The sequence below is a fragment of the Lethenteron reissneri genome, chromosome 11, assembly GCF_015708825.2.
Source record: "Lethenteron reissneri isolate LAM-NWPU_2019-01 chromosome 11, ASM1570882v1, whole genome shotgun sequence".
NCBI classification, from domain to species: domain Eukaryota; kingdom Metazoa; phylum Chordata; class Hyperoartia; order Petromyzontiformes; family Petromyzontidae; genus Lethenteron; species Lethenteron reissneri.
Window position 1 is genome coordinate 11,696,205 of NC_083789.1, and position 561,659 is coordinate 12,257,863.

The 561,659-nt window shown below is 54.2% G+C and overlaps 12 protein-coding genes across 32 annotated transcripts; 7 read left to right on the plus strand and 5 right to left on the minus strand.

Moving 5' to 3' along the window:
* Window positions 1–64,692: 64,692 nt before the first annotated feature.
* On the minus strand, window positions 64,693–70,015 carry LOC133341479 (uncharacterized). Its single transcript, XM_061550150.1, has 2 exons — window positions 69,085–70,015; window positions 64,693–65,267 (listed from the first exon to the last, which is right to left on the minus strand). Exons 1-2 carry the CDS (start codon window positions 70,009–70,011, stop codon window positions 65,253–65,255), a joined length of 942 nt encoding a protein of 313 aa, XP_061406134.1. The 5' UTR covers window positions 70,012–70,015; the 3' UTR covers window positions 64,693–65,252.
* Window positions 70,016–77,642: 7,627 nt separating this feature from the next.
* On the plus strand, window positions 77,643–102,597 carry ARHGAP5 (Rho GTPase activating protein 5). Its single transcript, XM_061550107.1, has 7 exons — window positions 77,643–77,796; window positions 84,400–88,298; window positions 90,472–90,598; window positions 94,197–94,274; window positions 95,791–95,922; window positions 97,292–97,397; window positions 98,921–102,597. Exons 2-7 carry the CDS (start codon window positions 84,612–84,614, stop codon window positions 99,201–99,203), a joined length of 4,413 nt encoding a protein of 1,470 aa, XP_061406091.1. The 5' UTR covers window positions 77,643–77,796; window positions 84,400–84,611; the 3' UTR covers window positions 99,204–102,597.
* Window positions 102,598–103,432: 835 nt separating this feature from the next.
* Window positions 103,433–227,644, plus strand: LOC133341456 (A-kinase anchor protein 6-like). 4 transcript variants are annotated; one of them, XM_061550102.1, is made up of 17 exons: window positions 103,433–103,918; window positions 118,241–118,698; window positions 120,639–120,731; window positions 121,016–121,177; window positions 124,484–125,447; window positions 133,623–134,033; window positions 134,873–134,949; window positions 135,778–135,882; window positions 139,541–139,640; window positions 141,956–142,116; window positions 144,439–144,651; window positions 202,076–202,210; window positions 206,103–206,327; window positions 209,112–209,582; window positions 211,064–214,819; window positions 220,363–220,594; window positions 223,817–227,644. In XM_061550102.1, exons 2-16 carry the CDS (start codon window positions 118,351–118,353, stop codon window positions 220,555–220,557), a joined length of 7,416 nt encoding a protein of 2,471 aa, XP_061406086.1. In that variant the 5' UTR covers window positions 103,433–103,918; window positions 118,241–118,350; the 3' UTR covers window positions 220,558–220,594; window positions 223,817–227,644. The 4 variants fall into 4 exon arrangements, with proteins under 4 accessions (XP_061406086.1, XP_061406087.1, XP_061406089.1 ...); XM_061550103.1 differs by having other exon boundaries at window positions 139,544–139,640; XM_061550105.1 differs by lacking the exon at window positions 220,363–220,594.
* Window positions 227,645–232,079: 4,435 nt separating this feature from the next.
* On the plus strand, window positions 232,080–299,487 carry LOC133341460 (neuronal PAS domain-containing protein 3-like). Of its 5 annotated transcripts, XM_061550112.1 has the most exons (12): window positions 232,314–232,452; window positions 232,700–233,191; window positions 260,311–260,555; window positions 263,823–263,905; window positions 274,009–274,098; window positions 284,336–284,513; window positions 288,480–288,598; window positions 289,122–289,318; window positions 290,246–290,352; window positions 291,318–291,468; window positions 292,920–293,017; window positions 293,453–299,487. In XM_061550112.1, the coding sequence occupies exons 2-12, from the start codon at window positions 233,040–233,042 to the stop codon at window positions 294,874–294,876; spliced, it is 2,844 nt and encodes a 947-aa protein (XP_061406096.1). In that variant the 5' UTR covers window positions 232,314–232,452; window positions 232,700–233,039; the 3' UTR covers window positions 294,877–299,487. The 5 variants fall into 5 exon arrangements, with proteins under 5 accessions (XP_061406098.1, XP_061406095.1, XP_061406096.1 ...); XM_061550114.1 differs by lacking the exon at window positions 232,700–233,191 and having other exon boundaries at window positions 232,080–232,452; XM_061550111.1 differs by having other exon boundaries at window positions 232,311–233,191.
* Window positions 299,488–299,860: 373 nt separating this feature from the next.
* Window positions 299,861–312,630, minus strand: GNPNAT1 (glucosamine-phosphate N-acetyltransferase 1). Of its 6 annotated transcripts, XR_009755046.1 has the most exons (8): window positions 311,998–312,568; window positions 311,091–311,261; window positions 308,329–308,538; window positions 307,987–308,049; window positions 307,066–307,193; window positions 304,307–304,368; window positions 302,618–302,829; window positions 299,861–300,636 (listed from the first exon to the last, which is right to left on the minus strand). XR_009755046.1 is itself a non-coding variant. In XM_061550157.1 (7 exons), the coding sequence occupies exons 3-7, from the start codon at window positions 308,480–308,482 to the stop codon at window positions 302,682–302,684; spliced, it is 555 nt and encodes a 184-aa protein (XP_061406141.1). In that variant the 5' UTR covers window positions 308,483–308,538; window positions 311,091–311,261; window positions 312,502–312,630; the 3' UTR covers window positions 299,861–302,681. The 6 variants fall into 6 exon arrangements, 5 of the variants coding, with proteins under 5 accessions (XP_061406141.1, XP_061406143.1, XP_061406140.1 ...); XM_061550157.1 differs by having other exon boundaries at window positions 299,861–302,829; window positions 312,502–312,630; XM_061550159.1 differs by having other exon boundaries at window positions 299,861–302,829; window positions 311,091–311,211.
* Window positions 312,631–327,941: 15,311 nt separating this feature from the next.
* Window positions 327,942–361,449, plus strand: LOC133341472 (protein phosphatase 1B-like). Of its 5 annotated transcripts, XM_061550137.1 has the most exons (7): window positions 327,970–327,993; window positions 328,177–328,270; window positions 347,004–347,859; window positions 348,288–348,405; window positions 352,088–352,199; window positions 355,488–355,545; window positions 359,256–361,449. In XM_061550137.1, the coding sequence occupies exons 3-7, from the start codon at window positions 347,023–347,025 to the stop codon at window positions 359,283–359,285; spliced, it is 1,155 nt and encodes a 384-aa protein (XP_061406121.1). In that variant the 5' UTR covers window positions 327,970–327,993; window positions 328,177–328,270; window positions 347,004–347,022; the 3' UTR covers window positions 359,286–361,449. The 5 variants fall into 5 exon arrangements, with proteins under 5 accessions (XP_061406120.1, XP_061406124.1, XP_061406123.1 ...); XM_061550136.1 differs by having other exon boundaries at window positions 327,942–328,270; XM_061550140.1 differs by having other exon boundaries at window positions 327,942–328,270; window positions 352,088–352,134.
* A 3,175-nt stretch (window positions 361,450–364,624) lies between these two features.
* SLC3A2 (solute carrier family 3 member 2) lies at window positions 364,625–372,207 on the plus strand. Its single transcript, XM_061550126.1, has 9 exons — window positions 364,625–365,259; window positions 368,261–368,434; window positions 369,070–369,155; window positions 369,280–369,354; window positions 370,223–370,293; window positions 370,754–370,937; window positions 371,149–371,280; window positions 371,414–371,467; window positions 371,626–372,207. Exons 1-9 carry the CDS (start codon window positions 364,815–364,817, stop codon window positions 371,968–371,970), a joined length of 1,566 nt encoding a protein of 521 aa, XP_061406110.1. The 5' UTR covers window positions 364,625–364,814; the 3' UTR covers window positions 371,971–372,207.
* A 480-nt stretch (window positions 372,208–372,687) lies between these two features.
* On the minus strand, window positions 372,688–387,751 carry PREPL (prolyl endopeptidase like). Its single transcript, XM_061550122.1, is given in 14 exon segments — window positions 372,688–373,124; window positions 373,126–373,253; window positions 377,287–377,422; window positions 378,634–378,783; window positions 378,941–379,157; window positions 379,756–379,937; window positions 380,300–380,545; window positions 381,142–381,333; window positions 382,000–382,219; window positions 382,331–382,460; window positions 382,885–383,142; window positions 383,629–383,692; window positions 384,589–384,729; window positions 386,994–387,751. Coding segments are annotated over 14 exon segments (2,307 nt in total). The 5' UTR covers window positions 387,105–387,751; the 3' UTR covers window positions 372,688–372,992.
* Window positions 387,752–387,953: 202 nt separating this feature from the next.
* Window positions 387,954–410,388, plus strand: CAMKMT (calmodulin-lysine N-methyltransferase). The gene is made up of 11 exons (XM_061550151.1): window positions 387,954–388,062; window positions 394,606–394,781; window positions 397,657–397,721; window positions 404,643–404,703; window positions 406,008–406,062; window positions 406,735–406,798; window positions 407,062–407,128; window positions 407,311–407,385; window positions 408,792–408,855; window positions 409,531–409,662; window positions 409,831–410,388. The coding sequence occupies exons 1-11, from the start codon at window positions 388,003–388,005 to the stop codon at window positions 409,906–409,908; spliced, it is 897 nt and encodes a 298-aa protein (XP_061406135.1). The 5' UTR covers window positions 387,954–388,002; the 3' UTR covers window positions 409,909–410,388.
* A 1,678-nt stretch (window positions 410,389–412,066) lies between these two features.
* On the minus strand, window positions 412,067–425,038 carry LOC133341464 (uncharacterized). 2 transcript variants are annotated; one of them, XM_061550124.1, is made up of 18 exons: window positions 424,889–425,038; window positions 423,824–423,946; window positions 423,151–423,207; window positions 421,946–422,072; window positions 421,738–421,827; window positions 421,235–421,416; window positions 421,048–421,084; window positions 420,101–420,200; window positions 419,828–419,973; window positions 418,682–418,788; window positions 417,867–417,967; window positions 417,492–417,616; window positions 416,303–416,355; window positions 416,004–416,071; window positions 415,054–415,163; window positions 414,551–414,701; window positions 413,450–413,501; window positions 412,067–412,702 (listed from the first exon to the last, which is right to left on the minus strand). In XM_061550124.1, exons 2-18 carry the CDS (start codon window positions 423,900–423,902, stop codon window positions 412,509–412,511), a joined length of 1,779 nt encoding a protein of 592 aa, XP_061406108.1. In that variant the 5' UTR covers window positions 423,903–423,946; window positions 424,889–425,038; the 3' UTR covers window positions 412,067–412,508. The 2 variants fall into 2 exon arrangements, with proteins under 2 accessions (XP_061406108.1, XP_061406107.1); XM_061550123.1 differs by having other exon boundaries at window positions 412,069–412,705.
* A 6,132-nt stretch (window positions 425,039–431,170) lies between these two features.
* On the plus strand, window positions 431,171–451,241 carry LOC133341481 (homeobox protein SIX6-like). The gene is made up of 2 exons (XM_061550152.1): window positions 431,171–432,090; window positions 446,616–451,241. The coding sequence occupies exons 1-2, from the start codon at window positions 431,519–431,521 to the stop codon at window positions 446,863–446,865; spliced, it is 822 nt and encodes a 273-aa protein (XP_061406136.1). The 5' UTR covers window positions 431,171–431,518; the 3' UTR covers window positions 446,866–451,241.
* A 38,001-nt stretch (window positions 451,242–489,242) lies between these two features.
* Window positions 489,243–513,373, minus strand: LOC133341473 (homeobox protein six1-like). 4 transcript variants are annotated; one of them, XM_061550143.1, is made up of 3 exons: window positions 512,383–513,372; window positions 510,145–510,191; window positions 490,564–490,598 (listed from the first exon to the last, which is right to left on the minus strand). In XM_061550143.1, the coding sequence occupies exons 1-2, from the start codon at window positions 512,940–512,942 to the stop codon at window positions 510,158–510,160; spliced, it is 594 nt and encodes a 197-aa protein (XP_061406127.1). In that variant the 5' UTR covers window positions 512,943–513,372; the 3' UTR covers window positions 490,564–490,598; window positions 510,145–510,157. The 4 variants fall into 4 exon arrangements, with proteins under 4 accessions (XP_061406125.1, XP_061406126.1, XP_061406127.1 ...); XM_061550141.1 differs by lacking the exon at window positions 510,145–510,191 and having other exon boundaries at window positions 489,243–490,598; window positions 512,383–513,373; XM_061550142.1 differs by lacking the exon at window positions 510,145–510,191 and having other exon boundaries at window positions 490,056–490,598; window positions 512,442–513,373.
* Between the last annotated feature and the right edge of the window lie 48,286 nt (window positions 513,374–561,659).

The window sequence follows — 561,659 nt, forward strand, 5'->3', positions numbered from 1 at the left end:
ATGATGGTCGTGATGATGATGGTGGTGGTGCTTGGTTGCTTGGAGGGCAATGCGCACCAAACGTGGCTGACACATTATTATTATTATTTAGTAAATAACCACGGAGCTTCCTCCGTGCTGTGGCGGCGCACGTTGGACGTTGTGCCAAAGACAAAGATCCCCCCACCGCCGGTGTAGCCTCAACGTACTCTTCCGGCAAGTGCTGTTCGCAGAGTAGCAGCGATGAAGGCCCACACGGCATAAGAGCGGGTGGGTGGCCAGCACCGCGCCCGAAGTGTTCTGTGGGCAGGGTGGTGAGTGGCACTGGACACAACCACCTACGAAGGCACGCACGGCACATTAAGCGGTTTGTGGTGCGGCCAAGTACCACGCCCGGCCGCCTTTGTCTCCCCACCGCCGATTATGGTTTTATTTTTTCACACCGCACCGGTATACTCATTTGAGGCTGAGCCTACCTGTGCGGAGGTCGACTGCCGGTTCATAAAATCCATCGCCGATGTTGGGCCGTGAGCGGGAATCGAACGAAGTCGGTTCGCCGCGGGGGGTTCGTCGCGCCAGTGCGCTCACCACTGCGCCACCGCTCCCCAGCACAGAAGGTGCTCGCTCACAGCACTTGCCCCAACAGTCTCGGGAGGTCTTTGTGCGTGTGTTCGACGCCACGCGCAGACACACCGCTGTGCGAATGTGGCCAAAGATGAGCTGACGCGCGTGTCAGCGAACACCTGGCAGGGAACACAGTTGTGGCAAGGAACACACGTGACAGGTAACACGCACGTGGCAGGAAACGCGCACATGGTAGAGAACACACATGCGTGTGGAGAGATGTTAACTACCTTGGCTGGTATACAGGAGGACATAGGTTCGATCCAGACCCTGATGCCTGTATATTTGGAATTTGCGTGTTCTCCCCGATGTGCATATTTTTGTCCAGGTCCTACGGTTTTCCCCTCCACATTTAGCATCAACATGCCCTTCGTGTAGTTGGCTGCTGATGGAAATTTCCACGTGATAAGTCACTGTGGCCAGGTCGCTTCTGAAAAAGAGCTCTGTAGCTCAGTGGGCCTAACCTGGTAAAATAAAATTTAAAAAAATAGTTTAGTTTGACAGGAAACACATTGCTCCACGCTTCAATGATGTGTCTCCGAAAGTCAGACAGCTAAGTGGCCCTGTTCACCAGCCCGAGTCTCCGAGATGCAATGGATTTGTAAGTTTGCCGCTGACACGGGGGAGACTGGAGTGCAACTGCGAATATTTGTGAATTCATCTGACACGTGCCCGCTCCCTGTCCGCTTGTGCTTGAGTTTCGCTGAAAGACAGCAAGAAGAACACGCGCTGTTAGAGAGCGCACGCAGGCCCGAAATATAGTTTGAATTGTTCAGGAAAAAATGAGTGCGCTTGGGCAGAACGTGTCACGGCGAGAAGGGATGATGATGATGATGATGGCGGTGGTGGTGGTAGGGGTGATCGGTCGAGACTCGTGACGGGAGGGGCAGGCAGGTGAGAAATGCCGGGGTTTTGATGTCCCACGAAGCTTATGGTCCACCCTAAGCCGCATCCACTGCACAGACCATGGCAGATGCGGACACCTGATGCACAAATGAAAAATTACAAATTCTCCGGTGTGCGACCGTGGTCATCCAGAACAGGCCGTACAACGTGTGACGACGCAGTGCCCGACCCACACACACGAAGGAGACATCACGGCGCCGCTCCTGACACCGGTTGTGTGGCTTCACCACCTGAATGTGAAAGTGTAGTTGTTGCTATGCCATCTCCACGAGCGTCCACACGAAACAAGAAGAAGAAGATTGCACCGAGAGGCGGTGATAAATGGTGGTTTATCCAGCAGTCGATAGACCATGGCTGCTGCTCATGATAACGATGCTGCTGCTGCTGATGAGGACAGCAAATCTGTCAACTCCCTACCACCGCCCTATTGTGTGTGTAGGTTGCGCCGTGTTGATGCACAGCATTGCCATGCGTAACTTGACCGTGCGCGGTAGTGTGTGGGTCGTTTTGTCCGTGTGTCGTCTTGTTTGTTGTTGTGGTAACCAGACCACTTCGGAGTAACGACATTTGATTTCCCAGTGGGGTTTTTACCCTAAATGTGTGTTGAACTTCATTCGCGCCGTACATAGCCAACCCGTGCTAATCGGAGGTACGGGGAGGGGGGAAGGGCAACAAACAAACAACAACAAAAATAACCCAACGCCGCAAAGCGAACGCGCGTTGCCCGCGAGAGACGGATATCGCAAGAGGAGAGAGACGGCGTGGGCCCGTGCGCGTGCATCCTCGTGGTAATTATCATCGCTGCGGCTGTCATTTCGCGGAGGGCCAGAGACCCAGTTTAAATGGGCCCTGCCGCACCCCCCTCCCACCCCCACCCAGGGGGATTGCGTTTAATTGCTGGGTGTTCTGTTCGGCGGGGTGAGCGGAGATGGCGGGGGTTGGGGGGCTTGCTGTGTGCAGATGTGGGGGGGGGCCCTCCTTACCATCCCCCATCACCCCCCCACCCAAATCCTCCACCCCCTCCCCACTCCGCGACCTCGTCTCCATGGCTTCATCTCACAGCGCAGCTTCCTCCGTGCTGCCTCGATGCGGCGCAGGCCACTCGCCTGACCTAAATCAGCAGCCGTGATCAATCCACCGCTGGATGAAGGCCTCTCCAAGCTGACGCCACCTTCTCGGCCTGTCTTGCGAGGCGATAATCCGCCGAAGGGCCTCCTGCGCACGGGCTGATTTCGTTGCTCCATCTCCTGGGTGGACGAGAATTGGGTTTAAATTATCCTTGACGATCTGCCTTCGTCCCTTGTTGCCACGACGTGCCCTGCTCACACCACCACCACTGAACTGACTGAAATCGAATGATTAAATGTAACATTTTGTTCCAGCCATTTTATATGCACCAGTGGATAAAGGCCATGCCATGTCGGTCATGGGGGAGTTTTGACCATACTTCACCATTCCGGTTAGTAATGCTCGGTGAATCGGTTGGGGAGCGGTGGGGGCGTGCGGGGTTGGGCGATGTTCGGGCCAAGTTTTCTCGTGATATCACTCTCCATCAAGCCTCACCTCATTCCCCATCTCTCTCATCCCCCCCCCCCCCACATCTCTCTCATCCTCATCACTTGACCTCGTCGTCTCTCATCCTCGTCTCTCTCTCGCTCCATCTCTCCACGCCACTCACTCGGCGTGGGCCCTGCCGGGTAGTAATTGGGCTGCTCGCACTCTCTCCCGCGCTCGCGCGCACACGCAGCTGTGCTCTCCAGCCACAATCAGCAATGAGAAAATAGCAGCCACTGCCATCTCAATCCAATAATTATTCTTACACACGTGTATATATATACACACGATATACTATACAACGGCGACAACAAACAGTCCCAATGGGATAGGGTGGGTGAGTTTTTTTCTCCCATTCGCTTCCTCTTATGATGGAAAATGCTGCTGCATAATGAAGACTCTGGCCCTATTCTTTGGGTCTTTCGGTAAAGCTATCTACGTGCCTTTACCGAAAGGCCCAAATAATATGAATTTCTGCAGTCGCGAAAGCTTTAAGTCAAGATTTGACTCTGTCCCTGTTGAGATCGTGTTAACGCAAAGAGGTTAATTGTTGTTGTTGTTGTACGAATTCAGACCGAGTAGATCTGCTGCTGCTGGAATACTCGCCCAGAAGTGTAGAGACGCCTCGGCTCAGGAGCAGTGCGGAATTGACGAGCGAGCAGGTTTGACTCGCCGTGCAAAGGCTGATCAGGCACAGCAGTGCAGATCTCAAACCTCTACCCATACACTACAAATATAAGCATCAATGTGAAACTGCAGGACTCCCATCATCATCATCATCCTCATCAGCGTAATCATCATGAGCTATGAACAACCCACTTGGATCCCATGCACAGCACTGGCTTGCAAGTTTCTTCAACCGAATCATATCAGAACACCAGTTGCCCAAAACTTGGATGAGGGCCAGATTCATCGCACTCCCAAAGCCATGGAAGGACCCAAATGTCCCTTCAAGTTACTGGCCCATCTAGCCTCTGTGTGTGCTCAAAGCTCTTGGAGCGATTGGCGCTGGGAGGCATCTCACCCGCTGCTGTCAACTCACGTGCTGAGCGTCAACCAGGCTGACCAGGCCCTATCACTGACAACGGATGTTTGAAATGGCTTCCAAGTGGCGTCTCTAACGGGCTGCTGTGTTCCTGGACCTCACATCACCGTATGCCACGGTCTGGCACACGCTGGACTTCTGCTAAAGCAGTCACGGGTTGTACCACACTCAGAAGTGAACACCATCGAGATATTTCTGAAAAATCGCTCCTTCAAAGTGTACATGAACAACAGGGTCAGCTCCTTGAAGATGCAAAATAACGGGCTACATCAGGGGCCTGTTCTTGCCCCAACACGTGTGTCAACATTTACATCAACGACTTAACCACTACAAAGTCACGCCGATTTGTCTACGCGGATGACATCTGCATCGCAACTCAAACCTGTGACTTTGGCAGCTTGGAGAACCATTCGCAGCAAGGGCCTGGCTATGGCAACAGACTTACTTCAGCAGATGTCGTCTCGAACCAAGCACAAGCAAAACGGTTTGCGGTGTGATTCACCTGCACAATGCCAGAGCCACCCGTGAGTTCAAAGAAGACATTGACCCAAAGCCGGTGGTGTTGCTTGGTTGTGACGTTGGACAGAAGCTTGACGAACCGCACCGTCCTCACCTTGAAAAGACCGCTGCCAAGTTGCTCTTGCGGAACCGTCTGGCTGGCCCGGCTGGCTGGCTCATCGTGGGGCGCCAGTGCCCGGTCACGACGCGTACGGAGGGCCTGGCCCCTGTGCTGCTCTGCAGCGGAAGAACTGCGCACCCGTGTGGACTCGATCTTCTCACACCGATTTGGCGGACACTCAGCTGAATGTCACCGTGAGCACCATCTCGGGTGCAATAAGGACAACCCCACTACCGTTGGCTGCCTGTTCTGTGCAACATGCCCCTGATAAAAATTCAACGGGAAGCTGCAATGGCCAAGATGCTGGACAAAGTACACGCGGCACCGGAGTTACCCCTTCACGTCGACATTTTCAAGCCACCACCCGTGGTGCGCCTGAAGTTCCCGACACCCAGTGCGGCTAATACCGATATCCAGTGCGGGCAATACCACCGTCCGAAGAGCGGTGCACGTGAGATGCCCGCACTTGACTGGAGCGACGAATGGAGAACCGTGAAAGTGCCGAACGAGGTCCCCGTAAGCGATCCAATCCGCCCAGATGCCTGGCTTCGATCTCCCAGGGCGCCAGTGGGCGCGGTTAAACTGCTCCCTGCGTCATCAGGGAGCGTGTGCTGCTTCCCAAGATCGATGGGGCATACTCCGTGACAGCCCCGCTGTGTGAATGCGGGGAGCAGGAGACCACGGCGCGTATGGTCTGTGACTGTAAAGTTCAGACTGGTTGCCCTGCACGTGCTGGAGGAGGAGGCTGCGCAGTACCTCCGTGGCGATGTGGTGGGCTGACTCTCCACTAAAAGAGCATGTGTTTATCTCTATATATTTATACTGGTAGGAACCTCCTGGTTACACCAGCCCACAGGGGATTATTGTGTCCGTCGTGCAGGGAGGGGCTGGGTGGGGAGGGGAGGGTGGGGCTGGGTGGGGAGGAGAGGGTGGGGAGGGGCTCGGTGGGGAGGGGAGGGTGGGGAGGGGCTGGGTGGGGAGGGTGGGGCTGGGTGGTGGGTGGGAGCGGTGGGGCTGGGTGGTGAGGGGCTGGTCACCCCGCGGTGCCCTTATAAAACTCAACGTTTAACCTACTCACGCCGGCTTGTGCCCGCCCTCACAGTCGGGCATATTTGCGGAATACAGCACGCCGCCGTTGACCCTGGCCATTGACCGAGCAACCCAACGTTCCTACCAGCTCCCTCCACAGGAATGTGTTTTTGTCAATGTTTCCGGTGTTTTGACTGTGGGAAGTCGCGTGAAATAGCATCCGCTAAATAAAATGAAACAATTTACTGCTGGATTGAAGACCTCCCGAAAGTGTGTCGACCTCTCACACTGCTGCGATGCAGCCGTCCAGCCGCGACACTTTACAACCGGTTCCATGGCAAAGGCGTGGCCCTGCAGTTGTTTGCTCCGCGCATTTGCACGATTTTTCTTCCTTGTTTCGCGGCAGGCCGTTGGACTTTGCGACCTCCCGTGCACGTTCGTGTATGTTGAGCATCTTTCACATCGCACGTTGCCAACCGTGCTCGTCGGAGGCGGGGCAGACGTGTAAGTGCCCCTTGGCATCTGTGTCTCAACATAAACAAGCGGACACACTCCCCCTTCACGTGCCTGTCCCTCCACGTAACAACAAAAAAGACGACGATATTTTTACGCAGCCCGTCAGCCACGCGACGTCGTGAAAGTGCAGCATTTCAGCAGCATTGTGTTCGACACAATTAAACTCGACATTGGGTGTCTCATCAGCGGATTCTGGCTTGATTGAACCAATGGTGGAGGCGAAATTCCAGATGTGGATAGGCAAGGGCTGGTTTCGACATTCAGTACCTCATCAGCAGTCCGGCTTGCTGGAACAAATGCTGGTCAACTGCCAGACGTCTCCAGACAAGGATTGGACATTCAGGTTCTCATCGGCAGAGTCCGTCCGACTTGCTGTACCCAACACCGCAGGTGGACTGCCAGTTGTCTCGAGGCAAGGGACACCCTGGTGCGTGTTGCTCTCTGCGGGGATGACGGATCGCACGCGGCGATCGTAAAGCCTGCCGAGTCGCGCGCGTGCTTTCGCAATGCGTCACGCGCGCCGCTCTGACTCGGACGAATGAAGTATCCCTCCAAATATGCAAAAGCGCCGCTTTGCACAATCCTACTGCGGTTACTCTGCTGCTGCTGTTGTTGATGCCGCCGTTGCTGCTGCTGCGATTGCCGTTCCATTATAAACCCGAGCACAGTTCCGCCATTCACTCACGGAGCCCTCCCTCCATCCCTCCCACACGCACTCACTCACTCACTCACGCTCGCTCGCACGTGAGTGAGTGAGTGAGTCTTTTTCCCGGAATCGTCTCTGTGTCCACGTTACCTTCCGTGAAGACGACGCGCCGGGGGATCTCACACGTGGCCCTCTGTGCGCGCGCGCGACCTCACGGCCGCTGGCACCGTCTGTGGTCTGTGCGTTGCGCGTCGCCTTCCACGAAGCTCGAGAGAAAACTCCGTGTTGTTCGTCGCGGTGCCCCCCAATATTTTACTCCACCCTACGTTCTGTTCGTTTCTTGAAGACGCTAACAGCACGTGGGGGGGGCGAAACGTCGGACATCGCGCCAAACAACACACATTCAATCCAGGGTTGCCAGCCATCCTTAAAAAAATTGCGTCTGTTGTTCGGGTGGCAGGAGTTTCATTTGCACAGAGATCCGGGACCGGTATTGTGTCAGTGCATTTGTCGTCACTTATTAATTCACTTATCGAGAAGAGCCACACTCAGTCGTAGGACCCCTTTTCAGGAGGGTCCTGATGCAGCCAATTAATGATGAGTTGTGTTTATTATTCGAGCATGTATGTACTGTACGTTGAACTTCTTTTGCACCGTATGTAACCAACCGTGCTAATCGGAGGTGCGGGTGAAGGACAACAAACTAAACACAAAAAGCAGTTCTAAAATAAATTAGTTTTCAATCTAAATGATTTAAAAGGGCACAACTCCAGTGGCTTCCTAATATCGGAAGGAAGAGCGTTCCAGACGGCCACGGAAGCGCACCTGAAAGGGCGCGATGCGGCGACCACCGCCTTTGCTCGACGGCCTCTTTCCTCCCACTTTGTTCAAGTGGGAGGAAGCTGGAACTCCCGCGGAAAACCCCACACTTTGCGTGATGGAGCAACACTCAATGCCCGTACAGATGGAAACAGATGGCGTTCAGTCCACTTGCTGTACCGCCTCCTCCTGGCGAGCTAGGGTTCGGCAACCTCCCGGACGCTCCCGCAGGAACGGAGTTTCGGAACCTCTGTGTTATCCACCAACCCTCGCTGCCTGCACAGTGCTGGATGAGAGGCCACGTGCATAGCCACCACCATAAGCACCGACGGGCTTTCATTTCCTTGCAGGTTCACTTGCATGACAGGAAGCTGCCCAGTTCCGACAATACACACAGAGGCTGACTGATCAGATAAATGTGTCCGTTCCGCGGCAGCACTGCGCGCCTGTAATCCAGAAACTGTGGAGGCTGGGGTTGGTGGGCCACGCTAAGATTGAGAGACTTTCTCCACAGTGGCGACATCGTGCACAGACGAGGATGGAGGGCCGCGGCGCGGTCCCTGTGTTGTGGTCTTCGCAGAACGCACGCGGACAGGGAGACGATTCCGGGAAGCGAGTTAGAAGGCGTGAGAGGGGGGGGGGAGGGAAGGAGGGGAAGGAAGGAAAGAAGAAGAGCACTCTGGGAGTGACTGATGGAACTGTGTTGCACGGCCCATCGCTAAGCAGCAGCAGCGGCAGAGAAACCGCAATAGATTCCAGCCGAGCGGCGCTTTTGCATTTTACTCAAAGCGCTCCACCCACCACCAGCCATCCGTGCTGACGACTCCCCGCTCCGTTTAAGTCCTCGCCCAAGACCTCGTTTCCTCTCCCCCACCCCTCTCTGCCTATGACTCACCGCCCCTCTCTCTATGTATATATTTCGCGATAACATAAACGCAGCTTCTGTACGCAGCGGGCCGGGGAGGTGTGGCAGACCCTCCTCGTTGGAGACGACGCGTGAAGAAATCCGCCCGCGTGACGTGGCGCGGTGATTGTAACCAAAAGGTCGCACGCGTGGGGATCTTTCCTCCCGCAAGGTTTCGCCGCCGTCAGCCTGCTGCTACCCCCCCCCCCGCGCCGATGCCCCAGCTCTCTCGCCGTGGCCCAATTAGCATCAACAAACAACGCGTGTGCGAATCGCCTCGCATCAGTCTCTATTGTTAAACGCCTCCCCATCCACCCCACCCCAATCCTCCTCCGTATGGTAATACTGTCATCCTGAATGCATCATCATCACCATCATCATCACCCCGCGCACACAAGTGATGCCGCGTTTCTTGGAGACCGGGGGGAGGTGGGGGATTTAATTGGCATGCAGTCCGCACCGTCTGTGGATAAATCTGCACTAAAAAACAACTCCCTGGAGTGCGACAGTTACCAGGTGAAGAAGGCCCACTGAGCTGTGCGCTTCTTTTTCAGAAACGACCTGGCCACGAATGATGGCTCAGCGAAGTGTCTCGTCGTCATCGCGTGGAAATAATGTATCGTTGCCAAACACTCCGAGCGCGTGACGTTCATTCTGAATGTGGAGGGTGAAAAAAAAACCGGAGGACCCGGAGAAAAATCCACGTGACCACGGGGATAGAGACACACAAACCCCCCACTCCCGTAAGCCCTCACCCCACCACCCCGTGGACTGCAGCTGTAATAACCGTGGATAGTGGTTGACCCCCCCCCCCTTCCAGGGCCCGACCGAGACGATTGCTGATTTGATTTCGAGGGCCCCCTTCCCGTCTCGTAGCGGTCGCCGCTTCTTCCTCCGCACAGGCGACTCACGAGGCGTGTGTTTGTGTGTGTGTTTGGTGTGTGTGTGTTGTGTGTGTGTGTTGTGTGTGTTGTGTGTGTGTTTGTGTGTGTTGTGTGTGTTGTGTGTGTGTTGTGTGTGTGTGTTGTGTGTGTGTGTTGTGTGTGTTGTGTGTGTTTGTGTGTGTGTGTTTGTGTGTGTGTGTTTGTGTGTGTTGTGTGTTTGTGTGTGTTTGTGTGTTTGTGTGTGAGCTCCTCCGGCAGGCAAGGCTGCGTTGGCTGGGTCATGTAGCCCGCATGCCCAGCCACCGCATGCCTAAACAGCTTTTGTTCGGCCGGATCGAGAGGGCTAAACGGGCGCGGCACGGGCTAGAGAAGAGATGGAGTGATGTGGTACAGGAGGACGTGGAGCTGAGTGGACTTGCCGATGACTGGTACCAGTGGTGTCAAGATCGGCCTCAGTGGAGGAGGCTCGTGAAGGACGCTACTGGGCAGTTGGAGGCAGTCGCCCTACAACAACAACGGAGGGCGGAGGAGCGACGCTCACAACAACGAGCGGAGCACCGGGTGGCTAAAGCACAGCAAGTTGGTACAGTAGGAGGAAAAGGTGGTGCATCAGCCAGTCATCTCGGTCATCTCGGTCAGTCGACCCGTGGCACCTGCTGGGTCTGCCCCGTGACCTCCTGCCAGCGGGCGTTCGACACTTCACGTGGCCTCAAGGTGCACTTGGCCTACTGGGCAGTTGGAGGCAGTCGCCCTACAACAACAACGGAGGGCGGAGGAGCGACGCTCACAACAACGAGCGGAGCACCGGGTGGCTAAAGCACAGCAAGTTGGTACAGTAGGGGGAAAAGGTGGTGCATCAGCCAGTCATCTCGGTCATCTCGGTCAGTCGACCCGTGGCACCTGCTGGGTCTGCCCCGTGACCTCCTGCCAGCGGGCGTTCGACACTTCACGTGGCCTCAAGGTGCACTTGGCCTGGCACAAGCGTCGTGGTGACGTCACCGCCACTTAGTGGCGAATGGCGGTTGTTGTTGTTTGTGTGTGTGTGTTGTGTGTGTTTCTGTGTGTGTTGTGTGTGTTGTGTGTGTTTGTGTGTGTTGTGTGTGCTGTGTGTGTGTTGTGTGTGTTTGTGTGTGTTTGTGTGTGTGTTGTGTGTGTTGTGTGTTTGTGTGTGTGTTTGTGTGTGTGTTGTGTGTGTTGTGTGTTTGTGTGTGTGTTTGTGTGTTGTGTGTGTTGTGTGGTTGTGTGTGTGTGTCTGTGTGTGTGTTGTGTGTTTGTGTGTGTTTGTGGTCAGCGGGCCCGGGTAAAACTACGTGGCCGGGGGTCGGAGCCATTCCCTGTACACCTTGGAGTGCGACAGGGATGTCCTCTGGCACCCACATTAGTTAACATCTATTTTGAACACGTAGTTCGTGAGGCCTTCAATAGCTGTACCGGAGGAATTTCTATCTGGTACAGATATAATGGGAGGCTGATCGATGCCCGGGTGCGGTCAAGGGTTGGCTCCCTATTGCACAACCATGTTGTGTATGCCGATGATCTGGTAATCGCTGCTCACTCAGAGGAGGAGTTGGAGGCGCTGCTGCTAAACCTGGAGCTTGCCACTAAGAGGTGGGGCCTTACCATCAGCACCACCGAAACTAAGCACCTGCCAGGATATTTTGTACCATCGGACACTCCACCCCCACAACTCCCAATTGGTGATGGGGCAGTTGTGGAGAGAGTGGAGAGTTTCCCATATCTGGGCAGTGTGCTTATGACCGACTCTGGTTTAACAGCAGAGGTCTCACTCCGAATCAGTCTAGCGGCAATATCTTTTCATCGTTTGCGTAACGCTGTGTGGAAGCTACCTGGTCTGTCGCTCCGCACAAAGCTTCAGGTCTTCTCGACCACAGTCATTCCCTCCCTTCTCCACGCTTACGAAACGTGGACCCCCCCCCCCCCTAATGGAACATCTTCGCCGTTTAGAAACATTTAGGCTGGCCTGTCTACGATCTATCCTGGGTTTAACCAGGCTGGATTGTGTGAGGAGCTCACAAATCCTTGAAAGATCTGGACAAAGTCCCATCGGTCAGCTCCTCCGGCAGACAAGGCTGCGTTGGCTGGGCCATGTTGCCCGCATGCCAAGTCACCGCATGCCTAAACAGCTTTTGTTCGGCCGGATCGAGGGGGCTAAACGGGCGTGGCACGATATAGAGAAGAGATGGAGTGATGTGGTACAGGAGGATGTGGAGCTGAGTGGACTTGCCGATGACTGGTACCAGCGGTGTCAAGATCGGCCTCTGTGGAGGAGGCTCGTGAAGGACGCTACTGGGTACTTGGAGGCAGTCGCCCTCCAACAACAACGGAGGGCGGAGGAGCGACGCTCACAACAACGAGCGGAGCGCCGGGTGGCTAAAGTACAGCAAGTTGTCACAGTAGGGGGCACAGGTGGTGCATCAGCCACTCATATCAGTCAGTCGACCGGTGGCACCTGGGTCTGCCCCGTGACCTCCTGCCAGCGGGCGTTCGACACTTCACTTGGCCTCAAGGTGCACATAGCCTGGCACAAGCGTCGTGGTGACGTCACCGCCACTTAGTGGCGAATGGCGGTTGTTGTTGAGCGGTGGCGTAGCGGTTAGCGGTTCCTGCTCCGGGCCACCAACACCAATGGCCATGTATCTGAACCGGTCCTGGGCCACCTCCAGGTCAACTCGGTATTAAATGAGCACCTGGTGTGGTGGGTAAACATCACCACTGGGGAGACAAATGCGTTCGGGCGTGGTGCTGGCCACGTTCCAATTATCGTGTGCCGTGCTCGGCCTTCTTAGGTGCTCGCTAAACAGCACTTGCTCCAAAAGTCTGTTCGGGCTACAAGGACGATATTTGTCTTGGTGATGGTGACACAACCCATGGCGCCAGGGTCTGTGCCGTGATCTCCTGCCAGCAGCGAACCTTCTACGTGGCATCAAAGTGCACCTAGCTTGGCACAAGGGCCGCAGTGGTGGTGGTATGTTGATGGCATGGGGACGAATGCATTAAATGTGGGGAACCCGGCGAACCGAGTTCGATTCCCGCTTACAGCCCATATCAGTTGACGAATATTTGAACCGGTCCTGGCCCTCCCCTAGGTGGACTCAGCCTCAAATGAGTACCCGGTGCGGTGTGTAAACATCAACATTACTTGTCGCACACCCAGTCATGTAAATAGGTGCTCGCTAACAATACTTGCCTCGACAATCCGTTAAAGGCTATCCGGGGCAGGTGAGGCTCTTTGTCTTTGGTCGGTGACCCAAAATGGGATGTGGCTCAAAACAGAGGGGGGGGGGGGATCCCTGTCGGGGCCTCCACTGGTAGGTAGCCAGCACACAGCCCTCTCCTTGCTCAATCCACTGCTGGATGAGGGCAGTGGCACCTGAGCGCTGCCCCCTCCCCGCCTCCCCCTGCCACCAGCCGGAATCTAAAATGTGGAGTCATTTGCAGAAAGAAAAACGAAATCCTGCTCGGGGTAGCGTGTGATGTCCGGGCTGTCACATTAGAGAAGCAGCACTTATGAATGCTTTTACAGTGCGTGCGCGCAGCAGCACTGCTGTTTATGATTTAGCAATGAGGAAATGTTGTTTTTTTCCATGCGTGGGTGAATACGTGGAGGTGCCTTCTCTGTGCGCGTGTTGTGCGTGGCAGCGGAGCGGTGGTGTTGCGTTTAGCGCTGCGCTGCGCTACGAACCCGGCGACCCGAGGACGATTCCCGCTCACGGTTCTGGGTCTCCCCTAGATCGACTCAGCCTCGAATGAGTACCTGGTGCGATGAGGGAGACAAAGGCGGCCGGGCGTCGTGCTGGCCACCCACCCCCCTCGTGTGCCGTTCCGGCTCTGATAGGTCCTCGCCAACAGCACTTGCCCCATCAGTCGCTTAAGGCTATAGGGGGATCTTTGTTTTTCTGAGAGACCGTGCTCCATTGGGTATTCGTAAATGCGTATCCTGGTGCTCACACAGCCTCGTGTCACCGTTATCATGCTCTTCGGCCATTCGCTACGACTACTGCTGCAGCATAGTAACAACAGCCATTGTATATCGACTGCTGGATGAAGGCCTCTCTCACGATCACGCGATGCCACGTTCCGTCTCACTCCGTGCACGAGGCAATCTCGTCTCCCATCATGTTCTCGTCATACTGTCCTTGGTAGCGGCGTTCAAAGTCCAGTATATCCTGGTGGAAGCGCTCGCCTTGCTCCTCCGAGTACACTCCCATGTTTTTCTTGAATTTATCAAGATGATCATCAAGGATATGGACTTTGAGGGACATCCTACAGCTCATTGTGCCGTAGTTCTTCACCAGTCTCAACCAGCTCCTCGTAATTTTCGACCTTGTGATTGCCCAAGAAGCCACGAACCACTGCGACAAAGCTGTTTCAAGCCGCTTTCTCCTTACTAGTGAGCTTCTTGGGGAATTCATTGCACTCCAGGATCTTCTTTATCTGTGGTCCGACAAAAACACCGGCTTTGACCTTTGCCTCAGACAGCTTAGGGAAGACGTCTTGAAGGTACTTTAAGGCTGCCAATTCCTTATCTACAGCTCTGACAAATTGTTTCATAAGGCCCAATTTGATGTGCAGTGGTGGCATCAGCACCTTCCGAGGGTCCACCAGTGGCTCCCACTTGACGTTGTTCCTCCCCACAGAGAACTCAGTCCGCTGTGGCCAGTCCCGCCTGTGGTAGTGCGCCTTGGTGTCTAAATCTTTTGTAGTCATTTTTGTATTACTTTAGTATAAATACATGTTCATTTTGATTCATATGTTCTTTTTTTCTGACTTTATGTGAACGAAAAGAGACAAATTCGCATAAGCAATTAGGAAATAACACTACCCAGGAACAAAAAAAGATTGTTACACAGTGGTATAATCAACGTGTGTTGAGAGTTTTTGGCAACGATACATTATTTCCCCATGATAATAAGCCACTTCGTTGAGCTATCATTTGTGGCCAGGTCGTTTCTGAAAAAGAGTTACATAGCTCAGTGGGCCTTACCTGGTAAAAAAAAATAGTTAATATTCTTGGTTCTTTCGGTAAAGTCACGTAGAAGGGAAACAATAAAAATATAAAACAATACAATTCTCACGACATTTCGACTGCAACACAAGCAATCATCATCAGGTGTGAAAACCACAGCAAGAAAGTTAGAGGGAAAAAACTCCACTTTTTTCAAATTTTCTGGCTGTGTTTAGGTAGGGCCTCCCTCACCCACAGCAGCGCCGTGCATGCGTGCGACGCAGAGGCCACGTGAAATCGTCCCACCGCATTGCCGGCTGTCGTTACATTCGAGGAGGAAAATAAAAACACTTATTGGCACGTGTCGAATTAGCGTCGCCGTCGCCTAAGTATTAATTCGAGGGGGTCACCGACCCTTGACCCCTCCACCCCTGCCCCCCACCCTCTAGAGGGGGCGCGAGTGACAATCAGCGGCTGCTGCAGGTGCCGGTGGGCGCGGCGGTTCGCGTTGAAGGTGACCGCTGACCCCGTGACCTTCTCCGCACAGAGCCGGCACGTCGCCCGCCTGGGCGCCCTTCTGTCAGCTCGTCGTCCGCGCTTCGCTCCGCTCATCTGATGGACCGCGCGGGTGAATCTTTCGCCGCTGTTCGCAACTCTCGTTCGCCGTTCTTCGCCGAGCCCTCGCCGTGCGCCGCGTCTCTTTCTCTTGCCAGCGTTGTATCTCCGCGAATTCCGGTGACACTAATCCGCGTTTTTATGTCAAAACAGCGGCGTATTAAGGCCTTTGAATTTCCACACCCCTTGTCGTGTAATTGGTAGGATCTTGAGGGCCTCTGATGCAACGTCAATATTCGCCGAGTGCTCTGGATTTATTTATCTATTTTTGCGCACGTATTTGTGAAAATAATAGCGGAGAAGCTGCCAGAAAAGACATTATTGGTTTTTTTTTCTTCCCTTTTCCCAAGGTCACCCCGGGTGACGGCGACCTTCACGCTCGCGGACCAATTGACCGTGGTGCCCCCCCCGCCCGCACCCCACGCCGCCCCGCCCCCCCATTTCCCCCCCCCTCCCTCCCCACCGTACCTCATGGGAGTTAAATTTAGAGGCCGGCTAAGCCGAAATTCGTGACATCGTGGGACGGGGACCCGCGTGCCAATCTCGGACGCAACTCGTCGCCTCGTCAATTTCACCGCGGGAGGAGTTGGCTCGACTCCGCTGCCTCGTGCGTCGCTTTGCTTCGCGAGACGCGAAGGCGCCGTCCGTGCGGACCTCGCGCCGAGAGGCAGCGCGGGCAACGCCGGCGAAGTGACCCTGGCGGGCGGACGATGCCACAGAGCCACGTGCGAGTGTCGTCCGCTCCGCGCGGCAGCGGTCGGCGCTCTCACCGGGCCGCTCTGCCAGCCGAGAGCGACGGTCAATCGCGCGGCGGTCAAAGCGATCTCTGTTATTGCCAGAGCTGAAATGTACCCAAAATTGAGCGCAGAACAGGGTTTTTATTTGTTTTACGTGATGGGTGGCGGGGCAGGGCAGGGTGGGGAGGGGTTTGTTGTTGTTGTTGTTGACTGCGCTGAGACCGTCAAACTCTCAGCCCAATCAGAGACGCGGTTGAACGACGGGCGGCTGAAACTTGGGTCCCAGCCCAGGGCCTCGGCGGCGCCTGCCTTCTAACGTCTCGGAGCTGCTGGGCTCCTTGTGGCTGCCGCGGCCACCACCACCACTCCCACTCCCTCCCCCTGCTCCTCGCAGGGGGCGGGGGGGGGCACCATGAGACGTAAACACTGTCACGTGGTTATTCATCGGAACGTCGCCCGCCTGTGCCGCTCGGCTGAAAAACAACGTGCAAAAAAAAACCGGAAAAGCGTGGAAATTGTCGGGAGGTAAAGGGGGCGTCATCACGTTGGGCTAAATGTGCCGTGAATGTGTGCTGTGCGTGTGTTGTGTGTGGTGTTGTGTAGAGGAGATGAAATGAAGCTTGTGGTGGGCGCTTTAGCAGGGTCAAGCGATGTGGAGATGAAGGAGCGTGGTGGTTGCGGCGCGCGCTGTCGGTGGCAACAACAAAACACAAAAAACCCGGCCCGGCTTCCGACTAAAATTCAGCCGGGCGCGGGAGCACAGCACAGTACGACTGCGATCGCCCTGCGCGTCCTCCCGCGCTGGTTCAGCAGGTTTTGCTGTGGTTGTTGTCGTGGTTGTTGTTTTTGTTCGTGTTGCGTCGCAGCAATGGGTTTCCAACGCGAGTAGCAATGGGTTTCCAACGCGAGTAGCTGGGAACAACTCTCAGAGTCAAATGAAACGAGCGCACGACGCCGCCGCCGCAAGACGCAAGGCCGTAGGTGTAAGTCGGCTTCGAGTGGTTCGTTGCATCGATGGAATCGTGACAGATATAACGATGGTGGTTTGGGGCGGGCGGGAGCGTGGGGGTGGTGGTGGTGGGCTTTATCCACCAGTGGATCGACCGTTGCCGATGAGGACGATGCGACATCTCCTTCTTTGCATTCAATCGTGCGCATTATATATTGTTTTTTGTACCGATGATGTTAATTATGATGGTGGTGGTGATGCTGATGCCATCGCTCGTTCATTTTTCTATCCAGATTTAAAATCGTGCTCCAGAGTAGGGGGGGGGGGTATGTTGTGGGTCGGAGGGATGTGAGGCCGCGATTCTCTTGCGCGAGGCGGCGGTGGTTGTTGTTATTTTAGACGGCTGCCGCTGCTGCTGCCGCTGCTGCTGCTGCCGGGCGCATGTTTTGGCACCAAATGCGTCAATCAGTTCCACCGCGGCTCCTGGGGAGCCGGCACACACCGCGCCACCAACTCATCTCCCGGCAACCAAGTGCCATTGTGCACGGATGGTTCATTTCAAGCTTAATGGCAACGGTCTATTGCCGCCGTTCAATCTGCCCCTTCTAGATTCCGCCCAAATATGGAATCTTTGTGCGTGCGCGCGTGTGCGCGTGTCTGTCTGTGAATTGTGCGCGCGTGTGATGAGTGGCGCTGCAGTGGGGTTAGCGCGCCGCGCCGCGCAACTCGGCGACCCGAGTTCGATTCCCGCTCGGCGGAGAATGTGGGTGGTGAATATCTGAATCGGTTCTGGGCCACCGCGACGTCGACTCAGCCTTACATGAGCACCCGCTGTGGCGTGTAAACGTCAGCACTGGCGAGACAAAGGTGGCCGGGCGTGGCGTTGCCCACCCACCCCTCGTGTGCCGCGCCGAGCTTGATAGGCGCTAACAGCACTTGCCCCAACAACAGCCTGTTATGAAGACCATACAGTATTGAAGAACTATGGCTTTGTCTTTGTGAGCGGGAATTCACGCGTGCGTCAATGTGTGTGAGAACGCATGTGCATGCGTGTATATGTATGTGTGGGGAGCGGTGGTGTCGCGGTTAGCGCGCTGCGCTCCGAACCTGGTTCCTGCTCACGGCCGACACCAGTGACGATTATCTGAACCAGTTCTAGGCCTCCCCTAAGTCGACTCAGCCTCAAATGAGTACCTGGTGCGGTGAGTAAAAACATCCCCATTAGGGAGACAAAGGCGGCCGGGTGTAGTGCGGGCCACCCCACCCCTTCGTGTGTCGTACTGGCTTTCATAGGTGCTCGCTAACAGCACTTGCCCCAACAGTCTGTTAAGGCTATACGGGGGATCTTTTTTTATGCATGCTTGTGTGAGTGTGTGGTTGAACATTATATGTGAGTATGTGGTTGAACGTGTGTGAGTGTGTGGTTGAACGTGTGTGTGAGTGTGTGGTTGATGGTGTGTGTGAGTGTGTGGTTGAACGTGTGTGTGAGTATGTGGTTGATGGTGTGTGTGAGTGTGTGGTTGATGGTGTGTGTGAGTGTGTGGTTGAACGTGTGTGTGAGTGTGTGGTTGATGGTGTGTGTGAGTGTGTGGTTGAACGTGTGTGTGAGTGTGTGGTTGATGGTGTGTGTGAGTGTGTGGTTGAACGTGTGTGTGAGTGTGTGGTTGATGGTGTGTGTGAGTGTGTGGTTGATGGTGTGTGTGAGTGTGCGGTTGATGGTGTGTGTGAGTGTGTGGTTGATGGTGTGTGTGAGTGTGTGGTTGAACGTGTGTGTGAGTGTGTGGTTGATGGTGTGTGTGAGTGTGTGGTTGATGGTGTGTGTGAGTGTGTGGTTGAACGTGTGTGTGAGTGTGTGGTTGATGGTGTGTGTGAGTGTGTGGTTGAACGTGTGTGTGAGTGTGTGGTTGATGGTGTGTGTGAGTGTGTGGTTGAACGTGTGTGTGAGTGTGTGGTTGATGGTGTGTGTGAGTGTGTGGTTGATGGTGTGTGTGAGTGTGTGGTTGAACGTGTGTGTGAGTATGTGGTTGATGGTGTGTGTGAGTGTGTGGTTGATGGTGTGTGTGAGTGTGTGGTTGAACGTGTGTGTGAGTGTGTGGTTGATGGTGTGTGTGAGTGTGTGGTTGAACGTGTGTGTGAGTGTGTGGTTGATGGTGTGTGTGAGTGTGTGGTTGAACGTGTGTGTGAGTGTGTGGTTGATGGTGTGTGTGAGTGTGTGGTTGAGCGTGTGTGTGTGTGATTGATCGTGTGTGTGAGTGTGTGGTTGATGGTGTGTGTGAGTGTGTGGTTGAACGTGTGTGTGAGTATGTGGTTGATGGGGTGTGTGAGTGTGTGGTTGAACGTGTGTGTGAGTGTGTGGTTGATGGTGTGTGTGAGTGTGTGGTTGATCGTGTGTGTGTGTGATTGATCGTGTGTGTGAGTGTGTGGTTGATGGTGTGTGTGAGTGTGTGGTTGATGGTGTGTGTGAGTATGTGGTTGATGGGGTGTGTGAGTGTGTGGTTGAACGTGTGTGTGAGTATGTGGTTGATGGGGTGTGTGAGTGTGTGGTTGATGGTGTGTGTGAGTGTGTGGTTGAACGTGTGTGTGAGTGTGTGGTTGATGGTGTGTGTGAGTGTGTGGTTGAACGTGTGTGTGAGTGTGTGGTTGATGGTGTGTGTGAGTGTGTGGTTGAACGTGTGTGTGTGTGTGGTTGATGGTGTGTGTGAGTGTGTGGTTGAGCGTGTGTGTGAGTGTGTGGTTGATGGTGTGTGTGAGTGTGTGGTTGAACGCGTGTGTGAGTGTGTGGTTGATGGTGTGTGTGAGTGTGTGGTTGAACGTGTGTGTGAGTGTGTGGTTGAACGTGTGTGTGAGTGTGTGATTGAACGTGTGTGTGAGTGTGTGGTTGATGGTGTGTGTGAGTGTGTGGTTGAACGTGTGTGTGAGTATGTGGTTGATGGGGTGTGTGAGTGTGTGGTTGATGGTGTGTGTGAGTGTGTGGTTGAACGTGTGTGTGAGTGTGTGGTTGATGGTGTGTGTGAGTGTGTGGTTGAACGTGTGTGTGAGTGTGTGGTTGATGGTGTGTGTGAGTGTGTGGTTGAACGTGTGTGTGTGTGTGGTTGATGGTGTGTGTGAGTGTGTGGTTGATGGTGTGTGTGAGTGTGTGGTTGAGCGTGTGTGTGAGTGTGTGGTTGATGGTGTGTGTGAGTGTGTGGTTGAGCGTGTGTGTGAGTGTGCGGTTGAACGCGTGTGTGAGTGTGTGGTTGATGGTGTGTGTGAGTGTGTGGTTGAACGTGTGTGTGAGTGTGTGGTTGAACGTGTGTGTGAGTGTGTGATTGAACGTGTGTGTGAGTGTGTGGTTGATGGTGTGTGTGAGTGGTTGGTTGAACGCGTGTGTGAGTGTGTGGTTGATGGTGTGTGTGAGTGTGTGTGTGAGTGTGTGGTTGAGCGTGTGTGAGTGTGTGGTTGAACGTGTGTGTGAGTGTGTGGTTGATGGTGTGTGTGAGCGTGTGGTTGAGCGTGTGTGTGTGTGGTTGATGGTGTGTGTGAGTGTGTGGTTGAACGCGTGTGTGAGTGTGTGGTTGAACGTGTGTGTGAGTGTGTGGTTGAACGTGTGTGTGAGTGTGTGGTTGATGGTGTGTGTGAGTGTGTGGTTGAACGCGTGTGTGAGTGTGTGGTTGATGGTGTGTGTGAGTGTGTGGTTGATGGTGTGTGTGAGTGTGTGGTTGAACGCGTGTGTGAGTATATGGTTGGATGCGCGTGTGAGTGTGTGCTTGAACGCCTGTGTATGCTTTCTTCTAGTTATGGCTGATGTAGAAGTAGGGCAACAGCTATAATTTTACGTTGTGGTGGCTGAGCCAGGTAATTGCGTCAGGAGGAACAGAGTGGTGCATCATCGCTGTGATTATGCCTCTCTCCTTCGTATTTGTGACTCGGGCCATGAGTCGTACGCATGTTGAATTTCATTCCCACCGTACGTAGCCAACCGTGCTAATCGGAGGTGCGGAGTCATTACGCACGTTCCACAGTCCGGTTCTGGGTGCTGACCGCAGTTTTCGCACACTTCTGGATAATTTTACATTTTCCGTGTGTACACCATCATCACGTGTCCGCATCATCTGCTGCTGCTGCCACGATTTGTGTGCGGACGCGGTTCAGGTCCCGTGGGCCAGAAGCTTCACGAGAAGATCGAAGCCGTGGGGATCTCCTCTGTATCGTTGGGTCCTTCAACGAGGAGGAGGGCGAGGAGGTGGTGGTGTTCGTTTGTGAACTCCATTCGGCTTTTCTCCGATCGTCATCACCGGGGTTGGTTGCCGCACCGTTGAAGGTTGAAGCGAGTGGGGTTCGAAAGCGGCGAGCTGCATCGTGACAACACGCGGTTGGTGGCAGTGGTGGTGGTGAGGGTGGCTAGGTATGGTGCGAAAGAAGTTCAACATACACATACAGAATTCCCTCGTTATTCGCGAGGGATATGTTCCGGAGATGCTCGTGAATAGCAAATTTCGCGGACAATTATATTGGCCTACGGAAACCTTAAATAAATACACAATGAAGCCATTAAATAGATAACAATTACAATAACACAAAGAATAACTGATACTAGGGTTTCCCCCTTTTTTATGGCAACAAAACAGGTGTTAAGATGTTAAAACACCAAACTGAAACCTTTTACAAGGAATCATGTTTGCATTAACCACAATACTTGTGGTCAGAATGCAAACAAAAAACATACCCTGATAATAAATGCATTGTCCTTAGACACCTTTCTTTTGAGCTCAAAAGAAATCTGTCTCTGGTGTGGACCAATCTCATCACTTTCTCTCTCTCTACAGTCATGTAGAGCTCCAGATGCGATTCGCGGTCAGTAAAGTTCGTGGACAGCGAGGGAATGGCGTGTTTTGAGAACCTGGTGGATGGGGAGACGTAGGGTTTCTCTGCCTCTATGAGTCGCTGTGAGTCTCTGTGGTGTGTCTATGAATCTCTCCGTACGTTCCCCACGATTCGCTGGACTTCCCGGATGGTTGTGGCGGTGTGGTGATTGTACAGGGGGAGAGCGATGTCCGATGACACGGGGAGCCAGCGGTAAGATGACACGGGGAGCCAGCGGTAAGATGACACGGAGAGCCAGCGGTAAGATGACACAGGGAGCCAGCGGTAAGATGACACGGAGAGCCAGCGATAAGATGACACGGGGAGCCAGCGATAAGATGACACGGGGAGCCAGGGCGTTGGGGTCGACTCGAGGGTTCCGTTGACGCACCACCGCATCGCAGCGACCAGCTGGACACTAACAAACGGTGTGGCTACTTCTGGTTCATTCCGGTGCTGCGCAGTCCTCGCCTACGGAGTGCACAAGAGGGGGGGGGGGGGGCATCGTCGGTGTCCCTACGACTGATGCCGACGCTCCCCGACTTACGCTTGGTCGGTTTCCAGCACCAAGTTGACCCCGTCATCACCTGAGCCGCTACCATCTTCAGGGGGTCGTGCAAGGTCGGCGCGCGGTCCAGCCTCACACCTGGGGAGGTCACCGTGGGGGTCACGCCGAGGCGATGTTTTTGCCGAAGGTCACGCGTTCGGCATTCCTGTTGCCGAGACGACCGCAGCGATTGTTGTTGGTTTTTTTGTGGAGGAGCTTTGGTTTGTGCCTCCGCGTCCGCAGATGTCCCCTCCGTGGCGTTTAGGTGCCCGTTCAGGGTGGGCTCGATGGCATCGAGGGTGGCCCCTTGCGTTGCCAGGGTAAGGGGTCATCCGCGTATGCAAATGTGCGCGCGACCTCCGTTGGCGGCGTCGCTGCGCCCTGCGGCAGCGACGTTCACTCGTGTGTGTGTGTGGCTGAATGTGTGTGAGTGTGTGTGTGGTTGAGTGTGTGTATGTGTGCGTGGCTGAATGTGTGTGTGTGTGGCTGAATGTGTGTGTGTGTGGTTGAGTGTGTGTGTGTGTGCGTGGCTGAATGTGTGTGAGTGTGTGTGTGTGGTTGAGTGTGTTTGTGCGTGCGTGGCTGAATGTGTATGAGCGTGTGAGTGGTTGAGTGTGTGTGTGCGGGGCTGAATGTGTGTGAGTGTGTGTGTGGTTGCGTGTGTGTGTGCGTGGCTGAATGTGTGTGCGTGTGTTTGTGCGTGGCTGAATGTGTGTGAGTGTGTGTGGTTGAGTGTGTTTGTGCGTGCGTGGCTGAATGTGTATGAGTGTGTGAGTGGTTGAGTGTGTGTGTGCGTGGCTGAATGTGTGTGAGTGTGTGTGTGGTTGCGTGTGTGTGCGTGGCTGAATGTGTGTGCGTGTGTGTGTGCGTGGCTGAATGTGTGTGAGTGTGTGTGTGTGGTTGAGTGTGTGTGTGCGTGGCTGAATGTGTGTGCGTGTGTGTGTGCGTGGCTGAATGTGTGTGTGTGTGGTTGAGTGTGTGTGTGTGGTTGAGTGTGTGTGTGTGGTTGAGTGTGTGTGTGCGTGGCTGAATGTGTGTGCGTGTGTGTGTGCGTGGCTGAATGTGTGTGAGTGTGTGTGGTTGAGTGTGTGTGTGCGTGGTTGAGTGTGTGTGTGTGGTTGAATAAGTGTGGTTGAGTGTGTGCGTGGCTGAGTGTGTGTGTGTGGTTGAGTGTGTGTGTGGTTCGTATGCATGTATGTTGAACTTCTTTCGCACCGTACGTAGCCAAACGTGCTAGTCAGATGTGCGGGGGGGAAGGACAGCAAACTAAACACGAAGAAATTCGTTTTCAATCTCGATGATTTAAAAGTGCACAGCTCCAGTGGCTTCCTAATATCGGCAAGAAGAACGTTCCAGACGGCCGCAGAAGCCCAACTGAAAGTGCGCGATGCGGTGACCGCCTATTCGACGGTCAGCCAAAACGCCGCCGCCACGATGATGGAAGTTCACGTGATCATTTATTCTCCTTGAAGAGATCGGCAAGGTACTGTGGTTCATTTGTAGCAAGCACTTTGTGTGTAATTAGTGAGACCTTATAATGTATTCAGCATCCGGAAGCCAATGCAGCTCGGCGAACACTGGACGGACACGGTCAATGTGTGTGCGTCTGCGTGGTTCAATGCGTTTGTTTGTGAGTGAGAATGCGCGCGTGTGTGTCTGAGTGACTCAGTGGGTTTGCTGCTACGAACCCGGCGACCCGAGTTCAAATTCCCACTCACGGCCAACATCGGTGACCAATATCTGAACCGGTCTTGGGCCTCCCCTAGGTCGACTCAGCCTCAGTTGAGTTCCTGGTACGGTGTGTAAAAATCGCTACTTGGAAGACAAAGGCGGCCGGGCATGGTGCTGGCCACACATGTGCTGCTCGCTAACGACACTTGCATCAACAGTCTGTTTTAGACTACACGGGGCAACTTTGTCCTAGAGTGAGAATGCGTGTGTGTGTGTGGTTGACTGTGTGTGTGAGTGTCAATGTGTGTGTGTGTGTGTGGTTGACTGTGTGTGAGTGAGTGTCAATGCGTGTGTGTGTGTGGTTGACTGTGTGAGTGAGTGTCAATGCGTGTGTGTGTGTGGTTGACTGTGTGTGAGTGAGAATGCGTGTGTGTGGTTGACTGTGTGTGAGTGAGTGTCAATGCGTGTGTGTGTGTGTGGTTGACTGTGTGAGTGAGTGTCAATGTGTGTGTGTGTGGTTGACTGTGTGTGTGAGTGTCAATGCGTGTGTGTGTGTGTGGTTGACTGTGTGAGTGAGTGTCAATGTGTGTGTGTGTGTGTGGTTGACTGTGTGTGAGTGTCAATGCGTGTGTATGTGTGTGGTTGACTGTGTGTGAGTGTCAATGTGTGTGTGTGTGGTTGACTGTGTGTGAGTGAGTGTCAATGCGTGTGTGTGTGTGTGGTTGACTGTGTGAGTGAGTGTCAATGCGTGTGTGTGTGTGTGGTTGACTGTGTGTGAGTGAGAATGCGTGTGTGTGGTTGACTGTGTGTGAGTGAGTGTCAATGTGTGTGTATGTATGTGGTTGACTGTGTGTCAATGCGTGCGTGTGTGGTTGACTGTGTGTATGTGTGTGGTCGACTGTGTGTGGTTGACTCAGTCAGTCGACCCGTGGCACCTGGATCTACCCCGTGACCTCCTGCCAACGGGCGTTCGACACTTCACGTGGCCTCAAGGTGCACATGGCCTGGCACAAGCGTCGTGGTGACGTCACCGCCACTTAGTGGCGAATGGCGGTTGTTGTTGTTGTGTGTGTGTGTGGTTGACTGTGTGTGTGGTTGACTGTGTGTGTGAGCGACAATGCGTGTGTGCGCGTGCGTGCACGCGTGTGTGTGTGACAATACGTGTCAATGTAGTTGTGGTTGAATGCGTGCGTGTGTGAGTGACAATGTGTGTGTGCGTGCGCATGCGCGCGTCCGGGAAAATTACAGCAATGCGAGTGAGTGCACGAGAGCGAGTGTGAGATGGGGTCTATTTCTGCAGACACACACACACGCGCGCGCGGTTTTATACACACACGCATACACATTTATATATTTTTGCTCCAGAACGCCTGCCTTGACGGAACGGGATAATGATGCCTATTTTGTTTTTGCCAATTGACCTTCGCAGAATTTCTCCGCGGGGAGAAAAGGAGGGTGGGAGGTAGGAAACGAAATGATGAACGAAGCAAAGTGCCGACTACACCGAGCATCTTCTTGTTTCCTCTGATCGTAAAAAAAAGGAGGGAGGGAGGGAGATCCACGACTCTTCCACGGAGAGAAGAAGTCGAAAATTCATCGCGGAACGCGTGCGAGGAGAGACTCCGCCGTTAGAAATCCAATTTGCAGTCCCGGCGTTCCTCTTGAGGCGCCGCGGATCCATGGTTCGTCTGATGACGGTTGCCGTGGCAACCCAACACCCACCCTAACCCCTCGCTCGCCCCGCTTGAAAGCGAATCGTTCTGAATCGTTTCCGCCGATGGGGGAGTGGAGGGGGGGCCTGGCGGGCGGGCCCGCTCGGCCCCTTTCGGCCCCGCTCGGCCCCCCTCTCCGCCGCTTGATCCTGGAAGCGGGGGGGGGGGGAGAAGGATGCGGTGCTCGTTAATTAATTAATTGCCAATCCCTCACTCCCTGATCGCCGCTGTCGTTTCTGCGGGATCGTGCGCGCTCTGGTCCCCGTCTCTCGGCCGTTGAGATCTCCCCCCCCCCCCCCCACAAGTTGTTTGGCTGTCTTGATGGACTGGTCGGCTCACCCCCCCCCCCCACCCACCCACCCCCATTAGACTTGGGACACGAGAACCCAGTAAGCGTGCCAGCGTTGGCCCAACGGTTCCAACCCCAGCCAACGTTGGGCTAACGTTGCCCCAACGGTACCAACCGCATGCCACCGTTGGCCCCGACGTTGGCATGCGGTTTGTGACCGTCGGGCCAACTTTTGGCCAAGGTTGGTTTGTAGGTTTAGGGGCCGTTGTGGTCATCGTCGGGTTTTGCCGGCGCGAGACGAACGTTGGCCCAACGGTGCCACGTTGACTGAGAAGGGCCCGAGGGTCGCGGGGTCGGCGGCGCGCGTGCCGCACGGCGGGCCGCGTGCGTGAGAGGTCACGCGGCCCGCCGGAGAGGCAGGGCTGGAAACTGTCGCTCGGCTCGGCGACACGAGAAGCTTGGCCCGAGCCTGGGGCCGTGGCGAGGGCCCTTGCAGCAGCAGCATCAGCAGCAGCAGCGTCATAATCAGCAGCAGCAGCATCAACATCAGCAGCAGCACAATCCTCACCATCAGCAGCAGCATCATCATCAGCAGCAGCAGCATCAGCAGCATGTTCATCAAAAGCAGCATCGTCAGCAGCATCATCAACAGCAGCATAATCCTCACCATCAGCATCATCATCATTAACAGCAGCATCATCAGCAGCAGTATCATCAGAAGTAGCAGCATCATCAACAGCAGCAGCATAATCCTCACCATCAGCATCATCAGCAGCAGTATCATTAGAAGCAGCAGCAGCATAATCCTCACCACCATCAGCATCATCATTAGCAGCATCATCATTATCAGCAGCAGCAGTAGCAGCATCAGCATCATCATTAGCAGCATCATCATTATCAGCAGCAGCATCATCATTATCAGCAGCAGCATCAGCAGCATTAGCAGCAGCAGTGTCTGCCGATGATGCTGCTGCTGCTGAGCAGAGCGAGAATGCTCTCTCGTCGAGCGTACCCCTCTCCCATTGGGCTTCTCACCGGAGTGATTATATGAATTCCAGCCCATTCCGCACGTCTTCTGAAATTGCCACTACTTCAGCATCGTTAGCACCGAGAGAATGGGTAAAGGCGCAGCCCCTGCAGTTGCCGCTCGCACCACTGCTGGCGGAAGGGGCCTCCAATTCGAGGGTTATTTGGCCGACGCACGCCCACCGGCCGTCTTGGAAGAGGTGGAGGTACCCACACTTTACCCCACCACACGCTTAGTGCCGACTGTAGACTTCTACCCATCGACACTGCCAGCTGGACGGAGGCACGGCGGGGGTAGCGAAGGGATTTGAGAAACTCGCCGGGAGATCGAATCCACCCGGCGACCTCTGCGTTTGCAAGTCCAGCGCACCAAACCATCGTGCCACCACCACCACAGCACCAAACCATCGTGCCACCACCACCACCACAGCGCCAAACCATCGTGCCACCACCACCACAGCGCCAAACCATCGTGCCACCACCACCACCACAGCGCCAAACCATCGTGCCACCACCACCACAGCGCCAAACCATCGTGCCACCACTACCACAACGCCAAACCATCGTGTCACCACCACCATCACCACAGCGCCAAACCATCGTGTCACCACCACCATCACCACAGCGCCAAACCATCGTGCCACCACTGCACCAATCCCTCATGCCACCACCACCTTGCCAAACCATCGTGCCACCACCACCACAGCGGCAAACCATCACACCACCACAGCGCCAAACCATCGTGCCACCACCATCACCACAGCGCCAAACCATCGTGCCACCACCACCACCATCGCGCCAAACTATCGTGCCACCACCACCGCCGTGGCGGCATCGTTTTGGCACAGCGAACATTTCTACCGTGCGAAAACAACAAAAATCCCTGACCAAGCTCTGCGGTGCTGTAAATATGAAGGAGTTATCGGGGCAACACTCGATCCCATACAGAAGGGACAGATTATATTAAACCGCAATTTACTGTACCTATGTTCGCGATAATTACCTCGCTCAACGGCAACAACAATATTCACGAACAACATTCATGTACACTGGGATTTTATCCCTTCCAGTGAGAAGTCTCCAAGCGAGACTTGGCGCTCTGGCTGCCTTGGCGACCGCGGCGATGCCATTCCACGCGGGCCCCCCCCCCCTGCCCTCGATTTTTTAAATCGTTCGCTCCTCCGCGCTTTACTTCAAGACGCCGATAAATTATGCATTTGTCCGTCCACGGCGGCACACATTCAAGGTGAGTGGTAATCAATTCCTTTTTAAACCCTGCTAATGTACGGAACCTGTGTCGTGCATCTCCACCATTAATAATTCACCGTGAAAAATAACATATACATCTGGGGGCGCGGATTCTCCACCGTGGCGGCCGCGGCGTTACTGATCCTTGCCAGCCGAGAGGCCCGGCCAGCTGATGTCATCTTCGCGAAATCCCCCACTTCGTGTGTGTGTGCCTGGTTTTTTTAAATACCCAGATTGTTTGTTTCGCAAGGAATTAACAGCAGCAGACGCTGCACGGATCTAAGATATACAGGCCCCATCTCGCAGTCCACGACAGCCTCACTATCGAGGTCTCGCGAACAACACCATACTTTATGTATTTGTCATCTCATCCGTTCAACTACCACACTGTGCAGTTCAACTACCACACTGTGCAGGTCACAACAACACTCATCACTCACTCACCCACTGACTCACTCACCCACTGACTCATTCACTGCACCGCAGCTCACAATACTTTGCATTTCTGCTTTTCCACTCGCACTGGAATCCCCTCCCCTTCATCATCATCGAAAGTTCCTTTCTCCCAAGCCCTGAGAACAGTAACCTTGCTCGATTCTAGACTCTGCTCTGTTAACAGCCTTGATAGAGCTCTCTGTTGCTGGCCCTGTGCTCAGCGGCTGTATTAAAAAAACACACAAAAGGTGGGATGGATTTATATTTGTTTGTCGTCTGCCATTGCACTGCGAGAGCCAGGATCTCACAACACCAGAACAAAGTATCGCGTGGCGTGATCCCCGCAGTTCAGAATCAGAATATTTATTTATACTGCAGGAGGAATCCGATGAGCTGTAAAGCTCTTCTTTTTACAGATGCCCAGTGGAGGGGCACGGGGAAAGAGCGTCACAACAACAATACAATAACACGACAGGAGTGCGAAGTAATATTAAAGGTAAACAAATCACTTTACAAAAAAGCTACGAATAAAATAACGTGTTATGTTACCAGGTAAAGGCCACTGTGGTATCAACATATTTTTTAGAAGCGACCTGCTTACCACAAATGATAGTTCAATACAGTGGCTTATCACGTGGGAATTTATAGCAGCAAAATAATGGAAATAATCTCAACGCATGTCTCCACTTACTTTGATCCCCTGAAACGGGACCCCTTCATTCCATGGATCTGGACCCCTCACCCCACCTTGCTCCAGCAGCCAGGACCCCTGCAGGAGACGGAGGTCCCCCTCATTCCACGACCCGAGAAGGGGAGCTAGCGGTGGGATGGGAGTGATGGGGGGGGGAGAAGGGGGCCTTCTCACTCCGTGCTAGAGGTGAGCGCGCATTGCTCGCAGATTGGCCTTGGCATGTTTATCTCCGTCACGGAGATAAAGGGAGCCCTCCGGGAATGTAGACGCTGGTATAAGTGATTTAACAAAGTGAATTTCTGTTATCTCTGCGCCTGTAAAACATATGACACAACAAACATGGGGCTTTTTTGGGGCTTTTTTAGAACGGTGCCCACGTGCCGACACGGAGCTTCACGCCGATTTATCTAAATGGGTTTCGGATGATCCGGCGTGAAAAGTTTCCTCTTGTTGTTCTGGGTTTTTTTCGTATCAAAAACAGAAATCGAATTTATCGCGCGGGGAAAAGTTTCCCTCCGTGCCCTCGGCCCCGTCTCTCGCAATTGCCACCTCGGCAGCGGAGATCACGTTGCGGGCATTCGCGTGCGCTGTTGAGCGCGTGCGCACGTGCCGACACCCGTCCCGTGCCACCCACCGGCTCCCGGTTGGTTCCCGGTTGCGCCGGGAGGGCAACCGCGTTGCGCCTTTTTGGTTGATGCGGTTCGCTCGGCGGGGCGGCTCCACGCGGGGCCCGGTCGCTGGGCAGGGGGCGGCACGCGCGGGGTCGCCACGGGAGAGAGGGTTGCCCCCTTCGCTCAGGGCTGCCAATGGGGAAGATCAGCAACTCACTTTTAATCGAAGCCTCCTCGACTGCTGGGCCGAAAGCCTCGGGATGCCTCCAACTCCTGTGACAGACAGCGCCTCGATTATTCGGACTTATTAACAACGTCAGCCACCCCCACACCACGTCTACCGAAGGCAGGAACCCCCCCTCCCGCAAGCCATGCCCAGCGTGAAGCGGCTCAACGACGAAGCTGACGGCATCACCAAGCCCCGCCCAACACCTCCCGTCCAGCGGCGCACGAAGCGTAGAACCGAGGCGGGACCTGCTTCCCACAACTATTTTCGCCGTTATCCGATTTATCGAGTAACCAGAGGGGGGGGGGGGGCGGGGATCGCCAGAGCCATCGGTAACTTCAACAACCCAATTAGCCCGGCTCTCCGAGATCGTTTCGCGTGCCCAAAGTGCGTCTCTCCGCCCGCTTGCCCGCGGGGTTTTATTTCTGTCAATTCTATATTTTTTATTTTATGAGGTAAGGTCCCCCACTCTGAGCTCTGCAGCTCGTTTTCAGAAAAGATCTGGCCACAAATGATATCTCAAAGAAGTGGCTCATCATCACGTGGAATTTATAGCAGGAAAATACTCTAAACGAACGTTTCTAAATGTGGTGGGGGAAAACCCGGACGACCAGGAGAAAAATCCACGCGACCACGGGGAGAGAGACAAATATACAGCATGCGTCAGGGTCGGGATCGAACCCACGACCGCACGCATACCAGCGAGATAGTTCACATCTCCTAGCCACCGTGGTGCCATTTAAAGCGGCCGAGCTGTGAGGATAGGCCACGAGGTCGGTGCCTGCCGACACCGCGAGGGGGGGGGGGGCCGTGGCCCCCACCCACCCAGCCCCTCCCACCCGCGGCGGTCAATTGCCGACGGCGCCGCAGGACGGCGACGCGAGCCCAGCGGTTTGTGGTTCGAGTCCGCCGGGCCGCCCCGGTTAACACTGCAGTGGCGGCGTCAATCGTAACGATATGAAGGCTCCGCTGAAAGTCGCTCGAAAAACGAGGAGGGAGGGGGGGGGCGTGTGCCGGCGTCGTGGTCCGAATTTACCAAAATGAATGACACGGCAAGCGACCGCTCAGTTGGGATCTCGCGCGGTGAAAGCGCCCTCCGCTGTGAAGCCGCCGCAGGCTGAGTTGGCCAAAGCCGGCGGCCGCCTTCCGCTGCGATGATCGCCTAACCGCCGCTATGGGAACGACGGCGTCAATTAGCAAGTGCGCAAATTGTTACTGCGACTGGAATAACATTGGGTGGGAAAGGCAGAGCCAATAATAATAATAAAAGAATCGAGCGGGCGTGGAGATGATTGCCAGCGGTGGATCCTTAGCAGGCGCGCGTGGCCTCTGCCCTTCGCCGGGAACAACGCACGGTCGAAACGGAGAGAGAGAGAGCGAGCGAGCGGCAACGCGAGCCTCGGAAGAAAAAAAAAGAAGGGCGCTAACGAGATAACGCGAGCTGAAGCCGTGGTGGCTTTTCCCTCTCAGGATGATTTGATGGGGCGATGGGGGAAGTGGCGCCAGCGGGAAGGCCGATTGAAGTCCGAGGCAGCGCTGGGGAATCGGTGACGAACGGCGCTACGGCCGCTCCGCACGCACGGTGCGTGCGTGCGGAGCGGCGGTGCATCGATTAGCGCAACTCTGGTGTGACTCCCTGCCACGGTTAAGATCAGTTAGCCGCGGGTCGAACAACTCCCACGACCGACACGGCGTGGGAAGGCCTTCATCGAGCGGTTAGTCAAGTTTAAGTTTTTCTAAGTTCTCTACGTTTAAGTGTATCAACTTTAACCAGTTGAAAGCTCCAGAGATCAAGTCAGGAGCAGTATTTTACTGCGGGTCAAAATGTGATGCACAAGCATTTGGCAAATTTGCGCCTAATGTAAACATTCATGATTCATCATTAATTATTGAGTCGGGCCACGGAATGGCCAGGAGTCAATTACCTTTCCTTCTTGTTGTTGTTGTTGCTGCTGTGGTGGAACCATCCACCACCCAACCACCAGATCTAAATTGAATTGTCACGGGTGCCAGCGTTTAACGGCGCGCCAAGCGTCATTGTTTCCGCTCGCTCGCCGGTGAAGTTAGGGAGAATCAATTGCCACGGCCGACTTTAGCAGTTGGATACACATTCGTGCTTAATTGCTGAGCGTTGATGAGTATCGGTAAGTCGTTTGTCGCCGTTCTACGCTCGGCGTGCGTTCAGAGGGAAGCTTTATCGTTATTATCTCGTCACTGATATGAAATTCGAGTTCACGCTGAAGGCCGACGGGCGATCGTTTGCAGGAGGAGGCGGTGGCTGAGCACGTGGCCTGGAATCCAGCACCCAGGGGGAGCCATCGCCCTGGCTCGCCGGGAGTAGGTGCTCCGGTAACACATTCCTGTGGAGGGAGCTGGTAGGAACGTTGGGTTGCTCGGTCAATGGCCAGGGTCAACGGCGGCGTGGTGTATTCCGCAAATATGGCCGTCTATGAGGGCGGGCACAAGCCGGCGTGAGTAGGTTAAACGTTTAAGGGCACCACGGGGTGACCAGCCCCTCCCCACCCAGTCCCACCCCTACCACCCCCCACCCAGCCCCACCCTCGCCACCCAGCCCCTCCCCACCCTCCCCTCCCCACCCAGGCCCCCTCCACCCCCCTCCCATCCAGCTTCTCCCCACCTTCCCCTCTCCACCCAGCCCCACCCTTCGCATTTTTGGATGCACGACGGACGGACGGACACAATAATTCCTTGTGGGCTGGTGTAACCAGGAGGTTCCTACCAGTAAAATGCGGACACATATCATCTCTCCTTTCTGTAAGGGGCCGTCCATAAATGACGTCATGCACCTGGGGGGGGAGGGTCAGACATTGAGAAATGTGACGTCACATCAAAATGCGCAACTTTAAATAAATATAGAATTGTTATGACATCACTAATTTTGATTAATCTTCATTATAAACTATTTTATTATTTAAATTTACTAAGGTCACCTTTTATTTATGCCATGAAGGAGCATTTTGCTTCTTCATGGGAGAATGGAGAAGCATACATTTGGAAACATTTTTTAATTATTGTTATTAAACATTTTGATTCTAATGATTCTACCAGGGCTTTTCATTCTGTGGAATGAATATATGATTGTTATAATTGTACTCTCCATTTTGCTTCGTTCTACTACAACGTTTCAAGTACTTTTTTTACAGTTATAATTACTTTTAATATTTTATAATTATAAGATAACTTCCATATAATATTCTGAACATCTGCAGTTTTAGTTAGACGTTGAATATTTTAAGTGAATCTTATGCTAAATTTAAGCTTTCCAACGCCTCCTTTTTAATACGTGTTTTCTCCTACAACATCAGAGTGCAGCGCCACATTAAATACGCACTACAATGACAATAGTTTAAAGCGATTTGAAGCATGTTTTATTTTAAAAATGGAAATATGGTTTTGGGGGGGGGGGGCAGAGCTTTGTGACGTCATATTTGAGAGAGGGGGGTCTGACTTTTTGTGACGCCGTGTGACGAGGGGGGGGGGGTCAAAAATCGCTCAAAATGGCGTGACGTCATTTATGGACGGCCCCTACGGGATAGAGCGTTTCCCCCTCGCAAGCGTGGGGGTTTTCAACGGATGCTCCGGTTTCCTCCCGCATATCAACACTCGTTAAGTGCTCGATAACACCAACAAATGTAGAGGACTGCAGAGCTGGGAGTGGGGAGGAATTTGATGCCAGCTCCTAAGCGCGTGGCAGCTGCTGCCTTCCCGCTCGTCTGTGGTTCCTCCTCATGGCGCCTCTGAGTTGTCCTCTCTCTGTGACTTGCCCTCTATCTCTCTCTGAGTCGTCTTCTCTCTGTAAGTCGTCCTCTCTCTCTCTCTCTGAGTCGTCTTCTCTCTGTAAGTCGTCCTCTCTCTCTTTCAGTCGTCCTCTTTGAGTCGTCCTCTCTCTCTCTGTGTAAGTCGTCCTCTCTCTCGCTCTCCGAGAATGACTTAGAGAGAGAGAGGACGACTCGAGAGAGAGAGGACGACTCACAGAGAGAGAGAGGACGACTCTAGAGAGAGAGAGGACGACTCAGAGAGATAGGACGACTCAGAGAGAGAAAGAGAAAGGAAGACTCAGAGAGAGAGGACAACTCCGAGAGAGAGAGGACGACTCAGAGAGAGAGAGAGGACGACTCAGAGAAAGAGGACGACTCAGAGAAAGAGAACGACTCAGAGAGAGAAAGAGAGAGGACGACTCCGAGAGAGAGAGGACGACTCAGAGAGAAAGAGGACGATTCAGAGAGAGAAAGAGAGAGGACCACTCCGAGAGAGAGAGAGGACGACTCAGAGAGAGGACGACTCAGAGAGGACGACTTAGAGAGAGAAAGAGAGAGGACGACTCAGAGAGAGGACGACTTAGAGAGAAAGAGAGAGGACGACTCAGAGAGAGAGAGAGCGATGAGCGAACCCTGTGTGCCGGTGGCGGCGCAGCGTCGCGGGTTGACACGATTGTCATTATTTACCGCAACGCCGCTGCACTTAAACCAAATCCGTCATCGCCGAAACAATTTTGATCGCCGTTGCCTAGCGACGATAACAATAGCCACGGCCCCCGCTGGACCAGGGCCCTGTCCCTCGTGGCTCGCGTACTTCTACGAGTTGGTTTGCTTCGCCCAAGTGAAACCGGCCGGCCGGCCTGCCCGTGTCCCCCCGCGCCACGCCTGCGAAAGGCCGCGGGCGGCTGACTGCTGACGGCGCGGCCCAGGTGCTGTGAGGGGCCCCAGGGTCCCCTGGCTTCCGGCGCAACGACGACTTGATGCGTCGTCTCAAAATACCGACGACCACGACGCGCCAAGTTTGGGTGTCGGGAAGCAGCCGCCGGACCCCAGCGGCATCGGCGGCGTTTTGCTCCGCGCAACCGATGAAATAAAAACGCACAGAGAGAGAGAGAGAATCGCTCGCGTCGGAGGTGAAGAGAGTCAAAGTCGGTGCCCGCTCAATTGAGCATCGATGCGTTGGTGCGCATCTGTCTTGCAAGTCCTACGGGGGCCGGTGTTGGAAATTCCACATTCCTGTGGTGGGGGCGAGTCTATCCATAGGACAACCACTGTGGCTTTCCGCCACCACCCGCCAAGTGGGACACGTTTTAGTGACTCCCAGAAGGGAGGGGATAATGGGCTGAGTCACCCCCACCACCCAACCCCCACCACCCCAACCCCCACCACCCACCCACACCCACCTACCCCCCACGCACCCCACCTCCCCCACCACCCCCCCCACCAACCACCCCCCTTCACCCCCACCCACTAACCCCCCCACCCCACCAACACCGCACACCACCCCACTGCACCCCACTCCACTGCATCCCACCACCCCAACCACCCACCACCCTACCCACCCACTCCCCCCAACCTCCCCCACCTACACCACCCCCCCCATCCACCGCCCCACCTACCGCTCCCCACCCACCCCACCCACCCCCCAACCCCCAAACCAGGATTCGAACTCCCGACCTTCCGATTGGGAGCCGTTTCGCTGCACCGCTCAAACCACCCGGGCCGGATACTGCAGCAGAAATTCCTCTTCCTTTGAATGAAGGTTACATTTTAGTTGAAGTCTCCCCACTGCCATCCGCGCCACCGTCTCAGCTCTCCGCTGAACATTGCCGCGCGTAACAAATCTTGGAGTGATCGATTGATCGTGTCCCTTCATTAGCCAGGAGATTAAGTACAGCCGATACATCAAGTAAGTCTGAATCATCATCATCAGCCACGTGGTCAGTCGACTGCTGGCTGGCGGCCTTCCCAAGCTACCGCGGCCGCCACTCCTCACGATCCCACGGGGCAACGCTCCACCTGTCACCTGCTTGACACGAGCAGCGGATTCCACCATCGCTCCATCTCTTGGTGTGGACGTGCTCTCAGACGCACTCCGATTCCTTGGCTGACATCGCCCCTTCTAAACTAGAAACTATTAAATATATTAACTAACCGATTTTTTTATTTCAATAGGGTAAGGCCCCACTGAGCTATGTAGCTCTTATTCCACGTGCAACCTGGTCGCAATTTATAGCTCAACGAAGTGGCTCATCAACATCGTGTGAAAATGTATAGCAGCCAAAAAGCGTGATGTTTGATTCCAAATGTGGAGGGAACAAACCGGAGGACCCGGAGAACAATCCACGTGACCACGGGGAGAGAGAGAACACGCAAACTCAGCAGGCGTCAGGGTCGGTATCGAACCCACGACCTCCTGCACACCAGGAGAGGGAGTTAACATAATCCTAGCCACCGCGGTGCCCGCTAGACGACGTTTAACACCATTATAACCGTGCCGTCCACACCGCCCTACATGCAGAAGGAGGGAGTTGTCCGCCCGAGAGGACGTCAACCAGCGAGGCTGGAGCGGGGACATCGGCTCGTGGCAGTGAGAGACGGCTTGGGGAGGCCTTCATCCAGCAGCGGATAGATAATGGCTGATTATGATAACGTCACCAAGTGAGGTGTGACTATTCGCTCCTTCAGCAACGCGACAATTTGGTCGCAATTCAGGCTCTCCATTCGATATCAGCTTCGATGGAATCGATCCACCTCAACCCATTACACACACCACACAGATAATCTAATTAATCATTACCCGCGCGATGCAATGCCTCTCTCGCGAGCTCATGAACCGATATCAATTGATGCGCCGATGCATCGTTACGCGTCTGGTCATCGTCGTCGTTGTCATCCTGTTGGCGCTTAAATCTCGCACGCGGGCCCTCACGGCACCGTACGCTCGGGCGACGGACTGGGGGACGCCTCCATCCAGCAGCGGAGAGACCACGGCTGGCTGCCGACGGCGACGCCGGCGATGAGCGTCGGAGTAAAGGGCGCCGCGCGCGTCACGCCGCGCGCAGCGCTCCCCTCCCTCTCCACGGCTCCAGCGCAAATCTACAAATGGCATTCGAAACCCTGGAGGCGGCGTCATTAGCGCGTAATTAATTCCGGCGTTAACCCTCAAACGTTCCCGAGACCGGCGTTCGCTGCCACCTTGGCAGACGCGTGGAGTTTGCGGTGTCGCTCTCTCCCTCGCTCTGTCTCCGCGTGGATTTTTCAACGGGTCCTCCGGATTCACCCCTCCGCGTTCCGAATCGATGTCACGTGTTTGTGGCTGCTGTAAATTACCGCACGATAAGACCACGTCGTTGAGCAATCATTCGTGATGGCCAGGGCGCTTCTGAAACAGAGCTATGCAGCTCCGTGGGCCTTGCACCTGCTAAAATAAAAAGCATCGTTTAGTTTTAGTTTGTTTAAGGATTGTGGTGAGGCATGCGATGGCGAGATGTTAACTACCTCGCCTGTTGCACAGGAGATCGTGGGGTTGATCCCAACCCTGATGCCTGTATATTTGGAGTTTGCATGCCTCTCTCCCCGTGGGTGTGTGGATTTTTACTCCGGGCCCTCCGCTTTTCCCCCTCCACATTTACAATCAACGTGCGTTTGGAGGATTTGGCTGCTATAAATTACCACACGATAAGCCCACTTCGTTGAGCTTTCATTTCTGATGGCCAGGTCGCTTCTGAAAAATAGCTATGCAACTCAGTGGGCCTTTCACGTGGTAAAATAACAAAATAATTGTTGTTTTGCTTCGAAGCGTCAGGCCGAGTTGAGTGGCTCCGAGGAACACGGAGAGAGATCATCTCGCGTCGTCCCGTTCGGGGAGAGATGCATCCGCTCCGTAATCTCATTGACATTCCGATCTCACTTCCTCTCCTTCTGTCACGCGGCCCACAGTTGATTGGCATCGTTTTGAAATGTTCGCGTTGAGGTACTGGCGGACTGCTCTGCTGCCCCCCCCCACCCCCGCTTTATTAAAAACGTATCGTGAAGACACAATTTGTTTTTGGGCCGTTTTTCTATTTCTTGAATACTTTGTGTTCGGGGTTGGATTATTTTGGACTGAGCCCCGCACGCGCACGTGTGCGTGCGTGTGTGTGTGTGCGTGCGTGTGTGTGTGTGTGCGTGCGCGTGTGTGTGTGCGTGTGTGTGCGTGTGTGTGTGTGCGCGCGCGTGTGTGTGCGTGCGTGTGTGTGTGTGCGTGTGTGTGTGTGTGCGTGTGTGTGCGTGTGTGTGTGTGCGTGTGTGTGTGTGTGTGCGTGTGTGTGTGTGTGCGTGTGTGTGCGTGTGTGTGTGCGCGCGCGTGTGTGTGCGTGCGTGTGTGTGTGTGCGTGTGTGTGTGCGTGTTGGCAGAGGAGCGACGCTCACAACAACGAGCGGAGCGCCCGTGCGGATAAAACGCAGCAAGTTGGCATAGTAGGGGCGCGTGGGGGGGGGTAGGACAGGTGGTGCATCTGCCATTCATCTCAATGAGTACAACCCATGGCACCTGGGTCTGTCCAGTGACCTGCCAGCGAGCCTTCGACAAATTCACGTGTGCTCAGAGTGCACCTAGCCTGGCACAGGCGCCGTGGAGACGTCACCGCCACTTGGTGGGGAATGGCGGCTTTTATTGTTGTTGTCTTGTCCAGTAATGATTATTATCGAGACCCATAGAGTTGCACAGAGACTCGTATTGTCACATCGGCGGCCGCACCCGTCGTGGTGCGGCTCGGCACAGAGCACTCGCGAATTGAAACCGGCAGGAATTGTCTGTCGATGGGGGAGGGGGTCGGGGGGTCGGTGATTAAGTGCTCATTAGGGGGCGGAGGGGAGGTGGCACTATCTCCGGTTTGCTCCCAGGACCGAAGGATCTCGCTGACCCGGGGCTGACTCAACCTCTCGCTGACCCCCCGGGGTAACGGAATTAGCAGAGACCCAGCGGAGGCCTGGCGGGCGGTGCCCCGGGGATCAGCGCCGGCTTTGGGCAAAGCGCGACGCGGACTTCTGCCGCGTCGCGTTTCACCCTCTCTCTCTCGGCGGAGTCACGGGCCGGTCACCACGCGCTCGGTATGGCGCCAGCAGCGGCGGCAGCGTCGTCCTCCTACCCATGGTCGTCGTTGTTAAGAACAGTGCTCATCAATCCCATTGCGGGACGAAAGCTTCCCCCAAAGCCGTCGCCATCTCTCGCGGTCTCGCAAATGGAACAGTCCGCCCGGCGCTTTGCACGCGCAGCCGATTGAATCGCTCCGCCTCCGCGGAGGAAGTGCCGTGGGGTGGTGCGTTCCCTTCTTTGGCCGCCGCTCCGTCATTAGTCTCCACATCCCGGCCATCATCCCTTCTCACGACGTACCCGGCGCCCCAACTCCCAGTTTACATTTTTTTTATTGTCGACAGTCAATAAGATGCCTCTAAACTCGCGTGCGTTCCCTAAAATCCGTGCGTTCCTTAAAATCCGTGCGTTCCCAAAGATCCGTGCATTTCTAAAATCCGTGCGTTCCCAAAGATCCGTGCGTTCCCTAAAACTCGTGCGTTCCCTAAAACCCGTGCGTTCCCTAAGATCCGTGCGTTCCCCATTCCCGCTTGTCGGCGTAATTGCGCGCGTGCATCGCTCCGCGGCCCTCGGCGAGGTGACCGAGTCGTGCCGAGCCCTCTCTCGCGGGCCTCTGGTGTTGACGCGCCTGTAGGCTTGGGGTTGTGTGCTCCGACGCGTACGAATGAACACACGTGCGTCCATATCATTATTCCTTTTTTTGTCATTACCACCACCACCGCTCTTGCTTTCCCAAGAAAGCTTCGCCGAGTCTCATGACACTTTTTTCTCACTCAAGAGGGTCCTGTCAAGGTTTTCGCAAGTACTGAAGCGACGATTGCTTCCGTAGTGTCATCACAGAGGCAAAATCTGCGGTCTGATTTTCCTCCCATCTTCCACGTGCTCAACAATAACTGCCCACATTTCATTTTAAAACATCACCACCTTTGACAAAACTCCTGGTACCGCGGACACGTTAATTATTACGTGCAAGGATGCGCCTGTGATGCAGTAATGATGAGAGCCGAAGACGCAGCTCAAAGAGAATTGTGCGCGCCGTGCCGAGGGAGAGACGAGAGTGAGAAGAGAGAGAGAGAGAACACCTTGCGTGGTGGTGATCCTGCTCCCTCGACTCTTCCTGTTCTGTGTACAAACAAACAAACAACACTCCTTCACAAGATCCACGCGCGTTCCGCGGAGGTAACGCACTCTTGAACACAATAATACATCCTGGACGACGTTGCAGGCAATGAACCTTCTGCGTATCACGGAGCGCTGTTTGGCCCGCGTGTATTTCAGGTGCGTCGCTCTCACACCCGGGGAGGTTATTTGACCATACTTCACCACGAGGTGAATTTCTCAATAAGTATTTTCCAGTGGCTTCACAACCACCCCGGACACTGCCCCCCTCATCTCTGGCAGCAGCAGGGGTGTGGTTGGGGAGGGTGGGGCAGGCTGGGAATGATTTTCTTGAGATCAGCCCCGGACAGCTCCGGGTGAAGTCGACGAGCATTGACGCGTGAACACGGTGCAGCACAGCGATGCATGCCGCTACGTTGCCGTTGGCTGACGATACCAACCTGTGCTTATTTAGGTTGCGTTATATGATTTTCGTCGAACTGGGATCCCCAGTTAACGTGAGCGGAGGGCCCTTTTTGCCTATGATAATAATAGCTCGCTGGCATTGGTTCAATCAATCAAGTGTTGACTGCTGGTGAGACGCCGTGTGAGTTGACACCGGTCCAGAGTCGTGTTGATCGTCTTGAATCAATGCTAGCTGAGATTATGGCCTCCCAGAAGGAAAGGCCGTGCAGCTGATGGGCCCATATAAGTGTTAACATTTTCTGAACCGCCCTGAACGCGCAGAGACAAAAGCCAGAAGGTGACATTCTTGGTCGCCCAATTGAAGCGCTATCCAGGCCCAAACTGCCTGCTTCGCTTTCATGATCTCACCAGACACGATCAGGCTCATTCTCGGTGATCTGATCGCAGGCTGTGAATTCGTACATTCGACCAGCCGTGTACAACGATACAACACGCGCCTCACGTGTTTCCCCCAGCGGGACGTTATTGTTCGTCTTCATTCTCATTGTCTTCGTGCTTCTCGAGAAAAGCGCGACGCGCAGTGTTCCGTTATGGCTCCTCCGCGCGCGTCAAAGTCACGGATTGCTATTGCAGGGAGGGGAGACGGCGGCGATGGTCAAAGGCGGCCCAGGCTCGGTGCATTGCCGCTGCCCACTCGGCTGCAGCTTTCGGGCGGCTAATTTTCCCGAGCTTGCGGCAATCAGCGAGCAAGTGTGCGCCGCAGCACAATGAGCTAAGTGATTACTCTTTTTGTTGAGTATTAATTGACCGTGCATGTTCGTAATAATCGGCAAGTCGCCACTCGGGGGGAGGGCAGCTCACTTCTCGGAGCGAGCGGAAGCATGCGGGAGCCGCGGGGCTGCGCGTTTGCGCTACCGCCGCCGCCCCGCGGAGCCTCCGGTGCGCCATCGGGTTGCGCCCGTCACCGCGTCGTTGGTCCGGCGCGACGTCTCGCTTCGCGTGCCGGCAGCTGCTACGGGAGCTGGTCGAGTTCCCAGAGAAGCTCCTGAGAAGGAGCCCGCCCCAGCTCGTGCGGCCGAAACGTCGGGACGTCGCGCCGAACGACTGCGGTTGCCACCTGTCCAGGTTTTCCCAGGGATCGTTCCGCGGAAATCTGTTGGTCTTCCCGGGGATATTAGAAGTTGTTGTTGTCAGTTGCCTAATTATAGTGATGATAATGGTGGTGGTAGTTAATCACCGCTCAGGGCAATGCATTTGCTTGGGGTTCTCCTCTGCGAGTATGGCATTCTTCAGGAATTCAATCGAGTCGCTTACCTTAAATTCAGTTCCCTAATCAAAATAGACTTTTTTTTAGGGTGAGATCGTCGCCTAATTTTTTTTTATACGTGCCACGCATCCTCCTCCACCGGACACTTAAAATTGTCACGTGATGAACAAACGTAGGCCAGTTTATCAGTGTATTACCACTGCAGCAGCACTCGGGTACGAATCATAACATCGGTCGCCAAAAGCCCTACTTGCTCAGTTCCTGAAGAAGCCTCCGTTGGCAAGGGGTGGGGGAAGCGACGCGTCGGACATCGTGATGAACAACGCGCGGCACGAACCTCGGTAGGTGCACACGGGGAGCTGCGAGCACGTCGCCTGGGCTATGGGCCCGGCCGCTGCGTAGTGGGAGGCTGAGACGGTCGTTCGTGCGTGCGCACATGGCCTGGCACAAGCGTCGTGGTGACGTCACCGCCACTTAGTGGCGAATGGCGGTTGTTGTGTGTGCGTGTGTCAGTGTGTGCGTCTGCGTGTGGGGAGCGGTGGTGTAGCGGTTAGCGCGCTGCGCTACGAACCTGGCGAGACCCCGGGTTCGATTCCCGCTCACGGCCAACACCCAGTGACGATTATCTGAACTGGTTCTGGGCCTCCCCTAGGTCGACTCAGCCTCAAATGAGCACCTGGTGCGATGTGTAAACATCGCCACTGGGGAGACAAAGGCGGCCGGGCGTGGTGTTGGCTACCCACCCCCTCGTGTGCCGTGCTGGCCTTCATAGGTGCTTGCTAACAGCACTTGCCCCTACAGTCTTTTCAGGCTATACAGGGGATTTTTTTTATCTTCGTCTGCGTGTGTGCGCGTGCCTTCATGTTGTCCACTCTGGCAGAAGTTGGCAGTGGCTGTGCTCCTTTGCTTCAGAGTCACGTGGGAGGGGGGGGGCGCCGTGCCATCTCCCGCAACAAACCGTAGCGAGAAAGAGCAGAATTGGCGACTGTAGAATTTGCTCGCGAATGCTACCGGGATGATGCCGCTCAATACGACAATGATGATCATCAATACGACAGTCATGATCAATATGACAATAATAATGATCAATATGACAACAATAATGACCATGATCAATTTGACAATAAATTGCGATACGACAATAATGATCAATATGACAACATTTATTATCAATACGACAATAACAATTATCAATATGGCAATACTGATCAATATTGCAACAATAATCATCAATACGACAAGAGTGATCGATATGACACTAATAACAACGATCAATATGATCATGATCAATACGACAATAATTCCTCACATCGCACTGTAGATTTGACACCGCGTGCTGTAATACCTGACGCACGAACTCCCTCCCGATGGATTGACTCCGAAATGAATCACAAAAAGAATAATAACAATGTGAATACATAAACACACGGTGCAGCTGCTATGAATGCTTGCAGCACGTGGCGATTCGTCTCGCAAGGAGCGCTCACGTCGTGATTTATTATTTTATTTATTTTATTATTTCAGTTATATCTTTATTATTTATTTTTTTACCTACGTGACTTTACCGAAAAACCTAAGAGTATAGCGCTCACATTGTTTTTGAGAGCCAGAGAGTGGCGCCTCGCGTGTGGCCAACGCCGAGCTCCACCTCTGTGAGAGCTCCACCTCTGTGAGAGCTCCACCTCTGTGAGAGCTCCACCTCCGTGAGAAACGACGAGCGGAGTGTGCAGGCGGTTCGACTGCGCCGGAGACCACCAACAGGTGGGCTCGGGCGCTACGAGCCATGGGTGGCCACACACAAGCGGCTGAGATCATCATCGAGCGTCGTTGTCATCACACGTGGGGATTTATAGCGGCAGGTCATCATCCAAAACGCTCGTTTTGTTTCTAAATGTGGAGGGAGAAAATATCCGGACGACCCGCGAGGAAGAAATCCACGACACCACAGGATGAGAGAGAGAGAAACAAAGAGAGAACGCGTAAACTACAAATACACAGCAGCAGGCAGCGTCTGGGCCCGGGATCGAACCCACGTCCTCCTGTGTACCAGGCGAGGGAGATGGGGTTGGTGGGGGGGGGCAGCGTTTAATTCCAGGGCGACCCCGTGCCATCCAGCACGCGCCACTGGCGTGCGCGTGCTGGAGAGGGGAGCGTTCTGCCGCCGCTGTGCGAAGGGTTAATGATGAGAGAGCTCCTTCAAATGTGTTGACGTCCGCTCGCAGCGACCTGGCAAAGACACTTCATGTTGCATCGCGAACGCGCCGCGAAATAAATGGAGACGCGCGCCCGGCCAACACGGCTCGTTTCTCCTTCTCTGCCACCGGCCGCCGTTCATCATCATGGGCCATCGTCGTCGTCGTCAGCCATGATCAATCCACTGCTGGATGAAGGCCTCCCCGAGCCACCGCCACCACCTCTCGTGAACCCGAGATGCAACAATCCACCCGCAGCACCTGCGCGTGAGATGATGTAACCGCTCCCTCTCCGCGGTGGACGGTGTTTTTTTCTTTCTAAATCGAAGATTTTATTTCCCATCAAATACGTTGGAGTGCATCTTAACCAATCTGTAAACAAAGCATCAATGCTTTATCAAAATAAAAAAAATCTAATCCTATTCACGAATTATGAAGAAGGGCCATTGCCTGAAACGTCGCCTATATATCCTATATATAAATATCTTCTTTTCAGCGGCCGCAGCGTTATTGATGAGTGTGTTGAGCTTTCGTTATTCGTGTCCAGTCGGCTCGATGAGAATAAGAGTGCTCGGCAATATCGAAGTGTCGCCGTGACATTTCAGAAAATCACCGCCGCGCTTGGTTATCAAATAGCTGCGCATTAGCGAGTCGGGCGATCGTCGCGTTTTTTGTTGGCGAGGATTCCGCCCCCCCCTCCACTCCGCACCCCCCCCCCCCTTCCACTCCGCACCCCTCCACTCAGCACCCCCCTCTCCACTCAGCACCCCCCTCTCCACTCCGCACCCCCGTCCCCACTCCGCGCCCCGCCCCCACTCCGCACCCCCCCCCACTCCGCACCCCCCCCCTCTACTCCGCACCCCCCCCCCACTCCGCGCCAATCCCACGCTCGAAGGCAGTGGGATTGGCGCAGCGGGGAGCAGCTCTCAGCTCTCCGCTCCGAGCGCCGCGGCGTATGGACGGCGGCCTCTCGTCCGAGGTTTCCGTTCATCCCCGTTGTTGTTTCGGGGGGCACATTCGCTCCGTCGCGCGCGCGATGCTCAAGCAATCGCAGAGTGGGAGTTTTGGGGTTTTTTTTAAGGTGAAATGTTAGAGCGTGGCACGCAGACCTGCGAGCCTGACCTGAAAGAGCGTACCAAAGACCATTGGCGTTGCATACCGCTCGGCAGACTCCAACCAAGCCAAGCAGTTTGAGTGCTGTCCTGCTTAAAAAAATAAGCATCGCGGCATTTGCACCTCCGATCAGCGCGGTTGGCTATGCACGGTGCGAAGGAAGCTCACCGCACGTGTACACTGGAGCCCATCTCCCGTTGACAGCCCAGCGCCAGTGGTGGAAAAGTTCCTCGTTCCTATGGCGGGGGGGGGGGGGGGGGCTGAGACTCTTCCTTAAGAGGGCAGCCAGGGTGAGTGCAATGTTTGTCTGTTGCAGGTAGAGAGATCGTGATGGATGCAGGAAATCGAAAAATTGAGCGTCGAGCCGCTGCCAAATCGTTGACGTTGGAGATCAAACGGAACCGAATTAAATTCGCGAGCCCTCGTTCAAAGCGTGCGGAGATGGGGGGTAGAGGTGGTATGGAGGGTGTGGGGGGACACACACAAATCTCCCATCGTGCGCTGCGCCGGTCACAAACGAGGGCCGCGGCAACTCCGTCGCGACAGAACAACAGGCTCGGCTCGGACTGCCCGAGCCGAGCCGCAAGGGTCAGGGCGGCGGGCCGCGATTTCGGCGGAGGCGGCGGTGAACAGCGCCCGGGGAGGCCGCGTGGGGCGGTGGCGATTTGCGAAAAGGCTGCAGCTCTCCACCTGCGCAAGGCGTCGACTGACACCGCCGCTGGGCGTTCGCCTGGGACCAGCGCACCGCGCGTGCGAGCGTCTTTGACTGACGACTTCCCGACCCCCATCACGATCTTGCCCCCCGGCTTCTTCCGACAGCCAAGAGAGTCGAGCGAGAGCGCTCCGCGGGAGAGACGCCTGGCGTGCCACTGCAGACCCGCTCTGCCAGTGACGTCCCCGCGTGTTTCCCTAATCGAACGAAAAGAATGATGTGAGGATGACGTTGGGGATGATGATGAGCGTGATGATAGTGAAGATAATGTTGACGGTGATGCTGCTGATGATTATTTTGGTGATGATGTTGATGTGGATGATGAGGGTGATGGTGATGATGGCGAGGGTGGTGAAGATGATGGTGAGGACAGCGATGTAGATGGTGCTGATGGTGCTGATTTGGGTGATGATAGTGTGGATGGTGGTGATGATCGCGAGCTACAGGAGGCTGAAAGAAAAGTTATTTTCTAGGAGAAATTGGAAAACTTGAAGAAGTAAAAAATGCGTTGTTGAAGATGCTGACTTGAGAAATCACGCAGGCCTTATCGGCGCTATGACGCTTGTTATAATACGTTGGGCTCAAAACTTTGTGCAGATAAGCTGTTTTTCTTTTCTGAATTTCAGAAATAAGATTGAAAAAATATTATATTCGTTTTTGGTTCGCTGAGAAACATGATTAATTTGTGCTCGTTTTTTGTATTATTATAAACTACCTCTGCAAAGAACAATCTCGGTTCCCACCAACTCTTGTGGTGACTAATCTTACCTGCTGAGAGCCTGTAAACAGCGACACACACGCACGCGCACACAACGACAAAGATCACCCGTGAAGCCTTAACAGATCGTTGGGGCAAGTGCTGTTTGCGTGGAGCAGCACCTATGAAGGCCCGCTCGGCACACGAGGGGGTGTGTGGCCAGCACCATGCCCAGCCGCCTTTGTCTCCCCAGTGACTATGTATAGACATCGCGCCAGGAACTAATTTAAGGTTGAGTCGACCTTGGGGAAACCCAGGATCGGTTCAGATAATCGTCACCGACATCGATTCCCGTGAGGGGGAATCGGACTCGGGACGTGGGGTTCGTAGCACAGTTCGCAGTCTACTGCGCCACTGCTCCCCTGCACCACTGTACAAAGACATACACACAGGCACCCACTCAACACACGCACACACAGGCACCCACTCGACACACGCACAGGCACCCGACACACACGCACAGGCACCCACTCGACAAAAAAACAAAGACGCCCTGTATAGCCTTAACAAACTGTTGGGGACAAGTGCTGTTCGCGAGCACCTGTGAAGGCCTGCATGGCACACGGGAGGGGTTGGATGGCCAACACCACGCCCGGCCGCCTTTGTCTCCCTCGTGGCGATGCTCACACATCGCACCAGGTACTAATTTGAGGCTGAGTCTACCTAGGGGAGGCCCAGGACCATTTCAGATAATCGAACTCGGGTCGCCAGGTTCGTAGCGCAGCGCGCTAACCGCTACACCACCGCTCCCCACTCGACACACACACGCACAGGCACCCACTCGCGGGCCACGATAAGGAAGCCTCCTCGACTTCACACCGTGCCGCGTCTTACATAGTCGGCGTGGAGGCGCAAGAAGAGAATTGCTGCTCTGTTGTACTTCACGGAATGTTGCTTCCTGTGAGCGCAAGCGCACAAATTCAGTCGGTCCCTAAAGGCCGCCACAATGTGGAATCATTTTAATTTTAATTTATTTGTTTGAATATATTTTTTAATATAATGTTTTTTCATATATATTTTTTAAATCTTTTTTTAATTTGAACATTTATTTTTTATTTGAATATACTTTTTGTTTGAATGTATTTTTCGGTTTGATTATATTTTTTAAATCTTTTTTTCGTTTAAAGATATATTTTTTTGGTTGAATTTTTTTTGCTTGAATATATATTTTTAATACTTTTTGTTTGAACATTTGTTTTTATTTACTTAAAACTTTCGTGACTGCAGGAATTCATATGCTATGGTTCTTTCGGTAAAGTCACGTAGATAGAAAAAATAAAATATTTTATTGTTTTTATTTTTTGGTTCTTTCGGTAAAGTCACGTAGATAGAAAAAATAAAATATTTTATTGTTTTTATTTTTTCTATCTACGTGACTTAACCGAAATAACCATAGAATACATATATTTTTCGTTTGAATATTGTTGTTCTATTTTCTTTGTTAATATAATTTTATTTATTTATTTTTGTTTGAACATATCTTTTTGACTTAAAACTTTCGTTACTGCAGGAATTCCTTCGTATTTTTTTGTCTGAATATATATATTTTTGTTCTATCAGGAGCCCGCCCGCCATGTAATGAATGTTTGGCCACGCTTCGCCGAGCAGTGTCGCCGTGGCTTCTTAGCTGCCGATAATAAATAAACAAATAAATAACAAATCCCTTCCTCCCAAAACAAAACTGTCCTCCTCGATACCGCCGCACGCACCCGGCGCGGATATATAATTGCCTCGCGGTGGACTGGCTGAGGAATGAACCATTTCATGCACTTCAAATATACACATATATTTTTAAAAAATCATTTTGGTGATGCTGCTGCTGTTGGAGCCTCGGTGCACGATTTCAGTGAACGACAAATCAACAACACGACACACTCGTCAATAGCACAACACCGCGCGTGTGGTGTTCAGAAGGGGGGGGGGGCGAAACAAAGTTTATAATAGGTGACCTGTCTGTGAAAAAGGCACTTCTCGATAGCATACGTAAAATGTTACGTAAAACGTAGCTATGAAGAAAGGCCATATTGCCTCTAAAGTATATAGATGTAATGACAGAGTCTACATGCGGTGTGAGTGGACTAGTGGCCACGGGAGGTAATGACAGGGGAGTCAGCCTGCAGTGCGAATGGACTAGTGGCCACGGGAGGTAATGACGGGGGAGTCAGCCTGCAGTGCAAATGGACTAGTGGCCACGGAAGGTAATGACGGGAGAGTCAGCCTGCAGTACGAATGGACTGGTGGCCACGGGAGGTAATGACAGGGGAGTCAGCTGTGAGTGCGAAGGCACTGGTGGCTACGGGAGGTAATGCCAGGGGTATCAGTTGTGAGTGCGAAGGGACTGGTGGCTACGGGAATGATCGAGAAGGGAGCGTGGTCAGGTGACGGAAGAGGACGGTGGAGTCTGCCGGTGGAGCCAGCGTCCAGAGTCGGCGAGAATGATCGAGAAGGGGGGCGTGGCCTCGGTCGGTATATAAGCGAGATGTGCGGGAGACTCGGGGCTGTTGCAGTGGAGGTCTCCCCGCCTGATGTCAAGTGAACGTGTCTTCAATAAAGTGCCATCTCAAGAGAAGTGTGTTAAGTCCTCATGACATATGTACAACGGCCGTTGCTAGAAACGTCGCCTGTTATTATATAATTGTTTAAAACTTTTATATTGTACCATTTTCGTGTCAAGGTCATACACACACAACAGTGTTATTGGCGAGTGTGTTGCCTTTTAGGCACTGCTCAGAAACTAAAGCAAGCAGCGAATGTTCGTACAAGACGCTGATTCTGTGGCAGCCCAAATCGAGTGATTGGAACGACACCGGATTTATGAGGACCGTCGCAAATTGCCGCTGGTTGCTTTGAAGTGGCATATTGCTGGGTTTAAATATTTATTTTATCCCATGTTAAACCCCAAATAACGTCCCATGCAACATCCCACAGAACGTCGCATCCAACACTCCACAGAACGTCCCATGCAACATCACACATAACCTCCCATGCAATGCCCCATGCAACATTTCACCCCACATTATACAGGACGCACAGAAGAAGAAAAAGATGCGAATGTGCGTGTGATTCTCTGCCTTCAGCGTCCGCGCTACTGAACTCCCTCCTCGCGTGCACAGGCGACAGAACGTCGCGAACTCCGGGCAGCAGAGTGACGAGAGCGGGCGGACTGGATTTGAGCAGCAATGCCTGTAATTAGGAAATCACTTAGACTACTGATACTGGCGCGCAGTGCGTAAAAATGCAACACATTTTGTAGGTGTCATCCACCGAAGAGATGGAGCGATGAAATGGAAGGTGCCGGTGGCTCGTAGAATCGCGGAAGCGGTTGGAGGAGGTGATGGTGGCGGCGGCTTGGAGTGGCATTCATCCAGCAGTGGATTTTTTGTTGTGCGTCTTGCCAGCTCACCTGGCGAAAGATAGGCGCGCAAAGAGGCGGACGCCCACGGGGTGAAAGCCGGTAATGGGATTCGGCCGAGAAGCGGTTTACTCTGAAGGAGCTGAGAGGACGGAGCACAGCGATGATGGGCATTTAGCAAAGAATAAATGTGCGCGAGCAGAAGATGCATTCGAGGGGATAATGAGCAGACACTGTGCTGGTTAGCCGCGCGAGTCTGCATGGAGCGGTTCAGTCAACAAAGAGAGCCAGAGTGGTGGTGGGGGTTGTGCAGCGGCGGTGGTGCAGTGGTCACGCTCACGCCGCACAGCGAGAAGGGGCCTGGAGTTCGGTTCCTGACTCAGGCGCCTTTCTGGATTATCCGGTTTTGTTCCATAGCTAAAAACTAAAATAAAACTAAATCGTGTTTTGGTATTTTACCAGGTTACGGTCCACTGTGCTTTATATCCCTTTTTCAGAAGCGACCTGGCCACATATGATAACTCAACGAAGTGGCTTTTCACTTGCAAATATAGAGTGGCAGCCAAGTACTCTAAACGCACGTTAACTCGAAGCGTGGAGGGGAAAACCGGAGGACCCGGAGAAAAATCCACGCGACCCAGGGGGAGAACAACCAAACTCCAAATATACAGGCGTCAGGGGGCAGGGTCGAACCCACGACCTCCTGCATACCAGGCGAAAGAGAGATAGTTAACATCTCGCCACCGCAGTGCCCCATTGTATCTGGTTTCCGCTGTAACTGGCATTAGCCAAAACATCCCAATGCTGAATAAACTACCTGCAAAATACCGAATCGAAATTCCTCACAGCAGCGGCATTGATCTTCACTGCCGAAAGCTTGGTGGGACCCTCCTGAAAAAGAGACCCAGTGAGGCTCTCCTGAATATACGCGAGATCGCAAAGGGATGATCTCCACCGGCGAGCGGGGAATGAACGTGCCATCTGACCAAAAACGCGAGATGATATCATGCCCATGCAGCTCAACGAGCCTCCTACAACTCAAGCCTGGCCACCCCCACCCGTGTGGCCACGCCCACTCGGAGCCCCTCCCCTTTCCTCCCGCCGCCCCCTCTGAAAACAGACGCCGCTCCTCCGTGCAGCTCGTTTCTGCTTCATCCTTTTCTCCTGTCCCTTTGATCGTCCCTTCTCATCTGGTTCGCTCCTTCTCCTCCTACAACTCCTCTTTCTGCCTGGCGATCCTCCTTTCTTTCGTCTGCTCATCCTCGAGCCGTGGCTCTCTTTCCCCGTCTCGGGGAGCTTTCTCCGCACGTTACATCTTCGAGTCTGATCCGCTCCCCGCGGTGTCCCACGGTGTAAATAAGAAAACAAAACAAAAAGGCCTTCTCAACAACAACGGAGTGCAGACGCAGCGCTACCGTTGTGATTTAAACAACGCACGAGGCACCCTGGCGATGCACCTTCCATGTGCCGCGACTGCCATTGGCGTAATCAGCAAAAAACAAACAAAAGCCTAATGAGCTGTAGAACAATTAGAGAGGTGTATTTTTGGTGGTGGTGGTGGTGGTGGGAGGTGGGGAGGAAAGAGAATTGCGTTTCATTTGTGTTTCCAACAAATTGGGCACACCAGAACCCAATTACAGAAACTCACCGGACGACGCAAACAGTTGGGGGCCGCGGGGGGAGGCATTCTTGCTGTTGTCCAGGCCCGTGGCTCGCGACTCACAGATGGGGAGCAATCCGTGCCATGATGCACCGTGAGAATGCCCCACACAAGGCATCTCGTTCATACTTAATTTGGATGGAGGAGCTCACCGTTCTTTGCGTATGGATCTGCGGGAATTGCTCTCGTGAATTGACGACGGCAAAAAAGAAACAAAAACCTCAGCACGTTGGTCAGTGATACTGCCCTTGGCCTTAAAAGTATATACTAGGCGACGTTTCGAGCAATGGCCCTTCTTTACAGAGAGGAGAGAGAGAGAGCTGGGCCGTACTCCCGTGAATGTGACCACGTCACACCCACGCTGCACTTCCTCCACTGGCTCCCAATCCCATCCTAGATCGCACTCATTGTCGTCAAGCGCCTCCACACACTCTCCTACCTCTCTCCTCTCATCTCACTCTACTCCCATTCACACACTCTCCTACCTTTCCCCTCTCATCTCACTCCACTCCCATCCACACACTCTCCTACCTCTCTCATGTCATCTCACTCCACTCCCATCCACACACTCTCCTACCTCTCCCCTCTTATCTCACGTTATCCCCTTTCCCGCACTCTCTTACCCATCGCCTCTCATCTCACTCTACTCCCCTCCACACACTCCCCTACCTCTCCCCTCTCATCTCACACTAATCTCCTCGCACTCTCCACCCCAGCAACCAAGGCTTTCTGTTCAAGCTCCCAGTCAACAGTCATTAAGTGAAAAGTCACTCATTTTCCTCTGCTGCTCCCATGGCCTGGAGCTCTCTTCCCCAGCCATCTGTGCGGTTGACTCCCTGCCCCTGTTTTGTTGAGACTCGAGACCTTCCCCTACTCCTCTGTCGATGACTCTCTCGTCTTTGCAGCCACCTCTCTTAAGTTATTCAATCAATTCCCGCAGTTCAACTTTCGTTATCGTAATGACAAACCACGGACCACAGGACTTCACACTGCCCCAAATACAATATACGTGTGAGGGGTGAGTGGGTGGGTGAGTCTGTGGTTGAGCATGTTGGTGGATCTGGAGTGAGTTAGTGGGTTTTTTTATCGGCAATTCACCAACTCTCAGACAAAGAAATCACGTGGCTAAATCACTTAGGCCTGGATGTCTAAGGGGTGCTCTTCATTGGCCCTACGATTCGCCATGACGATTCAGTCTATCCATATGACAACCTTCGTTTACTTTCCCACAAAGCAGTGTCTATTTTATCGATCCTGAAGTGATGATGGGCTGAGTCAACGCCCAACCGGGAATTTAACGATTTGAACTCACAACGTCTCATGTTCACGGGCCGCTCGCCGCTCTACCACCGAGCCACCTGTTATTTTTTAAACGATTGTTTTTTTTCCCAGGTAAGGCCCACTGAACTATGTAGCTCTTTTTCGGAAGCGACCTGGTCACAAATGATAGGCCAACGAAGTGCCTTATCATCGTGTGGGAATTATAGCAGCCGAACATTCCAAACGCATGTTTCTAAATGTGGAGGGAAAATCGGAGGACCCGCAGAAAAATCCACGCGACCACGGGGAGACAGAGAACATGCACACTCAAAATATACAGCAAGCGTCAGGGTTGGGATCGAATCCACGACCTCCTGCATATCAAGAGAGGGAGTTAACATCTCTCCACCGCGTCACCCCAGAGGCCGTTTCACGCGTGTCTCCCCCACGTGTCCTCTGACCAGAATGGGTTTGTCCATGGGCCCTATCGGCTTTGCTGACCGACAGCGGCAGTCACGTGATCGCGGTGAACCTGCACTCTCTGGCCCTTGGGGTTCGTCGTGAGCAGCGACGCTCCGTGCTGTCCAACCCGGAGCGACTCTGAACATCCCTCCCAGCAAAGATCAATGTCACTTCATCACCAAGTTCACATGCCCATCGCGCGCTACTTACACACGGAAAGGCGGAGAGTTAAGGCCACTCTAAAATGAAAAAATTTTCGAGGCACGGGGCCCGTGAACGCATTGTAAAGCTCAAGACCATTAATTATTTATCGATTATTTTCAACGTCAAGACGAGAAAACTTGTCGCCACGGGCAGTCGACCCAGCGGTAGGACGGCGGCTCCAGCAGCGCCGCGTTCGCTGCAGGCGGCGAGCGGTGTTTGATGTTTCCCTCCAGAGTCCATCCCGATTGCCCTGTCGGCGTCTCGAGACGCGGCTCGGCATTTCGGATCTGGCGGGGCGGTGCCACGGAACCCCTTTTTCGTGTTGGGAAAACGGCCTCCGGAAGTGGATGTCACGGAGCTACATCTGAGACCCCTTCTCGGAGTGACACTGTGACCCACGCGCGCGCACACAGCGGGATATCAGAGCGAGGTTCGCCACGTGGCAATCACACAACCGATATTTTAATTCTCAGAGTTAGAATGTAGCCAATATTTATTTTATTACGGAGGGGGGTGGTAGTGGGGGGGGGTTATGTGCGGTCATTAGTAACCGGGCTGGCACCATCGGCTCGCCACGCTTGCAGGACCCGGTTTGACCAGAGGCGGCTGAAACGTGGATTCGAACCTAGGTCCCCCAGCGCTGCCAGCTCAGCCACTCCGGAAAGACAGAGCAATCCGATTGCAACGAACGGAGACTACCGCCTACGCCCCGCACCCACAGCGTCGCCATAACCGCAGTGTGACGTTAAGAGGGGTGGTGATGGTGGTGGTGGGGGGGTTATACAACTCACTAATAGGGCGCTGCTGCTGCTGCCACTTCTCACCACGGGCTGGACCCAGCAGTCGGAGTCGCATCACCGCTCGAGCCGCTGCTTTGCAGGTGGCCCCAGTCTCGCGAGGCAATCCGGCGCAAATTGGTCTCGTAATTACCAAAGGGAAGTCTTTAAAGATCTCGAGGAGGAAGAATGCGGCTCGGCGCTGATCAATACGGGAGATTGGACCCCGAGTGAGGTGAGAGACCTGGGAGCGCTGCTGCTGCCGCTGGAGTGTTCTCTCTCGTGCGCTCGGAGCTTGATAATAATATTAAATAAATATTGTGTGAGAAAAAATAAACTGAGGACAGCCAGCAGCAAATCCACCAGGCTGGCATTCAACTCCCGTAAGACAACCCCGCAGCCTCATGACAATGAATGAGTGTGCATGCGGCCACATTTTGCATAATTCAAATGTAAATACAAACGAGCAGTGGTGGTAGTGTGTTTTTTTTGCAATCTGCTCATTCAAATAATTTAAAGACTGTGCCCCGTTGATGTGGACGTGCGCCACACATACAGAGTACGCGTGTGTGCACGTGGGCATTCATACGTGTGTGTGTGTGCGCCAATCCACTGCTGGATAAACCCACCCACCTCCCTCCGTGCGGATTATTTGACCACACAAACCAGTCAGTGCTGGCTCGTGTCGGCATAGAATTTCAGCGCAACAACGGATTTGTATTTTTTTTTCCGCTGTTCTGTTCACTGCCGCCCATGACGTGGCTGCCCGCAGCCTGTAACACCTGGCGCGCATGACGGTCACCCATCCAGGCACTTGTCCGGGCTCAACCCCAGCTACGCTTTCTGAGAACCGATAAGATCGAGCGCATTTGGCCTTTGGCTATTAAGCTGCATACGAAGAACCACGCTCGGCCGCCTTTGGTGGCCAGCACCACGCTCGGCCGCCTTTGTCTCCCCAGTGGCGATGTTTTTACTCACCGCACAGGGTACTCATTTGAGGCCGAGTCGACCTAGGGGAGGCCCAGGACCGGTTCAGATAATCGTCACTGGCGTTGGCCGTGAGCGGGAATCGAACTCGGGTCGCCAGGTTCGTAGCGCCACGCGCTAACCGCTACCCGACCACCCCAATCTACATAAGCTGCATACACACACACGTGAATATTATCCGCACAAACATGACAAGCACTTGTAAGACTGCTCATCTTCACGGATGAATTATTTCATTCGTGGCAGGATACATCTCTCGTTATTTGTCATGGTGTTCTATGTTGGAATATTTCTGCGCCAATTCCCATCACACTTATACAAATCGAATCACTCACGGGCGTCATTCTGTCACGGGTTTAAATACAAATATATTTTCCATGATTTGCATTACTGCTACGGCTGTTTACACAGGGAAGCCTCGCCGAGTCTCATTGCTCCTTTACTCGGGAGGGTGCCAACGTTTTTCACTGGAGGGGGAGGCAGTGATTGCCACTGCTGCGTGTACAATTCCAAATGAGATATTAGGCGGCGTACATTTTTGCAAATCTGGCCAAATGTAGGACCGAGACGCCGGGCACGCGATGGCCACTCTCGCGAATGACGTCGCTGGATCTTTCATAACGCCCACTTGCGAGTGAAGCAGACGGCGACGGAGTATCTTACGGTTAAGACGCCCGCAGTAATATCCAGGGCGACTGCTGGATTCGAACCGCGGATCCTCTTGCATACGAGCAGTGAACGCGCGGCCGCTGGGCCGCTGGGCCGCGTCACTGACCCGCGCTCTTCCTGAAACGCGACGAGGCATTCCTGCCAGCTGGAGGGTATCATCGTTGCCTGCGACACCATTTAATCAAGTGCCACCTTTCAGAAGACCGACAGTACCCAAGGTCGTAATTATAATATAATTATAATATAATATATCATATATATTTGGGGGGGAATACATCCCCCCCAAATATTCAAATATGCTCAAAATGTCCCCCCCCCCCCAATATATTGTTATAAAATTGATTGCTGTTTATATGATTGTGGTTATGGTTGTACTTAATTAATCAATCCCTAATCTTTGCCATTACATACAATGAAACAAAAAAAGGTAAAAAAAAGAAAAAACAGAGCAATGGAATACAATACACTATTAGACATTATTGTAAAAAAAAAATTATAAGTCCATCCCATGTGTTAGTGAATCATTTTATATTTTAGGCAGGAAATGCGTTTTCAAATTGAGATTTTTTTTTTCTGGGGGGGGGGGGGACCCCAGACCCCCTGGAAGATTTGGTTCCCCCCAATGTTGACTCCATGGCTACGGCCTTGACAGTACCCATGATCAAATGGCCCAGACCGTGCGCGACCTCTCGTCAGATCTCCGACGCTAAGCAAGGGTTTGGCCTGGACAGTGCTTCGATGGGTGACAACTGTGCACAACCGGTTGCCTAAGGAGTGGGCAGTAGAAGGCAGTGTTGCAAAATCTATTGCTGTACCGTACTTTCTATGCTTCCGTGGCGATGCTGCCCGACTTCACCACGCCCCACTGACCAGCGTGGCCGAGGCACGGCCAAATTTCCCACCCACGACCCAGATGGCGTGGAGAGGCCCTCATCCAGCAGCGGATTGACAAAAGGGCTCCCTCCCTACGTGTCCGTGTGCAGTGAGCTGCGCTCATCATTTGGGTTCAACTGGGCCTTGCCGTATGACTGTGGAATTACCACTACTTACTCAGAACCGCTGATTGAGATGAACGGTTCGCTTGAGCCGGGAAGAAAGCAAGAAAAAGAAACATGTTCGTGGAGTGTCTGAAAACATTAGCGCGCCACGCGGTGTTAATAATAATTAAAATAAAATATTGCAGCTATGCCAGCGAGAATGGGGAGCGCGTGATGAAACATTTAGGGGCGCTCTTAAAGCAAAGTCAGAAGCTAATGAGCCCAACTCGGTCCCGTCCACGGCACGCGCCGCGCGCGACTCGCAAGCGTTGCCACAACGAGGCGGACTACCGGGGAACTCGCGGATAAAATATAGAACACAAGGTAACAGCTCCCCGTGCATCAGCGGCGGCGGCGGCGGCATCCCGCACCCCTCCGAATCATTTTCTGCTGGCGAACGCGCGCTGACAGTCGCAGCTGGCGCCAAATCGACGATTCCCCGTCCACGTTGAGCGCGTGCGGAGAGGGACGCGCCGCCACTGCCGCGTCCCGCTTGCTCGGCCCCAGGTGGATGACGTGTAAAAAAAAATTGTAATACATTTTTAAAAATAACAATTCATACAGAACCACAAAGTGTGGTCCGCAACCTCCGATTGATGGGCAGTGGTGGTCATGTATGTATATATGTTGAATTTCTTTCGCACCGTACGGAGCCAAACTGTGCTGATCGGAGCTGGTTGTTGCGCGTGGCGGGTAAGCTCAGCACTGTGGAGGCAGCCAGGGTCGGTGGATCGTCGCACAAACGTCGTGAGGCTTCCTTCCCTGTGCGCGCCGCGTGGAGGAGCCGAATCCTCGGCTCTGTCAGGAGAAGGCGGCACGGCAAAAACATGTGGACTCCACCGCTTCCGTCTGTATGGGATAGAGCGTTGCCCCCTTCGCTTGAGTGAGATTTTCGCCGGGTGCTCCGGTTCCCTCTGCTAAGTGTAAACACTCATCAGTTGGCCGGTGACACCTTCATATCTAGAGGGTCGTAGTTCTCGCGTGCTTTTTTATGCCTGCTCACAGCATGAGTCGTTCTCTCTCTCCGAGAGTGAGTACATACTGTGCGAGTTGACATTATGATCATCATAATCACAGTGATCATCAGCTGTAGGCCAAAGGCAGTGGCGGGAAAGCAAGAAGAAGGAAGGGAATGAGAGAGAGCGAATGATGTGGGGGGGGGGGGAATGAATGATGGGCAAATATGGGTGGTGAGCAGACAAAATAAAAAAAAACACGACGGGGGTCAGGACTCAGGACTTGAAATGAGGAGCGCCTCCACTTAACGGGATCATATCTCATTCTTGGTTATTTCGGTAAAGTCACGTAGAAGGGAAATAATAAAGCAATACAAATAAAACAATAAAATTCTCACGACGTTTCGATTGCAGGTGTGAGAACCACACCTGATGATTGCTTGTGTTGCAATCGAAACGTCGTGAGAATTGTATTGTTCTATTTTTATTCTTTTATTATTTCCCTTCTACGTGACTGTACCGAACGAACCAAGAATATGAATCCCTGCAGTCACGAAAGTTTTAAATCGGGATCATATCTTGCTGTCATTCACGAGCGAACCCCCAACGACAGCAGAGACCCCGAGAGGTATTGGCTTGCGGTAGGCGACTCTTGCGTAATGCTCATGGAAGGAGACTGCGGGTGGTTGATCTCGCGTGCTCTGAGAAAGAAAAGAAAATACATTTATTTAGTCGCCGCCCTTGTATTATTAACGATGCCGCGTCTGTTCAGCAAGTGCCCTCTGCGTAAAGTGCCACAAATGCCACCCTGGGCTCGTGGCGGCAAGGATTATCCTCTGCTCGCCGCCGATAAGTGCTGACTTGTTTGTCTGTTTGCTGCCCGCATTTACAATTGCCCTGCTAATCTCAAATGAACTTACAGCTTCAACCATGTCACGCTCCAAAGCAACAACACGCTTTTCGGTTCTTTGCAGCATTTTTCTTTAGCAATCTACTTTTTGACGTTATACCGCATTACTGTTTTTTTCTCTTTCTGAAAAATAATAGAAAAAAAACAACCATTACTTTGCGTTATTGCTTCTTTGAAAACGTATTTTATTCAATGTTTATATATATTTTTTTAGTTTTCTACCTTGGCCACAAAGATTTTGTGGCGCGCCTGCCACGTACTCGCATTGATTCCCGTGAAAGCACCGCGCATTAAACAAACAGAGAAAAAACGCGACACGTTTGACAAGAACACCGCCCGCCGCCTTCAAAGGAAAATAAACTTTTTATTTTTTTTCCATACTCCCGTAAAAAATAATCATCTGTGGCTCGAGTCTCCTGGCTGGCTGCTGTGCTGGGCTCCTCTCCACCCCCATGGTAACTCTGTTGTTGTTCGTGGTTGCTGCAGGGCCGTTGCCACCGAAGCTAGCAGGGTAACTGGCTCCACGGGAATTTCCGTGTAACAGATAAACATTGAGGTGAATTTAATGGCGATTAGCACGGTTGGCTACGTACGGTGCGAAAGAAATTCAGAATTAATATATAATATAATTTATAATAATGATGACACTGAAGAGCTGAGTAACGAATACAGAAGAATGACCACGGATAATTGAAAATTGCTAAAAATGTTGCATTTATGCTCATATACATTTTAGGAATACATGAAGGGTTTTTTTTGCAGGATTTTTTTTTTATTCAAAGAAAATCGAACAACAACACAAAAAACACTCACAATAAATGTCATATTAGCATTTGTTTTATGCTTGTATGTGAAATGAAAATAATTACTTGTAGTGCTCCGAGTACAGGAGGAACATCGTCAGAATGGCACAAACACGACAGCTGACTCTGAGTATCCGTTGCAGAGGAACGGATTTTCTACTCCGATTATTAATAGATATAGTGTTGGTGATCTGTGCCTAACGCTCTGTATGCTGTGTGTTAACGCTGGGTAGGCTCCGTGGATTTTCGTGCTATTTGAAATGTGTTTTTTCCATAAAAGGCTTATATTAAAATTGTGACTAATTTTTAGTTTGTTGTTACGAGAATAATATTTTTGGTTTCCAAAAATATACCAGCGCCGCTTTTGATTCAAGCCAAAGTGCTAACCTGTTTTTTTTTCTCTTATCTTTTCGTTTTATCTCAACGAATCTGTTTTTTTGTATCTTATCATTTCGTTTTATCTCAACAAACAAGTTTTTTGTATCTTATCTTTCGGTTTATCTCAACGAACCTGTCCCCCCCCCCCACCCCACGGACAACTTTATTACGTTGCCTTGCGAAAGATGTAAAAATCCAACCAACATCGAAGCGCCGATTCAACAAAATTCATCTCACGGAAAACTTTTCGGGGAGACAATCGTCAATGTGCACCAAATGTGATATTTAGAGGAACAAATGAATTCTAAACATTCAACGCAATCTTGTTTTTTTTTGCCTTTTTCATCACAATTAATTGTTACAAACCCGTTATATGACGGGCAACTACACTAGTTAATGTCTATCGTTTTTCGGACTAAGGCGTTCTTGACAAGTGTTGATGTTAACTCTACCTGTGCACCACTGCCATCCCAGTCACAGCATCAACATATTTGGATGGAGGGGGGGGGGGGTTCCCCTACGTGATTAACACACGAGACTTAAAAGTGTGCAAAAAGAAACGGCGAAGAGATTGCATGCTCGGGATCAAATCAATTGAGAGGCAGAAAGAGGATACACGTGGGTCAGAGAACATTCTCATCAGGGGTGACGACACCACCTCAACGGCGGGACACGTGACGGCGAGAAGGCGTCACGTGACGAACCGGGCCGAGAATAGCGACGGAGCGGCAGCCGAGGAATGGAACGCTCCCAAGGGTACGTGCCCCGGTGCGCGGTGGATTGTTGGATTTCGGGGGGGGGGAAGTGTGACAATGTGACGACAGCTTGGGGAGTATCAGTGGATTATTTTTCTTATTCTTCTTCGTACGGCTGATGTTGATGTAGATTGGCAATTATATGGGATTATTTTGTTGTTACCACTTAGCTGGTCGAACTAGATGATTGCGTTCAGGGGTAGCGGAATTGTTGCGTCATCGCTGTGATGACGCCTCCTTCTCCTCCTCCTTCGCGTTTGTGACTCGGCCATTGAGTCGTGAAATGTTCCACTGTTCTGTCGCGGACGGTGTCCACGGTCGGAGAGGTTTTGTTTTATATTTCCATCTGTGCATCGGGTATCCGCATCTGCTGCTGCTGCCATGGTTCGTGCGCCACGGTGGCGAGATGTTAACTACTTTGCCTGGTATGCAGGAGGTCGTGGGTTCGATCCCGACCCTGACGCCTGTATATTTGGAGTTAGCGTGTCTCTCCCCTTGGTCGCGTGGATTTTTCTCCGGGTTCGCTGGTTTTCCCCTCCACATTGAGAATCAACGTGCGTTTAGAGTATTTGGCTACAATACATTTCCACGTGAAAAGCCACTTCGTTGAGTTATCATTTGTGGCCAGATCGCTTTTGAAAAATAGCTATATAACTAAGTGGACATTACCTGGTAAAATAACAAAAAATTATTGTTTAGTTAAAAATTTGTGCAGTGGGTGCGGTTTAGGGTTGCGGCCCAATGAGCAACGTGGAAAATCAATGGCAGGGTTCTACTGCACCGGTGCAGTGGATTAATCATAGCTGCCGACGACGACGACGACAATGATGATGATGATGATTCATGATGATTGTGAGCCGAAACCGACGTGAGCTGTGCGACGCGTGACCCGATGGTATTTAACTGCCTGTGCCTGACTGTCACGTCAGCGGTTATGGACTGCCAGTGAATCAGGATGGCATCAGCGCACGTGTGGGTATCGCTCTCTTGTCTGCCAGGGTGCATTAGAGCAACGTTGACGTGAGGGCGGGGTGGCTTCACCGTAATGGGATTTTTCAGAGCGCGATTTTTATTTAATATATATAAAAAAAACAATTTGTTGCAGCCATCCTTTGCATCAGACTGCGGCTATTATCTCCATCAGTGCTCCAGCGCTATCTGATTGGACGGGCTAATCAAGGAGGCTTGCATTCACCGTTTCAATAATTCCATCTGACTTCCGCGAATGAGACGAGTGGGCTGCTGCGGCGTTCCGGCACGGGCGACGACAAGAGGGTGGCATTGGCTCCGCGGTAGGGCAAGCGGCTCGCCATCGGAGAGGGTGCCACTTCAAATACAAATCCTGGTTGCGGCGGCGGGGGGGGGTGACTTAGTCCATCATCCTTGCGGGGTTGATAATAATTGGGACCACTTAACGGGGAAATAGACAGTGGTTGTCCGAGGGAGAGACTCGCCCCCTGCCATAGGAATGTGGAATTACCACCCCTGGATCTGGGGCGCTTTGAAGAGGAGATGATGGCCAGTGCCTCTATGCTGATTTGAGTAGGAAATTACTCCCGTGACTTTTTGAGTGGAGTCAGCTGTCGAGTGTGCAACTGGGGTTGCCACCTCCGAGGAACAAAAAAAAAACGAATATGCGTCATGGGCAGCAAAATATCTCACAATAGCTGAAGAGGAGGGAACTGCAGTCTCGATCAGTGTTGAAGTATTATTATGATCCTTACTCAACTGACAAAAACCCAAGACATTTTAATATCCCGGAAAGACTGCCAATATTCCCGGCATGGCAGCTGCCTCCTCAACAAGACGGGTACGTTCCTGGGAAAACTTGGGACAGGTGACAACCCTCGTGAAATTCCACCTGGGCCCACAGACCAGAATGGCCCAGGCACTGGGCTAACACAGAGAAGAAAATGAAACGGGGGATGAAGCGGGGGGGCGGGGGGGGGAGCACTCAATTCCTTTGCACAGGTTTGGGTTTTATTCGGTCCACAGCGAAAACACACTGGGCAATAAATGCTTATTTTCGATGGTTACCTGGTTACACTATACAAGCCTGGTTTCAGTAGTCGCAGAAGCAACAACGACAAAAAAAGCATGAACAAAAGATGCAAGGCTAGAAAAACGCATCACACACAACAGCAAAACACTTTTAGAAATTCCGCAGAGTAGAGCGATCAATTTGCACATACACGTGAACGGAAATATGAGGTCCCAACGCGATTTAAAGTTGGACGAGGACGTTGACGTTCTCGCTCCCAAACGTTTTCGCTCGGATATTCCAGAGGTTAGGTGCCCGCCACACGGAATGAATTTAAACCGAGTTTGCTTCTCGGATAGTGAGAGACTTTGAGCAGGAGCAGGGTGGAGGGGCGGCTAAGGATACGGGAATTTGCCTGGGGGATCACATGATACGGGAGGTATTTAGCAGACTTATTTAGTTACACTTTGAGAATGAAGATGATCCCCCTATGCTGTCCCCTGTGTAGATCAAGGTGGAGGGGGGGGCTAATTAGAATTTAAATACACTTCACAGGGATGAGTTCTGTCGGGGGCATCGCGGGCAAAACGGGGTGCGGGCTGAGACCATGGAACCAGTCTTGTTTAGCGGTGAGCCGACGCCTAGTCTGTAAATGTACAGTGAGGGGAAAAAGTATTTGATCCCCTGCTGATTTTGTACGTTTGCCCACTGACAAAGAAATGATGAGTCTATAATTTTAATGGTAGATTTATTTGAACAGTGAGAGACAGAATAACAACAACAAAATCCAGAAAAACGCATGTCAAAAATGTTATAAATTTATTAGCATTTTAATGAGGGAAATAAGTTTTTGACCCCTCTGCAAAACATGTGTTAGTACTTGGTGGCAAAACCCTTGTTGGCAATCACAGAGGTCAGACGTTTCTTGTAGTTGGTCACCAGGTTTGCACATTTCTCAGGAGGGATTCTGTCCCACTCCTCTTTGCAGATCTTCTCCAAGTCATTAAGGTTTCGAGGCTGACGTTTGGCAACTCGAACCTGCAGCTCCCTCCACAGATTTTCTATGGGATTAAGGTCTGGAGACTGGCTAGGTCACTCCAGGACCTTAATTTCCTTCTTCTTGAGCCACTCCTTTGTTGCCTTGGCCGTGTGTTTTGGGTCATCGTCATGCTGGAATATCCATCCACGACCCATTTTCAATGCCCTGGCTGACGGAAGGAGGTTATCACCCAAGATTTGACGGTACATGGCCCCGTCCATCGTCCCTTTGATGCGGTGAAGTTGTCCTGTCCCCTTAGCAGAAAAACACCCCCAAAGCATAATGTTTCCACCTCCATGTTTGACGGTGGGGATGGTGTTCTTGGGGTCATAGGCAGCATTCCTCCTCCAAACACAGCGAGTTGAGTTGATGCCAAAGAGCTCCATTTTGGTCTCATCTGACCACAACACTTTCACCCAGTTGTCCTCTGAATCATTCAGATGTTCATTGGCAAACTTCAGACGGGCATGTATATGTGCTTTCTTGAGCAGGGGGACCTTGCGGGTGCTGCAGGATTTCAGTCCTTCACGGTGTAGTGTGTTACCAACTGTTTTAATGGTGACTATGGTCCCAGCTGCATTGAGATCATTGACAAGATCCTCCCGTGTAGTTCTGGGCTGATTTCTCACCGTTCTCATAATCATTGCAACTCCACGAGGTGAGATCTTTCATGGAACCCCAGGCCTAGGGAGATTGACAGTTCTTTTGTGTTTCTTCCATTTGCGAATAATCGAACCAACTGTTGTCACCTTCTCACCAAGCTGCTTGGCGATGGTCTTGTAGCCCATTCCAGCCTTGTGTAGGTCTACAATCTTGTCCCTGACATCCTTGGAGAGCTCTTTGGTCTTGGCCATGGGTGGAGAGTTTGGAATCTGATTGATTGATTTCTTCTGTGAACAGGTGTCTTTTATATAGGTGTTGTATCGTAGACGGAGGTACTCGGAGACGGAGGTTGAGTTAGGGGCTTCCGCCAGGGTTTATTAACACTTATCACTATCCCTGGTTCCCTCTTTACCCCTTCCACTATCCCCGTTCCTCCAGTGACCCCGCTTACGTTACGGGGTCTCCCTTATATACCCTCGGAGGGGTGATGTCACGTGCACTGCCCAGCGCGTGCGACCCCACGTCCCGTGAGGTCACCGCACCTGACAGCGCACACGACGCCACCACTCTCCACTACTCCTCTACATCACCCCCCCCCGTAAAAAAAAACAGCCGACCCGGCTGCAATCAACCTTAGGGCAGCACGGCCCTTCAAGCAGAACAGTAACAACAAAAAAACAAAACAAATAGAGCCCGAAGGCCTCATCCGCCGGATAGCGCCGAACGGGCGCCAGGGGCTAGGCCCGCTGAACGGCCATCAGGGCCGTCACCGGAGCCGCACCCCCCTCGAGCGGGTATGCGCTGCTGGCCCGCTCCCTCGTGCGGTGTCCGCCACCCGTGCAGGTGGGCCGTCAGCGGGCAACAGGCCCACCGCCGTGGCCTCCGGTGCCTGGGGGGTCTCTGTCGGCCTCACTCGGGAGGGGCCTGGGGGCACACACACAGGTCGGACGTCACCTCCGTCAACGAGACCCGGCCGGTCAGGCACGCCGGATACATCATCAGCCGGCCGCTCCGGAATTGGGGGTGGATCCCCCAGGGTAGATGGAACATAACGTTTGAGCCGGGACGGGTGCACTATCCACTGCCTGCGACCGAATCGAATCCGGACGCATTGCGGCCGGCGGACCTCCACAACCTCCACGGGTCCCTGCCAAGGGCGATGCAATTTGGCCGATGTGCCAACGGGGACCTGGGGACAATGCAGCCACGCTTTTTGACCCGCTACCCACGGGAGGCCAGCTGCCTGGTGTTTTGGCAGCCGCTCATTAGCCGCCTGCCGGCTTGCGGAATTCTCGGCAGCGGCCTGTCGCGCCTCGCGCAGCCGGTCAAGTGCGACCTTCAAAGGGGTCGGCACCGACGACCCCTTCTTGGAGGAGCCAACGTCCATCTGGACGTGCACCGGGGGCTCCGGTTCCCTACCGTACATTAAATAAAAAGGCGAAAATCCCGTGGAGGCATGAGGGGCCAACCGATACGCCGCCAAGACCCCCGGGACGAACAGGTCCCAGTCTGACTGGGACGTGTTCACCTGGTGGCACAGCATGGACGTAAGGGTGCGGTTCAAGCGCTCTACCATCCCATCTGACTGGGGGTGGTAGGGCGAGGTGCGGATTTTCTTGGTGCCAAGGAGGTCACACACCTCCTTGAGCAACCTAGACGAGAAATTCCGCCCCTGGTCAGTCAACAATTGTTCCGGCGCGCCCTTGTCAAACACGTATCCCTGGACGAAGGCCTCGGTGATAGAAGAGGCCAACTGATCGACCAAAGGCCATGCCATGGGCCAACGTGTGAGGTACTCAACGCCCACCAAGAGGTATTTGTGGCCCCGTTGGGATGCAGGGAATGGCCCCAAAATGTAGAGCGCCACGAGCTCATTAACGCGAGAAACCCGGATGGACTGCAGCGGGGCCCGGTCCTGGACAACTGGGGCCTTCCTCCGCGCGCAGTCGTGGCAACCCTTCAAAATCAGTGCTACGTCACCCTCAACACCCGGCCAGTAATAGTCCCGCTTAAGGGTCAATAAGGTCTTGTGGTAGCCAAGGTGCATAAGCTTCTCGTGAATGGCTCGGGTTAATTTACCACGCAGGCTAGTGGGCACAACCACACAATAGCGTTCCAATTGGGCATCCCAACGCATGAGTAGTCCGTCATGCACGGCGATCGCCGGGGCAGCCGACGAAGCTAAGCTCCGGGCGTTATGTCCGACACGGCGCCGTAGCTTCAGCAGAGAGGAATCCTCCATCTGCAAGCCGGACCACACCTCCCGGGGAAGTCCAAGGCCGAAATCTGCGGTCGACGCCGCACCTGGAGGGGTGTCGGCCTCGGCCGACGCGACCAACTGGGCCGCGGCGTCCCCTGGGGCCTTGCAACGGCTAGAGCCCAGGGCGCAAGCACACCCGCCGCCTGCCGGCAATCGGGATAAACCGTCCGCATTTCCATGCTGTGTCCCCTTCCTATGGATTACATCAAAAGGGTAATCCTGGAGCACTTCGAGCCAGCGAGACAGCTGACCCGAGGGCTGACTAATCTTCAGCGAATATTGCAGGGCCGCGTGGTCGGTTCGGACCGTAAACAGCCTACCGTACAAATATGGTCTATACAACTGAACAAAATAAACTATGGCCAAAAGCTCCCTCCGGGTCACACAATATCGCTGTTCCGTCGAGGACAGAACGCGACTGCCATAGGCTACCACCCTCTCAACCCCGTCGACCACCTGGGCCAGGACAGCCCCAATTCCCGTGTCGCTGGCATCGGTATCGAGCAGGAAGGGTTTCGTAAAATCCGGGTACCCCAAGGGCGGCGCATCCGCCAAGGCCGTGCGAAGCGCCGCAAAAGCCGCCTCCTCCTCCGCGCCCCAGTGAAACCTTTGTCCTTTGGCGGAAAGGGCGTGCAGTGGCTTCGCAATTGTCGCAAAATCGCGGACAAACCGGCGATAGTACGATGCGAATCCAACGAAGCTACGCACCTCCGCGACAGATGTGGGAGTCGGCCACGTCCGGACACAAGCCGTTTTATCCGGGTCCGTGGCGACACCTGACGTGCTAACAATGTGTCCCAAATACCTCACCGATGGTTGTAGCAAGTGGCATTTCTGGGGTTTGAATTTCAAGCCAGCAGCACGCACTTTGACGAACACCGCCTCAAGGCGTTGCAAGTGCTCGCCAAACGTACGGCCAAAAACAATAACGTCATCCAAGTAGATTAGACAAGACTCCCACTGCAGCCCCGCCAAGACCATCTCCATGAGACGCTGGAAGGTGGCCGGGGCCGAATGGAGACCCATAGGAAGCCGATTGAACTCGAACAACCCCTGGGGCGTGCGGAACGCTGTTTTGGGTCTAGAGGCCTCATCCAGTGGCAATTGCCAGAAGCCGGAGAGCAAATCTAAAGTCGAAAAGAACCGCGCGCCCGAGAGGGCGTCCAAGGAATCATCCATGCGAGGCAATGGATATGCATCAGCCACCGAGATCTTGTTCAATCTACGAAAATCGACGCAGAACCGGAGACTCCCGTCCCGTTTCTTGACTAGCACAATGGGGGCACCCCAAGGGCTAGTAGATGGGGAGATGATGTCCGCCGCCAACATTTCCTCGACAGCCGAGCGGACATGATCTTTTTCCGCTGGGCTAAAGCGGTGGGAATTAAGTCGAATGGGGGCCGCGTCGCCCGTGTCTATGTGGTGGTCCAAAAGAGTAGTGCGACCCAGATCAAACTTACTTTGGCTGAACACATCGGTGAACCGTTCGATGAGGTCGCGGAGTTGCCGACGTTCCCCGAAGGACAACGAGGCATTCTCGTCGCACAACGTGGCGATCCATGATGCGTCGGGGTCCCCCGTGCGCATCACGCCCGCCACGACCCCTCCATCCGGGGCAGCGCTCTCGGGTGGAGGAGCCGGGGTTGCGTGTGCCAGGACGGCGCCGGCCGGGACTATGACCGGCAAGGGTCCCGAATTGAGGACCTGCAAAAAAAGGTCCTGGCCCCCCGACACGGCTGTCAAGGCGCCCACCAACCCCTTCGTCCTTGAAAAGTAGCTTGACGGGGACAGGAGGATACCCGTCTCCGTGGAGCCCATTTCGAGCGGTTTGCGCAACCTAAGGGGTATCAGGATTTGTGACGCCGGTGGTACGGTCACCGGCACTTTATTCAAGGCCCGTACACCGGCGACCAAGGGAGACAGGATGGTAGGTGATTGTAGGAATTGCAGCCGCCTCCCTGACGGCATTTCCACACAGCCCTGGTCAACGAGAATTCGGATGGGCATCCTAGACAAAAAGTCGGTCCCCAAGAGGCATGGCACTGCCAAGGTCCTGGAGACCAAAATCGGCCCGGCCAACTCAATCTCGTCAACCCGAACCGACGCTACAACGTGGCCCAGGATGCCCAAACTGCCGCCGTTCGCGGCGACACAAGCCCCGCGAACCGGCCTTAATGGACCCACGCTGCGGGGTAGCAGCCCAAAAATGGCCTCAGAAATAATGGTGGCCGACGCCCCCGTATCCACCAGGAGGCGAACGTGCACCCCTTGCACATATCCTGCCACCGCTGAGGAGCCGGCAGCTGCCGCCACCATCCTATGCGCAAGCGCATCCCAGTGGCGGGTCTGTCTGGGCCATTGAGGGGGTGATGACGATGGTGCACCCGACCCTTCGAGGACAACCCCATGACGATGGGCCCTAGCCCCGCTAGATGCATGAGGTGAAGGGAGCGGCCGCGCAGATGATGCGTCGCGACTCGCCTGGGGCCCCGAACCCGATGCCAAGGAGGGTCTGGGAGAAGGTGGAGTCCCTTTTCCAAAGGCCCCCGGGGCATTCCGGCAGCCCCGCTCAATGTGGCCCCGCTGACCACAGCGGAAGCAGGCCACCGTGTCCGCCTCCTGTGGACGGGAAGGTCCCGGCCGCCCCCGCTGCTCCGGACGGCGACCACCCGTCCCCCTTCCTCGACGATCGGGCATCGCCAGGGCCGCGAGGGTGTCCCCCCCGTCCGGCGCCAGGATCCCCGCACACGCCGCCATCTGAGGCCGTTGGCGGAGGGAGAGGTGCGCCTGAATGTTTTCTGCGACCGCCAAGGATGTGATCTGCCGATCATTGTTGATCGACAGAGCAATTCCTAGCTCCCTTGCCAGGTCAAGCAGCTTCCCCAAGGCCATAGAATCAAGTGCCCTGCCGTACAGGTCAGGGTATGCAGCCTGCGCCAGGGCCAGGAGCGAGCAGCGGAAGGCCAGCGGCAGTTCCCCCTCCTCCCGCCGCCGCAATGAAAACTTTAGCTGCGCGGTGGACGGCGGCTCAAAAACGTTGGCCATTTGGATATAGGCCGCCGGGAGTGTAGCCCGATTGGCCGGATGGATGGACTTGAAGGCCTGCAGAGCCCTTTCGTCCAAGCAGGTCGGAAGCGCCGGCAAGGCCTCCTCCATGGACCAGCCGACCGACATGTATGCCGCGTCGAACCGGTCCTGGAAGGCCGACCAGTCGCCCCCTTGCGCGACAAACGGCGCAACGTCGGGTAACCTGCGCTGCCATTGGCCGCGCGGCGCCGCGAGGTGTGGAAGCCAAGCGGCACCTGCGGGCCACCCAGCGGACGCGACGTGTTGCGGCGGTGGCAGCATTGCGGCTCCCGCGGGCCACGCCGAAGACGCGGAAAGGTGCGGTGGTGCTGCGGCCCCCATGGGCCACGCCGTAGGCGCAGCGAATTGTGGCTGAGTTGCGGCCCTCATGGGCCACGCCGTAGGCGCAGCGAATTGTGGCTGAGTTGCGGCCCCCATGGGCCACGTCGTAGGCGCAGCGAATTGTGGCTGAGTTGCGGCCCCCATGGGCCACGCCGTAGGCGCAGCGAATTGTGGCTGAGTTGCGGCCCCCATGGGCCACGCCGTAGGCGCAGCGAATTGTGGCTGAGTTGCGGCCCCCATGGGCCACTCCGTAGGCGCAGCGAATTGTGGCTGAGTTGCGGCCCCCTTGGGCCACGCCGTAGGCGCAGCGAATTGTGGCTGAGTTGCGGCCCCCATGGGCCACGCCGTAGGCGCAGCGAATTGTGGCTGAGTTGCGGCCCCCATGGGCCACGCCGTAGACGCAGCAAAGTGTGAAGGCGCCTGCGCTTTCGCGACCCACCGGTCAGCGGCGGCGTACGAAGCCACGGCGTCGTCCCGCGACGCGGCGAGGGACCACGGCGTTGCAGCCTCAACGGGCCACGCCGAAGACGCGGCGGTGTAATTCGGGCCTGCAGCGGCCCCCGCGGCCCACCCCGCCGGCGCAGCGAGGTGCGGGACAGCGGCCGCAGCCGCGGCAACCTCTCGCGATGCGGCGAGGCACCACGGCGTTGCGGCCTCCCCGGGCCACGCCGAAGACGCGGCGGTAAAACACGGAGCCGCGGTGGCCCCCGCGGCCCTCCCCGCCGGCGCAGCGAGGTGCGGGACAGCGGCCGCAGCCGCGGCAACCTCTCGCGACGCGGCGAGGCGCCACGGCGTTGCAGCCTCCATGGGCCACGCCGAAGACGCGGCAGAATAACACGCAGCTGCGGCGTCATCCATGAGAAGGGACGCAGGCACGGCGAGGTGCAGAGCCGCGGCATCGCCGGTGTCCGGCCCCGTGAGCGCAGCGACAGGTTGAGCCGCGGCAGCACCCGCGGCCCATTCCGGCGGCACAGCGATGTACGGGGCAGCAGCAGCCGCCGCTGCCCACCCCGGCGGCCCGGCGAGGACGGCACGCGCGTACTTACCCTGGGCCCCCCCGGCGGGCGCCGCTTGATGTAGAGCCGCGTCGTCGCCGGCGGCTGGTCTCGCAGGAGCGGCGTGCCGAGAAATCCCGGCCGCGTCGGTGGAGAGACGCGGCGTCGCGGTCGCCATGGCAGCCGTAGCAGCGGCCGCATATGGCTCCCGAGCCAACATGGCCGCCGCGGATTGCGTCGCAGCCAACATGGCGGCCATTTCCGGTGGAGCGGTCGCTGGGGCCCCCCCGGCGGGTGCAGCTTGATGTAGAGCCGCGTCGTCGCCGGCGGCTGGTCTCGCAGGAGCGGCGTGCCGAGAAATCCCGGCCGCGTCGGTGGAGAGACGCGGCGTCGCGGTCGCCATGGCAGCCGTAGCAGCGGCCGCATATGGCTCCCGAGCCAACATGGCCGCCGCGGATTGCGTCGCAGCCAACATGGCGGCCATTTCCGGTGGAGCGGTCGCTGGGAAAACTGCGGCGCTTTCAACGTTGGCAGTTGACAGTTGCTCCCGTCCCGCGTGCGGGGCGGTTGGCTGCGTCCGCGCCTCCACCTCGGCCAACCTGGCGGTCAGCTGCCCCACCGCCTGCAGGAGCTGCTGCAGCAGAGCTGCGGGGACGCTCTCCGTCTCTGGCGGCGGCGGTGAGCTGGCACTCCCCGCAGCCGACTCCTCCCGCTCCGGCCCGCTCGTCTCCACGGGAACCGTCACCGGGGTCCCGGGCTCCGGGGTCACTGCTGGAGCCTCCTCTCCGCCTTCGGCACCCTCCAAGTCATGTGCCGGTGGGTTCCTACGCCGTGCGCCCGCTTTATACATGTTGGCGACGGTGTAAACTTCTGACACCAGTTGTTGAGCAGTAGACGGAGGTACTCGGAGACGGAGGTTGAGTTAGGGGCTTCCGCCAGGGTTTATTAACACTTATCACTATCCCTGGTTCCCTCTTTACCCCTTCCACTATCCCCGTTCCTCCAGTGACCCCGCTTACGTTACGGGGTCTCCCTTATATACCCTCGGAGGGGTGATGTCACGTGCACTGCCCAGCGCGTGCGACCCCACGTCCCGTGAGGTCACCGCACCTGACAGCGCACACGACGCCACCACTCTCCACTACTCCTCTACATAGGTAACAAGCTGAGATTATGAGCACTCCCTTTAAGAGTGTGCTCCTAATCTCAGCTCGTTACCTGCATAAAAGAATCATGGGAGCCAGAAATCTTTCTGATTGAGAGGGGGTCAAATACTTATTTTACTCATTAAAATGCAAATCAATTTATAACATTTTTGACATGCGTTTTTCTGGATTTTGTTGTTATTCTGTCTCTCACTGTTCAAATAAACCTACCATTAAAATTATAGACTGATCATTTCTTTGTCAGTGGGCAAATGTACAAAATCAGCAGGGGATCAAATACTTTTTTCCCTCACCGTATGTGTGTTGTGTATGTATGTTGGACTTCTTTAGCACCGTACGTAGCGAACCGCGCTAATCGGAGGTGCGAGGGGAAAAGACACAAAACTAAACACAGAAAGCAGTTCTAAAGACATTAATTTTCAACCTAGACGATGATTTAAAAGTGCCATAGCTCCAATGGCTCCCTAATATTAGAAGAAAGAAAGAGCGATTCGTAGCCAACCGATTATCCCGGTTTGGCTCCGTACTGTGCGACAGAAATTCAACGTACATACTCACAACACACATACAGTGAGGGAAAAAGTATTTGATCCCCTGCTGATTGTGTACGTTCTGGGCTGCCACAGTAGCGCATCTTAGAGCGCAGCGATGCAGTGGCCGTCTTTGCTCGATGGCGAGCCAAAAGCCGCTGCTGTGAGGATGAGCGGAGTCTGCGTGATGGTGTTGTGCTCCTTGACGAGATCGGCGAGGAGACGAATAACATCTCAGCAGACGAAGACGATTAAGGGAAGAGGCTCTTACAATACCCAATCATGAGTCGGGGTGACGTGCAACGTTTAATTCGCAAGAGGGCCACAATCTCAACCACGGCCAGCTACGCCACGCCACACCACTGTCAACGAGAGGGGCGATTGCTCAGCGCGACTCGGCAGGCCCCGCGCGAACTTTCACCGTTTCCTCTCAGAGGCAACTCACGGCGAGAAGGCAGCAATCACTCGCGCCGATTTGGCCCCTGTATCGCGCACTTGCGTCTGCCGCCTCGCGTGAGCCGTCCACGGTGGAGGGCGTGAAGCGTTACGCTCCACGGGGCTTCAAGGAATCGAAGCGCTCGTGCGGGGTGGAGAGGCCAGAGACTCGTGGCCGTCGTAAGGGCCTCTTGAAGCCATTTGGCCCACTGCGGCTGCCAGGAATCCTGGCGCAAGGAATTCAATGGCACCTCCTGTCCAAAACATCTGTCCACTCTCCCTGACCCCTGGCTGCCCTTGGACGCCCTTGTGCCGTTGCACCGCCTGCACCCTTCGCAGCTGTGCCACCGGAGGTTGTGTTGCCACGGCTGTTTTGTGCTCTCATTTTTATTTTATTAATTTTCATACTTAGCTTCCCCACTCTCCCTTCTCCCCTGACCCCTAGGCACGACTTTGACCCCCCCCCCCCCCCCCCGTACAGCTGCACCGCCTGCACCCCTCGTAGCTAGTTGTGTTGTCGCGGTTGTTTTTTTTGTCTCATTTCAATTTGCTTCATTGTTATACTTTGTGGGTTTTTTCTCTACATGTTCTTGCTTTTGTCATTTTGGTGACCCAGGTCGGTCACACTTGAAAACGAGACTCATCACGTGGTCTCTTGAGTTCTCACCGCCTGGTTACGCAAAAACATACACTTTAAAGTGCATTGTGTAAGTGTTTCTATCTCCCGGGCCAATTTTGACACTGCCTCCACCTCCCCCCACCCTCCCGTCATGTTGCTCGTGACTTGGAATCAAATGGAATTAAACGGGGCGAGCCTAAGCCCGCGCTGTAAAAGTCCATCTCCACTTCCTCCCGCGGCGAAAAAGCAACCAAAAAAAGCACGTGGCATTTCCACAACCGCGTAAGAATGGGCCACCCATTGTAACATTTTGCAAAGTGTTAAATGCGATGCTATTACTGCCACTTCGGAACAGCGTGAGTTAGCTGTCTCTGGCAGCAGCAGCAAGAGCAGCAACAGCCGTGCCCCTCAGTGTCCCCTGCATCACTCTGAACAAGCTTGGCTCCAGAGAGAATGCATCTCGAAGCACCCTGCGTCACACTCGAGGTCAATTATAGTATTTTCGAACGTGACGCCTTTGTAAGAATTGCTTTAACCCCTTTTTGTACGTTCATGTTTCATCATCAATTTCGTCTTCCAGCCATGATCAATCCGCTGCTGGATCAAGGCTTACTCGAGCCGTTGCCATCGTTCACATGGTCCGGCAATGCATCAATCTGTCTGGCAACCTGCCACACACGGCTGATCTCATTGTTCAATCATTGCGGTTGGATGCCAATTCGGGAATGTCCCCCCCCCCCCCTCTTTTGGCCGCCGCTGCGTCATTGGTCTTAACCGTGGGCTATCATCCCATACAGTAATCTGTTATCATCATCATCAACAATGTAATCTAACCATGCCTAATTACTTCGCCTTGAACCTGCGCGCGTTGTCTAATCCACCTGCTCTCCGCTCTGTGTCTTTTGAGTGTAATTCCAAGCTTGTCTCTCTATGTTTTACAACTGTTAAATGTGTCCATGTCTATTATTGAGCAAGGTAATGGAACATTTCACCTGGGTATGTTACCCAGGTCGAGAATGCAAATTCGTAAGGGTTTTTCCCTTCAGAGTCTGACGTCATTTGAGATGGAAAATCATTAGTTAACCCATTTTGTTCATTTTTTTTAACGTAAAGTCTGTTAGAATGATCGGCTATTGTTTGTTGGTGAGGTATTTGCACTCCTTACGTGAAGATGCATACCAAGGGACGTGCTTCTGATATTATTCAGATTAATCCGAATAATGTCAACATCAGGCCAAGATACCAAGACATTTCAGGCAATCTGAACCCCCCCCCCCCCCCAAAAAAAAATCGGAATAATAAAAAACCGGAATTGTCTCGTTTTCCCGCGTGTCCTGTCAATATGGTGATGTCACGATTTCTTGCTGCTCGAATGAGCATTGAGGCATTGGTTCTCATCTCCCGTTCACAGTCCTGAACCTTTGGTGGACATTCCGAGTTCCTCTGGCGGGGCCGAGTTTATCCATAGCACAACCGCTTCTTGACTTCCCCACAAAGTGATACACGTTGTATCGACCCCGGAGGGTTGATGGGTTGAGTCAGCCCCTCCCCCCCTCCACCATCATCATCCCCCCCAACAAACCCACCTAAACCGGCAAGCCACACCATCGCGATTGAAGCCAGCCATGGTGGTCATGGCTGAAGACTTCAGGAACGCGTGCATCTCTTCACAGTCGAGCGGCCTTACTCTCGAGCAGCGTTTAAAAATATCTGCCCATCGATTTTTTTTTGTGTCTCGGGTTGCGGGAGGCGGGTGGCCAGGGTCAGCCACGTCTCAGCCGCTGTCCGCCGAGTCCTGTGCGTCACGGCCTGCTTCTCGCCGCAGCTGGTGGTGCCCGGCACTGGGAGCACCATGGATCGGCGACACGTATATATGCGTGTAGGATGTTGAACTTCTTTCGCACCGTACGTAGCCCATCGTGCTCATCTGAGGTGCCGGGGGAAGGACAGCAAGCTAAACACACAAACGCAGTGACAACGACCTCACATTTTCGGATCAATCCGAACCAACATTTTCTTTTGCGGATCGTCAATATTTTCGCATCTAGCTGTGCCCGAGATTGAGATTATTTATCGGACTAATGAGGTACAATTATTAAAGCGACGTAATTATAATTATAATTTGCACTAGTGGCTTAGATATTTTTATTTATTTATCTGAAATCCGATTCACATCCCTACCCCTTCTTGAAGAAAAAACGACCGCTGGTATTAAATGCTGCACCAACATTTTCTGACTTGACTACGGTATGGGAATTCAGTCGGTGGGCAAAGCCTTCAGAAGGGGGGGCGGGCTGGAGGAGGGGGAGGGGGGCTCAGCCTGCCCCGCACACCACCGCCAACTCCGGCCCACGACGCTATGGGGTTGGCTGTGCAGCACCAGACGCGGGCACTGTAATTGATGTTCATCTCCGCGGAGACACTCGCTGACATGTTTCTCTTGACGCCGGAGTTCCGCTTAACAAGTGTCATCTCTCCCGGCACCTCTCTCCTCGTTTGAGCCGCGTGTTCATCCGTCATGAGTTAGCCGGACACGTGCTGGACCACGTGGCGAGTTACCCGAGCACGTGCACAACCGCATGGCGAGTTTGACGGACGCACGCAGGACCGCGTGGCGAGTTAGCCGGACACGCATGAGTACATGGCGCCCGCATCTCGTGCCTGGCGTGCCCGGGTATCTATCTCTCTGTGGGTTTCGCGCAGTGCGTGTGTGCATGTACCAGTGGGTTTACGCCATGCGATAGGCGTGTACACGTCTTTACTGTACAATTGAGGCAGCCAGACCAGGTCATTTGCCAGTGTATTATTACATGGGTTGGATGCGCCGGATCGTTTTATTGTAAGCTTATATCTGCAACTGGCTTGTGGATTTCCGTGGTTTCTGCGTCTCGTGGTTTGTGTTACAAACGCATCGCCTGTTGTATTATTGTAAAGTACTTGATCATTTTAAACATTCATTAAATACTCAAGGCGTACTTCATGTACCCAATGCCCTACGCCCCGTGTCTCCAAACCCCATGTCCTGTGACGTATTGCCCTGTACCTTGTGACTCATGCCCTCTGATCTGATCGATGGCCTCAAACTTCCACTACTTCATATACCCCTCCACCCTATTATGCCTGACCCTAATGCCCACCCCGCCCCCGTCAATCTTCTACTCCAATACTAACAACTTTGGCAGGACCCTCTTTGAAAAACAGTGTCACGAGACTCGGTGAGGCTTTCCTGGGTAAACAAGCGGAATAATTAAGAATAATAACCCCATGATGCACTCCATTCTCACGGTGGCTGCAATGCCTTTTAACTCCACCCCCCCAATCACTTCGCGCCCCCCTCCACCCCCACCCCAATCCCGTCGTGCCCCCCCTCCACCCCCCCACCCCAATCCCTTCGCCCCCCCTCCACCCCCCAACCCAATCCCTTCGTCCCCCCTCCACCCCCCACCCCAATCCCTTCGTCCCCCCTCCACCCCCCACCCCAATCGCTTCGCCCCCCCTCCACCCCCACCCCAATCCCTTCGCGCCCCCCTCCACCCCCCACCCCAATCCCTTCGCCCCCCCTCCACCCCCCACCCCAATCACTTCGCGCCCCCCCTCCACCCCCCCACCCCAATCCCTTCGCCCCCCCTCCACCCCCCCACCCCAAACCCTTCGCCCCCCCTCCACCCCCCACCCCAATCCCTTCGCCCCCCCTCCACCCCCCACCACAATCCCTTCGCCCCCCCTCCACCCCCCACCCCAAACCCTTCGCCCCCCCTCCACCCCCCACCCCAATCCCTTCGCCCCCCATCACAATCCTTTCGCCCCTCCCCTCCACCCCCACCGCTGGCCCCGCCTCACCCGTCCGTCCGCCCGCCCGGCGCATGCGCAGTGGGCGCGAGGGAAAGTTGAGGGAGACGGCCATTTTGTTGTGGGAAGTGGAGCGCGGGGAGAACGCGCCGCCGCCGCCTCCGTCCTCCTCCTCCGCCTCTTCATCCTTTCTCAGCGTCAACAAGAAAACCACTCGTATTGTCGCTACTGCAAGCGCCGTTACTACCAAGGTAACGCTTTTTATACCTACTCGTGTTGCGGTGAGAGAGAAAGAAAAAAAAGGATTTTTTCCACGTTTATATCAGATCCCGATTTTTTTGTGAGGTAAAAAAAAATCCCCTCGCCACAAGCGGCGACGGTGGGTAGCCGTCGTCTGTAAAGATTAACAACACGAGCGGAACCCTGTGACCACACAAGCAACAGGGGAAGCAACAACAGGCGAAGCAGAAAGCAACAACAGCGAGGGGAAGCAGCAGCAGCCGTCGCCGCCGCAGCTGTAACGGGACCTATAGCCGGGTTCCTTTATCGCCCATGTGTGTCGCTTGTGCTTCCACTACTATTGTCAGTCGTGTAAAAGTCATGTTCTGTTGGTATTTTAGTGTTAGCGCGGCTAATTATTGCTACCACTGCTATTGATTGATTGATTCGACGTTGCCGACGCCCGTACAGAACGTGGTTGGGGGGGGGCTTCTACCCGGTGCGTGGCGGCGTGGTTTGGTTGTTGTGGTGGTTGTTGTGGTGGTGGCCACGATTCTCTTGTTTTGATCCCAGCGGTTGTTGCCTTGCTGTTCGCAGTGGTTGTGTTCTCTCTGGTGTAGTGGTGGTGTGTTTGTGATGGGTGTTGTGATGATCTTTAGGTTGTCAGAATGGTTGCGTCATTGGTTGTGGCGGTTGTTGCTCTACTTGTGGTTGCAAGTGGCTTTGTCGTGCTACTTGTGATGTCGCAGTTGTGTCGTGGTGTTGCGATGGTTGTGTCGTGGTGATGGTGGTTTGTGGTGGTGGTTGTAGTGTCGTGGTTGTGTTGTGGTTGTAGCGGTTGTGTCGTGATGATTCTAATGGTGAGTCGTGGTAGTTTGCTCGGTGTGTTGTGTTTTTAATGGTTCGAACATGGTGGTTCTGTTGTGGTCGTGTTTAGGTTTGTCATTGTGGTACTGATGGTTTTGTCGTGGTTGCCATCTAGGTGTGTCGTCTTACGGTAGTCTTATCTTATGGTTTTGATGGTTGTGACACAGTGGTTACGTCGTGGCTGTGTCGTTTTGTGTGTTCTTGAGTCCCAATATGGTTGTGGTTATTGTGCCATTTGTTGTAATAGTTGACGTGTTGGTGTGTTGTGGTTGTTGTCATGGTAGTTGTCTTGGTGGTTGTGTTGGTCTTGGATGGACTGTTTTTTTTGCTCCTGGTTTGGTGTTTTGTGATAACGGATGTGGTTGGTGGTGGATGGGATGTTGTGATGGTTATGGTGAATGTCAGTGATTTTTGTTGTTGAGGTGGTTGTCTTCATCTCGGTTGTAGTGTGGTGGTTATTATCAGTGGCGTGGTTGACATGGGCTCTGGTGGATGGAATTAAATGGGGGGGGGGGGGGCACTGTCCAATCGCCAATGTGGTCCAGCCCGGCGCCTGGGCCACATTGGCCCGTGGGGACCGGCGCAGTTTCACCGCCTGCACTCCCTCCGTGAGAGCTGCGCCATTGGGTTGTGTTCGTCATGGTTGTTGTGCAGGGGTCTTTTTCCTCTCCCAAGGTTTCGTGTTCCGTCACAGCTCTGAACCCGCACACACGTGATTGGTTTCTGCACCGTGCAGTGGCCTGTTCTGGGCGTGCACGTGTCATGCGTGTGTGCACGTGTGTGCACAAGAGAAGGATTTGTGTGCACTACGTGTGTGACACCGTGCGTGGTGTGTAACTAGTGTGTATTTTGGTTTATGCGTGAATGCATGTCGTATGTGTAGATGCATTGCATTTCTTGCGTGTCGGTGCATCTCTTGTGTGCGTGTAAGTGCATGTGATTTATGTAATTGCAAGTGTCCCTTTTTTGAGTCTTGCGTGTTTTAGCTAGTGGTGTGAGCCATTGCAGGTGGTGTATGCGCAAGTGTACGTGTCAATGTGTGGGTCTTGTATCCGAGTGCTCGAGGCTGTGTAAATGCATGCATGTGTTGTTTGCAAAAGTGTGTAACGTTGCATGCCATCCACACGTGTTGTACGTGCAAGTCTGTGTTGGGTGTGTGTGGGTTGTGTGCGTGAGTACACGGTGTTGCATTTGAATGCACGGTGCCTCGAGTGTGAAGCTGGTCCACAATCAATGCTGCGGGCTCGCAACCCTCCCCCCCTGGACAATGCACTGCAGCGTTCACATTTTTCGCGCAAATAAAAACCAGGCGACACAATTTAGGACGCCGTCGGTTTGCGCTGCTCTAATTACGTCACTGTGTAACGTTAAAGACACCGCTTTGCCTGCTCCAAATCGCGCAGTCTGGTGAGGGGATACGTGAGGCAGGACCGCCGACCTGAGCTCCACGTTGCAACACAGCTTTTATATCGCATACTTTGGTGAGATTTCGATTTTCAGCTATTTAAACAAAATGAGGAGGTCAAAAAGTTACAATGTGTTGCAGTCGCTTTACACGTAGCGTTGATGATGTTGGTTAAACCTCTTCACGCAAGAAAGTGAAAAAATTGTTGTTACCAAGTTCTCGTTTTGAGCGTAGATAATTGTTTTTACGAATGCTATTTCACAGGTTGTTGTGGATAAGTGATTATTATGTGGAGCGTTCAGTTCCTGGTATGTGTGCTGTTGAGCTGGGGTTTCCTTCAATCTGGGAAGTCAAGTCTAGTGTTGCCGTGGGCATGGCAGACGGCTTATATTCTGATGTCTCGTGCAGCATTTCCTTGAGTACGTACAGTTTTAGACATTTGTGTCGCGTTAGCTCGGTGACATGCCATGCCCGAGGCCCTCTGTAAAATACAGGTTGGTCGTATGTTTTCCCCATGGTATTACCTAACGCTGAGAATTTTTTTTTTTATGGCGGACACATTTGTTTTATTCCACAGTGTTGAGATGCGGTTGCATTTAGGCGCCGTATAAATCCAAATTGTATTCCGCTGTAAATAAGATGGCATGCCACCTCAGGCAGCATTGACATTATTATGGTTATTTCTCTGCATATGCAGTAGGTTATTACGAACGTTTGTGGCTGTTATTTTTTTTTACAACGGTTCGTGAATATGTAGGCCATCCGGCCAGGCTCTGGAAAAATAACATGACCCTTCACCGGCGGTGTTGTAACATTGCGAAATATCACGTGCAAGTATTGAGAAATCGTTTTTAAATATGGGAAATGAAAGCTGGTGGTTTGGCAGTGCCTATTGTTGGTTGGTTTAGTTATTTCTCCCTAAATTGAAATGCACGGCGTTATTGGTACCTCTGAACATTGTACATGCAGGAATATTACTCAGTTTCTCAGAATAGACTTCCGATATGGGAGACTAGGCGTTACAGTTTGCATCGATAAGTAACGTGGCCTCGTTTGTAATGGCAGTGAAATTAATTACATTGGAAATTGATTCACATCTTTTATCATACATTTTAACATCGAGCACTGACAGTGGCTCGACATTGTGGTTTAAAAACAGCAGCTGTTAATGTCACTGGTGAGACTTGTGTGGTAGACAACAGTATGAACATCCTTATGAATGGATTTCAACAGCACATGTATTAGCTAGCCAAAAATTTACTTCCAATTTCAATCCACCGTACTTGCTTGCCTTGTTACAAGTGGGTGTGTGGTTAAAAATGCTCTGGTTGGACTATCAGCATAAATAATTTATCCTCGTCAGAGGATCATTCTAATGCTTTGTAGTGTTCAGACAAAATGTGACAGTGCAGTGTATAAGGATGCCTTACAAGCTGGGACTGAGTCTGCAGTATATGACTGGAGTATGGGTAGCAGTGCTTCTCAAAGCCCTTACTCATCGTTACGAATTCTATGTCTACAGCAGTTTCACAAAACACTGCACTCTTTTAATTTCAAACTGCTGTACTGGAAATACTTTCTTGAAAGCAATCCTGTTTAATTTAGTGATTTCCTCTGTTATTTCAGCTACCTTTTATATCAGAGTTTTGACTGTTTTTGTGCATATTGTCCTTCACACCGTGAAAAACAGTACGTGTCGGCTTTATTTTTTTTGTGAAATATTTTGTTTTGCCTTGTGGAATATTATGGCCAACCGTGATTTAATTTTCACTGTAATTTGCAACGTTATTTTACTTTAATAATTTTACGTTGTATGTTCTGAATGCACTGCTGTGAAGTATTAATAAACGTGAAATATTTCAATTGGGTTGTATAAGATTTAGTTGCTGGATCCATTTAATCAACAATGGGGCCTATGTTACTGCAAAATTGTGAGTGCTAGGGTTTTATTCAGCAGCTTGGTCGATTGTTGCTGAAGGGTTACAAGCATGTACACTTACAGGCGTTTGTCAGTCCACTGCCGAATGAGGGCTCCCTGCACCCTTCTGGTCGTTTGGGTTACGTGACCATATATCACCACTGTATTCAGTGCAAGTTGATGAATGCGTGAAGCATAGACTTAGGGGCAGTGGTACAGTACAACAGAATGCACCGTTCTCAACCCTGTAGCCCACAACACAACATGTGCACATCATGTGTTGTGTTTTTTTTATAATTACGTCATGGAGTAGATACTTGAACAGTTTTGTGTTATATTGTTATTTTAAACTCTTAATTAATGTGAGACCCCTGGTTGGCCCTACTGGATTGGTCCATGATTCTTGCCACAAGGACAAAACAACTCTTGTGATCAACCAAGAACTCGCCGACTTGGGGAACCGCTATCCCTATTGTTACATACGGTATATTCAGATGAACTTCATGAGGACTTGGTGAAAGGAAAAATTATCATTTGTAAAATTAAACAAATAATAGATCACGACGTTTCGATCGCCACACAAGCAATCGTCTTCAGGTGGGAGACGATTGCTTGTGTGGCGATCGAAACGTCGTGATCTATTATTTTTTCTACCTACGTGACTTTTCCGAAAGAACCAAAGAGTGGATTCCTGCAGTCACGAAAGCTTCAAATCAAGATTAAAATAGAACAAGTTCGTTCAAATTAAATATGCATTATGTTAATATGCTCAATCTGAATTCCACTTATCTCACTGTACTGTACTTAAAATTCTACTCGGAGCTCCATTTTTCAGAACACTGGTGCATTGTGTTTTTTTCTGTAATGGATGGATAATGGATGTTGCCAATAATTAATGGTCTTTGTTAAAAGTATGTGGTGCACAATAACAATTTTGTAATTTCCTGTGATTTTCAAGGCGGTTAAAAGGGCCCAGTTTTGAAAGAAATCAATGGTATTCACTTCTGCACCCATTCCATTTTAGAGTGCGTTGATCGAATCTTGAAAGGATTTCCAATAGCCTACCTGCCTTATTTTTCTTTCCGATTGTTCAGGCATCGGTGTTGTCCAGCGACGGACGCAGGGTGCTTCAAATTGTGGTAATCAAGTCGTGACAGTTTCCGACTTTCCATATGCAAGTCGACATGAGGCAGAGCATTCAATATCTTAACAAATCAGTAAATACTCCCTTAATTCCCTTTTCATAAAACATGTTGCAAACCCGTGAAGAAAAAACATTGCATGGAAATTGCTTCCTCCATATTATTGTTAAGTGCAGTACTTGTTACGCTGTCACTGTGCGCCTCTCCCAGAAATGCATCACACAGTTAGGCAGCTCCACAGGCACGAATTTGACAAAGGGTAATGAAAGATTTTGGTGATAGTAAGGGCAGTCCCTGTAAGTGTCAGCGTTGCGCTTTTAATGGCTGGAGATATGTCACGAATGGCTGTGGTGTTGTGGGCGGCAACTGTGGTGTGACAGTAAGTAGGATTGAAGTATGAGGACTTGTCTGCAACCCTGCCTTGCGTCAATAGGTATACAATGATATCTGCACCGCATCTTAAAAAGGTGGTGCCCATTTTTCTCATTCACATAGGGAAATTTTTTTTAATGGCTTGAAATCCCAATACGGTTCTTATCACACCACAAATTACCCAGCAGCATTTAATTTACTGGAACTACTACCGCAAGTCGCACAAATATAATTTTAATACTTCATGAAATGTAAACGTAGGGTATTTTCATTTCCATTAAAGAGTGTGCTTAATAGGTTTTCATTAAAATGCACAGTCACTAATATTGTATGGTTTCAGTATTTATATCTCGGCTGACGTTGAATGATTGCGGGAGAGTGTAATTTGTATCTGCTGACATTAAATGCTCATGTCATGTGTTTTTATAACATTCAAATGTATTTGATGCTGTATTAAACAAAATTGTTTGGTATATGTTTACAATATCCTGTGTTTGTTTATGTCTGTGTGAAGAATCACAAAGGTATAGTGCTGTGAACCATAACAAAGTTAACTCATTGTGACATGCCTTTGAAAATATGAAAATAACATTTGGGGGAAAAATCCACTGGGCAATTATTATTGCTAACGAGTACCCTGCGACAGTTTGACACTTCAAATTTCTCAGAATCAAACACTAAAATTGCATTTTATTCTCTTTCGACCTTGGATTTTTAACTGGTATATCTATACTTTAATGGATTTAATGTGATTAAAACTTTCCTGTCGATGGTAACATAATCACACCTGATAATGTGTACTTAAAATGTGAAATTAAGTACGCTACTGTCATTTGTAACTAATTTTAAGATGCGATTCAGAAAAAAAACTTTTTGCAGATCTCGCTGAGGCGTATTCATTTCTAACGCGAGTTCGCTTTATCATTAACAGGGGTGAAAAGGGCGAATGACATGGAGGTTCTTCACATGCTCCTGCGAATCATGAAGAGGACGATAACGAAAACTTGAAACATTTAAGAAGCTCGTGTGGGGTACACTGCTGCTATGGCTATGCGCCCTTGAGTTGTGCTGACACTTGCACGCGCTCTGCCAGGAGTGGTGGGTCTACGTTTCAGCCTCTCGTGGGAGGATGTGAAAGTGGCAATGGCGAAGAACAAAGAGTCCCGCACGTTCAACATCAGTGTCGTAGGGCTTTCAGGAACTGAGAAGGAAAAGGGGGCCACAGGTATTGGGAAGTCCTGCTTGTGCAATAGATTTGTTCGTCCAAGGGCCGACGATTACTTTGAGGTACATACGTCTTTAATCAGTCAGAGTGATTTTGGTGGGCGCGTTGTAAATAACGACCAGTTCCTCTACTGGGGAGAGGTCCGAAGAATTGATGAAGGCTGCGAGTATATCTTTCGGGTAGTTGAACAAACTGAATTCATCGACGATGCCACATTTCAGCCTCATCGCAGTACCAATTTGCAACCGTACAGCAAGAGATCTGTAGCAATAAAGCTTAGTTCGGCTGAGAAACTAATGTACATATGCACAGACCAGCTTGGAATTGAGCAAGATTTCGAACAAAAACAAATGCCTGATGGAAAGCTTGCAGTGGATGGATTTCTCCTGTGCTGCGATGTTACTCTTGTACAGAACAGGCCTCTGGATGATCAGCTGGAGTTCATAAGTAACTTGTACAAACAGCTATCTAAGACGAAAAAACCAGTGGTTCTGGTCGCCACAAAGTGTGACGTCATGGTGGAGCAGTTCCTGCGGGAGTTGCAGGCATACTTATCCAAGGCCAAGATCAACACTCCGGTGATAGAAACATCCGCACATGAAAATGTTAATGTGGAGCTGGCATTCATTGCTTTGGCCCAAATGATTGACAAATCTCGAGGAAAGCCTAAGATAATTCCTTTCGCAGAGGCTTCACGGCAGCAACGAGATATCCTGGATGTCGTCACTGACAAGTACACTAAGCTCCTTACGCGTGCAGTGAAGGATTTTCATGCAGAGTGGCATACAGAGTCCAATAAAATAAAGGACAGCAAAGATTACCAGGACTTTGTCTATCTACGGGGTGAGAAGCAGGCAAGGGAGCTGTTCAGAAGGCACTTAAGGAAACTGAAGGATGATTTTGTATGTCGGAAAAAGCTGGATTATCTCACTTCTCTTCTCAAGGCATTGGAAATTATTTTGCCAGATTTAGATGAAATTGAACACATGAGCTGGGAACACATCCAGGAGCTCCTGTTCCACAAGCAAGACTTTGATTCTTTCTTTATTGTCCTTCAGGAAGAAGCCTGGCAGGATAGTGATCACATTGAAAATCCCAATGATCAAAGAATTCCATTTGATTTTCTCCAGTTGAGCGATGCAGAACTCGTCTCGCAAGAGCACTTGAAGAGGCTGAAGATCCTGAGGTGGAAAGCTGACATGAAAGTGAGGTTCAAAAAGGCACTGGAGTGGAATAACCAAGTGACACCTGGGAAAGCCTGGGAAGATGTCCACATTTTTCTCTTGGATGAAGAATCCTTCCAGCAGCTTTCAGATCAGGAAAAGTTGGAGATCTATAGTCGCCACCAACAGGACATCATTGAGAAGGCAAAGGAAGAGTTTCAAGAAATGCTTTTGGAGTACTCTGATCTGTTTGTGGATCTAGACCTAAATGCGACGCCAAGTAAAGAAAAGATGACAGAGATCAACCGAGAGCTGAAAGACGAACCGAGATTCAAGGCACTGCAACGTCTGGAAGCTGAGAGACAGGCCTTGCTGCTGAAACACATTGGTTTTATTTACCACCCGACCATTGATACTTGTCTGAGCGGCCAGAACTGCATGGACATTCAGATTCAGCAAAATTTGGCCAACCGTGCATCCCAGTGTACCAATCGCTCCAGGTCCACGTATATGTCTGACAGTGTTAACACAGACAAACTGAACATAGTTTTGTTGGGTTGCGATGGTCTTGCTCATGAATTGGCAAATGAAATCATGGCACAGTCAACAGACAATGAGTATGCTTTGGATGGAAAAATGTACGAGCTTGAATTGAGACCTATCGAAGAGAATGCAAGGCTCTCGGCCAACCCTTTTCAGACATCTAGCTCGAAACCTCACGGATGCTTCTGTGTCTTTAATTCAATCGAAACACTCCAATACATTGAAGAAAACCTTGACAGCTCTACAGGCTTTCACTACAGTGACAGGAGAGACAAGACGTCCTATTTGCCCATCGCTTTGATATTGGCACATGAAAAGAAGTATTCCAGCATGGTATTGGCAACACTGAGGCTGCAAGGTAAACACATAGCTAATAAAATGCAGTGTCATTTCGTCGATGTTCCGTCAGACACATACCCATATCGCAAATTTCACGAGTTGCAAATAAAGCAAGCACTGCGTGAATTGCTCGAGGCAAAAAAATGTAGGCCCTCAGTCGTCAGCCCAGCACCATCCCTGAAAGAGTTGCCAGAAGTTGATTTGCGAATAATGATGTGTGTAATGTGCGGTGATTCATTCAGCGTAGACTTGGTCTTGACACCATTTTTGGAATCTCAATTCTGTACAATTGGGAAAATTGGGCACAGCTGCACACTGGTTCTGGAAGTATTTTTGGGCTCGCACAAGCGACGGGTGGAGATCGCACCAATCTCGTACCACTCTGCAATGATGCGAAGGGATGAAATGGTGCATGGCTACATCCTTGTGTACTCTGCAAAGAGGAAGGCATCCATAGCAATGCTGCGTGCTTTTCTGTCTGGCGTTCCTGATGTTTTGCCAATACACATCCTTGCTGTGACTGATACTGATTGTGATTTCTTCACTGATGAAATCAGCAAAGACCTGCTGATGGAGGGCGAGCAGATCGCCAGTGACATCGGTGCAAAATTCAAGACCACATCACGGTTCTACAAGCAGACGGAAATGTTCACTGCCTACTTCCGCGAAGTGTATGAGCAGAAGCTGCATATCGAAGAGTCTATGTCCCTGTGGGAGACAGGTGATGAATCTTTGCCACAGTCTGCTGGAGTAGAACTTCAAGGATTCAATTCTAACAGCCAGGCACCTGATGACAGTGAGCCACCTCCACCGTACAGCCCAGCAAACAATGAAAAACAGCCATTCCCTCTGAACATGAGCGATATGTTTCAGTTTTCAGCTGCTGAAAAAGAATTTAGCGGTGGAATCGCAACCGTACCACCTTACGGCTCTCCACTGTGCAGTCACGATTACCTGACGGATCGAAGCTACAAAATAGGCCCTCCAGTCTTGCCAAAGCCTGTCCTTCCCCCCAGACCAGATCCAGAGCTTTTGAAAAGAATGGAGACGTTGCGATTTGGAGGAGAATCGATCAGGAAGTCAATGCGACAAACGCCAAGTGAAAGTGACCCAGGTGACTACGCTGATCCCCTGGATGCCATCAGCAGGTTCAGAAATCTGGAAGAAAACATCTACTCGGTTCCCCAAGACAGCAAACAAGGGAAAATAATTAGGATCAGAGGGCGGCCAGTCTACCAAGTGTCAACGAGCATTCCGGAGGGGAGTGTGGATAATGGTTTGGATGCCAGCACACTGGAATACAGGACTGTCAGTGTTCAGGCGCGGAAGCCTGTGCCGTACAAGCACAGGTCGGAGAGACTGAAGCCTCGCCGCACAGCGCCACCAGAACTGTTGGCCACCGGGTCGCCATCCGAAGGGAGCGATGAGGAGGTGCAGAACTTCTTCCCTTCACTGAGCAGAAGAAAACGCAAGCCGAGAATGAGTGACTCTGACCTGGACAAGCCGTCTGCAGATCAGGAGGATCGCAAGAAAAAGAAGAGTCTGCTGAGAAAATCAAAGGTAATTGCATCATAATTATAATAATTTTCAGCCCTTTTGGCAGTCCACTGACGGACGAAGACCTTCCCATGCCATGTTGATTGTGATGGTTCGACTGTATAATAACCATGCTGGTTAGTGAGAGTTGGTGAAGTGAGGGTGCCCAGAACTGGTGCAGATATATCAGTCGCTACTGATGTTAGCCGTGACCAGGAATCTAACTCAGATTGTCAGGCTTTTAAATGTGCAGTACGCAGAACTGATGTACTCCTGCCTGCACCCCATGGTTACATCTCACTATCAAGAAATGCACAAGTCATTTCACCTCGTACATTTCCTAACATAATAATTTTACATGCTTCAGTGCACCACATCCTGTCAGCTCAACTGCTTGCTTTTTTGCCCAACTCTGCAGCCTTTGTGCAGCTGCACATTCTGTGGTTTTACCGTCCCTTGTTTCTCCCATATCCACCCACTTCCTGGCCTGCCCTGCTTGCTAACCCCTGCCTGCAGCATTTAAGTGAGGGTTGTTCTAAAATCATGTCATATTTAATTTTAATGGCTAAAGGAATGCCATTTTAGCAAACTAATTGACTTGAACTTTCACCTTCGAATGCTGATGTTGACATGCAAATAGCCATGCAGCTTCAGTGTTAAGCGTGAGCTTATTGAACGTCATTTTTAAATAATTTGTTCGTTTTATATTAAAATGCAAAGCCGTTATTTAAAAGATCACATACAATTGTGCACATTTTGGGTACATCTTTATTGTCAGTGATAATGTAGTTATACATTCTCATTAAATAGGGTGGATTCAGTGTACAATTTAGAGAATATTGTTCATGCCTGAAAAGGGGAGACAGGATTGATAAAAAGATGGAAATTAAGGTTTGTGTTTTGTGATAAATCTGCATATATTATATTACTCGGAGATTACAGTAAAATGTGTGCTTAATTGAGCGCTGTAGCTTGTTTACATTAGTTTCACATACTCATTATGATCTGATTTAATAAATAAATGCAGGTATTGAGGCACTAACAGGACATTAATTTTGACAGATATTAATTGTGTTTGGGAATTTTAATCGCTTTGGTTTAATTGCATCTTAAAAGAAGAGATTTGTTGTAATAAAAATGTTTAAATGTTTAAAAGAGATCAAATTTGCTTTACATTATAAGTAATACAAAAACAATCTGATAAATTCTGTAATTTCCATTTAACATATACATACTCCATTAAGATGGTTTACATTTGTAAATGTCAATCAAATGAATGCATGTCTGTCAGCCTAGATTTATGGGTAAATTACTGAAGACTCGGGCTTTAAATTCCTATAAATGATTCCCATTTATATGAATTTAAACCCACCGCTAAAGTAAGGTTGCCCCTTATAATTTGTCCCTTATTGCCCTCTTTACATGGCCATCATGACAGGTATGGTTCTTCTGTAGATGTGCACATGCACAATGTGCAGACCAGTGCTGAGCACAGCATATTTTCTCTCGCCTTGAAATCCTGGGCTCTCATGTGCCTCTTGTCACCTGACAAAACGACAATGGGAAGTGCATATAAGAAGCTAATATAAGCACCCAGTCTCTCAATAGCAGATGTAAATTTTTTTTTATATTGAAGGTTGTTAGGATTATTTTGTAGCAGAGTGCAATGCGGGAACAATGCACACCGGCTTAAATCACAGGATTCAGCTTGTGGCATACAGGGCTATTATTGCTTTGCTTGCAATGTTTGGCTGCATTTTTATTTATTATAATTGTTGCTTACTGACAGTCACCTTTCTTCATTCTACTATTAAAATCAAAAGATTTTCCATTTAGCCTACATCGGCTGTTTAGGCAAGTGGTGATGCATGAGGTGGTGGTATGGCCAGCACCACACCCGACCCGCCTTTGCCATGCCCGGCGGCCTTTGGCACCCTAGTGCTGACTTTTACACACTACTCCATGGACTTATTTAAGGTTTAACCAACCTAGGGGTGGCCCAGAACTGATTTAGATATTTACCCCTCATTGGCTGTAGCCAGGAATGCGCTAAACATTACGCCACTGCACTACACTGTACATGGAGCATGCACATACACACGTCGCTACAGATTGTTGTGATTTAAACACAAGGCCAAGTCGAGTAAATTATTCCCTTGCTGTGTTTTGTCTTTTCTTGTTGCTGTCGCATCTTTAGTACCGGAAGCCGGAGGTGAAGAAGGAGAGCGTGTACTTTGGATTGCCTTTGGTCGAGGTGGTGCAGTCGCCTGATAACCCCATTCCGTTATTCGTGGAAAAATGTGTGCTCTACCTTGAGTCTTGCGGTTAGTTCTCACCACACACTCCAGAGGTCACGTTTCTTTACAATTCTGCAGAACGATTGTGGTCTGACTTTTTATTTTTCGAGTGTGACGATAATTTAATGTGCATTTATTTTACCGTTTGGTATACATGAGTATATTGGCATCTGTTTTTGGAATCGTGGTCAAACTGAAAGAATAACAGTTTCATATCCTGCGTTGTTGGTATCTGATGCATTTTAAGTTGAGAGAGAAAATGGCAGCCCAGGGCATGTAATGCTTGGCTTAGCACACATAGTTTAGTTTGAATAGCAAGCCTCTGCAGGCTTTGACACAAGGAAATTACTTTTTATGAGCAAAATCCTGCTAACATAAAGCCAGCAGTACATTAATAGACAATGGAAATCTGACTTTATACATTTAAAATCACCTTTAAAACTTTGCAATTATGACAGGAAAAGCTGTTAACTTTTATGAAATTACAGATATAGCGATGTGCTCAGCCCATTTTAAAAGAAGTGTATTTTTATGCTGTATTAGTTATATGAAAACCATTTATATGGAGAAATATTTTCATGATTGGTAAAGTTATAATAATTGCATCAGTACATGGGGTTTATTTAGATGCAATAATGTGTTTGAAGGATATTGTATTGTGGGCTCTAGCTAGTGATGGGTATATGGCAATTCATTCTATACGTGTCTGGAAATATTTGGGCAACACAGTCTTAACATTATCCCTTTTCTAAATTCTCACTCGTGGTAATTACTGTTTAGAGTTTAGGAAGCATTTCTCCTGTAGTAAACTCTATCCAGAATTAAACTCATATTTTGAAAGTAAAATTTTGGCTTCATGCAATATTGATCATGTTTGGTGCTCAAGTAGTTGCCTACTAGTTGCCTTGTCTTGCGGGTGGCCAGCCACATGGTTATATTTTATTCACTTCTGCATCTGGTATTGCGCTCATCCTCTTTGTATTTTGGGCCAGCTTCTCAATTTTTTATATTTGGTTATTTTGTTCATTCTTCCTTGTGCTGGTAGCTGAGTTTACACTCAAATCAGTGGCTACACCAGGGTATTCTGAGCAGGAAGTTGCACATAGTTCTGTGAAAATTTGCAGCTTTGAGATGGGTTTGTTTAAAGTGTAGTTTTTGCTCGGACAATGCTAATGAGTTGCTGCATTATAATTGCTAGTGACTTAAATGTGTCTCAAAATCCGGAAGTTTTTTTTAAGGATAATGTACATTGCCGCGAGAAGAATGTTGATATTCTCATTCAGTTATTTAATAGCGTGTCAAGATTCTAAAATATATTTACATTAATATTAAATGTAAAAAGTATGAGGAATGTGAGAATACAAATTAAAGGACATGCTTTCTCCCAGTGAATTTAACAATTATGGTTATTCAGTTACAGGAACAAGGAGTGCCACAGTCATTTGTAACATAATTGACTAACTATAATCTGCCTTGTGTTAAAATATAAGTGCACATTTTAATTATGATCTCCTTTAGACTGTTCTGATTGGTGTGTTAAAATTAACAGGTGGAAATAATGTTAATAGTAACGCTTCACACACCCAAAAGCACCTGCAATGTTTATTGCACATTTTTATTTCAGTTTAAGAGCTAATTTTAGTTTTTTCATTTGGGTTTGCTTATAAACAACTCAATGTTTCATAGCTGCCAAAAAAGTATAAAACATTTGAGGTGACACCTTTCCCCAGGGCGCATACTGATGCAAGGCCCATGTAGAGTTTATCATTTGCCTCGAACAGCTTGAAACCGTGACACTTCTGCAACAGCTTAACCCTGTTCCTGTAATGCGAGACGGTTCTAGCCAGGGGATTCTTTTTTAAAGGTACCACAGAATGATGATAAGCTCGTTGTAATGACTACATCTACAACAGATTTCCTATAGGTACTTTTTTTTAAAATCCCAAACCTTGTGGAAAAGGGGCCAGTAGTGTCATAGGAAGGAAGTCTGTGCAACAGGGCTCTGCTAGATCCTGTGAATGGATTGTGAGATCGCTGCTGGTGCTGTACCCCGATTGCCAGCCTGTAGAGCACAAGGCAAACATATCCAGGCAGCTTAGTGCAGTGTGCTATTTGTCTGGTGCACTTCTGTTGTCTTGGGTAGTGTTTCGTGAATCTATTTTTGCTGTGCATTCTTGACCCTCGGCATTCATCTCTGATGTTTGGGCAGCGTAATGTTGGTGTTGTGAACCTCCCAAGCATCCAATAAGCGCATGATCTATTTCTCCTTATACGTGCAGTGCTTAGTTTGATTTGTAGGGATTTTATTTATGGGCAAGTCAGTACTTTTTTACCATACCATGTGAGTGGTATTCCTATAATGGAATTCATTCTGTCATGACCTGAAGGGGCTTGTTTGAATAAGGAGAGGACATTTTAGATCTGTTTGGTTATATTGTTAAATAAACTGCCATGGCTGTAAATGCTGGGTTAACAATCACAGAGCTCTGCATTTCATCAAAAAGATGTAATTTATATTCGGGTGCAGAATAAAATGCCCTTTGAACATCACATTACATAATGCAGAATACGTGAACTGGCTTCAGTTGTGAATGATTTGACAACAAATCAGAGCCTTTAAAAAAAAGGATCATATTTCTTTGTCAGTTTAACCGGTAGGCTCAATTAAATATTGAATTTCACCATATAAAACTATGAAGCCACAAGTATTGAATGCATGCAAAAAGCTGCTTTAGTGTGTAACTACCACTTCCCAGAAATAAGGCAAATGTGGCTTACAGCCAGGAACATCAGATTTGTCACTGACAATGCAGGGAAGGCACACCAGGTCATTCTAAATGGAATAGACATACTTTTAAATGCTTGCTCTTGTTCAACTGGATTGGCCTGGATTTGTATGGTGGTCATGCAGCTATAAGTCAATATAATTTTTCTATAAATAAAAGTTGTGCAGAGCAAAACATTATTTTAAAGAAAGGGCTGCTTTTGCATTTTGCATGTTTTTCTATACTCTTGCTATTGCCAAGATAAAATAATTTCAGTGATACTGCATATTAGCTTAGTATTGTATTTGTGAAATATGCATGTATTCAATGATTAAACATAATAATATACAGTCCTTTATCACAATCCACTTGTTGATGAAGGTCTCCTCCACACCGTGCCGGTCATAGGGGTTGCTTGACCATACTTCACCCAATGGTCATTGTGGGTTGGTGAAAGGGAGTCCAAGACCGATTGCAATATCACTTGCCACCGATGTTAGCCATGGACAGGGGTTGGCAATCTGCGGCTCCGAAGCCAAACGCAGCTCTTTGCGGACTGCCTCGTGACGTAATGTATGTAGGATGTTTTCACATGCATTGGGGCTCTTGAAATATTGAGTTCCGTACCTAATTCTAAAAAAAATGCTGCTCTTATTTTGGTTGTTGACCCCTGGCCTTTGCCAAGAATTGAACTTGAGGATCACGGGTTCATTTCACAGCCCACTAAATGGTTGCGTTATTTGAGCCACCTCCCCCCCCCACCCTCCTATGTATTCTTTAAAGGAGTGACGTGATAATATTTTTGTTTTGATATTTTCAGCTTGTTTTAACATCATTATTTTGATGTTGAGTGACTGCAGGGATTACAACGGAAGGCCTCTACCGGGTTAGTGGCAATAAAACAGAGCAAGACAGCCTGCAGAAGCAGTTTGAGTGTGGTATGTGCCGATTTTTTGTCTTTTATAAAAGCCCAGCATTCCGTTTGTTTGTTCGTCAACTAAATTATAAGAGCCTTTCAGAAGGTCTGAATCAAAACTTTCTAGAAAGTGGACCCCCCCAAAGTTTGAGTTTAAAAAGTTGATCCAACAGGTTTCCAAAAAATTTCGACCCCCCCCCCCCCATATATTTTTTTATTTTGTAGTCATATAAAGCCTACACACTCTACATACAATATTAGTATCTGCACACATTGAGGGGTGGGGGAAGAAGAGGACATCAGCGGGGGCGACGGGTGAGGCGCTAAGCGCCAAGAAGGCCTCGACAGGAGCTAGAATAAGGTGGTCATTGGCTGCCGAAATTCGAGTTTGTGAAAATGCCATTTTCCCCCCTGGTAGAAAGCTTTGTGGTTACTGCCCTCTACTGTTCATAGATTGTCAACATTGTTATGTTCTTGGCAGATAATAATGGCATGATATTTGTTTCTGCTTAATTTCTTATATTAAATAAGGTTGAATATATTGTCAAAAATCTAAGCTGTAAGTAATCAAATTTATTGACAAATAGCATGCCAATTAGCTGCACTGGGTCTGCACCTGATTTATCAGAGCAATCGATCCCACACTACTATCCAACCAGAACTGAACATGTATAATACTCCTGGAAATTGTATATGTTGTTCAGTGGGAACAACCAGTTGAAAATCAACAACATTGAAATGCGGCTTGTTTATATATGTTTCATATTTGAGCATGTTTATAATGCCTGTTGATTTGGTAATTTAATGTTTCCAATAATTAACATAAATTAAATAAGTTTCTAAAATGTATTGTCAGGAATCAAACATAGCAACAAATGTCGTGGCATAGATACTGCAAAACTAGAATGTGTTTTGTTGTCGTAATCTGATCCTGTTTGTTTTAATTTGAAAGTAAATTTTTTTAAATTTGGGAAATTGTACCGAATGTAAATGGTGTGCATGTTATATTAAGGAATTATGCCGTGTCAAGGTGGCCGATATACCTCAGAGTTAGCAATGTTGAGAGCTTGAGTTTGATTCCATGCAGCCACCCTTGATTAACCTGGGTTCTCAAAAGTAGAGAGTTGGTGCTCTCTACCCAGTCACCAATGATTGCACAAAAAACACCACGTGAAAGTGATATTTATTTGGTTACAAATAAATGGAATCCCTGTCATGTGACGAACATTACTCTGGCAGGGTCGGGGGAGGGGAACATACTGCTTTCTCCCTGTTGTGGACCAGAAGTCACTTAAAGGGAATTGAGAGGTAGCTCTGGTGTAGCCGTTTCTGTGGGCCGTTCTGTAACGCGGAGGATTGCACTGCTTAGCGAGAGATCTGAATGGATATTTATATTGATGCTGATTGCACGGTTGCGATAGAAGTCCACTTTTAAAAGGGATGCTGACTAGTATCAATATTGTGTTGCAACGTTGCAGTTTGTGCTGCGAGTGTGCATTTCCCCGGTTGTCGATATTGCTTTTGGGTTTCCCTTTCAGATCACGGCATCAGCTACGAGGCGATGGATGTGAATGTGAACACTGTGGCTGGGTCCCTCAAGATCTTCTTTGCTGAGCTGCCAGACCCTCTGCTGCCGTATGATATCCATCAGGATCTCATGGAGGCCATCAGTATGTTTCCGTTATTCTATTTCAAGTTGCATTCATGTTTCTGTCATTGTACATATACATGTCCAGCCCTCTGTTTACTGACTCATGGACGAGAGCCTCTGCACACTTGAGTTGTGGGGGTTGTTTGACCCTACTTCACATTGCTGGTCAGTACGTGTTGGTGAAGGTGGCGGGGGGGACATATGTGGGGGCACAGTAAAACCATCGATTTTCCTGTAATTGCCTCTGCAGCCCCACATTATACAGTCTCTATTATGCAAGGTTGTCACTCATCCAAGCACTATCCAGGCTCACCTTGCCTGAGATTCTGAGATCTGGAGATGATTGGGCAATATCGCGTTCTTGGAAGGTGCCACCAAAGACAACCGCAATATTCAATACTTTGAGCTTTACCTAAATAATGGGGTTAGGTACACAACAATAAAAAATAGACACATCACAATTGAAATAAGTACCGTACTGAATGCCAAATAAACTATAAACAAATGAATATAAATAAACATGTAAAAACCGTTGATACAAAAATAATTTCTCGACAATAAATAGTGGTACAAATACTGAATAAATACTGCACTTACCGATGATGATCCAAAGCAGAGTGTGGTTGTGAGTGTTTGTCCGCAAGGGGGAAGCGATAGTGCTACGAACCCGGCGACCCGAGTTCGATCTCGCTCATGGACAACACCAGTGACGATTACCTAAACTGGTCATTGTCCTCCCTTAGGTCGACTCGGCCTTTCATGGTTACCTGGCACGATGTGTAACTGTTGCTACTAGGGAGACAAAGGCGACCGGGCCTGGTGCTGGCCACCCACCCCCTCATGTGCCGCCCTTCATATGTGCTCGCTAACAGCACTTCCCCCCAACAGTTTTGTTAAGGCTATATGTGGGATCTTTGTCTTTGTTTGAGATCCTTGCACGGCAAAGGTTGAGGTGCCACTGACTGCCTCGCGTCCCTCGCCCGTCCTGAACCACTGTATCAGCCAATGATACACTACTTCTGGGCATAGTATACCCGCGAAAGGCCAAAACTAACCTCCCGCGATAGCTACATTGGGATACAAACAGGTTTCCCACGACAGGTCGAAACCGCGAACGATAAACCCGCGATGTTCAAGGGTAAAGGTGTCCTGTATTAAAACAATTAAACGTTTTCATAATGACGTGTATATATTTTGTATTAAAAGTGTAAAATGTTAATTGAACATTCATGTAAAAAAATGCTTGTAAATATCAATGTGAAATCCTACACTAACTAGAAAATATTTTGTATGTTTTACCAATGACGTTGGATTTTACATAGATAAAATAGACAATTTATATTGGGATAAATTATTTAATGCATGAACTCTATTGTATTTGTGCGCAGATATTCCAGACAAGACAGGAAGACTGCTTGCCCTACGAGGAAAACTAAAGAAACTGCCACACGTCAACCACGAAGTCTTCAAATACATCATCACTCACCTGCACAAGTAATACAGCTGTTTGTGTTTGCGCTATATTAGTGGGTTTCTAACCTTTCTGGAACAGTGAACCGGTCAATCCTCAAATGTTTCATATGGACCACCATACACCAATAACATTTTTCGAAATTGAAACTACTCCAGAAGTGCTGAAAATATGCCCATTAAAACACTGTAAAACGATTTAGCTTGCTTTTATTGGCTGTAAAGAGTTGTGTAATTGACATTTAATAAAATATAGCATCGTGGAAAAATCATCGTATATGGGACAGTACTGTGGACCGTTTCCCATGGCCTTGAGGATCACCAGTGGCCCACGGATCACAAATAGTGAACTGCTGCGATAAATGATGAGAAAAACAAAACTAAACACATTCACTAAAAACACTGCCTTCAAAGGAAAACTATATAATGGGTGACGTTTTGGGCAATGTGCCTTAATAGCACAATTTGAAAGGCGCTTCTTTTGAAGTTTACATTGTTATTAATGCAGTTATATTGACAAATATTTGTTTTGTTACGTGTGCTTGTTGTGCCAATGCAGCATCACCAAATAATATGCTCTAGATGATACATAACTCAAAATAATGAATCGCATAATTGTGGGGAATATGAATAACAAAATGTTATTTTTACATGCCTCTATGTAAAAAACCATTTGTACAACCTATTAGCGGCAAAATTTGAGCACCATTATTTCAAGACGAATACACTGGGCCAATTTCAACATACATTGTCTCGTCAAACTATTTAAGCTATTTAAACTATTTTATTTGACCAGCTAAGGCCCACTGAGCTATATAGCGCGTTTTCAGAAGCGACCTTGCCACAAAAGATTGCTCAACGAAGTGGCTTATCACGTGGAAATGTATACCAGCCAAATACTCTCAACGTATGTTTCTAAATATGGAGGGCAAACCCGGAGGACTTGGAGAAAAATCCATGCGATCACAGGGAGAACATGCAAACTTCAAATATACAGGCGTCAGGCGGGGCAGCTAACATATCTCCACCGCGAGATGTTAGGCTTGCTTGAATCAATGAACTGCCGATCTTGCAGGCAAGCACCTTCGATGCTATGGGATCCTAGTTCGACACAATTATATCATGCGTAACTTTAAATAACCAGTGTTGTTTTTGAGAATTTAAAGAGCTAAATAAATAAGCAGACATGTCTCCTTAACATATCCATCTCCACGTAAAAATTATATTTGTTACGCGACCCCTCAGTTGCACGACTTTACACATGAAGGAGACATTGCTAATTAATGTTATTTATATTCTCCACGATGATGTTATTGACTATTTTGAGCAATGTGTCAAATAGTGCCTTGAGTACTTTGTATAAAGGCGTTTTATAAATGTAATGTATTATTACTATTGAGAACAATGTTTTTTTTATGTGAAGACATGGTGAAGAAGGCATTGCCTTGTTGTTTATCTTGCTCTCTATAATACATCTCACTAAATGCTTTTTTGTTAACTGGGTTGTGTTCCACCTTCAACAAGTATCGCATCTTCTCCCGTTGCAGGGTGAGCCAGTACAGCTCCGAAAACTACATGACCAGCGAGAATCTGTCGATCTGCTTTTGGCCCACGCTCATGCGGCCAGACTTCCAAACGGTGGATGCCCTCACGGCCACCAGAGTCAACAAGCTTATCATCGAGACGTTCATCCACCAGTGCCCCTTCTTTTTCTACAACCAGGACGAAGTGGTGGATGGGCCCATGTCTTCTCCCGGCTCGCCGGCCGTCGTAGCCTCGGCCCATCCCGCGGGAAGCACCGAATCGCACTCCGAGCCTCCAGACGAATGAGCCGGTGGCGTTAACGTGTGTAGCAGGGTCGTTCCCCATCCCCCCCCCCCCCCCCCCCCTTTTAGCCAGGGAGAGAGGCGGCACGCCAGCTCGGTCCCCACACGACGCTGCAACTCTCCTCCTCCTCTCTGTCTGCTGCTTCCCTAGTTGCTTAAAGGCCTTGTGAAGTGAGGCGGCCAGTTTTGTTTGCTTTGATCTTGTCTTGGCGTTATCACATTGCCTCCTCGAAAAGGTGTGGCCACTAGCTTCGTTGCTGTGTCGGGCGCGAGCTGCGCTGTGCAGGCCGTTGCCAATGAGGTTGCATGAAAAACACCGAGGTGCCCGGTCTTGCACAGTGCCGCAACTGAAGTTGTAGATAAGAGTAACACAGGCTTACAATAGCTGCTGTATATTAAACTACAGTATAATCCAGGAACAGCAAAATGATGTCCGTTCTCACAATATCGTATGATGTAGACATATTCCCTTAAGATACAAGTTTAAATTGAATTGCCATTAAGTGCATAGGATAATGCTGTTTTGTGTGCGTGTTGACTGATTTAAGTATTTTCAATATGTTTACCAAGGTCCTGGATAGATTTGTTGTCGTCTTGGAAGAACTTTAGGAAGCGTGGACTGTGTGTTTTCAAGGGTTGTTGTAAGTCTGGCGGTATGTGCGTTTCCTTTAAAAAGAAAACAGCAGGGTGGGCCATGATGACTGCCCGTTTCGCTTGTTCTGCTGCCTTTAACATCTTAACCTGGTACATGTATATGCTGTCAGGTGAATAAGAAACTTTGCACTGCTTCGCAGAAATTGTGGCTATGTAGGTTCCTTATTTTGTTTTTCTAAAGAATATTCTTCGGAAGTTGTCAGTGCTGCATGTTTTTGATGAACGGTTTGAAAAAGAATCATGTCGGCATCTGTTTGCAAAGTGATTTAACATCGAAAAAATATGATCAGTATTGTATTTCAAGCAGACTTGAAGAGAACAAACATTGGAAATAGTCAAATGTGGGTAATTATGACACGTGGTTGATGTTAAACCAGTAAGCCTTGTAAACTTAAAAGTGTTAAAGCAGCACAAAAACGAATTGGTTGTCCTTTGCAGGGGAACGCTGCATAAAGCAATCGGGGTTGTAGGCTTCATTTTGTCTTGAAGGGCACATTTGAATATTGACAATTTTGTCTAAGACGTTGCATATAATGTTCATTGCATGAACGTATTTGGAAAAAAAGCACTCTTTTTGGAACGCCATTCCACACTAGCAGCATTATATGCTAATTGTATTAAAGTTACATTTTGTACACTAACAGTGCGATTTGGAAATATGGTAATATTAAACTAATTCTCTCCCCCCTTTAAAAGTACTTGCAAACATTTGTAAATATAAGTTGAACAAAACTGGACTAATCTTGACCAAACTCCAGCTTGCGTTTTCTTAATCTCATGCATTGATAACACGTGTCGGGTGCCATTTTTTAAAAATTAAATTTCACTCGAAGTTAGTTAATTTTGCGTACGTTTTTTTAACATTGCAAAGCGTCTTTGTGTTTTAGTGAACAAACGGTCACGTTACATTTCAGAAGGCTTCTCCACAAAGTAGGAAGTATGCAGCAAGTGTGTGGGAAGTCAACTTTGTAAAAGCCCGCGCCGCTACCTCTTGGAATCGGAAGGAAGGGCCAGCCACGGTGAAGAGTGCGGCCTTCTAGAAGCCGAGGACGTGGAGCCTGCCCTCACTCTTCCATGGAAGTTTGCACGTTGATAAAAAGGCTAATGCATAGTTGAAACTTATTTTTGAAGTAGCACTTTGTTGTTTCAGTTGTGGCAGTCGACAACTTTGAACGCATGTAACCCTAAAGAAAATGTCAAGCACATCATGAAGTACTCGCACATATCAGTAAAGTAAAGCGTACAAAGCAAAAAAATATTACTCCACATTACACTGATAGTTGTGCTAGTAGGCCCTCACTAAAAGTGTGCATGCCTTAACAGTAAAAACAAATAACTAATAAGCGTAATTTATGGTTCAAAAATACTGTTTAAACTCTGCGCCAGTTTATGTAACCTTGGACTGACCATTAGATTCATGGCTACTCTTCATTCAAGTGGACTGTGGTAAAAGGTCTTAAGACAATAACCTCGGAATATGTAATGCTGCTTTACAGCCGTGTCTTTCAATGAAGGTAACGCCTCTTGATTAACCGTGATTCCAAGAGGATGGTAATGATTTGTGTTTTATTTCCAAGGTTGCATTTTTGGCACGAACAGAGTCCATACAGGCAAATGCTATTTATTCCACACCCAACTTTCACTGCCAGGTTTTATTCTGTTGGTGATAAAAGGGGAAATGTTTGTCCCCAAATGATTATTTTCCATACATGCGTGGTTTAATTACTAATTTTATACTGCCATTATGATACACGAGTGGTTTGAGAAATCCGTGTATGGGTTTCATGTGGACTTAAAACCCGAGATTCGATAAATTGGCCACGATGAATCCAACTCTGCTGCTCGAGTACACAGTACACGTGTGATTTGCGCTGCATGCCACATTAGTCCTTCACGGTGCAAGCCAAGTTACTGCTACAAAAGTGTGCATTTGGTACCAGAGTTCCGAAACAAACAACATCATTTTTACCAGTATTAAATAATGCAGCGTAATTTATTGCATTTAATCCTATAGGAATGTGTACATATTGTACAAAAAAATCTCTGGAGCATGTTCAAAAATGCTTTTGTATTCGGTGTACATTTCTTGAAATCAATGGCTACAAAATGTCTTAAGTACCCTTTTGTCAGATGTAGTCTTGCTTATTTGCACAATAATTTGTTGTTTAGTTTGACTTAGTGATGCTTATTAGTGCCTGTAAAACCTAACCCTTAATTTATAGGAAGAGTTTTCCTGTGGCCAAAATGAAATATTGTTGACTTGAGACGATAGTGAGCAGTAGACTTGGGACATGCCTTGTTTTGGATGCTGTATTTTGTACACTGTTTACAGAAATCTTTTTGAAGCGTCATGTTCGATTTTTTTGTACAACCTTGGTCCATGCACAATTCTACGTTTTCTCTTTCTCTCGCTCCACATTGTAACTGAAGTGTGTCGTACTCGTGTCGTTGAAATACACTCCTGCGAAACGTGTCCCACTCCTATTTATTTGCCTGCATGGACTCATTCTGAACTGTCGCAACCAAGGTGGGAAATCTGCCAATCTGCCAATCGCTGCAACATGTCCAAGGCATGGCTGGCGTGGGAAAGGATTGATCCGCTTGCCTCGACGCAACTGCTCTCTACCCTGTGTTCATGTCACCTATTCTAACCACTACACCTATTCTGTGTAGAAATTGAGAACTTGTTAATTGTTGAATTTCGCAATGTATAATATTAAATGAATAAATTTTACTGTCTTGGATTACGCTGTGCCGTTTTTTTTTACGGTTAAATACTCAACTCAAATTACAGTGAATCTTCCTCCATGGCGGTGCGGAAATGGACTGCATCCCAAAGGAATGGCTGTGGAAGACATGGAGTGATGAGATTAGTTTGTGGGCAGTGTTCGGTGGTTTATTGCATCATATGATGAATTTTAGGGTGGAGCAGGCTCAGAAAGACCTTAATGATGTGACTCCGACTGATGATGAATTGTGCGTGATGGAAATTATTTCACCAGATGTAATTTGCCACGCCTTCATTCTCTGCTGCCCCCGTAATCTGGAACTCCCTCAGCCGTACGTTCTGTCGATTCCCTCTTCCCCCTGTTCAAGTCCATAGTCAATACCTCTACATTTTAGCCTATGACTGCCTGCCTCCACAAAACACCCGCACCCACCGCGTCCGCACAGCGCCGTGCAGACGCGGTCGCAATTCGACACCACACAAAATCCATTTTGTCATTGCGCTTAAATGTCCGCTGCTGTCGTGACCTTGCGATACCCCGTTTCTTATCCGCGTGCGCCCTCTGCAGACAGTTTTGTGAAACCACATGCACGCCTCCCGTGACAACACTTGAACGCGTTTCTCTACAACCCCTCAACTCATCCACAGTGGCCGCATTCGCCCATTGCTTAATATGAAATGCGCCGCGTGCCCGCCTGTGCGTTGCGAATCACTTGAGCACGTTGTCCATCCCGCGCTGTGTATCCATCGGTCAAATAAACAACACCGCCGTGGATAGGTCAGCGTGGCGGTCGCCCTCTGCTGCCATCATCTGACCGCTGCTGCATCCCTCCCGCTGCCCCCCTCGCTCATTAAGCAAGTCCATCACGTCCCCATTGCCCCGGCAACCAGCAGGTATCACAGGATCCTCGGCCAGGGCCTGCCCGCGATTGGCTGCCGAGCGGCGTCAGGGAGAGGGGAAGGGCAGGGCACCGACATCATCAGCAGCAGCAGCCAGGAGCAAAATCAGAGGCAGCATCAATCGGTAGCAGTTTCACAGGCACAGTGACATCAGCAAGCAGCAGCAGCAGCATCGTCGTCGTCATCATCACATGCAGCAGACGGCAGCAGTATCTCAGGCACAGTGACATCAGCCGCAGCAGCATCACCGTGATCATCATAAGCAGCAGTACCAGCAGCAGCAGCATCTTAAGAGGCAGAAGCATCAGCAGCAGCAGCATCAGCAGCATCATCTTAAGAGGCAGAATCAGCAGCAGCATCACTGGCGGGCGTGGCTGGAACGAGGGAGGAGGAGGAGGATCGTGGAAGAGAGCGAGAGGATTTTTTATGCCGGACGGGTAAGACGCTGCCTCTCGCTTCACCCCTCGGCCATGAGACTGGGCACGTCTTCGCTTTGTATTTATTTTCAAATGTAGGCCTCGGATGTTTTTTGTTGCTGTTTGCGTGTTTTAATGTGACGGCTAGGATGATGAGCGCGCCCATCTGTGACGAGCCAGAGGCGACTACGGAGGCGAGGCGACGCCTGTCTTGAAAATGCAATTGGCTATTTCGGAATTTGTGATTGATGTCGTGCACGCTCTGGTTGTGTGTGCGGTCGGTGCTCGAGACACCTTTCACTCACAGGCCTTCATCCAGCAGTGGATTGACGAACCATAACCGCTCACAATAATCATAAATTATGATGTTAATATCGCTTAAACGTTAACGATTTCATAATGTACATCGTGACAACACGACGTTCCGTGTTTATTTCGTTTAAATTATCAGCGATAAACAAGCGCGTGTGTGTGTGTGTAAATCATTATGTTATTGTGTCTGTGCCTCCATGTGCTGTGGAGGAGGGCCATTGGGCGTAACGTTCACTGGTATCGGGTAATTTTTTTAATTCCTTTTAGGGCGACAGTGTTATTTATTGATTGATGTGTTAAGCCGTTGCTGTTAATTGTGCGTGTGCACCATTGCCAAACGCAGCAGCAAAAAATCAACTCATGACGTGTCTGCTTGGTTGCTGCTGTTGTTGATGATGCTGTTGTTGATGATGCTGTTGTTGTTGATGAGGATGCTGTTGTTGTTGATGATGATGCTGTTGTTGATGATGATGCTGTTGCTGTTGATGCTGTTGCTGCCTGTTAACACAATATGAGGACACAAGAATAATGTGTCACCGTTATCTCGACGGCGTCAATACCGACGGACAAATGGGCGTCTCGGTGTGCCGCGAGCTACGAGTCGAGCGACGGGGCCGAGGCGTGGCCCTTCCCTGCTGGACGGGGGGGGGGGGCCCTCGTGCCCCCCACGAGGGCCGAGGTCTGAGGGGGGGCCTCGTGCCCCCCACGAGGGCCGAGGTCTGGGGGGGGCCCTCGTGCCCCCCACGAGGGCCGAGGTCTGGGGGGGGGCCTCGTGCCCCCCACAAGGGCCGAGGTCTGGGGGGGGGGCTCGTGCCCCCCACGAGGGCCGAGGTCTGGGGGGGGGGGGCCCTCGTCCGCGTGGGCCAACGAGGGCGGTGGGTGGCGGGGGCGCGCGCGCCAAATGCGAGGGGCGGTGGGGAATTTAAAATGTCAAGAACGAAGATGTCATTATTTCAATTCCCGCGCGCGTACGGAGGGAAATGCGACTTCTAATAATTAATTTCTCAACATTTCTGAGAATGTATTGGTTGGACGGACAACACCGAATGATTATGACTCTGGTTTAAAAAAAAAAAAAAGCTTATTTTTATTTGAACGGAAAACACGGGGAGGCAAAATGTTGCCCACTTTAACAAAACCCTCCGCCTAGATGCTGCTTGCCCTTGGGGTTTGGGGGCTGTGGGGGGCGCCGATTGCACGGCTCGCCTTGGGGCTGCTGGCAAGGTGTCTGGTGTCGTGATCTCAGCCAGGGGGCTTCCAATCAACAAATGTACGGCAAGGGCGGGGCCCTTCAACCGCTCAAAAGGCCCGTGCAGTTAATGTGTGTCTCTCTCTAGCTCTCCCTGCATGCTCAATCCACTGCTGGATGATGGCCTCCCCCGCAAAGTCGTCGCGCAGTGCGCAGCGCAAAGTCTCGTACATTTAGTTTTAGCCTTTAATCGAAATGGGTTCATTTGGAAATGCACTTTTCATTCTGGAAGGCTGCGTCTGCTGCTCATTAGCTGCTATTAGGTAACTATTCACGTGCCCATTTTCAAGGTTGGTCATCAGAAGAAAGGTTTACAGTTGAATCCTCACCAGCTCTGCCCATGTTGTACACAAGGTTCAGTCGCCAACTCTTATCATTCGCTCTTATGTACCTCTGGCCTGCCGCTTCATGTGCCACGAAGAAGGGCCAATGGCTGAAACGTCGATAATAAAGGTTGTTGGGTGAGATCGCGTAAGTATAAATGTGCCATGATAATTGGTTCTTTACCCTTCTATCTGGCAACAAAACTGACACCTTTTTGCAAGGAGTCATGTTTGCATAGACCGCAATACCTGCAGTCATAAATACAAACAAAAGACATAACTCTGATAATGTGCACTGTCCTTGAAGTTGATTGGTCCACACCCGAGACAGCTTTCCTTCGAGCCTAGTCTCATATGGGTTGGACCAGATGACGCCAAAAGGCGCACAACTCAAGGACAATGCACCATCAGAGTATGAGAGCTCGGGGCAAGCATCTACACACATAGTGTAGATGCGCCTTTTGGCGTCATCTGGTCCAACCCATATGAGACTAGGCTCGAAGGAAAGCTGTCTCGGGTGTGGACCAATCAACTTCAAGGACAGTGCACATTATCAGAGTTATGTCTTTTGTTTGTATTTATGACTGCAGGTATTGCGGTCTATGCAAACATGACTCCTTGCAAAAAGGTGTCAGTTTTGTTGCCAGATAGAAGGGTAAAGAACCAATTATCATATTTTTACTGGCAAATGAGGTCCCCATAGTGTAGATGCTTGCCCCGAGCTCTCATACTCTGATGGTGCATTGTCCTTGAGTTGTGCGCCTTTTGGCGTCATCTGGTCCAACCCATATGAGACTAGGCTCGAAGGAAAGCTGTCTCGGGTGTGGACCAATCAACTTCAAGGACAGTGCACATTATCAGAGTTATGTCTTTTGTTTGTATTTATGACTGCAGGTATTGCGGTCTATGCAAACATGACTCCTTGCAAAAAGGTGTCAGTTTTGTTGCCAGATAGAAGGGTAAAGAACCAATTATCATATTTTTACTGGCAAATGAGGTCCCCATAGTATAAATGTGCCGTAACCCTCCACCACCCGACACAGCCAATTAGTAAGGGATTTGTCACGTCAACCAAACGCCAATTAGTGACTACTTCAGCCCACCCGTGTGTTGGAGAGTAAATCCACAACATTTACAATCTGAGTAGCACGACGTTTCGCTGGTATAATTACATCCAGCATCATCGGGGCGATTTGCACATTTATACTAAGGGGCCGTCCATAAATGACGTCACGCGATTTTGCACAATTTTTGACCCCCCCCCCCTCGTTACACGGCGTCACAAAAAGTCAGACCCCCCCTCAAATATGACGTCACAAATTTCTGCCCCCCCCCCCCAAAAAAAACTTTAAACATGCTTCAAATCGCTTTAAACTATTGTCATTGTAGTGCGTATTTAATGTGTAGGAGAAAACATTTATTAAAACGTCTATTTAATTAAGTAGAACGTGTTGTCTATATTTAAAGTTGCGCATTTTGATGTGACGTCATATTTCTCAAACCTCCCCCCCCCCCTCGTCACATATCGTCACAAATGTCTGACCCCCCCCCCTAGGTGCGTGACGTCATATATGGACGGCCCCTTACGCGATCTAACCCAAAAACCTTTATTATGCAAAATATTGATCACGAAAGCTCACTACGTGTTCAACTGGCTGAAACGTCTCGCATTCTCTCGATGTTTGTGTGTGTCCCCTTTATTGCCCACTCTGTTGTCGACGGGATTGTTTGGATGTTTTTTTTGGCCGGGGGGGGGGGGGGAGTTTATATGTCAAGTGAGTAAACATCATTCTTGAATTGGCCACTGGCATGAAAACGCAGTGCCCGTCGACACGCGTGCAACATTACCTCTTGCAGGGCGACCTGACATCCGTGGAGTCGTTTTAAAGAGACAGAATATTGAAGAAAAAAACGTTGAAAACGTAACAAATTTCAATTCTGTCGAACAAAATCGCATTGTAATGATTATCTGAATAATGGCCATGTTAAACATGTGAGATGCATTTAACTGTCAATCTACCAAGCACCTTCACGCGAGCTGATTCCATCGCTCCATCTCCTCCAGTGGAACGTCCTCTGGGCCGCTTTGCATTCCTTTGGCAGCAACTCCGTCATCGTCCGCATTTCACGATAGGGATAAATAACGATTTACAGCCGTTCGTTAATCCGCTGCGGGACTAATGCCTCACCCATGCCGCCGTGCCCGTGACGCGGCGTTGTTTCACCCACACTTCACCGCGCTGGCCAGCGCGGGTTGACGAAGTTGGAGGGACATAGCGACAGGACCAGTTCCCCATTGATCTGAGCCATTGGCGGGAATCAAACTCAGGTCGTCGGGTTCGTAGTGCGGCACGTAAAGGACCGGGCCACCGCCTCACCCCCGAAAAGCTGTGTGGCCATCAGTAACGTTACAATAATGACGTTGCAGTCGTATATAAGGCTCAGGCCCTCATCCAGCAGTGGACTGATCGTGGCAAATTATGATTTTGCTTCGCATTCTTGCAAATTGGGCCGCTTCTTATCACAGCCATAAGGAGCTGCCATGATGACCAAGTGTGGTGAGGTATGGTCAAATGAATTCCCTCACCGACATAAACGGTGTAGGGAGGCCTTCATCTGCCCATGGTTTGACAAAGCTCTCAAAATATAATACTGGTAGGAACCTCCTGGTTACACCAGCCCACAGGGGATTATTGTGTCCGTCCGTCGTGCATCCAAAAATGGGAGGGGTGGGGCTGGGTGGAGAGGGGAGGGTGGGGAGGGGCTGGGTGGGGAGGGTGGGGAGGGGCTGGGTGGGGAGGGTGGGGCTGGGTAGGGGGTGGGAGGGGTGGGGCTGGGTGGGGAGGGGCTGGTCACCCCGTGGTGCCCTTATAAAACTCAACGTTTAACCTACTCACGCCGGCTTGTGCCCGCCCTCACAGTCGGGCATATTTGCGAAATACACCACGCCGCCGTTGACCCTGGCCATTGACCGAGCAACCCAACGTTCCTACCAGCTCCCTCCGCAGGAATGTGTTGTATTTAAGAGCCTGTGGAATCCTGCACGACGCCAAAATTTGTCACGTGCCCAGTAGCGGTGGCTACGCGCGTGGCTGCCTGTAACCCAGCACCGTGGCAGGCAGCAGCGAGGGTTGGTGGATGACCGCACGCAAATGCAGCGACGCTCCCTCCCTTCCTGTGGGCGTGTCGAGGAGATGCCGTGCCCTGGCTTGCCAGGAGAAGGCGGCACAGCGGAAATGTGGACACCCACCTGTTCGGTTGGTACGGGATCGAGTGTTTCCCCCTCGCATGCGTGTGTTTTCTCCGGGTGCTCCGGTTTTCCTCCCGCGTGTAAACGCTCGTTGTTTGGCCGATAAAACGCCTTCGTGTGTAGAGGACCGCAAAGCCTGGGCAATTGTTGGTGGCGCTGACTCCCCGCGTGGCTACTCGCGGCTCTGAGTTGTCCTTTCCCTCTCTACCAGAGCGAGCGAATGCTGTGCGGCGATGGAGCGTTGTAAGTTGACATTAATGCCATTTATTACACCGCAAGCATCAGCCATGATCACTCCATTGATGGTTGGAGGTCTCCCCAAGCCGATGTAACAATCCACGTGTCACCTTTCACACAATCTGTTTTCGTCGCTCGATCTCCGTGGCCGATATCTTCTCGTGCGAGTCCCCTCCTTTAGCTGCCACTCCGTCGTTAGTCTCGACCATCGGTGCATCGTCCCGTCTAGCCACGGTGGCGAGATGTTAACTCCCTCGCCTGGTGTGCAGGAGGTCGTGAGTACGATACCAACCCTGACGCCTATATATTTGGAGTTTGCATGTCTCTCTCCCCGTGGTCGCTTGGATTTTTCTCTGGGTCCTCCACATTTAGAATCAACATGCTTTTAGAGTATTTGGCTGATATACATTTCCACGTGATTTTCCACTTCGTTGCGTTATGATTCGTGACGAGGTCTTTTCTGAAAAATAGCTACATAGCTCAATGGACCTTACCCGGTTAGATAAAAATGTATAAATACAGTAGTGTCCTGCGAAAGCTCACTCACTTTTTCTGAACAGTCAACGTGACATCTCTTATTTTCTGGGTGTTCTCCAAACCACGCGTTCCTCTATCTGTCTCTCAGAGTAATTATGACATGTACCATGACTTCCTCATTTAGCTAATTAGAAGATCTGGCATCTTCCTGCTCCAGTGAGCACTGAACAGGTCGTTGCTCTTTCCCAGTGAGTGAACCTAGAGCCAGTGGTGGACTTTCCACATTCCTATGCCAGAAAATGATATACCACAATTATTATTGACTTACCACGAAGTGTTACTTATTTAACTAAACATGATGGGTTAATTCTAGATTTGAAGTTTTCGTGACTGCAAGGGTCCATACTCTTTGGTTTTCATTTATATTTTATTTTATTTGTATGTTTTTATTCTTTATTATTTTTCTTTTCACCTACGTGACTTTACCGAAAGAACAAAATAGTATGATGGGATAATGTTCATGGGCCGAGTTAGCCGCACCTAAAATTGGAAGGATAAATTAGCGAGGCCCCTACCAGCTTGCAGTGAGTTCTTTCATTCTCCTCTGCTGCTCCCACTGTCTGAACCCCTCGTTCCCAAGCCATCCATGCTTTCTGTCGGCTCCTCTTGACATCAACGTTCAAGACTTTTCTTTTTTACTGAGCCCTAATTGCCTCTGTCTCTTCTCTCTATATTATAAACGTGCACACTGTCTGCACGATGGTCTTGAGATGCAATCATATTTAGATGCTGCATTTTGTGGTGTAGACTCAAGCAGAGACCCACAGACTCATGCAGAGAACCATATACTTACACACAAATTCATGGACTCACGTAGAGACCCATAGACTCACACAGAGACCCATAGACTCACACAGAGAATCATATACACACACAAAATGTATGGGCTCACGTAGAGACCCATAGACTCGACACAGAGACCCATAGACTCACACAGAGAACCATATACCCACAAAAAAAGTATGGACTTACGTAGAGACCCATAGACTCACACAGAGACCCATAGACTCACACAGAGACCCATAGACTCACACAGAGAACCATATACTCACACAAAATTGTATGGACTTACGTAGAGACCCATAGACTCACACAGAGACCCATAGACTCACACAGAGACCCATAGACTCACACAGAGAACCATATACTCACACAAAAATGTATGGACTTATGTAGAGACCCATAGACTCGCACACAGAGAGCCAGAAACTCACAAAGAGACCCACAGACTCACATACAGATCCATAAAGTCGCATCGAGAGGCACAGACTCAGATATAGACCCATACGCTCATATAGAACCTCACATACTCACATAGAGACCCAGAGAACAGTGGCTCTCACCTGGGGGTACGTGGACCCCTGGGGGTATGTGGAAATGTCCCAGGGGGTACGTGGGGTGATTTATAAACGTGTGAAATTATATCGTACGTGGTCAAAGTTATTGGTGAATAATCATGTACGAATCTTGCAATATAAAACAACTACGATAAATTTGTAATCCATACGGTAACCTAGAACTATACAAAAGACCTTCCTAAACCCATTGATCGTAAACAATGTGGCTTTCAAGAGTAATCAGCGAGCGCGAACAAATCACCTCTCGCATGAAGAGCGTCCGTTGAAGTTGTATTCGCTTGCAGTTACGAGCTCGTTAGGATAACTCACACAATGGACAATTGGTTCAAATATTTACGTTCATTATTCATACATTTATTTCTCAGAACCGTGTTGGGTCAGGCAAGGGGGGGAGGGTGAACTCGGTTCAAACAAAATGCAACCAGGGGGAGGGGGTACAGTAGCAGCCAACAAAAGGTTGAGAATAACCACTGGCCATAGAACCGTGGAGTTGCACAAGCGAGGCCGTGGCAGTGTCACGCCGGAGCCGTCGGCGTTCGAGAACCTTTACCCACGACGGGCGAAACTTGAGGCGCGCGCCGACGGTGTGTTCACAAGGCGACGACGCCGGTTTACCGCGTTGCTGTTTCATTTATTTCGTTGCATTATTTGAGTGGTAAAACAACCTCGGGCGAGGGTTGCGACGCCTGTTTGCTTTCAAGCAACTCTCCCGAGCGCCCGACGCGACCGCGTCTCATCCGCCCGGCCCAGCTCTCATCACACGGGAGGACATCTTCACATCCTGCGGGTGAAGTTAAATTTTTCTTCCCTCTCCCCCACCCCCTCCTCTCTCCGTGTGGAAATGCAATTGAGTGCAATGGGCACGCGAGCCACGGGCCCCGCGTGCGAGCCACGCGCGAGGCCCTCTGTGCGCGTTTGCTATCTCGCTCTCTCGTGACGAGGCGAGCCCACTCACGAACGCCCCACCGCGCCGATGCACGTGCGCGGGCACGCAGCTAGAACCTTTGGAATAACGACACCTTGCTTCGAGGCTGCCGCAACAAGTGGCTCAGGACCCGAGGACGGATCCCGAACATCTGCCGCCGGTAACCGCGCCCCACGTCTGGGAGCGCCGGAGACGCCGTTACCGCACAAAGTGGTTCCGCGCGCGCGAGCCGGATCTGGCATCGGACGAGAACGTCGAGTGATGGCGGTCGGCGAGCGTCGACATCTCGGGCGGGGACCATCGCGGTGGCGGCGGCCGTGAGACGCGGCCGCGACGACCTCTCCGGGAGAGGCCGGGCGGGGGGGGGAATCAGAGATGGCAGTCTGGTGTCTGGCATTGTGTGCACCCTTGCAGAGCGAGACGTTCCATGCCGAGGGGTTATCCAGGTGGCTTTCTCTTGAAGAGACTCTGCTCCTCCCGTAGCCTGCCCTGTGTCCCCACCACCGCCTACCCCTGGACTTCCCTCGTGAACAACAACAACATCAACAACATCACCGCTTCAGTCGCAAAAAAAAATACGTATTTAATTAGTTTATGAGAATAGGTTTTTCCCCTATTTTCTGGCAACAAAAAACACCTTTTACAAGGAATCATGACTGCATTAACCACAATACTTGTGGTCAAAATGCAAAAAAAAACATACTCTGATAATATATGCATTGTCCTTGAAACTGATTGGTCCACATCAGATACAGCTTTCTTTTGAGCCTCGTCTCAAACGGTGTTAGACCAAAGGCGTACAGAAGGTCGTGTCGTGTATAATATTTATATGTTTTAATATAAACCTCCACCACCCGACAGAGCCAAGCAAATCAAGTTGTCACGGATTTGCAAAAAAAACAATAAGCACATTTTCCCACAACGTAACACATTGATTTGATCGGCTCTGTCAGGTTGGTGGAGGGTGATGGTTAAAAATTAACATTATACCTACGTGACCATCTAACCCCAAAACACCGTACCATGAATCATAATATTGGTCGTGAAAGCCCAAATATAAAATTTAGTTTTTCCCTCTGTCCTCGATCCTCGACCCAGCGAACTGACCCCCCACGGTCTTCCCACCCTGACCCCGTACCACGTTCCCAGCCTCGTCAGTGCCTCCACATCGTCCTGTCCCGTTCCCTTGGCTCGCACGACGGCTGCTGTCACTGCCATTCTGAAGAAACTCCCCGCACTGGACCGCAGCAATCCCTGCAAAAATTCCATCCTCTCTCAAGCCGCTCATTCATAGCAAGGGTCACCTACTCACATGACTCCCGTCCCTCCACAGTCTCCACGACCCAGTGCAATCAGGTTTCTGCCAGGACCATTCCACCGCAATTGCTTGCGCACAGGTGGTAAATGACCTCGGTCTCTCTTCAGATCGTGGATCCGAACTCGCTCCTAGTTCTCCGAGACCTCTCCCCTGCTATGGAGGCGTCTCCACCCACACCTCCACCCTGGTCCCGCTCGCGCCTCCCACGCGACAGGTTTTTTTTTTCATTTTCATTTATCAGGTATATCCCTGTGAGCCATTCGGCTCTTGAATCGGGTACAACCGCAACAAACAAAAAACAAAAACATGAACAAGAAAACATCTTAAAGTGACTAAGTGACTATGTGCAAACAGAAAAATCCAAGAAAAGACAGCAAAATATTGCAGAAAAAGCACCGTACACCAACGCTGTGTGCAAAAATCCCAGTGGGATGCAAGTCAAACAACAACAACAACCACAAGACAACTTAGATTAAGGCCATCAGTCTAACTCCATACTACAACAAACAAACATGGCCAAACCAAAAAACTTTTCGAAATCACCAAAATAAATCCATAAAAGCAATGTAACAGTGATCATAGGAACTGTGACCGAATTTTCACAATAAACGACAAGAGAAAGGCAAAGTTTGATTTCTGGCACCTGTACTGAGATAACAAGAGGGTGAATACAAACGTGTTTTGAACGGACGCACTGATAGGTACAAGACGCCGGGGAAGACTGCAAATTTAATTACAGCTGAATGGAAAGACGGTCGTGATGATGGACTTTGAGAGAGGACGCGGCGCACACACGGAGAGAGAGATCTTGCACCTCCGTGAATGAACATTTACGTTGGGTTGGCGAGCGACGGAGCGAAACGAAATGCTCTGGGCCCTTCCTTTGGCTGAACCGTCCCTGGAGTTGTTCTGAGGACGCCGTCCATCTCCCACACGGCCACTCTTTGAGAGGCGGCGATGCGCCGCTCACCGCCACACGGAGTATTCTGATGGGGGCGGGGGGGAGGGGGACACGGCCCCCCTCATCTCGTAACACGACGCCGATCGGAGAGGTGGGGAACGCGCTTGGAGATAAAACGGAAAAATCCCGACGTTGATGTAATGCAATGAAAACGCGAGAGTGCCCTTCTCGGTGACAGCTGCCGTGGACTCGCGTGGCTGACGCCCTCGGAATGGACTTCGACGAGGCCTCCTTGCACTCCAATTTGTGCAGTGCTGGAAAACCAATGCACCCTCAACCCCCCCCCCCCCCCCCCACCATCGCTCTCATCTCCCGCTCTCTCATCTCTCTCTCATCTCTCTCATCTCTCTCATCTCTCTCATCTCTCTCTCATCTCTCGCTCTCTCATCTGTCATCTCTTTCTCATCCCTCACTCTCTCATCTCTCTCTCATCTCTCTCTCTCATCTCTCTCTCATCTCATCTCTCTCTCATCTCTCTCTCATCTCTCTCATCTCTCTCTCATCTCTCTCTCATCTCTCTCTCTCATCTCTCTCTCATCTCTCTCTCTCATCTCTCTCTCATCTCTCTCTCATCTCTCTCTCATCTCTCTCTCATCTCTCGCTCTCTCATCTCTCGCTCTCATCTCTCCCTGCTAGTCGAGCGTGAAGGCTTTCCCTCTCGAATTAAGTCTGACGTCTGTAACCGCGAAAACAAGATGTAAAATATTTGCCCTGTGAATGAGATAGCAACAACACAAAATCCATTCTCCGCGTTTGGCTGTTAAAAATGCACCTTGGGTTTTTTTGCTTTGAGCGTTCGGGTTTTATTTTGTTCCTTTTTGTTTTGGCCTCGGTTGCTCTGAGGTTTCACGCTCACGCATCGATACAAGATTCGTGAGGCGAACCCGGCCACTGCCTTCCTGCACGGGGCGGCCTTGACATTAAAAAATAATGTCCGGCGTGTAGTAGAAAATTAAACCTTGCCAAAGCTTAAATGAAAAAAAAATCAAACGAAAACACGGATCAAATTTTCTGGTAAAAATTCGCAAACCGGAATACAGCGTGCGGTGGATTTGTTTGCAATATTTGAGTCTTCAAAACTTTTGTGATTGGATTGCCATCTGCCTGGGTTTGACCCAGACAACCCTGTGCATATGTACGTATGTATGCTGAACTTCTTTCGTACCGTACGTAGCCAACGGTGCTAACCACAGGCGCCTGTGGTTAACGCAGTACTTGATTTCTTGCAAGAGGTATCTCTTTCGTGTTTGTACATCTTAACACCTCCTGTTCTATTGCCAGAAAGGGTCAAACTATTCTCATTTTTCATATTTTAATACTGGCGAAATGTCCCATGATATAGCTGCTGCTCACTCCGAGGTCTAAATGCTCTGATACGCGTGGCATTGTCCTTGTGCTGTCCACCTTTTGGCGTCCTTCTCTGGTCTGACACTGGCGGTGAGACCAGGCCCTGAAGAAGGCTGCTATCTCTGGTGCAGGCCAATCAGTTTCAAAGACAATGCAATCTATCATTATCAGAGCGTGTTTGTTTGCATGTTCACAACAAGTACCTGTGGTTAATGCGGACTTGATTCTGTACCAAAGGTTCCTGTTTCGTGTTTGAACATCTTAACACCTCCTGTGGTATTGCCAGAAAGGGTAAAACCTATTCTTATTTTTTATACTTTGATACTCGCAAAAAGGTATCCCACGATATCTAACAGGAGGCGTTGCCACCCCCACCTGTGTTGGGATGGCAACAGGAAGTGGGTTGTTCCGGTGTTGCTGTGCTGAACTTTATTACAGGGAAACTGCACAGTTTTGATCATAGAACTAAACTAAATCTATTAGACTATATTACTATTTTACCAGGTAAGGCCCACTGGGCTGTACAGCTTTTTTTGAGCAGTGACCTAGTCATCACAAATGATAGCACAACGGAAGTGGCTTATCATCATGTGGAAATTTTTCGCGTACAAGTACTCGAAATGCATGATTCTAAACGTTGAGATGAAAAACCGGAGGACGCGAAGAAAAATCCAAGCGACCACGGGGAGAACACGCAAGCTGGCGCCAGGGTCGGGATCAAACCCACGACCTCCTGTGTACCAACCGAGGTCGTGCTAACCGTAGACCCATAGGCTGCCGGAGATATATTAGTAAGTGAAAATGATGGCAACCCGACCCAGGCTCACTCATATACATAAGCGCCTTCATTTCTTTACCTGGATAAAACCTGAATATGCAACACCTCATTTGCACGGGTAGCCAGTGAGACTACGAGAGAGTTCCTCTCGGCGCGGCCTCTTTCTCCACCGTGTTTCCTGTAGACACCCTCCTGCTGTGCGTAAATGCGAGGCTCCACGTCGCTGTCCTCTGCGGATTTCGGACGATCGGGCCGGGGTGCAAATTTCATCTGCAGTGGGTGACGTCTCCATTGAGCGATGCATAAATAAATCAATACGCGGATAAATAAATAAACGCATCCATCGTTCCGGATGAGCGCTGCTGGGTTCCTCCTGCTCGCTCCGTGAGTGCTTTCCCAGCTCCACGACGCCCCCCCCCCCCGACCCACCCCCGGAGCCAGCAGGAGGCATCGTGGTCCTTTTGTCGGCGCGTGATTCAATTCGCGGGCCTTCTTCGTCGATCCACCGCTGCATGGAGGGCTTTGTCACGAATGCGCGGCATGGGCCGCGCCGGTCCACGCCGGTTGCGGGGTGCGGTGCCTGGGACCGGTTCGGATATCGCTGCGCGCCGCTGATGTTGGCCGTTAATGGCATTCGGGGGTCGCCGGGTTCACGGCGCGGTGCGCTGATTGCCGCTGCCGCCAAGCGATCGTTACGATGCTGCCGGTAATGAAGCCGATGAGCGGATTCTTATTTTAGTTTTTTTTACTTGATAATTACGAATGATCCGTCGACGCTGGCGGTGGCGAGTCAGGGCGGAGCAGATGGCCCTGGCCACCCGTGCGGGGAGGCGCCCATGAGCCCCCCCCCCCCCGGCGGTGCCGGCATGTGGCATCTGAACCGGTGAGAAACACAACACCGCTACTCTGCTGCTGGCTCCCTCTCCCACCCGAACGATTTCAATGTTAGGTCGCCGAATTTATTCAATAATTTTAACTGCATACGCATTTGTCTTTTTTGGGAAATAATTATTTGAAGGCGGTGGGGCGTGGCGGTAGTTATGTACTTATGTATGTTGAATTTATTTCGCACCGTACGTAGCCAACCGTGCTAATCGGAGGTGCGATTGCCAAATAAATCGGCAGCCTGCCGCCTAAATCGGTGCGGTTGGCAAGCGCGCACCGGGGCAGTGGTTCCCAACCGGCAGTTCGCGCGCCACGCCGGCGCCCTCCGCAAGGCCGCGGGAAGCGGTCCGTGGAACCAGCGCGGGGCGACGACGAGATCTCGTTTTCGTAGAACCCCGTCGGCTCCATCTCACCGCACCGTGGTCCACGAGGAGACGTTTTGTTCAGGGGTCAGCGGTGATCCACGGGGAACCACCACAACACGCGTGTGTGTGTGTGTTAGTGTGCGCGCGTGTCTGTGGGTGTGTCAGTGTGCGCGCGTGTGTGCCGTGAGCGGTAGTGTAGCGGTTAACGCTCCGCACTACGAACCCAGCGACCCAAGTTCGATTCCCGCTCACGGCCAACATAAGTTATCTGAAATGGTCCTGGGCTTCCCTTAGGTCGACTCAGCCTGAAATGAGTGCCTGGTGCAGTGTCTAAACATCGTCACTCGGGACATAAAGGTGGCCGGGCGTGGTGCTGCCTGCCCACTTCTTCTTGCGCCGTGCCGGCCTTCACAGGTACTCGTCGTTCACGGCCCTTGCCCCAGCATTCCGTGAAGGTTATCCGGGGGGGAATCTTTGTCTTTTGTGCCGTGAGCGCAGGTACAGGTGGGCCGGCAGCAGGTCGCGCTCCTTGAGCACCTGCCCCCCCGGCTCCTCTCGGCGCTGAGGATCCGTCCGCGGCCGCCGCCGCCGCAGCAGCCGCAGCCGCGATGCCGGACAAGAAACTGATGCAGGACGACCTGGGCGACGCCCGGGTCGGGAACCAGAACTTCTACGGCCACGCCGCGGACGGCCGCGCGTTCCGCCCCGTGGGGCCGGGCCCGGTCGGCCGGGCCCTGGGGGCGTTCGAGCGCGAGCCGGCCGGCTGGGCAGACGAGGGCGGCTGGTACGAGCGCCTGCCCCCCCTCTACGCGCCGGCCGACTGGGGGGCCGTGCTCAACCTGCCCGAGATCGAGGAGTGGCTGCGGCGCACGGCGGAGCGCGTGCGGGACCTGGCGGAGTTCGTGCAGCACGACACGAGCAACCGGCACATCGACTTGCACCTGGTGCAGCTCAAGGTCGGCGCCGCACGCGAACCCCCCCCGAACCCCACCCCCCACGGTGGGGGGGGGGACAAACGGTGTCCCCCCCCCCCCGGCCGTGTAGCCTCGAGCAGACCGTGGGTGCCGCGTGCTGTCGACGCGTGACGATGAAGGTGCGGCGCACGAGCTGTACGTGTGTGGGTTGGACTTCTTTCGCGCCACCGTTCGTAGCCGACCGCGCTAATCGGAGGTGCGGGGGAAGAACAACAAACTAAACGCAACAAGAAGAAACAGGTCTAGAGAAATGAGTTCTCGTTAACTTCCAATTAACCGTGTCGTTTTACGTCAAGGTAAATAAAACTTCCAAACTTATAGTAAAATGCATTGATTTTATTAATTATATTTTCTTGCCTTGGTGCAATTATCGATTTGTGTTGCTGCACAATTTAACTAAGCAAACGTACAGTGCAGGATCAATTCTGCGAGACATTGAGATGTTCTCCCGTATACTCAGTCGGCCACACGGGGAACGTAACCCCCCGTTCCCTATGGAAACACGGCCTCCACGTTCGCAGAGAATTCTTCTCTCGCATCGATTTTCAAGAACCCAACCCCTCGCGAATGTCGAGGTCTCACCGTATTATCATTAATTACACTGGTCAACACACTTTTTCTGGCATAAGGTATTCCAACGGTTGTTAGGTAATTTTGGGGTGCTGATTTCAAATCTGGCATCAGTTTTTGTCTATCACATCAGGTTTTCGAGATATCAAATATTGCATTTTCAATAAAAATTGCAGAAGAAAAATATTAAATAAATGTAGATATCTACATAAAATGATATTATGAACACACTATCCTAAAAATACAGTACCATATTTTAACACTAAAGCAGTCACTGACTCACAAGAACTTGCAATCATAAGTGACAAGAGTTAATTTCGGGTAAAATCAATGAAAATGGGGTATGCCGATAGCATAAAAATGAGATGTGATAGAGCAAATCTGAGATCAGATTTGGAATCAGCACCCTGAAATTAGTCTAAAACAGCTGCAAAAGTCCAGGCCAGAAAACAAAGGGTTTTTTTTGTTGACCAGTGTAATTATTCTTGATTTATTTTTTCTGCAGCCTGCGCACACTTTTTGCATCTCGCGAAGTTTCTCGTCATTTACCGAGAGCGCTAGAATCGGTTTCCGTGGAGCTGTTCATTCTCGGTTTCCGGCGGGATGAGGTGGCCACCTCCTTGAGGTTCAGAAAACCGGGGCCCATCACGGGCGGAAGGTCTCACAGCAGCGTGGCCACGCGTGCAACGCACGGCCTTGAGCGACGCATTCAAATGTATAATTATTGCTGCTGCTGTTGTTGTTACAAAGCAACTGACAAAAACGCGGGGCATTTAATCCCCCCCGGGAGGACTTGCAAATTACCCAGGACAGCAGCTGCTGATGATGATGATGATTCTCAATCTTTGCCGTCTCTCTCTCTCTCTGTATGTCTCCTCGCTCTTCTCGTCCAGTCTCTTCACTGGAACAGACTTCCCCCCGCCATATTAAGCGGTCCCCTTCGCTCACTTAAGTTTCCGCTCCGCACTCAAAACTCTCTCACTGTTACCCCTAGCTCACCCCACGAACCCCCCCCCCCCCCCCCCGCTTAATCTCCCCCTCATAACCGCCACCGTTACTGCTCCCTCTTCATATTCTCATTCCGTGGCTTCCACTCATTGACCCATCCAATCAATCTACACGTCATCATTTACTGCCATCGATTTCACTTTCACGGAATTCACGCATCACAGATTTGTCCCCATTGCTTCCTCTCATCTATTTCATTCACCTCATCTCCACCATTGCATCCATATGTACCGTTGTTAACTCCGTGTAAACCGCCTTGGATAAGGCGCTCGATACATTCCTTTAAGATAAGATCCTGGGGTGGCAACCATGTGGCTGAGTGGCGTGCGTGCGTGCCGCCGCAGGACATCAGTGAGGACATCTCGAGCCACGTGGAGGTGGTGCACGCCTTGCTCGAGACGGCCTTCCCGCTGCGTCTGCTCGCCGTCTCCGTGCAGGTGGGGCGGTGGAGGCCGGCCCCGCTGCGGTGGAGTGAGCCGTGGAGTTGTGGCTGTGGCTGTGGTGGTTGCGGCTGCTGTGTTTGTGCCTGTCTTGATTGCGACGGTGACACCTGTGAGTGTGGTTGTGGAAGTGCCGGCCGTAGTCGTGACATTTTCCATTTCGAATTTTTATTGTTTTGTTGAAGATGGTGGCTGTGTGGTAGTAACAGTTTGGTGGTTGTGGGGGTTTCTCCCCCCCCTCCTCCTCTTCCTCCGTCCCCCCTTCCCCCCCACCCGCACAGGTGTTGCTGGACATCCAGGCGGCGCACCTGCTGTGGCACCAGCTGCGCGTGTCCACGCTGGTGCTGCGCGAGCGCATCGTGCGCTGCCTGCAGGACTCCAACGGGAACTTCACGCGCCAGCCCGACATCCTGCAGGCGGTGGGGGGCGGCGGGGGGGAACACGTGAGCGCCAGCAACAAACAGACAAACAAACGACCGCAGCAGCGGCAAATCACACGACGTCAGCGGGGACGACGGGAGAGCCGTTCGCGGCAATGGCATTCGTTCACGTGGAAAACAAGAATGGCTTTTAAATTTTCTGGCAATGCATCAGGTGTTAAGATGTCTCTGGCGTAGACCAATCAGTTTCAAAGGCAAAGCGTTTATTATCGGAGCGTGTTTGTTTGAATGTTCACCGCAAGTACGCGTGGTTAATGCAGACTCCATTCCTTGCAAGAGGTTTCTATTTGGTGTTTGAACATCTTAACACCTCCTGTTCTATTGCCAGAAAGGGTAAAACCTATTTACATGTTTCGTACTTTGATACTGGCAAAAAAGGTCGCAGCATTAGTTCATCATGACGACGTTACCAGCAACATTCAAAACATCTCTCAAGCCACCCGTAAACCACGTGACGTCCATGTGGTCACTCCCACTCTGAACCCCTCCTCCCCTTCTCCCCACCCACGGTGAAAACGCACGCCGCTCCGTGCAGCAGCGTCGAGGCCCTCATGCAGCCTCCTCCTCCCTCTTCTCCTCCTCCCTCTCCTCCTCTTCCTCCTCCTCCCTCTCCTCTTCCTCCTCCCTCTCCTCCTCTCTCTCCTCCTCCCTCTCCTCCTCCCTCTCCTCCTCCTCTTCCTCCTCCTCCCTCTCCTCCTCCTCCCTCTCTTCCTCCTCCTCCCTCTCATCCTCCTCTTCCTCCTACTTCTCCTCCTCCCTCTCCTCCTCCTCCCTCTCCTCCTCCTCCTCCCTCTCCTCCTCCTCCTCCCTCTCCTCCTCTTCCTCCCTCTCCTCCTCCTCCTCCCTCTCCTCCTCCACCCTCTCCTCCTCTGCCTCCTCCTCCCTCTTCTCCTCCACCCTCTCCTCCTCTTCTTCCTCCTTCCTCTCTTCCTCCTCCCTCTCCTTATCGTTTTTGTTCACCTTTCCTATACTTCGCACTCCTGTCGTGTTTTTTGTATCCTTTGTCGTTGTGCCTCTACTGGACATCTGTGAAAAAGAGCTTCATAGCTCATCGGATTCCTCCTCCAGTATGAATACAGATTCCGATTCTGATCCCTCCTGCACCCCGTGCTCCCGTGTCTCCATCCCTTTTCCATCCCTCTCCTCTCGTCCCCCCTCTCCCTTCTTCCTCTTCTCTCTTCCCTGCCCCGTCCCTTGCTCGCTGCCCATTCGTTACAACTCCCCTTCCCGTGACGGCGTAGCCACGGGTACGAAGCTGCGAGTCGACAACGCATTAGCAGCAGCGGCGTGCACAACGATGACGTTCACCGCAACAACATTAGCAGCAGTTACAACTGCAGCGTTAAAGCAACATAACACACAACAGCAGCGACAACAACAACAACATGTACGCAGCAACAGCAGCAGCAACAGCAACATTGGCACGGCTCCCGTGGGGTCGAGGCCACACTCAGCGGCTGCACATTCCCGTTGCTGTAGAGCACGGCAGTCGAGAGGGGAGGGCACAGCCGGCACCGCCGAATACCCTGAGTTCGAATCCAGGTCTTCTTCATCCGCCGCCTGTGATGAAACCTTGCGTTTAGTTTGTTGTCCTCCCGCCGCGCCTCCGACGAGCACGGTTGGCTACGTACGGCGCAAAAGAAGTTCAATGTACACACGCACAGAGATGCACACCGGGCTCTCCAGCATCGCGAGATAATGGCACGGTCACGAGACGACTGTACAAAGAAACGCCGATGAAGCGAGTCTGTGCCACCTTGGTTTGTGTACGTACCGCATGTGGAACTTCCCTTCGCACCGTACGTAGCCGACCGCGCTAACCGGAGGTGTGGGGGAAGGACCGCAAACTAAACCCCCCCAAAAAATGTGTTTGAAAAAAAATGACTTTTCAATCTCGATTTAAAAGTGCCTAGCTCCCAGTGGCTTCCGAATAGGAAGGCAACGGCGTTTGCGTCCGCAGAAGCGCATCCGCAAGCGCGCGATGCGGTGACCGTCTTTGTTCGATGGCGAGCCAAAAGCCGCTGCGAGGTTTATGGCACATCCAGGCCGCGTGCAGGTCGCCAGACGGATTGTGACGTCGCAGAACCGTGAGAGATGGCGACGGCTTGGAGGGGCCTTCGTCACGCAGTGGATAGATCATAACTAAAAACATCGATTTCTCTGTCACGCTGTGATCATTACTTACGGTGGTGGGACAGGTGGCTGGGGGGGGGGGTGCTATTACTGTGTGGACCAGCGGTCATTTGAAGGGCTCTCTGAAGTGGTTCTGTGATATGCACTTCCGTGGGCCATTCTCTAGCAGTGAAGGGTGGAACTGCCGTGCGAGACCTCCGGGCGGGTACGGAATGTCACCACGGTGGGTGAAAATTAGGGGTCGTCCATAAATGACGCGACTTTGGACGATTTTTGACCCCCCCCCCCCCCTCGTCACACGGTGTCACAAAAAGTCAGACCCCCCCTCAAATATGACGTCACAAAGCTCTGCCTCCCCCCCAAAACCATATTTCCATGTATTTAATGTGGCGCTGCACTCTGATGTTGTAGGCGTTGGAAAGCTTAAATTTAGCATAAAATTCACTTGAAAATATTCAACGTCTAACTAAAACTGCAGATGTTCAACACATTATATTTAAATTATCTTATAATTATAAAATATTAAAAGTAATTATAACTATTAAAAAAATACTTGAAACTTTGTAGTAGAAAGAAGCAAAATGGAGAGTCAAATTATACAAATTATATATTCATTCCACAGAATGAAAAGCCCTGGTAGAATCATTAGAATCAAAATGTTTAATAGCAATCATTAAAATAAATTCAAAATGTATGCTTCTCCATTCTCCCGTGGAGAAGCATAATGCTCCTTCATGGAATAAATAAAAGGTGACCTTAATAAATTTAAATAATCAAATAGTTATTAATTAAAATTAATCAAAATTAGTATTGTCATAACAATTCAATATTTATTTAAAGTTGCGCATTTTGATGTGACGTCACATTTCTCAAACCCCCCCCCCCCCGCGCCTAGGTGTGTGACGTCATTTATGGACGGCCCCTTACAAATAGAACGTAAAGTGAACAGAGTCCGTTAAAACTCTCGCAGAGTGTCAGAGAAGTAGCCCTGGGAAAAGACATCACAGAGCTAGATCTGAAGTGACTGCAATAGGCGTCTTTATGCGCACTCGGGGCGCGTCCTTGTGTACGCATTGTGTTGGCGAAGCTGCTTTACTATACCTGGGGGAAGGGGGAATTACGAACCCGTTTTGTTGAACTAACAAAACACAAACGCCGCTCCCGCTGCCCACACAGAGCTGCTTCGAGTCCCTGGGCAGCGTGGAGGACCTGCAGAACCTCATCGTCAAGTGCTCCAAGAATTATTTCTCGCTCGACTGCGGCATCACCGCCATCGAGCTGTCGGACTACAGCCCCAAGGAGGAGGAGGCGGCCGCTCCGCATGCCGACCCCGACCCTGATGGACGGGAGCCGCTGGAGGCCGACGCGGAGGAGGAGGATGAGCAGGTGAAGGAGGTGAAGGAGGTGAAGGAGGAGACGGTGCGATCGGCAGGTCCAGGTCGGCGCGGCCGCCGCGAGCCACAACCGGACGTCGGAGCCGGTGGCTTTCCTGGCATGGCCGACGGAAGCCGCCCGTTGGCGTGCGGTTCGACCGAGCGGCAGGATCGCGCCGGGCACGGCGGCGTTCATCCCGAGCCCGAAGCCGGTCTGCCCCATCGCGAGCGCGTGGAGGAGAACGAAGTCGGCGGACGCGCCGGCGAGACCGACGCCCCGCGGGGACCGACGGCCGTCACGGGGGCGAGCGGCCGCGTTCCCTCCGGACGCACGGAGGCCGCGCACGACGAGCTGGACCGCTCGGACGCGGATTGTTCGCGGCGGCGGTCGAGGCGGCAAAGTGCGGTGGCGGTGCCGGTGGCGCCGGCGGGGAGATTCTCGGCACCGGAGGCGGGTCGGCAGCTTGGCATCTCCCCCGGTCGGCCCTCGTCGCCGCCACGTGGAGACGCGCGGGGGGCCACCACCACTTCGACGGAGGGTGACTGCGAATATTTCCAGGCGTCGTCGGATCGAAGCAAAGGCGACGGCGACGAGGTGGACGGCTCCCAGGGAGGAGGAGGCGGCTCGTCCTCGCGTGCCACGGAGCGAGACGGCGAGCGTCGCCCACGTGACGCGCACGCAGAGGAGGAGGAGGAGAAGGAGGAGTCCTACCTCACCCTGTCCCACAGCGCGAGTCTCACAGCGGACGAGGGAGAGCCCCTGGAAGGTACCCGCACCCACGGAAGCGCGAGTCGCCGGCCCCATTGTCCGATCTCGTTTGTTAAACTAATTCAGGAAAGATTCGCCGAGTACGGGTGCGATGGATCAGGAGCGTGCTGCGGTGGGAATGTTTGTCCGGCCGTTCCCAGCAGTGAGATTTTGGCTTTGTCCGGAGTGCCTGGAGAATGCCCAGCAGCACGCAATGCGGCAACACCATGGAGCTCTCTCACAGTCGGGGTTCCAAGGGCTCACGAACCCTCGGTGACGAGACGTTAACTACGTCGCCTGGTATACAGGAGGTTGTGAGTTTGATCCCAACCGTGATGCCTGTTTCTTTGAAGTTTGCGTGTCTCTCTCCCCGTGGTCACGTGGATTTTTCTCCAGGTCATCCGGTTTTCTCATTCACATTTAGAATCAACATCACGCATTTAGCGTATTTGGCTGAATTTCCACGTGATGATACACCACTTCGTTCAGCTATCGTTTGTGGCCAGGTCGCTTCTGAAAAAGAGCTACATAGCTCAGTGGATGTTACCTGGTAAAATAAAAAAATAGTTTATAGTTCATCTCCGGGTTACACTTTGCAGCCCCGGTGGATTTGGGAGTTTCACAGATGTCTACGTGATCCACCAACCTCTGCCTCCTAAGCACGGCATCGCCAGCGGTGCGCTTACACCACCCCCGCCACCACCCGGCTCGCTTCACCTCGGCAGTGTCTGATCCTCACACTTCCAGTGAGCGTACTGCTGCTGCTGCTCCTGCTGCTACTGCTCCTGCTACTCCTGCTGCTGCTACTCCTGCTCCTGTTGCTGCTACTGCTGCTCCTGCTGCTGCTGCTACTGCTGCTGCTACTCCTGCTACTCCTGCTACTCCTGCTGCTGCTACTCCTGCTCTTGTTGCTGCTACTGCTGCTCCTGCTACTGCTACTCCTGCTCCTGCTGCTGCTACTGCTGCTGCTACTGCTGCTGGTGCTGCTGCTCCTGCTGCTGCTACTGCTGCTACTGCTTCTGCTGCTGAATCTGCTGCTGCTGCTCCTCCTGCTACTGCTGCTACTGCTGCTACTGCTTCTGCTGCTACTGCTCCTGATGCTGCTGCTGCTGCTACTTCTGCTTCTACTACTGCTACTGCTGCTGCTGCACGGCTTCTGAGCGGCCAGCAGGCGGCGCTCTGACACCGCCCGTTGCCGCGCGAGCCCCGTGATGGAGCCGTGCGGGCTAGGCTGGGGCGACTTTGTTATTATCGACTTAAAGCTTTCGTGACCGCAGGAATTCATATTCTTGGGTCTTTCGGTAAAGTCACGTCAATAGGTTCAAATAAAATATCAAATAACTACTCCCCAATGTAACGACTGCTGCAGACACAGCTTAGTTTGTAGACGCCGGGGTATTGCATGTCAGGGATCACATCCTTCACAGATGGGATCAGATCACGAATTTGATGTCCTGTGTTAAATCGAACCTGGATCTTGTGTTTGCTCATGATTTTGGAAATCTTTTTAGCGACCCCTGCTATGTATGGCGAGGTGATGGTTTTGAAAGGGTCCTCAGATGGTTCGTTTCCCAACGGTTTGGGTGATAGCTTTACGGATTGTGTAGTCTGAATGTCCATGTATCTTGAGAGCTTGGTGTACGTGTTCCAGTTCACTGGCAAGGTGATGACGGTCGAAAATACATCGAGCTCTATGGTGTAGAGTTATGATGGGGGAATTCTTCTGGGATGGATGGTGGTGGGAGTCAGGTTTTAGGTAGGCATCCGTATGGGTGGCTTTCCTGTAGACAGAGTGTCCCATTGAGCCATCTGGTCTCTTTTCTATTAAAACATCCAAGAATGGTAACTTGCCATCCTTTTCCACCTCCATGGTGAATGTGATGGCTGGGTGTATGGAATTGATGTGGTTGAGGAATTTGCCCAGAGCTGGTCGGCCATGTGGCCAGATGACGGAACGAGTCATCTACGTGCCTCTTCCACAAGGACGGATGTAGGGTGGATGCCTGGATGGCATCTGTCTCAAAATTTTCCATGAAAACATTGGCTATAACTGGAGATAAGGGAGACCCCATTGGAGTACCTTCAACTTGTTTGTAGAAAGTTGCATTTTAGGTTAAGTCAGTGTTGGTGAGGCAGTGTCTCACCAGGGCCGGTACATCAGCATTCAGTCCTTGTTGGATCAAATCTTCAATGATTGCGATGGTGTCAAGCACAGGAACTTTGGTAAACAAAAAAACCACATCGGAACTGACGAGCAAATCACCTGGAGATAGTGAGATGTCCTTAATTAGCGATACCAAGTGAGCTGAGTTGAGTACAGCTGAGGTGGTCTTACCAGTCAATGGTTGTAAGGTCTCAGACTGAAATCGGGCCAGTTTGTAGGTGGGTGAGTCAATGGTGGAGACGATAGGACGAAGGGTGTTCCTTCTTTATGGATTTTTGGTAAGCCATACAATCTGGGTGGCCTAGCAGCAGAGGGTTTTAAGGAAACCCGATTGGTTGGTTCGATCAAATATGTCGAATCAGTGATGATATTGTTGGTTTTCGTAACGAGGCGGTTGGTGGGATCTCTTCATTTTGGTACAGCTACCATCATTAAGTAGGTCCTGAATTTTGTTATTGTAGGTGGTTTGTCCATGATAACTGTGGCATGCCCTTGTTGGCTGATAGGATGAAGATGTCATCTCTCTTTTTTTAATTGAGAAAGCTCAAAGCACTCATCTTTGCTGATGTTCCTAATACGTGTCTTAGCGTTTTTGAGGATTACAGCGATTTCCGATCTTGCCGCGTCTGCAGTAATGTGTCCCAAACTCTTAAGGGCTACGTCGACCTGGGCAATGATATCATCAACTGGGATGTGTTTAGGGGTGACTGCGAAATTCAATCCTTTGGCTAGAACCGATTTTTGGCTGTCTGAAATTGGTCTGTTAGTCTGATGGATAACAATATTGTCAACGTCTAACTTTTTGACGTGTGGATCTGGCTGCTTCTTGGAAAGGAGGTTGAACTTGTAAATCCGCATTTAGATCTTTGCATTCAGCTGACATTGAGGCAGCTGAAGAGGCTGTCATGTTATCTACATGTTCCCAATCAGATGTAGACATTTTTTTCCGTCAGTGTTAAGTGTGATTTCAGGAGAGTCTTGTCTAAATTGTATAGTTTAAATCGGAGCAATCTTATTCTCTCTGAGATCAGGGCTAGGCCGGCCCTGAACAAGATCCGTTTCGCATTGAGAGAAGTGACAGCAGGAGATGTGAGTGTGAAGGAGATCAGTATTACTTTGGTGTCGCGGCATCTCTTCAGAAATGTGAGCGACTCGATCAGATGAGCCTTCTTGTCTCGAAGTTTGTTAAAAGATCGAATAGTTGTGTGGAAACCCTCCCCGTAGAGGCAGTTCAATCTTGACTTAACGCTTTTGTGACTGCAGGAATTCATATTCTTGGGTCTCTCGGAAGAGTCACGTAGATAGGTTACTGTCAAGAGCGACAACCCCCCCCCCCCCCACCGCGGAGATGGAGCGACGAAGTCGGCTTCCTTGCCCCCCGGAGAGCCATTGCATGTCGGGGACCTGGAGAGGTGGCGACGTCCAGCGGCGGATTGAACCGTGACCGACGATGTTGTTAAGCCTTGACCAAATAAGTGGTCGAGTGTGTCGCAGAGCCCTGACATGTAACAATGCGGGGCCTGACGATATTTTCCACGTGTCGACGAAGGTGCACAGGTGACAACTGTCTGGAAGGGCCCACTGCACGGGGCGGTTCCTCCTTCCCCACGCTACTCATCTGCAGAACGCCCCAACGTGGCAGCAGCCACCTGAGAAAGAGACCTGAGACTCGCCGAGCCTTTCCTAGGATACACAAGCCACATCCGCATTGCTACCACGATTGTTATTGTTGTGGGATGGCGTGGTGAACAGTGCCCGGATTATCCTCGTAGCAAAAGTAGCTACATACTGTATGCTACGGGGCCTGCACTTTCAAGGGCCCAGCGCTAAAAGCTTTCAAGCTACCAATTCCGGTTCAGTGATTCTGCAATTGCTCTATTACTATAGTACTACATCGCCTTCAACTTTTATGAACGACTGGGTGTTTAAGGTTAGCGATTTGTCGTATTATCTGGCTGTATAGCAAATGAAAAAATACAATTATATTACTATGCAAGTAAAAAAATTATGTTTCAATATTTATGTTTTTATTTAGTGCCCCTTTATAACATATGCTACAGGCCCCACACTAGCTTAATCCGGCACTGGTGGTGAAATATGGTCAAATAACCGCCACGACCCGTAAGACGTGGAGAGCACCTCCACCAGCAGTGGATTGACAAAGGGCTAGACACGGCTTCTTGGTTCTTTCGGTAAAGTCACGTAGAAGGGAAATAATAAAATAATACAAATAAAACAATAAAATAATTCTCACGATGTTTCGGCCACAACGCAAGCAGCCGTCCTCAGGTGAAGAACAGGTCTGTCGGAAAGACAGCGCCTGAATGAAACACCACCAGGCTTGGAGCGTATATTTAAGCTGGGTTGGAGGGGGAAGAGCGCCTTGACAAAATAATTTGCATTTCAAGAGGAATTTTGCATATTTATGGGAAATTCAGATATGGGATTAGTCATTACTTGTGGAATGCGTAGGAGGTGGGGGGGGTTTCAAAGTCATAATATGCCCGTGCATTATGCAGGATTTGCATCATCAAAGGGAGGGAGTAGGGTTAGCATTAATAAAGGGAAGGAATGTTAATAGTATGGAGCTGCAGAAACTAAACCACCACGTAAAAAAAGTATAAACTACATCAGTATCATCAGTATACTAAATATACTCTCCAATAAGCTGAGCTACTTACAGTAAGTAATACATTACAATTCTATGTCGCAAAAAATATAATATGTCTTCTTGGTTCTTTCGGTAAAGTCACGTAGAAGGGAAGTAATAAAATAATAAAAATAAAACATAATTAAACAATTCTCACGACGTTTCGGCCACAACGCAAGCAGCCGTCCTCAGGTGAAAACCAGGTCCGTCGAGGCGACAGAGTCTGAATGAAACAGCACACGAGCTTGGAGCATATATATAAGCTGGGCGCATTGACAAAGGAATTTGCATATCAAAAGGAATTTAGCATATTTATGGGAAATGCAGGAATGTGATTAGTACTGCATATGCATGTGCATTATGCAGGATTAACAGCATCAAAGGGAGCTGCAGTTACTGCTGCTGCAGCAGTTGCTGCTGCTGCAGTTTCTGCTGCTGCTGCAGTTGCTGCTGCTGCTGCAGTTGCTGCTGCTGCTGCAGTTGCTGCTGCTGCTGCAGCAGCAGCAGCAAGTGCAGCAGCAGCAGCAACTGCAGCTCCCTTTGATGCTGTTAATCCTGCATAATGCACATGCATATGCAGTACTAATCACATTCCTGCATTTCCCATAAATATGCTAAATTCCTTTTGATATGCAGATTCCTTTGTCAATGCGCCCAGCTTATATATATGCTCCAAGCTCGTGTGCTGTTTCATTCAGACTCTGTCGCCTCGACGGACCTGGTTTTCACCTGAGGACGGCTGCTTGCGTTGTGGCCGAAACGTCGTGAGAATTGTTTTATTATGTTTTATTTTTATTATTTTATTACTTCCCTTCTACGTGACTTTACCGAAAGAACCAAGAAGATGAATCCCTGCAGTCACGAAAGCTTTAAATCGAAATATAATATGCTTCCAGCTAAAAAAAATTCTCTTACATCACACGGATCTACCCCGTACTATATGCTGCCGTAGACAAACCCAACATTAAATTATATACTGTATTACTATACACCACCCTATACCTTAGACTGTACATTATAATATTACACTATGTATTATTCTATCCACCCTACTGTATACCACACTGCTGTATTTTCACTATACAATTACGACACTATATATAACCTTATACATTGTATTAAACATTACACTTTTATACTATTTATTATAATACAATCTGCTATACACTATACCATTGACCGTCGCGTGAAAGGTACTAAGAGGAAGCAACGAAATATGTCAATGGGAGAGTGGTGGTGGGAGACTTGCAGCGGAGCAAATAATTCATTCCCTGCGGAGAATACAAGATATATAGTCAATGCCAGCGAGTGGACTGCGGTGTGAAAGTCACCGTAAACGTGAACACAATGAGTTAAGATCCGAAATGGTTTATTACGTCCTTCCAATGATTGCTGAGCCAGAATCCATCTTCTCGGTTGAAATTGTCTCTGTGATTGTATATGTGGATCGCCTCATTAACGAATCTCTCATGGTAGCCAGATGGCTTGCAGAGAACCTCTGTCTTGGAGAAGTCAATGTCATGTGAGCCCACTGAATTGTAACAGTGATCTGCCACGGCTGAGGTGTTTGTCCTACCGTGTTTCAGGTCTGTTTTATGTTCACGGATGCGGTCCGAGACATTTCGTTTGGTTTCTCCAATGTAACTGCTACCACAGAGGCAACTTAGTTTGTAGACGCCAGGGTACTGTATGTCTGGAACCACATCTTTTACAGACGGGACCAGATCACGGATTTTATGTACTGTTCATAATCAACGATTTTTGGGTTTAGATCGCGTACTGTGTTGCATCGGACCTGGATCTTGTGTTTAATCAGGATTTTGGAGATCTTTTTTGTGACCCCAACAATGTAGGGTAAGGTGATGGTTTTGAAAGGCTCCTCAACAGGATCCTTCTTGATGGTTGGAGTGATGGCTCTGCAGATTGTGTAGTAGGAGTAACCATTAGCCTTAAGAGCTTGGCATACGTGCTTGAGTTCACTGGCAATGTGTTCCTGGTCGGAGATGCATTGGGCTCTATGGTGTAGAGTCTTGATGAGGGAATTCTTCTGGGATGGATGGTGGTGGGAATCCGGTTTTAGGTAAGCATTCGTATGGGTGGCTTTCCTGTAGACAGAGTGGCTCATTGAACCATCAGGTCTCCTTTTAATTAGGACATCCAAAAAGGATAGCTTGCCATCTTTTTCGACTTCCATTGTCAATCTGATGGCTGGGTGTATGGATTATGTTTTATTTTTATTATTTTATTATTTCCCTTCTACGTGACTTTACCGAAAGAACCAAGAAGATGAATCCCTGCAGTCACGAAAGCTTTAAATCGAAAAAAAGGCTAGACACAGGTTTTAAATAATTAGAACGCCTACAGTATTCACTAACTCTCTTAGCTAAACTAAAAACCAAACCCAAAAAACCTCTATGATGGATAAAAACGAAACTCTTTTTTTATTTTACCAGGTAAGGCCCACTGAGCAATCTAGCCCTTTTTCAGAAGCGACCTGGCCACACCTAATACCTCGACGACGTGGCTTATCACGTGGAAATGTATAGCAAGAGACAAACACTCTCAACACACGTCTCGAAATGTGGAGTGAAAAACTGGAGGACCCAGAGAAAAATCCACACGGCCGCGGGGAGAACATGCAAACTACAAATATACAGCAGGCGTCACGGTCGGGATAGAACCCACGACCTCCTGTATACCAGGCGAGGTAGTTACCATCTCACCACCGAGGGTTCGTGAGCTCTTGAACCCCGGCTGTGTGAGAGAGCTCCATGGTGTTACCGCATTGCATGCTGCTGGGCATTCTCCAGGCACTCCGATTGTGTCCCGCACAAAGACAAACTCTCACTGCTGGAAACGGTCAAACAAACATTCTCACCGCAGCACGCTCCTGAACCATCGCACCCGCACTCGGAGAATCTTTCCTGATTTGTGTAACAAACGAGATCCGTAACATCTCGACACCGCAAGGAACCAAGACACACAATAAGGCAGCCACGCGGTTGCTGGTGCCAACAATTTCCCATGCTCTGCAGTCCTCTATATATTAAGGTGTTATCGTCTAGTCAATCAATGTTTACATGTGGGAGGAAACCGGAGAACCCAGGGAAACCGCATGCGAGGGGGAAACGCTCTATCCCATACAGAGGGAACAGGTGGAGTCCACATTTTTGCTGTACCACCTTCTCCTGGAAGAGCAGGGTACAGCTGCTTCTCGACGCTCACCAACCCTCGCTACCTCCACCCGGCCACGGTGTATGACCTGTGTAACCGAGGCATTCCACCGTCTCAGGCGTGAGCAGGTTCATGTTCACAGCTTGGTGGACGTTTGGCGACACGGTCGCCGCTAACCCGCCCTGCCTTCTCTCCGCCCACGGCAGTCGGAGGCGGCAGAGCCGGTGACCCCGGCGACCTCGGTTTCTCCGGCGGCCCCGGCGTGTCGCCCCGCGACCCAGCCTCCCCTCCGCGCTGCGACTCTGCCGAGTACCTGGCGCTACTGACGCCGCCGCCGCCGCCGCCTCGGTTCCACGCGGCGGCGAGGGACCTGGACGACTGGGAGCTGTCGGAGGCGGCGTCGGACCCCGGCTCCCCCGAGCGGGGCCACGGCACTCCGGTGCCGTGGGACGAGCCGAGCCCCGACGCCGAGGCCGGCGCCGGCGCGGTGACGGGGGGCGGCCGCGGCACCGGCTTCACCGGGAAGCCGTTCGACGACACGTTCCCGGACGCGTCGTCGGACGACGAGCAGGAGGGCGCGCTGCTCGCCGCCACCGCGCCGGCACTCGACCGCCCGGGTGAGCGGCCCGATCGGCGGACCTCCTTCTTCCGGTGGCCCGCCAAACCCTGCCCCGCGTAGCGACGGAGCGCGCGCGCAAGTTAGCGCCCACACAATCGTGGAACCACCGCCTGTCGCGATTCCGGTCGCTCCCTTCTTTAGCTTCGAGTCAGGCTCGGGCGGTTTGTAAGAAGTGTTCGGAGGAGACGAGGCTCGTGGGACATGAGCGCCCAAACGCCGCGCGATTCGTGCGCGGCTGGAGACGATGTCACGGGTTACTCTGTGCGGCGCCTCGGAGTGGCTCCTTGATGAACGGTCACCACACCACTCCCCACACCGTCTCCGCACTGTTACCTACGTATGCACGTTGGATTTCTTCCACGCCGCACGTAGCCAACCGGTGGTGGGGTGAGCGGTTGGGTGAGCGGTGGGGAGAGCGGTGGGGTGAGTGGTTGGGTGAGCGGTGGGGTGAGCGGTGGGGTGAGTGGTTGGGTGAGCGGTGAGGTGAGCGGTGGAGAGAGCGGTGGGGAGAGCAGTGGGGAGAGCGGTGGTTGAGAGCGGTGGTTGAGAGCGGTGGGGCGAGCGGTGGGGAGAGCGGTGGGGCGAGGGGTGGGGCGAGCAGTGGGGAGAGCGGTGGGGCGAGGGGTGGGACAAGCGGTGGGGCGAGCGGTAGGGAGAGCGGTGGGGCGAGGGGTGGGAAGAGCGGTTGGGTGAGCGGTGGGGCGAGTGGTGGGGCGAGCGGTGGTTGAGAGCGGTGGGGTGAGCGGTGGTTGAGAGCGGTGGGGCGAGCGGTGGGGCGAGTGGTGGGGCGAGCGTTGGGGCGAGGGGCGCTCACCCGCGTGTCCGTGTCGCCCACAGGAGCCCGGCGACTCCACGAGGAGCTCCGCGGTTGTCTCCGGGGACACCCGGACGCCGACGTCGCACGCAGAGTCGAGGTGACGCTCCGCCAAGATCTCACGAGAGCCCAACATCCGTTGAAACATGAGAACAATAGGGCCGGTTCTTGTCCCCCACTTCTACAATATTCTGATAAAGCGGGGGGGGGGGTGGCGGGGGGGGGGCTGAGGTTGACCTCTCGCGTGACGAGATGGCGGTGCAATGATGTGATGCTCGTTTCAAAAGATGAGGTGTGGATTCAATAGTGTGGTGGTGGTGGTGGCGGTGCGATGAATTGTGGGTCTCTTAAGTTGGGTTCCGTGGTTAAGTGTGGCGGCCATGATGAGGTTCAGCGACGTGGAGCTGGTTCCGTGACGAGGTTGGGGGCCTCATGACGAGGTGTCGGTGCCGGCGCTCGGCCGCGGGGTCCACGCAGTCGCTCGCCGTGTCACTTTTGGTGCCTGTCCCAAGAACATGGGCCGAACCGGAGCAGCCCGGTTAAACCCCCAAGCGCCGTTGGGCACGGCGCTAATCGTCGTCGGAATTGTCACGGGATCCTGCGCGGTGACTCACGCGCCGGGACAACCGTACCTTGCCAACCGTAGTAATCGGACGTGCGATTGCATAAGGTAAAGGATGGTTAATGGGAGGAATAGAAGATGTAAGATTTTGGTCGGAGGAATAATTTGATGAATGGGAAGAGTGATATGAGGAGGGATAGGGGCAATACGAGAATGAATGGGAGGAGGAGCAGGAGGAACATGAGGAGGGCGCCTTGTCTTTTGACATCCTCTCTGGAGCGTGGTTTTGGAGGAGGGTCACGGTTCACCCGCATGATGCGCACGGCCGTGCCACCGCCGCTGCTGCTGCTGCGTGATGTCTCGCAGCTGTTTGCCCAGCGGCTGGGGGAGCTGGAGGGCTGGGTGGAGGCAGCCGCCGGCGCCCTGCACGAGTGGACGCCCCCCCATGACTCCGCCAACGCCCCGAGCCCCGTGAGCACCCCCCACCCCCCCCCCCCCCCCCCCCCACCCGTGCCATCATCTTTCGCTCATTCGTTGATTTATTCGTTCACGTTTTGCACTCGCTCGCTCGTCCATTCGCTTGCTAATTCATTTACTCGTTAATTCATTAACTTACTTGCTTTCTGATTCATTCCTTTATTCACTCACATTCATTCACATGCTCCACAAGTATTCCCTCATTCATTCACTAATGCATTCATTCACTAATGCATTCATTCACTAATGCATTCATTCACTAATGCATTCATTCGCTAATGCATTCATTCACTTAATGCATTCATTCACTAATGCATTCATTCACTAATGCATTCATTCACTAATGCATTCATTCACTAAGTTTATTCTCATTCCTCACTCGCTCGTTCACATTCATTCATTTGCTCGCGCATTCACTCATTCCGTGGCTGTTGTGGCGATGTGGCAGCGAGCATCGGGGTCGCGACCTTCGTGACCTTTGTGTCCTCTGCGACCTCCGTGAGCAGCTCCGAGCATTTTAAACGACTCGCGAGAATTACGCCTGGGCCCAGCTGTCTGTTCGCCGCGTCTTTGGTCGAAATTGAAAGGCAGTATCGCGGAAATCTGTTATTGCTCGTTGGGAGTGGGGGCGGAGGGGGGGCGGAGGGGGGTGGCGCAGCGGTCGGCGCGCTGTGCGTTAAGGCCGGCCACCTCCGAGCGACACCTCGGAAGGCACACAGGGCGTTGAGCCTGGGTGGTGCACGGATGGGCGGCCACCGCGCACACGCCAGCTCGTCAGTGGGCAGCGCAGCGGAGCCCACCGTTGTACTGCACTGCCCGCGGCGACCCTTGCCGACGCGCGGCAGAATTTTTTATTTTTTATTTTACCAGGTGATTGGCTTATCATCAGACAAATACTCAAAGCACACGTTTATAAATGTCGAGGGAATAACCGGAGGGCCCGGAGAAAAATCCACGCAGTCACAGGGAGAGAGAGAGAGACACGCAAACTCCAAAAATACAGCAGGCATCAGGGTCGGGATCGAACCCACGACCTCCTGTATACCGGGCGAGGGAGTGAACATCTCCTAGCCACCGCGGTGCCCACGGGATTCAAGGCGCAGCGTGGGGATCGCTCGTCCTCCCGTCCGTATATTCATCAAGACTCTTTCGTCCACCTTTTCGGATCCATCCCGCACTACGGTTTATTTTCATTCTATTTTCACCATCCCCAGTGTCCCTAATGTTTCTTCTGACCTCGCTCCCGGCGTCACGTCGGGGCTGAATAATTAATTTGGAGCTGTCGCGGAGCAGGATACGACCCCGCGATAAGCGGATGTCACAGAGCTACCTCGGAGGTGCACCACCGATCACTGGCAGTGGCGTTCATCGCAGGATGGTCAAACCCCTACATTGTAATTCTCACAGCTGGAATTCAGCCAAATGAAGTTCAGAATCAAATTTCACCTGATTGAGGATTGAGCTGAGATCATCAACTCGCTGGAATGGGAGAACCTGAATTAATGTGTCTCTACGTGAGTTTATGGGTCTCTCTGAGTTTATGGGTTTATATTTGAGTCTATGGGTCTGTATGGGCGTCTATGGGTCTCTATGTTATTCTATGGATCTGTATGTGAATCTATGGCTCTCTATACGAGTCTTTGTATCTGTGTGAGTCTACTTGCCTCTATGTGGGTCTATGGGATTCTATGTGAGTATATGGGTCTCTATGTGAAATTATGCATCTCGAAATGAGTCTATGTATCTCTGTCAGTTTATGGGTCTTTATTCGAGTCTATGGATTCTATGTGAGTCTATGGGTCTTCATGTGAGTCTATGGGTCTGTACATGAGTCTATGGGATTCTGTGCGAGTCTATGGTTATTTATGTGAGTCTATGGGGATCTCTGTGAGTCTATGGTTCTCTATGTGAATTTAGGGGTCTCTATGTGAGTCTATGGGTCTCTATGTGAATCTAGGGGTCTCTATGTGAGTCTATGGGTCTCTATGTGAGTCTATGGGTCTGTACGTGAGTCTATGGGATTCTGTGCGAGTCTATGGTTATTTATGTGAGTCTATGGGGATCTCTGTGAGTCTATGGGTCTCTATGTGAATCTAGGGGTCTCTATGTGAGTCTATGGGTCTCTATGTGAGTCTATGGGTCTGTACGTGAGTCTATGGGATTCTGTGCGAGTCTATGGTTCTTTATGTGAGTCTATAGGGCTCTATGTGAGTCTATGGTTCTCTATGTGAATCTAGGGGTCTCTATGTGAGCCAATTATCTCGCTACACTTGAGAACCCGGTTCAATCACGGGCAGCGGCTGAAACCTGGAATCGACCCCAGCACCTCACCAATGCCAAAATCAGACGCCGACGCCCAACATAAAATAACTTTTTCTTTGTCCCGTCCATCCACGCGATATCTCCAATCGTCGCCGTCGGCACCAGCACTGCCGCGGAGTGATTGGCCATCGATCGGCAAGAGGCAGACTTCCTCGCGCCCTCGAAGTCCTCACCGCCGCTCGCGCCGCCCCCGTGGGGATTGCTGCTGCCCCGCCAGTCGCGAACCCCGGTGGTGTTCAACTTCAGACGGGGGGGGGGTGCAGCGAGGAGGTGCAGGTGGTGGTGGTGGAGGGATGAGGTGGTGATGACGACCACGCACGCTCTCTCATCCTGTTACAGACCCGTAGCGTCAGGTGGTGGGGGCTGGGGGAGGGGGGTGGTTGAAGTCCCGAAGCTCAGCACCCCGCTTTTTATAAATTCTCAAAATCAAGTCAGGAGCCGACCGCGTCGCTACGAGCCCTCCGCTTAAAACATTTGCTTAACGCTGCTGCCTTCTGTTGCGCGGAGCGGCGGTGCCATGGTCAGCGAGCGGCGCTACGAACCCGGCGACCCGAGCCCGATTCCTGGTGACGATTACCTGAACCGGTGCTCGTCCCGCCATTAATTAAGCACCTCGTGCTGTAGTTAAACCATCTGTACCCGGAGACACAAAGGCGGCTGAGCGTGATTCCAGCCACGGCACCCCGTCGCGCGGTGCCGTGCCGGCCTTCGTGGGCTCCACTCACAAACAGCGCTTGTGTGGGAGGTGGGGGGCCACCGGTGTCTCTGCTTGTATGGCGGAGCCACGGCGCGGGATCGAGCCGGGCTCCAGGAGCGCCATCACGAGCGGACGTCGTTCCTCGCCCCGCGCGCTCATCGAGTCGCCGGCGCTCCAGCAGCGTTCGCTAAAGAGCTGTCCCCGTCGTCATCGCTAAGCGGACAGGGCAGCCCGCTAATGCCTCGTTTATTGCCTCGTGATTCACAACAGTCTACTCCTAAACGATTGAGATAAGCTCCACGGCGTTAAAGTAATAACAGGTAAAGGCGCAGCCCTGCAATTGCTCACTGGCGCGGCTGCTGTGGGAAAGGCCTCCGCCAGACGGAGCCACAGAGAGCCCCTAGAGTGGGCACTATGGCCAACTCTTGCCTCACTTGGTTCAACGTCTCGGCAAGCGTGAAACACACCCACGTTTTATCCCCGCCACGCGTGCACACGCACGCGCCATGCCTTAGGGAGACTTAAGACAATCGAACCGTCCCAAAATAATAAACATCAACAACGCCAACAACAACGCCGATCTCCGCCGGTTCTCCCCGTGGGCCCTTTTTTTTTCTTTTCTTTTTCTGGCAGCAGACGTTGCAGCTGAACCCGGACGCTCACCGAGCGGCGAAGGAGCTGGTGCTGGCCGAGGGGCTCGCGCTCCTCTCGCTGCCGCAGCTCGCCCAGTCCGGTGAGTTCCCGTCGGGCACAAGGCGGTCGCGCCGCCTTCGGCTCGCGGGCGCAGCCGTGGCCGCGAGCCGGCAAACCGTGAGAGCTGCCCCGTCGCGAATATTTCAGCTTGCGCCCCGAGTCGGAGATATTAAACCGATGTGACAGCGATACATTAATGAGACGGCTCGGATGTGACAGAGGTGGGTGTGTGTGGGTGGGGGGGTGCGGGAAAGGTGTCGTGGCCGGAGAAAACTGAGTGGCAGCTCCCTGCGGGCACAGAGAAATGCTGCTCTTCGATTGTGTAATCAGCTTAATTAGCGAAGCCTCGTTTGTCCATCGCAGGTTGCTGGGCGATTGAGAACACCGATGTGTAGAGGTGGTGCCCAATACGATCTGAGCAAAGTAACGATAGGCCGTACACTGAACCCACTGTGGTCGGCACTCATTCAGCGGAGGAGGAGGAACAGCAACACGAACTCCTCTCTCTCTCGCTGCTGAAGCCTTCTCGTCGAGGCCAGCAGCAGACCGCGACATTGGCATGGCTCCTGAACACATTGCCATCACACGCACGAGTAGAACAGTCGATTTGACGAGCAGCCTGCATAGCAGGTGTTGTAGGCTGTGCGGTTGTGGGCGACTGTGGCAAGTGCAGCAAAACCCATGGTTGTACTGCATTTCTACGCTCCCACGTCCATGCTCCCCGACCGCTAACCTACCGTTGACCTGGCCGAATAACTCCCCCCACTGGCTGCCACGGTGTGTGTGGGGGTGGGGGGGGGGCCTCATCCAGCAGTGGATTGATCATGGCTGACGGTGTTGAGAGGAGAGGGTCGTGCCCAGCACGCTGCCGTGGGGGCCGCAGAGCCAGCGAGGGTGCCGCTCCCCCATTCGAGTTGTAAACTCGTCGCGACGTGGCGACACAGTACAGAGGAGATACAAAGACGGAGATGGATGAGAGGAGAGAGATTACAGACCAGAGAAGGGTGAGAGAGATTAATTCACTTCTTCAAGATAATTGGATTTTTTGTTGTTGATGAAGATCTCAATCGAGCTCATATTTCGTGCAGCCCTTTGGTACTTTCCCCGCGAAGCCCTTGATCTCTGTATATGTTTCTATGCCACACTTATTTCGCACCACCGTACGTAGCCAACCATGCTTCTCTGAGGTGCGGGGGAAGGACAACAAACAATTTACAAAAAGCAACTGCTTGGGGCCCTGAGCTTTTGCCTTGTTTGCTTAATGCCTCATCAGCACCCTTGGCATGGACGTCCGGGAGAGATGGGAGATGGATCTCTCCCCTCCTTCCCCCCCCTCCTCCCCCCCCTCCTTCCCCCCCTCCTTCCCCCCCTCCTTCCCCCCCTCCTTCCCCCCCTCCTTCCCCCCCCTCCTTCCCCTCCCCATCCTTCCCCTCCCCATCCTTCCCCCCACTCAGAAATTAGAATGCACCGCTATCCCCCGCGCACGTTCTGCAAGTTGGACCGTGCTACACTTTTGTAATTTCCTGCGTAATTTACATTTCTCCAGGCTATTATTTTAAAGTCTAGATTACATTTTATATTTTACTTTGTCTGACGAGCATTTTGGCTTTTTTTTTCATTTCTACTCAACCAATGACGATGGGGGGGGAATGGTGTGGGGGTGGGTGGCAATACATTTTTTTTTACCAATTATGATGTCGTTTCAATTTTCCCACCGCAGTGATTAACGGTGAATATAAAAAAGGAATGAGTGCGCTCCTAAAAAAAAGTCCCGCTGGGCGCAAGCGTCCGTGATTTGGAAGTTGTCGACACTAATCCCGCTCGCTCGCTACCGGGGAGGCAAAACCGAATCTCTCCTCCTCCTCCATGGCGCGGCGGCCGCGGTCTCCACTCGTGGCTAATTGGATGCTTAATCGAGATTTGTCGCGCTCGCCCGAGCGGCCCGTTGCATTTCTCCCCCGGCAAGGCCCACGAGTGTCCTCTCCCACGACGCTCTTCGGTGCCCGGCAGGAGAATCAGAAACAATTTAGCTGCCTCGCGCCTGGGGTGATAACCCTATAAATTGCAACAGATCCCCGTGTTTTTTTTTTCTTTGCACGAGGCCTCCGAATTAATGAGCGAAGATGCCGCCTTCGTCCGACGCAATTTGTCCCCACGACGGGGAGGCATGCGGCCGCATAGCATCGGGCGAAATGACTCCTTCGCCAGGGCGTGAGCCCTCTAATCACGAGCATCTCGCCCTAACCAGCGCTAATTTGTCGCCAGACGCTCTCTGCCCCGGCCGAGATTAAGCCCGTAATTAAATATTGATTCGCGATGTTTTCCGAAGCCACCCTCGCTCGCCGTGCCCCGCAGGCCTGAAGGGCGAGCTGGAGCGCGTGGAGCGCCTGTGGCGGGAGCTGAGCGAGGGGGCGCCGGAGGCGCGGGGCGACGGGGGCGGCCGTCGCCCCGCCGGCGGCGGCATCCGCGGAGACGACCCCACCAGGACGGATGGGACGAGGCCCGACCAGCCGCAGGTAACGCGGCAACGAAGCGGCGCCCGCCCGCTGCGCCCCCCCCCCCCCACCCCACGGGCCCCCCACTCCCAACAAATTCCCAACCAATTTTAACGAGACGGCCACGACTGGCACGACTGCGCTCATTCCAAAGTTTTCCTTAACTCCTCCGATTTTACAGCAAAACGAAAAGAAATGCCTCCGTTCGGAGTTCAGCTGCTGTCTGCGACCCCCCCCCCCCCCTGCTTAAGCCAGACGCGCGGCTGTACGGCGTCGTAAACGCGGGACGGGCAAGGCCCTCCCCCGCCGGGACGTGGGGGAAATCCTATCGCCCGTTCAATCGTTTCCGTGGCCCTGGGAGTGAGCACGTGCTGATTAATATCCTTTTGTGTCAACTGTGAGCCAGTGACTGTTTGTCAATAATTATTGCGGCCAGACCCTAAGTGCGCAAAAACTGAAACTTTTTTTGAAACAATTTTTTAATTAAAAAAAATATATTTCCCCTCGACCGTTCGACATCAGCCACGATCCGAGGACCCCCCCCTCCCTTCCCGACTGATTGTGATCATCGATACGGAACAATTGTAACTCGATTACGACCGCCGGGGCCCTGATTGGAATGCAGAAACCCCGAGCGCCACTCCTCCTCCTCACCGCCGCCACTGTCCGGCGCTGCGCGAAACAGCTGGAGCTAATTAAGGGCCCCCTGAGCCGGCGCAGGCCGAGCGGCCCGCGAGGCGAACGGCCGCGTTGGGTTACCGCCGCTTCAAATGCTTAAATTGGCCAACGAAAACAACAAAAAGGAAAACAGGCTTCGCTAAATGGCAGACTGTTCGATGGAAATTCCTAAAAAGATCAAATTAATCGCAAGCCACTTGCAAGCCATTTGGTCAACCTGGGGAATCACCATCAGCCACGATCAGTTCAGTGCTGCGTGAAAGCGGTGCCACGATGCTACGGCGCTCAACGTCCGTCCATCCGTCCGTCGCAGTTCAACTCTCCCGCTGCCTTCACGACCTCGGCCACGCGCATCCCCCGTCTGCATTTGTTTCATCCATTTGACCGAACAATACAAATAATAATAATGTCAATAATCGTGACAACAAAAAACAATAAGAGACAAAGTGAATCAAACGGGAAGAATTGAAATTAAGCCTCATGCGAAGTGGTACGTTGTGAGCGGCCCCTGTTTCCCTCTACCCCCCCTCGCCACCCCCCCCACGCTCTCCCCCCCCCCTCGCTCCCCCTCCCCGCGCTCTCTCGCCGTCCTAAGCTCTAATCCGTATGCGCCGTCAGCTCCTCCTTGAGGCTGCCCCTTCTCCGCGACGTTCAATTTGCATTTCTTTCATGCGTGTGATCATTCCGAGCCCCTAATTTTGTGGAAAGCTTTCCGCGTCTTCGTAAGATAATTTCGTTTTTTCTTTCTCACGAGTGATTGAAATTTCCACGTCTCCCCCGCTCGGACGTCCGTTTGATCCTCGGTCCTCCTGCCCGCGCGTGCTCGCCATTGCGCCGACGTTAAAATAAATATACGCCCGCGGCTTCCTCCCCTCTCGCTCGCCCGCGAGTCTCTCCGAGAACGCCGCACGTGCGTCGAACTTCTTTCGCGCCGTACGTAGCCAGCCGAGCTAATCTAAGACGTGGGCTTTTCTCGCCAACACACCGGTGTGCTGAACTAGTCACGAATTGGCACGTTTCGTCTACGTGACAAATCTTGCTGATTGGCTGTGTTGGGTGGTGGCGCTGCTGGAATGCTCGACATCAAATGTACATAGTGCCCGCCAGAACACGTGGTTCAGAAATATGGACGTTGACAAGGAAAGTGACACGGCTACAAAAAACAAATGTGCGCAGGGAAGCAGAGAATCGCACTGAGAGACAGAAAGTCGAGCACCTTGATGAGAGACATCGCCACGTTGAGCGTTAAGCAAAGTGAACGGGGCTTGGGGTACGGGGGAATGGTGGCCGGAGGTCGAGACTACCCATGGAGTGGCAGCCAAAGTAGGGAACGCGCCCCAAAGGACGTTCCGCTGTGGCAATGGATCAATCCGCTGCTGAATGAAGGCCTCCCCATGTCAGTCTGGCGATGAAACAATCCATCGGGCTCCTGTGCACGTTGGACATTCTCTCTCGGATGCCCTCCATACATCTGTTCAAAAAAATGTGTAAAGGGAGCGTGCATTTTGATCCTCTTCCCAAGTGAGTTAATGTTTCTAGAAGCGCCCAAGGAATATGAATCTGTCCATTCGACTTTTCAATAAAAATAAAAAAAAATCTCGAGCCCAGTAACTCTGACTAAGTCAGGGACGGGTTGTCAACTCGATTGTTTTGTCTTTGTGGCAGGCAAATGGCCCGGAAGCATCCGAGAAGTTGCTGCAGTGGCAGGAAGTCGACATCGCCGTCTCTACGGAGGAGGGGGACGAGGAGGAGGATGAGGAGCAGGAGGCCACGATGCGCGACCTCTGGGCCTGGTTGTGCAACGTGGACGAGGCCCTGGCGGGGGCGGCTGGATGGGGCCCCCTCGCGTCCCCACGGCACCACCAGAGCCTCCTCAAGGTCAGGGATCTGTCCCCACGGCACCACCAGAGCCTCCTCAAGGTCAGGGATCTGTCCCCACGCGAGCGCCCGCCCACGTGGCCGTATGGACGCAATGCCCACGTCCCGTCATCGCTCTTACGTTGATGATGCTGCTGCTGCTGCTGCTCCCGTGGTGACTGCTCCCGTGGTGACTGCTGCTCTTGGTGACTGCTCCCGTGAGCGTCACTCGCTGGTTCTGCCAGGCACACCGCGCTGTGTTCGTCCACCACACTGCAGCTCACAGCAACACAACAACAATAATAACACCACGTATAAAGCAGCTTTCATCATGGATCTCAAAGCCCTGCACAAGACACAGCAGCAGACACGAATCTACTCATTCACTCTTCCACCAACTCACCCACCCACTCCTTCACCCACCCATCCATTTACTCACTCACCCAGCCATCCATTTACTCACTCACCCAACCCACCCACCACACTTCCGGCCACAACACTTCTCTGTCTGCTGCTTTCCGTGCACTGCTGCTGCACTCTGGAATTCACCTCCTCCTCCCATCATAATCATCATTGTCGTCGCAGGTTCTCATAATAATCATAACGATGACCTTGCTCAGTGCAAGCATCGTCCTGGGTGAATTACGTTTCATTGAATCGGGTGAGGTCATCTCGTCTATCACACCTGCCACAGTGCCGTTTGTCGCCGGCCACTCGGCGCTTTGCGCTAAATAGCCGTGACGCTCCGCCTGGCAGCGGCGGTGCGCGGTTCTGCACGACGCCGCTCGTTTGCCCCGAGGGGTCGCGCCACCCGTAGCAGCGTCGCACACGGCCCGGTCGCAATGCACGCTGATTGAGCCTCATCACCACGGCTGATTACTCCGAGCGTCCAGGATTGTTTCAGCGCAATCAGTTGGCCGGGGGGAGGGGGGAGGGGAGGGCGGCATTGGGGTGGGGGGGGGGTCGACGCCGCTCTCTCTACGATCAGCGCGATCGCCCCGGCGCTTCTCGGGGGTGTCACGGCGGGTCAGCCGCGCCGCTCCGCCGGCACACCGAGCCGCCACCGCCGGTGTCTCCGCGTCAATCGGCGCGTCGCGGCCCGGTGCGGCTGACGGAGGAGAGGAGGGGCAGTGGAAACGGGAGTGGAGGGTGCGGGCGGTGACGGTTGAAGAAGCCGCCGCCGCCGCTTCACCTGCCATGCCGAGAGGTGGAACCGGCGACCTCTCGTTCACCCGTCGTGAGAACGCCGCCGTCCGTGAGCGACACTTTATTCAAAAAGTAGCAACCGCGTCTCGTCGCTCATTGTCTTCCCAGCTTCACGACGTTTTGTCAACGTTGGCGATTAACCCGCCCTTACCGCCCCCGCCCCCCCCCACCGCCCCCGCCCCCCCCAGCCCCACGCTCGCCGTGGTCGTCGCGGTCACCACAAGTCGCCATGGTTGTTCTTTCGAACTTTTTTTTTGTGTTTAGTTTGTTTCCTTACATACGCACCTCCAATGAGCACGGTTGGCTACGTACGGTGCGAAAGAAGTTCAACATACAGTCCATACATGGTTACTGTGGCCATCATTACCATGGTCGTCGTAGTTACCGTGATTGTCATAGATACTTTGGTTGTCACGGTCAACGCAGTCAATATAATTGTCATGGTTACTGCGCTGCTCATCATTTCTGTGGTCACGGTGGTCTTTTAGAGGGCGCCTTGTCATGGTTACCACTGTTGTCATGGTAACTACAGTCATCGTGGCTACCGTGATTGCCACAATCACCACGGTAACCTCGGCCACCGAGGTCTCTCCCCGGGTTGCCACGGTAACGCCCGGCACGTCTAATTCTCGCGCTCCGCCGTGACGCGAGTTCCGCGAGGTTCTTACCGAAGCGCGACAAACCGAGCAGATGGGCAAAACATTTTTTTTAGATCAGGAACCACAAACTTAAAACAAGAAAAAAATTCAGAAATGTGTTCCTATCTGGATACGTCGACGGAGCCGTGATCAAAGCAGGCGCCGCCCGCTCGCTCTTCACACCCCCCCCCCCCCCCCGTGCATCGTCGCCTCCCCCTCAAGAGCTGCCGTGGACGAGAGCCGGCGGACGTTCGATGATTAGTTTTACTCTTTGAGGTCCACGAGTGTGAAGTCGAACCGTGGATCGCTCGGCCCAGGTGTCGCTGTGATGTGCCGCCCTCTACCCCCTCCCCCTCATCCCGCCCCCATCCATACCCCCCCCCCTCTCTCGATTCCCACCGAGTTCCGCCTCCCAATCATCGTTGGCCGCGCCGTCACCCAGACGGCCCCCCGCACTGCCCCTCATTGCGGCGCGAATCAGGCGTAGCTTCGTTCTTCTTTGTACGAACACGCACGGTGGCCGTTCCCGTCGATCCACTGCTGGATGAAGGCCTGCCCCCGCACGCCCCATGCTTGGCCGCGCCCGCCGGTGCCGGCCCGGCGAAGGCAGCCGGGGGAGCGTCGAGGCCGGGGGAGCGTACGGGCGCAGTACAGCGGCGCCGCGCCGGGCCTGTGACGCCGTGGACAACAATCGACCGCGTGCCCGAGACTCTCGGTGCGAGAGCTGGTCACGGGTTCCTCCGGTTTTTCCGGTTTTTGCCCTTCTTAGAAAGGTGCGTTCAGATGATTTGGCTGCGACTATAAATTCGCACGTTTGATGATGATGATGATACAAGCCACTTGGATGAGCTGTCATGTATGGCCAGGTCGAGCTAATGGCTTAGTGGGCTTTACCTGGTAAATAAAATAGTTTATTATCTGTGTCCCCCGGACCCTGTAATCAGTCCCCGAGGACTGCGCCAGGAGCCGATATTCCGGTAAAGATCATCGTCCCTACCCCGTATTTGGTGCTCGTATTTTTTTCTGCGACAAGGCAATCTTGGTGTAAAATCTAAACGCGTTGGTAGGTCAGCCCACTTTCCAGACTTGCTGGGCATTCAATGCGGCTTTACTCCGGTGCTAAATCTGTCCTGACCCATGCAGCGTCTACCCATGACCCCTAACTCCTCACCCTAACCCAAGTGGGGGGGGGGGCATGACTATTTGGTCGGAAACAAAATAATAATGAAAACTGGGCAGTGGAAGGAGGAAGACTCACCGAATAGTAGCAAAATAAACACATTCCTCAAGAAGGAAACATCTTAAAAATCGGTGACGTTTTGGGCAACGACCCTTCCCCAGCTACAATCGCGCCCGCGAGTCGTGCGGGAACCTCGCCCGGCCGTTGTCTCCGCGTCGAGCCGCTTTGCGTGAATCCCCGTGAGCGATGCTTTTCGGCCGCGGCGAGGAATTTGGCGACGTGTCCATCGCAGCCGCGGCCCTGCGTCTGTCGCGGAGCATTGCCACGAGGACGCGGAGACGCCGTCCCCCCGCTCGCTCGCTCGCTCGGCTCCGGTTCAAGCGCCGGGGCGGTCGGGCGCCTTTGAAGCCGCCTCCCCTTTCATTCCGACTCCGCGGACCCGCGTTTCTCCACCACCTCCTCGTCAATGCGGCCACTGTAGCACTTGGCTCGCCGAATATATTTTCTGAGGTCATCCCAAGGTTTGCGCGGATTCCATTTTTCATCCAGCGGCGAGTTTCCGCACCCCCCCCCCCTCCCCAGCAAATTATTTCCTCTGCCTCCACCGCTCCGACCCCCCCCCTCGCCGCCCAACCGGCCCAGCACTGAGCACCCGTTCTGAATCGCGCCAAAGCGGCCGACGATCCTGGGACAAACGAGCGCAGCCCTGGCGCTAACCTTTAACCCTTAACCCGGCTGCACCGCCGTCGCCCCGGCGCTGCGCTGGAGACTGCAAAGGCGCCGGGCGCTGTCGTTGAACATCCTCTCCGCCGCCAGGTCTCGTTTCGCCGCGTTAATTTCGCGCCGGATAAGGATGCGGAGCGGCAGAGGGGGGCACCAGGGCGGCGAGAAAGTTAACTACCTCGCCTGGTATACAGGAGGTCGTGGGTTCGATCCTGACTCTGGCACCTGTATATTTGGAGTTTGCGTGTCTTTCTCTCTCCCTGTGCTCGCGAGGATTTTTCTCCGGGTCCTCCGGTTTTTCACCCCACATCTGTAATCCGCGTGCGTTTAGAGTTTTTGTGTGCTATCAATTTCCACGTGACCATAAGCCACTTGGTTGAGCTATCATCTATGGTCAGGTCGCTTCTGAAATATGTAGCTCAGTGGGCCTCACCTGGTAGACTGGACACAGGCAGAGGAGGGAGACTTCATTTGGCCGCCACCGTCACGTGGGCCGATGGGAGGGAGAAACGTGGAGCTCGTATGATGCACGCTCTGTGTGCACTTAAGTGGCCGTTATTCAACCAGCTGAGAGATGGTATTCGTATCCTTTTGTTGCGAAGTCGCCGTGTGGATCCCTACCGACGCGTTCTTCCGCCGCCGCCCGGCACGATGTCCGACGCTTCGAAGGCTGCACACGCTGCGAGCTTCTTTGGGGAACTCGAGCGAAACGTCAGACATCGTGCCGACGTTTCGCTCGACGCGCGGTATGGCCCGAATACGCTTGCGAGAGTCTGCGCGTGCGTGCTTGCGTGCGTGCGCGTGGAGGTTTGCAAACACCAACACGATTCCGTTGTGAACTAATTAGACAGCAGCGTCAACTCCCTTCCCTCACATCACCTTCCACCCCCTACCACCCCACCGCCCCCCCCCATGTCACCTTCCACCCCCCTACCCCCCAAACGCCCCCACCCACCCCCCCATTGTTCACAGACAAATTAAGGCCACTTCCCTGTCGATTATCCTCATCTTCCTCTGTGCGTGTACCCACACACACGTGAGAAGGCGCAGCGTGAATTTCACACCCTCGGCGTCGATCCTCGCACGCGAGGCTTACTACGTAAGCGGTGTGCAGACTCGCGCAAGATTCGCACGGAGCCGTGGGCTCGCAGAGCGGCCGCCGGCTCACCGCCCCTCCGTGCAAAGCGACCATCGCCGCCGCTTCTGCGCGCACGGCGCCTTGGGCCGCGATCGCATTGAGACGCCGCCGCCGCGTAAACCCAAACTTTGACGGTAAACGCCGCGGCGCTGGGAGCGGCCTCCCCCCATAGTAGCCCTAGAAGAGAAACCCGGAGGTGCCTGCCTTCTGTCCGGAGAGCAGCGGCGGCGGGCGGCAGCAGCAGCTCGGCGCGTGTGGCTTTCGTGGCCCAAGATTGCTACCCGCACCGCTCGGGGCCTCTGCTTCTCACTTGCATTGGCGATGCCTGTGGACTCGTGCGCGGCCGATTATCGCTGTTCAACTGCAAGGGAGTGCGTCGCCGGCGCGCCGCTCCGCGTCCTCACGCGCCGGGCAACCCTCGAGGGTTTGACCCAGAATCCACCGAGCCAGGAACGACCGTTCATGCTTCGTCGAGGCCGGTCTGGTCCCTCTGTGCCACATCCAGGCACCACTGTTCCTGTAGTGTGACGTGGGACAGCACTGTTCCTGTAGTGTCACGTCAGACTTGGCTGTCTCCGCACTGTTCAGCCGCCACACTGCAGGTCACAGGAGCTCACTCACCCACCCACCCACTCACCCACTCACTCACCCACCCACCCACCCACTCAATCACTTACCAACCCACTCGAGCACTCACTCACTCACCCACCCACTCACTCACCCACCCACCCACCCACTCAATCACTCACTCACCCACTCACTCACTCACCCACTCAATCACTTACCAACCCACTCGAGCACTGACTCACCCACTCACTCACGCACTCACCCACCCACTCACTCACCCATCCACCCACTCACCTACCCACTCATCCAATACCAATACCCGCCATTGGCTACTAAGTGACATGGCTTGTGCCAGGCCATGTGTACCCACTCACCCACTCACTCACCCACTCACTCGCCCACGAACTCACTCGCTCACCACACTGCAGATCACAACACCTCTCTGTCTGCTTCCTCCCTTGCACTGCTCCACTGTGGAATTCCCTCCTCTCATCGTCGTCTCTTGCCCCCCCCCACCCCACAACGATAATAACCTCGCTCAATTCGACAAACGCGCGAGCTCGCGACTGCCCTGCGACCTTGAGCGCTAATCGGCCTTTTGGGCCACTGCTCAAGGAACTGTGAATTAAAACGTCGTCATTACACCGAGACACGCAATGAGCCGCCACGGACATGGAGCGTTATATCAGCTCACGTGCAGGAGTGAAACGGGAGCGGTAGCGGTGCTGGGCCAGGAGGGATGGGTGGCATCGGCATTGGCAGATCTTCGTCCAACAGTGGATATAAACTGTCCTATGATGATGAAGATGATGATGGCAACGTGCATCTTCGTCTGCGATGACTTTCAAATCTCGAAATGCCAACAGGAAGGATGATGATAGTGCTGCCCGCTGGCCGTGTGTGCACAAAGACAAAGATCCCCCGTGTAGTCTTAACAGACTGTTGGGGCAAGCGCTGTTAGCGAGCACCTATAAAGGTTGGCACGGCACACGCGCGGGTGTGTGGCCAACACCGCCCCAGGCCGCCTTTGTCTCCCTAGTGGGGATGTTTTACACACCACACTCGCTACTCATTTGAGGCTGAGTCGACCTGGGGGAGACCAAGGACCGGTTCAAATATTCGCCACTGTTATTGTTCGTGAAAGGGAATTGAACTCGGAGCGCCGGGTTCATAGTGCAGCACGCTAGCCGCTGTGCCACTGCCCCACACGCACACACACGGGGCGTGGCACGGGCGAGAGAAGAGAAGAGCTCATGTGGTATGGGAGGATGTGGAGTTGATTGGACTTGCTGGTGACTGGTACCAGTGGTGTCATGATCAGCCTCTGTGGAGGAAGAGGAGGCTTGTGAAGGAAATTACTGGGTAGTTGGAGGCAGTCGCCCTCCAGCAACAACAGAGGGCGGAGGAGCGACGCTCACAACAACGAGCGTGGGGCAGATAATACGCTGCGAGTTGCCACAGCGGGGAGCACAGGTGATGCTTCTGCAAGTCATTTCGGTCGGTCAACCCATGGCGCCTGGGTCTGTTCCGTGTGACCTCCTGTCGACACTTCGCGTGGCCTCAAGGTGCACCTAGCCTGGCACAAGCTCCGTGGTGACGTCACGGCCGTTGTTGTTGCTGCTGCTGTGCACGCACGCACGAGCGCACGCGTGCGGTGTTCACGGCGAGCGTTTGTGGCCGTGAGCGCGAGTGAGGCCCGCCGCGTGAGAGAGAGCGAGAGAGCGCCTGGCTCAGAGAAGGAGCCCCCCCCACCACTACACCACCTCGTCAGCATCCCTCCCATTGACCTTGACACGCACCTCATTAGAATAAAGACTGCGCTCACCATTCATTGTCCGGCGACTTAATCAGGGGGGAACTCATGCAAATGCGGCCGCGCAGAAAAATAGCTGTCAGGGCCGCTTTGTGTCAGCGCCGACGCCTCTCTGTGCGCGCGCCGGCTCGCCGGGCCTGATTGGCGCGGCTCGGGAGCGGTGGGTGGAGGGGGGAGCCGGGAGGGGGGGCGGCAGGGAGGAAGGCGGGAGGGGCGGGGGGAGGGAGCCGGGGGGTTCAACGCGCGGCGAGGCCCCTGGGAATTCCTGGACACGGAGACGATGGCACGCCTCATTTGCATGTCGCGAGCGCACCGTTCGCCCCTCGCCTCCTCCGCGTCCCCGCAGTTTGTCAACAGATGCGCGTGCCCCCCGATCGCTCCCCAGAGCCGCCGTGGCTTTGCCGTCTCGTCCCGGCCTCCAGGTGGAGGGACCCGCGGGGAACGCGTAGGGGGGTGGGGGGGTACGAGAGCGGAGCGGGGTCACAAAGCAAGGGGATGGAAATGGTGGGGGGGGGTCACGGATGAACGCGGGGGGTGCAGGGCGCCTCGTATTTATCACTGCAGTTATTCTCCCGGTTTACGTCGGGCGGGGGGGGGGGTGATGCATTCCTGCACGGGGTGACGACGAATATCGAAGCGACGTCGATCGAAGCGGATTTACTTACAGGGTGGTGGGTGGAGGCGAAAGCCGAGAGGCGACAGATAATGGTCAAGGGCGCACGATGCTGTTGGCGACCTAAGTGTGCGTGGGGGGGGGGGGCGACGCACAATCACGTGGTGGTGGCGGCGGCGTCCACAGAGGGACGACGTGTTTGCGAGACAGCGTAGCGGGGCGAGACGTACATCGGGGCACTGCCGTGCCGTCCTCTCCGGAAATATAAACGAGGAACTTTCTAACCTCCGCTGTGCTTGAAAGTAATAGTTGCGGCTGACAATGTGGCAGTGCGTGCGTGAGGGACCAGATCTCGAGAACTTTCATCGGCACCGGGCGTCATCCTTTCTGGACCCGCAGGATGCGGTAAATTCTGATCGTCCGCTCTGTCGAGGCTAAAGATGACTCCCGTCCTGTGATCTATGGGGGGTGGCGAATGCACGCAATAAGTTTTATTCATTTTAACGTCGGGCTTAGCTTCACGTTCCGTACGTCACATTTAAGAAGAGAAAGAAAACAGAACTGAAATGACCGAGAGGTGGGATAAGAGTGGTGCGTTTGCCCTCATCGGGCGTGGGTGGTGGTCGTGGTGGGGAGCGGTGTTGCAGCGGTTAGCATGCTGCGCTAGGAACCCGGCGACCCGGATTCGATTCCCGCTCACGGCCAACACCGGTGACGATTATCTGAACAGTTCCTGGGCCTCCCCTAGGTTGACTCAGCCTCAAATGAGTACCTAATGCGGTGTGTAAACATCGCCACTGGGGAGACAAAGGCGGTCGGGCGTGTTGTTGGCCACCCACCCCCTCGTGTACCGTTCCGGCCTTCGTTGGTGCTCGCAAACAGCACTTGCCCCGACAGTCTGTTAAGGCTATACGGGGGTCTTTGTCTTTGGTGGTAAAAGGGTCGAGGGAAGGAGCCGAACGTCCACAGAGGAGTGGAACGGCTAAAGAGGGACCCCCACAATCCAATAGCAACGCCCGCCATTGGGCCCCCTCTCAAAGTGAATCACGGAGCGGTCGCCCGCGTTTAGCGGCGGGACTTTCCCCCTGTAGCCTCGCGCTCATCCCAGCCAATCACGGTTTGATAAAAAAAAGGAATTGCCGCTTTCTGGGAAGTCATTCGTGCTTGACCTGTCGCGACACCAGCGCCCGTAATGGGAGTGTACATTTTTCTGCACGGGCTGGTAGGATGGGGATGGTTTTTTTGTTTTTATTTGTATGTTTTTGGGGTGATTTGTTTACCTTTCCTGTGCACTTTGCAGTGCTGTCGTGTTTTTTATTCTTTGTTGTTGTAACCTTCTTAGCCCCTGCGCCTACTGGACATCTGTGGAAAAACAGAGCTTTATAGCTTCACCGGGTTCCTCCTGCGGTATAAATTAATAAATATTCTTATTCTGATGAGGAGGAGCCGATGAGGTGCTGCCCATTGCTCAGTCGAACGAGGCTCTCAACAGCCTCCCTCACCACCGCCCCTCGTGGACCCTTCAGCGATGCACGACGATGATGTATGGAAAACCAAACGGAGTTCACAAGATGTCACAAGCACTCCGTGAAAAAGCCGACAACGCAGATGGACCCCTGGGTTTGATCTTCAGCGAGGTTCATGGGCATCAACCTCCGATTAGCACGGTTGGCTACGTACGGTGCGAAAGAAGTTCAACGTACGTACATATGCATATAAACATAAATTAATATTCTGATTCTGACATGCGAAAAACGCATCCACACACCCATAATGTCAGCAGCAGATGTGGTGATACTTGATCGTGATGATGAATCAATGGAAGATTAAAAATTCTGCGGCAGTGTGCGGCGACTGTGGTCACCACCTCGAACAGCACCTTGGAACGTGAAACGTGGACTCGGTACCCGGTTCACCATCGTGTCAGATTCCATCGGCCGATCCTCGAATCCTCGGCGCGTGAGGCAGCGGTTGGAGTGTGGCGCAATTCAACCCTGAAACCTGTGCCTCACGCTTAGCCGACTTTGTGTTCATGAAGATTTTGTTTTTAATTAAATAAGTAAATGCCAATTTTCTATTTTTTCTCTCTCTGTCTTCTTCTTTTCTTCTCGCAGAAAAAAAAAAATGTGGCGACCGTCTCCATCGTCGGGCGTAATTAACGCGACGCTCGGGCCTGCGAGCTGCGTGGCTGATGTTCGGGGGAGGGGCGCAAATTGATTCCCGTCCGCGGAAACGTAACGCTCGTGCGCTCGGAGCAGCGAGGGGGGGGGGAGGGCGCGGCGTTTGACGGGACGTTGAAAGGCGGCGTGGCTCGGAGCCGAGAGCGAAATCAAATTATTCCGGGGGAAGATAAATGAGATGGGCAACGTTGCGCAAGTTCCCAAAGTCCATTTGCAATTCATCGTGCCGCTTGATCGTTAATGCACGACGCAGATTGCCCGATACCTGCGCGATGGAGCGGGCGCACGATAGCGCGGGGCCCTAATGAAGTTTTCCGTAGCGGCGGAGCGATTTTAGTGGTTAGCAGGATTTGATTAGAAATCTGGAACAAAATTCCCTCCCACGACAGTTAGCCGCCGCAAATTGATATTGATGAAGGCCGGACTCGTCTCGTGACGCACCGCGGTCGTCCATCAAAGTCATGGAAGGTTGCACACGCCGAACGAGACGATCGGCCAAACTAGTCGGCGTCGTGCCTCCCACCGGTTTTTTCCGCCGGTGCCGCAGTGATGCTGCCGCCGCTGCCGCCGCTGCCGCCGCTCCTCCTCTGCCAGCCGCCGCGGAACGAACGGCGCCGGCGAGACCGGCGAATTCGGGGATTGAGTGCCACGTGCGTGCGGTGCTCGCCTCGCCTTCGCCATTCGCGAACGTGAGGGGACCCCCCCTCCCGCGAAAGCTGCGCTTTGGTCACCGCGATGAAAATAAATTACTCAAGCTCATCACCAGCAGCTTCGTCGTCAGCCATGATCTATCCACTGCTGGCCACAGACCCCCTAAAGCTGTGGCCACCTCTCATTGGCGCTGCGTTGTAGCAATCCATCTAGCAGCGGCACGTGAGCTGACTTCATCGTCCCGTCTCCAAGGCAGATGTCTTCCCTGCCACTGTAACAACTCGTCGAAATGGAGATTATCTGGCAGGATTTATCCTGCCGTGGGTGGACATCTTGGGTCCCATGGATATCTTGGGTGAGAGTTTGCGTCAGGGTCAGGGGTGCTCCGCAGACCCTGGAGCGTGTCGCCTCTCCTCGACCCTAAAACCGTGGGGTGTCTGGGACTTGCTGTGCTGGGTGGGTGGGTGGGTGTCAGGAGCCCGCAGCCGTGCATCGTTACAGGCCCGGTTGGCGCCAACCTACTTCGCAAAACATTTAAATTAAAGTTTTTCGGTCACGTGACGGTGTCTCTTCCTCACCCGCTCACACCGTCACGGGACGGTGTCTCTTCCTCACCCGCTCACACCGCCACCGTCGCGGGACGGTGTCTCTTCCTCACCCGCTCACACCGCCACCGTCGCCGCCCGCGTCGCTCGCCCCGCTCGCTTCCCCGCAACGTCATCTCAGCATCTCGCCAAAGCGAAAACCAAACTTCACCGGAACCCTTCGGCGGCAAGCTACGAGCAAGGGGCCTGACGCCGGCGACGGGGGACGCGAAGCGACAAGTTGGCGCGGACGCGGAGACGTCCTAAAGTGGGAACGGGATTTAGAGGATATTAAACTCGCGGGCCGATTCGCACTGATCGCTCCGTGCCATGACTGACCCCCGCGATGCTCCCCACTCCGTCGGACGGTTCTCCAAGCCGGAGGGCCCCCCACCCCACCCACCCCACCCACCACCCACTCCCACTTTCTCAAGCCGCGCGCCCGCTTTACCATTCTGCGCGTCGCCATGGGTACGACGTTCTGTGCCAACAATCCCCGCATGGAGGGGGTGTTTTTTCTTTCTCCTTACTACCACTACTACCCATAATGCCCTTGGAAATGTTTTAATTGGCAAAGAGAGCAAAGAGAGAGCAAAGAGAGGGGGAATTTGCGTAGCTGCAGGAATGCGCTCCTCCGCTCGCGCTGCTCATTAAATCGCGGCGCAAAACCGAGAGGAACAATTCCAGCGGGCAGCGCCGGACCGAGGAAGGAAAAAAAGACAACCCCTCAGCATTACTGCTAAACCCCCTTTTATTGCCACTTGGCATTCATCGCGGGGTGTTCCTGGAGAAGATGTGCGTGCGGGCACAACTACACTCCCGTGTTTGCGGTAGCGCTGTGCGCTCGATGCCGTGGGACGTGGCAGCCTCTCCGCCAGCCCCTCCCTGCCGCCCCCTTTCAGGCCCCCCACTCCGTCCACTACCCCCCCCCCCACCACTGCCCCCCCCCCCCGCCCCGCCACCCCCTCGTGTCATTTTCACCGCCCCGAGTACTGTAGTCCACATCTGCCAAGCAAATGCTGCTGCAGGCCCCCGCGGTTTAAACAAATCTGTAATATGCTTTATTTATTTATCTTGCCATGTTTCTGCCGCGGCCTTCATTCTCAGCAGCCGATTGCGGCATGAGCCAATGATGATGATGATGTTGCCGATGTTGCTGGGGTGAGACGCCATGACGTCTCGCCGGATTGGCGGCCCGCGTGGCGTTGCCCTGTCGGGCGCCGATCCTAGATCAACTTTTTGGAGCCGGCAAATGTGCGCACGTGACACGTGCGAGCACGCACACGTGCATCGAAGACAAAGATCCCCCGTGTAGCGTTAACTGTTGCAGCAAGTGCTGTTAGCAAGCACCTATGAAGGCCGGCACAGCATACGAGGGGGTGGGTGGCCAACACCACGCCCGGCCGCCTTTTTCTCCCCATTGGCGACGTTTACACACTGCATCAGGTACTCATTTGAGGCTAAGTCGACCTATGGGAGTCCCATGACCGGTTCAGATAATCGTCGGCCGTGAGCGGGAATCGAACTCGGGTCGCCGGGTTTCGTAGCGCAGCGCGCGCTGAATGCTACACCGCCGCTCCACACACGCGCATCTCACACGTCCTCACACACACACAAACACACATCCAGACATACGTGCAAAGTTACAAACACACCCATAATAAACACACACACACGGAGGAATGCACAGATCCAAATATCGAGGTCTCCGTGTAACCTACACAGATTGTTGGGGCAGGTGTTGTTAGCGAGTTACCCTATTAAGGCTGCTACAGCACACAATGGGGTGGTTGGCCAGCACCAAACCATCAGCACTCTCTCGAGTGCTGATGGTTACACACCAAACCAGGTAATCATTTTAAGGCTGAGTCAACGTAGGGGAGACGCAGCACCACTTCAGATATTGACCAATGTTATTTAACAGTGAGCAGGAATCGAAGTCGCGTCGCCGGGTTTGTGCGGTGGGTGGTTGTGGCGTGCAGTGAGCAGTTATTGGTGCGGTGAGCAGTTATTGGTGTGGTAAGAGGTTATTGGTGCGGTGAGAAGTTTTGGCGTACAGTGAGTGGTTCTTGATGCGGTGCGCCGTTATTGGTGCGGTGAGCGGCTACGGCATGTGGTGAGCGGTTATTGGTGCGGTGAGCGGCTACGGTATGTGGTGAGCGGTTATTGGTGCGGTGAGCGGCTACGGTATGTGGTGAGCGGTTATTGGTGCGGTGAGTGGCTACGGTATGTGGTGAGTGGTTATTGGTGCGGTGAGCGGCTACGGTATGTGGTGAGCGGCTATTGGTGCGGTGAGCGGCTACGGTATGTGGTGAGTGGTTATTGGTGCAGTGAGTGGCTACGGCATGTGGTGAGCGGTTATTGGTGCGGTGAGCGCCTACGGTATGTGGTGAGCGGTTATTGGTGAGTTGAGTGGCTACGGTATGTGGTGAGTGGTTATTGGTGCAGTGAGTGGCTACGGCATGTGGTGAGCGGTTATTGGTGCGGTGAGCGGCTACGGTATGTGGTGAGTGGTTATTGGTGCAGTGAGTGGCTACGGCATGTGGTGAGTGGTTATTGGTGCGGTGAGTGGCTACGGTATGTGGTGAGCGGTTACTGGTGCGGTGAGTGGCTACGGTATGTGGTGAGTGGTTATTGGTGCGGTGAGCGGCTACGGTATGTGGTGAGCGGCTATTGGTGCGGTGAGCGGCTACGGTATGTGGTGAGTGGTTATTGGTGCAGTGAGTGGCTACGGCATGTGGTGAGCGGTTATTGGTGCGGTGAGCGGCTACGGTATGTGGTGAGTGGTTATTGGTGCAGTGAGTGGCTACGGCATGTGGTGAGCGGTTATTGGTGCGGTGAGTGGCTACGGCATGTGGTGAGTGGTTATTGGTGCAGTGAGTGGCTACGGCATGTGGTGAGCGGTTATTGGTGCGGTGAGCGGCTACGGTATGTGGTGAGTGGTTATTGGTGCAGTGAGTGGCTACGGCATGTGGTGAGTGGTTATTGGTGCGGTGAGTGGCTACGGTATGTGGTGAGCGGTTATTGGTGCGGTGAGTGGCTACAGTATGTGGTGAGTGGTTATTGGTGCGGTGAGCGGCTACGGTATGTGGTGAGTGGTTATTGGTGCGGTGAGTGGCTACGGTATGTGGTGAGTGGTTATTGGTGCGGTGAGTGGCTACGGCATGTGGTGAGCGGTTATTGGTGCGGTGAGTGGCTACGGCATGTGGTGAGCGGTTATTGGTGCGGTGAGCGGCTACGGTATGTGGTGAGTGGTTATTGGTGCGGTGAGTGGCTACGGTATGTGGTGAGCGGTTATTGGTTTCGGTGAGTGGCTACGGTATGTGGTGAGTGGTTATTGGTGCGGTGAGTGGCTACGGTATGTGGTGAGCGGTTATTGGTTTCGGTGAGTGGCTACGGTATGTGGTGAGTGGTTATTGGTGCGGTGAGTGGCTACGGCATGTGGTGAGCGGTTATTGGTTTCGGTGAGCGGCTACGGTATGTGGTGAGTGGTTATTGGTGCGGTGAGTGGCTACGGTATGTGGTGAGCGGTTATTGGTGCGGTGAGTGGCTACGGTATGTGGTGAGCGGTTATTGGTGCGGTGAGAGGCTACGGTATGTATTGAGCGGTTATTGGTGCAGTGAGTGGCTACGGTATGTGGTGAGCGGTTATTGGTGCAGTGAGTGGCTATGGTATGTGGTGAGCGGTTATTGGTGCGGTGAGTGGCTACGGTATGTGGTGAGCGGTTATTGGTGCGGTGAGTGGCTACGGTATGTGGTGAGCGGTTATTGGTGCGGTGAGTGGCTACGGTATGTGGTGAGTGGTTATTGGTGCGGTGAGTGGCTACGGCATGTGGTGAGCGGTTATTGGTGCGGTGAGTGGCTATGGTATGTGGTGAGCGGTTATTGGTGCGGTGAGTGGCTACGGCATGTGGTGAGCGGTTATTGGTGTGGTGATCGGCTACGGTATGTGGTGAGCGGTTATTGGTGCGGTGAGTGGCTACGGTATGTGGTGAGTGGTTATTGGTGCGGTGAGTGGCTACGGCATGTGGTGAGCGGTTATTGGTGCGGTGAGTGGCTACAGCATGTGGTGAGCGGTTATTGGTGCGGTGAGCGGCTACGGTATGTGGTGAGTGGTTATTGGTGCGGTGAGCGGCTACGGTATGTGGTGAGCGGTTATTGGTGAGGTGAGCGGCTACGGCATGTGGTGAGCGGTTATTGGTGAGGTGAGCGGCTACGGCATGTGGTGAGCGGTTATTGGTGCGGTGAGCGGCTACGGCATGTGGTGAGTGGTTATTGGTGCGGTGAGTGGCTACGGTATGTGGTGAGCGGTTATTGATGCGGTGAGCGGCTACGGTATGTGGTGAGTGGTTATTGGTGCGGTGAGTGGCTACGGCATGTGGTGAGCGGTTATTGGTGCGGTGAGTGGCTACGGCATGTGGTGAGCGGTTATTGGTGCGGTGAGCGGCTACGGTATGTGGTGAGTGGTTATTGGTGCGGTGAGCGGCTACGGTATGTGGTGAGCGTTTATTGGTGAGGTGAGCGGCTACGGCATGTGGTGAGCGGTTATTGGTGAGGTGAGCGCTACGGCATGTGGTGAGCGGTTATTGGTGCGGTGAGCGGCTACGGCATGTGGTGAGTGGTTATTGGTGCGGTGAGTGGCTACAGTATGTGGTGAGCGGTTATTGATGCGGTGAGCGGCTATGGTATGTGGTGAGCGGTTATTGGTGTGGTGAGCGGCTACGGTATGTGGTGAGTGGTTATTGGTGCGGTGAGCGGCTACGGTATGTGGTGAGCGGTTATTGGTGAGGTGAGCGGCTACGGCATGTGGTGAGCGCTTATTGGTGAGGTGAGCGGCTACGGCATGTGGTGAGCGGTTATTGGTGCAGTGAGAGGCTACGGCATGTGGTGAGCGGTTATTGGTGAGGTGAGTGGCTACGGCATGTGGTGAGCGGTTATTGGTGCGGTGAGTGGCTACGGCATGTGGTGAGCGGTTATTGGTGCGGTGAGTGGCTATGGTATGTGGTGAGCGGTTATTGGTGCGGTGAGTGGCTACGGTATGTGGTGAGCGGTTATTGGTGCGGTGAGTGGCTACAGTATGTGGTGAGTGGTTATTGGTGCGGTGAGCGGCTACGGTATGTGGTGAGTGGTTATTGGTGCGGTGAGTGGCTACGGTATGTGGTGAGTGGTTATTGGTGTGGTGAGTGGCTACGGCATGTGGTGAGCGGTTATTGGTGCGGTGAGTGGCTACGGCATGTGGTGAGCGGTTATTGGTGCGGTGAGCGGCTACGGTTTGTGGTGAGTGGTTATTGGTGCGGTGAGTGGCTACGGTATGTGGTGAGCGGTTATTGGTTTCGGTGAGTGGCTACGGTATGTGGTGAGTGGTTATTGGTGCGGTGAGTGGCTACGGTATGTGGTGAGCGGTTATTGGTTTCGGTGAGTGGCTACGGTATGTGGTGAGTGGTTATTGGTGCGGTGAGTGGCTACGGCATGTGGTGAGCGGTTATTGGTTTCGGTGAGCGGCTACGGTATGTGGTGAGTGGTTATTGGTGCGGTGAGTGGCTACGGTATGTGGTGAGCGGTTATTGGTGCGGTGAGTGGCTATGGTATGTGGTTAGCGGTTATTGGTGCGGTGAGAGGCTACGGTATGTGTTGAGCGGTTATTGGTGCAGTGAGTGGCTACGGTATGTGGTGAGCGGTTATTGGTGCGGTGAATGGCTATGGTATGTGGTGAGCGGTTATTGGTGCGGTGAGTGGCTACGGTATGTGGTGAGCGGTTATTGGTGCGGTGAGTGGCTACGGTATGTGGTGAGCGGTTATTGGTGCGGTGAGTGGCTACGGTATGTGGTGAGTGGTTATTGGTGCGGTGAGTGGCTACGGCATGTGGTGAGCGGTTATTGGTGCGGTGAGTGGCTATGGTATGTGGTGAGCGGTTATTGGTGCGGTGAGTGGCTACGGCATGTGGTGAGCGGTTATTGGTGCGGTGATCGGCTACGGTATGTGGTGAGCGGTTATTGGTGCGGTGAGTGGCTACGGTATGTGGTGAGTGGTTATTGGTGCGGTGAGTGGCTACGGCATGTGGTGAGCGGTTATTGGTGCGGTGAGTGGCTACGGCATGTGGTGAGCGGTTATTGGTGCGGTGAGCGGCTACGGTATGTGGTGAGTGGTTATTGGTGCGGTGAGCGGCTACGGTATGTGGTGAGCGGTTATTGGTGAGGTGAGCGGCTACGGCATGTGGTGAGCGGTTATTGGTGAGGTGAGCGGCTACGGCATGTGGTGAGCGGTTATTGGTGCGGTGAGCGGCTACGGCATGTGGTGAGTGGTTATTGGTGCGGTGAGTGGCTACGGTATGTGGTGAGCGGTTATTGATGCGGTGAGCGGCTACGGTATGTGGTGAGTGGTTATTGGTGCGGTGAGTGGCTACGGCATGTGGTGAGCGGTTATTGGTGCGGTGAGTGGCTACGGCATGTGGTGAGCGGTTATTGGTGCGGTGAGCGGCTACGGTATGTGGTGAGTGGTTATTGGTGCGGTGAGCGGCTACGGTATGTGGTGAGCGGTTATTGGTGAGGTGAGCGGCTACGGCATGTGGTGAGCGGTTATAGGTGAGGTGAGCGCTACGGCATGTGGTGAGCGGTTATTGGTGCGGTGAGCGGCTACGGCATGTGGTGAGTGGTTATTGGTGCGGTGAGTGGCTACGGTATGTGGTGAGCGGTTATTGATGCGGTGAGCGGCTATGGTATGTGGTGAGCGGTTATTGGTGTGGTGAGCGGCTACGGTATGTGGTGAGTGGTTATTGGTGCGGTGAGTGGCTACGGTATGTGGTGAGCGGTTATTGGTGAGGTGAGCGGCTACGGCATGTGGTGAGTGCTTATTGGTGAGGTGAGCGGCTACGGCATGTGGTGAGCGATTATTGGTGCAGTGAGAGGCTACGGCATGTGGTGAGCGGTTATTGGTGAGGTGAGTGGCTACGGCATGTGGTGAGCGGTTATTGGTGCGGTGAGTGGCTATGGTATGTGGTGAGCGGTTATTGGTGCGGTGAGTGGCTACGGCATGTGGTGAGCGGTTATTGGTGCGGTGATCGGCTACGGTATGTGGTGAGCGGTTATTGGTGCGGTGAGTGGCTACGGCATGTGGTGAGCGGTTATTGGAGCGGTGAGTGGCTACGGCATGTGGTGAGCGGTTATTGGTGCGGTGAGTGGCTATGGTATGTGGTGAGCGGTTATTGGTGCGGTGAGTGGCTACGGCATGTGGTGAGCGGTTATTGGTGCGGTGAGTGGCTACGGCATGTGGTGAGCGGTTATTGGTGCGGTGATCGGCTACGGTATGTGGTGAGCGGTTATTGGTGCGGTGAGTGGCTACGGTATGTGGTGAGTGGTTATTGGTGCGGTGAGTGGCTACGGTATGTGGTGAGTGGTTATTGGTGCGGTGAGTGGCTACGGCATGTGGTGAGCGGTTATTGGTGCGGTGAGTGGCTATGGTATGTGGTGAGCGGTTATTGGTGCGGTGAGTGGCTACGGCATGTGGTGAGCGGTTATTGGTGCGGTGATCGGCTACGGTATGTGGTGAGCGGTTATTGGTGCGGTGAGCGGCTACGGTATGTGGTGAGTGGTTATTGGTGCGGTGAGCGGCTACGGCATGTGGTGAGCGGTTATTGGTGCGGTGAGCGGCTACGGCATGTGGTGAGCGGTTATTGGTGAGGTGAGCGGCTACGGCATGTGGTGAGCGGTTATTGGTGCGGTGAGCGGCTACGGCATGTGGTGAGTGGTTATTGGTGCGGTGAGTGGCTACGGTATGTTGTGAGCGGTTATTGATGCGGTGAGCGGCTACGGTATGTGGTGAGTGGTTATTGGTGCGGTGAGTGGCTACGGCATGTGGTGAGCGGTTATTGGTGCGGTGAGTGGCTACGGCATGTGGTGAGCGGTTATTGGTGCGGTGAGCGGCTACGGTATGTGGTGAGTGGTTATTGGTGCGGTGAGCGGCTACGGTATGTGGTGAGCGGTTATTGGTGAGGTGAGCGGCTACGGCATGTGGTGAGCGGTTATAGGTGAGGTGAGCGCTACGGCATGTGGTGAGCGGTTATTGGTGCGGTGAGCGGCTACGGCATGTGGTGAGTGGTTATTGGTGCGGTGAGTGGCTACGGTATGTGGTGAGCGGTTATTGATGCGGTGAGCGGCTATGGTATGTGGTGAGCGGTTATTGGTGTGGTGAGCGGCTACGGTATGTGGTGAGTGGTTATTGGTGCGGTGAGTGGCTACGGTATGTGGTGAGCGGTTATTGGTGAGGTGAGCGGCTACGGCATGTGGTGAGCGCTTATTGGTGAGGTGAGCGGCTACGGCATGTGGTGAGCGGTTATTGGTGCAGTGAGAGGCTACGGCATGTGGTGAGCGGTTATTGGTGAGGTGAGTGGCTACGGCATGTGGTGAGCGGTTATTTGTGCGGTGAGTGGCTATGGTATGTGGTGAGCGGTTATTGGTGCGGTGAGTGGCTACGGCATGTGGTGAGCGGTTATTGGTGCGGTGATCGGCTACGGTATGTGGTGAGCGGTTATTGGTGCGGTGAGTGGCTACGGCATGTGGTGAGCGGTTATTGGAGCGGTGAGTGGCTACGGCATGTGGTGAGCGATTATTGGTGCGGTGAGTGGCTATGGTATGTGGTGAGCGGTTATTGGTGCGGTGAGTGGCTACGGCATGTGGTGAGCGGTTATTGGTGCGGTGATCGGCTACGGTATGTGGTGAGCGGTTATTGGTGCGGTGAGTGGCTACGGTATGTGGTGAGTGGTTATTGGTGCGGTGAGTGGCTACGGCATGTGGTGAGCGGTTATTGGTGCGGTGAGTGGCTACGGCATGTGGTGAGCGGTTATTGGTGCGGTGAGTGGCTACGGTATGTGGTGAGTGGTTATTGGTGCGGTGAGCGGCTACGGTATGTGGTGAGCGGTTATTGGTGAGGTGAGCGGCTACGGCATGTGGTGAGCGGTTATTGGTGAGGTGAACGGCTACGGCATGTGGTGAGCGGTTATTGGTGCGGTGAGCGGCTACGGCATGTGGTGAGTGGTTATTGGTGCGGTGAGTGGCTACGGTATGTGTAGAGCGGTTATTGATGCGGTGAGCGGCTACGGTATGTGGTGAGCGGTTATTGGTGTGGTGAGCGGCTACGGTATGTGGTGAGTGGTTATTGGTGCGGTGAGCGGCTACGGTATGTGGTGAGCGGTTATTGGTGAGGTGAGCGGCTACGGCATGTGGTGAGCGCTTATTGGTGAGGTGAGCGGCTACGGCATGTGGTGAGCGGTTATTGGTGCGGTGAGCGGCTACGGCATGTGGTGAGTGGTTATTGGTGCGGTGAGTGGCTACGGTATGTTGTGAGCGGTTATTGATGCGGTGAGCGGCTACGGTATGTGGTGAGTGGTTATTGGTGCGGTGAGTGGCTACGGCATGTGGTGAGCGGTTATTGGTGCGGTGAGTGGCTACGGCATGTGGTGAGCGGTTATTGGTGCGGTGAGCGGCTACGGTATGTGGTGAGTGGTTATTGGTGCGGTGAGCGGCTACGGTATGTGGTGAGCGGTTATTGGTGAGGTGAGCGGCTACGGCATGTGGTGAGCGGTTATAGGTGAGGTGAGCGCTACGGCATGTGGTGAGCGGTTATTGGTGCGGTGAGCGGCTACGGCATGTGGTGAGTGGTTATTGGTGCGGTGAGTGGCTACGGTATGTGGTGAGCGGTTATTGATGCGGTGAGCGGCTATGGTATGTGGTGAGCGGTTATTGGTGTGGTGAGCGGCTACGGTATGTGGTGAGTGGTTATTGGTGCGGTGAGTGGCTACGGTATGTGGTGAGCGGTTATTGGTGAGGTGAGCGGCTACGGCATGTGGTGAGCGCTTATTGGTGAGGTGAGCGGCTACGGCATGTGGTGAGCGGTTATTGGTGCAGTGAGAGGCTACGGCATGTGGTGAGCGGTTATTGGTGAGGTGAGTGGCTACGGCATGTGGTGAGCGGTTATTTGTGCGGTGAGTGGCTATGGTATGTGGTGAGCGGTTATTGGTGCGGTGAGTGGCTACGGCATGTGGTGAGCGGTTATTGGTGCGGTGATCGGCTACGGTATGTGGTGAGCGGTTATTGGTGCGGTGAGTGGCTACGGCATGTGGTGAGCGGTTATTGGAGCGGTGAGTGGCTACGGCATGTGGTGAGCGGTTATTGGTGCGGTGAGTGGCTATGGTATGTGGTGAGCGGTTATTGGTGCGGTGAGTGGCTACGGCATGTGGTGAGCGGTTATTGGTGCGGTGATCGGCTACGGTATGTGGTGAGCGGTTATTGGTGCGGTGAGTGGCTACGGTATGTGGTGAGTGGTTATTGGTGCGGTGAGTGGCTACGGCATGTGGTGAGCGGTTATTGGTGCGGTGAGTGGCTACGGCATGTGGTGAGCGGTTATTGGTGCGGTGAGTGGCTACGGTATGTGGTGAGTGGTTATTGGTGCGGTGAGCGGCTACGGTATGTGGTGAGCGGTTATTGGTGAGGTGAGCGGCTACGGCATGTGGTGAGCGGTTATTGGTGAGGTGAACGGCTACGGCATGTGGTGAGCGGTTATTGGTGCGGTGAGCGGCTACGGCATGTGGTGAGTGGTTATTGGTGCGGTGAGTGGCTACGGTATGTGTAGAGCGGTTATTGATGCGGTGAGCGGCTACGGTATGTGGTGAGCGGTTATTGGTGTGGTGAGCGGCTACGGTATGTGGTGAGTGGTTATTGGTGCGGTGAGCGGCTACGGTATGTGGTGAGCGGTTATTGGTGAGGTGAGCGGCTACGGCATGTGGTGAGCGCTTATTGGTGAGGTGAGCGGCTACGGCATGTGGTGAGCGGTTATTGGTGCAGTGAGAGGCTATGGCATGTGGTGAGCGGTTATTGGTGAGGTGAACGGCTACGGTATGTGGTGAGCGGTTATTGGAGAGGTGAGCGGCTACGGCATGTGGTGAGCGGTTATTGGTGAGGTGAGCGGCTACGGCATGTGGTGAGTGGTTATTGGTGCAGTGAGAGGCTACGGTATGTGGTGAGCGGTTATTGGTGCGGTGAGCGGCTACGGTATGTGGTGAGCGGTTATTGGTGCAGTGAGTGGCTACGGTATGTGGTGATCGGTTATTGGTGCGGTGAGCGGCTACGGTATGTGGTGAGCGGTTATTGGTGCAGTGAGAGGCTACCGTATGTGGTGAGCGGTTATTGGTGCAGTGAGAGGCTACGGTATGTGGTGAGCAGTTATTGGTGTGGTGAGCGGCTACGGCATGTGGTGAGCGGTTATTGGTGCGGTGAGCGGCTACGGCATGTGGTGTGCGGTTATTGGTGCAGTGAGTGGCTACGGTATGTGGTGAGCAGTTATTGGTGTGGTGAGCGGCTACGGCATGTGGTGAGCAGTTATTGGTGCAGTGAGAGGCTACGGCATGTGGTGAGCGGTTATTGGTGCGGTGAGTGGCTACGGTATGTGGTGAGTGGTTATTGGTGCCGTGAGTGGCTACGGTATGTGGTGAGTGGTTATTGGTGCGGTGAGTGGCTACGGCATGTGGTGAGCGGTTATTGGTGCGGTGAGTGGCTACGGTATGTGGTGAACGGTTATTGGTGCGGTGAGAGGCTACGGTATGTGGTGAGCGGTTATTGGTGCGGTGAGTGGCTACGGTATGTGGTGAGTGGTTATTGGTGCGGTGAGTGGCTACGGTATGTGGTGAGCGGTTATTGGTGCGGTGAGCGGCTACGGTATGTGGTGAGCGGTTATTGGTGCGGTGAGTGGCTATGGTATGTGGTGAGCGGTTATTGGTGCGGTGAGTGGCTACGGCATGTGGTGAGCGGTTATTGGTGCGGTGAGCGGCTACGGTATGTGGTGAGCGGTTATTGGTGAGGTGAGCGGCTACGGTATGTGGTGAGCGGTTATTGGTGCGGTGAGTGGCTACGGCATGTGGTGAGCGGTTATTGGTGCGGTGAGAGGCTACGGTATGTGCTGAGCGGTTATTGGTGCGGTGAGTGGCTACGGTATGTGGTGAGCGGTTATTGGTTTCGGTGAGCGGCTACGGTATGTGGTGAGTGGTTATTGGTGCGGTGAGTGGCTACGGTATGTGGTGAGCGGTTATTGGTGTGGTGAGTGGCTATGGTATGTGGTGAGCGGTTATTGGTGCGGTGAGTGGCTACGGCATGTGGTGAGCGGTTATTGGTGCGGTGAGCAGCTACGGTATGTGGTGAGTGGTTATTGGTGCGGTGAGCGGCTACGGTATGTGGTGAGCTGTTATTGGTGAGGTGAGCGGCTACGGCATGTGGTGAGCGGTTATTGGTGAGGTGAGCGGCTACGGCATGTGGTGAGCGGTTATTGGTGCGGTGAGCGGCTACGGCATGTGGTGAGTGGTTATTGGTGCGGTGAGTGGCTACGGTATGTGGTGAGCGGTTATTGATGCGGTGAGCGGCTACGGTATGTGGTGAGTGGTTATTGGTGCGGTGAGTGGCTACGGCATGTGGTGAGCGGTTATTGGTGCGGTGAGTGGCTACGGCATGTGGTGAGCGGTTATTGGTGCGGTGAGCGGCTACAGTATGTGGTGAGTGGTTATTGGTGCGGTGAGCGGCTACGGTATGTGGTGAGCGGTTATTGGTGAGGTGAGCGGCTACGGCATGTGGTGAGCGGTTATTGGTGAGGTGAGCGCTACGGCATGTGGTGAGCGGTTATTGGTGCGGTGAGCGGCTACGGCATGTGGTGAGTGGTTATTGGTGCGGTGAGTGGCTACGGTATGTGGTGAGCGGTTATTGATGCGGTGAGCGGCTATGGTATGTGGTGAGCGGTTATTGGTGTGGTGAGCGGCTACGGTATGTGGTGAGTGGTTATTGGTGCGGTGAGCAGCTACGGTATGTGGTGAGCGGTTATTGGTGAGGTGAGCGGCTACGGCATGTGGTGAGCGCTTATTGGTGAGGTGAGCGGCTACGGCATGTGGTGAGCGGTTATTGGTGCAGTGAGAGGCTACGGCATGTGGTGAGCGGTTATTGGTGAGGTGAGTGGCTACGGTATGTGGTGAGCAGTTATTGGTGCGGTGAGTGGCTACGGCATGTGGTGAGCGGTTATTGGAGCGGTGAGTGGCTACGGCATGTGGTGAGCGGTAATTGGTGCGGTGAGTGGCTATGGTATGTGGTGAGCGGTTATTGGTGCGGTGAGTGGCTACGGCATGTGGTGAGCGGTTATTGGTGCGGTGATCGGCTACGGTATGTGGTGAGCGGTTATTGGTGCGGTGAGTGGCTACGGTATGTGGTGAGTGGTTATTGGTGCGGTGAGTGGCTACGGCATGTGGTCAGCGGTTATTGGTGCGGTGAGTGGCTACGGCATGTGGTGAGCGGTTATTGGTGCGGTGAGCGGCTACGGTATGTGGTGAGTGGTTATTGGTGCGGTGAGCGGCTACGGTATGTGGTGAGCGGTTATTGGTGAGGTGAGCGGCTACGGCATGTGGTGAGCGGTTATTGGTGAGGTGAGCGGCTAAGGCATGTGGTGAGCGGTTATTGGTGCGGTGAGCGGCTACGGCATGTGGTGAGTGGTTATTGGTGCGGTGAGTGGCTACGGTATGTGTAGAGCGGTTATTGATGCGGTGAGCGGCTACGGTATGTGGTGAGCGGTTATTGGTGTGGTGAGCGGCTACGGTATGTGGTGAGTGGTTATTGGTGTGGTGAGCGGCTACGGTATGTGGTGAGCGGTTATTGGTGAGGTGAGCGGCTACGGCATGTGGTGAGCGCTTATTGGTGAGGTGAGCGGCTACGGCATGTGGTGAGCGGTTATTGGTGCAGTGAGAGGCTATGGCATGTGGTGAGCGGTTATTGGTGAGGTGAGCGGCTACGGTATGTGGTGAGCGGTTATTGGAGAGGTGAGCGGCTACGGCATGTGGTGAGCGGTTATTGGTGAGGTGAGCGGCTACGGCATGTGGTGAGTGGTTATTGGTGCAGTGAGAGGCTACGGTATGTGGTGAGCGGTTATTGGTGCGGTGAGCGGCTACGGTATGTGGTGAGCGGTTATTGGTGCAGTGAGTGGCTACGGTATGTGGTGATCGGTTATTGGTGCGGTGAGCGGCTACGGTATGTGGTGAGCGGTTATTGGTGCAGTGAGAGGCTACCGTATGTGGTGAGCGGTTATTGGTGCAGTGAGAGGCTACGGTATGTGGTGAGCAGTTATTGGTGTGGTGAGCGGCTACGGCATGTAGTGAGCGGTTATTGGTGCGGTGAGCGGCTACGGCATGTGGTGTGCGGTTATTGGTGCAGTGAGTGGCTACGGTATGTGGTGAGCAGTTATTGGTGTGGTGAGCGGCTACGGTATGTGGTGAGTGGTTATTGGTGCGGTGAGTGGCTACGGCATGTGGTGAGCGGTTATTGGTGCGGTGAGTGGCTACGGCATGTGGTGAGCGGTTATTGGTGCAGTGAGAGGCTACGGCATGTGGTGAGCGGTTATTGGTGCGGTGAGTGGCTACGGTATGTGGTGAGTGGTTATTGGTGCAGTGAGTGGCTACGGTATGTGGTGAGTGGTTATTGGTGCGGTGAGTGGCTACGGCATGTGGTGAGCGGTTATTGGTGCGGTGAGTGGCTACGGTATGTTGTGAACGTTTATTGGTGCGGTGAGAGGCTACGGTATGTGGTGAGCGGTTATTGGTGCGGTGAGTGGCTACGGTATGTGGTGAGTGGTTATTGGTGCGGTGAGTGGCTACGGTATGTGGTGAGCGGTTATTGGTGCGGTGAGTGGCTACGGTATGTGGTGAGCGGTTATTGGTGCGGTGAGTCGCTACGGTATGTGGTGAGCGGTTATTGGTGCGGTGAGTGGCTACGGCATGTGGTGAGCGGTTATTGGTGCGGTGAGCGGCTACGGTATGTGGTGAGCGGTTATTGGTGAGGTGAGCGGCTACGGTATGTGGTGAGCGGTTATTGGTGCGGTGAGTGGCTACGGCATGTGGTGAGCGGTTATTGGTGCGGTGAGAGGCTACGGTATGTGCTGAGCGGTTATTGGTGCGGTGAGTGGCTACGGTATGTGGTGAGCGGTTATTGGTGCTGTGAGTGGCTACGGCATGTGGTGAGCGGTTATTGGTGCGGTGAGCGGCTACGGTATGTGGTGAGTGGTTATTGGTGAGGTGAGCGGCTACGGTATGTGGTGAGTGGTTATTGGTGCGGTGAGCGGCTACGGTATGTGGTGAGCGGTTATTGGTGAGGTGCGCGGCTGCGGCATGTGGTGAGCGGTTATTGGTGCGGTGAGAGGCTATGGCATGTGGTGAGCGGTTATTGGTGCGGTGAGCGGCTACGGCATGTGGTGTGCGGTTATTGGTGCAGTGAGTGGCTACGGTATGTGGTGAGCAGTTATTGGTGTGGTGAGCGGCTACGGCATGTGGTGAGCGGTTATTGGTGCAGTGAGAGGCTACGGCATGTGGTGAGCGGTTATTGGTGCGGTGAGTGGCTACGGTATGTGGTGAGTGGTTATTGGTGCAGTGAGTGGCTACGGTATGTGGTGAGTGGTTATTGGTGCGGTGAGTGGCTACGGCATGTGGTGAGCGGTTATTGGTGCGGTGAGTGGCTACGGTATGTGGTGAACGGTTATTGGTGCGGTGAGAGGCTACGGTATGTGGTGAGCGGTTATTGGTGCGGTGAGTGGCTACGGTATGTGGTGAGTGGTTATTGGTGCGGTGAGCGGCTACGGTATGTGGTGAGCGGTTATTGGTGAGGTGAGCGGCTACGGTATGTGGTGAGCGGTTATTGGTGCGGTGAGTGGCTACGGCATGTGGTGAGCGGTTATTGGTGCGGTGAGAGGCTACGGTATGTGCTGAGCGGTTATTGGTGCGGTGAGTGGCTACTGTATGTGGTGAGCGGTTATTGGTTTCGGTGAGCGGCTACGGTATGTGGTGAGTGGTTATTGGTGCGGTGAGTGGCTACGGTATGTGGTGAGCGGTTATTGGTGTGGTGAGTGGCTATGGTATGTGGTGAGCGGTTATTGGTGCGGTGAGAGGCTACGGTATGTGTTGAGCGGTTATTGGTGCAGTGAGTGGCTACGGTATGTGGTGAGCGGTTATTGGTGCGGTGAATGGCTATGGTATGTGGTGAGCGGTTATTGGTGCGGTGAGTGGCTACGGTATGTGGTGAGCGGTTATTGGTGCGGTGAGTGGCTACGGTATGTGGTGAGCGGTTATTGGTGCGGTGAGTGGCTACGGTATGTGGTGAGTGGTTATTGGTGCGGTGAGTGGCTACGGCATGTGGTGAGCGGTTATTGGTGCGGTGAGTGGCTATGGTATGTGGTGAGCGGTTATTGGTGCGGTGAGTGGCTACGGCATGTGGTGAGCGGTTATTGGTGCGGTGATCGGCTACGGTATGTGGTGAGCGGTTATTGGTGCGGTGAGTGGCTACGGTATGTGGTGAGTGGTTATTGGTGCGGTGAGTGGCTACGGCATGTGGTGAGCGGTTATTGGTGCGGTGAGTGGCTACGGCATGTGGTGAGCGGTTATTGGTGCGGTGAGCAGCTACGGTATGTGGTGAGTGGTTATTGGTGCGGTGAGCGGCTACGGTATGTGGTGAGCTGTTATTGGTGAGGTGAGCGGTTACGGCATGTGGTGAGCGGTTATTGGTGAGGTGAGTGGCTACGGCATGTGGTGAGCGGTTATTGGTGCGGTGAGCGGCTACGGCATGTGGTGAGTGGTTATTGGTGCGGTGAGTGGCTACGGTATGTGGTGAGCGGTTATTGATGCGGTGAGCGGCTACGGTATGTGGTGAGTGGTTATTGGTGCGGTGAGTGGCTACGGCATGTGGTGAGCGGTTATTGGTGCGGTGAGTGGCTACGGCATGTGGTGAGCGGTTATTGGTGCGGTGAGCGGCTACGGTATGTGGTGAGTGGTTATTGGTGCGGTGAGTGGCTACGGCATGTGGTGAGCGGTTATTGGTGAGGTGAGCGGCTACGGTATGTGGTGAGCGGTTATTGGTGCGGTGAGTGGCTACGGCATGTGGTGAGCGGTTATTGGTGCGGTGAGAGGCTACGGTATGTGCTGAGCGGTTATTGGTGCGGTGAGTGGCTACTGTATGTGGTGAGCGGTTATTGGTTTCGGTGAGCGGCTACGGTATGTGGTGAGTGGTTATTGGTGCGGTGAGTGGCTACGGTATGTGGTGAGCGGTTATTGGTGTGGTGAGTGGCTATGGTATGTGGTGAGCGGTTATTGGTGCGGTGAGAGGCTACGGTATGTGTTGAGCGGTTATTGGTGCAGTGAGTGGCTACGGTATGTGGTGAGCGGTTATTGGTGCGGTGAATGGCTATGGTATGTGGTGAGCGGTTATTGGTGCGGTGAGTGGCTACGGTATGTGGTGAGCGGTTATTGGTGCGGTGAGTGGCTACGGTATGTGGTGAGCGGTTATTGGTGCGGTGAGTGGCTACGGTATGTGGTGAGTGGTTATTGGTGCGGTGAGTGGCTACGGCATGTGGTGAGCGGTTATTGGTGCGGTGAGTGGCTATGGTATGTGGTGAGCGGTTATTGGTGCGGTGAGTGGCTACGGCATGTGGTGAGCGGTTATTGGTGCGGTGATCGGCTACGGTATGTGGTGAGCGGTTATTGGTGCGGTGAGTGGCTACGGTATGTGGTGAGTGGTTATTGGTGCGGTGAGTGGCTACGGCATGTGGTGAGCGGTTATTGGTGCGGTGAGTGGCTACGGCATGTGGTGAGCGGTTATTGGTGCGGTGAGCAGCTACGGTATGTGGTGAGTGGTTATTGGTGCGGTGAGCGGCTACGGTATGTGGTGAGCTGTTATTGGTGAGGTGAGCGGTTACGGCATGTGGTGAGCGGTTATTGGTGAGGTGAGTGGCTACGGCATGTGGTGAGCGGTTATTGGTGCGGTGAGCGGCTACGGCATGTGGTGAGTGGTTATTGGTGCGGTGAGTGGCTACGGTATGTGGTGAGCGGTTATTGATGCGGTGAGCGGCTACGGTATGTGGTGAGTGGTTATTGGTGCGGTGAGTGGCTACGGCATGTGGTGAGCGGTTATTGGTGCGGTGAGTGGCTACGGCATGTGGTGAGCGGTTATTGGTGCGGTGAGCGGCTACGGTATGTGGTGAGTGGTTATTGGTGCGGTGAGCGGCTACGGTATGTGGTGAGCGGTTATTGGTGAGGTGAGCGGCTACGGCATGTGGTGAGCGGTTATTGGTGAGGTGAGCGCTACGGCATGTGGTGAGCGGTTATTGGTGCGGTGAGCGGCTACGGCATGTGGTGAGTGGTTATTGGTGCGGTGAGTGGCTATGGTATGTGGTGAGCGGTTATTGATGCGGTGAGCGGCTACGGTATGTGGTGAGCGGTTATTGGTGAGGTGAGCGGCTACGGCATGTGGTGAGCGCTTATTGGTGAGGTGAGCGGCTACGGCATGTGGTGAGCGGTTATTGGTGCAGTGAGAGGCTACGGCATGTGGTGAGCGGTTATTGGTGAGGTGAGTGGCTACGGCATGTGGTGAGCGGTTATTGGTGCGGTGAGTGGCTATGGTATGTGGTGAGCGGTTATTGGTGCGGTGAGTGGCTACGGCATGTGGTGAGCGGTTATTGGTGCGGTGATCGGCTACGGTATGTGGTGAGCGGTTATTGGTGCGGTGAGTGGCTACGGCATGTGGTGAGCGGTTATTGGTGCGGTGAGTGGCTACGGCATGTGGTGAGCGGTTATTGGTGCGGTGAGCGGCTACGGTATGTGGTGAGTGGTTATTGGTGCGGTGAGCGGCTACGGTATGTGGTGAGCGGTTATTGGTGAGGTGAGCGGCTACGGCATGTGGTGAGCGGTTATTGGTGAGGTGAGCGCTACGGCATGTGGTGAGCGGTTATTGGTGCGGTGAGCGGCTACGGCATGTGGTGAGTGGTTATTGGTGCGGTGAGTGGCTACGGTATGTGGTGAGCGGTTATTGGTGTGGTGAGCGGCTACGGTATGTGGTGAGTGGTTATTGGTGTGGTGAGCGGCTACGGTATGTGGTGAGTGGTTATTGGTGCGGTGAGCGGCTACGGTATGTGGTGAGCGGTTATTGGTGAGGTGAGCGGCTACGGCATGTGGTGAGCGCTTATTGGTGAGGTGAGCGGCTACGGCATGTGGTGAGCGGTTATTGGTGCAGTGAGAGGCTACGGCATGTGGTGAGCGGTTATTGGTGAGGTGAGTGGCTACGGCATGTGGTGAGCGGTTATTGGTGCGGTGAGTGGCTATGGTATGTGGTGAGCGGTTATTGGTGCGGTGAGTGGCTACGGCATGTGGTGAGCGGTTATTGGTGCGGTGATCGGCTACGGTATGTGGTGAGCGGTTATTTGTGCGGTGAGTGGCTACGGCATGTGGTGAGCGGTTATTGGAGCGGTGAGTGGCTACGGCATGTGGTGAGCGGTAATTGGTGCGGTGAGTGGCTATGGTATGTGGTGAGCGGTTATTGGTGCGGTGAGTGGCTACGGCATGTGGTGAGCGGTTATTGGTGCGGTGATCGGCTACGGTATGTGGTGAGCGGTTATTGGTGCGGTGAGTGGCTACGGTATGTGGTGAGTGGTTATTGGTGCGGTGAGTGGCTACGGCATGTGGTGAGCGGTTATTGGTGCGGTGAGTGGCTACGGCATGTGGTGAGCGGTTATTGGTGCGGTGAGCGGCTACGGTATGTGGTGAGTGGTTATTGGTGCGGTGAGCGGCTACGGTATGTGGTGAGCGGTTATTGGTGAGGTGAGCGGCTACGGCATGTGGTGAGCGGTTATTGGTGAGGTGAGCGGCTAAGGCATGTGGTGAGCGGTTATTGGTGCGGTGAGCGGCTACGGCATGTGGTGAGTGGTTATTGGTGAGGTGAGCGGCTACGGCATGTGGTGAGTGGTTATTGGTGCAGTGAGAGGCTACGGTATGTGGTGAGCGGTTATTGGTGCGGTGAGCGGCTACGGTATGTGGTGAGCGGTTATTGGTGCAGTGAGTGGCTACGGTATGTGGTGATCGGTTATTGGTGCGGTGAGCGGCTACGGTATGTGGTGAGCGGTTATTGGTGCAGTGAGAGGCTACCGTATGTGGTGAGCGGTTATTGGTGCAGTGAGAGGCTACGGTATGTGGTGAGCAGTTATTGGTGTGGTGAGCGGCTACGGCATGTAGTGAGCGGTTATTGGTGCGGTGAGCGGCTACGGCATGTGGTGTGCGGTTATTGGTGCAGTGAGTGGCTACGGTATGTGGTGAGCAGTTATTGGTGTGGTGAGCGGCTACGGTATGTGGTGAGTGGTTATTGGTGCGGTGAGTGGCTACGGCATGTGGTGAGCGGTTATTGGTGCGGTGAGTGGCTACGGCATGTGGTGAGCTGTTATTGGTGCAGTGAGAGGCTACGGCATGTGGTGAGCGGTTATTGGTGCGGTGAGTGGCTACGGTATGTGGTGAGTGGTTATTGGTGCAGTGAGTGGCTACGGTATGTGGTGAGTGGTTATTGGTGCGGTGAGTGGCTACGGCATGTGGTGAGCGGTTATTGGTGCGGTGAGTGGCTACGGTATGTGGTGAACGTTTATTGGTGCGGTGAGAGGCTACGGTATGTGGTGAGCGGTTATTGGTGCGGTGAGTGGCTACGGTATGTGGTGAGTGGTTATTGGTGCGGTGAGTGGCTACGGTATGTGGTGAGCGGTTATTGGTGCGGTGAGTGGCTACGGTATGTGGTGAGCGGTTATTGGTGCGGTGAGTCGCTACGGTATGTGGTGAGCGGTTATTGGTGCGGTGAGTGGCTACGGCATGTGGTGAGCGGTTATTGGTGCGGTGAGCGGCTACGGTATGTGGTGAGCGGTTATTGGTGAGGTGAGCGGCTACGGTATGTGGTGAGCGGTTATTGGTGCGGTGAGTGGCTACGGCATGTGGTGAGCGGTTATTGGTGCGGTGAGAGGCTACGGTATGTGCTGAGCGGTTATTGGTGCGGTGAGTGGCTACGGTATGTGGTGAGCGGTTATTGGTGCGGTGAGTGGCTACGGCATGTGGTGAGCGGTTATTGGTGCGGTGAGCGGCTACGGTATGTGGTGAGTGGTTATTGGTGAGGTGAGCGGCTACGGTATGTGGTGAGTGGTTATTGGTGCGGTGAGCGGCTACGGTATGTGGTGAGCGGTTATTGGTGAGGTGCGCGGCTGCGGCATGTGGTGAGCGGTTATTGGTGCGGTGAGAGGCTACGGCATGTGGTGAGCGGTTATTGGTGCGGTGAGCGGCTACGGCATGTGGTGTGCGGTTATTGGTGCAGTGAGTGGCTACGGTATGTGGTGAGCAGTTATTGGTGTGGTGAGCGGCTACGGCATGTGGTGAGCGGTTATTGGTGCAGTGAGAGGCTACGGCATGTGGTGAGCGGTTATTGGTGCGGTGAGTGGCTACGGTATGTGGTGAGTGGTTATTGGTGCAGTGAGTGGCTACGGTATGTGGTGAGTGGTTATTGGTGCGGTGAGTGGCTACGGCATGTGGTGAGCGGTTATTGGTGCGGTGAGTGGCTACGGTATGTGGTGAACGGTTATTGGTGCGGTGAGAGGCTACGGTATGTGGTGAGCGGTTATTGGTGCGGTGAGTGGCTACGGTATGTGGTGAGTGGTTATTGGTGCGGTGAGCGGCTACGGTATGTGGTGAGCGGTTATTGGTGAGGTGAGCGGCTACGGTATGTGGTGAGCGGTTATTGGTGCGGTGAGTGGCTACGGCATGTGGTGAGCGGTTATTGGTGCGGTGAGAGGCTACGGTATGTGCTGAGCGGTTATTGGTGCGGTGAGTGGCTACTGTATGTGGTGAGCGGTTATTGGTTTCGGTGAGCGGCTACGGTATGTGGTGAGTGGTTATTGGTGCGGTGAGTGGCTACGGTATGTGGTGAGCGGTTATTGGTGTGGTGAGTGGCTATGGTATGTGGTGAGCGGTTATTGGTGCGGTGAGAGGCTACGGTATGTGTTGAGCGGTTATTGGTGCAGTGAGTGGCTACGGTATGTGGTGAGCGGTTATTGGTGCGGTGAATGGCTATGGTATGTGGTGAGCGGTTATTGGTGCGGTGAGTGGCTACGGTATGTGGTGAGCGGTTATTGGTGCGGTGAGTGGCTACGGTATGTGGTGAGCGGTTATTGGTGCGGTGAGTGGCTACGGTATGTGGTGAGTGGTTATTGGTGCGGTGAGTGGCTACGGCATGTGGTGAGCGGTTATTGGTGCGGTGAGTGGCTATGGTATGTGGTGAGCGGTTATTGGTGCGGTGAGTGGCTACGGCATGTGGTGAGCGGTTATTGGTGCGGTGATCGGCTACGGTATGTGGTGAGCGGTTATTGGTGCGGTGAGTGGCTACGGTATGTGGTGAGTGGTTATTGGTGCGGTGAGTGGCTACGGCATGTGGTGAGCGGTTATTGGTGCGGTGAGTGGCTACGGCATGTGGTGAGCGGTTATTGGTGCGGTGAGCAGCTACGGTATGTGGTGAGTGGTTATTGGTGCGGTGAGCGGCTACGGTATGTGGTGAGCTGTTATTGGTGAGGTGAGCGGTTACGGCATGTGGTGAGCGGTTATTGGTGAGGTGAGTGGCTACGGCATGTGGTGAGCGGTTATTGGTGCGGTGAGCGGCTACGGCATGTGGTGAGTGGTTATTGGTGCGGTGAGTGGCTACGGTATGTGGTGAGCGGTTATTGATGCGGTGAGCGGCTACGGTATGTGGTGAGTGGTTATTGGTGCGGTGAGTGGCTACGGCATGTGGTGAGCGGTTATTGGTGCGGTGAGTGGCTACGGCATGTGGTGAGCGGTTATTGGTGCGGTGAGCGGCTACGGTATGTGGTGAGTGGTTATTGGTGCGGTGAGTGGCTACGGCATGTGGTGAGCGGTTATTGGTGAGGTGAGCGGCTACGGTATGTGGTGAGCGGTTATTGGTGCGGTGAGTGGCTACGGCATGTGGTGAGCGGTTATTGGTGCGGTGAGAGGCTACGGTATGTGCTGAGCGGTTATTGGTGCGGTGAGTGGCTACTGTATGTGGTGAGCGGTTATTGGTTTCGGTGAGCGGCTACGGTATGTGGTGAGTGGTTATTGGTGCGGTGAGTGGCTACGGTATGTGGTGAGCGGTTATTGGTGTGGTGAGTGGCTATGGTATGTGGTGAGCGGTTATTGGTGCGGTGAGAGGCTACGGTATGTGTTGAGCGGTTATTGGTGCAGTGAGTGGCTACGGTATGTGGTGAGCGGTTATTGGTGCGGTGAATGGCTATGGTATGTGGTGAGCGGTTATTGGTGCGGTGAGTGGCTACGGTATGTGGTGAGCGGTTATTGGTGCGGTGAGTGGCTACGGTATGTGGTGAGCGGTTATTGGTGCGGTGAGTGGCTACGGTATGTGGTGAGTGGTTATTGGTGCGGTGAGTGGCTACGGCATGTGGTGAGCGGTTATTGGTGCGGTGAGTGGCTATGGTATGTGGTGAGCGGTTATTGGTGCGGTGAGTGGCTACGGCATGTGGTGAGCGGTTATTGGTGCGGTGATCGGCTACGGTATGTGGTGAGCGGTTATTGGTGCGGTGAGTGGCTACGGTATGTGGTGAGTGGTTATTGGTGCGGTGAGTGGCTACGGCATGTGGTGAGCGGTTATTGGTGCGGTGAGTGGCTACGGCATGTGGTGAGCGGTTATTGGTGCGGTGAGCAGCTACGGTATGTGGTGAGTGGTTATTGGTGCGGTGAGCGGCTACGGTATGTGGTGAGCTGTTATTGGTGAGGTGAGCGGTTACGGCATGTGGTGAGCGGTTATTGGTGAGGTGAGTGGCTACGGCATGTGGTGAGCGGTTATTGGTGCGGTGAGCGGCTACGGCATGTGGTGAGTGGTTATTGGTGCGGTGAGTGGCTACGGTATGTGGTGAGCGGTTATTGATGCGGTGAGCGGCTACGGTATGTGGTGAGTGGTTATTGGTGCGGTGAGTGGCTACGGCATGTGGTGAGCGGTTATTGGTGCGGTGAGTGGCTACGGCATGTGGTGAGCGGTTATTGGTGCGGTGAGCGGCTACGGTATGTGGTGAGTGGTTATTGGTGCGGTGAGCGGCTACGGTATGTGGTGAGCGGTTATTGGTGAGGTGAGCGGCTACGGCATGTGGTGAGCGGTTATTGGTGAGGTGAGCGCTACGGCATGTGGTGAGCGGTTATTGGTGCGGTGAGCGGCTACGGCATGTGGTGAGTGGTTATTGGTGCGGTGAGTGGCTACGGTATGTGGTGAGCGGTTATTGATGCGGTGAGCGGCTATGGTATGTGGTGAGCGGTTATTGGTGTGGTGAGCGGCTACGGTATGTGGTGAGTGGTTATTGGTGCGGTGAGCGGCTACGGTATGTGGTGAGCGGTTATTGGTGAGGTGAGCGGCTACGGCATGTGGTGAGCGCTTATTGGTGAGGTGAGCGGCTACGGCATGTGGTGAGCGGTTATTGGTGCAGTGAGAGGCTACGGCATGTGGTGAGCGGTTATTGGTGAGGTGAGTGGCTACGGCATGTGGTGAGCGGTTATTGGTGCGGTGAGTGGCTATGGTATGTGGTGAGCGGTTATTGGTGCGGTGAGTGGCTACGGCATGTGGTGAGCGGTTATTGGTGCGGTGATCGGCTACGGTATGTGGTGAGCGGTTATTGGTGCGGTGAGTGGCTACGGCATGTGGTGAGCGGTTATTGGTGCGGTGAGTGGCTACGGCATGTGGTGAGCGGTTATTGGTGCGGTGAGCGGCTACGGTATGTGGTGAGTGGTTATTGGTGCGGTGAGCGGCTACGGTATGTGGTGAGCGGTTATTGGTGAGGTGAGCGGCTACGGCATGTGGTGAGCAGTTATTGGTGAGGTGAGCGCTACGGCATGTGGTGAGCGGTTATTGGTGCGGTGAGCGGCTACAGCATGTGGTGAGTGGTTATTGGTGCGGTGAGTGGCTACGGTATGTGGTGAGCGGTTATTGGTGTGGTGAGCGGCTACGGTATGTGGTGAGTGGTTATTGGTGCGGTGAGCGGCTACGGTATGTGGTGAGCGGTTATTGGTGAGGTGAGCGGCTACGGCATGTGGTGAGCGCTTATTGGTGAGGTGAGCGGCTACGGCATGTGGTGAGCGGTTATTGGTGCAGTGAGAGGCTACGGCATGTGGTGAGCGGTTATTGGTGAGGTGAGTGGCTACGGCATGTGGTGAGCGGTTATTGGTGCGGTGAGTGGCTATGGTATGTGGTGAGCGGTTATTGGTGCGGTGAGTGGCTACGGCATGTGGTGAGCGGTTATTGGTGCGGTGATCGGCTACGGTATGTGGTGAGCGGTTATTGGTGCGGTGAGTGGCTACGGCATGTGGTGAGCGGTTATTGGAGCGGTGAGTGGCTACGGCATGTGGTGAGCGGTAATTGGTGCGGTGAGTGGCTATGGTATGTGGTGAGCGGTTATTGGTGCGGTGAGTGGCTACGGCATGTGGTGAGCGGTTATTGGTGCGGTGATCGGCTACGGTATGTGGTGAGCGGTTATTGGTGCGGTGAGTGGCTACGGTATGTGGTGAGTGGTTATTGGTGCGGTGAGTGGCTACGGCATGTGGTGAGCGGTTATTGGTGAGGTGAGCGGCTACGGCATGTGGTGAGCGGTTATTGGTGAGGTGAGCGCTACGGCATGTGGTGAGCGGTTATTGGTGCGGTGAGTGGCTATGGTATGTGGTGAGCGGTTATTGGTGCGGTGAGTGGCTACGGCATGTGGTGAGCGGTTATTGGTGCGGTGATCGGCTACGGTATGTGGTGAGCGGTTATTGGTGCGGTGAGTGGCTACGGCATGTGGTGAGCGGTTATTGGTGCGGTGAGTGGCTACGGCATGTGGTGAGCGGTTATTGGTGCGGTGAGCGGCTACGGTATGTGGTGAGTGGTTATTGGTGCGGTGAGCGGCTACGGTATGTGGTGAGCGGTTATTGGTGAGGTGAGCGGCTACGGCATGTGGTGAGCGGTTATTGGTGAGGTGAGCGCTACGGCATGTGGTGAGCGGTTATTGGTGCGGTGAGCGGCTACGGCATGTGGTGAGTGGTTATTGGTGCGGTGAGTGGCTACGGTATGTGGTGAGCGGTTATTGGTGTGGTGAGCGGCTACGGTATGTGGTGAGTGGTTATTGGTGTGGTGAGCGGCTACGGTATGTGGTGAGTGGTTATTGGTGCGGTGAGCGGCTACGGTATGTGGTGAGCGGTTATTGGTGAGGTGAGCGGCTACGGCATGTGGTGAGCGCTTATTGGTGAGGTGAGCGGCTACGGCATGTGGTGAGCGGTTATTGGTGCAGTGAGAGGCTACGGCATGTGGTGAGCGGTTATTGGTGAGGTGAGTGGCTACGGCATGTGGTGAGCGGTTATTGGTGCGGTGAGTGGCTATGGTATGTGGTGAGCGGTTATTGGTGCGGTGAGTGGCTACGGCATGTGGTGAGCGGTTATTGGTGCGGTGATCGGCTACGGTATGTGGTGAGCGGTTATTTGTGCGGTGAGTGGCTACGGCATGTGGTGAGCGGTTATTGGAGCGGTGAGTGGCTACGGCATGTGGTGAGCGGTAATTGGTGCGGTGAGTGGCTATGGTATGTGGTGAGCGGTTATTGGTGCGGTGAGTGGCTACGGCATGTGGTGAGCGGTTATTGGTGCGGTGATCGGCTACGGTATGTGGTGAGCGGTTATTGGTGCGGTGAGTGGCTACGGTATGTGGTGAGTGGTTATTGGTGCGGTGAGTGGCTACGGCATGTGGTGAGCGGTTATTGGTGCGGTGAGTGGCTACGGCATGTGGTGAGCGGTTATTGGTGCGGTGAGCGGCTACGGTATGTGGTGAGTGGTTATTGGTGCGGTGAGCGGCTACGGTATGTGGTGAGCGGTTATTGGTGAGGTGAGCGGCTACGGCATGTGGTGAGCGGTTATTGGTGAGGTGAGCGGCTAAGGCATGTGGTGAGCGGTTATTGGTGCGGTGAGCGGCTACGGCATGTGGTGAGTGGTTATTGGTGAGGTGAGCGGCTACGGCATGTGGTGAGTGGTTATTGGTGCAGTGAGAGGCTACGGTATGTGGTGAGCGGTTATTGGTGCGGTGAGCGGCTACGGTATGTGGTGAGCGGTTATTGGTGCAGTGAGTGGCTACGGTATGTGGTGATCGGTTATTGGTGCGGTGAGCGGCTACGGTATGTGGTGAGCGGTTATTGGTGCAGTGAGAGGCTACCGTATGTGGTGAGCGGTTATTGGTGCAGTGAGAGGCTACGGTATGTGGTGAGCAGTTATTGGTGTGGTGAGCGGCTACGGCATGTAGTGAGCGGTTATTGGTGCGGTGAGCGGCTACGGCATGTGGTGTGCGGTTATTGGTGCAGTGAGTGGCTACGGTATGTGGTGAGCAGTTATTGGTGTGGTGAGCGGCTACGGTATGTGGTGAGTGGTTATTGGTGCGGTGAGTGGCTACGGCATGTGGTGAGCGGTTATTGGTGCGGTGAGTGGCTACGGCATGTGGTGAGCTGTTATTGGTGCAGTGAGAGGCTACGGCATGTGGTGAGCGGTTATTGGTGCGGTGAGTGGCTACGGTATGTGGTGAGTGGTTATTGGTGCAGTGAGTGGCTACGGTATGTGGTGAGTGGTTATTGGTGCGGTGAGTGGCTACGGCATGTGGTGAGCGGTTATTGGTGCGGTGAGTGGCTACGGTATGTGGTGAACGTTTATTGGTGCGGTGAGAGGCTACGGTATGTGGTGAGCGGTTATTGGTGCGGTGAGTGGCTACGGTATGTGGTGAGTGGTTATTGGTGCGGTGAGTGGCTACGGTATGTGGTGAGCGGTTATTGGTGCGGTGAGTGGCTACGGTATGTGGTGAGCGGTTATTGGTGCGGTGAGTCGCTACGGTATGTGGTGAGCGGTTATTGGTGCGGTGAGTGGCTACGGCATGTGGTGAGCGGTTATTGGTGCGGTGAGCGGCTACGGTATGTGGTGAGCGGTTATTGGTGAGGTGAGCGGCTACGGTATGTGGTGAGCGGTTATTGGTGCGGTGAGTGGCTACGGCATGTGGTGAGCGGTTATTGGTGCGGTGAGAGGCTACGGTATGTGCTGAGCGGTTATTGGTGCGGTGAGTGGCTACGGTATGTGGTGAGCGGTTATTGGTGCGGTGAGTGGCTACGGCATGTGGTGAGCGGTTATTGGTGCGGTGAGCGGCTACGGTATGTGGTGAGTGGTTATTGGTGAGGTGAGCGGCTACGGTATGTGGTGAGTGGTTATTGGTGCGGTGAGCGGCTACGGTATGTGGTGAGCGGTTATTGGTGAGGTGCGCGGCTGCGGCATGTGGTGAGCGGTTATTGGTGCGGTGAGAGGCTACGGCATGTGGTGAGCGGTTATTGGTGCGGTGAGCGGCTACGGCATGTGGTGTGCGGTTATTGGTGCAGTGAGTGGCTACGGTATGTGGTGAGCAGTTATTGGTGTGGTGAGCGGCTACGGCATGTGGTGAGCGGTTATTGGTGCAGTGAGAGGCTACGGCATGTGGTGAGCGGTTATTGGTGCGGTGAGTGGCTACGGTATGTGGTGAGTGGTTATTGGTGCAGTGAGTGGCTACGGTATGTGGTGAGTGGTTATTGGTGCGGTGAGTGGCTACGGCATGTGGTGAGCGGTTATTGGTGCGGTGAGTGGCTACGGTATGTGGTGAACGGTTATTGGTGCGGTGAGAGGCTACGGTATGTGGTGAGCGGTTATTGGTGCGGTGAGTGGCTACGGTATGTGGTGAGTGGTTATTGGTGCGGTGAGCGGCTACGGTATGTGGTGAGCGGTTATTGGTGAGGTGAGCGGCTACGGTATGTGGTGAGCGGTTATTGGTGCGGTGAGTGGCTACGGCATGTGGTGAGCGGTTATTGGTGCGGTGAGAGGCTACGGTATGTGCTGAGCGGTTATTGGTGCGGTGAGTGGCTACTGTATGTGGTGAGCGGTTATTGGTTTCGGTGAGCGGCTACGGTATGTGGTGAGTGGTTATTGGTGCGGTGAGTGGCTACGGTATGTGGTGAGCGGTTATTGGTGTGGTGAGTGGCTATGGTATGTGGTGAGCGGTTATTGGTGCGGTGAGAGGCTACGGTATGTGTTGAGCGGTTATTGGTGCAGTGAGTGGCTACGGTATGTGGTGAGCGGTTATTGGTGCGGTGAATGGCTATGGTATGTGGTGAGCGGTTATTGGTGCGGTGAGTGGCTACGGTATGTGGTGAGCGGTTATTGGTGCGGTGAGTGGCTACGGTTTGTGGTGAGCGGTTATTGGTGCGGTGAGTGGCTACGGTATGTGGTGAGTGGTTATTGGTGCGGTGAGTGGCTACGGCATGTGGTGAGCGGTTATTGGTGCGGTGAGTGGCTATGGTATGTGGTGAGCGGTTATTGGTGCGGTGAGTGGCTACGGCATGTGGTGAGCGGTTATTGGTGCGGTGATCGGCTACGGTATGTGGTGAGCGGTTATTGGTGCGGTGAGTGGCTACGGTATGTGGTGAGTGGTTATTGGTGCGGTGAGTGGCTACGGCATGTGGTGAGCGGTTATTGGTGCGGTGAGTGGCTACGGCATGTGGTGAGCGGTTATTGGTGCGGTGAGCAGCTACGGTATGTGGTGAGTGGTTATTGGTGCGGTGAGCGGCTACGGTATGTGGTGAGCTGTTATTGGTGAGGTGAGCGATTACGGCATGTGGTGAGCGGTTATTGGTGAGGTGAGTGGCTACGGCATGTGGTGAGCGGTTATTGGTGCGGTGAGCGGCTACGGCATGTGGTGAGTGGTTATTGGTGCGGTGAGTGGCTACGGTATGTGGTGAGCGGTTATTGATGCGGTGAGCGGCTACGGTATGTGGTGAGTGGTTATTGGTGCGGTGAGTGGCTACGGCATGTGGTGAGCGGTTATTGGTGCGGTGAGTGGCTACGGCATGTGGTGAGCGGTTATTGGTGCGGTGAGCGGCTACGGTATGTGGTGAGTGGTTATTGGTGCGGTGAGTGGCTACGGCATGTGGTGAGCGGTTATTGGTGAGGTGAGCGGCTACGGTATGTGGTGAGCGGTTATTGGTGCGGTGAGTGGCTACGGCATGTGGTGAGCGGTTATTGGTGCGGTGAGAGGCTACGGTATGTGCTGAGCGGTTATTGGTGCGGTGAGTGGCTACTGTATGTGGTGAGCGGTTATTGGTTTCGGTGAGCGGCTACGGTATGTGGTGAGTGGTTATTGGTGCGGTGAGTGGCTACGGTATGTGGTGAGCGGTTATTGGTGTGGTGAGTGGCTATGGTATGTGGTGAGCGGTTATTGGTGCGGTGAGAGGCTACGGTATGTGTTGAGCGGTTATTGGTGCAGTGAGTGGCTACGGTATGTGGTGAGCGGTTATTGGTGCGGTGAATGGCTATGGTATGTGGTGAGCGGTTATTGGTGCGGTGAGTGGCTACGGTATGTGGTGAGCGGTTATTGGTGCGGTGAGTGGCTACGGTATGTGGTGAGCGGTTATTGGTGCGGTGAGTGGCTACGGTATGTGGTGAGTGGTTATTGGTGCGGTGAGTGGCTACGGCATGTGGTGAGCGGTTATTGGTGCGGTGAGTGGCTATGGTATGTGGTGAGCGGTTATTGGTGCGGTGAGTGGCTACGGCATGTGGTGAGCGGTTATTGGTGCGGTGATCGGCTACGGTATGTGGTGAGCGGTTATTGGTGCGGTGAGTGGCTACGGTATGTGGTGAGTGGTTATTGGTGCGGTGAGTGGCTACGGCATGTGGTGAGCGGTTATTGGTGCGGTGAGTGGCTACGGCATGTGGTGAGCGGTTATTGGTGCGGTGAGCAGCTACGGTATGTGGTGAGTGGTTATTGGTGCGGTGAGCGGCTACGGTATGTGGTGAGCTGTTATTGGTGAGGTGAGCGGTTACGGCATGTGGTGAGCGGTTATTGGTGAGGTGAGTGGCTACGGCATGTGGTGAGCGGTTATTGGTGCGGTGAGCGGCTACGGCATGTGGTGAGTGGTTATTGGTGCGGTTAGTGGCTACGGTATGTGGTGAGCGGTTATTGATGCGGTGAGCGGCTACGGTATGTGGTGAGTGGTTATTGGTGCGGTGAGTGGCTACGGCATGTGGTGAGCGGTTATTGGTGCGGTGAGTGGCTACGGCATGTGGTGAGCGGTTATTGGTGCGGTGAGCGGCTACGGTATGTGGTGAGTGGTTATTGGTGCGGTGAGCGGCTACGGTATGTGGTGAGCGGTTATTGGTGAGGTGAGCGGCTACGGCATGTGGTGAGCGGTTATTGGTGAGGTGAGCGCTACGGCATGTGGTGAGCGGTTATTGGTGCGGTGAGCGGCTACGGCATGTGGTGAGTGGTTATTGGTGCGGTGAGTGGCTACGGTATGTGGTGAGCGGTTATTGATGCGGTGAGCGGCTATGGTATGTGGTGAGCGGTTATTGGTGTGGTGAGCGGCTACGGTATGTGGTGAGTGGTTATTGGTGCGGTGAGCGGCTACGGTATGTGGTGAGCGGTTATTGGTGAGGTGAGCGGCTACGGCATGTGGTGAGCGCTTATTGGTGAGGTGAGCGGCTACGGCATGTGGTGAGCGGTTATTGGTGCAGTGAGAGGCTACGGCATGTGGTGAGCGGTTATTGGTGAGGTGAGTGGCTACGGCATGTGGTGAGCGGTTATTGGTGCGGTGAGTGGCTATGGTATGTGGTGAGCGGTTATTGGTGCGGTGAGTGGCTACGGCATGTGGTGAGCGGTTATTGGTGCGGTGATCGGCTACGGTATGTGGTGAGCGGTTATTGGTGCGGTGAGTGGCTACGGCATGTGGTGAGCGGTTATTGGTGCGGTGAGTGGCTACGGCATGTGGTGAGCGGTTATTGGTGCGGTGAGCGGCTACGGTATGTGGTGAGTGGTTATTGGTGCGGTGAGCGGCTACGGTATGTGGTGAGCGGTTATTGGTGAGGTGAGCGGCTACGGCATGTGGTGAGCAGTTATTGGTGAGGTGAGCGCTACGGCATGTGGTGAGCGGTTATTGGTGCGGTGAGCGGCTACAGCATGTGGTGAGTGGTTATTGGTGCGGTGAGTGGCTACGGTATGTGGTGAGCGGTTATTGGTGTGGTGAGCGGCTACGGTATGTGGTGAGTGGTTATTGGTGCGGTGAGCGGCTACGGTATGTGGTGAGCGGTTATTGGTGAGGTGAGCGGCTACGGCATGTGGTGAGCGCTTATTGGTGAGGTGAGCGGCTACGGCATGTGGTGAGCGGTTATTGGTGCAGTGAGAGGCTACGGCATGTGGTGAGCGGTTATTGGTGAGGTGAGTGGCTACGGCATGTGGTGAGCGGTTATTGGTGCGGTGAGTGGCTATGGTATGTGGTGAGCGGTTATTGGTGCGGTGAGTGGCTACGGCATGTGGTGAGCGGTTATTGGTGCGGTGATCGGCTACGGTATGTGGTGAGCGGTTATTGGTGCGGTGAGTGGCTACGGCATGTGGTGAGCGGTTATTGGAGCGGTGAGTGGCTACGGCATGTGGTGAGCGGTAATTGGTGCGGTGAGTGGCTATGGTATGTGGTGAGCGGTTATTGGTGCGGTGAGTGGCTACGGCATGTGGTGAGCGGTTATTGGTGCGGTGATCGGCTACGGTATGTGGTGAGCGGTTATTGGTGCGGTGAGTGGCTACGGTATGTGGTGAGTGGTTATTGGTGCGGTGAGTGGCTACGGCATGTGGTGAGCGGTTATTGGTGCGGTGAGTGGCTACGGCATGTGGTGAGCGGTTATTGGTGCGGTGAGCGGCTACGGTATGTGGTGAGTGGTTATTGGTGCGGTGAGCGGCTACGGTATGTGGTGAGCGGTTATTGGTGAGGTGAGCGGCTACGGCATGTGGTGAGCGGTTATTGGTGAGGTGAGCGGCTAAGGCATGTGGTGAGCGGTTATTGGTGCGGTGAGCGGCTACGGCATGTGGTGAGTGGTTATTGGTGCGGTGAGTGGCTACGGTATGTGTAGAGCGGTTATTGATGCGGTGAGCGGCTACGGTATGTGGTGAGCGGTTATTGGTGTGGTGAGCGGCTACGGTATGTGGTGAGTGGTTATTGGTGCGGTGAGCGGCTACGGTATGTGGTGAGCGGTTATTGGTGAGGTGAGCGGCTACGGCATGTGGTGAGCGCTTATTGGTGAGGTGAGCGGCTACGGCATGTGGTGAGCGGTTATTGGTGCAGTGAGAGGCTATGGCATGTGGTGAGCGGTTATTGGTGAGGTGAGCGGCTACGGTATGTGGTGAGCGGTTATTGGAGAGGTGAGCGGCTACGGCATGTGGTGAGCGGTTATTGGTGAGGTGAGCGGCTACGGCATGTGGTGAGTGGTTATTGGTGCAGTGAGAGGCTACGGTATGTGGTGAGCGGTTATTGGTGCGGTGAGCGGCTACGGTATGTGGTGAGCGGTTATTGGTGCAGTGAGTGGCTACGTTATGTGGTGATCGGTTATTGGTGCGGTGAGCGGCTACGGTATGTGGTGAGCGGTTATTGGTGCAGTGAGAGGCTACCGTATGTGGTGAGCGGTTATTGGTGCAGTGAGAGGCTACGGTATGTGGTGAGCAGTTATTGGTGTGGTGAGCGGCTACGGCATGTAGTGAGCGGTTATTGGTGCGGTGAGCGGCTACGGCATGTGGTGTGCGGTTATTGGTGCAGTGAGTGGCTACGGTATGTGGTGAGCAGTTATTGGTGTGGTGAGCGGCTACGGTATGTGGTGAGTGGTTATTGGTGCGGTGAGTGGCTACGGCATGTGGTGAGCGATTATTGGTGCGGTGAGTGGCTACGGCATGTGGTGAGCGGTTATTGGTGCAGTGAGAGGCTACGGCATGTGGTGAGCGGTTATTGGTGCGGTGAGTGGCTACGGTATGTGGTGAGTGGTTATTGGTGCAGTGAGTGGCTACGGTATGTGGTGAGTGGTTATTGGTGCGGTGAGTGGCTACGGCATGTGGTGAGCGGTTATTGGTGCGGTGAGTGGCTACGGTATGTGGTGAACGTTTATTGGTGCGGTGAGAGGCTACGGTATGTGGTGAGCGGTTATTGGTGCGGTGAGTGGCTACGGTATGTGGTGAGTGGTTATTGGTGCGGTGAGTGGCTACGGTATGTGGTGAGCGGTTATTGGTGCGGTGAGTGGCTACGGTATGTGGTGAGTGGTTATTGGTGCGGTGAGTGGCTACGGCATGTGGTGAGCGGTTATTGGTGCGGTGAGTGGCTACGGCATGTGGTGAGCGGTTATTGGTGCGGTGAGCAGCTACGGTATGTGGTGAGTGGTTATTGGTGCGGTGAGCGGCTACGGTATGTGGTGAGCTGTTATTGGTGAGGTGAGCGGTTACGGCATGTGGTGAGCGGTTATTGGTGAGGTGAGTGGCTACGGCATGTGGTGAGCGGTTATTGGTGCGGTGAGCGGCTACGGCATGTGGTGAGTGGTTATTGGTGCGGTTAGTGGCTACGGTATGTGGTGAGCGGTTATTGATGCGGTGAGCGGCTACGGTATGTGGTGAGTGGTTATTGGTGCGGTGAGTGGCTACGGCATGTGGTGAGCGGTTATTGGTGCGGTGAGTGGCTACGGCATGTGGTGAGCGGTTATTGGTGCGGTGAGCGGCTACGGTATGTGGTGAGTGGTTATTGGTGCGGTGAGCGGCTACGGTATGTGGTGAGCGGTTATTGGTGAGGTGAGCGGCTACGGCATGTGGTGAGCGGTTATTGGTGAGGTGAGCGCTACGGCATGTGGTGAGCGGTTATTGGTGCGGTGAGCGGCTACGGCATGTGGTGAGTGGTTATTGGTGCGGTGAGTGGCTACGGTATGTGGTGAGCGGTTATTGATGCGGTGAGCGGCTATGGTATGTGGTGAGCGGTTATTGGTGTGGTGAGCGGCTACGGTATGTGGTGAGTGGTTATTGGTGCGGTGAGCGGCTACGGTATGTGGTGAGCGGTTATTGGTGAGGTGAGCGGCTACGGCATGTGGTGAGCGCTTATTGGTGAGGTGAGCGGCTACGGCATGTGGTGAGCGGTTATTGGTGCAGTGAGAGGCTACGGCATGTGGTGAGCGGTTATTGGTGAGGTGAGTGGCTACGGCATGTGGTGAGCGGTTATTGGTGCGGTGAGTGGCTATGGTATGTGGTGAGCGGTTATTGGTGCGGTGAGTGGCTACGGCATGTGGTGAGCGGTTATTGGTGCGGTGATCGGCTACGGTATGTGGTGAGCGGTTATTGGTGCGGTGAGTGGCTACGGCATGTGGTGAGCGGTTATTGGTGCGGTGAGTGGCTACGGCATGTGGTGAGCGGTTATTGGTGCGGTGAGCGGCTACGGTATGTGGTGAGTGGTTATTGGTGCGGTGAGCGGCTACGGTATGTGGTGAGCGGTTATTGGTGAGGTGAGCGGCTACGGCATGTGGTGAGCAGTTATTGGTGAGGTGAGCGCTACGGCATGTGGTGAGCGGTTATTGGTGCGGTGAGCGGCTACAGCATGTGGTGAGTGGTTATTGGTGCGGTGAGTGGCTACGGTATGTGGTGAGCGGTTATTGGTGTGGTGAGCGGCTACGGTATGTGGTGAGTGGTTATTGGTGCGGTGAGCGGCTACGGTATGTGGTGAGCGGTTATTGGTGAGGTGAGCGGCTACGGCATGTGGTGAGCGCTTATTGGTGAGGTGAGCGGCTACGGCATGTGGTGAGCGGTTATTGGTGCAGTGAGAGGCTACGGCATGTGGTGAGCGGTTATTGGTGAGGTGAGTGGCTACGGCATGTGGTGAGCGGTTATTGGTGCGGTGAGTGGCTATGGTATGTGGTGAGCGGTTATTGGTGCGGTGAGTGGCTATGGCATGTGGTGAGCGGTTATTGGTGCGGTGATCGGCTACGGTATGTGGTGAGCGGTTATTGGTGCGGTGAGTGGCTACGGCATGTGGTGAGCGGTTATTGGAGCGGTGAGTGGCTACGGCATGTGGTGAGCGGTAATTGGTGCGGTGAGTGGCTATGGTATGTGGTGAGCGGTTATTGGTGCGGTGAGTGGCTACGGCATGTGGTGAGCGGTTATTGGTGCGGTGATCGGCTACGGTATGTGGTGAGCGGTTATTGGTGCGGTGAGTGGCTACGGTATGTGGTGAGTGGTTATTGGTGCGGTGAGTGGCTACGGCATGTGGTGAGCGGTTATTGGTGCGGTGAGTGGCTACGGCATGTGGTGAGCGGTTATTGGTGCGGTGAGCGGCTACGGTATGTGGTGAGTGGTTATTGGTGCGGTGAGCGGCTACGGTATGTGGTGAGCGGTTATTGGTGAGGTGAGCGGCTACGGCATGTGGTGAGCGGTTATTGGTGAGGTGAGCGGCTAAGGCATGTGGTGAGCGGTTATTGGTGCGGTGAGCGGCTACGGCATGTGGTGAGTGGTTATTGGTGCGGTGAGTGGCTACGGTATGTGTAGAGCGGTTATTGATGCGGTGAGCGGCTACGGTATGTGGTGAGCGGTTATTGGTGTGGTGAGCGGCTACGGTATGTGGTGAGTGGTTATTGGTGCGGTGAGCGGCTACGGTATGTGGTGAGCGGTTATTGGTGAGGTGAGCGGCTACGGCATGTGGTGAGCGCTTATTGGTGAGGTGAGCGGCTACGGCATGTGGTGAGCGGTTATTGGTGCAGTGAGAGGCTATGGCATGTGGTGAGCGGTTATTGGTGAGGTGAGCGGCTACGGTATGTGGTGAGCGGTTATTGGAGAGGTGAGCGGCTACGGCATGTGGTGAGCGGTTATTGGTGAGGTGAGCGGCTACGGCATGTGGTGAGTGGTTATTGGTGCAGTGAGAGGCTACGGTATGTGGTGAGCGGTTATTGGTGCGGTGAGCGGCTACGGTATGTGGTGAGCGGTTATTGGTGCAGTGAGTGGCTACGTTATGTGGTGATCGGTTATTGGTGCGGTGAGCGGCTACGGTATGTGGTGAGCGGTTATTGGTGCAGTGAGAGGCTACCGTATGTGGTGAGCGGTTATTGGTGCAGTGAGAGGCTACGGTATGTGGTGAGCAGTTATTGGTGTGGTGAGCGGCTACGGCATGTAGTGAGCGGTTATTGGTGCGGTGAGCGGCTACGGCATGTGGTGTGCGGTTATTGGTGCAGTGAGTGGCTACGGTATGTGGTGAGCAGTTATTGGTGTGGTGAGCGGCTACGGTATGTGGTGAGTGGTTATTGGTGCGGTGAGTGGCTACGGCATGTGGTGAGCGATTATTGGTGCGGTGAGTGGCTACGGCATGTGGTGAGCGGTTATTGGTGCAGTGAGAGGCTACGGCATGTGGTGAGCGGTTATTGGTGCGGTGAGTGGCTACGGTATGTGGTGAGTGGTTATTGGTGCAGTGAGTGGCTACGGTATGTGGTGAGTGGTTATTGGTGCGGTGAGTGGCTACGGCATGTGGTGAGCGGTTATTGGTGCGGTGAGTGGCTACGGTATGTGGTGAACGTTTATTGGTGCGGTGAGAGGCTACGGTATGTGGTGAGCGGTTATTGGTGCGGTGAGTGGCTACGGTATGTGGTGAGTGGTTATTGGTGCGGTGAGTGGCTACGGTATGTGGTGAGCGGTTATTGGTGCGGTGAGTGGCTACGGTATGTGGTGAGCGGTTATTGGTGCGGTGAGTCGCTACGGTATGTGGTGAGCGGTTATTGGTGCGGTGAGTGGCTACGGCATGTGGTGAGCGGTTATTGGTGCGGTGAGCGGCTACGGTATGTGGTGAGCGGTTATTGGTGAGGTGAGCGGCTACGGTATGTGGTGAGCGGTTATTGGTGCGGTGAGTGGCTACGGCATGTGGTGAGCGGTTATTGGTGCGGTGAGAGGCTACGGTATGTGCTGAGCGGTTATTGGTGCGGTGAGTGGCTACGGTATGTGGTGAGCGGTTATTGGTGCGGTGAGTGGCTACGGCATGTGGTGAGCGGTTATTGGTGCGGTGAGCGGCTACGGTATGTGGTGAGTGGTTATTGGTGAGGTGAGCGGCTACGGTATGTGGTGAGTGGTTATTGGTGCGGTGAGCGGCTACGGTATGTGGTGAGCGGTTATTGGTGAGGTGCGCGGCTGCGGCATATGGTGAGCGGTTATTGGTGCGGTGAGAGGCTACGGCATGTGGTGAGCGGTTATTGGTGCGGTGAGTGGCTACGGCATGTGGTGAGCGGTTATTGGTGCGGTGAGAGGCTACAGTATGTGGTGAGCGGTTATTGGTGCGGTGAGCGGCTACGGTATGTGGTGAGCGGTTATTGGTGCAGTGAGAGGCTACGGTATGTGGTGAGCGGTTATTGGTGCGGTGAGTGGCTACGGCATGTGGTGAACGGTTATTGGTGCGGTGAGAGGCTACGGTATGTGTTGAGCGGTTATTGGTGCGGTGAGTGGCTACGGCATGTGGTGAGTGGTTATTGGTGCGATGAGCGGCTACGGTATGTGGTGAGCGGTTATTGGTGCAGTGAGAGGCTACGGTATGTGGTGAGCGGTTATTGGTGCGATGAGTGGCTACGGTATGCGGTGAGCGGTTATTGGTGCGGTGAGAGGCTACGGTATGTGGTGAGCGGTTATTGGTGCGGTGAGCGGCTACGGCATGTGTTGAGCGGTTATTGGCGTGGTGAGTGGCTACGGCATGTGGTGAGCGGTTATTGGTGTGGTGAGTGGCTGCGGTATGTGGTGAGCAGTTATTGGTGCGGTGAGAGGCTATGGCATGTGGTGAGCGGTTATTGGTGCGGTGAGTGGCTACGGTATGTGGTGAGCGGTTATTGGTGCGGTGAGTGGCTACGGTATGTGGTGAGCGGTTATTGGTGCGGTGAGCGGCTACGGCATGTGGTGAGTGGTTATTGGTGCGGTGAGTGGCTACGGCATGTGGTGAGCGGTTATTGGTGCGGTGAGTGGCTGCGGTATGTGGTGAGCGGTTATTGGTGCGGTGAGCGGCATGTGGTGAGCGGTTATTGGTGCGGTGAGTGGCTACGGTTTGTGGTGAGCGGTTATTGGTGCGGTGAGTGGCTGCGGTATGTGGTGAGCGGTTATTGGTGCGGTGAGCGGCTGCGGCATGTGGTGAGCGGTTATTGGTGCGGTGAGTGGCTGCGGTATGTGGTGAGCGGTTATTGGTGCGGTGAGTGGCTGCGGTATGTGGTGAGCGGTTATTGGTGCGGTGAGTGGCTGCGGTATGTGGTGAGCGGTTATTGGTGCGGTGAGTGGCTACGGTATGTGGTGAGCGGTTATTGGTGCGGTGAGAGGCTACGGTATGTGGTGAGCGGTTATTGGTGCGGTGAGTGGCTACGGTATGTGGTGAGCGGTTATTGGTGCGGTGAGTGGCTACGGCATGTGGTGAGCAGTTATTGGTGCGGTGAGCGGCTACGGTATGTGGTGAGCGGTTATTGGTGCGGTGAGCGGCTGCGGCATGTGGTGAGCGGTTATTGGTGCAGTGAGTGGCTGCGGTATGTGGTGAGCGGTTATTGGTGCGGTGAGTGGCTACGGTATGTGGTGAGCGGTTATTGGTGCGGTGAGAGGCTACGGTATGTGGTGAGCGGTTATTGGTGCGGTGAGTGGCTGCGGTATGTGGTTAGCGGTTATTGGTGCGGTAAGTGGCTGCGGTATGTGGTGAGCGGTTATTGGTGCGGTGAGCGGCTGCGGCATGTGGTGAGCGGTTATTGGTGCGGTGAGCGGCTGCGGTATGTGGTGAGCGGTTATTGGTGCGGTGAGTGGCTGCGGTATGTGGTGAGCGGTTATTGGTGCGGTGAGTGGCTACGGTATGCGGTGAGCGGTTATTGGTGCGGTGAGTGGCTACGGTATGTGGTGAGCGGTTATTGGTGCGGTGAGCGGCTACGGTATGTGGTGAGCAGTTATTGGTGCGGTGAGTGGCTACGGCATGTGATGAGCGGTTATTTGCGCGGTGAGCGGCTACGGCATGCGGTGAGCGGTTATTGGTGCAGTGAGAGGCTACATTATGCGGTGAGCGGTTATTGGTGCGGTGAGAGGCTACGGTATGTGGTGAGCGGTTATTGGTGCGGTGAGCGGCTACGGCATGTGTTGAGCGGTTATTGGCGTGGTGAGTGGCTACGGCATGTGGTGAGCGGTTATTGGTGCGGTGAGTGGCTGCAGTATGTGGTGAGCGGTTATTGGTGCGGTGAGAGGCTACGGCATGTGGTGAGCGGTTATTGGTGCGGTGAGTGGCTACGGTTTGTGGTGAGCGGTTATTGGTGCGGTGAGTGGCTACGGTATGTGGTGAGCGGTTATTGGTGCGGTGAGCGGCTACGGCACGTGGTGAGTGGTTATTGGTGCGGTGAGTGGCTACGGCATGTGGTGAGCGGTTATTGGTGCGGTGAGTGGCTGCGGTATGTGGTGAGCGGTTATTGGTGCGGTGAGCGGCTGCGGCATGTGGTGAGCGGTTATTGGTGCGGTGAGTGGCTACGGTATGTGGTGAGCGGTTATTGGTGCGGTGAGTGGCTGCGGTATGTGGTGAGCGGTTATTGGTGCGGTGAGCGGCTGCGGCATGTGGTGAGCGGTTATTGGTGCGGTGAGTGGCTGCGGTATGTGGTGAGCAGTTATTGGTGCGGTGAGTGGCTGCGGTATGTGGTGAGCGGTTATTGGTGCGGTGAGTGGCTGCGGTATGTGGTGAGCGGTTATTGGTGCGGTGAGTGGCTACGGTATGTGGTGAGCGGTTATTGGTGCAGTGAGAGGCTACGGTATGTGGTGAGCGGTTATTGGTGCGGTGAGTGGCTACGGTATGTGGTGAGCGGTTATTGGTGCAGTGAGAGGCTACGGTATGTGGTTAGCGGATATTGGTGCGGTGAGTGGCTACGGTATGTGGTGAGCAGTTATTGGTGCGGTGAGCGGCTACGGCATGTGGTGAGCAGTTATTGGTGCGGTGAGCGGCTACGGTATGTGGTGAGCGGTTATTGGTGCTGTGAGCGGCTGCGGCATGTGGTGAGCGGTTATTGGTGCGGTGAGTGGCTGCGGTATGTGGTGAGCGGTTATTGGTGCGGTGAGTGGCTACGGTATGTGGTGAGCGGTTATTGGTGCGGTGAGAGGCTACGGTATGTGGTGAGCGGTTATTGGTGCGGTGAGTGGCTGCGGTATGTGGTGAGCGGTTATTGGTGCGGTGAGCGGCTGCGGCATGTGGTGAGCGGTTATTGGTGCGGTGAGCGGCTGCGGTATGTGGTGAGCGGTTATTGGTGCGGTGAGTGGCTGCGGTATGTGGTGAGCGGTTATTGGTGCGGTGAGTGGCTGCGGTATGTGGTGAGCGGTTATTGGTGCGGTGAGTGGCTACGGTATGTGGTGAGCGGTTATTGGTGCGGTGAGCGGCTACGGTATGTGGTGAGCGGTTATTGGTGCGGTGAGTGGCTACGGCATGTGATGAGCGGTTATTTGCGCGGTGAGCGGCTACGGTATGTGGTGAGCGGTTATTGGTGCGGTGAGTGGCTACGGTATGTGGTGATCGGTTATTGGTGCGGTGAGCGGCTGCGGCATGTGGTGAGCGGTTATTGGTGCGGTGAGCGGCTACGGTATGTGGTGAGCGGTTATTGGTGCGGTGAGTGGCTATAGTATGTGGTGAGCGGTTATTGGTGCGGTGAGCGGCTGCGGCATGTGGTGAGCGGTTATTGGTGCGGTGAGTGGCTACGGCATGTGGTGATCGGTTATTGGTGCGGTGAGTGGCTACGGCATGTGGTGAGCGGTTATTGGTGCGGTGAGCGGCTGCGGCATGTGGTGAGCGGTTATTGGTGCGGTGAGTTGCTACGGCATGTGGTGATCGGTTATTGGTGCGGTGAGTGGCTACGGTATGTGGTGAGCGGTTATTGGTGCGGTGAGTGGCTACGGTATGTGGTGAGCGGTTATTGGTGCGGTGAGTGGCTACGGTATGTGGTGAGCGGTTATTGGTGCGGTGAGCGGCTACGGTATGTGGTGAGCGGTTACTGGTGCGGTGAGTGGCTACGGCATGTGATGAGCGGTTATTTGCGCGGTGAGCGGCTACGGTTTGTGGTGAGCGGTTATTGGTGCGGTGAGTGGCTACGGTATGTGGTGATCGGTTATTGGTGCGGTGAGCGGCTGCGGCATGTGGTGAGCGGTTATTGGTGCGGTGAGCGTCTACGGTATGTGGTGAGCGGTTATTGGTGCGGTGAGTGGCTATAGTATGTGGTGAGCGGTTATTGGTGCGGTGAGCGGCTGCGGCATGTGGTGAGCGGTTATTGGTGCGGTGAGTGGCTACGGCATGTGGTGATCGGTTATTGGTGCGGTGAGTGGCTACGGTATGTGGTGAGCGGTTATTGGTGCGGTGAGTGGCTACGGCATGTGGTGATCGGTTATTGGTGCGGTGAGTGGCTACGATATGTGGTGAGCGGATATTGGCGCGGTGAGCAGTTGGTTGCTCCGTGCGGGGCGCCGCCCGCCTGGGGCTGCGCGGGAGATGAAAACAAAACCTGGCGAGGAGGCTCAGCCATCCCGGGGCCGGGGGTAGCTGCCGGTTTTGAGTTTAGGGGAATCAAAACAAACGCAGCCTCTTCTCCCCCTCCCAAGTAGGCAGCCGTGTGTGCGGCGGGGAAAAAAAATAATTGGTGAAATGTGGGCGCCCCCTGTCAAGACCACTTCTAAGCAGTCTTCAGTTACTTTGTGTTCAGCACGCTTGCCCCCTCTTCCTCTCTGCCCCCCCCCCCCCCCCCCCCGCTGCTGTTCCTCCAACACCGTGAACTGCCCACCAAGAATTCCATTACCGCGGTAATTCTCTGCAATCATTTAATAATCATAATCATTGGCAATACCAATTTTGTTCTAAAAAGCGGGTCGCGGCAAAACTTTTTTTTTTATATATATACCATATTGAAGTTTGAAAACGTGGCCTCGCCTTGCTCCGCGGAGTTTGGTTTTACTGGCGGCGTAATCAGAAGCAAATCAGTCCCCAGATTGCCGTCCCCACCGCTGGGGCGCTGTCACCGTCTAATTGGCCGCTCGTTTCAGGCCCCGCCAATTATTCCTGAACGAGGGTGCCACCTCCCCCTGAACGAGGGTCCCACCTCCCCCTGAGCGAGGGTCCCACCTCCCCCTGAACGAGGGTCCCACCTCCCCCTGAACGAGGGTCCCACCTCCCCCTGAACGAGTGTCCCACCTCCCCCTGAACGAGAGTCCCACCTCCCCCTGAACGAGGGTCCCACCTCCCCCTGAACGAGCGTCCCACCTCCCCCTGAACGAGCGTCCCACCTCCCCCTGAACGATGGTCCCACCTCCCCCTGAGCGAGTGTCCCACCTCCCCCTGAACGAGGGTCCCACCTCCCCCTGAACGAGTGTCTCACCTGCCCCTGAACGAGGGTCCCACCTCCCCCTGAACGAGTGTCCCACCTCCCCCTGAACGAGGGTCCCACCTCCCCCTGAACGAGGGTCCCACCTCCCCCTGAGCGACCACTCTGATGTCTGGGGGTCATTGGAATACGCAATGGGGAAGTGGAAAGCGTCAATGTGTCGGCTCTGTCGGTCCGTCCGTCTGTCTGTAGCACGGGGTCGCGATAAGCGCCGGTAAAGATCATGAAATTGAACACGAACGTTTGGGGCGCCCCGGTGTTGAGATGCTTTTTCCGTCGCCTGGTGCACAGGGTCCTGGGTTCGATCCCGGACCCTGACAATCCCTGTTGTATATTTGGAATTCGCTTGGTCTCTCTCTTTCCCCCACGGTGGTCACGTGGGTTTTTCTCCACATTTAGAATCATGCGTGCTGATGATGATGTCATCAGCCATTTCTATGAGCTATCATGTGCGGAATGGTTGCCTCTGAAAAGAGCTCGTAGCTCAGTGGGCTATACCTGGTAAATAAAATAGTAGGCGTAATATTGCTGAGGATGACTATAACCCTGAGCCTATAGGCAACAGACAAAGTTCTGGCCAAATCTCAACAACAAAAAACACGCAAGTCGATTATCCCGGCCCTCTCGGCGCGTCGCGACGGCGTCGCTCCACTTGACGCAGCCTTCATCAACGTCCGTCATTCTGCTCCGTGTGTCATCGCTCGATCGTGGAAGGCAAATAACAAATAGACGTAAATACATATCATCACAAACTTCCCAGGACGAGCGCGCACGTTTGGCAAGCGCTACTAAAATCCACGCGTGCGCGCGGTTCGTCTCCCTGTTGTATTTCCCAGAGCTCGTGTTTCACAACAGCGGACGCAAACTCGCAGACTATTCGAGATGCAGCATCTCTTATTTATTTGGGGGGAGGGAGGGGATGGGTGGGGGGTGTGGGGCAGAGGGGTTTGGGGGAGGGGGTCGTGGACATGAGAGAAAAAACACAAAAATCTGACGCCAGATTCCAGACACGTTTTTCGCGCGCACCTCGCCGCTCGGATTCCCTGGCCGTGGCCGTGAAAGTGCCCATTAGGCCCCGGTACGAAGACGAGCCGCGGGGCGCCCGTCCGTGAGAGGAGCGACTCCTCCCTCGCCGCAGCCGGCATCGAGCGCGGTGGAGCTGACGGTGCTGCTGCTGCGGCGGAGGCGGTGTGGACGGCGCGATATTTTATTGAGCGTGACGCGGCTTCACGGGCCTAAAATAACACGCAAATGATTTCCAACCGCCCTCGTAAATAAGAAGGCCGTTTCGTGGCCAGAGGCACGTGCTCGAGCGAGCGCCCTCACCCCCCCCCCCCCCGCCCATTACTCCGGGTTCCTCGTCGGGGACGCTCCTACGAACGCCTCCTCCACCTCCTCGCTACGAGTGATGCCGTGGGCGGCGCCCCGAGAGGCCGACTGAATATAAAGCAGCCGTCGACATCGTCAGCACGATCCACGTTACCAAAGAATACCATCATCGACGTCATCGTCATCATTCGGTTCATCGATCTTTATTTCACGCGCCAATATCGTAAAGTAGACATCGGTGCAACATTACAGTAGAGCGGTGCGGCAGCAGCAGCGTGGAACAAGAGAAAAAAAAAACATCGCAACCCGAGCGGCTAACACCGGCTAACGTCATCACCGTTATCGAAATCATTTACAACATCACCATCGTCAACAACACCTACATCATCAGAATGAGCATCTTTGTTAATCCCGGAGAAATCAGATGAGCTATGAAGCTCTTTTTCACAGGTGTCCAGCAGGGGACGGGTCGTAAAGTTAGGACAACAAACAGTGCAAAAACACGGGGAGTGCAAAGTATAGGAAAGGTAAACAAATTATTTAAAAATAAGTAAATAACTATATTCAAACGAGACTATTTTTTTATTTTACCAGGTAAGGCCCACTGAGCTATGTAGCTCTTTCAGAAGCGACCTGACCACGAATGATTGCTCAACGAAGTGGCTTATCACGTGGACATTTATAGCAGCTAAATACTCTACACAGCAACAACACAAACATCAACAAAACCAACAACACCAACATCAACAACACCAACAACAACACCAACATCACCAACATCAACAACACCAACATCATCAACAACACCAACATCACCAACATGAGGTCAAATGCTTCCACTGAAAGCCTCTTCAGAGATAAAAAAAATGTACCGTGTTCAATTTAGGACTTTGACAGAGCGTACAATTTAGGCAGCAGTAGCTCTATATTTTTGCAATTTTACTTTTCTTAAACAATCATGAAATAAATTACTCTTATCGTGCGTGTGTTTTTGAACAGGTCCTGATAATGTATCGCTGACCCAATAACTTTCCCATTATTGCCCAGATACTCCCACCAGAAAAATAGGAATAACCCTCTGAATTTATAAATTGCATTAAAATAAAACAAAAAAATAAAAAATAAATCACGCAAACGTCACGCGCGACGTACGACGTTTGGCACGTCCATTTTCATCAACGGTCTTTCAAGGAGAAACCAAAATGGAAATGGCAATCTTAACAGGCATGATTACAGGCTGACACGGAAACAAATCGGCGGAGTGAGGTTTAATTTGTACGTGTGGCCGGTGGGGAGTGGTGGTGGTTGGCCACTAGGTGGGTGGGTGGTGGAGACGGTGGTAGCCTGTGGCTGGCGGTGGTGACGGTGGCAGTGAGGAGCTGGTAGTGTAGTGGTTAGTGCACTACGGTATGAACCCCGCGAACCGAGTTCGATTCCCGTTCATGGCCAGCGACACCAGTGCCGTGCCGGCCTTCATAGGTGCTACTAAGGCTATACAGGGGATCTTTGTATCTTTGGTTTTTATTGGTGGCGACGGTGACGGTGACGGTGGCGGTGGCGGTGATGGTGACGGTGGCGGTGACGGTGATGGTGGCGGTGACGGATGGTGACGGTGGCGGTGGCGGTGGCGGTGACGGTGGCGGTGGCGGTGACGGTGGCGGTGGCGGTGATGGTGACGGTGGCGGTGACGGTGGCGGTGGCGGTGATGGTGACGGTGGCGGTGCGCGTGTGACGGCCTGCAGGTGTTTGGCGCGGAGCTCCCGCTGTGGCGACGACGGGTGGAGCGGATCGCCGTGCGGGCGGCGGAGGGGGGTCCCCGGCGTGGGGGGCTCCACGCTCGGCTCCGGCCTCTGCTCCGCAAGTGGGACGCGGTGCAGGTGAGAGGCGAATGGTGGCAGCACGTGCTCCATAACACGTGCTCCATATCACGAGCTCCATAACGTTGGACGACTTTCGAGTCAGGGACCATGTTAGTGTGGGTGCTCAACCTGAATTTTTATATAGATGTAGAATTATTTTTTTACATTTTGACATTCCCACAACAAACACACCGCCTGGTGTTACAAAAAAAATGACGTTCATGAATGTCCATCCGCCGCGATGAGATCTGCACGCACTGCGGCATCACTCGACCGTGAGACGGGCGACGGCTTGTCGTGAGTCCTTCATCCAGCAGTGGATCAATCATGTCCAAAGCTACTGCTGCTGATTATTGGCTACGTGCGGTGCGAAAGAAGTTCAACGTGCACACATGATGATGAAAGTCAGAATATTTTCAGAATCAGAATCTGTATTTATACTGGAGGAATCCGATGAGCTAGCAAGCTTTTTTCTCACCAGTAAGTCGTCGTTGACGGCAACCCTGCCGCTAACACTTGGATGAAGTTGTATAATTTAGCGGGAGGAGGGGCGGCAGGGCGGGCGGACGGGCGAGGTGTGACGGGTTTGGCACGGACGGTGACAGCAGCCCGTGGCACGGGGGCACGGGCTGCGCCGAGAGAGAGCGCCGCAAGGTGACCCCGCCGCCAAAGCCCCAAATTCCGCACCTCTACATCTCGAAAAAAAGAAACTGAAATCCGCTGACGCAGAGACGCGAGCCAGGACGGGCTTGAAGGTCCTCGCAGCCCCACGCACGGCGAGGGGAGCCCGCCGCCTGCCCGCCAAGACGGTGGCTCGCACGCGCAGAACTCCGTGTCGCTCCACTGCTGGATGACGACCTCCCCTCGTGGCTCTTTCGCCCAACTTCACCGCCCTGGTCGGCAGCGCGGCTTGGTGAAGGCGGGGAGCATAGAAGTACAGGACTACAATGGATATTGCTGTGTTGCCATCCGCTGACCACCACATAGCACAGCACCGCAGCTGCCCGTGTGTGTGTGCTTGTGTACGTGTGTACGAATGTGTACGTGTGTGTGTGCTTGTGTACGTGTGTACGTGTGTGTGTACGTGTGTACGTGTGTGCTTGTGTACGTGTGTACGTGTGTGCTTGTGTACGTGTGTGCGTGTGTGCGCGTGTGTGCGTGTACAGTGTTCCACTGGGGGAGCGGTGGTGTAGGGGTTAGCGCGCCGCGCTTCAAACCCGGCAACACCGAGTTTGTTTCCCGCTCACGACCAACACCGGTGACGATTATCTGAACCGGTGCTGGGCCTCCTCTAGGTCGACTCGGCCTCAAATGAGTACCCGGTGCGGTGTGTAAACACCGCCACTGGGCATGGCGCCAGTGCACTGTGCCGGCTTTCATCGGTGCTACTCGCTGTGTACGTTGAACTTCTTTCACACCATACGCAGGTGCCTAACAGCACTTCTCCCGCCCGTTGAAGGCTATACGGGGGATCTTTGTCTTTGCACGCGACGCACGCCCGCGTGCCCCTGCGCGTCCCTACGCGTGCGCACGGGCGCGCTCGCCGCGTTTGGTATGCGGCCGCGCGCCTCGCCGGACCTCGCAGCTCAGCTGCACTCCCAGCTGGGCCGACCCCGGCGCGCCGCCGCACCGAGCGGCGACACCGCGGGGCCCCGCCGCGCCCGCGGGCCGACAGCTGCTGCCGCCGAAGAGGGCCCGGGTTCACGTGCGGAGAGCGTGTGGGGGAATTCTAAAACCGCGACGCCCCCCGCCCCCCAGGGAGCGCCGTTTCGCACGCGCGTCGTGAATATTCGATACGAAGAGAAGGATCGTGGGAGTAGGAGTGGAAGAGGCAGGTTAAGGAATGGAGACAATGAGGAGAGGGGGTCACACGCCGATGAGTGCCGCTGCTGTTCATAGCCAAGCAAATTAGGTGTCAAAGTGTTTATTTTAACTATTATTTTTATTTGACCAGGTAAGGCCCACTGAGCTATGTAGCTCTTCTTCAGAAGCCACCTGGCTATCACAAATGATAGCTCAACGAAACGGTTCATCCCATGGACATTTATAGCAGCCAAATACTCTAAATGCTTTAAGGACCTGGGTGCAAGGATGTGGTGCTGATGGATCACTCGAGGGAGAGATGAGAGCAAGAACAAGGGCTGGATGGCTGAAGTGGCGAGAGATGACCGGCGTGGTGTGCGATAAGAGGGTCCCAGTTTGGTTGATGGGAAAAGTGTGTAGTGTATAGTGTAGTGTAGAGTGCAGTAGTGTTTAGTGTAGTGTAGTAGTATATAGTGTAGTAGTGTATAGTGTAGTGTAGTAGTGTATAGTGTAGTGTAGTAGTGTATAGTGCAGTAGTGTTTAGTGTAGTGTAGTAGTGTATAGTGTAGTGTATAGTGCAGTAGTGTTTAGTGTAGTAGTGTATAGTGTAGTGTATAGTGTAGTAGTGTATAGTGTAGTGTAGTAGTGTATAGTGTAGTAGTGTATAGTGTTGTAGTGTAGTAGTGTATAGTGTAGTAGTGTATAGTATAGTAGTGTATAGAATAGTAGTGTATAGTGTAGTAGTGTATAGAGTAGTGTATAGTGTAGTGTATAGTGTAGTAGTGTATTGTGTAGTGCAGTAGTGTATAGTGTCGTGTAGTAGTGTATAGTGTAGTAGTGTATAGTGTAGTGTAGTAGTGTATAGTGAGTAGTGTATAGCGTAGTGCAGTAGTGTAGTGTATAGTGCATTGTAGTAGTGAATAGTGTAGTGTATAGTGTAGTAGTATATTGTGTAGTGCAGTAGTGTATAGTGTCGTGCAGTAGTGTATAGTGTAGTGTATAGTATAGTGTAGTGGTGTATAGTGTAGTAGTGTATAGTGTAGTGTATAGTGTAGTGCAGTAGTGTATAGTGTAGTGTAGTAGTCTATGGTACAAGACGGTGGTGAGGCCGGTGCTGTTGTATGGAGGGGGCCGAGTGCTGGGGCACAATAAAGAGGGCGGACTACGCTATGGCAGCCACAGAGATGATATGAGATGAGGATGTGCGGTGGATGGGGTGGGGTTCGGGGTGGCATTTAGATCGTCGGGTAATTCCACTGCTTGATTCTATATTTTCCGCCTGAGGACGACCGCTTGTGTTGCGGTCGAAACATCGTGATTCATTTTATTTCACACCTCCGTGACTTTACCGAAATAACCAAAGAGTATGAGAGGAAGACTCAAGGTGGTAGAAATCACAGAGAAGTTGAGAGAGAAAAGGCTCTGTTGCGGTTCGGTCATGTGGAGAGACCGCAAGAAAAGTGTGTGTGGCTGAGAAGGTGCAAGCGATGCTTGTGGAAGGAAAGCGATCGAGAGGAAGGCAGACAACGAGGTGGGGCGATGTGGTGCGAGGTGGCGCAGGACAGGGCAGTGTGGAGGAGGTTGACGAGGTGGCGGACCCCACGCGAGTGGGACAAACGCGTGGGAGGAGAAGGATGAGAATGGTCTAAACGCGCGATGTTGATTCCAAACGTGGAGGGAAAAACCAGAAGACCCAGACAAAAATCCACGCGATCACGGGGAGAACATGCAAATTCCAAATCTATGCTTCTTGGCGAGATCAGCAAAGTATTGTGGTTCACGTGTGGTGGGCACTTTGTGCATAATGAGTGCGACCTCATAACGACGACTTCGTTCGGCAACCCGGCAGCACAGTGCAGTTCAGCGAGCACCGGACGGACACGGGCTGATTTTGCGGTGCCCGTCACGACACGTGCCAGAGATGTTGTTTGTGCACGCTGCTGCAGCCTGGTAACGTCCCGTAGAGCAGCGAGCTGCAATGAGAATGAGCAAACGAGCGAGCAAACGAATCTGCAACTGAGTGAACCGAATGAGCGAATGAGAAATTGAATGAATAAACTGACCGCGCCCCCCCCCCCCCCCCCGCCCCCCCCCCCCCCCACGGCAGGCGTTGCTGGAGGACGCGTGCCCCCCGTGCGAAGGCGACGGCGGCTCGCCGGCCGTCCGGGCCTTGCTGGGCGCCGACGCGGCCGCCCTGCTCACTCGCCTGGGCGTCGCCGTGCGCCACTTGCGCCGCTGGCTCCTCCACGCCGAGCAGCTGCTGCTGCACGCCGCGGCCGCCGGCGACGCAGACCTCGCCCGCGACCTGGACGCTCACGTCGGCCGCTTCAAGGTACGCTCGCACGCGAGCCGGGCCCCGACACGTCGCACTTGCCCCAATAACCTCAAGCCTACCAGGGGGACCTTTGTCTCCGTTGCGCCGGTCTCCACCGATTGTCTCTCCACCTCCGTCGTCGTCGTCTTCATTGTTGTCGTGATCGCCACGAGCATCGTCGTCACCAACAACATCGTTATCTTGGAAACGTGCCCTATCGCCACGTCACCCATCGCCATGACGCCCGTCGCCACGACGCCCGCCGCTCAGAATCAGAATCTTTATTTGTCTGGTGGAATCTGATAAGCCACGAGGCTCTTTTTTTCACAGATGTCCAGCAAGGGCAGGTCAGAAAGTTACAAAAACAGACACAATGCAAAACAAACGATAAGAGTGCAAAGTATAAGAAGGGTAAGAAAATCACTACAAATAAATACAAATAGACAAAGTATGTAAGTTCTAATTGCACACACAGGAGCCCCTCAATAAAATTAACATTGAACTGGACTGTCCCTCCGGCGCATAGAGCCATCGACACACGGGTGGTCAGGATCAAAGTCGCAGGTCACATTTGCCAATTGCGGGCGTGCTGCAACGCGCGGACAGCGAGGCGCCCTGGCCGCGCTTTCTCCGGCGCTCGATCCCTGGGAGCCGCGAGCTCGCGGTCGCGTAGTCCCCCCCCCCCTCTCCCGCCCGGGACGCGTAATTGAAGGTGCTGGATTGCGGAAAACGAACGAGGCGGCTAACGAAGTGGCGCTCCTCCTAACGAAGGCATCGGACTGCGCCGGGCGGCAGCCCCGCGCTTCTCGCCTTAAGGCCGAGGACGGAGGCACAAACCAGAAATTGCAATTTTCATCGAGTAATTGTCGGCGCGTTTTTGAAGTGCCGCATCCGAGATTATTGGCGGCGTGCAAAATGAGCGCCCCCCTCCCCGAGCGCCCTCGCTTGCCGCGCCCGTCATTCGCTCACCGCGAGCCGGCGCCGTCTTTCCCGAGCGTCTCTGATTGCCGCCTCGCGCGCTTCGGGGAGGGCGGACGCGTCCCACCCGCGTGTGCGACGCGGAGGCGTGCCGCGTGCGTCCGCTACGTTTACATCCCGGGAGTGCCGCGGTGCCGATCGTGCGCGCGTGGCGGGAGGCGAGGGGTGAGGTTTGTTCCGTGGTGCGATGCCGCGAGCCGGCGTGTCGTCGGCCCTTGAGCGCTGTCCGATGTCTACGCGCATAACCGCGTGGCGGGTGTCGAGCGTGCGGAGGGCCCGAGGGAACACAGGCGACAGTGCCACCACCTGCGGCTTTACTCGACGAGGCCGACCACCTGGAACGACGTGATGATAAACCACAGCCCGGCAGTCGACTCCAAATTATTATTCTTCATCATCGGTTATAACAGATGACGCACCGTGTCATTGGGAATGCAAAAAGCAAATTGAATATCGGAAAAGCCACCTTTGAATTCTTCGTTGGAAGGAATCTAAAACAAGAATTAGAATATTTATTTGTAGTGCAGGCATCTGATGAGCTAGAAAGCGCTTTATAACCGATGATCAGTAAGGGCGGGTCAGAAAGTTACAACAACCAATACACAAACACAATTGGAGTGCACATTACAGGAAAGGTAAACAGATCACTTCAAAAATAAAAATGTAACCAGGTGAAGCCCACTGAGCTTCTTTTTCATAAGCGACCTGGCTGCGTCGCCCCGTGAGACGCGTCACGCCGAGCGGCGCCGTCTAGCCGGCGAAGCCCAATCACGCGAGCGATGTCGGCTCGGGGCAAACACACGCAGCTCTTCATCATCATCTCCGTCGTCATCGTCAGCACCTCCGATTCGCGCGGTTGGCTACGTACGATGTGAGATGCTCAACGTAGAGTACATGCGCCAGCGGCCATGCTTAATCCGCTGCTGGCCCAGGGCCACTGCAAACCGTCGACATCTCACAATTCTGCAGCGCAACGATCCGTCGAGTACGTCCCACATAGATGGATTTGTTGCTCCGTCTCCACGGTGGATGTCCGCCTCAGGGGCGAGTTTTCCCTCCTGTTCCCGCTCCTCCCATAACGACTCATCATTCTTGCGAATATTTTACTTGTATTCTATAATTGCATTTACATTTGTATCTAATTGTTACCCCCATGGAAATGAATATCGGCATCATATTTTAAAATAATTTTCAAAGTGTTAATGTGGTGTGATCTGCCGTATGGTGACTCTTGTCTCCGTGTGGGTGGTGTTATGTTTGGCGCGGTGTTGTGATGTGCGGTGTGGTGTACGTTGGTGTGGTTTGGCAAGCTGTATTGTGGTGGTACGGTATAATGCTTGGGGTGTTGTGGTGTTATCTCTTCTCTGGCGTGTCCCGTCTGTGTGTGTGTGGTATGGTATTGTATGTGGCGTGCCACTGTGCGGTGTTTGTGGTGTGGTGTACGAATGTGTGGTTTGGTAAGCTGTATTGTGCGAGTACGGTATAATGTTTGGGGTGTTGTGGTGTGGTGTTATCTCTGGCGTGTTCCGTCTGTGTGTGTGTGGTATAATGTTCGGTGTGCTATTGTACGTGCTATGCCAATGTGCGGTGCGTGGCGTGCTTAGTGCGTTCTTGACACGGTTGCGTTTGCTCCGATTTCTATTTTGCTTCATCGCTCTCCTCTAGACGAGATCCATTCTAATCATTTGCCATGTTGGTGACCCAGGTCGCTCTTGCAATGGAGACTCCATCCTGGCCTCTCGTGTTCTCGCCTGCCGACACAAATCAACCGTGTCGTGACTTGCCGTGGTGCTGTGCGCGACGTTGCCCCCCGCTCCTCCCCAGTCGCTGTGCGCTCACATCCGGCAGCGGCGCAGGGGCATGGGCGCCCTGCTGCGCCTGTGCCACCGCCTGCTGGAGCACGAGGAGAGCGCCGCCGGGAGTGGCGGCCGATCCCCGCCGCATCTCTCGGCTGCCACGCTCCACGGCACGTGGCCCGGCGCAGCCGCCGCCGGGACACCGCAAAACCCGGACGGCGCCCCCGGACCGGCGGACCGGACTCGCGGCGAGCCGTCCGCGAGCGACGAGCTACGGCCTCGCGGACGGACGGTTCCGGCTCGCGAGCCCCAGCGACCGGAGGTTGCCGGCGCTCCCGGACAAGGGGGCGGCGCGGAGTGGGTAGAGGCGGCGGAGCAGGCCGGAGGGGCCGGCGAGGTGCGGCGGCTGGCGGAGGGAATGGAGCGGCGGTGGGAGGCGCTGGTGCTCCAGGCCGTGCACTGGCAGTCGCGGCTGCAGCGGTGCTGCACGCCGGAGCAGGCGAGTGGCGGCCCGGAGCTACCGGGGGGGGGGGGGGGGCACCGGGGGGCACCAGGGGGACCGTTTCACACACTCTCGGCGACGCCGATACCACTTCACGTTGTTGTAGTTTTCTTTATTTAGTTTTCATCCCGTTGTTGGATCGAACTCGAGGGGGTGGGTGGCTAGCACCACGCCCGGCTTCCTTTGTCTCCACAGTGCTTGTGTTTACACACCGCAACAGGTCCTCATTTAAGGCTGTGTCCAACTAGGGGAGGTCCAGGCGGAGTTCAGATGTTCATGACTGGTGTTGGCTGTGAGCGGGAATTGAACTCGGGTCAGCGGGTTTGTAGCGCAGCAAAGAGAAAGATCACCCGTATAGACTGTAGGGGCAAGTACTGTTAGCGAGCACCTATGAAGGTCGGCATGGCACACGAGGGGGTGGGTGGCCAACACCATGCCTGGCCACCTTTGTCTCCCTCGTGGCGATGTTTACACATTGCACCAGGTACTCAGTTGAGGCTGAGTCGACCTAGGGGAGGCCCAAGACCGGATCTGATAGCACAATGTAACACAATTTTTGTTCCTGGGTAGTAAGTGTTATTTCGTAATTGTTCATTCCTAAAAAGTAGAGAAAATGCCTATTATTCCCCACAAACTTGTGACCAGGACAGTGATATTTTTAAATTTACCTATTTTCAATGAGAAAACGGGCAAATTTGTGTCTTTTCGTTCAGAAAAAACATATGAATCAAAATGAACATGTATTTATACTAAAGTAATACAAAAATTATTTCCAAAGATTTAGACACACATTAACATGTATTTATGACCTTTGCCTCAGACAGCTTAGGGAAGAAGTCTTGAAGGTACTTGAAGGCTGCCGACTCCTTATCTACAGCTCTGACAAATTGTTTCATAAGGCCCAATTTGATGTGCAGTGGTGGCATCAGCACCTTCCGGGGGTCCACCAGTGGCTCCCACTTGACGTTGTTCCTCCCCACAGAGAACTCGGTCCGCTGTGGCCTGTGGTAGTGTGCCTTGGTGTCTAAATCTTTAGTAAATATCTTTTTGTATTACTTTAGTATAAATACATGTTCATTTTGATTCATATGTTGTTGTTTTTTTACTTTATGTGAACGAAAAGACACAAATTCGCCCGTTTTTTCATTTAAAATAGGTACATTTCTAAATATCACTGTCCTGGTCACAAAAGCAAAGTTTGTTGGGAATAATAGCCATTTCCTGTACTTTTGAGGCATAAGCAATTAGGAAATAACACTTACGACTCAAGAACAAAATAAACATTTGTTACAGTCTAATCGTCACCGCCGGTATTGGCCATGAGCGGGAATCGAACCCGGGTCGCCAGGTTCGTAGCGCAGCACGCTAACCGCTACACCACCGCTCCACACGTACACACACGTACACACACAGACACACACAGATACCCACGTGTACACACATAGGCAGTAACCGCCCCACCCCCCGCGCGCGCGCAGGCGCCGCTGCGGCACGTGGACGCGTCGCTCGCCGACCTGTGCTGCTCGAGCGACGAGGCGCTCGAGTGGGACGAGACCGACCTGGACAACGAGCTCATCACCTCCACCTTCGATGACGAGGGCGAGCACGACGAGGGGGAGCACGCCGAGGAGGAGCACGCGGACGACGACCCCACCAGCGCGTACTTCTCTGCCTCGGCGCCGCGTGGCCGGGCTCCGCGGGCGACGACGAAGGAGAAAAACGACGAGGAAGAGGAAGAGGAAGAGAGAGCAGCGGGAGGAGGAGGGATGTCGTACGAGCCGGGCGGCTCGCTCGTCTACCAGGTCTACAGCGTGCACGACGTTTCCCTGGACGCCGACCCCACCCTGCCGCTCGACGGCGGCTTCGGCCTCCGTGGGCCGGGCAAGGCCAAGGGCCTGGTGAAGAGCGCCAGCAAGGACTCCTCCTTCTCCTCCACCGAGTCGCTGCTCAACCTCCTGGACGGGCTGCTGGGCGACGGCTGGGGGACGCCGGGCGTGACGGGCGAGTGCGAGAGCGGCATCGCGAGCGAGGGCGACGCCGCCACCATGTCCGACTCGCGGCCGCCGGGCGACGACGCGGCGCCCGGTGGGGCGGGAGACGTCCGCGCCGCGACGGGCGAGCGCTGCCCGGAGAAGGGGGATGCGGCCGATGAGAGGCGAGCGTCGCGGCGAAACCGCCCGGATGAGGATGACCGCGAGACGCCCAACCGGCCAGCGAGGCCTCTCGGCTTCTACGACAACGGCCACTTTCCAGAAGAGCCGGGGCGCCCGCCCCACGTGACGACGTCCGCGGGGTTTTCCGGAGCGCAGGTCCCCGATGCGCAGTCGCCTCCTCCTCCTCCTCTGCCTCGTTATTGTCTCTCCGATCGCGACGACCCCGGGGCGGCGGAGAAGAAGCCGCTGCTCCGCGACGCCGCCGCTGCGCCGGAGCCACCCAGCCCCACGTCGTCGGCGTCGCTCACGGAGGACGAGCGCGACCTCCCGTCGATGAATTCGTCCGCAGACTCCACATGCATGGGCGGGGAGGAGTGCTACTACCACAGCGGTGCGCCGGCGGACAGGAGCGCGGCCACGGGGGTCGCCGCCGCTGGCTACCTCAGCGAGGCCACACTGGAGCTCCTGCAGCAGCTGGAAAAGGCGAGCGGCCGCCTGGGCGGGCGAGCGGCGCGTGGCGGCGCGTCGGGCGCGGCGCCGGAGAGCGTCTCGGCGCGGCCCTCGGTGCCGGGCGCTCGTCCCCCGCCGGAGGGGAGGCCCCGCGGGCGCGAGGACTCGGTCGCCTCCATCTCAGAGCCGTCGGACGGGAGCTGCGAGGACGTCTCGCTGACGTCCGATGACCGCGGCGAGCCGAGCGCCTCGCCGGCGGAGGACGCGAGCGTGAGCATGATCGTCAACATCTCGGGCACGTCCGTCTGCTCGGAAGACGACGGCGACGACGACACGGACCTCCTATCCAGCTCCACAGTGACCCTGAGCGACGATGAAGAGGGCGACAATGGCGGCGGCGACGAGGACGGCTTCTGCGTGGATGAGGAGACCTCGTCCAGCTCGGGCAGCTGGGACGAGGACGACGACGACGATGACGACAGCGACGACAGCGAGAGCTTCTCGGAGGACGAGTGTGCCGCCACGACCACGGCAAACCACGGCTTCTACCTGCGGCCTGCGTGGGATGCGGCCCACCTGCAGAGCCTCACCGCGGTTCTCAGCGGCGGCGATGGCGCCGCCGGGCGGCCGTTCGGAACGTTCTACGCGCGGTTCTCGCGTCCCGACCCACTGACCACTACCCTCGTGAACCCGTCGTGCGCAGCGGACGAGGGCGGCCTCCTCCCGCCCGGAACGTTCCGGGGAGCGGCCGACCCCGGCTCGGCGAGCAACGCCGACTTCGAGAACGGCAACGTGGACGAGTCGCCGTACCTGTCGTCCTTCGAGGAGGACAGTCTGTGCTTTGAGAACCCGGAGGGGGAGACGCTCTACGCGCCGGAGGGCCGGCCCATTTCCCAGAGGGACTTTCTTGCCGAGAAGAAGAACAAGAAGAAGATGGCGTCCTTCGTGCAGGCTGCGGTCTCCGCCCGGGCCGCCCGGGAGGACGGTGCAGAGCGTGGCGCCACCGGCGCGGCCGGCAAGGGCCACCGCCTCATCAAGAAGTCGCACCAGAGGTGGAGCCACCCACCGGCGCGCGGGGACGAGCTCACGGCGGAAGACGCAGGTGGGCCGGAGCCGTCGCCGCCGCCGCCGCCGGGTAGTCATTTGTGGTGCTCGGCCGAGCCTTCCGTGCTCCAGCCTACGACTCCGATGCTGCCGGTGCCCTTCTCCACGACGAGGGAGGCGGGCGGCGTCACGCGGAGCAGCTCCGCCTCGTCCCTCTCGTTCTCGCGCATCTCGGACGTCGGCCCGGACTCGGTGGAGATTGACTGCGCCGCCGTGACGCCGCTGCGGCCCCGCGCGGACGCGCTCACGCTGGCGATGGAAGCGCAGCTAAGCTGCTTCGAAGCGACAATGGTGGCACCGCTGCGGCGGCGGCGTCGGGAGGAGGAGGAGGGTGAGCTCGCCTCCCCGGAGACCGGCACCGCGAGGCCGGCGCGTGGCGTGTGCCGCTACGTGACCGAGATCATCGAGATCGCGTCGGCGGCACTCGTCAAGATGTCCGCGCAGAGCGGGGGCGGCGGCTCCGTCCTCAACCGCACGTCCTCCTTCAGGCAGAGGAGCGAGCGGTCAAAACCGGCACCGCACGCCGGCGAGCCGCGCAAGGCCGCCGCGTACTCCTACGTGGCGCTGCGTGATAGCGAGTGCGCCTGGGAGCTGAGCAGCTGCGACGACGACATGTCCAGCACGCCGCTGCTGCCGCTTGACGAAGACACGCGCTCCGAGGAGGACGGGGAGCGCGGCGTTGCCGCCGAAGCACCACGGCCAGGGGCCGGAGCGCCGTCGGCGTCCCTGCCACCTCCTGCCGGGCGACCGGGCGCCACGAGCGAGACGGAGATGCGGGGGACGGCCGGCGCTCCGGAGGAGGCCGCCGCACCGTCACCCGAGGGCTCGGCCCCTCCGCTGCTGCCGCCTCGCCGGCCGCTCCCGCCGCTGCCTCCGCCTCGGAACCCCCCGCCTCCCCCGCCACGCCGATCCAGTAGCCTCCCGCACCCGACCGGCGCTCCCGCGTCTCCCGCGGTGTCTTCCGTAACGTCTCTCACGGGATCTCCCGCCTCGTCTCCCGATGGAGCGGCGCCAGCCTCTCCCGCCACGTATCCCGCAACGTCGTCCGCCGCGTTTTCCAACGGAGCACCACCCACCTCTCCCGCCACGTCATCCGTTGCGTCTCCCAACGGAGCACCATCCGCCTCTCCCGCCAGGTCGCCCACTGCGTCTCCCAACGGAGCACCATCCGCGTCTCCCGCCGTGTCTCCCGCCACATCTCCCGCAGCGTCTCCCGCCGGAGCGCCTCCCACGCCGGAGGAAGAGGAGGATGAGGAGGAGCAGGAGCAGGAGCAGGCGAACCGGAGCCTACAGAGTCTGCAGCAGGAGGACACTGGCTTGGACGAGAACAGCAACAGCAGCCAACCGACGGAGAGGAGCGGCAAGCGGCGTTCCCCCAAGCCCACGGGCGGCGTCGGAGTCGCCGCGTGGACGCGAGGGCAGGACCGCAACAAGAACGACCTCGTAGGCCCCGGCAACGGAAACACGGGCGGCACGACGGCCCCCAGGCGCACGCAGCAGGACGCCGTCGTCGCCGCGGTGAAGCAGGTAAAGGCCCCGCACGGTTCGGGACTTCGGTTCGGGTGCTGCCCACAGTGGTGCCGTGACGGTTAGCCGTGCGTGGAAATTGCAATCAAGAGGGCGCCGCTTCGATTCCATCTCCCGGCGTGGAAGTTGAAATCATGTTTATTAAATCCACTCGCACATCGTCTTTGTTCACCCAGAAGTATATATATATATATGCATGAACCTCATTTAGTTGATTGGCAGGCCGCGTGCAGTGAAGTGTGGGTACTCCCACAAATGTAAGGGTAGGCCAAAGTTAGCCTCTAGAGGGGCTCCCTAGAGCTCCCTCTAGCGGAGTCCCTTCCGCTTGAAGGTAATCACGCGAACTTGTTACGGCGGGCTTGGCGGAAGCAGGCGGGTCATTATCGCGAAAGCATTCATTCAGTCATTCACTCGTAACTGCATCTACGCCATCGTCAGTTTACATTTCGTGAAACAAAAATGACGATCTGCCTGACGCCCGCCGCGGAGATGGAGCGGTGAGATCGGCTCGCGCACCGGCACAAGGTGGACTGTCGGCAACGCGACAAAACGTGTCGGGGTGGTCTTCATCCAGCAGCGGATCGATCCCGCCCGTTCACTGCGGAGCTCCCGTGCGGAGTGACGAAGCCCTCTGAAGATCGATGCTCCCCCAGTGTAGAGCGCGCGGGCGGCCTGTTGGTGTTTAACTTGGCTGTGTCAAGGTCACGTGGTGAGATTTTTTTTTTTTTCGCCGTGCACATGTCCGTCAAATTATTAAATAACAGGGCCGTTTATTTATCCGGGGAAAGTCTCACCGAGACTCATTTTCACGAGGGCCAATTCCACGTTGAGGAATTTATTATTCGCGCGCGGCAAGGAACTGGAGAACCCGGGGAAAAGGCCACCGCTCATGCGAGGGGACAACTCTCAAAGGTCCACACAGACGGGGCTCATAAACACCCTCGCTGTGCCACCATTTCCTGGCCACGTCGTAGCCCGCTGGGTTTTGGAGTCTCGCAAATCATCGCGCCATCCGCCAACCCGAGTTTCCCAAAGCGCCGGATCCCAGAGACGGCTTCCACACCACATCCATCGACTGCTCGCCTCTCACCACCTCCTCCACGTCACCCCACCGCTGCAGCTCACTGAGAGTGGGCTGGGGTTGGTGGACTGCATCAACCAGCAGCAGCAGCACCTGGCGTCGTCCCACGCATGGCTGCAGCAATACACAGCGGAGCGGCCACTCGCCACGCCACTCACGCTTAATTCGAGGCCCGAGAGCAACGAGGCTGTCCGCGAGAATGAATTGTGGGCTGGACGCTGGCCCAGCGAGCGAGCGGGCGGGCGAGCGGGCGAGCTCTGTTCCCGCAGACACGCTCGCTCCGCCACAAAGAGCCTTCTGTTCCTCCGCGGGACGGTGGGGCGGTGGAGGTGGGGGGAGACGGGGGGGGGGGGCGGTCGTGGCGAGTGGGGAGAAGGCGGTGGGTCCGGCGGGGGGTGGTGGTGGTGGTGGGGGAGCGGTGCGGGGGGAGGGGAGGTTACGCTGCCGGTGCTGTGGAATTCCACTGGATCGGAGCGCCGGGGAGCGGGGCGATGTTGCCGGCCCAGTTTCTGAGTGCCGTGGTTGCGATGGCGGCGTCGCTGGAACGCCTGAAATCTCAACGCGTTGTCGCCTGTGACACCGCGTCGCCACAGAACGCGCAGTCCCACCACGACACACGCAGTCCCACCACGACACACGAGGTCCCACCACAGCACACGCAGTCCCACCACGACACACGCAGTCCCACCACGACACACGCAGTCCCACCACGGCACACGCAGTCCCACCACAACACACGAGGTCCCACCATGGCACACGCAGTCCCACCACGACACACGCAGTCCCACCACGGCACACGCAGTACCACCACGACACACACAGTCCCACCACGACACACACAGTCCCACCACGGCACACGCAGTCCCACCACGGCACACACAGTCCCACCACGACACACGCAGTCCCACCACGACACACACAGTCCCACCACGACACACGCAGTCCCACCACGACACACACAGTACCACCACGGCACACGCAGTCCCACCACGGCACACACAGTACCACCACGGCACGCGCAGTCCCACCACGGCACGCGCAGTCCCACCACGACACACGAGGTCCCACGACGACACACCCAGTCCCACCACGACACACACAGTCCCACCACGACACACACAGTCCCACCACGGCACGCTCAGTCCCACCACGACACACACAGTACCACCACGACACACGCAGTCCCACCACGACACACGCAGTCCCACCACGACACACGCAGTACCACCACGACACACGCAGTCCCACCACGGCACACGCAGTCCCACCACGACACACGCAGTCCCACCACGTCACACGCAGTCCCACCACGACACACGCAGTACCACCACGGCACACCCAGTCCCACCACGACACACGCAGTACCACCACGGCACACCCAGTCCCACCACGACACACGCAGTACCACCACGACACACCCAGTCCCACTACGTCACACGCAGTCCCACCACGACACACGCAGTACCACCACGGCACACCCAGTCCCACCACGACACACGCAGTACCACCACGACACACCCAGTCCCACCACGTCACACGCAGTCCCACCACGACACACGCAGTCCCACCACGACACACGCAGTCCCACCACGACACACCCAGTCCCACCACGACACACGCAGTCCCACCACGACACACGCAGTCCCACCACGACACACACAGTACCACCACGACACACCCAGTCCCACCACGTCACACGCAGTCCCACCACGACACACCCAGTCCCACCACGACACACCCAGTCCCACCACGTCACACGCAGTACCACCACGGCACACCCAGTCCCACCACGACACACACAGTACCACCACGACACACCCAGTCCCACCACGGCACACCCAGTCCCACCACGACACACGCAGTCCCACCACGACACACACAGTACCACCACGACACACCCAGTCCCACCACGTCACACGCAGTCCCACCACGGCACACCCAGTCCCACCACGACACACGCAGTCCCACTACGACACACGCAGTCCCACCACGGCACACCCAGTCCCACCACGACACACGCAGTCCCATCACGTTACAAGCAGTCCCACCACGACACACGCAGTCCCACCACGACACACGCAGTACCACCATGTCACACGCAGTCCCACCACGACACACACAGTCCCACCACGTCACACGCAGTCCCACCACGGCACACCCAGTCCCACCACGACACACGCAGTCCCACTACGACACACGCAGTCCCACCACGGCACACCCAGTCCCACCACGACACACGCAGTCCCATCACGTTACAAGCAGTCCCACCACGACACACGCAGTCCCACCACGACACACGCAGTACCACCATGTCACACGCAGTCCCACCACGACACACACAGTCCCACCACGACACACGCAGTCCCACCACGACACACAGTCCCACCACGACACACGCAGTCCCACCACGACACACGCAGTCCCACCACGACACACGCAGTACCACCACGGCACACCCAGTCCCACCACGACACACGCAGTACCACCACGGCACACCCAGTCCCACCACGGCACACGCAGTCCCACCACGGCACACCCAGTCCCACCACGACACACGCAGTCCCACCACGACACACAGTCTCACCACGACACACGCAGTCCCACCACGACACACGCAGTCCCACCACGACACACGCAGTCCCACCACGACACACGCAATCCCACCGCGACACACGCAGTCCCACCACGACACACGCAGTCTCACCACGACACACACAGTCCCACCACGACACACGCAGTCCCACCACGACACACACAGTCCCACCACGACACACGCAATCCCACCGCGACACACGCAGTCCCACCACGACACACGCAGTCTCACCACGACACACACAGTCCCACCACGACACACGCAGTCCCACCACGACACACGCAGTCCCACCACGACACACGCAATCCCACCACGACACACGCAGTCCCACCACGACACACGCAGTCTCACCACGACACACGCAGTCCCACCATGACACACGCAGTCCCACCACGACACACACAGTCCCACCATGACACGCAGTACCACCACGACACACGCAGTACCACCACGGCACACACAGTCCCACAATACCTATCCAAACTCCATGTGGTTCATCAGGGGTTAGGGATGGGTGTGAGGCTCCCTGGTCGTCATGACGACCACCAAGCGCTGATGGGATAACGATGATGGGAATGGGTCGGACCGCTGATGACAGTAATGGCATGATGATGGCGGCGATGATGGCAATGACGTCAGTCCGCCTATGCAGCATTGCGCCGGGTATGCCGATCGTTGCGTTTGCGTGCGCGCACTCCTCTGGGGAGCGGTGGCACAACGGTTAGCACGCTTCTCTACGAAACCGGCAACTCGCGTTCGATTTCCCGGCCACGGCCGACAGGAGTGGCGAGTGATATCTGGCCCAGCACTCCGAGACTCTGCTAGGGTCGGTTCAGCCTCAGACGAGTACAGAAATTCCTCGTTTATCCCGTGTATGCCCAACGCGTTTTCGCTATAACGCGGTTCTTCTATGAGGGAACACGTTTCGCACAGTGCGGAACGCGCACTGTTATAACGTACGTGAATCGGCGCGTGATAACACGGAACGTGCGCATTGTAACGCAGGATGCCCCTGTTATAACGCAGAATGCATGTTGTACCGTGGAACGAGTAGCACGTTTTAACGCAGATTGCGCATCATAACGTGGATTTACACCATGGAACGCGCCAGTTATGACGCGGAACGCACACCGCTGTAACGCGGAAGGCGCCCCGTTTATAACACGCTTCCTGAGCGGACGACAACGGACTACTTTCTTGAGTTGCGCCGATGAGCGGTGTGGGAATGCTGGGTAATACGCACGGAATGATCACGTGGGCTCTTCATTCCGCCATCGTGCTGCGTGGTGCTTACGTCATAGTTTGCACCCCCCCCAGCCCCGCCCCCAACTGTGAACGCGGCACTTTTGAGGCACGCACCGTCGCTCTGCCCGGTGCTGTGCGTCAATGTGAGCAGTGGGGCCGCCCGCGCCACCACCTTGCGCGGCATAGCCAGCGCCTGGCAGGCGCTCACCAACTGCCACTCGGGATGTTTGTGCCAACACCTGCACACACCTGCACACACCTGCACACACCTGCACCACACCTGCGTAGTGGGGAGAGGTGGTGTAGCGGTGAGCGCGCTGCGCTAAGAACCCGGAGACCCGGGTTCGATTCCCGCTCACTGCCAACACTGGTCACGATTATCTAAACCGGTCCTGGGCCTCCCCTAGGTCGACTCAGCCTCAAATGAGTACCTGGTGCAGTGTGTAAACATCGTCACTGGGGAGACAAAGGCGGCCGGGCGTGGTGTTAGCCACCCACCCCCTCGTGTTCCGTGCCGGCCTTAATAGGTGCTCGCTAACAGCACTTGCCCCAACAGCCTGCTGAGGCTACACGGGGGATCTTTGTCTTTGACACACCTGCGTGCGCGTTGTCCCCTGCGCTCAGCTCACGCCGAGGAGCCCGAGGCTCCGCGCGGGGCCCACGAGAACCTCGGAGGGGCCCGCGGAGCGCGGGAAAGGCTCCCGGGGCCTGGCCCACGTGGGGTCCGCACGGCAGGGCCACCCGGCGGCCCCCGGCGGCCGCTCCGGAGCCAAACTCCCTCCCTGCAACGCGGGAGGGAGGCCCAAAGCCCTCCCCTAAGCGCCCAGCATTGGCCTGCACCCTGCGTCGCCTCCAGGTGAGGCGCTCGCCTTCATCTTCCTCCTCCGCCCCCCTCTTCTTCTCCACCTACTTTTGCGCCCACCACCTGGGATCCCCGGTGCTCGCGGTCACCACCACACGAGAGAGCCCGGCCGCAGCGCGCACCTGACGATGCCGACAGCGGCCCAGCGGCGGCAGCGCGTCCCAGCCGCTTTAAGGCCGCGACGTTCACGGCTGGAATCCAGCGGCCGCCACTCATTATGACTGCGCGTGCGTGAACCGTGACGCCGCTACGACGACGCGCCGTCTGCTTCACAGCGCACGTTAAAGACTCCATTGCGCGTCTCGGTGCCGGGGTCTAAATTTGGCAAGTTCGGAAATGACGCCGCGGATCACTCGATTGGGATGAAACGCGTACACACAGCGGCAGTCATCCAACCGCAACCGTTGACGATAAATACAGATCCTGGGGTGGGGTGTCCATACCCCCCCCCCCCACCGGGACCCGCGGTGGCTGTGCCACTATCGTGAGGAACCCCCCCCACCCCCCCACTAGAGGAGGTGTGGGGGGGGGGCCTCACCCTACCCCTCGTCGCCCCGGGGGCGGCTTCGCTCTTTCTCGGACTCTTCCCACCGGCGATGATTGATGGGCCCGCTCGCTCTTTGTTGCTGACGAAGGGCCGCCTCGCCCCGGGCAACGACGGAGGAGCGTCAAGAATTGCGCTCGGGGCGACACCCCCCCCCCCCCGCGTGTCGCGCAGACGCGGGGGGGGGGGTGGAGGGGGCCACCACCACCGCCGCCACCGCGGACGGCAACGAGAGGATTAGGTTTTTCACTTCCATGTAAAAAAAAACATTTTTATATTTTTTGGCCTTGCGCCAAATTATATTCCAGTTGTGCGGCTGACTGGGGGTGAGCGGCCACGTTGGCACGAGATGAAGGAATTTCCACTGCAACGGCTCGCGGAGAGCAGTGCACCGCCTTGTGCCGGAGAACAGCCCCCCTGCCCCCACCCCGTTATGGGTGACGTCACAGAGCTACTGACGAGGTCCCTCCGCCCTGCGTGTGTGTGGTGGTGCACGGTGGGCGGAGGCGTCACCGTCTCACGGGCCTGGCCACGAATGTTCCAGAGCGGTGAACAAAGCAATGGGGTTTGTTGTTGTTGTTTAATATTTTCATATTTTGGTACTGGCAAAGGAGGTCCCATGATGTAGGTCAGATGTGGGGAACCTTTTTTCTGCCAAGGGCCATTTGGATATGTATAACATCATTCGCGGGCCATACAAAATTATCAACTTAAAAATTTGCCTGTTATATTTGGTCGAACATTTCATTAACTCACCCCTAATGCGATGGCTGGAACTGCTTCTCTTTGGCGAGGCGTGTGATGTTAGCTGGTATTGATGATGCTGCTACTCGCAACTGCTTTTCCAGGTTTGCTCCTAGATTGATTGAATTTCGAGTCCCGCCTGCGGTTGCCTTGGCAGGGCCACACCAAATGATTTCGCGGGCCTTATACGGCCCGTGGGCCGGACGTTCCCCACCCCTGATGTAGATGCTCTACCCCGAGCCTTCATTACTCTGATAGTGCATTGTCTTTGTGCTGTACACCTTTTGGCGTCCTCTGGTCTAACACCGTTTTGAGACGAGGCTCAAAAGAAAGCTGTCTCTGGTGTGGACCAATCAGTTTCAAAGACAATGCATATATTATCAGAGTTAGTTTTTTGTTTGCATTCTGACCACAAGTGTTGTGGTTAAGTCAGACATGATTCATTGTAAAAGGTGCCAGTTTTGTGTTTTGACATCTTAACACCTGTTTTGTTGCCAGAAAAAAGGGGAAAACCTATTCTCATTCGTTGTTGTTGTTTTCTTTATTTCTCAAAAGAGTAGAAATTAGCTGAATTCAACGAAAGCACCGAATTAAATATACGTGTGGGTGTGTGCGCGAACTTACGTATAGTGGTGCAGTGTAACGGTTAGCGCTACGCTACGTTACGAACCCGGCGACCCGGGTTTAATTCCCGCTCACGGCCAACACCGGTGTCGACTCAGCCACTGGGGAGACAAAGGCGGTCGGGCGTGGTGCTGGCCACCCCACCCCCTCGTGTACAGCTGTGGGTTGGTGTCTCGGTGTCTCTGACATGGCCAACGTGAACCCAGCCTGCCACTCGCCCACCTCGCTCCTGTTACTATGGCTGCTGTTGTGGTCGTCGTCATTGTCATCGTCGTCGTTACTGTGGTGGTGGTGGTGCTTGTTGTTGTTGTGGTCATTGTTGTTATTGTGGTAGTTGTTGTTGTGGCCGTTGTTGTTGTGGTCGTTGTAGATGTTGTTGTCGTTGTTTTTGTTGTCCTAGTAGTTATTGTTGTCGTCACTGTAGTTGTAGGCGTTGTTGTGGTTATTGTTGTTGTTGTGGTTGTCGTCGTTGTTGTTGTTGTTACCTGTGCGGAGACGTTACGCGAACAAACAAATTAAGCCCCCTCCTCAACTCGAGCTGCGACAGCAGCAACAAGAACGGCGAAATCTCATTTAACCGCGCCAGCGATGATGCTGCACAATTTGGAGTTTTTATATTTTATATATTTATATACATCTTTTTTTTTCCTCTGCTCGGATTAAAAGCGCGCAGGGATAATTTTTTTGCCGGCGCGGGGATTTAATTCCTCCCGAGCTCCGCGCGCCGCTGTCAATTTCGAGAGATGATGGAAAGGGGCCGGCCGTGGCACAATCTGCGGGGCTAATGGCCTTGTTGCCTTAATGGTGCTCCGCCGCGATCACCAGATGGGAGATTGGCGCGCTCCATTAGCCGCGTCGGTGCCCTGAGTGGGCCCCCCCCCCTCCTCTTTCCTCTCTCTCTCGCCCGCTGTGGTGTCAACCCCTGGGGAGGGGTCAGGGCGAGCCGGCCACCCACCCCCCCCCGCCCCTAGTCCCACCACCACCGGACAAGGCCGAGGAAAGGCCAGCACCTCCACGGCAAGGTAGAGTCGTCACCTTCGTGGTGCAAAACACCGGGGCAGTATCCACGCGCGGGCGAATATGCTCACGATGAGGGGAGTGATAGTGGCGCGTTATTGTTCGTATTGTTATTATTATTGCTACACCCAATGACAAAAACCAAAACGTTGAATGTTTTTGCGCGAACACTTACAGGTTTCCCAGGACGGCTACTTCACGCAACAAAAGGACGATCCCTGGGGAAAACGATGGTTCAGGTGGCAATCCTTACCCTCATTGAGGTGTCACGTATTCTCAACCGGCAGGTCCCAACGACGCGATGACCCGAGCCGGCCACGGCCACCTCGACCCCCGGGGAGGAGCGGAGATCGGAGTGGAAGAGGCGGTGTGGCCAGGACCCTCGGACCCTCCAGGCCGCTACCTCCGTGACCCCTCCCCTGCAAGGGATTGCCCCGACCGGCCTTGCCGCCCCCCCCCCCCCATCGCGCACTCGCGAATTTCATCTCGGGGGGCGGAGGGGCGGCAACAACGTCGGCCTCGGAGAAATCGTGCGTAGGGAGCGGAGCGTCCCGTTGGTGCAGGTCGTCGTCTCCATCCGATGAGCATGGTCGCAGGGGGGAGAGCGCGCGGTAGCTGCGCAGGGCTGTGCAGGTGCGCAGGGCTGTGCAGGTGGGCTGGGTTGTGCAGGTGCGCTGGGTTGTGCAGGTGCGCTGGGTTGTGGAGGTGCGCTGGGCTGTGCAGGTGGGCTGGGTTGTGCAGGTGCGCTGGGCTGTGCAGGTGCGCAGGGCTGTGCAGGTGCGCTATGCTGTGCAGGTGCGCTGGGCTGTGCAGGTGCGCTGGGCTGTGCAGGTGCGCTGGGTTGTGCAGGTGCGCTGGGCCGTGCAGGTGCACTGGGTTGTGCAGGTGCGCTGGGTTGTGCAGGCGTGCCGAGCCGTGCGGTGTAGCGATGCCGCACGACGCGAGCGGTAGATCGAGCGGTGTTCGCCCGCGGGCCCTCGCCGCACAGGTCCGGCACGGCCAGAAACCAGGTGCTGCGCTTACTCGAAATAGCGTGCGTGTGCGTGAGTGGGCGCTGGCACGCGTGTGCGTGTGTGCGTCCCCGTGTATCTTTGTGTGTGTGCCTGTGTGTCTGTATCAGTGTGTGTCTGTGGATTTGGCTGTAATCGCACCTTCTGCTGATGTATACAACCTGGAGGTAACCCCCTCACTTGCACACGGTCATGGATACACAAACACAGATGCACATTCACAGAAAGGCAAAGCTTCCTAGTATAGCCTTTAACAGACTGTTGGGGCAAGTGCTGTTAGTGGACACGGCCCACGAGGGGGTGGGTGGCCAGCACCATGCCCCGCCGCGTTTGTCTCCCCGGAACTGATGTTTACACACCGCATCAGGTACTCATTTAAGGCTGAGTCGACCTCCATCATGTCGATCGCCATCATGTCCATCATTACCATCATCGCCATCATCACCATCATCACCTCCATCACCATGATCATCATCATGGCCATTACTATCATTCACCAAGGCCCCATTACCACCATCCATGCCCTGCTCTGGCACCCCCAGTTAATCGCACTGATGGCTGAGCAGGTGTATTGATATCCCATACCGGTGTATCTGGTTGGTGTAAGTATCACTCAAACACACACACACGCCAACACGGGTACATACGAACACACGAAGGTCAACACAAACTGTTGGGGCAAATGCCGCTCTTGGCCACGAATCAAACTCTGGTCACAACGCTCTCACACACACACAGGCCTCCGTTGGTTTTGTTTAGCCAGGTGAGACCACAATAGGTCAGGCCAGCGGGTGGGGGTGGGATAGGGGCGGGGGGGGGCTGTGGCTGCAGCTGTGTGTGTGTGTGGGCAAGATCCCAATCGACTCACGTGCGACGAGGTTCACCGATTTGACAAAAGACGTGGACCCCCTGCCCGCGGCCGGCACGCGATGGCCCCGCCTCTTGCCAATGACGTCACGGGGAACCCCTGTGACGTCATTGTTGTGCCCGCGGTAATAACCAGGGGCGGCCGATGGAATTCGAGCCGTGAACCTCTAACAACAACTAGCGGCGGTGGGGAGGGGGGGGGGGCGCCGCCACCCTCATACAGACAAAGGTGTTCCATGTAGCTCGTTTACAATTGGTCTCGGGGCAAGTGCTGCGAGCGAGCACCTATTAAGACGCCCGCGGCGCACGAGGAGGTGGTGTGGCCATTGCCACCGTCCGACCTCCTTTGTATCCCTCGTGTTGATATTTACGAACACGTTTAGGGCTGAGACGCCCTAGGGGAGGCCCAGGAGACGTTTATAATTCTTGCCACTGATGATAGCCGTGTACCAGGGAATCGAACTTGGACGAGCGGGATGACAGCACAGTGCGCTCACCAGTGCGCCACCGCTCCCCTGCTGCATGCACACAAAGACAACAAATACTACAACAACAACAACAACGCCTGCATTCAACTAAGTGACGGTGACTTCATCACGGTGCTTGTACCAGGCTAGGTGCACTTTCAGGCCATCGCTGGCAGGAGCCCCCCCCCCTCTCCCCCCCCAGGTGTTACGGGTTAAACTGAGATGACTGGCAAAGGCGCCACCTGCATACAAAGATCCCCCGTATAGCCTTGCACAGACTGTCGGGGCAAGTGTTCTTAGCGAGCTTCTATGAAGAAGGCCGGCACGCCACAGGAGGGGTTGATTGGCCAGCACCACGGCCGCCCGCCTTTGTCTCCCGAGTGGCGATGTTTATACACCGCACCAGGCACTCAGAAACGGTTCAGACAATCGTCACGGATGTGGGCCGTGAACGGGAATCGAACTCGGGTCGTCGGGCTCGTAGCGCAGCGGTTTGAGCCACCACTGCGCCTCCATACGTACGTACACACACACGCGTGCGCTCATGGACCCATCCACACACACACACTCGTGTGCGCGCATGGCCCAATCCACACACACACGTGTCTCCACGTGGGTTCTTGGTCTCAGCCCGAGGTGTCGTCTGTGTGTGGATCAATTAACTTCCTTGCAGTGGAATTGCCCCCCCCCCTCCCCCCAGATAATTCCTCTGAAGCCAGCGGTGGAGAAACTTACGGCCACGTGGGCCAACTTGATGTCCCGTCTAGCCGGGGCCACCAGGGGTCTCCCAACTTTAGGCACGGCCCGCAAACGATGTTGTCACTGCAAGGCATCTTATGACCTGGCAACACCATCATCACCACCACCAACACCACTGTGTTGAAGCGTGGCCAGGCACTGCAGAAGGGCCTCTTGCAGTGACTGAGCTGTGCGTGAAAAGCGTGGCCCACCAGAGGCATCACAATCATCGTCACAGCCATCGTCTCTCCGCTGCCAAGTTGAAGGCCTCTTCCGCTCTGCCTCCCCCCTTCGCATTTTCAGACTTCGCGAGTGCCGCGTCCCCTGTGAGTGGTGGTGTCGAGCGGTAGGGGGTGTGGGGGCATCACGCGGTGAATTCCCCCCCACCTCCACCCCCCATCCCACCAATTCCCCCTCCCATATAAACAAATCTTCGGCCATATCAGAAACCCCCATCATAGTTCTAAATTGAAGGCGCCAGTTCTCTCCGTGGAGTTCGTGTTTGTTCTCTCGCCCGTGTCCTGCAATGGATTTCGCTCCGGTGACCTCCCCGTAGCTAAACCCACCGCGCGCAGTCTCTGCCCTCGGCGTTGGCCACGAGCATCCCAATGTAGCAGGCAGGAGCCTCCTTAATACACACAAAACGAATCCCGTGGCTCTCCCCTGGGTAATTAGGTCCAGAGCCTCTTCCCCCAAATTGCCGAGCCTTTTGCGTACAGATCCACCCCGCGTATTAAAGGTCACCCCCCCCCTACATAGCAGAGCCCCCCCGCCCCTACCCACAATATAACAGAGCCCCCCCCCCCGCTCAAGTGTAGCCACCTCCCCCCCCCGTGCCTTCCTCGGCCACCGTAGAGAGAAGGGCCCCAAGGTGAATGCAGGTCCCGTTGCCTTCGTCTCTCTTCGTCTTCTTCTCGACAGAAGCGCGTTTCCGTGTACATACGGCCGTGTACAGACGTCGCGCAACTTGTGTTCGCGTGTCCCTTCTTCGCTGTGTCGCTGTTGCCAGTCTGTGTGTGTGTGGGTACTCTACCGACCCAGACCCTTGCCCCCCCCTCGCACCCCCTATGCATGTCCGCTGCTGCTGCTGCTGTGTCGGGTTAATAAAGGACTCTGCTATGCAACGGACGCGTCCACCCTGCGTCGTCTCTCGCTCGCAAGCGCCGCACGCCGTTACACGCTGCGCGCGCCCGATAATGGTGATGGTGGTGGCGATTGCCGCTGCAGTCATCGGCGCGCTATGCTTGCACGGTGACAGAGACACGGATGAAGGTCGGCAGGGCACGTGGCGGGGTGGGTGGCCAACACCACGGCCGCCCGGCCGCCTTTGTCGCCCAAATGCTAAAGTGCTGATGGTTTCACGCCACACAATGAGCTAATTTCTAAGGCTGAGTCAACCTTGGTGAGAGGCCCAGGACCGGTCCAGTCACTGACGTTGGTCGGAATTGAACTCGGGTGGACGGGTTCGTAGCGCAGCGCGTTAACCACTGCACTACCGCGCCCCACGGTGTACGGGTGACACAAAGACACATTCTCCCCCGACAGTATAATAGCCTTAACAGACTGTTGGGGCAAGTGCTGACAGCGAGTAGCACCTATGAAGGCCGGCACTGTTGCACACGAAGCGGGGTGGGTGGCCAGCACCACGCCGCACGGATGACACCAACACACGATACTTCTTGTATACTCGACGTACACGACGACTCTTCCATTTTAACCAACCGAGAGCCAAGCGTTCAAATCGCTTCATTTGGTTTCAGCAAACAACACGTGCCGGCCCCGGGGGTTTAGCAAGGGGGGTTCTCTCGGCCATCGAGCACGCACCCACCCCCCCCCCCCGGGGTCGCTTTCGTTTTACGTGAGCCGCAGAGACCCCCTGTACAGCTTAACAGGCTGCTGGTGCAAGTGCTGTTAGCGGAGTGGCACCTTTGAAGGCTGCCGGCACTGTGGCACGCGAGTGGGTGGCCAGCACCACGCCCGGCCGCCTTTGTCTCCACCAGTGGCGACGTTAGCACACCGCACCAGGTACCCCCGTTTGAGGCTGAGTCAACCTAGAGGAGGCCCGGGACCGGTTCAGATAATCGTCACCGGTGTTGGCCGTGAGCGGGAACCATCGAACCCGTGTCGCCGGGTTCGTAAGGGCAGCGTAGCGCTGACCGCTACACCACCGCTCCCCACAGCACACACGTGCACACGCACGCATCCCTGTTGCCTTTGCAAAAGGCATTCCACTTCGGTGGGAATCCATGCAGTGATCCATCCCATCAAACACTCAACCTACATTTTAATCCCACAACTGGAGGGCGGGGTAGATGTTTAGGGGGCAGGGCTGTGGGTCAGAGGGCACGCGGAGCTACGTAAATTTGCCACACACGCACCCAACCGGCACTGACCAGCGTGGTGAAGTATGGTCACGTTAAAAAACTTAACTTCCCACGGCCGATATGGCATTGGTCGAAAGCCCTAATCCACTGGTGAATTGGAGGGCGGCTGGAATCTCTCTCTTTATGAAAACATCAAAGACAAAGATCCCCCGTGTAGCCTTAGCAGACTGTTGGGGTAAGTGCTGTGCGCGAGCAGCACCTATGAAGGCCGGCACTGTGGCACACGAGGGGGGTGGGTGGCCAGCACCACGCCCGGCCGCCTTTGCCTCCCCAAATCGCGATGTTTTACACACCGCACCAGGTGCTCGCTTGCGACTGAGTCGACCTAGGGGAGGCCCGGGACCGATGCAGATAATCCTCACCGATGTTGGCCGTGGAGCGGGAATCGCACTCGGGCTCGCGGGGTAGCGCAGCGCGGCGCGCTAACCGCTGCACCACCGCTCACTCCTCGCTCACACGGCTGATGTGGACCCCAGGGGGATTGCGACCTCTTGCAGCGACGGAAACCCCGCGATGCCATCAACCAACGCCCAATACCCCCCTAGCCCCCACCCCAGCCTCCACTCCAGACCCCCCCCCCCGTCCCCAGCCCCCCCACCCCAGCTCCCCCCCGTCCCCAGCCCCCCCCCCCACCCCAGCGCCCCCGTCACGAGCCCCCACCCACCCCAGCCCCCCCCCCCGTCCACAGCCCCCCTCCCCCGCTATTTAATTCGTCAGTGGCCCCACCACCCCAGCCCCCCAACCCCCCCCCCCACCTCAGCCCCCCAACCCCCCCACCCCATCCCCCAGCCCCCCGCTATTTAACTCGTCAGTGCCCCCCCCGCCCCAACGGTCTCTCACGCGGCTTCTGTCAAACGGCGGCGGCCCCGTGACGGCCGTCGCCTGCCAAAGATCGCGGCGCGTGCCGCCGCATCCGCAGCAGCAGAAGCAGCAGAAGAAGCAGCAGAAGAAGCAGCAGAAGAAGCAGCAGAAACAGCAGCAGAAGCAGCAGAAGCATCAGAAGCAGCAGAAACAGCATCAGAAGCAGCATCAGAAGCATCAAAAGCAGCAGCAGCAAAAGAAGCAGAAACAGCATCAGCAGCAAAAGAAGCAGAAACAGCATCAGAAGCAGCAGAAGAAGCAAAAAATGCGCCCGCGATTTTTTTTATTTTCTGGTGGTGGGGAGGGTATGAAGGGGACTCTGTCAAAATAAAGTGAACGTTTGGGGTCGGGTTTATTGGGGTGGCCGCGTCGCGTATCTGCGAGATACTGTTTGTTTGTTTATTTGTTTATTTATTCGTTTGCTTATTTATTTAATGACGTGTTTGTTTATTCATGTATCTACTTGTAAATGTGTTTGATTATTTGTTGTTCATTGATCTAATTGTGTGTTTGTTTGTTCATTTGTTCGTCTGTTTTTTTACCCGTTCCGTCGCCTGTTTTTATTATTCAGGGTGCTTCAAAAAATGTTCACACTTACATGGGACTCTCGTTTATAATGGAAAAAGAACGGATAATACACTGTAACATGATAGCAAATGTATGTTCATAGCTTCAAAAAGTCACAGTCTCCACTTGCACGCCATCATTGTCAACGCGTTGCCTCGAATCTCCTCCAGGTGGTCTCTAGAGCCCGGAGGAGGCACATTTCTTGTGCTATTGTTGCAAATTCTCACAAGTGTTAAAAACATGTTTAGAAGCACCCTGTATTTTTATTTTCACAATAATGTTTACTCTCCCAGGCAAGGCCCCCCTCACTGAGCTGCCGAAACAACGCTTTTTTTGTGATTGACAAATGCGTTGAGGGATTTTAATGTTGTCATTTTTTAAACACAGTACCACCACGCACATTGCATAGAATGAAAGTATCGTATAGAGTACACGTGACATATATATGCTTTATGTAATGAATGCATGAACAATTGGACGATATATGATGCCAATGTGGGCAGATGAGTCTGCGTGTGCGCCGAAGTCGTCGTTGCAGAAGCGACTCTGGCTATCGACCAGATGGACTCATGAAATCACTCGCATATTCACGGCAGCCGCCAAACAACTCTCCTGTCCCGTCGTGCACCTTTGTGGCGGAGTGGGGGTGGGGGGGCAACCGGCGAACGGACGAACAAGTTTAGGAAAAACAAGTGCAGTCGCGTGAGTCGCGGCTGTGTGAGATTGTGGGGGCCCCGCTGTAGTTTGATTGACATGCCTCGAAGCTTCCTGTCAACCCAGCCGCGTGTAACTAATGGGGTTTGGGGGTGCACCGACCGTGCTCATGACGCGCCAGCTGCCCTCGTCACGCTCACCCCGCGTCAACCACCAGGTGAGCGCCGCTGTCGCCAACGTCCGCACGCCAACCGAGATCGCCGGAGGTGCGGGGTCGGGGGGGGCAACGGCGAGGCAGCCGACACCGAGACCACCTCGCCCCCCCCCCCCACCACCTAGTCCCCCCACCCAACTCGCCCCCCCCCATCCCACCTCGTGAGTCGGAGGGGGTGGCGTGGACAGCACCACGCCCAGCCGCCTTTGTCTCACCGGTGAAGATGTGTACATATCGCACAGAGGTACTCATTTAAGGTCGAGTCTACCTAAGGTAAGTCCAGGACCGGTTCGGATATTCGCCACTGATGTCGAACTCGGGCCGCCTGGTTCGTAGCGCGGTGCGCTACCCAGTACACCGCCGCTCCACACACACGCGCACAGAGTCGCAAAGACAAAGACCCCCCATAAGCTCTGATAGCGAGCACCTATGAAGGCTGACAAGACACACGAGGGGGTGGGTGGCCAACACCACGCCCGGCCGCCTTTGTCTCCCCATTGGCGATGTTTACACAACGCACCAGGCACTCATTTAAGGCTGAGTCGATCTAGGGGAGGCCCAGGACCGTTTCCGATTATCGTCACCGCCGTTGGCCGTGAGCGGGAATCGAACCCGGGTCGCCAGGTTCGTAGCTTAGCGCGCGACCCGCTCCACTACCGCTCCCCACGTACACACAGACAGATACGCACTGACACACACACCCATCACATGCTGCACATGGATTCACGTGCAACACGTTGTCAGTGGAACCCAGGGGCGGGGCGGGGGAGATGCTAGGAGGAACCGCCCATTGGCTCATCTCGAGCGCTGCGTGTTAACGCTCCCGCACCACCACCACGAGCCCCCCCCCCCACCCTTCTCTCTGTCTCCCTCTCACTTCTCTCCACTCCTCGACCGCCCCGCGCGGGGCACCACGCGCTCCGGCCCTGACCCTCACCCTGGAGAGCAGCGGCAGCGGAGGAGGAGGCGGGGGAAGAGGAGGAGGGCCCCGCGTGTTGCTGCTCATCTCGCGCGCCCCGTCTCGACGCAGCAGCAGCAGCAGCCCGACAGCAGAGACGACGCAGCGTCGCGGTCGCAAACTACCACGACACACGGGAGCAGCTGCAGCTACAACTACTCGAGCAGCAACAACAACTACAGCAGCAGCAGCGGCTACGTACGGTGCGCAAGAAGTTCAACGCACATACAACAGCGAGGAGAGTAGCGGTAGCGGCAGGAGTCCGGGGAGGGACTGGGGGCGCGCGATGCGAGACGCGACACCTCGCCGCGCTGCCCGGAGCGCGGTCGTGGCTCAGCGGTCGTGCCTCCGCTGGGGCTCTGACTCGTGAGCCCCCGGGCAGCGCTGAGTCGTGCTGAGCCTTTACCCCCCCCCCCTCTTCCCACTCTCCCCTCCCTCTCCATAATCCAGAGCTCTCGCTCTCTCCAGGAGCCACGACGCTCCGTGAGCCAGGCGTTTCCTCCTCTCTCCATGAGCCACGAGTCTTGCTTTCTCCATGAGCCAGGCGGCTCCATCTCCATGAGCCAGGCGGCTCCATCTCCATAAGCCAGGCCGCTCCATCTCCATGAGCCAGGCCGCTCCGTCTCCATGAGCCACGAGCTCTCGCTCTCTCCAGCAGCCAGGACGCTCCCTCCGCGAGCCAGGCGTCTCCCGTCTTCATGAGCCACGAGCTCTTCCCTGAGCCAGGGCTCCCGGTCTTCGTGAGCCGGGGCTGAGCGGTAGCGGGAGGGAGGAGCGCGCAGTCCCTGGGATGCACCGCCTCTTCCCGGACTACGCGGACGCCGCGGTGGCGAGCGGCACGGCCGCCGGGCTCTTAGCCGGCGATGGCTCGGCGCTGGCGGCGGGCTCCATGACTCCCCTCAACGGCTCCTTCGGCATGGGGTTCGCCCCCTTCCCGGACCGGTGAGGACCCCGGCGAGGGGACGAGAGGGGACGAGAGGAGGCGAGAGAGGGGACGAGAGAGGGGGCGAGAGAGGGGGCGAGAGAGGGGACGAGAGGGGGGACGAGAGAGGGGAACGCGCGTTCGCGCACGGTAACGCGCGAGCGAATTCCAGCACGGGGCTGATGCGAGGGTTGACTCTGCTGGTTGCTGCTGCTGGTGGTGGTTGTTTGTGGTTATTGGTGGTTACGGTGTCGCTTATGGTGGTTGCGGTTATAGTGGTTGTTTTGGAGCTGTTGTGGTGGTGGTAGTTGTGGTTGGTGGTCGTGGTTATTGGTTATGGTGGTTGTTTTTTGAGTTGTGGTGGTGGTGGTTGTGCTTGTGGTCACCATGCGGAGCTTTTCCGCCGTCACTCCGCGGTGGCTCCTTGTCCTCCGCGTCGCCATACTTCACCACGCGAGTCGATGAGCGTTGGTGAAGGGGCCGGAGCCCACGACTCACCGTTTCGGAGCCCAGCGGCGCTAACCACCGCGCCACCGCTCCCAATCCGCGAATCACAATGCGGCTTTACCGCGTGTATGTTGAACTTCTTTCGCACCATACACGTAGCCGACCGTGCTAATCGGAGACGCGCGAAATAAGTTGAACAAAAAACTATATAGATTTCCCCCATAGAGCCTTAACAGGCTGTTGGGGCAAGTGCTGTTAGCGAGCACCTACGAAGGCCGGCACGGCACACGAGAGGGTGGGTGGCCGGCACCACGCCCGGCCGCCTTTGTCTCCCTAGTGGGGATGTTTACACACCGCACGAGGTACTCGTTTAAGGCTGAGTCGACCTAGGGGAGGCCCAGGACCGGTTCAGATAATCGTTACCAGTGTTGGCCGTGAGCGGGAATCGAACTTCGTAGCGCAGCGCTAACCACCACACCACCGCTAAGTTCAACACGCGCACGCACACACAGACAAGCGCGTGTGTGCGTGTGCGTGTTTAGATGTCGTCGGGAAAGTTTCGATGTCTGAGTGTCGAGAGGTTATTTGGAGGCGGCTCCTGCCACACTGGGGATGTTCATGGGATGTTCATGGGACGTTTGGCCAGCCGCGTGAGTGACGTTCGTGTGGCGACGTTCCCGCCCAGGGCCTCTTTCAGCTGCGCACGGGGGTCCCGCGTGGAGCGCTAACCTGCTCGGGTATCGAGACACATTCGGTAGCAGTCACCACCACCATCATCATCAACATCACCACCACTCATCAGTCATCATCAACAATTGTCACCATCATCAACATCACATGTTAGCAGGAAACATCAACACCACTGATCGGTCATCAACAATAACCACCACTGATCAATCATAAACAATTATCACTATCATCAACATCATCATTATCGGATAGTAGCAGGAAACATCACCACTGATCAGTCATCATCAACAATTATCACCATCATCGTCAACATCATCATCAGATAGTAGCAGGAAACACCACCACCACTGATTGATCATCATCAGCAATTTTCATCACTCACGGATCGATCATGATCACTGATCGGCGATGATGATAATCATCGACGATCAATCACAATCATCATATCTGATCGATCATCACTACTCAATTATAATAATCATCCCTGATCAGTAATAATCACTGACCGATCATAATCATCATCACTGATCAATCAACCATCATCACTGATTAATCATAATAATCATCACTGAGCAATCATAATTATAATAATAAAAAAATTGCAGCAGCGCCGTCGACAATAAGCCATTGTTTATTTAGGCGGCGGCAGCAGCAGCAGCGTGTGAATATGATCGCAGCTTACGATGCTGCACATCCACAGCAGCGGGCGCGCTGATTGTACAATGAGCAAGAACCCCGCCCACCTGCCACGCTGCGCCCTCCAGAGCAGCGTGACATCCACTCACTCGTCGCTCTCGTGGAGAGAGGACGACTCGGAGAGAGAGAGGACGACTCTGAGAGAGAGAGAGGACGACTCTGAGAGAGAGAGAGAGGACGACTCTGAGAGAGAGAGAGGACGACTCGGAGAGAAAGAGGACGACTCGGAGAGAGAGAGGACGACTCGGAGAGAGAGAGGACGACTCGGAGAGAGAGAGGACGACTCGGAGAGAGAGACGACGACTCGGAGAGAGAGAACGACTTGGAGAGAGAGGACGACTTGGAGAGAGAGAGGACGACTCAGACAGAGAGGACGCCTCAGAGGCGCCAAGCGAAGGAACCACTGACGAAGCTGCAGGAAGGCAGCAGCAGCCACGGGGTGAGCAGTCAGCACTCACAACAATTGCCCAAGATCTTCGGTCCTCTACATATGAAGGTGTTACCGGCCAATTGATGAGTTTTTTACATGTTGGGAGGCAACCGGAGCACCCGGAGAAACCCCACGCGTGCGAGGGGGCAACGCTCTATCCCATGCAGACGGAACAGGTGGAGTCCACATTTTAGCCGTACCGCCTTCTCCTGGCAGAGCCCAGGAGTACGGCACCACCTCCTCGACGCCCACCCACGGGGAAGGGAGTCTCACAACGCGCGTGTGTGTGCGGTGGTGATCCATCACATCAACCCTCGCTGCCGCCCTTCGCAGTGCCGGATTACAGACGGCCACGTGCATAGCCAGCAAAGCCACGCGTCTCTGTGCGAGTCTGCGGGTCTGCGTGGCAGTCTGTGCAAGTCCGCAGCGCGCAATTAGACTGCTTCGGAGTGTGCGCGGCGTGTAAATGCGACGGCATCTGAAGACGCTGAATTTGTATTTGATGGAGGAAGGCAGTCGGGGAAGGCTATCGAGTTCTGCATTTTAACAGGGGCAGGGAGTCGAGGGCACGGATGACTGGGACGCGTTCGTCAGAGGAGAACGGCCGATAGGGAGTCATCATCAGCAGCGGCAGCAATCATTGGCAGCGGCATCATCACGCAACATCAACACCACTACTGATCAATAACACTATGTAACACAATTTCTGTTCCTGGGTAGTAAGTGTTATTTCGTAATTGCTTATGCCTAAAAATTATATAAAATGGCTATTATTCCCCACAAACTTTGCTTTTGTGACCAGGACAGTGACATTTTTTAATGTACCTATTTTCAATTAGAAAACGGGCGAAAAACAACATATGAATCAAAATGTACATGTATTTATACTAAAGTAATAAAAATTACTACAAAAGATTTAGAAGTGAATAGTTTTTCGAGATTTACGATTATAATGTAAATCACTTTCACGAATCAGCCCCCAAATGTAGTCTCCCATCATGTTCTCGTTATACTGTCCTTGGTAGCGGCGTTCAAAGTCCAGTATATCCTGGTGGAAGTGCTCGCCTTGCTCCTCCGAGTACACTCCCATGTTCTCCTTGAATTTATCAAGATGGGCATCAAGGATATGGACTTTGAGGAACATCATACAGCCCATTATGCCGTAGTTCTTCACCAGTCTCAACCAGCTCCACGTACTTTTCGACCTTGTGATTGCCCAGGAAGCCACGAACCACTGCGACAAAGCTGTTCCAAGCCGCTTTCTCCTTACTAGTGAGCTTCTTGGGGAATTCATTGCACTCCAGGATCTTCTTTATCTGTGGTCCGACGGTAACAACGGCTTTGACCTTTGCCTCAGACAGCTTAGGGAAGAAATCTTGAAGGTACTTGAAGGCTGCCGACTCCTTATCTACAGCTCTGACAATTTGTTTCATAAGGCCCAATTTGATGTGCAGTGGTGGCATCAGCACCTTGGGGGGTCCACCAGTGGCTCCCACTTGATGTGGTTCCTCCCCACAGAGAACTCGGTCCGCTGTGGCCAGTCCCACCTGTGGTAGTGCGCCTTGGTGTCCCTGCTGTCCCAAAGGCATAGCAGAGAAACTTGGTAAAACCGCCTTGGAGACCCATCAGGAATGCCACCATGTTGAAGTCTTCGATGACCTCCCAGCCATACTCATCATACTTCAAGGCGTCCAGCAAGGTTTTGATGCTGTTGTAATCCTCTTTGAGGTGCACCGAGTGAGCCAGGGGAAGAGACGGATACTTGTTACCATTATGGAGCAGCACGGCTTTGAGGCTCCTGGATGAGCTGTCAATGAAGATGCGCCACTCATTCTGGTTACAGGCGATTCCGATTGCCTCGAACAGACTGATCATGTTGTGGCAGAAGCAGAGCTCATATTGACAGGTGAAGAAGCTGCAAAAAGGTTGGTGACACTTTCTCTGATCTGCGACTTGCACACTTCTTTCATCCAACGAGTTCCACTGCTTGAGCCTAGACGTCAAAAGCTCGGCATTGGACTAGGTGAGACCAAGATCTTTGATCAAGTCGTTGAGGTATTTTTGGTTGGGGTAGTTTGGGTTTCTCTCCTCAGCTCCACCTCTGGAATTGTCATCTGCATCTACAATGTTTTCTTCGCTCTCCGGCTTGCTGTTCTCTTCTAAAGACGGCTGCTCTCTCTCCGGAGTAGTGGGTATGGGGAGCTCATGGCAGTGTGGCACCGGGGCGATGGATGAAGGAAGGTCCGGATATGTGATAGCAGGTGCATTCTTGACAGTCCTACGTTTGGAAGGGTCCACCATATAGAAGTAGCAGTTGCTTGAGTGGTCAGTGGGTTCCCGCCAAATTCTTGGGATAGCGAACTTCATGGCTCTCTTTTCCCCTTTGTACCATCCTACAAAAATACATTTATTTCACCCATGGCTAATGTGTAAGAGACTATCGCAACATTCTTCATGTATGATATATTTTTTCAATAACATTGAAAATTAAAAAAAACATTTTTAAATTTTAAACTTACAATTTTTTTAATTGTAACAAATTTGATAACATAAAATTCCGAGCAAAAATTGTCCATCTTACCTTCCAGAGTATTTTTTTGCATTGCTCGCAGGTGAAATGAGGTGCCCAGGGTTTGTCTTGATGCCCGACAGGCATGCCGAAATATGCCTTGTACATGTATCCACTTAGGCAGCTGGAACTAAACTGAACTGGTGGGCTTAAGGCCCCTGTATTTATGCTACTATTTATATTACTGGAAAGTTCTAGAATGTTATAGAAGTTACTCCAAGTTTACTCAACACTGAATCTATCTGGAATGTTCTGGAAAATAGGTAAATTTCGAAATATCACTATCCTGGTCACAAAAGCAAAGTTTGTGGGGAAAAATAGCCATTTTCTGTACTTTTGAGGCATAAGCAAATAGGAAATAACACTTACTACCCAGGAACAAAAAAGTGTTATACAGTGTAATCACCCATACATCATTAATATCATCACCACCGATCAATCCTCTCCAATCATTATCAGCGGCATCATCATCACCACCACCATCATCATGACGACCATCATCAACCACGATTCACTTCATCAAACACAACCAGTTATCTCGCCACGCACGACCACCATCGTCGTCATAGTTTCGCCATTGTCTACCCACCGCTGGATGGAGGACTCCCCTCGCCTCCGTTAACGCTTCTGCTTCTCTTTAACTCGTCGTCAATTGTGTCCGTGGCTTCTCCCCCCCCCCCATCGCACCTGGCCACGGCTCATCTCGCTACGGGGCGCGGCTGGAGGCGGGGCGGGTGGGTGGGGGGAGTCCAGGGGGCGTGTGAGGAGTGGAGGGGTGACGCGTGGGGAGCGGTGGTGCATCGGTTAGCGCTTACGCTGCGCTACTAACCCGGAAACCCCGGGTTCGATTCCCGCTCACGGTCACCAGTGACGATCATCTGAACCGGTCCTGGGCCTCCCCTAGGTCGACTCAGCCTAAAGTGAGTACCTGGTGCGGTGTGTGAACATCGCCACGGGGGAGACAAAGACGGTCGGGCGCGATGCTGCTCGTGTGCCGTGCCGGCCTTCGTAGGTGCTACAGCACTTGCCCCAACAGTCTGTTAAAGGCTATACGGGCGATCTTTGTCTTTGGTGGCTGCATAGGTGGGCAGGGGGGGGTCACCTCCAACACACACGAGGGGACGACCACGTGGAGACACGAGCGAGGCTCGTTACAACCAACAACAAGCACGCGCGTTGCATTGCCCGTGCTGAAATGAAAACGTCCCTGACGTTTCGGCCGACCGGCCTCCCTCAGAGTATTCTTCAATGCTCCAAGCTCGGCTGAACGTGATGTGGGTCTCACTGCGGTGCAGAGATGAGAGACTTTAGACGGTGAACATGTCCAAGAGTGGCTGTGGGTCACTGAACAGCCGTGCACAGGCTGACGCGTGCTGTTAGCGAGCACACGAAGGGGCCGGTGGCCAGCACCATGCCCGGCCGCCTTTGTCTCCCTCGTGGCGATGATCACACATCGCACCAGGTACTGATTTGAGGCTGAGTCGACCTAGGGGAGGCCCAGGACCGGTTCAGATAATCGTCACCGAGTTCGATTCCCGTGAGCGGGAATCGAACTCGGGTCGCCCGGGATCGTAGCGCAGTGCGCTCACCACTACACCACCGCTCCCCACACCCTCTATCTGACACTCTATCACATACAGTAACTCTCCCTTACTCACACACACTCTTTCTCTAACACACACGCACTTTTTCTCACACACACGCACTTACACGCTCCCCTCTCACACACACTCCCCCTCTCTCTCACACACACTCTTTCATTCTCCCTTCTCACACACATACTATCTTCTCTCCCCCCTCTCTCACACCCCCCACCTCTCCCCCCCTCTCCCCCCCTCTCCCCCCCCCTCTCCCCCCCTCTCTCTCCCCCCCTCTCTCTCACACTCCCCCCCTCTCTCTCTCTCACACACCTCTACTGTATCGCCGTGTCGCGCCGCCTCTCGCTCTGTGGGTTTCGCTTTGTGCAGGAGACGCGGGGACCCGCTCTGGGCCCGGGTTCCCGTCTCTCCTACTCCCCCCTCAGCTCCCCCCCCCCCCTCAGCTCCCCCCCCCCCCTCAGCTCCCCCCCCCCAGCTCCCCCCCCCCTCAGCTCCCCCCCTCAGCTCCCCCCCCTCAGCTCCCCCCCCTCAGCTCCCCCCCCCTCAGCTCCCCCCCCCCCCTCAGCTCCCCCCCCCTCAGCTCCCCCCCCCCTCAGCTCCCCCCCCAGCTCCCCCCCCCTCAGCTCCCCCCCCTCAGCCCCCCCCCTCAGCTCCCCCCCCCCTCAGCTCCCCCCCCCAGCTCCCCCCCCTCAACTCCCCCCCCCAGCTCCCCCCCCCCTCAGCTCCTCCCCCTCAGCTCCCCCCCCCCTCAGCTCCCCCCCCCCAGCTCCCCCCCCCTCAGCTCCCCCCCTCAGCTCCCCCCCCCAGCTCCCCCCCCCCCTCAGCTCCCCACCCCTCAGCTCCCCCCCCCTCAGCTCCCCCCCCCCTCAGCTCCCCCCCCCCTCAGCTCCCCCCCCCTCAGCTCCCCCCCCCTCAGCTCCCCCCCCCAGCTCCCCCCCCCTCAGCTCCCCCCCCTCAGCTCCCCCCCCTCAGCTCCCCCCCCCCTCAGCTCCCCCCCTTCCTCAGCTCCCCCCCCCTCAGCTCCCCCCCCCCCTCAGCTCCCCCCCCCCAGCTCCCCCTCCCTCAGCTCCCCCCCCTCAGCTCCCCCCCCCTCAGCTCCCCCCCCAGCCCCCCCTCAGCTCCCCCCCCCAGCTCCCCCCCCTCAGCTCCCCCCCTCAGCTCCCCCCCCTCAGCTCCCCCCCCTCAGCTCCCCCCCCCCTCAGCTCCCCCCCCCCCTCAGCTCCCCCCCCCCTCAGCTCCCCCCCCCTCAGCTCCCCCCCCAGCTCCCCCCCCCTCAGCTCCCCCCCTCACCCCCCCCTCAGCTCCCCCCCCCCTCAGCTCCCCCCCCCAGCTCCCCCCCCTCAACTCCCCCCCCCAGCTCCCCCCCCCTCAGCTCCTCCCCCTCAGCTCCCCCCCCCTCAGCTCCCCCCCCCAGCTCCCCCCCCCTCAGCTCCCCCCCTCAGCTCCCCCCCCCAGCTCCCCCCCCCCCTCAGCTCCCCACCCCTCAGCTCCCCCCCCCTCAGCTCCCCCCCCCCTCAGCTCCCCCCCCCCTCAGCTCCCCCCCCCTCAGCTCCCCCCCCCTCAGCTCCCCCCCCCAGCTCCCCCCCCCTCAGCTCCCCCCCCTCAGCTCCCCCCCCTCAGCTCCCCCCCCCCCTCAGCTCCCCCCCCCCCCTCAGCTCCCCCCCCCTCAGCTCCCCCCCCCCCTCAGCTCCCCCCCCCAGCTCCCCCTCCCTCAGCTCCCCCCCCTCAGCCCCCCCCCCTCAGCTCCCCCCCCCCCTCAGCTCCCCCCCCAGCTCCCCCCTCCTCAACTCCCCCTGCCAGCTCCCCCCCCTCAGCTCCCCCCCCCTCAGCTCCCCCCCCCCTCAGCTCCCCCCCAGCTCCCCCCCCCCTCAGCTCCCCCCCCCAGCTCCCCCCCCCTCAGCTCCCCCCCCTCAGCCCCCCCCCCCTCAGCTCCCCCCCCCAACTCCCCCCCCCCTCAGCTCCCCCCCCTCAGCTCCCCCCCCCTCAGCTCCCCCCCCTCAGCTCCCCCCCCCCTCAGCTCCCCCCCCCAGCTCCCCCCCCCCTCAGCTCCCCCCCCTCAGCTCCCCCCCCCCTCAGCTCCCCCCCCCCAGCTCCCCCCCCCTCAGCTCTCCCCCCCCTCAGCCCCCCCCCCTCAGCTCCCCCCCCCAGCTCCCCCCCCCTCAGCTCCCCCCCCCTCAGCTCCCCCCCCCCTCAGCTCCCCCCCCCTCAGCTCCCCCCCCCAGCTCCCCCCCCCTCAGCTCCCCCCCCTCAGCTCCCCCCCCCTCAGCTCCCCCCCCCCAGCTCCCCCCCCCTCAGCTCTCCCCCCCCTCAGCCCCCCCTCAGCTCCCCCCCTCAGCTCCACCCCTCAGCTCCCCCCCCCCCCTCAGCTCCCCCCCCCCTCAGCTCCCCCCCTCAGCTCCCCCCTTCTCTCTTCTCCCGTGTCACTCTCCCTCCCCCTCTCCGCTCCCCCATCTCCCTCCTTCATCTCCCCGCCCCTCCCCGGGACCCTCGGCTCTGCCAGCAAATCTCAAACTCCTCTCCCCCCTCCCTCCCTCCTCGCCGACCGCTTCCACAACTCTCCTAATCACCCCCTCGCCCCCCCCCTCTCATCCCCTTCACTCTACCGAAACTCCCCCCTCGCTCTCCCGTCTCCCCCGCCTCTCCCGCACGCTCTCCCCCGCACGCTCTCCCTCGCACGCTCTCTCCCACGCACTCTCCCCCCACACGCTCTCCCCACCGCACGCTCTCTCCCGCACTGGGTCTCTGCTACTCTCTCCACTTCATGCTCGACGGAAGCGGCTCCAGTGCCCCTCTCCGCTCCTTCTCCTCGCCCCCTCGCCCCCCCCCCCCTTCTCCGCCTCGCCCTCCCCTCCCCCACCGTGACCCCCGGGCCCTGGTGGCGGGTGGGGGAGGGGGGTCCTGGGATGACCCCCGCGGGACCCGTGACCCCCCACGCGCCTTAGGGGTCGAGGTCAAGGTCGAGGTCAGGGTCGGGGCCATGGCGCGTGCGTGCAGTGGAGCAGCAGCGAGGCGGCCAGGGTAAAGTGGTCCCATCAACAGCATCACCACCAACATCACATCATCATTAACATCTACCATCACCACCAACATCTACCATCACCACCAACATCACCATCTACCATCACCACCAACATCTCCACCATCATCACCACCATCATCACCATCAACATCATCATCATCAGCATCTACCACCACCATTATCACCATCACACCGATCTTCATTACAACCATAATCATCACCATCACATCTGTCATCACCACCAACATCACTACCATCACTAACTCCATCATCACGTTCAACTTCATCACGACCTTCGCCATCATCCTCACCGAACTCCATCAGTAGCTCCTATCACATCACCACCACCACCATTGTTACCTCCAAAAAAAACCACCATCACCTCCACCGTCACGAACATCCTCCGCCACCACGACCATCACCTGCTTGCGCTGATGTTCGCAGTACGCTCCCACTGACCGAGGCAGACAGGCAGGCAGGCAGGGGACGGGCCCCCAGAGAGGTCCGACTCCGTGGAGACGGAGCGAGGAAGTCGGATCGCGCGCTGCGTGGATCGTGGCACTCACAGGACCGCCACATGGCGACGGATTAGGGAGGAGTTGTCATCCAGCAGTGGATCGACTGTGGCGTGCTTCACGAGTGTTCACCTGCATCTGGGGCGTGTCTGGGCGTGTTCACGCGTGTCTAGGTGTGTTCACGTGTGTCTAGGTGTGTTCACTAGGTGTATTTACGTGTGTCTGGGTGTGTTCACTAGGTGTGTTCACGCGTGTCTGGGTGTGTTCACTAGGTGTGTTCACGCGTGTCTAGGTGTGTTCACTAGGTGTGTTCACGCGTGTCTAGGTGTGTTCACTAGGTGTGTTCACGCGTGTCTGGGTGTGTTCACTAGGTGTGTTCACGCGTGTCTGGGTGTGTTCACTAGGTGTGTTCACGCGTGTCTAGGTGTGTTCACGCGTGTCTAGGTGTGTTCACGCGTGTCTAGGTGTGTTCACGTGTGTCTAGGTGTGTTCACGTGTGTCTAGGTGTGTTCACGCGTGTCTAGGTGTGTTCACGTGTGTCTAGGTGTGTTCACGCGTGTCTAGGTGTGTTCACGCGTGTCTAGGTGTGTTCACGTGTGTCTAGGTGTGTTCACGTGTGTCTAGGTGTGTTCACTAGGTGTGTCTGGGCGTGTTCACTAGGTGTGTTCACGCGTGTCTAGGTGTGTTCACGTGTGTCTAGGTGTGTTCACGCGTGTCTAGGTGTGTTCACGTGTGTCTAGGTGTGTTCACTAGGTGTGTCTGGGCGTGTTCACTAGGTGTGTTCACGCGTGTCTAGGTGTGTTCACGCGTGTCTAGGTGTGTTCACGTGTGTCTAGGTGTGTTCACGCGTGTCTAGGTGTGTTCACGTGTGTCTAGGTGTGTTCACGTGTGTCTAGGTGTGTTCACTAGGTGTGTCTGGGCGTGTTCACTAGGTGTGTTCACGCGTGTCTAGGTGTGTTCACGTGTCTAGGTGTGTTCACGTGTGTCTAGGTGTGTTCACTAGGTGTGTCTGGGCGTGTTCACTAGGTGTGTTCACGCGTGTCTGGGTGTGTTCACGCGTGTCTAGGTGTGTTCACGCGTGTCTAGGTGTGTTCACTAGGTGTGTCTGGGCGTGTTCACTAGGTGTGTTCACGCGTGTCTGGGTGTGTTCACGCGTGTCTAGGTGTTTTCACGCGTGTCTAGGTGTGTTCACGCGTGTCTAGGTGTGTTCACGCGTGTCTAGGTGTGTTCACGTGTCTAGGTGTGTTCACGTGTGTCTAGGTGTGTTCACTAGGTGTGTCTGGGCGTGTTCACTAGGTGTGTTCACGCGTGTCTGGGTGTGTTCACGTGTGTCTAGGTGTGTTCACTAGGTGTGTCTGGGCGTGTTCACTAGGTGTGTTCACGCGTGTCTGGGTGTGTTCACGCGTGTCTGGGTGTGTTCACGCGTGTCTGGGTGTGTTCACGCGTGTCTAGGCGTGTTCACGCGTGTCTAGGTGTGTTCACCCGTGTACGAGGTCCGATCGATGAGTGTTTCTGTCACTTGGAGATTGTTTGGTCGCGTGACTGATGATGCTCTTGTAACGATTCGGGGCTCCTTGCTTGCTTCAGGTATTTATTTGGTGGGGAGGGGGGGAAGTTGTTGTCCAGTAAATACTAATAATAATCATAGCGGCGTCTAGTGGCTGGAGGATCACGCGAATTGTATTGTACCACGCATACAAACCTCAAACCACGTGATTCGCCGTGCGTGCGTATCGTGCGTGTTGTGCGGTCTGTGCGTGTCGTGTGCCCAGTGGGTGTCGTGCGGTGTGTGCGTGCCGTGGGTGTCGTGCCGCACCGTGCCGTATCGAAGCCATCGGCGTCGCAAGTCCGTGCGTGGGCGACGGCCACGTGGAGTGACAATCGAGATGCCCGGTGGACACGCGGGAGGGAGCGGTGGCGTAGTGGTTAGCGCTACGCTGCGCTACGAACCCGGCGACCCGGGTTCGATTCTCTCTCACGGCCAACACCGGTGACCTTTATCTGAACCGGTGCTGGGCCTCCCCTAGGTCGACACAGCCTCAAATGAGTACCTTATGCGGTGTGTAAGCATCGCCAAATGGGAGACAAAGGCGGCCGGGCTTGGTGATGCCGTCCTGGCCTTCGTAGGGTCTCACTAACGGCACTTGCATCCGACAGTCTGTTAAGGCTTTACGGGGGATCTTTGTCTTTGGAGTTGTGGTGGGGATGTTGGTGGCGTTGTGGTTGTGATGACGTTGCGGTGGAGTCGTTGTTGTGATGGGGGTGTTGGTGTGAGTTGTGGTGGAGTTTTGGTGGGGGTGTTGGTGGCGTTGTGGTGGAGTTGCGGTGGGGATGTTGGTGGCGTTGTGGTGGAGTTGCGGTGTGGGTGTTGGTGTGCGTTGTGGTGGAGTTGTGGTGGGATCGTGTTGTGGTTGTGGTGGAGTTGTGTTGGGATTGTGTTGTGGTGGGGTTGTGTTGTGGTTGTGGTGGCGTTGTGGTGGAGGTGTTGGTGGCGTTGTGGTGGGCTCGTCTTGCGTCAGTGGAACTGATGTTGGGTCTCCGTCTGGAGTCGCTGCCGTGCCCGCGGGGTCACCTTGCTCCATCTCTCATCCCAGCCGTCTCGTCTGGGCCCCCACTCTTTTGACCAATTTAGTTTTCGTTTTTCTTTCCGCAAAGCATCTTTTGTGTTCACCGTCCGCGAACGGAAGTGGCGTTTTGGCTCGCGAGACTTTTTAACTCGAGCAAGGAAACTGCAGTCAGCACGGGTGAACCTGGCCCCGGTAGGCCCTGGTAGGCCCCGGTCCCGTCGTGGGGACAGCGTGGACGCCCGTGGACACAGATCGCCCGCGGTCCGACCCGCCTGCCTGCAAATTCCGGGTGCCAGCCCTGCTGACTCATCGCATGAAAAAAAATCGCATTTGCAAGGATCTTGGTCTTGATATAAGCTGTATGTGGTCGTGGGCATGCAACCCCAGCTGCAGCCCGTGTGGTAAATCCATAGAGACACAGAGAGGGAGATGCAACAGAGGCAAAAGACAAAGATCCCCCGTATGCACGTCACAGACTGTTGGGCCAAGTGCTGTTAGCGAGCACCTATGAAGGCCGCCACGGCACACGAGGAGATGGGTGGCCAGCACCACGCCCGGCCGCCTTTGTTTCCCCAGTGGCGATGTTTACACACCGCACACCAGGTATTTATTTGAGGCTGAGTCGACATAGGGGAGGCCCAGGACCGATTCAGATAATCGTCACCGGAGTTGACCGTGAGCGGGAATCGAAGTCGGACGGCCGGGTTTGTAGCGCAGCGCGCTAACCACTACACCACCGCTTCCCACATGGACACATACACAAATGTAGAGACCCACAGAGATACACAGAGACCCATAGAGACACACAAACTCCTCTCACCCTGTAGAACATGGGTAGAGAGAGCACACAACCTCCACTCACTCACTCTGTAGAACAGGGGTAGAGAGAGCACACAACCTCCACTCACTCACTCTGTAGAACAGGGGTAGAGAGAACACACAACCTCCACTCACTCTGTAGAACAGGGGTAGAGAGAGCACACAAACTCCCCTCACCCTGTAGAACAGGGGTAGAGAGACACACAAACTCCTCTCACCCTGTAGAACATGTGTAGAGAGAATACACAACCACCACTCACTCACTCCGTAGAACATGGGTAGAGAGAATACACAACCTCCACTCACTCACTCTGTAGAACATGGGTAGAGAGAGCACACAACCTCCACTCACTCTGTAGAACAGGGGTAGAGAGAACACACAAACTCTACTCACTCTGTAGAACAGGGGTAGAGAGAATACACAAACTCTACTCACTCTGTAGAACAGGGGTAGAGAGAACACACAACCTCCACTCACTCTGTAGAACAGGGGTAGAGAGAACACACAACCTCCACTCACTCTGTAGAACAGGGGTAGAGAGAATACACAAACTCCACTCACTCTGTAGAACAGGGGTAGAGAGAATACACAAACTCTACTCACTCTGTAGAACAGGGGTAGAGAGAACACACAACCTCCACTCACTCTGTAGAACAGGGGTAGAGAGAACACACAACCTCCAATCACTCTGTAGAACAGGGGTAGAGAGAATACACAAACTCCACTCACTCACTCTGTAGAACAGGGGTAGAGAGAACACACAAACTCCACTCACTCTGTAGAACAGGGGTAGAGAGAGCACACACACTCCACTCACTCTGTAGAACAAGGGTAGAGAGAATACACAAACTCCACTCACTCACTCTGTAGAACAGGGGTAGAGAGAACACACAAACTCCACTCACTCTGTAGAACAGGGGTAGAGAGAACACACAAACTCCACTCACTCTGTAGAACAGGGGTAGAGAGAACACACAAACTCCACTCATTCTGTAGAACAGGGGTAGAGAGAACACACAAACTCCACTCACTCTGTAGAACAGTGGTAGAGAGAACACACAACCTCCACTCACTCTGTAGAACAGGGGTAGAGAGAGCACACAAACTCCACTCACTCAATCTGTAGAACCAAACCGCGTCGTTCCAATCACCGTGCCTCTTCAAATTGGCATCGCAGCGCTCCAACGCAGGCGCGCTTGCAGCGAGCGGTGCATCACCCTGTGTGCCGGTGAAGGCTCCCCCGGGGGAGCGAGGGGGTGGGGAGGCATTGCGTAACCGTCCCATGGCCACCGCACGGCAGCCCGCACCTGCCGTGCGTGCCCTGCTCATGAGTGCTTCTTCGGTGCATGCCGATCAAACGCTGAATGTTTTCGTTCTCGGAGCTGGAAATCAGCCAAGGTTATAAAGCAACAGCAGCAGCACCAACAGCAACATGAAGAGCACCGTTGAACGAGGTTTTGTTTTGTGTGTGTCGGTGGCGGAGAGGGCGGCCGCGCGGTGCGACAGTTGTGAGTTCACGACCCGGTGCCAGGGAGGACGTGGCCCAGCGTGCGTCCGGTGTGGGGACGTTCCCGGCGGTTGTTCTAAGGGAAGACTCGCCCCTGCCATACAAATGTGGAATTTCCTTAGAACAGGCTCAGGACCGTTAACAGGAGATGAGCGATATTCCATACTGAATTGAACGGGAAATAACCGGTGACGTTTGACATCGGTGACCGGGCTGAGAAGACCATCAACTGGCTACACTTGTTTAATTACAACTCAGTCCATGCAAGTCTACTGGCCTCTGCGTCAATGTGCGGGTCTCTGTGTGCCTTCTGTGGATCTCTGCGGGTCTCCGTGCGAGTCTCTGGTTTGACCGGGCTGAGGCGACCTTCGCTTGAAGACCCCGGTTTGAATCGCTGGCCGCGGTGAAAACCTGGATTCACACCCCCGGCCCTCGCGGTGTCGGCTGCTCATTGTCTCTGACCTCCGGGGTACCGCCCAGCCACCTTTAGGGGAAGTTCCATGTCCCCGGGGGGGGGGGGGTGCAGCGGCGTTGCGCTTTGAGATTTGCGGAACCCATCTCTCTGTCTTGCCGCTAGGAGAGAATCCATCCCGGCGACGGCGACGCCAAAATCTTCCTTTGCCGTGGTGCGCGCGTCATCTCGCGTTCAAAAGGCGGCGACGCTCATTCCCAATCACAGCAGCAGCCACTTCAGAACTTCTGCGTTTTTTATTTTGATATGGGGCCGTCCATAAATGACGTCACGCACCTGGGGGGGGGGGGCGGCCCGAGCGGCCCCAGGGAGTCGAGAGGGTTCGAGGCCTGAATCCAGCCGCGGTGGAACGGGCTGCTCGGTTGGTGACCTCAGCCCCGTCACCGACGACGACGACGACGACAAGAACACGTCGGCTCGACAGCGTCCGTCAAGACCACCGCGTGACCTTCATCCGAAGAATATACAAGAGACGACGTTTTGGGCAACGGCTCTTTGCGTCTCATGTTCGTAGCACATGCTCTGTGAAGGAGGGCCATTGCCTGAAACGTCGCCAATCATCGATATTTTTTCCGAACGCGTCGAGTGTCGCTATCGTTAATTGTGCACCACTGCCAACTCCGATGAGCACGTTTGGCGACGTACGGCGCGAAAGAAGTTCAACGTGCATACGTACAACTCAGCAGCAGCGTCGGCAAACGATTGTGTGTATCGACCGCAACAACCGCCAATCGCTGCCACGGCGCTTGTGCCAGGCTGTGTGCACGTTGGGGTCGCCGCCGCCGCCGCCGCATTCCGTTTGGCGCCAAATTTGACCAAACCTCGTCCATCTCCCTCTCTCCCTCCCTCGCCGGGAAGGGAATATCATCGCGACTGCCAATGTGATGAACATTCATCTCCAGCCAACGATGCCGCGTGGCGTGTGAAGCGGAATAAAACTAAATAGGAGGAGGAGGGGGGGGGGGCGTGGGTGGTGGTCTCGGAAGTAGCCCCGCGGTGTCTCCTTCCGCGGGCCGTTCTCGACCACCACACAGGCTGGAGGGCGCTGCTCACTGCCAGGGGGCGGATTTTGTGAGGAGGAGGAGGAATAGCCGGAGGGAGGGGGGAGGGGTTGGGGTTGAGGGAAGGGAGGAGGATGAATAGGGGATGAATAGGGTATGAATAGGGGATGAATAGGGGAAACAGAGTAGGAATATCCGGAGGGTGAAGATTAATGGGATGGAGGGGGATCAGCCGATGACACAGAAACCCAGTTCCACACTCGCACGTATCACTTGCACGTATCACTCGCTGCGTATCACTCAAGCGAGAACGGGGCCGCCGCCTCCCCCTGCTCCCCTGGGAGGAATTAAAATACCAGCGCAGGGAGCTGCCTCAGGCTCGCCACACCGCCCCGACACGCGTACCCTGCGCACGCGTACCCTGCACACGTGTACCTGCGCTCTGCGTTGGTTTCGGCTCTCCAACGCGGCCAGCCGATCGCTTCACGTTGCGAACCCTTGCTCGGTGCTTTGATCGTCACGGCCGAGAGCGCCGTGACGACAGCCGAGCGATGTCCCGGCGCGCGCTGTCAACATTCATCAGGATCGGAATGTTTATTTGTTACTGCAGGAGGAATCCGATGAGCTATGAAGCTCCAGTAGGGGCACGGGGTCGGAAAGTTGCAACAACAAACAGTGCAACAACAACAAAAACACGACAGGAGGACAGAGTATAGGAAAGGTAAACAAATCACTTCAACAAATGTACAAAAACAACTTTCTTTCTTTTTTATCTTGCCAGGCTAAAGCCCACTGAGGTATTAACGTATTTTTCAGGAGCGACCTGGCCACAAATGATTGCTCAGCAAAGTGGCTTATCACGTGGAAGTGTATCGCAGCCAAATCCTCCCACGAGCCTCACCGCGTGTCACTCGATGTGCCGTGGCCGTGGCGGTGGCCGCACCGCCCAGGACTCTGACTCGAGCCTCTCGCAGCCGAGTCGCGCGCAACGGAGGCGCGTTCCCACACAGCCCCTCCCCCCCCAAGCTGAGAGACCCCCACAATGTCCACCCACCCCCTGCCATCAGCCTAACGGGGTCCGTGCTAGAGGTGGTGTGGTTATGGTGGAGGTGGTGTGGTTATGGTGGAGGTGGTGTGGTTATGGTGGAGGTGGTTGTGGTGGAGGTGGTGTGGTTGTGGTGGAGGTGGGGTGGTTATGGTGGAGGTGGTGTGGTTATGGTGGAGGTGGTGTGGTTATGGTGGAGGTGGTGTGGTTATGGTGGAGGTGGTTGTGGTGGAGGTGATGTGGTTATGGTGGAGGTGGTGTGGTTGTGGTGGAGGTGGGGTGGTTATGGTGGAGGTGGTGTGGTTGTGGTGGAGGTGATGTGGTTATGGTGGAGGTGGTGTGGTTATGGTGGAGGTGGTGTGGTTGTGGTGGAGGTGATGTGGTTATGGTGGAGGTGGTTGTGGTGGAGGTGATGTGGTTATGGTGGAGGTGGTGTGGTTACGGTGGAGGTGGTTTGGTTTGGTTATGGTGGAGGTGGTGTAATAATGGTGGAGGTGGTGTGGTTATGGTGGAGGTGGGGTGGTTGTGGTGGAGGTGGTGTGGTTATGGTGGAGGTTGGGTGGTTGTGGTGGAGGTGTTGTGGTTGTGGTGGAGGGTGGTGTGGTTACGGTGGAGGTGGTGTGGTGGCGGTGGGGTGGTTGTGGTGGCGGTGGGGTGGTTGTGGTGGCGGTGGGGTGGTTGTGGTGGCGGTGGGGTGGTTGTGGTGGAGGTGGGGTGGTTGTGGTGGAGGTGGGGTGGTTGTGGTGGAGGTGGTGTGGTTATGGTGGAGGTGGTTGTGGTGGAGGTGATGTGGTTATGGTGGAGGTGGTTGTGGTGGAGGTGATGTGGTTATGGTGGAGGTGGTGTGGTTACGGTGGAGGTGGTTTGGTTTGGTTATGGTGGAGGTGGTGTAATAATGGTGGAGGTGGTGTGGTTATGGTGGAGGTGGGGTGGTTGTGGTGGAGGTGGTGTGGTTATGGTGGAGGTTGGGTGGTTGTGGTGGAGGTGTTGTGGTTGTGGTGGAGGGTGGTGTGGTTACGGTGGAGGTGGTGTGGTGGCGGTGGGGTGGTTGTGGTGGCGGTGGGGTGGTTGTGGTGGAGGTGGGGTGGTTGTGGTGGAGGTGGGGTGGTTGTGGTGGAGGTGGTGTGGTTATGGTGGAGGTGGTGTGGTTATACCCCCCCCCATCCCCCTCCCCCTCTTGTGGGGTGGATCCAGAATGTGGAGTCTTGCGGCATTGCCAGGGATGTATCATCTGTGTGTAGTGTCGTGTGTTAAACTTCTTTCGCACCGTACGTAGTCAACCGTGCTCATCGGAGTTGCGGGTGATTGGTCAGGAGGAGGTCACGCCGGGGCGGTGGGCCCGGGGGTCACGGCTGTGACCGCGGGACTACACGCAGGGGTCAGAGTTAGGGTCAAGGGTCGTGGGCGGTGGGGAGCGAGTGACCGTGCATGTTTGCACACAGACAGAAGAGACCCCCCCACCTCCACCATCCATGATCCCCCATCCCTCCTCATCTCCCACCGCCCCCATTCCAGGCAGACGCCCCCGCCCCCACCTCGTAATATTTCAATACCGGCGCGGGAAGAGTAATTATTCACGGCGCGTGGGAGAGGGAACAACTCCGCGCCTGCATTGTGCCGGGCCTTCACGGCCTCACAGAGGGAGCCCAGCCAGGGGAGGGTGTGAGGGTCGAACCCCCCCCCACCCTCCTCCTCGTCGTGGCCCAGATAAAGACATTGTTGTTGTGTCTGGTGTCTGCCCAGTGAAGCTCGCCACGCCGCCGCTTTCATTGCCGATGCTTCATCAAGACGGAGATCACGGGCGGTGGGCGGTGGGGGAGACCTTTTCCGGGCGGAGTGGTAACGCGCTGGGTCGCTCGAACGCCCCCGTTCCAACGCCCCCGTTCAAACGCCCCCGTTCCAACGCCCCCGTTCCAACTACCCCGTTCTAACGCCCCGTTCCAACTTCCCCGTTCCAACGCCCCGTTCCAACGCCCCCGTTCCAACGCCCCGTTCCAACGCCCTCATTCCAATGCCCCCGTTCCAACTACCCCGTTCTAACGCCCCGTTCCAACTTCCCCGTTCCAACGCCCCGTTCCAACGCCCCCATTCCAACTACCCCGTTCTAACGCCCCGTTCCAACTTCCCCGTTCCAACGCCCCGTTCCAACGCCCTCGTTCCAACGCCCCCGTTCCAACGCCCCGTTCCAACGCCCCCATTCCAACTTCCCCGTTCTAACGCCCCGTTCCAACTTCCCCGTTCCAACGCCCCGTTCCAACGCCCCCGTTCCAACGCCCCCGTTCCAACGCCCCGGTTCTAACGCCCCGTTCCAACGCCCCCGTTCCAATGCCCCCGTTCCAACGCCCCGTTCTAACGCCCCGGTTCTAACCCCCGTTCCAACGCCCCCGTTCCAGCACCCCGTTCCGACCGTGGTCGTGACTGTTGCACTCCCCGCGTGGTGCCTCCTGAGGCCTTCTTCGTGTCCTCAGGGGGGGTGGGTCGACTTTACGCAGTCGCACGTTGGGATTGGCGAATTTCCCAACTCTTGTTGATTCAATCTTGACTATGAAGCTTTCGTGAGTGCAGGAATTCACATTCTTTGGGTCTTTCGGTAAAGTCGCGTAGATTGGTAAAAAAAAAAATTACTACTTTTTATTGATTTACCGAAAGAATATCTCGTTGGTTCCTCGAAGTCGTTTCAAATGAGAAGGGGGGGGGGGCGCACTGCGGAAGCAGGGCGCCCCCCCCCCGTCACTTTGGACGTCGCAGGCGCAGCAGTCGAACGGGGGTGGCTGAGTGAGTGGCTGAATGGAGTGGTGAGAGAGTGAGGTGGGTAACTGAGTGGCTGAGTGAGTGGCCACTGCTTGTGGTTATTGATTGGCCAGTGGTTTTATTGATTGGCCAGTGGTTTTGATTATCGATTGGCCAGTGGTTTTGATTATCGATTGGCCAGTGGTTTTGATTATCGATTGGCCAGTGGTTTTGATTATTGATTGGCCAGTGGTTTTGATTATCGATTGGTCAGTGGTTTTTAGTATTGATTGGCCAGAGGTTTTGAGTATTCTCCGGGTTTGAGTTTGTGTATTGTGAAGCGACCTCGTATGCTCTTCGCGCAGAGCACGGAGTACCAAGTCAAACTGCGTCGCGGTGATTGTTATTCTGTTGTCATTCGCACATCGAGGTGAGAGCGCCCAGAGCTCTCGTCATGGCCGTCTGCTTTTCCAGTGAAGCCAAGAAGATGATGATGATGACATCCAAAATAGAGGGGGCTTTTGGGGGTAAGATCGCGATAAAACAAATATAAATGTGTCGTTAAACACGCCACCACCGGACACAGCCAATTACCAAGGTTTGTCTCGTAACCAGTTCGGCACACCGGTGTGTTGGAGAGTAAACCTGCAACATTTGCAATTGGAGTGTACGGCGTTTCGCCGGTGGTGATGACAACAAGCATCATCAGGCGGCAGCCAGCTTGGGTGCCAACTATTGCCGAAGCTCTGCGGTCCCTCCACATTTCGGATGTTCTCGGCCAATGAATGTCTGGACACGTGGTGGGAAATCGAAGCACCCAGACAAAGCGCGCGCGTGAAAGGGGGCAACGTTCTATCCCATGCAGATGGAACAGATGGAACAGTGGACGGTTTTGTGCGTGGCCAGGGCGAGCCAGGGCGAGCCAGGGTATGGCTCCGAACATCTGCGTGCGGTCAAAGAGATATTTTTAATTTAGAAATCTGAAATTTAGTCAAATTGAGTACCGAAGCTATTTTAAGTCGATGGTTTGTTCTTGTGCAGCCATTGGTGACCGGGCTGAGTCTTATCTACTCACCAGAGATCATTCCTTCGTCGGAGCGACAGGGAAAATTAAATCCCTGTTATTATTTTAATTCACCTGTCATTAGTTAATTTAATCACGTGTAAACTGAGCGCTACGCTTAAAGTAAAGACAAGTTGTAAATTGTTTTTTTGCTACAAACTTGAAATTATAAAAGCTATTTGGCTTGGTTAACCTCCGCAGTGTGGTTTGCGGGTTGTGCTGCACTGGTGTGCGTGTTGTGCTGCACTGGTGTGCGGGTTGTGCTGCACTGGTGTGCGGGTTGTGCTGCACTGGTGTGCGTGTTGTGCTGCACTGGTGTGCGTGTTGTGCTGCACTGGTGTGCGGGTTGTGCTGCACTGGTGTGCGGGTTGTGCTGCACTGGTGTGCGTGTTGTGCTGCACTGGTGTGCGGGTTGTGCTGCACTGGTGTGCGGGTTGTGCTGCACTGGTGTGCGGGTTGTGCTGCACTGGTGTGCGGGTTGTGCTGCACTGGTGTGCGTGTTGTGCTGCACTGGTGTGCGGGTTGTGCTGCACTGGTGTGCGGGTTGTGCTGCACTGGTGTGCGTGCGGCTCGGCGTCCAACGTTCACGCGCACTCCGCGGGGCTGGGAGATTCTTCCGTGCCGCGTTTCGTTTCACTGCTGAAGAAGCCCCCCGGCACGCGGGGGGAAACGTCGGACGTCGTCGAGAACGATGCCCGGGGAGGAGGAGTGTGATTGGTGTTGTTGTAATGAGCACCACTCTGGAAGTTGTGGCTCCGTGATAAGAGCGGGGGACTTTACTCCGCCGCTCCGCTGATGCAACCGCATGCAACGAACACCGCCCACCCCGCGGAGGGCACCCTCACTCCCTCGCTCCCCTCTATCCCCTCACACCCCTCTATCCCCTCTATCCCCTCACACCCCTCGCTCCCTCGCTCCCCTCTCTTCTCTCTATCCCCTCTATCCCCTCGCTCCCCTCACTCTCTCGCACCCCTCATTCCCTCACTGCCCTCACCCCCTTCGTCCCCTCGCTGCTCTCGTTCCGTCATTGTCAGAACAAGCGCGACGAGTGGCTCAACTCAACTCTGTTCTGTTTTGTTTTTATTTCAATGCCAACTGAGATCAGCAGAGCAGTCGCGTCGCAACAGGTGACCCACGCTGGAGCATGGGGCGCGAGGGAGCAGCGGGCATTGTGCGCTTGAGGGAGCCTGAGGGAGCGTGAGGGAGCGCTGTGCGTGAGGGAGCGTGAGGGAGGGTTCCGCGTGAGGGAACGTTGTGCGTGAGGGGACATGAGGGAGCGCTGTGCGTGAAGGAGCCTGAGGGAGCGTGAGGGGACATGAGGGAGCGTGAGGGAGCGTTGTGCGTGTGCGGGAACGTCGAGCGCGTGGAAGGAGAGCGGCTCGTGCGGCGGCGTCGCTCACAAAGGATCCGCGGGTCTTCGCTGCCCTTTGTCGACGCGCGCGAGGTCCCCGCCGAGACCCCGGGGCCCTTCCCTTGCGACGGTCGCCCGCGTGGGACGGTCGACATCAAAGTCTCGCGTCGTCAGGCAGCGGGCACGGCGTTGACGTTGGTCATTTTTGCCGTAGCCGAGACGAAACATTTTTAACTGCATCTCGGGTGCTTTCGGTAGTCCAGGTCTCCGGTGTATGTGTGTTGAACTTCTTTCGCACTCTACGTAACCAACCATCAACAAACTAAATGAAAAAATAAGTTTTAAAAATGTTCTTTTTCAATCTCGATGCTTTAAAAGTGCATAGCTCCAGTGGCTTCCTAATATCGGAAGGAGGAGCGTTCGAGACGGGCGCAAAAGCGCATCTGAAAGCGCCGCGCGATGCGGTGACCACCGCCTTTGTTCGATGGCGAGCCACAAGCGAGGATGACCGCAGTTCGTGCGATGATGGTCAGCAACGCATTGTGTGGTTCATTTGTGGCAAGCAACTTTGCGTGCAACGGGCGCGACCTCATAACGACGTGTTCGTTCGGCAACCGGAAGCCCATGCAGCTCGGCGAGCACCGGACGCACGCGGTCGGATCTTGTCACAAACTCGTCCGACGGCGCGGCGATCGGCATCGTGCGAACGTGGAGACGCGTCGTGCCGCTGGAGACGCGGTCCCCCCGTGCCCGGCGCCCCGGGGGGGTGGGGCGGGCGACCGTGGCCGAGCGAGAGCCTGGGGAGGGAGAGTGCGCGTCGCACAAACCGTGGTGGTTGCACTTGAACTATTTCGGCAAATTATTTTTGTTTTTTCATTTCCCAGGTGAGGCGTCCCATGCCGAGCTCCGTAGCTCTTTGTCAGACCCGACCTGGCGGTCGCAAGTGATGGCTCGCCGAACTGGCTTATCGTGGCGTGGACTTCTAGAGCGGCCAAAATGCCGCTGGGAATGTCCACGTTTAGAATCTACATCGTGAACGCGTGGATGTTGATGGCAAATGTGGAGGGGGTAAAAACCGGAGGTCCCGGAGAAAAATCCACGCGACCACGGGGAGAGAGAGAGAGACACGTAAACTCCCAACATACAGCAGGCATCGTCAGGGTCGGAATCGCCTGTTGAATATTTGGAGTTTGCGTGTTGGCCACAGGGCCACGTTTATTTTGTGTGTTGAGGTGAGAACTCGGCACTCACACCCATGCAGGATGTCATCTCGGTTGCAAGCATGACTGACCTGGGTCACCCAGGTGACAAAATCAAAACGAAGTAAACTACTACAATTAGATTGTAGTAGACTCACGTGGAGACGCGGAAGCTCACATAGAGAACCGCAAGCTCACATAGAGACTCGTGTATTCACATACTCACACGGGGAGCCATGGACTCGCATAGAGAGCCGTACTATACAATACAATGTGGTTACGTTCCTGGTACGAGGTAACATAGCGGTGGAAATGGTACATTTTTAATAAAAAATGACGACAATAAATAAATCATAGATTGTAAAGAACGAAGTGTTTTTTTTATGTATGTTGAACTTCTTTTGCACCCTACGTAGCCAACCGTGCTCCTCTTGACGACGATGGACGAGGTGGTGGTGGTGGTGGTGGCGAGGAATTCGGGAGATGGAGTGAGAGAGGAAAGTGCAAGAGGCACTCTCCCTCTCTCGTCGGACGCTTGGGAGGCAGGATTAAGGGCAATAAAGTCGAAATGCACAATAGCCAGTTCAGAGGAGCTGCAAGGTTGGTACCTAATTCGCAGGCAGCCGAGGTGGCGCGCCTAATCATCCCACACGGTGTCGGATTTAACATTCTGCGCGCAACTCCTCGGTGTCGGTGGCCTGGCGCCAGGGCGTACACTCGCGAACGCTGGAGTCCGGCGGGTCGCGGATAGGGAACAGTGGCGAGATGTTAACTCCCTCGCCTGGTACGCACGAGGTCGTGGGTTCGATACCGACCATGACGACGCCTGTTGTATATTTCGGGTTTTGCGCATCTCTCTCTCCCCGTGGTCGCGTGGATTTCCTTCCGGCTCCTCTGGTTTTTTCCCTCCACATTTAGAATCAACGTCACGCCTTTAGAGCGTTTAAGCTGCTGCTATTACATTTCCACGTGATTATGAGCCACTTGATTTGGATTTCATTTGTGGCAGCCACAGGTCGCTTCTGAAAAAGAGCTACACAGCTCAGTGGGGCCTTACCAGGTGTTGATGTATTTTTTCCCATTTTGTACCTCGCCAATGTGCGAACCTTGCGAATCCAGAACTCGTGAATAGCGAGGGTTTACTGCAACACTGCCACGCGAGACTTGGCAGTGTGCTCCCCCACCGTGATGAGCGCGCGCGCCGCTCGGCTGCAAACCGACCGCTGACCACGACGGCCGAAGCCGCCAGACAGAGGCGATGAAAACTCGTAAATCCCACGCCCGTGGGCACGCGGCCGGTCGATGCCTCCGTGTCGCCGTCGTCGTGAGTAACGCAATGGCACGCGGGCGGCGAGGCCGCCGAACGGCCGTGGTGACTCGGCCGCTCCGCAAAGTGCCGCGCCGGTCAACCACGCGCGCCCGAGTTCGATTCCCGTGGCTGACGTCAGGGGGCGGGTGACGTCTGAGCCGGTCAATCGATTTAACACGTAGGCTTTCACGACCAATATTACTCATAATAAAGCTTTTTGGGTTAGATCGGGTTATTTAAAATGTGTAGCAACCCTCCACCACCGACACGGCCAATCAGATTGGGTTAAATGATGGCGTCACCCTGCTGCTGCTCTATTTAAGACCGGGAGCAGGTGGAGGGCTTCACTATTCTGGCAAATCGCCTGATGATGCTGGTTGATGTAATTACCAGCGAAACGTCGTACTACTCAAAAATTGTAAATGTTGTGGATTCACTCAACACACCGGTGGGCTAAAGTAGTGAACTATTTGTCTTTTGTCAACGTGACACATTGCTTTTTTACTGATTGGCCGTGTCGGGTGGTGGAGGGTTGCGACACATTTATAAATAACGCGATCTCACCCAAACACCTTTGTGAGTGGTCAATCGACCCCCACCGCCCGCGTTTCGGGTGGGGCAGTCCCAAAATATACATATTTTTAAATAGAGCCCTACATGAATAATAATAAAAAATAATCCCTCGCTATATTCTAATTAGTAAATATCGGTGAAACACTATCAATTGTTGCCGTCTTGAAGGGAGGGGGTCAGTCGCCCCCATAGTCTCCCCCCCCCCCCACCCCTGGACCCACGACATTCGTGCGCTGCTGGAGTTGGGCGGTCGGAGCGAGAGCTCTTCGCGGGGGGGTGGGGGGTAGGGGGCTTCGCGTGGGGGGGGGGGCCACGCTCGTAGTCGACGTGCCGAGCTGCCTGGCGCGGCCGCTGGTTGTTGTTGTTGAGATGAAGGGGGACCCGGGGGGGGGTGGGGGGGGGCTCACTCCGACCCCGCCCTCGGCTGCACCGCCACTTTGGCCACGGACGGCCCTCCGAGCCGTGTGAGTGGCCGTTACCGCCACCGCATGGGGCCGTGATGTTGGTGATGATAGTGATGGTGGCGATGGTGTAGTGATGGTGGCGATTATAGTGATGATGGTGATGATGGTGATGGTGTCGTGATGATGGTAATTATAGTGATGATGGCGATGATAGTGATGATGGCGATGGTATAGTTATGAGGGCGATGGTGTAGTAATGATGGCGATGGTGTAGTGATGATGGTGATGATAGTGATGTTGGCGATGGTGTAGTAACGATTGCGATGATCGTGATGTTGGCGATTGTATAGTGATGGTGGTGATGATAGTAGTGATGATAGTAGTGATGATAGTGATGATGTAGTGATTAAGGTAATGATAGTGATGATAACGATTGTATAGTGAATGTGGCAATGATGGTAATGATAGTAATGAAGTAGTGATGATGATGGTGTAGTAATGATGGGGATTATGCTGCTGACGATGCTGACGGTGCTGACACTTCTCGTGACGCTGAAGGCGCTGATGCTACCGATTGTGCCGATCCTACTGACTCCCAACTGTGTTCCGTCTGTATGGGATAGAGTGTTTCCCCCTCGCACGTGTGGGTTTCCTCCGGGTGCTCTAGTTTCCTCCCACATCAATTGGGCGATAACACCTTCGTGTGTAGAGGACTGCAGAGCTTGGAGAATTGTTGGTGGAGCCGCGTGGCTGCTGCTGCCACTGCTGCTGCTGCCTTCCCACTTCTTGTATGTGGTCCCTCCTCCTGGCGCTTCTGAGTCGTCCTCCCTCTCTCCCTCCCTCTGTACGGGAGCGATGAGTGGATACTTACGTAGTACGTATGTCGAACTTCTTTCGTGCTAATCGGAGGTGTGGGGGAAGGACAGCAAGCGAAACGCAGCGACAACAACAACAATAATTTCTCAAGAAATTAGTTTTCAACCTAATACCGTGCGGCGGGCGCGACAACGGTGACGACGCATTACAAGTTGACGTTGTTATCACGACGATTCTTGTGATTATTATATATTGATGATGCTACCGATGCCAACGACAACCGCTGATCCCCCCTCACCCCCACCCCCCACCCGCCAGGCTGCAGATGGTCCGCAAGGAGAAGTCGCGCGACGCGGCGCGCTCGCGGCGCGGCAAGGAGAACTTCGAGTTCTACGAGCTGGCCAAGCTGCTGCCGCTGCCCGGCGCCATCACGAGCCAGCTTGACAAGGCTTCCATCGTGCGCCTCACCATCAGCTACCTGAAGATCCGCAACTTCGCGGCCCACGGCGACCCGCCCTGGAACCTCCGCAGCGAGGGGCCGCCGCCCAACACCTCCGTCAAAGGTGGGAAGCGGGGGGAGGCCCCTCTCTGGTCATCGCCAAGCAGCACCGTCGTCCTTGCTCGCGTTCGTTTGACCGTCGATCCGTGCGTTCGTTCGTCCACGTGTCCGTTTGTACGTCCGTTCGTCCGCCCATCTTCCATCTCTCCCGTGACCGGACACCGCACCGGGTGCACCAATGGAGATGGGGGGAGGGCGGGAGGCTGGATCGACCGCTGAACTGCATGGCCCATTTGTCCCAGCTTACGATCCTTTCCTAAAATTCCGGAAACACCACGGCATAGCGGTTACGAAGCACAGCACCTCATGCCTTGTGCTGTGCTTCGTTCCCTTGCTCGATCGCTCCCAAACGTTTAAAATCCTCCTCCCGCGCCGCGAGCTCCACGGGCCGTCCCGTCGTTGTTGTCGAGGAGGCCGAGCGAAAGCGAATCGCGTTGCGTAATCCCTCGCCGCCCGCTCTGACCGCGCCGTCAACGGCTCGGCACCGGCTCGTTGGTGCGAGGGTCTCAGCGATGGCGCGCCACGGTTCGCTGCCGGCCCCCCCTCCGCCCCCCGCGCGTGTTACGCACACGCGCAAAAACTTAGGCCCGAGGGCAACAACAACAATGGTTAGCCGTCGTCATTGCGTTGACGTCGATGGTGCTGGCTTTCGCTCGCACCATCGCCGTAATCCCTCGTGCGCGCTCCAACAAACGCGGCGCGTCATGCCAACGTGCCGATCGGAGAGAGCGCGTGGCAGCTCCACACCACGGTGTGAGCTGATCGCTTCAACGAGCTCTCACCCCGATTCTCACTCTCGTTATCTTGTTAACGTCCCCAGAGGGGTTCAGGAATATCCAGCATCAACACGCGGCAGAGTGAGTGGCAGAAGGAGCGACTCTCAATCGGAGAGGTCGCGAGTTCAAATCCCAGTCTGGGTCAAGGGTTGTCCCCCCAATCCCATCATCCTTTCTCCGGGAGTTGATAAAACGGGAGGTGAATCAGCTGTGGTTGCGGTATGGATGGACTCGCCCCCGCCATAGGAATGCGGAATTTTCTGCGGGGCCCCAGGCAGGAGACGGTCAGCAATGCCTCGACGCACGTCTCAGACGCGGGAACGAGAGAGAGAAAGAAACCCCCCCTACCCCCCCTCCTCCCCCCTTCCTCCCCCCCCCTCCTCCCCCCTTCCTCCCCCCCCCCTCCTCCCCCCCCTCCCCCCCCCCCTCCTCCCCCCCCCTCCCCCCGCAAGTCTCCGAGACCGCGAACCTCTCGTCCCCCTCACGGCCGGCCCCACTCTCTCTCTGTCGTGCACGCAGCCACAGCACGTCGCTCGCCCGCTCTCGCCCACCAGCTTGCCCGCTCGCGTGTTATCAGCGGTAATTATTCTTCGGCAGCTAAAGCGCCCGCACGGCATCTGACGGAGTGTTATTAAGTTTAAGACACCGGCGGTCGCTGCGGGGAGTGGAGGGGAGTGGGGGGGGGGGGCGCAGGGAGGTGTCTCAGACTTGTTCCAGCAGCGGACTCCCCCTGGCAGTTGCCTGCGTTAATATTCCCGGCGTGACGAGGATTGATGTAGTGCCTGGGATTAATAATGAAGTGCGCCGTGGGGGGAGAGAGAGATTTCTCACGGTGACACGCGGGGACCTTCGGGCTACACACCGAGGCCGGCGAGAGGTGGGAGTGGTGGTGCTGGTGGTGGCGGCGGCGGCGGCGGCGCGGCTGATGTGCCGAGACAAGGTGCTGCCCTGCGCGCCCCGGTTATATAATCAGATATCACCCGTGCAGAGGACTGACTCGCTCGCTCACCCGTCCACTAACACGCCTACTCACTCGCCCACTCACTCACCCACCCACCCACTTACTCGCCCACTCACTCACCCACCCACCCACTTACTCGCTCAATCACCCACTCACCCACCCATTCACTCACTGACCCACTGACTCGCTCACTCACCCACCCACTCACTACACTGCTGGTCACAAGACGTCTGCTGCTTCCCGCGTGCACTGCTGCTCCACTGTGGAATTCCCTCCTCCTCCCACCACCACCACCACCATCGTCGCAACCACGCTCAATTTAACGCACGTGTCTACTCTCACCTATTACAACCTCAATCGTGCTGTTGGTCGCGGGCCGCTTGGCATCCTGGTTCTCTGGGCCCTGCGCTCGGCAACAAGCGAAAGAGGATGGGTCGCCTGGGACCGCCCGCACGGGGAGTGGGGGTGGCGGCCATGTCCCGGCACTCTAAACGAAACCATTTTTTTTATTTTACCAGGTAAGGCCCACTGAGCTATATCGCTCTTTTTCAGAAGAAACTGGGCCACAAATGATAGCTCAACGAAGTGGCTCATCATCACGTGGACATTTATAGCAGCAGCCAAATACTCTGAACGCGTGGCGCTGATTCTAAATGTGGAGGGAAAAACTGGAGGATCCGGAGAAAAAAAATCCACGGGACCATGGGGAGAGAAACACGAAAACTACAAATATACAGCAGGCGTCGGGGTCGGGATCGAACCCACGACCTGCTGTATACCAGGCGAGGGAGTCAACATCTCCTAGCCACCGCGGTGCCACTCTGGCTCCCCGTGTTTGTAGCACAGCATGGCGGTGACAAATCGCTCGACCCAGGCACTTGGGTCGGCTTTCGATGTTGGACGTCGGCACATGAGAATCACTCCCGGGTGGAGTTCCACCGACGGGACTGCGTTGGGCAGCGGTGTCAAATAACGTCGTCGTCGTCGTTCACACTGCCTCATTAATCGGCCGTCGTTTCATGCAATGTCCCGTCGGCAGGACTGTGCTCATGATGACGGTGGTGGTGAGCGTGCGCGTACATGCGCCTGCGTGTTGCGTGCGTGCGCGCGCCTGCACGTGCGCGTGCCTGTGCTACACACACGCACGCGCTTAGACCTCCACGCGGCTTTAAATAAGCGCCTGGTGCGGTGTATAAATATCGGCGCTGGGGAGACAAAGGCGGCCGGTCACGGTGTCGACCACCCACCTCCTTGTGGGCCGTTGCCGGCCTTTCATAAGCGCCGCTCGCTAACAGCACCTCGCCCCGGCCAGTCTGTTAAGGCCACCACGTGGGACCTGTGTCAATATGTGTCAATGTGTGTCCGTGTGTGTCCGTGTGTTTGCATGTGTCCGTGTGTGTCCGTGTGTCCGTGTGTTTGCGTGTGTCCGTGTGTGTTCGTGTGTTTGCGTGTGTCCGTGTGTGTTCGTGTGTTTGCGTGTGTCCGTGTGTTTGCGTGTGTCCATGTGTGTCCGTGTGTTTGCGTGCGCGTGCAGCGATCGGCGTTCAGCGGCGCAGGAGCCCCAGCGCGCTGGCGCAGGAGGTGTTTGAGCAGCACCTGGGGAGCCACGTCCTGCAGGTGAGACGTGGGGGGGGGGGCGGGGTGCTTGCGCCAGGGTCAATATCGAGGTCAGCACCAGGGTACGCACAAGTGTCAACGCACGTCAGCGCTAGCAAGGGTCAATACGAGAATGAACACGGAGGTCAATACCAGGGTCAGCGCCAGGGTGAATGCCAGGGTTAGGGCCCGTGACCCAGACTTGCGTCTGAACGGATGTTGGTGGAATCATGCCGATGCCTCCATCTCGGGCAATAACAACGACAACAACAACAACTCGCAAGGCAGCGTTTTACCCTTTCTGGCAATAAAACGGTTGTGTTAAGATGTTAAAACACCAAAGTGTAACCTTTTTGCAAGGAATCATGTCTGTATTAACGACACGTACTTGTGATGAACATGGAACTGATTGGTCTGGTGTGAACCAATCAGTTTCCAAGACAATGCATCATATACTATCAGAGCATGTTTACTTTTTTTTTTGCATGTTCACCACAAAGTATAATGCAGGCATGATTCCTTGCAAAGGGTTTCTGTTTGCTGTTTTTACATCTTAACACCTGTTTTTTTGCCACAAAGGGTACAACCCATTCTTATATTTTGATCCTGGCAAGGGTGGTCCCATGACGTTTTCTGACGCTCCGTCGAGACGCTCAGCGCGGCCCCCACAAATGTCGGCGTGAACAAAAAAGGCTGCACATTTTTATTTTTTTGTTCGGAGGAGGAGGAGAGACGCAACGCTCGGGGCGGAGAAGTCTGAGCGGCAGACCCCCGCCCCCGAACGGCCCGGCCACACTCGCAACACCTCTCCGCGTTGGGCCGACGACGTTTGACACAAAAACGGCCCTTGCCATAGGAATGTGGAAAATTTGCCGCCGTTCTGCGGGGGGGTCGTCGTCGCCGACGTTGACTTTGATCGGCGCCCCGCGGCTGCCGCTGCTCGGGTTCCCGCTCGGAGGCGCGGAGCGGTGACGGACGGTGGAGTTTGTGGGGGGGGGGGTGGGTGCGTGGCGCGATGCCAGGGACACCTGTAGCCACCGCCGCCTCCGGCACTGGTTCAGGGGAGTGGGTTGGGGGTGGGTCCCGGGGAGGAATGCGGCGCGCTCGCCGTGATGGTCACGTGCCCGGCGTTGCCGCTCTCTGCTTTTCCGATTGACGCTGCTGTCAGACTCGCTCCCTCGCTCCTTCTTTGCTGTCTCTCTCCCCCGCTCCCTCCCTCTCTCCCTCTCTCCCTCTCTCCCTCTCTCCCTCGCTCCGTCGCTCCCCCACTGCCCCGCTCCTTTGCTGCCTCCCTCCCCCGCTCCCTCCTTTGCTCCCTGTCTGCTTCACTCCCTCACTCCATCCCTCCTTCGCTCTCTCGCTCCCCCAATCCCTCGCTCCCTCGCTCCTTTCGCTCCCTCGCGCTCCGAGGGAACATGTGCCAGCCACACAGCGCGGCTCTTGAAGCACCCGCGAGCTGCGCGGGGTCGTGCGGCTGGGATGAATTACCGGAGTCTCTAAGCGTATGGGAGAGCCACACGCGCGTAATTAGATCGCGCCGCTCGGAGAGATTGGCGCGCCCGTTTAGGATCGTTCTCAACAACGACGGTGACGATAATGACGATGGCCGCCGTGGCCACATCCCTCGTAAACGATCGCGTGCACCTGCGCACGATCGAGTTTTGCGGGAGCTCGTTGTCACTGTTCCACTGCTGGATGAAATGCCTCCCCGCGCCGTGTCGGGTGCCCGTGCTGGCAAAGTGTGAGTCAGATTGGCCTGGGATGCAGTGACCGCCGGTGTTCATCCGTGGCCGGGAACCGAACTTGGACTGCCGCGTTCCTAATGTGGCGCGCTCCCCATAGCTTGGCGCGCTCACCAGACTGCTGTGTTCGTAGCACCCTCACCATATCGCTCACCGTAGAGCCCTCACCGTAGCGCGCTAACCATAACGCTCTCACCATAGCGCTCATCGTAGACCCCTCACCGTAGCGCGCTCACCGTAGCGCGCTCAGTGTAGAGCGCTCACTGCTGCTGTGCTCAGAAACACGGCGGCGAGCAAAACCGCGATCTCTGTATTCGGAAGAGGAACCGCCGATTATCACCGCCGCGTCGAAAATTAACCATGCGCCATCGCGGTTGGGTTAGCCGCATGCTCGGCGTGCTCAGGTTACAGTTGCGGGTTTTTGACGCTGGTCCGTGGCCAGGCCGTCCACGACTGCTGACGCTCAGCCCAGTTTGGAGCCGGAGCTCCGGGGCGTTGCCGTGACGAGACGGGAGACGGACGGACGCCCGCCGAGCCGGCGCGGGCGCATTACCGAAGTGCCGGGCCAGGGGCGCCGGTCGTTCGTCTCGCGCGAGTCAACTCGGCAACTTCAAAGGCGTCGGAAGATTTTTCAGAGGCTGGTGGCGAGTGCCGGCACCGAGTGGCATAGTTGGCACCCCGGTGCCGAGTCCCAGCTTGCCCCGTCGCAGGCCGAACTGGAGGGAAAGGGGCGAGTGAGTTGTGACGGAACGGACAATATATCGCAGATGGAAGAGAGATGTCGTGAGATGACGGAAGATATCTTCAGACCGAGGGTCTCGGTCTGAAGGCGATGCTACGTCCGCGCGGCTCCCCTGCTGGAGGCTGCCTCTGAACTTCCACTCGCCCTACTCCGTGAAAGAGCGAGTGTCGCACTTGCTCGCGAGAGAAGAGGAGCCACGTGTGTGCGATCGCGGGGAAATGAGGAGCGCTCGCGAGAGAAGAGGTGCGATCGTGGCGGCGGTGGTGGCGGCAGCTGCCGGCCACGTGTGCGCCGTCCCCTCCCCTCCCCTCCATCCTCTAATCGGCCACCTCGCCGCTCCTCGTTTTTCATTCACGGGTGATTAGCCCACTCCGCCGCCACAAAGGAAGGAGGGCAAATTTACGGCCCTGCGCCCGAGGAAAATTGGAAACATAAGGCGCTCGGTGGCGGCCGGGATTCCTCTCCCTCTCGCCGCCGCCGCCGCTCCGCGGAGAGAAGGGGCGGTGGGAAGGGCGGCGCGCTCGCGCAGATTTACGGCGCGGGGGCCTCCGCTAGCTGCGCCGCGCGCCGCACGCTTCAGCTCAGAGGCCCCGCGAGGTGGAGCGCGAGAGGGGCGAGCGAGGCGGTGGTGGCGGAGAGTTGTTGACGTAGGTAGAGAGAGAGCGAGGTGGAGGATGGTGGAGCACAGCGGTGCACAAGGCGGAGTCAAGCAGTGCGGCGGTGTGGTGGAGTGGCGCTGCAGTGGTGTGGCGGTGGTGCGATGTTGCAGTGCAGGCTTGGGGTGCAGTGTAGCAGTACAGCGGTAGTGCAGTGCAGCAGTACACCGGTACTTTGGTGCGGTGGTGCAGCAGTGCGGTGGTGCGGTGGTGGTGCAGTGGTGCGGTGGTGGTGCAGTGGGACGGTGGTGGTGCAGTGGTGCGGTGGTGGTGCAGTGGTGCGGTGGTCCGTGCGGTCCGGGAGGGCCTGCGGCGCCGCTCGGCTCAGGAATGAGTCACGGAGTCGCACCCAAATCAAATTTCACGTGCGCCGCCCCGGGGCAGGCGGCACGGGGAGGGGGCGGGGGGCTCATCTCACCGCGGCCGTGAGGATGGCGGGAGGGCGGGACGGTGGGGCTTGGCGGTTGTTGTGGAAGTTTTGAGCGGCGGTTGAGCGCCGTGACGTTGGCGGGTCAGGCTTCGACGTAACGTGACCAGTTTAAGGTGCAGCCCCGCTGCTTCCTGCTGCTCGCGCCACTGCTGGCAGAGAGGGCATTTGGCCTACTCTTCCACGCCAGCCCGGAGGCCAGCTGCTGACCCGTCGACGTTTTTTCTGCGAGAACTTCTGACGATATTTCGACAGAATTGTCCGGCGTCCTCCCGGCTGGAACAATCGCACCGCGTGACGAGTGATAGCCGGCGCCGTCCTACGTGGACCCATTAGCGTGGGATCAATTAGCGCCGCGGTTCGCGTTTGCCGGCGGAATGGAAACGCGGCGCCCTAATGAAAGCGCATTCTGCGTGCGACAATTATCCCGTCATCACGGCCGCATTTTTATTTTAATTGGGAAAAATAACAAATGCAATGCTCAATGCGGTTAAATGATGGCAGGACTCCCAACCCCTCCCCCCCCCATCCTTGTGAAACGGAACTTCAGAAGGAATTGCCCGTCAGGTCACTGAGCATCAGAAGTAGGAATTTTGAAAAACCAAATTAAAGAGGTGGCCGACCGGCGCAGACGTCAGAGACGCTGAGCCGGCCCTGCCGAAGACCTGGGTTCGAGTCCGGGGTATAAGCACCCACTGTGGTGAAACCGGGACACTCAAGGGCAGGTGGCTGATTGTCTCGGCCCGGCCTCCATTGACCCGCTTGGAGACCCACAGACAGAGGACCGCAGCGGACACAAATCGAGACCCCGCAGAATGACACACGGACTCGTAGACTTGCATACAAGCGAGCTGCGATTGAAGTGGGCTCTCAAATGCGGCGAGCTGATGGACTCGGCCCGGTCGCCAATGGTCACGCAGCAAATCCCCCATCCCATAAAATTAAATGATTCCACATTTAATTTGGCCGATTTCCCGATCCTAATGGTTCGAGATGTTTGGTTGGCCGTCATGTGACAAACATTAATCGCAGCAGATGGGCGGGTGTTCAAGTGCTGCCCGCTACTGTGTGTAAACGAGAGGTCACTTGACGGGATTTAAGAGGTACAGCAGCCCCCTTTGGCCCACTTTAGAAACTGTTTCTTGCTGTGGTTGTCCCACCTGATGACGGACGCTTGTGTTGCGCGCGAAACGTCGTGATTTAATTTATTTTGTTTTATACCTACGTGACTTTACCGAAAGAACCAAAGAGTATTTAAGAGGTAGCTCGATATTGTCCGCTTCCACGTGCTGTCAGCTCGTTGCTTTTGTTCTTGTCTTTACTGAAGCCGAAGTCGCGCTGCTGGGCGAGAGTTCCGCGTGGACTCATCGTCACGTGAGGCGGTGGTGTCAGTAGCAGAACCACGATAAGCTTTCCGGACAAGACAATAAGGGAATTAGGGTTAGGAGTCAAACGGCAAGACGGGAGCTTTGGTAATCCTGTGGAGAAGGTGGCGGAGCAGGTGGGGGGGGGGGGGGGGGGGGGCGGTGAGTGATGGACAGGAGATGTAAAATAATGGGCAGCTCGGGAATTCCACCGCAGCACGGCGAGTTACAGAAGGCGCCTCCGTCACAATTGCTCCGTTCACATTCTTCCCCTCCTCCTCCTCCGTCAACACCGCGCCCTGCCCGGCAGAGCTCCGTGGATTCACATCTCCGACAGTGAACGCCAGATTAGCGGCGGTGCCGTGGCCAAGGCCGGCATGGGCGGGCAGGACGGGGCGCCCGCACCTGCTGATTCAGGGAGACGCCGGCCGGAGTTGGGGGGGGGGGGAGCACGTGGGGTTAAATGAGCAACGCTGGCCCCGAGTGGGCCGAGGCTGTTGGGTGGAGGGGGCCCCCCCTGGTGGAGGCCCCCCAAACGGAGGGCCCCCAAGACGGCGCTTGGCTCCAACCGCCAGTGGAAATCGGAGACCGCGCGGGAATTCTCGGTGGGCGCGGCCACGCGAGCCGCACGTGCGGGGAAAACCGCGGCCACGATCGTAGAACAACAACAGACGCAACAGACGATGCTGGTGATCCTGCTGCTGCGTTGACAGCGGTGCACGCTCAGCAAAAACAACTCGACGCAATTCGTCATCAATAAAGCCGTGGACTTCAAACGATGAATACATAACAGGCAACGTTTTGGGAAATGGCTCCTTTTCTTTTTTTATCCACGTGCTATGAAGAAGGGCCGTCGCCCGAAACGTCTCTTGTTGTGTATTTTTCCTCCATAAAGGCCGCAAGGAGTCCTTCTTGACGAACACTTTGGGAGTTTTTTTCTTGTTGTAAAAAAGAGAAAACCCAAAACGGCTCGCGTGGTTCCGCTGCCTGGGAGCCCCGCTTAGCGCACGGTAACTCGGCGCCCAGAGACGGCCGCAGGACGCGGCGCGACGCTCCGTCCGTCGTGCGCGGGACACGCGCACGCGTTCTCTACGTGCGCTACGGACCTCAATCATCGGGGCCACGTGAACGCCCCGAGTAGAGCGGCCCGCGGTCGCTTCGAGAGAGGAGTCCGTCGAGCCGGAGACGATCCGCTCATTAGCATACGGCGAGGATAAAACGCCGGCGTATGATTACGGGCTACATTTTCCTCCGGGACGATTTTTCTCGGAATTGCGACTTCCCGAGAGGGCGAGGTGGGGAGGGGGGTGGTGTCGTGCCGCGTGCGCCGGTCGAGGCGTTCGCACACGGGGGAGGCTCCCGCTGGCGCTGCGCCAGCACGGGAGAGAGAGAAAGGGAGGGAGGGGGGGGCTCGGTGGTGATGCCTCAATGGGGGCTTAGACGGGCAAAGCCGGTCCAGCGAGCTCGCAAACAGCAGCAGATTATGCTTAATAGAGGGGGGGGGGGGGGGATTAGGTCGCGTAAATATATAAATGTGTCGTTAAACCCGCCACCACCCGACACAGCCAACTAGTAACAAGGTTTGTCACGTAAACAGAACCTGGCCAATTCGTCACTAGTACAGCACTACACTGGTGTGTTGGAGAGCCAAGCCACAACATTTACAATCTGAGTACGACGTTTCGCCAGAAATTACAACTAGCTTCATCAGGCGACAGACAGATTTGTGGAGAAGTCCACCCGTTTCGTTCCTTATATAGAGGCGTAGATGTATATTGGTAGCGAAAGCCTACGTGTGAAACTGACACACTTATAGTTACGCGCTCTAACCCAAAATAAACCTCTATTGTGGATAATATTGGTCGCAAAAGCCGACTGAGTGTTCACATGAGCGGCAGCTTAGTTGTGTTTCGCTGGCTGGGTGGGACGCGTGTGCCCGGCATGGAGGAGGGCCGCGTGCTGAGATGGCATTGGAGCGGTCTCCACGAGTCCAGGGGCCAAGGGGGAAGACCTGAACACGCGATGGGGGAAAACTATTTGGGCAGAAGGGTCTTTGTGTGAGTCTGTGGGTCTCTATGCGAGTGTGTGGATCTCTGTTTGAGTATGTGGGTCTCTGTTTGAGTCGGTGGGTCGATGTGAGTCCACGTCTCTATGTGAGTCTGTGCGTCTCTGTGTGAGCCTGGGTCTCTGTGTGAGTCTGTGCGTCTCTCTGTGAGTCTGTGCGTCTCTGTGTGAGTCTGTGCGTCTCTGTGTGAATCTGTGCGTCTCTGTGTGAGCCTGGGTCTCTCTGTGAGTCTGTGCGTCTCTGTGTGAGCCTGGGTCTCTGTGTGAGTCTGTGCGTCTCTGCGTGAGTCTGGGTCTCTGTGTGAGTCTGTGCGTCTCTCTGTGAGTCTGTGCGTCTCTGTGTGAGTCTGTGGGTTTCTGTGTGAGTCTGGGTCTCTGTGTGAGTCTGTGGGTCTCTGTGTGAGTCTGTGCGTCTCTGTGTGAGTCTGTGGTATGTATGTGTGAGTCTGTGCGTCTCTATGCGAGTCTGGGTCTCTGTGTGAGTCTATGGGTCTCTGTGTGAGTCAGTGGGTATATGTGTGAGTCTGTGCATCTCTGTGCGAGTCTGGCTCTCTGTGTGAGTCTGTGCGTCTCTGTGTGAGTCTGGGTCTCTGTGTGAGTCTGTGCGTCTCTGTGTGAGTCTGTGCGTCTCTGCTTGAGTCGGTGCATCACCACAGGTTGGTGAAGTTTTGGGGGGGGGGGTGTAGGGGGGGGCACGACTGCCGCTAACTGAGTGGTGGCGCTAACGGCTGCGCCATCACTAGAATTTGGGCAAAGCGCGTCGTGAGTAATCCCCAATCGAGGCCGAGCGAGCGAGCGACTGTGCTGGGTGAAGGTGGCCAAAGGGCCACCAGCGCTCGCCCCCCACGCTCAGAGCGCACGCCCGGGTCGGTGGGGGGGGGGGGGGGTTGCATTTGCACCGGGTGACCAGACGGGAGATGGGATGGGTGCGAGGGGTCATGAGGAGCGTGGTGGCGAGATGTCAACTCCCTCGCCTGGTATACAGGAGGCCGTGTGGGCTCTATCCCGACCGACCCTGGCGCTTGCTGCTGTATATCTGGAGTTTGCGTGTCTCTCTCCCCGTGGTCGCGTGGATTTTTCTCCGGGTCCTCCGGTTTTCACCCTCCGCATTGAGAATCGGCATCACGCGTAGAGAGGATTTGGCCGCTGTACAGTACCACACCGTAGGCCACTTCGTTGAGCTATCATTTGTATCGCTAAGTGGGCCTTGCTTGGTAAGATAAAAAAAAAGTTTGCGTTTGTTTAAGGCGTCACAAGGAGTGTGGTGAGCTGTGTGGTGTGGAGTGAGGTGAAGAGTAGTAGTGAGTTGAGTGAGGTGATATTTGTGGTGAGGAGTGTGGTGACGTCAGGATTGAGATGAGGAGTGAGATGAGGAGTGAGGTGTGTCATTTGTGCGATGATAGTGAGGCGATGTGTGGTGAGAAGTGAGTGCGCTGTGTGTTTGGTGAGGTGCTCTGTGAGGTGTGCCGCGTGGTGAGTAGCAAGGCACCGTCTGGTGAGGCGCCGTGCAGCCGGTTGAGGATGCTATTGCAGCAGTGGCTGTGGTGGCGTTGGTAGTGGTGGTGCCATTAATGATGTGCTGGTAGTAGCGGCGTTGTTGTTAGCGGTGGAGGTAGCGGTGGAGGTGGTGGTGGTGGTGTTAGTGGTAGGAGCGTTTATAGGAGTGGTGGCGGTGATGGTGGTGGTAGTGGTGGCGGCAGTAGTGGTAGCTTTGGTGGTAGTGAGGAGCGGTGGCGCAACGGTTAGCGCGCTGCAGCTACGAACCCGGCGACCCGAGTTCGATTCCTGCTCATGACCAACATTGATGACGAACATCTGCAGCGGTCCTGGGCTCTCCCCTGGGTCGACTCAGCCTCAAATGAGTACCTGGTGTGGTGTGTAAACATCGCCACTGAGAAGACAAAGGCGGCCGGGCGTGGTGCTGGCCACCCACCCCCTCGTGTACCGTCCCGGCCTTCATAGGTGCTCACTAACAGCACTTGCCCCAACAGTCTGTCAAGGCTATAGGGGGATCTTTGTCTTTGTGGTGGTAGTGTTGTGGTGGTGGTGGTCGTGTTGGCGGTAGTGGCGGTGATTGTTTCTGCTTGCGTCTGCTGTCCGTGTCTGCTGCCTCTGCCCGGGGCAGCGGCCTATCGACTCTCGGAATCTGTCCCCCGTGGCGCATGCTGATGATGCTGATGAAACTATCGATTTCCCCGCGGGAGGCTCGTGGCTGCCCTTACAAGCGGAGCTTGGCCCTCGATAAATCCGCGGCGCCGGACATTTGAAAACGGGGCGAGAGAGGCAGGGGGAGTTCTTAGCCCCCCCCCCCCCTCTCGTTATCGAGCCGCCGTTCCCGGCGTTTGTTCGATCGCGAGCGCCGCCGCACACGTGCGGCTCTTCTTCCCTCCCCCCCCCCCCCCCCCCGGAGCCGTCACACCGCGGCTCGCGTGCCGGGGACGGGATCGGTGCGGTTCCCGATTGCGGCGATCGGCGGTTGACGTTGCGGGAGAGAGAGCAGGGAGCCGCAGGGATTTCGCCGCGGCGGTGAAAACCCGCGGGCAAGGCGCCGGCGATGCAGATCCATGGATGGGGATTTGAACTTCGTGGCGCCGAGCGGGAGGAGGCTGAGCTCGCGGTCGGCACGCTGCGCCGCGAGCCCGATAGCAACCCGAGCTCGATTCCCGGTCACGCCCCGAACGCCGGCGATATGTGAATTTGCCCCAAGGGTCGTCACATTCCCCGCCCGCCTTTCACGCACCAGCACTGACCAGCCTGGCGAAGTTTGGTCAAACGCCTCGCATGAGCCACATGGCGTGGGGAGGCATTCATCCAGCAGTGGATTGACAGACGCGACCGAGCGTGTTCTGCGAGCGGCGTCGTAGTGATGTCATCGTCATTGAACCTGTGGCCCGGAGCGGGAGTCCAACCGTGATGCTGCGCCGTGTGGTGCGGCTGGGAATCTCTAACCCCGTGTCTTGCCTCACTTTACGTGTCTCGCTGTGTCTGTGTCTCACTGTCTCACTTGTCTGTGTCTCGCCGTGTCTGTGTCTCACTGTGTCTCGCTGTGTCTGTGTCTCACTGTGTCTGTATCTCGCCGTGTCTGTGTCTCGCCGTGTCTCACTGTGTCTGTGTCTCGCTTGTCCGCAGGCACTGGACGGCTTTGTGTTCGCGCTCACGCAGGACGGCCGCTTCCTCTACATCTCTGAGACGGTGTCCATCTACCTGGGCCTCTCACAGGTGACAGACCCTACCCCCACCTCCCTCTCCCCCTCCCTCCATCTTCCCTTCCTTCCTCCTCCCCCCCCTCCCTCTCCCCCTTCCTTCCACCCTCCCTCGCCCCCTCCCTCCCTTCCCCCCCCTTCCTCCCCCCTCCCCCCCTCCCCCCCCTCCCTCCCCCCTTCCTCCCCCCTCCCGTCCTCCCTCCCTCCCACCCTCCCTCCCCCTTTCCCTCCCCCTTCCTTCCCTCACTTCCTTTCCCCCTACCTCGCTCTCTCATTCTCTCCCTCACTCCTTTCATCCTTCACTAAATCCCTCCTTCCCCCCCTCACCGCCCTCCCCCACCCCCATCCGTGTAGAGGACCGTAGCTCGTTATCCCCGTTGCTCGTTATCCCCTCTGGATGCGTGGGCGGTTTGTTCCACGTAATCTGTGATTCTTCCCACACGCAGTTAAACTCTCCTTGAATACAATTTAATATTTTACCAAACTTCCCAATGTGTGACTCTGGCGAGACTCTCCCGGCGAGACTCTCCCGGCGAGACTCTCACTGTGACGAGAATGGTTCCACGGTGGCGAGATGTCAACTACCTCGCCTGGTATACAGCAGGTTGTGGGTTCGATCCCAACTACTGATGCCTGTTGTATCTTTGGAGTTTGCGTGTCTCTCCCTCTCCCCGTGGCAACGTTGATTTTTCTCCCGGTCCTCCGGTTTTCCCCCTCCACATCTATGAACGTGTGTTTAGAGTTTTTGGTGGCTATACATTTCCACGTGATAAGCCACAAGAATTTTTTTTTCAGCAACAAAAATTATTGCTGTGGTTTTCCCACCTGATGATGATTGCTTGTGTTGCAATCGAAACGTCGTGATTTAATTTATTTTATGCCTACGTGACTTTACCGAAAGAACCAAAGAGTATAGATTTATATAACTCAGCCGGGCCTTACCTGGTGTAATACTGGTAGGAACCTCCTGGTTACACCAGCCCACAGGGGATTATTCTGTCCGTCCGTCGTGCATCCAAAAATGGGAGGGGTGGGGCTGGGTGGAGAGGGGAGGTTGGGGAGGGGAGGGGCTGGGGAGGGTGGGGTGGGGCTGGGTGGGGTGGGGAGGGGCTGGGTGGGGAGGGTGGAGAGGGGAGAGTGGGGTGGGGCTGGGTGGGGAGGGGCTGGTCACCCCGTGGTGCCCTTAAACGTTTAACCTACTCACGCCGGCTTGTGCCCACCATCACAGTCGGCCATATTTGCGGAATACACCACGCCGCCGTTGACCCTGGCCACTGATCGAGCAACCCAACGTTCCTACCAGCTCCCTCCGCAGGAATGTGTTAAAAAACAATTCGTTTGGACTCCTGGTGAAACTCTCCTGGGTAAGCCAGTGACACGGCCACCACCGTTCCATCGTGACCACCACCATCGACTGGACGACGTTGTCTCCACTCGAGTCTAGAGGGCACTGCCACCGATAATGACGACGACGACGGTGACGAGTTTTTTCTCTGTATAAAGCGTCGGGCCAGATCCCCCCCCCCCCCCCCCCCCCCCCAGGAACCATCCCCACGCCCCCCCCCCCGCACCCCCTCCTCACTGGGACCGTCCGTTAGTCCCCGCGCCCCTGAGGTCGTCCTCGTTTGCATGAGAATGACGCGAGAAATTCCACGGGTGGCAGCGGTGGCGGCGTGCCGGGGCCGTGAGATCGCCGTGTCAGCTCGGCGTGGCTCGGCGTGGCTCGGCGTGGCAAGTGTTTGCACATCTTTGCGGATGTGATAATTCCCGACTCTCGTTCCACGCGCTGTCTCAGTGATGGGGAGAACTCCGGTTCCTTAGCGCGAAATGCCCCAACCCTCCCCTCCACCCCCTCTGCTCCCTCCATCCTCTCCGCCCCCTCCACCCCCTCCACCCCCTCCACCCCCTCCACCCCCTCCACCCCCTCCTGCCCCTCCACCTCCTCCACCCCCTTCGCCTCCTCCGCTGCCCCCTTCGCTCTGAACTTTAAGCGGTTGTGAGCGGCAATCAGCGGGGGTGGCGGTGCCTCCCGCTGGCGCGGAATCAGCGGAGGGGACTTCAAACGCGCCGAGTCTCGCCAAGCGGCCAGCAACAAGCAGCACTTGTGAAGAAGTTTGTAGCAGACAAAGAGTTAGTCGGCATCTTGCATTGAGAGAGGCGCAGAAACTCATTGAGTTTAATAAAACAGCGAAGTAGACAATGACACCTCCTTCCCATGTTTGTCCCTCTGCATAAATAACATTTGTATTTTTCTACACGTCGCACCAGCCATGTAGCCGTCTAAAGGCTTGCATCATCTCCGCAGCGTTGGTCCAACACAAGCAAACTCTGGACCGGCTTCAAACCACCGCTGATGAACTGCTCGACGTTCATCGGCAAGGATCCTTTCTGTTCGATATGGGATTTTAATGGGATGGGGTTTTTTTTCGGTGATCGGGTCTGAAGCTATCTTCTCGCCGCACCTGAGAAACCCCCGTTCAATCGGAGGCAGAAGCTCAAATCTGGATTTGAACCCAGGCTCTTGAGCGTTGCCGGCTCAGCGTCTGTGAACCTCTGGGCCGCCCGGCCTCCTCTTAGTGACACGGCCGTCTCTCTCTGGTCATGGAGGCGGCAGGCAGCTAGCCCAGGAACCCGCGCGGCCACGGCGCTAAACCCCGCAACGACAGCGCCGTGGTTCTCTCTCGCTGTCGATCCTCTTCCCTAAAACACTTACGAAACGTAACCTCCGGAGGTGCTGCTCAACGTCGCCGGGAAGTGCCCAGGATGTGTGAGGCGGAAGCTCCCGGTGACCGCAGAGATGGAGCGGATTGGGAGCCAGAGCGGATTGGGAGCCGGGTTTTTGCCACAGCCGCAGCGAGAGTCATCATGGACGTGGGGTGCTGGTTGTGGTCAAATATTCCGGGTCACCGACCCAGACGGACCTGACTGAATTTACGTTTTTTTTTGCCGGCGTAAGGCCCATTGAGCTCCGTAGCTGTTTTTCGGAAGCGACGCCGGTTGTCACAAACGATGGCTCACTGGAGTGGCTTGTCACGTGGACATTTATAGCAGCCAAATACTCGAAATGAATTTTGACTTAACTTTCGTGACTGCAGGAATTCATATTCTTGGTTCTTTCGGTAAAGTCACGTAGATAGAATATAACAATAATAAAATTTTAATAAAATTCAAAATTACTAATAAATTTAAAATAATTAAAGCAAAAAACCCGCCTGATGAAGACGGCTCGTGTTGCGATCGAAACGTCGTGGGTTTTTTGCTTTTATTATTTTCAATTTATTTTTAATTTTATTTTGTCGTGTAGATTTTCTACCTACGCGACTTTACCGAAAGAACCAAGAATATACTCGAAATGAATGTTGATTCTAAATGTGGAAGGGAAAACCGGAGGACTCGGAGAAAATCCACGTGACCACGGGGAGAACATGCAAACTCCAAATATACAGGGGTCAAGGGTCGGGATCGAACCCGCAATCTCCTGCATATCAGGCGAGGGAATTAACATCTGGTTAGGGATTCGAGATGCAAGGAGAGAGACGTGGATAGAGATCGATAAAGACACACGGCCACTTGAGAGAGAGACATGGCAGGGAGAGAGCGAGAGGGGCGTCATCGAGATGATCCTTCTCAAGGGATTGTAAATGAGGTGATCCGTCTCATGGTGCTGCCATGAAGGAAGGCGTGCGGTGTGGGGGTGAGGGGGGGTGGGGCGGGGAGGAGGGGGGGATGGGGGGCTGACAGGAGGGAGGGAGAGGATTGGCCTTCACTGTGGGACATCGGCCCGGCCGCCCGCGGGGCCCAGCCCAGCCTCTCACCCCGCGGGGCTCTGCCCACTCGCTCCCTCCACACTGGGACTGTTCCCCGGGCCCCTCGGCACTGGGATCGCACCTCGTGGCGATGACGAGCGGCTCGCACTCGTCACTCGGTGAAGGTCAAGGCTTGTGCGCGCCCAGGAGCGTTGGCATTACGACGAAATGTCAGGGCGCTCGCCGCGATACTCCCATTGATTTTGTGGCGTGCGCGAGCGGTCCGTGGCATGCGCTCACATTACGGTACCACCCACTTCGCGAGCGCCGGCCGCTTAGCGCCGCCGCCACCGCCGCCGCTACCGCCACTGCCGCCGCCACCGCGGCGCGCGTTCCGACGGGGTCCGTGAAGGGGACGTGGCTCTCGCGGGACGCGTGGATCTGTGGCGTTCGGACATTCAAAACAAAGACCGGCACGGCGACATCGCCGGGGTGCTCGTGCGCCTGTGGCTACAGGCGCAGCCCCGCAATCGCTTTGCTCGCGCCACCGCTGGCCCTTCCACTAGACTAAGCAGTAAACACATTTTTATTCTTAAACTATTTTTTTCTCTTTTACCAGGAAAGGCCCACTGAGCTGTGTAGCTCTTTTTCAGAAGCGACCTGGCCACCACAAATGATAGCGCAACGAAGTGGCTTATCACGTGGACATTTACAGCAGCCAAAACTCTATGCGCACGTTCATTCTAAATGTGGAGAGAAAAACCGGAGGATCCGGAGAAAAATCCAGCGACCACCACGGGGAGAGAGAGACACGCAAACTCCAAATATACAGCAGGCGTCAGGGTCGGGATCGAAAGCACAACCTTCTACATAGCAGGCGAGGAAGCTCACACTCGTCACTAAGAGGGTGTCCGGCCGTCTCGTCCACACCTTTCGCCTGCGATCGGGGGCTCGCTACGGCCGGCTTCATCGGCGTCGGCGACCCAGAGCATATCACGGCGCCCCGGCAAGCTCCCCACCGTATTTTTTCATCTGAAGTGAGAACGAATTTCTTTAGGAGTGCTTTTTGTCTTTCGTGTGTCCTTCCCCCACACCTCCGATTAGCGCATCTGGCTCTGTACGGCGCGAAAGAAGTTCAACATACATACGTACATACCACATCTAGTCTACCTCTCATTGCTCTAACCGTGGCTCCTGTTCATCTCTACTCCCAAGCTCCTGTTGCACACACATACATAGCCCGTGCAGCACACACACACACAGCCCGTGCCGCACACACACACACACACATAACCCGTGCCGCACACACACACACAGCCCGTGCTGCACACACACACAACAACAACAACAACCGCCATTCGCCACTAAGTGGCGGTGACGTCACCACGATGCTTGTGCCAGGCCAAGTGCACCTTGAGGCCACGTGAAGTGTCGAAAGCCCGCTGGCAGGAGGTCACGGGGCAGACCCAGCAGGTGCCACGGGTCGACTGACCGAGATGACCGAGATGACTGGCTGATGCACCACCTGTGCCCCCTACTGTGCCAACTTGCTGTGCTTTAGCCACCCGGCGCTCCGCTCGTTGTTGTGAGCGTCGCTCCTCCGCCCTCCGTTGTTGTTGGAGGGCGACTGCCTCCAACTGCCCAGTAGCGTCCTTCACGAGCCTCCTCCACTGAGGCCGATCTTGACACCGCTGGTACCAGTCATCGGCAAGTCCACTCAGCTCCACGTCCTCCTGTACCACATCACTCCATCTCTTCTCCAGCCCGTGCCGCGCCCGTTTAGCCCCCTCGATCCGGCCGAACAAAAGCTGTTTAGACATGCGGTGGCTGGGCATGCGGGCTACATGACCCAGCCAACGCAGCCTTGCCTGCCGGAGGAGCTCACTGATGGGACTTTGCCCAGATCTTTCAAGGATTTGTGAGCTCCTCACACAATCCAGCCTAGTTAAACCCAGGATGGATCGTAGGCAGGCCAGCCTAAATGTTTCCAACCGGCGAAGATGCTCCACCAGGGGGGTCCACGTCTCGCAAGCGTAGAGAAGGGAGGGAATGACCGTGGCCGAGAAGACCTGAAGCTTCGTGCGGAGCGACAGACCAGGTAGCTTCCACACAGCGTTACGCAACCGATGAAAAGATATTGCCGCTCGACTGATTCGGAGTGAGACCTCTGCTGATAGACTGGAGCCGGTCATAAGCACACTGCCCAGGTATGGGAAACTCTCCACTCCCATCACCAATTGGGAGTTGTGGGGGTGGAGTGTCCGATGGTACAAAATACCCAGGCAGGTGCTTAGTTTTGGTGGGGCTGATGGTAAGGCCCCACCTCTTAGTGGCACGCTCCAGTCTCAGCAGCAGCGTCTCCAACTCCTCCTCTGAGTGAGCAGCTATTACCAAATCATCGGCATACATAACGTGGTTGACCAATAGGGAGCCATCCCTTGATCGCACCCGGGCGTCGATCAGCCTCCCATTATATCTGTACCAAATGGAAATTCCCCCGGTACAGCTATTGAAGGCTTCACGAACTACGCGGTCAAAATAGATGTTAAATAATGTGGGAGCCAGAGGACATCCCTGTCGCACCCCAAGGTGTACAGGGAAAGGCTCCGACTCCCGGCCACGTAGTTTTACCCGGGCCCGCTCACCATCATGAAGGTCCTTAATGATCGTGAGCAGAGGGTCAGGGACTCCGAAAGCACGAAGAACAACCCAGAGCCCAGGCCTACTGATGGTATCATAGGCCTTGACCAGGTCAATAAAGCAGAGATGTAGGTCTTTTTGGAATTCCCTACACCTCTGCTGTAGCAGACGGACAGAAAATATGGCATCTGTGCAGGACCGCCCTTTCCTGAAACCGCATTGGGGCTCCGCAAGCCTCTCCTCAGCGTGCCTAGCAAGGCGATGTTGAATAATCCTTGCCAGGACCTTACCCGGCACACTGAGGAGTGAGATGCCCCTGTAGTTGTTACAGTCTGTGCGGTCCCCCTTCTTAAAGAGGGGGACCACCAGGGCATCCTTCCAGTCCTGCGGAACCCGTCCAGTGGTCCAGACTGTTGTTATGATGTCATATAGGGCAGTCTGTGCACAAACGCCACCCTCCCTCAGCATTTCGCTTGGGAGATCATCTCTGCCCGGTGCCTTCCCTGGTCTCAGACTCCGGATCGCCCTCAGTACTTCCTCAACAGCTGGAACCTCAGCCAGCCACTCACAGGGGGTGACCTCTTCCAATATTTGAGGCACCGCAGCCTCAGCAGGGTTATCCCCACTTTGTGCCATGATGTTTTCCTGGCTGAGAGAATTTCCCTCCCCCAGGACCTCACAGAAATGCTCAGCAAATCTGCAAACCTGTTCCTGTGGGTCGGAGATTGGATCACCGTTTTTTCCTCTAATGATGGTAATAGGTGTGGCGCTGCAGGTTACTTTTTTGATGGAGTTAAATAGTGATTTGTGATCACGGGCCACTGAGGCAGACTCCATCTCCTCAGCAACCCGCGACCACCACCCATCCTTACAACGCCTTACGGCTCTCCGAACTTCCGAGCGAAGGCTGCGGTAAACCTCCTCATTCTCTGACGTGGGATGCTGTAGGCGATGAGAGTGGGCCTGTCGCTTTTTCTCAATTAACCTGAACACCTCCTCTGTCAGCCAGGGTTTCTGGGGAGGTCTGGACCGCGTACCCAAAGCAGCCATTGCAGCTGCATGAGTCACAGTCCTAAACCTCGCCCATTTACCCTCGACATCAGGTGGAGTGGGGGACGATGCCAACCCCAGCTGCAAGCGATGATGAAATTCTCGCTTGCAACTTTCATCAGCTAACTGAGACCAGGCCACTTTTGGTTGGAATGGGATCCTGGGTGTACACCCACCACCGGAGTGGAAGAAAGGCAGGCGCATCTTACAGATGACTAGTCGATGGTCAGAGGACAGATCAGCTCCACGGTAGGTCCTGGTGTCAAGGACATGGGTTCGCATCCGCTGGTCCGTCACTATGTAGTCCAGCAGATGTTCTTGCTTGGACCCGGCATGTATCCATGATGTTGTGTGGATGCGCCGATGCCGGAAGAGCGTGCTGGTAATTACAAGCCCATGGGCTGCACAAAAATCTAGCAGCCTCCTACCGTTATTATTGAGCTGATCTGGCCCATGCCTTCCAATCACTCCAGACCAGGTGTCAGCATCATGACCAACTCGGGCATTGAAGTCACCCAACAAGATGACTCTGTCCCGAGTGGCCACTTTAGCCAGCACCTGTGACAGGAGGTCATAGAAAGAGTCTGACTCATCGGCTTTGCCTGCATCCCTCCACGGATGTTCGTCTTCGGTGGGGGCATAAGTAACCACGACCACCACTCCTCGCCTCTGGTTGATGGGAAGGCGAGCCCAAAGTATCCTGGGGCTTACAGCTTCCCACACCTCACCGCCACGCTCCCACGCCCCCTTCATTCTTTTGTTCAGAAGAAGAGCCACACCCTGTTGTTTGGCAGTCTCCTGCCCCGAGTAGAGGACTGTCCACCCCTCATGGTGGCAGGAGCCAGAACCGGTCCACCGGACCTCCTGAATGCCACAGAGAACAAGCTTATTTGTTACAGGTTTATGTTTAATTCGTGGTTTAGTGGTAATGAATTGAAGGTGGAGGGGTTACCAGCCCCTCACACCCGTCCAGAGCCCCCGTTTAGCCACTGTGGTGGTCACAGACGCCATGAGGGGAGAGGCCAATGGGCATTGGCCCTCCCCCCACAGCAATGCCCACGACACCGCGAGGAGGTAGGAGGTTGTTTTGCCGGACAACACACACACACACACAGCCCGGGTCCCACACACACACATAGCCCATGCGGCACACACACACACAGCCCGTGCTGCACACACACGCAGCCCGTGTCCCACACACACACACAGCCCGTGTCCCACACACACACATAGCCCGTGCTGCACACACACGCAGCCCGTGTCCCACACACACACACAGCCCGTGTCCCACACACACACATAGCCCGTGCTGCACACACACACACAGCCCGTGCTGCACACACACACACAGCCCGTTCCACACACACACACATAGCCCGTGCCGCACACACACACACACAGCCCGTGTCCCACACACACACATAGCCCGTGCTGCACACACACACAGCCCGTGCTGCACACACACACACAGCCCGTGCCGCACACACACACACACAGCCCGTTCCACACACACACACATAGCCCGTGCCGCACACACACACACACAGCCCGTGCTGCACACACACGCAGCCCGTGTCCCACACACACACACAGCCCGTGTCCCACACACACACATAGCCCGTGCTGCACACACACACACAGCCCGTGCTGCACACACACAGCCCGTTCCACACACACACACATAGCCCGTGCCGCACACACACACACACACAGCCCGTGTCCCACACACACACACAGCCCGTGCTGCACACACACACAGCCCGTGCTGCACACACACACACAGCCCGTGCCGCACACACACACACATAGCCCGTGCCGCACACACACACACACAGCCCGTGTCCCACACACACACATAGCCCGTGCTGCACACACACACAGCCCGTGCTGCACACACACACACAGCCCGTGCCGCACACACACACACACACAGCCCGTGCTGTACACACACTCGCTTTGTCACGCACGCTGCGAGATGAGAGTCAGCGGTGGGATTGGCGGGGGAGAGTTCACGGAGGGGGAGGTGAGAGGGGGGCCGGAGGCGGGTGGGGTTGAGGGGGAGGTGAGAGTGCACTGGGGATGCGAGTGACTTTTCATTCCACTTACGCTACTTGATGAGTGTCTGTACGTGTGTGTGTACGTGTGTGTGTGTACGTGTGTGTGTGTGTGAGAGTGGTGGGGAGCGGTAGTGTAGCGGTTAGCGCGCTGCACCACGAACCTGGCGACCCGGGTTCGATTCCCGCTCACGGCCAACACCAATGTCGATTATCTGAACTGGTCCTTGGCCTTCTCTAGGTCGACTCGGCCTCAAATGAGTACCTGGTGTGATGTGTAAACATCGCCGCTAGGGAGACAAAGGCGGCCGGGAGTGGTGTTGGCCACCCACCCCCTCGTGTGCCGTGCCGGCCATCATAGGTGCTTGCTTACAGCACTTGCCCCAATAGTCTGTTAAGACTACACGGGGGATTTTTGTCTTTTTTGTGTGTGTGGGGAGCGGTAGTGTAGCGGCTAGCGCGCTGCACTAAGCACCTGTTGACCCGAGTTCGATTCCCGCTCGCGGCCAACATCAGTGACGATTATCTGAACCGGTCCTGGGCCTCCTCCCCTAGGTCGACTCAGCCTCAAATGAGTACCTGTTGCGGTGTGTAGAAACACCGCCACTGGAGAGACAAAGGTGGGCGGGCGCGACGCTGGCCACCCACCCCCACGTGTGCCGTGCCGGCCTTCATAGATTCTCGCGAACAGCACTTGCCCCATACAGCTTATGAGAGGCTACCTGGGGGATATGTGCGTGCGTGCGTGTGTGCGTGCGTGCAGGTGGAGATGACGGGTAGCAGCGTGTTCGAGTACGTGCACCCGGGCGACCACGCCGAGCTCGCCGAGCACCTGGGCATGAGGCTGCCCCCCTGTCGGGGTGCCCAGCCCCCCACGGGGGGCCACGCCGCCGGCGACGGCTCCTCCCCCACCTCGTCCGGGCCCGAGACCCCCGACACCGGTACGCCGCCTCGCCGGGGAGTCGTGACTGGTCACCTGGGGGGCGGTGGCGGCTCCCTGCCCCCTGCCCCCAGAGTGGCGTCTGTTCGGAGGCGGGTTCTCTAGGTGGGTGGGTGGGTGGTTTGGTGGGTGGTTTGGTGGTTGGGTGCGTGGTTCGTTGGGTGGGTGGTTGGGTGGGTGGGCGGTTGGTTGGGTAATTGGTTAGGTGGGTAGGTCGGTGGTTGGTTGAGTGGGTGGTTGGGTGGGTGGTTGGGTGGGCGGGTGGTTGGGTGGTTGGGTGGTTGGGTGAGCAGGCGGTTGGTTGCGTGGTTGGGTAATTGGTTAGGGGTGGGTGGTTCGGTGGGTGATTGGTTGGTTAGGTGGCTGGTTGGGTGTGTGGGTGGGTGGCTGGTTGGGTAGGTGGGTGGGTGGCTGGTTGGGTCGGTGGGTGGGGTGCTAGAGGTCAAGTTTGAGAGGTCACTGCTAGCGTTAACGTTGATGCAGCAACGGTCGCCCATTGCTTCCTTTTCACAACTCCTGCAGTGTTCACACGGAAACAACAACAACAGCAACGCCATTCATCTATCCATCGGAGCCCCGCCGAGTCCCAAGACTCCCGTTCAGGAGGGTGCTGCTGCATCGGGATGTTTGGTCAAGTCCGTCCATGAAAGTTTGGCTTCCGCACGGGAGAGCCTCTAACCGGAATCCCCGCGGGGAATAATCACCGAGAGCCCCACGGTCAGTGTGAGCTGAAGTGTACGGGCGCCCACGCACGTCTCACTCGCCACTGATGTTAGCCGTGACCAGCCTTCATAGGGCGAGGCGCTAACCGCTGCGCCACCAATCCTGTTTCCCTCTCTCTCCCTCTCCGAGCCGCGTCCTTTCCCGAAGCCGTGGGCGATCGCACCCTTGATTCTGTTCAGCTCTGCCCGCAATGCACTGCTTGGGAACGACGCGTCGGGGATTCTCCCCCCCCCCCCACCCAGCGGCGTCCAGTCGTCCGAATTCCCCGTGGGGACTTCATTCGATGTCCTCCCGTGGCACGGAGGACGTCCCCGGGTCAGCCACGGCGTTCGCATTCCCTCTCTCGTCCTGCCGCCGCCTCCCCCCGCCGATTAGCTCGGAGCAGAGTAACACCGTGCCGCGCGCGCTTGTCCCGAGCCGGAGCGGAGCCATCGACCCGACGGCCGTTCCGCTGCGGACCGAGCGCCGGGTACCGACGGTGCATGTCCAGGACAGTGCGTGCACTGTACACGTGCGTGCACTGTACCTGCTGAAAATTCCCCGCGGCGCTGCTGCTCGTCGCGAACAATCCCGCCCGCTCGCTCGCCCGCTCACTCGCCCGCCCGCCCGCTCGCTCGCTCGAGGAAACATTCCAGAGCGCGGCGGAGGCGGCGGTGAGAAACGCACGCGCGCAACGTCGGGGCCATTCAATCATAGGGGCGGGCCTAGCTGTCGTAACCGGTGTCTTTTTTTGCTCCCGCCATAGGAATGTGGAATTTTTCATCCGCTGGGCTCGCGCCGCCCATGGCGACGGCCGCCGTCGTCCGCCGGCGCTCGTTGGAGAGTGTGGGGGCGCGTGGCGGGGGGTGAGGGGGGGTTGGGGTTGTCTCGTGATTGCGAAAAGGGTTCACAGGGTTCACCCGAGACATCGCCGAAAGGTCACGGGGTTATGTGGCTAGCCCTGGGCCCTGCAACACTTGCGAGGGTTTGCGTGTTTTTCATCCGGGTGGAAGACAATCGTGAATCCACTTGGGCGATTCGACTTCTCTGCTATTTACTTGAGGAGTCATCCCCAATGTCAATCCAGCACTGGATGAAGGCCTCCCTCCACCGTGTTGGTCAAGGGGAGGGTTCGTTTGGCCATTCTTCACCCATGCCACCGATGTTGGCCGTGGCCAGGGATGGGCACCACGGTGGCGAGGAGATGTTAACGCCCTCGCCTGGTATGGAGGAGGTGGTGGGCTCGATCACGATGCTGACGCCTTCTACATATTTGGAGTTTGCGTTGTCTCTCTCCCTGTGGTCGCGTGTATTTTTCTCTGGGTGATGGTGCGAGTCAGTGGTGCTTCATAGCGCGGTGCGTTGAATCAACCGTGGCTGGCGCCCTCCCCCCACCTACCGTGGACCCCGGACGGACTGGGTCCACCTCTGCCAGGGCTTCACTCTCATCCCTCCCTGCGTCTTCACTCCTTGAACAAATGGGTCGATCGTAAATGCCGCAAATCTCCAAATTCTTCCGACAATCAATCGGTGGCGCCGATAAAATCCACAATCCCCGGAATTTGCAGTGCGGTGTTGTTCGGCACGATGTCCCACGTTTCACTCCACCTGTTGGGGGGGAGGCCTCCTTCAGGAACTGGATTCCGAAGACGCGTCTTCAATCTGCGGTGCCGATGACCGTCGGCATTCGGAAGCAACGTCGTCGGAGAAGCTCCCGAGCACGTGACGTGGGGGCGAAACGTCGGACAACACGCGGCCGCACGACCCGCACGCGCACGGTGGTGGGTGGTGGTGGGGGGGGGGGGGACCGGGGGAGGAGCTTTCGTCTCCCCTGCTCCGCGCGCAAGCGGCCCCCCTCCGGAGACTAAACAGCGCTCCCTTGTTATGGCTGCGGCGCGCGCGCTTGTGCCTTGATACCCGCGGCTCGCACCCCCCACCTCCCCCCAACCCCCCACGTGGTGTACGGTTGCCGCGACGTGGCGACGAGACGACGGCGGTGGTAAAGGCGCAGCCCGCGCAACTGTTTGCCCGCGCTCCTGCCGGCGGAAGGGCCTCTGCTCTAAGGGGGGAGTGCCAGAGAGCCACCTCTAGAGAGCGGGTATTTTTTCTCGGCCTACTCGTCCACGCTGGCCAGACGCCTTTGAAGGTGTTGCGAGTACCCACACTTTACCCCACCGCCACTCGTGAGCTGCCGATTGGCTACGTGTGGCGAAACCGTTCATACCGACGCTGGGTGGACGTGCGGTGGTGGGGGATTTAAGAATCTTGCGCCGTCGTTTCTGTTGTCCCATCAATGGTCGACTATCATCGTGACCGCCCTTGTTAAAGTCCCCCGTGTTAAAGTCCCCCGTGTTATAACTTGCGTCTCGTTTCATGATGAAATGCGATGCGAAACGACGAAAGCAAAAATCGGAGTTGTAAACAGGCAGCCATTACCCATCATGAAACACGTGCTGGCTCCCTTGCTCCATCACAACCTACGGCCCAGGCTGACAGCCGCATTGCGTTAACCACACTACAGAGCATACGTTGGCAATAGCTAGAAGACCCACAGCAGGCGTGAGTTTAACAAACTGGAGTTTAGCAAACTGGAGTTTAGCAAATAGAGTTGAACTCTCCCGCGACCCCGCTGGACGTAGCGAGATGCAACGACGAAACGACGGAGTGGGAAACACGGCCGCAGAGTCACGGAAAACCAGCATCGTGATAATCGTCGCATCGCGAAACTCGATATCGCGGACTCATGGCGTCGGGGGCCGCAGAGGGCGCCCGTCTGTGGGGAGGGCCGCCGTCGCCGCCAGCGCTCGTGAAACGCCCCGTTCATCACGGAGCCCGCCGCGTCGTCTCTGGCGGGCGCACACTACCGCGTGTTCACGTTTTTTCGTTCGCGAGCCTCCTGCGAAAACATGTCTGAAGCGCTCCTTTTGCGCGCTTTTCAAAAAAGAGCGACGCGAATTATTAAAGAGTCGTCCGTGTGGGTTAAAGGCGTCGAGGGGACGGTGGGTCGAGACCTACGATGGAGCGTCAGCCAAAAGGAGGGATGCACAAACCGAAGATGGAGCGATGATGAAATTTGCTCGCGCGCACGGCGTAGCTGGTTTATTGTCTCGCGGGACAAGCGAGGGATGGCCACGGCTTGGGGAGGGGGGCCTTCGTTCAGCGGTGGGTAGAGCGTGGCTCACGACGACGACGTTGGCGACGACGACGGCGGCGACGATGATGATGATGATGATGAGGTTGTTGTTGTTGTCGCCGTGTGCCGCAGTGGAGCCCGTGGCCCCAACGATGATCACCGCCGAGCAGCCCCTCGAGCGCTCCTTCTTCCTGCGCATGAAGTCGACGCTCACCAAGCGCGGGCTGCACGTCAAGGCCTCGGGCTTCAAGGTGCCCTACCCCCACCTCCCACCCCCCCACCCCGTCCACAAACCCCCCCCCCCCAATCCCTTCGCTGACCTCTCAATCCTGAACGGGTGCGAGCCGGTGCAGGTCGGGGCTTGAGTTGTCTCGCATATTTCACCTGGAAACGTCGTTATTTTAAATTGCAAACATTTTCCTCGCGGCGTTCAGTTGGTGCTCGCCGTGTTTAAAATTAAATAATTATGGGCACTCGAATAACAACACCGCAACAAGTGTCCTGGATAGCATGAGGACCATTGGTGAGACTTAAAGTTAGACTTTTTTTGTATTTTAATTATTTTAATGGTACCGGACGTTGTCTGTCTCTGAACTGTGATTCTTAGATATGTTATTGGTAGTTTTAATGTTAGTCTCGTCACACTCACTCTGTGCTGCTCTTCAGTTTCCCTGGGTTTTGGGACACCACCCCGACGCTCACCATCCGCACGCGACCCCACTTAGCGCCCCGACCCCCACCGTGACCCCAGCCGTGACCTCCCCCCCCCCCCAGGTGATCCACGTGACGGGGCGGCTGCGGGTGCGGCTGCCCCTGTCGCACGCGCTGCCACCGTCGCCCACGCCGCTGCTGGGCCTCGTGGCGCTGGCGCATGCCCTGCCGCCCCCCACGCTGAGCGAGGTGCGCGTCGACTGCCACATGTTCGTCACGCGCCTCGACCTCGACCTCAAGATCGTCTACTGTGAGAACAGGTGAGCACACGTGCGTGTGTATGTGCGTGTGTGTCTTTGTGTGTGTGTGCATGTGTGTCTTTGTGTGCGTGTGTGTCTTTGTGTGTGTGTGCGTGTGTGTCTTTGTGTGCGTGTGTGCGTGTGTGTCTTTGTGTGTGTGTGCGTGTGTGTCTTTGTGTGTGTGTGCGTGTGTGTCTTTGCGTGTGTGTGCGTGTGTCTTTGTGTGTGTGTGCGTGTCTTTGTGTGTGTGTGCGTGTGTGTCTTTGTGTGTGTGTGCGTGTGTGTCTTTGTGTGTGTGTGCGCTCCGAACCTGGCGACTCGCTCACGGCCAACACCAGTGTCGATTATCAGAGCTGGTCCTGGGCTCAAATGAGTACCTGGTGCGATGTGTAAAGATAGCCACTAGGGAGACAAAGGCGACTGGGCGTGGTGTTGGCCACCTACCCCCTCGTGTGCCGTGCCGGCCTTCATAGACACTCACTAACAACGCTTGCCCCAACAGCCTGTTAAGACTATATGGGGGATCTTTGTTTTGTGTGTGTGCGCGCGTGTGCCTGCATGTGTGTATGCACGCGTATGTGTGTGCGTGTACACATAGCCTGGCACAAGCGCCGTGGTGACGTCACCGCCACTTAGTAGCGAATGGCAGTTGTTGTGGTTGTGTGTGCGTGTGTTGTGTAGTAGTTAACACTCTGTGCTATGAACCCAGCAACCCGGGTTCGATTCCCGCTCAGGGCCAACACCAGTGACGATGATTTGAACCGGTGCTGGGCCTCCTCCCCGAGGTCGCCTCAATTGAGTACCTGGTGCGGTGTGTGAACATCGCCACTGGGGAAGCAAAGGCGTCGGGCATGGTGCCGGCCACCCACCCCAACAGTCTGTGAAGGTCTACACGGGTGATCTTTGTGTGTGTGTGTGTGCGCGCGTGCTCCGACCTTGCTGCCGCAGGGTCAGCGAGTTCATGGACATGTCTCCTGGCGAGCTGCTGGGGCGCAGCTGCTACCACTTCGTCCACGCCGAGGACGTGGAGGCGATCCGGCACTGCCACGTCGACCGTACGTCGTGCCGCGACGATCCCTCGCCACGCGAGAAGCCGCCCCCCCCCCCCCCCCCACATGGCCTCTCGCTCGAAACGGTGGCCAGGACGATGCGATGTATAAATATCGTTGTTGTTATTTCCTTACTATTTATTTATCTGTATCCAGTGCAGAGACACAATTAACCAGGGTGCACACCCTCCAAGTGACCGATGCAGTCTAGAGGAACAGGAGGAAGCAGTTTGTGACGTCCCTGATCTGTGTGACACCGCTGTGATATGTGACGACGCCTCGGGGTGTGATGGCACGGTGTGAAGATGTATCGGCATGTGATGGCGCAGTGTGATGTCTTAGTGTGTGATGGCTCGGTATGACGTCTCGGGGTGTGATGATGTCTCAGTGTGTCATGGCGCGGTGTGACGATGTCTCGGTGTGTGATGACGCTGCGGTCTGTGATGACACCGTGGTGTGTGAGGATGCCATGGTGTGTGATGCCGCCCCCGCCGTGGTGTGATGACACCTCAGTGTGTGACGACGCTTTGGTGTGTGACGTCGCTACTCTGTGTGACGATGCCTCAGTGTGTTATACCCCGGTGTGTGTGACGCCTCTGTGTGTGATCATGTGGAGGTTGGAACGTCACCGCTGCGTGTGTGATGCCTCCACGTTGGGTGTGACGCCTCGGTGTGTGGGCTAACGCCTGGGTGCGTGCCACCGCCACGGTGTATGACGTTGCTGATCTGTGTGACACTGCAGTGGTATGATGCTTCCGTGTGGCACGATGTGACGATGCGGTGAGACGACGCTGCGTGTGCGGAAGCAGTGTAACGCCACCAGGGTATGTGTGACACCTCAGTGTGACAATGCCACGGTATGTGACTATCCCATGGTGTGTGACAACGTTGTGGCACTGCCATGGTGTGCGTGACGTCACCGCGGCGCTTGCGGTGACATCGCGATCCTCGCTGTGACACTCCGGCCGCAGTTATCAACAAGGGCCAGTGCGTGACGCAGTACTACCGCTGGATGCAGCGGCGCGGCGGCTACGTGTGGATCCAGTCGCTGGCCACCGTCTCCATCAACGTCAAGAACGCCGGCGGCGACAAGAACATCGTCTGGGTCAACTACCTGCTCAGGTGCGGCCCCCACGCGGCGGCAGGGGGAGGCGTGGTGCATCGGTGAATCGGTGAATCGCGGCGTGGTGAACGGCACCCGAGCGGTGGAGTTCGCTCAGTCAGCACGTTGAGCCGAGTGTGTCACGTCGGTGAGCGCTCGTGTGTTGCTTCGGTAAGCCGTTGGCGGGATGAGCGTTGCAAGTTTTTAGTTTTGATTTTTTTTTTTCAGGACAATTCCGTGCGTTTAATGAGGTTTTGGTGTTTTTCATTTAATTGTTTGCATTGTCGTCTGGCTGACGCGATGCTTCCAGGTCAGTCCAAACAAAACATCTCTTCGTGTTTTGGGAATTTTCACATCCATCAAATTGGTCATACATGCCTAGTAAGCACGTGTGTGCTTTCCTTGTCAGTCCGTGGCTCTTTGTGTGGTGTTAGTGAGCACCTGTGTGGTGTGCCGGTTAGCACGTGATCCCGTGCATCGTGTTACACTGCACCCCACGCTTTCAGATGTGCTTCTGCGGCCGTCTGGAATGCTCTTCCTTCCCATAATAGAAGCCACTATTAAATCCAGGTTGAAATAATTCGTGGGAGGATCGGGTGTAGCGGTCGCGGACTCTCAAGGATTCAGTTTTCTACTCATGTAAAGAGCCCCGGCACCATATTCGACCATTATTGAGTCTTGACATAGCCAATACGGTGGCGTGTAGCGTAGTAACGACAAGGCTCGATTATCGCAACTCACTGCCCTTTGGGACGTCTGCTAAAAACTTTAGCCAGCTGCAGCGTGTACAACATTCTTTGGCACACGTCGTGACGCGCACTGCAAGATCTGACCGTGTCCGTCCGGTGCTCGCTGAGCTGCATTGGCTTCCGGTTGCTGAACGAATACATTGTTATGAGATCGCACTAATTGTACGCACAGTGCTTGGCACAAATGAACCACAGTACCTTGCTGATCTCGTCACGCAAACTCCAGTGAACCTCGCAGCGGCAACTGTTGGCTAACCTTAGAACAAAGATGGTCTTTGCATCGCGCACCTTCAGATGCGCTTCTACAGCCATCTGGAACGTTCTTCCTTCTGACGTAAGGAAGCCACTGGAGCTATGCACTTTCAAATGTAGGTTGAAAACCTCCGATTAGCATACATAGTGAGCACCTGTGTGCTATCAGCACGTGACCCCGTCACCCCATGACCCCGTGACCCTGTGTGTGGTGTTTCTAAGCACCTGTGTGGTGTTCTGGTCACCACGTGACCCTGTGTGTGGTGTGAGTTAGTGAGCACCTGTGATGTGCCGGTCAGCACGTGACCCCGTCACCCCATGACCCCGTGACCCTGTGTGTGGTGTTTCTAAGCACCTGTGTGGTGTTCTGGTCACCACGTGACCCTGTGTGTGGTGTGAGTTAGTGAGCACCTGTGATGTGCCGGTCAGCGCGTGACCCCGTCACCCCGTGACCTCGCGTGTCCTTGCAGTAACCACGAGCGCGGCGACTGCCCCATGGACCTGCAGCAGCTGCCGCGGCGAGGCGAGGCCGATGGGGTCACGGGGTCGTCGCCCCGCGCCGCTCCAGGTCAGCTATCGGCCTCCCCGAGCCCTCTCCCCCCCGTGCCGAGATTCACGATTGCGCACGTCCTGTGGATTGTCTCCGTTCGCCGAGTGAGCTCTGCTGTTGTTGTTGGGCATGACTTTTGCTTTGCACGTAACTCTATCTATCCTGAGCCCCCGACATTGCAGACTTCGTTATTAGTATGATTATTATCAAGGTCTTCCTGCAATTATTGCTATCGGTCGCCTTAACGACGAAGCTATTGGAATATATATACTTTTTGTGTTCCGATTAGCACGGTTCGCCATGTACAGTGCGATTCGCCTCCCCATAATAAAAAAAAAAATTCTTTTTTTCGGATTCCATCAGCCGCATGGCCTTGCTTCAACAAATTCTGAACTGGTTTCGACATTCACTGTCTCATTAGCAGATCTTTTTTGTGCTGTACCACCGATCCAGGGGTCGTTATTGCTGGTGAGAGGCTCCAGGACGAGGCTGAGATGCGCGCGAACCTCCACGCCGACAAGAACCACGCGAGCCCTGGCGGCGGCGGCACCAGGAGGAGGAGCCACGTGGCGGCGGTGCCGGCGCAGGGCAAGGACGGGCGGCCGACGTGCGCCCCGGCACGGCACAACGGCCGCGATCGCGTCACCGGGGAGGCCGCCGGCGGGGGGCGGCCCGTGGCGCCCGCGAGCGGCCGTGCCGCCCGCGGCTCCCTCCCCGGCGACTCGAGCGAGGAGGAGGCGGGGGACTCGGAGCCAGAGTCGGCGCCCGCGGCCTTGGCCGCTCCGCCGCCCGTCCCCGCGCCGCTCCCCAGCGTCAAGGTCGAGGCCGGCTGCGACACGCGGGGCCCGGCGCGCGTCCCGAGCCGGAGGCCCGTCGAGGCCGACGACGACGACGGCGACGACGACGGCGAAAGGGACTCGGACGGCGACGCGAGGTCGACGGCGTCGTCTGGCCGGTGCCGGCCTGGCCGCCGGCGCGACCGCGGGGCGCGGCGGGCGGCCCCGGGGAGGACTCGCCCCCCCGAGGATGCGCCGGCGTGCAAGGCCATCAAGACGGAGAGCTCGGAGCCACTCAACTTCGACAACGACAGCAGCATCTGGCACTTCCCTCCCAACCGCGAGATCTCGCGCAACGAGTCGCCCTTCAGCATGACGGCGCGTGGCGCGGGGGCCGGCGACAAGGCGGACTCGCCCTTCCCCGTCTCCCCCGGCGCCGGCTCCACCCGCAGCCTCACGCCCGTGCAGTCAGAGCCGGCGCTGTCTTCGCCGCGGGACGCGAACGGCGGCGGTGGCGGCGGAGGCACCGCCGGAGCGGCGAAGCCCGGCACGCGCGCCGTCCCGGGCCTCGCCTCGTTCGTCTACAGCGCCGGCGAGGTGGAGATGCTGCAGCGGCTGCAGCAGCATGGCAACTTGGTGCTGCCGCTGGCTCACGGCGTGGCCGGACCCTCGGCGGCGCACCACCACCACCCCCACCACCACCCGCACCACCCCCACCACCACCCGCACCACCCCCACCACCACCCGCACCACCCGCCGCGCATCTACACCACGGGCACCATCCGCTACGCGCCGGCCGACCCGAGCTTCACGGCTCAGGGCGGACTCCTCCCAGCGAATCTGGCGGCGGGTTTCGGCCTGGACCCCAAGACTTCGATGGAGATGCTCTACCACCACGTGCAGAGGCTGGGCGCGTCGCCCGCCTCCTTCTCGGCGCCGGGCGCCGCCGCGGGGCTGGCGCAGCTGCCTGGCGGCGCCGGCGTCTTCTCGACGCCCGAGGGCTTCTTTTCGACTCTGCCGTTCCACGTCTACGGGAACGGCGTCCACGCCGCGCCGCTGCCGCCGCTGCCGCAGCCGGCGGCCGAGAGGAAGGAGAACTGAGAGCGGCCGGGCGCGTCGACTAAACTACGATCGTTCGCGTTATAATGTGACGCGTTAAGCGGCACGGCGAGCGACGCCGCGGGGGGGAGGGGGGGCAGGGGGGTGACGAGCCGCAGCGGGAAGGGGGGCAGTGCGCGTCGGGGGAACGTAACTTCGCTCAACTTCATACCTCAAGTAAGCCGACCGCTGCTGCATCGAGCGGTGGCGGTGACCGGGGGAGGAAGGGCGGCTCTACGGGAGGGCGCTCGACAAATCCACGCCAGGAATCTCTCTCCGCTTTTTTTGTATCGTCACTGCCTGAGCGTTCCACGTTCTCTTTCTGAATGTGTCGAGCTTGCACTGTAACGCCACAGTGCACGGAATGTACCTCCTCGCCGGCTCGCCCGTGCGGGCGGGTGCGGCGGCGTCACCCGGCCCGCGAGGCGTCCATCATTTCGTTTGTTGCTCAAGTCCAAGCGTCATATTGCAACGTTTCAGGAAACTGTTTTGTTTTTACGTTTCCAGCAACTGGAATCCCCTCGGGGAAGGCTTCGTAAACCCAACGCTCGCCAGGCCAGCTCCACGCCGAGAGAGCAGTCGGTGGGGGGAATCTCTCTGCATAATTTGAAGCCGAGTTTCACCTCACCAGGTCAGGTCGCGCTTGAACTGACCTCGTGAGGTCAACTACGAGCTGCCCCTGTGAGGGTTACGTGCGGAGGTCACGTTTGGAGGTCACGTCTGACGCTACAGCCCAGCGAGCTCGAGTTTGGGCATCGAGTCGGGAGGTCGAGTCGAGGTCGGGAGGTCGTGCTGCTTTTGGCCGTGCGACCTGCGGGGGAGGTCTGCATTTCCCCCTCATGGGGCGGCAAGGCAGCGGATGCCATCGACGCGCCTGGCCTCCTGCGCTCCATCGTCCGTAGCCGTTTCTCGTTGCCCAAAACCCTCGCCGGTGCCGCGTAGAGGGAACTCGCGTTTAAAATGTGGAATCTAAAGTTGCCTCCCGGCTCGTGTGAACGCGGGGACGCTGCTCTCCGGCTGCTGGCGCTTGGCCCGAGGTGAGAGTCTTTCCTTGAGTAAATTTGGCAGAAAATATTCCACCTTTTGGATGCGCCCCCTTCGACGTCGGGTTATCGCAGCGGCTTATTGGTTACGAGTGCACGCGTGAAGTGTGCTCGTATGTTGCTGTGTGTGCGCATTTGCGCGTTCGGGTACGTGGCTGCTTATTTGTGTGTCAGTGCGTCTGTGTGTGTGTGTCAGTGCGTCTGTGTGTGTGTGTGGTGACATCACCGCCACTTAGTGGCGAATGGCGGTTGTTGTTGTTGTGTTGTTGTGTGTGGGGAGCGGTGGTGTAGCGGTTAACGCGCTGCGCTCGGAACCCGGCGACCAAAGTTCGATTCCCGCTCAAGGCTGCCAACACCAGTGAAGGTTATTTAAACTCGCTATAGGCCTCCCCTAGGTCGATTAAGCCTCAAATGAGTACCTAGTACAGTGGTGTAAGCATCGCTACTAAGGGAGACAAAGGCGGCCGCTGTTAGCGAGTAGCACTTATTAAGGCCGACGCGGGTGGGTGGCCAGTACCACGCCCGGCTGAGTCACGATATTTACACACTGCACCAGGTTCTCATTTGAGACTGAGTCAACCTAGGGGAAGCCCAGGACCGGTTCAGAAAATCATCACTGGTGTTGACCACGAGCGGGAATCGAACTCGGGTCGCCGGGTGCATAACGCAGCGCGCTCACCGCTAAGCGACCGCTCCCCACTCGTTGGCAACCACCCCCGCAGCCTCCGAGCCATAGCCACCACCTCCTGCACGTGCGGCCACGTCGCCCAGCGCCACGCTGCCCACTCACGTTGGTGCCGTGCACTTCCCCCCGGGCCCCGTGGCCTCCCCTAGCACTTTAAGCGGCTCATGCGCCACGCTCCGGGCCGCGAGAATCGCTGCACTGGTGGGGGGGGAGGGCAGTAACCCCCCCCTCCTCCTCCTCGCCCCCCCCCCCCCCCCGGGGTGCCTCGTGGTGGTCATCCCGCGTGCCGCCGGCCAACGATCAGCGGCACCGCCGGTAAACTTCCGCATCGAGCTACCGATGCCGTGCGCCGTCTGCAGTGAGCGCGGACGTTAAAGAACCCGGTGATGTATCTTCGTGCGAGTCGGTGTCTGTCACCTGGCAAGATTGCCCTCGGATAAATTATTGATAAAGTGAGTTAGTTCGGCAGCCACAGGCCTCCCTTGCTAAAGATGTAATCTCGGTCGGCTCGGCGAACTGGATTTAAACGAGCGCAATGATTTGCGTCCGCGCCGAATCGAGAATCCGTCCTGCGTGTCCCCGGAGTGGCGTGCGTGTGCCCAGCTCCGCGGAGGCTGCACCTTTGCGGGAATGCTCTAAGCAGGCTCAATCTAATTGAGTTTAAATAATATATAAATATACACCCAGCATTTATGCGTTTCACTCACGGCGCAACCCATCTTCTCAGTGTGACTGAGACTAATCAACCGTAGCAGCCGCTGTTTTGAATAAGATGTAAAAAATATTGTTAGCATTAAAATTAACATGTATATATTTTTTTTTACTTACAATTATTCGCTAAGGTGTTTTGTAATTATTTCGCCATCATCATTTTAGCCAAGCTAATCCGGAGCGTGACCGCCACGCCCGTGGGAATCTGACAGCGTGAGAGCGGGGGAGGGAGCTTCCTGAGGTCACCCCACCGCCACCCCCAGGGTGCCACCCCCAGGGTGCCACCCCCAGGGTGCCACCCCCAGGGTGCCACCCCCAGGGTGCCACCCCCAGGGTGCCACCCCCAGGGTGCCACCCCCACGGTGCCACCCCCACGGTGCCACCCCCACGGTGCCACCCCCACGGTGCCACCCCCACGGTGCCACCCCTACGGTGCCACCCCCACGGTGCCACCCCCACGGTGCCACGTGTCGCGCCAAGGAAACCGCCCCACCGCTCGATCGCTCCGCGCCATCCCTGCTCGGCGTCCCCTCTCCGTGGCCGTGTCGTTTAACGAGCAAAGCTTTGTGTCGACGACGCTGACCACGTGGGCTCCTCATTTGTTCGCCTTTGTGACGAGCCATCGACGTCACGGATCGGGCGCCTGGCGCGTGGCACCGTGACGATGGGAAGACGTCATCCAACCAACACGTGGGCACCGCCAGCCCTGCCCACCACCGCAAAGCACTTATGGGAGGGTGTGGTGGGTGTCACTGTGATGTTCTCGCGATCATTGGAACTAAGACAAAGCCACGTGGCGTTGGGTACGACGGTGTTGTTAAGATTTACAAAAGCTGTTCCGTGTTCTTGTTTCCACATCGAATCCTGGAATTGAGTTTTTTTTATATTTTTATAAGCGGTTTGTTTATGTTCGTTTTTTGTGCGTTCATGAGACGTGGGCAGGTGCTGTTTATATCGTGTGACGTTCACCCATGCCAGCCGTCACCTTCAATACCTCATAGCCAGGATTATCTGCCGCGCATCGTTTTGTCCATTCAAGTGAAAATAATGATGATGATGACGACGACGATGAAAATAAGGATGGCAAGCAGGTTTATTTTAAGTGCACAATGAGAGGAATTCATGATGCTCATTTTTGTTTGTTTTCTTACGTAAAAAGTCTGTAAACACTTTCATCTTTACATTCTTGTTGTGAATAAAGCGATGGGATGTAAAGTCGCGTGGTGAAGAGCGGCAGCTGTCCACCCGGGTTTGTGTGTCTGTGTCTCTGTCTTGGTATGTCAGCGTGTGTGTGTGTGTGTCTATAGTGTGTGTGTTTGTGTGGGAAGCGGTAGTGTAGTGGTTAACGCGCTGCGCTACAAACCCGACAACCCGAGTTCGATTCCCGGTCGTGGCCAACACCAGTGATGATTATCTGTACCAGTCCTGGGCCTCCCCTTGGTCGACTCGGCCTCAAATGAGTACCTGGTGCGGTGTGTAAACATTAGCAACTAAGGCCTTCGGCCAGGAAAGTCACGAAAAAAAATTCACACGAACAACGCAAGCACCCGATGCTCCGTTTAGAAGTTTTAAAATGAAACATCTTTGAATTGTATTATGTTTTGAATTAGATAATTGTATTTCTTCATTAAAAGCTGATATCATTTTACATCTGGAAGGTTTAATGGAACAGGACGTTTCGTGTGAATTTTCTCTCGTCGTTAAGTAGATGGACTTGCTGGGGGCTCGGTTCGATGCGGACTTTCACCCATTTGGGAATGCAGGATAGAGATAAGGCGACAGAGCTGCTGGTCGTGCGAGAAGACCGCCATCTGCAGATCGATTCCAACGTAATCGAACGTCTGTCCCTGCGCCTCCGTCGTTCATGCAGGGGACGCGTAGGTTTGCAGCACCCCCTGCATGAAAACGACGGAAAGTGCAGCGTTCATCACAGATAAAGTTGTGCGCTTATATAAGAGTATGGGGAGATAAAGGCGGTCGGGCGTGGTGTTGGCCACCCAACCCCCTCGTGTGCCATGCCGGCCTGCATAAATGCTTGCTCGCAGAAACTTGCCCCAACAGTCTGTTAAGGCTACACGGGGGATCTTTGTCTTTGTATGTGTTGGTGTGTGAGGTGCGTGTCGTTTCGCTGATCATCTATTGGTTTGCTATACTGGATGATCCAAAGTCAGCTAGTAGGGGGGAGGGGGGGGGGCAATGATTGCTGTATAATCTCTATTGAGATATTTGTCCATTAAATCGTAAATACATACGCTGTGTGGATATCCATAAAACATATTTAGTAACGTGTGCGATATCTTATACATGGGGCTATGCGGATGGTTCCTCAAGGCCCGGGGCGGGAAGGCTTCCTTGCTGAATGCCACGAGAGAAAACGGTCCCAGCCTCAATTCGTGACGAAAATAGTCCCGGGACCCGATGTTGAGTACTGGGGAAAGTTGCCCCCCCCCCAACCCCCCCATCCCTCTCTGGACGGCCGTGCAGTCACCCCCCCGCCCCCCTCTACAGGGGCAGCCACACGGTAGTGATAGATACTGAAACGACAGGCTCGCACGCAGGCTCTGTTTTTATTAAAAATAAACCCAATATCCCACCACGGAAGATTTCACGGCAAACGGCCATAATTCGTAAAACTTCCACCGCACGTGCATAGCCGGCCATAAAAATAGAGAGAAATAAATATCACCATGCGTCCGTACAGCGAACGCTCCCATACGCAGCTTCCAACCGCCCCGCACCCACATCAAAATCACCCGGCACAGCAGAACCAGCACTTAGCTCGCCACACTTCAACCCGCACTGACCAGCGTGAAGTACCGTCAAATACCACCCCGCCCATGATCCGTGTGGCGTTGGAAGGTGCTTATTTAGCAGCGGACTGACAAAACTGCTGTACGTGTACAGCAAGCAGAGTTGCCCAGCTTCCAAATGCCCCCCACCTTAAATGAGACTCCGAATGCTAGTTTCAAACGACAACAATGCCCGAACGCGCATTTTCTAAAGTCGCCAAAATCCCTGCGAGTGGCTCAGGGTGTACCCGGTCATCGCTCTCCCGGCGTCCGTTCACGGCCGCCACCGATGTTCCCCAAGGCAGCGCGATCGTCCTGCGGCGTTCGCAGCGTCGCCCGATGAGAACTCGCGCAGCGTCGTCCAGCGGAAGCTTCTCGCTCGGGACGGTCGGGAGCAGGCGGGCGGGAAGCGCTCGCAAGGCAGCGACGACGTCAACGACGCGAATGTTGTTCCCCGTCTTGAATATAACCACCGGCTCAGCCGCGTCATTATCCAAGGATAATGGGTTTCTCGAAGTGATTGCACCATTGACGCCTTCGATAGAGATGACATCAACAAACGGGGGGGGGGGGGGGGGGGAAACGCGTTCCCACGCGGCCACCGCCGCAGCGCTCAGCGCTCGGTGGTGGGACATGGAAAACCCAACTCTTCAGAGAGGTACAAGCACCCAATCGTTTTTTTTTTACGCACACTCACGGAGATTCATCTGATTTCGAATCCATGAGCCTTGTGTCACGCATTATCAAGACATTACCGTGGGTCTTGGGGAGCCACGAGTCGTGGAAAGTCAATTCGTGCAAAACTTGTGCCAGGTTTACTTGACAAACCTTATTCGCTGCTGCTGAAATAGCCACGTGTCGTGTGGTCAACACGGCCGAATTATCATCCCAATCCCTTCGTTCGAATTCGTTTCTTTTTTCCCCTTTGGCATTCCACACAGACCTTGCCGTCGCGCTTGCTCATGAATTCCCAACTGGTGAAACCAACAGCACAGGATGTAGTTGTATACGGAGGTTTTGGTCACCGTCAACACCGCAGCCGAGATATTAACACCCTAATGTCCGTAATGAATAAACATAGTGTGCAGCATCTCCGTAACAAATAAACGACAGACAGAAGATAAACCTCGCAACCCTGCTGTAGATTCACCTTGTTATTTAGACTATAAAGGGACAATACATTGATTATGAGGGGCTCGAGGTGCTCACCCGTTCGTTATGCCAACATCCTCGCTGGGCTTGGTGGTAGGAGTTGGGTGGTAGGGGTTGGGTGGTAGGGTTTGGGTGGTAGGGGTTGGGTGGTAGGGGTTGGGTGGTAGGGGTTGGGTGGTAGGAGTTGGGTGGTAGGAGTTGGGTGGTAGGGGTTAAGTGGTAGGAGTTGGGTGGTAGGACTTGGGTGGTAGGAGTTGGGTGGTAGGAGTTGGGTGGTAGGGGTTAAGTGGTAGGGGTTGGGTGGTAGGAGTTGGATGGTAGGAGTTGGGTGGTAGGGGTTAAGTGGTAGGAGTTGGGTGGTAGGACTTGGGTGGTAGGAGTTGGGTGGTAGGGGTTAAGTGGTAGGAGTTGGGTGGTAGGAGTTGGGTGGTAGGGGTTGGGTGGTAGGAGTTGGGTGGTAGGGGTTGGGTGGTAGGAGTTGGGTGGTAGGAGTTGGGTGGTAGGGGTTGGGTGGTAGGAGTTGGGTGGTAGGAGTTGGGTGGTAGGACTTGGGTGGTAGGAGTTGGGTGGTAGGAGTTGGGTGGTAGGAGTTGGGTGGTAGGGGTTAAGTGGTAGGAGTTGGGTGGTAGGAGTTGGGTGGTAGGGGTTGGGTGGTAGGAGTTGGGTGGTAGGGGTTGGGTGGTAGGAGTTGGGTGGTAGGAGTTGGGTGGTAGGGGTTGGGTGGTAGGAGTTGGGTGGTAGGAGTTGGGTGGTAGGACTTGGGTGGTAGGAGTTGGGTGGTAGGGGTTAAGCGGTAGGGGTTAAGTGGTAGGAGTTGGGTGGTAGGAGTTGGGTGGTAGGGGTTGGGTGGTAGGAGTTGGGTGGTAGGAGTTGGGTGGTAGGGGTTAAGTGGTAGGAGTTGGGTGGTAGGACTTGGGTGGTAGGAGTTGGGTGGTAGGAGTTGGGTGGTAGGAGTTGGGTGGTAGGGGTTGGGTAGTAGGAGTTGGGTGGTAGGGGTTGGGTGGTAGGAGTTGGGTGGTAGGAGTTGGGTGGTAGGGGTTGGGTGGTAGGAGTTGGGTGGTAGGAGTTGGGTGGTAGGACTTGGGTGGTAGGAGTTGGGTGGTAGGGGTTAAGTGGTAGGGGTTAAGTGGTAGGAGTTGGGTGGTAGGAGTTGGGTGGTAGGGGTTGGGTGGTAGGAGTTGGGTGGTAGGAGTTGGGTGGTAGGAGTTGGGTGGTAGGAGTTGGGTGGTAGGAGTTGGGTGGTAGGGGTTAAGTGGTAGGGGTTAAGTGGTAGGAGTTGGGTGGTAGGAGTTGGGTGGTAGGAGTTGGGTGGTAGGGGTCAAGTGGTAGGACTTGGGAAGGGCTAGGTGGTAGGGCTGACTCACGAGAGGTCAGCGGACGTCAGCATTGCCATTCTGTCCCGTGCCGTGTACTCGGAGGGGGAAGGCGTCACGGTAGAAAGCGGCACTGCATGTAGCTCTCCGGCGACGTCTTGTAGTCAAACTTCTCGTAGAAGGCCACGTTCTTGGGGAGACACTCCAGCGTGATCTTGTAGCAGCCCAGGCTCTTGCTCAGCAGCTTCAACGTGACCAGCAGCCTGCGAGGAGACGGCGCAAGACGGGCGATGCCCGGTGGTCAGCCCCGTGAGGGCACCGCATAGCAAGGACGCACGGCTGTTTCGCAACGACACCGCTAATGACCAACAACACCCCCCCCACACCCTGTGGCGATTCCACCAATTTCAATGTTCAGGGGTGCAATCCGAATCGAGAATCAGTGATGTTTGAATTTGACCTTGACTGTCTGGTTTTTTTTCTCATTTTTGTTTGTCTCGCTTGGTACAGGATTATTAATCCAATCAGTGAATGATGAGAACAGCCCATCACAACAGAAAAATAGTGCAGGCCGGAAACTTAGTCCTGTTACCAAAGGCGGAGCCAGGATTGTCAGGTGGGGGGGCAACCCCTCCAGCAATGAAAAATTATAGAGGAGTTGTTAGTAAGTAAGGACTTGTCCCTTGCTTTTTATTGGAAACGTGTGTAGCGATGGCGCAGCCATCGATCGAGAGTCGAATTCAAACCGTGTGTGCCTTCAGGGAAGTCGTGTACTGTATACGCAACTGCGCACAATTCTGAGTCACTTATAACTGCTTTGCCGTTACTTATTGCCAATTATGGACTCAGACTATTGTCCTATCATCTCATAGAGTCCCCGGCACGTAATAATATGCTACACAGTGGCAGTGGGGGTCGCAAAATGCCGATTTATTACTAATAAACCCCAATGATCCGATCCAAATTAGGGATTTCGATCGGATCATTGGGGAGGCACGTGCCACGAACCGCCCCCCTCCCCCCTGCGAGAACACATGTAGCAGCTTCGTCATCAAGGAAAGTGAAGTGTGATTTGCTCAGGGCACATCACGAGAAGAGGGGTGGTGGCTGATAGAAGAGACTGTCGGTGAACAGCGCCACCGAAAAGGGTGCGGCCGCCACCGAGACGGCGCAATAAGATCAACTAACGCAGCAGCGAGACGGAACGTGGCAGCGTGGGAACACGAGTGGTGTCGACGTCACGGGGAGATCTTCATTCAGAAATGGAGAGTTCTGTTTTACTTGTTTAACCAGTTGAGAACTCAAAAGAGAATCTCGTTTCTAAGAGTGACCTGGGGCATCAGGCTGCCAGTAGGGGGGCGGCGGTTGGTGCCGTCCGAGTGTAGAATCCCGATTTCGGAATGTGTGGTTTAGTTTTCGAATTCCCCCGACACCGGCACACAAGGGCCGACTGTTGCGAATGACGTCACGGGATCTTTAACGTCCACAGTAAAGCAGACGGCGTCGACGATTCCGACCGCGTCGACGATTCCGACCGCGGTAACAACCAGGGCGGCCACCGGATTCAAACCAGGAACCTCTGCAACCACTGCCGAATGCACTACCACTAGGCCATGACCTGCGATGATAATGCTGATGATCAGATAAGGAATAGTGTAACAGTTGCTTCTGTTGCTAAATGAAGAGAGACCGCGGTGGTGTGGTGCGATGCGCCGTATCTCGATCGGTAGGGGAACTCACAGTTTGCCCAGCTGTTTTCCTCGACACTCATCGGTCACGACCACATCCTCCATCCGCCCTCTCTGCCAGTGACAAAAACAAAGACAAAGATCCCCCCCGGATAGCCTTAACAGACTGTTGTGGCAAGTGCTGTTAGCGAGCACCTATGAAGGCCGGAACGGCACACGAGAGGGTCGGTGGCCAGCACCACGCTCGACCGGCTTGGTCTCCCCAGTAATGATGTTTACACAACGTTTGAGGCTGAGTAGACCTAGGGGATGGAGCAGAACAGTTCAGATAATCGTCACTGGTGTTGGCCATGAGCAGGAATTGAACTCGTGTCGCCGGGTTCGTAGCGCAACGCGCTAACCGCTACACCACCGCTCCCCACACACTACCGCTCCTCACCCTCTCTGCCAGTGACACCCCCCACACACACACACGTCCAAGCCACACAAGACAAGGGTAAATTACTCTTTGAATCGCGGTACATTTGCCGACACTCAGGGATTTATTTCTCACTGAATATATTTTCCGGGTCGCTGGTGGATTGGAGTAGGTGAAGCAGGTGGCATTTGAGTAGCGAGCTGTGTACCGGATGTGGTGTGCTCGGTGAGAGGACACAGCCCCTGCTGAAATGAATTATACCACTCCCTGCGCAGCCAACACTGTACACCGAACTTAAGAGGGTGGCCGGGCGGAGCGGTGGTAACACTTGTGCCTCGCAGCCAGAAGGGTCTGGGTTCCATTCCTGACATTCTGTGTGGGGTTTGTACGTTCTACCCTCCTGTTCTGCATGGGTTTCCTCCCACAGTTAAACAAACCCACTACAACAATGTACCGGCATTGGCCAAACATCCCACTGGTTGAGAAGTTACCTGCAAATGACTCAACTGGAATTGCACACAGCAACATCGTCAATAAACATAAATCATCACGCGAACTCCGGTCATCCTCGCAACGGCTTTTGGATAGCCATTGAACAAAGATGGCCACCGCATCACGTGCTTTCAGAAGCGCTTCTGCGGCCGTCTGGAACACTCTTCCTTTTGATATTAGGAAGCCACTGGAGCTGTTCACTTTTAAACCATGTAGATTGAAAATACTAACTTCTTTAGAACTGCTTTTTGTATTTAGTTTGTTGGCTACGTACGTAGAATACGTACATACATACATACCGCAAAAACTTGGCAGGACCTTCCTGAAAAATAACCTCGAGACTCAATGGGGCATTACCAAAATACCCCGATTTACGTCTGGGATGCATTCCTGAAATGTGCGATGACGGATATCGAAACGATGTAAATCAAAGCGATCGGCAGTAAGTAGGTGGAGACATAAACCGGGGTATTACTCTAGTAATGAGTGGCTGTGATCCTGAAGCAGTCGTGTGGGACCTGACACACGTCTCGTAACAGCGGACTTGTAGTGCCCTCTGCTGGTGAATGCATCTCATCTCATAGCTCAGTGTGCTCGTGTGTATGCCCAACTTATTTCTCACACACCAACCGTGCCAATCGGAGGTGAGGGGGAAGGACAATACAAATGGACAGTGTTCAACAGACACCTGCCTGCCTGCATACACAACCCCGATCAATATACGCTCAACGGGAAGTCGATCATACCTCCTCTGCTGCCCCTCAAAGTCCAAACAAAAGATATTCTATTTTACCAGGTAAAGCCTGCTGAGCTATTATCTCTTTTTTTTAAAGGCAACCTGGCCACATATGATAGCTCAACGAAGTGGCTTATCATGTGGAAAATTATAACTTAATAATCTAAACGCACGTTTCTAAATGTGAAAGAAAAAAAACAGTGGACCCGAAGAAAAATCCACGTGACCACGGAGAGAATACGCAAACTCCAAATATCCAGGGGTCAGGGTCGGGATCGAACCTACGACGTCCTGCATACCAGGCGAGGGAGATAACATCCCTTCTCACAGCATTCCGTGCTGGTGACTCCAGCCTCAAGGCCTTCCTCGCCACCTCTGCCCATGGCCACCTCGATCTCTCAAAAAAACTATCCCCGCTGTGTATAGCATCTTGAAATTTGCGGTTGCTATTGGACGGTTGCAATATGAATCCAAATCGTATTCTTGTATTCAAGTATTATTATATACAGAGATAAGGGTGCTGCGGTGGTGAGATCAAGCCCACAAAGTCACGGGGACTTGATCCCAACCCCGACGCCTGTTTATATGGAGTTTGCACGTTCTCCCTGTGGTCGCATGAATTTTTCTCCGGGTCCTCCAGTTTTCCCTTCCACGTTTAGAAACGTGTTGAGTATTCGGCTGCAATACATTTTGCTGTGATAAGCCACTTCACTGGACTCTTTGTGTGGTGTGGCCAGGTCGCTTCGGAAAAAAAAGCTCAGTGAGCCTTACCTGGTAAAATCAAACGTTCTTAATAGTTTTAAACTCTGCATATGTCCCCTGCATGTGTTGAGACTGTAGATCGTGGAAACACGAGCACGTGCGCTTCTGACGGGAGGATGTCGTGATTCAGGGTCGCCCCATTTGAATCAAGACTCGACCGCATTTTATTTTCATATATGTTGTGAGTAATGTAGCGGCCAACCGGTGACTGCAAGGGTCATAAAAACAAACCCATTACACAAAACAAGGGTCAATCAAATCACACAGATTCGATGCGTACATCACAAGCTTATGAAGCTCTAGATTTTAACAAGTGTCATCATCATGATTGTTATCAACGTCGTCGTTATCGATCATTTGTATCGTGCCTCCCGTGCGGTACAGCCCGGTGAGCTGAGCGTACCGTGCCGCAGCAATGGATGAATTTCTGTTCCACCATCAGGGTTCCCGTGGCCACTATCGTGCCCTGCTTGGTGTCCTCCACCACCACGATGAAGTAGCCGCCCGCCTTCTTCAAGCTTTCAAACCGCGCTGCGTAGAGGAACAGCGTGGCCGGGGGGTGGAGGGGGGGTAGAGAGGGTGCGGCAACACCGCAGTGAGAATCCGAGTTGCAAAGGTCAAGTCCGTCGTGTGTCCCACTGCCCACCTGTCATGTGAACGCCCACAGCAACCATTCATATTTACAGCTGAGTTTACAGCGCGTATAGCGTCGTCGTTCACGCAAATTATATCTCGAAATCGCTGGGGAACCATAAGCAAGCTGGAATGCATCAGCCACGTGGTGAGGAGCCGGTGTTACCAACAATTGCCCAAGCACTACGGTCCTCTATGTATTATGATGTTTTCAGCCTAATGCTGAATGTTTATAGGATTCGGCTCCATAAGTCACGTTCAGTGTTGGTTTGTTTGCAATGTCATGTCAATGCTCGAGCTGACTGAGTAAAAAAAACAGAGCAAAATAGAACATTCCAAGTTATCCTTGTTGGTGTGAGTGCATGGTGCAGCCGCGGAGTGGGAGGGAGCTGGTTTGAGAAGTTCTGTTTGTGGTGAAGATGTCCCACGAGAGGGGAAATGGTGAGAAGGGATAAGGGTGTAGACCCTGTTAATTGCTACGAGTTTTTACATCATCTTATAGTCACATTGCGTAGGCTAGACATGATGATGTCTGCACTTTGGGTGATATAAATCATATGTTGTTGATGTTTTTAAAGAGTTGAGTTTCATGCAATTTGATAAAGACAACAGCTGCATGGCTGTCTGCACTGCTTGTCTAACTACAGCCACAAACAATAGAGAACAGCGTATGTAGGCTGAGATGAAATACCAATGAACTGCTCTTCCGTCACCTCTCCAACGTGCGTCAGCTGTGACAGAACCTTCATGAAGCCTGCGGCACATAACAACAAGACAAACACGCGGTGAAGGAATGGCTGCAAGGTTATCTACTTTCTCCAACACTGGCCACATTCTTCGTATTCTGTAACGCAGCAGTGTAGGTGTCGAGTGTGCGGACGGTTCAACAACACACCAGGGTCCAGAGGCCGTGATAAGCCACTTCGTTGAGTTATCATTTGCGGCCAAGTCGCTTTTGCAAAAGAGCTACACAGCTCAGTGGGGCCTTCCCCGGTAAAATGAAAATATGTTGAACACATAATTTGAAAAGTACCTTTATTGAAGTCGGCCGTGCACAGAGGCCTCATCACGAGGCCCTCCCCGGGGGCGGCCGGCGAGATCGTGGGGTTGAACTCCACGTCGTTGTGGCTCCAGTCCAGCGACGTGAGCAGTGCCGGGTCGAACAGCGGCGTCTCCGTCAGGCGCATCCTGCCTGGGTTCCGGCGGCGACGTCTGGCTGCACGATGGGCGACGCGCGTGCCACCTGGGTCAGACGGCCAGCGATGTGACCAGGGGTTCATGCCAGCCAAGTCAGTGACCCGGAAAATTGTCTCTGCACCCGGGCCACCACATCCAGTACATCTCTTCGCTGTGACATGTGGCTTCTAGTCAAGTGCCATCAACTCCAGTCTACCAGCGGCCCACAACATATTGAGCGAGATATATAAAGCCCAGGCAATGCTCCTCTTTGTGCGGCTGGTGTTGATGAAGAGCAACAACGATACTTCTACACTGATGTAGTTGAGCCATATAATTGCATCAGGAGAAGCCCTGGCAGTAACGCACCATGGCAACGCAGAATCAAGGAGTGGATAAAACCTCTTAAGAGACTTCGGCTCGTTATCAAGGAGTGGAAACGTCGATAATGGAAACCATCAGGGGAGAGCTCAACCGGAGTGTGCGTTGGTTTGTTGTCTGGCTCACGCGTTTATATGATCGGAGCATCTTTGTTTGCATGCTCACCACTTGTACTGTGTGTGGTTAATGCAGACGTGATTCCTTGCAAAGGCTTTCTATTTGGTGTTTGAACATCTCAACATCTGTATTGTTCCCAGAAAGGGTAAACACCTATTCTTATTTTTCATACTTGCTGGAATATCGTCGCATACTCACGATAGACGGAAGAGGAAAAGAGCGTACAACACTGTAGATTTGTGTTTCCACTTCAGTTTTTGGAAACTGCATCTGCTTTACGTTGTTGTTGTGTTACCGATAGTTGAAGATTTAGTTTGACTTAGCGCGCGCTCGAAGAGATTTATGAGAATTTATATTTAATTTCCTTTGTTGCGCAAGTCCCTTTGTACGCCCACATTTCCCTGTAACCCAAGTCTCCCAAAAGAGTGAGACTCGCAATCTCAAGTGAACTCTGACCTGCTTTCTTAGAATGAAGGAACAGCCGTAAATGGACTCATGACATCGAGGAATGGAGTGGGCACTCAAAACAGAAGAATGATTCAGCAGGGGCAGAGGGCATAAAATGGCCAGCGAAGTCTGTCAAGCCATGCTCATTAAAGTCATCATCCGGTTTGTGCGCTGAGGGTCAATGTGTCATCCTTGTCGTGCCACACCTTGTGAGCCCCACCCCAGCTCACTCACCAAACTCAGCTCACCAAACTCAGCTCACCAATTTCTTCATAATCAACGTTTTTGGGTTTAGATCGCGTTATTTATAAATGTGTCGTAACCCTCCACCACCCGACACGGCCAATCAGTAAAAATGTGTCACGTTGACAAAGACAAATAGTTCACTGCTTTAGCCCACCGGTGTGTTGAAGCCACAACATTTACAATTTGAGTACGACGTTTCGCTGGTAATTACAACCAGCATCATCGGGCAATTCGCCAGAATGGTGAGGCTCTGCTGTCTCCCGTTCTTATATAGAGCGAATTGCCCGATGATGCTGGTTGCAATTACCAGCGAAACGTCGTACTCAAATTGTAAATGTTGTGGCTTCAACACACCGGTGGGCTAAAGCAGTGAACTATTTGTCTTTGTCAACGTGACACATTTTTACTGATTGGCCGTGTCGGGTGGTGGAGGGTTACGACACATTTATAAATAACGCGATCTAAACCCAAAAACGTTGATTATGAATAACATTGGTCGCGAAAGCCTACGTGTTAAACTCACCAACTTCTGCTTCACAAAGAGGCCGTCCATAAATGACGTCACGCGATTTTGGACCCCCCCCTCCTCGTCACACGGCGTCACAAAAAGTCAGACCCCCCCTCAAATATGACGCCACAAAGCTCTCCCCCCCCCCCCCCAAAAATAAAACATGCTTCAAATCGCTTTAAACTATTGTCATTGTAGTGCGTATTTAATGTGGCGCTGCACTCTGATGTTGTAGCAGAAAACATTTACCAAAAAGTCTATTTAATTAAGTAGAACGTGTTTATATTTATTCAAAGTTCCGCATTTTGATGTGACGTCACATTTCTCAAAGCCCCCCTCCCTCATCACACATCGTCACAAATGTCTGACCCCCCCCCCCAGGTGCGTGACGTCATTTATGAATGGCCCCAAAGTCCAGCTCACCAATTTTATCCCACCAGTCGCGGGCTCACCAATCGCAGCTCACCTATCTGAGCCTGAACAATTCCAGCTCACCAAATTTCAGCTCACCGATCGCAACTCACCACATGCAAACTCACCAAATTCAGCTCACCAATCTCCGCTCACCAATCGCAGCTCACCTATCTGAGCCTGAACAATTCCAGCTCACCAAATTTCAGCTCACCGATCGCAACTCACCACACGCAAACTCACCAAATTCAGCTCACTAATCTCCGCTCACCAATCGCAGCTCACCTATCTCAGCCTGAACAATTCCAGTTCACCAAATTTCAGCTCACCGATCGCAACTCACCACATGCAAACTCACCAAATTCAGCTCACCAATCTCGGCTCACCAATCGCAGCTCACCTATCTCAGCCTGAACAATTCCAGCTCACCAGATTTCAGCTCACCGATCGCAACTCACCACATGCAAACTAACCAATCTCGGCTCACCAATCGCGGCTCGCTCACTCACCACTCTCTCTCTCTGCCCGACAGAGTCAAGGGTGCTGCTGTGTTGAAGCCACAGCGGGGGTAATCCGGGGAACGGCAGGCGTGTTGTTTATGACGGTCAGCTGAACTCAACAATGAAGCCGCTGTGCTCGCAAGCCACGGGGACCAGAGGGACGCGTCAGCACTTGCGTCACTACGGAGCATAAAAGAAAATCAATGCGCCGGTGCCACTTTGTGACCCTGGACAAATATTTGTGCCCCAAACTGCCACCGGCCGATGTCCGCTTGCTGCGTTTCAGCCCTCGGCAGACAGCCGAGCCCCGGCAGCTTACCTGTAGTCTTATACAGGTAAATTGATGTCGCCGGTTGGGGGAGAGGGGGGGTGGGAAGAGTCCGTGGGATCAAGACACAAGCACGGAAAGCTGTTACTTTGATGGCTGCGCTGTGTAGAAATGTGGAGAGTGTGTCAGGGAAGAGAAACAAGGACTGGGGCAGACGACACTGAGCACTGGCAAGACATTGCGATGGACATTCGTCTTGGCGGACAAGACACGAAACATGACCCATGGACACGAGGCACAGACACCGATGGACAACGAGCGCAGACATTACGCCAGACATCACCACCCCTTGACGGACAGGGCACGGGCCCTGAGTGACAGAGAGAGAGAGGACTCTGTTCCAAACACCACACAGACCCGGACATTGGGTGAGACACTAACTCTGAGAGACGTGAAGAGACCACGGACCCTGACAAGCCACGGAGGAGAGTCATGAGCCCTAGCAGTTGGACAGACAGCAGGATAACCACCACACTGGTAGGACATCAACCCTGAATGCCAGGAGGACAGACACTGCCTCAGACAGACATCATCCTGACGACCCGGAGAGACACTGACCCCAGAGAGACACAGACAGAACTCTCTTACCTGGGCCTCTGTCTCAGCGTGTCTCCTCACTCTGTCTCACTGTGTCTCTGTCTCACTGTGTCTCTGTGTCTCTGTCTCACTGTGTCTCTGTCTCACTGTGTCTGTCTCACTGTCTCACTGTGTCTCTGTCTCACTGTGTCTGTCTCACTGTCTCACTGTGTCTCTGTCTCACTGTGTCTGTCTCACTGTGTCTGTCTCACTGTGTCTCTGTCTCTCTGTATCTCTCTGTGTCTCTGTCTCACTGTCTCACTGTGTCACTGTGTCTCTGTCTCACTGTGTCTCTGTGTCTCACTGTCTCTCTGTGTCTCACTGTCTCACTGTGTCTCTGTCTCACTGTCTCTGTCTCACTGTGTCTCTGTGTCTCTGTCTCACTGTGTCTCTGTCTCACTGTGTCTCTGTGTCTCACTGTCTCTGTGTCTCTGTCACTGTCTGTCTCACAGTGTCTCACTGTGTCTCTGTGTCTGTCTCACTGTCTCTCTGTGTCTCTGTCACTGTCTGTCTCACCGTGTCTCACTGTGTCTGTCTCCGCGTGTCTCTGCGGGTGCCACGCTCCACGCCTCCGTTTCCGTCCACGTCGAGCGGGAGCCGCCCCCGTGACGCGGCCCCTCAAGCGGCCAACCAATCACAGCCCGGCCTCCTCAAGCGGCCAACCAATCACAGCCCGGCCCCCAACACTCCCCCCTAGCCCCCCCCACTCCTCCCGTGCCCGCGGATGAAGTTGCCACCTGTCCCGTTACAGTCCGTAACTTTAGAGAATTTAAAATTTGTATTTCATACTTGTCAACCTCATACGGTTTTAACCCCGTATTCTTATACAGGTAAATTGAGTTTTCAGGGTTCATACGGCGAACAGCCGTTTCAATGCGGGCATGAAACAATGTGTTGTCTATTTGTTTGTGTTTCTCCCTTGTGATGCCACTTTGTAGGATAAACTTTGAGATGTATAAGGGCACGGGGTGACCAATAAGATATGAATTGGTCCATAATAAGGTAGGGCACTGATAAGGGGTTGATCGGTATGATATTTATTTATACTGCAGGAAGAATCCGATGAACTATAAAGCTCTTTTCACGGACACGGGGTAAGAACGCAACAACGACAACCAATACAAAACATTATAGTAGTGCAAAGTACAAGAAAGGTAAACAAACACATCACCAAAACACGTACAAATACAATACTAAAGTATCCCCATCCTACCCAGGCAAAGCCCACTGAGGTGTATTAACTTGTTTTTCAGAAGCGACCTGGCTGCCACTGATAGCTCAACAAAAGTGGCCCATCATCTGGACATTTTATGAGCAGAAACAAGTATAACCCGTAAAAACAAAGTTTTTCACTATATATCCTTTATATGCGTGGCGGCTAGAGTCCTCTCGTCCTCTGGCTTGAGATGGCTGCCACCTATGGGTCAGATGATTGCATTGCACCATTAAGCAATTGGTAATTAAATATAATATCTCTGTCCTAAAAAGTGTAAAATTTTGGGGAAAAAATTCCACGAACATTAATTGTCACGCACAACGAGTCTGTGTGGAAAATGTCAGCTCGATTGGATCACGGGAAGTGGGTTAAAAAACGACCGAAAGATTTGCACGATCGTAAGCAAGCAAGCGAACTTAATATAAAGGATTTAAAAACGCATTGTCCTGCGGAGGGAGCTGGTAGGAACGTTGGGTTGCTCGGTCAATGGCCAGGGTCAACGGCGGCGTGGTGTGTTCCGCAAATATGCCTGACTGTGAGGGCGGGCACAAGCCGGCGTGAGTAGGTTAAACGTTGAGTTTTATAAGGGCACCACGGGGTGACCAGCCCCTCCCCACCCAGCCCCACCCTCCCCTCCCCACCCAGCCCCTCCCCACACTCCCCGCCCAGCCCCTCCCTCCCCACCCAGCCCCTCCCCACCCTCCCCTCCCCACCCAGCCCCTCCCCACCCTCCCCTCCCCGCCCAGCCCCTCCCATTCCCACCCAGCCCCACCCTCCCCTCCCCACCCAGCCCCTCCCCACCCTCCCCTCCCCACCCAGTCCCTCCCTCCCCACCCAGCCCCTCCCTGCACGACGGATACAATAATCCCCTGTGGGCTGGTGTAACCAGGAGGTTCCTACTAGTATAATCGAAATGCTGTCATCTAAATGCAGGGCGTGCGACCCCACGCACACTCCGGGGCGGAAATGGCATCAGCGTTCGGGTGGCGAAAGGATTTGGTTTGTACTGAGATCTTGCGGGTATTGGCGGCGTTGCCAAATAGATCAGTCACGCATACCTGTCAACCCTTTATCAGTGCCTCCCTTCTTTACAGACAAATTCAACTCTTATTGGTCACCCCGTACCCTTATAAATCTCAACGTTTATCCTACAAAGTCCCATTACAAGGGAGAAACACAAATATATATTTTTTGCCCGTATTGAAAACGGCTGTACGCCCTATGGGGCCGTCCATAAATGACGTCACGCACCTAGGGGGAGGGGGGTCAGACATTTGTGACGAGGGGAGGGGGGTGAGAAATGTGACGTTACTTCAAAATGCGCAACTTTAAATAAATATAGACAACACGTTATACTTAATTAAATATACTTTTTAATAAATGTGTTTTCCTACAGCATCATAGTGCAGCGTCACATTAAATACGCACTACAATGACAATAGTTTAAAGCGATTTGAAGCATGTAAAAAAAAATTGGGGGGGGGGCAGAGCTTTGTGACGTCATATTTGAGGGGGGGTCTGACTTTTTGTGACGCCGTGTGACGATGGGGGGGGGGTCAAAAATCGTCAAAAATCGCGTGACGTCATTTATGGACGGCCCATATGGACCTGCAAACTCAATTTCTCTGCACAAGAATACGGGGAAAACCGTATGGGTTGACAGGTATGGATCACGAGACCCAGTGCCGACTGAGAAGTGTGTCCGGGCTTTGGTGTGTACGCAGTGGAAAAGGCGGTCCAAGTTTTCCCAGGACGTCCATTTGTTAAGGCGGCAGCTGCTGCTTCGGGGGGAACTTCTTAATAGCTCAGTGGGCTGGGGTCCATTCATAAACCTCAGAACAGCCTTCAATGCGTGAGTCCAGAACGGCAATGACCTGGCGAACACCCACCCCCGCCTTCCCCAAACAAAATCTCTCCCCCCCCGCCTGCTCCGACGAGTCCGTGTTGCCTGATATTGGCGATGCCCCCCCCCAACCTTGATAACGCCAAGATGTTGAAATGCTTGATATGACGGAGGATGTAAAATAACATCTGTTTTTTAATAGCTCAGTGGGTCTTACCTGGTAAGATACAAAAATAGTCACGTTTTTTATATTTTTTAAGTGATTTATTCACCTTTCCTAAACTTTGTACTCCTCTATCGTGTTAGTTTTTTGTATTATTTTGTTGTATTGGTTGTTGTGACGTTCTAACCTGCCGCTACTGGACATCTGTAAAAAGATCTTCATAGCTCATCGGATTCATCCAATATAAATACATATTATGATTAAGTCTTCCGTGAGTTAAGACATTCCAAATTACGTTTTTTTTAATCAGTAGCGTAATCACAATAACAACAATAACATTGCACCACTCAAGCCAATGTATTTAAATGTCGCTATTTCCTCATCTGGCCGTCGTGATGACGGACGCTTGTGTTGCGCCCGAAACGTCGTGATTTATTTTATTTTCTACCCACGTGACTTTTCCAAAAGAACCAAAGAGTATGGATTCCTGCAGTCTCGAAAGCTTCAAATCAACATTTATCCCCCACCCATAAATCCCGACGAAATGCGGGTTCTGCGGGTTTAATGTCTTTGACCACGCTTCACCACGCTGGTCAGTGCGGCATTGTGAAGGCGGGCAAACAACAACAACAGTGGATGTTGCTGCACTACTCTCGTAGCAGCCTATAACACCTGTGCCATCATGTACGGTGGTGGCCCATCAAAGCAACATCCAGGCTCCTATATGGCTCCTTGCCTTCGCCCAACCTTCAGTGACCCGCACGGTGTGAGAGAGACACCTCATCCAGCAGTGCGTTGACAAAGTGACGTGGTGCGTTGTACTATGCTTACAGTTATTAGACAAAACATTGGTGGGTGCTAAGTGTGGAACATTCATGGTTTGGACTCGCCTCTCCACTCACAGTGGCAGCGTGTGACCAACAGAGGGCACAGTTCAAGAGAAATTGAGCCTCATTCCTTCAACCCAAGGGCATTTGACCATTGAAACCGCCAGTAAATTCAAATCTTGAGTAATGTATTCTGATATTGTGTACGTGTACGGCTCTTTTTCTCAATCCACTGCTGGATGAAGGTCTCCCCCAGGCCTTGTGGGTCATGGGAGCTATTTGATCAAACTTCACCGGGCTGGTCAGTGCGAGTTGGGTGGGTATACTCTGTGAGCTCATGATACATTACATCATTCATTATGTGGCCCTTCAGTTTTCATAGTGCCCCTTCAGATTATCATGCTATGTGTAAATGCTTTCTAATGCTTCTATCAACTTCAAGTAATGCAATTGTGTAAAGTAAACACGTCTGACAGATGAGCACCTCATTCTGTACGATTACAATGTGGCTTTATATGGCATCTCAAGATTATGGTAAGAAACATTTGGCATATTTATTTTATAGACAGAGGCAGTCGGTCAGTCACGAGCAGCAACAACAAATGGAAGGGTTTTGAGCCCGGACTTGAACAGGGGCATGGAGCCAGGGGGTTTAGAGTGAGGGGAGGGGTAGGGGAGTGCGTGGAGGGGAGTAGAGTCAGGGGAGGGGTAGGGGAGTGCGTGGAGGGGAGTAGAGTCAGGGGAGGGGTAGGGGAGTGCGTGGAGGGGAGTAGAGTCAGGGGAGGGGTAGGGGAGTGCGTGGAGGGGAGTAGAGTGAGGGGAGGGATAGGGAGTGCGTGGAGGGGAGTAGAGTGAGGGGAGGGGATTGCGTGGAGGGGAGTAGAGTGAGGGGAGTGCGTGGAGGGGAGTGCGTGGAGGGGAGTAGAGTGAGGGGAGGGGTAGGGGAGTGCGTGGAGGGGAGTAGGGTGAGGGGCGGGGTAGGGGAGTGAGTGGAGGGGAGTAGAGTGAGGGGAGGGGTAGGGAGTGCGTGGAGGGGAGTAGAGTGAGGGGAGGGGTAGGGAGGGCGTGGAGGGGAGTAGAGTGAGGGGAGTGCGTGGAGGGGAGTGCGTGGAGAGGAGTAGAGTGAGGGGAGGGAGGTAGGGGAGTGCGTGGAGGGGAGTAGAGTGGGGGAGTGCGTGGAGGGGAGTAGAGTGAGGGGAGTGGAGAGTAGAGTGAGGGAGGGGTAGGGGAGTGCGTGGAGGGGAGTAGAGTGAGGGGAGGGGTAGGGGAGTGCGTGGAGGGGAGTAGAGTGAGGGGAGGGGTAGGGGAGTGCGTGGAGGGGAGTAGAGTGAGGGGAGGGGTAGGGGAGTGCGTGGAGGGGAGTAGAGTGAGGGGAGTGCGTGGAGGGGAGTAGAGTGAGGGGAGGGGTAGGGAGTGCGTGTGAGGGGAGTAGAGTGAGGGGAGGGGTAGGGGAGTGCGTGGAGGGGAGGAGTAGAGTGAGGGGAGTGCGTGGAGGGGAGTAGAGTGAGGGAGTGCGTGGAGGGGAGTAGAGTGAGGGGAGGGGTAGGGAGTGCGTGGAGGGGAGTAGAGTGAGGGGAGGGGTAGGGAGGGGCGTGGAGGGGAAGTAGAGTGAGGGGAGTGCGTGGAGGGGAAGTAGAGTGAGGGGAGGGGTAGGGGAGTGCGTGGAGGGGAGTAGAGTGAGGGGAGGGGTAGGGGAGTGCGTGGAGGGGAGTAGAGTGAGGGGAGGGGTAGGGGAGTGCGTGGAGGGGAGGAGAGTGAGGGGAGGGGTAGGGAGGGCGTGGAGGGGAGTAGAGTGAGGGGAGTGCGTGGAGGGGAGTGCGTGGAGGGGAGTAGAGTGAGGGGAGGGGTAGGGGAGTGCGTGGAGAGGAGTAGATTGAGGGGGAGGGAGGTAGGGGAGTGCGTGGAGGGGAGTAGAGTGAGGGGAGGGGTAGGGGAGTGCGTGGAGGGGAGTAGAGTGAGGGGAGGGGTAGGGGAGTGCGTGGAGGGGAGTAGAGTGAGGGGAGGGGTAGGGGAGTGCGTGGAGGGGAGTAGAGTGAGGGGAGGGGTAGGGGAGTGCGTGGAGGGGAGTAGAGTGAGGGGAGTGCGTGGAGGGGAGTAGAGTGAGGGGAGGGGTAGGGGAGTGAGTGGAGGGGAGTAGAGTGAGGGGAGGGGTATAGGGGAGTGCGTGGAGGGGAGTTAGAGTGAGGGGAGTGCGTGGAGGGGAGTGCGTGGAGGGGAGTAGAGTGAGGGGAGGGGTAGGGGAGTGCGTGGAGGGGAGTAGAGTGAGGGGAGGGGTAGGGAGTGCGTGGAGGGGAGTAGAGTGAGGGGAGGGGTAGGGAGGGCGTGGAGGGGAGTAGAGTGAGGGGAGGGGTAGGGGAGTGCGTGGAGGGGAGTAGAGTGAGGGGAGGGGTAGGGGAGTGCGTGGAGGGGAGTAGAGTGAGGGGAGGGGTAGGGAGGGCGTGGAGGGGAGTAGAGTGAGGGGAGGGGTAGGGGAGTGCGTGGAGGGGAGTAGAGTGATGGGAGGGGTAGGGGAGTGTGTGGAGGGGAGTAGAGTGAGGGGAGGGGTAGGGGAGTGCGTGGAGAGGAGTAGAGTGAGGGGAGGGAGGTAGGGGAGTGCGTGGAGGGGAGTAGAGTGAGGGGAGGGGTAGGGGAGTGCGTGGAGGGGAGTAGAGTGAGGGGAGGGGTAGGGGAGTGCGTGGAGGGAGTAGAGTGAGGGGAGGGGTAGGGGAGTGCGTGGAGGGGAGTAGAGTGAGGGGAGGGGTAGGGGAGTGCGTGGAGGGGAGTAGAGTGAGGGAGGGGTAGGGAGGGCGTGGAGGGGAGTAGAGTGAGGGGAGGGGTAGGGAGGGCGTGGAGGGGAGTAGAGTGAGGGGAGTGCGTGGAGGGGAGTGCGTGGAGGGGAGTAGTAGAGTGAGGGGAGGGGTAGGGGAGTGCGTGGAGAGGAGTAGAGTGAGGGGAGGGGTAGGGAGGGCGTGGAGGGGAGTAGAGTGAGGGGAGAGTGCGTGGAGGGGAGTGCGTGGAGGGGAGTAGAGTGAGGGGAGGGGTAGGGGAGTGCGTGGAGGGGAGTAGAGTGAGGGGAGGGGTAGGGAGGGCGTGGAGGGGAGTAGAGTGAGGGGAGTGCGTGGAGGGGAGTGTGTGGAGGGGAGTAGAGTGAGGGGGGGGGTAGGGGAGTGCGTGGAGGGGAGTAGAGTGAGGGGAGGGGTAGGGGAGTGCGTGGAGGGGAGTAGAGTGATGGGAGGGGTAGGGGAGTGCGTGGAGGGGAGTAGAGTGAGGAGGGAGGTAGGGGAGTGCGTGGAGGGGAGTAGAGTGAGGAGGGAGGTAGGAGAGTGCGTGGAGGGGAGTAGAGTGAGGGGAGTGCGTGGAGGGGAGTAGAGTGGGGAGGGAGGTAGGGGAGTGCGTGGAGGGGAGTAGAGTGAGGGGAGTGCGTGGAGGGGAGTAGAGTGAGGGGAGGGGTAGGGGAGCGCGTGGAGGGGAGTAGAGTGAGGGGAGGGGTAGGGGAGTGCGTGGAGGGGAGTAGAGTGATGGGAGGGGTAGGGGAGTGCGTGGAGGGGAGTAGAGTGAGGAGGGAGGTAGGGGAGTGCGTGGAGGGGAGTAGAGTGAGGAGGGAGGTAGGAGAGTGCGTGGAGGGGAGTAGAGTGAGGGGAGTGCGTGGAGGGGAGTAGAGTGGGGAGGGAGGTAGGGGAGTGCGTGGAGGGGAGTAGAGTGAGGGGAGTGCGTGGAGGGGAGTAGAGTGAGGGGAGGGGTAGGAGAGGGCGTGGAGGGGAGTAGAGTGAGGGGAGTGCGTGGAGGGGAGTGCGTGGAGGTGAGTAGAGTGAGATGAGAGGGGATAGGAAAGGGAGTACGTGGAGGGGGCTAGGCAGTGACCAGCTAAACATTTTATTGCCAAAAATATTGTTTTAACTTATTTTGAAGTCGATGAGGAGGTGAGGAATGAGGAGAGGTGAAGGATGAGGGGAGGTGAGGGGTGTGAGGAGGTGAGGGGTGTGAGGAGGTGAGGGAAGTGGGAGGTGAGGGATGGTGAGTGGTGAGGGATGGTGGGGAGGTGAGGGATGTGGGTGGTGAGGGATGCTGGGTGGTGAGGGATGAGGGGAGGTGAGGGATGATGGGAGGTGAGGGATGTGAGGAGGTGAGGGACTGTGGAGGATGAGGGATGAGGGTGGTGAGGGATGTGGGGAGGTGAGGGCTGTGAGGAGGTGAGGGATGAGGGGAGGTGAGGGATGTGGGGAGGTGAGGGATGAGGGGAGGTGAGGGATGAGGGGAGGTGAGGGATGTGGGTGGTGAGGGATGAGGGTGGTGAGGGATGCTGGGAGGTGAGTGATGGGGGAGGCCGTAGCGAGAGCTACAGTCATCCAGTCGGGATGTGTTCAAGGCACGGATGAGGGTCTCGTCGGCAGCTGGGAAAAGGAAATGGTGAATGCGGGAGTCAGCAGACTGCTGTGCAGTGGCTTGCCTCTGTTTCCTTGAGCTCTGGCTCCTGGGGACAGCAAGTTCATTGCCGTGCTGCGACATAAAAGGGGCCTCTGTGTCTGCATGGGTCTGGCTGGGAGATGCTAAATGCCGCAGCTACGTCGATATTTACCCCTGCCTCCATGGAGCTAACGCCCATTCTATTGCCAGAGCCTTTGACGAATGACTCACTGGCTATTTTTATTCCTGGTACAGAATTGTCCTTACAGATTGATGCATTATAGAGATGTTTTGAATGCAATAACTATATCCCGCGCCTCCGATTACCACGGTTGGTCATATACGGTGCGAGATAAGTCAACATTGAAAAAATATTACTTTGGAAACACTTGCTTTACTGCTACATATGTGGGTACTTTACTGTTATTTGAATTCTAACGGTCCTATATTATTTCATTGGCGTGGAGTGGTTAGCGCACCGTGCTATGTACGCATGTATGTTGAACTTATTTTCGCACCGCACGTAGCCCAAGTTCAAGTTCATGTATTAGGTATAGCCCTGTGAGCCATTCGGCTCCTGAATCGGGTACAACCGCAACAAACAGAAAACAAAAACATGAACAAGAAAACATCTTAAAGTGACTATGTGACTATGTGCAAACAGAAAATCCAAGAAAGACGCCAAAATATTGCAGAAAAAGCACCGTACACCAACGATGTGTGCAAGAATCCCAGTGGGATGCAAGTCAAACAACAACAACAACAACCACAAGACAATTTAGATTAAGGCCATCAGTCTAACTCCGTACTACAACAAACAAACATGGCCAAACCAAAACACATTTTCGAAATCACCAAGATAAAGCTATAAAAGCAATGAAACAGTGATCATAGGAACTGTTTTCACAATTAACGACATAAACAACACGCTAATCAGAGGTGCGGGGCAAGAGACTTCTATGGCTAACAGTGGCGAGTGATATCCGAACCTGTCTGAGGCCCTCAATTAACCAACCAACACACAACCATCACTGTGAAGCTCAAAGCATGTCGGGGCAAGCATCATCGCACGTTGATGTTCACGTCAGCCGCGGAAAAAATATTTATCAACCGGTGAGGTACTTTGTTGCTCGGAATTTGATCAATACATTTGCACCTACAAACAATATCTTTGTAAACGTGAACATCTTGTCGGGTGGCGGAGGGCTAATGACTACTTTAATCACACACGAATGTCTGTCCTTAACGCTCGTGACGTCACTCCACATCGACCAGCCCCCCTCATTAATAATCATGAGTAGGTGATGTCACTAAATATGAAGTACCCCCCCCCCCTGACAAATAATAATGAGCAAGTGACGTCACTCCACATGGAGCACCCTCCCCCCTCATTAATAATCATGATCAGGTGACGTCACTCCACAACGAACAGCCCCCCTCATGAATAATCATGAGCAGGTGACCTCCTCCACATGGACCCCCCCTTCATTAATAATCATGAGCAGGTGACGTCACTCCACATCGAGCACCCTCCCCCCTCATTAATAATCATGAGCAGGTGACGTCACTCCACATCGAACAGCCCCCCTCATTAATAATCATTAGCAAATGGACACCCCCCCACCCCCATTCATAATAATTAGCGGCTGACGTCACTCCACATGGGGGGCCGAGGCGCCTCCTCCCCCCTCCTCGGCGTCAACTCACAACCCTCACTACAAAGGCAGAACCCTCACGTCACGCGATCTCCGTAACGCTGTTGAGACATCAAAGTAAAAAGGACGTCACGATGAACAAGGGATTATAACCTTAAAATTAAATAGGTCTGTGTCACTGCGCCCTTACAAATTGCACATTAATGCAATGAATATCACGTCGCGGTCTGCTTTTCGCTTGCAAGTTTTAGATTTACAGCAATACACCCGTCCTTGGACGGGCGAAATGGGATACAAATAAATTTGGAATTAAAACGATTGCGGCCTAACCCCAAAACAAATATTGCTCAGCACGGTGAACTATGTGGGTGATCCTTTACCCAATCTAAATAAAGATTCTGATTGTCGTGGATGTTCAAAATAAATAATAAAAGTACAGTTCACCATTATAACGTTTAAACAAATAAAGTTATAGTTACAAGTGTGCGTACGTACACAGATATACCACAGGAAGTGTTACTGTTGTGTTTGACTGCATAGAGACGGATAGCTTTTGAAAACAATACCAAGCATCCTGACATTAAACCCTCTCGTTTCCACTGCGCTTTTTTAGGATTCAATGGAATGCCATTCCTTTTGTAACGTTTAACGTTTCACTCGATGGAGAGATCATGTGAGTGCTTGGTTCTTGGCCTGCAATTGCTCCTGCTTCATCTGCGACAAAGCAGTGGGACGGCATTGCTTTGGAACGTCATTTAACAAACTTTACCCATAAACATTGTGCCAACCCGCGCGCGTTTACAGCACGTTCTCGAAATCACGTGGTCGGATCTATCGTGTACCGCAAATAACGGAGTTTTGGGGAGACCGATAAAAAAAGGAATTGGAAAAATAAGAAAACCACACTCCTTGCACCTCATGGCATTGCATTGTGCGTTCCAGAGGCTATCTTCTAATTTTCAGTCGTTTCAAGTCAGGTTATTCGTCTTTTTTTTGGGGAATATTAAAAGGCAATAATATACAACACAACAAATGCTTCAATTGGGCTACATTTTCCTTCGTGGAAATATGAATGGATTTTGTTAAGAAAACAAATATAACGGGGCATGTTATCCCTGAATTAGCTCGGCATTTCGAGGGCACTTATGTAGGGAGGCAAGAAGAACACATGCAAGCATGTGCAAGCATGCTAACAAAAAGGATTTCGAACATATGAATGTACATTTGTTTTCCCCCTTTGTATACATTGGCTGTAATGAGTCTACTGTGGTGTTTTATTTTCGGCCGCCACGCAGAGGGAAGATACAGATGTTCCATGGGTCAGCGAGGTGTGGCAGGGTGTCACGAGGTGGCCCGTCCAGCAATCCAACTCCGACCCCCCTGGAATACCGTATTTCGGGCAGATGCAGTCAGGCCTCATTTATATCTGCACAAGCGTGGCCGTGCAACTGTCAGCCAACTTCCATGTTCGGGCAGAGCAAAAAAACGCATCGTAATCTGGATTATAATATCCACAGGCAACCTCATTTAATATAAATAACAAGACAAATGTCAAGACAAGATTTGCATGGTATTATAAACACGTTATTTACAAACTATTCCGCGGGTAAAAAAATATGCGGGATAATATATTGCGTGTATTTAATTCCAGGATTCTTTTGTGCGCGGTCAATTTTTAATGCACGTGATTTAATAAATGGCTGTGTTTTGGGAATGGGGTAGAAGGATGGGTGTTGTGCGAGAGGAGGATTGAGAGCTCAGGTTTCATGAAGCTGGGCTAAATTTAAAACAGGGCGCACAGCAACCACTAAGTGAAAACAAACACAAGGGTGGCAGGCATGCATGCATTCCCAACTCTGTGGCTAATGGGAGGGCCCTGGAAATCCTCATCCATCATAAAGCCACCTGAGAAACTGCAAGGCCCATATGCATCAGAAATCTGCTTTCTGTTCCAATTAAGCATAATCAATCAAAAAAATATGCATACAGTGTGCAACTCAAGCAGGTGCAAAATGTACGTATATGTTTCATGTTGTAATATTATCATACGTTCAGAATGTGTTCCTGGGTTCCGTTAGATTGTATTCGCCGAGAGTAGAAGTATCCCTGGGTCTGCGAAACCACGTTCAATTCTTTGTTGACTTTTTTTTCTCGCTGCCCTCGATGACATCATTCAGATTCAATTTCCTCGTGCATTTTATGCAAATACTACCGAGCATGTGGGGATGGAGTGCCCTGCAGTCATTGCAAGCATGTTTTGTGTTTATGCCAGAGTTCTCCCTGGTTATTGTCAGCACACAGAAAACCCAACGATAAATTATCCGGCTAAATACTGATGCCATGAATAATACATTGACTCTGGGGCCCTAAATTAATGATGCCCCCGTCATAAATCTATACCCCATAGCGATGGGGAATGTTATTTTAGCAACAAGACATACGGCATTGTTAATATTGCAGTCCCTAAACATTTCAAACTCGCTTAAAAAATTCAGATGATTTCGTGAAAAATTCAGCGTTTACAAAAAACGTAATTCTGAGGGTATAAATGGAATTTGTGCATAAACTGCATGATAACACGTTTAGCCATTTGCCGCTATTGCATGTATGCATCCTATGTGCTGTTGAGCATCGTAGGGACAGGTCGGAGCAGATGCAGTGTCTGGGTGGAGGCATATTCTGTAATGTGATTTAGGCTTTGGCTGTTAGTGCAGATGACACAGAGGTGGGTGGGGGGCAGTTAATGGTTGACAATACAAACACTGAAATGTATAGGGGTTGGGTCAACACTTGAAAGTAAAAGTAATGCATGTGCGACATAATTTTTTTTATATGAATTACAATAACAAGCTTATTGTTCCCATGAATTAATCCCTCGGGGAGAGATTTATTTTCTTTCACGGCAAATAACGGAAGTAGCTATGTGCTCATTTCAGAAGATCAGCGGTGTCATTAACCCTAATGCCCCCTACCAGCGTGATGACATCACCGTTGGGCCCGCCTCTGCCTCGCGTCATGCTTCCACTGCGACAGAGCCGCACGGGTAAGCGTGGTGACTCACGAATCGTGGCCAATACCATCATTTTCCTTTTAGCAATTGTTAGAGATGGATATAAATACACGTGCCGCTGTAAATACCGCATTGTAAGTCGCACACATTGGAGTGTGCGACACGCGCATTTTACCCACGGGCAGGGTTTAGGGGCCGTCCATAAATGACGTCACGCGATTTTGGACGATTTCCCCCCCCCCCCCCCTAGTCACACGGCGTCACAAAAAGTCAGACCCCCCCCCCTCAAATATGACGTCACAAAGCTCTGCCCCATTGTAGTGCGTATTTAATGTGGCGCTGCACTCTGATGTTGTAGGATAAAACATTTATTTAAAAGTATACTTAATTAAGTAGAACGTGTTGCCTATATTTATTTAAAGTTGCGCATTTTGATGCGACGTTACATTTTTCAACCCCCCCCCGACTTCATCACACATCGTCACAAATGTCTGACCCCCCCCCCCCTAGGTGCGTGACGTCATTTATGGACGGCCCCTTATTGCGCGAGTTTGTGATCCTTTTGGATATCATCTCAAATACGAGAATCGAGTTATGTTTGTATTTGGTGAAAACTATCTTGAGATTTACACGTGATGGAGTATTTTGTCAATGGAAGGGCGAATTCACGTGTTTTGTCCAGTGGGGTGGCTCAAGGGAGATCGATTTGGCTAATGGTGGTTGGTCTAAGTCAGGCATCGGTGACAAAAATAACGATAATTTTATTGTTTGTTGCGATTCCAAATAAATTAAACTGAAACGAGAAGAGCTATTTTTTGTTCCAATTCGGTCAAAAGAAACCCTCAACATTTCAAGAGCCGCAACGCACTGCGTGGTGAATACGAGATGGTGGTCCTCAACAAAGAAGGGTCACGAAGCGGTCCTCAAAGCGCCGCATGCGTCCCCAGAGCGGTTGTCGGCCCCTGGTCTAAGCCAATCAGCACAAGCGTGAGGGTCCTCGCTGGTTATGCGGATTAATAAGTAATATTTTTTAAAATCTTTTTAAAAAACACGCTTTCATGAAATGTACTAATAATGCAGAACACCACGACTCCAGGAAGTGGTCCCGAAGTTTGCCATAACGTTTAGAACCAAGCCGAAAGTGGACAATTTAGACCCAAGCAGAAACATAACATATTAAAATTATGGTTTAAAAATATATAATTTTTATTTTAATGATATAATATCGTATTTTCATCAGTATGACATAAGTATACCAAGTTAGTCGATAGCACATTTGGGAAGTGGGTAAATTTTGAGTTACAAGATTTGAGGATACAACAACAACAACAGACGGAGTAAAAATAAAAGCGTGTAATAATAAAAACTACAAACCAGGCAAGATTGCAAACAGATGGGGACGACCACGACTTGCCATTGTAGCCAGCATAGACTCAGTGGACCCCCTGCCCAAGGTGCGTGTGTATCTACGCCGTCTTGGAGAGATGTCTGCAGTTAGTGGCCACCGCTGGGTCACGATTTTAAGTTGAAGCATGAAGGGTGCAGGTGGTGGCTGCCCCGTCTCCAGGTGCTGGGTCGTGTCAGGGCAAGATGCCTGGGACAGCCTGACCGTGGTTCTTGTTCAGCGGGTGTGCATGCGATGGCAAGACAGATCTCTCTCAAGCTGGGTCAGTGGCACACCAAGATGAACCTTTTTTGGAACGGGGAGCTAATTGTTTTTCAGCCTGGAGTGCTGAATCGTGAGTGGGTTTTCCTGACACTGATTCTATTGCCGATGAAACACCCATTATGGAATGCTTATTCGGTACGTAATCAACGCGTATGTGCCGCGTTCAGTATTGGAATCATTAAGTCATTCAGATTTAATTTTAAATTACAATTCTGAGCAGTAGGTGTCTAAAAATGACAGGGTGGGTGCCAGCTGTCCCTCGTATCCGCCCCTAAGTGTGCTTCTGAGTGAGGTGTCGTCGGCAATGTGTGAATTGGTAACTTGTGTCATATTTTTATTGTGTTGTTTTACATTTTGTGAAGCCCACTCCCCCAAAATTACTGTAAATGCAACTTTTAAAGCATACAAAGCGAATTATATAACCATTAATTATGCCAGTTTTTTAAAATATAATCTCTGAGGCAATTACATCAGTATAACGTGATGCAGTTGATTCACGCTCTCACAATGAAAGGCCTTGATAAACTATATTTAAGGTTGTATACACACGGTACAGCAACCATCAACACATCTGGACATCTGTGAAACATAGCTTCACATCCCATCGGATTCCTCCAGTCTCAATCGATTGTGATAACCATTTATGACGGGGGGCACAACAGCTCTTAGGGAATTACATAAAGTGGCAAAATACAAATGAGAAGCCCATTGTGGCAAGCCACGCCCTCAACCCAAGGATAGTCACAGAAAAAAAACACTTTCTGGAACGATGACTGTGAGAAATAAAGGCACGTGCAGCCACACACCACGGGCGAATGACGAGACTGTGGGCCGAATCAGAATCTGTATTTAAACTGAGAGGAATCTGATGGAGATGGAACGAGATGGGGTCGATTTTGACAATCGCCTTGGGACGCCTCCCCCCCCCAACAATTGTGGGGGAGGGGCGATGGCGATAGTGGGAGGGGCTTGTTGATCCCGGAGCTCGTTGCCATGGACACAGCCGCCCTTCGCCCATTGGCCCTTGCGGAAAAGTCACCGCCCGAACTTCCGGCGGTTTTGGTCGTGACGTCAGCCACCCCCCCTCCCCTCCACGCAACCTCCTGCCCCGCCCCTCCGTTGTTATGCCCCGCCCCCTTTGCCCCGCCCCCTTTGCCCCGCCCCCCCCAACCGGCACCGTCCGCCCCTCCCCCACGCGGCGCGCGAGGCCGAGCGAGGAAGGAGTCGAGCAGGCGGAGTGAGGTACGCGCGTGTCGCTCGCTCGCTTTGAATAAACCCCACACATACCTTCCCCCCACCACCACCACCTCTCTCTCTCTACCCCCCTCCTCTCTCATCCTTTCTCTCTCTCTCGCTCTGTCCGTCGCGTCTCCTCGGCGTGTCCCCCGGACCCACATGAGCGTTGTTGTTGTTGGGGGGGGTGAGGTGGTACGGAAGTGGGGATCGATCGGAGTGGACACAGCCAAGAGCGGCGGGCGAAGAGGATCGCAAAGTCCGGGGTCGACGTGCAGCCGAGCGAGTAAGTGGAGCGGGAGGGCCACCACCCCACCATCCCACCACCACCACCCCACCACCACCACCCCACCACCACCACACCACCACCACCCCAACACCACCAAACCACCACCCCACCACCACCACCCCACCACCACCCCACCACCACCCCAACACCACCACCACCCCAACACCACCACCACCCCAACACCACCACCACCCCACCACCACACCACCACCACCACCCCCACCACCACTCCACCACCACCACTCCACCACCACCCCACCACCACCACCATCCCACCACCACCCCACCACCACTACACCACCACCACCCCACCACCACTACACCACCACCACCCCACCACCACCATCACCACCACCACCCCACCACCCCCACCACCCCTACCACCCCCACCACCACTACCACCACTACCACCCCACCACCACTCCACCACCACCCCACCACCACCACCATCCCACCACCACCCCACCACCACTACACCACCACCACCACTACACCACCACCACCCCACCACTACACCACCACCACCACACCACCACCACACCACCACCACACCACCACCACCCCACCACCACCCCACCACCACCCCACCACCACCCCACCACCACCACCACCACCACCCCACCACCACCACCACCACCACCCCACCACCACCACCACCACCACCCCACCACCACCACCACCACCACCCCACCACCACCACCACCACCACCCCACCACCACCACCACCACCACCCCACCACCACCACCACCACCACCCCCACCACCACCACCACCACCACCCCACCACCACCACCACCCCACCACCACCACCACCCCACCACCACCACCACCCCACCACCACCACCACCCCACCACCACCACCACCACCCCACCACCACCACCACCACCCCACCACCACCACCACCACCCCACCACCACCACCACCCCACCACCACCACCCCCCCACCACCACCACCCCACCCCACCACCACCACCCCCCACCATCACCACCACCCCACCATCACCACCACCACCACCCCCCCACCACCACCACCCCACCCCACCACCACCACCCCCCACCATCACCACCACCCCCCACCATCACCACCACCCCACCACCCCCCCCACCACCACCCCCCACCACCACCCCCCCACCACCACCACCCACCACCACCACCCCACCACCACCACCCCACCACCACCACCACACCACCACCACCACCCCACCACCACCCCCCCACAGCCTTGGGCAGGTGAGAGGGAACGAATCATTCACTTATTCATTCGTTGAACCCAGAGTGACTCGTTCGTTTCAGTCACTAAACATGTTCGTTCGAAGGGTTGTTCAGACACTTTAAAAACTAATTCCCGCATCAATTCGTTCGCAGCGAGATTCATTCATTCACTCCGTGGACTTTCATTCACTCATTCGTTCCTTGTGTTCGTATACTCGGCCACACGTTCGTTCATTGAGTTACTCATTCACTTACAGACTCGTTCTCGCATTCACTAATTTTCCCCACAGGCTCCTTCGCTCGTTCTTGTTTTACACGAGTCTAGCCACCTCGACTCATTCACTTAGTCGTTCACGTGTATCCTCATTCAGTCACTCATGCATTCATAGACTCATTCGGTGACTGATTTACTTAAATGTATACTCGCTCATTCACCAAGCCATAGATTAGCTCACGGTTCGATTCATCAAGTCACTCGTGTCCCTGCAGCCTCGTTCAGTGGCCGAGATAAATTCACTCTTACGGACTAATTCACTCAAGTCATTACGTAATCTCATTCACGTATACTCTTGAACCTTTTTATTCACCTGTGAACTAAGTGGCTTACTCGTTCACTCCTTTACACTCGCTCTGCGTTATTCACTCACATCCAATCGCTGACAGGCTCGTTCCCACATTAATTAAATCACACATCCATTCGCTCATTCGTAAACTCATTCGCTCGGATTCAGTCATTCACCTCGAATCGTCTTCTCTAGCACTCCTTTTTTTATTCAATCACTTCTAAACTGCTAATTTACAGACTAACCTGGTCACTTACCAACGCATACTTTCACTCATTCACACTCCAATTCATTCACTCTTATTTCTCACACGGACTCATTTACTTACACATTTGCCTACTCGTTCACGCACAGACTCTGAAATAATGGACACATCCCCCCCCCCCTCGAGACTCATTCGGGTAACGCCGGCCGGCCAACTCATTCTCCCCCACGAACGACCATTCCCGAAGTCGTTCGCTCAAACCATTGACTCAATCGCTTTCAGACTTCACTCATTCACCAACTCGTTCACTCCAGTCCGTGGTGCTGTAATCCTTTGGTGCAGCTGTGTAGTTGCCCTGTGTATACACACACACAAACATAAACACGACAAACAGCACCCTGCTCTTAGGGTGACGGTGTAACGCTCTCTTGCTACTCCAACCCCTCCCAACACCCAACACCGTTCACCAACTCGCGCTGACCACAGTGGTGAAGTATGGCCACTTAAGTTAAAATGACCCCCTACCAACCACACATGGCGGGGAGGGCCCTCGATCAGCAGGCAGCAGTGGTGACGAAAACGCGACGCATTCGTCAGCAATACTGCTGTGGTTCTCTCAATGGGAAACGTATGGCATGGGCGACGTTTCGGGCAATAACCCTTCACAGACGAGTGGGCAAATCGTGGAACGGACATCGGGGTTCATGTCCACGACCTGTACTCGATTTTGACCTATTGGGCAGTAATCAACTTAAAGAGTCAGCGCTTCTTGAAACGGAGGAGTAGGAATCATAGCGAAACTACGCGAACCCGTGGCTATCAACATTTGCCGCAGTACGCAAGAAGTAGAAAAATACCCGCGTGGAATGATTTTCGCGACTCAATTTGCACGCCGGAATACGGAAGGCAACGTGCAATTGACGGCATTGGAAGAGTGTGGCTGGGGACTTAATGTTCCAGACATTGTGAGCAGCTGAGAGAAGGTGTCACTCCCCCCCCCTTCTGCCGCACATCTTAGCGTGCAGATTCAATTCAGCATCTCGGGGTACCGTGGCACAACCAAGCACAACCCCAAAACAGATCAAGATCGTCCTCGTAGGTCATCAACTCGTACTTTAGATTTAAAAAAATCAATATACAAACAGCAGGCTCTGAAGTCGAGAGGTGCATTGCATTAAAACGTTGCCTACACGTGTGTGAACAGGTGGTTCTGCCGTGCTGTGCATGTACAAAGGATCAGCATGTTGTCAATCAGCTGCTTGATGGTGACCTCTCCGTACGGGTCGTAGTGTTCTACCTAATTTTAGTGTGTGCACGTATGTTGAACTTCTTTCGCGCCGTACGTAGCCAGGCGTGCTCATCGGAGGTGCGGGCAGGGTGGAGGGGGGCCACCAAACTAAACGCAAAAATAAGTTTAAAAAAGAAATGAGCTTTCAATCGATAAGTGAGGACAACGGGCCAATGCGTGTTGCTGAAAGCGCAGAGTATATAGACTTTGGAGCTTGACATGCAGTGAAACAAATTGATTCTGCTGTGCATGCCCTGGCCACGAGCCCTAAACTGGGTCGCCCTTCCACCCCAAGCACTGTCCAGGCCCAAACCTGCTTAGCTTCCGAGGTCTGACAATTAGTTTCAAGGCAGTGTGAATGGCCATCGAGTAGAGAGACACGGGACTGTGTGTTTGTTGGGAGAGCCGAGTTTTGATTCCTGCGAATATTTTCGCGTGGTGACTTGAGCCGCACCACACAGGCTCTCAATATGTTTCATGGGTTGTGCAATAAACGGCACCATCGAATGTAGAATGGATGAAGAGTTAAACACGTTCCGCGAGTCGAGCAAGGTTGTTTATACGACCTTGGGGAAAAGACACGAAGTGGGTTGCAAGCGCGAAGAGATCGAAGCCGAAAGAGAAAGTGTTGTGACTTGAAGTGTGGCGGCGATTGAACGCAGTGGTTGGATGAGATGAAACGGTGAGTCTGGCCGGGCCCGAGTTCTCAAAACGTGTGGATGAATCACGGAGTTGACGTGAACAGTGACCCATGGCAGTAGCGATAGCAGAGCTGTAAGGTGGTGACTGACCGGCGGCGTGAGCGTATCGTGCCTGTCGTGAATCAAGAGGAGTGCTTCAATTCACGTGAGCTGTGGGACACGGGGCTCCCCCCCCCCCCCCCCCCGATGACAACGCCGTTCCCAACTTCACCACCGTCTCAACTTTGTCCGTGACAGACGGAGACGTAGAGAGAGAGAGGGGGGGAGTGTGTGAGACACGGGGAGATTCCACAGGAGGAGGGGGGACGAGAGGCTCTCGCATTGATGAAGGCACCACGGCATGAATGAGGAGGGTATCGAGATCCGAGGAGTGTGTGTGGGGGGGGGGAGGTCAAGATATTTGTGGCGGAGGCTGCAGATGCCGTGCCCCGCCAAAGGCGGTCATGAAAGCTTGTGACAGATTCGAGAAACACGAGCGGGGAAAGTTGAGCCCGCGGTCGGGCAAGGCAGGACAGAGCGAGGCACTGCCGCCCCACAGGCCAAGGGGGAGTGGAATTGTTGGTGGAGGTGGTGTGGAGTGTGTGTGGGGTGGTGGAGTGGGGTGTGTGTGTGTGGGGTGTGTGTGTTGTGTGTGTGGGGTGGTGTGTGGTGTGTGTGGGGTGGTGGAGTGGGGTGTGTAGGGTGTGTGTGTGGGGTGGTGGAGGGTGTGGAGTGTGTGTTGTGTGTGTGGGGTGGTGGAGTGGGGTGTGTGGGGTGTGTGGGGTGGTGGAGTGTGTGGTGTGTGTGTTGTGTGTGTGGGGTGGTGGAGTGTGTGGTGTGTGTGTTGTGTGTGTGGGGTGGTGGAGAGTGTGGTGTGTGTGGGGTGGTGGAGTGGGGTGTGTGTGGGGTGGTGGAGTGGGGTGTGTGTGGGGTGGTGGAGTGTGTGGTGTGTGTGGGGTGGTGGAGTGTGTGGTGTGTGTTTTATTGTGGTGGAGTGGGGTGTGTGGGGTGGTGGAGTGGGGTGTGTGTGGGGTGGTGGAGTGGGGTGTGTGTGGGGTGGTGGAGTGTGTGGGGTGTGTGTGAGGTGGTGGAGTGGGGTGTGTGTGGGGTGGTGGAGTGTGTGGTGTGTGTTTTATTGTGGTGGAGTGGGGTGTGTGGGGTGGTGGAGTGGGGTGTGTGTGGGTGGTGGAGTGGGGTGTGTGTGGGGTGGTGGAGTGTGTGGTGTGTGTGGCGTGGTGGAGTGGGGTGTGTGTGGGGTGGTGGAGTGGGGTGTGTTTGGGGTGGTGGAGTGGGGTGTGTGTGGGGTGGTGGAGTGTGTGGTGTGTGTTTTAGTGTGGTGGAGTGGGGTGTGTGGGGTGGTGGAGTGGTGTGTGGGGTGGTGGAGTGGTGTGTGTGGGGTGTGTGGGGTGGTGGTGTGGGGTGTGTGTGTGGGGTGGTGGAGTGTGTGGGGTGTGTGTGTTGTGTGTGTGGGGTGGTGGAGTGGGGTGTGTGTGGGGTGGTGGAGTGGGGTGTGTGTGGGGTGGTGGAGTGTGTGGTGTGTGTGGGGTGGTGGAGTGGGGTGTGTGTGGGGTGGTGTAGTGGTGTGTGTGTGGGGTGGTGGAGTGTGTGGGGTGTGTGTGAGGTGGTGGAGTGATGTGTGTGGGGTGGTGGAGTGGGGTGTGTGTGGGGTGGTGGAGTGTGTGGTGTGTGTGGGGTGGTGGAGTGTGTGGGGTGTGTGTGAGGTGGTGGAGTGGGGGGTGTGTGGGGTGGTGGAGTGTGTGGGGTGTCTGTGAGGTGGTGGAGTGATGTGTGTGGGGTGGTGGAGTGGGGTGTGTGTGGGGTGGTGGAGTGTGTGGTGTGTGTGGGGTGGTGGAGTGGGGTGTGTGGGGTGGTGGAGTGGGGTGTGTGTGGGGTGGTGGAGTGTGTGGTGTGTGTGGGGTGGTGGAGTGGTGTGTGTGTGGGGTGGTGGAGTGGGGTGTGTGTGGGGTGGTGGAGTGTGTGGTGTGTGTGGGGTGGTGGAGTGGGGTGTGTGGGGTGGTGGAGTGGGGTGTGTGTGGGGTGGTGGAGTGTGTGGTGTGTGTGGGGTGGTGGAGTGGTGTGTGTGTGGGGTGGTGGTGTGGGGTGGTGGTGTGGGGTGTGTGTGGGGTGGTGGAGTGGTGTGTGTGGGGTGGTGGAGTGGGGTGTGTGTGGGGTGGTGGAGTGTGTGGGGTGGTGGAGTGGGGTGGTGGAGTGGGGTGTGTGTGGGGTGGTGGAGTGTGTGGTGTGTGTGGGGTGGTGGAGTGTGTGGGGTGGTGGAGTGGGATGTGTGTGGGGTGGTGGAGTGTGTGGGGTGTGTGTGGGGTGGTGGAGTGGGGTGTGTGTGGGGTGGTGGAGTGTGGGGTGGTGGAGTGTGTGGTGTGTGTGGGGTGGTGGTGTGTGTGGTGTGTGTGGGGTGGTGGTGTGTGTGGTGTGTGTGTGGGGTGGTGGAGTGTGTGGTGTGTGTGGGGTGGTGGTGTGTGTGGGGTTCTGTTTCTCGAGTCACGCGTCTGACCCCGCGGCTATTTCAGGCCCCGCACGCAGCCAGCTGGCGGCGCACTGTACACGGCGCGTGCGTTGCGCCGCGTACAGTGCGGTGGGTGCCCGCGACATTGAGCGGCGGGGGAGAGCACGTGTCCAGCAGGAGGAGGGGTGAGGGGGGGCTGGGGGTGAGGGGGGGTGGCTGGGGGTGAGGGGGGGTGAGGGGGGGGGCTGGGGGTGAGGGGGGGGTGGCTGGGGGTGAGGGGGGGTGAGGGGGGGCTGGGGGTGAGGCTGGGGGTGAGGGGGCTGGGGGTGAGGGAGGGGCTGGTGGTGAGGGGAGGCTGGGGGTGGTGGGGGTGAGGGGGGTGGCTGGGGGTGAGAGGGGGGCTGGGGATGAGGGGGGGGCTGGGGTGAGGGGGAGGCTGGGGGTGTTAGTCTTTGTATAGCCGTGTATGTGCATGACTTTTCAGTGTCTTTGTGTATGGCTGTGTTTGTCTTTGTCTGTTAGTGAGAGTGTATGTGTGTGTGGCTGTTAAAGTGTGTGTACGGCTGTTCGTGAGAGTGTGTTTATGTATGGCTTAGTGGGAGTTATGTATGGCTGTTAGTGAGTTGGCACGGTAGGGGGCACAGGTGGTGCATCGGCCAGTCATCTCAGTCATCTCATGGCACCTGGGTCTGTCCCGTGACCTGCCAGCGGGCGTTCGACACTTCACGTGGCCTTGACGTGCACATAGCCTGGCACATGCACCGTGGTGACGTCGCCGCAACTTAGTGGCGAATGGCAGTTGTTGTTCGTGAGTTTGTCGTTGTGAGTGTCGGTCTGTCTAGCTGTTTGTGTGAGCACTTGCCCCTACAGTCTGTTAAAGGCTATAGGGGGGGATATTTGTGTTTCTATGGCTATGTGTCATTGTGAAAAGTGGTAGTGCAGTAGTTAGCACGCTACCCTACAAATACGACAACCCCAAATCCGACAACCTGAGTTCGATTCCTCGTCACGGCCAACACCGGTGATGATAATCTGAACCAGTCCTGGGCCTCCCCTAGGTCGACTCAGCCTCAAGTTAGTACCTGTTGCGATTTGTAAACATCGCCACTGGGTTGGCACGTGCCCCAAAAGGTTTGTGAGTAATCGTGTGGTTGAGACAAACATCTTTGTACGTGTGTGATTGTGTGTGATTGTGTGAGTGTTTGCGTACTGCGGCAGTTGCCCTCCAGCGACAACCACGGAGGGTAGAGCGGCGAAGACGCAACAGGTTGACACAGTGGGAGGGGGGGCACAGGTGGTGCATCAGTCAACCCAAAACACATGGGTCTGCCCCGTGTCATCTTGCCCTCGAGCCTCTGTCATTTTGCGTGGCCCCAAAGTGCACCTAGCCTGGCACAAGCACTGTGGTTGACACGACCACTTAGTGGCGGCTGTTATGAGTGGCTGTGAGTGTTTTGATGTCTTTTTTTGTCGGAGTGTGTCTGACTGTTGAGCTATTTATGTGCGTGTCTTTGTGTATGGCTGTGTTTGAGTGTGTCAAGATTGGCATCTGTGGAGGAGGCTCGTGAAGGACGCTCCTGGGCAGTTGGAGGCAGCCGCCCTCCTGCAACAATGGAGGGCACAATAAACGAGCGGCCAGCGGCTAGAACGCAGGGAATTGGCAAAGCAGGGAGCACACTTGTGGTATATCAGCCAGTCACTCTAGTAAATCATGCCATGGCACCCGGTTCTCTCCCGTTACCTGCGAGCGAGCCAAAAACAGTTCACATGGCCCCAAGGTGCACCTAGCCTGGCACAAGCCACGTGGTGGCACAGTCTATTTTTTTCTTAATGTGAGTCTGTGTGTGTCTTTTGATTGCGGGGAGTGGTGGCGCAGTGGTTAGCACAATGCACTTCAAACCCGGTGACCCGAGTTCCAATAAGAGTGGTGAATGTTAAACCGGTCCTGGGCCTCCCCTAAGTATCTGGTGCTGTGTGGAAATAGTGATTTGGCCACCCCCCACTCCTTCATGTGCCATGCCGGCCTTCATAGTTGCTCGCAAACAGCACTTAACCCCAACCGTCTTGTTATGTTAAAGTCTATCTGGGGAATCATTGTCTTTGTGTGTGTTTATTGCTGTGTTTGTCTGGCTGTGTGTGAGGGTGTTGGTGTCTATGTTAGTGTGTGCGTGAGATGGAACAACGTTGTGCGAGTGTGTGCATGTGCCTGTGATGTGCTCTAGTGTCTGTGTGCGAGTGTGTGAATGTGCCTGTGTGATTGTGCTCTAGTGGCTGTGTGCGAGTGTGTGAATGTGCCTGTGTGAATGTGCTCTAGTGGCTGTGTGTGTGTGAATGTGCCTGTGTGATTGTGCTCTAGTGGCTGTGTGCGAGTGTGTGAATGTGCCTGTGTGATGGTGCTCTAGTGGCTGTGTGTGAGTGTGTGAATGTGCCTGTGTGATTGTGCTCTAGTGGCTGTGTATGAGTGTGTGAATGTGTCTGTGTGATTGTGCTCTAGTGGCTGTGTGCGAGTGTGTGAATGTGTCTTGTGATTGTGCTCTAGTGGCTGTGTGTGAGTGTGTGAATGTGTCTGTGTGATTGTGCTCTAGTGGCTGTGTGTGAGTGTGTGAATGTGTCTTGTGATTGTGCTCTAGTGGCTGTGTGCTAGTGTGTGAATGTGCCTGTGTGATGGTGCTCTAGTGGCTGTGTGTGAGTGTGTGAATGTGCCTGTGTGATTGTGCTCTAGTGGCTGTGTATGAGTGTGTGAATGTGTCTGTGTGATTGTGCTCTAGTGGCTGTGTGCGAGTGTGTGAATGTGTCTTGTGATTGTGCTCTAGTGGCTGTGTGTGAGTGTGTGAATGTGTCTGTGTGATTGTGCTCTAGTGGCTGTGTGTGAGTGTGTGAATGTGTCTTGTGATTGTGCTCTAGTGGCTGTGTGTGAGTGTGTGAATGTGCCTGTGTGATTGTGCTCTAGTGGCTGTGTGCGAGTGTGTGAATGTGTCTTGTGAATGTGCTCTAGTGGCTGTGTGTGAGTGTGTGAATGTGTCTATGTGATTGTGCTCTAGTGGCTGTGTGCGAGTGTGTGAATGTGTCTTGTGATTGTGCTCTAGTGGCTGTGTGTGAGTGTGTGAATGTGTCTGTGTGATTGTGCTCTAGTGGCTGTGTGTGAGTGTGTGAATGTGTCTTGTGATTGTGCTCTAGTGGCTGTGTGTTAGTGTGTGAATGTGTCTGTGTGATTGTGCTCTAGTGGCTGTGTGCGAGTGTGTGAATGTGTCTGTGTGAATGTGCTCTAGTGGCTGTGTGTGAGTGTGTGCATGTGCCTGTGTGAATGTGCTCTAGTGGCTGTGTGCGAGTGTGTGAATGTGCCTGTGTGATCGTGCTCTAGTGGCTGTGTGAGAGTGTGTGAATGTGCCTGTGTGGTTGTGCTCTAGTGGCTGTGTGTGAGTGTGTGAATGTGTCTGTGTGATTGTGCTCTAGTGGCTGTGTGCGAGTGTGTGAATGTGCCTGTGTGGTTGTGCTCTAGTGGCTGTGTGCGAGTGTGTGAATGTGCCTGTGTGGTTGTGCTCTAGTGGCTGTGTGCGAGTGTGTGCATGTGCCTGTGTGATTGTGCTCTAGTGGCTGTGTGTGAGTGTGTGAATGTGCCTGTGTGCTTGTGCTCGGTGGCTGTGTGTGAGTGTGTGCATGTGCCTGTGTGGTTGTGCTCTAGTGGCTGTGTGCGAGTGTGTGAATGTGCCTGTGTGATTGTGCTCTAGTGGCTGTGTGCGAGTGTGTGAATGTGCCTGTGTGGTTGTGCTCTAGTGGCTGTGTGCGAGTGTGTGAATGTGTCTGTGTGATTGTGCTCTAGTGGCTGTGTGCGAGTGTGGTTGTTCTCTAGTGGCTGTGTGCGAGTGTGTGAATGTGCCTGTGTGATTGTGCTCTGTGGCTGTGTGTGAGTGTGTGAATGTACCTGTGTGATTGTGCTCTAGTGGCTGTGTGAGAGTGTGAATGTGCCCGTGTGGTTTTGCTCTAGTGGCTGTGTGTGAGTGTGTGAATGTGCCTGTGTGGTTGTGCTCTAGTGGCTGTGTGCGAGTGTGTGCATGTACCTGTGTGATTGTGCTCTAGTGGCTGTGTGCGAGTGTGTGAATGTGCCTGTGTGATTGTGCTCTAGTAGCTGTGTGCGAGTGTGTAAATGTGTCTGTGTGATTGTGCTCTAGTGGCTGTGTGTGAATGTGGCTGTGTGATTGTGCTCTAGTGGCTGTGTGCGAGTGTGTGAATGTGCCTGTGTGGTTGTGCTCTAGTGGCTGTGTGTGAGTGTGTGAATGTGTCTGTGTGATTGTGCTCTAGTGGCTGTGTGTGAGTGTGTGAATGTGCCTGTGTGATTGTGCTCTAGTGGCTGTGTGCGAGTGTGTGAATGTGCCTGTGTGATTGTGCTCTAGTGGCTGTGTGCGAGTGTGTGAATGTGCCTGTGTGATTGTGCTCTAGTGGCTGTGTGCAAGTGTGTGAATGTGCCTGTGTGGTTGTGCTCTAGTGGCTGTGTGTAAGTGTGTGAATGTGCCTGTGTGATTGTGCTCTAGTGGCTGTGTGCGAGTGTGTGAATGTGTCTGTGTGATTGTGCTCTAGTGGCTGTGTGCGAGTGTGGTTGTTCTCTAGTGGCTGTGTGCGAGTGTGTGAATGTGCCTGTGTGATTGTGCTCTGTGGCTGTGTGTGAGTGTGTGAATGTACCTGTGTGATTGTGCTCTAGTGGCTGTGTGAGAGTGTGAATGTGCCCGTGTGGTTTTGCTCTAGTGGCTGTGTGTGAGTGTGTGAATGTGCCTGTGTGGTTGTGCTCTAGTGGCTGTGTGCGAGTGTGTGCATGTACCTGTGTGATTGTGCTCTAGTGGCTGTGTGCGAGTGTGTGAATGTGCCTGTGTGATTGTGCTCTAGTAGCTGTGTGCGAGTGTGTAAATGTGTCTGTGTGATTGTGCTCTAGTGGCTGTGTGTGAATGTGGCTGTGTGATTGTGCTCTAGTGGCTGTGTGCGAGTGTGTGAATGTGCCTGTGTGGTTGTGCTCTAGTGGCTGTGTGTGAGTGTGTGAATGTGTCTGTGTGATTGTGCTCTAGTGGCTGTGTGTGAGTGTGTGAATGTGCCTGTGTGATTGTGCTCTAGTGGCTGTGTGCGAGTGTGTGAATGTGCCTGTGTGATTGTGCTCTAGTGGCTGTGTGCGAGTGTGTGAATGTGCCTGTGTGATTGTGCTCTAGTGGCTGTGTGCAAGTGTGTGAATGTGCCTGTGTGGTTGTGCTCTAGTGGCTGTGTGTAAGTGTGTGAATGTGCCTGTGTGATTGTGCTCTAGTGGCTGTGTGTAAGTGTGTGAATGTGCCTGTGTGATTGTGCTCTAGTGGCTGTGTGTAAGTGTGTGAATGTGCCTGTGTGATTGTGCTCTAGTGGCTGTGTGTGAGTGTGTGAATGTGCCTGTGTGATTGTGCTCTAGTGGCTGTGTGCGAGTGTGTGAATGTGCCTGTGTGATTGTGCTCTAGTGGCTGTGTGTGAGTGTGTGAATGTGCCTGTGTGATTGTGCTCTAGTGGCTGTGTGCGAGTGTGTGAATGTGCCTGTGTGGTTGTGCTCTAGTGGCTGTGTGCGAGTGTGTGAATGTGTCTGTGTGATTGTGCTCTAGTGGCTGTGTGCGAGTGTGGTTGTTCTCTAGTGGCTGTGTGCGAGTGTGTGAATGTGCCTGTGTGATTGTGCTCTGTGGCTGTGTGAGTGTGTGAATGTACCTGTGTGATTGTGCTCTAGTGGCTGTGTGAGAGTGTGAATGTGCCCGTGTGGTTTTGCTCTAGTGGCTGTGTGTGAGTGTGTGAATGTGCCTGTGTGGTTGTGCTCTAGTGGCTGTGTGCGAGTGTGTGCATGTGCCTGTGTGATTGTGCTCTAGTGGCTGTGTGATTGTGCTCTAGTAGCTGTGTGCGAGTGTGTGAATGTGTCTGTGTGATTGTGCTCTAGTGGCTGTGTGTGAATGTGGCTGTGTGATTGTGCTCTAGTGGCTGTGTGCGAGTGTGTGAATGCGCCTGTGTGATTGTGCTCTAGTGGCTGTGTGCGAGTGTGTGAATGTGCCTGTGTGATTGTGCTCTAGTGGCTGTGTGCGAGTGTGTGAATGTGCCTGTGTGGTTGTGCTCTAGTGGCTGTGTGTAAGTGTGTGAATGTGCCTGTGTGATTGTGCTCTAGTGGCTGTGTGTAAGTGTGTGAATGTGCCTGTGTGATTGTGCTCTAGTGGCTGTGTGTAAGTGGGTGAATGTGCCTGTGTGATTGTGCTCTAGTGGCTGTGTGTGAGTGTGTGAATGTGCCTGTGTGATTGTGCTCTAGTGGCTGTGTGCGAGTGTGTGAATGTGCCTGTGTGATTGTGCTCTAGTGGCTGTGTGCGAGTGTGTGAATGTGCCTGTGTGATTGTGCCTTAGTGGCTGTGTGCGAGTGTGTGCATGTGCCTGTGTGGTTGTGCTCTAGTGGCTGTGTGCGAGTGTGTGCATGTGCCTGTGTGAATGTGCTCTAGTGGCTGTGTGCGAGTGTGTGAATGTGCCTGTGTGATTGTGCTCTGTGGCTGTGTGCGAGTGTGTGAATGTGCCTCTGTGATTGTGCTCTGTGGCTGTGTGCGAGTGTGTGAATGTGCCTCTGTGATTGTGCTCTAGTGGCTGTGTGCGAGTGTGTGAATAAGCCTGTGTGATTGTGCTCTAGTGGCTGTGTGCGAGTGTGTGAATGTGCCTGTGTGGTTGTGCTCTAGTGGCTGTGTGCGAGTGTGTGCATGTGTCTGTGTGATGGTGCTCTAGTAGCTGTGTGCGAGCGTGTGCATGTGCCTGTGTGAATGTGCTCTAGTGGTTGTGTGTGAGTGTGTGAATGTGTCTTGTGATTGTGCTCTAGTGGCTGTGTGCGAGTGTGTGAATGTGCCTGTGTGGTTGTGCTCTAGTGGTTGTGTGTGAGTGTGTGAATGTGTCTTGTGATTGTGGTCTAGTGGCTGTGTGCGAGTGTGTGAATGAGCCTGTGTGGTTGTGCTCTAGTGGCTGTGTGTGAGTGTGTGAATGTGTCTGTGTGATTGTGCTCTAGTGGCTGTGTGCGAGTGTGTGAATGTGCCTGTGTGGTTGTGCTCTAGTGGCTGTGTGAGTGTGTGAATGTGTCTGTGTGATTGTGCTCTAGTGGCTGTGTGCGAGTGTGTGAATGAGCCTGTGTGGTTGTGCTCTAGTGGCTGTGTGTGAGTGTGTGAATGTGCCTGTGTGATGGTGCTCTAGTGGCTGTGTGCGAGTGTGTGAATGTGCCTGTGTGGTTGTGCTCTAGTGGCTGTGTGTGAGTGTGTGAATGTGCCTGTGTGATTGTGCTCTAGTGGCTGTGTGCGAGTGTGTGCATGTGCCTGTGTGGTTGTGCTCTAGTGGCTGTGTGCGAGTGATTTGCCTCTGCGAGACACGGTGACTTGAGTGCATTTGTGTTCGTGTCCTGAGTGTGTCAATGTGTGCGAGGTGAGTACAGTGTGTGTGTGTGGAAGTCTCTGTGTGTGCAAGTTTGTGTGTGCGAGTGCCTAAACGTGTGTCTGTGAGGAGTGCGAGTCAAAGGTCTAAGTGTGTGACTGCGTGTGTGTGTGAGTTTGAGTGTCAGTGTGTGTGTTTGTGTGTTAATCTGGGCGCGTGTGTGTGTGAGTTTGAGTGTCAGTGTGTGTGTTTGTGTGTTAATCTGGGCGCGTGTGTGTGTGAGTTTGAGTGTCAGTGTGTGTGTTTGTGTGTTAATCTGGGCGCGTGTGTGTGTGAGTTTGAGTGTCAGTGTGTGTGTTTGTGTGTTAATCTGGGCGCGTGTGTGTGTGAGTTTGAGTGTCAGTGTGTGTGTTTGTGTGTTAATCTGGGCACGTGTGTGTGTGAGTTTGAGTGTCAGTGTGTGTGTTTGTGTGTTAATCTGGGCGCGTGTGTGTGTGAGTTTGAGTGTCAGTGTGTGTGTTTGTGTGTTAATCTGGGCGCGTGTGTGTGTGAGTTTGAGTGTCAGTGTGTGTGTTTGTGTGTTAATCTGGGCGCGTGTGTGTGTGAGTTTGAGTGTCAGTGTGTGTGTTTGTGTGTTAATCTGGGCGCGTGTGTGTGTGAGTTTGAGTGTCAGTGTGTGTGTTTGTGTGTTAATCTGGGCGCGTGTGTGTGTGAGTTTGAGTGTCAGTGTGTGTGTTTGTGTGTTAATCTGGGCGCGTGTGTGTGTGAGTTTGAGTGTCAGTGTGTGTGTTTGTGTGTTAATCTGGGCGCGTGTGTGTGAGAGTTTGAGTGTCAGTGTGTGTGTTTGTGTGTTAATCTGGGCGCGTGTGTGTGTGAGTTTGAGTGTCAGTGTGTGTGTTTGTGTGTTAATCTGGGCGCGTGTGTGTGTGAGTTTGAGTGTCAGTGTGTGTGTTTGTGTGTTAATCTGGGCGCGTGTGTGTGTGAGTTTGAGTGTCAGTGTGTGTGTTTGTGTGTTAATCTGGGCGCGTGTGTGTGTGAGTTTGAGTGTCAGTGTGTGTGTTTGTGTTAATCTGGGCGCGTGTGTGTGTGTGAGTTTGAGTGTCAGTGTGTGTGTTTGTGTGTTAATCTGGGCGCGTGTGTGTGAGAGTTTGAGTGTCAGTGTGTGTGTTTGTGTGTTAATCTGGGCGCGTGTGTGTGAGAGTTTGAGTGTCAGTGTGTGTTTGTGTGTTAATCTGGGCGCGTGTGTGTGAGTTTGAGTGTCAGTGTGTGTGTTTGTGTGTTAATCTGGGCGCGTGTGTGTGAGAGTTTGAGTGTCAGTGTGTGTGTTTGTGTGTTAATCTGGGCGCGTGTGTGTGGGGAGCGGTAGTTCGATTCCCCTCACGGCCAACACCAGTGGCGATTATCTGAACCGGTTCTGGCCCTCCCCTAGGTCGACTCAACCTCCAATGAGTACCTAGTGTGGTGTGTAAACATCGCCACTGGGGAGACAAAGGCGGTCGGGCGTGGTTGGTGGCCACCCCACCCCCTCGTGTGCCGTGCCGGCCTTCATAGGTGCTACTCGCTAACAGCACTTGCCCCTACAGTCTGTTAAGGCTATAACGGAGGATCTTTTTTCTTGTGTGTGTATCCTGGCGTGGTGCTGGCATTAGCGTGCACATAACCTGGCACAGGCGTCGTGGTGACGTCCACGCCACTTGATGGTAAATGGCGGTGGTTGTTGTTGTTGTTGGTGCTGACCACCCACCCCTCGTGTGCCGTGCCGGCCTTCATAGGTGCTCCCTAGCAGAAGTTTTCCCCAACAGCCTGAAAAAGGGTTTCCTCTATCGGGTGTCTCGTGTTGTGTGAAGTTCTTGCGTGAGCGATATGGGCTGCACGGGAAATCGTCGTCTTTGCTTATGTGTGTGTGAACACGTGTCTCTTTGCGTATGAGTGTGTGTGTTTGCGCCTGCATGTGTGTGCCTATTTTTCGTGTGGGAGTAAGTGTGCTAATGCACGAGAGTGTCTCTGATTTTGGGAGTTTTTTTGTGTATCGTTTGCGGCTGTGTATCGTGTGTGTGTTACCCATTTGTTTTGTGTGTTCTGTACGTGTGTATCTTTGTAATGCCATCATGTGCATTTGTGTTTACTTTGTTGCTATTTGTCTGAATGTGTGTGTGTGTGGTTTATGTCAGTGTAACTTTTGTGTTTCTGTTTGTGTCGCTGTGTGTGTCTTTGGGTGTGGTGCTCACTAACAGCCACTTGTTCCTCCAGTCTGTCAAGGCTATACGGGGGATCTTTGTTTTTGTACGTGGGGAGCGATGGTCTTGTTGTTTGCTGTTAACCCCGGTAACTTGAGTTGGATTCCTGGAAAGTAAACATCAGTTACGAGTGGTTTCAGAACTTATCCTGGGCCTCGCCGAAGGTTGATTCAAGCACTTTCCGCAGTGCCTACACTTAAAAACTGTGAAGGCAAAAAGGTGGCCAGGCGTGGCGATGGCCACACAACCTCATCGTGTGCCGTGATGGCTTAGATAAGTGCCCGCTACCACCACTTACCCTCAATGTATGTATGTATTGCTGTAGGGGAATTATGTTTGTTCTATTTATGTTTGGAGGTGTGTGTGTGTGTGCATGTCATCGGTGCTCGCTTAACAGCACTTTCCCAGACAGTATGTTAAGGCTATACGGGGGATCTTTGTATTTGTGTATGTCTGGGGGGAACGGTGGTGTAATGGTTATCACGCGTTGAACCCGGCGACCAGAGTTTGATTCCCGCTCGCGGCCAACACCAGTGTGGCGATTATCTGAACCGGTCCTGGACCTCCCCTAGGTCGACTGAGCCTCAAGTTAGTACCTGCTGCGATTTGTAAACATCGCCACTCGGGAGACAAAGGTGGCCAAGTGTGATGCTGGTCTTCAAAGGTGCTCTTTAACATAACGCGCCCCAGAAGTCTATTTAGGCTATGTGGGAGTTTTGGTCTTTTTCTTTATGTCTGTGCCTGGGACTCGCACTCACTACAAAACAAGCAGAGTGTGCCGGGCGGCTAAAACGCAGGGTTGGCACAGTGGGGAGCGTCAGTGGGGCATCTGCCAATAATCTCAGTCAACACAAACCCATGGCTCCTGGGCCTGTCCCCATGGCCTCCTACCAGTGACCATTCAGCACTTCATCTGGCACCTAACCCGGCACAAGGGTTGTGGTGATGTCACCGTCTCTTGTTTTTTTGTGTGTGTCTGTGTGTTGTCCGTATGTGTCTGGGTATTTGTGTACGTGTGTGCATGTGTCTTGTCTGGGTGTGTGCACCTTTCTGTGTGGGTGTTGTGTCTTTGTGTATTTGGGTGCTGTATTTATGTGTTTGTGTCTTTGCCTTGTCTGTGCATTATTTGTATTATCTATATGTGTTTAAGTGTTGTATGTGTTATCCATGTCACCTGGTCTGTCCCTTTGACACTTCACGTGGCCTCAAAGTGCACCTAGCCTGACACAAGTGTTGTGGAGATATCACCGCCACTTGGTGGCGACAGCGGTGGTCACTGTGTTGTCTGTGTGCCTCCTTTTGTGTATGCATACGAGAACCCCCGTAATACTGCCACGACCGAATCGTGACCTCTCTCGTATTGACCACCCTCAACGATGATGACACGACGTGCGCATTTAACCATTGAGTGCCGCGATGCGCCACCTTTACGTTCATGATGCATTCAGCCTGTAAATACACGGGCAGCGCTGCCCTGGGTACATCATCGCCGTCTCCGCTTTGTCGGTTCAGACATTCGGCCGGAATTCACCGTGTCATCTTAACGTAACACGTGTACCATGCTGTAATGGCACCTGCATCGAGTTCAAGGAGGGTACAAACGCTGTTCGCCACTGCTACTGCGTTACATTTCCGAGCCCGTGTCAGAGCGCGCGCGCGTGGTTACGGTGGGCAGTTGCAGGAATAGTTATTTGCGAGTCGGTCCACCTTCTGGATCGATGCTAAAGTTGAAGCTTTTTAAGTGTCCAACGCGTGTTTAAAATACGCTTTAAACCCCGGCGAAGATAGCCTCTGTCCTTTCTATTCTGGTGTCGATGTGGTGTGTGTTGCACCGGCCACACCAGTTTCCCCGAGAGAACGGCACCGCTAACAGATGTTCGCCCAGGCTCGAAATTTAATACAAAGTGTCCGAGATGCATCAAGAGCCTCCACACCAGCGCAAGCCCTGTGCAAAGGGGCCTCTCATGGCCGCAAACATTATACTTTTAATGAACAAATTTCGCGTGCGAATCATGTTTATGCTATTGCGTTACACTGTCAAAAATAAGCACGTTATTTTAAAAAGGGACAGTGTATTCTCAAGTAGTTTCCACTTGACGCACTATGCTATGAATGGATATGCAGCGGAGGACATTTTCTCCCCTCGCACTTCTTAGTGGGAGCCTTCGGTTGAACATATTTACACATTTCTTGAAAGGAACTTGTAGCATTTGACGCGCTAGTAGTTCCGGTTATTGAATGGACGAGACACAACGTTGGCATTCTCTGTTCATCACTACAACGTAAAGGCGATGACATTTTCCCCACATCTCAACGAAAGGCTCATGGTACCAGTCATTGGTGAAAATCTGTTCACTAATTCTGCTATTTATCATATTGCAATTTAGTCCTTATTCTCGAACCAACTACATTAGACCCCAATTTAATTGTATCCCCCTCCACCAGTGTGTGGATACTCCCACGACGTGTGGCCAGTGTGGAATAAAAGACTAAACATACCCTCGAGAGAGGGGCTCTGGAGCTCCCTCTGGTGGAGGTCGCGATGCCAGCAGAGGTCGAACGAGCAATCGGAGGGGCTTCGTCTTTAGGTTCCCCCCCCCCACCACCTCTGATGTGCCATGGTATCATAATTAGATTACATGACCGTCGAATGAAATTATAGCGTGCGTACGTCGTTTTGCTGCTCACTGCTGTGCGGTTTCTAGGTTCCTACACGGGTAGAAGATGGGGGCGTTTTTGGACAAGCCGAAGACGGAGAAGCACACGGCGCACGGCTCTGGCAACGGGATGTGCTACGCCCTGAGTAGCATGCAAGGCTGGCGGGTCGAGATGGAGGACGCCCACGCCGCGGTGCTGGGGATGCCACGCGGCCTGAAGTCGTGGTCGTTTTACGCTGTCTTTGACGGGCACGCGGGGTCGCGCGTGGCCACCTACTGCTCCGAGCACCTGCTGGAGCGCATCACCAACACCAAGCCCTTTCAGTTGCTCGTCCCGCCGGCCGAGCCGGGCGTGGATGACGTCAAGCAGGGCATCCGGACCGGTTTCCTGGAGATCGACGAGCACATGCGCACCATGTCCGACATCAAGAACGGGCTGGACCGCAGCGGCACCACGGCCGTGTCGGTGATGGTCAGCCCCAGGCACTTGTACTTCATCAACTGCGGCGACTCGCGAGCGGTGCTGTACCGCGACGGGGGAGTCCACTTCTTCACCGAGGACCACAAGCCGTGCAACCCGCGCGAGAAGGAGCGCATCCAGAACGCGGGCGGCAGCGTCATGATCCAGCGCGTCAACGGCTCGCTGGCCGTCTCGCGCGCCCTCGGGGATTTCGACTACAAGAGCGTAGACGGGAAAGGTCCCACCGAGCAGCTCGTCTCTCCCGAGCCGGAGGTGTACGAGGTGGAGCGCAGCGACAAGGACGAGTTCATGGTGCTGGCGTGCGACGGCATCTGGGACGTGATGTCCAACGAGGAGCTGGGCCAGTTTTTACGTTCGCGTCTGCTGCTGAGCAACGACCTGGAGAAGGTTTGCAGCCAGGTCCTGGACACCTGCCTCCACAAGGTCTGTCACCCTGCCACGCACTCGTCTCACTGTAGCCGTCGCACTATGCCCCCTTTTGAGGGACGATGTTGAAAGGCAGACACAATAAAGGCTGCCACGATAAGCGTTGTTTATTTACCGAAACACTGCAGGCTGCACGGCCGCAAGCCGGCCGTGTGGCAGGGAATGCGCCGCGTGTCTCGAAAAGGGATTCCTTGATTTCACGGTCTAAAGATATGGCTAACCAAGTGTGGCTCGGTAAATGAGAAACCCTTGCCCCCCCCTCCCCTATGGCCCCATGTGTAAGCTTGACAAGCCGTGGAACAAGGAATTTTCTTTGTGAAACCATGAATGAGCTCGTAGGGTAGTGAAGCGTTGACGAGCGCGGTGCTTTTCACGAAGGTTCCTGAACCGGTTACGAGCATTCCTCTGCTTGTGCTGTTTTGCAGGGCAGCCGAGATAACATGAGCATCGTGCTCGTGTGCTTTCCCAACGCTCCCAGGCCCTCGCCTGAAGCCGTGAAACAGGAGGAGGAGCTCGACAAATTCCTGGAGCAGAAGGTGGAAGGTGACTCTCCTCTGTCGAGCGCACTCCCCACCCCCCTCGCCACCACCCTTGGATTACATTTTCTTATCGGCAGCGGATAAATAACGCCCCCCCCCTGTCCCGGCACCTGTTTATTGTGTCTCTTCGGAACGGTGGTACCGAGCCGGTGCCTAATTGAAGCGGTCCACGCTCGGTGTCGCGTAGCTAAAAACAAACGTAAGTGCGTTCATTGTGGCTCTGACTTGGGCATAGTTTTTCTCTCCACATAGTGGGCTATTTCGAGGTGGCGGCCCTCATTAACAGTGCACCCATAAAGGGGTGTTTTACTTTTTAAGCCATAAGACCACATCAACGACTTTGTAGGCATGATGCACTTGTGAAGGTTGAAGGAAACTAGGGATGGCACTCTCCCATCTTTCTGCCTTCTGCCACACCACCCGGCCTTACCGTCCCTCAACCTGTCACCATTTACATCACTGCAATCCTCTCCAACCAACAAGTATTATGTTTAACCACGTAGGCTTTCGTCACCAATATTATCCATGAGAGGGTTTTTTTGTTTTGGGTGAGATCACGTAAATATAAATGTTTCGGTGGCGGCGGATTTAATGATACATTTATAATGATGCTTTCTAACCCAAAAACTTTTGTTATGGATGTAGGTGCGATCTCACGAGCAATATTATCCACAGTGAAGGGTTTTTTGTTTTTGTTGGGGTTTGATCGTGTTATTATGAATGGTGGCAACGTCACGGTTACTCTAATTGTAAATGTTGCTGTGGGTTTACTCTCCAACGCACACACCACTGGTCAGTGCTGAACTCGTAAACTAATTGGCCACGTTTCGTTTATGTGACACAAAGCTTATTCACTGGCTGTTTTGGGTGGTCGCAGGTTTAATGACACATTTATATTTACGTGATCTAGCCCAAAAACAACTATTATGGCTCAAAGTCTTCTTCCACCCTCGATCCTTGGCCTAGTGAACTCGTCACTCACTGTCTTCCTACCCTGGCCCTCCACCTCATCCGGTCCCGATCCCTTGTCTCGCACGACGGCTGCTGTTACTGCCATTCTGTTGAAACTCCCCACGATGGACCCAAGCATTCTTGCAAAGATCCATCCTCTCTCAAGCCTCTCATTCATAACAGGGGTCACCTACTCCCATATCTCCAGACCCCTGTCCCTCCGCAGTCTCCACGACTCAGTCCAATCAGGTTTCTGCCAGGGCCATTCTACTGAATCTGCTTCTGCACAGGTGGTAAATGACCTTCGTCTCGCTTCAGATAAAGAATCCTTCTCACTCCGATTTCTCTGAGGCCTCCCCGCAGCTGTTGACACCACGGATCACTCAATTCCCATCCTCCTTGATCTCCTTCATGGCCGTGCAGGCATCTCCACCACACTCGTCTCCTGGCTGCGGTCTTCCCATCTTTCACGTTTCCCGGCACGAACTGCTTGCCCTCCTCTCACACATCCCTGTGCTTGTGGTGTCGCACAAAGCTCCATCCTCGACCCCTGTTGCTGTTCTCAATAAATCCCCCCCCCCTCTTGGCGAAATCGTTTTCAGTTTCATTGTCAACCTGAAGACACCCGGCCAGCTACATCGCCATTGACCCCATGAACCCTCCCTCACTGTTCACTCTCACGCGCTGCCTTGACCACGGTCACCTCTGATGGATTCCACCGCACGTTCTCCAGCAGTGCCAAAACAGAAGTAAAACATCGATGTGTATTTGTAAACAGCCACCTTGTTCACGTTGTTTCAATTCTGGCAACAATTAAAATACTTGTGTCAATTAAGCCTTAAATTCTAAGAATACATGTCACACGGTGGTTACGTTTTGAGGTAGGAGTGTGCGTGTATTGATTGTGTCGGTACATTGTCACGGCGCCACTTCGAGAGTCGTCATGCCTGTTGAGTGTGCTCTTTTCACGGGTGACTTCAACTTCAAAAGCTGTCCTGATTGCCGAGACTTAAAGCGAATGTGTCCCGTACGTTATAAACCTTTGGGCTTGATTTACATTGATTTTTTATGACGTTTTAAAAAAAAACGAGACATTCATGTTGCGTGGCACGAGTTGTGCTCAAACTGGAAACTTAACAGGTATGCGAGTTATCGAATTTCACTTGAGCATCACGCCTCATCGGAGAATGGGAGAGCGATGCCTGCTGTCTAACGTATGGCGTGCCCGTGAGTAAACGTCGCGTGGACACGCGCCGTGTCCTTGGTCTACATGGAATTTATGGGTGCCATCTGGAAGGAAAAAAATACATTCCCAAAACCAAAAAATGCAACAACGAGCAAAGCAGCATCCCCCATGGCGGCGTGTCGTCAGCCGAGTCCTCCACTTTGCGCAGAAATGCCCTGCGGCCAGCCAGTCCCAGTTTTGTCCGTACTGCAACTGCCGTAGCATTAGATGGTGGATTGTGCGCATTCCAGAATTGGCTTGTGTTGATTGATGGCTTGTTTTTCACCTTTATTTATATACATGTTTTTAAACACAGAGCAATTATAGGTTGTCAATAGGAAACATTTTGGCTTTGTGGAAATTACGTGGTTTTTGTTAAGAAAATTGGATTTCTAACAGGGTCACCCCAACCACTGAATTAGACCCCCCCCCCTCCCCGTGTTTCAAGGACACATAGCCATCTCGGAAAATGTAAAAGGACACGCGTCCTTTAAGTAAGCGCATATGATGTGTGGGTGTGTGTGATGATAGAATGTTAATGTCTGTGCTGGCACACCGGCCTACATAAGGTAAGCATTCAAAGCCTGCTTGCTTGATGGCTCGCTTTGCGTTTGTCCAAAACTCTGCCGAAATGAAAGTTGGCAGCGATGTTAAATAGTATTGGAACAGGAGTTCTTCTCTACGTGGTCCATATGAACATGTGCCCCCTAGTGGAGAAATCCTGATTCTAAACCAGGGTTTCCCTAAGGGCATGGTTGCTTATTACTCAGCAGGGACATCTTCTTGAGTTTATCAAATCGTCTCTTTTCAAATCCGATTTGTAACACACTGCGCTTGCCTGATGATTGCTAAACATGCCACAGAACGGTAATTATTTTAATCCGGTCTCTCAATATTTACACGAGGTCTATTATCGGGAACGTGTGGCATAAATATATTTATTTATAAATGTACGTGCAAAGCCCTTTGGTCAATCCACTGCTGCATGAGGGGCCTCCCCCCCCCCCCCCCCCCCACACTGTCCTGGTCAGGGTTATTCGTCCATATTTCAACTATACTGGCCACTCCAGGTTTGGAAGTGGCCAGTATAGAACAGCAATGGATTTCGCTGTCCTGCCTTTTATTGACCACCACAATCCAAGCACTGCGCGGGTTCAACACGACGATTTTTGCCACGGGGCAAATTGTATCCGTAAATTAGTATTTGTGAGCTGAACGGGAGGGGAATTGTGGTTAACCAGGAAATGCGTGCCGTGGTGGGTCTCGAGGAATGGCTTCTGGGGAAACCCTAATGTAAACAGCCCTGGGGGGGGGGGGGCGAGGGCTTTGTTTCTTTCTCTAACAGGATGCCAGCACCAATGTTAAGCGGCTTCCACTGTGCGTTCGCCCGTGTCACGGGCCTGCGTCGGCTTCTGCTGGCGAGCGCGGCGGCGTCGTCGGAGGCTCTCGCCCGCACGTGCTCGCCTGACTGTTTCCCAAAAGAGTGCCTGTGTGTGCCCTTCCTCGTCAGAGTTGCTGGAGAAGCACGCGGAGGACAGGACCCCTGACATGCCCTCGGTAATGCGAGTTCTCTCCTTGGAAACTATCCCCAACCTTCCACCAGGAGGGGGCCTGGCTAGCAAGTAAGCGGCAGAGCGTATCCCGCGAGCCAGCGGCCCCCCCCCCCCCCACCCCCCCCCCCCCACCGTGTCCCACCTCGTTTGGAATGGCTACATATGTAGTTTGCACCTAACGCTTCTCTCTAATACAGGTCGCCCTTGCAAAAGTGGCAGTGTGTCCATGTGGGTTTTATTTCACCCGCTGGTTAAATTAAAGGATTAATGCTTCATTTTATTGACTTTGTTTACATTTCCAAATTTAATCTTAAACGAAACAACTGATAGAAGCCGTGCTCTTAAAAAAAGTGCAGGTTATGGAATTTCGAGAATTTTGGAGAATTACCAGATTGTTTATCTCCACCCTCTTTTGCATTACAATGATCAGAGTTGAATGTTGTAATTCTGTGCGCTTGTTTTTTTTCCCTCCATAATTGTTGCTTTGTCGATGTGTGTGCCCTTTGGTGTTATCTCAGTTTGGGGATCCCTCTGCTTCGTACTTGAAATTTGCAGCCATTTTTATCAGTCTACTGACCATACACGTCACCAATCTGAGCAACACGAGTTGTGAATTCGGAGGAGCATAGACATTGGAGCAAAGTATAGTACAACAATAGATGTAATGCCCTGCCTTCTGTTGGCCACCACGTAGTCTCCGCAGCATCACGTGACACCGGAATTTATGCCTGTGGGCGATTGGCCCATCCACACGCTATCCAGGCTCAACGCCTGCTTAACTTCCGAGGTCTGGTGAGCTCGAGTCGAATCTGTTTTTTATTTTTATTTTACCAGGTAAGAGCCCACTGAGCTATATAGCCGTTCTTCAGAAGCGACCTGGCCACAAATGATAGCTCAACGAAGTGACTTACCATCACGTGGAAATGGAGGGAAGACCCGGAGAAAAATCCACGCAACCATGGGGAGAACATGCAAACTCCAAATATACAGCAGGCGTCAGCGTCGGGATTGAACCCACGACCTCCTGTATACCAGGCGATGCAATTAACATCTTACCACCCGCGGTGCTTATCACAATAGCCCAGCGTCGTTGTGTGTAGTCAGCTTCGACAACACGGTCGCCACGATCGTAATGTGCATAATTGTTCATTGCTCTATTATTGTTGGATCGTCGCAATCTGTGCAGCCCTTCAACCAATTCTACTTGGCGACCGCCAGGGGGCGCGAGTGGCATAGGAAGCGCATTCGAAATGTCATCAACATGTGCGTGATGGATATTGAAAAAGGTGCCCGATAAGAAAACAACAAATCCTTTTGGCACACACCTTGGCACTTTTCTCTCCGCAAGCACGTGTATTCTATTAAGTACTGGTGTGCGTTTGCGCCAGAGTAGCTGCTAGTTACGATGTATGGAGGAGGAGCAACCTTCACCCAGAGGAACCGTCTAATGCTTCATGTAGTCATCGCTAGCATCCCTGATGACGGTGGACGGAGGAGGGCCGTGGGCGCACTGCGTCGTGAACGAGAAGCGTGGGAGATGGTGACGGCTCGGTGGCGGGAGCTCTTCGTCCAGCAGTGGGGATAGATCATGGCTGATGATGACGATGACATCCTCGCCCGACCGTTGGACCAGATGACGCCTCTTGGCGTTAGATGACGCCTCTTGGCGTCATCTGGTCGAACACCATATGAGACTAGGCTCTAAGGAAAGCTGTCTCTGGTGTGGACCAATCAGTTTCAAGAGTAAAGCCCAATTTTAGTGAAAAAGCATGTCTTCCAAACGCCCAAGTATGTCTCCTGCTGGTAGTGAAAAAAAGAAGAGGACATCTTTAGCGATTTCATTTTAGGGTTACCACGATACGATACGTTCAATGCATGTTAAACGTTTTTATAGCAGATAGGATTGTTTCCTGAAAAAACTTTCTATTAAATTGCAGTTCATATAGGTAGGCTAAGAATTTACCTTGGTTTTTTTACTTTACGTTTTACTGTGCAATACAGTCTTGTAATTAATAAATACATACAGTATATAGTTTATACAGTACGATACTGTAAATTGCTCTGTTTTGCTAAATTATCACCATTCTTTAAGACTCCTGGGTAGGCTAGGCCATCTTGGACTTAAGATATTTTTGACTTACGATGGGGTCGTCGTAACGCATCTCCATCGTAAGTAGAGGACTACCTGTACGTGGCTTTTAGTCCACTTGCTGTACCGCCTTCTCCTGACGAGCCAGGGTATGGCACCTCCTGTACACCCGCAGGACAACATTCGTGTGATGCACTCGTTTCCGGTGCAGGGTTACAGGCCACATTCGTAGCCAGCACTGCTCGCCTATAATGGAAGCACATGGGGATAGAGCAGATTTTTATTCTTTATACAGCTCACGTATAGTTTTTTTTCTGACAAAAATGTTGGCTGTGGATCAATAAAGCATTTTTCTAAGGTTTTAGTGGTGAAGAATCCCCAGAAGCCAGGCTTTGTAGTGTGGGTAATCATGTATTATAATTGTCGGGCAATCATTAGCTTTGTCTCGTGTGGAGTTGTGGCGCGTTTTAGTCAAATCAGCTTGGCAAGTGGAGTCATGTGTTTTGGTTTGTGATGTTTTAACAGAAACATCTGCAATATCTACAGTGTCCTATAGCTATCCATTTACAGCATTTATTTATGCCGATCCACTGCTGATACGGGGCCTCCCCCACACCCTGTGCTGGTCACGAGGGTCGTTTGACCAGACTGGATGCTGGGCCGTTGGGGTTGGGGAAAGCGGGGAAGCATAGATGTGGAAGCATGGACGTACAGTACAACAATTGATGTTTACGCACTGTCCTTTGCTGGCCATTGCAAAGCCCCACAAGCTCTGTGACAACCTCTTTATGCATGGTTGGTCACCCATCCAAGGACTAATCCAGGCTCATTTTAGCTTAGCTTGCAAGATTTGATAGGACCGGGTGCGGAGTGATTTTTAAGAGTTTTCTGCATTTTGTATGCACACGGACGACGACGATGATGATGATGATGATACACATCCATTTGTCATCCAGCAGTATAATGTGCCTCTTGTGTCAGCTTATATTTATACAGAAAATATATGCCGGGGAAAACAGTTGTTTGAAGAATTATGTTGTCATTTAAATGAATTATTCATGACACTCTGAACTAACATCACACATAAAATTTTTCATGAGCGTCGTTTATAGGTGGTAGTTAGAGAAGATGATGGGGTTTGCTTATTTTTTTATGCAATACTTGCTGCTATCTAATCGTTTGATTAATTGTATGAGCTCCAATTTCCAGCTATGTATTTAAAGTTCCAGACACTGAATATATCCTGAGTCCGTGTTGTTTTTGCACAGGCGGAGTGTGATCGAGACAGTTTACAACCGACTGAACCCGGACAGGGAAGATGAAGTGGTGAGTTCAACTCACGACACGTTCTACAACATCCCTTTGCTGTTGGGGAGGAGTGGTGGCACAGTGGGTAGTGCACAGCGCTAAGAACCCGCCGACCTGAGTTGGTTTGAATCAGGCCACGGCTAACATCAGTGGCGCCACGGTTAACATCAGTGGCGCCACGGTGGCAAGATGTAATCTGCCATGCCTGGTATGCAGGAGGTCGTGCGTTCGATCCCGACCCTAATGCCTGTACATTTGGAATTTGTATGCTCTCCCTGTGGTCATGTGGAATTTTCTCCGAGTCCTCCGATTTTTCCCTCCACATTTAGAAACATGCATTGACAGCGATCATTTGAGACCAGGTCGCCACTGAAAAATAGCTTTTTAGCTCAATGGGCCTTACCTGGCAAAAAACATTGTAAAAATAAAATGATAACTGAACCAGTCCTGAGTCCCCCCCCCCCACCCCACTGCACCACCCTGCACTGACCAGCATGGTGAAGTATGCTCAAATATCACCCTTGGCCGAAAGGCATAGGGAGGCCTTCATCCAGCAGTGGATTGATAATGGACTGTGCATTGTTGCTGAGATTGCAGAATTCGCTGGTGAACTCTGAGTGGAATGCTTTGTTTAGGCACCGACAGAGTTTTCCTTGTACATTGCATCCTTGAGCAGGTAGAACTCGTTTTATTTGATTACACAGATAAACAGAAAGATCCACGTCTTCGTGTTTCTTTACTTTAGCAGTACAGTGCTAAAACGTATACTTACAATAAAACAATTGCGTATCTAAATGACAACGTACGGCCCTTTTCTCAATCCACTGCTAGATGAAGGCCCTTTCCCATGCCGTGTCAGCCATGGAGGTAGTCTGACCATACTTGATCAAAATTCGCCATGCGGGTCAGTGTAGGTTGGTGAAGGGGTGTCACGGTGGCGAGATGTTAATTACTTCACCTGGTATACAGGAAGTCATGGGTTCGATCCCGACCCTGACGCCTGTATATTTTGAGTTTTCATGTTCTCCCCTTGGTCGCGTGGGTTTTTCTCCGGGTCCTCCACATTTAGAAACAACACGTTCGGGGTATTTGCCTGCTCTAAATTCCCACATGATGATAAGCCACTTCGTTGAGCTATTATTTTTTTGGTGAGGTCGCTTCTGAAAAAGAGCTGTACAGCTCAGTGGGCCTTAGCTGGCAAAATCAAAATAGTTGTTGACTTTTAAGTGGAGCGGCAGGACCGGTTAAGATATTTCTTATCTATTATTTAACAGAATAATTATTTAATTATTATTATTTAACAGGATAATAGATAAGTGTTCTATTATTAAATTTATTTTCTTTCGACGTGACTTTACCGAAAGAACCAAAGAATATTTCTTATTGTTGATGTTCGCTGTGACCGGGAATGACGTGCAGGTCTCCGTGTTCATGGTACAGTCCGCTCGCTGTTCTCGCTGTTCAAGATACCGCTCCGCCCCTTTAACTCTTTACTTACAATAAAATATTTGCTCTTTGCAAAGCGGTTCTTTTAAATATACCCCTTTGTCGTTTAACGCCAGGACATTTAGTTTAATTGCGCAATAGTTTTGTGTTTGTTGTGCTTATCATGGAACGGTTCTGAATTACTTTTAAGCAGTGGGATGTTTTTTAATGTTATTGCCAATACGTTGCTCAAATACAAGCTATAGGGTAAAATAAGCCATAGCTTTAAGATGCGGGCAGAATAATTCAGCTTTAAGATAGCATTTAAGTATTAGTTTTTGGAACAGCGTTGCAGATTTACTTTCAAGAAGTACATGCTGTACATTTCTCTATTTTTAGTTTACTCAGAAAATTGGCTCATCAACAGGCAAGGACAAGACTTGTCTGGCCCAACACTGCGTAAACATGTTTTTCTGCCTTCTGCTCGTTGTATTTCCAGCAGCTAAGAACATGAGCGCACATCGGGTCCATTTGGTTTTGAAGGCTGTAGCCATAGGGGCTCTTTGCTCTTTCACCTCTAGTCTCCACTCCAATCGCCTGTGTGCTTTCTCGAGATTTGTTTTTCACGGCCACTGTTTCTGGGCAAGATCCCGTGTTCTTGATGTCACACTGCGGTCACAAGGAAACGCAGAAAGGGGATGTTCAATTACAGCAATGCGTAAATACGAATGCTTTGGTAAGGTTTCGATGTTAACTCCCCTTTTGGGCAGAATGCGTTGGGTGTTCTACGACAGTTCTAACATGTTTAGTGTTTCAGAAAAAAAGTCTCTCCCCGTGCTGGGGTTGCACTATCTGCTTCCTATTTTTCCGTCCACATTTTGTATCCTTTGATTCGACTCTTACCGAACAAAAACAGATCCGAGGCTGCTGTATATTTTTCTAGACTGGAACAATACAAGGGCGGGTCCCTCTGGGGGGACCGCCATCTGGCCCCAGCTGATAATGGTTGGGACCTCAAAACTTTAAAATCGCCCGACGGGATAAACAAGAAAGACTTCGATGAAAAACTGGCAAAGAATGTTTTCACTAAAAGCTGCCTGGGATAGAGAAGCCAGGTTTCAAAAAAAGTAGCTTCGAAAAATATATAAATGCACTGCATTCCAGGATGTCTGAACTGTGCTAATCTTGTATAATATGAGGATTAAGGGATTATTCAAGCAATTAAAGTCGAGCAATCCAATTCTTGCATTTTTTTTATCAAACCATGGGTTGTAATGGAGAGCCTTGCTATCGTCCTGCCTATACCCTGCCATAAATAGTGCGCTCTCTTCTTACTGCCGGAATCAACCAACTGTATGGCAGTGTTCAGGAGCAGTGCTGCATGTGCTGTCTATCAAAAGGTTGCAGTGAATAACATGAAAAGAATAATCACGTGTAATTATAGCAGCTAAACAGCCTTTGTCAAAACACTGCAGTATAATTTCATGTAGGGGTTGTTTAACCACACGTTATCACGTTGGTCAGTCCAAGTTGGTCAAAGGGGGGTGGCCGGGATCGATACCATTTCACTCGCCACTGATGTTAGACGTGGCCGGCAATCGAACTTGGGTGGCCGGGTTTGCGACACTCGTGATCCACTCCACCGTAAAAAATGCTACAATAATTTACAGCCATTTGTACGTATGTTGAACTTACTAATAGGGTTTTTTCCCTTTTTTCTGGCAACAAAACTGACACCTTTTGCAAAGAATCATGCTTACATTAACCACAATACTTGCAGTCAAATGCAAACAAAAAACAATACTCTGATAATTGATGTATTGTCCTTGAAACTGATTGGTCCACACCAGAGACAGCTTTTCTTAGAGCCTAGTCTCATACGGTGTTCGACCAGATTACGCCAAAAGGCGCCTTTTGGCGTCATCTGGTCGAACACCATATTAGTATATTTTGGTCCTGGCAAAGGAGGCCTCTTGATATGTTGAACTTACCGTACGTAGCCAGTCGTGCTAAAAATGGCCTTCTCTATACCTCCCACTGGTTATGATGGGTTGTGGAAGAGAGGAACCCAGGAATGGTTCAGAAAACACTTGCCACGCATTAGGCCGTGAATCGAACTTTGGTCACCAGGGTCATAGCCCAGTGCCCTGACCACTCCGCCACTACACCCCCATAACCATTGATGCAATGTTGTATGTATGTTGAACTTCTTTCACACCGTACGTAGCCAACTGTGCTAGTCGGAGGTGCGGGGGAAAGCCAGCAAACTGTAACGATGGCATTCTATTTTTCTTTCCCGACAGAGCTCTTTGGACACCGACGATGCCTGGTAGCCTCACTGACAAGATGCCTTTTGAAAGAAATGTTTTAGGTGAATCCATATTTGCTGTTCTGCCATGTGGAGCAGATAATGACAGCTTTAAAGTGGCTGCTGTCTGATGTTTGCCCTGAAAAGTTAATTATTTGACGAGAGGTGTAAAGTGTTACTTATGAAAGCCGATGGTGAGTGACTTGCAGTTTTTATCTTCGGCAGCTTTTGGGGTTTGCCACAAATGAGAAGTGACTGCTGTTGATTGATCAGAGTGTGTCGGAAAGTTGAATAGACAGAGCAATTAATTCACCTTCTATATCTCTTTGTCAACCGTTTTTGCCTAACTCTTTTCACTGTGTGGCATGGGTTTCAAAGAGGACTAGGTCTCGGACCATGTTTAATTCCATCGCACGTGTCGTCGCGCAGAGCTCATGAGGGGACGAAGATGGGCGAGTTGTTTGTCCGTGATGACGAGTGTACGGTAGCTAATGGTGAACTTTAAACCCACGACCCCATTACCCCCACCGGTCCGTTCAGCCATCGTTTCACTGACGTGGGTAATTTAATTCGTTTTTCTTTAATGGCTTCAAGAATAAACCTTTGATGATATTGCACTCAAGTGACAATAAACGAATATTTATTAATGTTTCTCAAAGTATTTTCACGTTAAATTTTAAGCTCAACCACATTTAAAAACAGCACGCTATCAAACTGATTTACCAGTGCTTGATGTTTATCTAATATTTAATTCAAGTTTATTTTACTACAGTTGTGAGTGTTTAGTTTATTTCAAAGTAATAAAATGTGTACCAAAGAAAGACCGAATTTTATATTGGAGATGAAAAAATTTAGGGTGGGTAGGCGACGATAACCCTGGGACACCCTTGCAAACAAGATGTTCCATGTCGAGATACAAAAAAAATAACAAACACATGTACGTACGTACCGTGCAATTGTGGGCATCGTCCTGGTCGAGCGTGTGATTGTCACTTGATTCGGGGAGACCGCACAAACTACCAATTTGCCATTTACGTTTTGATTATTATCCACGTTTGTTTTGAGTAGATTACTAAAAGAGTTGAAAGCCATCATCATGTAATGCTCTTTTATTATAACAAGTTGATTATTGCAGCGGCTAAAGAATGATTTGACTATGATTATAATTACTTGATGCTTTTTAGTGGACGTTTTGGTCATCAATCCCGACCATACGAAAGTGCGATTTGCAGTCAACCTGCCATACTGACAATTCCGACTCGCGTGCACAGACACAGGTGATTCAGTGCACGTTTATTTCCTGCAAACTAAAATATTTTCTCAAGAACCGAAGGAGTTACACTTTTACCATCTTCAACCAAGGGTGCGATCCGGTTTTTGTCTTTCCTCGATGCGACATGTACGACCACATACAAACCGTTCAAATTAAAGTCTGTGATGTAGGAGCATTTCGCTTTTGAGTCACCTGCGATTGCATTCACGTCGACAGAACTGCAAAAAATGCCTCGCTTGCTTCAAATCGATTAATTCCACCGTTATGTGTGTTGCCTCTGGTGGCCAACAACTCTCGATGTAACGCGACATTATCAGCAGAACAAACAGGCTGAACATTGCAGTCTGTGTTGTGATCATGGCCCGTTTCAGAATGTTTAACTTTCAGTCTATAGTCCTTTATAGTCTGTTTTATTGATTACCTTCAACAACATGTTTTAACGAAAAATGCAGTTGTCAAATTTTATACGGTAATTGCAGTATTTAATATTGATATATATGTGTTTAAATTAAACGATTGTTATATTGAATTGTTAACATGATGCACTGCAAAATGGCATTTTAAAGAGATGTTGTACACTTAGTTTTTAAATGCGTTAATGGCCAGTAAAACAGAAATTCATACATTTGTATGATGTACGGGTGTTAGATTATTCTTCTACATATTTTTAACCTGAGACCTCAAAAAATAGTTTTGACTTCTACAATATCTCTTTAAATGAACTGCTTTGTATTTGTTATGTACCGGTAAACAAATATGGACTGTCAATATTGCTGTTTTGCACATTTTGGCATGCTTTTAAAAAGGGTTTAACTCTTCTGAGGATTTTGTAAGGTTATACGTTGCCTTTGGAAACCCCTTTTGGACGTTGGCTTAGTGGCGCATACCCAGAGGGAAATAAAACATGTTGACTGCGCTACACGTAAGCCTGGATTTCTCGTCGGTCTTCCTGAATAACGTGATCCCGACCAAGTAGCTACCGCACAGTAGACACGCACCAGAGCTCTGCTTCCGCTCGCCTGTGTGTCCTAGTTTGGTTTTTAAAAGTTTTCACCCTGCCGCCCCCCACGGCCCCCCCTACATGCGAAAATATCTCCGGAATGTGTGAACACCCACTGGCCTGACGGTGTGTTTTTAATGGACAATTAAACTCATTGCTTCATCAAAAAATTGTGTTTTTTTACAACTGTACCTCCCATCCCTAAAAAAAAATGTAATGTGATATCCGACCTTTTTGTGAGGCACATGCTTGTGTGTATGACTGGGCTATGGGTTGGTGATGGGGCTGCCCAGCACCACTTCAGATGTCACACACAGTGACTAAAGTCAGCCGCGGCTGGGAATCGAACCCCCTTTGCGGGGTTCTCAGCACGGACATGCAGTACACTGAGCTACGGTCCCCTCCCCCACCTCAACCCTCTCAATGTATCTCACTGAAAAGTGAAATCTTAATTCAAAATGTAAACACGTGCTTATATTTGCTTCACGTGCTTTTTTGGCGTGGAACCTTACTGCTGTGTAAGCAGTTGCCGAGTCGCCCTTGGAAAATAGATTCTTGGCTCAAAGGGCTTTGATCGAAGAAGTCACCCTCTGCTTCTGTTTGACCGTACATAAAATACCGTACTATGCTGGTGAGTCGGGTCTCAACTGATAACGGACCCTCACCTGGTTTGCCTACGTGGTCCGAGCCAGCAGGGGCCCTAAACAGTTGTGATGTGAATGATAACGCTGCCATGTCCTCTTCAGTCGATAAGGACTAACCAAGTGTAGAGATGTCGTCCACTAATCCGCTAAGAGCAAAGGTTAAAAGCACTTGGCCCCATCAAACTCTTCGTCAGCTGTGGTCGACCCAGGGCTGTGTGGCTGAAGGTTTCCCCTCCAAACCGTTGCTCCATCAGCCATGCGGTGGAGTCCTGCACCTCGCTGCGACACGCAAGCTCATGTAGTCGCTGCAATTCTGCGGAGGACACCCTCGCGGGAGTGGTTTATTCTCTCTCTTGGCTGCCACTCCGTCATTAGCCTCGACCACCAGTCTCGTGACACGTCCTGCCCAAGCCACACTCGCCTTCATGTGTCGAACATGCGGTCTACAGTGATTTCAAGCCTGTACCTCGTTATGTTTACACGCTTTTAATGGTTGCTCTCATTCCATCAATGCCCATGTGTCAATACATATTTGATATTTACAAAACAATGAAGCCCCTTTACTTAAGGAAGAGCTAGATAATCTTGACTGAAGAAGAGGTATTGCCTGAAACGTTATTTTTTGTATTGTCAGTTGGGGCAGTTCCACTAATTATAAAACCTCAGTCAAAATTTCTAAAATAATACGTACAATGTCAATTTGAATGTACTGTTATTATATTTTGAGGGGAATCAGTGTCTCATTTACAGTCAATCGATGGTTTTCACACCACCATTCCAGCGTGGATGAAGAAGCCGTGTCGTCTGAGTGGGTCTTGACACCGGCGTTTTATGGGCATATCTCCCTCATCAACAACGGTGGGCAAATGGTTTATCTCTGAACTGCGGCTCGAGTTGGTTGACATACAATGCCCACGTCAACAACAAAAAATTGTGATGATTAAACTGACGGTCGGAACATATTTCCTCCTGGCACCTGGTGGTGTTCATTGCACGCGTGCCTGCAGGCCCCTGTAGGACCCTGCCAACTCGTTCCCTGGCCCTCGACTGGCACCCATGCTCAGCCTCCGTCCTTTGAGTATGGGCACGGTGCACAAACATCCGTGCAAAGCTCACGACAACAACGAGACACATTCCTCAATAACACTGGCCTAAGAGGACATATATACCGTGCAAATATGCAATGTATAAGGCGAAGTTTTGGGGTAATTATAATAATTGCCCATCGTCATCAGGGGCCGTCCGTAAATGACGTCACGCACCTGGGGGTGGGGGTCAAACATTTGTGACGATGTGTGACGAGGGGGGGGGGTGAGAAATGTGACGTCACATCAAAATGCGCAACTTTAAATAAATATAGACAACACGTTCTACTTAATTAAATTACTTTTTAATAAATGTTTTCTCATACAACATCAGAGTGCAGCGCCACATTGAATACGCACTACAATGACAATAGTTTAAAGCGATTTGAAGCATGTTTTATTTTAAAAATGGAAATATGGTTTGGGGGGGGGGCAGAGCTTTGTGACGTCATATTTGAGGGGGGGGTCTGACTTTGTGTGACGAGGGGGGGGGGGGTAAAAAATCGTCAGTTGGGGGGGGGGCTGACTTAGACTCGGACCATCCTTTTGGGGTTGATAAAATGTGTACGACCTTTGTGGGGAATTGAACAGCGGTTGTCCTTTGGATAGACTTAACCCCCATCATAGTAACGTGGAGTGGGGGGGGGGTTGTGGAGTGGGGGGGGTGTGGAGTGAGGGGGGGGGGTTGTGGAGTGGGGGGGGGTGTGGAGTGAGGGGGGGGGGTGTGGGGGGGGGAGTGGGGGGGGGTGTGGAGCGGGTGGGGGGGTTGTGGAGTGAGGGGGGGGTGTGGGGGGGGTGTGGGGGGGGAGTGGGAGGGAGTGTGGGAGGTGGAGTGGGGGGGGATTAGAGGGGGGGTTGTGGAGTGGGGGGGGTGGAGTGGGGGGGTTGTGGAGTGGGGGGGGGAGTGGGGGGTTGTGGAGAGTGGGGGGGGGGGTTGTGGAGTGGGGGGGGTTGTGGAGTGGGGGGGGGTTGTGGAGTGGGGGGGGGGGTAGAGGGGGGGTTGTGGAGTGGGGGGGTAGAGTGGGGGGGTTGTGGAGTGCGGGGGTAGAGTGGGGGGAGGTGGAGTGGGGGGGGGGGTTGTGGAGTGGGGGGGGTGTGGAGTGGGGGGGGGTTGTGGAGTAAACCCACAACACAAATCGCCGGCTCAGCAACAACAGCAGCAGCGCCGCTCGCTGCCGTTGTTCTGCCCCACGACGTCAGCGCCGACCCTGATTGGCCGAGATCCTCCTCGTGCCCACCTCCACTGACTCCCCTGATTGGTTGGTGGTGGTCGTAGTGGGCGGTGATTGGTTGTTGGTGGTAGTGGGCGGTGATTGGTTGGTGGTGGCGGCGCGTGTCTATAAGAGGCGCGTTCACAGGGAGGAGGTTCCTCAAACTGCCGCATCGGCCGCGAGAATCGTCACCACCACCACCTCCACTCCACCCACAGAAGCACACTCCAGCCCCTGACACCACCACCATCAGCCACTCCACACTCCTTCCACGCCACCAAGGGCTTGTTGTTGTTGTTGGTGTACGAAGCAAGCAACGCAGCTGCCATCGACCGCCGGAGATGGCCGACCGAGACGTCACGTCGATCGACTTGAAGGACGTGGAGCTGCGAGACGGCTCCCCGGAGGAGCAGGAGGAGCATCGTCACCGGCAGGAGGAGGAGGGCGATGTTGAGAAGGTGCTCATGAACACGCCGGGCGACGCGAACGGAGCTGCGGCCAAGCTCGACGACGGCGCGTCGCCCGCGGCTCGCTTCACGGGCCTCACCAAAGAGGAGCTGCTCAAGATCTCGACGCAGCCGTTCTGGATCCGCACCCGCCTCGCTCTGCTCGTCTTGTTCTGGCTCGGCTGGCTCGCCATGCTCGCCGGGGCCGTGGCCATCATCGTGCAGGCTCCGCGGTGCAAGCCCGAGCCGCCGCGGGATTGGTGGCAGCTGACGGCCGTCTACGACGTCTCGACCGCGGCGTTCGCCGACAATAACGGGGCCGGCAAAGGGGACGTAAGGGGTGAGTGGTGGGTGGGTGAGTGGTGGGTGAGTGGTGGGTGAGTGGTGGGTGAGTGGTGGGTGAGTGGTGGGTGAGTGGTGGGTGAGTGGTGGGTGAGTGGTGGGTGGGTGAGTGGTGGGTGGGTGAGTGGTGGGTGGGTGAGTGGTGGGTGGGTGAGTGGTGGGTGAGTGAGTGGTGGGTGAGTGAGTGGTGGGTGAGTGAGCGGTGTGCGTGGCGCCCGGGGTACGGGGTAAGTGGTGAGTGGTGTGCTTGGCGCCCTGGTGTACGGGGTGTGCGAGTGAGTGTGGCGTACGGGTGAGTGGGTGAGTGAGTGGCGAGTGGGTGGATGGGTGTGTGAGTGGGTGGGTGAGTGGCGAGTGAGTAAGCGAGTGAGTAGCGAGTGAGTGGTGACAGAGTGCGTCGCCCCGGCATTCTGTCCGCCGGCTTCGTGTTGTTAGTCGAGCGCCAACACCCAAATCGTCGCCACCGCCACCACCATCCTCTTCGACACAACGACCACCACCACCACCACCATCGTGGTGGTGGTCGTGGTGGTTGCCCCTGACTCGCCACTTGTTGCGACGCCGCCGGCTTCGTCGTCGGCGTCGCAAGGCCCGGCCTTGATTGCATCATCATCCATTCATTCGTTACCGCACACACCGCCCCTCGTCGCCTTGCAACGTCCCCTTCAACATGGTCACATTGCCGCCTTCCTCGCCCAGACGACGACGACGACGTGACTCGTCGTCATTAACCATCGTGAGCGAGGCCGCCCGCTGTGTAACAAGACGTGAAGGTCGCCCCCCCCCCAACACGGCCCGGCCATCTCGCACGGTGTGTCACGAGTCAATTAGAGCTCAAGCGTGAGACGCCTCCTCTGCGCCACAAGTGGATGTACAAGTGGATGTTGGGCGAGGTGCGACATTGCGACGCGCGAGATGGAGGGGAGGCGGTGGGTGGGAGGTAGAGGGAGGTGGAGATGGAGGAAGAATAGGAGATGGGTGAGGTAGAGCAGGAGATGGAGGAGGAGGTAGAGGGGAGATGGAGGAGGAGGAGGTAGAGGAGGAGATGGGTGAGGTAGAGGAGGAGGTAGAGGAGGAGATGGAGGAGGAGGTAGAGGGGGAGATGGAGGCGGTCGATGACGCGAGTGGAATGCGAGGTGACAGTTCTGTCACCGCACGACGTCTGTAAATTGTTTTTCATTCGCGGGGCAGTGAGACCCCGGCAGAGAGGCGACGACCGAGATTCGTTCTGTCATTGCGAGGTCACTCGGGGCACACACGAGGAGATGCGGCGTGGTGAGGCGGTGTGGTTGGTGAGGATCTGGCGTGGTTGGTGGGCACTGACGAGGTGTGTTTGGTGACGAGGGGGGCTTAGTGAGGAGCCGGCGTGGCTGTGGTGAGGTGGGTGGTGAGGGGGGGTGAGGGGGGTTTGGTGAGGAGCCGGCGTGGTTGTGGTGAGGTGGGTGGTGAGGGGTGGGGGGTGAGGTGGGTGGTGAGGGGGGTTTGGTGAGGAGCCGGGCGTGGTTGTGGTGAGGTGGGGGGTGAGGGGTGGGGGGTGAGGGGTGGGGGGTGAGGTGGGTGGTGAGTGGGTGGTGAGGTGGGTGGTGAGGTGGGTGGTGAGGGGTGGGTGGTGAGTGGGGGTGAGGTGGGTGGTGAGTGGGGGTGAGGTGGGTGGTGAGTGGGTGGTGAAGGGGGTGAGGGGTGGGTGGTGAGGGGTGGGGGTGAGGTGGGTGGTGAGTGGGTGGTGAAGGGGGTGGGTGGTGAGGGGTGGGGGTGAGGTGGGTGGTGAGTGGGTGGTGAAGGGGGTGGGTGGTGAGGGGTGGGGGTGAGGTGGGTGGTGAGGGGTGGGTGGTGAGGTGGGTGGTGAAGGGGGTGGGGGGTGAGAAGCGACATTCGAGTTGGAGGTTGCGTCATGCGCGGCCGTGGCGCAGCGTCGCCACCGGCTGATTTGCAAGCTCCGCATTGTTAACGCGGAATATTTAATCATTTACTCCTCCTCATTGCATAGTTGTCAAACCCATACGGTTTATCCCTTATTCTTGTACAGGGAAATTGCGTTTTCGGGTCCATACGGCGTACAGCCGTTTCAACACGGACAACATTAGTTTTTTTATTGTCTATTTTGTGTTTCTCCCTTGTGATGGATGGGACCTTGTAGGATGAACGTTGAGACGTACAAGGGGCACGGGGTGACCAATAAGGTCTGAATTGGTCTGTGATAAGCTCGGCACTGATAAGGGGGTTGACGGGTTTGTCCCATTGCTTCAATGTTTGTTGCAACAGCGTCTCTGCAGGGTTAACTTTTTCTTGGCTTATTCAAATGATGGTAATGCTTTTTAAATAGGGAAAACAAGGCTTAGGGAAAGTGAATAGTCACAAAATGTAATGTTATATAATGTAGCGTGTCAGCTCTGAAGGCATGCAGGCTAGAGGCTGGGTACAACTATTAATATTCAAGACGACACGTTGGAAATGTGTGAGCCCCTTTTTGCCAAGTCACCGTCAGAGGGTTATTAGACCATGGCGCAGTGGAAACCAGTGATCCTCGTGACACTGAGTAACTGTTACCCATCCAATGTCAGTTTGGTTTCCCCCTGATCTACGTGGGTTTGCTCCAGTTTCCTCCCATAACTAAACTCGTACAATGTCATCATTGTTGGCCAAACAAACTCTCCTGAAAAAAAGTATTGGGACTCTGTGCTTGATATTCGAACACATTTGCAACAAAATCCATTGCCTTTGCTCCAACACCCATCCCTCCCCCGCCTTCACCAAACTGCGCTGACGAGCATGGTGAAGTAAGGTCAAATAAACCACATGACCCACATGGCGTGGGGAGGGCCCTCATCCAGCAGTGGATTAACGCAAGAGGCCGTACGTGTACAAGACAGATGAGAGTTAAAGTTTATCCACCTCTAATAGCGCCACGAAGCGTTGACGGGTAACCGTGCCAGATTCTCCTGTTATCCTCGCGAGCCCCTCGTGCGCGCACGTGTTGACCCGTCCTTGCTGGTTACCAGGCGTGCAGGGCCGGCTGGATTACCTCAAGCAGCTCAACGTGAGGGCGATGGTGATGCAGCTGATTCCAGAGGACGCCGCCACGACCCGCCAGGAGGTGAACTTCACAAACGTGGACGTTCGCTACGGCCGGCTCGACGAACTCCAGAAGCTGATGACAGAGGCTCGGAGGAAAGGTGGGTCTCGTATTTATACTGCACCTCGCTCGCAGCGGTACATCTCAGAAGACGCGCTGTGGCGGGGGACGACCACAACCCCCCCCCCGCCCCCACAGTAGCAGCTGTCCCTGTGAGGCAGAGCGAACGTGTGAAATTGGGCTTTGGTCTCCCGGTGGAGGGCGGTGTCGTTGGGATTCCCAATTAAGTCCGCCCAGCGCTCGCAACTCCAGCCATTAACCTCGTTATTCGCGATGGATATACGTTCCGGAGATGCTCGTCTATAGCACATTCTGCGGATATTGGCCTACTAATATTGTACAGCGTCTGCAGATGCTTCTATAGCTTCAAGAAGTTCTATCATCTTTGTCTCATCACTCTCTCTCTACATTATCTCATCACTATATATCTCATCACTATTAGTCACTTTCTCTGTCATCACTTTGTCTCATCACTGTCTTTCTCTCCGTCCCTCTCGAGGCAGTCGTGCAGAGTTCCAGACGTGATTCGCAGATAGCCAAAATCGCGGATAGCAAGTTCGTGAATAATGAGGGAACACTGTATACAAGTTTCATAAGCCCCACGTTCCTGACCGGGGGTTGGGCTGCCAGGCGTGTAGCAAATGTGACCGTTGTGGTTTGCGTTTCATCGTCTAGACATCAAGATCATACTGGACATGTTCCCTGCCAAGTGGTTCAGCAACGACACGGGTGGCACCACGAAGATGCGCGAAGAGATGAAGGTGAGGCGACTCAATGTGGTGGACCGTGCCCCTGGCATCGCATATTGGTGTGGTTGTCTCGTGGTGCACTTGCCCAACGGTGTGGTTGCCTCATAATGACTGTGCCCGTTTGTGGATTTCACAGAAAGCCTTGAAGTTCTGGATGGAGCAAGGCATCGCAGGATTCCGCATCGGTGTGGAGGGCCTGGGCGAAAAGGAGGTAATTCCTTGCTCTCCTAACCCTTGGCGAGATGCGTTATTTTAGTAAATGTTTGTGTATTCGGAAAGAGTTCAGCTTTTATTTTCGCATCACCGAGGAGACGGTGTACAGGAAAGGCTGTTATCCAACATCCATGGGGGATAGAGGGTGCCCGTTCATCAAAGATGCCGATTATGTGAGTTATACTTACGGCTCATCAAATTTCATAAAACTTTTCAAGAAAGACAATAAGCCTACATTTGAACTATGCTATACTCAATAATATAATCTCTTTACAGAGGTACTCACCAGTCTGCTGTCTAGAGGCTCCTAAGTTGATTCTAGAGAAGCAGTGGGGCAGCTTAGAGTGCAGTATACAAAGTTACACAATGCGATCATAATGGCGGACGTTAACAATTGAGACTGCCACAGGCGACACCACTCAGCAGCATATTTGTATTTCCATTTGACAGATGCCGGTTAACGCAGCATTCTGGATGGTAAAGTCCCAGTTAACTTGGAGATTTTCCTGTAGTTCTAATCTCCCCTGGCAGCCCCCGCCACCCAGTGTGCGATGCACCTGTAACCATACTCTTTGGTTCTTTCGGTAAAGTCACGTAGGTATAAAATAAAATAAATCACGACGTTTCGATCGCAACACAAGCAATCTTCATGAGGTGGGAAAAACCAAAGCAAGAAAATTGCAAAAAAAATGTTATTGCTGTGGTTTTCCCTCCTGATGATTGCTTGTGTTGAGATCGAAACGTCGTGATTTAATTTTATACCTATGTGACTTTACCGAAAGAACTAAAGAGTATGGATCTCTACAGTCACGAAAACTTCAAATCTACACCTGTAACCAATTTACCTGGGGTCATTTTCTTTGCAGGAGGTCAATGATCTCTTTGAGGAGTGGCACAACGTGACGTCCGCCTACAGCACTGAGGACAAGGAGCGTCGGTGAGTGAGCACCACAACAACAACGACAGCGCCGTGGCCACTCGGTCGTGCATTTGATGCGTGGTGACGCCGGTGTTTAATTCGATCAGAATTTGTTTAATATTAGACTCGTGGAGGACATATTCTTGGTTCCTTCGGTAAAGTCGCGTAGATAGAAAATGAAAAATAATAAAATAAAAGTTAAAATGAAAGCAAGTGGAGGACAAGCTGTGGAATGTTTGTCAAAGTCTTAAGTCTGTGTGGGATTTAGTGGTTAAATTACCACTGGTTATTCGGCATTTATTTAAATGACTGCATTGAATCGACAGACCAAGGCTCCACCGTTCGTCCTTGACCAGTCTAAAAAACGTTGACTAAATGAACACCGCTTGGTGTAGCTTCATTATTCGCATGTCGCTAACGTAAAAATAGCAGTAGCTGCCAGAGTGACTCTGAAGGACGTGCGTGTGTTGCTGTGCAGGGTGCTCATCGCCGACGCTCGGCAGGATTCGGATCTGGCGGAGTATCTGGTGCAGAACGGCAATGCTGACCTGCCCGTTATCTATGACCTACGCAAGTTGTCTGCCAACTCCACGGAAAAAGATGTCCACAAGCTGGTCGAATCCGTCCTCACGAAGGCAGCCAACAAGTCCATTGGATTGGCGGTCAGTACCGCCGCGATTACAGTGCCGCTGGCATTTGTGCGTTACGCACACCCGCGCGCTGCACTGTGCGAATTGTACGAATCTAAGGTGCACAATCAGATTGACCTACATCTCTCGACGCGCTTGAGTTGCATGACAGTCGAAGCTGTGATTGTTGCGCAGCAGGGAGGGGGAGAGGATTACATTGATGGGGTGGCCGCACATTTTGCAGATCGGAGGTCGCAACGGCTACTTGGCCACTAAGAATCCGGAATTGAACAGGGCCCTCGGCGTCCTGCTGCTGACCCTACCGGGCACGCCGTTCATCTACTACGGCGACGAGATCGGCTTGAGAGACTTCGAGGTCGGTCCCCCGCCGCTCACACAACATGGACTAAATTGCTGCGGCCGCACTTGTGCTTTCACTGCTTGTGGTCAGACTTTCGCCCGGGTATTTGGCGAGCATCGCAGTAATTGTAGTTGTCTGGTCTTGTCAGGGTGCGGAAATCCCAATGCCGTGGAACGACTCCAGTGGCATCGTCAACGTGAAGGTATGGACAGCACGCGAACAACACCGAGTTTAAATTTATTACAAAAAACAAACAATATTGGGTTCTCTATAATATGATACAGGGTCTGTATGGTTCTTTAATACATGACCATGTCCCATCTTGTCCCCCCCCCCTTCACCGAATTTGTGTGCGCGCAGAGCCAGGAAACTCACAAGCATAACTCGACGTTGCTTCTCTACCGCAATCTCGCAAAGCTCAAGTGGTCCGAGTCAGCGGCCAAGTTTGGCGACTTGAATTATACATTGAGCAAGGGCGGCGTGTTCGCGTTCCGACTGGTGTGGGACCAGAGTCCTCGCCTCATGATCCTCTTCAACCTGGGGTCCACGCAGCAAACGCTGGACCTGGTGAAGGAGCACAATCTCCCGCCGACGGCCAGCGTGGTGGGCAGCTCGACGCTCCACCGTTTGGACGACGTGGACCTCTCCAAGCTGGAGCTGGAGCCCATGGAGGCACTGGTGCTCAAGTACAACTACGTGGCCTAAAGTCGAGCATGGCCACGGTGTGCAGGGGGCTCTCGCCCCCAGTTAGCGGCGCCACTTGGCGGGCGAACGAAGGTGGTGGTGGTGGTGTAGTAGTTGCACTGATATGGGAACAAATACATTTCTTGTTGTGTTTGTTAGCAGTCCAGTTTGGATCTCGCTGTATTCCATTGCGACAAGATTTTACCATTTTGCTTGAACCTCGATTGCTTGTGAGAAAATAAATGTTACAAAGCCTAACCACGGTCCTCATATTGTCGTGTTTCATGGAGTAGTCGTGCGTTACCGACCCAATTTTTCAGTCTGTAGTTGGGTGCAATTAAATCCGGTTACTTCAAGAAGCTCCCAGCACAAGATTTTACATTTCTTTGTGCCTAACAAAACCGCACCTCCGATTAGCACGGTTGGGATACGTACCGTGCGAAAGAATTTCAACATACAGCAGCACATCGGTGAAAACCTATGCAGTGGTAATTCTTGTATCTCCACATACATTGGCAGTGTTTCTGCGATGTTGGCAGTGTTTCTGTGATGTTGGCAGTGCCACGCAGGCATGGTGGCGGTACTCTTGCATAACCTGTACCTTGTCCCACCATGCGTCGGCTGTGCGCGTTTTACGTTTCTGCTATCAAGGCGAGAGCTGGTTAATCAGTCGGGGAGTCCAAGGGCCTGCCACAGGAAGGTGTACTGTTGGGCAACCTGCAATGGAGACGGTGGTAAAAGAGGGGCCATTGCTCATTTTGGCTGAATCAGTATTTTTAAAGGCCAAGCTAATGACTACGGTGCCGCACATTTGACTCGTGGGGACTGAACTGTAAGCAGACGAGTCAAAAAAAACAAGTGCGGGTGTGTGACCATCTGTAGAAAATGGCGGTCGCACTGCAAAAACAGGTCGCTGGACGAAACTAAAGTGCAAACTGCTTTAGGTGTGTGACGACGCTTCACTGCGCTTTAGGGGCGAGCCATCGTACGTGAGGTCAATACCGCATGCCTGCGTGCGAGGTGGTCAGATGTGTGAACATCGATCAACATATTTGCACCCATGCACAAACACCGCACTGGATCGTGCGTGGCCATAGGTTAACTGGCCGGGTGTCGATCCGTGAAAATGCGCTTGTAACGCCGCTTAAAATCACCGTTTTGACGGTGCAGGGTAAGCGCGTATCGACGTCGCTTGAGAAAACGCGTTCTCACCTCGCGAACGTGGCCGTCCAGGTCGTCTGGGCCACAGTGGCCCCCCCCCTCGTACACGCTGACCACCAGCGGCGACTCGGCGGCGGCGGCCTCTGTGGAGTCACAAATCCACGTTTTACGGAGTCGTTACAACTGAAACTATAAACAATGTTTTATTTTACCAGCTGCAAGACCCACCGAGCTATGTACTGGTTCTTTTTCAGAAGTGATCTGGCTATCGCGAATGACGGCTCAACAAAAAGTGGCTTTTCACCTGGAAATTTATAGCAGCAGCCAAATACTCGAAATGCGAAGGGAAAAACCGAAGGGCCCGGAGAAAAATCCACGCGACCACGGCAAGAACGTGCAAACTCAAAATATACGGGCGTTGAGATTGAACCCACTAACCTCCTGCATACCAGGCGAGGTAGTTAACATCTCGCCACCGTGCACAACCTGCCGCTCCCCTGGAGCGCAACGATGGACACCACCGTGCCAAACGACACGTGGCCAGAACCTGACGGTGACCCCGGCGTTTGCCGCTCAGGAAAGAGGCTCGCGGTTTGAATCCGGCAGCCGCCCTGATTAATACTGTACCAACGGCAAAACTGTAACTGTAAAAATAATACAAGTGTTTCCCGGTGCATGTTGGCGATCCCGTGACTTCATTCGCAAGAGTAGGCCATCGTGCGCAGGCGTCACGGGCCAAAGTTGAAAAATGAGCCGCAAGTTACTTCAATTGTGATTCTACGCAGCAGCAATCATCGCGCGGCCTACTTCAAACCCTCCAAGACTGGAACACCCCCCAACCCGCCCAGCAGAGTGACTCCTCGAGTTGAGAGGACGCCCTGCAAAAGACTAATCACCCTGAGGCTGCTGATTAAGTGGATGAAAAAAAAGTTACCTATTAAGTCCAAAGCGAGACCACCGATTTAAATAAAAGCTCCCAACAGTGGATCGTGCAGCGTCCTGATGGACACTAACAAGGCTTTCTATTTTAAATAGAGAACAGGCCAAGCAATGAAGCCGTCGCTCTGCGGAAGGAAAACGAGAGACAGCTCCTTTCACCGTCATCTGTTCGCTGAGCGCTCGCAGCTACGACCGGGCTGACACCATCCCCGCCTGAACACTGCCGCCTGCCCTACTGTCAATAAAACTACACCACGACTTGTAATAACCCCATTCATCATGTAAAACCCACTCATCTTCATGTACGATTTCATAAACTTCTGTACAGTGCTTTGGGAAAGGCACCATAGATACATTTCGATAAGAAAATGAAATCGCGAGGTGTTATGTATTGAGGTTTTTTTTTTTGCTATTTTCTCTAGAATTTAAAGAATATTTTGGTGAAATAATTACATTGGAAGGAGCACCCATTGAAAAGTTCGAACGATTTTAAATGAATCGTGGTCAGTCTTCGGTATTTGTTAGTCCCACCCCAGTGTCACTATTCTTACTCATCAACGTTTTCCGGACTTCCGCCATTTCTGCTCGCCTCAATCTTTATTTTGTTACACAGAAAAATCCCATGTGGCCAGTCGCCGAGCTAGTTGAGGTGACAACTGGCCCCGCAGCAGCCACTGACAGCAACAGAGCGATTGTTGGGGTCGACAGCAGCCCAGCCAGCAGCCAGCCAGGAGACTCGAGGCATCGATTATTGCTGACGTGGAATGTAGCGTGGAGCAAGGCCTTTTTCAGTCCACTGCTCAAATCCCCGGCCTTGCCCCCAACGGAAATCCCACAAATGACCACAATCCGCGGCGAGAACAAGGGGAGGATTCTCCACTCTTTATCTGCACCCATTTCATTCGCATTGTTACTCAGATTGTCTCTTTCACTAGTACTTTTATACGCTTCACGAACCCGATCGGATGCAATCCGCATAACTCCTACTCCGCCCCCGCAACACACAATCGGATGCACGTACAGCAAAAGAAAATTCTGATCGATAATACGTGGTTAAACTTCATGCCCCATGGTGTAAAGTGCAGTCTCCGACCACTATTATCCACTATCTCTGATTATTATCAATTATATCTCTCTTGGCACCTCTCTGTGCTGTAATAAAGGGCCGTTGCCAGAAACGTCGCCCGTTATCAATTTCCTTTTGCCTTTTGAAGCCGCATGCCATTGTCGAGAGGCGTGTCGAATCTTCGTGAAATACTCGGGACCTCCGGAATAACGCACTGGAGTTTCAATAAGGGGAAACCAAACCCAAGCGTGATTCCATGGCCCACGCCATGCCGTTGAACCTCGGGTGGCCGTTATTCTGCAGTGAGTGAGGCCTTCCGGCTCTCCGTTATAACACAGCGACTCCAGTCGCAATTCCCATGGCAAGACACGGGACATCGTCGCTCACCCTGCCAACACCAACAGGCCACGCATAAGGTAGGGGGGGGACCAGGCTCTTCCACCCATGGTGTCGAAACAGAAATTTGTTACAACTCTTTCCCGTTCTGGTGATGTACGTGCACGTCATCAGTTTTCCTCCGATTCCGTTCCGATTACGTACGTTCAAGTCGACGGAACGGAATCGATTTTGGGCGGCATCGGCAGTAACAGGCCACGCGGGATGACGTGTGGCACAGTTTGGTACCAGCTATCGTAGGGTGTGGTCGTGTCGCTACGGTTCTCTGCGGTGAGTACAATGTCTTTAAAAACAGCGGCGCTAGTACATCTTTATAAATAAAACATACGCTGAGCCACGAGCAACTTGCAGACGTCTCAGAACGGGGAAAGGGTTAAAAGCTATTTTGCTTTGAGAAAATAATTAAATAGCACGTACTTTAATAATCCACAACAAACATTACAATGTTGTGGATTTGCTCTCCAACACACCGATGTGCTGAACAAGTAACAAATTGGCATGTTCTGTTTACGTGACAAACCTTACTAAAAGGCTGTGTAGGGTGGTGGCGGGTTTAACAACACATTTATATTTACACGATCTAACCAAAAAAATAGATATTATGGATGAAATTGGTCGTGAAAGCCGACGTGTTAAACAGCACATACTTTACTTGCTAAACAAAAACAGCTAAAGACGAACCCATCGCGTAAAGCAGAAGGCAAACATGCCAAAATAAGCAGCATTCTCAGCCACCTACTGAGCTCGAATAATTTACTAAGAATCCACGAGGAGACCTTGAAACCCTCTCGGTAATCAGCCACGCGCCACCGGGTGGACAGGTAAGGGGGTGTGTGGAGCGTGGATGGATAGGTAGTTTGTGGTTTCAGATTTAAAACAATTTAGGCATTTCGATTTAAAGCTTTCATGACTGCAGGGATTCATCTTCTTGGTTCTTTGGGTAAAGTCACGTAGAAGGAAAATAATAAAATAATACAAATAAATACAAATAAAACATAATAAAATAATTTCATTTATTTAATGTTTATTTTTATTATTTTATTATTTTCCTTCTACGTGTAGTAAGTATATATGGAGGCTTGACGACAGGATCGGAGGCACACTTATTTATTACACCAACACAGTTATCACAGGTCACTTGGCTACAGGGATTCTCGACAGCTAACCCCTCTAACCTATACCAATTCCTCCACTACGGGACTAGGGGAGGCTATCTGTCCCAGCTTGGTTAAGCTGGGATCCCGGCTCCCTGAGTCACCAGACCAGCTTCGTCTGGGCTCTCGGGGCCACGCCACCGGCTTGCCCTGGTCGGCCCTTATAAGGACAGCGAGCCAGGGGAGCTCTGGTGCCTACACTAGCTGGTCTTCCGTCTTCTCTGGTTAAAGCTGAGTCCCGACCTCGAGCCCTCGAGCTCATCACCTTTTATAGGACTCGCCCCCGAGGGGGGGCCCGTGGGGGATACACATGCGGACGTCGGTGCTAGCGCCACCCTTGTGTACGGCCGTAACCCCGCCCCTTGTGTTTGTTGGCCATCCGTGGCCATGCATAATCACACCTCAACATTCGTAGCCATGCGCAATTACACCTCTACATACGTGACTTTACCGAAAGAACCAAGAATATGAATTTAGGCATTTTTAAGGAAAAAGTAAAGATCATTTTCTGGCCGGTTCTTTGGATCGATTCACAGATGGCAGTGTGCTGCGCACCGTGGTTCCCGAGCACCGCCCCCCCCCCCCCCCCCCCCCCCCCGTCGCGTTTCCGCCAAACCTCACCGGTGCCGGCGAGGGGCGGCCACGACGCACGGTGCTCGGCCATCGCCTGGCGCAGACGCGAGACGTAGCGCAGCACCCCGGCCGCCGGCACCAGGCGGTCCCCCAGCGAGCAGCTGATGTACATGGCCGGGTACGCCTGTGCACGCGGGGCGCCACGGCGCACACACAGGCAGGACATGGGGTACACACAGGCAAAGATCCCCCTACCCCGTGTTGACTTTAACAGGCTGCTGGGGCAAGTGCTGCTCACGAGCGCCTATGAACGCCGGCACATGGGGGGGGGGTGGGGTTGGTGGCCAGCACCACGCCCGGCCGCCTTTGTCTGCCCAGGTAAGATATTTACTACACATTGCTACACCAGGTACCCATTTAAGGCCCAAAATCGGTTCAGATAATCGTCGCGGGTGTTGGCCATGAGCAGAAATCAACTCGGGTCACCGGGTTCGTAAAGCAGAACCGCTACACGACCGGTCCCCACACGCACGCACATGCAGCTCCCAGCTGCTCCACGCTCACTTAAGTCGCTGGTAATGTGTTGCTACAGCGACACTCTCACTTGGGACTCTTTTGATTCGTGTAAAAAATGTGATTCAAGACCAACACTCCACACCTGAGCAGCAAAAATATCGTTGCGTACAAACTGGGGGAGCGGTGGCCCGATGGTGCGCACGCCGTGCTACGGTACCGGCGACGCGAGTTTGAGTCTCGGTCACGCCCCCAGCCTTCACCAACGCGCAACGACCAGCGTGGTGAAGTTTGGTCAAAAACCACCGTGACCAGCACGGCGTGGGGGAGACCTTCAACCAGCCGTGGTGGATTGGCCAAGATCTGTGAACTATTATTATTAGAAACCCTTGCAGTGACAGAAGCACAGCATTAACCCAAAACCCAATTAGTGCATAATAGAGGGATTTTGGGTTAGACTGTGTAAATATAAATGTGTCGTTAAACCCAACACCACCCAAAACAACCAATTAGTAAGGTTTTTCACGTTAACAAAACGTGTAAATTAGTTACTACTTCAGCACACTGGTGTGTTGGAGATTAAACCCACAACATTTACAATTCAAGTACTGTGACGTTTCGCTAGTGATTACAACCAGCCTCATCAGGCGATTAGCCAGAATTATGAAGTCTTCCTGTTTCACCACGCTGGTCGGTTTAGGTCTTAAATAGAGTAATGGTGATGTCATCACGGTGATGTCATCACGGTGATGTCATCACGGTGATGTCATCACGGTGATGTCATCACGGTGATGTCATCACGGTGATGTCATCACGGTAGATGGAGTGACCCCCCCCACCCTGTCGCCCCCGGCCTCCCATCACTCTCCGCCGCGCGGGCACCTGCGGCCGCACGTTGGTGTAGGGGCAGTAGCTGCCGATGTGGCGGAGGGCGGCGGCGTCGCTCAGCGGGTCGCCCCACTCGCCCCGCTCCTGCGGCGTGAGGAGCAGCTCCGGGCGGCGCATCGTGCCCAGCACGTCCAGGAAGGGAGCCTGCGGAGGGCACGCAGAGAACGCGTGCCGGGCATTCGAGAAGAGAGCGCTCACAGCTCCACGCGGAGAAGGATTCGGTCAATTTCCGCAACGCGAGTACGAACGGGGCCCCCCGCGGCTAAACGCAGCTCGGCGCTGCGGTGCGGTGCAGGCCGACCTGCAGGACGACGGCGCGCACCAGGCCGGGAGACTCGTTGCACAGAGCGCCGGCCAGCACGGCGCCGGCGCTGGAGGCGGCGAGGGCGGTGAGGCCCGGGCGGGAGAGTCCTCGAGCGTGGAGCTCCGCCAGGCACGAGCGCAGGTCGTGCAGGCCGGCGCGCTTGTGCGCCCCGCGTCCCGCCGCGTGCCACCAGCGGCCGCGCTCGCCACCGCCCCTGCGCGCCGCACAGTCGAAGCCGCTCACTCTCTCTCGCGCTCTCTCTCTCAGCGGCATCTTCCAAACCAGTGTGTGGCGACCAGGGCGCCGCAGTATTTTCGGAAACATAAGAACCTCACTGTCCACAAGCTAGGACGAACGAACTCGCCACGCCGTTCAGTGGCTGCTCCACCCCCCGCCCCCCGCCCATCCCCTCTCCATTGGTCGCACACGCAGGCACGGCAGCAGCAGCAGCAGGCGACCCCGCAGCCGCCACCCCCGGCCCTCCCTCGACTCCCTCGGTCGGCGCACGACGGCGCAATTGGGTGCCGCGGAGATGGAGCCGGCTCCAAGTTTCTGAACGCCGCCGAGTGACGGAGGCCGAGAAGCACTGCTCTCAATGGCACCGGCGACCGTGCAGCGGCGGGTCGACAGAGGGCTGGTTCAGGACACACGCGCCACCGACGCTCGCCACGGCCGGGAATCCAATTGTGGGGGGGTCCGTTACTTGCCACCGCACGATTGCGGCGTTGTTCTTTTTTATCTCTACAACAAAATGCGAGCCCGACGTACCACGAGCGGTGCAGAGTAGCGTGGGGTGGTGGGGGAGGCCTCACCGCACGTGGCAGAACGCGAGCACCCAGCCGGCGTCGGCCAGCACGCGCAGCTCGGGCCTGAAGCCCATGGCCACGTCCACGCCGTACGCGCCGTAAACGTGCGCCAGCAGCGGTCGCCCGGAGAGGTCGCCGCCGGGGGGGTCGCGCGAGTGCAGCACGGTCAGCGGCACTGCCGTCCCGTCCTGCGGTACGAGCGGAACGACGGCGCCACCGAGTCACGGCGCGTTCCCATGAGCCGCACGAGTCGGATGAATTTCGCGTCTCGAAGTGGACCGGATCGCCCACGAGCATTCTGGCCGAGCAGATATATACACGACTGGGAACAATCTCGAACAACCCAGAAAACGTGAAACAGCGAAAATGAGATCGTGGCAAAGGGACCAATGTCAATCGACTCTCCGAACGAATCGTGACGGAATCATCGATTCACCGGCGTTGGGAGGTGGGGGGGCACTGCGCTAATTGTGGGGTGCATTCCGCGCGATGTCCCTCGTTAAAACTCCCTGAAGCCTCCCGTCGGCCGAGGCTCTCTCCCGAGCGGCACCTGGCTGACGGCGTGGAGCCTGCAGACGGAGTAGCCGTCCCGCTCGACGCTCCGCGCGGCGTCCCGTTTCGCCGTCGCGTCCCCCCCGGGGTCCCCGTCTCCCGCGTCCCCCCGGACTCGTCCGCTCGCCACGTCCAGCACGCGGCGCTCGCCCGGGAGGACGGGAGACGAGAGGCGGAACCCAAACTCCTGCGGCCCCCGCTCTGCGCTCGCGTCCGGCTCCAGGACGCAGGCCCACGGGGCCAACTGCTCCTCGCGCACACGCACGGAGACATCGCAACGGCGCGGCAAGGAGAGCAGACATTGAAGGGTTACAGCGGCCGGCATGGCTGAGTACGGAGTACGGTCAAACAAGGACCCCATAATCGATGCGGGGAGGACTTCATCCAGCAGTGGATTGACAAACGCCGGTGAGGTTAACCCCGCCCGTTACATTACAAGAACACCTCCACATTCCTTGGGTGGGAGTGGCACCAGAATTCGGGCACATGGTTTGCGATGGGAATTCAGTCGATTAATAACACACTTTGGAGTTAGGCCTTGACCCAAAGATCAGTTACGAGCCCCTACCGCTGGCTGTGAATCTGCGTGGGAGGGTATTTGGTGGTTCTCTAACGATTTCATTTTGTGGTCACGAGATGGCACATGCGGTTGTTCAATGATGTGAGATCAGCAGTGGCGGCGGTGGTGGTGGCGGCAGTGGCGGTGGCGGCGGTGGTGGCAGTGGTGGCGGTGGAAGTGGTGGCTGCGGTGGTGGTGGCGGTGGCGGGGACAACCGGTCCGTCGCGCTCACGTCATAGCGAGCGAGCGATCGATCGGTGCAGGAGGAGCGCCGCATCCACCTGCACGGTGGCGGCGCGGTCCGGACGTTCGTACGGAACCACGGACAGCGCCAGAGCGCCGCGCTCCGCCGTCAGCGACGCGACGAGGCACGAGTCGAGGAAGTCGACGTCGAGCAGCCGCGAGCCCCGCGGGGGGCGCCACAGCGGCCGCCAGCCCTCCCGGCCCGGGGCCGACTCGCTCGCCCGCAGCACCTGGCCCGCACGCACACACGCAGCGCGACCTCTGACACGTGCCGTACGAGTGCTTCTATTATGGACGTTGAACTTCTTTCGCACCGTATATATAGCCCACCGTGCTAATCGGAAGTGCGGGAGTGCTAGACCCGATGTAAAATTGCTTTGCTTTAATTTTACGATAAAAAAAAAAATGTCTCCACCGTATTATCTGCGACTCATTTTTGTGTGGGAGAATGGCCCGCGGAAGTGGACATCACAGTGCTGCCTCTGAGGACCCTTCTCCAAGTGACACTCTGGCACACACGCACGGTAGAGGGCAGCACTTTCCCACTCGCTCTGCACATCAAGGCGAGGTTCGGTCACGTGACAGTAGTCAAACCGATCTTTTCATTCTTAAAGCCAGAATTCAGCCAAGTTAAGTTCAGAACGAATTTTATATCGTGGGTTTTCCTCTGCAGCCATCAACTCACGTCACTACCCGGTTTAATCACAACTCAATCTGTGTTTGTTTATGGGTCTCTCTGTGTGTCTATGGGTCGCTGTTAGTCTATGTGTCTCTGTGTGAGTCTATGTGTCTCTGTGTGAGTCTATGGGTCTCTGTGTGGATCTATGGGTCTCTCTGTGTGTCTATGGGTCACTGCCGACTCGGCTCTCCGACCACTCAACCACCGCCGCTCCCACCTGGTACTCGTCGCTCTCCGCCAGCGCCGCCAGCACGTGGAGGCGCCCCCCCGCTCGCTCCACGTGGTACGTGAGCCCCGGCGCCCGCTCCTGCACGACGCGCGGTGGACACAGCGGCGCCGCCGTGTCCAGCAGCAGCACCTCGGAGCTGTGGCCTCGCCAGCTGCGGTTCACCGTCACGAACCGGCCGTCGCGCGTGCGCGCCAGCTCCACGAAGCAGCTGCGCGACACGGGCGGCGCCGAGGGTCACGCGGCGCCGGCGGACGAGGGGGTGGGGGTCACGGGGTCAGATCCGGGGTGCGCCGGGTGGCGGCGTGGGCGGCGGGGTCACCTCTCGTCGTGCTCCTGGAATAGCCGGTGCGTCACGGCGCCGGCGTCTCCCAGCTGCAGCGCGCACACCGCCCGGGGGATCAGCTCCTCCGCCGCCTCCGTGTAGTAGAGCACCGAGTCGGTGGCCCACTCTGACGCACAGAGGGAGGCACTGCGTCAGCGCTCACGGTGGCGGCGACGCCGGTGATGTCTGTGTACGTCCCGGGCGGAGGAAGCGGCGATTCTCGTGCGTCGGTGCGCTTGGTGCATGTCCGCGCGCGTTTGTGCGTTTGTGGAAGTGCGTGCACGTCTGTGTGCCGTGCCAGCTGTCACAGGTGCTCGCCAACGGCACTGTTTGTTAAAGGCTACACGGGGGATGTTTATTTTTGCATTTGCGTCAGCGTGCGTACCCGTGTCCAAGCTCAAGACCTAACATTCTTCCTCTGCCGATGACTCACCACCTCCTTAAACAACAAACACGGCCACTCGCGACCACGCGGGCCGCGTTTCGACCCCGCCACACAAATCCCCGTCGCATCCCGGACGCTTCCCCCGCGCTCGGGACGAGCGGCGCACCGACGGCCGTGACGCTTGGCAGGCAGCACAGGAGGAGAGCGCCGGGCGAGCGGCGGCGGCCGGCGCGGCCGGGCCCCGGCAGCGCCAGCACGAGGCACGCGAGCGCGGCGCTGCCGCCGCAGGAGACGGTGAGGGCGAGGCGCGAGCGTCCGGGGGAGAGGCGGAGGCCTCGGAGCCGAGCGTCGCGCGACGTCGCGCCGGGCGGGGTGCGGTCCAGATCGACGAGGAACTCCTCCGGCCCGGCCCCCACGCGCGACGCTGCCGCACGACACGACGATATCGTTATTTGATGCTGCTGTTGCTGCTGCGCCTTTATACAGGAAAGCCTCACAAGCCTCTCCGTTCTTAGGAGGGTCATGCCAAGCGTTTGCAGGGGGAGGGGGGGGGCGGCGATGTTGGCACTGCGTTATTTCGAGTATTTTCCAGTTGTTTCTCAGCAGTGGGATATTTGGCCAACACCGGTTACATTGTACAGGGGTTTTTGTTTTGTTTGAGCTATGGGAGGAAATCCACGCAGAACAGCGGAGAACATACAAACGCAACACACTGAGAGGCGCCTTAGTCGGGAATCAACCCAGGAACTTCCCGCTGTGAGGCGCAAGCGTTACCACTGTGCCACCCCCCACCCCGCCACGGAGAGGTGTCGATTACGAACGAACAAAACGGAAGAAAACGCCTCCGAGTCGTTTCGCCGCTAAACTCGGCGCTGCTGTTGTGACTCGGTGCGGGCTGCGTGGTGGTCACCTGCTTGCAGCGCTCGTCGGTAGACGCGGCCCTGCACCTCGTAGTAGACGTGGTCGCCCACCACCTGCACAGTTGAGACTTCATTTGGATAGAGATGCGAGCAGCGACGCGCGCGAATCGTCCGCTTCGGAAAAAAACGTGAGCCGATCGTGGCTTTCCATCGTCACTATCGTCGTCAACATCGTCGTTACCGTAGTCATCACCGTCGTCACCGTCATCACCATGGTCATCACCGTCGTGGTCACCATTGTCATCACTGTCATTACCATTGTCGTCACCATCGTCACCATCGTCGTCACCATTGTCATCACCAGTCATATTTATTTATAATGCACAACTCCCAACACACGTCTCAATGCATAACCTGGCAAACATCTTCATGCAGCACTATGTATATAGTGCAAAACAATGTGCGCTCACTAATCGCAAGTTGCCTTTGTCCTATTGCAACTGTCTCCTCTACAGCCTCCATACATCCCTCACCTCCACACATCCCTCAACTCCCCTCACCCCTCACCTCCACACATCCCTCACCTCCCCACATCCCTCACCTCCACACATCCCTCACCTCCCCTCACCCCTCACCTCCACACATCCCTCACCTCCACACATCCCTCACCTCTCCACATCCCTCACCTCCACACATCCCTCACCTCTCCACATCCCTCACCTCCACACCCCTCACCTCCACACCCCTCACCTCCACACCCCTCACCTCCACACCCCTCACCTCCACACATCCCTCACCTCTCCGCATCCCTCACCTCCCCGAATCCCTCACCTCCACACATACCTCGTACTTCCCACCCGCACTCATAAGTGAGATCCCAGCGCTCCGATCCCTTCCCTGGCTCCCAATGCAATTTGGGATCGGCAGCGTCTCGGGATGCGGTCTCATCGAGATGCCGCGTTGCGTCACCGCGCTCCGAGTTGCGTCGCGATCGATCGAGGCACTCTCACCGTCGCGTCGTCGTGCTCGGTAGTGAACCGTGCGTAGGCGTCCTGCAGCTTCTGCCGGATCCTGCGGCTCCTGCTCCGGTCCCTGTCGAACACTCGCTTGCAGTTCCGCGCCTCGCTCTCGAGCAGAGCGGCGTACTCCTGCTGCCACGCGTGCGCGGCACGAAGCGCCCGCGAGTCACATTTGCCCGCACCGCGTGTTCACGTGACCAATTCAGAGGCGACCGCGTGGCTCGGAGGTCAAAGACGGTGAGCCGGGACCACTGAGATTCTGGGGTTTCAGCCGCCTGTGGTTACATCAGATTCTCAAGCGCAGAGAGCTGATGCTCTCCGTCCGTTCACCAATGACTGCACAAAACACCCATTACATAATATATTAATCTGAGTTTAATTATGTTACAATTAAATATCGGTTTGGCTGCCATATAACGAACATTACTCTGTAGTGGGGCGAATGAGAAAGTGCTGCCCTCTATCGTGTGGAAACAAAGTGTCAATTGAAAGGATCTCAGATGTCGCTCTGCAATATCCACTTCCGAGAACTGTTCTTCAACACGCAGGGTCACAGTAATCTCCGAGAGATCCAAATGAAAACTTCCGTCTCATGATGTGACACCAAAAGCACGTAATTTCATACACAAAATTTACATTATTGGCTCATAGATGAGAGAATAATTTGACTGTGTCGGACAAAGTAAAAGTGTACAGTAATGCAGGGATGTGCGGTCAGGGGAGGCAAGGGAGGCAGGGGAGGCAGAGCCTCACCTGTCATACTCCAATGAAAATAGCTGTTACAAAAAGTAAAGAAAAGAATAATCAAACAAAATAAATATTAAGATTTTTCCACTGATCTGTTATAAATGTCATTTCTGTACGATTCCAATCATTTTTAGTCAAAATCACCAAATTTGCGGAGCTCCGCTGCAAATACAGGAAGAGACGAGAGGTGAGGCAGCGACGAGCTCAGCCTCCCCTCTGATTGCGCAACCCCTCAGTAACTGGATGGAGTGCGGGCAATAAGCGTGTGCCTGTTACTATCTCAGTATGTCACCAATGCAATGTTTGTAGACCCCTTCATTTCATGTCCTCGGCTTCCATAATCCAGGTAACTTATTTCACGTATGTGTATAAAGATATTTAGTCCTGCTGGTCTCTGGAATGAAAAAGCACCAGGGGAGGCAGCCATCACATCTGCCTCACTGAGTCGGGCGTGTCTAACACGCCCCCCACAGTGAGGCCACGCCCCCTCTGCGAGGCCACGCCCCCTCTGTGAGGCCACGCCCCCTCAGTGTGTGAATCTGGCTCTGACGAGCCAGTGCCTCCCCAGCCATTGACCTCACCGCACGTCACTGCAGTTCGCTTCTGAAAAAGAGCTGAAATAGCTGTGGGCCTTACCTGGTAAAAGTTAATAAAATGTGTTTATATCATGGGACATTTATTGGCAGTATCAATATGTAAGAATTGGTTTGACCCTTTCTGGTAACAAAACAGGTGTTAAGATACTTTTTGATTATTTCGGTAAAGTCACTCCCACCTGAAGATGGTTGCTTGTGTGGCGATCGAAACGTCGTGATCTATTATTATTAAATCATTTATATTAAGTTCACTTACTTGCTTGCGCGCTTACGACCGTGCAAATCTTTCGGTCGTTTTTTAACCCACTTCCCGCGATCCAATCGAGCTGACATTTTGCACACAGACTCGTTGTGCGTGACAATTTATTTTCGTGAAATTTTTTTTCCATAACTTTACACTTTTTAGGAATTTTTATTATATTTAAATACCAATTGCTTAATTGTGGCAGGCAATCATCTGACCCATAGGTGGCAGCCATCTCAAGCCAGAGGACGAGAGGACTCTAGCCGCCACGCATATAAAGGATTTATAGTGAAAAACTTAGTTTTTACGGGTTAATTTTTTTTTCTACCTACGTGACTTTATCGAAAGAACCAAAGAGTATGGATCCCTGCAGTCACGAAAGCTTCAAATTAAGGTGTTAAAATGTTTAAACACCAAACAGAAACATTTTGCAAGCAATCCTGTCGCATTGCATATATTGCCAGAGCATGTTTGTTGTTTGCATTCTAGATTTGAAGCTTTCGTGACTGCAAGGATGGATACTCTTAGGTTTTTTTCTTCGGTGACTTTACCGAAAAAAACTTAAGAGTATGTTGTTTGCATGTTCACCACAAGTGCGTGTGGTTAGTGCAGACATGATTCAGTACAACACGATTGCTGTTTGGTGCTTTAACACCTCCTGTTTAATTGCCAGAAAAGGTTAAAACCAATTATTATCTTGAAAAAAACAAGTTTAGAGTCCTTCCCCCCCATTTGTCGCTCCGTCGCATTGTCAAAGCGTTTCTCTCCCATCGCCCTCGGCGCACCGTGTCCACTTCTCGAACGTTTACCGGCGAATCGCCGCCGCGATCGGCGGCAGCGGAGAGCGCGCGGCCCACGAAGCCGCCGAGTCGGAGGCGAAGTGCGGGGAACGAGGCCCGGGCGACGTGCAGAGGCACCATGGCGCCCCCCCCCCGCCCGCTGCTGCCACCGCACGGAGTCTCTTCTGTACCGAGTCGCGTGTCTTCGTGTGTTTTGCGACGATGTTCTTCGATTTAGCCAGGCGGGCGGAGGCGAGGCGGGAGCGCTCCCCGGTTGGGGTGATGCTGCAAGCAGCGGCTGGAGCGGAAGGGCGAGGACTTAACGATTCCGCCGATGGGACTAAGGCGCAAGCTATTGACGTAGATTGTACGTTTTTAAAAAGTATTATTTAGGTGTTTGATTCACTTCGTGGTTACTAGTTGGCAACGCCTATGGCCACAATGATCATGGTTATGGTCACGACGGTGACATCGGTGCTGTCGGTTGAACACGCTTCTTCAGGGGGTGGCGTGGTCGAGTGCGGTGTTCACGACGTTCGTTAAAGATGCCAACAGCGCCCCCGCACCCTGCAAGACTGGATAACGAGTGCGGGCGAGGGGAGGTGGGACGTTATGGACTTTGTGGATCGTTCAAGCCCGCGCACCTCCAGCCTCAAGCCCGTCCACGCTGCACCAACACGTGCCGGAAGCGCCGCGTGCGCGCCGCCATGTTTGACCGGCGCGGGGCATCACGGGTAACGTGCAATGTTGTTGTCGTGCAGCTGGCTGGAGGAACTCGGAACTAAAAAAAAAACTCCGCGGCTCCGGAACTATTAACGGCGACGGATTTCCGAGTTCCTCCCGGAGGTTGCGTACGGGAACCGCGTGGGAGTTGACGGTTGGCCATGTTGGGTGGGGGTGATGGGGGGTGGGTGGGTCGTGGTGGATGGGGGGGGGGGCTTATGGGTGGTGGGGGGCGATGTCTCTTCCCATTGGCTGTCGCGGCTTGCGCTGTGACGTCAGGCGGCGTCTCCGTGGCAACGGCTTCTCCCGTACCAAGATGGCCACGGAAGCGAGAGGAGACGCGAAGGCGGCGCAGCGGTGGGAAATCCTGCGTCAGGTAGAGACTGCGGCTCAGTGAGCCAGACTATGGCAGAGCTGGGTAGAGACTGCGGCTCAGTGAGCCAGACTATGGCAGAGCTGGGTAGAGACTGCGGCTCAGTGAGCCAGACTATGGCAGAGCCGGGTAGAGACTGCGGCTCAGTGAGCCAGACTATGGCAGAGCCGGGTAGAGACTGCGGCTCAGTGAGCCAGACTATGGCAGAGCCGGGTAGAGACTGCGGCTCAGTGAGCCAGACTATGGCAGAGCCGGGGAGAGACTGCGGCTCAGTGAGCCAGACTATGGCAGAGCTGGGTAGAGACTGCTGCTCATTGAGCCAGACTATGGCAGAGCTGGGTAGAGACTGCGGCTCAGTGAGCCAGACTATGGCAGAGCTGGGTAGAGACTGCGGCTCATTGAGCCAGACTATGGCAGAGCTGGGTAGAGACTGCGGCTCATTGAGCCAGACTATGGCAGAGCTGGGGAGAGACTGCGGCTCATTGAGCCAGACTATGGCAGAGCCGGGTAGAGACTGCGGCTCATTGAGCCAGACTATGGCAGAGCTGGGTAGAGACTGCGGCTCATTGAGCCAGACTATGGCAGAGCTGGGGAGAGACTGCGGCTCAGTAAGCCAGACTATGGCAGAGCTGGGTAGAGACTGCGGCTCATTGAGCCAGACTATGGCAGAGCTGGGTAGAGACTGCGGCTCAGTGAGCCAGACTATGGCAGAGCTGGGTAGAGACTGCGGCTCAGTGAGCCAGACTATGGCAGAGCTGGGTAGAGACTGCGGCTCAGTGAGCCAGACTATGGCAGAGCTGGGTAGAGACTGCGGCTCAGTGAGCCAGACTATGGCAGAGCTGGGTAGAGAATGCGGCTCAGTGAGCCAGACTATGGCAGAGCTGGGTAGAGACTGCGGCTCAGTGAGCCAGACTATGGCAGAGCTGGGTAGAGACTGCGGCTCAGTGAGCCAGACTATGGCAGAGCTGGGTAGAGACAGAGCTGGGTAGAGACTGCGGCTCATTGAGCCAGACTATGGCAGAGCTGGGTAGAGACTGCGGCTCATTGAGCCAGACTATGGCAGAGCTGGGTAGAGACTGCGGCTCAGTGAGCCAGACTATGGCAGAGCTGGGTAGAGACTGCGGCTCAGTGAGCCAGACTATGGCAGAGCTGGGTAGAGACTGCGGCTCATTGAGCCAGACTATGGCAGAGCTGGGTAGAGACTGCGGCTCAGTGAGCCAGACTATGGCAGAGCTGGGTAGAGACTGCGGCTTAGTGAGCCAGACTATGGCAGAGCTGGGTAGAGACTGCGGCTCATTGAGCCAGACTATGGCAGAGCTGGGTAGAGACTGCGGCTCAGTGAGCCAGACTATGGCAGAGCTGGGTAGAGACTGCGGCTCATTGAGCCAGACTATGGCAGAGCTGGGTAGAGACTGCGGCTCATTGAGCCAGACTATGGCAGAGCTGGGTAGAGACTGCGGCTCATTGAGCCAGACTATGGCAGAGCCGGGTAGAGACTGCGGCTCAGTGAGCCAGACTATGGCAGAGCTGGGTAGAGACTGCGGCTCATTGAGCCAGACTATGGCAGAGCTGGGGAGAGACTGCGGCTCATTGAGCCAGACTATGGCAGAGCCGGGTAGAGACTGCGGCTCATTGAGCCAGACTATGGCAGAGCTGGGTAGAGACTGCGGCTCATTGAGCCAGACTATGGCAGAGCTGGGGAGAGACTGCGGCTCAGTGAGCCAGACTATGGCAGAGCTGGGTAGAGACTGCGGCTCATTGAGCCAGACTATGGCAGAGCTGGGTAGAGACTGCGGCTCAGTGAGCCAGACTATGGCAGAGCTGGGTAGAGACTGCGGCTCAGTGAGCCAGACTATGGCAGAGCTGGGTAGAGACTGCGGCTCAGTGAGCCAGACTATGGCAGAGCTGGGTAGAGACTGCGGCTCAGTGAGCCAGACTATGGCAGAGCTGGGTAGAGAATGCGGCTCAGTGAGCCAGACTATGGCAGAGCTGGGTAGAGACTGCGGCTCAGTGAGCCAGACTATGGCAGAGCTGGGTAGAGACTGCGGCTCAGTGAGCCAGACTATGGCAGAGCTGGGTAGAGACTGCGGCTCAGTGAGCCAGACTATGGCAGAGCTGGGTAGAGACTGCGGCTCAGTGAGCCAGACTATGGCAGAGCTGGGTAGAGAATGCGGCTCAGTGAGCCAGACTATGACAGTGCCGGGGAGAGACTGCGGCTCAGTGAGCCAGACTATGGCAGAGCCGGGTAGAGACTGCGGCTCATTGAGCCAGACTGTGGCAGAGCTGGGTAGAGACTGCGGCTCATTGAGCCAGACTATGGCAGAGCTGGGTAGAGACTGCGGCTCAGTGAGCCAGACTATGGCAGAGCTGGGTAGAGACTGCGGCTCAGTGAGCCAGACTATGGCAGAGCTGGGTAGAGACTGCGGCTCATTGAGCCAGACTATGGCAGAGCTGGGTAGAGACTGCGGCTCATTGAGCCAGACTATGGCAGAGCTGGGTAGAGACTGCGGCTCAGTGAGCCAGACTATGGCAGAGCTGGGTAGAGACTGCGGCTCAGTGAGCCAGACTATGGCAGAGCTGGGTAGAGACTGCGGCTCATTGAGCCAGACTATGGCAGAGCTGGGTAGAGACTGCGGCTCAGTGAGCCAGACTATGGCAGAGCTGGGTAGAGACAGAGCTGGGTAGAGACTGCGGCTCATTGAGCCAGACTATGGCAGAGCTGGGTAGAGACTGCGGCTCATTGAGCCAGACTATGGCAGAGCTGGGTAGAGACTGCGGCTCAGTGAGCCAGACTATGGCAGAGCTGGGTAGAGACTGCGGCTCAGTGAGCCAGACTATGGCAGAGCTGGGTAGAGACTGCGGCTCATTGAGCCAGACTATGGCAGAGCTGGGTAGAGACTGCGGCTCAGTGAGCCAGACTATGGCAGAGCTGGGTAGAGACTGCGGCTTAGTGAGCCAGACTATGGCAGAGCTGGGTAGAGACTGCGGCTCATTGAGCCAGACTATGGCAGAGCTGGGTAGAGACTGCGGCTCAGTGAGCCAGACTATGGCAGAGCTGGGTAGAGACTGCGGCTCATTGAGCCAGACTATGGCAGAGCTGGGTAGAGACTGCGGCTCATTGAGCCAGACTATGGCAGAGCTGGGTAGAGACTGCGGCTCATTGAGCCAGACTATGGCAGAGCCGGGTAGAGACTGCGGCTCAGTGAGCCAGACTATGGCAGAGCTGGGTAGAGACTGCGGCTCATTGAGCCAGACTATGGCAGAGCTGGGGAGAGACTGCGGCTCATTGAGCCAGACTATGGCAGAGCCGGGTAGAGACTGCGGCTCATTGAGCCAGACTATGGCAGAGCTGGGTAGAGACTGCGGCTCATTGAGCCAGACTATGGCAGAGCTGGGGAGAGACTGCGGCTCAGTGAGCCAGACTATGGCAGAGCTGGGTAGAGACTGCGGCTCATTGAGCCAGACTATGGCAGAGCTGGGTAGAGACTGCGGCTCAGTGAGCCAGACTATGGCAGAGCTGGGTAGAGACTGCGGCTCAGTGAGCCAGACTATGGCAGAGCTGGGTAGAGACTGCGGCTCAGTGAGCCAGACTATGGCAGAGCTGGGTAGAGACTGCGGCTCAGTGAGCCAGACTATGGCAGAGCTGGGTAGAGAATGCGGCTCATTGAGCCAGACTATGGCAGAGCTGGGTAGAGACTGCGGCTCAGTGAGCCAGACTATGGCAGAGCTGGGTAGAGACTGCGGCTCAGTGAGCCAGACTATGGCAGAGCTGGGTAGAGACTGCGGCTCAGTGAGCCAGACTATGGCAGAGCTGGGTAGAGACTGCGGCTCAGTGAGCCAGACTATGGCAGAGCTGGGTAGAGAATGCGGCTCAGTGAGCCAGACTATGACAGTGCCGGGGAGAGACTGCGGCTCAGTGAGCCAGACTATGGCAGAGCCGGGTAGAGACTGCGGCTCATTGAGCCAGACTGTGGCAGAGCTGGGTAGAGACTGCGGCTCATTGAGCCAGACTATGGCAGAGCTGGGTAGAGACTGCGGCTCAGTGAGCCAGACTATGGCAGAGCTGGGTAGAGACTGCGGCTCAGTGAGCCAGACTATGGCAGAGCTGGGTAGAGACTGCGGCTCATTGAGCCAGACTATGGCAGAGCTGGGTAGAGACTGCGGCTCATTGAGCCAGACTATGGCAGAGCTGGGTAGAGACTGCGGCTCAGTGAGCCAGACTATGGCAGAGCTGGGTAGAGACTGCGGCTCAGTGAGCCAGACTATGGCAGAGCTGGGTAGAGACTGCGGCTCATTGAGCCAGACTATGGCAGAGCTGGGTAGAGACTGCGGCTCAGTGAGCCAGACTATGGCAGAGCTGGGTAGAGACTGCGGCTCAGTGAGCCAGACTATGGCAGAGCTGGGTAGAGACTGCGGCTCATTGAGCCAGACTATGGCAGAGCTGGGTAGAGACTGCGGCTCAGTGAGCCAGACTATGGCAGAGCTGGGTAGAGACTGCGGCTCATTGAGCCAGACTATGGCAGAGCTGGGTAGAGACTGCGGCTCATTGAGCCAGACTATGGCAGAGCTGGGTAGAGACTGCGGCTCATTGAGCCAGACTATGGCAGAGCCGGGTAGAGACTGCGGCTCAGTGAGCCAGACTATGGCAGAGCCGGGTAGAGACTGCGGCTCAGTGAGCCAGACTATGGCAGAGCTGGGTAGAGACTGCGGCTCATTGAGCCAGACTATGGCAGAGCCGGGTAGAGACTGCGGCTCATTGAGCCAGACTATGGCAGAGCCGGGTAGAGACTGCGGCTCAGTGAGTCAGACTATGGCAGAGCCGGGTAGAGACTGCGGCTCAGTGAGCCAGACTATGGCAGAGCTGGGTAGAGTCTGCGGCTCAGTGAGCCAGACTATGGCAGAGCTGGGTAGAGACTGCGGCTCAGTGAGCCAGACTGTGGCAGAGCTGGGTAGAGACTGCGGCTCAGTGAGCCAGACTGTGGCAGAGCTGGGTAGAGACTGTGGCTCAGTGAACCAGACTGTGGCAGAGCCGGGGAGAGACTGCGGCTCAGTGAGCCAGACTGTGGCAGAGCTGGGTAGAGACTGCGGCTCAGTGAGCCAGACTGTGGCAGAGCTGGGTAGAGACTGCGGCTCAGTGAGCCAGACTATGGCAGAGCTGGGTAGAGACTGAGGCTCAGTGAGCCAGACTATGGCAGAGCCGGGTAGAGACTGCGGCTCATTGAGCCAGACTGTGGCAGAGCTGGGTAGAGACTGCGGCTCAGTGAGCCAGACTATGGCAGAGCTGGGTAGAGTCTGCGGCTCATTGAGCCAGACTGTGGCAGAGCTGGGTAGAGACTGCGGCTCAGTGAGCCAGACTATGGCAGAGCGGGGGAGAGACTGAGGCTCAGTGAGCCAGACTATGGCAGAGCCAGGGAGAGACTGCGGCTCATTGAGCCAGACTATGGCAGAGCCGGGGAGAATATCGTAGCTCAATGAGCCAGACTATGGCAGAGCCGTTAGAGACTGCGGCTCAGTGAGCCAGACTATGGCAGAGCCGGGAAGAATCTCGTGGCTCATTGAGCCAGACTGGCAGAGCCGGGGAGAGACTGCGGCTCATTGAGCCAGACTATGGCAGAGCCGGGTAGAGACTGTGGCTCAGTGAGCCAGACTATGGCAGAGCTGGGGAGAATCTCGTGGCTCAGTGAGCCAGACTATGGCAGAGCCGGGTAGAGACTGGTGGCTCATTGAGCCAGACTATGGCAGAGCCGGGGAGAATCTCATGGCTCATTGAGCCAGACTATGGCAGAGCTGGGTAGAGACTGCGGCTCAGTGAGCCAGACTATGGCAGAGCCAGGTAGAATCTTGTGGCTCAATGAGCCGGGTAAAGACTGACTGCCACTCTCAGTAACCACGGCTGCCTATAGAGCAGCAGCAGGAGGGTGCGGGAGTCATTTTATACACCCCAAAGGGATGATGAGCTTAGTCAACTGCCCCTAACGGGGATTTGACCTCGCAACCATCCGATTGCGAGCCGCTCGCTCTACTGTTGAACCAATTGACTGATTCTTGTTTCAAAATAGACTCCGACATTTATTAGAATGTCGTGAAATAAATGCAGTGTCAACTGCTTAGGACTTGTGCGTGGTGCCACGTCAAGCAGTGAATGAACGATGATTATGATCAAGTCAGGAGTATTTGTTTAACCAGGTAAGAACTCAAGAGACCGAGGTAGTTTAATTTACAACATTCACCTGGGTCACCAAAACGACAATTTGCAATGAAATAATATTAGAATAATAAACTCATTTTTCATAAAGCGCCTTTCAAATTGGTAATCTGCAGCTGTGTGTTACGCTACGGGAGCGATAAAACAAAATCACGCACAAACATGAAAACGTCATCATCGTCATCATCGTCATCATCGTCAGTCAATTCCCTGCCGGATGAAGGCCTCCACAGGCTGCTTCTATCGGGGTCCACAGTCCTCGGGGACCCCCACGCAGAACTCCGTTACTGACCGTGACTTGACGGGGGTGGTCCGCGATGGTCTCTCCCTCCCCTCCACAGGCGTTGCGCTCTGGCTGCGTGGAGCCGAGGGCTGCCTCCTCCGCCTCCGTGCGTCGCTTTGCTTCGTTTGGGCTCTTCAGGGTGGAGCGGCACGGGGAGGACGAGGAGGCCCCGGGTGGAGCCGAGTGGCTCCGATTCTCCTGCTCACAGATGCTGCCGCGCCATGCGCTCATCCGGTGAGGGGATGCTGCCACTGCCACATGCTACACGACAGACCCCCCCCTACGTAGGCTGTGACTGACTGTTGGGGCAAGTGCTGTTTGCGAGCACCTATGAGGGCTGGCAACGGCACACGAGGGGGTGGGTGGCCAGCACCACGCGTGGCTGGCTTTGTCACCCGAGTGGCAATGTTTAAACATCACAGTAGGTACTCATTTGAAGCCGAATAGACCTTGGGCAGGCCTGGGCCTAGTTCATATCGGAAATCGAACTAGGATTTGCCGAGTTCCTAGCGCTCGCGCTAACCGCTGGACTACCGCATTGGATACTACAACAACAACTGCCATTCGCCACTGCGTATGTATGTTTAACTTCTTTCACACCGTACGTAGCCAACCGTACTCATTGGAAGGACAACAAACTCAGCACAAAAGGCAGTACGAGAGAAATTAGTTTTAAATCTAGATTTAATAGTCCATAGCTCCAGTGGCTTCTTAATATCGGAAGGAAGAGCATTCCAGATGGCCGCAGAAGCCCATCTGAAAGCACGCGATAAAATGACCGTCTTTGTTCGATGGTTAGTCGAAAGCTTCTGCGAGGATAACCGGGGTTTGCGTGATGGTTTATGCTCCTTGGCGAGATCAACAAGGTATTGTGGCTCATTTGTAACAAGCACTTTGTGCTTAAGGTCACTGGAGCGTTGGTGCCACACTAGGTGCACTTTGAGGGAACGTGAAGTGTCGAAGGCCCGTTGACAGGAGGTCACGGGACAGACCCACGTGCAATGGATTAACTGATTGTGCTCCTTACTGTGCCAACTTGCTGCGTTTTAGCCACCCAGTGCTCTGTTCATTCTTGTGAGCATCGCTTCTCTGCTCTCCACTGTAGGTGCTTGCTCCACAGAGGTCGATCTTGACACTGTTGGTACGAGTCATCTACAAGTCCAAACAACTCCACATATTTGTGCACCGCATCTGTCCTTCTATTAGCCCATGCCGTGCCCGCTTAGCCCCATCTATCCAGCCAAGCAGAAGCTGCTTGCGCATGTGCTGGCTGGGCATGTGATCTACATGACCCCGCCAATGCAGCCTCACTTGCCGGAGGAGCTCACTGATGGGACTGTGTCTAGACCTTTTAAGGATCTGTGTGCTCCTCACACAATCATTTCTGGTTTCAACAACAACAAGGGCCGCCATTCGCCACTAAGTGGCAGTGACATCACTATGGCGCTGATGCCAGACGAGGTCCACTTTGAGGTCATGTGAAGTATCGAAGGCTCGTTGCTGACAGGAGGTCACAGGACAGACCCAAGTGCCGTGGGTTGACTAACAGATGACTGGCAGATGCACCACCTGTGTTCCCCACTGTAGCAAATTGCTGCGTTTTAGCCATCCGAAGCACAAACTACACTCACAAACCCACACGTGTAATTATGAACACACGTGATGAATCCAATCGCACACAACACTCATGCATATACACATCCCAGACTCACAAATCCGCGCACTCACGCACCTAGCTACACGCACGTCCACAAGCAATTATGAAGCTACACACACTCGCAGAGAGTAGCCTCAAGAACATTTTTACTTTTCAATTTAGTTTATTTTCATTTGCCGTGTATATCGTCTACGCTTAATTGTTACTGAACATTGTGTTTTAGCTGTAATCACTTTATCACTGAGTAATTATCTCAAATACCCCTTTGTCCTGGTGATTGGATGTGCTGCATGGGAGGCGCGGTATAAATTATAACATCCATGCACCAACACAACCCACTCGCCCGTGCTCGCACACCCATGCATCCACACACTTGCACACACCTTTCCACGCACACACCCTACCACACACAACCGACTGACACATGCACTCACAAACCCATGCACCCACACAGTCGCACGAAAGCACCTACACGCACACATTCCCACGCACAACCCACAAAGACAAAGATCTCCCGTATAGCCTGAACAGACCATTGGGGCAAGTGCTGTTAGCGAGCACCTATGAAGGTCGGAATGACACACGAGGGGGTGCGTGGCCAGCACCATGGCCAGCCGCCTTTGTCTCCCTGGTGCTGATGTTTGCACACCGCACCAGGTAATCATTTGAGGCTGAGTCCGACCTAGGGGAGACCCAGAACCGGTAGAGATAATCATCACTGTTATCGGTCATGAGCATGAATTGAACTCGGGTCAGCCGCTACACTGCCACTCATCTGCACACACCCACATACCCACTCGCACACGAACCACACGCACTCAGAACTAACCTCCCAGGTGTCCCAAATCTCAGTTTCCTTTAAATTTCGATTTAAAGCTTTCGTGACTGCAGGGATTCATATTCTTGGTTCTTTCGGTAAAGTCACGTAGAAGGGAAATAATAAAATAATAAAAGTAAAACTATAAAATTCTCACGACGTTTCGACCGCCACTTTTTTCAAATTGTCTTGCTGTGGTTTTCACACCTGATGATGATTGATTGTGTTGCAATCGAAACGTCGTGATAATTTTATTGTTTAATTTATTTTATTATTTCCCTTCTTCGTGACTTTACCGAAAGAACCAAGAATACTCAGTTTCCTTGTTGTACCTTTTACTATTTGTGGATTTGTCACGCAGGCATTCGCGGGCTTCGCCTCTAAATTAGGGCCCGAATTATCCCCGTGAGCCCCCTTGGCTACGGAGCCAATTCCTCCTCCTCGCAGCTCATCATCGCCGGCGGCTCATCTTCATAACAACGTCGCGGGCGACAGTCAAATTGCCCTCGCGTTACTCGGCAGCCTGAGAGCCCCATTAAGTGCCGATGTGTACACTGGCAAGGTTGTTACTCGTGAAGGTAATTGGAATAATGAGGTGGAACATTAGCGCCGCCGCTTGATTTGTGTGTTCGCAGACAGTCGGTGGGCGCCGTCAATCTCAAAGACGTCCTCAACAGCTTCGACAACACGGGCAACGTGTGTGAGTACGCGCTCACGACGCGGCACGACACATCCCAGGCTCACAAATCCACGCCCCCACGCACCTATCTACACGCACGTGCACAACCAATTATGGGCCTACACACACTCGTAGACGGTCGGTGGGCGGCGTCAATTCACACGCCGCACATCCCAGACACAAACGCACGGTGCGGCGTGTGAATGCAGCCTCGTCTCAAGGTGTTTATTTCCTACTTGGAGGCAGTCGTCGATCATAGGCAGAGATAAAAAGGTAAAAAGGAAGGTTTTGAAATCTGGACTTGAACAGGGGCAAGGAGTCAACAGCACAGATGGCTGGGGGAAGGGAGCTGCAGAGGGGAATGAGCGACACCCCCACCGGGGAAGGTTGACTGGAGGCTGCGACAAAAGGCCTGGGTGGCTGACGTGGCTTCCGATGGGAAGTTCGCAAGTTCATCTAACCGTCGGGAGTCCTCCTCGTGCAAAGTGGCGCTGTTTCCGTGCAATGTGGTGCCCTGCGATGGCTCGCCACCGCCGTCCAAGTGTGGGATTGTCCGCCGCTGGCCCAGGGCTGCAGGGGAGCGCCGCACGTCCATTGGAGCGGCAAAGCGTCTCGGACCTTGTACCGGCGGCTTAATTCTGCCGACACCAGCGTCGCTCATGTGATGCGCCACTTCGCATTAGACGAGTTCCAGAGACGTTTTAATTAAATAACCTTCTGGCGGATTATAAAACGATGCCCCTCCAGGCATCGTTTCTGGAGCCCCTGCAGCGCGCTCGGGCACGGTCCCCGGCGCGAGGAGTCGAAATGGGGCCCCCCCCGTGCGCCCTGCCCCTCCCGCCTACCTCTTCGTACCCTGCAGGACCTGGTGCAGTTGCGCAGCCTGCGCACTCTGTCGCTCGTGTGACTGCCAGAACGTTTTCCAAGTGGGACGCTTGTGACAACCCGATACACGGTGGCACTGCGACCTCGTGCCAATCTCCCCGCGCTCCCTTTGGAGCGAGCCACGGCACGAGCCACGCACGGGCCCAAGCGGATCCGCACGCCCACTTCAGAATATTTATCGTACTGGACGGATCCGATGAGCTATAGGCACAGACTTCTGCTAGTTTACGTTCCGCTTGCCCACCGGCGACTCCGTTTGATCTTCCACTGCGTGGGATCCGAGCGGGTGGGCGGGGCAACAACCTCGTCCACCCATTACTCTAATCACCTCTGCTGTCACTCACGGCAGGGTGCCGTGGCGGCGTGTGGCCGCTGCCGCTTCAGCACCGCCGGCTCCCGGACCGCGGCCTCATCGGCGGGGGGGCACGCCGCTCGGTGCCGCCCAGCGCCGGCCCGGCTTTGACCGCCGCCCCGTAACCCCCGCGGGGGGCTCTGTGTCCTCATTGTCGTGAGCGTACAAAGGACGGCCGTGGGGGTCCGGGTTGTTTGTCCCGCGTCGGCAATTAAATGGTTTACGTGGTTACGTGAAGGGATACATTCCCATTTGAGCGGCCTTTGACTTCGTGTGATGTTCCATCCTCTGAGCAGAGATTTCGGTGATAGTGAAATGATTTTAAATCAACGATTATTTTACTTGTTCTTTTAGTACACGGTTATGTTCACGGCTATTTTTATATGGAAGGTGTCTTGTTAATTTTTTTATTGTTTAAGCAAAAATTCTCCACCCTTGTCCTGATTGTGTTATCAGTGTCCAGCCCTGATGTGAAGAACACATTTGGATCTCTCACATGGCAGTACAACCCTTCGTGTTAGAGGACAGGTCCGCTGAAGTAGATGTCGCAGAACTACTTCTGAGATCCCTTCAAATGACCTGTGATTCGCAAAGTAGGGGAGGCAGCACTTTCCCAATCGCTCTGCCACTCAGAGTCGTCTTCATCACATGACAGGCAACATTTTTTATTCTTGGAGCTGGAATTCAGCCAAATTTAGTGCCAAACCGAATTTTACTTGTGCAGTCATCGATGAATGAGCTGAGACCATCGGCTCACGACATTGGAGAACCCAGTTGAATCGCAACCGGATTCCAACCGTGGATCTCAGCGGTGCAAGCTGATCGCTCTCACCTCTGAGCCACCCGACCACCTCTCCTTCAAGGGTTTTTCTTTTGGATTTTTGAATACCAAACGCTTCGGTTTTTAGACACGCGGAAAATTGGAGACCCGTTTTCCCATGGCGCTTTACGCGAGCACCCGGGTTTGCATCTGCACACCACAAACACAGGAAGAGGGCGCTGGATGAAGTTGTTTTGTGTTTGAATCACCACTTCCGGGCAGCGGTGGGTATGCACGTGGCCTGTAAGCTCGCACTGTGGAGGCATCAGGGATTGGTGGATCACACAAAGACCTTGTGAAACTCCCCTCCTGTGGGCGTCGAGGAGGTGCCACGCCCTGGCTCGCCAGGAGATGGCGCTACAGCAAGTGGACTAATCGCCAGCGGTGTCCATCTGTAAGGCGATGGAGCATTGCCCCCTCGCACAAGGCGTCGGTTTTCTCCGGGTCCTCTGGTTTCCTCCTCCCACTTGTCGTGTAATTAATTAATTTATTTCACCTTTATTTAGCCAGGTAAAAAAAACCTTGAGGTGAAACACCTCTTTTGCGAGGGGGACCTGGCAAGAAGTCCGCAACAAGAAATCACCACACGCACAACACGAAATAGTATAGTGCAAAACATTAAAAACAATTGCAGTGGTCAATGACATTTTCTTCTATCAGAGCTTTGAATTCAGACAGTGATACCCCCTTCTCCAGCTTGAAAATCGTTTGTAATTCATAACAGGAGAATGATAGGAAAATTATTGTTTCCCCATTTGAGTGCTTGCCCTAGGTACTGTTGAAGAGAGCACTGACTGAGAACGAAGGCTGTAGCGTTGTGATGTTTTTGTGAGCTGTGAAACAAAGATATGCAGGGAGTAGGACAAGTACAGCCTCGTACACAAATCATAAACAGGACCCGCCATTAATTGGCCGAACGCATCTCAAAATAAAAACCCAATGAAGGTGCCCTCTGGACAAAGAGTCGTACGACAAAGAGTCGTACGACATAGAGTCGTACGACTCAGTGTGGCTCTCCTGGATGAACAAGCAAATGTCCACGTGGGCGGGGGGGGGGGGGTGTAATGGTGCCCCGCCATCCCGCAGCACGAGCTACCCCACCCCCGCCGTGCCCTCACGGCCCACCGCTGCCTCGGCGGCCAGCGTTGCCCCCTCACCAGGTTCCGCTCAAAAGTATCGGAGGAATGTAGCGGTGTCGGCAAAGTGGGGTGAGGAGCGCACAGAGTGTTGGCAATGAGGGGGGGGCCCCCCTCAGATGAGCTAATGAAGCTGCGGGCGGCACCCCCCCCCCCCCCCGTCATGCCTCCGCTAACGCCTCGCGCCCGCTCATTACCTCCTCGCTAATGTTAACTCTCGGACACTCGCCCGAGGGGACCCTTTTAGTCTCCAGGCAACGGCGCCGGCCCACGACCCGCCTGCCGCCGCTAATTTGAACCTTTCTCGCCGCGTCTGGGCGCGCGAGGGGGGGGGGGGTCGAGCGCTGGCGCACACGGAGCGCCCGCTCTCGGCGAGCGCGGTGGGAAGCGCCACGGCCGCTCTTCGCAAACACTCCGGGGCCGCTACGGATCCGAAGAACACTTTTAAATTGGCGGGTGTAACACAATTTGTATCTTAAGTAAGGCCGTAAAGCCGCACGAGGATTTGTTCGGCATCTCGGTGTAAAACCCCCTCGTTGGTGATTGAGATGAAATTAGAGCCGTCGTGACACGGACGCGGGATATTGCATTTGATTAGACCCTTCAGGCCTGCAGGCGTGATGTATAATTAAGCTTTCAAGATCACGGAAGATCCCGTGTCGTCTCCCCGCGCCGCGTGCGTGCGATCTGAAGCACTGCCGAGCCGCAGCCCGGCGCTCGCTCTGCGCCATCGCCCCCCCCCCCCCCCCCCCGCACTGTTCCCACCGAGTTGCCTTTGACGTCGGGAAATGTTCTTCTCAAAAGGGGGCGCACAACAGTCGCGTCCCTTTTGTCGTAAGCTCGTTAAAACTCACGGAAATGGAATTTTCCGACTTTCGCGTTGGAAGGCTTTTTAATTTCGACTCGAGTCCACGGAGATTGCCCAGAGGCCGGTGTGAACCCTGCGCCCCGTGAGCGCGTCACGCGGCGGCCACGCTCGCAGCAGACACGTCGGTCCTGCAGCGGGTCGCTTCCCGTAACCCTGCGGCTCTTGAGAGGCGGCCACTGAAGGAGCCACGGAGCCAGAGCCGCGGTGTTCCCTCCCTCTCTCTCTCTCCCCGCCGATGACCCTCGCTTGTCGCGGAGCCGACCTCCCCGCCCTGCGCGTAGCTTTTCGCGGCCGTGCCTCACGGTCTTCCCGCGTGTTCTCAGGTGTGTTGTTCGACACGGCGCCCGACGTTTCGCTCTACGCGCCGGAACCTTCTTCTGGCGCCGAATTCAACAAGAAGCTTGCCGGCGCGTGGAGCTAAAACGTCGGACGCCGCATCGAAGCGCGCGCAGAGTGGCGCTCGCGCCCCCCCCCCCCCCCCCTCTCTGTCCGCCCGCTTCGTTCTGGCAGCGTTGCGCTTTCTCTCCGGATCGTGGAGCCGCGCGGGTGTTCTCGGCGCTGGCGGAGCGGAGCGCCGCGGGGAGCTGCCGCTAATCCCCCGCTGTCGCACGCCGTCTCTTCCGCCCCCGTGCCCAGCCGCCGCCTCCGGCCACCGCCGGCTGTGTGTGGGGAGTACGGTGGGGGGGGGCGATGCAGGGTCGGGGAGGGCAGGTCGGCCATGTCCTACAAACAACGACAGAGGGACGGGGGAGGGGTGGCGGGGGAGTCCTAATCCCCCGGCAACCCTGTTACCAGCAGCGCAAAGCCGGTGGACAAAGGCGCGCAGTGGAGTGTGAAATGAGGGAGGCGGGGGAGAACAACTTAACGGTGGAGTTCTTTATGGAGAGCGGCCAGAGCGCGGTTCTCCTCGCCGCGACCTCGCGGAGCCGTTCTCCCCGAGCGCCGTGGCTCGCTGGAGCGCCGTGGCTCGCACCTGCCTCGTTGAGCAGCAGTGCGTCTGCTCGCCGTTTCAAGGGGCTTTTGGCCCCCCCTAATGCTGTTAAGCCAGCCTGTGTAGAGATGTACTTAGCAGAATCAACTCTTGTCGGATCATTTAGTGCTTGGAAGGTGTGGAATGTTACAAACGCTCAAAAGGACAAAGTAGCTTGTACCATCATGCACGCGTGTGTGTGTATGGATGGCAATTGTACAACTTCCAAAAGTTTGACTTAATATTTTTTTCGGCAGCAGACACTTCTCTGTGAACTTCCCCTGCTGGGACTGTATGAATATATGCTTTCTAACCGGCGACTTTTCACGTCACGACGAATTCAATTACCGTGGCCCTGGGGGGGGGGGGGGCTGGATGGGGAGGGGGGGGTAGTTTCGTACCTCTCCGATCCTGACCTGCGAGGTAATTAATGGTGTGCGGCGGCGTAATGTATGAGTTTAATGCCATTAGCTTGCGTGACACTTTGTACTTAGGGTAGTTGTGAATGTCACTGAGGAATGGAATGGAAGGCACCGAACGGAGACCCCCCCCCCCCCTTTGCAAATTTGCATCTCACGCGTGCGTGACGGACAGTCAAGCCGCATGTCATTAGCGCCGTAAGGGCCGCTATTAAAAAGGTAGAGCCTTTCAATCCGCGGGTTTGTCGCACGAAGAGTGCGACCAATTAGAGGGCAGTCCTTCAACCCCCTCCACCGGCGCGGAGGAGCGGGGTGACCGTAGCCGGGCCTGGAGGTCAGGCTGTCTCGGCCAGCGTTGTGTTTCCCACAGCCGCTCTCTCGCTCTCTCTCCACTATCATGGGGGGGGGGGGGGGGGGGGGGCGCTGTGCACGTAAGGAAGGCGATTGCCTGCGACGGTGCAAGCGAGCGTTTACGTTTGTTTCCAGTTTTGGCAAGAAACTCGTTTGCTGGATGGACGCAACAACATTGAAGGGTCTGCGTCGGTAATGATGTGCGGGCACAAATAAATAAAAGGCCGCTATCGCCGGCGGCGCAGCCTCATATCAGAGGGATAACCACCGGGGATTTATACAAAAGGCTGGAGCGGTGCTGCAGCGGTTAGAGGTCTGCGCCATAAACCCATCGACCCGAGTTTGATTCTCAGCTATGGATAACTGACAGTGGGCAGTGACATCTGATGCTGTCCAAGGTCCCCCCGCCCCTTCCACAACCCACACCGACCAACGTGGTGTAAAGTATGGTGAAACAATCCCCCGTGATAGATACTGCATCATCCAGCAGTGGGTGGACAAAGCGCTGTAAACGTGCACGTGAGATAAACGGAACATGGTCAGTGATGGTATTACCCACAGCCCACCAAGGAAACACGGGCATGAACTTCATGCAATTGCTGCACGGCAATGAATGGGCCTTGTCATAGTCAGGGAGAGTCCTTACCTTGAGCATCGGACAGCCCAGTGGCATGTGCATAAGGGGCTCTTGTGATGAGAATTAGAAAGTTGAAAGGGTTCCAGAATTTCGACAGCTGAAATACAAATGGGGATGGAGCGGTAGTTTAGTGGTTAACACATTACACTATGAACCCGCCGACCTGAATTAAATTTCCAGCCACGGCTATCATAGTTGGCGAATGATGTCTGAACTGGTCCTAGTCCCGGTGTGGTGAAGTATGGTTAAACACCATAATCGACATGACGTGGGGAGGACCTCATCCAGTGGATTTATAAAAGTGCTATGCATATTCAAAACAGAATTTATTTATTTTCATCGGAATATACATTTGTTTTGTATTCATACGGCTTTGCACATATTTGACGGGTTAACAAATGATCATGCTTGCATTGTTCTGCTGTTTGGGCCTCTCTGTTCTGAGTTCTCTGTTCAACTGAACGCGTATGTCCCCCTTGCCCCCTCCTATGTCCATCGATCCAGGTGTGTGGCCTGCAGAAGAGGTCATGGCATTCTACTGCATTAAACACAGGCACATGTTCAGGTAAAGAAACGTGCGGGTTGGGCTTCTAAACCAGTGGTTCTGAACGTTTACGGCAGCCTTGCACCTCTTTGATTCTCAATCGTCAAAAAAAACTATTATGTTAATAAATACGTAGGTTGCATGAAACATAGTAAGTTGTGCTTACGTCCCTGTGCTTAATTTGTGTTTCGACGATTTACCTTCGAAAACAAATCTGCCCGTGTCTCGCATCACCAGAAAGGGCATCTCACACCCCCAGGAGTTTGTGTGCACCCGAGGTTAAGAACCACTGATCTGGTTAAGAACCACTGATCTGGTTAAGAACCACTGATCTGGTTAAGAACCACTGATCTGGTTAAGAACCACTGATCTGGTTAAGAACCGCTGTTCTGGTTAAGAACCACTGATCTGGTTAAGAACCACTGTTCTGGTTAAGAACCACTGTTCTGGTTAAGAACCACTGATCTGGTTAAGAACCACTGATCTGGTTAAGAACCACTGATCTGGTTAAGAACCACTGATCTGGTTAAGAACCACTGATCTGGTTAAGAACCACTGTTCTGGTTAAGAACCACTGATCTGGTTAAGAGCCACTGATCTGGTTAAGAACCACTGTTCTGGTTAAGAACCACTGATCTGGTTAAGAACCACTGTTCTGGTTAAGAACCACTGTTCTGGTTAAGAACCACTGATCTGGTTAAGAACCACTGATCTGGTTAAGAACCACTGATCTGGTTAAGAACCACTGATCTGGCTAAGAACCACTGATCTGGTTAAGAACCACTGTTCTGGTTAAGAACCACTGATCTGGTTAAGAACCACTGATCTGGTTAAGAACCACTGATCTGGTTAAGAACCACTGTTCTGGTTAAAAACCACTGTTCTGGTTAAGAACCACTGTTCTGTTTAAGAACCACTGATCTGGTTAAGAACCACTGATCTGGTTAAGAACCACTGTTCTGGTTAAGAACCACTGATCTGGTTAAGAACCACTGATCTGGTTAAGAACCACTGTTCTGGTTAAGAACCACTGATCTGGTTAAGAACCACTGATCTGGTTAAGAACCACTGTTCTGGTTAAGAACCACTGATCTGGTTAAGAACCACTGATCTGGTTAAGAACCACTGATCTGGTTAAGAACCACTGATCTGGTTAAGAACCACTGATCTGGTTAAGAACCACTGATCTCAACCATTTCCGTAGCGGAGGAGAGTGGCGACGGCGTCAGCGGCGGCGTGCCGAGCACGGCTCGTTGACGCGGAGTTTGAGCCGTGGAGGGTCCCGTCGAGAGCTCGTTGTTGCCCTCCTGCTTCTCGTTAAACAGAGGGCTCTCGGTCTGCGAGCTGGGAGGAGGGATGACGTGCCTGGCCGGGCTCATGGTAAGAACCTACATGGGAGCAATTTGAGCACATTTTCGAACATCTCTGTTGCGCCGCACAACAAAGGATGTTGTCAACTGGAGAGAGACTTCAATGTCATCGTCACTTATCGCCGCTCGCAAAACGTAAATTGCTAAATGTAGCTTGCATTCACAAAGGGATATCGACGCTGGGTGCCTTGAATGTAGAGGCGTATTAAAGGAATCGCGTCTCCATTTATATAGATATTTTTAATGCCGAGATTTGACCCGCGTGCGTCACTGCATTGTTCGAAGCGAGGGACGCGGGGTTCACAGGGGCGACGGCCTCCGTGGGTAAGTGGCGTCGTGACACCACTCTCCTCCTCCCTTCGGGAGTGCCGTGCGCGACCGCTCACGGACCCCGCTCGGCTCGAGAATCGTTTATAAAAGCGCCACTGCGCGGGGCAGTCGTGATGGACAGGCAGTCGTCCGTAGGGGCGTCGGGGAAACGCGAGCGCTCCTCGCGGCAATTTTGCCGTCGCCAGGCGCGGAGGTCTTATTAAAACGAAGCGCTAATGTGCCTGCCGTCGTCATCGCCGTGGCAAGATACGCTTGTTGGAAATAACAGCGTCACGCCGAATCTGCGGAGTGAATAATGATATCATGGGGGGGGGGGCCTTAAAACTGTGGCTACGTTTCTACCCCCGTGCAGGTTGCCATCACATCGGAGGCTAAGGAGGTTTTATTAACGGATGGAAATGACAAGGCCGTCAAAAGTATCCTTTGTGAATGATTTCTGAGTGGAAGCGTGCGTCTGCGAAAATTGGTGTTTTTTTCTACGTCTTGTCACGCATGGCTCGGCTAGAAATTGCAAATGATGATTTTGAGCACGATGTTAACATGGTTTATTGCGTGCATCGCAACCTCCAATTAGCATGGTTGGCTACGTACGGCACGAAAGAAGTTCACAACGTACAATACATCAGTTGAACTGTCCTGCTGAATTGGAAGGAAAAGCCCTTAACGTTTTATTTAATGGATGTAAGCACGATTTTGGAAAGAAATACATCCTCTGGCTTAATTACTGCCGCAGATGTCACAAGCCGGTAAGTTGACAGTAATTACAGATACGCTTCTTGTATAATTAAGGTTTTGGGAAGGTTGCTCTGTCATCCGAAAGGTTTCATCTTGCAATAAAGGGGACTGATGAATCGTGAATAAAGCTGTTAGATGAACGTGATTTTTTTTTCTTCAATTAACAGTGGTAACTGTATTTTTTTCTGTTTAGAGTACTACGGTGGGATAACGAGGAGGACATTTTTCCACTTGAAGGAAAATTTGACATCTTGCTTTGTGCAGACTGGTGAGTCGGGACACACGCCGCACGGCACAACTTTCCATGCTCGCCAACTATCAGGTGCGTGAAGTGCGCAGGAGCTCAATTTGCCTATTATACATCAGCCAAAATTGGCATTTGTGAAAATGAGGATGGTGGGGCGGCGGGGGGGTGTCGCGTGGACCGGAGTGGAGACGTGCACACGGTGCGGTGTTTCTGCACACACGGCCACTGTGTAGCAGTCGGGGTCGTGGTGGTGGCCATAATGTTGCCTGCCACGTGTGTGTGAGTTTGTGACTGGAGTCTTTTTGTCAGTGGAAAGTAGTGTGACCAATACTGTAGTGTCTCGTGCGTATGTAGAACTTTTTTTTTACAGTACGTACCCAACCGTTCTATGGGTCTCTATGGGTCTCTGTAGGTATGGGTGTCTGTGGGTCTCTACGTACGTATGTACGTTGAACTTCTTTCGCACCGCACGTAGCCAACAAAGTGCATAGCTCCAGTGGCTTCCTAACATCGGAAGGGAGATTGTTCCAGACGGCCGCAGAAGCGCATCTGAAAGCACGCGATGCATTGACCGTCATTGTTTGATGGTTAGCAAAAAACCACCGCGAGGATGACCGGAGTTTGCGTGGTGGTTTTATGCTCCTTGACGAGATCAGCAGTGTAAGCATGTCGTAATGTATTTGGGTTGTTTTGGACGGCGGGGAGTTGATGAGCACTGTTTACACGTTCATGTGGAGGCTGGTGGGTGAGCCAGAAGACGGCCTTAGAAGCCTCGTGGCGAGCGACTGAAACGCTGCCAGCGTTGTGTTACTATGGGCAGTGGTGTTTCTGTGCGGTCCATGGGCCGACATGGAGATTCATAGACTCACTAGCGTAACATAGGCTCACATAGAGAGCCGTAGACTCACATGACCATAGACTCGCATAGAGACTAATGCATTTACATAGAGAGCCATAGACGTGTAAAAAGACCACAGACTCATAACACCCATGGGTAAATGATCGAAGCGGGCAGTAATGTTTGTGTGCGGTCCATGGTTTTGAGATGGACACTCACGTGAAGATTAATAATTTAAATTTGTATAAAAATCCGCAGGCTTTTATAGAGACCCTCTTACTCACACAGAGCCGCATTGGGTTATGCAGAGGCTCGTATATGCATAGAGACCCACAGGTGAATGATCAAAGTGGGAAGTGACATTACAATACAATTCGTGATCCATGGTTTTCGATTGGTGACCAGTCACTCTGGGCCGTTCGTGATTGTCCATCGGTAGAGGAGGAGATGGCGGCGTCTGTCGTGCGATGTTCTGATGCGGTTCTTTAGAGGCCGTTGTTTGCAGGGTAAATTGCAACTGGGGGGGGGGGCGGGGGGGAAGTGGTTCTTCTGTGGGGGCAATGTACTGACGGACTCTGTGACCTTGCAGCCTCTTTGTGGATGATTATCGGGCCTCCCTCGTGGACACGCTGCACAGGCTGCTGCGCCCAGGGGTGAGTGCTACGCTGCACAGGCTGCTGCCCCCAGGGGTGAGTGCTACTCTGCACAGGCTGCTGCCCCCAGGGGTGAGTGCTACGCTGCACAGGCTGCTGCCCCCAGGGGTGAGTGATACGCTGCACAGGCTGCAGGGGTGAGTGCTACGCTGCACAGGCTGCTGCCCCCAGGGGTGAGTGCTACGCTGCACAAGCTGCTGCCCCCAGGGGTGAGTGCTACGCCGTCAAGAGCTCGGCGGCGCCCGTGGGCATTTTCGTGTGGTGGGACAGTGGAGTTCTTGTCTTCAGATGGGGCATTAAGGGGGCCACGGTGGCGAGATGTTAACTGCCTCGCCTGGTGTACAGGAGGTCATTGATTCAATCCCGACCCTGACTCCTGCTGTATATTTGTAGTTTGCATGTACTCCCCCGTGGTCACGTGGATTTTTCTCCGGGTCCTCTGGTTTTTCCCCTCCGCGTTTAAAATCAAGACGAGTTTATTAGAGTATTTGGCTGCTATAAATTTCCACGTGATAAGCCACTTCGTTGACCTGTCATTTGTGGCCAGGTCGTTTCTGGAAAAAATCTATTTTGCTTAGCGGGCCTTACCTGGTAAAATAAAAAGTTTTAAGTTAGTTTGAATTTGCACACTGAGCTACAAAGGGTTTTGCGTGTCTCTGCCGGTCTTTGTCCAAGGGGACTGTGCTGGTGTTTGCTCCGCAAAGAGGAAACACGCTGGACAAGTTCTGCGTCCTCGCCGAGCGATCGGGGTTTAAAATTGAGAAAACGGAAGCGTACGACCAGCAAGTTTGGGCGATCCATTCTGCGGTGAGAAGTGTTGACGTCTCCATTCCTCTGCTAATAATGAACACGACTGCACCTGCTGCATTCAATGTGCTGACAATTACTGCGTTGAATTTCAGTGATTAGTGCTGATGAATTACTCTTACTGATGTGTTTTTTTTATTGTGCCAACTGTTGTCTGCATGTTTTTAGGTGAAGACGGAGGGAAAGAACGCATATGATGAGAACCTGCACTTCCCGATTATGCTAACGCTGACGCGCTGCCTGTAGGCTGTCGCTGGATTACTGCTTTGGCTTAACAAAGCGTTGCCTTAATTGACGACCCAGAAGCCTTTGTTTTTGTATTCTGCGAGGGTACTACTGGTGGCAGGTATTCTGGGTTAGCCCTCCAATGCAGGATCATAGGCAGCTATGTGGATGATCTTTGCACAGGAGCCGTCGGTCGAATACCATCGCTGTACTTAAGGTCACAGATTGTAATTACGCTAAAATGTGATGCACAGCTTTGATAGACTTGTTTATTAACAAGCCAATTGAGCTTTTCTTGCAGTCATGTAATTACAATTATTGAAGTTTTCTTTATACCTTTATCGGATTCGAACTGCCATTGTTTTGTCTACGTAAATCGAATTATCGTACGATACTTGAGAGACCTAGACTGTGTCGTGTTCCCCGATCCATCATAAGCTTTCAACTTGTTTAAATCATTGTACGGTATGCACTCTGTACATTAAACTTATTCTTACTTAATCTGTCATTTATCAATACCTCGCAATACCAACTACTTCCTTGTGTAAGAAGTGTCGGGAACCCCAGGGAATACGTATTCACCTGCACCGCAACACAATGATGAGTCCTCCTCACGTGTCATTATGCATTAGTATCTTTTTTATTAAACTCTGAACAGCATACATTTGCAGAACAATTAACTTGACAAACATAAACTTCAAAAGTACAACTTAAAAAAAGGTAAGCATAAACTTCAACAAACACATTCTTGAGCAGGTTTTCCGATCTCTTTTTGGGTTCTGCGTGTTGTTCGGCATGGTGATTCACGTTTGGCTCCCAGCGAAACATCACATATTCTTGGTTCTTTCGGTAAAGTCACGTAGAAGGGAAGTAATAAAATAATAAAAATCAAATAAAATTAGCACGACGTTTCAATTGCAACACAAAAGCAATCATCAGGTGTGAAAACCACAGCAAGGAAATTTGAAAAAAACGGCACTTTTCAAATTTTCTTGCTGTGGTGTTCACACCTGATGATGATTGCTTGTGTTGCAATCGAAACGTCGTGAGAATTTTATTTTCATTATTTCCCTTCTACGTGACTTTACCGGAAGAACCAGAAATATGAATCCTTGCAGTCACGAAAGCTTTAAATCGAAATCAGACATCACGTAAAACCCAAAAACACATCGTACAGCCATATTCTTATTGATTACATCCACAGGGCTGTAAGGACTAATAATGACAGACAGGAGACTGACACAATGTGGGAAGTCCCAGGGTCTGTGTCTCAGCGCCCACGTGGGACAGCTACACGGCAACTCAGCATAACATTTGACAATTTGTTGGTTTTTATTCATGGTTTGGAGCCGTGCTTGTAAGATCCTGCTACCGCATGCCTTAAAGTAGTGGCAAGTTGCTACGTATTTCCAGTTCCTCATGCTGTGGTAATGTTACAGTTAAATGGGATCTTTATTTAATATTTCACTTTTTATTTTGTCACACTGCTAACTGTTACACTGATAATTTAAAATTTACATTTCCATTGTAGACTGGTATTTGGCAGACTATTCCTCTTAGACTGAAAAGGCACTCAAATGATTGGAAATGTATGCAGTCATCAAAGCCGTCACTATCCAAAATCCTACATTGAATATATATTTAGGAATCATAACCATGAACAAAAATGGAACAGCTACACTGGGATTACATGGAAGCGATACAAACAGCTTGTGCAGGTGGATTGATGCATTGCAGAATCCCGGAGAGGTGGCCATGGCAGAGATTATCAGTTTGAATCCAACGGCCGCCCTGTTTATCACTGCGCGCGTCATCACCGTACAGTGGACGTTAAAAGATTCCCTGACGTCATTCACAAGAGTCGGTCATTGTGTGCCGGCGTCGGTTTCCAAATCTGGAAACTTTGAAAATTCCCCCTAAATTTCTCAATTGGGATCGCAGGCACAGCAGAAATGACTGCCCCTTACGTACAGACTCGCGCTCCAGGTCACTTCGACTCTGGGTTCATTGTGGCTGATGTTTATGGTCCATAATACAGGTTTTTTTGGTTAGATTTCGTTAATATATAAATGTGCCGTTAAACCCGCCACCACCCGACACAGCCAATTAGTAAGGTTTGTCACGTAAACAGAACGTGCCAATTTGTTACCAGTCCAGCACATTGGTGTGTTGGAGAGCAAAGTCACAACATTTACAAAAAAGAATGCCACAACATTTACAGAAAAAATGTAATGTTGTGGCTTTGCTCTCCAACACACCAATGTATTGTACTGGTAACAAATTGGCATGTTCTGTTTAACGTGACAAACCTTACTAATTGGCTGTGTCGGGTGGTGGTGGGTTTAACGACACATTTACGCGATTGAATCCAAAAAGCCTGTACTATGGATGATATTGGTCGTGAAAGCCTACTACGTGTTAAACTGATGCTTGTGGTGTGGGCACTGATGTAGCTCATAACTAGTAAAGTATTACCTTTGTAACATATCTTTCATCCCTGGCGATTCATTTTTTGTACTGATAAACTTGCTTCTTTTTGTTTAAAAGCAGTGTATGTCGGTGGTCCATTTATCGAAAAATACATAGATTTTAAAATGGCATTAACGTTATGATACTATTCATTAAAACAAATTAAATCCAGTGCGCCCACCCAAAATTTCCGGCATGTTAAGATCATTAAGACCAGTCGAGGAGCTATTGCTGCCCCAGCAGTCAAGTGGAAAGCTGGACCCTTCGTTCCGTTCCGAGTTTGGAGCATTAAACAAAGTAAATCCTTGCGGGAGTTCACTGCCATTTCCAGTGGCTTCAGTCGAAGCTGCTGCATTCAGTAAAGTGAAAGGGCAAGAAAAAAAGGAGAGCTTGGCTTGGGCTTGTTAATGTATTAATTTATCTTAATGCAGACGCATTATCAGGGATGTATGAACACAAAATCCATTAGCATCGAAGAAGTGCTTTGTGTTAATTTGTGATGGCAGCAATGAGTAATGGTGTCACACTAAGTGGATTTGATGTAGCATTCATGTTCAGTTTTTGCCATGTAAGATGTCCTTTGCTTGACATTATCTTTTACTTTAAGTCGTTTGTGCGATACACAACTACGACAAATCATCTACATTTTGATTTAAAACTTATTTTTTATTCACTTTACCGAAATAACCATATAATATGAAATCATCTACATGTTTACGGCACAAGACTGCAAAAAAAAACCGTATTTGAATGTGGGCATTACTGTTATTTTGAGTACCGTATCAAAATTAAATATAAATACTGTAACCTTTCACATTGTTTCGGGGGATGTGAAGACAAATGAAGGCGCATGTTTCACTATCTGGAGTGCTCTTCTGAAGCACTTAAACAGGCGTGTGTTGTACACGTGTATAAACTTTATGTTAATGTTTGACCGAATATGAATATTTAAAGAGCCGAAAGGGATTTGGTGGTTGTATTCGTTATCGCTGAGGCTTATTTTTACGAATCTATTCAATTTCCTAAGCAAGTTATAAATATTTTCTTACCTCGTCAATATAAAATATAGGACCATGATTGTGTCAGTGCATACCTGCTTTAAACATTTCATGAGATGTCTCCTCTGAAGCGCCTCCAAATTGATTCTGAAAAACAAGACGATACATTTCACTTTTAGCTGCAACGTATTGTTATAAACGCATACTATGACTAAAGTGCTACTTTCACTACTGTTTGGGCCAGATTTGCATATTGATACAACTAAAACACGTCCCCTGGGGAAATTAGAAGTTTATTATCCATTCGTGGAAACATCAGTACGTGTTGAACAAAGAGCGTGATAATTCAAAACATACTGTGGTATCAAAGAATGGTATTTTAAATAGTTCTTATTGCTGATTTGTCTGCATGTGTTTCGAACTCCGGGAACACACATTTTGTATTAATACGTGCAGCATGCTGTTCACACGGTGTGTCACTCTCAATTTTACTCGCGTCTAACACATTCCTGCGGAGGGAGCTGGTAGGAACGTTGGGTTCCTCGGTCAATGGCCAGGGTCAACGGCGGCGTGGTGTATTCCGCAAATATGCACGACTGTGAGGGCGGGCACAAGCCGGCGTGAGTAGGTTAAACGTTGAGTTTTATAAGGGCACCACGGGGTGACCAGCCCCTCCCCACCCAGCCCCACCGCCCACCCAGCCCCACCCTCCCCACCCAGCCCATCCCCACCCAGCCCCTCATCACCCTCCCCTCACCACCCAGCCCCACCCCTCCCATTTTTGGATGCACGATGGACGGACACAATAATCCCCTGTGGGCTGGTGTAACCAGGAGGTTCCTACCAGTATAACTATACGTGTGTAGTCCTTATGTTGGAGCGGTAGTGTTGCGGTTAGTGCGCTGCGCAACGAAACCGACGACCCAAGTTCGATTCCTACTCATGGCCAAAACCAGTGACGATTATCTGAACCGGTCCTTGGCTTCCCCTAGGTCGACTCAGCCTCAAATGGGTACATAGTGCGGTGTGTAGGGAGATAAAGGTTGTCAGGCGTGGTGCTGGGCACCCACCCCCTCGAGTGCCATGCCGGCCCTTCATAGGTGCCTGCTAATAGCACTTGCCCTAATAGTATGTTGAGGCTATACGGGGGATCCTTCGTCTTTGTCGTGCTTATACAGTGTATTGTGTAATGTCACCTGTGCTGAGTTTCTGGTGTTAAACATTGGTCTGCAGGTAAAAATGAAGCCTGGAGATTTTGGCAGAAACATATCAAAAAAATTTTCCATTGAAGTTTCACCACTCTCATTGGCTTCAGTTGAGTGTGGTGCTTTGAGTGAACTTGCGTTGCTGCCAAAGGAATTTAAAAAAAAACAACACATTCATCAATAACAGTCTTAAAATGAAATACATGAGTCTTAAAATGAAATATATATACATATAAAATGAGTGACATTTTGGGCAATGGCTATTCTTTATAGCATATAGAGAAGCTAGAGAGAGTAAATAAGAGATGGAGACTGCACTTTACACCATGGGGCCTGATGGAAATTACATTTTTTTTTAGTTTCTGATTACTAGTTTTTAAAATGGAAATTTACATTCCATACTTGCCTTCAAATAATGCAATTACATATTAACTATTATGGTGATGGATATGGCATTGCTGTTTGCATCTTTTATTATTTTGGGAAATATGTACCTCGCGGGAACAATGGCATCTCCTTGTCCCGCCAGAGTGGACGGCGAGGTTTGGGAAGGAGTTTCATCTTCTTCAAAGACCGTGGACAACTCGGCATATCCAATTGATTCCTGTATATTAACAATATGACAATACCATTATACGCGGTTGCTATTGACAGTTTATTGTTTTGAAATGTGTCTAGAAAAACTGTGTGGCAAAGGTTATTTTGTGATTGTTAAGTCATTTTGCTTGTACATACATATTTGTCGTCCTAAATTCTTTGTAGATTTTAGTGATTTCTGCACAGTACATTGTGTATCCCAGGTCTCCCTTTTCAATGATGCAATAGGCAACCTTTTTATAACGTTCACATCTAAAGATTTAAGATGTAAGGTGTTTTATTTATATGGTGCTTATATAGCTCAGAAACTCAAAGCACCATGCATCATTCTGCCCTACTGGCAGTGGAGCCAAGGGGAGACCCCAGGAGCAGCTGTCCCTCTGCAGAACAAGGTATACAGAGCACCGGTCTGCAAGTGGGAGGTGATTTTACAATAGCCTATAACATTTACGAGGCTGTTTTAAAACAGGAACCGGCCAGGTGATTCAACTATAGAGTAAGCTGCTCGCAATCGGAAAGTGACAAGTTCAAATCCTGGTTGGGGGTTGACTCAGCTCATCATCCCGCCAGGGTTTATCCAATGAACAGCACCCTGTGGGGAAGTGAACAACTGTTGTCCAATGGATAGTCACCCTCAGCAGAGGAACGTGGAATTTCCACCATCGGCTCAGGGTGTAAATAGGTAAGCACCGCCCCCCCCACCCCCCCCAATGCTCATTTGAGCAGCAAATTACTTTGACTGTTTTAGTTTGGAATTAAGTTTACAGCACAGCAATGCTCGTAAGTTTGTTCTTGTGTTGGCATTCCCACAAGATCAGTAACCAGCTGTAACGCAATTGTGGGGTACCTGAGTCAGAGATCGTTGACTGCAACTTCTGCTCTCATATTCCATTTGTTTGATGTCAGTTTCTTCATCTTAAAGATACAAGGGAGTGTCAGAAATGTACAACTGACCGAAATATATCATTCAGTACATGATCAACTGCTGATGCTGCACTGATGGTTGGTATGTGGAGGTCAAGAAGATTTTGGGTGTCGCGAACAAAAAATATCAAAATTAACTTTCACTAATTTTGGCAACTGTGGTCAAGTTTTCCCTGTATCCCATGCTCCTGTAAAACACAACTCCCATCCACTCCAGCGTACCCTTGTCTTGTAGTGCTTTGTCCTTCTCTTTAGGCACGTCTTCTCGTTGAAGTCTGTAAACATAGCATGCACGGTCGCTGTTACTGAAGCTCATTCTAAAGAAGCTGCACTTGGTTGTTACCACACACTGTGTGGTGCTCGACCCCAGCAGTCCAGTGCTGCGTTGTTCTCTTGATTAGACTGCGTCGTTTTAGTGTTTTTGGCCACCTTGAGCCAATTTGTTTGAAATTTATAATCCGTGCATTTTCTTGCATTGGCTCTACTTGCCGAATTGGTCTACTTTCATTACCATAACTGGCATCTTATTTCTTGTGTACACAATAAAAAAAATTCGTGCAATTCACCTTAGCTTTGTTTCATTTGTGTATTAAGTTGTCGAGATTTTCTAAATTTAAAGTGTTTTAGACATTGTGTGTATTTAAAATGACTTGCTGTGAAATATGATCCTCATGGCGGTACCCCGGTACCAAATAATACAAACTGGTCGAGGCGATTAAATATTTAATTTCTGGGACACTATTTTTGTCCAGGGGTATACTTCACTCCGCAACTGAGGTACCAATCAATCCGAAATCAGTGCTATTCCGCGATGTTGAAACGCCAAACATTAGCATAAAAAATCCGTTATCGAAAAAAATCAACTTTGAATAGTGCATATTCTTAGGTCTTTCGGTAAAGTCACGTAGATAGGTTCAAAGGAATTAACAAAACATAACAAAAAACTACGACGCTTCGATCGCAACACAAGCGGTCGTCTTCAGGAAAAGGAAGACGACCGTTTGTGTTGCGATCGAAACGTCGTAGTTTTTGATTATTTTCTTTGAACCTATCTAAGTGACTTTACCGAAAGACTCAAGAATATGAATTCCTGCAATCACGAAAGCTTTAAGTCAAGATTTAAATAGTGGATCGTCTACAGCTCGTCGAGATGAGTCGATTGCTGCATCACCGACCATCAACAGATTAAAAATGACTGCATCACGGACATTATGCGAGAGCCGGGGTACTATGGTACCCTGGGGTATCCGCCATAAGGTTCATATGCACACCCTTGCAAACGGGATGAAGCGAGTTTCCAAGGAAATTGTTTTCATCACTAAAATTACGCAACCCAGGCCACCCTCGTGAAAGGTGCAAAATTTCATCTGGTAAATTTAAATAACTGTCAGTCGAATGAAGACTGACTCACCTCATACGATCTTGAAGTGACGCAGGCAGCTGCACAACCTTGAAGATGTTTTTTCTCGAACCCTCCGCAGCTTTAGACGCAAGAGCAATTCTGCTGCCATCTGCAGCGGCGTCTCCTGTATTTCCCTAGGAAAAGATAAATACCGTGATCCCCGAATTATAAGATGCACCTATTTTCTCAGTTTTTATTATAGATAAGCAAAATTTTGGGGTGCATCTTGCAATCAATCCATTGTGTGCGTGACCAGATTTAGATAACTTCACTGACACGGGCACAAGTTTAAGGTACGTCTTATTTTCCCTGAGGGTCTTAGAATGAGAATATGATGTGCTTTTTTTCGTAGAAGCGATACATTTTTTCAATTGTAATAATTACCTGACCACATGTTTTGTCGGTTTGAAGATGGATCTGAAGTTCAGGCATGCGCGGCGGTTGGCTGGACTTGGTGTTTATTTTTGGCGGACGTACATTCCATGCTTGTAAATGAGATAAAAAGAAAAATAACGGAGTTTAATAAATCACATGCATGTCCATGATTAAAATGTGCTTTGAAAGCACAAACATAGGCACATGTTTGTCTCTCTCCATGTATCTCTGTGATATGTCTGCTTATATCTCTATCTATATGTCTCTGGTTCTGTGTTTTATCTCTCTCTCAAATTTAGCATTCTCAGGAAGAACGTAATCAACCAGGTAGGGTGTTTGACTGTTATATTATCCGACTCTCTGTTGTATTACATTACATTTCTAAGTATACTAGATTTGTGTTTCTATTTCATTTATACCTGATGATGATTGCTTGTGTTGCAATCGAAACGTCGTATGGTAGTATTTAATTTATTATTTTATCTTTGTACGTGACTTTATAGAAAGAACCAAAGAGTAATTCCTGCAGTCACGAAAGCTCCAAATAAAATTTAATATTCTGTATAAATTGGCTCAAGAAAATTTCAATTTGAATATTTTACAAAAATTGGGAGAAAAAAAACTGGTTACTAAACTGTAGCTACTATTAATAGCCAATTATAGCCCTGAGTCAGTGGTGGGAATTCCACGTTCCTATGGCAGGTACAAGTTTATCCATCGGACAACCACTGTTGATTTCCCCACAAACGTGGGACTACTTTTATCTGAGCCGACCGTTCTAACGCAGAGCCACCGAGCTGGATCATTTTAATAACAAAACCCACCGAACTCTTTAGCGCTGAGTGATGGTTGAGCTTTTTCTGCAGGAATTTGCATCACGACCTCCACTTGATTTGGTGAAAGAGCCACTTGTGGGAATTGTCCCCTTTCCCTGTAATGCATGCAGTTGTGGGTTACATAACCAATTGCCAACTGGTCCATGACTTATAAATGCAGCTCTATGAACACTTTCAGTCACTTGGCAGATCCCCTGTGGAACGTTGTAGCATTCACTGGTTAGTATCCTCCACTTCCTGCAGCTGCAAAATTAATTCATATTTTTTCTCTTCGAATAATCGTTTTACTCAGATTTATCTCGATTGTACTATCGACGTCATCCATCCGTATCTCATGCAGGGCAGTGCAACAATTCATGTTGGGGAACGGCCCACAAAATGCAGACATCACAGAGCTACTTAAGACATCCCTTCAAATGACCTTCACACAGCAGGGGGCAGCACTTTTCCACCCACTCTGCCACTAAGTAATATTCATCACATGACAGTCAAACCCATATATTTAATTCTAAAAACTGGAATTTAATCGAATTAAGTGCAGAACCAAAGTTAAAGTGATGTTAATTGTGTGCAGTCATTGGAGACTGGGCTGTGACTGTCAGCTCGCTACACTAAAGAACCCCGTTTATTCACAGACCTGGATTCGAACCCAGGTACTGATGATGCTAGCTCATACCTCAACCATCTGGCCACCCTCTACTGTCTTGTATGTAATGCTGTCCTCCAAAGCCTTCCCTTACTTGTCCTTCCATCACACTCTGCTTATGTAATAATCTTTTTCAGATAGCTGTTGCATTTACACCTGTCTGCCTTCTGAAGTCCGGTCATCTGTTACAATCCGTGCTTTCAAGACCAAACTAAAAACGTTTCTTTTTGTATTCTGTTTAGGTCCATTGAGCTTCATTTTCTCAATGCCACCCTCTCTTCCGTCTCATCTTTTTGCTGAATATGACACCTTATACATCTTGGATTGTTTGGCCATATTACACCAGGTATCACCTGGCCTGCTGACGTCAGGGCTACTGTAAGCCGCAGATCCCCTTCCCCGCCAGCAGCCAGCGCTATGCTGCTACATTACTTATTCTATGCCACTACACATGTGTACAAGAACTGCTCAAATGTAACTTTACTAGCCTGTGCTGCAAGTCGTCGCGGTTTTGTGCTCGTGGCAGACATAAGGAGACTGGGCCTCCGTGGCGTACATCCGTGTCTGTTTGACTGTCAGTACTGTCCACACGGTCCCTGATGACGGCTCCACTAGAGACGTGATGTTTCTGAAGCTACCGAGTAAAACAGCATCAGGTTATATCTTTCTTTCATGAAGAACTTGGACTTTACTTCAAATGAGGGTCACCATTATAAATTTAGTTTTACATTCTCTGTTAACCCAAATGCCAAGAATTGTACCTTGAGTATTTCACTTTCATTTTCCAGGACGTGCAGAGATGACTGCTGCTTAGCCGCAGCCAATGCTTCAAATTCCAATGTATTTTCCTGCGTCTGGACCCTGAATGTGCACTTGAGGATTTCTTCCGATGCACATAAATGAGTGTTTAAAACTATGTTTGTTTTCAAAATCAGATCCTACACGTCTATGTGCAAGTGAACAACTCCGATGATGTGACCAGTTAGGAGGTACAACGTGGTAATGATACTGACTCTGTGAATGCCCGTATTGCTGCATGTGTACAGGCAGTCCTCGAATATACAAACGCGTTCTGATCCTTAGACCCATTCGTAAATCTGTATTTGAATGCACATACGGTCAATGTTATAAAATGTGTTACACGTCGACAAAGTGAAGCATTGTTAAACTCCTAAATAAGAACTATTTTACATTTGCATATAATACTGTAATAAATATTGTATAGTTAATAAAAAATCGTATAAAGTAACATAACTAGAAAAAAATATATCAGTTTTATTTTGACTTACCCCGAGTCCCGATGCTGGCTTGCTTGTGCGGTAACAATGGCACACACGCACACACAAACGAGGGAACTTGCACGCACGCACACAATAATGACAATTTCCTGTGTAGCCTTACCAGACTGTTGGGACAAGTGCTGTTCGCGGGCAGCGGCGATGAAGGCCGGCACGGCACACGAGGGGGTGGGTGGCCAGCACCACGCCCAGCCACCTTTGTCTCCATCACACACATGTGCGCACACACACCAATACTAACTCCGAGCTCAAGGCTGACTCAAAACGTCTGACGGTGTTCGTAAGTCGAGGACTGTCTGTACACTGATTTTAAAAACTGACCGATTTTAAAGTGCTGGAGTCATGTCGGAATTAAATCAGCACTCACAAGTTACCTCTACTTCACAAACCCAGCAGAGCTGAAAGGATACGTCCCCACCACCAATTCATTCAACGTCTGTAACCGACCTGAAAAAAGACAATATTACAGATGCTGTTCGGTCCTGTTTGTGATTATGAACATGTTCAACACAACATGAATGACACTTTAGACAAAAACCTCGCAGGCAACAACAAAAACAGAAACGTATTGACTCTCTTCGACGCGTCAGTTGTTACTTTGCAAGGTGCCCCCTTGCGATTCCTCCACTTCCATGGCCAGCTCGTCATGTCTCTGTTTTTTGGCCTCCATTTCCTCCTTCTGCTTGTGGAAATGTATAGAATATGGCAGCTTCTTGTATTCTTCTTGGTATTTATTCCAAATCGTCAAGTAATGTTGCCTGAGTTCATCATAATATTTCCTGGGTGTGTGACAAACACAAGGTAACAAGCTCCAGTAATGGCATGTAATATTTCTACTCCCCGCGATATAATTATCATAGTTGAAAGCATTGCCATATGGTGATAACACTGTCCTTGTTATTTATCAGTCTGTGTGTGATATAATCAAAGGAAGGCATCATTGAGCAGGTGTTGTGTCCCACGGCTGATAAATTGTACATTTATTTGTAAGGATTAGGTTGCGGTTGGAATTCCCTGAATGAAGCATACACTACATGGGCGAATTCAAGCAACATGAATGGCGAGACAAATGAACATCTGTAACATTACACGATACTTACACTTCCTTTGCCTTGTTGTCCTTGGCATCTTGCAATTTGGACTTTTGAGTCAACTCATGTTGCACTAATATTGTCAGAGGCAATTTTAAGCTGTAAGAATGAAATGAAGAGGCACGAATAATGCTTTCCATTGGTCATTGTGCAAAAAATATTGGTTTCAGTGGCATTATATTAGACACATGCAATGGCTCGTGTTTGATGCTCTTACGTTTCACAAGCGGTCTTTTTGCGCTCCAATTTATGCTCAAGCTGTACACACTGCTCATCAAGTTCCCTGGTTTTCACTCCAATCTCTTTTATTTTTTCCCGTGTCTCCTTTAATTCATCTGCATTGACTTTAACAATGAACATAGCAATTATACAATTATGATCATCGTACAATGCGGCACTAATTATTGTCATTAATCCTTTAAATCAGGGGAAATGACATTCCAACAGAAAAAATGTTTAAGAGCTGTTTCACCATATTTCTTGAGAAGCATTTAGCAGTTCAACCCTATGGAACTGTAATCACCCACTGCTGGATAAAGACAACCCAAGCTGCAATGTAATAATCCACCCAACACCTGCGCTTGAGCTGATTTCATCGCTCCATCTTCTGGGAACGTGTCCTCTCCGACGTATTTCATTCTTTGGCTGACACTCAGTCATCATTGTTATTATAATTCACAAATGTTGGGGGGTTTTTTCATTTAAAAAATCTCAGCCTTAAAATTAAACTTGTTTTACGGAGAACCATTGGTTAACAATTCGCTTTGGCTAAACTCCGAAAAGCCTCCCACAGGATTCGTTCTTGGTGGAAATGACATTTCGCCTGAAGAGTATAAGATTGTTGAGCATTGCTAATAAGCGGTGACAGGCGTAATGGTACACGTGATGACGCAAGTGAATTATATATGTTAGAACTTACAGCATAAAGACAATATAAAATAACTTTTGGTTCTTCTGACTGTGATTCTACACAACAGTAAAAGTGGTGCTTTCTTGTGAGCCTTTCCTCTACATAACTCATATAATTGAACATAAAATCTGATCATTACATCTCCATTTCCAGATATGGAGAACAGCCATCACCTTCAATAAACCAGTTATTAAACAGATTAATTAAACATACTGTACATACATATTTGTATTCTAAACCTTCCTGTGTCGGGTGGTGGAGGGCTATGACACATTTATACTTACGCGATCTAACCCAAAATCTTTTATTATGAATTGTATTCTATCACTGGGAGGAAAAGGGAGATGTGGATGTGTTGGTCAATTAGCCTTCTTCAGGAAACAAAAAAACTATACATTTTGTCTGGCGCACTTTCATTAGGCGTAAAAATAGATTATGTATCTTCATGATACCACCCTTATATCATATCTGAAGATAGATTCACTATCTTACACGCACTACTCAGCACTTACATCTCGCCTTTTCATTTTCCTCAGCCATGGTATTGACCAGTTTACTTTCCTCGTATTCTGTTGTGGAATGTAAGAAAATATGCAATCTCAGAAAACGTATCATAACGTACAATCATATATGGAGTTAAGTTCAATTACCACATAGAGCTGATGGGTGTTTAGAAGCGTCTTACTACATTTAGAGAGGCATTATAATAATAACAAATCATCTACAGCCAGTTAAGTCAATAGGAATGCAAGTGATCCTGTCAAATCTGCATACCTGTCAACCCCTTATCAGTGCCCTACCTGATTACAGACACATTCAGACCTAATTGGTCACCACGTGGCCCTTACAAATATCAACGCTCATTCCATCACAAGGGAGAAACACAAATACATAAGACAAACATATGATTGTTTTGCCCGTATTGAAACGGCCTGAAAACTCGATTTCTCTGCACAAGAATACGAGTAAGCCGTACAGGTTGACAGGGTATGAGCTTCTCACTACACATTTATAGAGGCGCAATGATAACAATAATAACTCATCATCTACGCCCAGTTAAAGTCAACGGGAATGCAACTGATCCTGTCAGATCTGCGATGCTTTAAGCAAGCTTCAGCCCGGAGTTTGTTTGGTTTCTCGATGGGAACGAGAGGGTTTCAAGGGGTGTTGGGAGGTCGTTGTTACGAAGTTGAGCGATCAGCGTTACGATCTTGTTCAGGTCTGGGCAGTCCAAGTCCCTCTCCGCCGCCGCTCCCGACGACATCTCGCCTCGACTGGGGTCCTCCCGCCTCTCCAGCACCAACACCACTATCCGAGAGGGGAGACGGACATTGCTCACAACACAACACCAAACATTAGCCCTCTATAGCCTTGTAACAGACTCTTAAGCGAGCTGTCGGATATAAAAAAAAAACATTTAGACGCAGAGCTATGTAGGACATGCTGTGCGCAGACCTTGATAATCTCCATCGTGGACTGATTCCTCATGCACAAATATATATACAGATATATATACACACAAAACAACAGAGATGTAGAGCCTTGTAACAGACTGAAGGGGCAAGTGCTGTTAGCGAGCACACGTGAAGGCCTGAACGGTACACGAGGGGGTGGGTGGTCAGCACCACGCCCGACCGCCTTTGTCTCCCCAGTGGCGATGTTTTACACAACGCACCAGGTACTCAGTTGAGGCAGAGTCGACCTAGAGAAGGCCCAGGACCGGGTCTGACAATCGTCACTGGGTGTTGGTAACCTTGAGCGTGAATCGAACTCGTGATGCCGGGTTCGTAGCGCAGTGCGCTAACCACTGCGCCACCGCTCCCCACTTCAATAACAACAACCACCACCAACCAACCACAACGCTTGGACACAACTTGCACACAGCGAGACACGCAGTGAACAATCCTCTCACGGGTCGTGGCCACGTTCGTGGTGGTGAAGGTGGTGGTGAAGGTGGTGGCGTTGGTGGTGGTGGAAGAGGATGCGTTCCTCTTTAAATGGGTTTAAAAACCGACGCTAATTACCACACGCTTTAAACAATATATACACGCCAAAAAAGGTGGCATTACGAGATTTGAGGTCACGTAAAACGTAGGCGGCTTTGTGTATTTTTGTTGTTGTGTGCCCGATGCTTTAGTTTGTGATTGTGTGAGGCTTGCGGCCTACCCAAATTGTTTTGTTTTTAAGCTGAGGGAACCCGAGTCGATGCACAATTGTACATCTGACAAACTGATTGCAGCATAACGTTACCGTTTGTGAGCGAGAAGGCTCTGGTGTTGTGGTTGTTGTCGATGATGATAATTACAACGATAACGTTATTTTTGTTATTTGTTGAAATGACGACTTTGAGCGCGCGCACGCAGGTTAAATTTTCCCGCTCTTTTCTAACGCGGCACGTGGTCAACGCCACGTGACCCGCGGCGACCACGTGACCAACCCCCCCCCTCCCCCCCATTATAACAGGGTCGACGTTCCGGGCAATGCCCCTTCATGGTATAAACTAGGAGAGGCCAGAGAGAGAAAAAATTGTTGGAGATTGCCCTTGTTTACACCATGGGGCCTGATAAGTATTATATATTAAAACATTCTGATAACCAGCTTTTAACCAAATATAGTAGTAGCTATACCAGCGGTCGGGAACCTATGGCTCGCGAGCCATATATGGCTCTTCCGGTGACGGCATATGGCTCCCAGACAATTTTGAGTTGAAAAAAATAATAATAATAAATAAATCAGTTTGGAACTGATTTTAAAATACTTGTGATATTGCTTAATAATACTGTGTCATTTTAAAGTAAACAGAAATTCGTTTTGAAGATAAATTTCACGGGTCACGGGTCCAGTGACCAGAAGTCGCATTAAAAGTAAGACATATTTAATTTATTATACGTTAAAAATACTATATGGCTCTCAATGAAAGATATTTAGAAATATTTGGCTTTTATGGCTCTCCCAGTCAAAAAGGTTCCCGACCCCTGAGCTATACTATAATTGGTTCTTTCGGTAAAGTCACGTATGTAGAAATACAATAAAAATAGATCACGACGTTTCGAACGCAACACAAGCGCTCGTCCTCAGGTTAAAATGGCGCAAACCACAGCGAGGGAACACGCAGAGGGACATCACACACAGAGCACACAGAGAGACATCACACACAGAGCACACAGAGAGACATCACACACAGAGCACACAGATAGACATCACACATAGAGCACACAGAGAGACATCACACACAGAGCACACAGAGGGACATCACACACAGAGAGACATCACACACAGAGCACACAGAGAGACATCACACACAGAGAGACATCACACACAGAGCACACAGAGAGACATCACACACAGAGCACACAGAGAGACATCACACACAGAGCACACATAGGGACATCACACACAGAGCACACAGAGAGACATCACACACAGAGCACACAGAGAGACATCACACACAGAGCACACAGAGGGACATCACACACAGAGCACACAGAGAGACATCACACACAGAGTACACAGAGAGACATCACACACAGCACACAGAGAGACATCACACACAGAGCACACAGAGAGACATCACACACAGAGCGCACAGAGAGACATCACACACAGAGCACACACAGAGACATCACACACAGAGCACACAGAGAGACATCACACACAGAGCACACAGAGAGACATCACACACAGAGCACACAGAGAGACATCACACACAGAGCGCACAGAGAGACATCACACACAGAGCACACACAGAGACATCACACACAGAGCACACAGAGAGACATCACACACAGAGCACACAGAGGGACATCACACACAGAGCACACAGAGGGACATCGCACACAGAGCACACAGAGGGACATCGCACACAGAGGGACATCACACACAGAGCACACAGAGGGACATCACACACAGAGCACACAGAGGGACATCGCACACAGAGCACACAGAGGGACATCACACACAGAGCACACAGAGAGACATCACACACAGAGCACACAGAGAGACATCACACACAGAGCACACAGAGGGACATCACACACAGAGCACACAGAGGGACATCACACACAGAGCACACAGAGAGACATCACACGCAGAGCACACAGAGGGACATGACACAGAGCACACAGAGGGACATCACACACAGAGCACACAGAGGGACATGACACACAGAGCACACAGAGGGACATGCCACACAGAGCACACAGAGGGACATCACACGCAGAGCACACAGAAGGACATCGCACACAGAGCACACAGAGGGACATCACACGCAGAGCACACAGAAGGACATCGCACACAGAGCACACAGAGAGACATCACACGCAGAGCACACAGAAGGACATCGCACACACAGCACACAGAGGGACATCACACACAGAGCACACAGAGAGACATCACACACAGAGCACACAGAGAGACATCACACATAGAGCACACAGAGACATCACACACAGAGCACACAGAGGGACATCACACACAGAGCACACAGAGAGACATCACACACAGAGCACACAGAGAGACATCACACACAGAGCACACAGAGAGACATCACACACAGAGCACACAGAGAGACATCACACACAGAGCACACAGAGAGACATCACACACAGAGCACACAGAGAGACATCACACACAGAGCACACAGAGACATCACACACAGAGCACACAGAGGGACATCACACACAGAGCACACAGAGAGACATCACACACAGAGAACGGCAAACTGCACGGCGGCAAATACATCAAGAAGATGTGAGACGCGAAATCAGCCAACCTTAGAAATGTCATGCGATGCAAACCAGTCGGCCAACAACACAGTTAGACACTAACCTGGTTGAACACGTATTTCAAAAGACTGCTAAATCCTGTGTTCATCTTCCAGGTTGACCGGTTTCGGACCGGTTTCGACAATAATACTTAGATTTTATATCACGTCATTCATGCTAATTGCATCCCACAACGCTGTATATCAATTATATCTATTAGGGCCAAATCCTATTTATAATAACTATCAAGCAAATGAAAACCCTCATAAAATAAAACGTGAATAAGCAACTAAGGAAATGTCATGAAAGTAAAAGTCCGAGCAGCAGCAGCAGCAAGAAGTTATCCGAGCAGAGACATTTCTCCATGAAGTCGACATCCCAGACCGCAATCCGAGCTTCTCGCACGAGCAGCCAGGAAGCCTTCACACGAGGGGCGGTGGAGTGGCCAAAACGTTCATTTAGACCAGGGGTGGGGAACCTTTTGTCTGCCAAGGGCGATTTGGATATTTATAAAATCATTCGCGGGCCATACAAAATTATCAACTTAAAAATTTGCCTGTTATATTTGGTCAAACGTTTAATTAACTCACCCCCTAACGTGATGGCTGGAACTGCTTCTCTTTGGCGAGGCGTGTGATGTGAGCTGGTATTGATGATGTTGCTACTCGCAACTGCTTTTCCAGGTTTGCTCCTAGATTTATTGAATTTCGAGTCCCGCCAGCGGTTGCCTTGGCAGGGCCACACCAAATGATTTCGCGAGCCTTATACGGCCCGCGGGCCGGACGTTCCCCACCCCTTAAACCAATCGGTCAAATATATTTTAAAAAACTTCAGTGTGTTTCATCGGCAGAGCCAGGCTTGCTTGAACCAATTCTGATCAACTGAGAGATGTTATCGATAGTGGCCCGGTGGCGAGATGTTCACTCCCTCGCCTGGTATACAGGAGGCCGTAGATTCGATCCCGATCTTGACGCCTATATATTTGGAGTTTGCGTGTCCTCTCTCCCCGTGGTTGCGTGGATTTTCTCCAGGTTCTCCGGGTTTTCCCTCCACATTTAGAAAAATGCGTTTAGAGTATTTGGCTGCTATATCTTTCCACGTGATGTTGAGCTATCATTTGTGGTCAGATTGATTCTGAAAAAGAGCTATATAGCTTAATGGGCCTTATCTAGTCAAATAAAAAAGAGTTTAATTTGAGTATAAGATATGGATATTGGTTGGACGCAGAACTATATAATACACAACACTAAATAATCATTACCATCGTGGTGGAGAATGTGGAGAATTGTTATTTGATTATTGGTTGATGTGCGTACGTAAGCCATACCGTGCTAATCTGAATCCGTGATTTAACGCAACAGGTTTGTGTACCCGACTTTCATCTATGTCAGCAGTTACCGTGTGATATTATGCTACAGTTGAATTCATGATTCTAACATATCTAACACAGCAACATCACAATAACACATTAATTGCAATAATAATCACAATGTAACAGGAACACAGACAACGCGTTATATAATAAATATCAAGGCCGTAATTATAATATATATTAAAATATGCTCAAAATGTCCCCCCAAATATATTGCTACAAACAATAGAAAAAAATTGCTTTGCTATGTAAATAAAAACAACAATTTGCTAAACCTTGGCCACAGATTTCTGTTTACATGATTGTGGTTATGGTTGTACTTTATTAATCCCTAATCTCTGCCATTACATACAATGAAACAAGAAAAGGTAAAAAGAAAAAACAGAGCAATGAAATACAATACACTATTAGACATTATTGTAAAAAATAAATAAAAAGTCCATCCCATGTGTTAGTAAATTTTTTAATATTTAGGCAGGAAATTAGTTTTCAAATTTAGATTTTTTTTTCTGGGGGGGACCCCTAGACCCCCTGGAAGATTTGGTCCCCCCCAATTTTCACTCCATGGCTGCGGCCTTGATAAACATATGAACAGACTAAACAACAAACATCTACCACCCACAAGGTTCGCCATTTTACACCGATTTCCAACAAATAAAAATATACAGCCGGCCAACGTTTCAGGCAAGGACCCTCCATCGGCGCTTGAGAAAACACATCTCAGAATGTTACGTCAATCCTCTCCGTGACGCCGCCATCCCTCGCTGCCCTCCACTCAGAGCGCGCGCGCTCGTCAAACACCGCTGCGTCTCAGCGGTTTGGCCTCTATGCGAGCCGTGTCCACACACACACACACAGACGGCATCCACATCTATGTACACACGCGTGCAATGTGTATCGGCCACTGTTGCTGAGCGTGGGCCGAAACAAAGCGGGCAGCAATGTGCAAAGGGGTCTCTGCAATCCGCTGTGCGAGGGATGCGCGGGGATGGCGACCGTGGGGGTCACGGGGCGCGCGTTTAAATTCCAGCGCGAGAGTGGGGGGTGGTAGGGGGGGAGATAGGTGTGGAGGGAGAGGAGTCTGTGGAATTCATCTGGATTACATGATGCTCGGCATGGGCCACAAATCGCCAGAGCGATGCCCTCCCCTGCGCGAGCGTGGCCCACAAATTTCGCGTTAACGCGGACAAGAGCAAAACCGAGAATCCAATCAACCCAAGCGAACATCACCACCGCCTCCTCCATTCACTCTGCCCCCCCTCCCCGCCGCCCTCCAACCATGACCGGGGGCTTCATCCAGCAGTGGATTGAGAAGCTGTACATGTGCGACAAACAAAGACGGAGCAACGATGAGATCCGCCCGTTTGCAGGAGCTGGGTGGTGACTTGTTGTCGTTGCGGGACCGCGAGAAGATGGTGGCCGCTTGGAGGAAGCCTTCATCCAGCAGCGGATTGATCATTGCTGCTGATGATGAACATGTAATGACATTGCTCTGACGTTTCGGACAATGGCCCTGTCCTAGCAGTGTGTGGGAATATTGAAGCGGCGTGCAGTGGATGTCGAACACCGCGCGTCGGCGTCACGGCGCGTGTGCGGCGTTCCCGGCACGGGAACGGTGACAACGCAGTTCTCCTACCCCAGGGGGGCTGGGTAGGCGCCGTGGGGCAGGGGAAAGCCCTGGGGGATCTCAAATACCGAGTGGGGGGGCGGTCTTCAAGACCCCCCCCCCCATCACCGGTGGTATCACACCACGGCGCAAACAAAACGCGTCGCGCGTGTTTTGCGCGGAATGAATTCGCGGCGAGCGTGATGTGATGACTCCTTTATTCGCCACTATTTGTCGGCTCAAAGCAGAGCGATTCGCGCCTTCAATTCTCCCGTGAAGCGACAAGGGAGATTGAGCTCAGAGCCATCACGCAAATTGCTGTCATCCGTGGGCTGCGCCGCGTCCTCATTTGTAAAGGAGGCGCGGCGCGCGGCCTGCACCGGGCAGTCGGGTGGTGTCCCCTCTCATCTCGGGCCCCGGGATTCTCCCGACACCGAGGTGCGACCCCTTCCCTCGTGCGTGGCAAAGCCTCCCCACCACCACCACCTCCTCCTCGTCCCCCAAATGGCTGGGGGTCTTCAAGGACCCCCCACCACCACCACGGCCACCACAAAGGACATTGTGGGAGGGTTACGCGCCGCGTGATGATGGGAGCGGGTGCGTGAGACGAACACTCCTCCTCGTTCCGTACGGGTGGAACAATGCGTGCTGCAGTTCGGCTCCTGCGTTGAAGAAGACGGGGAGGAGGAGGGGGGGGGGTTGGGGTTTGTTGGGAGGGGGGGGCTCTCGGCACGTTGGGCTCATCGCTGTTGCCATGGACACGGGGGGCGATGGGCGCCGTGCGCGGCCAATCAGCGCGGCGCGCTCCGTGGTCCGAGCGCAAGGGGACCGCGCGGCGGCGGCGGCGGCGTCGTCCATGATGATCCTCGGCGTAGCGCAGCGCTGAGGCGGCCGGGGGCTGGCGGCGGCGGAGACAGCGAGCAGACGCAGCTGATTAGACGCGGAGGCTTAGTGCAGAAGACGCTGCCTGCGCACGCCGTCGTCTCAGCAGCAGCAGCGGCAGCAGCAGCGGCGGCTGCGGCAGCCCCGGGCGAGTCAGCATCGAGCGGCGCGCGCAGCGCCACGGGCCGCTCGGCTGGACCCGCTCGCCGGCCGGCCGGCCGCCGCCCTCGCCCCGGTGCCAGCGAAGGCGGTGCCCAATGTTCCATCTCCCCGTGCTCAGCTTCAGCCCGCAGCAGGTGGCGAGCGTCTGCGAGACGCTGGAGGAGAGCGGCGACGTGGAGCGCCTCGCCCGCTTTCTCTGGTCGCTGCCCGTGGCCCCGGGCGCCTGGGAGACGCTCAACAAGAACGAGGCCGTGCTGCGCGCCCGCGCCGTCGTCGCGTTCCACGCGGGCAACTACCGCGACCTGTACGCCATCCTGGAGGGCCACCGCTTCTCCAAGGCGTCGCACGCCAAGCTGCAGGCCATGTGGCTCGAGGCGCGCTACCAGGAGGCCGAGAGGCTCCGCGGCCGCCCGCTGGGGCCCGTAGACAAATACCGCGTGCGTAAGAAGTTCCCGCTGCCGCCCACGATCTGGGACGGGGAGCCCAAGACGCACTGCTTCAAGGAGCGGACGCGCCGCGTGCTGCGGGAGTGGTACCTGCAGGACCCGTACCCCAACCCGGCCAAGAAGCGGGAGCTGGCGCAGGCCACGGGACTCACCCCCACGCAGGTCGGCAACTGGTTCAAGAACCGCCGGCAGAGGGACCGCGCCGCCGCCGCCAAGAACAGGTGCGTCCTTGTGAGAGAGGCGACGTTTCGGGCAGCGGCGAGGCACCCTTCTTCAGAGCAGAGAGGCGGCCGCCAACACACACACGTCCGTCAATAACAGCGCGCCTGTGTGGGCTTTACATGAGACGTGTGCGTGTAATAGGCGACGTTTCGGACAATGACCCATTCTTCGTGGGACATGCCGCGAATCGGCGGTGTTGATGTTGAACGAACGTGGTGAGTGTTGTTGTTAATTGTGCACCACTGCCATCGGCAGCAGCATCATCACCATCAAATAATTAGATTAGAGTTACGGAGATGGGTCATTACTCGAAACGTCGCCTATTTTATGTGATCGTTCATCTCTCATTTACAAGCACAGCAACGTGTGTATGTGTAAATCTGTGCGTTTGATAGTAATTGTGTATGTATATATATTGTACGCGTGTATATATGTGTGTATATATGTGTGTATACATGTTGTGTGTATTATGGATGCATGTACAATATATGTGTGTTTGTATGATGTGTGTGTATACAGTGCGCGTCATTGCACGCATTACGGTGGCGACTCGACACGACCGGTAAACCGGTAACCCTTTACCGAACCGAAAACCGTTTCCCAAAGTCGGGAAACGGTTATCGCTCCCATTGCGACGCTGAACGCATCGATTGGCACGGCGGGCCGAGGTCACGGCGTGGTTCGTGGTTCGCCCCCCACTCGGGGGGGGGGGGGCTTTGGCCTACTCTTCCAGACGCCGTGGAAGAGCTGCCACGCGTTACTCCGCCGTACGAGAGCCGCCGATTGAGACACCGCACTGAACATCGATCCTCACCGCGGCTGAGTGGGCAGACGGCGGCGGTGGTGGCGGTGGTGTGAGATTTGAGAAACTCGCTCCATCGTACCCTTTGGTTCTTTCGGTAAAGTCGCGTAGGTAGAAATAAAATTGAACAAATCACGACGTTTCTATCGCAACGCAAGCAATCCTCATGCTCGTGTTGCGATCGAAACGCCGTGATTTGTTTTATTTCTACCTACGTGACTTTATCGAAAGAAGCAAAGAGTATGGATTCCTGCAGTCACGAAAGCTTAAAATCAAGATCGCTCCATCGTTTCAACGACCGCTCCTGGAGACGGAGTCGCAGAGACGACCTCTGTGGAGGCCTCCCTCCGTGTCCCAGTGAATGGCAGTGAAGAGTTGGTGTCACCCTTGTTGTTGCGAGACATTTCTAGATGTGCGGCAAACCGGTAACCGGTTTTTTATTCATAGTTTTTTCATGCGGTTACCGGTATTACAAAATACCAATTTTAACAAGCCGATTAAGCACCTAATAAAGGTGTTTGGGTTATATCGCGTAAAGATAAATGTGTCGTAACCCGACACGGCCAATACGTACGGCGTGGTCACGTGTACAAAACGTGGCAATTCGTTACTACTTGAGGCCACTGGTGTGTTGGAGAGTAATAATTAGTTAGTTACTATTTACTACAATTCGTTAGCACTTGAGGCCATTGGTGTGTTGGAGAGTAAATCCACAGCGGGTGAACGACACATTTACACTTACGCGATCTCACCCATAGCCCTTTATTATGAATATATTTGTCGCGACAGCCTACTACGTGTCAAGCCTATTAGCACGGTTGGCTACGTACGGTGCGAAAGAAGTTCAACATCCATACATGTCTATATATACACACAGTATATGTGTGCGTGTGTTCTTGTGTATTCATCTTGTACGCATGTACATGTGGGCATTTATCGCGTGTATGGTGTGTGTGTGTGTTGTACGCGTGTACTATATATATCTGTATATACTGTAAAACTTGTACGTACATTAATATAGCATCAATGGGATCGACGGTGGTAGACGACGTTTCGGACCAGCCGCCTTCTCCAGCGTGTACTCACGAATTTTGTTGTTGTGTTTAAAAAACAACACTCGAATATAATTTATACAAGTTCTCTAAAAATGTATATTTAAAGTCGTTTTCTTGGTTCTTTCGGTAAAGTCACGTAGAAGGGAAGTAATAAAATAATAAAAATAAAACATAATAAAATAATTCTCACGACGTTTCGGCCACAACGCAAGCAGCCGTCGAAACGTCGTGAGAATTATTTTATTATGTTTTATTTTTATTATTTTATTACTTCCCTTCTACGTGACTTTACCGAAAGAACCAAGAAGATGAATCCCTGCAGTCACGAAAGCTTTAAATCGAAATTTAAAGTCGTTGTTTGCGATCGGAGATCGATTCCCGCTCACGGCCAACACCGGTGACGATTATTTGAACCGGTCCTGGACCTCCCCTAGGTCGACTCAGCCTCTAATGAATACCTGGTGCGGTGTGTAAACATCGCCACTAGGGAGACAAAGGCGGTTGGGCGTGGTGATGGCCACCCACCCCCTCGTATGCCGTGCCGGTCTTCATAGGTGCTCGCTAACAGCACTTGCCCCAACAGTCTGTAAAGGCTATACGAGAGGTCTTTGTCTGACTGTCGGTGTGTATATATGTGTTTATCATCATCGTGGTGATTATAGACGTGATTTTAGACTTCATTATATGCAGCAGATGTTATGCAGGTCACCACCTCCGCGAAAAAACAATGAATACGGAGGAGCGAAAACAGATAAGGCGAGATGTGAAATTGAATTAACTCTCAGGGAATAAATAAGTGAAAACATCGAATCTCAGAGCCATCTTCTCTGTCGGCGGAACATCCAGCACGGGGCAGGTCTGTGTGGGGCAGGTCTGTGTGGGGCAGGTCTGTGTGGGGCAGGTCTGTGTGGGGCAGGTCTGTGTGGGGCAGGTCTGTGTGGGGCAGGTCTGTGTGGGGCTTTCGTTGATGCAGAGCAACAGCCGCGATCTCTTACGTCGAGGAGGTGAATGGGCCACAGGAAATGCGCCAGGAGTGTAGCGGAGTGGTGCAGCATCATCATCATTATCCTCATCATCGCTGTAGTGATGACGAGGATGCATCCTCCTGATTCGTGTCTGTGAATCTGGTTGTTGTTGCTGTTTGCCCCGTGGTCTCTTCTGGGTGGTGGCCACAGTCGCGCTTTGCAACGTGGGGAATTTATGGCGCAATTAGAACTTACATACTTTATTCATGTATGCAAGCGGCGTGACGTTATCTTCCACGCCTGATATGCAAGGAGGTTGGGGTTCGATCCCGACCCTGACGCCTGTTTTTGTATATTTGGAGTTTGTGTGTCTCTCTCCCCGTAATCGCGTAGATTATTTTTCCTCCGGCTCCTCTGGGTCCGCCACCCCCCCACACACATTTAGAAACATGCATTGAGATTATTGAGATTATTTCGCTGCTGTACATTTCCACGTGATAAGCCGCTTTGGTGAGCTATCGTTCGTGGCCAGGTCGCTTCTGAAAAAGAGCTCGAAAGCTCCGTGGCCTTCACCTGGCGAGACAAAGAAAATAATGTCGTTTCATTTGTATATTTGTTTTAAATGATTTATTTACCTTTCCTATACTTTTCACTCCTATCGTGTTTTGCATTCTTTGTTGGTGTACCCGCCCCTGCTAGACATCTGTAACAAAACACAGAGCTTCATAGCTCATCGGATTCCTCCAGTATAAATACATATTCTGATTCAACAGAGCCAACGGGGTTGGGGGTGGGGGGGTTGCGAAGCGAATGATCACCATTCCCAGGAGCTACAGGCAACAGCGGACAGATGTTCAGTGGAAGAAGGGCAACGTGATCGATTCCAAACAACCAGGATGCGAATGTGTGGGAGAGAAGCAGCAGTGTCGTGCGGAGGTCACCGCTCGCAACAAGAAGGAGGAGAGGACGTGACACGGATGAAGTTGACACGTTTTTGTTTCTCTTCTTAAACAAATACTATTGGCGAGGCTGCTTCTGATGCTGCACTTGGCAGCGGTGGACAAGGCGACTTTAACAACAGCGCTCAACGCGTTCGCCAACAACAGTAGCACTGAATGTGTGGCCTTAAAAGGAAAACATAAATATATACACACACACATATATCTATATATACACCAAGAGACGAGATTTCGGGCAATGGCACTTATTGACACTTCTTAACAGAGCACGAATTTTTTTTAAATATTACATGAAGAAGGGCCATTGCCTGAAACGTCGCCAATTCTATCTATTTTGAAGGCCACAGTGTTATTGACGAACGTGTTGAAGTGAATATAAAAGGATCAGGAGTGTAAACCCATTATTAAAAGAACGTGGAAAGCAGATTGATACCGCAACGTAAAAAAACGACGTATTTTTCTTCTTGGTTCTTTCGGTAAAGTCACGTAGAAGATGAAGATGAATCTCTGCAGTCACGAAAGCTTTAAATCGAAATTTAACGACATATTTGTTAACAAAGTCGCAGCAAGACGTGGGAACGGCAAAACATGAAGGCGACGATTCGTAAATAGCAGATGGGGCAGCGCTCAGACGGCACGATGAGCCGATATCCGCGTGTCAGACAGAATCGTGAACAAACAAGTGAACGGGTTCACTCCAGATCTCCGCAGCACAACAACGACCGCACATCCTGCTGCTGCTGCTGGGACTTGGATCCACCACGCCCGGCCGCCTTTGTCTCCCCAGTGGCGATGTTCACACACCACAGCAGTTACTCGTTTGAGGCTGAGTCGACCTAGGGGAGATCCAGGACCGGTTGAAATAATCGTCACCGATGGTGGCCGTGAGCGGGAATCGAAGTCGGGTCGCCGGTTTCGTAGCGCGGCGCGCTACCCACTACACTACACTGCGTGACGCTTCCACATGCGCGGGTTACATGACAGATGTGACGTCACAGCTCACTTTCCGTGCAAAAAATCTATGCATTATTGAACCCCCCCCCCCAAAAAAGTGTATTTTTATAATATTTGCATGGTGTACAGTCTGGAAAGTACCCACATGGCACATTTCAAGTTTGTTGCATGTCGGGAAGTACGCTAAACATTTGAACAGACACACATATTCACAAAATTTGCCTTTTATATATATATGGAGATGATTAGTATTGTTGTTGTTACAACTGCCCTTGGCAGTATGGGGAGGGAAATAAAGAACGGGAAAACTCCCGGGAACAGATGGAGTAACTGTGGACATCCTCACCATATATAGAATCGGGGACCAGCTGTCGGATAAAAAAAAATTTCGACGCAGAGCTATGTAGGACATGTTATGCGCAGACATTGATAATCTCCATCGTAGACTGATTCCTCATCCACAAATATATATACATATACACAAACAACAAAGATCCTCCCCCGTGCAGCCTTAACAGACTGTAGGGGCAAGTGCTGTTAGCGAGCACCTGTGAAGGCCGGAACGGGACGCGAGAGGATGGGTGGCCAGCGCCATGCCCGAGCGCCTTTGTCTCCCCGGTGGCGATGTTTACACACCGCACCAGGTACTCATTTGAGGCTGAGTCGACTTAGGGGAGATCCAGGACCAGTTCAGATAATCGTCACTGGTGTTGGCCCGTGAGCGGGAACTGAACCCGGGTCGCCAGGTTCGTAAATGCAGCGCGCTAACCGCTACCCCACCACTCCCACAGACATGTACACACACATATCCACGTGTATGTATATTTAAAAAGGGATACACGACTGATTTAAATAAATTGCATGCCCATTAGCCTCTTATCCTCACAGGTACGTGAAGTGTTGACGACATTCAAAGACGCCTGCAAGTCACTACGAGAACCAAGTGGATTTTAAAGCATGGGCTTCCAGCATAGTGCCATGCGCTATCAATCCGATTCTATAGCACATCATCATCATCGTGTGATGATGCTGATGATGATGCGGCGTTGGCAGTGATGCACAAGCACAATAACAACAACACTCAACACGTTCGCCCATAACAACAGTGTGTGCGGCCTTAAAAGTAAAAAATATATATATAATAGGCGACGTTTCAGGCAAGAGCCCTTCTTCATAGCAACATAAATCGAGAGGGCAGTTGAGAGACAGAGTGGGTGATTAGACACTCCGCTTGTTTACACTATGGGGAGACCTGGTGAGAATTACATTTTTTTAAACGTTTCCTGATTGTCTGCTTTTAAATGTGTATGAACAGTTACACTATGAGTAGCTATCAAGTAACAGACAAAAGTATCGCTACTAAATAAACTAATTTATGTTAAAGGTAGAATTATAAACTGTTTCTGAGACATTGCATTGTGGGAAGATTCTATATGGGACATAGCCGTATTAAATTGCATAGAAACGAACAACGTGCACACACGAACATATACACGTGCACACACAAGAACATATATACACGTGTACACACGAACATATACACACGTGTACACACACGAACCTATACACACGTGTACACACGAACATATACACACGTGTACACACACGAACATATACACACGTATAAACACGCAAAAATATACACACGTGCACACACACGAACCTATACACACGTGTACACATACGAGCATATACACACGTGTACACACACAATAACTTATACACACGTGCACACACATGAACATATATACACGTGTACACACGAACATATACCCGTGTGAACACACGAACATGTATACGTGTATACACACGAACCCAAACATACGTGTACACACACGAAAATATACACACGTGTACACACAAAGAACATATAAACACGTGCACACACACACGAACATAAACACACGTGCACATACATGAACATATACATACGTGTACACAAACGAACATTACACATGTGTACACACACGACCATACGTGTGCACACACGAACATACCCACACGAACATACCCACACGAACATATAAACACGTGTACACACACGACCATATCGACACGTGTACACACACGAACCTATACACACGTGTGTACACGTGAACAGATACGCACGTGCACACACACAAACCTATACACACGTGTGCACACACGAACACATACACGTGTAGAGACAAACCTATACACACGTGTGCACACACGAACATACACACACGTGTACACACACGAACATACACACACAGAACACATATCGGCGCGTGTCGACGATGAACATGCGTTTAGTGCAGTGGGAACTGATGGAGTCATCGAAGCTCAGACGCAGCTGGGCCTTAATCAACACACACACACTCTCGCCACGACGTGCACGTTGACGACTGAACGGCGAGCAGGCAGAGATCGCGTGAGATTGGGGACGACGAGAGAGCAATGGGGAGATGGAGTCTGGGTCTAGATTCATCCACTCTCACCCGAGGCAGTGACTCGCAGCGGTGTTCGAGAGGAATTGTCTTTGTTGTCCAACAACAACGACAACAACAACAACGACGTCTATATGATGGGAGAAATGAAGACGCGGAATTCTCTCGTGGCTGGACCGTGGCCCTGTGAAGATGAATTCGCGAGTGGGCCGTGCGAGGAGAGGCAGAGGGAGAGAGTCGCGCGCTCACTGCGACTTGGAACAGACAGGGGGCACAGCAATCACCAACCATGTCACGGGGACCCATTTGCCAGCATCAAATAATGAAAAAAATATATAAGAATAGGTTTTGCCCCTTTCTGGCAATTAAACAACAAGCGTTAGGGTGTTCAAACGCCAAATATGTGCATTGTTGCAAAGAATCAAGTCTGCATTGACCACACACAGGACTTGTGGTGGACACGCAAACAAAACATGAATCTTCATATTCTTGGTTCTTTCGGTAAAGTCACGGAGAAGTGAAACAATAAAATAATAAAAATATTAAACAATACAATTATCACGACGTTTCGACTGCAACACAAGCAATCATCAGATGTGAAAAACACAGCATTAAATCAAAATGAACCTTGATTTGAAGTTTTCGTGACTGCAGGAATCCATACTCTTTGGTTCTTTCGGTAAAGTCACGTAGGTAGAAAAATAAATAAACAAAAATTCCGCCTGAGGACGACCGCTTGTGTTGCGATTGAAACGTCATAATATATATTTTTTTATTTTTATTTCTATCTACGTGACTTTACTGAAAGAACCAAAGAGTATAAACAAAACATGCTTTGATAATAGATTGCATTGTCTTTGAAACTGATTGGCCTGCACCAGAGATAGCGGCCTTCTTCAGGGCCTGGTCTCACCGCCAGTGTCAGACCAGAGAAGGACGCCAAAAGGCGAACATCACAAGGACAATTCCACGCGTATCAGAGCATTTAGACCTCGGGGTGAGCAGCAGCTATATCACGGGATAACTTTTGCCATTATCAAAGGCCACGGCACGAAACAGCGGCCTTAAAATATAACGGGCGACGTTTCGCGCAATGGGTCTTTCCCCATAGCGCTCGTACTTGTGTATACTGTATGATGTATATATGGGCCTGAATGGGTCGACTTTCATCCAGCAGTAGATAAGGGCCGTGTTGTGTGTGTCGTCGTGTGGAGCGGCGCTGTCGCCGCTCAGCGCACTGCGCTACAAACCCGGCGGAGCCTGAGTTCGACTCCTGGTTCAAGGCCAACCGCATCAGCGGCGAGTCATTTCTGAGCCGACTCAACCATAAACGAGTACCTGGGGCGGTGTGTAAACATCCGCACTGGGGAGACAAAGGCGGCCGGGCGTGGAACTGAGCACACCGCACACCGCGATAGAGGTGCTCGCTCACAGCCCTTGCGCTCACAACTTATGTGCGGTGATCTAGACGGGGGAGCTTTGTCTTTTTTAATTGGACCGTATGTGCGTGTATATGCTCGTGTGTGTACACGTGTGTACATGTATACACAATATTATCACGGTTGCTGAGTACAGGGCACAACACAGCAGCGACCAGCAACAAACAGCACTATTTTATTTGTTCTAGATTTGAAGCTTTCGTGACTGCCTCCGAAATGTCGTGATTTTTATTTTATTTTACTTTTATTAATTTTAATTTTTTACCTACGTGACTTTACCGAAAAAACCTAAAAATATTTTATTTGGATTTATTTTTTTGTCCTTCCCCACGCACCACCGATTATGGCGGTTGGGCTACGTACGGTGCGAAAGAAGTTCAACGTACATACATTAAAGTTCTAAGAATATATTGAAAGAGTTATGCGTTATATTTCTATACCAATGTGTTAATTAATGTGCATTAATACCCTATGTTAAATGCTATTGTTATCCATGTATATATAGGTGTATATATTAATTCGTTTATAAACACAATTAATCGTTAAATGGCTGAAAACATCAAAATCAAAACCCAATGTAGCAGTAGCAGGACCCTGCTGGATAAATAACTGGATTATTAGAATTGTTATTCTACGTGTGTGTAAATGTGTGTTAATGAGCGAATGTTTACAATGTTTTGTATTTGTGTGCTCTCGGTGTCTATAAACTTAACACGTAGTCGTCATTATCCGCAGCCGTTATTCTCTTCCACAATTCATTATTAGGCTTAGGCCACGTAATGATCTGAGCGAGTGGTTGTTGTTGTTGTTGTTGTCGTGAGACACTCCACGACCCGACATAGCCAAACAGGCGCCGGTGCCACGCGTGTGACACGCGTGTCTGACTGGTGCAGCTCGTGTCACCGGATACGGACAGAGAGCGATCCTCACGGCCACGTCTATCAGCGGTTGGATCCCGGCGACGTTTCGCTTCGGACCTCGCCAAGCATCTGCAGGGAAATCCATCAAGTCAAAATCAACTTCGGGATTTTTGCTCGCCTCCGATATTCGCCGCCGCCAGGATTCGAACTCATGTCTCCGAATTCGTAGCGCCGTTTTTGGGCCACTGCGCCATGCCTCCGATACGTAGTCATGTTCGAGCACGTATTGGTTCATGTGTAGTATAAGTTATGTACACGTGTGTGTATCTGTATATGTGTGTATGTGTGCAACCCGGAGACCAGAGTTCGATTCCCGCTCACGGGCAACACCGGTGCCGATTATCTGAATCGGTTCTGGTCCTCCCCTAGGTCAACTAAGCCTCAAATGAGTACCTGGTGCAAAGTGTAAACATCGCCACTGCGGAGACAAAGGCGGCCGGGCGTGGTGCTGGCCACCCACTTGCTCGTGTGCGTGCTCGCTAACAGCACTTGCTCCAACAGTCTGTTAAGGCTATACGGGGTTTCTTTGTATGTGTGCATATACGCGCGTGCGTATGTGTCTTCTCAGTAATCAAGATCCATTTTCTAAAAGTGCTCCACCCCACTCTCATTCGCCTCTTTATTTGAGGATTTTGATCCCGCTGTGCATTCAATAACCATCCTCATGCATACATACTATTATAATCTGCTGTGTTTAAGAATTGTGTCCCAGTGGCGGATGTCTGTAATCATTATTTAGCAGGCCTGCTGGAGGCTGCGGGACTTGACTGCGAGGGTTTCCGCGCGTGATTTTATTTTTCCCGGGCACTCCCATTTCCATCCACACCTAAACACTCATGACCTTAATATATACAGAGGATCGCAGAGCTTGGGCCAATTGTTGGTGGCGCCGGCTCCTCGTCGCGTGGCTGCTGCCTTCCCCGCTCGTTTGCGGTTCCTCCTCCTGGCGCTTCTGAGTCGTCCTCTCTCTCTCTCTTCGGAAGTGAAGTTATCGTCACTATCAACTTTGTACCCGAGACTACACCACCGCGGGGAGGGGAGTAGAGTCAAGGGTGTAATGAATGGGTAACGAGACGGGAGAGAGAAGATATAAGAGAAAGAATGGAGGGCGGGGAGGATGAGAGGAGAGGGATGGAAAAGGAACGGAGAATCGGGCACGAGACCTCGACGCTGCTGCACAGAGCGGCGTGCGTTTTCACAGGGGGCGGGGAAAGGGGAGGGGTTCCGAGTGGGGGGGGGGGGGGGGGTGCTCGCAGGAGTCCCACAGTTGGTGACGATGGGGAGGCACCCGAGACGTGGGATCCCGGGCGTGCGCTACAGCGGTGGATTGTTTCTCTGCTCAGCACGTAGCCCCGTAGCAGCAGCAGTAGCCGATGGTGTCTTTGTGGACACCGAACAGGGCTAAGCAGGGTCAACGCCTGCTTAGCTTGCGCGGTCTGGCGAGAGCGGGCGCTTGGCGGGTTGATTCGTTCATTGAGTATCACGTCACACACCGTCACAATCATCACACATCGTCACAATCATCACACATTGTCACAATCATCGCCCACCGTCACATCTGGCCTGGGTCAATGAGTGATGAGAAACCCTCTGATGGGGCGCGTCCATCGCTCAACCATCACCACTGCCCCTCATGCATCGCCAGGGATATCACACAACCACCACAATAACCACCAAAACAACCACCACCACAATAACCACCACAATAACCACCAAAACAACCACCAAAACAACCACCACAATCACCACCAAAACAACCAACACAATAACCACCAAAACAACCACCACCACAATAACCACCACAACAACTACCACAATCACCACCAAAACAACCACCACAATAACCACCAAAACAACAACCACCACCACCACCACAATAACCACCAGAACAACCACCACAATAACCACCAAAACCAGAATAACCACCACAATAACCCCCACAACAACAACCATCACCATAATAACCACAAACACCACAATAACTACCACAATAACTACAACAGCAACCACCACAATAATCACCACCACCACCACAATAACCATCACAAACAACCACAACGACGACCACGCAACCACCACAATAACCAACACAACCACAACAACAACGGTGCCCTAATGATCACCACAGCGATGATGACATCGCGTGTTCGGGGAATCTGATTGGCTAACCCCCCCCCCCGCCCCCACCGCGGGGTAGGCGTGGCTCCGTGGGATGATGCGGATCAGCCGCTCGGGAGCAGCGGCCGAGCGACTCGCAGTGGGAAAGTCAACGGGGTTCAAGTCCTGCTTAGGGGGAAGGGGGGGGGGGTGACTCAGGCCATCATCCCACTGGGGTCGATAAAATAGTTACCACTTTTGAGTGGAGGGAAGTCAACGGTGGTTGGCCTTTGCTGATTCGCCCTCCCCCGCCGTAAGAACGTGGAATGTCCACCACTGGCGGTGCAGGGCTGTAAAGAACAGGGGATGGCCACCAACGCCTCAATGTTCACTCGATCCTCAGGAGCTCGCGTTCACTCCGATTGCTCAGCCCACGGAGAAGCATCATCACTCGCTACGCTTACAGCTTGTGAGTGTGGATAGCAAAATGAATATAACGACGAGCCCTCTGTCAATCGCCTGCTGGACGAAGGCTCTTTCCCTCCACATACCACGTCCCTCGTGGATGTTGTTTAACCATACTTCACCTGGCTCGTCGGTACGAGTTGCCAATGGGTTCTAAACTATAAACCACATCGCACGTTTGCCGTGATCGGATCGCGAACCCCGATGGCCTGGTTAACGACGCGGCGCAGCGCGCGCTAACCACTCCGCCACCGCTCCGTCTCTGCGTAATTGAGGCTGCCCCCTCGTTGGGCTCGCGTGGTTCGTGGCGAGTTGGGTTTGTGCCGTTCGTCCGACACCCATCTCTGCAACGAGCTCGGCTCAAAGGCACGAGCGATGATTGTTCAATCGATGTGGCGGCGGTGGTGGCGGTGGTGGCGGTGTTTACACTGCACGTCGCTGCCTGGAACTGGGGAGGTCAGCCACGAGGGTTGGTGGTTCGCCGCCGCACACGCGCGCGTTGTGAAACCACCTTCCCGTAGGTGGGCGTCGAGGAGGAGCCCGTACCCTGGCTCGCCAGGAGAAGGCGGTAACAGCAAATGTGGACTCCACCTGTTCCATTTGTGTGGTTATTTTTTAAAAAGATAGTGTTGGCCCCTCGCTCGCACGTGTGGGTTTTCTCCGGGCGTTCCGATTTCCTGCCACATTCAAACGCTCATCAAAACCCTTTCCCGTTCCGTCATCGGACACGTACGTCATACGTTTTTTTCCTGATCCTGTTCCGATTACGTACGTTTACGTCATTGGAACGGACTCGAATCTGAACGGAATCGGAAGTAAAAGGCCCCGCGGGATGGCGTGTGGCACAGTTTGGCGCCAGCTGTCATCTAGTGCTGTCTTGTTGGTGAGTACAATGTCTGGAACAACAGCGGCACTACTACGCCTCTCTAAATAAAAGTCACGCTAACCGCTTGCGCGTTCCGAGATTCACCGGATGAACGGCACCCTCCATATAACTTGCAGGCATCTCGGGAAAGGGTTGGCCGATAACACCTTCATATATATAGAGAACCGCAGAGCTTGCGGGGGGGGGGAGGGAGGTTCCTCACCGCGTGGCTGCTGCTGCTGCTGCCTCCCCGCTCGTCTGCTTCTTCCTCGTGGCGCCTCCCTCTGATTATGAAGCCTTCAATCAATGACCCACCGCGTCGGCGATTTGGCACATTCCTCTGCCGTGCACGTGACGCGATCACACGCTCCGAGCAGCGCTCGTCGCGCGGCAGCAGAGGCGAGCTGAGGTCAGCGCGAGGTCAGGGTTAGGGGCGGAGTTTAAGTGGGGAAGGGGTCAGGTGAGGTCGGTGTGAGTTGAGGTCACGCTGACGTCAGGGTAGCGGTGGTGGTGAGATGTTAACTACCTCGCCTGGTATACAGGAAGTCGTGGGTTCGATCCTGACCCTGACGCCTGCTGTATATTTGGAGTTTGCGTGTTTCTCTCTCTTCTCGTGGTGGCGTGGATTTTTTTCCGGGTACTCCGGTTTTCCTCTCCACATTTAGAATCAACGTACGCTTAGATATTTTGGCTGATATACATTTCCACATGATAAGCCACTTCGTTCAGCTATCATTTGTGGCCAGGTCGCCTCTGAAAAAGAGAGATTTAGCTCAGGGGGCCTTAACTGGTAAAATAAAAAAAGTTTAGTTGATAGGTTTGAGGCCAGTGAGAGTTGAATTCAGGCTTGAGTGTGAGATAACTGGGAGTGAGGTCGGGTTGAGGTCATAACGGGGTCAGGGCTGGGTCACCGTAGATTCTGAGGCTCCGTGCTGCGCAGATTTTTAGCCCCCTCTCCCGCCGCCCGCCTTGACCTCGCCGCGATGTGGGGAGGGGAGAAGCTCGCGGAAGCCCCCACGCCAATGCCGCTGATTTATTTATTTAGTTTACTGCGCAGATTTTTTTTTATCATTTGTGTCCCTTCCAGCGAACACGTCAAACGTCGTCCTAATCACCTAATGCATTAGCTCTGTGAATATAGCTGCTGTCAATCATACGTGACGTCACTGCCACACCACACAGTCAATCATACGTGACGTCACTGCTACACCACACACTGTCAATCATACGTGACATCACTGCTACACCACACACGCAATCACACACACACACGCCACTCACAACATAGACGCGTTGACACACCAGCTCACTCACCCACTTAGTCAACCACCCACCCATGGCTCACAACCACTCACTCACCCACTCACCCACCCACCCGCGCACACAACCGCACACTCACCCACTCACTCATAGCCCGATTACCCACGAACTCACTCATTCACTCACCCACCAACTCATCCACCCACTCACCCACCAACTCACCCACTCACTCACTCACACATTTACCCACACACTTATCCATTCACTCACCCACTCACCCACCCACTCTCACTCACGCGCGCACGTGCCCGTGTGCGCGCTCCTGGCTGCAGGCTCCATCAGCCGTCGCTCTCTCCCGGAGCCGTGGGCTTGCGGGAGGATGAAGAAGACGACGACGATGACGACGACGACGAAGAGGACGACGACGAAGAGGAGGAGGAGGAGGCGGGTGCGGGACCCGGGCGAGGCCTGCGGAGCTCTTCAGGAGCCGCCGCCGGGAGCCCCGGAGCCGCGAGCCTCTCGAGCCTCGGGGAGCCGCCGGCGCACCCCGCGTCCAGCGACGGCTCCGACTCGGAGGCGTGAGCCGGCGGGAGCCAGCGGGAGCCAGCGGGAGTGGCGGCGGCGGGGGGGGGAGGTGCTGATGGTTATGATAATGAGGCGAGAAGGAGAGGAGGAGGAAGGTGGGACGAGGGGGAGCAGGAGGAGACGACCACGAGGGACCGACGACGAGGAAGAGGAGGAGGAGGCGATGTCATCGCTTGCGCCACCCTTCACCAAATCCTCGTGACCATCGCGAGTAGATGATGACGATGATCGTGGTTCCTGAAACAGTTTTGCTCGTGCGTGCGTCGTGCGCGTGGCACCGATCTATGTCATCGCATCTCCCACCCACCTAACACATACAGTATAAACTTACAGTCTATACAGTATCCGTGTATATACATCTACCACGACCCAAAAAGTAGAGCAAAAACGGGGCTTCACCTCGCGGTAGTTTCGTCACAATGAGCACTTAGCAGCGTCTGCTGGTACTGAAGTGAAATGTCTGTAATGACCACCACCACTATCACAAGCAACACCATCATCACCACCACCATTACCATCACCACCATTATCATCACCACCACCATCATCACCACCACCACTATCACAAGCAACACCATCATCACCACCACCATCATCACCACCACCATTATCATCACCACCATAATCACCACCACCATCACTATCACATCCAACACCACCACTATCACATCCAACACCATCACCACTATCACAAGCAACACCAACATCACCACCACCATTATCACCACCACCATCATCACCACCATCACTATCACATCCAACACCATCATCACCACCACCATCACTATCACATCCAACACCATCACCACCATCACATCCAACACCATCACCACCACCACTGTCACAACCAACACCATTATCATCATCATCACCACCATCATCACCGCTACCACCACTGTCATAACCAACAGCATCATCACCACCACCATCACCACCATCATCATTATCACTACCATCATCACCACCACTATCATATCCATCATCATCATCATCACCACTGCCACCATCACCACCACCACCACTATCATATCCACCACCACCATAATAATCACCATCACCACCACCATCATCTCTATCCCGTGATGTCGGGGCGCTGCCTCCACTAAGAGGGTGATTCGGGTTTCAGAAATCCGCGGCAGCCACCCCCCCAATGCCAGGAGACGAGGCCGAGTGTCGCCCGCTCACCACCACACGACCCCTCCCCAAACATAGGTACTACACGCACAGGTGTACACGCAGGTGTACACGCACAGGTGTACACGCAGGTGTACACGCACAGGTGTACACGCAGGTGGCACATGTAGATACATACGTGACATACTGGCAGGCATACACACACACATAGGTGACACGCACAGGTCAAACAAAAACATACAAAGATCCCCTTACGGACTGTTGGGGCAAGTGCTGTTAGCGAGCGTCTGTGAAGGTGGGCACGGCACACGAGGAGGTGGGTGGCCAACACCACGCTCGGTCGCCTTTGTCTCCCTCGTGGCGATGTTTACACATCGCACTCGGTACTCATTTGAGGCTGAGTCGACCCAGGAGAGGTCCAGGTCCCGGTGCCGAATTCAGGTGGTGGCTCTCATCCCGCGGCTCCGTGCCCAGGGGACCCTCGCTCCGCTGCGAGTTCGAAGCTCCGTGAATTTCGAGATGCACTTTTTTAAATTTCGAAGTCACGAACGGGCGTGCGATGCGCTGGCGTTGAATGGACGTGCGCTCACTGTGGTTCTAGATATTTACTAATATAGCGCCGTCCTCTTGGAGTTTCGACACTGGCCGGGACGCACCTGTCCATTGCAGAAGCATTGTAAACATAAAACACAGGGCAGAAACATAAAACATAGAGCAGAAACAATGCCCTCGCTATCTAAGACATCACCGAGTTAAGATGTTTGGTCAATTCTATTTGCGAGTGCTTAGCAACGCACGGGACGAACAGACCGAGCGACGGCGCTTACGTGAGCTAGGATTGAACTCATCACGTACGGCAGCCGGTGTTGGGTTCAGCCCAGTGACAGATCCGCGGTTTACTTCCCACCGCATTGCTGCTGAATATCGTTCGTGAAGATCGTTCTTCAACTCATGGGGGATTTAATTTGTTCGGCTGTGTCAGGTGACGGTGGGGGGGGGGGTCTTACGACTTTAATTTGGTGAGATCGTCAGGTGGGCCTCACCCCCCGAATGAATTATTATGAATCACGCTCCTAATTCATCTTTGGCATTTCACATCTGCGGGACTGGTCACCGTTTTCGCGTCCGGTGACAATTCCATCCTCCCGTGACCCCTTCCTGTGTCACTCAAACTTTTCTTCCTGGGCCAGGGGCCCTGCTGGGAGGCTCCCGCAGTTGGCCAGGGCCGCGGCATGAATTGAGGAAGTCGAATCCGGTGGAAGCGACAGAGGCGAGATGATCGACTTCCCTTGCTCTGCATCACAGAACGCCACAATCCTGGAGCGATCAGTTGCGCAACTTCATCGCCCGCGACTGCTTTGTCCACATCTGAGCGAGTAGTCGAGCAACACTTTTGTTGTTGTTGTTGTTAAGAGCCACATTCAGCATTGTAAAACAACCAATCACCAATTCGCGTAGCACGTTGTTAATCATGTCGCTACAAATCGCCGAATAGACCAACGCGTAAAAGTCGGTTTTTTTTCTCGACTGTGACCATCAACCGATTGCACGACTTCAACCCCCCAATCCGGTTGCAGACACGTCCGTATAATAAGCGAGTCAGTTGCACTCGAGCAAGTTGCGTGCAACCGCTCGCTCGGGTGTCGGGAGCGGCTTCACGGCAGCTCCTGACGGCGCCCGAGAGCGCCTCTCGTCACCACGAGGTGCCGCTTGGGCGCCGGGATCCATTGTCGGGTCGCGCGTCTCTCGCTGATTGCGAGAGACTGTCGCTGGGATGCAGGCGATGTTCGTTGCCGGAGTTTGTCTGTGGCCTGAGCCGAACGCCACTCGGCAGGGGCTCTCCTCGTCTCCTCCTCCTCCTCCCGTCGTCTCCTTCGCGAGGCGATGGCACCCAACGAGACATCATCGGTCTCCATCTCTTCCTTTGTACCACGTGGTGCGCATAAGGCCCCCACCCCGAACCCTCCTCCTTCGTAGCCGCCAAACTCCCGGGGCTCCCAGCGCAGGTTCCGACCAAGCTGCTCGCTCCCGATGGCGAGAGCGCGAGTGGAGCGAAGCCACCAACCGAGGAGTGAACGGACGAGCAGACGACCGAATGGAGCGAATGACCCGGCCAATTCCGCTGACCTTCCTGCACCCTCCCCCTCACTCCCACCTTTCCAACGCACGCATGACGTCACCTGCAACTCACCCACCCCCCCTTCCCTCCACCGCCCCCCACTTTGCCTTGAAGATGCACATCGACGCGGAGGGACACGTGGGGAGGCGAGAGTGCGGCTCTAGGTGGTGAAGGTCGATGCCGAGCGCGCGCAGACCGGGGTGAGGCTCGCGGTGTCAGCGCCCCCCCCCCCGTGCCACTGAGTTTTCGTCGCGTGGAGGGCTCCTCGCTCACAGCTCGCGAAGGAGGCCGCGTATACACGGGTAGCTCGCGGTAGGTGAGGTACACGGAGACACGGGAGAGACGCGGTTGAGACACGGGAGAGACATGAGAGAGACACGAGAGAGACGCGGTTGAGACACGGCAGAGACACGGCAGAGACACGGGTGACATGCGCAGGTAACACACACGCATAAACACACAAGCATGTAACATACAGACATAGAGAGGCATACACACCCTGTAGGTGACACGGGTTGAACACACGCGAACACCAATTTGGTTGGCAAGCAGAAGAAGCTCCCAGACACGCGCTAGCACACACACACACATAGTTAACACAAGACAAAGATCCCCCTGATAGCCTTCACAGACTTTTGAGGCAAGTGCTACCTGTTAAAGGCTCTACGGGGTATCTTTATCTATATTTATAAAGTAAATCGTCATCTAAGTAAATTAATAATTAAGTGTATATTTAACAGCCCTTTTTATCAATCCAATTTGGGATGACAGAGACAAATATCATCTGGGTAGCCTTAACAGACTGTTGGGGCGAGTGCTGTTAGCGAGTAGCAGCGCCTACAAAGGCCGGCACGGCAACACGAGGGAGTGGTGGGTGGGTGGTCAGCACCGCGCCCGCCCGCCTTTGTCTCCCCAGTGGCAGGGGTGATGATGATGGATGTCCTTGTTAACCTCGTCGGCTCCATTGTCACAGCTGCTGCTGCAACTACTACGGCTTCTACAACTAAATTACTATGGCAACCACGACTACCCCTACAAGGACTACTGCTATACTATTAATACAGTATTATTATTCTTAAGAGCGGTCATTTGCAAACCACTTGTTAAATAAACTTGCAACGTGGCATTATTATCACTGCGAGTCGAGCGGGCCGTGGCGACACGGCCGGTGCACTGATTGACCGGTCGATGGATGCGCGTGTTTATGAATCGATGAATGGGGTGGTGGATGAATCGATTGCTGGATGGATTGATCGACATTGTCAGTGGATACATCAATTGCTTCATGTGCGCGTTGGTAAGGTGATGGCTGGCGACGGATGAGTGATATCAGACCACATTGATCACTTTGTGAATTCGTGGATGGATTGACTGATCGAGTGATCGATTGATTGATACACGGGCACTCATTGATGGATGGATCTCCTATCTGGAACCCACAGCACTGGGTGTCACGGCGTTTGTTAATTCACCTTTCTGGGATGTGTGGTTTATTTACTTTCCTGGAGGGGGGGGGGGGTCTGTGTTTGTGTGTGTATTTTGTTTGTGTTTATTTATGTTTGTTTGTGTGTCTGTGTTTGTGTGTGTATTTTGTTTGTGTTTATTTGTTTGTTTGTGTGTCTGTGTTTGTGTGTGTATTTTGTTTGTGTTTATTTATGTTTGTTTCTGTGTTTGTGTGTGTATTTTGTTTGTGTTTATTTATGTTTGTTTGTGTGTCTGTGTTTGCGTGTGTATTTTGTTTGTGTTTATTTATGTTTGTTTGTGTGTCTGTGTTTGCGTGTGTTTTTTGTTTGTGTTTATTTATGTTTGTTTGTGTGTCTGTGTTTGTGTGTGTATTTTGTTTGTGTTTATGTTTGTTTGTGTGTCTGTGTTTGTGTGTGTATTTTGTTTGTGTTTATTTATGTTTGTTTGTGTGTCTGTGTGCTATTTGTTTAAGCTTTGTCCATCCCTCCCTCCCCCGCCTGTTCGCGCGTGCGCACTGAGATGCGATGGGCACAGCGAGGGGCGGCGGTGATGGGGGTCGTGGGTATCGATTGTCGTCGTGGTGGTGTTGTTGATGGTCATGGTGGAAGTGGTGTTGGTGGTATTGTTGTTGAAGGTGGTGGTGGCGGTGTAAGTAGTGGTGGTGTTGTTGATGGTCATGGTGGAAGTGGTGTTGGTGGTATTGTTGTTGAAGGTGGTGGTGGCGGTGTAAGTAGTGGTGGTTGTGTTGATGGTGGTGGAGGTGGTGGAAGTAGTGGTGGTGGTGTTGGTGGTGGTGGTGTCGATGGTTGTTGTGGTGGTGGAAGTGGGGGGGGGCTGTAGAGGAACATCGCGCCGCGCTACGAACCCGGCGATCCGAGTTCGATTCCCGTTCACGGCCAACACCGGTGACGATTATCTGAACCGGTCCTGGGCCTCCCCTAGGTCGACTCAGCCTCAATTGTACACCTGGTGCGGTGTGTAAACATCGCCACTCGGGATGCTGGCCACCCACCATCTCGTGTGCCGTTCCGGCCTTCATAGGCGCTCGCTCACAGCACTTGCCCCAACAGTCTGCTAAGCCTATACGGGGGATCTTTGTTTGCTCATTACGCCCCTTCCGATAAGCAAGCCAGCATGAGGATTCAAGGTAAAATTAAAATAAAACTCTATTTTCTATTTATGTTACTTTATTTTGTTTTATTTACTATACAGTATGTATTACAGCATTACATGCAAATGTACAATATTTCGTCTTATGAGTTTAACGTTGCTTTCCTTTTTTGTTAAACCGCAACACATTTTAGAACACTGCCTCTATGCGCATTTAAATACAGATCAGTGTGCCCCGACTTATCAACCGTTCGACTTACGAACAGGAATTTAGGAACGGAACTCGTTCGTAAGCCGAGGACCACCCGTGTCTGTAATTAACGGTACATCACGTGTACAGATTACTAATTACAAAGGCACCTGTGAATTAATTAGCAGCACATGTACCAGTACTCATTAATTATAGAGGCACTTGTAATTAACGGTACATCACGTCTATAAGGTACTAATTATAAAGGCACCTGTAATTAATTTGCATCATTACTAATTAAATATAGAGGTACCTGTATTTAACGGTTGATTAGTGTAGCGGAATGAATTATTTATAGAGGTGCCTGTAATTAACGATGCATCACGTGTACTGGTACTGACTCGTCATAGAGGCACGTGTCAATAACAATGCGTCACGTTCCCGGTTGTGTAATGATTAGACACCACGTAACGATTAATCGTTTCCTCTAATTCAATCGATTACTATATAGCTCCAGGTACTGTGTATATGTAATATATGTGTTTTTATTGCTGAGCAGTGGCTCAAAGGCTCGTAACGCCAAGCGGCCAGCAACAGACAGCACGATTAGACGTTTTAAAATGTATCGAGCAAAGTTATAAGATCTCGGGGGGGAAAGAGACGATGACATGCATCCAGTAATACCCCGGATAACGTCGGGGATGCGTTCCAGCAAGGCGCGACAATGAATATGGAAACGACGTGAAATCAAAGCGATGTTTTCTCTCCCAAATCACTCAACTCCACTGCACGTGAATAATCCAGTCGACTCGACTCTACGGTGCATTTCTAGAGTCGCGACGCAAAGTGGCTCGTGTGCAGAGGTAGGTGGGGGGGACGGAGGTTGAGGCGACGGATAGCGATGTAAGTGTGGGTTGAGGCGACGCAATCAGGTGGTGGTGGTGGTAATAAAGTGACGACGTATTTGCGAAACGACGTAAGAGGAGGAGACGCACATCGGGGTTGTTGCCCCACGCGACTACTGGGCAAGCGCATCGGTGGCGAGTTGTTCACTCCCTCGCCTGCTCCGTTCAGGGGCGGCCCAAGACGAGCTGCAAGCAACTGGCGCCCGAAGGCGAATCGTGCAACCCCCCGCCCCACACCCCCCCCCCCCCGAACCCAAAGGGCAAGATTCTAGGCTGAGGCTTTTGTTGTGGGAAACATTTTGAGAGCGTATTTTTTGTTTAAACAGAGTCATGATTAATCGGTTTGTCCGTCCGTCTGTCCAACCAAGACGTTCTCAGAAATGTTGAGAAATTAGTATTCACATTGCCTCGACGCGCACGGGAATTTAATTGACATATTCGTTATTTTATTTGTATTTTATTTTTTCCTCTAATTTGGCGCCCCACTTAACTTAGCGCCCTAGGCGACCGCCCAACATCGCCTCTATGGACGCACCTACCCTGGCTGTCTAGGAGGTCGTGGGCTCGATCCCGACCCTGTCGACTGGCCATTTGGATTGTGCATGTCCCTCTGCCCGTGGTCGCGTGGACTGTTCTCTTAACGCATGTCTAGTAACATGTATAGTAACATGTCTAGTAACATGTCTAGTAACATGTCTATAAACATGTCTAGTAACATGTCTAGTAACATGTCTATAAACATGTCTAGTAACATGTCTATTAACATGTCTAATAACATGTCTATTAACATGTCTAGTAACATGTCTAGTAACATGTCCATTAACATGTCTATTAACATGTCTAGTAACATGTCTAGTAACATGTCTAGTAACATGCATTCAGAGTGCTGTATTTGGCTGATATAAATGTCCACGTGATAAGCCACTTCGTTGTGCTATCATTTGTGGCCAAGTCGCTTCTGAAAAAGAGCTGTATAGCTCAGTGGGCCTTGCCTGGTAAAATAAACATATAGTTAAAAAAAGTATTTGTGTTTACTGATGTTGAGATCACTGAGCAGTGGAGCTCGAACGGGACAGACGGGACAGACAGCTCGAGGACAAACAAGACGCGCAGAGAGGGTCGGTCAACCCTCGGGCGCAGCAGTCGCATCGGAACCTCGAATAGTGACAGATTCATCGAATCGCCGAGAGGGGAGAATCCTTTAACGCCCAAACAATGGAAGCGAGGCCAACATCCATGTGCTATGAAGAAGGGCCATTGACGAGCGTGTTGCACTCTTTGTTGTTGTGGTTATTTGTGCTTGTGCACCGCTGCCAACGGCAGCAGCAGCATCACCACTACCCCATAATCCATCTGGCAGTGGACAGACCACGGCTGGTGATGACGAGGAATGGGAACGAGGGCACGCGCGGGGGCGATCGGAACTACGTCGGGAACCCGAGACGAAGACAAAGCTCCCCCGTATAGCCAGGACAGACTGTTGGGGCAAGTGCTGTTAGCGAGCACCTATCAAGACTTGCACGGCACACGAGGGGGTGGGTGGCCAGCACCACGCCCGGCCGCCTTTGTCTCCCCAGTGGCGATGTTTACGCACCTCACCAGGTACTCATTCGAAGCTGAGTCGACCTAGAGGAGGCCCAGGACCGGTTCAGATAATCGTCACCGGTGTCGGCCGTGGGCAGGAATCGAGCCCGGGTCGCCGGGTTCATAGCGCAGCGTGCTAACCGCTGCACCACCGCTCCCTACACTTCACACACCGACACACCGACCCCCTGGTCCACGCGTTCTTCCGATTCTTGACATTCGAGTCCAACCACCACTCGTGCGACTCCCGGCACTCGGCACGCACAGCCAGACAGCAGCCACGGCTGCGCAACGAGTCCGTCGTGAACATCCGTGCGTGCAGATGGACACGAATCGTACAAATCACACACACACACGTAACACCTCCGCTTTTACCCAACTGTCTTCATCACGTTATTGGCATTCGCCTTGTGTGCGTTCTCTGCTCTACCACGGGCCAGACAAGGCCATATAAAGGAGGCTCTGTCTCTGGTGTAGTGCCATTTTTGTTCGAATTCGGAAGAAAAAAAAACCACTCAATATTTCAAGAAGCGCGATGTGACGAAGCCGTCCATAATGGGACCGCATGCGGCTCCAAAGCCGCAGGTCGCCGACAGCCGGTGTAGGCCAATAGGTTTCCAGGAAAATGTACAACATTAGTACCGCGGCATGTTTGTTTGCATGCTTTACCGCAAGCACGGCTTTCGATGCAGGCGTGTGGTGGTCGTGTATGTCGAGGTGGCGTTTGAACATCAAAACACCTCCTCTATTCTCTCCAAGTCCATTCATAAAATGTCCCCCTCCATCTTCTTGACATTGGCAGAGAAGGGCTCCCGTCAACTCATCAAATGGGTTTTGCATGAACACAAACGATCGCGACGTCCCAGTTGCCGTGCGCGTGGCGTTGCTCGCGACCAGCCCGCGAGCGAATTTCGCCTGCCAAGCGGGGCAGCCACGCACGTGACCGCTGCCTGCGGTGAGGGTTGGTGGGTCACCGCGAGGATGGGAGAGAGCCAAACACACCTGGCTCGCCAGGGTAAGGCAGAGTGGACTGATCGTCATCTGTGTCCATCTGCACGGGGATTGAGCGTTGCCGCCTCCCTCGCGCAGGGCGTGGGGTTTCTCGGGGTGAATCATAATGAACGCTCATCAAGATTGGGTGAAATCATCTTAAAATAAACACCCAATGTGGCAGCAGCAGGAACCTCTTTAGAAAAACAATAGTCATCCGACTCAGCGTGTCTTTCGAGATAAATCAGTAAATGATTGTGATGATTATCATTATTATCGATGATAGAATCCCCATCCATCTCTCTTCCAGAGCGACAATGCCGCACCACGCTTGGCTTGGGAACGCGCCTGAGAGGACATTCCCCGCGGAGATGGAGCGATTGAATTGGTGTGCATGCGTGTGGGGGTGATGTGTGTGGTGTGTGTGGTGTCTGTGTGGTGTGTGTGGGGTGTGTGTGTTGGGTATGTATGTGGGGTGTGTGTGTGGAGTGCGCGTGGGGGTGATGTGTGTGGTGTGTGTGGTGTCTGTGTGGTGTGTGTGTGGGGGGTATGTATGTGGGGTGTGTGTGTGGAGTGTGTGTGGGGGGTATGTGTGTGGAGTGTGTGTGGGGGGTATGCGTGTGGGGGTGATGTGTGTGGTGTGTGTGGTGTCTGTGTGGTGTGTGTGGGGTGTGTGCGTGGGGTGTGTGTGTGGGGTGTGCGTGTTGGGTATGTATGTGGGGTGTGTGTGTGGGGTCAGTGTGTGGAGTGTGTGTGGAGGGTATGTGTGTGGGGGTGTATGTGCGGTTCGTGTGTGTTGTGTGTGGGGTGTATGTGTGTTGTGTGTGGGGTGTGTGTCTGTGTGGGGGTGTATGGGGGGAGTGTGGGGTCAGTGTGTGGAGTCTGTGTGGGGGGTGTGTCTGTGTGGGGGTGTATGTGTGGTGCGTGGGGTCAGTGTATGGAGTCTGTGTGGGGTGTGTGGGGTGTATGTGTGTGGGTTGTGTGTGTGGAGTGTGTGTGGGGGGTATGTATGTGGGGTGTGTGTGTGGAGTGTGTGTGGGGGGTATGTGTGTGGAGTGTGTGTGGGGGGTATGCGTGTGGGGGTGATGTGTGTGGTGTGTGTGGTGTCTGTGTGGTGTGTGTGGGGTGTGTGCGTGCGGTGTGCGTGTTGGGTATGTATGTGGGGTGTGTGTGTGGAGTGTGTGTGGGGGGTATGTGTGTGGAGTGTGTGTGGGGGGTATGCGTGTGGGGGTGATGTGTGTGGTGTGTGTGGTGTGTGTGGGGTGTGTGCGTGGGGTGTGTGTGTGGGGTGTGCGTGTTGGGTATGTATGTGGGGTGTGTGTGTGGGGTCTGTGTGTTGTGTGTGTGGAGGGTATGTGTGTGGGGGGTGTATGTGTGGTGCGTGTGTGTTGTGTGTGGGGTGTATGTGTGTTGTGTGTGGGGTGTGTGTCTGTGTGGGGGTGTATGGGGGGAGTGTGGGGTCAGTGTGTGGAGTCTGTGTGGGGGGTGTGTCTGTGTGGGGGTGTATGTGTGGTGCGTGGGGTCAGTGTATGGAGTCTGTGTGGGGGTGTGGGGTGTATGTGTGGAGCGTGTGTGTCTGTGTGTGGAGTCTATGTGTGTGTTGTGTGTGGGGTGTGTGTGTGTGTAGCGCGTGTGGGGTGTGTGTGTGTGGGTTGTGTGTGTGGGGAGGGGTGTGTGTGCGTTGTGTGTGGGGTGTGTATCTGTGTGGGGTGTGTGTGTGGGGTGTGTGTCTAGTGTGTGTGGGGTGTGTGTGTGTGGGGGGGGGGGTATGTGTGTGGTGTGTATGTGGTGTGTGTGTGGGGTGTGTTGTGTGTGGGGTGTGTGTCTGTGTGGGGTGTGTGTCTGTGTGGGGTGTGTGTCTGTGTGGGGTCAGTGTATGGAGTCTGTGTGCGTGGTGTGTGTGGGGTGTGTGTGGGATGTGTGTGGGGTGTGTGTGTGTGGGGTGTGTGTGTGTGTGTGGGGTGTGTGTGTGCAAGTGCTAGAGATGCAACACGAGGGATGGCGACGGCTGGGAGAGAGTGTGGGATGGTGGGGGGGTGTCTCGGCCATTGTGAACCGCGGCGCGAAGGAGAATGGAGGTCGTCGCTTCTGGGACGACGACGACGACGCGGGCTGGCGACCGCCGCCTCCCACCGCTCGCTGATTGTTGATGGAGAGGCCCGCGGTTCGAATTCTAGCGGACTCCCCGGTTATTACGGCGGGTACGATAACCACGACGGCACTGCGCGCCGTCTGCGTCACTCATAGTGGGCAATTAACAAAGAGTGGGGCCACTGCGTGCAGGCGTCAGGGTCCACAGTTGTCTAATTACAAATGTGCCCGAACGAATACGTGCATGGCGGGCAACGCCCCCTTACTCGTGGGGTCACGGGGTCACTTTTGCAAGCGAGACTCGTCCTGTATGCTTTGTGTGTGCGTGTTGAACATCGCTCACAACAACGGGCGGAGCGCCGGGTGGATAAAATGCAGCAAGTTGGCACAGCTAAAGTGCATCTGCCAGTCGTCTCAGTCGGTCAACTCACGGGACCTAAGGTCTGTGCCGTGATTCTAGATTTGAAGCTTTCGTGACTGCAATGATTCATTTTCTTAGGTTTTTTCGGTAAAGTCACGTAGGTAAAACATCAAAATTAATATAAAATAAAATAAAGATCACGACGTTTCGGAGGCAACACAAGTCTCCATCATCAGGTGGGACCGTCACAGCCAGATTAGCTGCATCAAGTGAGGCAACTCGCTTTTAAGGGATTACATCTTGAATCATTGCCTCACTTGATGCAGCTAATCTGGCTGTGACGGTCCCACCTGATGACGGAGACTTGTGTTGCCTCCGAAACGTCGTGATCTTTATTTTATTTTATTTTTTATTAATTTTGATGTTTTACCTACGTGACTTTACCGAAAAAACCTAAGAATATGAATCTGTCCCGTGAGATTGCTGTCAGCGAGGCTTCGACACTTCACGTGGGGCCTCAAAGTGCACCTAGCCTGGCACAGGCGCCGCGGTGACGTCACCGCGGCTGTGGGTGTTGTCGAAATTCGTTCGCACCGTTCGGAGCCAGCCGTGCTAATTGGAGACGCGGGTGTCTCGGGGTCTCGGCTGGCTGAAACAACGTTTGTGTACACAAAGGGCGTGACACACACACACACTGTATACTTAATCCAGAAGCAGATTGATCACGGCTGATCATTGTGTAAAAAAAAAAGTTCCTGGGTAGTAATTGTTATTTCCTAATTGCTTATGCCTCAAAAGTACAGAAAACGGCTATTATTCCCCACAAACTTTGCTTTCGTGATCAGGACAGTGATTAATAAAAACAATTCCCTATTTTCAATGAAAAAACTCGGTGTGCATTTGTGTCTTTCGTTCACGTGGTCACACAAGCAAAGTTTGTGGGGAATAACAGCCGTTTTCTGTAATTGTTAGGCATAAGCGATGAAAAAATAACACTTCGTACCCAGGAACAAGAATTGTGTTACATCGTGTTATGATGATGTGTCGGTGCTGCAATACAAGACAAAGATCCCCCCCAATGTCGACTTCACAGACTTTTTGGGGCAAGTGCTGTTAGCGAGCAGCACCTATGAAAGCCGGAACCGGTATACGAGGGGGTGGGTGGCCAGCATCCACGCCCGACCGCCTTTGTCTCCCCCAGTGGCGATGTTTACACACCGCACCAGGTACTCCTTTGAGGCTGAGTTGACCCGGGGGAGAGCCCAGGACCGCTTCAGATGTTCTTCACCAATGTTGGTCATGAGCGGGAATTGAACTCGAGTCGCCGGGTTCGTAGCTGCAGCGCGCTAACCGTTGCGCCACCGCTCCTCACTACCACCAACGCTACCACTACTGCCGCCACCACTACCACCACCATCACCGCCACCACTCCTACAAACGCTCCTACCACAAACACCACCACCACCTCCACCGCTGCCTCCACCACTAACAACAACGACGCTACTACCAGCACATCAATAATGGCACCACCACTACCAACGCCACCACAGCCACTGCTGCAATGGCATCCTCAACCGGCTACTCGGCGCCTCACCAGACGGTGCCTTGCTACTCACCACGCGGCACACCTCACAGAGCACCTCACCAAACACCCGGCGCACTCACTCTCCTCTCAACATCACAACACCCTGGGAGCGCACGGCCCGGACGAGTCCGCGTGTGTCCGTGCCGACTCGCAGCGGCATTATTTTCACACGCTGTTCCATGTGTGTGTGTACACCGGTGTGTGTGTGTACACCGGCGTGTGTGTGTACACCGGTGTGTGTGTGTACACCGGTGTGTGTGTGTGTACACCGGGTGGCTAAAGCACAGCAAGTTGGCACAGTAGGGGGCACAGGTGGTGCATCAGCCAGTCATCTCGGTCATCTGAGTCAGTCGACCCGTGGCACCTGGGTCTGCCCCGTGACCTCCTGCCAGCGGGCGTTCGACACTTCACGTGGCCTCAAGGTGCACATGGCCTGGCACAAGCGTCGTGGTGACGTCACCGCCACTTAGTGGCGAATGGCGGTTATTGTTGTTGTGTGGGGAGCGGTGGTGTAGCGGTTAGCGCGCTGCGCTATGAACCCGACGACACGGGTTCGATTCCCGCTCACGGCCAACACCAGTGACGATTATCTGAACCGGTCCTGGGCCTCCCCTAGGTCGACTCAGCCTCAAATGAGTACCTGGTGCGGTCTGTAAACATCGCCATTAGGGAGACAAAGGCGTCCGGGCGTGGTGCTGGCTACCCACCCCCCTTCGTGTGCCGTTCCGGCCTTGATAAGTGCTCCCTACTGTGTTGTGTTTATACGTATATAGTGTTGTGTGTGTGTATATCCTCGAAAGATGCGGACACATTCCCATCAGCCAAAGGCTGCGTTGGCTGGATAATGTAGCAAGCCCCAGTCACCGCATGCCCAATCAGCTTCTGTTTGTCCGGATAGAGGGGGCTAAACGGGCGCGGCACGGGCTAGAAAATAAATGGACTGATGTGTCAAGATCGGCCTCTGTGGAGGAGGCTCGTGAAGGACGCTGCTACCGGGCAGCTTTTGAAACAAATAAGTTCAGAGCTCAGTGGGCTTTGACTGGTAGGGTGGGGATGGTTTTGTTCTATGTGTATGCGTGTGGGTGATGTGTTTACCGTTCTTGTACTTTACACTCCTGTCGTGTTTTTTGTTGTTGTTTGTTGTAACGTTCTGACCCGGTGCCCCTCTGCTGGACATGTAAAAAGAGCTTTATAGCTCATCGGATTCCTCCCGCAGTATCAATAAATATTCTGATATAGTGCTGTGTGTGTGCGGAGCGGCTGTGTGTGTGGGGAGCGGCCGTGGAGCGGTTCGTCCGCTGCGCTACGAACCCAGCGACCCGAGTTCGATTTCCGTTCACGGCCAACACCAGCGACGATTATCGGAATGGGTTCTGGGCCTCCCCTAGGTCGACTCGAACTCAAATGAGTACCTGGTGCGATCTGTAAACATCGCCACTGGGGAGACAAAGGTGGCCGGGAGTGGAGCTGGCCACCCACCCCCTTGTGTACCATTCCGGCTAACAGCACTTGCCCCAACAGTCTGTTAAGGCTATACGGGATCTTTGTCTTTGTGTGTTTACAACACTGCTGTGTGTTCATGTGTGTGTTATTATTATTATTCTATACCCAAACAATAATAACACCCATTATATACCCATTATATACCCATTATAAACCCTAATATATAACCATTATATACCCATTATATACCCATTATAAACCCTAATATATACCCATTATACACCCATTATATACCCATTATATACCCATTATAAACCCTAATATATACCCATTATATACCCATTATAAACCCTAATATATACCCATTATATACCCATTATAAACCCTAATATATACCCATTATTTACCCATTATATACCCGTTATATACCCAGGAAAGCCTCACTGAGTCTCACTGAGCTTCGTTTTCAAGAGGTTTGCTGCGACATCGGGATGTTTGGCCAGGAATTATTTTCACGGGGAGTTCGGCTTTGTGGTAACCCCGGAGGCTACGTACGGTGCGAAGGAAGTTCTGCATACCGTACACTACCCAGCACCGCGCTACTGCTACATACGAAGGGGTGACACTCAAACCCCCGCACAGATAGATTCAATAATTATCTATCGATACTGAAACTATTTGACACGTGTGTGTATGTGTCAGTATGCTCTGGTTAGCTCTACCGCAGCGGTGTATTAATTCGAAAGTGCACACAGAACACGTGCGTGCCCGGATTGCATCCAGGAGTGCAGTTCGGCGCTCAAGCTCGTCAAGCTGTGCGTCTGACCCCCCGGGGGGCTCCTCCTTAATCGAAGGCCCTCGCCCCGCTCTTTATCGGCGTCGGCGTCACACTCTGCACGGCGGGGCCACTGCTCGGGTAGCCGGGGGCGGAGGACGGGGGCTTCGTGGGGCCGCGGCCGTGGGACGCTCGGCTGAGCCGCGCCACCCTTCGACACCCCGAGCACAATGTGTTGATTGTTCAACGTTCAGTTTTGGTCCGATCATCATCTTGCCGTCGGATGAACTCAAGACTGAAATACGCTCGTGTTTGCGGTGCAGCGTGAACTTGTTCGAGGAACGTCCTCGCAACATCGCTCGCTCGCCGCGGTGGCGAGGCTGTTAACTCCCTCGCGCTGCTGCGGTGGCGAGGGGGTCGTGGCCCTGACCCCCGACACGAACGCCGGTGACATTTGGAGTTCGCGTGCTCCCACAGCGGTCGCGTACGTGTTGCCTGCGCGCGTGTTGAACTTCTTTCGCGCCGTACGTAGCCAACCGTGCTCATCGGAGGTGCGGGGAGGCACAACTAAAACTAAACACGAAAAGCAGAAAAGCTTTTTCCGGTCATGTCCCCTCTACATCTAGAATCATCGTGCTGTTTTCACGCGATAAGCCACTTATTGGGCAAACCATTTGTGGCCAGGTCGCTTTCTGAAGACAGCTGTAGAGCTCAATGGGCCTTACCGAGTAAAATACAAAAATGTGTTTAGTTTTAGCCCTCATATAAAAACCATTGGAATATTTGGCAATGCACAACATCTGCGTCCGTGCATATGCAGTACAGCAACTGCACTCCGCGTCTAGATTATGCTCACACACACGCACGCGTGTACGCATGTCCATGCACGTGGACTACAAACTCGTCGGGTGGATGGTGACATCGCGGAGCCGCGAGGGAGAGGCCTTCATTGAGCAGTGGATCGAGCAAGGGCAGTACACTGTGCAGCGAGCGGCGGGGTGGTGTAAGGCCCGTGTTTAGTGTCAGCCAGAACAGCCCGACACGATGTTCCCCGATTCACTTTAGTATCCAGCAAACATCCATCTCGACTTATATTTTATATATGGGTTTATATATAGTACATCATTGTTAACTGTTCATTATTATATGATTGTAGGATACACTAATATGGGATTATTATGGACAGGACGTACTTTGTAATCGAGTGGTAGTGCCTTACGCCGATAAATCCCTACACCGAGCAGCTGAGTGAGACTCAGCTGTAATAAGTGTTATCATGTTTGTATCCTGTCTGCTGTAAAGACTGTCTGTGGACTGCATCTACTAGAAGTGGTTCATGCCGTTCGCTCTTGGCAATGCGAGCCGATAGAAGGGCTACTGATTCAACTCGCTGTTGATTCAACTCGCTATTGATTCAACTCGCTCTGTTGATTCAACTCGCTCTGTTGATTCAACTGGCTTTGTTGATTCAACTCGCGTTGTTGATTCAACTCGCTCAGTTGATTCACCTCGCTCTGTTGATTCAACTCGCTCTGTTGATTCAACTCGCTCTATTTTAACTCGTTATGTTGATTCAACTCGCTCTATTTGAACTCGTTATGTTGATTCAACTGGCTTTGTTGATTCAACTCGCTCTGTTGAACCAACTCGCTCCGTTGATTCAACTCGCGCTGTTGAACCAACTCGTTCTATTTTAACTCGTTATGTTGATTCAACTCGCTTTGTTGATTCAACTCTCTCTGTTGAACCAACTCGCTCTGTTGAACCAACTCGCTCTGTTGATTCAACTGGCTTTGTTGATTCAACTCGCTATGTTGATTCAACTCGCTCTATTTTAACTCGTTATGTTGATTCAACTCGCTCTATTTGAACTCGTTATGTTGATTCAACTGGCTTTGTTGATTCAACTCGCTCTGTTGAACCAACTCGCTCCGTTGATTCAACTCGTTCTATTTTAACTCGTTATGTTGATTCAACTTGCTGTTGATTCAACTTGCTGTTGATTCAACTCGCTTTGTTGATTCAACTCGCTCTATTTTAACTCGTTATGTTATTTCAACTCGCTTTGATTCAACTCGCCCTGTTGATTCAACTCGCTCTGTTGATTCAACTCGCTCCATTTTAACTCGTTATGTTGATTCAACTCGCTATGTTGATTCTACTCGCTCTATTTTAACTCGTTATGTTGATTCAACTCGCTTTGTTGATTCAACTCGCGCTGTTGATTCAACTCGCGCTGCTGAATCAACTCGCTCTATTTTAACTCGTTATGTTGATTCAACTCTTTATGTTGATTCAACTCGCGCTGTTGATTCAACTCGCTTTGTTGATTCAACTCGCGCTGCTGAATCAACTCGCTCTATTTAACTCGTTATGTTGATTCAACTCGATCTGTTGATTCAACTCTTTATGTTGATTCAACTCGCTTTGTTGATTCAACTCGCGCTGTTGATTCAACTCGCGCTGCTGATTCAACTCGCTCTATTTTAACTCGTTATGTTGCTGCAACTCGCTGTTGAATGATCTCGCTCCGTTGATTGACCTCGCTTTCGAACCAACCCGCTGTTGATTCAAAGTACTGTGTACTTGCCCAGTGCTGCGTGCAAGTACACAGCGCTACACACAGCACACACAGTGCTGCGTACTGCACAGACAGGACGTACTTGTAGAATACATTACTGGATAGGACGTACTTTGTATTCAAACAATAATAACTGCACAGTCAACAGTACTGCGCAGTGCAAGGGGGGTTCATGGCTCGCCGTAACAATCGGCCTCACAATCAAGTTCCGACCACGCGGGCGGATAAAATCGCGCATTTAAAATGACATCAAATAGTCGACGGTTCACGTGTCTATTCATGTTAACCAATCGTGCGTCACTGAACAATTCGGAGGGTACGGCTTGTCACACGCCACGCTACACGAGACGGCATTTTGGAGTCCATCAACGCAGAGAGAGAGAGGACTTTACTGTATGATGGTGATGTGTACAATGTGTAAGAGCTTCGTCGAAGACTGCTGGATGAAGGCTTGTGGGTTGCTTGACCATACTTCACCACGCCGGTTCCAGCGCGGTTTCGTGAATCATGGGGGCGCCGGGTATTTGTGGCGCGTTGCGCTAACCGCTGCGCCACCGCTCCACCAAATTAACTCTGCGTACACAATTCGTGAATGTATTGTGCCGTGTACGAAAACATTTACACACAATCCATGTTCTTAAATTAACACAAAATGGATACAAATAAAACAAAACTAACGATACAATATTAACAAAATATGAGTGTCGAAAGACAAAGTTCCCCCGTATAGCCTTAACGGACTGTTGGGGCAAGTTATGTTAGTGAGCACCTGTAAAGACCGGCACGGCACACGAGGGGGTGGGGTGGCCAGCACCACGCCCGTCCGCCTTTGTCTCCCCAGTGGCGATGTTTACACACGGCGCCAGGTCCTCATTTGAGGCTGAGTCGACCTAGGGGAGGCCCAGGACCGGTTCAGATGATTATGGTCACTGGTGTTGAGTGATCTTGAGCGGGAATCGAACTCGGGTCGACGGGTTCGTAGCGCAGCGCGCTAACCACTGTCCCACCGCTCCACACTAAGCGAATGCACTGTATACACACACAAAGACACTGCAAAATAAATGACTTTGTACATATATAGAAAGACAAAGATCCCCCTTATAGCCTTTACAAAATATTGGGGCAAGTGGTGTTAGCAAGCACCTATGAAAGCCGGAACGGCACATGAGGCGGGGGGGGGGGGGGGCCAGCACCACGCCCGGCCGCCTTTGTCTCCCCAAGAGCGATGTTTGCACACCGCACCAGGTACTCATATGAGGCTGCGTCGACCTAGGGGAGGCTCAGAGAATCGTAACTGGTGTTGGCCGTGAGCGGGAATTGAACTCGTATGAACCACAAATCATTAGTGTGTATACACTAACGTATGAATTAAACACATTGCAAATGTATCCCTACACAACCTACACACAAGTAAAATGTGCGTGTGGACAGACAATACGGAACCCCAAGGAATCCACACATTAGTTACTGTGCACACACACAAATACAACAGGACACAGACGCAACAAAGTAAACATGTAAACACATAAACATGTACACACACATAACATGTGTTGTTAAATGTGCCAGCTACAAACGGCCCAAATAACAGTCATTTTGCGGTAACGATTTACTCGTAAGATAACCATAATCATTTATACCCCTTTGGGCAACCCACCGTTGCTAATATATAACCACCACCACCACATATTCGTTTGAAGTCGGACTCAAGGAACGGGACCGGTTCATGCGACCACTCGCCACTGATGCCAGCCGTGACCGGGAGTCGAACTCGAGTCGCTGGGTTCATTGCGCGCGGTGCACCAACGGGTGAGCCACCATTCCACACCTTTATCAGCACGAGCATCAGTAACAACCTAACTTTAATGCGTTTTAAACCGGTTGTTTGTCTTCAAAACCGCACGGTTCTCAGCGATTCTACTACACCAATAATGATGGCTTTGACATGTGCAAACTGTCTTTGTAAAACTCCACTGTAGTCTGTGTATTTTCTGAAGAAGTCCCCGGACCGTCGGACATCGTGCCGAACAGCACGTGGTACAACCGGGACACCACTGGTGGTGTCACGCGCCCAGCGGCGTCACGATGACACTCATCATCATCGTCATCACCAGCCACGTGGCACACCCTGGAGACTAATACACACGGGGCAGGGGGACACGTGGCGCGCACACGGGAGCCATGGAGACGGTGTCGAATTCGTATTCGTCGAGTTAACTTTACTCGACAATGAACCTTGATCGACAGCACGGAGACACCTCGCACGGCGTCGCGCTTATACTTCACGCAGGAGATGGTTGCAATTTGCTTACTGTCCGAGGTCGCGTTTGGAAGGAGAGAGAGAAGCACACACGCGATCACGGAGGAGGCGTCCGTGCTGAATTTGACCGCGGTCACCGTGGAGGAACGAGCTGCTCCAATGTGCTCCCCGAGGTCCCGGCAGACGACCCCATCCTCAACAACCAGCATCCACGTGGGTGACCTCAAAGGTGACCTCAGGATGACCTCACAAAGAGACGGGCAGCCACCAAGCCAGCCAGCGCCCACCAGACCACCCAACACTCGGCGGGACCCACCGCACCGCCAGGGCCCACCCGACCCCAGGACCCGCCACGACTCACCAGATCACCCCCAGGAGCCACCAGCAGGCCCGTGCACCGCCCTAGGCCGCACCGCATCACCCCAGGAGTCGCCGGGGAACTCACCGCGCCACCTCTGCACCTCGAGCAGATGTCACCGAGCAGCCGCCGCCCGCGGGCCTCCCGCGCGCAGAGGAAGCCATTAGGGGCCCGGGGTCCCCCCTGGGCGCCCCTCTCGGCGCGGCCGAGGCCACTCGCTCACAAAGCGCCATTGTGGGGGCCTCATTACCACGGGGTCATTACTGGGCGCGGCGCGCGGGCCTTTGTCCTTAAGGGGCCTCAATGGGGGCCCCCCTCGTCCCGCGCTCCTAATCCCCCCCCACCACCCCCCACACACGAATCTTTGTCCCGACCCGGAGTCCGCGAAGAGCAAGGGGGGGGGGGCGAGGCCATTGTGAACAGGCGCTTCAGGGGCCAGGGAGATCTTGTCGGCCATCACGTGGTGCGGGGGGAGGGGGTCTTCATCATTAATTAGCGGCGATCGCCAATTAGTTGAAGCGGCGGCGCGGAGTCCGGATCCGGAGCGTGGAGATCCGCGCTCCGGGATTTGCTGCTCGCCAGCCAGGCGTGACCGTCCTGGGCCCCGCCCTGTGAACGTCCTTCCTGAAGGTGGTGGTGATGACGATGTCAAAGGGGGAGAATCGTGGGTGGTGGAGGTGGTGAGAGCAGTAGCGGGAGCAGAGAGGAGGGGAGACGGGAGGATGGTGAGGGCGTTGGGTGGCAGGGCTGGTGGGGAGAGAAGTGGAGAGGGGGTGAGGGGGGAGAAGTGAAGAGAACGAGCGGAGACGAGGAGGAGGGGGGGACGCGCCGTGGCTGTGTTGGCGGCCCAGCGCAGGCCACTCCAGCGGGGCAGGTCGCGCTAATGAACTGCGACTCGCATTGTGGACCCAGTGGGGGGGAGGGGGGGGGCTCACCGGGGTGACCCCCTACCCGCCTCGCAGCTTCTCCAGGCCCTCTTGGAAGTGGAGGGGGGCCCTGACCCCCCCCCCCCACCTCCTCCTCCTCCCCACTCTGCCTGGAGTCGCGACGCAGGCGATGCGAGCTCAGCTCTCCAAGTTGGGGGGGGGGGGCACGGGGAGTCATCGCCCCCCACCCCACCCCCTCTTGGCAGCTTTGAGGGGCAAGTATGAGACTGAAGCAGCAGCCCCCCCTCACACACAAACAAAGTCGCCGTGCACGTCGGGGTAGAAGAAGCCAACCGACGTCATTGTACCGACAGCGGAGGGAGATCGGCACGCGGAGCGGTGACCCCCACCACGAGGCGCGCGCCGTCTCCCCGATCCCCTCGCCGACAGCGCCCCCTCTCGTGCGCGCACAGAACGCAGCTCGAGTCGCAGCTCCCCGCCCCAACTACTCCAGCTGCCAGTCTCGGAGTTTAGCCCCCTGGTTTACAACTGGCTGCGCCACCTATGGAGTTAAAATAGTTTTAGTCAGGGTTATGGTTGTGAGTGGTCCAGGCTGTGGTGATGGGGTCAGGGTTATGGCTGTAAGTGGCCCAGGCTGTGGTGACGGGGTCAGGGTTATGGCTGTGAGTGGCCCAGGCTGTGGTGATGGGGTCAGGGTTATGGTTGTGAGTGGTGCCAGGCTGTGGTGATGGGGTCAGGGTTATGGCTGTGAGTGGTCCAGGCTGTGGTGATGGGGTCAGGGTTATGGTTGTGAGTGGTGCGAGGCTGTGGTGATGGGGTCAGGGTTATGGTTGTGAGTGGCCCAGGCTGTGGTGATGGGGTCAGGGTTATGGTTGTGAGTGATGCCAGGCTGTGGTGATGGGGTCAGGGTTATGGTTGTGAGTGGTCCAGGCTGTGGTGATGGGGTCAGGGTTATGGTTGTGAGTGGCCCAGGCTGTGGTGATGAGGTCAGGGTTATGGTTGTGAGTGCTGCCAGGCTGTGGTGATGGGGTCAGGGTTATGGTTGTGAGTGGCCCAGGCTGTGGTGATGGGGTCAGGGTTATGGTTGTGAGTGCTGCCAGGCTGTGGTGATGAGGTCAGGGTTATGGTTGTGAGTGCTGCCAGGCTGTGGTGATGGGGTCAGGGTTATGGTTGTGAGTGGTCCAGGCTGTGGTGATGGGGTCAGGGTTATGGTTGTGAGTGGCCCAGGCTGTGGTGATGAGGTCAGGGTTATGGTTGTGAGTGCTGCCAGGCTGTGGTGATGGGGTCAGGGTTATGGTTGTGAGTGGTGCGAGGCTGTGGTGATGGGGTCAGGGTTATGGTTGTGAGTGGCCCAGGCTGTGGTGATGGGGTCAGGGTTATGGTTGTGAGTGATGCCAGGCTGTGGTGATGGGGTCAGGGTTATGGTTGTGAGTGGTCCAGGCTGTGGTGATGGGGTCAGGGTTATGGTTGTGAGTGGCCCAGGCTGTGGTGATGAGGTCAGGGTTATGGTTGTGAGTGCTGCCAGGCTGTGGTGATGGGGTCAGGGTTATGGTTGTGAGTGGCCCAGGCTGTGGTGATGGGGTCAGGGTTATGGTTGTGAGTGCTGCCAGGCTGTGGTGATGGGGTCAGGGTTATGGTTGTGAGTGGCCCAGGCTGTGGTGATGGGGTCAGGGTTATGGTTGTGAGTGGCCAAGGCTGTGGTGATGAGGTCAGGGTTATGGTTGTGAGTGCTGCCAGGCTGTGGTGATGGGGTCAGGGTTATGGCTGTGAGTGGCCCAGGCTGTGATGATGGGGTCAGGGTTATGGTTGTGAGTGGCCCAGGCTGTGGTGATGGGGTCAGGGTTATGGTTGTGAGTGGTCCAGGCTGTGGTGATGGGGTCAGGGTTATGGTTGTGAGTGGTCCAGGCTGTGGTGATGGGGTCAGGGTTATGGCTGTGAGTGGCCCAGGCTGTGGTGACGGGGTCAGGGTTATGGCTGTGAGTGGCCCAGGCTGTGGTGATGGGGTCAGGGTTATGGTTGTGAGTGGTGCCAGGCTGTGGTGATGGGGTCAGGGTTATGGCTGTGAGTGGTCCAGGCTGTGGTGATGGGGTCAGGGTTATGGTTGTGAGTGGTGCGAGGCTGTGGTGATGGGGTCAGGGTTATGGTTGTGAGTGGCCCAGGCTGTGGTGATGGGGTCAGGGTTATGGTTGTGAGTGATGCCAGGCTGTGGTGATGGGGTCAGGGTTATGGTTGTGAGTGGTCCAGGCTGTGGTTATGGGGTCAGGGTTATGGTTGTGAGTGGCCCAGGCTGTGGTGATGAGGTCAGGGTTATGGTTGTGAGTGCTGCCAGGCTGTGGTGATGGGGTCAGGGTTATGGTTGTGAGTGGCCCAGGCTGTGGTGATGGGGTCAGGGTTATGGTTGTGAGTGCTGCCAGGCTGTGGTGATGAGGTCAGGGTTATGGTTGTGAGTGCTGCCAGGCTGTGGTGATGGGGTCAGGGTTATGGTTGTGAGTGGTCCAGGCTGTGGTGATGGGGTCAGGGTTATGGTTGTGAGTGGCCCAGGCTGTGGTGATGAGGTCAGGGTTATGGTTGTGAGTGCTGCCAGGCTGTGGTGATGGGGTCAGGGTTATGGTTGTGAGTGGTGCGAGGCTGTGGTGATGGGGTCAGGGTTATGGTTGTGAGTGGCCCAGGCTGTGGTGATGGGGTCAGGGTTATGGTTGTGAGTGATGCCAGGCTGTGGTGATGGGGTCAAGGTTATGGTTGTGAGTGGTCCAGGCTGTGGTGATGGGGTCAGGGTTATGGTTGTGAGTGGCCCAGGCTGTGGTGATGAGGTCAGGGTTATGGTTGTGAGTGCTGCCAGGCTGTGGTGATGGGGTCAGGGTTATGGTTGTGAGTGGCCCAGGCTGTGGTGATGGGGTCAGGGTTATGGTTGTGAGTGCTGCCAGGCTGTGGTGATGGGGTCAGGGTTATGGTTGTGAGTGGCCCAGGCTGTGGTGATGGGGTCAGGGTTATGGTTGTGAGTGGCCAAGGCTGTGGTGATGAGGTCAGGGTTATGGTTGTGAGTGCTGCCAGGCTGTGGTGATGGGGTCAGGGTTATGGCTGTGAGTGGCCCAGGCTGTGATGATGGGGTCAGGGTTATGGTTGTGAGTGGCCCAGGCTGTGGTGATGGGGTCAGGGTTATGGTTGTGAGTGGTCCAGGCTGTGGTGATGGGGTCAGGGTTATGGTTGTGAGTGGTGCCAGGCTGTGGTGATGGGGTCAGGGTTATGGTTGTGAGTGGCCCAGGCTGTGGTGATGGGGTCAGGGTAATGGTTGTGAGTGGCCCAGGCTGTGGTGATGGGGTCAGGGTTATGGGTGTGAGTGGCCCAGGCTGTGGTGATGGGGTCAGGGTTATGGTTGTGAGTGGTGCCAGGCAGTGGTGATGGGGTCAGGGTTATGGTTGTGAGTGGTGCCAGGCAGTGGTGATGGGGTCAGGGTTATGGTTGTGAGTGGCCCAGGCTGTGGTGATGGGGTCAGGGTTATGGCTGTGAGTGGTGCCAGGCTGTGGTGATGGGGTCAGGGTTATGGGTGTGAGTAGCCCAGGCTGTGGTGATGGGGTCAGGGTTATGGTTGTGAGTGGTCCAGGCTGTGGTGATGGGGTCAGGGTTATGGCTGTGAGTGGTGCCAGGCTGTGATGATGGGGTCAGGGTTATGGCTGTGAGTGGTCCAGGCTGTGGTGATGGGGTCAGGGTTATGGTTGTGAGTGGTGCCAGGCAGTGGTGATGGGGTCAGGGTTATGGTTGTGAGTGGCCCAGGCTGTGGTGATGGGGTCAGGGTTATGGCTGTGAGTGGCCCAGGCTGTGGTGATGGGGTCAGGGTTATGGCTGTGAGTGGTCCAGGCTGTGGTGATGGGGTCAGGGTAATGGTTGCGAGTGATGCCAGGCTGTGGTGATGGGGTCAGGGTTATGGTTGTGAGTGATGCCAGGCTGTGGTGATGGGGTCAGGGTTATGGTTGTGAGTGATGCCAGGCTGTGGTGATGGGGTCAGGGTTATGGTTGTGAGTGGTGCCAGGCTGTGGTGATGGGGTCAGGGTTATGGTTGTGAGTGATGCCAGGCTGTGGTGATGGGGTCAGGGTTATGGTTGTGAGTGGCCCAGGCTGTGGTGATTGGGTCAGGGTTATGGTTGTGAGTGGTCCAGGCTGTGGTGATGGGGTCAGGGTTATGGTTGTGAGTGGTGCAGGCTGTGGTGATGGGGTCAGGGTTATGGTTGTGAGTGGTCCAGGCTGTGGTGATGGGGTCAGGGTTATGGTTGTGAGTGGTCCAGGCTGTGGTAATTGGGTCAGGGTTATGGTTGTGAGTGGTCCAGGCTGTGGTGATTGGGTCAGGGTTATGGTTGTGAGTGGTCCAGGCTGTGGTGATGGGATCAGGGCTATGGTTGTGAGTGGTCCAGGCTGTGGTGATGGGGTCAGGGTTATGGTTGTGAGTGGTCCAGGCTGTGGTGATGGGATCAGGGTTATGGTTGTGAGTGGTGTCAGGCTGTGGTGATGGGGTCAGGGTTATGGTTGTGAGTGGTCCAGGCTGTGGTGATTGGGTCAGGGTTATGGTTGTGAGTGGTCACAGGCTGTGGTGATGGGGTCAGGGTTATGGTTGTGAGTGGTCCAGGCTGTGGTGATGGGGTCAGGGTTATGGTTGTGAGTGGCCCAGGCTGTGGTGATGGGGTCAGGGTTATGGTTGTGAGTGGCCCAGGCTGTGGTGATGGGGTCAGGGTTATGGTTGTGAGTGGCCCAGGCTGTGGTGATGGGGTCAGGGTTATGGTTGTGAGTGGTGCCAGGCTGTGGTGATGGGGTCAGGGTTATGGTGGTGAGTGGTCCAGGCTGTGGTGATGGGGTCAGGGTTATGGGTGTGAGTGGCCCAGGCTGTGGTGATGGGGTCAGGGCTATGGTTGTGAGTGGTGCCAGGCTGTGGTGATGGGGTCAGGGTTATGGTGGTGAGTGGTGCCAGGCTGTGGTGATGGGGTCAGGGTTAGGACTGAGATTGGTGCAACATCGATCCTCTCTCTTTCTCCTTCGCTCAGTAGCTGCCGTACCGTCAGTCTGAAGGATGCAGTCGCGTGACCCAACCACGCCACCAAGCAGCCTCGCACGCCACTCCACCACGTGCGTCGTGAGCGGTCGAATCGCTTCGATTCAGTGATTTTATTGGTCGACCCCGCCCAGAGCCCGCCCTGTACCGGGTCGACACTGGCACCGCGTGGACGAAGACCTCCTCCACCCTCCGTGTAGCCTGTAACAGACTACTTGGACGAGTGTCTTTATGAAGGCCGGCACGGCACACGCGGGGGTGGGTGACCAACACCACGCCCGGACGGACGCCCTTTGTCTCTCCGGCGCTGATGGTTACACACCGACACACCGCACCGGGTGTTCGTTTGAGGCTGTGTCGACCTAGGCGAGGACCAGGACCGGTTCAGATACTCGTCACGGGTGGTGACCAGTGCCGGATTAAGCTAGTGCGGGGCCTGTAGCCTATGTTGTAAAGGGGTCCTAAATAAAAATAAATGCGTAAATAGTACAACACACCTTTTTAACTTGCATAGTAAAATCATTGTATGTTAAATTTGATATACAGCCAGATAATACAACAAATCGCTATCCTTAAACACACAGTCGTTCATAAAAGTTGAAGGCAGTATAGTACTATGGTAATCGAGCAAGTGCAGAATCACTGAACCGGAATTGATTGAATGTATTTAGCGCGGGGCTCTTGAAAGTGCGGGGCCCGTAGCTACTACATATGTAGCTACACAGCTACATATGTAGCTGTGTAGCTACATGTGTAGCTACACATGTAGCTGTGTAGCTACACATGTAGCTGTGTAGCTACATGTGCTACTAGGAGAACCCGCCACTGGTGGTGACACATACCGGGTTCGTACGACAGCAGCGCGCTAACCGTGGCCACGCTACCGCTCCACACATCGTGACCACGTGGCCACGCTCCCGCTCCCCACATCGTGACCACGTGGCCACGCTACCGCTCCACACATCGTGACCACGTGGCCACGCTCCCGCTCCCCACATCGTGACCACGTGGCCACGCTACCGCTCCACACATCGTGACCACGTGGCCACGCTACCGCTCCACACATCGTGACCACGTGGCCACGCTCCCGCTCCCCACATCGTGACCACGTGGCCACGCTCCCGCTCCCCACATCGTGACCACGTGGCCACGCTACCGCTCCCCACATCGTGACCACGTGGCCACGCTACCGCTCCACACATCGTGACCACGTGGCCACGCTCCCGCTCCCCACATCGTGACCACGTGGCCACGCTCCCGCTCCACACATCGTGACCACGTGGCCACGTGGCCACGCTCCCGCTCCCCACATCGTGACCACGTGGCCACGCTACCGCTCCACACATCGTGACCACGTGGCCACGCTCCCGCTCCACACATCGTGACCACGTGGCCACGCTCCCGCTCCCCACATCGTGACCACGTGGCCACGCTACCGCTCCACACATCGTGACCACGTGGCCACGCTCCCGCTCCACATATCGTGACCACGTGGCCACGCTCCCGCTCCACACATCGTGACCACGTGGCCACGCTTCCGCTCCCCACATCGTGACCACGTGTCCACGCTACCGCTCCACACATCGTGACCACGTGGCCACGCTACCGCTCCACACATCGTGACCACGTGGCCACGCTCCCGCTCCACACATCGTGACCACGTGGCCACGCTCCCGCTCCCCACATCGTGACCACGTGGCCACGCTACCGCTCCACACATCGTGACCACGTGGCCACGCTACCGCTCCACACATCGTGACCACGTGGCCACGCTCCCGCTCCACACATCGTGACCACGTGGCCACGCTCCCGCTCCCCACATCGTGACCACGTGGCCACGCTCCCGCTCCACACATCGTGACCACGTGGCCACGATCCCGCTCCACACATCGTGACCACGTGGCCACGCTCCCGCTCCACACATCGTGACCACGTGGCCACGCTCCCGCTCTACACATCGTGACCACGTGGCCACGCGTGTCGTGTTGTCTGAACGGATGCGCAGAGATCTTGAGACATTTCGAGCTCCCTTTTAACACCACGTGACACGTCGTCTTGTCGCTTTCGGGACGCAGCTCTGCTCCGTGTCACTCCACTGCTGGATGAAGGCCTCCGCGCGGATCGTGTCTTGACAGCACGTGGCTTGCCTGCGATCGACCGCACGGACGTTGCGAAACTGCCTTCTCGTGTGCGTCAAGAGCCGTAACCCCGACTCGCCGTGTGTACGGGATCGAGTGGGGGTCGGCCACCGTAATCACGAGAAGAGACATTTTTATTTCGAATCCGATGAAACACTCAGAAGACTACGCAATGCCGTGCTTACAGAGCCGCATGCGGCTCCAGAGCCGCAGGTTGCCGACTCCTGCGGATGGTTAACTGGACTTCCATGGTAAACTGGATTTCCAATGGTAAACTGGAATTTCATTTCAGTTCAGTTTATTTATTAGGTATAGCCCTGTGAGCCATTCCGCTCTTGAATCGGGTGCAACCGCAACAAACAAAAACAAGAAACATCTTAAAGTGACTATGCGCCACAGAAAAATCCAGGATCAAACAGCAAAGTCTTCCAGAAAAAGCACCGTACATCAATGCTTTGTGCAAAAATCCCAGTGGGATGCAAGTAAAACAATAACAACCATAAGACAATTTAAATTAAAGTTAACAGTCAAACTCTGTACAACAATAAACAAATATGGATTCGATGCTAAACTGTACTTCCAACGGTAAACTGGATTTCCATGGTAAAGTAGACTTCCATGTAAGCTGTACTTCCATGGCAAAGTTAACTTCCATGGTAAACTGGACTTCCATGGTAAACTGTACTTCCATTGCACAGTGGACTTCCATGGTGAACTGGACTCCCATGGTGAACTGGACTTCCATGGTAAACTGTAATTCCATGGTGAACTGGACTTCCATGGTGAACTGAAATCCCATGGTAACATAGAAGATGCTGGTGGTGGTGTAACATTAGCTACATCCAGTGCTGGAAATTAGAATAAATTACTGGGGGAACTCATAACTGATTCCCCCCACCCCCACTAGATCTGAGGAGGAGCTTCGCTCCGTCTCTGGGTCTCTGTGCGTGTCTCCTCATTGCCGCCGGACGGCAACACTGTGGTGAGCAGTGCCATGGGAGGAGGGCCAATTTCAATTGGCCATTCCCCTCATGGCGTTTGTAGCCACCACAGCGGCCAAAGGGGGCTCTGGATGGGTGCGATGGGCTAGTAACCCCTCCACCTTCAATTAATTACCAGAAAACCACGGAAAAAATATCCAACTAAGCTTGTGCCGGAAGCCTCGGGGGACAGGCGTCTATGATGTCTCCTGGCCAAACCCCATTTGGCGGAGCCAGGAGACTGAGTTATTACCCTCGGGGTTTCTCCAGAAACAACAAAAAGCCACTGCGGGTGGCGATGTGGAATGTTTAAACGCTCACTGCGGAGGAGAGGCTGCCACTTCTCTGTCGAGAGCTGGACCGGTACCGCCGGGATCTCTGCGGTATTCAGGAGGTCTGGTGGACCAGCTCTGGCTCCTGTCACCACGACGGGTGAACAGTCCTGTACTAGGAGCAGGAGACTGCTAAACAACAGGCGGTGGCTTTTCTTCTGATCAAAATAATGAAGGAGCGTGGGGGCGTGGCAGTGTGGTGTGGGAAGCTGTAAGCCCCGGGCTGCTTTGGGCCCGGGGTTTACAGATGGACATCAGTGGAGGGATGTAGGCAAGGCCGATGATTCAGATGCCTTCTATGACCTCCTGTCACAGATGCCAGCTAAAGTGGCCCCTTGAGATTCATCCTGGTGGGTGACTTTAATGCCCTAGTTGGTCATGATGCTGGAACCTAGTCTGGAGTGATTTGAAGGCATGGGCCAGATCAGCTCAATAACAACGGTAGGAGGCTGCTAGACTTTTGTGCAGCCCATGGGCTTGTAATTACCAACACGCTCTTCCGGCATCGGCACATCCACACAACATCATGCTGGACCGTGGAGCCGATCTGCCCATGACCATCGACTTGTCATCTGTAAGATGTGCCTGCCATTCTTCCATTCCGGTGGTGGGTGTATACCCAGGACCCCATTCAAACCCACACTGGCTGAACTCAGCTATCTGATGAAAGTTTCAAGTGAGAATTTCATCATCGCGGGCACAGGTGGTGCATCAGCCAGTCATCTCAGTCATCTCAGTCAGTCGACCCGTGGCACCTGGGGTCTGCCCCGTGACATCCTGCCAGCGGGCGTTCGACACTTCACGTGGCCTCAACGTAAACATAGCCTGGCACAAGAGTCGTGGTGACGTCACCGCCACTTAGTGGCGAATGGCGGTTGTTGTTGTTGTCACCTGTGTGTGTGTGTGCGTCACCTCACCCGGTAGCGTAGCGGTTAGCGCGCTGCGCTACGAACTCGGTGACCCGAATTCGATTCCCGCTCACGGCCAATACTCGTGGCGATTATCTGAACCAGTCCTGGGCCTCCCCTCGGTCGACTCAGCCTCAAATGAGTACCTGGTGCGGTGTGTAAACATCGCCACTGGTGCTGGCCACCCACCCCTCGCGTGCCATGCCGGCCTTCGTCAGCGCTCGCTAACAGCACATGCCCCAACAGTCTGTTAAGGCTATATGGGGGATCTCTGTCTTTGTCGTATGTATGTGTCACCTGTGTATGTGTCACCTGTGTGTGTGACACCTATGCGATCTTGATCTTTAAGTTTTTTCCCGTAAGAGTCTCGCTTCCCTTTAGATTTGCAAGAACGTCCCCCCCCCACACCGACCCACTGCGTCACGAGGTGAGCGTGAAGTTGTAAACTGGCGACACAATCCAGACGTTCTCAAAAGCTTCTGGTCGTGGGGTTGGTGGCACCGCGAGAGACTTTCTGACTCCAGTGGCACTCATCCGGTCAACAGCGGGACCTTGGCGCGACCGTGGTTCCTTGATGCACCGATCAGAAGATGGAGGACGAGATGACGAGGTGATGGGGATGAGCTACGACGATGATGATTGGGACGAGAACCGCGGTGCCTCCACCGTCGTCACGGCGCCTCCACCGTCTTCACGGCGGCGCTGCTGCATTGGCGGCTCCGCGTCGTGGGGGGGCGCCACAGCTCCAGGCCGGGGACGAGATGGGAGGCGGCTGCTGCTCCTCCCTCCTCCTCCCTTCTCCTAATCCTTCCTCCTCCTTCCTCCTCCTCCCTCCTCCTCCCTCCTCCTCCTGCCCCTCCTCCTCCTCATCCCTCCGGCTCCCCGCTCCCTCCTCTGCGTGGCGTGGGCCATTGATGTCATCACCGCTCTCCGACTCGGGGTGAAAAGCGCTCACGCAGCTGCAATCGGGGCGAGGAGGAGGAGGAGTCCGTGGAAGCCCGCCGTTTCGAGAGAAGCCGAGGGCAGGACTTGGAACTCGCTGGCTGCCGGGAAGAGCTCGGCACGTAGTGATGTCACAATGTTGGCTGAGTGAAACGAAACCAATTTTCATCTTGATTTGAAGCTTTCGTGACTGCCCCAGCAGACCCACCTCTCTCTCTGCCCCCTCTCTCTATTTAAGGTCTCGACACAGAGGCGTTGGGTCTCTGTGTGTTTATGTTGTGTCTCTCTCTCTGTGTGTCTCTGTGTTGTCTCTCTCTCCTTGTGTGTCTGTCTGTGTGTCTATGTTGTGTGTTTCTCTCTGTGTGTCTCTGTGTTGTCTCTCTGCTTGTGTGTCTCCGTGTCTGTGTTTTGTCTCTCAAATTGTGTTCTACCTGATGACGGTTGCTTGTGTTGCAATCGAAACGTCGTACTCTATTATTTAATTTATTTAAATTTGTACGTGATTTTACCGAAAGAACCAAAGAGTTTGAAACCAATTTTGTTTATTTTATTTTACCAGCTAAGACCCACTGAGCTATTTCGCTTTTTTTCAAAAGCGACCTGGGAACGAATGACAGCTCAACGAAGTGGCTCATCACGCGGAAATGTCGAGCAGCCAACTCCTCTAAACGCACGTTGATTCTACATGTGGAGGGAAATACCGGGGGACTTAGGATAAAAATCCACGCGACCACGCGGAAATATATACAATGTGACGTTTCGGGCATTGACCCTTCTTCACATCACATTTCCCGTAACGTCACTCACTGTAACTTCCTGCCATGCCGTGAAAAATATCCTCAAAGCTCGTAAAATTCCTCCTCCAGTTTGAAATAAATACTCGGATCTTAGATGTTTTTGTTCTTGTAAAGCCACACCGTGTCGTGGCTGACGGACGTGTTGAGTCTTTTTGGGTTGTGCGTGTGGCCCGCTGCCAATGCACCGCGAGATCGTTGTGGTGCATCATGGCCAGATCCTGCACCATCACCAGCGCCTGTGGTACACCATCACCAGATCCTGTGGTGCACCATCACCAGATCCTGCACCATCACCAGATCCTGTTGTGTACCATCACAGATCCTGTGGTGCACCATCACCAGATCCTGCACCATCACCAGATCCTGTGGTGCGCTTCGGATGTCGCCCCCCGCTGGGGCTCGAGAAGAGGCCCGGAATGTTTGGGACTCGGCTCGCCAGATTCGAGTGCGCTTACCGCTGCGCCACCGCTCCGCCCCCAGGCCCCGTGTATTATTTGTGCGTTACCGAGTAATTTCAAAACCGTTTTCTCTCCGTTCGTCTCGGTGTGCGCGCCCCCCACCTCTTCACCCCCCCCCCTCATACCCCCGACCCCCCTCCCGCGCCCCCCTGCGGCGCGGTTCACAATGGACGCGTCTCGGGTTTCTGTGTCGCGGGAAGCTGAGGGGGGGGGGGCAGTAGTGGGGGGGGGGGGGGTGACGATGGGGGTGAGGGGTGGGGAGGAGTGCGGGTGAGGAGGGATGAGGTGAGCCGGCCGGATGCCTTCGGGTTTCGCCGGCACGGCTCGAGTTACCTGCGCCGCGACTCCGCCGGTCGCGATCTCTCACCTGTGACGCTGCCGCGCTCACTCCACCCCGCCCCCCCTCACCCCCCACCCTCACCGCCTCACCCCTCACCCTCACCGCCTCACCCCCCACTCTCACCGCCTCACCCCCCACCCCCACCGCCTCACCCCCCACCGCCTCACCCCCCACCTCCACCGCCTCACCCCCCACCGCCTCACCCCCCACCTCCACCGCCTCACCCCCCACCGCCTCACCCCCCACCTCCACCGCCTCACCCCCCACCGCCTCACCCCCCACCTCCACCGCCTCACCCCCCACCGCCTCACCCCCCACCTCCACCGCCTCACCCCCCACCGCCTCACCCCCCACCCCCACCGCCCCTCCTGTCATCGCAAACGCGCGACCCCCGCGTTACGGGCCGCGACCGCGTGACGCGCGCAACTGCGCACGGGTCTCTGTTCGCGACACGTGGTGTGACAGGGGGAGTCTCTGTTCGCGACACGTGGTGCAACAGGAGGAGTCTCTGTTCGCGACACGTGGTGCAACCGGGGGAGTCTCTGTTTGCGACACGTGGTGTAACAGGGGTAGTCTCTGTTCGCGACACGTGGTGTGACCGGGGGAGTCTCTGTTCGCGACACGTGGTGTAACATTAGTGCGGGGGCGGGGTGTCTCTGTTCGCGACACGTTATGTTATCAGGGAGGGGGGGTCTCTGTTCGCGACATATGTAAACAAGGGGGGGGGGGTCTGTGGTCGTGACACGTGTATCCGAGGGGGGATGGCGGTGTCTGTTCGCGACACGTGTGACTCGATGGGGGGGGGGGCTGTATTCGCGACACGTAGCCAGGGGGAGGGGTCTTTGTTCGTGACACTTGTACCCAAGGGGGGGGGTCTGTATTCGCGACACATTTAACCGGGGGGGGGGTCTTTGTTCGTGACACGTGTAGCCAAGGGGGTAGTGTCTGTGTTCGCGACACGTGTAACCAAGGGGGGGGGGGGGTCTATGTACGCGACACTATAACCCGAGGGGGGGGGGAGTCTCTGTTCGCGACACGTGCATCCGTCGCCTGAGCAGAACTGCTCCTCTTAACGCGTAACATTTGTGTTTAGTGAAGTGTCACCGATGACATTTAGCGACTTTCTTCACAATCATGTCGTAATATCTATAAATATATAACCATTGGTAGTCGGGGGCTGCCGCCACAGTGGGTGTGATGGCCAACAGCAGCGCACTGGACTTGTAGTTTAAACAATGGAGCGAGTCTCTCAAATCTCCCTCCACCTTCTGCCTCTGTCCACCCCAGCAGTGTAAATGGGTCCACCCATGCCTCTCCCAACACGTGGGTCCACCCACGCCTCTCCCAACACGCCCGGTCAGCGTGACAAGAGTCGACCAGTGGACGCACTTCCGCCGTAGCTGTTGGCGTGAGCGGGCACTTGCAGGGCTGCGCCTTCATCTGCGTTGGTTCTGGCGAGAGGAGACGGCTCGCGTGGGGGTGGGGGGGGGCAACGGCGTCGGGAGAGGCCTTCCACCAGCAGTGGATGGACCATGGCCGATGCGTTCATTGTGGGGTTCGCAAGCAGGAATCGAATGTGTTTGGCGCAGTTCAATCTCTATCTGCTTTACACAGCAACACGTCAAGCGGCCAGCAACAAGCAGCACTCTTGTCGGAGTGGAGAGAGTGTCTCGAATTGAGCGAGGTTATTTCTGTATGAGGGGGGGGCGATGATGATGGTGGTGATGATGATGAGAGGAGGGCATGGTGATGGTGATGATGGGAGGAGGGGATGGTGATGATGAGGGTGACGATGGGAGAAGGGGATTTCCAAGTGGAGCATGTGGGGGGGGGGGGGGGGGGGGGGGGACCTGTAGTGTGGTGAGTGGTTGGGTTGAGTAGGTGAGTGAATGAGTAAGTGGTTGGGTAAGTAGTTGCGGTGAGTGAGTGGGTGAGTAGGTGAGTGAGTGGGTGAGTAGGTGAGTGAGTGGGTGAGTAGGTAAGTGAGTGGGTGAGTAGGTGAGTGAGTGGGTGAGTGGGTGAGTAGGTGACTGAGTGGGTGAGTAGGTGAGTGAGTGGGTGAGTAGGTGAGTGAGTGGGTGAGTAGGTGAGTGAGTGGGTGAGTAGGTGAGTGAGTGGGTGAGTAGGTGAGTGAGTGGGTGAGTAGGTGAGTGAGTGGATGAGTAGGTGAGTGAGTGGGTGAGTAGGTGAGTGCAGTATTTGCAGTCGTAAGTAGCAGTGGCAACAGTCGTGTAAAGCATCGGTAACAGCAGATCGCCATTACGCGTCGTTATGTGCAGATACCATACTAGCTTATTATTAATATTATAGTTTTTTTAGTTTGTCTGGCTGGCTGACTGGCTTGGTCAGACGGTCACGATCAAAGGACGTGAGCGTTTCGAGTCGGATACAAAGCAGAGAGGCGGACAATAGGCGCGCACCGCCTGCGCTCGGCACTCTGATGGGATGCGTCAAGACGACGCTCGTGTTGTTCTACGCGCAGTGGACGGACACATGAGAGGCCACACCATCAAACACAACAGCAGCGCCTTGCCCCAACAGTCTGTGTGCAGCAGCAGCAGCTACAGCAGCAGGAGCGGTGTGCAGGTGTGGGTAGTTGCAGCAGCTACAAACCTGGCGACCCGGGTTCGATTCCCGTTCACGGCCAACACCAGTGACGATTATCTGAACCGGGCCTGGGCCTCCCCTAGGTCGACTCAGCCTCAAATGAGTACCTGGTGCGATGTGTAAACACCGGCCGGGCGTGGTTGTTGGCCACCCACCCCCTCGAGGTGCTCGCTAACAGCACTTGCCCCTACAGTCTGTTAAGGCTACACGGGGGATCTTTGTCTTTGTAGTTGCAGCAGTGCAGGTATCAATATGAGGCCGCAGCAGTGGCAACGTGCAGCAGTAATGAGTGGTATGCATGCATTTATCTCCACGATTTCAATAACGATGTGTCTTGTATTATTACTATGTATGTTGTGTCTATTGTGTCTATTGTGTTAGTATTATGTCTATTGTGTTAGTGGTGTGTCTATTGTGTTAGTGATGTGTCTATTGTGTTAGTATTATGTCTATTATGTTAGTGATGTGTCTATTGTGTTAGTGATGTGTCTATTGTGTTAGTGATGTGTCTATTGTGTTAGTGATGTGCCTATTGTTTTGATGGAACTTGGGAAGGACGTTGAGAGGCTTCAGATGCTAGAGAGGTCCAGGAGTCCATGTCCATTTGGCCCTTTGCTGGACGAAGGGCTCCCTCCCTCGCCCGCCCCTACGCCGTGCGGGTCGTGAATGTGGCCATACTTCCCCACGCCGGTCCCTGTGAAGTATGGATTGTAGTGTGAAGTCTTCATGACGTGTGCACATGTGTCTTCACGTACGCGGTGCCTGTGTTTGAGTGAGCGGGTATGTATATGTAAACACCGCCACTGGGGAGACAAAGGCGGCTGGGCAGTGGTGCTGGCCACGCAACCCCCTCGTGTGCCGTCCAGGCCTTCATAGGTGCTGCTCGCTAACAACACTTGCCCCAGGAGTCGGTGAAGGCTACACGGGGGACCTTTGTCTTTGCTTGGGGAGCGCAGGACTCAATTGCTCTGCGCTCCGAACCCGACCGCTCGTGGCCAACACAAATGCCGATTATCTGAACCGGTACTGGTCCTCCCCTAGGTCGACTCGGCCTCAAATGAGTACACAGTACGGATGCGTAAAATAGCCACCGGAGAGACAAAGGCGGCTGGGCAGTGGTGCTGGCCGCTCCACCGCCCTCGTGCGCTGTGCCGGCCGACGGCATGGGTGCTACTGCCTAGCAGAGGACTGTGTAGGCCACACGGGGGGGGGGGTCTTTGTAAGGGGGGGGGGGGGTTGAGGAGGATGTGTGAGAGTACCTGACCCCCCCCCCACCTTTGGTGACCCCTTGATGTGCCCGGGCTGCGTGGCTGTCACGCGCACACGTGGCTCGCCGTGCACGCGCGCTAATTACGCTCGCTCGTCAATTACGCCCAATTATTGTGCCACGCGCATCAAACGTGTCCGGCTAATTAACATTGTGCGTGGGTGGGTGCGTGCGTGTGTGTGTGGGCGTGAGGGTGCGTGCATGGGTGTGTGGGCGCGTGGGTGCGTGCGTGGATGCGTGCGTGGGTGTGTGGGTGCGTGGGATCCCTCGTCTCGCCTTGAACAGACTTGTTGAGGGTAGCACCTATGAGAACCGGCACGGCACACGAGGGGGTCGGGTGGTCAGCCCCATGCCCGGCCACCTTTGTCTCCCCAGTGGCGATGTTTACACACCGCACCAGGTACTCATTTGAGGCTGAGTCGACCTAGGGGATGCCCAGGACCGGTTCAAATATTCCGCTGCTGTTTGCGGAAATCTAACTCGGTTGGCCGGGTTCATAGCGCTGTGCGCTAACCGCTGCGCCACCGCTCCCCGTACAAACGTGGACACAGGCACAAGTGGGTAGTGAGGAGTGCCGTCAGTGTCTCTTGGGGCTTGAACACGGACTCGCACCGACCTCGCTCCAGGGAGTCCACGACTCGAGTCCGCGCGACGCGCCACCGCTACCTACGCCTTTGTTTGCCAATTTTTTTTACCAATTTTACTCACGCTGCACACTTTTTAAACTCGTATCACATGATACGCTCAGCAATTAACGATATCTGCGTCACGGGGAACACGTGTACACACCCACACTGAGACCTCACTCTTAACATGAATCCGATCTATTCACGGAGACAGCGTTAATTTCCTTTGTGCGTCGCGTGAAATGTGTTCCACAATCAGCGGGCACGTTTACCGTGGCGCGAGTTTGTGACACCCTGCCTTACTCCGTCTATACACACGTAAACAAAGTGGCACAGCGGTTAGTGAACCCGGAGACCTGAGTTCGATTCCCGGCTATGGCTAACATCGGCGAAGAATATCTAAACAGGTTATGGACTCCCTGATGTCACCAACTCGCTCCGACCGGCGTGGTGAAGTATGGTCAAACAACGCCCGCGACCGACACAGCGCGGCGAGGCCTTCATCCAGCAGTGGATTGACACTCGTGGCGGTAACTTCACCCCACGGGAGCTTGTGCCAGGCTAGGTGCACTTTTGAGGCTAGGTGAAACTCGCTGCGCGAATGGTCGCAGGACATGCACGCATGTGTACAGTTAATTTCTACGACGCAGGTATATACAATACAGTGTGTGTATATGTACACGCACGTGACCGAATGGATATACTTCCTCACGCTGGTGTAGGGGTTCAGAATCAAAACATTTATATATGCTGGAGGAATCCGATGAGCTCTAAAGCTCTTTTTCACAGATAACCAGTAGGGGGGGGAAGGGTTGGTGTTGGCGGCGCGGTATGACCCCGGGTTGGAGGTCACTCGCCGTGGACGGGACGGAAAAGCGGTCACGCCACTTACCTGACCCCCAAACCCAGGCACGATCCCTGCTACTGCTGCCGCTGCTGCTGCTGCCGCTGCTGCCGCTGCTGCTGCCGCTGCTGCTGCCGCTGCCGCTGCCGCTGCTGCTGCCGCTGCTGCTACTGCCGCTGCTGCTACTGCTGCTACTGCTGCTACTGCTTCTCGGTAGCTGTCACGTCGGCGTCTCGCCTGGAAACAAGTGGCAGGGCGGCTTCACCATCCACCCATACCTTCCCCCATGCACTATCTCTCTCGTCCGCTCAACAATCCATCCATCTCGATTTAAAGCTTTCGTGACTGCAGGGATTCATCTTCTTGGTTCTTTCGGTAAAATCACGTAGAAGGGACAGCGTCTTTCCGACAGACCTATTCTTCACCTGAGGACGGCTGCTTGCGTTGTGGCCGAAACGTCGTGAGAATAATTTTATTATGTTTTATTTTTATTATTTTATTATTTCCCTTCTACGTGACTTTACCGAAAGAACCAAGAAGATGAATCCATCCATCCATCCATCGATTAATCAATAAATATATGCATACATCAATCAATGCATATATATAAATCTATCAATCCATGCATTGTCCATCACTCCATGCATCATCCGTCCATCCATTGCATGATCCATCCATCCATGCATCTTCCATTATATCATCCATGCTTATATAAATACATCAATCCATCCACGCATCATTCATCAAACCTTACATGAAATAAAATATATCAATAATTAATTCATCAATCATACGACCATCATTTATACATCCGTCATCCATCAACATCATTCCATCAAATATACATCGATCATCCATCACGATCAATACATTCACCATCAATACATCGACCACCGTCAATACGTCCATCACAAATCCATCCTTCATTTTTCAATTAATCCAGCCATTGTCATCAAATGATACACTTTTCGTCATCCATCCATCAACCTCAAAGAATGTGATCGTCACTGTCATGACCATAATTATCACCATTGTCTCCATCATCATCAGCATCATCATCAGCATCATGGTGTCTTGACGCCAGTTGCTCACTCACTACAGGCGCTCTCACTGCGACGAGATGTCGAGATTGTTGGACACTTTATCGACCCAATTGATGGTGACGATGGTTCGGGTTCCACTCGAAGCGTGGAGTCGAGCGAGCCCCGGGCGCCCAGCGGCTCAACCTGGCTCAGGAGCCAGACGCCGATGTTGAGGTCTGCTGCTGCTGCTGGCCATGACGAGAGGGCTTCAGCAGCAGCAGCAGAGAGAGAGTTCGTGTCGCTCTGCTGTTGCTTCGTTAAGGCAGCGCAATCCGCAGTGGGATGACTGCCCGGGTCGTCGTTTGGGTTGCACGGCCACCGACACTCACCTTTGCGCCCCACATCACCGAGTGAGCCCACGACTGAAACATCATCTCAGGTGAGCACGTGGTCTGTCGGTACGTTGTGAGCACAGGTAGATTGTGTTGGCGATGCTGCTGCTGCTGCTGCTGCGTTGGCAGTGGTGCACAGGCAACAGCAACACTGCGTGAGCAGTCTTACAACAGGCAACGTTTCCAGCAATGGCCCTTCATGCATAGCACGTGGGTGACGCTTGCGAGGTTGTGGTCATGTATGTACGTTGGCGCCGTACGGAGCGAACCCGTCCTCATACGAGGTGCGGGGGATGGGCAACAACATAATCACAAAAAGCAGTTCTCGAGAAACGAGTTTTCAATCGAGATGATTTAAAAAGTGCAAAGCTTCGGAAGGAAGAGCGTTCCAGACGGCCGCAGAAGCGCATTTGCGAGCGCGCGATGCGGTGACCGCCATCTGTGTTCGATGGCTGTCAGGCAAAGGTCGCTGCTGCGAGGATGACCGCAGTTCGCTTGATGATGAATGCGCCGGGGTGGCGATCGTGGCGATGGCGAGGGACTAGCCGACGATTCGATGTCCGATTTGTGCGATCCACTCCACGGCTTCCCGAGAGCCCGGGTGGAGAAATGAAGTGCCTCCCGCAAAGACGGTGGCTGGGATGAGGATGTGATGATGATGACGGTGCATGATGGTGTCGATAGTGATGATGATGATGGTGGTGATGGCGAGTGATGACGTCAGCCACACTGCTCGTGATGTGCAGAGCGGCGACAGTCGTGGACGCAGCCGCTCTCAGGAAGGAGCCGAGCGAAGCTGCTCGAGACGTCTTCTCTTGCTTCTTGTCACGAGTCACGTCCACCTCCACCACTCCACCTCTCGCCCCTCCACCTCTCGTCCCTCCACCTCCACCCCTCCACCTCTCGCCCCTCCACGTCTGACACTGTCACGCACTCGGCTCACCGGGAGGGACCGTCACTGCGGGATGCACAATCGAGGCGAGCACCACCATCCAAGCCCCGTGGCGCTGTTTGTGTCGCGACGAGTTTGCTTTAACACCCTCATCGGCAGTCACGAAATCCGCAATAAATAACAACAACAACAACAAACTGAGTCGTGCACTGTGCATCACAGCCCGGCGCTGGAGAGAAACCACACACCCACCACACAGTGTCGGCCACCATGGCGCCTGTTTAACCATACTTCACCACTCGTTCTCAATGCGGATATGTGAAGTGGAAGGGCGCGTGGTGGTGCGGAAACCGGTTTGGATATCGCTCGCCGCTCATGGCAAAGTCGGTTCGCCCGTGCGCGGTGCGCTAACCATGGCGCCCACCGCTCCCAGCACCGCAGCGCGCAGCACTCGAGAAGAGCGGCGGCAGCGAACGTAGCGGGAGTGTTGGTCGCGCTACGTGGAGACACGGGCTGGGTGGGGGACACGGGCTGGGAGACACGGGCTGGGAGACAGGGGCTGGGAGACACAAGCTGGGAGACAGGGGCTGGGAGACAGGGGCTGGGGGCCTGGAGCAGGGAGCTGGACGCGGCCTCTCAGCACGCGGCAGGAGCGCGGCTCTTTGACTGCACACGGAGAGCGGAGTAACACTGCCCCCCCACCGCCACCCCCCCACCTCCACCCCCCCACCTCTACTCCCCCACCTCCACTCCCCCACCTCCACCCCCCCCACCTCCACTCCCCCCACCTCCACCCCCCACCTATCCCCCCCCACCTCCACCCCCAACCTATCCCCCCCCACCTCCACCCCCCCACCTCCACCCCCACCTCTCCCCCCCCACCTCCACCCCCCCATCTCCACCCCCACCTCCACCCCCCCACCTCCACCCCCCCACCTCCCCCCCACCCCCGGACCGTGACTCGACCTCTGTGACCTCTCCCCGCCGCGGCTCACGTTGCGCAATCGATCCGCTTGTAGTTTCACGATTTGAGTTCGTTTATTGCCGCGGAGCCGGAACGCCGGAACGGGCCCCGGTGTTGAACCGTGACCCTTGCCGCGGTCCCAGCCGAGGGGCTGAGCCGCGGATGATCGCGAGGCGCCGCGAGGGTTCAGTGAAGAAGCGAGCGGGGGGAGGGGTGGGGGTCTGGGGGAGATGTTGGGGGTGCAGGTGGGGGGGTCTGTACGCGTGGGAGGTTTCGCATATCAGACGTCGCAACATCGAACCCCGAGGCTGTGACATCGTCGGCTGCGAGTCCTGCCGCGTCTCGCGCCATTGGTGAGGTTGTGGCGAGGTTGTGGCGAGGTTGTGGCGAGATTGTGGCGAGGTTGTCGCGAGGTTGTGGTGAGGTTGTGGTGAGGTTGTGGCGAGGTTGTGGTGAGGTTGTGGCGAGGTTGTGGCGAGGTTCGGGTTGAAGTTCGTGGCCCCTGAGGACGTCTCTGCTTGCTGAGCTGAGTCGGCGCGAGCCGCGCCTTGGGGCCCAGGGGTGGTGAAGTATGGGGACGAAGGACGGGGTGGGGGGTCCCCTTGTGCAAGGGGGGTGGGGGGGGCAGAGTGACGCGGGGCGTCTTGACCCCAACGGGGCCGGGTCTCCCCGCTTCCCTGACCCCGTTCCTGGGACCCCCCCCCCACTCCCCGCAGTGTTTCACCCAACTGAGCAGGGGAGGAGGAGGGGGGGGCACGCCCCCTCCCCCAGCGCCCCCCGCGCCCCCAGCTCGCTACCCGATGTTGACGAGGCTGGAGGAGAGCGGCTGCAGCAGCGACGAGTCCTGCAGGGCATGTGCCGCCTGCTGCTGCTGCAGCTGCAGTTGCTGCTGCTGTTGCAGTAGGGGGCCCGGCCCGGCCAGAGGGCCCCCCGCAGAGTTAGAGGCCAAAGTCGGCAGAGGCATCAGGGTGCCCCCCACGTACTGCTGCTGGTACGCGCTGGCGTGATGCTGCTGCTGCTGCTGATGATGATGCTGATGATGATGCTGATGCTGCTGCTGCTGATGGTGATGATGTTGGTGGTGCTCGCCGTGCCCTGCTGCTGCTGCTGCCGATGCTGCTGCTGCTGCGGGGTGATGTCCCAGGAGGCGCGGCGGCGGGGGGGTGTCGTCGGGGGTGGAGTGCGCGGGGGAGGGGCCCGGACTCCTCTCGTCGTCGTCCGAGCTCAGCAGGCCGCGGCCCCCGTGGAGGGGGGAGAGCAGCAGCCCCCCACCGCCCCCCGGCCCCCCACCGCCCGCGCCCCCTCCCGCGTTGGAGTGGTGGTGGTGCGCGTTCTCGCTGTTCTCTCTGCGGGGAGGCAGGGGGAGTTGGGGGAGAGGTGGGAAGGGATGAGATGGAACGGGATTCGTCACGGAGGGGCCCGGTCCTCATTCTACCTCGATACAAATCGATACAAATCGAAAAAAATCGACACAAATCGATAAAAAATCTAAATAAATCGACGCAAATCGATAAAAATCGATGACACAAATCGATAACAATCTATACAAATCGATAAAAAAAATCGACTCAAATCGATATAAATGCACACAAATCGCACTCCTCCGTCGAATGCATCGCGCCGTGACGCGCCGCACCACAAAGACAAATTTCCCCCGTGTAGCCTCAACAGACTGTTGGGGCAAGTGCCGTGAGCGAGTAGCGCACGAGGGGGTGGGTGGCCAACGCCCGGACGCCTTTGTCTCCCCAGTGGCGATGTTTGCACCCCGCACTAGCTACTCATTTGAGGCTAAGTCGACCTAGTGGAGGCCCAGGATCGGTTGAGATAATCGTCATTGGCGGTGTTGGCCGGGTTCGTAGCGAAACGCGCTTCCCGCTTTCTAGCCGCTCCTACCACACCACAAACTCCCCACCAAGTCACACCACCCCACACACAACACACCACACACTACACACCACACACTACACACCACATTACCCACAACACACCACACACTACACACCACACACAACACCACACACAACACACCACACACAACACACCACACATTACACACCACACAACACCACACACAACACACCACACACTACACACCACACACACCACATTACCCACCGAGACGAATCACGCCCCACCAACATGCACCGCACACCACCCCTAGACCTAACAACTCACACCCCACCCACACGAAACCTCCACCACACACCTGGACAAACCCCTCTCTCATCGGTTCTATTTGACCCATTGCTCAAGTTACGCTTCAGCCGAGGAAATCCTCGCTGGACCTCATGGCTCGGTTTTCAGGAGGATGGTGCCCCGGTTTTCGCAGTTCGGGGGGGGGGGTGGGGGGTAACCTTATTGAGTAATTTGTGGGCAATTGATCAATGTGGCCTACAATGCTCTAGCGAATGACGCCGCTGTGACGCGCCGCGTATTATTTTGTAAAGGTAAAAAATTCACTCACGGTATTAACCAGGGCTGCCACTGGAATTCGCACCGCGGATTCTCTGCTTTAAAAAGCGGCGAACCGCGCTGTGGCTCACGCGGTGGATGAACACACGTGGTGGGTGAACACACGTGGTGGGTGAACACACGCCCTACGTGGTGGATGAACACACGTGGTGGATGAACACACGTGGTGCATGAACACACGTGGTGCATGAACACACGCCCTACGCGGTGGATGAACACACGGCTCACCGTGGGGTGAGCACACGCGTGCGCGCAGAGTTTATAGACGCAGACAAATCTCCTCCGTGTCGCCTTCAACCACACACCCTTGGAGCACGGTGCTCTTCGCGATGATGGCCGGCAACGGCACACCAGGGAGGTTGGGGGGGGGGGGTGGAAGGCAACGCCACGCCCGGACGCCTTTGTCTCCCCAGTGATGATGTTCACCCACTGCACCAGGTGACGGGTTCGTTTTTTAAGGCTAAGAGGGGGGACAGGTCAGAATATCCGCCACCCGTCATTGGTCGCGAGCGCGAATCGAACTCGGGTTTCACCGGTATTGTGGTTGAGTGCGCTCACCGCTGCGCCACCGCTCCCCCATTCAAGCGCGTACACACGGGGGGGCGGGGCGGGGGGGGCGGGGGGCGGGGGGGCGGGGGGGCGTTAAACGCGGACGCGAGGAACGCGAGGCGCCCGTCTCCTCCCTCGCCCTCCTCCACGACACGGCCCGCAGGGTCAGCAGGGTCAGCACGGCCCGCAGGGTCAGCACGGCCCGCAGAGTCGCGGCTCGCCGCGCTGTGCGAGCGGCGGCGGTCAGCGCCGCGCCGCGCTACGAATCCGGCGGCGACCCGAGTTCTATTGCCGCTCACGGCCACCAACACCAGTGACCATGATCTGAACCGGTCCTGGGGCCTCCCCTAGGTCGACTCAGCGTTAAATAAGTACCTGGTGTGGTGTGTAAACGTCGCCACTAGGAAGACAAAGGCGGTCGGCCGTGGTGCTCTCCACCCGCCCCCTCGTGTGCCGTTCTGGCCTTCACAGGTCCTCGTTAACAGCACTTGCCCCAACAGTCTGTTAAGGCTATAGGGGGATCTTTGTCTTTGTGGACTGAGTGTATGTGGGCAGCGGTAGTATCACGATTCGTGCCCTGCGCTACGAACCCCGTGGCGACCCGAGTTCGATTCCCGATCTCGGCCAACACCAATGACGATTATCTGGACCGGTTCTGGGGGCTCCCCTAGGTCGACTAAGCCTCAAACGAATACCTGGTACGGTGTGTAAACATCGCCACTGGGGATACAAAGGCGGTCGGGCGTGGTGCACGTCCCGTGCCGCCCTTCACATGTGTTCGCTAACAGCACTCGCCTCAGCAGTCTGTGTGGGTGCGTGTGTGTGTGGGTGCGTGTGTGTGTGGGTGCGTGTGTAGGTGTGTGTGTGTGGGTGCGTGTGTGTGGGTGGGTGCGTACGTGTGGGTGCGTGCGTGTGGGTGTGTGTGTTTTGGGAGTGTGCGTCCGTGTGTGTAGGTGCGTGTGTATGTGTGGGTGCGTGTGTGTGTGTGCGTGTGTGTGGGTGCGTGTGTGGGAGCGTATGTGTGGGTCCGTGAGCTCCTCCGGCAGGCAAGGCTGCGTTGGCTGGGTCATGTAGCCCGCATGCCCAGCCACCGCATGCCTAAACAGCTTTTGTTCGGCCGGATCGAGGGGGCTAAACGGGCGCGGCACGGGCTAGAGAAGAGATGGAGTGATGTGGTACAGGAGGACGTGGAGCTGAGTGGACTTGCCGATGACTGGTACCAGCGGGGTCAAGATCGGCCTCAGTGGAGGAGGCTCGTGAAGGACGCTACTGGGCAGTTGGAGGCAGTCGCCCTCCAACAACAACGGAGGGCAGAGGAGCGATGCTCACAACAACGAGCGGAGCGCCGGGTGAGTAAAGCACAGCAAGTTGTCACAGTAGGGGGCACAGGTGGTGCATCAGCCAGTCATCTCAGTCAGTCGACCCGTGGCACCTGGGTCTGCCCCGTGACCTCCTGCCAGCGGGCGTTCGACACTCCACGTGGCCTCAAGGTGCACATAGCCTGGCACAAGCGCCTTGGTGACGTCACCGCCACTTAGTGGCAAATGGCGGATGCCGTTGTGGGTGCGTGCGTGTGGGTGTATGTGTGGGTGTATGTGGGTGTATGTGGGTGTGTGTGAGTGTGTGTGCGTGCGTGTGTGGCTGTTTTCTTAAATGGGGAGCGGTGGCGCAGTGGTTAGCCTCAAGGGTCTGTTGAATGCCCCCCCCCTTCTAGGTCGACTCAACCTCAAACATTGGCACTGGAAAGACAAAGGCGGCCGGGCGTGGTCCTGGCCATTCCACTGCACATGAGTGTTGTACACTGCACGTGAGTGTTGCACACTGCACGTGAGTGTTGTACACTGCACGTGAGTGTTGTACGCCGCACGTGAGTGTTGTACGCCGCACGTGAGTGTTGTACACTGCACGTGAGTGTTGCACGCCGCACGTGAGTGTTGTACGCCGCACGTAAATGTGTTGTACGCCGCACGTGAGTGTTGTACGCCGCACGTGTGTGTTGTACACTGCACGTGAGTGTTGCACGCCGCACGTGAGTGTTGTACGCCGCACGTGAGTGTTGTACACTGCACGTGTGTGTTGTACACTGCACGTGAGTGTTGCACGCCGCACGTGAGTGTTGTACACTGCACGTGAGTGTTGCACACTGCACGTGTGTGTTGTACACTGCACGTGAGTGTTGCACGCTGCACGTGAGTGTTGTACGCCGCACGTGAGTGTTGTACACCGCACGTGTGTGTTGTACACTGCACGTGAGTGTTGCACACTGCACGTGTGTGTTGCACACTGCACGTGTGTGTTGTACACTGCACGTGTGTGATGTACACTGCACGTGTGTGTTGAACACTGCACGTGAGTGTTGTACACTGCACGTGAGTGTTGCACACTGCACGTGTGTGTTGCACACTGCACGTGTGTTGTACACTGCACGTGTGTGTTGCACACTGCACGTGAGTGTTGTACACTGCACGTGAGCGTTGTACACTGTACGTGTGTGTTGTACACTCCACGTGAGTGTTGTACACTGCACGTGAGTGTTGTACACTGCACGTGAGTGTTGCACACTGCACGTGTGTGTTGTACACTGCACGTGTGTGTTGTACACTGCACGTGAGTGTTGCACACTGCACGTGAGTGTTGTACACTGCACGTGTGTGTTGTACACTGCACGTGTGTGTTGCACACTGCACGTGAGTGTTGTACACTGCACGTGAGTGTTGCACACTGCACGTGTGTGTTGAACACTGCACATGAGTGTTGTACACTGCACGTGTGTGTTGTACACTGCACGGGAGTGTTGTACACTGCACGTGAGTGTTGTACACTGCACGTGAGTGTTGCACACTGCACGTGTGTGTTGTACACTGCACGTGTGTGTTGTACACTGCACGTGTGTGTTGCACACTGCACGTGAGTGTTGCACACTGCACGTGAGTGTTGTACACTGCACGTGTGTGTTGTACACTGCACGTGTGTGTGTTGTACACTGCACGTGTGTGTTGCACACTGCACGTGAGTGTTGCACACTGCACGTGAGTGTTGTACACTGCACGTGAGTGTTGTACACTGCACGTGAGTGTTGTACACTGCACGTGTGTGTTGCACACTGCACGTGTGTGTTGTACACTGCACGTGTGTGTTGTACACTGCACGTGAGTGTTGCACACTGCACGTGAGTGTTGTACACTGCACGTGAGTGTTGTACACTGCACGTGAGTGTTCCACACTGCACGTGTGTGTTGCACACTGCACGTGTGTGTTGTCCACTGCACGTGTGTGTTGCACACTGTACGTGAGTGTTGCACACTGTACTGTGTGTTGTAAACTGCACATGAGTGTTGCACACTGTACGTGTGTGTTGTACACTGCACGTGTGTGTTGTACACTGTACGTGAGTGTTGTACACTGCACGTGTGTGTTGTACATTGTACGTGAGTGTTGTACACTGCACGTGTGTGTTGAAGACTGCACGTGTGTGTGTTGTACACTGCACGTGTGTGTGTTGTACACTGCACGTGTGTGTTGCACACTGCACGTGAGTGTTGCACACTGCACGTGAGTGTTGCACACTGCACGTGAGTGTTGTACACTGCACGTGAGTGTTGCACACTGCACGTGTGTGTTGCACACTGCACGTGTGTGTTGCACACTGCACGTGAGTGTTGCACACTGCACGTGTGTGTTGCACACTGCACGTGATTGTTGTACACTGCACGTGCAGTGTTGCACACTGCACGTGAGTGTTGCACACTGCACGTGACTGTTGCACACTGCACGTGAGTGTTGCACACTGCACGTGAGTGTTGCACACTGCACGTGAGTGTTGCACACTGCACGTGCAGTGTTGCACACTGCACGTGAGTGTTGCACACTGCACGTGAGTGTTGCACACTGCACGTGACTGTTGCACACTGCACGTGAGTGTTGTACACTGCACGTGAGTGTTGTACACTGCACGTGAGTGTTGTACACTGCACGTGAGTGTTGCACACTGCACGTGAGTGTTGTACACTGCACGTGAGTGTTGTACACTGCACGTGAGTGTTGCACACTGCACGTGAGTGTTGCACACTGCACGTGAGTGTTGTACACTGCACGTGAGTGTTGCACACTGCACGTGACTGTTGCACACTGCACGTGAGTGTTGTACACTGCACGTGAGTGTTGCACACTGCACGTGAGTGTTGCACACTGCACGTGAGTGTTGCACACTGCACGTGAGTGTTGTACACAGTGCTTCAAACGTGTCCGGCACCGAGTGAGTGTGCAGCGTGGCATTGCTCCCGTCGTGTTGATGAGGCGGGAGCGCGCGTCTGCCTCCGTCGAGTCCATTTGACGCGAGCTATGGTCTATCCACTGCTGGATGGAGGCCTCCCCCCCCAAGCCTCCACCACCATCAGCTATGGTCTATCCACTGCTGGATGGAGGCCTCCCCCCCCAAGCCTCCACCACCATCAGCTATGGTCTATCCACTGCTGGATGGAGGCCTCCCCCCCCAAGCCTCCACCACCATCAGCTATGGTCTATCCACTGCTGGATGGAGGCCTCCCCCCCCAAGCCTCCACCACCATCAGCTATGGTCTATCCACTGCTGGATGGAGGCCTCCCCCCCCAAGCCTCCACCACCATCAGCTATGGTCTATCCACTGCTGGATGGAGGCCTCCCCCCCCAAGCCTCCACCACCATCAGCTATGGTCTATCCACTGCTGGATGGAGGCCTCCCCCCCCAAGCCTCCACCACCATCAGCTATGGTCTATCCACTGCTGGATGGAGGCCTCCCCCCCCAAGCCTCCACCACCATCAGCTATGGTCTATCCACTGCTGGATGGAGGCCTCCCCCCCCAAGCCTCCACCACCATCAGCTGTGGTCTATCCACTGCTGGATGGAGGCCTCCCCCCCCAAGCCTCCACCACCATCAGCCGTGGTCTATCCACTGCTGGATGGAGCCCTCCCCCCCCAAGCCTCCACCACCATCAGCCGTGGTCTATCCACTGCTGGATGGAGGCCGCGCCGCTGCCGCCGGGGCTCCGTCCTCTCGAGGGGCGTGCGCCCCACCGCTACCCCCCCCCACTCCTTGTGACTGTCATTCCGCCGCCAGTCTCGCCCATCGACGGACACCACGCGTCCTGCGCGTGGTGTCCGCGTCTCGTGAAAGTCGACGCGATGGCTCTCATCCCGAGCGCGCGTTTCGTTCCCTGATCCCAAGCGCGTCATCGCTGGGGCCCGGTGGTCCACGGGCCACGGAGCGCGTGAGGATCGCCTGCGACTCGGCGAGACCACCCGATTCGAGACATTCCCAGCAGCATTCCCGACTTAATATCTAACACGGGACTCCCCCCCCCTCTCCTGTAGCCTGAACAGACTGTTGGACAAGTGCTGTTAGCGAGCACCTGTGAAGACCGACACGGCACACGAGGCGGCGGGGGGTCAACACCACCGCCGGCCGCAGCAGGTACTCGTTTGAGGCTGAGTCGACCTAGGGGAGGCTCCAGGACCGGTTCAAATAATCGTCATCGGTGTGGCAGCGCCGCGGCTCGCTAACCACTACACCACCGCTCCCCTTTGTCTTTATATCCACACACGCGCGCAAGTGGATAATATCGGATCACTCACAGCGCCTTGCTCTATCCGCTGCTGCGTGGGTTAGACTCAGCGAAAGCATTCCCCCGTGTCGTATTGGCGTCATGGAGGTGACCATACCTCACCGCGCTGGTCAATGCCAGGGTGGCGGGGGATGGGGGGAGAGTTGTAAACGTAGGGAAATAGTTTCTTGTGGGAGTTGTGTATCTGCTGGTTGTGTGTCTGGTGGTTGTGTGTCTGGTGGTTGTGTATCCGGTGGTTGTGTGTCTGTGGTTGTATGTCTGGGGTTGTGTGTTTGTGTGTGTGTCTGGGGTTGTGTGTGTGGTGGTTGTGTGTCTGTGTGTGTGTCTGGAGTTGTGTGTCTGGTGGTTGTGTATCAGGTGGTTGTGTGTCTGGTGGTTGTTTGTCTGGTGGTTGTGTGTCTGTGTGTGTGTCTGGGGTTGTGTGTGTGGTGGTTGTATATCTGGTTGTTGTGTTGGCTGTGTGTGTGTGTCTGGTTGTTGTGTATGGTGTTGTGTGTCTGGTTGTTGTGTTGGCTGTGTGTGTGTGTCTGGTTGTTGTGTATGGTGTTGTGTATGTGGTTGTGTGTACGCACCACCCGGCCAACGCGCTACCAATCCCAATGCTGAGGTGGCCGCGATGTGACGTCACCACGAATTGCGGGTTCACGATAATCGTCACATCCCGACGTAACCTTGCGAAATGTAATTTCTTACTTTACTCTCTGCACAATATATTTGCAGATATATATTCTGAAATCATAACAGCAATTAACTTCGTGCTTTGCAATACGCCTTGCCCCAGGTATTGACAGTTGTGAGTTTATGGCCTCATCATTGTCGTAGTTAACTCTACACCACGTGCTAACTTGTTTAGCTATGTCGGGTGATGGAGGGGCCTACGACATACACATTGGCTCGATCGTTGTGTACGTGGCCTCACCCGACTAACAAAACAACGAATCGCATGCAATTATGTTTATGTAATTGTTAATTTTGAATAATCCGAGATAATTACAATAATAATAGCTGACAGCATGTTTGTGTAACTGACAACATGCACACAGGCTGCCACGTCAATCACGATCTCACCCCCCCCGCCCCCTCCCGTGGGGGGGGGGGGGGGGGACTATGCAACACGGGCAGCACAGCAAATCACAACATCCCACGACGAGACGTGTCAAGAACACTATCATGAGATCATACAGCGGCAGCTCACGTGCTATTAACACTCACTAAAGACAAAGACCCCCCCTATAGCCTCAACAGACTGTTGGGGCAAGTGCTGTTAGCGAGCACCTTTGAAGGCGCGCACTGTGGCACACGAGGGGTGGGTGGCCAGCACCACGCCCGGCCGCCTTTGTCTCCCCAGTGCTGATGTTTATACACCGCACCAGGTACTAATTTGAGGCTGAGTGGACCTAGGAAATGCACAGCACCGGGCCTAATATTCGCCACCGATGTTGGTCGTGAGCAGGATTCGAACTCGGGTAGGCAGAGTTCGTAGCGCAGTGCGCCAACCTCGAGACCACCGCTCCCCACAGGCATACAGACACGCGCATGCACAAACATGCACATGCAGTCTTATGCAATAACAAGACACACGGAATGCGCACACGCACGTAGTTGCATGCGTACACTATGAACACACTTGCATCCAGTATGTTACTCAGACGTACACGTACGCACAGACAACTATGAAGAAGGGCCGTTGCCCGAAACGTCGTCGGGTAGATATATATTTGTGTATTTTCCCACATGCAGGGCCACAGTGTTCTCGATGGATGTGGTGAGTTTGTATTTGTTATTTGTACAGACACAGAGACACAAAAGGAAAAGATCCCCCGTAAAGCCTTAACAGACTGTAGGGGCAAGTGCTGTTAGCAAGCACCTATGAAGGCCGGGACGGTACACGAGGGGGTGGGTGGCCAGCACCACGCCCGACCGCTTTTGTCTCCCCCGGTGACGATGTTTACAAACCGCACCAGGTACCCATTTGAGGCTGAGCCGACCTAGGGGAGGCTCATTGTCGGTTCAGATAATCGTCATAGCCGTTGGCCGTGAGCGGGAATCGAACCGGGTCGCCGGGTTCATAGCGCAGCTACTCAACCGCAGACACAGATAATCGAACCCAGACACACACACACACACAGTACGCCTACTAAGACTGCTCAACGATAACCGTGTTCAGAGCCGGTTACCGGTTTCCGAAAGTCGCGAACCGGTAACCGATTCCAGTGCAATCTTCGTCACGAACGCACTGATTGGACGCGGGAACGTACAAACCGCACGGCGGCCAAAGTCACCGCGGGGTTCAACATTCGCCCATCGCCTCTCAGTTGGAATGCTGAAGGCGCAGCACCTGCAAGTGCTGCGCTCGCGCTACCGCTGCCAGAAGGAGGCCTCCACTGGAGGGCCGCTCGAGAGGGAATTTGGCCTTCTCTTCCGCGCTCGCATGGACGTCTTGCAAGAGTTTCAGTTTTCAATTTTCATTTATTAGGTATAGCTCTGCGAGCCATTCGGGTCTTGAATCGGGTGCAACCGCAACAAAACCAAAAACTAAAAACATGAACAAGAAGCATCTTCAAGTGACTATGCGCAAATAGAAAAAAAAATCCAGGAAAAAACTGCAAAGTCTTCCAGAAAAAAGCGCCGTACACCAAAGCTGTGGTGGGCGTGCTCCGCACTCTACCCCAACGACGAACTCTGCAGGTGAACATCGCGGCTGGGTGGACAGAGGCGTGGTGGGGAGTTTGAGAAACTCGCCTGCACTGGGCTCAACTGCCGCGCGAGGGAGATGGGATCGGACCGGTGGCCTCTGCATGGCGAGTCGAGGCCGCTGCTGACAGCTTGCTCAAGTAAAGCGGTTCGAAAGTCACGTTTGTTGCGAGAGATTGTGTGTGGTAAACCGGTTTTTACCGGGTTTTACCGGTTTTCCATGCGGTTACCAATTTTAACAACCCTTGTAGTATATATTACATTGTATATAACAGCACGACGTACACACGGATACAATGCAGCAGGCCTCTTGGATTCTGTATGAACACAAAGACAAAGAACCCTCGTGTAGCCTGAACGGACTGTTGGGGCAAGTGCTGTTAGCGAGTAACACCTATGAAGGCCGGCACGGTAGAATCGGGGGTGCGTGGCCGACCGCCTTTGTATCCCTAGTGACGATGTTTATACACCGCACCAGCTACTCATTTGAGGCCGAGCCGACCTAGGGGAGGAGGCCCAGGAACGGTTCAGATGATCGTCACTGTTTTTTGGCCGTGAGCGGGAATCGAACTCGGGTCGCAGCCGGATTCGCAGCGCAGCGCTCCCCGTCGCACTACCACAGTGAGCCAAGACACCGCGACACCGCGTGTCGCCTCGGCAGACTGTTGTTGTTGTGTGTGTGCTCACACACCTGATCGCGCGTGTGGTTATCGTGCGTGCGCTCACGTGAGTGCGAGCACGCACGATCACCGCTCTCTCACGCCTTGCTCACGGTTATCGTGAGACCGACGTTGCGTGTTGGTGCGTGTGCATACACACAGCACACAGCACACGTGCACACGACTGTTTATAAGAATGCGTGTGCATACACACAGCACACAGCACACGTGCACACGACTGTTTATAAGAATGCGTGTGCATACACACAGCACACAGCACACGTGCACACGACTGTTTATAAGAATGCGTGTGCATACACACAGCACACAGCACACGTGCACACGACTGTTTATAAGAATGCGTGTGCATACACACAGCACACAGCACACGTGCACACGACTGTTTATAAGAATGCGTGTGCATACACACAGCACACGTGCACACGACTGTTTATAAGAATGCGTGTGCATACACACAGCACACAGCACACGTGCACACGACTGTTTATAAGAATGCGTGTGCATACACACAGCACACAGCACACGTGCACACGACTGATTATAAGAATGCGTGTGCATACACACAGCACACAGCACACGTGCACACGACTGATTATAAGAATGCGTGTGCATACACACAGCACACAGCACACGTGCACACGACTGATTATAAGAATGCGTGTGCATACACACAGCACACAGCACACGTGCACACGACTGATTATAAGAATGCGTGTGCACTAACGCGGTGACGTTCGCGAGCCCCCCCCCCCTCGCATCCCTCCGTTCCCTTCGACCTCCGAGCCCCTTGCTGAAGGTCCGCTGGTCGCCGAGATGACCCCGTGCTCGGCACGTCCGACGCGGGCAGGTAGAGCGGTTTCTTGTTGTGTCTCCAAGTATCGTTTACACGTCCACTGCTATACAATTCCTGGTTTCAAAAAAACTCAAAGTCAACCCCATCTCGCGATATCGTTGAGGGTCTGCACCGCACCCACTTGCACGACTCCTATCCGCATTCACATTCGGCCGCTTTCAAGAGACGACGGCGATGCGGCAAGCCCCGTGGGTCCGGAGGTCTTTGTTGGGGTGTTCAGAATGTAAAGCTCGGTTCGGCCGGCCTCGCTGTTGCAAAAGAAGCCCCCGACGGTAAAAGAAATGCGCTCTGATAATCGGCGTTGATAATCAGCGTCCTGCTACTTGCCGTGACACCACGGAGCAGAAACGTAGGGGGAGGGGGGAAGGGGAGTGGGGGGACATTGCCGAAGAGAATGGAACAGCGGATGAAGACGTGGCCCGGATGAGCGTGGAGTGAGATGCGCGGTTGGAATTTTCTCTCGGGAGATAAAGGCAAGAGGAGGACGTGAATGTGAGAAGAGACGAGTGCTGATCGCACGGACCGCTCAGACGGGCTGGCGAAGTGGGCTCGAGACTGATGGACGGAGTGGCAGCCAATGGTGGGGGAGATGGAGCAGGAGCGAGATGGATTGTTGAAACTGAGAAATGACGACGGTTTGGGAATGTACGTGTGTTTAACTTCTTTCGCACCGTACGTAGTCAACCGTGCTACTCGGAGGTGCGGGGGAAGGACAACAAACTAAACGCAAAAAGCAGTTCTCAAGAAAAGAGCTTTCAATCGAGATGATTGAAACGTGCATAGCTGCAATGGCCTCCTTATATCGGATGGAAGAGCGTTCCAGACGGCCGCAGAGGCGCATCTGAAAGCGCGCGATGCAGTGACCGTCTCTGTTCGATGCTCAACCAAAAGCCGCTGCAAGGATGACCGCAATGCATTCATCCCGCAGTAGATTGATCATGGCTAAAGATGATGATGATCATAGGGATCCAGGGATGACGCAACCTCGGTAGGAGGGCGGAGCAAAACTATAAACGCCCTAAATATGTGAATCCTCTTCAGCCATGCTCGGTCCACTGCTGGATGTAGGCCTCCCCAAGCGGCGGTAATGTTTCAACGTGTCCAGCAGCCGTGAGTGACGCAGCTCTCTGATGGGTGCGTGTGGATGGCTGCAGCCCGGTCGCTTGAGATGGTGGTGGCTCGGGCAAGCCAGCAGTGGATAGATGAAGGCTGTTATTATTATTATTGAGTAATTACACGCGCATGCTTACGAATACGCATGCCGACCCACAAACGCACGACACTCGTGTATCCACACATACGTCTCTAATCCCACACGCTACTCGTGTATACACACATACCTGTGCACACTAGCACCACCCACACAAACAGGCATCGCTTGAGCCTCAGTCGTGGTATGTGTGTGTGTATACTAAACATCACCATGCAGTACTAAACACACACGCACTTATACGCATTCGGATTACACACTCGTACACATATAAAGATACCTCGTATAGCCTACGCAGACTGTAGGGGCAAGTGCTGTTAGCGAGCAGCACCTATGAAGGCCGGCACAGTGGCACACGAGGGGGTGGGTGGCCAGGACCACGCCCGACCGCCTTTGTCTCCCTAGTGGCGGTGTTTACACACCGCACCAGGTACTCATGTGAGGCTGAGTCGACCTAGGGGAGGAGGCCCAGGAACGGTTCAGATAATCGTCACTGGTACTGGCCGTGAGCGGGAATCGAACTCGGGTGGCGAGGTTGGCAGCGCGTCTGCGCACACCGTCGACATGAGCCGCGCACCGCACAGCTCCACACGTGAGCACGGCAGCGCTATGCCGCACGGGAGACTCAACAGATGATCTGCTGCTGCTGCTGCTCCTGCTGCGTTGGCAGCGGTGCACAAGAACACTTCAGCACCAACGCCCAACACGTCGGTTAGCAACAACAAAAACTGCGCGCTTAAGGGGGAAAAAAACATACAATAGACGACGTTTCGGGCAATGGCCATTGCCATGAAGGGGGGCCCATTGCCTGAAACGTTGCTTATTATATTGTTTTGTTTCTTGTATGACAGCTTCATACGCTGTCCATATTGTGAGTGCTCTACATCGCCGGGGATTTCGATTTAAAGCTCTCGTGACTGCAGGGATTCATCTTCTTGGTTCTGTCGGTAAAGTCACGTGACTTTACCGACAGAACCAGGAAGATGAATCGCCAGGGATGTTCTGCAAGGGCGAGAGAGAGAGAGAGCTGCGTGCCGGTGTTCATTTGACGAGAACAATTCAGAGGCACGGGGTTTTCCGATCTGGGCCACAGAAATTGCTGCGATGTTGATGGGCTTCACTCGTGGGGGGGAGTGGGGCAGGGGCGACCCTCCCGATGGAGACATCGCGTTTGAAGCACTTCGATATTCGCGCTCCATCAGCAGTGAACCGAGCCATGTTGCCCGCGACAATAACCCGTGTCTCTATGTGTACACCAGTGACGATGATCTGAGTCGGTCCTGGGCACCCCCTAGGTCGACTCAGCCTTAAATGAGTACCTAGTGTGGTGTGTAAAACATCGCCACTGGGGGGACAAAGGCGGCCGGGCGTGGTGCTGGCCACCCACCCCCTCACGCGACGTGGCGTCCTTCACAGGTTCTCGCTAACAGCACTTGCCCCAACAGTCTGTTAAGGCTATACGGGGGAATCTTTGCCTTGTATCTACACACACATATATACACACATACATACACACATATACATATATGTGTGTGTGTATGTGTGTATATACACCGGACTCAATAACAAAATCCTCCCCGTGTAGCCTTCAACCCACTGTTGTGGCAAGCGTTGTTAGCGAGCACCTATTAAGGCTGGAACTGCACAAGAGGGGATTTGGTGGCCAGCACCACGCCCGGCCCCCTTTGTCTCCCCAGTGATGATGTTTACACACCGCAGCAGGTACTCATTTTAAGGCTGAGTCGACCTAGGGGGAGGCCCAGGACAGGTGGAGGTAATTGTCACCGATGTTGGCCGTGAGCGGGAATCGAACTCGGGTGGCCGGGTTCGTGGCGCAGCGCAGCGCTAAAGCACGAGAGTCGTTGTGCCCACAACGCACCCCAGACATAAAGACGAAGATCCCCCGTATAGCCGTTAGCAGACTGCTGGGGCAAGTGCCGTTCGCGAGCACCGATGAGAGACCCGCACGGCCGCCTTTGTCTCCCCTAAATGTATCCAATGAGCGCTGAGCCGTCGTCGTCGTCGAGGGTTCAAGTTGCACTTCTGAAGTTGCCCACCGAGTGGGCCATCGTGGAGAGACATCGACACGCAACAAAGACAAAGAAGACACCCCCGCAATAGCCTCAACAGACTGTTGGGGCAAGTGCTGCTAGCGAGATGTGGAGCGGTGGCGCAGTGGTTAGCGCACTGCGCTCGCTTATTTCGATTCCCCGCCGCGGCAATTAGCGGCGAGTGAAATCCTAGCCGGTCTCGGGTCTTCACCTAGGTCGACTCAACCTTAAATGAGTACAATACCAGAAGGGGGCGGGTAAATATCAGCATTGGGGAGACGAAGGTGGCCGGGCGTGGTGCTGGTCCCCCCCCCTCGCCCCCTCGCCACGGCCGCCTTCATAGGCGCTCGCTAACGGCAGCTGTATCCACGCACACCGTCTGTCGCACACACACGCACACACATAAACACACACGCACACACACGCACACACACACCGTCTGTCGCACACACACACACGCACACACACGCACACACACGCACACACACGCACACACACACACACGCACACACACACACACACGCACACACACACACGCACACACACGCACACACACACGCACACACATGCACACATACACACACACACACGCACACACACGCACGCACACACACGCACACACACACACGCACACACACGCACACACACACGCACACACACGCACACACACACACGCGCACACACACGCACACACACGCACACACACGCACACACACGCACACATACACACACCCCCTGCTCACTCTCATTTACGTTGCCCACGACTTTGTATCTCTTGTTCATAGACTCAGAAGCGCTCTTCTATCGAGTATCGACGCCGCGGCACGAGGGGGTGGGGTGGGATCGAACCTGGGTGTCCGGCATCATCATATCGATTACCACGCACATCACACACCAACACACAAAGACAAAGCTCCCCCGTGTAGCCTTGCGCAGACTGTTGGGGCAAGTGCTGTTTGCGAGCACCGCTCACCACTGCAAATACACACTAAGACAAAGATCACCGGTATAGCCTGAACAGACTGTTGGGGCAAGTGCTGTTAGCGAGTAGCACCTATGAAGGCCGGCACGGCACACGTTGGGGTGGGTGGCCAACACCACGCCTGGCCGCCTTTGTCTCCAGCAGTGGCGATGTTTACACAGGAACTAATTTGAGACTGAGTCGACCTAGAGGCGACCCAGGAACGGTTCAGATAATCGTCACTGGTGTTGGCCGTGAGCGGGAATCAAACTCGGGTCGCCAGGTTCGTAGCGCAGCGTAGCGCTAACCGCTACACTACCGCTCCCCATACACACTGACACGCACACACAACAACAACAACGACACACTGACACGCAGACACAACAACAACACACTGACACGCACACACAACAACAACAACAACGACGCATTGCACGTAGCAACAACAACGACATTCACACACATACAGGAGGCCTCTATAGCATCAGATAGTACTACTACTCACACACGTAACCACGAACATATGCACGCATAACAACAGATGTGTATATATACACATACAACACAGATGTGTAAAAACATAAACGCATTCACTAACACAGACACACACAACACAGATATATAGCAGATACGGTAATGTACACACAACACAGATATAACATAATCACACAGAGTTACCCACATACACACACAACACGTTCCGATAATCACAAATATATCACACGCCCACACATTAGTTTCATACATATATATACACAACACAGATATATATATATATATAAAACACATACACACAGTAGCATATACAACACAGACATATATGATAACAACACACAACACGTAAACACATACGCGCACAGTAACACACACACATACTAAACACATGCTATCACGTGGGCACAGAGTGACACATATTTACAACACAGATATAGAATAACCCACACAGACACCACACGTGTCGTCTTAACAGACTGTTGGGGCAAGTGCTGTTCGCGAGTAGCACCCAACCTACGATGTGCGGTAGGGCACACGAGGGGGCGGGTTTCCAGCACCACGCCCGGCCGCCTTTGTCTCCCCATTACTGATATTTCTCGTACACACCTCACCAGGTACTCAATTTTAAGGCTGAGTCGACCTAGCGGAGGCCCAGGACAGCGTCAAACTTCTCACAGCAGATCCGCCGTGCCCTGAGCAGAGCCGCATCACTTGAACTCGGCTCGCCGGCGTCGCATCGCATTGTGCTTACCACGACGCAATCGCTCCCCGATACAAACACAACCATGGTTATCTCGGTAAATTCACGTAGGTATAAAACAAAATAAGTCACTGTTTTAAAACAGTCTGCCTCGGCAGCAGCAGCGGACCACGCTTTCCCACCTGATGATGGGCGCTTGTGTTGCGCCCGAAACGTCGTGATTTATTTTATGTTTCTACCTACGTGACTTTACCGAAAGAACCAACGAGTATGGATTCCTGCAGTTACGAAAACTTCAAATCAAGATGCCCCGTATAACCTTGACAGACTGTTGGGGCAAGCGCTGTTCGCAAGCACCGACGAAGGCCGGAACGGGTGAGTGGCCAGCACCACGCGCGACCACCTTTGTCTCCCCAATGGCGATGTTTACACACCTCGCCAGGTATTCATTTGAGGCCGAGTCGACCTAGGGGAGGCCTAGGACTCGTTCAAATAATCGTCACCACTGGTGTTGGCCGTGAGCGGGAATTCGAACTCGGGTCGCCGGGTTCACAGCGCAGCGCGCTAACCGCTACACCACCGCACCCCACATGTCTCTGTGTGTGTATATGTTTGTTTAAAGTACCGGATACATTGAGCGATTCAATCAATCGAACTCACAATGCACAGCAGCATCAGCAGCAGCATCAGCAGCAGCATCGGCACTCTCGCCAGGCACACACCGAGATGACGTCTGCGTCGCAGCTGACCACTCGGGCCCATCGCCCGAGACCCGCGCGGCCACGACTCGCGGCGGGGTTGACGGGCGAGGGGCTGACGGGCGAGGGGGGGGCTCTACAACGAAGTCGATCGCGCACAGCGCTCACGACGAAGGCGCCCAGAGAGCGCGCCCCGCTCCCCGCGCCCCGCGCCCCGCGCCCCGCGCCCCGCGCCCCGCGCCCCGCGCCCCGCGCCCCGCGCCCCGCGCCCCGCGCCCCGCGCCCCGCGCCCCGCGCCCCGCGCCCCGCGCCCCGCGCCCCGCGCCCCGCGCCCCGCTCCCCGCGCCCCGCGCCCCGCGCCCCGCGCCCCGCGCCCCGCGCCCCGCGCCCCGCGCCCCGCGCCCCGCGCCCCGCGCCCCGCGCCCCGCGCCCCGCGCCCCGCGCCCCGCGCCCCGCGCCCCGCGCCCGCCTCGTTGGCGGTGCTCGCAAGCGAGAATCCTCGTCGAGCAGCGGACCTGGGACGCGGTGGCGTTCAGACCTCTGTGGTGGTGGTGGTGGTGCTGCTGTTGTTGTTGTTGTTTACCAACAGGGACTTGCGCGTTCATTGGGGGAGGTCTCCATCCAGCGGTGGATTGGCCATGGCTGATGATAGTTGGTGGTGATGGTTGTAATGATTGCGTTTTTGTGTGTTTACAAATACACGGAATTCTACTGATCAGATTCAGAAAATGTGCGAGTGTCAACAAGTTCGTGTTGAAAATGCGCGCATGCGTGGCCGCGGATGTTCCAGCTGGGAGCGAGAGACAGAGACTTTGAGAGACAGAGAGAGAGAAAGACAAAGAGACACAGATAGACACAGAGAGACAGAGACAGACAGAGAGACACAGAGAGACAGAGAGAGAGACAGAGAGACAGAGAGAGAGACAGAGAGAGAGAGAGACAGACAGAGAGACACAGAGAGAGACAGACAGGGAGAGGCAGAGAGAGGCAGATAGACAGATAGACAGAGAGAGACAGAGAGAGACAGAGATGCAGAGAGAGCAAAATACAGAGAGAGACAGAGAGACACAGAGACACAGACAGACAGGGAGAGACAGAGAGAGCTAGAGACAGAGAGAGACAGAGAGACACAGTGAGGCAGAGAGAGACAGAGAGACACAGAGAGACACAGAGAGAGACAGAGAGACAGAGACAGACAGAGACAGACAGAGACAGACAGAGAGAGACAGAGAGACACAGAGAGACAGTGAGATAGACAGACAGACACAGAGAGACAGAGACAGACAGAGAGACAGAGAGAGACAGAGAGACACAGAGACAGACAGAGAGAGACAGAGAGAGACAGAGAGAGACAGAGAGACACAGAGAGAGACGGAGAGAGAGAGACAGAAAGACAGAGACAGACAGAGAGACAGAGACAGACAAAGAGAGACTGAGAGACACAGAGAGACAGAGAGAGAGAGAGACAGAGAGACACAGAGAGGCAGAGAGAGCAAGATACAGAGAGAGACAGAGAGAGACAGAGAGAGAGAGAGACAGAGAGACAGAGAGAGACGGTGGTGGAACAGAGGGGGGAGTCTGCGTGGCCCCCGTCATCTAGCATCGACCCTCGGTGCGGCTGCTGCGACAGCCCTCAACGCCGCCTTCAGCAGAGGACGTGTTTATATAATATAGCAGGCGACGTTTCGGGCAATGCCCCTTCGTAGAAGAGATATCTACTCGGAAAAAGGGCAGTTTCCCGAAACGTCGCCTCTTGCACGTGTATCATATTCATGGCTACGGTGTTGTTGACGAATGGCCGTGTTGGGGTTTTTGCCGGGCATCGCGGCCGCTCGACCCGAAAGGGCCAAGTTCGACTCCTGCTCATCGGCGTGAACGTCCATCGCGGCTCAAGCCAACGCCGCGGAGCTCTCGAAGATGGCTCACGTGGACTGGCGCGTCACGAGACGAGTCCATGGAGTCGTGTTCGTGACCTGCACAGGGAGTCGTGTTCGTGACCTGTACAGGCAGTCGTGTTCGTGACCTGTACAGGGAGTTGTGTTCGTGACCTGTACAGGGAGTCGTGTTCGTGACCTGTACAGGGAGTTGTGTTCGTGACCTGTACAGAGAGTCGTGTTCGTGACCTGTACAGGGAGTTGTGTTCGTGACCTGTACAGGGAGTCGTGTTCGTGACCTGTACAGGGAGTCGTGTTCGTGACCTGTACAGAGAGTCGTGTTCGTGACCTGTACAGAGAGTTGTGTTCGTGACCTGTACAGGCAGTCGTGTTCGTGACCTGTTCAGTGAGTCGTGTTCGTGACCTGCACAGAGAGTTGTGTTCGTGACCTGTACAGGGAGTCGTGTTCGTGACCTGTACAGGGAGTCGTGTTCGTGACCTGTACAGGGAGTTGTGTTCGTGACCTGTACAGGCAGTCGTGTTCGTGACCTGGACAGGGAGTCGTGTTCGTGACCTGTACAGGGAGTCGTGTTCGTGACCTGTACAGGGAGTCGTGTTCGTGACCTGTACAGGCAGTCGTGTTCGTGACCTGGACAGGGAGTCGTGTTCCTGACCTGTACAGGGAGTCGTGTTCGTGACCTGTACAGGGAGTCGTGTTCGTGACCTGTACAGGGAGTCGTGTTCGTGACCTGTACAGAGAGTCGTGTTCGTGACCTGTACAGAGAGTCGTGTTCGTGACCTGTTCAGGGAGTCGTGTTCGTGACCTGTACAGGGAGTTGTGTTCGTGACCTGTACAGGCAGTTGTGTTCGTGACCTGTACAGAGAGTCGTGTTCGTGACCTGTACAGGGAGTCGTGTCCGTGACCTGTACAGGCAGTCGTGTTCGTGACCTGTACAGAGAGTCGTGTTCGTGACCTGTACAGAGAGTTGTGTTCGTGACCTGTACAGGGAGTCGTGTTCGTGACCTGTACAGGGAGTTGTGTTCGTGACCTGTACAGGGAGTCGTGTTCGTGACCTGTTCAGGGAGTTGTGTTCGTGACCTGTACAGGGAGTCGTGTTCGTGACCTGTACAGGGAGTCGTGTTCGTGACCTGTACAGGGAGTCGTGTTCGTGACCTGTTCAGAGAGTCGTGTTCGTGACCTGTTCAGAGAGTCGTGTTCGTGACCTGTACAGGGAGTCGTGTTCGTGACCTGTACAGGGAGTCGTGTTCGTGACCTGTACAGGGAGTCGTGTTCGTGACCTGTACAGAGAGTCGTGTTCGTGACCTGTACAGAGAGTCGTGTTCGTGACCTGTTCAGGGAGTCGTGTTCGTGACCTGTACAGAGAGTCGTGTTCGTGACCTGTACAGAGAGTCGTGTTCGTGACCTGTTCAGGGAGTCGTGTTCGTGACCTGTACAGAGAGTCGTGTTCGTGACCTGTACAGAGAGTCGTGTTCGTGACCTGTTCAGGGAGTCGTGTTCGTGACCTGTACAGAGAGTCGTGTTCGTGACCTGTACAGAGAGTCGTGTTCGTGACCTGTACAGGGAGTCGTGTTCGTGACCTGTACAGAGAGTCGTGTTCGTGACCTGTACAGAGAGTCGTGTTCGTGACCTGTTCAGGGAGTCGTGTTCGTGACCTGTACAGGGAGTTGTGTTCGTGACCTGTACAGGCAGTTGTGTTCGTGACCTGTACAGAGAGTCGTGTTCGTGACCTGTACAGGGAGTCGTGTTCGTGACCTGTACAGGCAGTCGTGTTCGTGACCTGTTCAGAGAGTCGTGTTCGTGACCTGGACAGGGAGTCGTGTTCGTGACCTGTACAGGGAGTCGTGTTCGTGACCTGTACAGGGAGTCGTGTTCGTGACCTGTACAGGGAGTCGTGTTCGTGACCTGTTCAGAGAGTCGTGTTCGTGACCTGTACAGGGAGTCGTGTTCGTGACCTGTACAGGGAGTCGTGTTCGTGACCTGTTCAGAGAGTCGTGTTCGTGACCTGTACAGGGAGTCGTGTTCGTGACCTGTCCGCCGCTCGCTTCCCTCTCCCTCTCTCGAATATCCCCAAACCCCGAACACCAAAACGAACCACGACCCCCACACCACCAAAACCCCCCTCACCCATACGCCATGTTCCCCTCGCCACAACCCTCACCCCCCTTACCCGCAACCCCCCGCCCCCCCAAACAACCCTCACCCCGACCCGAGACCCTAACCCCTGACCCCGACCCTGGGCCCTAACCCCTGACCCGACCCTAGCCCTACCTGTCCTTGGCCTCCGCGGCGCGGTCGCGCTGTCGCCGGTTCTTGAACCAGTTGCTGACCTGCGTCGTGGTCAGCCCCGTGGCCTCGGCCAGCTCGCGCTTCTCGCGCGGGGACGGGTACGGGTTGTGCGCGTACCACTCGCGCAGCACGCCCCGCGACTTCTCCTTGAAGCAGTAGCTCGTCTCCTCGCCGTCCCAGATGGTCCTCGGCAGCGGGAACTTGCGCCGCACCCGGTACTTGCCCACGGCGCCCAGGGGCCTCCCGCGCAGCTTCTCCGCCTCCGTGTAGTGCGCCTTGAGCCACAGCTGCTGCAGCTTGGGGTGGTTGTGCGGCGAGAACTGGTGGCTCTCCAGCGTCTTGTAGAGCTCGCGGAAGTTGCCCCGGTGGAAGGCCACCACGGCCTTCGCCTTGAGCACGCTCTCGTTCTTGTGCAGGTGCTCGCACGCGGGCAGCGACCACAGGAAGCGGCCCAGGCGCTCGATGTTGCCTCCCTGCTGCAGCACCTCGCACACGCACGCCACCTGCTCCTGCGTGAAGCCGAACGACGGCAGGAGGGACATGGTGCCTCACCTCCCCCCCTCCCCCCGACGCGCGCCACGCGGACAGGAGGGACGATCTTCTTCTTCTTCCTTCACGAGACTCGTCCCCCTCCTCCTCCCTCTGCTCGAGTCTCGCGCGCCTCGTCCTCCTCGCCTCGTCTCGCACCCTCCGCTTCCTCCTGCTCCCTCTGCTCCTATCTCAGAGCCTCTACCCCCTCCCTCGTTCTATCCACGCTCACTCTCTCTCCCATCTGCCGCTCTCTTTACTCCGTCTCTCCTTTTTCTCTTCCCCCCCGCCGCCCCGTCTCACGATCGTCTCTGTCTCAGTCTCTCCTCGGACTCTTCTCTCGAGCTATCTCCACCCTCTTGCTGTTCTCATCTCTTCGCGAGTTCTCCTCCCTCGCTCTCATATCTCCTCCCTCTCTGTAGATCCTCTCCCCTCTGACTCTCTCTCTCTCTATTTCTCCTCCCCTCTCCCCTCCCTCTCTCCTCCCTCTCCCCCCTCTCTCTCTTTCGCCTCCCGTCCCTCCTCCTCCTCTTCGCTCACGCGGCCGCTCCTCGTCTCCCCCGAACGAGTCGCGCTTTCCCGGCAGCGCGACGAGACGCAGCGGGGACCTCCACGGGGCCGGGCCGCTCTCACGGGGCCAGGCTCCCGGGTCCGAGGCCTCGGGTCGTCTCGCGGCTGGCCGCCGTGCCGCGTCGGCCTGGGGGCCTCGCGGGAACGCGGCGACTCCCGGACACGCGGATTGGCCGCCACGACCCCGGGCGCGGGTCCCGACGCGAACCGCGAAACTTGACACCGCGGCCGGCGGAGTCCGGGCACTTGCAGCAGCCCCCCCACCCCCGTCTGCCCCCTTACACCCTCGGGCCTCCCCAGTCTACCCCCCACCACCCCCCCAATATACCCCCCCCCTCCCGGCCTCGCCGACCCAGGAGACGCCGCCGCGGGGCTGACTAACATTTGCTTTGGGAGCGACGCGCGCCACTTGCAAATCACTCAGTGGCAGCGCTTAACGAGCAACACAAACAGCACAAACAACACGTGGACACAATGGCCACGAGCAACACGCAGGCGCGCACACGTCCAACGAAGACACTGGGGCGTGCCACAACTTAACACGACACAAATGATCGTGAACAACTGGAATCCCAAACGTCACAGCACCACAATCAGCACCGCCAGCATCACCAATCAACATCACCCACACCACAACCAAGACCACAATCAAGACAAGAACGCGGAACCGAGGGCTCAGCTCGGCAGATCGTGAGACCGCGGCGCAATCGCCCCGTGCGCCGCAGGGAGACGCTCGGCGGATCGCTTCACGGCGCGACCGCGAGAGAGAGATGGCGACGTATTGGGGGATGCCTTCGCCCAGCAGTGGATTGGTCACGAGCGATGGTGGCGCTGATGATGATGACGACGAAGACGATGATGCGATGTTGTCGGGTAAACCCGTGTCGAGGCAGCGCTGGACATTGGCTGCGTCGCGTAAATCCGCGCGCATCAATCTCGGCGTTGCCGCGGGCTGACGGGACGCGATCGGGTTTCCGCTAATCGCTTTCCCAGCCCCGTGAGCCCAGGGCGGGGGCGGGGAGAGAGATGGGGGGGGGCACGAGGGGGGCGGGCGGGGGAGCTGAGAATGGTGGTGGGAGGACGCATGGAGCACGCGGCAACCGCCTGCTTGGAGTCTATAAGCTCGGGGGGGTTCCTGTGTGTGGGGGTCCCCGAGTTTGGAAGATAGTTAAGGGGGGGGGGCCTGGATATTGGGAGGGGGGGGCACGGGGTATTGGGGTCCCAGGGTCCGCTGTCCCGGCTCCCCCGCTCCCCTCGTCTGAGCCGCGTGGCCCCGCACGCTGGAGCGATTAAAACACAATTAGGGGTTTACGACACAAGTCTGCGGCGAGGAGGGGGTGGAGGAGGGGGGGGGGAAGTGTGAACGCTCCACTCCGTGCCAGGAGCGCTTCTCTTGAGCGCTTAATTTGAAGCGACTCCCCCCTCCCTCATCCCCTTCCTCACATCCCCTCGCTCCCTCCTCCTCCCTCCCAACTCCCTCTGTCCGCCTCCTCCCTCCATCTCTTCCATCCCTCGCCTCGTGCGAACCGCGCCACCGTCTCCATAGCAGTGGATCGGCGAGCCCCCCCCCCCTGTGCTGAGCCAGGAGGCCGGCACCACGCGTCTCTCAGGGGGGGGCGGGGGAGGTGGGTCGGGGTGGGGGGAGATGCCCCGGAGCCCCCCTTTAGGGGGGTTCGGTGAGGTCGTCACGCGCTGCCCCTCCAAGCCGAACACGGATTTCATATCCCGAGTACGGGACTTGTTCAATCCACTGCTGGGCGAGGGTCTCCCCGCGCCGCGTGCGCCCCGCTGCGTCGGGAGCGTCTTTAACAATTCCTCGCCACAATCGTCGGTTGATTTTTTGTTTCGTGTCAGAGGAAAGATCCCGAGTGCAGACGAGCTGCTCGTACGGATGTTGAACTTCTTTCGCGCCGTACGTAGCCAACTGTGATAACAACTTGCAACTCGGAGGTCCGCCACGCGTGGTTGGTTCTACGAACATCCCGCTTGCTGTGCTACCATCCCCCTGGGCAGCTCGCAGCAGCAACAGCAGCAACAGCGGCAACAGCAGCAACAGCGGCATTGACGAATCTCTACGCGGTCCACCAACCCCCGCGCTGGTAGATCACAGACGCGCGTAAGCTCCGACTCCTGCCCGGATCTTGACACATCTGGTGGGGGGGGGGGGGGGGAGACGGGGGGTTGAAGACGGGAGATGGGGGGGGGGTCATGAACCGATTTGCCGCAGAGTTTAATTAGAATAGACCAATCAAAGGCAAAGGGCGAGCGGTGACGTCACAGCGCAATGGCCGAACGACACAGGTGAAGTGAGTTACGTCACCGGGTTAGTGGGACAGGTGAGGCGGCGGTGACGTCACTGGTTCGTGTTACGTGGGGGGGAGGGAGTGTGACGTCACCGGCCAGTGACACAGGCGAAAGGGTTGAATGAACTCACGAGGTGGTGACGTCACCGGCCATCGAGACAGGTGAGCCGGTAGTGGTGACGTCACCGGCTATCGAGACAGGTGAGCCGGTAGTGGTGACGTCACCGGTGGTGGTGACGTGTGTGGCGCGGGTCGCTCCGCTGACCCAGGCAGGAGCGGTCCGCCGGTGCCACCCTGGTGCCACCCTGGTGCCACCCTGGTGCCACCCTGGTGCCACCCTGGTGCCACCCTGGTGCCACCCTGGGGAGTGGCGGTGTCCTCGCCAGCCGTGGTCTCTCCGCCGCTGGATGAAGGCCTCTACAAGCCGCCGCCGCCGCCGCTGCCGCCAACCCCGTCGCGATTCGCACGGCGCTCGCTGCGCACGAGCCGATTCCATCGTCGCTCCGTCTCCCCGCTGGACGCGCCCCACTCGGAGCGGATTCCACTCCTCGGCTGCCGCTCCGTCGTTAGTCTCGACCGCGGGCCGTGACGCGTCCCTGCCCCGCAGCCGCAGCTCACGCTCGCTCAGCAGGTTGAGTTGAAGCTGCGCGTGGCCTCCCATTCACGTCTCCGTCATCCTGTCTCCCGGTGTCATTCCGAGCACGCGTCTCTCCACGCTGTCACCACCACCATGGTCTACCCACGGCTGGACGGAGGTCAATGCGGAGACGCTTCTGCGGCCGTAGCGACGTGAGCATGTGACCGATGCAAGAGGGCCGCGCGGTGACCATCACGTGACACTTGGCACGGTGGGCCGAGCACTCAGAAGGTCGCGAGTTCAGATCCTGGACGGGGCGGGGTCGACTCAGCATCATCATCATCCCCCTCTGGGGTCGATCAAATAAACACCACTATCGACGAAACTCTCAACATGGGAACATGGAATGTCCACCACTGCTCTCGTTGACCACGTGACGAGCGGGCACCCTCGTTGTTGGAGCGACTGAGTTTGATCCCCGGTCACGGGTCCGTGGTGGCGGGCGCGAAACCCGAGCGGGGACGACGCGACCCGCTCGGCTCCGGGAGAGGCGAGACGCGAACCCGATACCGAGCAGGAATGCGGGGGTGGGGCCCGGGGGGAGACGAGGGGGGGGTGTGGGGGGTGTGGGGGGGGGTCTATGGGCAGGACTGCGAGGGGGGCAGGAGGCGGGGTTTTTGTGAACTCGCGAAAGGGATCTCCGAGTTACCCCCAGAGCGCTCCACCGTCCACTGCCCCCCCCCCCCACTCAACCACGATGAGCAGCAGCAGCACGGGATGACTGACAGCTGATCTCTACGGGGACTCCCCCACCCCACCCACCTTTACTCCCCCCCCGCCTTGCCGCTACACCACTCACCCCCAGGGGGTGCCGCGAGAAATAACACACCGCGGGGTTGGAGGGACAGGAGGTGATGGGAGCGTAGATGAGCAGAGTTCACGGCGAAGACGGGCGGGAGGAGAGGGAGTGGGGTGGTGGGGGGGGGGGGGCTTTGAGGCAGGGAGGAGGTTGGGGGGTGGGCACGGTCACGGGGAGGGAGATGGAAGCCGAGGGTGGGTGGTGGAGGCGGAGGGAGAGTGCGGGGGGGGGAGACTTGGGTAGGCAGCGGCAGACAGAGGGAGGCTGGAGGGAGATCGGGGGTCGAGCGGGGGAGGAGGGGGCAGTCCGGCTCCGCCGTCTCCGCGCTGTCAGAAACAGGAAAATAAAACCAAGGGGCTTGAGGAGCGCGGCGCGGCCCGCTGAGTGAGATTTATGAGTCGCGAGTCTCGCCTCTAATCTCCGCATCTCGCCGCTCCCACCGGCGCGGAGGAGGAGGAGGCGATCGCAGCGGCCGGGGCTGCTGCTTGATGGTGGTGGTGGTGGTGAGGAATGGATTTCGGGTGTCTCGGCGCACTCCGCTTTTAATGCAACCAGGAGCCGCGACGCTCGGGGTTCAACCTCGACGCACGAGGCGCTCCGAGCACTCCGCGGTGGTGGAGATTCGGGAGCTGCAATCGAGGTCGCGTCCCGAGCCTCACCGCCACACTCCTCCTCCTCGTCTCCCTTCTACTCCTTTATTCTGCTCCTTCTCTTGTTCTTCATCTCCCGCCTCATTCACATTCCCTGCGCGCCATCCGTCCCCTCTGCGCGGCCACCCTCTGGGCCCGGCTGGCGGTGACGACTCCTCCTCAGGAGGCTGCTGCACGTGGCCGTCGAGTCCTCGACGAGTGAGTGGTCACCGTGCCGGGCGAGGGTGCCCCTCTGATGACCACAGTAACCCCACGTGTGCCGCCACCCCCCCCAACCCCACCCTCCCCCACTCACAGACCAACACTTCGCCTTCGCTTCCTTCGCTTTGCCAGATGCCACTGCAGCTGCACAGTCGACCCTCGTCCTCCTCGGCCTCCGGTCTCACTCCAATGTGAGTGAAGTTGCCCTCTTCACGGCCGATATTAGATTGCCCCCCCCCTCGCCCGGTGCCTGCTGTCCGCTGCTGGAGTCACCGCTGCCCGGAGTTGAAATTGGATCCGGAGTGTGAGTCGGGGTTTGAAGTTGGGAGTTGAATTTTGTGGATTTGAGTGGAGCGTTGTAGCCCGAAGATGTGTGTGGGGGTGAGAGTTTGATCCGGGACTGGGGCGGGTGGCGGGTGTTCCTGAAAAGGAGGGGGAGAAGGCTCGGCCCGCCACTCACCGCGCTCGCGATGGTGATGGGGATGATGATGGTGGTGATGAGGATGATGATGATGATGGTGAGGATGATGGTGGTGGTGCTGATGAGGATGATGATGATGGTGATGATGAGGATGATGATGGTGGTGATGAGGATGATGATGGTGGTGATGAGGATGATGATGATGAGGACGATGATGGTGGTGATGAGGATGATGATGAAGGTGGTGGTGATGATGATGAGGATGGTGGTGATGAGGATGATGGTGGTGGTGGTGATGAGGATGATGATGAGGATGGTGGTGATGAGGATGATGATGATGAGGACGATGATGGTGGTGATGAGGATGATGATGAAGGTGATGAGGATGACGATGATGATGGTGGTGATGAAGATGATGATAAAGGTGGTGGTGGTGATGATGATGAGGATGGTGGTGATGAGGATGATGGTGGTGGTGGTGATGAGGACGATGATGGTGGTGATGAGGATGATGATGAAGGTGGTGGTGATGATGATGGTGGTGATGAGGATGATGATAAAGGTGGTGGTAGTGATGATGATGAGGATAGTGGTGATGAGGATGGTGGTGATGAGGACGATGATGGTGGTGATGACGATGATGATGGTGGTGATGACGATGATGATGGTGGTGGTGATGAGGATGATGAGGATGGTGGTGGTGGTGATGAGAACGATGATGGTGGTGATGATGAGGATGATGAGGATGATGATGGTGGTGATGAGGATGGTGGTGATGACGATGATGGTGGTGGTGGTGGTGATGAGAACGATGATGGTGGTGTTTATGAGGATGGTGCTCGCTGCTGAACGGCGGCCAGGATCTCGCGATGTTCCCTCGCTCCAGGCCCTCGCCTCGCTCACCGACGCGGCCGTGCCGGCGGCAGGGCCGTCTCTGACCTCAGCAATTTCCACACATTCCTGTGCGCGCCGCGAGGGGAGCGCGGACAGGGGTTCACAACACACGGGGGTTAGTGGGGGCGAGGGGGGTGTGGGAGTTGGGACCGTGTTGGGGGCGAGCATGGATGGGGGGAGGGAGGGGGGGGAGGGAGGGGGGGAGCCGGGCCCTGGCACGGGGAGCTCCCTGGAGGTGGAGCTCTGGGCTCTCGAGGCGGGGAGATCTGACGGCCGCCTAATTGGAGCGGTCAGGCGAAGCGCTTTGGCTTTGTCAGGACTAACCCAGCCTGGCGTGGCCCAGGATCTTGCGAGGCCCTGACGGCGAGCAGATGTCTTACCGGGCAACCCCGCGGGGGGAGGGATGGGGGGGGGGGCCCGAGATGGGACCCGGGCCGCGGTCCCGACCAGCCCCGCGTCGGTGTCTCAAGAGCTGCGATGCTCAGGTCCATCGGTCCTTCCTGTGCAGACGCAAATCAGGCAGCTCCGCGCTACACGCGCCGGATGGTTGGTCACGGCGGGCAGCTGCAGCGCTGGAATTTGAGCAGCACCGCCCTCAAACCCGGATTGCGTTGGGAAGCCAAGGGAGAGGTCTCGGATTGTTGAGACGGGTTTTTGGGGTGCGGTGCTTGGCAGTGGAATTCTGGGGAGGTGTGGGGGGGTGTGGGGAGGTGAGGGGTGTGAGGAGGTGAGGGAGGTGAAGAGGTGAGCGATACGGGGAGGTTAGGGATGTGGGCAGGTGTGACGAAGGCACGCGTGAGGCTCTCGTCGTCAGCAGCTGCTGCTGTCTCCCCGTGCCTCCTCCGACACCTTGTGTGTGTACATACTTCATCTCTTCCCGGCTCGATCACCAAACACGCCTCTCCCGGCTCCTCTTGTCTGCCCCCCTCACCTCCTGCGGTCTCCTCCCGCCTCCTCCCAACTCCTCCTCGGCTCTGGCCTCAGTGGGGGCTCCCTCCTCGGGCACGGCAGGAGGAGCGAGTGAAGGAGGTGGTGATGTGTGGGAGGCCGGGCAGTAGTCGAGGGGGAGTGGGGGGGTGTTCAGGAGGAGATTTCGCTGTCGTCGCTGATAACTTGAGCCGCTAATGGAAGCGCGGGAGAGATCTCTTTCAAATTTGGCGGCTTCGCTCTGTGACTCCTCATCCTCATCTCGCCCCGACACGTCGCGACCACCCCATCGACCACAACAGCTGCGCAGTGAACCGCATCATCATCAGCAGCAGCAGCAGCTGTACCGGCAGCAGTAGCAGAAGCTGTAGCATCGGCGGCTGTCACCTGCAGTAGCATCTGCAACAACATAACACGCAGCAGCTGTACCAGCATCGACCAGAGCACGGGTGCGCAGCCGCAGCAGTAGATGCAGCAGCAGCAGCACTGTACCAGCAGGAGTAACACCACCATCAGTAGCAATGACAGCGCGAACCACTGCACCACCGCTCCCCACTTCCGACAGAGCAGCAGCAGCAGGAGGATTGTGAGCAGCAGCAGCAGCAGCAGGAGGAGGAGGATTTTGAGCAGCAGCAGCAGCAGAAGGAGGATTTTGAGCAGCAGTAGCAGAAGGAGGAGGATTTTGAGCAGCAGCAGCAGGAGGAGGATTTTGAGCAGCAGCAGCAGAAGGAGGATTTTGAGCAGCAGGAGGAGGATTTTGAGCAGCAGTAGCAGAAGGAGGATTTTGAGCAGCAGCAGTAGGAGGAGGATTTTGAGCAGCAGCAGCAGGAGGATTTTGAGCAGCAGCAGCAGAAGGAGGATTTTGAGCAGCAGCAGCAGGAGGATTTTGAGCAGCAGGAGGATTTTGAGCAGCAGCAGCAGGAGGAGGATTTTGAGCAGCAGTAGCAGAAGGAGGAGGATTTTGAGCAGCAGCAGCAGGAGGAGGATTTTGAGCAGCAGCAGCAGAAGGAGGATTTTGAGCAGCAGCAGTAGGAGGAGGATTTTGAGCAGCAGCAGCAGCAGAAGGAGGATTTTGAGCAGCAGCAGCAGGAGGAGGATTTTGAGCAGCAGTAGCAGAAGGAGGATTTTGAGCAGCAGCAGCAGGAGGAGGATTTTGAGCAGCAGCAGCAGGAGGAGGATTTTGAGCAGCAGTAGCAGAAGGAGGATTTTGAGCAGCAGCAGCAGGAGGAGGATTTTGAGCAGCAGTAGCAGAAGGAGGATTTTGAGCAGCAGCAGCAGGAGGAGGATTTTGAGCAGCAGCAGCAGGAGGAGGATTTTGAGCAGCAGTAGCAGAAGGAGGATTTTGAGCAGCAGCAGCAGGAGGAGGATTTGAGCAGCAGCAGCAGAAGGAGGATTTTGAGCAGCAGCAGCAGAAGGAGGATTTTGAGCAGCAGCAGCAGGAGGATTTTGAGCAGCAGCAGCAGAAGGAGGAGGATTTTGAGCAGCAGCAGCAGCAGAAGGAGGATTTTGAGCAGCAGCAGCAGGAGGAGGATTTTGAGCAGCAGGAGGAGGATTTTGAGCAGCAGCAGTAGCAGCAGCAGTAGCAGCAGCAGCAGCAGGAGGAAGAGGATTTTGAGCAGCAGCAGCAGCAAACATCCCGAGCCCCCTACCGGCTGTCATTTCTTTCCCACGCCCTGGACCCGTGCCCCCCGCACGAGGGAGGGGGAGGTGATGAGTGGTGGGGGTGATGGGGGAGGGACCCGAGGGGGAGGGTGATGGGGGGCTGATGCGGTGATAGGGGGGGGGGTGATGGGGGAGGAGGTGCAGAGCGTCATCAGTCCCCGTGATTGACACATTCCGTGTCAAGCAGGAGGAGAGGCGCTCACCTGTAACGCGAGCTCAGGTGCGCGGAGCGGGGGCGGGGGGTGCGGAGTGGCAAAGACAAAGATCCCCCGTGTAGCCTTCACGAGCTTTTGCAGCGAGTGCTGTTGGCGAGCACCTATAAAGGCCGCCACGGCACACGAGTTGCCAATTGACACACCGCAGCAAGTACTCATTTCAGGCTGAGTCGACCTAGGGGAGCACCGGGACCGGTTCAGATAATCGCCACCGGTGTTGGCCGTGAGCGGGAATCGAACTCGGGTCGCCGGGTTCGTACCGCAGCGCGCTAACCACTACACCACCGCCCCCCCAACAGTGTGGTGAGCGTGGTGAGCGTGGTGAGCGTGGTGCGCGTGGTGAGCGTGGTGTGCGTGGTGAGTGAGGTGAGCGTGGTGAGCGTGGTGCGCGTGGTGAGCGTGGTGCGCGTGGTGCGCGTGGTGAGTGAGGTGAGCGTGGTGCGCGTGGTGAGCGTGGTGAGTGAGGTGAGCGTGGTGAGCGTGGTGAGCGTGGTGAGCGTGGTGAGTGTGGTGCGCGTGTTGAGCGTGGTGAGCGTGGTGAGCGTGATGAGTGTGGTGAACGTGGTGAGCGTGGTGAGCGTGGTGAGTGTGGTGAGTGTGGTGAGCGTGGTGAGTGTGGTGTGTGTGGTGAGCGTGGTGAGCGTGGTGAGCGTGGTGTGTGTGGTGAGCGTGGTGAGCGTGGTGTGTGTGGTGTGTGTGGGGTGTGTGGTGAGTGTGGTGAGCGTGGTGAGTGTGGTGAGCGTGGTGCGTGGGGCGCGATGCCCCCTCCCCCGTCCCGTGGGAGTCGAGGCTCCAGACCGCGCATCGGCACGAGGTGGAGGGTGATGTCATCACCGCAATCATCTCCTCCTCCTCCACCTCCTCCTCCACCTCCTCCACCTCCTCCTCCACCTCCTCCTCCTCCACCTCCTCCACCACCTCCACCTCCTCCTCCTCCACTACCCCCCCACCTCCACCTCCTTCTTCTCCACCTCATCCGCCACCCCCCCCCCACCTCCTCCACCCCCCCCCACCTCCACCTTCTCCTCCTCCACCTCCTCCACCTCCACCTCCTCCACCCCCACTTCCACAGCACGTTCCGCATCACGGGTCATGGCGCAGGGGCCCTTCAAAGCGTCACGCGTGACCCCCCCCCCCCCTCGCCCCCCCCGCTACCTGTACAGGACCCACATAGGACGAGGAAGGAAGGAAAAGGGGGTAGCCACCCCCTCCCTCCCACCCCCCGTACTCCTCGTCCCACCCCCGCTGTTTATTTGTCGCACGGGGCCCGGGACCCCCCCCCCCCCCCCCCCGCGGGTCAAGGGCCGCGGCCGCCAGGAAGAGAGCGGCACGCGGCGTCTCTCTCCCTCTGGAGGTGCCGCGGCGTCTCTCTCCCTCTGGAGGAGACGCGGCGTCTCTCTCCCTCTGGAGGTGCCGCGGCGTCTCTCTCCCTCTCGAGGTGCCGCGGGGGCACGAGTCGGAGTCGCGGCTCCCTGACGGCTCAGCACGCGGAGCGCAGATTCACGACGCGCGGGGATTCTCACTCAAGGGGGCCTCTTTCTCCTCTACCTCCTCCTCCACCTCATCGACTCCCACTACCTCCTCCTCTGCCTCCTCTACCTCCTCCTCTACCTCCTCCTCTACTTCCTCTTCTACCTCCTCTACCTCCTCTACCTCCTCCTCCACCTCATCGACTCCCACTACCTCCTCCTCTGCCTCCTCCTCTACCTCCTCCTCTACCTCCTCCTCTACTTCCTCTTCTACCTCCTCCTCCTCTACCTCCTCTACCTCCTCCTCCACCTCATCGACTCCCACTACCTCCTCCTCTGCCTCCTCCTCTACCTCCTCCTCTACCTCCTCCTCTACTTCCTCTTCTACCTCCTCCTCCTCTACCTCCTCCTCCACCTCATCGACTCCCACTACCTCCTCCTCTGCCTCCTCTTCTACCTCCTCCTCTGCCTCCTCCTCTACCTCCTCTACCTCCTCCTCCACCTCATCGACTCCCACTACCTCCTCCTCTGCCTCCTCTTCTACCTCCTCCTCTACCTCCTCCTCCACCTCATCGACTCCCACTACCTCCTCCTCTGCCTCCTCCTCTACCTCCTCCTCTACCTCCTCCTCTACTTCCTCTTCTACCTCCTCCTCCTCTACCTCCTCTACCTCCTCCTCCACCTCATCGACTCCCACTACCTCTTCCTCTGCCTCCTCCTCTACCTCCTCCTCTACCTCTTCCTCTACTTCCTCTTCTACCTCCTCCTCCTCTACCTCCTCCTCCACCTCATCGACTCCCACTACCTCCTCCTCTGCCTCCTCCTCTACCTCCTCCTCTACCTCCTCCTCTACTTCCTCTACCTCCTTCACCTCCTCACTTCCTCCTCCTCTACCTCCTCCTCTACCTCCTCCTATATTCCTCCTCAACCTCCCCCTCCGCCTCATCCTCCTCATCTATCTCGTTCTCTACCCCTCCTCATCTGCCGCCTCCACCTCTACCTCCTCCACCTCTACCTCCTCTCCTACCTCCTCCACCTCGACCCCTTCCTGCTCCTCCCCCTCCCCTATCTCCTAGGAGTTCCTCCTGCCTCCTGCACCTCTGCTCCTTCACAATGACAACTTCCACACGCGCTCATGACGAAGGAGCGCCCGGTGAGGCACGCGCACTCATTGATGCCAGACCTCGCTCGTTCCGACTCCAAACGCGGAGCTCGGAGCTCGGAGCGCGGAGCTCTGAATTTGGAGCTCCGAACTCGGAGCTCCGAACTCGGAGCTCGGAACTTGGAGCTCGGAGCGCGGACTGCGGAGCTCGCAGCTCGGAGCGCGGAGCTCCAAACTTGGAGCTCCGAACTTGGAGCTCGGAACTTGGAGCTCCGAACTCGGAGCTCGGAGCACAGAGCTCGGAACTTGGAGCTCCGAACTTGGAGCTCCGAATTTGGAGCTCGGAACTTGGAGCTCCGAACTTGGAGCTCGGAGCACAGAGCTCGGAACTTGGAGCTCGGAACTTGGAGCTCGGAACTTGGAGCTCGGAACTTGGAGCTCCGAACTTGGAGCTCCGAACTTTGAGCTCCGAACTTGGAGCTCCGAACTTGGAGCTCGGAACTTGGAGCTCGGAACTTGGAGCTCGGAACTTGGAGCTCGGAACTTGGAGCTCCGAACTTGGAGCTCCGAACTTTGAGCTCGGAACTTGGAGCTCCGAACTTGGAGCTCCGAACTTGGAGCTCCGAACTTGGAGCTCCGAACTTGGAGCTCCGAACTTGGAGCTCGGAACTTGGAGCTCGGAACTTGGAACTCGGAACTTGGAGCTCGGAACTTGGAGCTCCGAACTTGGAGCTCCGAACTTTGAGCTCGGAACTTGGAGCTCCGAACTTGGAGCTCCGAATTTGGAGCTCCGAACTTGGAGCTCCGAACTTGGAGCTCCGAACTTGGAGCTCCGAACTTGGAGCTCGCATCAGGGTCTCGTGTCCACGCGGAGTTGTCATCCCCAATTCACGCGGCTACCGCGACCGGGAGGCGGTGTGGAGAGGGGCAATGTGTGGAGTGGGGTATATGTGGTGAGTGTCTCGGGTGTGTGTACAGTGTGTGTGTCTAGGGTGTGTGTGTATAGGGTGTGTATTGTATGTGTCTAGTGTGTGTGTATGGGGGTGTGTATAGGGTGTGTGTATAGGGTGTGTGTATATAGGGTGTGTGTATAGGGTGTGTGTCTAGGGTGTGTGTACAGTGTGTGTGTATAGGGTATGTGTATAGGGTGTGTATATGGTGTCTGTACAGTGTGTGTATAGGGTGTGCACCTGATGACGGAGACTTGTGTTGCCTCCGAAACGTCGTGATTTTTATTATTTTTATTATTGTATTATTATTTAAAAAAAATTTACCTACGTGACTTTACTGAAAAAACTAAGAGTATGTGTATAGGGTGTGTATGGGGTGTGTATATGGGGTGTGTATGAGGTGTGTATGGGGTGTATGGGGGTGTATGTGGTGTGTATGGGTTGTGTATAGTGGTGGGGCCAGAGGATGGCAGTTCGTGAACCCATTTGTGCGGACCTTTGCATTCCATCACATCCGTGTTGGGTTATCACCAGGATATCACCAGGATATCACCAGGATCAAGGGCCCCTTGATCTGTGTCATCGTCATCAGCCCAGGTTCAGTGTTGGCCGGACTCCGTGAGACAATGCCGCTTTTGTCCCCCCAGTGAACAGGAAGTGGGTAGTAATAACAACAACAACAACAACAGACCCAATCACCAACATCAACGTGAGCATCCACGATCTATCCACTGCGGGACTAAGGCCTCCCGAAGCCATCGCCGGCTCTCACGATCCTGCGATTCAACTGCACTTTGCCTAATTCCTACCCTCCCCCCCTCAAAAGGTATGTAAGCAATCACAGGGCTCGCAAGTCGAACTCTGTGGAGTTGGTGGTTTTGTCAAAGCTGGGGGATGTCGTGCATTGCGAGAGTATGAAGCACCACCACATCGGCGTGCAGTGGGTAGTGACAGAGCATCGAGTCGCAAGGCGCCTCGCTTTGTGGAATGTCTCTACGCCCCAGTCCGTTCGGGACGCTCCGTCAGTCCAGGTTTTTAAGGCTCGTCTAAAAACAACATTTATTTTATTTCCTCTGTGTGAGGGGTTGTTAGACTGCTAGTTTTAATGTTAAGGTGTTTTTTTTTACTGGAATTGTGTTGTAAATCTCTCTGAGGCCTTTTGTGAATGGCGCCATAAAACTGAGTTTTATTTACGTCCCGATCCCACGACGCTCAGAGTCGTGACCATCGCATGTTGCTGTCCAGGAATGGCTCCTCTGTGTGTCGGGGCGGTAGGAACCCCGACTCCCATCGCCAGCCGTCACTGGCATACTCTTCTCACAATCCTCCTGTACTCGGAGCACTACGACTCATCTGCTTGTTTATGAAATTATGAAATTGACGAGATCATTTGGATTGTGAGGATGATTTAAAAAATCTAATATTCTCTACGTAATATTCTGGCGAAAGAATTGCATTCATAGGAGCACAAATGGAAAAGTGAGAGCGATTTTAAATGAACCGTGGTGAGTCTTCTGTGTTTCTAACTCCTACCTCTTCGTTATCGCTATCTATCTTTCTATCGTCATCATCATCATTATTGTTGTTGTTAAACGTCTCCCAAACGTACACGGAAGATCCCGTGTAGCCAGCTACCCGGCTAGTTTCGGTAGCAATGGCCCCGAAGCAGCCACGAACAACAACATAGTGACTGTCGGGGTGGAGAGGAGCCCAGCACAGCAGCCAGCCAGGAGACTCGAGCTACAGATTATTGGTTTTGTTTGTTGGCCACCCTGCACGCAATGCTCCATCTCTTTATGTATGCCCCGGATGTTGAACTTCCTGCGCACCGTACGTAGCCCGCCATGGCTGCGCTCGAGACGGGACAGGCGGCAGGCGAAGGGCTTCACGGAGCGCGTGGTCTCGTCGGCCACGCCGCTCGCGGTCGATTCCTCGGCCTCCTTTAAAACAAACAGCGGTCGTCCAGGAACGCCACCTCCTGAAAGCGGGAAACCCCCCTTACAAGTCACACCCAGAGCGACGCGTTATCATCACCAAGCCGCGCCCATCACCTCCCGTCCAGCGGCACACTCTGTTCGTGTTTTCCGATTTGGTCGACGACTCGAACCGATACTCGGCTGAGTAATTTGTCACTCGAATGAGCGCAAGGTGCCGAGCTCTCTCCGTTGGCTCGGGGTTTAATGTGAACAGGACGCGAGTGAGAGGCACGGGCTGCCGCGAAACCCGGGACCACACGAGGAGCCTCCTGCAGCCGAGTGCTGGAACTCTGTGCCCCAGCACTCGGCTCAATGAGGCTCCACGTGGCTCCACGTGGCTCCACGTGGAGCCACGTGGAGCCGAGTCCTGGACCTCGGCGCTCCGTGACGAAGCAAGGGGGCGACCTCTGTGACCCCTGCGTCGGCAACATCCCGCTACTGTTTCTGTGTCACGGGGCACGGGGGCACAGGCAGCAGCAGCAGCAGCGGCGATCGAGCCCGGGGTTCATCCGTGCTGTGGGGATGTGAGGGGGGCGGTGGGGGGGGGGGGGGGGGCTTCTAGGAGAGGGGGTGTGGGTGGTGGTGGAGGAGGAATGTCGGCCCTTCCCCTCACTCAGCAGGAGCTGCTGCTGCTGAAACTCGAGCTCCCGACGCGGTCGAGTCTCCTGATCCCCCCGACTCCCGCCCAGCCCCCCCCCCTCCTCGTCGGCGTGGGGGCTCGACGGTGGGGGGCTCGAGGGTTCTCTCGATTCTTAACAGGCCCTCCCCCGCCGCCCCCCTTTAATCCTTAAGGGGCGACCCCGAAAACGCGGCGGTCATATGGCGAGGCACGTGCGGCTGCATCGATGAGAGAGTCAACTTGGGGTGACTCGCTCAGCGCCGCGGTGGCTAGGAGATGTTAACTACCTCGCCTGGTATACAGGAGGTCGTGGGTTACACCATCGTCATCATCATCACAGTGGCTAGGAGATGTTAACTACCTCGCCTGGTATACAGGAGGTCGTGGGTTACACCATCATCATCATCATCACAGTGGCTAGGAGATGTTAACTACCTCGCCTGGTATACAGGAGGTCGTGAATTACACCATCATCACCATCACAGTGGCTAGGAGATTTTAACTACCTCGCCTGGTATACAGGAGGTCGTGGGTTACATCATCATCATCATCATCACAGTGGCTAGGAGATGTTAACTACCTCGCCTGGTATACAGGAGGTCATGGGTTACACCATCATCATCACAGTGGCTAGGATATGTTAACTACCTGCCCTGGTATACAGGAGGTCGTGGGTTACACCATCATCATCATCACGGTGGCTAGGAGATGTTAACTACCTCGCCTGGTATACAGGAGGTCGTGAGTTACACCATCATCATTATCACAGTGGCTAGGAGATGTTAACTACCTCGTCTGGTATACAGGTGGTCGTGGGTTACACCATCATCATCACAGTGGCTTGGAGACGTTAACTACCTCGCCTGGTACACCATCATCATCATCACAGTGGCTAGGATATGTTAACTACCTCCCCTGGTATACAGGAGGTCATGGGTTACACCATCATCATCACGGTGGCTAGGAGATGTTAACTACCTCGCCTGGTATACAGGAGGTCGTGGGTTACACCATCATCATCATCATCACGGTGGCTAGGAAATGTTAACTACCTCGCCTGGTATACAGGAGGGCATGGGTTATACCATCATCATCATCACGGTCGCTAGGAGATGTTAACTACCTCGCCTGGTATACAGGAGGACGTGGGTTCGATCCCGGCCGTGGCGCATGCTGCTGCTGTATATTTGGAGTTTGCGCGTCTCTCTCTCCCGCGTGGCAGAAGTATCACGTGATCAGAAGTATCACGTGATCAGACGTATCACGTGATCAGAAGTATCACGTGATCGGAGACAACGACGCCCTTGCGCAACTGCAGTTCAGAAGAGCGGCGAGCCGTGATTACTCGCCTTGTTACTTGTTGTTGGCCCCTCGGGGAGTCAAACGAGACATGAGAGATGTTTTAAGCTTCATGTATTAGGTGTAGCCCTGTGAGCCATGCGGCTCTTGAGTCGGGTGCAACCGCAATAAACAAAATATGAACAGAGAACATCTTAAAGCGACGACGCACAACAGACACATCCTGGATAAACCAGCAAATCTTCAAAAAAACCCCACCGTATTACAACGCTGTGTGCAAAAATCCCAGTGTGATGCATTTCAAACAATAACAACCATAAGACAATTTAGATTAAAGTTATCAGGCCAACTCCGCACTTCCGCAAGAAACATGGCTTAACCATATGTTTTCGAAATCACCAAAATAAAACTACAAAAAGAATGTAACAACAGTAATCATAGGAACTTTGATTCAAATTTAACAATAAACGATATACATAACATGTATATCGTTTATTGTGTGAGTGAGTCAGTGGTAGTGTGAGTGAGTGTATGATGTGTGAGTGAGTCAGCGTATGATGAGTGAGTGTATGATGAGTGAGTCAGTGTATGATGTGTGAGTGAGTCAGTGGTAGTGTGAGTGAGTGTATGATGTGTGAGTGAGTCAGCGTATGATGAGTGAGTCAGTGTATGATGTGTGAGTGAGTCAGTGTGTGATGTGTGAGTGAGTGTGTGATGTGTGAGTGAGTGAGTCAGCGTATGATGAGTGAGTCAGTGTATGATGTGTGAGTGAGTCAGTGGTAGTGTGAGTGAGTGTATGATGTGTGAGTGAGTCAGCGTATGATGAGTGAGTGTATGATGAGTGAGTCAGTGTATGATGTGTGAGTGAGTCGATGTTTGTGCGAGCGTGCGATACAGCGGCGGCGGCGCTGGAGAACGTGTGGGTGGAGAGGTGGAGAGGTGGAGAGGCTGCACCGAGGCAAAGGTGAGTCGCCTTCGAGTCGGAGTCCGGCTCACGAGCCGCGACTAACGCGAGTGGCGCTCGCTCTGCGGTAGTCAGGCAACATCGCCGGCACCCAACGCGACCACATTGCTGCTGTACGACGCTGCTCAGGCCGGTATCCCTACGGCCGCGGCTACGGGCGGACTTCAACACGAACCACGCGATACGACTTCAACAGTGCTGATTGTTGCTGGCTGCTTGGCGTTTTGGGCCTTTGGGCCCGTGATTGTATCAATGCGAGTGACGCTGACTTGCAGTTGAATTTCTATTTCTCTACTTCTCCCCCCTCCCCTCCATCTCTTTCTGTACTCACCTCGCTCTCCTCCATCTCTCTGTGTAGTCTCCCCTCTCTTTCATCTCTCTACCTCTTCTCCCCTCTCCTCCATTTAGAGTATTTGGTTGCTATCAACTTCCACATGATAAGCCACTTCATTTGTGGCCAGGTCGCTCCTGAAAAGAGCTGTATAGCTCTGTGGGCCTTACCTGTTAAAATAAAAAAAGTTGTTCGTGATTTGATTACCGTTCCTATACTTTGCACTCCTATCGAATTGTTATTGTAACTGTCTGACCCGTCCCGACTGGGCATCGATGAAAAATAACTTGCTAGCTCATCGGATTCCTCCAGTATAAATACAGATTCTGAATCTCTCTCTCTGTACTCTCCTCCATCTATCTGTCCACTCCTCTCTCTTCCATCCAATAAGCGCCATGACCTCGCCAACTTCACCTGTGCTCAGGCGAAGTTGGCGGTGTACAGAACGAGAAAAAAGATGCTGGAAGGTGACACTGACGGCTGCTCTGTGCTTCCAGTGTTCAGAGGTCTGCTCAAGGCGCGGCTCCGGCTGGAGCACATCACGTACCACATACGTGTCGGTGATGTGCACGTCTTCTTCGAACGCTGGGGAGCCGGACAAGCCCCTCTCTGTACCAGCGTGGACGGCACCCTCGTGGTGTTCACCTTCTGAAGCGCTCGCTCGTCACCGTGGTGTGCGCGATGACACCACAACCACGTGGCTTTTTTTTCGTGTTGTGCGCGGTCCTTTTCGCGCCACAGCGCGTGCATTTGTAGCGTTTAATTTCATTTGTTTGCTGGTGACTTTGTGTGTTTCATATCGAAATCGCCTCCAGTGCTGTTGCTGCTGGCGGCAATAAAAGTTGTTTAAAAGTCAAAGTCTTCCATATCTCTCTACACTCCCCCACCTCTCTCCATCTCTCTCCATCTCTCGCTCTCGCTGGCCGTGCTCTCCCCCCGCTGTTCGCCTCGCCACATACATCCTCGCGGGGCCGCGAGAGCCGCGAGAGCCGCCGGGGCCGCGCGCGGCTCCTCGGCGCCTCGCCGCGCGCTGTTATTTCAGCCGAAGGGCTTCGGCGCAACAACACCGCGTGCTCAGCCTTGAAACATCGCGTGAAATGGGCCGCGAATGTCCAAAACCGGGGGGGGGGGGGGGTGCGAGGGGAGGGGGTGGGAGGGGCTTGTATTGGGTTATCGAGCAGGAGCCGCCGTCATCTGGGATGAGTTAAGACGCGGCCCAAGGGACCTCGGAGTCTTCCTGCTGCTGTAGAAGCCGCGGGGGGTGTTGGGGGGGGGGGTGTAGAGGTGGGGGGGGGGGGGGGTGGCCGTGATTGACAGCGCGGCCTCTGTGTGTGCGAAGGTGCCGCGGGGTGGCACGGCGACTCCCGGCCCCGCGGGACAAGCGGCGCTCTGTGCTGTGGCCTGCGAGCCCCGCGGGACGATGGCACACGGAGAGAGGCGGCCGGGGTGAGGGGTGGGGGGTGGGGGTGGGGGGCAAACGCGGGCAGTCATCGCCAGAGCGACTGATCAATTCGCAGAGACATAGAAAATCACTCCGGTTCATTCACTCGCATTCACTCTCTCGCCGCGCGCACGCGTCACATCCACTCGTTCGCTCACTGCCGTTCACTGCACTCGTCCGACACGCGGAGCAGCGATCACACTCGAGCACTTTCACTCGCTCGCTCGCACTCACAGACACGCACCTCGATTCACGTGCACGGTTCACTCGCTGCTGGCACTTCTCACGCGTTCACTCATTCACATCCGCTCACCCCCCCACGCATGTCCACTGACTCTCAATCACGCGCGCCGGCACTCGCATTCACTCACTCACTCATTCAATCGCTCAACACACAAAGACAAAAATTCCCCCTAGAGCCTGTAACAGACTGTCGGAGCAAGCGCTGTTAGCGAGCACCTATGAAGGCCGACGCGGCACACGAGGGGGTGGGTGGCCGGCACCACGCCCGGCCGCCTTTGTTTCCCACAGTGGTGATGTTTACACACCGCAACCAGGTACTCATTTGAGGCTGAGTCGACCTAGGGGAGGCCAAAACGCATTCACACATTCCCACACACACACAGCGACTCACTAGCACAATCCCTTCACACGCGTCTCGCCACCCCCACGTCAGCTCGCCACCAGAAACCCCTCGTGTCTCTCAACTACAATACTCCCCGGCTCACAGACGGAGCGCCAAATACAGCCCCCCGGGCCGTCTTTGTCTCTCCAGTTGCCATAAACGCGACTCCGCGGTTATTTGCAATTGGCGGAGAGGGGGGGGGGCAGAGACGATGCCCCCCGCCCCCCCCCTCGTGCGTTCGCACAGAGCACCGGGGCCAGATGCTGTCAGCCCGGCCGCCTTTGTCTCCCGGCTGTCGACGGTTTCCAGGGGCCACGTGGCTCGCGACTCGTCTCCCGCTTTCCGCCGCCCTGGCCCTGGTGGCGGTGGTGGTGGTGGTGGTGTCGGTGGTGGCGGTGGCGTTGGCGGTGGTGGCGGTGGCGGTGGTGGTGGTGGCGGTGGCGTTGGTGGTGGTGGTGGTGGCGGTGGTGGTGGTGGTGGTGGTGGTGGCGGTGGCGGTGTCGGTGGTGGCGGTGGCGTTGGCGGTGGTGGCGGTGGTGGTGGTGGCGGTGGCGGTGGCGGTGTCGGTGGTGGTGGTGGCGGTGGCGTTGGTGGTGGTGGTGGCGGTGGCGGTGGCGGTGGTGGTGGTGGTGGCGGTGGCGGTGTCGGTGGTGGTGGTGTCGGTGGTGGCGGTGGCGTTGGCGGTGGTGGTGGTGGTGGTGGCGGTGGCGGTGTCGGTGGTGGTGGTGGCGGTGGCGTTGGTGGTGGTGGTGGTGGCGGTGGCGGTGGCGGTGGCGGTGGCGGTGGTGGCGGTGGCGGTGTCGGTGGTGGTGGTGGCGGTGTCGGTGGTGGCGGTGGCGTTGGCGGTGGCGGTGGTGGTGGTGGTGGTGGTGGCGGTGGCGGTGTCGGTGGTGGTGGTGGCGGTGGCGTTGGTGGTGGTGGCGGTGGCGGTGGCGGTGGCGGTGGCGGTGGCGGTGTCGGTGGTGGTGGTGGCGGTGTCGGTGGTGGCGGTGGCGTTGGCGGTGGCGGTGGCGGTGGCGGTGGCGGTGGCGGTGTCGGTGGTGGTGGTGGCGGTGGCGTTGGTGGTGGTGGCGGTGGCGGTGGCGGTGGCGGTGTCGGTGGTGGTGGTGGCGGTGTCGGTGGTGGCGGTGGCGTTGGCGGTGGTGGTGGTGGTGGTGGTGGTGGCGGTGGCGGTGTCGGTGGTGGTGGTGGCGGTGGCGTTGGTGGTGGTGGTGGTGGCGGTGGTGGTGGTGGTGGTGGTGGTGGCGGTGGCGGTGTCGGTGGTGGCGGTGTCGGTGGTGGCGTTGGCGGTGGTGGTGGTGGTGGTGGTGGTGGCGGTGGCGGTGTCGGTGGTGGTGGTGGCGGTGGCGTTGGTGGTGGTGGTGGTGGCGGTGGTGGTGGTGGTGGTGGTGGCGGTGGCGGTGTCGGTGGTGGTGGTGGCGGTGTCGGTGGTGGCGGTGGCGTTGGCGGTGGTGGTGGTGGTGGTGGTGGCGGTGGCGGTGTCGGTGGTGGTGGTGGCGGTGGCGTTGGTGGTGGTGGTGGTGGCGGTGGCGGCGGGGGTGGTGGTGGCGGTGGCGGTGGTGGTTCCGTCGCTGTTGCTGCGTTTACAGTGGTGCACACGCACATACACAAACAACCACAACAACGACCACAACAACGACCACAACAACAACCACAACAACGACCACAACAACAACCACCACGACTCAACGCATTCGTCAATCACAACACGGTGTGTGTGGTCTTGAAAGGAAACATATGCTGAATGACGTTTCAGGCAAAGGCCCTTATTCATAGCGTCGTTGAAAAAAGTGCGATGAAAGTGGACCATTGCCTGGAAAGTCGCCTATTATATATCTTTTGAAGACAGCGTAATTGAGGAACACGTTGAGTGTATTACAATTCTTAACAAAGAGAGAGAGAGAGGACGGCTCAAAGAGAAAGAGGACGACTCAGAGAGAGAGAGGACGACTCAGAGAGAGAAAGGACGACTCAGAGAGAGAGGACAACGCAGAGAGAGAGGACAACTCAGAGAGAGAGGGCGATTCAGAGAGAGAGGATGACGCAGAGTGAGAGAGGACGGCTCAGGGAGAGAGGACGACTCAGAGAGAGAGAGAGGACGACTCAGAGAGAGAGGATGACTCAGAGAGAGAGGACGACTCAGAGAGAGAGAGGACGACTCAGAGAGAGAGGACGACTCAGAGGCGCGAGAAGAAACCACGGACGAGCGGGAAGGCAGCAACCACGTGGCGGTGAGGGACTGGTGGCACCACCCCCCGCTCCGAGCTCTGCGATCCTCTCTCTGCATTAAAACTTCGCTTCCACAAAAATCTCCGTGAACAGTTTTTTTTTGGTCGGTGCGACTTGCGGCTGTCGGGTCTCTAATCCTTGCAGTCATCCTTTAAGTAGAGCGGTGGTGTTATTTTAGCAAACTCTGCACCACACACGCAAGAAAAAAAACCGTATTCCAACACCGTGGAAAGATTCTTTGGCAAGGAAACCGGCGGAGAGGAAATGTTCGGGGAATGAAGCTCGCGGTTCAATTGTTTCCCCATCCATCACTAACCACCACGCTTTCCTCGAGCGGGCTCAGCTCACGTGTTCAGGCCCAGTCGACCTAGACGTTGCACGTCCTCGATACAGACACCCCCGCGCACAACTGACACCCCCTCCCCTCCCACCCCCTCGGTCTCCCACCCACGAAGTTCGAGGAATTACCACGATTCCGGGTCACGGTTCGGTTGAATGATCGGTTATTTGTTTCTTATATCAACTGGTGCCATCTCGCTTGCTCGGTCATCTCGTCCCGTCTCCTTCGTCTCCTTCGTCTCGATAGCCTCAACGTAACGTTCACATTCATCATCGTCATCGGCAGTAGCCAGGGTCAACCAACATCCGCCTAAGCAATGAATCTTCGCGCGCACGGATCGATGTGTGTACCGTGAGCGTCAATAATCGTTTTCAAACGACGCGTCCATCAAATCAATTAATCGCAACCCGAGCGCGCGAGCGAGCGAATTTTTATTCAATCGTTCCATCTCCACGGTGGCTTGGACGTCCTCTCGGCCGCGCGTTCTCCACTCTTGGCTGCCACTTCTAAGTTCGTCTCGACCACCACCAGACCACCAAAGACAAAAATCCTCCATATAGCCTTAGCAGACTGTAGGGGCAAGTGCTGTTAGCGAGCACCTATGAAAGCCGCAACGGTACACGAGGAGGTGGGTGGCCAGCACCACGCCCGACCGCCTTTGTCTCCCTAGTGGCGATGTTTACACACCACACCAGGTACTCATTTGAGACTGAGTTGACCTAGGGAAGGCCCAGGACCGGTTCAGATAATCGTCACTGGTGTTGGCCGTGAGCGGGAATTGAACCCGTGTCGCCGGGTTCATAGCGCAGCGTAGCGCTAACCGCTACACCGCCGCTCTGATCCACGTGCTCACCCTCCTCCCTGCTGCTGCCGCCCCTGTCTCTCAATGCCATTGTAAACACGTAGTCCGCAGCGAGTGTTAATGTCGCCGCCTCTGTAAGACGCCGTGCGGGAAGAGCCACGCGCATTATTCATGAGTTCTTGGAGGCAGGCGGTGTGTTGTATGTCTCTAAAGGCGAGGACAGGAAGTTGGGCAGCTGGGGGGATGCGAGAGGCCGATCTGACAGTGATAAGCGATTGGCTGCGGACTTGGTAACAACCCGCAAATGATAATCAGGTGCGGGCGAAGGGTGATGTTGCTGATGAGTCCCAGAGAGCGCGGTGGCACAGGACGAAAGAGAGGCTGTGTGGGCAAGGAGTCAGCATTCTAAAGGTGGTCGGGCGGCTGAGACCCTGGGTTCGAATCCAGGCTCCAGTCTCCTAACCACAGTGTTAGGCCGACTTGTCACTGTAAAGCCATCGCGGTCACCAATTACTCACGCAGAGGACACGGGGCTCGCGTCGAAACTCGCACAGAACCCCGTGGAGACTCACAGACTCGCGGAGAGACTCACAGACTCGCGTAGAGACTCACAGACTCGCGTGGAGACTCACAAACTCACAGACTCGCGTGGAGACTCACAGACTCGCGTAGAGACTCACAGACTCGCGGAGAGACTCACAGACTCGCGTAGAGACTCACAGCGTAGAGACTCACAGACTCGCGGAGAGACTCACAGACTCGCGGAGAGACTCACAGACTCGCGGAGAGACTCACAGACTCGCGGAGAGAATCACAGACTCGCGGAGAGACTCACAGACTCGCGGAGAGACTCACAGACTCGCGGAGAGAATCACAGACTCGCGGAGAGAATCACAGACTCGCGGAGAGACTCACAGACTCGCGGAGAGACTCACAGACTCGCGGAGAGACTCACAGACTCGCGGAGAGACTCACAGACTCGCGGAGAGACTCACAGACTCGCGGAGAGACTCACAGACTCGCGGAGAGAATCACAGACTCGCGGAGAGACTCACAGACTCGCGGAGAGACTCACAGACTCGCGGAGAGACTCACAGACTCGCGGAGAGACTCACAGACTCGCGGAGAGACTCACAGACTCGCGGAGACGCACAGACTCGCGGAGACCCGCACGCATGGTGTAGCACCGAGACCTGCGGGGTCACACAGTCCAGTGGCGATTAAACCGGGTTCAAGTATAGCCGGTGTCCGGTATATGCCTTAATTATAATAATAATAATTTATATTCTTGGTTCTTTCGGTAAAGTCACGTAGAAGGGAAATAATCAAATAACCAAAATAAATAATAAAATTCTCACGACGTTTCGATTGCAACACAAGCAATCATCATCAGGTGTGAAAACCACAGCAAGACATTTTTTCTTTAAAATCGCCACTTTTTTTAAAAATGGTCTTGCTGTGGTTTTCACACCTGATAATGATTGCTTGTGTTGCAATCGAAACGTCGTGAGAATTTTATTATTTATTTTGGTTATTTGATTATTTCCCTTCTACGTGACTTTACCGAAAGAACCAATTATATGAATATCCCTGCAGTCACAAAAGTTTTAAATCGAAATAACAATTTACTTCTGTATCCAGTAATGTCACACTGAGTCGTAGGACTGTTGTTTCAGGAGGGTCCTGTCACATTGTATATTTTTTATTTCAATACGTTTTCCTCCAACGTATGACGAGTCGTGTTTATTATAGAAGCCGGAGTAAACCAGATGCACCGGTAGAAAGGCCACGCCTTGCGCGAGGGAGCAACACTCTATCCCCGTATGAGAGATGGCGATTGGTCCACTTGCTGTACCGCCTTCTCCTGGCGAGCCAAGAGTGAGGGCTCCTCCTCCTCGATCGGATCATTGGGGTTCATTAGTAATACATCGGCATTTCGCGACCCCCACTGCCACTGTGTAGCATATTATTACGCGCCAGGGACTCTATGAGATGATCGGAAAATAGTCTGAGTCCATAATGGGCAATAAGTAACGGCAAAGCAGTTATAAATAACTCACATAATTGTGCGCAGTTGCGTATACAGTACACGACTTCAGCGAGCGCGATGCCGATCACACAACTCGGTTCGAATTCTATCCTCGATCGATGGCTGCACCATCGCCGCACACGCGTCGAATAAAAAGCAAGGGACAAGTCCTTACTTACTAACAACTCCTCTATTATTTTTCATTGCTGGAGGGGTCCCCTCCCCCCCCCAGAAAATCCTGGCTCCGCCCGTGTGTGCGGCGGTGATCCGCCAACCCTGGCCGCTGCCTCCACAGCGCGAGATCACAAGCAACTCTGGCCCCTGGCAGCCACGACTTACGGAGCAGGCCACGCGCTCTCATCCCAGCTCTGAGACAACGCGAGTCGAGGACGGCGTTGAGAAAGTCTTTGTTGCGTCGTCACCGCGAGAGGCTCACAGCACACCGTGGTGCAATACTCGCTCTGAGAGTTCAAAACCGAGGCGTCACACGCGGCTCGCAATCTGGAGGCTGCGGGTTTAAATCCTGGTTGTTGGGGAGGGAGGGGGGGTGACTCAGCCCATCATCCTTATGGAGGTCGATAAAACGAGTAGCGCATTGTGTGGGGAAGTCAACCGTGGTTGTCCGATGTTTGAGACTCGCTCCCGCCAGAGGAACTAAGTATTCCCACCACCGGCACGGGGCTGCAAACAGCCGAGGAGCAGGAGGCCACCTCGGCGTTTGTCTGGGTCGCGGGTGGGGGAGAAGTCGGCGTCGAAGCGGAAAATGGAGGCAGCCCGCGTGTCGAGATGAAACGGCGGCGGCGTCTTAATGCGTTAACGATCGAGTGAGCGGCCGTGCCAGTCCTGGGGTGGGGGGACGGGGGGAGGGGCGGGAGCTGCGGGGGCCGTGGAACCGAACGCGATGAAATATGGCCAAGAAGCGCGCAACACCAAACCATTGTTTTTCCTAATTTCCTCCTCCCGGCAAGGAGCGCGTTTGAAGCGGGGCTGTGAAAATAAACCGGCTGACGGGCCCCGAGCCACCCCCGCCTCCCCCGCACCCCCTCCGCCCCCGCTTTGCCCCCCCCCCCTCCCTCGTCCTACCAGGGGCAGCACCTACAGCGAGGGAGGGGGTGAGAGGGTGGAGGAGAGGAGGGGGATAGCCGGGCTGGCATGAGCAGCTGATGGAAAACAGATGGGGAGAGGTTACGCAGGAAGACTGCGCGGACAGCCCAGGCCGCGCTCAGCCTCGCCAAAGCTGCCCGGGGGGGCGTCTGCGGGTTGCCCGAGGGGGCCCCCCCCTCCACCCGCCTAACCCCCCCCCCCGCCTAACCCCCCTCCCCCCGCCCCTCTTTCTGACCCTTGCGGCCTCAGAGCTCGAACCGCACGGGTTTAACTCCGGGGCTGCTGGCGCCTCCGAGACTCCCGTTGCGTCGGATCCTGAATCTGCGTGCCGCCCCCCCCCGCTGACCGCTGTCTCGATGTGCCGGAGACACCGCCGCCTCCACCCGGGTTGTGTCGACCCACGTGGGGTGTGGGGGGGTGAGCACGTCCCGTGATAACCTGGACGCACGGACGTCACCGGACGCCCCCCCCCTCTGCGCTACCGAGACCTGACTCTGCGCCCCACGTGACACATCGTCGATGCCCCTCGAACCCTGCGCGAGGCGACTGTCGGGGCGCGCAGCGAAACGCCACGAGGCCGCACCGCGTACCAGCACGAGGCACACGTCGCGTCGAATGGCCGACGACATCTCGATACATCGAGGGCCCCGGAGCTTGGGGAATTGTCGGTGGTGGCGCCGGCTCCTCGCGGCTCCTCGCCGCTGCTGCTGCCCCTGCTGCTGCCGCGGCCTTCCCGCTCCTCGTCTGTGGTGCCTCCTCCTCCTGGCGCCTCTGAGTCGTCCTCTCTCCCTCGCTCCCTCCCTCCCTCTCTCGACTCTACGCGTTACGAGTGTAAACTAAGTCATTAAACGGCCATTCCTTAATTGTTGTTATTATTGTTGACACGTCGTGAACGTCATGGCATCGCCAGTGGTCACAGGATACCCCGCGGCTTCTCTGAGCCCGCTCACGCTCGCTCGAGATGAACGCGACCCCAGTTGCTCTGCTCACAATGACCCAGCGGAGCTCCACCCAGTCTCAAGACTCTTCCGTCTCAGCACGAGGACTTCGCTTCGCGGGGGAGGGAACCGGAGGCGCCGGAGAATCCCGGCACGGGGACGAGGGGACGGCGTCACCCACCAACCCACTTGCTGTGCTGCCACCCCTCACGTCTCAGCGGGACAAATCTCTACGTGATCCACCAGCGCCGGATCACGGGTTCGCATAACGCATCACCAACGACCCCCACCCCTCCTCCAGCAAACCACCCCAAACCACGTGACGGCCTCACCACCAGGTGCGTCCATCACCCCAGCTCCAGGTTCTGTGACACTCACCTCGCCCTGGCGAATTCGGGACGAGCGACGCTCCAGCCACCCCCGCTCCGCCCTTCATCTCACCTTATCACGGGCCCAACGCGGACCCCCGTGACCCCCTCCTGCCCCGATGATCTCCCGCATGCGCTGGGGCGGAATGCGAGCAGAGGAATGCGACCGGCGCGCGTCCGCTCGTGGCCGTCAACTCGCGTCCTCTTGCGTGCCCCCTTCCGGGACAATGATGGAGGGGGATCAGTGGCTCCGTCAACCTCCATCGGCCGCGGTGGGGGGGGGGGGGGGGGCTCGAGGCGGCCGCCGCGTGGCTGGGAGGTGAGAGGCGCTGAGTGCCCCGGGTTCTAATCCGAATCCCAGCCGCGATGAGCACCGTGTAGTCGGGTTGACGATCTCGACCCGCTCGCCACTGAGTTGCCAGGAGACCCACAGCCGGGTCGCGCTGGTGGTGGTGGTGGTGGTCGCGGTGGTGGTGGTCGCGGTGGTGGTGGTCGCGGTGGTGGTGGTCGCGGTGGTGGTGGTCGCGGTGGTGGTGGTGGTGGTCGCGGTGGTGGTGGTGGTCACGGTGGTGGTGGTGGTGGTCGCGGTGGTGGTGGTCGCGGTGGTGGTGGTCGCGGTGGTGGTGGTGGTGGTCGCGGTGGTGGTGGTGGTGGTCACGGTGGTGGTGGTCGCGGTGGTGGTGGTCGCGGTGGTGGTGGTCGCGGTGGTGGTGGTGGTGGTCACGGTGGTGGTGGTGGTGGTCGCGGTGGTGGTGGTCGCGGTGGTGGTGGTCGCGGTGGTGGTGGTGGTGGTCGCGGTAGTGGTGGTGGTGGTCGCGGTGGTGGTGGTCGCGGTGGTGGTGGTGGTGGTCACGGTGGTGGTGGTGGTCGCGGTGGTGGTGGTGGTGGTGGTCACGGTGGTGGTGGTCGCGCTGGTGGAGAGGCAGCAGCAAGGGTTGGTGGATCACGCGCGGATGTCAACGAACTCCCTTCCCGTGGGTGGGCGACGAGGAGGAGCTTCGCCCTGGCACGCCAGGGGAAGGCGGTACAGCAAGTCGACTAATCGCCAGCTGTGTCCATCTGTACGGGGATAGAGTGTTGCCCCCTCGCGGACGGCGTGGGATTTCTCCGGGTGTTCTGGTTTCCTCCCACTTCTATAATAATAATAAACACTCATTGCCTCGTAATTAACATCTTAAACAAACACATTACAGGAGCTTCCTGACAAAGAGTCATCCAACTCAGTGTGCCTCTCCTGGACAATCAGTCAAAGATTTGCCAGGACAATGATTGGCGCGTGGACGATTATCTGGCAGCGCCGATGGGACATCGCTGCACGCCGATGTGTGGACCAGAGGTCACTCTGATGGCTTTTTAAAACGTAGTTCTGTGAGATCCGATTCTGCGGGTCGTTCTCGAACACCAACGGCTGCACTGCTTTGCGAAAGTTCAGAACGGAATCTTCATCACGTGATGCCGAGCAAAACCATCGGGATCCCACTGGGGGAAGGGGCAACACAAATCACCCGCGTCGTAGTTCTTACACACAGCTCGGCGCCATTGTCACCCGTGCGGTTTCCGTCTCTCGCCGATAAACCACAAGACAACGCTGGGACGCACCAGCCAGGCCGGTGCTACCAGCAATTGGCCAGGCTCTGCGGTTCTCTGTTCATTAAGATGTTTTCAGCCAATTAATTGAGGGGTCTATTCACGCGGGAGGAGCCCGGAGCACCCGGGAGAAGCCCCACACGTGCGAGTGACGGGGGGGGGGGGGGGCGCTCTCTCCCGTGCAGAAGGGACAGATGATATTCGTCCGCTCCTCATTGTACCGCCTCCTCCTGGCGAGCCTGGGCACGGCCTCCTCCTCGACGCACACACACGAAGGGAGTTGCGCAACATCGTTTTGTGATTTGTGAACTTTTTTCGCACCGCACGTCGCCAACCGTGTTAATCGGAGGCGATCTACGAACCCTCGCTGCTGCCCCCCCCACAGTGCTGGGTTTCAGGCAGCCACGCGCAGCCACCTCCGCCGCCACCGCCCGGCATCTCAAGCGGAGCGTCATCGGTGCGTTCCAATGCTGGCCTTGCAGCTGACGTGTGGCTCTCGGCTTGTGCCGCGATGTTCCTCAAGAAGCCCCCAGCACATGAAGCGAAACGTCGAACATCATGCCGGACATCACACGTGGCGCAACTCAAAAACACAATTGGAGAGCCAGCGCCTTATCAGCCAACTGTGTCATCATCATCATCACCGCCATTAGGAGCAGCAGCCATGGTCAATCTACTGCTGGATGAAGGCCTCCTCCCCCAAGCTGCCGACGCCACCTCTCGCGATCCGCTAGCACCGACTGCGCATGAGCAGCTCATCCCACCATCGCTCCATCTCCACGGTGGGCGTCCTCGCGGACGCGTTCTGATTCCTTGGCTGCCGGTCCGCTCTTGACCTTTCGTCCATCCTCATCCCTTCTGGACGTGGCGCGTCTCCTGGTTGACGTCACACGGGTGAGGCCACGCAGGAGCGAGGGTCCAGGTCTGCCACGTGGCAGCAAGAGTCTCTCTCTCTCCCTCTCACGCTGTCTGTTAACAGCGTGAAGGAGTAAGACAGTAGTGGAATTTATATGAAGAGAGTTGTGAACTAAAGAGAAATAAAGACCCTGATCCCAGAAGTCGCTTCCACGACCTTTATTACACGTGTAAGGAGGGCGGAGTGAGTGAGAAGCAACCGGGGAGCGACTGCAGGGACGAGACAGAGAGGTGGGGGGGGGGGGGAAGGCCGTGTTAATCAGGGGGGGGGGGGTGTTCAGCCGGGACTACATCGACTGCAAGTCCCTTACCTCCGAGGACACGGAATTCCAGGGTAATCAGATGCTCGGTTCTTATCAGCACGCGAGTTCTTAATAAGGTGCCAGTCCCGAATCAGTCGCTGTCGCTCCCACGTGGCCCCCGCATGGCTCCCCAAGGCCACGTGCTCGGGAGCGGTGACGTCACGCGCGACCGTGGGAATTGGTGACAACTCAGGCTCCACCCCCTACCTGGGGGTGGGGGCGGGGGCTTGGGGGGAGAGGGGAGTGTAGACTTCGGTGGGGGAGGGGAGGGGGGTAGATGGGGTGAGGATTGGAGGATGAGCGTGGAGGCGTTGAGGGGAGTTTAGAATTGGAGGGTGAGGAAGGGGGGTGAGGGTGGGGGTCGAGGGGTGGAGGGATTTTATGAACCGACAAGGTGGGAATCCAGAGGATTCCGAATAATTTCAACATCTAAGGACACTGAGGCTCGAGGAGCTGAGAAGAGGGAGGTGAGGTGGGGGGGGGGGGGGCTAATACGCGGCCGGCCCTTGCCCAGCACGTATGGTCAGATCTTGATTTGAAGCTTTCGTGACTGCAGGAATCCATTCTGTTTGGTTCTTTCGGTAAAGTCACGTAGATAGAAACATAAAATAAATCACGACGTTTCGGGCGCAACACAAGCGTCCGTCATCAGGTCATCAGGTGGGAAAGCCACCTGATGACAGACGCTCGTGTTGCGCCCGAAACGTCGTGATTTATTTCATTTTAGACCTACGTGACCTTACCGAATTAACCAGAGTACGTCTGGTCAGAGTTAGACACCAGGTCTACGACGATTCACCCTCCTTGCTGTTCGACGGCCGTCACAGTTCGGCGGTCGCATCATCCCGGGGCGTTAAGCGCTGGGCATCGACTCGCGTCATGATCGCCGCCCCCACCGCACACGTCTCGTCTCTGCCAGGCAGTCGTGAGTGGGAGTTGAACCGGGCACTCTCGGCTCCGCAGGCCACCACGTGGCCACCGCGTGTCATCATCTCTCGACCCCCGCACCCCGCTCCTTCTTTCTCCTTGGGTTCACTACCCCCTCCCTCCCCCTTCTTGCTCCCCCCACTCACCATAGCCCCCCCCGCCACCCCCCTCTTCATTCCCCCCGTGGTCTGGAGATGATTAAACACAGGAGCTCGGGCGACGTCTGTGACTCATTATTATCGATCTCACGCCGCGTGAGACCTCGGCGGCGTCATTCACCCCCCCCCCCCTTCTTGTTGTCGCATTTAGGGATCCCCTTAGGGGACCCCGGTCAGGCTCGATGGGGACTCGGGATGGGGGGGGGGGTCCCGTGTTCCCCCGAGTTCCGGGGGAACACGGAGACGCGGGAGAGGAAATTGCGCGCAGATGCAGGCGGCACGAGCTGGGAAAATTCAAGCCTCCCGCCCCCCCCCCCCCCTCGAAGGGCTATCCGTGGGATCCGTGGCTGGGTGCCGAGGGCGTCTTGGGGGGATGCGGGGGGGGGGGGGGGGTCCCAGCCCCTGCTCCTCGTCGCTCCGCCGCCTCCTGACCCCGTGACCCCCGGCCGACAGATGAGCTAATTCCGGAGTAATTGCCGACAAATCCGCGGCAGATTTTCCCATCAAACCTGGGAGGCGGGAGGGGTACGTAAGTGAGGAGGGGGGAGGGCTTTGGGGACACCACCCAGTCCGGGATGAGGATCTCGGGTGATCGCACGGTGATTCGAACGTCCTCACACATACCGAGATCATGACGACAGCAGTTGCACTCTGCGGCCCAACTACTCACCTACACCCTCACTCACCCACTCACCTACTCATTCAATAGCCCACTCACCCTCTCACTCAACCACTCGCTTATTCAACCCCTCACTCACTCAATCGCCCACTCACCCACTGACTCATTCTCTCACTCACTCACTCACCTCCTTACTACATCACCCACTTCATCACTCACCCACTTATCCACTCACTCAATCACCCACTCACCCAATCGGTTACTCAATCACCCACTCACTTACCCCCCCCCCCCAGTCACATGCGGCGTGTGGCTCCTCCGCACGGAATTCAGTGCCGCTCGCCCCACGGATTTGCCACGAGCTCTGGGCTCGCTCTGCAGTCGACCCGACTCTACGTTCCCACGTCGCCTCGACCCCCAGCAGCCCCGCCCCGGCTCTCCGAGAGCAACAGCGGCCGCGTGGTGCCCCACATCGCTCCACTACGTCTCGCCGGCCGGTTGAACCCGGGCGGGGGCGGTGGCTTCGCTGCCGCACGTGGCACTGTGGCATCTCGTGATCAGCAGCCAGGGTTGGTGGCTCACACACAGACGTTGCCAAACAGCTGTTGGATCGGCCGGGAGGGGGGAGGGGGAAGGGCGTGGGGGGGTGGAGGGCTCGAGGCGGCCGCCGCGTGGCTGGGAGGTGAGAGGCGCTGAGGGCCCCGGGTTCTAATCCGAATCCCAGCCGCGATGAGCACCGTGTACTCGGGTTGACGATCTCGACCCGCTCGCCACTGAGTTGCCAGGAGACCCACAGCCGGGTCGCGCTGGTGGTGGTGGTCGCGGTGGTGGTGGTGGTGGTGGTGGTCGCGGTGGTGGTGGTGGTGGTCGCGGTGGTGGTGGTCACGGTGGTGGTGGTCGTGGTGGTGGTGGTGGTCACGGTGGTGGTGGTGGTGGTCACGGTGGTGGTGGTCGCGGTGGTGGTGGTCACGGTGGTGGTGGTCGCGGTGGTGGTGGTCGTGGTGGTGGTGGTGGTCACGGTGGTGGTGGTCGCGGTGGTGGTGGTCACGGTGGTGGTGGTCACGGTGGTGGTGGTCGTGGTGGTGGTGGTGGTCACGGTGGTGGTCGTGGTGGTGGTCGCGGTGGTGGTGGTCGCGGTTGTGGTGGTGTTGGTCGCGGTGGTGGTGGTCGCGGTGGTGGTGGTCGCGGTGGTGGTGGTGGTGGTAGTCGTGGTGGTAGTGGTGGTGGTCGCGGTGGTGGTTGTGGTCGTGGTGGTCGCGGTAGTGGTGGTGGTCGCGGTGGTGGTGGTGGTCGCGGTGGTGGTGTTGGTCGCGGTGGTGGTGGTCGTGGTGGTGGTCGCGGTGGTGGTGGTGTTGGTCGCGGTGGTGGTGGTCGCGGTGGTGGTCGCGGTGAGGGTGGTGGTGGTGGTCGTGGTGGTGGTGGTGGTCGCGGTGGTGGTCGCGGTGAGGGTGGTGGTGGTCGCGGTGGTGGTGGTGGCTGTGATGCTGCACGCGGCGACTGCCTGCGGTGCAGCGCTGGTGGAGAGGCAGCAGCAGCAGAGGGTTGGTGGATCACGCGCGGATGTCAACGAACTCCCTCCCCGTGGGTGGGCGACGATTAGATGCCATTCCCTGGCTCGCCGGGGGGAGGCGGTGCACGAGGTGGACGAATCGCCATCGGTTTCCATCTGTACGGGGATGGGGTGTTGTTGCCCCCTCGAGCGAGGTGTGTAGAATGAAATAAAATAAGGACCCTCCGACTCGGCGTGACTCATCTGGACACATGAGTAATTGTCACGATACGGCGCAGCGTGTTAATACAACGCGGTGATGATGCACGTGGTAAGATGATGCACGTATTAAGATGATGCACGTATTAAGATGATGCACGTATTAAGATGATGCACGTGGTAAGACACGTATATTATTGTGTTTTTCGGCGTGACGTCCGACGTTTCGCGCCACGCGTCGGGAGCTTCTTCAGGAAACGAGACCTCACCTGAAAGCAGGTTGTGTGTACGCACAGCGGTGGCCAAGCGGGGCTGGGCACGGGTCCAGGGGCAAGGAATGAAATTCCCCCCCCCCGCCATCCCCCCCTCTCGTCTCCAATTACCCCAGCCCCTATGGGTAGCCCGGCGTATGCAGGACCCTCCCCCGCCCCCCGCCCCAACGGCCAGTTGCACCGCCTGCATCCTCTGTAGCTCGGCCACTGAGCACGCGCGCGCGCACTGCCCAACGTCACCTACAGCTGCAGGTAAACAGCCACTGGGCAGCACTCTGTGGGGGGGGCAGCTCTGCCGACGTCACAGGGGTGTAGTTGTTTGGGGTTTGACGGGAGGGGGTCTCGGGGCGCGAGCTGGGGAGGGCTGGGCGAGGGGGGTCGTGAGGGGGGGGGGAGGGTGCGGGTCTGGTTACCCCGTGAAGACCTCGGGGGGGGGGGGGGGACCCCTCCCCCGGGGCGGATGTGAGCGGTCCCCCGATTCTGAACGAAATGTCACGAGAGGCGGTGACGTCAGCGCGGGGGAATCGAGTTTCAGGAAAAAGCGGCCACGCCACGTGCGGGGCAATCAGGCGAAACGGGCCTCGCCCCCTCACCCCCTCACCCTCTCACCCCCTCACCCTCTCACCCCCTCACCCCCTCACCAGCTCCACTCACCCCCTCACCAGCTCCACTCACCCTCTCACCCCCTCACCCTCACCAGCTCCACCCACCCAGCTCCAACCACCAGCTCCACTCACCAGCTCCACCCACCAGCTCCACTCACCAGCTCCACCCACCAGCTCCACCCACCAGCTCCACCCACCAGCTCCACTCACCCAGCTCCACTCACCCAGCTCCACTCACCAGCTCCACTCACCCAGCTCCACTCACCAGCTCCACTCACCCAGCTCCACTCACCAGCTCCACTCACCCAGCTCCACTCACCAAGCTCCACTCACCAGCTCCACCCACCAGCTCCACTCACCCAGCTCCACTCACCCAGCTCCACTCACCCAGCTCCACTCACCAGCTCCACTCACCCAGCTCCACTCACCAGCTCCACTCACCCAGCTCCACCCACCCAGCTCCACTCACCCAGCTCCACTCACCAGCTCCACTCACCCAGCTCCACTCATCCAGCTCCACCCACCCAGCTCCACCCACCAGCTCCACCCACCAGCTCCACCCACCCAGCTCCACTCACCCAGCTCCACTCACCAGCTCCACTCACCAGCTCCACCCACCCAGCTCCACCCACCCAGCTCCACCCACCCAGCACCACTCACCAGCTCCACCCACCAGCTCCACTCACCAACTCCACTCACCCAGCTCCACCCACCAGCTCCACTCACCAGCTCCACTCACCCAGCTCCACCCACCCAGCTCCACCCACCCAGGTCACCCACCAGCTCCACCCACCCAGCTCCATCCACCAGCTCCACCCACCAGCTCCACTCACCAGCTCCACCCACCAGCTCCACCCACCAACTCCACCCACCCAGCTCCACCCAGCTCCACCCACCAGCTCCACCCACCAGCTCCACTCACCCAGCTCCACCCACCAGCTCCACCCACCCAGGTCCACCCACCAGCTCCACTCACCCAGCTCCACTCACCAGCTCCACCCACCCAGCTGCACCCACCCAGCTCCACCCACCCAGCTCCACCCACCAGCTCCACCCACCAGCTCCACTCACCCAGCTCCACCCACCAGCTCCACCCACCCAGGTCCACCAACCAGCTCCACTCACCCAGCTCCACCCACCCAGCTCCACCCACCAGCTCCACCCACCCAGCTCCACCCACCCAGCTCCACCCACCCAGCTCCACTCACCAGCTCCACCCACCAGCTCCACTCACCAACTCCACTCACCCAGCTCCACCCACCAGCTCCACTCACCAGCTCCACTCACCCAGCTCCACCCACCCAGCTCCACCCACCCAGCTCCACCCACCAGCTCCACCCACCAGCTCCACCCACCCAGCTCCACCCACCCAGCTCCACCCACCAGCTCCACCCACCAGCTCCACTCACCCAGCTCCACCCACCAGCTCCACCCACCCAGGTCCACCCACCAGCTCCACTCACCCAGCTCCACTCACCAGCTCCACCCACCAGCTCCACCCACCCAGCTCCACCCACCAGCTCCACTCACCAGCTCCACCCACCCAGCTCCACTCACCAGCTCCACCCACCAGCTCCACTCACCAGCACCACCCACCAGCTCCACCCACCCAGCTCCACTCACCAGCTCCACTCACCAGCTCCACCCACCAGCTCCACTCACCAGCTCCACTCACCAGCTCCACTCACCCAGCTCCACCCACCAGCTCCACCCACCAGCCCCACCCACCAGCTCCACCCACCAGTTCCACCTACCAGCTCCACTCACCAGCTCCACCCACCCAGCTCCACTCACCAGCTCCAATCACCCAGCTCCACCCACCAGCTCCACTCACCAGCTCCACTCACCCTGCTCCACCCACTAGCTCCACCCACCAGCTCCACCCACCAGCTCCACCCACCAGCTCCATTCACCAGCTCCACTCACCAGCTCCACCCACCAGCTCCACTCACCAGCTCCACCCACCAGCTCCACTCACCAGCTCCACTCACCAGCTCCACCCACCAGTTCCACTCACCAGCTCCACCCACCAGCTCCACCCACCAGCTCCACTCACCCAGCTCCACTCACCAGCTCCACCCACCCAGCTCCACTCACCAGCTCCACTCACCAGCTCCATTCACCCAGCTCCACCCACCAGCTCCACCCACCAGCTCCACTCACCAGCTCCACTCACCAGCTCCATTCACCAGCTCCACCCACCCAGCTCCACTCACCAGCTCCACTCACCAGCTCCACTCACCAGCTCCACCCACCCAGCTCCACCCACCCAGCTCCACTCACCAGCTCCACTCACCAGCTCCACTCACCAGCTACTCTCACCCAGCTCCACCCACCAGCTCCACTCACCAGCTCCACCCACCCAGCTCCACTCACCAGCTCCACTCACCAGCTCCACTCACCCAGCTCCACCCACCAGCTCCACCCACCAGCCCCACTCGCCAGCTCCACTCACCGACGGGAGCCCTCACGTGACCTTTCTCAGCTCTCTCTCGCAAGAGTCGCATGTCGGCCACGTTGCTTCTCGTCTGGTTAAATAAAGGATTTCGTTCGTGACCTTTAGAAGCGCTCATAGCTACCTTGCCTTAGCCAGGAGCACACGGCGACACACCCTTACACTCCAGGCACACACGAGGTGACACACCCTTACACTCCAGGCACACACGAGGCGACACACCCTTACACTCCAGGCACACACGAGTGTCTGCCATCATCCTCACAGTCATCTAAACCTTCATCATCAGCACGTGCACCCGAATCATATTCCCCACACTCAGCACTGTCATCAAGTTCATCGTCACTGCAGGCTGCTGCGGTTGAGAGGAGGAAAGGTTTCCCTGTTAATTGAAGTCGAAAGGGGGGGGGGGGGCTCCTCGGGGACCCCCCCCCCCCCCCCGTGGAGGGCGCGAGGGGTGGGGAGTCGCTGACGCAGATTTACGGCGGGGTCATCGCGGAGCCGCGTGTCCAATGCACTCCGCGTGTCAAATCCACTTCGCCTTTTTCGAATCCACTCCGCCTTTTTACAATCCACTCCGCGTGTCAAATCCACTCCGCGTGTTTCCAATGTGATCTGTCTCACCGTCTCGCGCATCCTCTCCGCGCAAATCCCACGCAGTCTCTCGCTCGCTCGCCATCGCGGACTCTGACAGTGGCGGCGCCCTCAATGCATTCTGACGAATCTCGCTCTCTCTCTGTCTCTCTGTCTCACGCACTCACCCCCTACCTGCCTCCATCCTCCCTTCCTCAACCGCCTGTACCCTCGTAGCGGCTCCCCGAGGGCGCCCTCTGTCGTCTCGAGCCCCCGGGGCACCGATCCTCCCGCGCTCGGGGATTATTGAGGATGCGGAATGAAGAGTGTCGGGGGAGGGGGCAAGCGGGGTCCCCCAACTGCCCCCCCCCCACCCCTTGCCCACCCCCCCCACTCTTCAGACTCCCAAAGACGCGAACGCGGGGCCGGGGTCGCGACGTCGGTGGTCGGAGCCGGCGCGAGGAGGAGAAGCAGGAAATTAAAACTCGAGAAGAACAAAAATCCTGGCCGCGTCAACTCTCCCCGCTCCCCTCTCTCCTCTCCACGCCCTCTGCCCCCCCTCCCCTCCCCTCCGTCTCCTTATCCCTCCACCGCCCGAGTTGCTCACCTCCTCGTCTTGGCTGCTCAGTGCAGGCGGTCTCGGCTTGAAGTTCCCCCCCACCCCCCCACGGCACCCGCGAGCTCCGAGCTATATCGAGTCTGAACCTCGGGGGGACGGGGGGTGCGGGACGGTTGACAGGACGGGGGTGCAGCAGGAGAGCGTGTGGGTGCGTGACGCAGTGTAGGGGGCTCTGGTGCGGGGGAGGGGGCACTGGTGCGGGGAGGGGGGCACTGATGCGGCATGGGAACGCGCTTCTGGTGTATGTCACGCGCACAGTCACCTACAAAGACAAAGACCCCCCGTACAGCCTTCACAGACTGTCGGGGCAAGTGCTGTTAGCGAGCACCTATGAAGGCCGGCACTGTACACGAGGGGGTGGGTGGCCAGCACCTCACCCCGACCGCCTTTGTCTCCCCAGTGACGATGTTTACACATCGCACCAGTTACAGTACTCAATTGAGGCTGAGTCGACCTAGGGGACGCACGGGACTGGTGCAAATAATCGTGACTGGTGTTGGCCGTGGGCGAGGATTGAACTCGCGTCGCCGGGGTCATTGCGCAGCGTATCGCCAACCCCTGCATCCCCTCTCTCCCGCCAGGGTCATTATCACACGGAGATGAGGGAGCAGCAAACGAACCGTGCAGGGCCTGCGAAAACAACATCAACAACAACAACAACAGCAGAAGCGGCAGCAAACAACAACAATAACATCCTCGTCTCCCCCACGTCCCCTTGATTGGATAATCACCCTCCGATTATCCCTCCTCGTGCAGCGGAAAGAGGGGGGGGGGCGAAAGGGGTCCCCGTGGTAGCCCTGCTACTTCTCGACAAAAGAGCACGGGGGACCCCTCAATCTGGGGGCACGGGGTGGGGGGGAAGGTCACCGCCAGGGCCCCGTGTGGGGTTACCCGGGCGGGGTGAGGAATGCCCTCGCGCACGCGCGCCGGTTAAATTTGGCGTCGCGCTCCTCGGAGCGAAATTAAAAATACGCCGCTTCGCAGGGGGGGGGGGGGGGGGGGCGTGGGGGCTCGTGGGATGGACACTGACACCATCGTGACCATAGCGATGGGGATGCCTCTGCCTAAACTCGGCCGTGACCTTGTCCTCTGCCGGGGTCACGCGCCGACACGCCGCGCCCACGCGGCTAAGTAAAGTCGCTCCTCACGAACTCTCTATGAACTCATCCTCGTTCGCGGACTCTCCAGTCTTCACGGACTCTTCATTGATAGAGATCCTTCAAGGCTCTCTTCGTGGACTCACAAAACGACTGTCCATAGGCTCTTCCTGAGCGACTCGCCAGAAGTTGACGAACCTCTCGTGGCCTGCTGACAAACTCCCGTGACCGCTTCTTCGCGAATTCTTCAAATAATTGTTGACCCTCGGCCAGGAGCGTGGAGATCTCGGCCGCGGTGTAAGGAGACGAAAATCGATTATTATCGATGTCGGCAAGATCCTGATTATCGGAAGAAAAAAAAACTCGCGATTATCGGCACACAAACATCCAGGTTTGTCGACGCAACAGCGCGTCCAGATTATCGCCAAACCCGTGACCCCGTGTCACCCTTAACCAGAGCCGCCGCCGTCGCTGCTCGCTGCGCGCAACGGCCCCGTCCTCCCGCCCGCGTGACGAGTTCGATCCCCACTCAAGGGCGACTCCGACATCGCACGGGCCTAGAGACGCCGAGGAAGGTCTGGGCGACAGCCTCACATCTGGGGCCGCAGTGCGGCTCGCCGAGAGCGCCAAGCCGATGTCGTGTAACCAGGTGAGAAGGACTCAGAAGAGACCGGAATGAGAGTCTCGTCTGAGACCTGCGGCATCACACAATGACAGCAGCAAGACAATCCATCAAACTGCAACACACGTCACGTACAGCAATCGGAACAATACAATCACCATCACACACAAAGACAAAGATCCCGCCTCCCACCATATAGCCTGAACACACTGTAAGGGCAAGTGCTGTTAGCGAGTAGCACCTATGAAAGCCGGCACGGCACACGAGGGGTGGGTGCCCAGCAGCACGCCCGGCCGCCTTTGTCTCCCCCATTGCTGATGTTTTCACATCGCACCAGGTACTCATTTGAGACTGAGTCGACCTAGGGGAGGCCCAGGACCGGTTCAAATAATCGTCGCCGGTGCTGGGCCCCAGCGGGGATCGAACTCGGTCGGCTGGGTTCGTAGCAGGGTGCGCTAACCACTGCGCCACCGCTCCCCACGCGCACGCCGGCACCACGAGCAACTGGGATCCGCGTTCCCCACGGACTCACCCCGAACACTGGATTGGGTGAATTCCTGAATGGGCAGACGAATGCGCGTATGAATGAGCGAATTAACAGGATTTCATAGGTGAATGAAGCTAATGGGTGAATTAATAGGTGAGTGGATGAATGAGTGACTGAATGAGTGATTGAGTGGCTCGCAGTAAACATCGGAACCCTACTCCCCGTGATGTTTATTTTTGCTCGGGGGCCCGATCGGGGGGGGGGATCCAGGGGGTCCGTGTTCGGCTCAGTTGTCCTGTGGGGGGGGGGGGGGCGGGGATCGTGGAGGGCGTAGGGGGCGGGGCGGGGGGTGAAACGAGATCGCGCCTCGTGCCCCGGGCACCTCCCTCCCCCTCGTGGCCCCCTCCACTGCCCCCTCCACTGCCCCCTCCACTGCCCCCTCCGCGACCCCCTCTGCCCCGTGCTCCCCGTGCTTTTCCTTCCAAGCGATACACTCATCCCGTCCCCCCACCGCCCCCCCTCATCCTGTGCACGTGACGCTGCCCCCCACGGAGCCCCTGCGGCCCCCCCCCCCACGCTTCTCCCTCCCCTTCAATCTCCCGCCCTCATCCACGAATGCCGCCCCCCTCGTTCCAGCCTCACCCCCTCGCTTCGCCCAGGCACCCCCTCCCCGACTCGCCCCCCCACCCACCCCTCGCTCGCTCCCCCGGCTCGGCTCGTGGGGGGCCCGGGGCGCCACCTTGGCGCGTCACCCACCGCGCCTCTCGCCGCGTCTCCGGCGCCGTTCCCGCTGCGCCGTCACAACGGGACGCACACGTCCATTGCCATCTCGGCTTCGTAAAACACGCCGAGACACGCGAAGAGACAGTCCGTGGGACACGTGTAGAGAGTCCGTGGGACGCGTGGAGACGCGACGAGACACGTGGAGAGACAGTCCGTGGGAGGCGTGGAGACACGTGGAGACACGTGGAGACACGGGGAGACACGTGGAGACAGTCGATGGGAAACTAAATTCGTGAGACACGGTGGAGACACAATGAAAAGACATGGGGACATACATGGAGATAGTCTGTGGGAGACACCGTGAGATGTAGTCATTAAGAACCGGGGAGACACGGGGAGACACGGGGAGACACAGTGAGATGTAGTCATTAAGAACCGGGGAGACACGGGGAGACACGGGGAGACACAGTAAGATGTAGTCATTAAGAACCGGGGAGACACGGGGAGACACGGGGAGACACAGTGAGATGTAGTCATTAAGAACCGGGGAGACACGGGGAGACACGGGGAGACACAGTGAGATGTAGCCATTAAGAACAGGGGAGACACGGGGAGACACGGGGAGACACAGTGAGATGTAGCCATTAAGAACAGGGGAGACACGGGGAGACACGGGGAGACACAGTGAGATGTAGCCATTAAGAACCGGGGAGACACGGGGAGACACGGGGAGACACAGTGAGATGTAGCCATTAAGAACCGGGGAGACACGGGGAGACACGGGGAGACACCCTGAGATGTAGTCATTAAGAACCGGGGAGACACGGGGAGACACGCCGAGTTGTCCTGAATGTGTCGCGAGTGCTTGGGCCATGACGCAGCATCAGGAGGGGGACGCGAGTGAGTCACGTGACCGAGACTTGAACGTCAGTGAGCAGCGCTGGATGAGTGGGTAATGCTGGCTGAGGATGGGTGAGGTTGGGTGAGGTCGGGTGAGTGGGTGAGGCTGGGTGAGTGGGTGAGGCTGGGTGAGTGGGTGAGGCTGGATGAGTGGGTGAGGATTGGTGAGTGGGTGAGGCTGGGTGAGTGGGTGAGGCTGGGTGAGTGGGTGAGTGGGTAAGGCTGGGTGAGTGGGTGAGGCTGGGTGAGTGGGTGAGGATGGGTGAGTGGGTGAGACTGGGTGAGTGAGTGAGGTTGGGTGAGTGGGTGAGGCTGGTGAGTGGGTGAGGCTGGTGAGTGGGTGAGGCTGGTGAGTGGGTGAGGCTGGGTGAGTGGGTGAGGCTGGGTAAGTGGGTGAGGCTGGGTGAGTGGGTGAGGCTGGGTGAGTGGGTGAGGCTGGTGAGTGGGTGAGGCTGGGTGAGTGGGTGAGGCTGGGTGAGTGAGTGAGGCTGGGTGAGTGGGTGAGGCTGGGTGAGTGAGTGAGGCTGGGTGAGTGAGTGAGGCTGGGTGAGTGGGTGAGGCTGGGTGAGTGAGTGAGGCTGGTGAGTGGGTGAGGCTGGGTGAGTGGGTGAGGCTGGGTGAGTGGGTGAGGCTGGTGAGTGGGTGAGGCTGGGTGAGTGGGTGAGTCTGGGTGAGTGAGTGAGGCTGGTGAGTGGGTGAGGCTGGGTGAGTGGGTGAGGCTGGGTGAGTGGGTGAGGCTGGGTGAGTGGGTGAGGCTGGTGAGTGGGTGAGGCTGGTGAGTGGGTGAGGCTGGGTGAGTGGGTGAGGCTGGGTGAGTGGATGAGGCTGGTGAGTGGGTGAGGCTGGTGAGTGGGTGAGGCTGGGTGAGTGGGTGAGACTGGGTGAGTGGGTGAGGCTGGGTGAGTGGGTGAGGCTGGGTGAGTGGGTGAGGCTGGGTGAGTGAGTGAGGCTGGGTGAGGCTCGGTGAGGCTGGGTGAGTGGGTGAGGCTGGGTGAGGCTGGGTGAGGCTGGGTGAGTGGGTGAGGCTGGGTGAGTGGGTGAGGCTGGTGAGTGAGTGAGGCTGGTGAGTGGGTGAGGCTGGGTGAGTGGGTGAGGCTGGGTGAGTGGGTGAGGCTGGGTGAGTGGGTGAGGCTGGTGAGTGGGTGAGGCTGGTGAGTGTGTGAGGCTGGGTGAGTGGGTGAGGCTGGGTGAGTGGATGAGGCTGGTGAGTGGGTGAGGCAGGTGAGTGGGTGAGGCTGGGTGAGTGGGTGAGACTGGGTGAGTGGGTGAGGCTGGGTGAGTGGGTGAGGCTGGGTGAGTGGGTGAGGCTGGGTGAGTGAGTGAGGCTGGGTGAGGCTCGGTGAGGCTGGGTGAGTGGGTGAGGCTGGGTGAGGCTGGGTGAGGCTGGGTGAGTGAGTGAGGCTGGGTAGATCATTCCACGCTCTCTGGGTTTTCTGAGCGCGGATCAAATTTCTTACAAAAATCCCGGCTCTTTCCGCCGCCACGGCGAGACACGCAGCGCCCTGCGACTCAGGGCGCGAGAGAGAGAGAGGCAGGGGCACGGATCTCATTACACGCGGCACGGGGAATTGGGCACGGGGCATTGGGACAAAGGCGCACCGAGACACGGGGTCTTTTAAACAAAGGGCACGGGGCATTGAGATACAGGGCACGGGGCATTGAGATACAGGGCACGGGGCATTGAGACGAGAGGCGTCGAGGCAAGGGACACGGGGCTCTTGGCACCGCGCGCCTGACGAGGTATTATTATTATTGTTGCCCACAGAGACTCGTTAGGGCTGACGGTTCATTACGAGCGACACGAGCGCCGAAGCGCCAACAGCCACTTACCACCACCACGTGTCACCCTACACCCGCACCCACGTGCGCGCGCGTGTAACTCTGCGTCAGTGGGGAGCGGTGGTGTGGCAGTCAGCGCTACGCTGCGCTACGAACCGGCATCCCGAGTTCGATTCCCGCTCACGGCCAACACCAGTGACGGCTCTCTGAACCGGTCCCGCAGCCTTCAATGAGTAGCTGGTGCGGTGTGTAAACATCGCCACTGGGAGACAAAGGCGGCCGGGCGTGGTGCTGGCCACCCACCTCCTCGTGTGCCGTTCCGGCCTTCATAGGTGCTCGCTAACAGCACTTGCCCCAACAGTCCGTTAAGGCTATACGGGGGATCTTTATCTTTGTCTCCCTGGGAGGGTTCGTGTTTGTGTGTGGAGCGGTAGTGTCGTGGTCAGCGCACCGCGTGCGACTAACACGGCCACCACAGTTCGATTTTCGCTCGGGGTTAATCGGAGACGAATATCTGAACCGGTGCTGGGCCTCTTCGAGGTCGACTCGGCCTTAAATAAGTTCCTAGGGGAGACAAAAGGCGACCGGACGTGGTTTCTGGCCACCCACAACCAGTGCCGGATGATCCTCCTAGCAAAAGTAGCTACATGTGTAGCTACATATGTAGTAGTAGCTACATGTGTAGCTACAACACGTGTAGTAGCTACAACACGTGTAGTAGCTACAACACGTGTAGTAGCTATAACACGTGTAGCAGCTACACGTGTAGTAGCTACGGGCCCCGCACTTTCAAGGGCCCCGCGTTAAACGCTTTCCAGCTATCAATTCCGGTTTGGTAATTCTGTACTTTGCTCTATTACTATAGTACTATACCGCCTTCAACTTTTATGAACGACTGGGTGTTTAAAGTTAGCGATTTGTCGTATTATCTGGCTGTATAGCAAATGAAAAAAGTATTATTAATTAACTATGCAAGTAAAAAAATGTGTGTTTTAATATTGATGTTTTTTTTTATTTAGGGCCCCTTTAGAACAACATTTGCTACAGTCCACGCACTTCGCTTCATCCGGCATTGCCCACACCCCCACCCCCTCGCGTGCCGTGGCGACCCCGACACAGCCGCCTGTCAAAGGCGATGGAGGGGGGGGGGGCGAGGTGCCGTGTGTGCGCGCTGTTGGGGCAGAAGCAAGCAGCTGTGATGAGGACTTGACGAGTGTAGGGGAGCAGAGGTCACAATGAGGGGTCGTCCATAAATGACGTCACGCACCTAGGGGGGGGAGGGGGTTTGAGAAATGTGACGTCACATCAAAATGCGCAACTTGAAATAAATATAGACAACACGTTCTACTTAATTAAATATACTTTTTGATACATGTTTTCTCCTACAACATCAGAGTGCAGCGCCATATTAAATACGCACGGCGATGACAATACAGCAGTTTAAAGCGATTTGAAGCATGTTTTATATTTTGGGGGGGGGGGGGGCAGAGCTTTGTGACGTCATATTTGAGGGGGGGGGGTCTGACTTTTTGTGACGCCGTGTGACGAGGGGGGGGGGGGTCAAAAATCGCGTGACGTCACGTCGGGGAGGAGGTGGCCCTCGCACGCCTCCTGCCGCTGCTGTCCACTCGTGCACGTGGGTGGGTTTAGGTGCGTTGCTTTGTTGTTGTGGTGTTGTGTTGTTTTGTTGTTGTCTAGCTGTGGTGGTGTCGTGTTGTGGTGGTGTCTTGTTGTCTTGTTTTGTTGTTGTCTAGCTGTGGTGGTGTCGTGTTGTGGTGGTGTCTTGTTGTGTTGTTGTCTAGCTGTGGTGGTGTCTCGTTGTGGTGGTGTCTTGTTGTGTTGTTTTGTTGTTGTCTAGCTGTGGTGGTGTCGTGTTGTGGTGGTGTCTTGTTGTGTTGTTTTGTTGTTGTCTAGCTGTGATGGTGTCTCGTTGTGGTGGTGACTTGTTGTGGTGGTGTCTTGTTGTGTTGTTGTGGTGGTGTCTTGTTGTGCTGTTGTTGTGGTGTCTTGTTGTGGTGTTGTTGTGGTGTCTTGTTGTGGTGGTGTCTTGTTGTGTTGTTGTGGTGTCTTGTTGTGGTGGTGTCTTGTTGTGTTGTTGTGGTGTCTTGTTGTGGAATGTTATCCTGTTTATAGTGTTATTTTTGCTGTAGTGTTATCATGTTGTGGTGTGTTATCTTATTGTGTGTTATCATGTTGTGGTGTGTTATCATGTTGTGGTGTGTCATCATGTTGTGGTGTGTTATCTTATTGTTGTGTGTTATCATGTTGTTGTGTGTTATCATGTTGTGGTGTGTTATCTTATTGTGTGTTATCATGTTGTGGTGTGTTATCATGTTGTGGTGTGTTATCATGTTGTGGTGTGTTATCATGTTGTGGTGTGTTATCATGTTGTGGTGTGTTATCTCACAGGTGCCACGGTGGCGAGATGTTAACTACCCTACCTCGCCTGACATACTGGAGGTCGTGGTTTCGATCCCGACCCTAGCACCTGCTGCTGTATATTTGAGGTTGCATGTTCTCCCCGTGGTCGTGTGGAGTTTTCACCGAGTCCACCCGTTTTTCACTCCACATTTATAAACATGCGTTTAGGGTATTTACCTGCAATACATTCCACGTAATCAGTCACTTCGTTGAGCTATCATTTGTGGCCAGGTCAAAACTGAAAAAATACCGATACAGTTCAGTGGGATTTACCTGCTAAAATAAAAGTGGTTTATATTCTTGTGAGAATAGGGTTTCCCCCTTTTATCTGGCAACAAAACATGTGTTAAGTTGGTTAAACACCAAACTGAAACCTTTTACAAGGAATCATGTCTGCATTAACTACAATACTTGTGGTCAGAATGCAAACAAAAAACATACTCTGAGACATGTCTGTGGTGTGGACCAATCAGTTTCAAAGACAATGCAAATATTATCAGAGTACGTTTTTTGTTTGCATTTTGACCACAAGTATTGTGGTAAATGCAGACATGATTCCTTGTAAAAGGTTTCAGTTTGGAGTTTTAACAACTTAACACCTGTTTTGTTGCCAGAAAAAAGGGGAAAACCTATTCTCATATTTTAGTACTGGCAAAGGAGATCCCATGAAGTAATATTCTTGTGTTTCTCCATATTATTGCATTGTTAGGGGGACAAACAGGGCAGTAAGTGCTTACAGGTTTTTCTTTTTTTCAGAGTAATTCCCCACGTAGCAACAGTTTCTGAGGGTACATTTACCCACGAGCAGTGCAGCCAGAGGGCGCTACATCCAGAGAGGTCACTACAGGCAGAGAGGTCACTAGCTACAGAGGTCACTCCGGGTGTCTCTTTGCCAGTCAGTCTCAGGACCACCAGAAAGGCCACAGCACTCAGACCCCACTGGGAGCAGAAGCCTCTTTAACCATTCTGTGGCCACGCTGTGTCTCTCTCTCTCCTCAGCCGAGCTCCATACCTCACCTCAGCCAGGAGCTCGGCCAACCTTACAGCAGCATTAGTACTGGTAGGAACCTCCTGGTTACACCAGCCCACAGGGGATTATTGTGTCCGTCCGTCGTGCATCCAAAAATGGGAGGGGTGGGGCTGGGTGGAGAGGGGAGGGTGGGGAGGGACTGGGTGGGGAGGGTGGGGCTGGGTGGGGAGGGGGGGCTGGGTGGGGAGGGTGGGGCTGGGGTGGGGAGGGGCTGGTCACCCCGTGGTGCCCTTATAAAACTCAACGTTCAACCTACTCACGCCGGCTTGTGCCCGCCCTCACAGTCGGGCATATTTGCGGAATATACCACGCCGCCGTTGACCCTGGCCATTGACCGAGCAACCCGACGTTCCTACCAGCTCCCTCCGCAGGAGGAATGTGTTTCAAGCAAGCCTGGCACTGCTGATGAGACGTCGAATGTCGAAAACGGGTCCAGCGTGCGCGCTCGTGTTGCACCAACGCTGCTGACATTATGCACTCGCGGAAAGTTCGTGTTGCTGATGGGATGTGTAAGGGGCCGTTCATAAATGACGTCACGCGATTTTGGACGATTTTTGACCCCCCCCCCCCCCATCGTCACACGGCGTCATAAAAAGTCAGACCCCCCCAAATATGACGTCACAAAGCTCTGCCCCCCCCCCAAAAAATAAAACATGCTTCAAATCGCTTTAAACTATGGTCATTGTAGTGCGTATTTAATGTGCCGCTGCACTCTGATGTTGTCGGAGAAAACATTTATTAGAAAGTCTATTTAATTAAGTAGAACGTGTAGTCAATATTTATTTAAAGTTGCGCATGTTGATGTGACGTCACGTTTCTCAAACCCCCCCTCCTCCCTTGTCACACATCGTCACAAATGTTTGACCGCCCCCCCCCCAGGTGCGTGACGTCATTTATGGACGGCCCCTGACGTCGCGTTTAACCCTCGCTGTGGGGGGGGGGGGGGGGGGACGGACGTGGGGGGGACAGACACGTGGGGGGGACAGACAGACACGTGGGGGACAGACACGTGGGGGGGGGACAGACACGTGGGGGGGACAGACACGTGGGGGGGCAGACACGTGGGG

Excerpts from the sequence above, each read along its gene's own strand:
- LOC133341479 (XM_061550150.1), bottom strand. The coding sequence starts at position 70,011 with ATGGGGGCCGCAGCACCACCGCACCTTTCCGCGTCTTCGGCGTGGCCC.
- LOC133341456 (XM_061550102.1), top strand. The coding sequence starts at position 118,351 with ATGCCGGACAAGAAACTGATGCAGGACGACCTGGGCGACGCCCGGGTC. Across the intron at positions 134,034-134,872 it reads GCCGGCACTCGACCGCCCGG|GAGCCCGGCGACTCCACGAG; the intron begins GTGAGCGGCCCG and ends TGTCGCCCACAG. Across the intron at positions 144,652-202,075 it reads ACCACCAGAGCCTCCTCAAG|GTGTTTGGCGCGGAGCTCCC; the intron begins GTCAGGGATCTG and ends GACGGCCTGCAG.
- GNPNAT1 (XM_061550157.1), bottom strand. The coding sequence starts at position 308,482 with ATGCGCCTGACGGAGACGCCGCTGTTCGACCCGGCACTGCTCACGTCG. Across the intron at positions 308,050-308,328 it reads CACGGCCGACTTCAATAAAG|GCTTCATGAAGGTTCTGTCA; the intron begins GTACTTTTCAAA and ends TATGTGCCGCAG. Across the intron at positions 307,194-307,986 it reads GACGGAAGAGCAGTTCATTG|CGCGGTTTGAAAGCTTGAAG; the intron begins GTATTTCATCTC and ends TCCTCTACGCAG.
- ARHGAP5 (XM_061550107.1), top strand. The coding sequence starts at position 84,612 with ATGGCGAAGAACAAAGAGTCCCGCACGTTCAACATCAGTGTCGTAGGG. Across the intron at positions 88,299-90,471 it reads GTCTGCTGAGAAAATCAAAG|TACCGGAAGCCGGAGGTGAA; the intron begins GTAATTGCATCA and ends TCGCATCTTTAG. Across the intron at positions 90,599-94,196 it reads GCTCTACCTTGAGTCTTGCG|GGATTACAACGGAAGGCCTC; the intron begins GTTAGTTCTCAC and ends GAGTGACTGCAG.
- LOC133341473 (XM_061550141.1), bottom strand. The coding sequence starts at position 512,942 with ATGTCCCTCCTGCCGTCGTTCGGCTTCACGCAGGAGCAGGTGGCGTGC. Across the intron at positions 490,599-512,382 it reads GCCGCGGAGGCCAAGGACAG|AGAGAACAGCGAGAACGCGC; the intron begins GTAGGGCTAGGG and ends GCCTCCCCGCAG.
- SLC3A2 (XM_061550126.1), top strand. The coding sequence starts at position 364,815 with ATGGCCGACCGAGACGTCACGTCGATCGACTTGAAGGACGTGGAGCTG. Across the intron at positions 368,435-369,069 it reads GACAGAGGCTCGGAGGAAAG|ACATCAAGATCATACTGGAC; the intron begins GTGGGTCTCGTA and ends TTCATCGTCTAG. Across the intron at positions 371,281-371,413 it reads TCGGCTTGAGAGACTTCGAG|GGTGCGGAAATCCCAATGCC; the intron begins GTCGGTCCCCCG and ends TGGTCTTGTCAG.
- LOC133341460 (XM_061550111.1), top strand. The coding sequence starts at position 233,040 with ATGCACCGCCTCTTCCCGGACTACGCGGACGCCGCGGTGGCGAGCGGC. Across the intron at positions 260,556-263,822 it reads GCCCAACACCTCCGTCAAAG|CGATCGGCGTTCAGCGGCGC; the intron begins GTGGGAAGCGGG and ends GTGCGCGTGCAG. Across the intron at positions 274,099-284,335 it reads TCTACCTGGGCCTCTCACAG|GTGGAGATGACGGGTAGCAG; the intron begins GTGACAGACCCT and ends GCGTGCGTGCAG.
- LOC133341472 (XM_061550136.1), top strand. The coding sequence starts at position 347,023 with ATGGGGGCGTTTTTGGACAAGCCGAAGACGGAGAAGCACACGGCGCAC. Across the intron at positions 347,860-348,287 it reads TGGACACCTGCCTCCACAAG|GGCAGCCGAGATAACATGAG; the intron begins GTCTGTCACCCT and ends GCTGTTTTGCAG. Across the intron at positions 352,200-355,487 it reads GGAGGGGGCCTGGCTAGCAA|GCGGAGTGTGATCGAGACAG; the intron begins GTAAGCGGCAGA and ends GTTTTTGCACAG.
- LOC133341481 (XM_061550152.1), top strand. The coding sequence starts at position 431,519 with ATGTTCCATCTCCCCGTGCTCAGCTTCAGCCCGCAGCAGGTGGCGAGC. Across the intron at positions 432,091-446,615 it reads GCCGCCGCCGCCAAGAACAG|GCTCCATCAGCCGTCGCTCT; the intron begins GTGCGTCCTTGT and ends TCCTGGCTGCAG.
- CAMKMT (XM_061550151.1), top strand. The coding sequence starts at position 388,003 with ATGGCCACGGAAGCGAGAGGAGACGCGAAGGCGGCGCAGCGGTGGGAA. Across the intron at positions 406,063-406,734 it reads CGTGCCTGGCCGGGCTCATG|GTTGCCATCACATCGGAGGC; the intron begins GTAAGAACCTAC and ends ACCCCCGTGCAG. Across the intron at positions 408,856-409,530 it reads ACAGGCTGCTGCGCCCAGGG|GGGACTGTGCTGGTGTTTGC; the intron begins GTGAGTGCTACG and ends TCTTTGTCCAAG.
- LOC133341464 (XM_061550123.1), bottom strand. The coding sequence starts at position 423,902 with ATGTCGTCGGGAGCGGCGGCGGAGAGGGACTTGGACTGCCCAGACCTG. Across the intron at positions 418,789-419,827 it reads CGCGACGACTTGCAGCACAG|GGAAAGGGGACAATTCCCAC; the intron begins GCTAGTAAAGTT and ends CATGCATTACAG. Across the intron at positions 415,164-416,003 it reads GTCAACGATCTCTGACTCAG|GAATCAATTGGATATGCCGA; the intron begins GTACCCCACAAT and ends GTTAATATACAG.